The sequence below is a fragment of the Chionomys nivalis genome, chromosome 14, assembly GCF_950005125.1.
Source record: "Chionomys nivalis chromosome 14, mChiNiv1.1, whole genome shotgun sequence".
In the NCBI taxonomy this organism is placed as follows: domain Eukaryota; kingdom Metazoa; phylum Chordata; class Mammalia; order Rodentia; family Cricetidae; genus Chionomys; species Chionomys nivalis.
The window spans coordinates 506,997-1,004,274 of record NC_080099.1 but is presented as its reverse complement, the minus strand read 5'-3'; the positions used below and the strand labels follow the sequence as shown (position 1 = coordinate 1,004,274).

Genomic DNA, 497,278 nt, shown 5'->3' with positions numbered 1-497,278 from the left:
TCCCTCCCTCCCTCCCTCCCTCCCTCCCTCCCTCCTTCCTTCCTTCCTTCCTTCATTCCTTTCTTCCAATAAAGTCTAATTGTTACCAGCATAAATACGTAATTGTGAATTAGGAGCATAGTCAACCTATCAAAGGTTATACCTCTAAATAAAATTGATTCTACCTGCCCTAAAAGCCATCAACTGTTAACAGAATAGTTCCTCAGCTAGTGATGTGAGATTCTGTGCCCCCTCCCCCCCGCATCCATTCTTGACTATTGACTGGATTGGTCTTGTGCAGTAGCCACGGCTGCCATGACCACAGTGTCCCTGTCAGGTCCAGAAGACATTGTTTTGCCCCAGTCTTTCATAAACTATGACTCTTAACATTTTTCTACCCTCTCTTCCGAGATGTTCTCCAAGACTTGTGACATGTCCCATCTGTGCCTCAGCATTCCACTGACACTTCGTCTGTGCACTTTGGTCTTCTGTTTTATATCTGTTTTCCATAATACTCTCATAATTATGTTTCTCTGGTCTGAGAGCTGTGCTATTTATTCTATTGGAATAGAAATACCTATTTAAAAGGCATCATCATACTATCTCTATTTAGGAGAATGATAGTAATAGGTTCTTCTCCCAGCTTGGGACCAAGCATTCAAATATATGGTCCCCTGGGGTCCATTCTCATTCAGACTACCACACAGTTGAGTAAATACAGATTCAAAAGTGATGATTTGTTCACTTTTGATGAATGGGTAAGAATGGAGCCCCAGATACCTGCTAGTACCCCTAAATTTTTCTTTTGTTTCCTAATCCTCAAGCTATACTGCAACTGTATTTCCATCTACTACTCCTTCAATTAAAAAAGGATTTGTGGCAGCTGGGCGGTGGTGGCGCACGCCTTTAATCCCAGCATTCAGGGGGCAGAGGCAGGCGGATCTCTGGGAGTTCGAGGCCAGCCTGGTCTACAAGAGCTAGTTCCGGGACAGGAACCAAAGCTACGGAGAAACCCTGTCTCGAAAAACCAAAAAAAAAAAAAAAAATTTGTGTTTGAATCTTGTGAATATCCATTACTCTTTTTGAGAAATAAAGTTGCTCTCTTCAAGAAAATGATCATTTTCTTTATGATTCATTGATTGACTTCTTTTTCACACATCTCAGTATGCTGTGCCTTGTTCCTTTGGAACAGTTCTATTAGTCAGACTGATAGATAGTTACTGAAAGCGTGTGTCCACAATCCTGTGGTGGATGTTGAACAGTCAGCAAATATTGAGAACCTTTCTTGCATGACAGTGATTATACCTGGGTATTTGATACATTTAATTCTCTAACATCATGTGGTGAAACACTTCTTTTTTCAGTTGTCTTGTAAAAGTAGGAAATTGAAAAACATGTATTACCTTACTAGTCCAAAGGAAATCGTTAGTGTAAAGAATGTAACTTATTGCAGTTAATGAGTAAGGAAAATGAATGACACCGATGCATTGTGTCTGTAAATTAAGGAAACTTAGGGCGAACTGAGACTTTATTCTTTGTAGGCTCATACTTAAGAACGTTCTTATACAACCTAAGCAGCAGATCTCATGAGGCTGCATGAAAATCTGTAGGGTGTGAAGTTCACACTATAGAAGACTGCCAACACCCCAGGAATCCTGAGCCCTGGCAGCAGAGCACACAGGAGCTCAACACATTTGCATTTCATTTGCTCCTTCTGCGTTGAAATATGTTTCAGAAAATAAAATCATGCTTAATGTTTCACAGAAAGGGCATATATAATAAATTTGTTTTTAATATTGCATAAATAGGTGTTCTATTATAGACTTTTTTTCAGTATCATTTTTACTGTTTTCTTTCTGATGGTGGCTGTGCCTTTGGTTTTTTAGTGTTTCATGGATTGATCTGGTCAGTGATTTAAGCATCCTAGGGCAAACTTTGGCAATTCCCTGTGAATTCTGAAACATTGTTTCTCTCAGTTCTTTAAGTACAACATTCTTCCTTTAACACATCAGGTAGTAAAATACAAATTTATTGTTGTTTTCTAATCATCTTCATAAAGATTGATTGTAGAAGCCCATGTCTTTACAGAGAAAGTCACAATGGAGTAAGCTGCAGGGATCATTGGACAGTGAAGAGTACATTTCTCCAGTTAATACATTTGCAGCACAACTCCTGCACTTAAGGCTCATGAATCAGCATGGAAGAAGTGACTGGAAGATTTTAAGGACAGAGGATGAATACAATTACTTCAAGATCATAAAAGGACATGAAGTGGGGGGAAAAGGTATAGATCTGGAGGCAATTGTAAGAGGAGTAAAAGGTGAACATTATCAAGATGCATTCATTAACTTCTCTAAAATTAAAAAAATATGCCAAATGAATAAAGAAATGAAAATAAATTATGTGATATGAACAATAATGAGAAAAAAGACTAAAACCAAAATAAAAATTGTTGTCATGTAGAAAAAATTGACTTCAGTATTAAAAATTGCATAGAGATGAAAGTACTGTAATGATAAAAGTTTTAATTCACCAAGAAGATGTAATATTAAAAATGTATGGATTTCTATAATTTTGAAGTAGATGAAGCTAAATTTGTTCTAGAGTTTCTACAGTAAATTGCTAAACCTGCTATCATTATAATAGATTTCTTTTTGTGTTCTATTTGTTTGCTTGTTTGTTTGTTTTTCCCCTTTACCTAAAATAGATTCTTTTATACAGTATACTCTGGTTATCGTTTCACCTCCCTCTACTCCCAGTTTTTGAGGTAAGTCTCCCAATGTAATCCAATATGGCCTTGAACTTGGGGCCCTACTCTCTTCACCTCCCAAACAAAGCTTGAGGAAGGAATAAACTATTTATTACTAGTAGATCATGGTGGAAAAGACATAAAAAGAAAGTGGAAAACCTGAACATCACAACTGATAACCTTGAACTACAAGATTTAGCAAAGGTTTGCTACCAAAGTTTAAGGAAAATAGGCTTTTTTGTGATCCATGTCTACTTGATCCTGAACATGTTTGTGTATTACAAGAATTCTTTTCATTTTGTAATTCAGTTAAAACTAATAAAAAAAGATAAAGTAGTTAATATATTTGAAAACTGACAAACTTCTAAATAACCCCAAAGTTAAAGCAGAAACCACAATGGAAATTACTGAATGATGATGAAACAGTGAACCCACAAGACCTGTGGGATGGAGCAGAGGTGAAAGTTCTCACATTTATCTTCCAGAAAATTTTTGTTTTTAAATCTTTATAATACGAAGGCCTCCAAATTAGTGACTGAAATGTCTGTTATACAAATTTTTAAAAATGTCTGGGTCTTAAATTCCAAACAGTACATATTCATAATACTTTTGTTCAAAAATTAGGTTGCTATAGATGTATAAGTTTATTTCTGGTGGGAATGCAAGCTGGTATAGCCCCTTTGGATGTCAGTGTGGCGATTTCCCAGAAAATTAGAAAACAACCTTGCTCAAAGTGATACCACTTTTGCGTAAATATCCAAAGGATGCTCAATCATGCCACAAGGACATGTGCTCAACTATGTTCATAGCAGCTTTGTTTGTCATATCCAGAAACTGGAAACAACCTAAATGCCTTTTGACCAAAGAATGGATAAGGAAAATGTGGTATATTAACACAATGGAGTACTACACAGCAGAAAAAAATAATGACATCTTGAAATTTGCAGGCAAATGGATGGAGCTAGAAAACATCATTTTGAGTGACGTAGCCCAGACCCAGAAAGACAATTATTATATGTTCTCACTCGTAAGTAGTTTTTAAACATAAAACAAAGAAAACCAGCTTACAAATCACAACCCCAGAGAACCTAGACAACAATGAGTACCCCAAGAGAGACACACATAGATCTAACCTACATGGGAAGTAGAAAAAGACAAGATCTCCTGAGTTAATTGGGAGGACGGGGACCTTGGGAGAGGGTTGAAGTGGGTGGAGAGGTAGGGAGTGGAGCAGATAAAAATGTAGAGCTCAATAAAAATAATAAAAACACCTAAAAAAATTAAAGCTTGCCTGAAGATCAGAATGCAAAACAGCTACACTAGTCAGTCATACATGCCAGGCAGCGATGGCACACACCTTTAATCCTAGTAGTCACACTAGTCAGCTATAGAAGCTGGGTAGTGGTGGTGCATGCCTTTAATCCCAGAACTGGAGAGGAATATAATAAGGTGGGATGAGACAGGAACTTGCTCTCTTTCTGTCTGAAGATTTCATAGAGGTAAGAACTCTACTGGGTTGGCTGCTTTGTCTTTCTGATCATCAGGTTGAACCTCAATATCTGTCTCTGGGTTTTTATTATTCGTCCTACACTTTCCACTTTCTCTTCTGCATAAAGAAAGAAACATCATTTAGAGTTTAGTGTTCCAATGTCTCTCATTCACGGTAAAATGTCCAGTTGGGAGTCTTGTCTCATTACCATTTTCTATGAGAATCTTCTTTAGTGAGAGCAGACCAATGCATTTAGGGTATGCAATTGGTATGGGTATAGCAAAGTATCATTTGGAATTATTCTATGCTGTGTTCTTTAGCAGAATAGTAGTAGTAGGTTTTCCTCTTGGGTATATGATCTGTATAGTCACAGGTTCTTAAAAACTTTAGCAGTGTTAGGTATGGTTTCCATCTCTCGGAATGGACCTTAAATCCGATTTTTAAAGTAGTGATTGATTAATCCTATAACCTTTATGCCACTACTGTGCCATTATATCTTGTAATCTGTATAGGTCATAGGATTTGTATCTGGGTCATATTTATGATTACTTTTCTCTTCTGGTAGTATGCAAAGTACCTTCTAGCACCATGAGCTCTAGTCAGTATGGGTAAAGCATCAACTTGGCACCAGTTCAATCCCTTTATGTTTGATCACATGAGTAAGTTAATGTCTTCAGTAATAAGGCCTTACTATCACATAAAGCAACTAATAGCCTTGGCAATATTATGTGATATTTAGGGAAGTTTATGAAAACCCCTTGGTCAATGACTAAATAAAATGTAACCTATTCCTGGCATTGTTGTGATTACTTGGGGCATTGTCTTCCCTATTATATGGTGACTCCATTTAAATTCCTTTCATGTATTTTTATTTTAGGAACTTCTACAGTAATAGGTTTCCATATGGCTTTTCAAAAGGCCTTTCGTGTTAGTTGTCCCTGACCATATTCCCTCCTTTACCATGCCCTCACATCCTCCTTCATCATTTAGTTCTTCTAAAAACACTGTATTTTATTTTCTCTTCCAATTAGATAACCACAGAGGGACCGAGGTTGGGAGACCAGAGAGCAACTTCCAAGGATGGCAAAATAGAATACTTTGTTAATGAAATCATCTTCATAACATTGATTCTGCTAGTCCATGAGCATGGAAGACCTGCCCATTTTAGAGATGGATGTAGAGACTAGGATTGTAGCCACTAGTGTGCAATTCTAGCATGAATGAGGTATTTACATGAGGGATGCTATATGAACCAAAAAAGCCATTAAGGTGAGAACATATTCCTATCTCAGAGAATCTAAGAAATAGATATCATAATCAAAGATTTCCCTCAAGATCTAATATTGGGGTTTAGTTTTACTTTGAGAACACTTTATTTCCCCTTATGTTTCCATTTTTGTAATGAGACTATCCTACTACTATAGTAGAATGTGCTATAAGTATCCAATCATTGTGTTTTAGAAACATAAAACTTGTTTGATTTCATAGCTTCATAACTTGGGAAAATATGCGTGGGAGTCTCACCCACATGCGATGAGACTGTTGACTCTAGTCTTTTAAGTTGGTACTGTAACCAGTGTTCTGTAGCTATTGAAATGAAATGGATACATTTTATATTGTAAAATGGCATGAATTTGGGGAGATTTTCAGTGGAATATTTGTATGATTCTAAAATCCATATGTTGTAATTTAGTATGCAAAAGATGCACATAAAAATAATTAAATCATATGGGGAAGGACATGCACAAACACAGTTGGTTTCCAGAGAGCATGCTAAGGTCGTAGCAATGTCTTTGGATAGTTCAGTGCGTTAACACAACTATTTCTACTTCATTGGAATTTCAGGAGCTAAGAAGGTAGCTTAAAAACAGTGGCATCCTTTAGTGCTAAAACTAACTTGTCCTATGGTTGTAGTGGAGTTTGATCTGAAATTAGTAGAGTAATTGAGCGTAGTAAGACGCATGGCACAGGGTTAAAGGCCTGTAATCTCAAAGAGAGCCTCAAATCTCAAAGAGGAGAAGAATGGACAAGAAAGAGGTTTTCTATGAATGGATTTACTAGTTTCTGAGTTGTGTGCTTGGTGTTTATGTTAAGAGAAAGTGTACCCTTCCTTTGCACATGCACATCCCATCCACCACCACTGTGTACTACACACCACAGATATGAATATGTCAGAGTTTATAGGAGCTATAAGGTGACACAAACAACTTCAAATTAATTGTTTAACACCCCATTCAAGTCCCATCATTATTTACACTCCAGCCCCCTGGACCTTATACTTCTCTACAGGGGCCATCCCTGCCTGCCTCACAGTAAGGCTTGTCTTAACTCAGGATTCCTTTGTCTAGCCCCATTCCCTGGCATAGAACCTCATATGATACAGCCCTAGTGTGAATGTCCTATAAATCAGTGTATTTCTGACTAAAATTCATCCTCAAACCATTTGACAGTTAGTACCAAACATTTAACCACCTGCCTGTTTGAGAAAATTTAATGGGTCATTGTTCTACAATGGTTGAAGATCTGTTTCCTTGTGCTCTGAGAGGATGGAAAGATAGAACAAGGTAACTTCCACTTCATACTAGGGGAGCTATATTTCCACGTACGCTGGGAACAGTCACCGATTTCATTCCCTTAGCTTGCTTTATTGTACAAAACCTTTCATATACTTGAATTCAGTGTGTGTGTGCATGTGTGTGTGTGTGAGAGAGAGAGAGACAGAGAGAGAGTATTGAGAACCAGTCATTTAGCATTTTAAAATAATCAAAGATTCACTCTTTAGATTGTTATCTGTGAAAAGGCAATATTAATACTTACCTTTACTCATGGGATTTTTACTGGGCCAAAACCAACTATGACAAAGCCTAGTGTTTCACTTTTACTTCCAAGCTACTATGAGCCAATTCTCAATTCTGAGAACTTGATCTGACTTCTGAACCACCACGAAGGCTTTAGAATTCTGCCTTAAGGTTTGATTCATGTTATTTTGGGCTTCTCCTGTCACTGATCTTCAGCTCTTGTTCCTCTGTGTACTTTCCCCAGAGGTAGCATCACCTCTTTTGACTTCACTCATTACCTCTGTGAGAAGGTCATGCTTCTGCTTGCAAATTATTTCTAACCACTTCATTCTCCCCACTATCTAACTACCTCCCCCATACTCAGCTTCTCAGATCTCTTAGGTCTGAGCAGCTCTATCCCTGGGGTAATCCAGGTTTCCTCCATATTCTGGAAATCACGCTCAGAATAGCATCATCACTAGAATTTTCTTCTTTCCCTGAAGCTGCTTTTTGCTGCAGCTGACACGAGTAGTTCCTCAGCCTCAGACACTGATATCCAGCCACTACACAATACATAGAGATCACAGTCTTAAAGAGCATACAGTCTCTCCATGAAGTTTGGAGAATGTTTTCAATTTACTTGTCCATGGGATTTTATAAGGAGTTATGGGAACTAAGCAATAACAAAGAGGCATGGTTGGATTGAAAATGAGATAAAATTCTGTCTTAACTTTCCAACAATAGTCATCAAACCTTTTCAGTATTATTCATTTGATTGCTTTTAATTTTATATGATATGTTTGTTATTTTCAGTTCTCTGTGACAAATCCACATTAACTTTTGATTTTCTGGGTGTAGTTTTTAATTAAGATATATTTTGTTAATTCTTCCTGAACCTGTGCTTCTCTCCAATTTAATGGAACCTACCTGTAAACCATTTGAAATACCTTCAATTTGCTGAAAGTAAACCACGGTGGTTGAAATGAGAAGTTTTACTCGGTAGATACAGTATATTTCTATTTTTACCTCGTAATTGCATAGCATGTGAGAGAAAATGTACCCTCCCTCTCAACTGCAGTATGACTTGAAAAAGTACACTAGTAAAAGCAATTTAGACAATATCTTGACATGCAGGCTAGATGTGAGGAAGTCTACTTCAAAACTCAACAATTCAAGTCATCAAACTTTCATGAATATAAAGTAATAAATAATAGCTTGCAAATATCTTGTAAATACTCTGAAATGATTTATTTTCAACACCTTATTTGGGCATGATCTGTAGGGTACCCTGAAAGAACTAATCTTCCAATCTGACAGATTCAAAATAGTCCCTGGGTTCTTATCTTATTGAAGAAAGGACTTAAGACACTAGTTTTGAACAAAAAAGGCAAAGCAAACACTCCAAAGATTGAAGTAGCAGCATTAACAGGGTCAGTGTTGTGTATTTTAGAGACTTTATGAATGTCTATGATGTGAGTAGATATTTATGAACATAAGGTGACTTTATTTGTTTACCACATCATGGTGATCTGGATCTTTAAATGTATTACAACAAAGCTAGTGATGTCACAGCAATACATATGAAGTGACATCAGATACTTTGAAGAAGCGTGTGGGAGCCTAGGCAGTTTGGATGCTCACCTTACTAGACCTGGATGGAGGTGGGTGGTCCTTGGACTTCCCACAGGACAGGGAACCCGGATTACTCTTAGGGATGATGAGGGAGGGGGACTTAATGGGGGAGGGAGAGGGAAATGGGAGGTGGTGGCGGGGAGAAGGCAGAAATCTTTAATTAATAAATAAATAAAAGAGCATCAAAAAAAAAAAGAAAATGAGATAAAATAAGCTACCATAAGTTTATGTGTGTTTCCTCTCCTAAAATTAGTGTACATTTGTGTCAGTGCTGGGAATATAATTCAATGCCTTGTGCATCCTAGGCAAACACCCTACCACTGAGCTGTTCTCCCAACCCCTGTTCAAATCTTAACAGACTATAATCTTACCTTCTCATATTCATTGATTTTGTGAAAATTGTAGCACAACTGAGCATGTAATATTAAGCGCCTGGACACTCTCAGTAATGGTTCCTCTCTTTCCACCCTCACTTCCTCTTTAAAATCCTCAGATAATTAGCTCAACTTTGTCCTATATGTCACTAAAGTAAAAAGAGCCTCAATGCCTAGTTACATAATGAGATTATGATGTTTTCTATATAATTAGAACACTCCAAAGGGAAAAATCAAAGGATTCATGTCACTGTATAGTATGTGATGAACTCTTTTCTTTCAAGAGAGAAGGATAATTGTGGAAGTCACTGCAGTTCAGAGGCCTTGCTCTTATATGATCCACCTAATGATGGCAATTGGGTAGAACAAACATGACAGCTATACTAAGCCTGGTTGCCTTAGAGAACTTTGCAGAGATACGATGGCATCCTGAACAAATTTCAGGGAATTCCACAGTCATAGTCCGCAGTGGGAGGCCATCTCATTCTAGATATAGTATTCAACTAAAAAAATCTTAAAGGGGATTTAAGACCAGAGTGGTTTGTAGCAAAGAATTGGGTTTTCTGTCTTTAGTTGGAGGTAGGTTGGTACATGGCTAGTGAAATTGTTCAAGAAAGGAATTGTCAGCATTTGTAGAGTCATAATGATGTCAACTCTGATGTTTGTTTTGTTGTTTCACTGTGTTAGCCTAGAACCCAAGGTGTCTATATTCTCCAAAATGCTGAGATTACCCTCCTATGCTATCATGCTAGTGATAGAAAATCAATAAGTCAATCAAAGAACATCAGAATGAGGATGTTTATTCAAGCATATAGAATAAGCAGAACGGTTAAGCGAATGATTGTTTCTGGGAAGGAGCAACACAGAGTTGGGAGCTGTGCAGTTTCTGATATAAGAGTCATCATGGGTTAAGCCGGGCGGTGGTGGCGCACGCCTTTAATCCCAGCACTTGGGAGGTAGAGGCAGATGGATCTCTGTGAGTTCGAGACCAGCCTGGTCTACAAGAGCTAGTTCCAGGACAAGCTCCAAAACCACAGAGAAACCCTGTCTCGAAAAACCAAAAAAAAAAAAAAAAAAAAAAAAAAAAAAAGAGTTCCAAGAGGTCCTATCATGTGTCCTGTATATTATATGCTTTATTTCCAATTCAGGGAAGATGCAGACATTGTTTCTCTGCCAACACTGCTGGCAGTTTTGATGACCGCTGTAGAAAGTGAGTTCATGCACAAGGAATGGGGTGACACAGAGAGAGGTGTTTTCCTAGCCTGATGGCGAGGATTTTATTGACTTAGGAAGTGACGGTGTGCAGGTCAAGGAAATGGGGTGTGCTATGGATTCAGTGTGGATTGAAAAGTCAGGAGGATAGGGAGAAACTAGAGATTCATCAGGACAAGAACGGGTGTGACCCAGAGGAATTGAGAGAGAGAGAGGGTATTTGAGAGTTGCAAGGTTGTCTGAAGGGCTTTGTCTTTTTTCCTGGCTCCTTACTCTCTCCATGCGACACTGCAAGAAGCAATTTCTACAAGGAGCCTTGGTTTAGAAGTGTATTCAGAAACAAGTTGAGGGTAGTATGAAAAATGGAGGCTGGGCTGGCATAGCAGGTCCTTCTTTTCAGTCAGAATTGAGAAACAGTTCTGAAATTTACAAATGTGCCAGTTTTCATTCAGTAGCAGTTCTTCCTCTCTGTTTGTCACTCCACATTTGTATCTCTCTTCTCTATGATGAGATACCTACTTCCCCAACACACTCAAGTAACTACATCTCATTTCCTCTCCCTGAAATGAACTCTTCTGAACCAGTACAAGAGGGGTACCAACAGCAAGCTAGGACTCTTTAGACTTAGTGAAGCTCAGAGATTTTTTTGTTTGTAATGATTTTGATCTATACTCCCAGAAATGAGAGTATACAGACAAAGAACAGTGATCAATGGATTTGATGTATACTTGGTTTATTATTTTTGTTTGTAGTCAATTTAGTTTGATTTTTTCATCTTCACTTCTATTTTTTCCATATAGAGAGGTATGTTCAGTGATAGATTATTTCTATTCATACCCCTTTCTTTCTACTGACCAGCAAATACATTTGCTGTTGTTAGCTTATCCTTTTGCATCTTTCTTCTCCAAAATAAACAAATGTGACATATATGTATATATTTTTGATTATTTGAAAATTTATTTATTATTTTGTATACATATATGCATGTACCACAGTACGCCTATAGAGGTCAGAACACAACACATAGATTTGGTTTTCTCCTTCCACCCTGTAGGTACCAGAGGTTGTGATAAAGCTGATTACAAGTTGTCAGGCTTGATGGCATGTGTCTTTTCCTGCTGAGCCAACTCACAGGCCACATCTCCCTTTTCACAGAAAAGAAAACATGTTTTTAACATATCTTTGTACTTTTTTTAAAGTTCTGTGACTGTGTGGAAATTCATATCCTATTTTTAGTGCTCTGAGGAATGGATGTTCACAGTTACTCTCATGTATGGGAATTATTTCTTATATTTTGTTATTATAAACAAGGTCACAATTATGAACAAAGCATTCCTATGTTTGTTTCTATTGGCTGTGACCTTTGTTTAGAGAGACGATTCCTAGAGGACTTGTTGGATCAGAAAGATCAGAATCCTAGACATATAGGTAGGCAGTTGTTTCCAGCTTGTTTTCATAAAGACCCATTGAGAACAAAGAGCATAGGATAGTGAACGCCATACACAAGATACAAATGCAAAATACCATGCTTGGCATCACATGGAATCAAATCAATGTCTTTGAATTATATGCATTCTTTTTCTGAAGCTAACCCCAGCAATGACCTTCTCTTCCTAAAAATCAAGTCTACATGTAACCTGTTTTATTCTCCTGTGCACTTGGGCCCCTTCAGTCATCAGTTACTAAAGAGTTTCCATTTTCATGGTAGGTACTACTTTGATTAACACAACTTTTGGCAGTATCACCTATTAATATTATTCACTTTTCACATTTAAAACACCTTTTTCTGTTGTAAAAAATCATGTGCTTTTACATAAGTGTAGAAACAAAGGCTAGAGTCCTTCATTATGTTTGGTTCTGCACAGCAAATTTTGTCATCAAGACATCTCTAACAGTAGGAATGATGTGACATTAAAAGACGAGCAGTTGAGAATAGAAAAGCCACATAAATGGATGTCAGTAAAGTAGGGTGAGGAATTAGTAAATAGAAATGGATCAGAAAGATACAAAGGATATTATTTCTGGAACTCTTTGTGATGGAGTCAGCAGTGAACAGAGTAATTTTACATTTGTTTTTTAAATTATTTCACACACACACACACACACAAAGCGGGGAGAACAACACCTTTAACTATGTTGTTCAGTGCTCGAAAGAGTAGAATGTGGTCACATTATTAAGCTTTATTCTTCTTTCATTTAGATAGGAAAACCAGTTATTTGGCACATAACATGTACAACCTTGCCAACAAAGTATCTATAGGATAAGACTGAACCAGGTCAAAGTTAAATAGCAAGTCTGTGGTAAGAAGGGGTGAAAGAAAGCTTTTATGTGTTACAAGTGTATATGACATTTTCTTTCTCTAGCCAAGTGTTACCTAATCTGGAAGTAGTTTGAACAATTCTGCTTTCCTAAAAGTTGTGGAGGGCACTGTGACGTTTAGTATTGCCCATGCAGTTTTATATAAATTTGCATCCTGGTCAATTTTAGGCAAGAGAGCAAAAAGCAAAGTGATTGCAAGTTTCCTGAGCTCAAGTTAATGTCCTTCTGGTCTTGCTGAAAAGGTGACTGAATTTCCATTCCAGTTCTTGGCAGGAACCATCTGGCAGAGGCCCTGGGGCAGTACCAAAGGACTATTAAAGTCATTTTATCCCCTTCTCCTTTTGTAGTTGAAATACTTCTAAATTCACTTGCACATGTGATAAATAAGCCAGCGACATTCCCTGAGCCATTTACCCAGGTTCCCCTAAATGGTGACAGCTTACAAAACATAACAATGCCATGCTAGGACACTGACATTAATATAGGAGGTTCAACTTAGATTCCTCAAGTTTTGCTTGTACTCATTTGTGTCTTTGAAACAGGAGGACATCACAGAATGGATGTTACTATAGGAAATAATTTATTTTTTTCAATTTGCATTGCTGACCTGGGGAGAATTATAGAAGAAAGGAAACAAGTGCTAAAATCACTTACCAGCAGTACTCGGAAGGTTTAACTGCCGTGATGCACATTTGTCTATTGAGTGTGGGGTGGGGGAAAGGTCATCTACACTACCATTGGTGTACGGTTGATGTCAAGGTTAAAATTGTGGGCCCACATCGGAGCAGTGGGCTGAGCTCCTAAGGTCCAGTTGAAGACTGGAAGGAGGAAGAATATGAGCAAGGAAGTCGGGACCATCAGGAGTTCTCCCATTGAGACAATGTGCCTGAGCTAATGGGAATGAACAAGCGTGTGATCAAACTAGTCCCTCTGAATGTGGTTGACAGTTAGGGCAGACTGAGAGGCCAATGACAATGGCACTGGGATTTGTCCCTACTGCATGTACTGGCTTTTGGGGATCCTATTATCTTTAGATGTATACCTTGCTCAACCTGAATGTTGTGCAGAGGGCCTTGGACTTCCCACAAGGCAGAGTGCCTTGCCCTCTCTTAAGATTGGAGGGGGTGGGGGAAAGGGTGTTTGGAGGGAGTGGGAGGGAAGTGAGAGGAGGGGAGGAAGTAGGAATTTGGAATGGTATTTTTTTAAGTAATAAAATAATAATAATAAACTAAAATAAAAATGTGGACTTTCTAGGCAAGTATCTGGGTTCGAATCTTGGATTGACTAAGACGTCAGGAAGAAAACACTAGGTAAGTTGCATGAAAATAGAATTAATTTCTTAGTAATATACTTCTAAGATTTACAAAAGGATTAAATGGGTTTGCCTGGGGACCCCACTGAACCTTGGTGCAAATGTAGCTTTGTTCCCTTCTGTGGACTCTCTGACTTCCTTTATTCCCTGTTTCCAGTCTGTTGTGTCAGCTGCTAATACATGGAATCATTTGCTACCTGGACCTCAGTGGTGACACTGGGCTTGGACTTGGGTGATTCATATTATTCTTCCTGCCCTTTGTGATAAACTGTCTATTTTCATTCTTAGCCCTGTTATAACCTGTTTTCAGTTACCTCTTCTCTCATCTAAACTCCACTCACTGGATTATCCAATTCTTGATACGAAATCAGGTCTCCCCCAACTCTTTAATTCCGGTCTCTCAAGACATATTCTTTGTTTTACTGAAATCTACTTGCAGAACACCCATATCCCACCAACCTTCAAATCCTTGGGCACCTTACCTCTTATTGTGGACAGGATCCCATTAGCTCTTTATCAGTCCTTCTCGCCATTGTCTTAGTTTATCTCTATTTCTCTTTGTCCCCTACAAAAGTATAGAAGTACTCTCTATCAGAGAGACACAGTTACCACACTTTCTAAGGTTCAGAGAAGAGACAAAACCAAGGAATGGAATATCCCCCCAACAAAAACAAGATAAGACGTCAACATTTAGAATCACCTCAATCATCTTAACTCCAGGTGCCTGGACACCAGCACAAAACCACAAATATTAACAGTCAAGAAAATGAAACCTCACCATAACCCAGCAATCCTACTACATTAAGTCCCAGGAAATGAAATTTAGCTGAAGAATAAGACAAGGACTTAAAAATAGCAATTATGATGCTATCTAGGTATTCATGGATCTTAGAGAAGATATACATAAATCTCTAATGGATTCTGTGAAAACATAAATAGTGAAATAAAATAATGAAATAGTTTAAGACATGAAATTAAAATAGAATAAGTAAAAAAAGTTCAAATTGAAAGTCAGGTCAAAGGCACAGAAAATATTTTCAGCAAAATTATAGAAGAAAATTTCCCAAACCTAAAGAAGGAGGTTCCTCTCTAGGTACAAGACACATTCAGAATACCAAGTATACAGGACCAAAATATAATTGCCTACAGACATAATAATAATCAAAATACTAAACCTACAAAAAAAAAAAAAATACTAAACCTACAGAACAAAGAAATAATATTAAATGCTGGAAGAGTAAGAAAAATAATCACCAAGTAAAATACAAAGGCAGTTACGTTAAAATAGCACATGACTTCTCAATAGAGACTCTAAAAGGGATCAGTTAGGTGGTCTACATGTTCTAAGAGATTACAGACTAGTACATCAAGAAAAACTATTAATCACAATAGACAGAGAAAGAAAAATATCCACTATTAAACAAATTTAAGCAGTATCTGCCAAACCAGCTCTACAGATAGCACCAGAAGAGAAAATTCAGTCTGAAAAGGTTAACCACAGCCATGAAGACACAAGAAATGAATAATTCCAGACCGGTAAATCAAAAGAGAGGAAGAAAGCTCATACCATACAAACCAAAATAGCAGAAATAATAAACACTTCTTATTTCTAACTCTTAATTTTTAATGGCCTCAATTACCATATAAAATATAGACTAACAGATAGGATTAAAAACAGGATTCATCTTTCCACTGCATCTAAGAAACACTCCTTAGTATTAAGAATAGGCATCATAATCACATCAAGTAAAAAGTATAGCCATTTTGATATGACAAAATTGACTTCAAGCAGAATTAATCAGAAGATATAATGAAGAACACTGAATACTCATCAAAGGAAAAAATATGCCAAGAGGATATTGCAATCTTAAACTTTTATGCACGAAGCACAAGAAAATCAAGTTCATAAAGGAAACACTGCTACAGCTAAAATCACATATTACATTTTAACAAGGGCCATGGGTTGACTATGTTGACTCCATTTTGGTACCTCAGATGAACTTTGTCTTTCTGATTGCAATACCAATACTGGTAAAAAAGAACTTAAGAAAAACAATTCTGGGAAGAAAAATCAACTCTGTGATATAGGCTCTCTGTAAAACTCAGTTTGATGTCTCTGGTTTTGCTAATCACATATTTTTGCTTTTATAAATATCTGCTTAGCTTGCAGCTTTGGGAATTCAACAAATGACTTACTAGATCTAAATTATCAGTGAGGGGTCAATAAGGGAAGTAAACGTGTTTATTTAAGCAGGAAAAGATTGAAGATGGAGAATTAGAGAGCTGTATAATTGTAGTCCTGAAGACACCAACTTGATGGCGTCATCTGAGTTCTGGTTTCAGTCAGGTGTTCAAGAATTAGAAGTTCTGGCTGTTCAAGAACACAGCGGCCCATCACCACCGGTTGCCAGCAGCACAGGTGCAAGGAATTTCCAGGAAACTTCTGGTAGGAAGCTACTTGAAACCTTTTCTGTGCAGAACTCCCAGACTTGCCCATCAAAGCTAAGGATGACAGCAGTACAAATTTCCCATTTCAAACCGTGCAATATTTTGGACCTTCATGTCACATGCGAATGCCATTTGCCTCAAGAGTTTAACTTGAAATCTTGCTGCCAAGAATACTAGGACACATGCTCTCCAAGATTTCAACCTCTTAAATGCAAGGAAGAATCCAGAAGGAGAGAACTGAGTTGCTTGGCAGTGAGCAAGTTGCTACACTGGCCACCACCCCCTTTGATTGTCTGAGATGGAGATTCCTGAAAGTCTCACAGCTCACATTTGTAGTTAAAGCTCCCACTAGGCATTCTGACACAGTCCCTCCCTTGTTAACAGTATAGAATAGACCTGAAAAGTAGGAATTAAGATCACAGTTAGGAAACAATTGTTAACAAATACCTGCAAGATTCTGGATGATGCTGCTGGCATTGAGATATAGACTTGGTGACCAACACCTAAATTTTCCTGAACTGAAACCCATATCCTGTGATCCTATGTGGTTCCAGGTAAACCTAGATAATGGACCATATTTGATACAATAGTGAAGAAGGCAGGCTTCACACACTTGAGATGTTCAACCTTAAGTTGATGGCCCAAAGACAGACACATCTCAACCGAGGGCTGGGTAGAGGACCATACCCTCCCATGTGATCTGCAAGGAGAAAGGTAGGTTATCTCCTAGTTGTCTTGGTCACTGTTATAGCCAGGGTGACCACCTGTCCTGTCCAAGATCGTGGGTTTCCTGAGACATGGGGCTTCAGTCTACTAGGTAGCTTTTTGGTGATTATAAAGTTTATTATCCAAATCAGCAAATCTTTGAGAATAAAAGGCAAAACAGACATGTAGATAGAATGAAAGAAAAGGAAAGGAAGGTAGGAAAGGAAGGAATGTAAGGAAGAATATTATGTTAAGTACATAGATTTTCTGCATTGTGGGCAATAAAGATTTCTTCCAATACCCTAGGTACAGAAATATTGAAAGTATAGGAGGCAAAATAACTTTTGTGACATTTGGGGTGTTAAAAGGTCTTCACTGAACTCTGCCAAGAGTGGAAAATACCTGGTCTATAGCACCAGAGATGGTGTCTGTTTTCCTGAAAACTTCAATCTCCCTGGAAGAGAGGGCTGTTATAGCTGAGTAAGGATCTGGGCCTGCTCAGTACTGGAAGTAGTATGGCTAGTCACACAGGGATAAAAGTCTGAACCCAAGTCACTGTATAGTACATACTCTTGCTTCTCAGATGACAACTGACTTTTTCTTTTAACCGCAATGGAGAGCCCAGTGTTATCAAATGGTGGCAGCACAAAGCAATGTGGAATACAGAGGGTGACAAAGGAGTTTTATCAGGAGACTGGCACTGAGCGGAAGAGATACTGGATGTCAGAAAACCCCTGTCCATCAGTACAGCTGGGTTGGTGCTGCTTCCTGTTTCTCAGGAAAGCAAAAACCCAACATTTGCCAATGCTTATGGTCTTCATTCCCTTTAATGTACTTGTAAGAATATATTTCCTGAGAATTTTGAGACCACCAAGAGAGCAAAGGTGAAAAACGGAAGAGGAAGGAAAAACCAGTGGCAAAGGCGACATGGATGCAGAGACTTAGGTCCTTGGTGATGTGGAAGGCAGGTGAGGAGGAGGGCATGTGCTCTCAGCCATGTTTTACAGTGGTTTGTTTCTTGTCTATGGGACTATATGAGCTGCACAAAGCTCTTCTCTCAGCACACTGCAGAAGTGTTACATGTTTAAATATAGATTTGTGTAATCATTGCAGAGTAAAACACTATCTCATGTGCATTTATCGCAATTCATGCAGTCTGTCTACTAGAGATGGGCACGCAGTTATTTCTAATTCTTATTAATAGAACATATTGTAATAAATATTTACACATTAGACACATTTCCTTGCTAACTTTGCTAAGTTTACCAGTTTTTAGGATACACCTTTTGAAGTGGTTTTGGGCCTGGAGTTTTCTGTTAAAATTTCTCATATAGGCTGTTTAGCTCCATAAACACACAGAAAATTTAGAAAATCTATCAGTTGGCTTTTCTACCACAGAAATGTTTGTAGTCAGTCTTGTTAAATAGAGGTGATCACCATTATTTCTGGTATCTCTTTGCACACCTAATAAAAAAGTTGGCTTATAATCAGTAATTTTTGTTGTTTACAGCTGGTCAGAGTAAGATCTTTGATGTTTCACATCCTCATCGGTTTTTATTTAATTGGGAGTACTTGTGTAACTTGTAACCTATATTTTGAAAATATACTTCCTTCTTATAGATTTTATTTATTCTTCTCCAGATTCTCATGTGATTTTGCTTTGTTGTTGTATATCTGACATGCCAGACTTTTAAATTATTAGTTAGGAAAAGGTGTTGTCATATTTCTTCTAACTTTGGAGGTTCGGTGGTATAGGTTTAAAGTGGATGAGAGAGGATCAAAGTTACAGTTTGGAGAGATGTCTCAGTGGATAAAGTACTTATAAGTGCATGGACACATACACGTATGTATGTAAGTATGTATATATGTATGCATGTATATATTTGGAAAAAAGAGACATACAGAGAGGGAGAGAGGGAGGGTTGGAGAGAGGATCTGTCTTAAACCAAAGCCTGTCTTCATACTTAGGTTTTAAACAGAACCTCTATGTTTAAAGATCATTTTCTTCACTCTTAATTTTATTTATTTATTTATTTATTTTATTTTTTTTGTTTTTCGAGACAGGGTTTCTCTGTGGTTTTGGAGCCTGTCCTGGAACTAGCTCTTGTAGACCAGCTGGTCTCGAACTCACAGAGATCCATCTGCCTCTGCCTCCCAAGTGCTGGGATTAAAGGCGTGCGCCACCACCGCCTGGCTTAATTTTAAATAAATTTGAAATTTTGGTCAATTTATTAGTCAGAGTTCTTAGTCGCAATATTTAGAAGTAAGTCTATCTAACCCAAAAATGAAACAATGTAGTAAAATGTTATATATGCCATCTGACTTAAGGATAGTCATTATCATAGAAGTTGAATATGTTTTGGAGATCTGTGCAGTCCAGCGAGTTACCAGTACTTTAATGTACTTTAATAGGTATTAAAATTTCCTAAGAAGGTATATATGGTTTTAAATTCACAACCAATATTTAAATGCTTTTAATAATTTTTAAAGGTGGAGATGGGAAATCCTTGGATGTATTTGGTGCATTTATGACCTTGACTGTGGTGGGACTTTCACCAGAGTACTATATTCTTCTTTCTAAACCCGTGAGATTGTATACATTAAATAATTACATTACTTATATCTATTCATACTTTAAAAAGGGTGTTTTTCAAAGGAAGCATGCAACAATTTGGGAGGTGGCTCAGTGGATAAAATACTGGCATTGTGAGAGCTGTTCATATCCTGAGATCCCTTGTAAAAGCCAGTCAGGAACGGCAGCCGCCTATACCATTAACACTTAGACAATGACAGGGATCCCTGGGCAAGCTGGATAATTAGTTTAGTCAAGATTGTGTTAAGTGACGATTCTGTCCCAATAAATAAGGTGGAGAATTATCAATGAAGAACTCAACCTCAAGCCCCTATGGGCAATTACACATATGATTGTACATCCACACACTCATGTGCACCCCATGCATCACACACACACACACACACACACACACACACACTAGTAAGAAAGGATATGGAACATGAGATATGTCCTAGAATAAATGGGCCATGGAGGCAGCATAGGCTTACTCAATGCAACTCATCATTCTTTTGCAGGTTACTGTGTTCTCTGCCTGTGTTCTGTTTACAATATTTGCAAGTTCATTGGACTCAGTGAACTCAGGCTAAGGACAACTAGAACCATCACTTTCTAAATGGCACTATTTTCTTCCTCCTGTGCTGCAATAGTAAACCCCTAATATCTGCTTGAACCATTTCCATTTTAAGGAGGTTGGTCAGAGGGTGTATGCGCTGCCAAATCAGCCTTTCCTCCCATCGTAGAGGTTCCTATTCATCATTCACGCAGTAGTTTTAGCTTTCTATCAGTCTTAATAATTATCCTGGTTGATTGTTTTATCATGCATTATAAAATGACAACATATATCTACAGTGGCAGTTTTCTATATAGTAGTTCAAATTTTCTAGAGGGATCAATTTAGATTATTCTGTGATATAATTTGTATGTGAACAATGAGATAAAGACTCATTTCTTCCCTCTCTTATACTTTGTTAGAACAATGTATTGGTGCCCTGCAAACTTATAGGAAAATAGGCAAAAAGGAGTTAATGTGATACTTCTGTAATGAAGTGAGTCTTAATGTGTCTCCTAGCTCTGTCAACAGATAACACCAAAGAGCATTGATTAATTTTAAATGATAGAAATGCCTTTTTAAGGGTCTACAGCAATGCTGGAAGGAGGAATCTGTCTATCTCAATGAGTGGTGGCCAATCTTCATTCTGTTTGACTGATTTTTCTGTCTTGTTGTCTTCATTTGTTCTTCTGGGGAGAACTTTGAGAGTGGAGCGGTTTCATTTGTGTTAGGATGCTTCTCCTATTTGCTTCCTGATTGATTACTGGTTATGTGACAGTCTTATATTTCTCCTATTTGCTGATTGAAAATATGTAGCTTTATATTTGGGAGAATAAGTTTACATTTCTAGGACCCTCATTATGGGATGCCTTACATTCTTTTGTCAATTACATAAAGCTAATTGTTGAGCTCTTTATATTACAGTATTTTAAAATTCTTCCAGAATCAGCTGACAAAACTGTTATTGATAGTTATATCATTTATTGATATGTTTTTATTCTTGTGAAAAAACATCTTGACCAACAGCTATTTAAGAAGGATGGGGTTTATTTTAACTTTCAGTTCCAGAAGGACAGAATCAAAAACAGCAGGGAAGGCAATAGCAAGAATCTGGCTGATCACATCTCTATGTAAAAGAAACAGAGAAGAGTAAAAGAAAGAGAAGAAGAGAGAGGGGGGGGGGGCAAGGCTATACACTGTCAAAGCCCACCCCTAGTGATATATTTCTTCCAGTAAGGTTCCACTATGTAATGGTTCCAGAATATCACCAAACAGCACTATCCATCAAAGACCAAGTATTTAAATACATGAACCTTTGTGGACAATTCTTATTTAAACTACTATATATCCATCAAGAAAAAGTAGCTGTCTTGATTCTATCTAAAGTAATAATATCAATAACCTTGTTATAGGATATGATCATCATGAAAGTTGTAACTGGCTGGTTTTGTTACTTGACATGAGCTAGAGTTATCAGAGAGGAAGGAGCCTCAGCTGAGAAAAATGCCTCAATAAGATCCAGCTATAAGGCATTTTATCAATTAGTGATCAATGGGGAAGGTCCCAGACCATTGTGAGTCATGCTATCCCTGGGCTGTTGGTACTGGATTCTATAAGAAAGCAGGCTAAACAAGTCAGGGAAAGAAAGCAGCACCCCTCCATCATCATCAGCTCCTGCCTCTAGGATCTTGCTCTGTTTGAGTTCCTGTCCTAACTTCCTTCAGTGGTGAACAGAATATTGAAGTGTAAACTGAATAAACCCTTTCCTCCCCAACTTGCCTTATGGTCATGATGTTTTGTTACAGCAATAGAAACCTTAATTAAGACAAATTAGTCCTGGGAGTGGGGTATTCCTGTGACAGACCTGACCATATTTTTGTGAAGGATTTTGGAACTTTGGGCTAGAGAGTCCATTGTAGAAAACTGCAATAAGTTCATAATACAGAGATCAGTAGATTGTGGGGATCCTCACCCCAATTGATATATCTACAGCACAATGTCTGCACATAAGGCTTAGGGAACATCATGGAAGAGAGAGTGGAAAGGTTTTAACAACCAGAGGATCAGGAAGTCAGCCGTGAGATTGTGTTTCTTAGACTTGATAGGGAAGTTATACCCATGATACCCCAACAACATGCTGTCTAAACAAGACCTGAATAATGATAATATTATTAGACATGCTAACATGAAAGGGGGAAATCTCATGGGGTCCCACCTCTAGACCAAATACAGCAGGCCACTTACTAGTTTCTAAAGAGGGAGAATTATATTTTCCAGGGGTTGATCTCCTCTAATTTATTATACAATACAAAGTTATCAACCCTGAAGTTATACACACACAAGTAACACCAAATTGACACAATACATTGTAATTTGATTCATTTATATATTTATATGTAACAATAATAAAAGAGGCCATCAATTTGAGAGGGACTGAGAGGACGTGGGAGAGGTTGGAAATAGGAAGACAGGGAAGGAAGGAACAATGTAATTATATTTTAATTAAAAAATTTAACAATAAAAAAGATGCTGTCGAATACATAGGGACTTATCTTTGCTCTCTTTTATGTGTGTGTTCAGGCTAAAGACTGATATCAGGTGTCTTCCTCAATCACTTCCCACTTTATTTTATGGGACAGGATCTTGACTGGCCAGAAAGGCCCAGGGATCCTCTTGTCTCTGCTTCCCTGGTACTGCAATTACAGGTGCCTAATTTTGCCCTACTGTTCACTTTAGTGCAGGGGATAGAACTCAGGCCCTCATGTTTGTGAAGCAAGCCCTTTACCAATTGAGCCATCTCCACAGAACTCTGAGTTCATTGGGGATGTGTGTATATCACAGAATAGATGGCAAAGAAGAGGTGTGTGTGTGTGTGTGAGAGAGACAGATAAGATCTGAGATAGCAAAGCTTCCTGAATCATAGATACTACTGAAGGTACAGTTTTCTGATTGGCAGGAAGAAATGGGGAAATGAAAAAAATGAAATGAGCTTTAAGTTTAAAAATTACATGTAGTTTCAGTTTGGGGTTAGAATGGAGTTTGGAAAGTGCATAGAGGCTCAGAAGTCTCTGAGTTTTTTATGAGTATGAAACAGTAAAGTTACTTCTAGCTGCAGAAGACTTCTTGACTTCAATGAAACCTGTTCTACAGACTTGTGCTTTGTATCAGTGACTACTTGAAGAGGCTCAACTGCAGGGAAGAGCTGGCTTCCAGAAAGAGGCAAGTTCCCTGTGCTGGCCAGTGGCTAGGAAGCCCTAAACAATACCACGTAGTAGCTGGAACGAGAGTTACAACCAGAGAGCATTAATTTGCATCAAGGTGAGTAGCCTTCTTAGAAAGATTGGACTCAAGATTTTATGTAGCGCTATAAACTCATGTCTGTGAGTGACATAAAACTATAAGCAATGCTGTCTATGGAGCTAAGGGATTTACTGGGAAGGGGAGGAGAGAGAAAGGAGGGATGGGGGAGGTGATGAAATGTGGTGAAAATGCAAAACACACTTGTATGAAAAATGTTCTATGAAACTTAGTACTACGATTAATAAATACCAATAAAACACTGGGTGTGGCTGAACTGACACTTCCAACAAAAGGCTGTGGTACAAGTAGATAATGCAGGGCAGGAGCACTACAGAAAACAGCTGTCATTGCTTGAATGTCAGTGCTCTGTAAGCCTGTGATTTCAGTGATGGGCATCGTTTTGGTAAAGTGATGCATTTAAATGCTTTTCTGTGTCCATTCCCAGAAATATTGTTTCACCGTAATACAAATCCCAAGATAAGAAAATTGACATGACTTAAAAGTGTCTGAGCTATAATATTTAGTCTTCCCCTTTTAAAGAAAGGTTGAGTGTGGTGACTTGTGTCTCATAGCTAACCCTTTAATCCCAGCACTTGGGAGGCAGAGGCAGGCGGATCTCTGGGAGTTCGAGGCCAGCCTGGTCTACAAGAGCTAGTTCTGGGACAGGCACCAAAGCTACAGAGAAACCCTGTCTCGAAAAAAAAAAATTCATACTATGAAAAGGTTAGCAAACTTTTCCTCTGGAAGGCTGTAGTTCAAAAATAGCAAAATAGCCAGACAACAACTATACAGATGAGAAGGGCTGTGATCCAGCTAACTTTTATAGAAACCAAACAGTGGACTGTACTTGCCTCATGGCCCATAGTGTATAACTCTGTCTCGAAGATCACTGCTGAATGCAAACTAAGGATTCTGACTTGAATGGGGTGGGTGTTAGTCACTTAGTGACAGCTTAATTATAGGAGCAGGATTACAGCTACTGAGATTCTAAGAGAGCCATGGTGCAGATGAAACCACAATGTCCAAACTGATGAAGACTAACTAGAGGATGTTCACTGGGGCTTAATTAGAAACCAAGATCATAGTGTTTCTGTGAAATCTGACTGGAGATGTAAGGCCCGGAGCAGCTAGGCTATGATATCCTAGCATGCAGGCTTCCTCTACTTTTGAGAACAAGAACTGAAACAAGATCTCCTACCTGCAGTCTCTCCAATAGAGGTCATGAGTTTTCAGAGTAGCATTGCTCTCCTCTGCTTTCCCGTGGTTTGAGTATGGGAGCTATCACAGGGGTGTCCCAGGGTGACTTTGGGAAGGAAAAGTGTCATGGGCCATTGGAGTAATTAAGAAAGGTGAGAATCCTCCCAATCTTAAGAAGTAGTAGAAACACTTAAGAATCACAATGTATCACAGATTTCAGATGCAATAAAGTCAACAAAATGGAGAGGGGCTTGCCTGTGTGGCTAGAAAGAATGCATCCAAAGATGCTCCCCAGAACTATACAAGAAAGCTCTGGGGACAGACCCCTGTTCATGTGCATTGCTGTGATGCTATAAACAGTGAAAAAAAAATCCAGGAATATGTTGATTAATGGCTTTATCCAGGACAAAGCTCCTTTGCACAGACAGCTCTATTAGAAAAAAACTTCTCAAGCCAAAACCCCTCCATAAATCATGCAAAAAATGACTGCCAACCTCACATAAATAGCTAAACTGCAATCTCTATTTGTCTTTAGTTAGATGTTGATAAATAGGGCTTGTCCTCAGCAAAGTGGTAACAGCCAAACTTTTATCTTCAACTGCAAGTCCACTGGTACCTTTGTAAATGAATCTGACCTCTAGGTGCTCAGATTTCTAAACGTGAGCGCATCTGTGCTCTCATGTCTGATGAGTTGAAATTAGATGACTTGGGAATGAATTACACATTGTTATCTATTAGTTGATATCAAGGCTGCTCCCATAAACCTAGTCTATTACTCCTAGAGAGGAAATTTCTTTCTGTTCTGTTTGTAAGTCACTGAGCATGGAAGAAGTCACATCACACCTAATTCCATTTAGATCTGTAGGAATACACTGTTACTCTGTCTGATTTGTTTTTCTGCATCATACCACAGTACAAAATCCAGAACCCTTTCTTTTCCTGAACACACATACCCATGTGCGTGCACACGTGCACACACATACATGTGCATTCATTTAGCAAACATTTATGATTTAATCTGTCAAACCCTTAATTGAAAACTTAGACTATGATCTTTTAACAATTTATTTATTTTTATTTTCTGTGCATTGGTGCTTTTCCTGAAAGTATGTCTGTATAAGGTTGTCAGATATCGTGGAACTGGAGCTACAAATAGTTTGAGCAACCATTTAGGTCTTGGGGATTGAACTCAGGTCCTCTGGAAGGACGACTGGTGCTCTTAACTGCTGAACTATCTCTCCAGCCTCTGATCTTTTATACTATTTATTTATAACTGTTGTCAGAAGTGTTGTGTTATAGCATGTCACTGGACTATGTCCTTGCAATGTCCTAGCTTAATGTGGACCCCATTAGAGCAGGGTAGGTAGTTGGAGGATCAAGTAATAATATATGATGAACAGCAAACTGTACTGACTTCTGCAATTGGGAGTACAAAGAGTACAGTTTCAATCTTGATTGTAGCAGTATTTGTTTTATGATAGTGAAATAAAAGTAATCATTATATATGATTGTTTAAGTAGTGTTTAACAAATTTATAGGGACCTTTTATAACCATTTCTCTTTTGGGTGATTTTATTTATTTTTAGGTCTAAATATTTCCATCTATTTTTGTGTCCTACATGTGTACAGTGCCTACAGAGGCCAGAAGATGATGTCAGGCCCCCTGGAACTGGAGTTACAAATGGCTGTGGGCTTCCCTGATGGTTCTGGGAATTAAAACTGGGTCTTCTGGAAGAGCAGCCATTGCTCTTCATCTTGAGCCCTTTCTTCAGCCACAGTAACCACCTATTATCCACCCTGAAACACTTTTTATCACCCCCAAGAAAACTTTTAAAGTTAAGTAGTCACTCCTCTTCCTATTATTCTGCTAGTCTTTGCAACGCCAGTCTGTTTTGTATGTCATACAGATTTATCCACTCTGGCAACTCTTTGTGCCTACACTGTTTTATTTATTTTCCATAACCCTTCATATCAAGACATGAATCAATACTTATTTCTTATTGTGGCAGAATAATATCCCCTTATATGGTTATCCTGAATTTATTTATCTCATGCATATGGTAAATTATCAGTTTGTTTTCACCTTCTAGTTCTTGTGAACCGTGCTGCTATGAACAATGATGTGTGAATGAGTATTCAGCATCTGTTTTTAATATGATGGGGGTCCATTTCAAGGAGTGAAATTGTTACCTCCTGATATCCTATTTGAGGAATAGAAAACTACTCTCCACAGCAGCTTCAACCTTTTATATCCCTCTTAGTTATACACTTAGTCACAGCATGATTGCGTCTTCTCTTTTTTTATGATGGCCATTTAAATGACTATAAAGTGATTTCTCTGTGTAGTTTTTGTCTTATTTATCTCATAACTAATGATATTGAAAAATTTTTAATGTATTTGTTGGCCACCATCTTCTTTGAAGAAATATCTCTTGAAGTACTTTTCCCACTTTTAAGCTGGGTTATATATTTGTATATACCAGTCAGATATTTAATTCACAAGTGTTTTCTTTCATTATCCTGGCTGGGTTTGCTCCACCTCTACTTCCTGCCTGGTTTTCCCACCTATACTTCCTACCTGCCCAATCAGCATTTATTTAAAACATGATTGACTGAATACAGACAATTATTCCGCACCACTTCCTCCTCTTTTTTTTTTTGCCCCTCATGTTACAGTATTGAGTTACTTTGAAGTTTTCAATGTTTTTATATAACAAAATAAAATATAAGACAAAACAAAGAAACAATGCACAAAGTTGGACAATACAAGTCAGCAGAAGGAAAAGAGCCCCAAGAGAAGGCACAAAAATCAGAGACTCATTTGTTCATTCACTCAGGAGTCTCATAAAAATACCAGACTGAAAGCTCTAATAAATATACAGAGGACCTGATAAAGATCACAACTCCTGTACTTGTTGCTTCAATCTCTGTGAGTTTGTTAAGAGTGTTGCTCAGTTGATTTAGAGGGTCTTGTCCTCTTGACGTTCTCCATCCTCTCTGATTCTTACACTTTCTGCCTCTTCTTTTACAGGGTTTCCTGGGCTCTAAGGGGAGGAATTTGATGGAAGCATCCCATTTCTCCCCACTCTCACTTTACTCTCTCTTTTTGCATAATGTCTGGCTGTGAGTCTCTGTATTTGTTCCCATCTGCTGCAGAAGGAAGCTTCTCTAATGATGGCTGAATAAGGCACTGAACTATGAGTATAGCATGTCATTAGGAGTCTTTTTTTGTTATTAAAACACCCCAAAATATAGCATTTTCTTCTACCCTAAGTCTCTGGACTATCTAGTTCTTGATCATCCAAACACGGCCGGGTATGGGTTCATTTTCATGGAGTAGGCCCTAAGTCAAACTGGACACTAATTGGTTACTCCCCAAATCTTGTACCATCAGTGCCCTAGTTTGTTTTTCAGGCAGGAAAAAATGTTGATCAGAGGTTTTGTGGTTGGATTGGTGTTTATGTTTCTCTTCTCCTAACCTGCAGCGTCCTTCCCCAGTCCAGAGCACTAGAAGATGGGAGTGAAGGTTCTTTGTAGGCACCACCTAGACAATTCCATGTTTAAGGAGTTGTGTGGATGTTGTCCTTAGCAATGAGGTTTTGCTATCCATTTGCTGAGACCAACCTATTTCTGTGGCAATCTCCTGGGTTGTTTGGTGATTTCCACGAGACCCCTGTGGTCAACAAAGCAATTTAATATAATTCATTCCTGCTACTAGAATTTTATTTGGTTACAAGCAATGTCCAGATGGGTCTGTATTTCTAATTATTTTGAGACATCATTAGGATTGCCTTTATATATTTAGAAAATGTTCACTGCACGAGGTTTTCATACCAACGCTGAAATGCCCAGCTTTTAATTCCCACTTTAATGCCATTTGTTTGTATGTCTGTCTTTATGCCAATATTAAGGTCTTGATAATTAACTTTGTACTAAGTTTTAAATGTGATGTAGGAATCACCGAGCCTTTTCTTTTCAGGCAAATGTTGGTTGTTCAGGGGCCCTCATAATGCTGCATGAATTTCTGGATGAGATTTTCCATTTTTAACAAAAGGCCACTTAAAATTTTATTAAAGACTGTGTAAGCTCTGGATTTTATTGAGAAATAATGTCTTTGTAACATTGTTAAAATTCCCATTTTGTGACCATGGATATATTCTAGATACATTTATTACATATGCCTTTTCATTTTCAGACCTTCTTTTAAAAACTAGCAATATTTGTCATTTTCAATGTAAAGTATTGATTCACATACTTGGTTAAATCTATTCAGATGTGGTTTACATTTTGGATTATAAATGGAATTGTTTTTTAAACTTTCTTTTCATATGGTTTATTTTAGGTAAATAACAGGCATAAAAGATTTTCATACACTCATTTTCTATCATGCAATTTTACTGTTATCTAAACAGAATTAGGTAGATGTTTTAGTTTAATATACAAAGTCACGCAGTCACTGTGCAGGGAACAGAATTTGTTCTTCCTTGGCTGTGAAAGTACCTTTTATTTCTTCTTGTTTATTTGCTGTGGGTAAAACTGGATAGCGATATCAATAGCAGGAGTGAAAGAAGCATCTTTGTCTTGGTCTTACTCTCAGAGGGACTTCCCCCATTGAATGTGATGTTAGCTGTGGGTGTTTCCTAAGCATCTTTCACTAGTGACAGTTTAAATTTTCAGATCATCAGTTTCCTTATTTGTCCTTCACCCCTTTTTTTTCCCTGATGGATTCACGCCTTGATCTTTTCCAATGTCTAGATGAGCTTCAGGTCCTTCAGTGTTGCAGCTCTAAACAACAACCTCCAGAGTGTGCAATCCTCTTCCTCGATGCTTTAATGCTTATTACAGGAGCAGATCTTTTTCAAAGCTTCTCTTTGAGATACTTTCTCATCTCATATGTTTTATTATTACTTATTTTATCTATAAACTTTTCTAGTCATTTATTTTTGTGAAAGTACCTTCTACCAAATCTTGAGGTATGTTTTCCTGACTGGATTCAGTCTAGATCACATGGAGTTAAGGATACCTATTACTGTTATGTCTCTGAGATAACAGGTCATCCATTGGCAGCCAGCTAATTCATCACATCTTCAGGGAAATCATCCAAGTCCTGGCTACCATTTCATCTTGTTTACATGCTGATAAAGATGTTCTAAAAGTTGGATGTCTGAGTTTGCTGAATTAACAAGGACTTCTTTTTTTTTTTTTTTGCCCAACCAAACCTTTGCATTTTTATTAAATTTCCTTATTTTTTAATTTGTTTTTGATTATCATTTTTATTATCTCATTATTATTCTTAGACCTTTTAATTCTTGAATATCGTTATATCACCTGGTCTTCAAACTATCCTTTTACTTTATACAGGACTCTAGATTGAAAGTGGTTCCATGTTGTTCTCCTATTAACAAGGACTTCTTATGAATTGTAAAAAATCCCACTGTAAACTCTGATGCCACAGTTGACGAATTCATTGCTTCAATGATTCTAAATGCAAGTTTGTTTCATCTTCTAACAATTGTCTTCAAACCGGTTTTCTAGATAGCTACCTAGGGTGTGTAGTGACCACACAACATTCTTCCTTGTTCACGTTCAGGGAGGGGAGGAAAGAGAAAACCTTTCTCTGGCATAGAATGTAAATAATCTCCTTCATTCTAATTGGGTCAGCTGAGGCTGGCTCAGATCAACCAAGTAGAACAGCTTTGATCCACCATCTTGGGTATAGAGAAAGGAGTGGACACTCAGTCAAATTTCCCAAGAACCATGAAAAGGAAAGCGGGTGGCATTTAGTAATCCTTTTATTAATTCAGAGCAATCACCCAGAATCTTTAAGAGCAAACAAAACTTTACCCCATCTATCTATAAACAGTCACCTCCCACCATTTCTTGTATCCAACTTTCCTCTACTGTTCACACCTACAGCAATGTTGAAAATCCTGGCTCCTGGCTTGGTGCTCTTAGAGCTGCATGAGTTGCTCATTCCTGCACCTGAACTTGGTGCTCACATGATTAGCGCTCCTACTTATACAGGTTTCATTACACAGGTGAGCAGGTCTTTTCCCAATCACCCTCCCTAAAGGAGGCTTCTGCTGGGCTGTGAGTTCACCAGATACTCAGACTTCTCAACACCCCATGAACTTCTTTCAGCATAACATGGAAGGCATTTTGCAAATAAGTATTTATTTTTATGTTTTTTCAATATCTTTCTACCTTAGGAATAAATACCTTAGATCATAACATGCTTCTCTGTTATATTCTCTATTACTGGTATATGTTACATATACCTCTCAGGCATATTATCACCCCATTCATGCTCTTTACTTGTGCCATTTCCTGAACATAACCTATGTGACATACCTGTGGACATATCTTGATTTCCTTAAATTTTATATGAAAAATTTTCAAAATTTGTTAAAATGAACCATTTCCTCTTTTGACTGTCAAAAAACCAAATATAAGAATATTTATTGTTAAAATATAAGGTGAAAGACAATTTTGACTTTCTACTTCAAATGTGATTCAATACAGATCATTATCAGTGAGTATCAACTACTCCACACGAGTATCTAGTGGGGGAATGTTTTCAGAGAACATGAGAATGAGAACTGACCTCATTTTTAATGTATGCAATGCATCCTGGCCTTGCTATTGTGGCCAAGTGCATCAGTGTTGAAAATCCCAGCTCCTGGCTTGGTGCTCTTATAGCTGCATGAGTTGCTCATTCCTGCATCTGAACTTGGTTCTCACATGAGTAGTGCTCCTATTTCTACAGGTTTCATTACACAGGTGAGCAGGTCTTTTTTAATTAAAAATTTTTTATTTTTCATACCAACTCCAGTTCCCCCTGCCTACCCTTCTCTCACCCCCCACTTCCCCTCATCCCACCCCTATCCACTTCTGAGAAGGGGTAAGCTTGGGGAGTCAACAAAGTCTGGCATACCAAATTGAGGTAGGACCAGGGCTCATCCTGCTGCGTCAAGGCTGAGCAAGGTATTCCACCATAGGGAATGGGCTTCAAAAAGCCAGTTCATGCACCTGGAATAAATCCTGGTTCCACTGCCAGGGGCCCCACAAACAGATCAAGCCAAATAACTGTCACCCACATTCAGAGGGCCTAGTTTGGTTCTATGCAGGTTTCCCAGCAGTCAGTTCAGAGTCTGTTAGCTACCAATAGAATGGGTCAGCTGTCAGTCCAGAGTCCATGGCTCTCATAGTGTATAACTTTATGTGGTCAGTTCTGTCCTCCTACCTTTATGTGGATTCTGAGGACCTAATTCAAGTCCTCAGGCCTGTGTAGCAAGGCTCTAAATTGGCTAAATTATCTTGCCACAACCCTGAATTGTTTTTTTAGAGAAGGAAAAGAGAATAATGAATCTTAGAAATCAATTCCATATTGACGGTAGATCATGGTTACATAAGGTGCAGCCTCCTAGGCAACTTGGTTGGAATATCTAATTTCTTAGCACTACATAATCATCTTAAAATAAAAAAGTGAAAAAAATCATCAGATACAAAGGCATATTTGTATGTCCTTGGCCACCATTCTTTTGTCGCTGGAAGTCCATTCTTTTGTTTATATATGCTCAAGTCTAGCCAGGAGATGCAGTCAAGGAAGGTAACACCTGAGTGTCTGTCTGCTACACAGGCTCCTCCCATTAACATCTAGTACTCACCTCCATTCACCTTCTCAGTGAGGAGTTCCTCGACCAGCCTATATCAAAAGAGCTCAACTTTCTTGCTTTGCTTCACTTTTCTTCAGGCATACCAAATTGGGAAACCTACATAGAACCAAACTAGGCCCTCTGAATGTGGGTGACAGTTATTTGGCTTGATCTGTTTGTGGGGCCCCTGGCAGTGGAACCAGGATTTATTTCAGGTTCATGAACTGGCTTTTTGAAGCCCATTCCCTATGGTGGAATACCTTACCACCTACAACTTACTATATCTAGTGCCCCTTTAGTGTTGCCTCAGTCTCTTCCTAAGAAAGTAGCATCGAATTTTATTTTTAAGATATGGTTTTGTGTATTCTTGTTGCACAGAGCTGAGTCTGACATAGAGGACACACTCAGTAAACAGCTGTCAACTCAAAGAATCTTTCTTAAAAATTATTTCTTGAAAGTAAACTGATTATCTGCCAGAGAAGTACCTGAACGTTACCCATCTCTGTATGAGAGCAAGGCTGCTTTTGAAGTTAAAACTTTTCCTGTGCTCAAACTTCAGAGAAAAAGATGCAGTTGATAACGTCTGAGAGGAAGGAAACGGCACTTCATGTTGAGTTGTGAATATAACATCATACGCCCTATTTTTTTTTTTTATATACAGGTTAGCCTTCTGAACTGTTTCCAGAGATGGCTTGCATTACTTTGCTTTTGGCTATTCTTCATGTGCACAAAGGTAAAGACGATCCTATGTCTTCATTGAAAAGTTTTGCTGTGCTTTTGGTGTTTGGGTGTGACATGTGCAGGTTCCCTTAGGTAATTTCTGATTTGTTCAGAAATACTAAAATTTACAAAAGCCAATTTTGTAGGTGAAATTTTCAGGGTTTACTATGAACTTATTAGACTATTTGTTAAGTCTTGTAAAATTTATCTCTTTGGTTTTGTCATCGTTGGATCTAACTCAGTTTATGTGATGTATTATTTTAGCACTGTGTGAAGTGACCTTTTGGGACACAGCTGTTCAACTCTCTAAGACCATGACTCTGGAATGTGTGTATCCATTGATGGACAACTTAACCCAGGTGGAATGGACCAAGATCAGTGGGGCAGAGACTGTGAACATAGCTGTTTACAACCCAAACCATCCTATGCATATAGATCACAACTACTTCCATAGAGTGCACTTTCTGAATGCAACATTGGAGTTTCGCAATATGAGTCTTTCCTTTTACAATGCCTCTGAAGCAGACGTTGGCATCTACTCCTGCTTGTTTCATTCTTTCCCAGGAGGACCTTGGGAAAAGAAGATAAAGGTGGTCCAGTCAGGTAAGGAAAAACTTACTTTCCTTTTCTCTACTTAGAATGTTTAATTCCAAGATCCAACTAAAACCTTAAAGCACTATTCTGCTCTTCTTCCTGTTTCATTTCTATGTTCTTTGATGATATGTTTCCTCAGAGAGTAATGTTGTAAACCAATCCCATTTTTCTCAATTGCTGTCATTTCTGAGTGGAGGTGTCTTACTGGTTTCAGAGATGTAGGAAGGTGAGCAGATTTACATAATCTTCACGACGATATAAGGTTAGATTCAAGTGATGTTGCCAACTTGTAGATTCACAGCCTGTCCCTTCTTTCAAAGTTTATCTTAGCAGTGTGAGATACCATTTCCTTTTGTTGAGCATTTGGCAATAAATCTGAGCCCCTGGATACCTAGAATCTTTCCTGCATGTTTCAATCTGAATTTATTAGCAAATTCTGAGCAAAGTTTAAGACAGAGTCCATCTTCAACCTATGTACTTCTTTTAGAAACTGATTGAGGTATCAGAAAGAGAATAATGATTTATATTAAGTATGCTGGTGACTGTGCTTTCATTTTTCTCATATGGCAACATAGATTAGGTACGATACATCAAGAACACCTGGGTTTTATAGCCATCATTTTCTGTAAAATCCTGTGTTAGTGGTTTACTCTCGCTCAATTTAAAGTAATCAAACAACTTGTCAAGATAATAATAATTTCCTTGTTGAATGTTTAGGGATAATATATTTAAATAACTTGGCCCATGGGCCTTGAAGAATAGGATATTGTTACCATCACTATTATTGATATTTCTTATTATTTTTTGTTTTGTTTTTTGAGACAGGGTTTCTCTGTTGTTTTGGAGCCTGTCCTGAAATTAGCTCTTGTAGATCAGGTTGGGCTCAAACTCACAGAGATCTGCCTGCCACTACCTCCTGAGAGCTGGAATTAAAGGCATGCACTACCACTACCTGGTGGTATTTTCTATGTTTTGGCACAAAATTATTCACAGATTTTTCAGATATCAGTAAAAAGGGAAAAATTTGAAATCATAGTTTCTTACACTTTAGGTCATTCCCATGTACACAAAAAGGGGAAAGTTTTGTGCCATCTGATGCCAAGCCTTTCTTTTCTCCAGTAATGAATATTCTGAAAGAACAATAGTCATGATGCAAGAGGAATAAAAAATGATCAGGAAGAAATGACACTTGGGTATAGCTAATCTTGACTAATTTATTATTAACAAAATATCTTTGAACACCTATATTAAAAGATTTATTTTACCACTAAGGAGCCTGTTTGTCACCATGCACAGACACCCATTTAAATGCTTTCTGCTACTTTTAAGTTTAACATCTACTTTACCCATATTTACAAAAAAGGCTATAAGTGATGGGCCTTGAAATAGGGTGATGTATTTCACATGTGGCTTCAGCTGTCAGGCTGGAGGAAAGGAGTGCCCCTTCTTGGCTTGTGGTATCATGGTTTGTAGTTTCTCTCGCACATCAGATATTTTGATATGTTTCATAGGAGAGAAGATATACGTTGTATTTAGAGAAGGCATCTCTGAATGTTTAGCACAGAGTATGGAGCTAAACTGTCAAGCCATTGTTGATTTTTGGCTTCAGTTTTGGAAGAGTTTGGGAAGTTTTTTCACATTGTATCACTCAGATTTGCTGTCCCCTTTACTTTTCTATGTCAGTAACAGGTGAGTCTCAGGGGCATTTGAAAACAAAATGGTGAAAAATTTATTGGTTGCCAGAGTAAGGGCTGCTGGGTTCTTTATAATCTTATGTGTCCCTCATGGTGGAATACTGAAACATATTTTGTGTTTTTAAAAGTAATGATTTTTATCTTTGAAGAACATATTGCTGTAATGGGATAGGGTATATGGTCTACATTATTTTGAGATTTGGAAGGGTAGAGTTTTTAATCATAATGGCAAAATTAAGCCTATTTGTTTTATTTTAAATTATACTTAAAAATGCCTTAAAAATATACTTAAAAATCTCCTTTTAAGGAGTCTCATTAGCACCGTAGGTAGTGTGTCAGACTCATAAAAAGTTCCTTTTATATTTTATTCACAACTTAACAAGATCTATAAGTACTGTATTTTAGAGTTGATCTGTTTAATACTAAAAAAAGAACAAACTTAAAAATACAGAAATCTTAATGTGCATAATAGATAATTGGAATTCTAATATAAAGAAGGATTTGATATATTTAACCTTAAAAGGAAATAAACTTAAAGATCATAGATCCTAATGGGCATAACATTGTCAGAATTTCACGGGAAGCAGTGACACCACACTCTCATCATTAATACTGACTTCTATTCTTCACTAGTAATTCTTTATGGCTGAGGGATCTTCTTTCAGTGCCTTAGATAGATTTCCTAATTCTTCCCTTCGGTACACTTGGACACGGACATTGCCTTCAGGATATCCCCACATGGGGTTGCCATGCACTGTAAAGTCTTCTGGCCTTTCCAAGACCTCCAACACTGTATGTGTCTCATGCTGTAGCACCATAGTTGAATGTTAAGTAATATCTGGGGAGACACAAGACTCTAGGCCTTACAAGGGTGAGACCATTGTATATGTATCTAAAAAAACTTCTTTGTGCTTTATCCCTTCTTTCTTTCCATAGTTTTTTAGTCTAGCATTGAGCTAGTTAGAGGCCTTATTCTGGATAAGTGATGCTGTTGATAGAAAGGGCTTTAAATATGTTGGTTAGCTTTAAAATAGGCATTTCTTAATTACTGATCAAATTAAATAGATAAAATTGACTGTGCTATTTTCACAATTCATGATATATTGAGGTGACTTAGGTGGTGATGTTTCAAAAGCACTCTTTGTAGCAAAGTCTATGGTGGAAGTCTTGGAGAACATATTGTTCACTTTGTATCTGTGACCTTAGTAATCAGTGAAATACAATATATTTTATTTAAATATCCCCTACCTACTATACAGTGACCCACTCCAATATCCTGCCCAACTTTTACTAGTTACCCACTTTGTATGAAGCAATCAAATGTCTCTGTAGTACATCTGAATACTTGACCACACAGAAAAACTATTTTCCGGTGCCCAACTAAAGGAGAGAGGAGAGAGAGGAACCATAATACCTGTTTTGGAATATAATTAGCTGGTTAAACAACCACATATTCTATGATATAATAATTCTGCCCTCTTTGATATTTACTGATTATGTACATGTGTTAGAAAACCCATATTTATAACAACAATGATGATAGAAATGATATCTGGGAACCATCCAGAAGTTCAAGAGTAGAACAGGCAAATACACAGGGTTCATCCATGCAGGAGGAAACTGTGTTCCTGAGAAGGGAGAAATCAACATGATGCTCATCAACAGATTGGATCTCACTAAGATCACACTGGGGGAAGTAAACAAACCATAGATGACTTTGGGTGTGGTTCCTGCTCTTGACATGGCATAGACATGCAAAACAGAGCAAAACATGGTTGACTTGCATATAAACAATAACAAAGAAATAAGGCTACAGTAAACAAGGAGTTTGAAAGCATGATCACAAAGAATACAGAATCAGGAGTGCCCACCAGAGTCTTTAATGTTCATCGTCACAGTGATGCTTATATAGATTTCTTATTCATTATTTTTCAAAACTGTGTTATAAAATTTCTTTCAAACATGCTGAATTTCCAGGAAAATGGTGAAAAATATTTCATTGCAATATTTGAACAGTTCAAATATATCTACCTAAGGTAAGTACGAAAGTTCCACTCTTATTTGACCTGAAGGCTAGAGAGAAGGGAGCTTCAAGAATATACCCAGTTATCTTATGATCTAAGAACTAGAAAATATTGACTTTACTTAAAAAAAAAGACAGAGTTAGGAGACCAGATTGGATTTGTAAGAAAGAAAGCAGTTCTCATGCCCTTAGTTGTAACATAGTGTCTGAGCACCTACCTCTGAACATTATGGAGCCGTGGAGCAGAAAGGCTTTTGAGGATTGAATATCCCAGCTTTGATATTATTTCATCATCCAGCATATGTGAAAAAGACAGTTAACAGAGTACCAACTAATAGGAGCAAAAGACTTAAGAACATAGCTTGGAAAAGGGTCAAACTGAAGTATATGAAGGAAGACATGAATGTGCACACATGGAAATCATAGGGAAAGGAGGGAGAGAGACAGGGGTGTGGAGAGAAGGATGAAGTGCAAAAGATGGACCACTGGCATTGGAGAAGCAGGCAGTGGGTTACCTTCCTTGCTCTACCTGCATAGATGCTTTGGTTGGTTGCATCACATGGCTGTGATGTTCATATTTCAGTGCACTTATCTCAGATTGAACACTGAGTTGCTTCTCACTGTGTCCCTCTAAAGAGTTCCAATCATTTTGGGTGGGACAAGGATGTACATGTCTTCCTCAACCCCTTTCATAGTCTCTTACCCTTACTCTTTCTCAGATGCCAGCAGCTAAATGGTTCATGTGTGTGTGTTGGCAGTAACAGTTCCTTAGAGATTGGGGCCTCCAGAGTTGGTAAAATACCTTCTAAAGATAATACTGACCTCTGTAGCAAGTGGGGACCGCATGGGGATTTTTTCCCCTTAGTATTGGTGTGATGTGAGGATTCAAAGGTGGAAAGGGGAGAATGTCCTAGATCCAGTTTCCATAAATAGGTTTGCTGATATGAGAAAGTGAACTTATCCATTAACTCATACTCCAAATCTTTACTAAGAACCTAAAATATTCTAGATAATGTTCAGTTATTTGCAGGGTAGAAAACTTTAGCTCTGAATATAGTTTATCTTGTTGTGTAATTCAGAGTTTGTCTTATTTCATTAGGTGGACTTTCAGCTGTCTTTGTAGTCCTTCTTAATATATTATCACACTTTTATACCAGCGTTTATTTTGTTTATCCAGAATTAACAAAGAAGGAAAAATCCCTAAAAATGACTCTCCCTTGTGTAGTACTAACAGGTACAAAGTGATGAAGTTGGAGACTTGGTCTGAAAGGCCAAGGGCATTCTGAATGCCAAAGGATATCTTAAAGCTGGAAAGAGGGCCACTAAGAAAGAATCCCCCATAGCCTCTTGCTACAAAGGTTACTAGAAATGGTTCAGATCTTTGTCTTTATTCTTTTATTTCTCAAAGGTCGAGTAAATCCACAATTCTTTTACTAGTCTTTACTACAGCTACTTCTTACCCAGTCTGAAAGAAACTGAGAACCACAAAATCTGGAACATGTTTCCTCTTTATTTTTTTTTTATTGATATAAATTTAATCCATGTTTCCTCTTTAGAAACATGTTTAAATGTTGGAGTGTTGGGTTATGTGGGTGCTGGTATGAGATAGGGACAAAGCCTCATGAGTGAGTAAGAGTTAGTACCCTTCAATCTTTGGTACCTATCAGCATCACCACGGAACACATTCAGCTGCCAGGTCAGGACTACCTAAGACTGCCTAGATTTCATCAAATGTCAGAAGCTACAGAGAGTAGGTCATTTTTCTCTGTAGAATTAGTCCACCCATAGATCACCATTATAGGAGTTTACCCAAAGACTAGTTAGAATGCTAACTGGAAGCAGAATTATGGTTTGCATTTTATAAAATAAAAACATTGAATTTTGAATGTACAAACAAGGAATCAAACAAGCAAGAAAACATGTAACTGAAGAAAGTAGGGGAAATCAAACTCTTGGCTCTAGGGCTGGCTAGAGAGACTCTTCTAAGGACTTTATTTGAGTTGATGCTGGCAGTGGGGATATCATTTAGAACTAATAAGAAACAACTTGGTTTGTAAACTGTATTTTTGTTGCTGGCCTTTGTTTTTATTTGACTTTATATGGAGTGGTGATTAAAAATAATAGATCAATCTGTCCCTTTCTTCATGAAAATGGTGGGAAACTACTTCTGAAGACATTAAAGATTTTGAAATTATTAACAATTTTAAGACCATCAAGTCAATACTTCTGGGGTCAATGCAAAATGAGTCCCTGAGGTAACATCTCCTGTACTTACTTTAGAATAGTTTTAATTAAGTAACTCTGCTGATGGGACTGCTGGCACTTCCCCAGAGAGATTATTCACAATTCAATAAATCTTAATGTGAGAAAATTTCTCATTACTGCAACTATTTAGCCAACTCACATCTTTAAAAGTATGGCCTTTTTCATAACTTGCCCAGAGACAAATGTTCATGTCCCATAGGTTTTGGGCATAGGAAGGTGTCTAGAGAAAGATCCATCAACCATAGGATATATGTGTAGGAGAGATCATGTCTAAGCAAAGATCATGTCCCATAGGGATATGGGTATAGGAGGGTGTCAAGGGTGCCCATGTTAAACAGGGGAGGTATATAGGAAGATGTCCAGGGAAAAGGTGATAACATGCCATTTTATATTTATTATCACTTGAAATAGATATAGGTGACATGATTGTGGAATACAGTGGAGTGAAGATGGTGGTCAGTAAGGATAAAGTGTGTGCATGCGTTTTGTGTTCTAATGTTCAACTTAACTATCAGAATGCTGATGAAGGTTCAAGTTTTTTTCTAGCTGACTTGTTCCCAATACTAACTAGTGCCATTTCTTAGGTTCAGAATGAAATTTATTCTACTACCATAATTGGCATTTCAGAATGCATTAGTGAAAGTGTGTGTCTGTGTGTGTATTCCATGAATATGGTATAATTTTCTTTTTTAATTGAAATAGGTTCTTTTCTCATGCAATATATCCTGACCACAGCTTCCCCTCCCTCCACTGCTCCTTTACCTCCCCCTGCCCAAGATCCATTCCCTGGCTCCAGTTTCTCTTCAGGAAGAAAGAAAACTCCAAGAGACAGCAACCAAACACACTAAAAAATATGATACAATAAGAGAAGGCAAAAGCCCTCCTATTAAGGCTGGTCAAGACAACCCAATAGAATAAAAAGAGTCTCAAGAGCAGGCAAAAGGGTCAGATACACAGCCACTTCCACTGTTAGAAGTCACACAAAAACACCAAACTAACAACCGCAGCATATGTGCAGAGTACCTAGTGAAGACTCATCTAGGTCCTGTTCTTGCTGCTTCTGTCCATGAGCCCATGTGAGCCCTGCTTAGTTGATTCAGTGCCTCATGTTCTCCTGGTGACGTCCAAGCCCTCTGCTTCCTACAATCTTTCCTCCCCCTCTTTCACAGGATTCCCTGATCTTTAAGAGGAAAGACCCAATGGAGACCTCCAATTTAGACTCTCTGTGCGGAATGTCTGGCTGTGGGGCTCTGCATCTGCTCTTACCACTCTTGTCTGCTGCTGGAGGAAGCCTCTCTGATGATGACAACAGGACAAGGCACCAGTCTATGAATATATGAGCATATCATTAGGAATCATTTATAGTGATTTTTTTTTTTTTTTTTTTGTGAGGGAAGGCAATTGTGTTTGGCTCTACACTAGGTCTCTGGGCTATGCAGTCTCAGTTCCTGACCATCCAGGCAGTGTAGGGCATGGGATCTCTTCCTGGTGTGGGCCTCAAGTTAAACCAGACATTGGCTGGCTACTCCACAGGTTCTTTACCACCATTACCCCTTCACATCTTGCAGACAGGATGTTGAAAGTTTTGTGGCCAGGTTGGAGTCCAGGTTTCTTTTTTGCTAGACTGTCAAGCACCTTCTCACACCAAAGAGACTAGAACATAGGGGTGAATGCTCCATGCAGGTTGCAGCTCAACCATTCTATGTTCCGTGAGGTATATAGATGTTCTCTTCAGCAATGGGGACCCCACTGTTAGTTTTTAAAGAGTGACTCTCTATCCTGGCATCAGTCTGGGTTGTTTGGAAATCTCCATGGGACCCTCTCAGCCTATAACTGGACTGGATGCAACCCAGTCCTATCACTGAAAGGCTTGCCTGGTTACAAAAGATGACCAGTTCAGTCTCCATGTTCTCCATTACTAGGAGTTCTCAACAGAAGCATCTTCATTTTAGATCTATTCTTAGGGTTTCTTTTGGGATTTTTACCTTTTAAACTAGAACTTATGTATATATCTTAAAAACCAGTATATTTGCATTTTAGTATAGTTTCCATTTATTAGTTATGCAAAATTTCCAGAGAACATTTAACTTTGACTTTCTGTTCAGAATGGCTTTTAGTTATCTGAACAGGCAATTACTTCAAAGCATACAATTTATGTGTCTTTTCCATTCCCCAGCACAATGTAAAATTCAATACACTTTGAAATTTTTATTCTTATAAAAAAGTACCCATTTAGAAGAGCAATCTGAGTGTACTAAGATTTTTTTCAGAGAAGAGATTCAAGTCAGAATGTGGATAATTTAGCTACCTGCTGGTCTCTAAGTGTTTAATTCTTCTGCCTGACTGGTTTTGTTCAGTATTTCCCATTAGTCTTTTGTTTGGGTCAGGTTATTGATAGAATGACATGGGGGGATTAGTTTCTACCATATAAAATTTGACTTTTGTAGCAGTTGCTGTTTAGAGCTGGGGTAAAATGTCAGTAGGTGACAGTGTACCTACTTTTTAAAACATTCTTATTTTAATAGATTATCCTTTTTCCCATTCTGAATCAGATGTATCACTTCTGTTAGAATTGTCCCTTGCTTCTTGTTAGTCCTTTTAGTATATTAAGACGCATATTTGTATTGAAAAGTTGTGATTTTCTATTAGCACTCGGATATAGAGAGTGGTTGAGGCTTCATTAAGGAACAGTAAGCGTTTGAGAAATTCAGAATGGTTGGGGTTATGCAGAGAAAATGGAAACTTTTTGGAAGCAAGAGATTTTAGAAATCATATGTTAAGGAAGAGGACTGGGTTCTAGTTGGTCCAGATTTCATCTCTCTGTACTGAGTCCCCTCGCCCTCTATGTCTTTTCATTTATTATACTAGGTCTGTATTCAAATATAAAATAATACATTCCTTTATTCAGAGAAAATTACAAATCTTGCAATATACTTGCAGTATCTCCAGTTCCAGTATAGATACCTTAATATACCACTTAGCAACTGCTAGCTGGTCATTCATCATGGGGAATTTCCTGTGTGTGAGTGAACTGGTAATAATGGATAATTAATGAGTAAAGATTCCTAGTGGTCCCTTAAGCATGGTTACCCATAATTTTTCAGAAAAGTAAAAACAAACCTACAGAGGGAGAACAAATCTCAAACTAAAACAAAAATACAGGAAAAAACCAAAGAGGAAATAAGTATTTATGAAAATGGGAATAAGTAAAGATTATCATTGTGGTAACATGTCAATTATCAAAGGCATCTTGGGTACCAAAATGATGTCATTTTATGTATAGTTTCTTCCTTTGGCTAATGAGAGGACAACTCATTTAAGCTTATTTTCAGAGATAATAAAAATGACATAATCATGACAAATGAGGAGCTCATCTGGGTACATGATGTCTGGACCTATGTGTAGAACAATTCACTGTTGAAGTGTGGGCCTGTTGGTCTATTAGAGACACTGCCAGGAAGAGCTCACACGTTAGTGCCCTTCTTTGAAAAGGAAGCTGTTACTTATCTGAAACACTGACCGTATCATGACTCAACAGGATATACTAAACTCTGACAGAAAAGCTGCACTGAAAGAATGGGAAGGTAAAAGCCACAGCTTCAAGGCCAGCGCAGGGGCCTCAGAAACTCACATGTGATGGTATCAGGAGGAACATAGGATTGAAAGATTTCAGCAGACTGAATGTCTGCACAAAGACTTGATCAAGTAACGATTGTGAACACATGATTGCTCTTAAAAACTTAATAACTGTGATTACAAACTATGGACAGTGTGGAAAGAGATGGAGCAGAGATGTCTGGAGTCCAACTGTACTTGTAGTACTCTGTGATGTGTGAGATACCAAAATCTCAGCAGAGATGACTGAGATCAAATTTATAATTGGGAAGAAATTTCCTTTCATGGGAAAATTTGGTTATAAGTTTTCCACCTGAGCACAAAAGCTAGAATAACTGTGTTCTAAAGTAGGAACAAGCTGAATTGGTTACTTTTACACTGCTTGGTCCAAAATATCTGGTAGAACTCACTTAAGGAAGAAAGAGACTATTTTATTTATTATTTTAATTTGTTACTTAAAAAGCTTGGTCCGCAGTGCCAATGCATTCAAGTGTACTTCCCACTTTCTCTTCTATAAGGTTCAGTGTGACTGGCTTTATGTTGAAGTTTTTGATCCATTTTGGACTTAAGTTTTGTGCATGGTGATAGATATGGGTCTATTTTCATTCTTCTATATGTTGATAACCAGTTATGCCAGTACCATTTGTTAAATATGCTTTCTTTTTTTCTATTTGGTATTTTTTTGCTTCTTTGTCAAAAATCAGGTGTTCGAAGGAGTGTGGATTAATATCCGGGTCTTCTGTTCAGTTCCATTGGTCCTCCTGTCTGTTCTTATGTCAGTACCAGGCGGTTTTCAGTACTGTAGCTCTGTAGTAGAGTTTGAAGTCAGGGATCGTGATGCCTCCAGATATTCTTTTATTGTACAGGATTGTTTTGACTATCCTGTTTTGTTTTATTTTGTTTTTTTTTCTTTTCCATATGAAGTTGAGTACTGTTCTTTCGAGATGTGAAGAATTTTGCTGAGATTTTGATAGGAACTGCATTGAATCTATAGATTGGTTTTGGTAAGATTGCCATCTTTACTACATTAATTCTGCCTACCCAAGAGCATGGGAGATCTTTCCACTTTCTGGTGTTGTCTTCAATTTCTTTCTTCAAAGATTTAAAGTTCTTGTCATACAAGTCTTCCACTTGTTTGGTTAATGTTACTCTGAGATATTTTATGCTATTTGTGGATATTGTGAAGGGTGTTGTTTCTCTGATTTCTTCCCCAGCCTTTTTATCATCCCTGTACAGGAGAACTACTTTTTTTGTTTTGTTTTGTTTGTTTGTTTGTTTTTTGAGTTAATCTTATATCCTGCTACATTACTGAAAGTGTTTATGAGTTGTAGATGTTCCTTGGTAGAAATATTGTGATCGCTTATGTAAACTGCCATATCACCAGCAAACAGGAGACCACTTCCTAAATATAACCACAGCAGCACAGACAGTGAGAGAAACAATTAATAAATGGGACCTTCTGAAACTGAAAAGCTTTTGTTAAAAAAAGGTCACAGTCAACAAGACAAAATGACAACCTACTGAATGGGAAAAGATCTTCACTAACCCCACATCAGATAGAAGTTTGATCTCAAAAATATACAAAGAACTCAAGAAATTGGTCATCAAAAGAACAAATAATCCAATAAAAAATGGAGTACAGACCTAAACTGAGAACTCTCAACAGAGAAATTTAAAATGGCTGAAAGACACTTAAGGAAATGTTCAGCATCCTTAGTCATGAGAGAAATGCACATCAAAACAACTCTGAGATTCCATCTTACACCTGTAAGAATGACCAAGATCAAAAACACTAATGACAATTTATACTGGAGAGGTTGTGGGGAAAAAGGAACACTTCTGCATTGCTGGAGGGAATGTAAGCTGGTACAACCCCTTTGGATGTTAGTGTGTGTGATTTTTCAGAAAATTAGGAAACAACCTTTCTCAAAACCCACTTTTGGGTATATATCCAAAGGGTGCCCAATCGTGCCACAAGGACATGTGCTCAACTATGTTCATAGCAGCATTGTTTGTCATAGCCAGAACCTGGAAACAACCTAAATGTCCCTTGACTGAAAAATGAATAAGGAAAATGTGCTAATTTTCACAATGCAGTACTATACAGCAGAAAAAAAATGACATCTTGAATTTTGCAGGCAAATGGATGGAGCTAGAAAACATCATTTTGAGTGAGTTAACCCAGACACAGAAAGACAATTATCACATTCACTCATTCATAGCCTACAAACTACAATCCCAGAGAACTTAGACAATAATGAGGACACTAAGAGAGACTTACATAGATTTAATCTACATGGTAAGTAGAAAAAGACAAGATCTCCTGAGTAAATTGGGAATATGGGGACCTTGGGGGAGGGTTGAGGGGGAAGGGAAGAACCAGGGAGGAGGGCAGAGAAAAATGTAGAGCTCAATAAAAATTAATAAAAAGAGAAATTACTACATTTGCAATTTTATTAATTGGGATTAAAAAAAATAGCTTGGTCCTTTGTAGTGAGGAAAGAATGGTGACTGTCATGTTATCATGATAGCAGAAGGAGCATGACAGGAAGGCCATTAACATCACTGTAGATAAGGAAGCAGAAACTTCCTAAGACCAGGGGCTGGGCTCTAACCTGCAAAAGCCTGGCCTTAGTGCACTAGTTTTACCAAGCAAAGGTTCCACAGACTTTGAAAATGGTGCCACCAGCAGGAGACCAATCCCTTAAAACACAACTCTGAGGGTGATGTTTATTATTTAGAACTTAGTACTGCCCATGCCCTACAGCCCACAAAGGTTTGTAGTCATCTCTCTTTTCTTAATATACATTTTAATAGTTCCATTTAAAAGTAATAGCATTTTTTTACTAGCCTAAAATTTTTATAATCTCTTTAAAAACTTTTTGTTAATTATTTGTGGATTTCACAATCAAACATTCCCATCCCATTCATCTTCCTATTCCTTCATGTCCACTCTTTGTCCTTGCAGCTTCCCCCACTGCCGACATAAAAAATAAAATCAAATTTAAAAGTAAAAAACATCTTGTCATGGAAGTTGTGGTGTGTCCCAGTGGGTGACACAGTATGCACTTTAGTCCTTATATCTTTACTTGCAAGTGTTCATTGCAATGAGTCATTAGTTTCTTTTGAAAGAAGCCTCTGGCTTCTGTTACACCCTTGATACTGGCCCCTCACTGGAACTCATTTTGGATATGCTGTTGTTGTCCTGTGTTATTGAGATTCTGCAGCTTTGGATCTACAGGACTGGCCCCTCAACAGTTCATAGATAGGGTGGATATTGGGGTGGGCCAACTGATAGCCCTCGTTCTGAGCCTGGTTTGTAGCTGCCTTGGTCATCGTCAATACTAGGGCGACCGCTCCAGCATTGCCCCAGCTAGCTCACCCAATGTCGGTTAGCTCATCCAGTGTAGCAGGGGCAAAGCCAGTTCTCTTGGTCTCATATCTCAGGGGTCATCTCACTGACACTCACACCACTAGGACCAGCTCTACTCTGTTGCCGAGGTAAGGAGCAGAGTTCATACTGAGTGTTGCAGTAGGTGAGAAGAAATGACAGCTGTCCTGCTCCCATACCCCAGAGGCCAGCTCTCATGCCTGCTTTGGGTGGTGAGCGGGGAGGGCATGGTTATGGGGTGGGGCAGGGTTAGCTCTGCTACTCTCGTACCCTCAGAGCTGGTCACCCACACCCCCTGCCAACAGGGTCGTTGTTACTATTCTTCCTAGGTGACTTGTGACCTGCTTTCCCCAGTGCTGTAGTTGTGAGGGTCAGTGCCAGCTCTCTCACTCTTATGACTGTGAGGTCAGCTCTCCTGCCTATCTCAGTTTATGAGGAGTGGGGGCAAGGAGGGAAGTATCTCTTTCTCACCCATGCTCCTGCATGGCAGGCAAAAGAGGAGTCCCCATCAACTATGCTATGCTGCCCAAGCGAAGTGTAGGGTGTAGTCATTTCTTAATGCTAGTAACATTTAATTTGATTTCAATAGTTCTTTTAAGTCTTTACAATTGCAAAATGCTTCAGAAGTCTGAAGCAGTCTTTTCTGAGAACCAAGACAAACTCCTAACTATAAGCCCCTACAAAATAAAAGGAATGCTATATACTTCCAGTACTCAATGATATAGAGTAAGCATTACTTCAATGGGAGAAAAGAAGATTAAAAAGCAAGATTGAAATCCAGCAGGCTAAGCCACAAACATTGTTGGTCCTTGTCTGACATCTGGGGCATATTCTGTCATGACATGGAGCTCCATTTAGTACCTGTAGCTTTCAACAACAAACGTCACACTTTCCTTAGGCTTCTCCTTCAAACACAGGTCTATCAAGAATTCCCTGAAGGGAATTGTTCAGTTTCATATTGCCTGTACTCCCAAGATTACCTTAAAAATCATTGTGTAAAATGGATGATGGGTCCAGAAAAAATATCATATTGAGTGAGATAACTCAGACTCAGAAAGATAAATATAATATGTATTCACTCATAAGTGGCTTTTAGAGATAAAGCAAAGAAAAACCAGGCTACAGGCCACAACTCTAGAGAAACCAGACAACAAAGGGGACCCTAAGAGAGACATACATAGATCTACAAGAGAGATCTACATAGGAAGGTGAAAAAGACAAGCTCTCCTGAACAAATTGGGAACGTGGGGGTTACTGGCAACAGTAGAAAGGGAGAGGGGAGGAAGGCAGAAGAACAGAGAAAAAGTATAGCTCAATTAAAGCAATAAAAAAAGAAAAAATCATTATGCAAGCTTCCATGATACTGTATCTCTTGCATTATTTATGCTTACAAAACCACGTGGATGGTGAAATTTCTTATTCCAGTTTGAGAAGTAACAGAGCACCCTTTCAACATGGCAGTATCAGTGTCTGAGTGCTTGTGTTGCTGGACTCAAGACCTATTTCCATATCAGCCTTTTCTAGCAGGGTACATTGGAGGCTCTTTCTTTACAGGCACCATTACTTTCAAAGAAAATACTTTCGAATGAGTTTGTATTTTGACTCCCTGGAGTCTTCAGTGGCTGGGCACTCATCCTCAAAAAGCCCCTTCACATATTCTAGTATAAAGCCTGTGGGTCCTCTTTTGTAGTGTTAACCTTTAGCAATAAAAGCACTTTTTTGAAATTTCTTTGCCAGAAACATTCTCCTTTTCTGGTTAAATAAGACATTTCCCACATCCCAGTGTTCTGCTTTTTGCTAATAGTTCTCATCATCCCGGCTAAAGGTAGCTAGCTATCGTTAACCATGCCCCAGGCTAAGGTGCTGTCTTGAAATTTTCTCCACCGGATTCTTCAATATATTACTCTTAAGTTCAGATTCATTAAAAATTTTAGGAAACAGACAAAATATAGACAGATTCTTTACCTGATTGTGAAATGAGTGACTTCCTGTCCAGTTCTCAGTAATGTCTTTGTTCCCATCAAGAACCTGTGAACACTGTGTTTCTGTCTGTGTTTCTTATAGTGTTCTGAGTTTCTGAACTTCCACTAGAATTGTCAGTTGAACACTGCTCACAGCATTATTCAGAGTCTCTGGTTGCCATTGCAAACTTTTCCAAATTCCTTCCTGAAAATGGTGAGAACACCTTGATGAGTTAAGTAATTTTACTTTATAAACAACATAAACATCACTTTTGGTGTCAAATCTGTAGGGGACATGTTGTGGGAAGTAGAGGGTTATAAATGTGAAAAATAAACATACTAATACATCTTGTAGCAGAATGAATGGAAAAAATGTAATAGCTGTCATGAGCTATGTAAAACATAATCTTCAGAGTTTTTGTTTGTTTGGTTTTGGTTTTATTTTCTAGTCTCAGGTTTTGGTTTATGGAAAGAATGAGAAACAAAGTAGATGGAGGTTGGGAAATTCATGAGCCTTATAGTAATAGTCTCTATTTTGAAACAATTTCATTTTAAATTCATGTGCCTTATAGTAACAGTCTCTATTTTGAAACAATTTCATTTTAAAAGTCTTCATTCAACATTTGGAACTGTTCTATAAACTACTCGTTACTATTAATAGTATGAACCAGTCATGATAGTTAGACTAAATCCTCTGAATTCTGCAGCAAAGAACAATAAAAATGAAAATACATTTTGCCTGGTGTTATTTATTTCACAGAGGTAATATTCATTCTCTTGTAGCTTCTATTTATCCTTAAAACAGATAATCTTCTTGCTTTGAGTTTCTTCAGAATTTATCTATCAGTTCTTTTTTCTTTGATAGTAGCCATTGACGGTAGTAGGCTTGTCTACCTCTCCCACGATCTTTTAAGTACTGTGGTGTAAATGAAATAATTTGTCTTATGTAATAGTTCCCAGGTCAAGATATCTTCGAAATATTTTAATACACGCTTTTCAGTAGTATATCAGAATTTTTGTCATATATTTGTGCATAGACCTTAAACAGCTGTATAGAATGTCTGAATTGTCTGGGTTTCTTCACTATTCTTCCTTATCCTGAGCATTGTTAGAAGAGGGAAACAGTTATCAGATTTTTTTTATCCTTAAAAAATGAACCCACAACTCAGCTGAGACAATGTCCAGCACTTATATGATCCAGCAGGTGAAACCACAGCTGTCCAGTATTTTCTAGATAAAATTTTAAAATTGACCTGTATTTGACATTTCTCTCATTTTTTTCAGCTTAATTCTGTCTTCTAGAGCAATTATATTATTTTCAAGTCCTCCTTCATATTACTATTTGTCTGACCCAGGCAGGGGTTCGATTATCACTAGTTCCTCTACTTGCTTCATGCATAGATCAGTATACAGGAATATTGAAAAGAATCACCATCCGGCCAATACATTCAGTGTGAGAAGTTCAAACTCTGTTACTACAGTCTTTCAAGTCAACTACCTGTTCATACTGGGAGATTCTAAAGTCCAGATGCTATATCTCTAGCTTTATTCCAAGCCACCACTCATTCTTCTGCTTAGGGTAATTGTTCTTATATTGATTCCTTTATATACTCACAAAATACTTTGTGTTAATTCTCTGTTTAATTTCATGGTGATTTGGTAGTTTCTAGGCACTGTGACAAGGGGACCACATCTGTTTTATTATCCAGTTCATCCTTTTATCTTCTTTAATCCCTATCATACATTACTCCTTTATTAAATAATTTATGTATTTATTTGCATTTGTTGCACAGGGATTAAACCAAGGCCCCATGAATGGAGGTAAGTGCTCTAATAAACTGTAAGTCCAACCCTATTTTTAAATACTTAATTAGTGATTTCAGTGACCCTTTGTAGGCTCATTCATGGTAGGGATGGTTATTATTCATCTTTATAGCCCATAAATCTGCCTGACTCTGCCTCCTGAGTGCTGGGATTAAAGGCATGTGCCACCACTGCCCAGCTATATAATAGACCTTTAAAGGTCCCATTCCTTGAGATGAACTCATTGAAGTACTGATGACTAAATGCTATGACATTTGTGAGCCAGCCTTGGATAAGTAGTTATGTACTTTGGTACTTGGTTTGGCTCAAAACAGTGAAGATGGCATCCATCATTGCCTTGGTCCAGCAGTCTTAGCACCTAACTCAGTTTCAAGGTTTGAATCAGCAAACTATTGGTTCTCAATTCTTTCTTTCTTTCTTTTCAAGACAGGGTTTCTCTGTAGCTTTGGAGCCTGTCCTGGAACTAGCTCTTGTAGACTAGGCTACACAAGGATCTCCCTGCCTTTGCCTCCTGAGTGCTGGGATTAAAGGCATGTATCACCATTGACCGACAGGTTCTCAATTCTTATATTATTTGGTTTATCAGTACTGTGACCAAAATACTTAATAGTATCAACTTAAGAAAAGAAAGGTTAATTTCGACTCAGTTTCACATCATCATAATGGGGAACACATGGCAGTGTGGTTCTACTCATAGAAGTGGAAACATGTGGTAGAGTTCTTAACACAGCTATATACTGGAAAGCAAAAGTGACAGGGTTGGAATCACCTCCAGAGCTCGAGCCCCATAGTTACCTACTCCTTCAGCCAGGTCCCATCTTCCAAAGATTCCATAGTCTTCCTAATTGTACCAGTCCCTGGGAACCAAACACTCTAATTATTAGTTTATTGGGGATATTTCCGATTTAAACCCTCTTCTGAGTGAATTGAAGTTGCTCATATCTTTCACCACTGTTTTCACGTTATTTCAAACAATTTGATGCTTTTCAATGACTTTGGTTTTCATAAAGTGTTATAAGTATAAAGTTATATTCATACTTTTGGAATATATGGTGATGAAAATAACATTCTGCCTTGCTAAAAAATACCAGCAACTATTTGAGAGGAATAGCTTAGCAACATCACCAGGAATTAAATAAATATATGTTAAACAATCTGAGAGTGGGGAGTTGTTTGATGAACAACAGGCTTTGGAGAAGTAAGTGGAGGAGATAGTACATGACTCCACAGACAGAAGAGGGAAGGCAGTGTTGTGTGGAGCAGAACCCGAGTACTCAGAGGTAAAACAAGTGTGTGAGTGATTCTTAAGACAATTTGAGTTTAATCATGGGGTAGAGACGGGTGATTCAGCAAAACCAGGCCTGAGAACTCATGATTCTTTCTTTAGGACTGACAGTGGTGCTAAGAAGTTTAAATTTAATTCTAAACATTCTAGGACCACTTAGAATTTCAAACTGGAAGAGGAAAAGCATGGATTTCTTTTCCAAAAATACTTTGGCTATATTTCAGGGATTAACAGAAATGAGGCATGCATAGAGAGAATGGTGGCATGATAACTGAAGGACCACATAGCTGAGAATTGATAATTAGACCAGTTGTCTTAGTTAGGGTTTCCATTGCTGTGAAGAGACACCATGATCGCAGCAACTCTTATAAAAAAATATTTAAATGTGGTGACCTACATTTCATAGGTTCAGTCCATTATCATCAAGGTGGAACATGACAGCATGCAGGCAGACATGGTGCTGTAGAGATTGCAGAGAATTCTACATCTTGTGGGCAAAAGGAAGTGAACTGAGACACTGGGTGTGACTTGAGCATATATGAGACCTCAAAGCCCACCTCCAAGTGACATACTTTATCCAACAAAGTCACATGTACTCCAACAAGACTACACCTTCTAATAGTGAAACTCCCTGTGAGGGCCATTTTCTTTCAAACCATTACAACAATTGAATTTAGAAAGCAGAGTACTAGGTAGGTGGAAGGCTACTAGAAACAAAGAAGGGTTGATGGAATTTGTAAACAAGTTAAATGAAAAATTGGGCATGTAGGTGAAAGTTGACCTCTGATCAGGGCTGTTGACATGTGAGGATACCATTTATAAAAATGGATGGCATTAGAAGAATATTATGTTCCAAAGTACACAAGCTATAATGTTCTATCAATATTCCTTAAAACAAAATTGATGAGAGGGTAATGAATGCTCATTAGACAAGGTATTAAATATAAACAGCTCTTGCCTTCTGTTATATGTGGACTGTATTTGAGCATAGATTCTAGTTGACAGATCATGTTTTCACACTAAATGATGAAGCTAAAGTCTCTAGTCCAGTGACTCATCAGAAAATATTGTTTTGTGGTTAATTCTTGTCTAAGCATGAAGAGAACATTATTTCTACATTACTCTATAAATCGAACCCATCCCTGATACTGGGTGAGTTGATAAATGTTTTGAGTCACTTCTTCCTGGAAAACATTTATTTAATAAAGATTAGGCTGCTGCCGGCCTTGTAGTCTTTCTTCTGATCCTAAATTGGTTTTGAAGACATGTTTCATTTTTTGGGTTCAAATCATATTTCAGGAAAAGGAAACAGGGATGTGAGCAGATCATCAATACCATATAAGCTATTTACCAGCTCTGGAGTAGCCTTAAGTTTGTATAGCTAACTTTTGCTATATTTTATCTTATATAATTTTAGGTACCTCTGCATCCAACTAATGCTTTGCTGTAATATTAAACATAGTTCTTCCTTCGTCTGTGGATTTTTACTAAGAGCTCACCATCTTGGTAGTTTTCTCTGTTTGCTGAAGCCATCAGTGATTTATTTATAAGCACCTTTCAGATGCCCAATTTAAGTCTGTGAATAAATTATTTTGGCCATTGCATAGAATTGAAAAGATGCTTTGTTCTCCTATTACTCTACAGCAATATGCCTATGAAATGAAGTAGCACACTGTGATAAACCTTACCTTGATCGAAGCACATTAGGGTAGATTTGTAATTGCTGCGACTGGCGGAGGCACATCCTGTGTTTAGGCTCGATACCCAAATTTTATAGCTTTTTGTTTTGTTTTGCTTTTAAAAGGCAAAGCCATAAATGTGATAAATGTAATTCCAAGATAATGGAGTTAGGGAGCCATTACTGAAGGCAATTTTGGCTGAAAATGGAGAGTGTAAAAATGATGACTTTAAAATATTTAAAATTATGGAGGTGGAAATTAAATTGCAGACTTTGGATGAAAGTGTGCCCAGTGCAGGGAAAAGGAAAGTCACCCCCAATTTAAGGATAGAGTTCACAGTGAGATAAAGAGTCAGAGAGAGGGAAAAACATTGATCCCCTTTTTAACAAGGAGCTATTACAATTAGTTCCTACTCTAAAAGCATGGCATACGACAACAAGAGACATGGATTCATAGGTGTCATACTCATCAGAGCTCTTTCTGACTGATCTGGAAACAGTTCAGTTTGCTTTTCTAAAGTTTATTTTTTGCTTTCAGTGTTTATAACTCCAACATGGTTCCTAGGTGAATTCCAGAAAATGGTAAATCCACAAGACAATTAAGAAACACCTGCAGATTTTCAGATTGCTTCAAAGTGTTCAATATAGGTACTTTGATAATTTACTAAAATGTCTACATATTTCTGTATATTTCCCATTTGTGCTTTTACTAAATTAAATAAAGAGGTGGCAATTCCCAAATCTATCAAAAGTGATATTGTCTTTCATATTGAACATTTATAAGTCATTTGAACTGTTTTGAACTCATAGATAATGAAAAGTGGGTACAGACATCATTTCAAAACAATGCACAAATACTCGAGAAGGACATGAAGTAGTCAGTGGGTTTACCCTCATTTAGACATGAGGGCAATGCCATGCAAGCGATCTCACACAATGGAGATTGTTTGCATAATATTGCCATCAAATGCTATTTATGAAATGAATAATTGCTTGCAATTTTTTAAATTAGCTTATATTTATTTTATGTATATTGATGTTTTGCGTGCATTTATGTCTATGTGAGGGTGTAAGATCCCCTGGCACTGGAGTTACAGACAGTTGTAAGCTACCATGTGGGTGCTGGGAATCGAACCGGATTCTCTGGAAGAACAGACAATGCTCCTAACCATGGAGTCATCTCTTGAGCCTGCTTGTAAATTTTTTATATTTCAAACTAAAATCTTCCTTCATTTAAAATTGAATAGAATTTCCATTAAAGTAACAATATGCTAATATAGTTTAAAAGTAATTTTTGGACTTTTTCTCATACGATTTTTGTTTCAGATGAGTTATTTTGCATTATTAATTCTAATTCCATTAAGGGTTATTAAGTTTGGTCTAGAACTCAACAAATACTAAAAATAATAGTTCCTTATCTGATAGTATGGGAATGACTTTAAAAATATAGACATTTATGTTTTATTGTGAGCAATAGAGTCACATCGAAGTGTGTCTGTAATGGTTTTAGTTGTCATTTTCAGCCAGACAAAGGGCTAAAAGGCTGATCTATCATGCCTTTTCTTGGTTTCTTCTAGATGAAATGCTTTTCTAAAAGAGCAATGCAAAGGATTCAATGCAAAGAACAAACTCTGGCACTTTACTGAGAAAATAGGAAACTAGCTAAACCACCGAAAGGAAATTACCAAGCACAGGTTTAACTCCCAATTTGAAGATAAATACTCCTTCTCTTGTCTATGAACACAATGGATTTATTGGCACAGGCTGTGAATTGCAAGTGTGTTTTCTGGTGGTGCTAATTGGTTTGAACTAAGTCTGTTTCCTCACATCCTCAAAGGCATTAATGCTTGTTGGGTGTCAGGAAATAATCGAAGAAGGTCCCATCAAGTTCATGGGATGCATTGTGATCCTAGAACTGTTTTATGTGTCAAATGGAATATTTTACATGGAGGTGGGATATGGGAATAAGGGATTTTCTCTTACTGAAGTATTACATGCAAACAAATTTCCTGGATCTCATTTTAGCTCATTATGTGGAAATAAAGATAATAAGATATGAACACAATGAGTTGCCCAGATTTTAGAAGGGTCTCTAACATGAATATTGAATCTCTCTCAACTAATGCTGTTTCCAGAAATCTTTTAAAGTACAGCAGAGGTAATTAGAGAAAAAAGACATGTTCCTTGCATTATGAATAATTTTCCTTTTCTCCTTTTCCTGTGTTATAAAGATCTTTAACTTTTCCATTGTCTTAGATTATAATGGCTCCCGTTTGTCTTGAACTGGTTCTTTGCATGATGCTATAGAAGCAGAGTATTTGACTACAATATTTGAGGCCTGCAACAATTTTTCTTACTAAAGTAGCTGCCCTCTGTCCACACAGTATTACTTGCAGTGGAATCCCTATAAGCTGTTCTTCAATTGTTGTAGGAACTTACCATATGATCAGACTTTAAATAACAGATGACAAAGATTGTTACTTAAAAGGAATAATGTTTATGTACTGAATTAGCTCTTAAGTGATCACTTTAATGGGTAAACATGGAGTGAAGACTTTCAGAAATTGCTTTAATTGGTTTTCATGAAAACAAAACCCTGCATGCCAGTACTTACTCAGAACTTCTCCCCTGAGGAGTGGCTCTCATAGTATTGGAAGGTGCTGTGCAAGCTGCCAAGGGAAAGAAATGCTCAGTAGTCCTACCCAGCCATAGAGCCTCTATACTACAACAATGACTGGTTGTGTAAGAGGTCTAAATATTGAAACAGTGGCATTCACTTGGGTGTAGCCAACAGCTGTTTTATTGAACTTTACATGAGCAGGAGGGATACTTAAACCTTTCTGACCCTGTAAACCTAGCGACCTATGCAGGCTGAGGAGGCAGTAGACCCGAGGAGAACCTACTGCTGTCAGGTTCCTAAATTGACATAATTTCTAACTGTCTTCTCTATACTTATCCTTGTACCCATGAAAAAGTGTATCTCAGCCCTTATTAAAGAAGGTTTTTTTTTTAGGGGGGGGTGATAGATGGAGACTATTACAGAGATCTGCTGTTGTCAATACACAGAGAATAAGTTACTGTGGATGTTCAACTCCCATGGCTTCCTCTAAAGCTAAGGTTCAGGGAAAATCATGGAAAAGGGCTTGAAAAAAATATTAGTTAGAGGTCTAGGATGCCCATTGCTAGATCATGTTCTTTAGATACAACATACAGGAAAAACATACCCACGAACTTTCAACAATCTACCTTCTTTGACAAGATGAGAAAAATGTCAATGCCATTTAATATGTCAATTCAGACAGGAAATTTCATGTGTCCTCACTTCTAGATGAAGAGTTACAGGGTGTCAGAGATTTCTGAGATGAGGATAATCAGTTGTGTTCCAGGATGAACACCCATACAGATTGTTCAATACACAATGTTCAGTCCTGAATATAGGAATGTAAGAGCCTTTAAAGATACACATATACATATGTGGGACTTGACAATAACAATTAAAGAAGAAATCATGAATTTGGAATGAGGATGGAGGAGTTGGAAATACGAGTGGTGTAGATGTAATGTTCATGCATGAAAATTCTCAAAATGACCCCTTCTTATTTTGAAATACTACATGTTTAAAAAGCAAAACAATTTTAGATAATCTCCACTCTGATTCACATATTAACTACATTAATTTACACACTCACCTTTATGGTTTATCCACAACCAGTAATTATGGAATCAGTCTAGGTGTCTATTAACTGATGAATGGATAAAGAAAATATGATATCACACACACATACACAGACTCATACCCATACACACATATGCACACACATATACACATACACACACATACTTACACACACAATAGTATTTTATCCAGTCATAAGGAATAATTAAATTATGTCATTTTCAGGAAAATGGATTGTACCGGGGATCAACATGCTAAGTGAACTGTGTCATGCTTTCTGTCATTCCATCATAGGTGGAATTTAGAGAGGAAAAGGGAGTTGAGAATAAAAGACTTTTAAGGACATGGAAAGGGATAATGGAAAGGAAGAATGAGAGAGAAAAGTGGATGGGTAAGATGAGCAGAGTATAGTATATGTCTATGAAAGTGTTACAATGATATTTGATATGTTCTACGATTAATTCCTGATAAAAATAGTAACCCCCTTTTTCTCATTGTGGTAAAGCCAGTGCTTTTGTCACCATGAGAAAAAAAGAACTTAAATTTCAAAATCCTCAGATCTTGTGATCTGTAACAATCAGTAACAAATCTTTATAGAAAAATGTAACTCTCCAATTACAGTATGTATAGCTTTGTTTTCAGATTCTGTCAATGCAATGGAGTTCCTAAAATGTTCTTGTGTTCTTTCTTAGACATTACCAATGTTCTCTATGTGTCACTCTTTCATTTGCTTTCTTTCAAACCCTCAGAGATAGAGGGATAGAAAAGATGACACAACAGAAACAGGAACAATTTTGCTGCCAATGTGGGGTGGTGCTGCATTTCTTCTGGCACTCCAGGGATCCTCCCATCTGCTCAGCCTTTCTCAGTCTCAACTATAGCTGCCAGGTCCATATTTAGGCCCAGGATTGTCATATTTTAATTACAAGGAAACAATGAACCAGAAATCAATCACCCACTGCTTCCTTGTGCCCTCTGAGACACCTGTACTTGAGAAGGGTCAGAACGTGTTCTGTTGCAGTGATCAGTCTCTGACTCTGCTCTTACTCCCCTTGTCTGAGTTTTATAATCTATATAGGATATCATTATATGTACCTTCCTGGATTGCTGTAAGTGTTAAAATGAGACAAAATGTCCAAATCACTGTATGGTAAGGTAAAGATAATAAATATTTAATAAAGCATGACTACAATTAGGTCAGGCCCAGTGGTTAGATTATTATCACACTTAGTGAAAATCAGGTTCCTTATTCAAGTGTGAGAATTGAAACCCTCGGTAAAGGGGGTGAAATATTGTCACCTTCAGTGGGGAGAAATTTTATATACCAAAGCTTAAAAAGATTTGTAGTTTAGAAATCTTGGTCTTGGAATTTAAAGGATTCTAGTTACCATTTCTTGAACTAAGGGGAGAAAGGCAGGCACATGGACATAAACAAACAAGCATGAAGGGCAGAATGGGCACCATCTAAAAGTAACTAGTCACTTCACGCCTAATGATGCTGGTGCCTCTCGTGATTATATGACAGACTTCCCATTTCATGTTGAATGGTGAAATGAGAACAACAATTTAAATAGACACAAGGAAGCAAAGTCTGTTGCATTCAGTTGAACAGAAACTTAAGTTCATAGCTCAAACGTGATTAAGAGATATGCTTTGGTAGGCAAAGTTTCTTTGATAGCATTTTGTGTGTGTGTGGTGTGTGCACATGCATGGGTGCACACATGAATATATATGAAAAATACAGAGAAAACTTAAGATTCCTTCTATTCCATACTCCATTTCCTGTTTAATTCTTATCCACAGGCACATGTGTTCTTGTACTGTTAGTAAAGTGTAGATATCATGAAAATATTTCCTGTGTTTTATATGATAAACATCCTTAGCCTTTCATGACTTATTTGATCTCATTATATTACCAGACATTTAGCTTATTTCCATCATTTCCTGTTTCAATTAATGCTTGATAAAAATATTCACACATATTTTTGTGAAAATTATGTTTCCTGGGGATTATGTGTAGGCAGTTCCTTTTGGAGGAACGAAGAGTACAAATTGAATGCTTATTAAGATTCGTTTTCTTTTGTGCTATTACCATACCGATTTCCCAATTACTAATATATTTTGGTAATTTGACAACTGTATTTTGAAATGCCTTTTACAGTAAATATGCAACATGGATATTATTTGTTTCTTCCTATTTCTGGATTTTTTTTTCCTGAACTGCTTGCTTTTCTGGGCAGATCTGATGATTATAATTATCTTCCTTTAGTATTTTGTTCTCATTCAGATTTTTCAATATTGTGATGTTTAACTCCATTATCGTTTGAACCAAATAATTACAGCCTCTCTTCTTTTAGAGGTTTGTGAGAAATACTCTATCTTTCTGTGCTTTGAATAATACTTGGAACTTTTGTAGCAAAAGTTTCAAAGCCATACATATTGAGGTCCTGGCCACGGTGTAGATGTGATACCAGGAAGAAGAGATCCTAGATGTATTTCCTTTAGTAAATCAGGAAACAAAAACTACAATTTGTGTAGGACTTGGTATCATTCACTAAAATTACAGCACATTGGGAATTGGTTAATAATCCATTCTCCATAAAAATTTATTATAAAACTAATGTGCTCTCCATGGAATTAAGATTACACATTTTGCATTTACGGCACCATTGAGGACTCATCAGCTTCCTAGTGTCAGCAAGGAAATCAGCAAATAGAATAGAGCATGGTAGAACGTATCAAGATAAGCAGTGCTTTTAGAATGAAGCATAAAGAATAGAAGAAGGCATTTGAGAATATATGGCTGACACAAAGAAATAAAATAAATACATTTCTTCAGGAACACCTGCTGTAGATTCTAGCAGGAGGTGAGAAAACAGACAAGGGCAAGAGTAAAAGCACATAACTTCTGCTTTGTGCTGGAGTGACAATGAGGAACATGCAGCTTTTGAATAGGAATTGATTATAGTCAGACCCATGTTTTACCTTCATGGTGTAAGAATCCATGAGGATCAAAGAAGAGAGGAGTTTAAATTATAGAGTCCATTTGGGTAACTATTTCCATGGTACTTTAGAAAAGAACATAAAAACCTTTGAATTTGTATCATATTTCTATCCTGTCATTATTTCTGTTGTACAACTTTCTCTGATATTGTGCTTCGTACCCACAGGTGAAGCAAATGTCTTTAGTTGTTTTTGACCACCACATTGATGTAAGTTTCCTCCTGAGATTAAATAAATACAATATATGATACATTCACTTTGAAAATATTTGAAACACAGTAGAGAAATCAGCAACGAACGCATATTTCAGAAATTATTTTTTGCCTCTACAGAGTCCAGCATAATTGAGGAAAGCAAAACACACACATGGAGGTGATATCAGTTTATCTTTTCCAAGTGTAGAAATTTATTTTATGCATTTATAAAAAAGTATGAAAGGAAAATAAGATCTCTAGGACTCAGTGGCTATGTGATTCCTGTTAATGCAAGAGAAGGATGGCTATCCAGACTTTGGAGGCTGGCAGAGGTTGACTGAGTCAAAAAGGAAGTTTTCAAATGACTCTAGCTGTGCCACGATGAAGATTCTGGGAACTCTTGTGTTGTTTCTTTGTAGACAGGATGGTGTAAGTCTAACGCTGAGTAAGTTTCATAAAGTGCCAACATTGCATATACCTTTAGCTATATTCTCCAGAAGCAGTGCTAAGGAGGAGGACAAATTGACCAGACAGATTGCAGTTTCCATGAAAATCCTCCAGGGAAGCCAGACCAGGGATGCAGAACAATAACCCATAAGCAAGGTCCAGGGAGGTGAACTTCAGCATTGTCTAACGCAGAATCCTGAGGGTGTCCAAGGCAGGGGGAGTCCATCCCTTTTGTCATGGATGAACAGATAGGAATTTGGTTGTGAGTTACCCCAGGGGTTCTTCCCATGGACGAGAGTGCTAAGAAGCTTGATTGCCTGACAAAGGTGAGGGGACCCCATGGGGTTGCCCACGGAACATTTTTAGGATATTCATAGTGTCCATTTCAAGCCCAGCCTCTTTCCCTGTGATATGGTACCCTTGCCCTCACTGGAGTTCTGGTCTTTCAGATATCATTGACCATCATGCATATGCATGGTTTGGTGTTGATTCACCATTGCAGTTCTATCTTTTGTAGAAGACAAATATATAAAGCATATTCCATTCCAGAAATCCTGACTTTCTAGTTTCGATCAGCTGTGAGTCAATAAAATGGACTCGTATTCAAGCATTGAGGGGAATGTTGCATGGGTCATTCTGTAGCTGGATTTTCTTAAAGTACTGTTGGTGTTACAGATGAAGATAGTAATTCTGAGCCTGAGCAGAAAGACTCATTTTATTATGTTAGAGGAAATGACGTTTATTTAATCGAACAGGTTTTCCTTATTTTTTTTCCCTACAGAATTTCAGGCAGATATTTTAAGTAATTTTTTTCAGAGTAAAATTAATTAGAGGATTCACATTAATAAAAAAATGGTCACTTCTTAAAACTATTGTAGCCAGGTGGTGGTGACACCTAACCCAGAACTTGGGAGTCAGATGCAGGGGAATGTCTGAGTCCAGTTTGGTCTATAGAGAGAATTTTAGGACAGCTAGAGCTCTTACACAGAAAAACCTGTCTCAAAAAAACAAAAACTAACCAGCCAAACCAAAAAATACACACAACACAACACACACACACACACACAAACAACACCCCCAAAACATAAAAAAACAAAAACCACACCCCCAAAACAGCAAAACAAAACTGTATGTAAATCTTGATTCTGTAATTGAACTTGATTTTCAAGTTTGATTAAAGCATTTGTGTCTACAGAAAGTTGGAGTATGTAAATCCACATCTATGTAAATATGGGTTTATTACATTTTGGGGAATGGAATGTGTCATTTCTTGTTTTCATATTTTTAATATATCAGTTGCTTCTTGATCATTACTCAAATGTCGTGAATCAGAAATGCCACTTAGCATTTCTGGAAAGCCACTAGGGGATATAAAAGGAATATAATGAACAAGATTATAGTTATATAGTTAGAAGATATGGGAAAGAAAAGAAAACTGAACTTGGAAAAATATACTTGGTGTAAATGCAGTAAACGTGGGCAAACTGAACATCTAGAGTTTGGGGCCTTAAGCAGAGTTTCCTCTGGCAAAAATGTCTATTAACCTTTCACAGATCTTAGTGAGCCCAGAGTCAGTGGGTAGACCTGTAAACAGAAATCACAGGTCCATTTGGATATGCAGGCCTCTATGGTGAATCTCTAAGAGCAACTGAACCTGGTACTTCAATTTTTGCTTAATGAATGTTAGAGAGAATAAAGGGAGAAATGGAAGGGAGGATGAAAGAAAAGAACAGAGTGAGGGAGGGTGGGAGCGAAAGTGGGAAAGAAAGAAGGAAGAAGCAAGGGAAGAAACCAGGATCAAAGTCTCTTGCAACCTGTTTCCTCCTGCATGGGTCCCACAAGCCAACAATGAGCTTAACAGGTACTCACTTCTCTGAACACACCCATGACATCATTAGTGGGTCAAGGCTAGCTTCTGGCCTTGCCACTTTCCTTTGCTACAGCAAGACTGCTTTGGGCTCTTTGTCTGTGGGAACCTAATTTTTTACTTATGCTTGAAAAACAATCTAATGGGCAATTTCACACTGTGTTGGTGCCTGCCAGGAATTGAAACTGTTATATGCATTTTAATAAGGATAAGGGCAGAAGCTGATTTCTAATTATAGGATTTAAGGCATCAGAGAGTAAGGTATTTAGAATCTAAGGCTACCTTGGGTCCTGTTTGTCTCTGTGAAATTCAGTCTTCATGCAGGAAAAAAAATCCAGTTATCTCTGCCAGCCTTCATTGTGACATAAGAATTGAGAGCTGGTTTGGTGATTTCATGTGGCTCCATACCCGCCCATTGGGGTGAAAAGAATTCTGGCATTCACGGGCCAGGCTGCTTCTCTGCATAAACTCAGGATGTTAGCAGATGCTATGCATTTAATGCCAGCATCTAAGCAAGGAATTTTTCAAGGTTGTTCGCCTTACTTTAAAACACACTGCCAATGGGAGATGGGCTTGCCAGTAAAGTATTTGTGTGTAAGTCATGTCAAAAAGTCAGATGAGATGTCTCTGTGGACCTAGCTATGGAGAGGTTGGACATGAGGTTCCCTTCTTGGCTATCCAGTCTAGCTGAATCATCAAGCTCCCGGTTCAGGAAGAGACTGTTCTAAAGACATCTGATGTTGACCTCTGTTCCCTACACACATGAACAGTTACGTACGCGCACACCTGTATACACATGTGGATATGTTCACACAACATACACACATGTTTTCCTTCTTTTATCCACTATATTCTTTTCTCATACAATATAATTTGAAGACAATTTCTCTTTCCTCTACATCTTCCAGTTCCCCCACCTCCTTTCACATCTTGATCCACTCCCTTTCTGTTTCTCCTCTGGGAAAAACAGGTATTGAGTAAATAACAGCAAAATCTAACAAAATAAAATATAAGGTAAAATGAAAACCATCACACTGAAGTTGGACAAGCCAAGTCAACCAAAAACAAGATGCGCAAGAGAGGGCTCAAGAATCAGAGACACAGTCATTTACACATTCAGGAGTTCTATAAAAGCACCAAACGGAGAGCTAAGATACATGTGCAAAGGTCTCAGTGCTGAACCTGGAGACCCTGTGCTGGCTGTTTCAGTCTCTGTGAGTTCACATGAGCTTTGCTCAGCTGTTTTAGAGGACCTTGTTTTCCTGGAGTCCTCCAGCCCCTCTGTCTCCCCTACTCCTTCTGCCTCCTCTTTCATGTGGTTCCCTGAGCTCTGGGGGGAGGACATCTGGTTTAAAGCGGCACATGCATGTTTTTAGTATATAACATAAAATGTACTGTATTCCAGCTTCTGTTCTCTGCTGGGAGATATTAAAGAGAGGATTAATTTTCTCACATGTTTTTTTCTTTTTCTTCTAAAAATTTCCTACATAGAAGGTCAACATCTATTCATAAATGTGGGAGACCCTTAACAACATTTTAGAAGAAAAACTGGAAGTGCATGGACTGTATGTAATATCTTTCTGTTTTAAAAGATCTCAGATATGTACTCCTTAAAATTCTTATGCCCCCTTATTTGTTTTTCTAGCTAGGATAAAATAATGCAGAATTGTCAAAAAGTTGTCATTTTCATGTGTTTTAGCCAACTTTGTGTTACCGTCTTAAACAAATAGCATTACTTCCAGGTAGCATGGTGAGAGAATCTGAGTGGCAATTAAAATGTTCAGATCCTGGTTACCCTCAGACAAAGCTCTCTAGGCTCAAGAGCTCTTGGAAGCTGCCTGGGGAGCATCTTGGGTATCTACGGCTGGGGCTGTAGACTGGATCACTGTTTGGAATCCTGAGTAGAGTGAATCAGATTTGCCAAGCCGTGCGGCAAGTGGTTTTCTGTCTGGGGCTTGGACAGGTGCAGCCAGTTCTGACCCTATTGTCAATTTTTTTTTATTTGTGATTTCTGGGCTGAGTACCTGCTTCATCATCTAGGACTGATCTCTTTTGTTCCATTTAGACAAATGTCTCTGTCCTGCTTTTGGGATGGCTTTGTCAGGCTGTGTTTTATCTCCTGATGGTAGCTCTCATCCTTCCCTCTTTATCATTGCTTTTCAGTCAAGCAATCTCTTAGCTCATTTTTATCTTGCTTTGTTCCTTTACCTTTTATCTGCACTTTAAATGAAGGATGCCAAATGGCATTTCATGGTGGGGCCTGTGGAAACTGTCTCTTTTCTAAACAAGGCATCCTGGCTGCTTCAGAATGGGCTGATAAAGCTTCTGTTACCCAAATGTAGTCCTGAGTTACGGATACAGCTACTGTAACAAGTGTTGCAATCTGTATGGCTTTCCCAAAAGGAGAGTATTATGGGTGGATGAGGAGTTTGAAGTGTGTGGTACCAACATGAGTTGCTCTAATAGCTGTGCCAGGTCTCTCCCCAAGCCCCAGCTGTTCCTTGGCTTGTGGCACTCCACCAGTCTCTGCCTTCATTCTCCTGTGGCATTATCCCTCTTGTTCTGTGTCCAACTTTCCCTTCTTTGTAATGTAAAGATGCTGATCATATTGGATAAGGGTTGACCTACTGCAGGATGACTTCATCTTTAATTGCATCCTCAATGGACCTCATTCTAAACCACTTTATTCGCTGGTGAAGGCTGCGAACCTTACCTTGTAAATTTAGTGGAACGCATTCCTAACTTAGTCCTTGTGGAACCTTGGAACATTTTAAGGAAAGGGTATCTAAACCATTTGTTACTTTCCGTGTTTGAAATGAACATATTTGCAGTGAATTTGCAGCAGTAAATGGGAGTTAGCCTGCTGCAGCTCTGTGAACACTGACATATTTTAGGTTACATGTTTCTGTTCCTTTTCTGCTTGAAACTTCAGTTAGGGGTCTGCCACAACTGACGTTTTTTGGCTTTTGTCTGTCACAGGAAGAGCGAGGGAAGTAAAGCTACTTTGGGGGAAACTTTGTCTTTGGGGTCTGGCCTCCTTCCTCTGCCCTCGCTACAACATCCTCCCACACTGCCTGTTCTGTGAATTTCAGAAACCTCTTTCTCTTTTTTTAAATTTTTTTTTTAAAGAAAACAAGCTATATTTTTTCATTATACATACCAGGCCAACTTCCCACTCATTCCCGTCCTCCCATCCCACCCCCTTCTACTCCTCAGAGGGTAAGGCACATTGCTTTGGGGAAGGTCCAAGGCCCTCCCTACTATACCGTGGCTGAGCAAGGTATTCATCCAAAGAGAATAGGTTCCCAAAAAGCCAGTACATGCAGTAGGGATAAATCCTGGTGCCACTGCCAGTGACCCCTCAGTCTGCCCCAGCCTTGCAACTGACACCCACATTCAGAGGGACTACTTTGGTCCTATGCTTGTTCCTTCCCAGTCCAGCTGGTGTTGGTGAGCTCCCATTAGCTTAGGTAGACTGTTGCAGTGGGTGAACCCATCATGGTCTTGACCTCTTTGCTCGTATTCTCATTCCTTCCATTCTCCAACTGGACTGATGAGAGCAAGGGAAGAGGTGTCTTGATTCAGGGAACCATTATGGGGTTAGCAAGAAACCTGGCTCTAGAGAAATTCCCAGGAATTCACAAGGATGACCCCAGCTAAGATCCTAAGTAATAGAGGAGAGGGCTTGCCTTGCCCTGTACTCAGAATGATGAATATCTTAAATATCACCACAGAACCTTCATCCAGCAACTGATGGAAATAGAGTCACAGACCTGTATTGGAGTACTGGAATGAGCTCCCAAAGTAAAGTTGAACAGTGGGAGGAATGAGAAACCCATCTTTTCTACTTTCTGGACCCTCATTTCCACTTCCTGGACTCTGTTTAAAATTAGAAATTAGTGTGTTTATTTATTTAATTTTGTCTATTTATTTATTTTGACTGCTTGTCTGGAAAACTATCTCAGGTCACTGTAGAACACTATCTTTGTCATCCTACAGTCAATGTTCGGAGTTTAGAAGAGTCCCATTGAACATTTTCACAAACTAGGCAGGGATGGGAATACACTGAAGCCACTAGTGTTAACACTTCTAATTAACTGATGTAATAATAGCTACCACAGATGGCTAGGGGCAATTCTGCACTGCTTAACAGTTAGTCTATTTTAAACATCCAAAGAACAAGTTATTGTCTTGTACTTTGGAAACCAATGGAGACATCTAAGCAAGTGGGAGCTATAGATTTCCACCTCACTCTCACAAGAAGTGGTGGGGAAGTGAGAGTAGACAAAAACACCAGAGGGTGGCAAATACAGAGTGACATTCAGAGAAGAACACTTGAGAAAGAGGAGTGAATTCTGAAGCAGGAGGAAGGCATGAGGAAAGAAAAGAAGCAAGAAAACATAGATGCCAACCATGTAGAGTGGGGCTTTACAGAAGGCTGGACAGCTAACATTTAGGGTCAAGGCCACAGGTGACATTTGAAGTATTTGGTGGAATATTAGAAATGGAGGCTAAGTGTATGAAATACTCATGGAAAATAAGAATGCAGGGGAAACCCACACCTTCCACAAATTTGAATGACTAGGGAAGAGTAAAGAATAATTGAACATGGGTAATATATCTCAAGGTCTGAGGTGGCTCTCAGAGGGGAGATATTCCACTCAGGGATGAGTGAAAGGTATCTGGTTAGATGTGGGAAAGAAGGAGACTTAGAAGTGGGAATATTATTGCATGAAAAATGCAAGGGCTCAAGAATAAAATTAATTTTGTTAAATTTGCATTCTGTCACCTACAAGCATAGTGCTTTGGGAAGTTAAGATGTCTCTATTTGTGAAACAATCTGGTAATTTTTTTACCTGATTAACAGTTACAGCAAAAATGAGAGCCCACGAGTGTGAAGGGTCTTTAAAAACCAAATGCTTCCAGTTAGTTCAGTTGTCTGGCTTCCCAAACTTTATTCAACAAATAATTTTAGTTCTTTAATTAAGAAAATTTCATTAGAAATTAAATGATCCATGTGAGATAGTTATTGACAACCATGCTGAGTATACCAATTAGAAGTTTTAGTCTCTTTTATTAGTGGCCAGACCAAGAGCAGGCTTGTGCCTCTGAAAAATCCTTTGGCATCCAAGCTCAGGGATATAGAGTTTTTAAGGACAAAATTTACAAAGATCATACATACTTTACACCAAAGTTAGTTGAGGATCAGAGTAACCTTGAAATGTTCATTCCTGAAAGAGCATAGTAATTATTTTAGAAACAACATGCCAATTATTGTTATTATTATTTTGATTTTCGAGACAGGGTTTCTCTGTAGCTTTTTGGTTCCTGTCCTGGAACTAGCTCTTCTAGACAGGCTGGCCTCGAATTCATAGAGATCCGCCTGCTTCTGCCTCCCGAGTGCTGGGATTAAAGGCGTGTGCCACCACCGCCGGCATGCCAATTATTTTTTATTTATACTTTTTTAGTTATTTTAGTTTACTTTAATTATTTGGGTTAGTATGTCTGGACCATGGTCAAGACCATGCAAATCTCAACTGTCTTCCAGGGTAGAAGTGACTGTTGTGGAAGAGGGGGGTAGAGAGTTGAGAACTTTCTAAGCAAACACAAAATGGAATCAGAAGAGAAGAGTGTTACCTTAGTCATTTCAGCAATAGCTATAAGATAAATTCCTACGTGAGGTTTTTATAGCTTGCCCAACTATCAATCTTGGCTTTAATATTACTGTTTTATATTTCTCGTACTCCTTTTTATTAGATTTTATCTATTTTATGTTCTCAAGCTGTATCATTAATCTGCTTTTCAACTTCATGCATTAGAGCTATTTAGTCTTTTCGAACTTGTAAGTTCCTCTTTCTTTTCTTTGTTATTTTTTTCCCATAAGTTTGAGTTTTGTGCAGTCCAATGTTCTGCCTTCTCAAGGTGTCATATAATACATTTCTCAACTCTTTAGCTTTGTAAATTGGTAGTAAATTTAAAGGCATGGTTAGAGTGAAGCCTGGTTGTTTTGGCAAGACTACTATTTTTTAGGAAACATGAATATCTTTTTATGACTTTTCAATTTTATCTTACCTTTGTATAGAACTCCTATTTTATTTTGGCACTAAAATGCTATTTTAAATATATTTCTTAATATGAGTATTATTGCAGATGTCAGTGCCACCCAAGGCAATCAAAAGGCATGTTGTATTGATTACAATGTAGAGTGCAAATTGACTTTCTATTTAAAAAATAATTTTGATTTCCCTCTTTAATTTCTTGCAAGGGTGGCTCTTGTGGCTCAAAATAGAGTGGTGTAACTTGTTAGTTGGCTTGCACAAAGGCTTGACTTGTGAAGTTGGTATAAAGAGACCCACGTCTTTGTGATATTCATGGGGTTATTTAATAATCCTTTCCTGGAAGACATGATATACATACATATCTACTTACCCCGGAAATTAATCTCATGATGATGGACCAAATTTGGTGAACCAATAAATTTTATTGAGACAACTAACAGAATTATGGGTAAGGGTTCATTTACAGGAACAAGAATGACTCAAAGGAAGCTACATCACCCCCAAAGAACAACCAAACACCCCCAAACCGGTGACAACTCATAGAAGCACTAACTCTGGAGCTTTCTAATGCTCCAGGTTGTTTGCTGCCTTGACAACCCCAGACAGGCTTATTCAGAATTTTGCAAGTTTGAGCTTTCCCAGACATGCAACACTTGCTTTACCTCCTGTGGCTCCCCTTCCCTCCTGGAGGGAGTGTTACAATTCTGGAAGAAACTGTTATACATCCCTGGATGATGTGAAGAGCTTCCCAAACTGCAGACTGGGTGATAGGCCTGTGGGATACTGATTATGATAGTCAGTAACTAGGGATTTGAAACAAGAAAGAAGTATAAATAGACCCAGAAGTAATTGGTTCTACAGAGGTGGAGCAGTACTTCAAAAAGTAGATAAAGCACAGAAGTATTTTTTTTAATTAATGATCTATAATCATGACAGGAAAGTCACTTGTAAAGTTGAATATACCAATAAAAATTAGACAACAGTATTTTATTTTCATTTTAGAAACTAGTACATGGCTGGGTTATAAGTATGGATCAATTAGTTTCTATTTTATTTTTCATTTTGGGAATCAATTAAAATTTATTATGGGATTCAATTAAAATTAGACCTTTTCTCCCTATCGCAGTTTTGTCTCTGGTTTAAATGGATTCACCTTTAAATTTGCCATCTATCAGGATAGTGTGCCTTCTTCTTTATGTCAGATCTTCTTGATTGTTATTTTTAGTCTCACGTTGGACAGCCTTCCATTTGGATGAGCTTAGCAGTCACAAGCAACCTTTGTGTAGAACTTGGTTTTCATTTCAGACCAAAAAGTCAACTCTCTTAGCATGATATTTGACTGGGGTGGGGTGGGGGCACAGGGGAAGCTTCTCCATGCTTCTAACCAGCTATCCTGATATTTTGCTGTTGTTTGAGTCTACAGGGAGGTGGGACTGGGTCCTTACATGGAGTCTGAACTGGAATCTGTCTGCCCTTAAAGCTCCCTCCATCCCTTAGGTCTGGCTGTTTATGGGTAGAGATTTTTTCCAGTGCTTCATGGATTTGTCCTTCATATAAATTCAGGTAATTTACCTAAGCAGAACCTAACATTTCTTGCATTAATTGACAAGTATATGGAGCTGCTCCTGAGAACAGGGTTTAGTGGGAACAGCCTAAAGAAAGCTTCTGCAAAGAGAAGCATCCAGAAGGACTGAAGACAAGGAGCTGTGAACGTGATTCCTGAAGACAAGCACCAAAACCTGTAGCCAGGGATTTTACCTGCCTTCTCCTGAAGAATTGCTTGCAGCTGTTTTACTAATCACTGCTAATGTCTGAACTGGCATTTCCCTTCTGTTTCCCATTGTTTTTCTAAGAACTTCCCCTAAGCTTTGATTTTATTATTACTTTCTTCTTATACTTTCCTCTTTTTCATTTTGTCCCCTTCTTTTGTGTTGGATTGTAGCTTAGAGATGAAATGGTTTCTGTATACCTCTTATGTGGGCAAAGCGTTACTTCTGCTGAACATTTGCAAGGCCACACACTGAAATACTAGACAATTGTGGCTTTTCTATGTGCAAGGGTTTTCACACCAGGAGCCACTTGTTGCTGCTAGTTTTTGGTGTCAGTAGATATAAGGTACTAATCTAATATGAACAGCAAACCATATGGTACTTTAGACCTGTACTCTCTTTCAAATGTACTATTTTCTTATTGTCCATTGCCTTTCCTCACTCCCTTCCTTTTACTATTGATTGATTATTGCTTTATAAGCCCAAATACTTGTTCCTTGTCACTTCTGAGCAAAGCTGACACAGATAAATAGATGCTCTTCTATTTTTTTCTGTTCCAACTGCCCACAAATTCTGTGACCTATTGCTGTTTAGACTTCCCTTCTTAGCTAACAAATAAGCGTTCTTGGTTTGTGGCAGTAAAGACTTTGGATGAATCGAGCTGGAGTTTCCTTCACTTGTTACAGCTCTGAGATATTTTGATCTTAGAAATAAAAATTTTGAGTTGTAGTATCTTCATTAAGTCCACAAACTTTCTGGTCTCAAAAATGATGGAGTACCCCTGAAGATCATTTGTTCATGTGAGTTAATATCTGTCATGTTCTTGGTGCTAGATCTTAACACTGAATACAGTTTTAAACACAAGAATCTTTGGGTGCTCACTGCACAAGATAGCAGAGTCTCCGACAGCACATGCTTTGCACTCATGAGAAAACAGGAGTGGGAAATTATATTTTCCGATTTCTTTGAAGAAAAATTGAACCTTATAGAACTCCAAAAGGCATACAATGGTGCCCAGAAAATATTAAAGCAGACAATTATTGAAGTATTTGATGGCGCTTTCTTGTGCTGTAAACTCCAGAAATGGTGAGATAAAGGGAGAGAGTATTTTTGGTACCAGAAATTTATACTAATGTAAGTCTCCATACATGGACTAGATATTCCTGTATAACCAAATGTAGTTAATGAAAAATGATGTAGTATCTTTTCTTGGCCAATAAAACCTTAGTCTATTGTCTCATATTAAAATCTGGAAATTGGTATTAACTGGTTTAGTTTTGTAAATTCAAACCCTGATATGATCACTGCTAAGAGAGTACCAAGGTTTTTAGTTATATTTCTCATTATCTGATCAGCCAAGTAACATTAGAAAGAGATATGTCAAGCATTGTATACCTTTTATGTCTATAAAACCTTGTTGAAAAATCCATTCTCTTATAAAAAATGCAAAGCATGGATACTGTTTAATCTTGAAGCAACTGCATTAGGTAATTACTAATCCAATCAGCTCAGTGTGAGTTCCTGGGTAGCTCTCCCCTCTCTGTGTGAACATCTAACCACCTGCTTAAAGCTCTGCTTCTTTTTTTCAGATAGTTTTGAGATAACTGCACCATCAAATGGCTACCTGTCTGCAGAACCTGGACAAAATGTCACACTCAGTTGCCAGCTTCCAAATAATTGGCCAGTGCAACAAGTAATGTGGGAAAAGGTCCAGCCCCATCAGGTAGATGTCTTAGCTTCCTGTAACCTATCTCAAAGGACAAGTTACACATCAAAGTACCTAAGAAAAACATGGAGCAACTGCAGCCAGGGGAGCACACAGAGTGTCCTCATCATCCCCAATGCCACGTCTGCTGACTCTGGACTTTACAGATGCCGTTCTGAGGCCAGAACAGGAGAACAGAAAACCTATGTCATAAGACTGATCATAACTGATGGTGAGTGACAAGAGATGTTCCAAGTGTCAAAAGTAGGCAAAAAAAAAAACTGGCAACAAACAAAACAAAAAGCGCACTGTGAATTGGTCTCCTCTCCTTTTATTTGTAGTACACATGTTCCTTTAATGGGAGCCTGTTGTATGTCAATATTTTTAATGTTTAAATATGAATCTTCTAGAGAAGTCGGTTTCTATATATCTCTTTAGAAATAACTTCAATATGATTCATTTTTCTTCATAGTCCAAAAATATTTTACCTGTATATTTTTATTGTTTTAATTAAGTATGTTGAACATTACTAAATTGTAGGATTTGGTATTTATCTGGTTAACTCTTCTATCATAGACTTACGAATAGAAATGTTTCATTTTACATTTTTTTACAGAATTTGTGTGTGTTTATACAAATGCAAAGGTGGATAATTGAAATCTGGACTTTCTCTATTGCTCGCTACCATTTATTTTCCTTTATTCCATTCATTCTTCCTTCTTTCCTTCTTTCCTTCTTCCTTCCTTCCTTCCTTCCTTCCTTCCTTCCTTCCTTCCTTCCTTCCTTCCTTCCTTCCTTCCTTTCTTTTTTGTTGAGACGGGTTCTTTCACTGTCAATGAACTCAAAACTCAGTTTTATCTGCACTGAGTGTGTGGCCTGCCCCAGAATATATCAGTCTCTATACTCATGCTGGGGTAACAGTCACACTCTAACATACCCAGTGGTTTTGTGGGTTCTGGGAATCCTCTTGCTTCTGTGGCAGGCACTTTATTTGCTGAGTCATTTCCCAAGCCAAACATTCCATTATTTTGTTTTCACACTTGCTACATTTATGAACACACATGTGTGCAACACTCACAAACACACAGACTCACACGCACACATGCAGAGGATATTATCAGCCTGTATCTTCATTGTCTCACTTTTCACTGTGGATTTGAGAGAGATGCCTGGATATCATGATCCCCAGAAGTAATAGAATGCTGTAGCAATGATTTCTAAGTTTTGAGAGGACTGTGCTCTCAGATATTTGACAGTGTGTCACAGAAAACTGACCTTGAGGTTTACAAAGATGACCTTCAGGCACTGTGGACAGTTCTCTGAGGCTGTATTTCTTTTTGTATTCAGAATTTGTCTCCTCTGTCATAATGAAGTTTAAAATGTTGTAAACATCAGGGTAATCAAAAGTTGCATCTCTTCTTATGAGAGCAAGAAAAAAGTTTTCTCGGTTTATAGAAGTGAAAATACAAAGGCCAATGCTAAGGTGTTTGTGAGGTCTGTACTACTGAGTAGGGAGACAGGCTTTTCTGTTTCTGCCTCTGGGAAACTCTCTCACTGCCCAAGAGCAAAGTATTATTTTACCGGTCAAAAATTTATTATCCCGCTCTTCTTTTTATTTTTCAAGTCCACCTTCCTTTCTTTTCTTCCTCTATGCACTTCTTTCTTCCCTCCTTTCTTCTATCTCCTGCTTCCTTCTTTTTCTTCTTTCTGCCCCCTTCCCCTCCTCTCTCCATCCATCCTTTCCTTCTCAACTGCTTTTTGTTTTCCTTCTCTCATCTTCTTTCCATTCTTCCACCTGTCTCTTCCTTTCCTCCTTCCTCAGATCTACCCTGGCTTCTTACCTACTAACCTTCCCTACCTATCAGAACTCCCCTTCCATTCCCTCCCCTCCCCTTCTGTTGTTTCCTTCCCTTCTCCCCTTCCCCCCTCCTCCTTTCTCCCCTCAATTCCTTCTTCCCTCTTTCCCCTCTTTCCCCCTCTCTCCCTTATTACCTTCTTTAATTTCAGTGAGTTTGCTTGCCTTGGCAGTGTTTAAATATTTATAGGCAATTCTTTCAACCTGTGGCTGCCCTCACAGTTTCTGCTCATATTGGAAACTGGTCTTTCTTTCTGCATTGGACTAAATTAGGGAAGATTCAGTGTAACAGCAGCCTCTGTGCCTGCTGCCACTGCAGCTCTGTGTAGCGAGGACGGCAGCTACTGGAGAACAGCAGATTTTCATGAGCTGAGGGACAGAGAAACATTGGACTGAAAACAATATCAAAGAATCAAAGAATGGCTGGTTGAAAGAATATTTGGTGTGTGGGGGTGGGGGAGAAATATTAACAGAATGCTTTGCCTTACCTGTTGAGTATTCCTGTAGGCACAGACAGGACATGCTTCTTACCAAAAAATCTTTTGCATCACGGAAGTTATTTTGGATTGGGACCAAACAAATATTAAGAATGGATGTTAATTTTTTGTTTATAACAATGAAAAGGGCAAGTACATTTCCTATACAGAAATTTCACAGAGCCACTTTCAAAAATGTATGAAATTAAGTCTTATGTAGTAAATCCCAAGAATATGTTTATAAACTTCTTAGGTCATAGAACAAGCAAAGCGAACAGGTTTAGGAGATGTTTAACTTTTACAAATTAATGAAAATGTCTTTTCTTTCTATGTTGAATATTTTTCACAAAACTATTTCTCTGGAGATAAAGTATAAACAATGTAAAAAAAAATCTGCCATCAGATGGAGGTGACAGTGTAATAGCAGGTATTGTTAGTGTCCAGAAGCCTTGGACAGATGCAAAATAGTTTTTGACATCTAATTGACAGATTAAAAGAATAACAACTGAATTTTATATCCGTTAGCAAAAATTATAATTGATGGAAGATGACAACCATTGATTGTATGCTTTGACTTAATTCTTTTTTTTCAGTTATTGTAAGTAAAGATAAATCTAAAGCAGCTACCAGACAGCAAGCAAGGAGGATGATTGGTGTGATTTTATTATCTCAAGTCTTGAGGATATTTGGTCAAAAATCAATGTAGAGATTAAAGCAGAGAGACAGGTATAAGGTGTGAGGTGTCAGGGTAAAGGTGATTTTGACACATGTTTTATAATCTGCCACATATTCTTCTCTTAGCTTCTGTCCATTTCTTTTACAGGACACGTTATTGCATGATATCCAAATGAGTTTTTTAAGGGGTCTCAAATTTACATGTGTGTGTCTTGATTTATTTTAAATAAAAAATGAAGGTGGTAGAAACATGAATTATTTGCCATTGAATTTATTTACAAAACATTGAAGCTTTTTGTTATTCATGTATACTCTTGGCTTTGGAAGCAGTTAGAAATAGTTTCAAATTCAAATTACTGATTTTGAACCTCAACTACAGAGGCCAGTGACAGGATGAAATGTGTGCTTGTAGCCAAGGACTACATTTCTTTTTATTCTTTAATAGCCTTTATATTTTATTTAGTATCAAGAAAATGTTTCACGTCCCAAGGGGGAAAATGTGAAGTTCTTTTAATGTTAACCAAATGAGGCATAGACTATTATTATTTAAACTGCACTTGCTAACATATAAAGAATGAGAATAAAATAAACGACAACAGGTCACTCAGAAAGTTCAGAGATAAGACTGGAAGGAACTGTTTGCTGCTGGTTGATGGGATTGCTGTAGTCCGTGTCCAATTGTCTTTAATGAGGCCCCTTGATTGAGCCAAGTTCTATAGGAGGTAATGTTGATAATTAGAGCTGATCAAGGAGGGTAAAATGGGTCATGGAGGACAAAGAGAACTTTATATCTGATAGTGGGGTAATATATGTAGAATATTATAATCGGATGGCTAAATTGGTCCAGTCTGAACCATGAGAAAGCCACAACTGGCTTCCAAACAAGTTTGGTAGGATAGTATTCCAGGAAAAGTGGGATGTTCATATTTTTCTGTGTAGAGGTCTTTCAACTATGCTTACACTTACCCCTATCTTTATTTTTTCCTTTTCTCTTATGAATAAAATTATTTTCTTAATTTCTTTAGTTTCATGTTATGTAGAGAAACATGTCTGATCTTTTTCTATTTGATTTTATACATTGCAACTTAAAAATACATTTATTAATTCCAGAGATGAGGTATATTTGTGTGTATGGTTAAGCACAGTCCTTAGAGTTTTATATGTGTGCTAATGTCATATGCAAACATTTGCTTTTTTCTTTCCTATCTGTATCTCTCACATCTATTGATCTGCTATGGTGAGGGATTCTAGGATTATCTTAGTTGCAATGGTGAGAGTGGGTATATTTGTTTTGTTCTCAATCTTAAAGGAAAAATTTTCAACTCTTTACTGTTGAGTCTGATGTTAGCTATGTCTTTTCATATATTGCCTTTATGATTGAGAGGTTCATATATGGCCTTTATTACTGAGAGATGTGGTGATATTTTGTTTGTGCTTTAACAAATAAAGCTTGCCTGAAAATCATTGTGTGTAACTAGCTATACTAGTTAACAATAGAAGCCAGGCAGTGGTGGCTCACACCTTTAATCCCAGCACTTGGGAGTCACACACCTTTAATCCCAGCACTAGGAAGGTGGAGACAGGAAGGGATATGGCTTCGGAAGAGAGAGGGATATAAGGCAGGAGGAGACAGGAACTCAAGGCATTCAATCTGAGGATTTGTGGAGACAGGATCTTGCACACTTTGCTCTGAGAATTAAGTAGAGGTCTCTCTAGTGGCTGTCTCCTTTGCTTCTCAGATCTTTCAGCATTTACTCCAATATTTAACTCGTAGTTTTATTATTAAGACCAATTAGAACTTGCGCTACACAGTGGTTTTCGTAAAGCATGATAAGATGCTAACTTACATCAAATGTCTCTTGTACTTCTATGGATATGTTCATGTGGTCTTTTATATATTTTAAGATAATGTGGTATACTGACTGTTTTTCATGCATTGAAAAATTCTTAAATACCATTTTTATTGGATTATTTGTTCTTTTGGTGACCAATTTCTTGAGTTCTTTGTATATTTTGGAAATCAGACCTGTCTGATATGTGGTTAGTGAAGATTTTTTTTCCCATTCTGTAGGCAGTCATTTTGCCTTGTTGACCATGTCCTTTGCTTTACAGAAGCTTTTCAGTTTCAGGAGGTCCCATTTGTTAATTGTTTCTCTCAGTGTCTGTGCTACTTGGGTTATATTTAAAAAGTGGTCTGCTGTGACCATGCATTCAAGTATACTTCCCACTTTCTCTTCTATAAGGTTCAGTGTGGCTGGTTTTATGTTGAGGCCTTTGATCCATTTGGACTTGAGTTTTGTGCATGGTGATAGATATGGATCTATTTTCATTCTTCTGCCATTTGATTGTGGTATACAATCATTTTATGTTCTACATATATTACATAATTAAATTTGCTAGTATTTTATTGAAATTTTTCATCATTATCCATCTTCAGTAGAGACACTGACTGGCCTATTGTTGTCTTCCTTTGCGGCTTGCTTGTTTGCGATGCTTTTCTCATGAGTTTGGAAGTATTCCTTATATAGTCAGAGAGTTTAAGAAGGGTATTAGTCCTACTTTGAATTTTTCATTTAACTTTTTTTGTGAAACCATCTTCTGGAATTCACTAATTCTAGAAGTGAATGATGAGTCAAATGTTCCAAATGGACACAATGTGGTCTCCACTAGAAGAGAAGGATGTAGTACAGAAAGAATATCAGCTTCCTCCTGGGGCACCTTTGGCATAGACCCCTGATTCTGTTCTACTTGATTCTTTTGCTGGCCACTGTCTTTGACCGTTTACCTCCATTCCCATAGAGTACTCAACTCTCCCTGCCTTTATGCTCTCTGTTGGCCCAACATCCTTTTGTGTCTTTGAACCTTGTACATTTACTGTCTCAAACTTTCATAACTTAAAACTACTACAATTAAGTGATGTAGTAACTACATTTGTTTGTGTGGTCTAGATTCTTTTTTTTTTATGACTCTATTCTAATGTTTATTGGCATTATTTACCTTCTCCATTCTCACTTATCTCTCCTCAAATTATAAATTTGACTTTCTGAAAAGGAGATTGAAACCACTCAGCCTGGGAAACAAGAATCTAATGACTCACGTTCTCCAGACCCTTACAAAGTTCTGTTACGTTTTGTCACTTTTTTTAAAATTTATTTTTATTCTTTTTTAATTAAAATTTCCACCTGCTCCCCGTTTCCCATTTCCCTTCCCTCCTCCCTCACCTTCCTGGACATAGATAGAAGACCTTCATCTTCCCGCAGGGCAGAGAATTTGGACTGCTCTTCAGTATCGAGAGGGAGGGGGAATGGTGTGGGGGGAGGAGAAGAGGAGTGGGGATAGGGGGAGGGGAGTGGGGGGAGGGGGCAATATTTGGGAGGAGGGGAGAGAAATGGGAAACGGGGAGCAGGTAGATTCTTAACATATAATCTTGTCATTTTTTGTTGGAAAAAGGGCAACTTGTTGGTTCCCGGCTGCCCAGCTAGCTTAGGCCTGAAATAATCACACAGAAACTATTAATTAAATCACTGCTTGGGCTATTAGCTCTAGTTTCTTATTGGCTAATTCTTACATCTTAATTTAACCCATTTCTATTGATCTGTATATCGCCACGTGCTGTGGCTTACCAGGTAAAGTTCCGGCATCTATCTCCCGCAGGGCTATATGGCTTCTCTCTAACTCTGCCCTTCTTTCTCCCAGCATTCTGTCCAGTCCTCCTCCTTGCTTAGCTCTGCTCCCCCCTGCCCTGTTCTGCTATAGCCTCAAAGCAGTTCTTTATTCATTAATGATAATCACAGCATACAGAGGGAAATCCCACATCAATCTTTTGTTGTAATTTTCAATAAAATGGAAAGAAATCAAACTCCATTGAAAGTTTGTGAGCATATTAAATATATTTACTTATCTACTCCTTTCTAAAATAATGCTTGCTGCAAATAAATTATATTTTTATCAATAATTATTGAATATTCGTATTTACCAAAAAGAAAATTAAAAATATTTTAAATTAATTAACTTTATGAAATATGTATATAATAAGCATATTTTGGGGGAGTAAAATATGAAAAATTATTTTTTGAATGATGGTGTACATATACCACATTTACAATAATTGATTTATAGTTAAAAAATTATTATGTTCATTTAGATATTATTACATTTATGTTGAAAGTGAGAAAAGTATCCTTTTAGGATATGCTCAGGAACATTTTTTGGGCATGACATTTACTATATTAGTATTTCCATCTTAGAGAGGGTATAGTGCATCTAAGTTTTACATTTTCTTCATAGCTTCTTTCAAGACTCTCTTCATATGCCATGGTCCACATTTGAGGTTTAGAAATTGTTAATCAACAAAATAGACCTTGTGAAAACCAAGTGCAATGTTTGCAGAAGAAATTTTCTTGACCTTTTGCTTTTGTGTACAACTGTCAAAAAGATTAAGTTTTCCTTTTAAAACTTCTATTACTTTGCCTTTTAAAACAAAAATAGAGCCTAATGCCTTATCTGTAGAATTAGAGAATGAAGGGTGTTAAATTATATCACAGGAGTATTTACCAAAAAACCAGAATGCCCCTCCATAGAAATGGTGTTTGTGTGTTTCATCAACAAGACTCAATGGTTGGCAGATAGCAAGAATAAATCGCTAACAGTCAAAAGATCTCTCATTCATGCTTGGCAAAGTTTCTTAATTTGACTCCCTGTGCCCTTGAAAGTATGGAAGCAGGATAGTATGGAAGGAGATTTTGTGTGTATGTGTGTACTCATGTTCATGTATGCACATACATGTGAATGTGTGCCTGTCTAATTCAGGTTCTCATGCTTGCAAGACAAACACTTTGCCACACATTCCAGCTCCAAAGAAAGATAAATTAATTTTACTTACTTATTTTCTTTTTAGTTTCTTGATTTATTTATCAACTTTTAGGAGTTGATTTGTATTCTATGGGCTCTAGGTCATTTTTATTCATGTAGATTTTTATTTTTTCTCGCTCCCATGGGTTTGGACTAGGTGTTATAAGTTGGTGTTCACAGACCAGTCTGTTTCCATGACACACTTTGATGAGCTTCAGCAGTGGAATATTTTACATGCATGGAAAATAAAATGTTCATGACATTTCTTTTAAATTCTAGAACCACTCCACTAAAATTCCCAAGTGCTGCTGATTTTACTCATAAGTTAAAATAGTTTCCCCTGAAACAGATCAGATATAATTTCCACCTCAATGTAACATGAATTTAAAGATTCTGGGTTATAGCTGGTTACCCAGATGTAACACACAGTTACCAATACACATACCACAAGTGTATGAAGTACTCAGTCTCTGCCTATTGTGTCATGGTTTCTTCACCCACAGTCGCCCCTTCCCACATCACAGACCCTTTTCCTTTTAGTGTGACAATGCATGTGAAAAGTAGTCAGATGGTTTCTTTTGAAAGTCCCATGTAGAGATGTATACATTTTCCCCAAAGCAAAAAGTAACATACCGTTTGCTTGAAGTCATTTTAAGCTTTCCACCTTTTAAAATTAGATTGAATAATAATGTCACGTTAATATCACACATGAAAGAAATCTGGAAAGCAGAAAGAAAGCGATTGAACTTAGGAATTGCTATTTGGTGATTCTTCGCCCCCAGAGTGAGTTTCAACTTTTAAAAACATTTTTATTATATTTATCTATTTGTTTACTCTATGTGTGTGTAGGTGTGAGTGAGTGTGTGTATGTGTGAGTGTTGTATGGAGGTCAGCAACCAAGTGGAAGAAAACAACCCTCTTTTTACCATGTAATTGGATTGAAACACAGGTCATCAACTTGGTGACAAGCATCTTTGCTCACTGAGCCGTGTTATCACCTTCAGGGTTTTTTTTGTTTTTGTTTTTGTTTTTTCCTGATTTTTATTGAGCTCTACATTTTTCTCTGCTCCCCTCCCTGCCTTTTCCCTCTCCTCTTCAACCTTCCCCCAAGGTCCCCATGCTCCCAATTTACTCAGGAGATCTTGTCTTTTTCTACTTCCCATGTAGATTAGATCTATGTAAGTCTCTCTTAGTGTGGTTTGTAGGCTGGTTTTCTTTGCTTTATGTTTAAAAAGATTTTATTAAAAAATTTAAACCTTTCTTGTTCCTTGGAATTCAGACAGGATAAATTCAAATTCAGATCTGTGTACTTAGTTAGTCCCCTTAAAATGCATGCATGGACTCATGGGCTGGAAATCAAACCCTCCTAATACCTTTGACTCTAGAGCAACCATTTTTACTGTTTTTGGTCCAACATACAAATTTCATCCTAAAATCCCTCAGGAATTATTAACAGTATGTGGTTATTCTTTAGAGCCATGCTAGAAACTGTATATAGATTAATAATTAATATCTTTTCCAAACGTATAAACATAATTGCCATATTTAGAAATTAACTCTTTGTGTAAGATTTGTAGTATTTGATTCTTAATGGAAATTACTGTTTTTAGTATTTTAATTTAATTATCTAAATGAATATTATATGTGAATTTCAAGCATACTAATTTGATTCTTGACAAATATTCAATGGCAGTATAATGGCTTTTTGGAGGACTATTTAAAAGATCAGGACATGAAGAGCAAGAATGAATCTGCCATTCTCAGAGATATATCATAAAAGCCCAGTTTACACCTTAAAGTTATTAGTTACACTGAAGTGATTCAAAAAATATTGACCAATTGAGAAATATATTTTTTATTTTTCAACATCTGTAAAATGTAAAATAAATATTTAGCAGTATACATTTGTAGTAGGAAGCTGCTTGTTCATTCCCAGCTGTCCAAACTCAAAATAACCACACAGAAACTGTATTAATTAAACTGCTGCTTGGCCTAATAGCTCTAGCTTCTTATTGGTTAGCTCTTACATCATAATTTAACCCATTTCTATTAATCTGTGTATCTCCACGTGACTGTGGTTTACCAGAAGGTTCCCTCCGGCATCTGTCTCTGGCAGGGCTACATGGCCTCTCCTGACTCTACCTTCTTTCTCCCAGCATTCAGTTTAGTTCCCCCCATCCCCACCTAGCTCTGTCCACCCTGCTATAGGCCCAAAGCAGTTTCTTTATTAATCAATGGTAATCACTGCATATAGAGGGGAATCCCACATCATACATTGACCTCACTATGATTTATTTTCAGAATGCATTTAGCACACTTCATTTTTGTTGGAAATCAAAAGTAGTCATGGTGCCATAATGTTTCAAAATGGCACTGACATTTTGCTTTATTAACTCACAGGAACTGATTTTTTTCCATGAACAAGTATAAATGTGAAATATCAATGCTTCTAGTTGGGCTCATAGAGATTAAGAATGGTTTTAGTCATAGTGACAGTGAGAAAAATGATGGAAAAGCTAAATGATAACACTGTGCATGAATGCAAGAAAGAACTGGTACCAAGAGAAAAAGACATTAGCAAAGGTATTAGCAAAGGAATATTTCCAGTGGCTACACATTAGAGATGCTCAAGGGTCATGATATACAGAAGCTCCCCCTTCTTGGATTGCATAAAAGACAGGTTTACAGATGCAGAAAAAAATACAGGCTCACAAAATATAATTGTTTTGATACTAATGTCTTCACTTTTCATATCTTAACTTGAAAAATTAACACAGGGTCTTCACTCTTATTTGTATGTGTGTTTAAGGATAAATATATGTCTGAACATTTGTGAAGGGAAGCAAAACAATTATTATTGATCTACTACATGCAAAGCAGTTAATAAATATGTCATTGTATAGGTAGTTTTACATATGTACTTAACATTGGCATACATGCCAAATCTCAGATAGTTTTTGAAAACAATTTATTTTGCTTTTATGTTGAGTAGTTTTCTCTTTCTGACTCCAAAAATGCAAGGCATAACTTTTGAAATATAATCATGCAACCAACAATCACTTTCTTTTTAAAAGATTAGAAATTTGATGGGTAATTAAATTCTAACTGGCATGTCCAACTGTCATTTACAGCCAGGATATCTATGAGTGCAACCCAACCCAAATCATAAACCACTTAAAACATTATAGGGTTTGTTTGCAATTTCCTTTGTAACTCAGCTGCATAATTCTTGAGTGTGAACTTTATAGATGATAACACCATGTCACATCAAGCTGTCATATTTGTGTCTAGAGTATAAAACTACAGGGTTTGTACAATAATATTGCTCTTTTTATGTGTTTGTTCTACACTTTAAAAGCATCAAGAAATGTTTGTTCTTAAGTTGCTTAAAATCAGATAGAATTCACATGTTAGACATTTAACCAAGAATGTGTTTGTTATGTTATTTCCCCACAAACAACATACACATTGCATTTATATTTAGGTCTTATTTAATGACATTGCTTTAATGTGGATCTTGAATGTACCAAAAGTTTGTTCCCTTGATGGTGCCACTGAGAGGTGGTGGAATGTGTAAGAGATGGCACACAGTGAGAGAAAGGTCTTTTGATCACAGTGGTGTACCCTTGAGTTGGATGATGAGAGTCTGGCTACCTTGTTCTACATAGGAGGTGGGTGGTTTTCTTCTCCCATGAGCTGTTTTCCCATAGGACTTCTTCCTACAGACCTCAAAGTAATGAGACAACTTGATCATTGACTGGAAACTAAAATAAAACCTGGTTTACTTTCTAAGTTTTTTCTTCTTGGTATTTGTCATAGTAGTACAAAGCTGAGTAAAACACCACATTGTTTGAATCTTGGGTACCATGGTTTTGTGTTGATCTATCTTTGATGCAACAGGTCATGCTTCTCTGTGTGCTGCGTGCTGGCCTAAGGATGTATACAAAGTTATTCCTTTGCTCCTCACAGTTTTATTTTATCCACACTTTACAGATGAAAAAAATGAAGCATGACAAGTTTAATCAATTTATTCAAAGCATCTTAGCTAATAAATATATGTGCTGGGCCGCTGAGGCCAGCACCCAGACTTCTGAGTTCCTGTTCTTAGCCTCAGCTCCTCATTCTGCCCAAAGTAAAAGTTCTGTTGCTCACTCCAGAAGCAGGTGTCATGGAGCTCTGATTTCCTCCTTTTAGATATTTATCTACACTGGACTGATATGTGAAGTAAGTGAAGGTTGTTCACAAGTGGGGCCTGATCTCTGACTGTTTCATTCCAGCACTGTGTGCTGCGAGCTCATCTGGTTACTACCTTCATGCTCAGGTCCTGTGTGGGTGAGTCCTTCTTCACCTACTATTTTCCTCATTTTTAAGGGGCTTTTGCATTGGTTAGTGAAATCATCTGAGGCTGCTTCCACACACAGTCCTAGGGGATCTAGCACAGTCACAGCTGGTGTGAGAATCTAGAGGTGGGATGCTGGCCACTGATAAAGTCAAGTCTACACTAGAAAGAGACAAGCAGATTGTATGGTTTAATTATATCCAATCCCCAGTGAAGCAGTGTTAATATTGGAGCTTTAATTGGGCTCTACCGTTATCAACAGATAAATGCCATTATCATGGTAGTGCTTTACTTGCTATGAGCAGGCTCCTTATAGAGGGATGAGTATAGCTCCTTTACTTCTCTCTCATTCTCAGCTTAGCCTCTTTCCACTGTCCACCATTGGATGATACAATAGAAGCTTTCTGCTGTTTGTTCTTTTGGTGGTGGTGAGCAGACATGTTCTTACTTTATAGTCCAACTTTGTATGTAGTCCAAGTCGGTCTCAAATTTTTGGCAATCTTCTTGCCTTAACCTCCTGAGTGAAAGCATTAAAGGTGTGAAAACCAACACTCAAATAAATGTCTGATTATTGTCACCTACCCTCTGATACTGTGCTACAGCCATTTGAAAGGGACCCAGACACCCATAACTTTGGGAGTAGGATCTGGGCAAAGGACAATCCCAGTTCATGACAGAAACACCTGGGGATAGCTGCACATGACATTGGGCCATTGCAAAATACCAGTGCACTAATTTTATGGTTGGGGGGGGTCACCAAATCGTGAGGACCTAAATTAAAGGGTCACAGTGTTAGGAAGGTTGAGAACCAATGCACTAGATGTTTAGCACATGGCACAACTTACTCCCTTGACCAACTACTTAGGAATCTGGAGAACATTCCCAAGCATAATGTTATTTCCCACTTAAAATCCCCTTTTATTTTCTTCTTATATTGAGCTGTCTTCTTTGTCTTGTACACCAGACCTCAAGGACCTAAGACAGTTGGGTCAGAGCAGGAGTTAGCAATTAAAGCTCTTCTTCCCCCATTGTTGGTCAGTGAAGCCTTAATTTCCTAAATCCCCCAAGGAAGCAATAGTGTAGCATGAGTAATAAAAACCCAGAGACAGATATCAAGGTTCAACCTGAAAACCAGAAAAGCAAAGCAGTTGAACCACTAGAGAAGTCTTACCTTTACCAAGGCCGGCATCCTTAGACTCAGCAGACTAAGCAGACTGAGCAGACGAAATCTCTCTCACCTCCCATTTTATATTCCTTCTAGTGTCAGGATTAAAGGTGCATGACTCCCTGTTACTGGGATTAAAGGTGTGAGGCACCACTTCCTAGATTTGTTTCTGCATTGGTCTTGTGGAGTCCAGGGTAGCCTTGAACTCACAAAATACATCTGCCTTTTTGGCAAATTCTGGGATTAGAGGTGTATACCACCACTGCCTGATCTCTAATGGCTTATCTTTGCCCTTCTGATCTTCAGACAAGCTTTATTTATTAAAACATGAATAAAATATCACTATACAACAGAAGCATACTCTTTACACTAGCATGTGCTGACTATTTACATTATCTCATGTTTCTGTGACTTTTTATACTACACTGAAAAATACACACATAGTACGGTAACCTATTATGTGTCTTATTGAAACCTGAAGATAGAATATTGTTTATCTTCAATTAAGAAAGTGGGACATTGGGTATTTCCTCTTGTGTCCTTGAGGATAAACACAGTAGGAACACCATTGTACAAAGTCACACCTGGTCAAACAACAATAACAGAAGCAATGTTCTGGGGAAATGTAATTAGAAACAAAATGTCCCTGCCCAGAAAACTTCTCCAAAGGTGAAAGAGAAACAAAACAATTTTATTTATGAATGAACATGAATTTAAAGTGTGCTGTGAATCTCAGGTGATCTACTAGAAACAAAGTAAGAAATAACATTTTAATGTAGACAAGTGGGATTCATTGCATAAATGTTTTAAAGACAAATCATAATGAGTCTTCAAGTAAACAGACTTGACAAAATCTTTCATGATATATATCATGAAGAACATGCCAGATTAACCTGGGACTTGGAGTGGTATCTATTTTTAACTAACAGCCTTTATCAAAAGAAAAATAGCTTCACCAGTCTTTAAGCAGGAGGCTGTAGTCCCCTTGCAGGGAAAAATTTGGGTAATATGACCTGCCCATAGGCTATGTCTTCCTTAGTGATGACATTTAAAAGCTATAGCTCTTTGGTTCTTGAGAAGAGTACTTCTCCAACATGAAGTATGCTAGGAAGTTCATTTATGTTTAAATAGATTTCCATAGTGTCCTAGTCAAACAGACAGAGCTTATATTCTCTGAAACTAATGCTATAAGAAAGGAAGGAGTGAGAGAAAAAAATCAGAAGAAGGGTTGTGATCATTTTTGGGCAATTCCCTGAGGGAATTTTTATATAACTCACTGAGTATAATTAGAACATTTACATATATCTGTGAAAACCCACAAATTCCTAAAATTTTCACCCAGATGTCTGGGTCAGAATAGACTTAGCTAGATCAAATCATTGTTCTTAATTCTGAACATTTACTACTGACTTGAGCATGAGATTAATCAATTCTACCTTCTGCTTACTTTTATTTTTAGTGTTATAGTATTCACTTATCAATAAATTTGATAAATTAAAGAGTCTCATTAAACTCTTTAAAAAACCACTAGGTTTAGCCTTCTAACAGTTCATTCATCTTCGAATTCATTAATCCATTCACAAATTGATAAAAATGGGTGCCCACATAATTTATTTTACTAGTTACATTTTAAAAGTACTTACTAATCTAAAAACTCATTCGTTAAAACTTCAAATTACTTATTGCCTAGATAAATATATTCTTTTATAAACAAATAAGTTATTTTACAAATAGCAATGCACACACATACATGTATGTATGTGTTCTTAAAAATAATGTACTACAAACATAGCTGCAAAATAAGCTATCAGCGTCAAGAAAAAAATCCTCAAATTTCAATTGTATTTGGAGACTTCAGAACCCTCATTAGTGGGCCTAGAGCTCGCAAGCATTCGAATTAATAGCATATAGACATGTTCTTAGCTTTCGTTAAAAGATTCAAAGTAAAGCTTGTGAAGGAAAATGTTTCCTCGCCAACATCAGAAGGATTGACTGACATCACAGAAAAAGAAAGTGTTCAGAAGTTCCCACATTAATATGTATCATTTAAAAAATAAAGTGTTATAAAGTCCCCAAAGTCAAATTTTCCATTGTTGGGGGAGAAGATCTTGCAGTTTGAATATGAAGTATCAAACCAAAAGGCTCACATTGAAAATTTGGTACCTAGCTACACTGCTGGTGGCACTGTTGATGGGGGACTGGATTACATTGGCACCTGTTTCATCAATGGTCTAGTCAGTAAATGAAATTATAGCTGAATGGGCTATTAGGAAGTTAGGCCTAGTTATAGCATGTATGTTATTAGTATTGTGAATTATTTTCTACAAGTATGTCACTAAAAAGTGAGTGAGGCTCGTGCAGTTCTGGACATTCTGACTTATGATGCACTTAACTAATGCTTGTAAAATTTGAAGCAAATATATAATAAGGGTAAGACATGTTTGGGAGGAAGATACATTCAGACTTAAAATTTTTCTCAGTGACTACCAATCAAAAATATTTGCCATTTATTATCTTAGTTGCTTTTCTATTGCCACGACAAAACACTATGACCAAGGTAGCTTATAAAAAAACATTTAATTTGGTGCTCTTGGTTCCAAAGGTTTATCCATAACCATCACTGTGGGGTGCAGGGCAGCAGGCAGACAGGCATGGCACTGGAGCAATTGCTGAGAGCTTATATGTGGATACAATAACCCATCAGGCAGAAAGAGAAAGAGGGAGGGAGGGACAGAGAAAAGAAGGAGGAGGAGAAGGAAATGGAGAAAGAGAGAGATAGTTAACTGATGTGGGTTTCCCTTCTGTATGCTGTGAGTACCATTGGTGAATAAAGAAATTGTCTTGACCTGTTGGTAGGGCAGAACTTAGGTAGGCAGGGAAAACTGAATGGAATGCTGGGAGAAGGAAGGTGGAGTCAGAAAGGCACCATGGAGCCCCTCTGGAGACAGACACTAGAACTTTAGCTGGTAAGCCACAGCCAAGTGGCGATATACAGATTACTAGAAATGGGTTGAATTCATATGTGAGAGTTAGCCAATAAGAAGCTAGATATAATGGATCAAGCAGTGATTTACTTAATACAACTTCTGTGTGATTTATTTCGTGGCTGGGCGTCTGGGACCAACGAACAGCTCTCACCCTCCAACAGCTAACTGGTAATGGTATAGGCTTTTGAAACCTCAAAGTCTACTCTTAGTGACATACCTTCTCCAACAAGGCCCACCTTTTAATCCTCCTCAAACTGTCCCACCAACCAGGTACCAAGTATTCAAACATATGATCCTATATAGGCTATTCTCATTTAAACCACAAAAGGTACTGATTTAAATACCCTTTCCACATTTCAGTCACTGTAGATTAGGAGGATGATGTCATGGTTCCTTAATTCTTAGAAAGCCAATTATTCCCTGGGATTTTCTTCATGTGAAACAGGAAAACATTTATGAAATAAAGATTATAAAACTAATTTATGCTGACAGGTGGTCTCTGGAAACCTGGAGTGATGTTAGAATAGCAGTATCTACTTGATGTATATTTCACTTACCAATTTTGGTTTACCATGTTCTAGGGGTCTAGAATGTTCTTACACATACAGATTACTTTTAACCTTCCCTAGAAGGGTGACTAGTTATAGGAACAAGTAGCATCTATGATAAAGAAGTACTTCAATGTAACATTTCAATATGACTAAAAATGGCTTATTTAGTTAATCCTAATTTGTATTGTGTATAAAATCTAACTATGAGTGTATAATTTGTGCTGTTAACATTGTATAGTGTTGAAAATACTTAAAATTCCACTATATGTTTTATTTAAATATCAAAGGCATGCTTGGCATTGATTCTTTGATCATTTCATCACTTAACGAAATAGATTAAATATCCTATATGAACTCTTCAAGTGAAACAAAGCAGAAGACAAGTCTAGGCTCCACATCTATCTTTAATGACTGTACTTTTAGTTTGATGCTAATTAATTTAATATTAGAGATATTTTTCTGTCTAATGCTGAATTGAAATGTAGAATGACTTGATATTTCAGGATCTGTGAGCTCATACATATCTGCTTCATGTAAACTTACTGCATGTATATTTCTTGTGCCCTAAGATTAAGGTCTAACATTTGTGCTTCTTCTTTTAATGACCAAGAAAAGAATACCTGATACTGGATATGTGTCCTTCCTCACCTTCTCTGGTCTGTTAGATTCTTTGGTTGTTGGTTTCTTTTTTTTTTTTAACTTTTTATTGATTCTTTGTGGATTTCATATCATGCATCCTGATCCCATTTATCTTCCTATCCTTTTCTTTCTGCCCTCTGCCCTTGCAAGCTGTCCCACAAGATAAAATTTAGAAGAAAAACCAAAAACAAACACAACCAAACAAAAAGCCCACATTGGTCTCATGCAGCTCGGGCGGGCCTCAAGCTTGCTATGTATCCCAGGCTGCACTGAAACTTTTGATAATCCTGCTTCCAACTCCAAAGTACTAGGATCAAAGTATTGGCCCAATGCATTTGGCTTATTATTTAGGTTCTACATTATTTGGTGCCTTCACCACCAACATACCTGAATCTCTAATGAAGACAAACAGTAGGCAGTGCCAACAGCTCTGCTCGTCTAGCCCTGCTGGATAGAACAAGTGGTATTTCTATCATGAGTCTTCTCTAAAGGTTTATAACTTAGTCATAAATACTTGGTCTGGCAGAAACTTACCCTGGAGGGCCACGAGCCTAGAGAAAATTATTCATTTATAAATTTTACTGACTTGCTTGAAATTGGTTTAACTGTATTTATCCTTTGTGAAAGGAGGAAAAATAATGGCTTCATAGTTCAAGAGAGTTTTGTCCTCCTATGAATCAATACAGCATTGGAATACATGAAAAAAAGCTATTAGAAAGGGACCACTGGGAACAGATAATAATTCTTTCTTTAGGAGAAGGACTTGAGGGCTGACATTATTCAACCACAGATCTATTAGCAGAACTTAAGGGGAAAAGTGAATGTTATGAAGTATTGATTAACTCCCCAAAGCATCCTGAATGCTTTCTGTTTTTCAATCCACACAGGTCTTATGGAGGTCCATCCCTGCTGTACTCTGGCCTTTCCCATAGCAGGTACATAACGAAGGCAGGGAAGGGAGGTAGGACAGGATGGCTTCAGGCTGTGCTGGGCCAAGTGGGGCTGAAGCTGTGCTTCTCTATAAACTCATTTCTGGAGGGGAAATGCTTGTTTGGTGCCTGATTTTAGAACACGGAGGGAGTTTCAAAGTAATAAAGGTTCAACTAGTCAAATATAAAGTGTTTATCTGTCACCCTCTGTGGTCCCATTACCCAGCACATTGAGAGACTGTAAACGTTTAGACACTGAACAGAAGGACCTGACGCTAATGGTCAGATTTACTGAAAAAGTCATAGGAAACCTGCTTCAAGCTGAAGCATTTGAAACTAGGATTTATAGCTGAGAACTCTTATGAAAATAGTCTAAAGTCATATAATCAAACACAGCAAAAACATGCTCTAAACTCCTAATGCTTCTGAATCTCCTTTAAAAAGGAGTTCCCCAAATTTTGTCCTTTAAATGTAATGACTAAAATTTAATAATCAGTCTTATATATACTTATATATACGTAGATATACGTATATATACTTATATACGTAGACTTATATATACGTTCATAGATCTTCTGATTCAAAAACAACATATCATTTAGAAAATTTGGAAAAAAACAACTAAAAATCAATAGGAAAATATACTCTAAATCTGTATGTGTGTATATTCATGTGTGCATGCTTATGTCTATGCAAGTGTACCTGTGTACATGTGTATGTGAAGACCAGAGGGCAGCATTAAGTGTTGTCCCTCGGGTATTCTTCCTCTTGCTTTTGGTAACTAGGCCTCACACTGACCTGCCCACTCAGTACCAGGGTCTGTTTACTTCTCTATTGAATATAGAGCATGACATCACCCCAGACTTTATATGGTGTCAGAAGTCAGGTCTTTGTGATATTAAGGCAAATGCTTTGCAAACTGAGCCATTTTCTAGCTATTAAAAATTTAAATATATATATTCCCAAAGCTTAAATATTTCCAAGGTGTCCAATATAAAGATTTGGTATATGTAAATATAGAGCCTGGATTACCATCACCAAATTAATTGGCATACCCCTAACTTACCTGTATTATAATCTATAGCCCTTGAACTTTTTCTTCATATAACAAAAGCTTGTACCCCTGAGCATGATCCCATTTTCAGTACTTCCTGCTCTGTGCCAGAAATCAAAGATTTTAGCATTTTTAGATTTCACATACACTTGGACTCTTAGAATTTGTCTCTATGTGTCTGACTTATTTCACAGCACTCAACATATGGAAACAACCGACATGTCTATCACTGGTGGAATAAATAAATAACATGGTATATATAGACAGTGTGATGTAACTTTCAGTAGGACAGAGAAAAGATGATGTCATCTATGACACTGAGAAGAACCTTGTGCTATTCTGTTAAATGACACAAGCTAGACTCAGAAGGAGAACCACTGTATAGTTGCTCTCACTTAGTCTTATAACACGGATTAAACATGTTTAAAACTTGAAAACATCTATCATTTGTCTTAGTTTCTTTTGAATAAAGTTGGTCTAGACTTAAGGTTTTTATCATAAGAAAAGGATTCAGTGAAACTGTGGCTTAGAGGATATTCTTCTTACGTTGTCATTGATTTCCAGTCTGCAGTGGCAAATATGCTGTCTAGTAGACAGCAATAAAGACAATAGGTAAACCTCATTTCAGGTTCACCCCTGCCAACAACTAATAGTGATGGGGCTCATCTCACAAGATGCTCTGAGAGTGGAAATGGATGAGGGTGGCAGTGGGTAGGAGGTCACAGAGAAACATGGAGTAGTGTCTCACCTCAATCTAGTACCTTAGAGGTGGGATTTCTCAAGCAGTAACTTATCATTCTTTCAAATATTGATTTATCACCCGTTTGAGAGATGCAAGAATTCTGAGCACAGAAAGATGATGCTAGCGGCCAGTCAGCTATAACAGTGATCAGTCAAGGGAACAATTTAGAGTTCCAGACAACACCAAGTAGAGTAACATGTTTAACTTCAATATCACTTTTAAAATTTATTCAAATGTAGTATAAAGTATATTTTAAAAAATTCTGGTAAACATTTCAGTTATATACTGTAGACGGAACAGCGGGCATGCCTGAAATTAACTCCTTCATCAATATACATCTACCTAGAGTATACATCAACATAAGATGCAGTTCTATTAATATATTACTCCAGCATTGCACTTTTTTCTCTGCAAGGGCTTTTTTGTATATTATAATGAAAGAGCTTATGTGTTCAATGGGTGCTATTACCACTATTGTTCTTTCTTAAGATCTATTTTTGTTACTTTATGTATATTTGCATATCTGTGTAATGTATGTCAATGTGAACATAAGTGCTTTTGGAAGCCAAAAGTGTCAGATTCTCAGGTGCGCAATTACAGGCAATTGTGAGCCACTGTGTAGATGCGGGGAACCAAGCACAGGTCCTCTGCAAGAGAAGTAACCAGTGAACCATCTTTTCAGCTCTATATTCTTCTTGTTGTTAAACCCAATTTAGTAAAGGAAGTAATAAAAACCTGTGATAGTTATAAGAATTAAGGAGGCTCTCAAGGAAAAATGCCTTTCTCCCCTTACCCCGTCCTTGAGTTTGATTTTATCCTGTCATGATTATTGGATCCTTTCTTCATTTTCCCTCCTTTTCATGGTGGCCTTAATTAAATTACTAATTCATGCCTTATTTTTTTCTAGGTGGAGCCAATAAACATTTTATACTTCCCATTGCTGGAGGATCAGTTTCACTGCTCCTTGTCATCCTAATTATAATCACAATTACTTTTTATAGCAGGTGAGTAAAACACATTAGCCTGAGTCCTATTTGCCTAGAATAATTCTGATATTTATGGTTCTCTATGAATGGTTCAACAACTTATCAAGCTGATTCAGGATATGTGTGTGTGTGTGTGTGTGTGTGTGTGTATAAATTTCTGTTCTTAAACACGTAATCAGATGTAGGGGCAGTAATATTATTGACAAAAACTGTAATCATTCACTTAATAATTAGTAGAGTTTGTAGTGTACCCTCTTATTCTAGCAAAATCCTTTGTTCTACCTCCATCTTCCCTTTCTCCTCCTCTATGGGAATAGCTGTCAGCTGAGAAGGTTTTATGTGAGGGGACTCAAGAGGGCAACAGAGAGAGAGGAAGAAACAAGGAGAAGAGTGGTAATGTTTTTCTCATTCATCAACTTTTTTTTTTCTGCAATGTGGCAAACAAGAAGTAATGAATCTTATATATTAGCAGGATAAAAAAATGGTTTTGTGGTTTCTGAACCAAGCCATGTAGGGACGCTAAATGAAGTGACTTAGCTAGGAGCTAGAAGGGTGGCCTTAGAGAGATGTTTAAGTTCCAATGAAGCTTCTTACTTTTTACTGTATTTTGACATATAGGAAAGTTCTAAAATTTTCTTAGTTGGCCTTTCCTTTCCTTCCTAACTCTCCCATGAGCACTACTGATTTTCCTTGTATTTCTCACACTTAACTATCTTGGATAAACTATACTATGTTCTAGCTGGAGTGTTCTCTGCCCAAGGGAGAAAGGGCCCCTATCTGAACATGGATATTTTGCATGTCTGGAAAATCACAAGCACTTAATATGGTTGTTTTGATAAATGAATAAACAAAATTTTATTCTTTTCTTGCTGATAATGTTAAAGAGCACACACACACACACACACACACAAATTTGGTTCTCCAGTAGGTTTATATGTCCTGTCTCCAAATATGATCTCTGACCTCTACCTCTTTTACCTTCACCTGATTTTAATAACTCTTTTCACCCTCCCACTTTGCTCTCTGACAAACTTTCTCCTTCTAACCTATTGATTTTGCCTACTCCTTTGGAAAATAGGATTGGTGATGTCACTCCTAATTGATGGATGCTTGTATTATCTTCTCCTAGACACCAGAATAATCTTAGAACTCATTAACCTAGTCATTGAAGGTACCTTGCTTCTTGACACCAGCATCTTTATTTCCACATTACTACTAGTGTGCTGATTAATTTTGTTAAAGTTGGAACAATTGTATATATTTTTAACATGTCCAACTCATTGTTCAGAGAAGAATTTTGCTACTAAAATATAGTTTCCCTATTTTGTCCTCAGTCTTGTACTTCATTCAGCACGCAAGATACTTGTCCTCTTTCCCCATGCCAGAGATCTGTCCCCTTTTGATGTTCCTTCAAATAGACATGATGTCACGATCTGGAATCATCTTGTCCTCCTAATTTGTTGTTCCTTGAATCTTACTTTGTGTTTTAATTCTTCATGTGATTTCCATTTTTTCCTCCACATCTATGTATGATAATCATAATTTGAGAATTTTGTGAGTTTCCATTTCTAGCTTTCAAATGTATTTAGCACTAATATGTGTAAATAGTGCACAAGTACTTTGAGACACAGGGAAGTTTTTCTTTACCCCCATCATGGGTGACCTTAAGTTTTTTATGACCAAGTTGAAGTAAAGACCCCCCAAGCATGCATACTGTTCCACTTTAGTTTACAAATACTTGCAAAGGGCAGAGACCACAGGAGGAACAAGTAGGGACAAACAGCACAGCTGAAGCAATGAGTGGCAGCAGGGGCCTCTGGAGGGTCACAGGTGTTGGACATGATAGGTTTTGCTTCCTGAAAATGCATTACATTTACCTGAACAACTAAATTGAACCAAAGAGTATATAACCTTCCCTGGTTAAATGTTATAAAAAGATTAGTAGGCTTGACTGAATAATAGTAGGTGAAAAACACAAAAGAAAGGGCGCTGTTCATCCCACCTTGTCACGCGTCTGTCTTGGTTGTTACTTCAAATGGAAATGCTTTGAAAACTGACCCAAGGGTTATAGCAATGACCCAGAGTCCCACGTCTTGCTGTTTAGAATATTTCTGCAGCTTCAGATGAGCTGAGTTGGACAGGAGCCAAAGCAAATCCTGACTTTACTCTTGACATCTAATCACCTCTGATTCTGATGTCGTTGGAAGCAAGTCTTCTGCTTCACGATGACAATAGTGAATGAACAGGACTAGGGGAAGTACAGAGTGCTACTCGGAATGAAAGGAGCCAAAGTTTATTTTTGAGATGGACATCTGTCTTTGTAAGATGATATATAACATTTAGTGAGAATGATGTTGTTTATTTGTACATTTGTTAAAAATGTGCAGATTATGTAACATGTTGATATACTGGAAACTCATTTTTTCAGCATTGAAAAAAAGTCACATACTGGGAAGTACCTTACAATTAGACAAACCAGGGCAACTCTTCAACACAAAACAGTCTTTGGTATATGTACTAACTATATTATAAAAGTAGGAGGACTGATTATGAGAGATATTGACCTCTTGTGTAGCAAATAGCGCAACACAAGTTACATAAAGAAAGCTTTGATATCTAAGCCAAATTCTTTTTTATTCACCACATGTTCTCGTCTTATTTAAATATTGGTAAACATTGTGGGTATACCCACAGACAAACATATGCGCTCAGAGACACATCTTTTTTTTGTTTCTCTTATGTTTATTTTTTTAAAATTTTGCACAGAACTTTGGCTTTTCTAGGTGAGTGTGTTGCACACTGTGTCTCTGGATGGTCTGTTTGCCCAGGTGACTCAGAGTGGGGGAGCCTTAGTAAAAACCAACCATGAGAAGATAGGCAAGATGTTATTTCCCCTCCAAGCACTTTCCTATTCTATTAGAACTTTGATAAACTCTAAATAAAATAATGTGCCAGGTAGTTTATAAGACCTATGAGATTTTAAGAAACTTAAGTCAATAATTATTGTCATCCAATAATTACAGTGTTGGAATTTTAAAGAAGATTTAATTGTAGAAAACCTCTAAGTCCAAAAGCTGTACCCTTTAAATACTAATCCACTATATAGTATTTTGTAAGACCATTGTGATTAGTTATTGTCCTTTCCACCTATAAGCATGATGGAAAAGGTAAATATGTTATTCTTTTCATTGCTGTGACAAATGCCTGGAAAAGCAGTCCTACGGAAGAATAAATTTATTTTGACTCACAGTTTCAAAGTCATGGAAGGAAGAGTTTTTGAGTCATCCAGTCATGTTGTATCCAGTCAGGAAGCAGAGGGAAGTGATTCTCAGTGTATTTTCTTCTTGTTATTGAGGCTTTGGGGCACCAAAGGATGGTGATACAACATGAGTCTTCATTCTTCAGATAAAATTTCTAAAAATCACACCAAAAATATGTTTTCGTGATGACTTTTAATGTAGCCAAGCTGACACTTGAACCATCAGAGTAGAGAGCGTAGCTATAAAGCAACTGTTTATAGCCACAACTATGTTTTCACTAGGTACACAATGGCTGGGACACAGCAAGGAATTGAGCAGTAGGGATAACTAGGGCTCGAGTACAGTGTCTTATTATTCTTTGCTGAATTTGTGTTCTAGAAGGAGAAGGAGACAGGTGAGAACACCACCTAAAGAGCCCAGCGATAAACAGAGTAAGGTAAGTTGATTGTCATTGCTCCTATTTGTTGAAAAGTCTCCCGTAAGAGCTTTTTTTTATTTATTTATTTTCACTTGTCAATCTTATTGCTTATTTCTCTTTCAATGATCTTGAAATGACATTGCTTGCAATTCAAGTATCAACTAGCTGAGGAAATAGTTATCCTCTTATTGTTAGCAACTCTGAAGCCAGGATTTTAGAAATATCTTAGTGTTAAAAATACTACACGCCCATAGTTCTAGCTCTTGGAAAGCTGAGGCAGGAGGATTGTGAGAAAAATAATAGAAATTACACTGATATAATTAGTGACCACTACACATTACGAAAATCTGCTTTATGTGTTTCCATTACACATTGAACAAAATTGGTAGTTTAAAACAACAGACATCTATTCTTTCATGATTTTGAAGCAAAAAAAAAAAAAAAACATCAGAAGGATGACTATTTCTGAGGTAAAATTGGTCTTTTCTATCAGCTTCTGGTAGCTTCCTGCAGTTCTCCACAGCCATTGGCTTGCAGATACACCTTTAAATCTCTCCTTCTGCTCACATAATGCCTTGTTTGTGTTTGTCTGGATGTCCTTGGCTCTAATAAAGGTTCTGGTCATATTGGACTAAAGGCTGATGTTCCTTACTTCAGTTTAACACATTAACTTTATCTGCATAAATTTTGAGTGTGTGCACGTGCATATGAAGGCAAGCTTTTTTTTTGCCAATATGTGTGTGTGTAGGGGGGATGGTTTATAATGTCTTCTATTTTCCTTTATGTATCTCCATATTATTTTTTGAGTCAGCATCTCATTGACTGAGAGCCTGCTACTTTTGCTAGATTGGCTGACCATTGACTGAGATTTGTCTTAAACTCCTAGTACTTGGGTTACAGGATCTGTACCCAGATGGGTGCTGGGAATCTGAAGTCATATGCTAATATTCTCCCACTAAGTATTTAGCTTCTAAGCCATCCTCCCACCTTCTTAGTGTTAACTTATCTGTAAAGATCTTTTAAAACATGTTAAATAATGAAGCTTCTAAAATGACATTTTAGAAAATAAACTTATTTAATTTACATCACGACTGCAGTTAGTTTCCCCTTCTTCTTCTCTTCCCAGTCATTTCTCCCCACCTCTCCCTCTGTTCCCAATACTCAATCCACTTCTCCTCCATTTCAGTTTAGTGAAGGGCAGGTCTTCCATGAATATCAACAAAATATGGCATATCAAGTTACATTAAGATTAAACACCTCCCATCTATTAAGGCTGGGTAAGATGATCCAGTATAGAATCAACTAACCTGGGCTCATAGGGGCTCGTGGAGACTGAATTAATAACCAGGGAGTCTGCGTGAGACTGACCAAGGTGTTTTGCATATATGTTATAGTTGCAAAGCTTGGTCCTCTTGTGGGACTCCTAACAGTGGGAACAGGGGCTATCTCTTGTAGAGACATTTTTAAAGAGGCATCTATTCAACTCAGTACAGAACATAACATTTTATTTCATAAGGTTATTGTGAGGGTTAAGTTAAATTAAACTACATAAATGACTCAGAAGCATAGCACACACAAAGAAAGGTATAATGCATGACTTTCATTGATAATATTATCTTTGAATTAATTTTTAATTATAAATGCTCAAATAGTTTATAAAATTACTAAATTGTCAAGTATGTTGCAGGATTGTGACAAATTATAATTTTTTTCTTTCTTACTCTTTATGTTTCTGCCCCCTACTGTTTAATTGAAAGGATGGAAACTTCCTTAAGTGTTTGCAGATAAAAGGGGTGCTTTTTTATGCTCATTGTCTTTAATTTTAATTCAAATATCTCTCTTTTAGTAGTAAACTATTATATTTTTAAGTTTAACTATAAAACATTGCTGGGGATTGAATGCTCATATGACCCCACACATTGAAATCATCAACCCTCCAATGTGATAGTATTTGCATGTGGGGCCAAGGTGATTGGGTTATAAGTGTGGAACCTTCATTAATGGCATTAGTGTTTCTATAAGAAGAAATGGAAAGAGTTTAGAAAGCCAGATATCTTTGTTTGCTTGTTTTTATCCAAGAAAAATTTTGCACAGGAAGAAGAAAGAAGATGATCTGTAATTCAAGAATCAAATTCTCAGTTGATATTTGACATTGGATTTTATATACTTTAAAATTTTGAGAAGTAAATGTTTGCTGTTTAATTGAGCCACTTAGTCTATGCTATTTTGTTATAGCTGCCTGAACTAAGACATTTTCTCAAGTGCTATCCAAAATGACATCAATTTTTCTTCACTTTAATTATTTGCAGTCAAGTTCTACATAGCTAAAAGGATAAGCACTAAAAATCCTCTGGAAATCTGATATGTGTGCTGCAGACTTCTTAATAATCTATCAACTTAACTTTCCTCTTTTATGAAGTATTGGTCTTTGGAATTTTTTTCCCCTGATTGACTCATGATTTACTTCTCGGAATCAAGTTCAAAACTAAGATGTTTTGTCTTAGTTCATCTGCTAGCAGGGTCTTATAGATTGCTTTTATTGATACTGAAATTCAGTGAGCTACTCAATGTTTTGCTATTTATTTTGTAGGTAGCTACCAACTGCAGAAGTCCCACGTCTCCCATCCACTCTATAGATGATGAGAAAGAGGACATTTATGTTAACTATCCAACCTTCTCTCGAAGACCAAAACCAAGATTCTAAACTGTTCTTCTGGCCTGAACACATTAACGATGACTTCTATGGCATAGGTTTTTAGTCATTTTTTTCACCACCAATATCTACTTTTATAAAAATTGATTGAATCTATGTGACTTACTATAAAGAAACTTTAGCACCTATGAATATTTTTGATAGAGATGCATTAGAAAAGCCAGATCTAATTAGCTTATATGTACAAGAAAACTTGTCCCATATGCAACACAACAGTCTAGAGAAGATGAATGCTACAAGGTGTTCTTGTTGTGTTTGAAATTAACGGTGGGCAGAAGTTTCTCTCCGAATCCTTTCTACAGTGTTAGTTTCATTTACATACTACTGGTCCAGTTCTCACGCTGCTTCCCTTGGATGCTCCCATGATGGTTGTCAGTGACACTTGACAGGAGTTTTTCAGGTCAAATATAAGAAACAAAGTTGATTATTCACTTATTAGTAAGAAGAAAGTGATATCAGTTATGGGTTCTCTTATAAAACAAAGGCAGTGCTAAAGCCTTACTTGGAAATTCCAAGTATTGTTAAAAAGAAGGAAGAAACGGACCTAGAAGTCATTTCTAACAAATACTGACTACACAGATGTTACTCATTAACCAGCTAACAGGTGAGTAGGCTGCAACATCAGCATCACTCAAAGGAGTACACGTAAAGATGGCCAGGAATGAAATGGGTGTGAAATATGTTTCTTCCCTTTCTAGTTTCAAATAAATTCATCTCAAATTCTATAGAGAATTCTTGCCCTCCTCCAGGGCTAGTCTTCTATAAAATGGGATGCTCTAATAAGAAATAATGCTTTTGATAACGGTTTTCTACTTTTGATAATTATATTAATATGTAAATTTGTGAATTAAAAAACTTGTAAAAAATGAACACATGAAAAGAAATTGGTGACTGTAAGCAGTAGAATTCAGAAATGTAGGAATCCGAGACCAGTGAATTTGGAGAATGGGGGAAGAGGAAAAGGTGTCACAGAATAGTAATATGTGAAAGAAAACTTGTGCTTCGGAGTTTGAAATAGCTCACCCCTACCAACATTGCTGTCCTTGAGAGAATGCACCTGGTTCTATTACATATTTATGAAGCTAAATAAAACTATAGTTATCTCCAATATCATGGTGGTCATTATCAAACAAAATGGTGTTTAGTATTTGAAAGACCCTTTTCTTATCTCTAAAGAAATTTAAAGGATCATAATCTTTAAATCTTCATTGTAGAAAGCTTCCTTTAAGTTTCTGGTTTCTATATTTTGTTACAAATTTAAGTGAAACAAATCTAAATGCTAATGCTGTTGCAATGGCTCTAAACTGTAATTCATAGTTTAAAGTTAATTAGTGGATATTTCATATTTTTATCCTTAAATACCATACATGATTAATAGCCCAATTATTTTCAAACTACAGAAATTCAGAGGGAAATAAAAGAAAATGACCATTTCTTATTTGTGCCTAGTATTTACTCAAGAATGGTTATCTCAGATTCTAATTGTTCGTTTAAAAATTATCATGTCACCTTTTGTGAACAGTTTCCATATGTCAGTGTACCAAAGTTGGAAGACAATTAACAGAAGACAATCAACATTTGAAACCACCAGAGATTATATGGCTGTACAGATTAGATTGATGGTGAAACAACTTAGTACTGTTCATAAAATAACTAGTTATTTTCTGTAAATGTTAAAAACAATCAAAATACTGCTTTCTAGATTATTTGGGTGCTCAATTTTGCAATGTCTAAGTAAGGGAGAGGCAATGCTTTTATAATTGCACTATAAGGAGATATAAATAGACATATAGTGGTCAGTGATTTGTATGAAGAGTCACTTAAGTAGCAAGAGAGTCTCGAGAATATTGGGCATTTTCTCTGTTGTTGTGGGAATTCACATGCTTCTCTGAAAAAAAAATACTCCCTCAAAATATATTTAATATGCCCACCTTTCCTTTCTATATGTAGTTCCATTGTGGAATTTTGTAGATGGAAGTTTCTGTCCTGCCCAGTCCCACAACTTTTCAGTCCCAAAGAAACACACAGAGGCTTATATTCATTATAAACTGTTTGGCCTATTATCTCATGCTTTTATTAATTAGCCCTTACAACTTAAATTAACCCGTTTTTGTTTTTTGAGGCAGTATTTCTCTGCAGTATTGGAGCCTGTCCTGGAACTAGCACTTGTAGACCAGGCTGGTCTCAAATTCACAGAGAACCACTTGCCTCTGCCTCCCGAGTACTGAGATTAAAGGTGTGTGCCACCACTGCCTGGCTAATCCATAATTTTTGTCTATGTTTAGCTACATGGCTTGGTACCTTTTCTCAGTGAGGCATTCTCATCTTGCTTCTTCTGCATCTGGGTGGCAACTGTGTCTCTCTTTTTTTGTCCCAGAATTCTCCTAGTCTGGTTGCCCCACCTATACTTCCTGCCTGGCTACTGGCCAACTAGTGTTTTAATAAACCAATATGAGTGACAAATCTTTACAGTATATAAGAGCATTATCCCACCGCATAATTTAGTATTCATCAGGAATACTTCCCACAACTTTCAAACTCCCCATAGCTCTGTTATGTTGAAGAAATGATGCTCATTGTCTCTCTTTATCCAAGAGAGCACTTTAACTGTAATCTTTGTATACTACACAATTCACTAGATTTCTAGAATGTGAGCCCTCCAAAACTTTTTTGTGCATATTGTTCTGACTGGTAGAAGGGTGGTCAAAACTGAGTCAAGAAAAAAAAAAAGATAAAGGTCATTGATGAAATACAATTTTGTTTTTGTTTATCTTTTTTTTTAATTTGGTGCTGCTTTGGAGGTCAGATGTTTTCTGGAATTGTTTTATGTATATAATGTATACCAGTATATAATACAACATTAAGTGAAATATGCATGTTTATATTAAATGCTGTTATTCTAATATCTACATTAAAGTAAACAGTGAAATGAACTTAGTTTTGATAAGGGATAGAATTATCTACATTAAAGTAAACAGTGAAATGAACTTAGTTTTGATAAGGGATAGAACACTTCCTTAGGCACTTACAATAACTATGTATTCAATATGTTGGTATTAGACTGATGTTGAACTTTATTTAAATGCCTTCATGTTAATGTTAAGAAAATATATTATAAATCTCTGTCCTCTTTTATTCTTTCCCATTTTTTTATTATTGAGGATTGAACTTGGGGATTTTAAATGTCAGACAAGTGCTCTATCACTGAGCTATAACTCCAGAATATAAATTAAAGTTTAAGTATATTAAATGGAGAGAAACTTAAAGGTATCCCACTAAAATCAGGAACACGCCAAGGCTGTCCACTCTCTCCATACCTCTTCAATATAGTTCTTGAAGTTTTAGCAATAGCAATAAGACAACATAAGGGGATAAAGGGACTCGAATTGGAAAGGAAGAAGTTAAACTTGCGTTATTTGCAGATGATATGATAGTGTACATAAGCGACCCCAAAAACTCCACCAAAGAACTCCTACAGCTGATAAACACCTTTAGTAATGTGGCAGGATCCAAGATCAACTCCAAAAAATCAGTATGTGTTCTTTAATCATTGAACTATCTCCAGTTTTGAAATTATAAGTTTCTTTTTCTTTTTTTTTTTCTTTTTTGGTTTTTTGAGACAAGGTTTCTTGTGGTTTTGGAGCCTGTCCTGGAAGTAGCTCTTGTAGACCAGGCTGGTCTCGAACTCACAGAGTTCCGCCTGCATCTGCCTCCCAAGTACTGGGATTAAAGGTGTCCCACCACCGCCCGGCCTATAAGTTTCTTTTAACATGGCATCCACACATCTCCCAGTAAAAAGTTGATTTTTGAAGTAAAAAGCTAATAAATGCAACAAATTACACTGAATATTGTTTGATCAGAAGGATTTAATAATATGAGGGATGATAAAGTTGATCAGGACTTCACAGCCATGTATTTAAGATATCAAACAGAATCCCTCATGTACTGTCAAGCCATATTTGTGAGACAGAAATCTTGAGAAGCTGATGATCCTCTTTCTTTTCTTTTCAAAATTTACATGATCTTAATTGATTTTTTTAGTTTTCTCAGAATTTACTCTTAAGATGAGGTAATATTTGACTTATTGCAGTCTTTATTCAAGATATCCCGAAGTTCCCACAGTAACAAGATGATGGAGGAAGGTCATTGGTTAAATAATAAAGAAACTGCCTAGGTCCATTTATAGGCCAGCCCTTAGGTGGGTGGAGTAAACAGACAGAATGCTGGGAGAAAGAAGCCGAGTAAGGAGTCGCCATGATTCTCCCACTCCAGACAGACGCAGGTTAAGATCGTCCCTGGTAAGCCAGCTCATGGTGCTACACAGAATATTAGAAATGGGTTAGATCAATATGTAAGAGCTAGTCAATAAGAGGCTGGAACTAATGGGCCAGGCAGTGATTAAAAGAATACAGTTTCCGTGTAATTATTTCGGGGCATAAGCTAAGCCATGCGGGCGGCTGGGTGCCGGGGACACAGCCCCGCCGCTCTTATTACAACAGAGTGGCACCCAACGTGCTAATGAACTCCACGTAAAACCTGAGAGGGCTTAAAAGGGACACAGAGAGAGAATTTAAGACAGCTTTTTGCTGTTTGTGGGTTGCGTGCGGCAAAGAAATTGTCCTGACTCAGCAACAGGAAAAAAACTGGCTGTTTTAAAATGCCGGCTTTCTGGGCTGTGCCGCCATTGCGATCTCTGTCTGGCTCCTGCGGGAGACAGAGTCTTTGAATGGAGCATTTGGAGTAAAGTGCTACGATTTGTTTGATGGCAACTAGACTCACTGTGTGCCTAAAAGGAAGTCATTTTGTGCTGCGGCTCAGAGGCACAAACAGCTCCACCATGCTACTGGTGCAATGTGCAAGGATCAGAGGCACGAGCGGCTCCGCCATGTTGGACTGGGCGGGGCAAGCAGGCAGTACCTGTTTTTGACCTAGGAATGTCACAGCTTAGATTCTTAAGCGCTTAGCGATTTAAAAGCACAAAACAAAGTGCTCCTGGATAGTAAAAAAATTACAGATTCACAATAGAACTGATTCAGACACTGTTGGATGAATGTACGTAGGCTAGAGAGAGAAGAAACAAATATAGAGAATAAAGTTAATGGTTTAAAAAAAAAGGGTAAAGTCTTTAAAGAGACAGAGTACAGATAGTTATAGATTAAAAGAAATAAAGAAAAATAAGCCACATAACAATGGAAAATTCACAGAGAGTCTGGATTATGTACATTGTGTTTTCTTTAAAATTTTTGACTGTAAAGGAGCTAAGTACAGAGACACATTTCATTATATGGGCTGCCAAGCTAAACCAGAATGGATATAAGGGTATTATGATTTCAGAATATGGGTCTAAGAATATGATGCTTTGGAGAGGGTCTTCTTTTGTTTTCACAGAGGATGAGACTCTGTGGATTGCGGCTATCCCAATGTGGTATGATAGACCACGCCCTCCTGAAAGGTTGCTGTGAATACCTTCAGAAAATTACTTCATTCAACTGCCGACTGAGATGACCCTGACACACAGGTTACACCATGAAAGATCTGAATAACAGCGCCCCCATTCAGCAGGAAGCAGTTTGGAGAGAAAAAACTGCGCCCATGTTCCCAAATATTGTTTATAAATGTTCTTTTACATTGAAAGGGGGATATGATATAGATATGAATAATTTGCATTGGTATAGATTTTAAGGTCAATTTTGTTATACGTATATGTATTTCTGATCTTGATTAAGGTATTGTGATTGTATAGTTCATTTAAAATGTAATGTATAATTAGAAAATATAGGTTGTTAATGGACAATCATCAATAGTAGTCAAGCTTGTAGTCATATTAGTTAGATTTTCTAGATATATAGAGATATATTTCAGTTAGATAGGCATTCTTCATATCTTTCAAAGACTGCAGAATATGGCATTTAAAATATTTTAATAACTTAGGGCTTTTCATGATAATGAGACATGTCTGCTCCTGGCAGCACCAATCTACTTCAAGAGGAAGATGGGCACCGAAGAGGCTCCTTAAGGAGTTTGATAGCCATTTGGGCAAGAAACTGCTCTTGCCTGGACTGATGCATAAACTGAATGCAAAGAACCCGCAGAGAGAGGACTGCTGAACTTGCCTAAAGGTGAGATGGTCTTTCGGGGTTCCTGACTCATAAAAGAGTCTGCAAGACATTCTGCAGGACACAGCAGATAGTGACTGAACTGTCTTTGGAATTTCCTGCTTGATGAAAATGTCTGCTGGAAACTATGGGCCTGAAGGCTGAAGATGGATGCCCCAATGGTACAAAAGAACTTTGGGTGACTGTCCAGGCAGCGAGATGTCTCTGTCATTTCCAGAGTTTGAAGTATCTTACTTCTTGTTTACTTAGGTAATATTATATCCTTCTGGAGTCTTTGATGGAGTTGAAGAATGGTTAGTTATAGTTATAGTTTTCCTTAGTTATGATAAAAGATAAAATAGATATAAATATTGTAACTGTAATTCTTGCTTGATAACTGTTTTGCTATATGTAATCTTACTATGTTAAAATGAAAGCCTTTTTTGTTTAAACAGAAAAAGGGGAAATGATGGAGGAAGGTCATTGGTTAAATAATAAAGAAACTGCCTAGGTCCATTTATAGGCCAGCCCTTAGGTGGGTGGAGTAAACAGACAGAATGCTGGGAGAAAGAAGCCGAGTAAGGAGTCGCCATGATTCTCCCACTCCAGACAGACGCAGGTTAAGATCGTCCCTGGTAAGCCAGCTCATGGTGCTACACAGAATATTAGAAATGGGTTAGATCAATATGTAAGAGCTAGTCAATAAGAGGCTGGAACTAATGGGCCAGGCAGTGATTAAAAGAATACAGTTTCCGTGTAATTATTTCGGGGCATAAGCTAAGCCATGCGGGCGGCCGGGTGCCGGGGACACAGCCCCGCCGCTCTTATTACAACAACAAGATCATGAATGACTCTAATCACCTTTTTGAGCAAGGCTGAGTGTACCAATATACTCCCTGCTATCATGCTTTCTTGTAAATGCTTTGAAAGTGGCTGTAGATGAGCTCATTTGTTCCACTTTTCATTTTAGCATTAAAGAGTTATTAGAGGCAAGTTTTAATCTTTTTTATCCTCCTTACATTAAAAATGTAATGTAAATTACAAAATGGTTAAGTAGCTTCTAGAGACATGTATTTATCTTTTAGGCTTTTTTTATATAAAAGAATACACTGTTTTTTGTGTATGTAATTGTCAAATAACAAAACTAATTAGTAAACATAATTTTAGTATGGCTAGTTCTTATAAAGTTGGGTAATTGACAAAATTATATATTTCTTTTATATGGTGTAATTTTAAAGCTATTTTTAAATTCTTTTATTAATTTTACAGACCTTCAAGATGGTGCCAAGAGAAATAGTATTATTATAATTGAGAATTTAGTTGACACAGATGAAGATAAATTGTGTTCCAGACTGTGTCAACAAGAATAAGATGAGAACATTGATTTTTAAAAGTTTTCTGTAAGAATAATGTGAAATGTTGAGCACTATTTTCTTTAGGTCATTGCAGTCTTTGTGGTGATGAACTGATTTAAAAGCTCTAGAAAGTTTCTCCTTCTCTATTATGTGCCCAGAGTCCCCTGACCGACTCTCAGCCAATTTTATCCTTACTTGCCAGTTCTTGTTGACGGCAAAATCACCCATGCACATAGCTACCTAATGGCAACGGCTTCATGGGGCTCTCTCCCAAGCTTCCCTTCACATGTCTAATTAGATACAAAACTAATACATTTACCAAAATGAAAAAAAAAATCAGCTTGTTTCTAATAACTGGTTAGATTCTGAAATTTAAAAATCAATGCTATTTACCATAGCACTCAGAAAAATTAAGAATTTACATCCAAACAAATACATGCAGAATCTATATGATTGCATTCTCTTATCTTGGTCTTATTTATGAATAAAGATAATTTTTCATAAATTCTTTGACATTTTTCACATAGACAATCATGTCTCTGTGTGAATGTTTTAGTTTTTTCCCTTTTAAACCTTTACATGTTTTATTTTATTTTGTCTTAGTGAAGTAATTTTGAATTCTAGAAATTAAAAACTCTAAAATATTTCATTTCTGCCTTGTTCCTGATCTTAGAAAGTGTGGGGTTACACTTCCAAGCAAATACTAACTGCACGTGTTTGTAGATATTCTTTATCAGCTTGAAGACATTTTCTATTCTCATTCAATGCAATAATACGTCTTCTACAATGAGTGAATGTTGGGTTTTGTCAAGTGTATTTCTGAGTCCAGTGGTGCAGCCATGTGACATTTTTATTTTGTTGGTGTGGATTATTATATTTCTGACTATTTTAAATATTGAACCAGTTTACATACCTGGAATTAGTCACATTTTGGCATGATCTGAATTATATATATAATTGTATTTAATTTGTAATATTTGTTCATGTGATTTTTGTTCATGTGATTTTTGTTTAAACCTACTGACCTCACTTAGTGTTACCTGTATGTTCATGGGTAGAGGACCACAAATGTTGCCAGCCTCTCAGAGTCTTCATCCCTGAAAGAACTGATCCTTTATCATCTTCTATCAATTACTAGCAGCTACTTAGCTAAGGATGGAACTTCATAAGCCCTTTCCCCACCCATGCTGGGATTTTGGTCAGTTTGATCCAAATAGGTCTTGTTCATATTATCACAGCTTCTATGAATTCATGTGTCCAATGGTTCTGTCATGCCTGGAAAATTCCCTTGTAAATGATCACTTATACTGGCTTTCACAATTGCTTTATCCTCTCTTCCTTCATGGTTCCTGAGTCTTGGGAGAAGAAGGTATCATATAGATATACCATTTAGAATTGAACACACCACAGTTTATTGTTCTCCAAAAAAAAAAAAAAACAAAAAAAAAAACAAAAAAAAAAAAACAGCTGTGAGTCTCTGTATTAATGTCCACCTCCTGCAGAAAGAAACTCCTTTGATGAGGTTTGATCACTGTACTACTTTATGGATAGAATGATAAAAACTTTGAGTGCAGTTTATTGTTATGTCCATGGAGCACAATGATAGCATAGTTTCCCTGTAGGACTTTTGACCTAGGCAGTTATGGCTTTGTTCACCCAGTTAGTGGTACCAGACATGAGTTTCATCTTGTGAGAATGAATCAAGTCCGATCAGAAATTAGTTACTTACTACCATAACTTTCATGTCATTATTGCCCCCAGTGAACATATTTTACTGGGTGATTGTTGCTTGCAGGATTCATAGCTGGGTAACACTGTGATTACTTTTCTCTGCCAGTTGCGTACATAGCATCTTCTAGCACAAAGCTAACCATCAGGGATGGTGCTTCTGGGTTGGTACCAACTTGGCTTCTTCATGTACCGTGTTTCAAATATTTGGTGTCTCAGCAAGTTCTGGAGAGTAACTAATAGCAGGGACAAGAGCCTGTAATGTGTACACGAACGGTTGTCTATAGAACAACTGGAAAAGAGGTAACACACACCTGGCAATGGGCTTTTTATTTGCTATCCTCTGATGTCTGGGGAGGCAGTGTCAGCCTCTAATAAGATAACCCAATTTAATTTTTTTATGTGTATGTGTATGCATATGTATATATCTTAAGAAGCTTCTATAGTAGGTTTCCACATGGCATGGTCAAGGGACACTAGTGTTAGTTGCTCCTCTCTATACTTTTTCCTCTAGGCTCTCCTCCCAGTCACTCTCCTCATTTAACCCTTCCAGGTCCATTATTCCCCTTACCCTCTTCATTCTACCTGAGTCTATCACGCTTCTCTAGTGCTGGTGACACTTAATAGTTTCCTCCTTCTAAAATTACTCCAATTTCAATACATATATCTAAAGATTCATAGCTACCATCCACATATAAGATAGAACACATGAGGTTTGTCTTTCTGGTCTGAGTTTTTAAATTCAGTATAATTATTTCCAGCTCTATCAATCTTTGAATTGCATAATCTAATTTTTCTTTGGAGTTGAGTAGCATTTCATTGTATATATGTGAAATTTCACAATCTATTCAGACATTGAGGCTGTTTCCATTTTCTGGCATTGTGAACTAAGCATATGCAACAAGAATGAGTCAGAATCTCAGCAGAAAGAATTAGAGTCCTTTGCAATAAACCTTGGAGTGCTACAGATGAATCCTGTGATAGATACATATTTAGATTTTTGAGGAATGCTCACACTGATTTACACCATGGCTATACTAGAATATATGTCCACCAACAATGGATACGTTTTCTCCTTTCAGCACATTCATGGCAACATTTGTTAGCACTTATGTTGTAGTTTTTGTTTTTATATCTTAGCTATTCTAACTTGTAAATGATGAAATCTCTACTTAGTTTTAATTTACATTTTCCCTGAAAGCTAGGGATTTTGAGTACTTAAAAAAACTATTTTAAAGCTTTAAAAAACTATTTTAAAGTATTTCTTCTCTTGCAAACTGTCACTTTATTTCGTGCTTCAAGTTTTAGTTAAGTTGATTCTTTTTCTTTTTAATTTTTTTATTGCTTCTTTGTGGATTTCACATCATGCACCCCAATTGTACTCATCTCCTTGTCCCTTTGTATGTGTCCTCTACCCTTGCAACCTCACACACCCCTGCAAACTAAAATACAATTTTAAAAATACAAAACCAGTGAATCAAAACAGCAGCAACAACAACAAAATCTTGTCGATGAAATTGTAGTGTGTCACAGTGAATCACACAGGACATCATTTAGTAATGCATGCAAATGCTCAGTTCAATGAGTCATTGGTCCAGATAGAGGTCTATGGCATCTTTTGTACTATCAATTCTGGATCCTTAGTGGGACCCCCTTTTATATCCTGTTGTTGCCCTGTGTCATGGAGAAACTGAAGCTTTGGATCTGCAGGTCCAGCATCTTCATTTACCCCAGCAGTTCATAGATGGGGTGGATATTATGGTGGGACAGCTCATAGCCATGAAACTGGAACTGGGTGGTAACTGAGTTGGTCAGCTTGCCAATTCTCTTACTTCCTCACTACCAGGGTAATCTTTCCAGCACTGCCTAGGCTAGCTTACCCAATGCTGCAGGCAGCAAGGGGCAGGGCCATTTCTCCTGCTTCATGCCCTCTGGTAGACTCATCCTGTACCCACACCACCAGGGCCAATTCTACTGTGCTGCCCAGGCAAGGTGTGGGACCTGGTCTCCCAGGTGCTGAATCTGGGGAGGGGCAGGACAAGCTCTCCAGCTCTCATCCCTCTGCTGCCAGCTTGACTGCCTGCCATGGGTGACAAGGGGTGAAAGCATGGGAGTGTATCTCTCCCTTACCCACACCCCTGCACCATAGATGAAGAGCGGGACTAGCTCTCCTGCTCTCACACCTTCAGGGATAGCTCATTTGTACCCCTGCAACCAGGGCCAGCCTGCTGTGGTGCATGGGCAAGGTGCTGCTTTCTCTACTGATGCAGCCAGTGAGGGGCATGGCCAACTCTGTGCAGCCTTTGGATATCAATACAATCCTAGGCGGCAGCTCAGGCTACGAACATCCACATGGCATTTGGTGGTAACATGGGCCAAGGACATTGACACAGACATGATCTGGGACTTCACCATGGCTTTAGGTGGCTTTGCAGGCTACTCATATTAGGCTGTTCCTCTCCACCCGCATGTCTCCAGATCCACCTCTCTTCATAGAGCTCAAACTCTTCTGCTTCTATTTCTTTCCCATCTCTCTACTCTATAATTGCACTTTGTAGTGGCCCATGCTTCACATAGGCATGTATTGGGTGGTGTCTCTGAGTGTCTTCCTGCCTACTCTTCATGGCATTGGGTGGGGCCTGAGTTTCTTTAAGTATTTGTTCCACCTAAAACTTCCAAAGGAAATAAGTCTCTGGCCAAAGTTGAATGCAGCATGGTAAAACTGTCATTCAGCATAAAGCCATCCGGTCTCATGGTTGAACCACTACTACAACCAAGTAGGGAGATTAGCCTATAGGTCAATGATGAGAAGTAAACACACAAGGACATGCCCAGTCAGTTGTATGTCTGAAGGTACAGCTCTTCTTCCTGGGCTACGAGGCAGCTCTGAGAGTCACAGACATCCATAGAGTGGTTGGTTTTCTCAAAGGAAGAAGCCATAGGTAGGACCACTAGCACTTGTATTTGTTACTGGTTTTATTGAAAGGCAGTATAATCCACCTTTTCCCAGGGAGCAAGACATGCCTTCATGTCTGCTATCCGGTTTCACAAACCATTCATCTTCCTTTTCTCTGCCACCTGTTTACTCATTTCTTTTCCTCCATCCCTCTAGCATCTACTTACTTCTCACTGTGCCCCGCTGGGTGCAGGACCACAGCATTGTCTTTGAGATTTGCAGTGTGCTTGCTGGGCCCAACGAGGACTGAGACCTTTGTGTGGTCTCTATACTTTCTGGCATTCCCAGATGTTTTGTGGACCCATCTCTGTCTGCTGTGTTGTCTAGGGGCTTCTTGCCATTCAGGGTCTGTTTCTTGATGATCCTTAAGTGACGCTCTCTCGCTGTTTTTCATAGTCTCCTCTCTTTGCATCAGTGATGTGGGATTCTCCTCTGTATGTTATAAATATGTTTTATTACATTGGTTAATAAAGAAGATGCTTTAAGTAGGGCAGAATACAGCAAGGCAAGAAATCCAAGATGAGGTAGAATAGGAAAGAAGGTATAGTCAGGGAAAAACCATGATGCCAAAGTGAGAAAGAAGACAGAACTTTCCTGGTAAGCCACAGCCTCGTGGCAATACATAGATTAATAGAAATGGTTAATTTAAGATGCATGAGCTAGTTAAAAATATACCTGAGCCATCGGCTAAACAGTGTTGTAATTAATATAGTTTCTTTGTGATTATTCGGGTCTGGGCAGCTGGGAAACCAAAATGCAAACTCCATCTACACAGAGGTCCTGTCTCAGTTCTGTCTAACCAGGCTGGAGGAGAGGTGCCAGAGTGCTCACTAGGGCCTTGGCCTTGGCGACAATCTTCCTAACCACCCAGAGACTGGAACGTGATGCTCAGCCTCGGGGCTGCCAGCACCATCTTGACTGCTGGTTATACTCTTTTTCTTGTTTTGTTTTCTGAGCCCATCTGTTTCTATTAGATTATTTGTGTTAGTATAATATAAAGTTTAAAAGTATGTCCTTATAATTCTCTGAATTTTCTCAGTGCCTATTGCACCATTTTCATTTTGTGCTTAACTTTATTAATTTGTCTCTGTTCTCTTTTACCATTAATTTGGTTAAAGCTTTGTCAAATTTGTTAATCTTTTTGTCTTGTTTTATAATGTTGAGGCCTTTTGTTTTGTTTTTAATAGTTTTAAAATTTTTATTTATTATTTTTATGTTTATGGGTGTTTTGTTTTCATGAATATCTGTGCATTGTGTGCCTGCAGTGCCCATGCAGGCCGAAAGAAGGTGTTAGATCACAGTGAACCTGAGTCTCGACAGCTGAGAACAGCCACATGTATCCTCTGGAATACCAGCCATGAGTTCTTAATCACTCTCCAGTCTAAACTTGTTAGTCTTTTCAAATCACCAATTCTTTGTTTTGATTATTTGTATTGTTCTTTTTATTTTTATTTTATTGATTTCATTCCTTATTTTAATTAGTTTTTCTTGCCTATAGTTTTGTGTTCTTTCTTCTTTTTCTAGAGTCTTAAGGTATGTCTTTAACTTATTAATGTGAGATCTCTCTTAAAACTATCTTTATTCTGTCCCATTGATTTTAATAATTGTTATCATTCAAATCTAGGACTTTTCAAATTTCCTTCTTGAATTTTTCCTTTACCCAATGCTCATTCAGTGGTGTTTTGTTTAGTCTTTATGAGTTTGTGTACTTTCTTTAGTTTTTCTTATTTAATATATAGCTTTATTCTAGTGTGGCTTGGGAGAATGAAGGGTGATTTTTTTTCAAGTTTCCTATATTTGTTGAGGTTTCCTTTCTGTCTAAATATGTGGCATATTTTTGGACTAAGCTCCATGCACTGAAAATAAATATGTGTATCCTTTAGTCTTGGATAGGATGTAATCTAGAAGTCTATTTAAATACATCTGAGTCATGACATCACTTAACTCCAGTATTTCTCGGCTTAGTTTTGATGCAAATGCCCTGTCTATTGGTGGGACTGGGGTATTCAAGTTTCTTAATATCATTCTACTCAGGGTAATCTTTTAGATTTAATAGAATGTTTTTATGAAATTGGGTGCCCCTGTTTTGAAGAATATTTATTTAGTATTGTAATATCGTCTTGATGTATTGTTCTTTTGAAGAGTATGAAGTATGTTTCTTTATCTCTTTTGCCTAGTTTTATGTATAGTCTATTTCGTTATATGCCAGAGCAGTTGTATCTGCTTGTTTCCTAGATATTCTTTTTGGAATATAGTTTGTATCTTTTAACATAAACTGGTGCTTATCATTGATGGTAAGGTCTGTTTCTTGGAGGCAGAGAAGATGGAATCCATTCCTCGATCCCATGTGTTAGTCCGTGTCTTTTCACCAGGGAATTGCATACGTTAATGTTAAGTTATATAATATAATATAATATGCATATTAAACATGAATATATAATACCTGCATATTATAACTGAATGATAAAATATATTATTTCCTACTCTTTTATTTTTTGTGGTATTTTCTTTAATCTCTTATGATTAACTTCTCTTGACTCATTTGTTTTCCTGTGAACTCTTGGGTATGTTTGTCTTCAGACTAAAGAATTCCTTACAGGATATTCTGTAGAATGATCATAAATTCATTTAATCTTGTTTTTATCTTAGAAAGTTTGTTTTTTCTTCTTAAAATTTAATAGATAGGGTACTGGCAAATTTTGTGTGTCAAATTGACATAAACTATAGTTATCAGAGAAGAAAGGAACTCAATTGAGGAAATGCCTCATGAGATACAGCTGTAAGGCATTTTCTCAATTAGTGATCAATGGGGGAGGACCCAGCCCCCTGGTGGGTGGTGCCATTCCTCAACTGGTAGACTTGGGTTCTGAAAGAAAGTAGTCTGAGCAAACCAGGAGAAATAAGCCATTAAGTGGCTCACCACCATGGCCTCTGAATCAGCTTCTGCCCCTAGGTTCCAGTCCTGCTTGAGTTCCTGTTCTGACTTCCTCCAATGATGGACTATGATATTGGAAGTGTAAGTCAAACAAACCCTTTCTGTTCCAACTTACATTTTGATCATTGTGTTTCATCACAACAATTGAAATTCTAACTAAGACAAATTGATTTCAGGAGTCAGGTATTGAAGTAATAGACCTGACCATTTATTCAGAAGGATTACAAAAGGACTTTTAAATTTGGGCTAGAAAAATCATCGAGAACTCAGTGGTGTGTTCTATGGGAACTTGGAAGTAACAGTGTTGAGAACAGCACAAAGGATGAAGGCCTGGCTTGTGAAATATCTGGGAAGTTGAAAGACTATTAATCAGCTGTGATTAAAAAGATACCAGAACTACTAAGTGAAGCTTTCCTTAGCCGAGATACTCGATGCTGGTCAGTTGGAGTTTAGAAATTAGCAGTGATTAAGACCAGCATCACTGAGGTCAAATCTTCTGGGAAGTGTTTCTGAGAGCACAAGAAGATTATGTTCCAGACATAGCCAAGGTAGTACCTTGTGCTGACAGCTGGATTTGGTAATGTGTAAGAGTCACCCAGGTCGTACTGGGTTTCAAAGGCATAAATGGGCCATGGAGAGCAGCTAAGGCTTGGCACTGTGGGGCCAAGAGAGGCCATTGATGAAGGGGCAGCCTTGGTGGCCCAGGACGGAAAGGGTCATGCAAAGAAGTTGAGACTTGGCACCATGAGGAAAGCCTATGAAAAGTTATTGGTAAAACTGCAGCCCAGTTCCAGCAGAAGATGCCAGAATTTTGGAGATGCTGTTACCATGGGATGACCAAGAACAGTAACAGCAGTGGAGTGAAGCCAGCTGGAGCCTAAAAGACAATCTGTGTCTGCTGCAGACAGTTGAGCCAGAGAAATGGTCCAAGTTCTTTGAAGGAATCCAGAAGGTGATTGGATGCCAATCATTTGATGGTTGGGATTTTGTTTTGCTTTGATTTGATTGTGACTGTGCCCTGATTTTTTCCTCTTGATATAAAAGTTGTTTTACTAGAGCCTAGAGGTAAGAGACTTTGAATTTTAAAAGACTTTGGATTTTAAAAGAGTGGCTATTTTAAAAGAACTGAAGTTTTAATGTGTTTAAATTGGTAAAAACTGGACTTTTGAAGTTATGTTTTTAATGTGAGATCTTAGGGATGAACAAGAAAGGAAGGGTTGTGGCTTAATAGTGATGTATTTGTGTGTCAAATTGACAACAGGTCAGTAATACTGGCTGGTTTTGTGAGTCAACTTGAGACTCAAGCTAGAGTCAACAGACAGGAAGCAGTCTCAGTTGAGGAAATGCCTCTATGAGGTACAGCTGTAAGGCATTTTCTCAATTAGTGATCAACGGGGGAGGGACCAACCCATGGTGGGTGGTTCCATCCTTGAGCTATAAGAAAGCAGCCGGAGCAAACCAGGGGAAACAAGCCAATAAGTTTGTTTAGTTTCTTTAAGTTGATTAGATCTTACTCTTTTTTTTTCTAGTTTTTTCTGGTCATGCTATTGATGTTTTAATTTTCATTTTCCAAATTGACATCCAAATACTATAAATTACACTACATCTCATAAATTCTGATTAGTTTAATTTAACTAAAAATATTTTTAAATTTTACTTTCAAACTCTTTGTGCTTTAAAAAATTTAATATTTAGTATGTATCTTTTGGAATTTTCCCTACTGTGTTTCAGTACAGATTTCTAATTTAATTCTACTACATTGAAAATTATTACTCACATGATTTTATTCTTTTGAATATGTTATTTTATGGCTCAGAATATGGCCTATGTTAAAGAATGTTTCAGTTTCTCTTTGCGGATTGTACATTAGGCTGTTAAATGCATTATTTTGTAAGTGTGTATATGATAGCATTGATCGACAGTGTTATGAAAGTAATCTTTTTGTCTCCCATCTCCTTAGTGACAGAGATATTGAAGTCTTCAGCTGTCATAGTGAGTTAGTCTATTTTTCTTGTGATTTCATCAGTTTTCCCTGAAACGTTCTGATAGTCCTTTGTAAAGTACTATACTTTCAGGACTGCTGGGTTTCTTGAAAAACAGAAGACTCTCCCACATTAAATATTCCTTTCATTTCTGATAATCCTCCAAGTTCAGATTGGCTGGTTTTGACTCATGTTGGCATTGCATGCCTTTCATTGGCCCTTGACACTGAAGTTGTTGCACGTTTGTGTTTAGTGAGTTTCTTAAAGCAATGTATAGTTGGACCTTTAAAAAACAGAGTAATTGTCTTTTTTTCTTATTGGTATTTTCAAATCACTCAAGAGAAAGTGCTTTATTTACTTAATTTATATGTTTATAATAATTTCTGTTACTATACTTGTTTTTTGATTTTTTTAAGTCTTACCTTTTTTTCTTCTGTTCTCTGCTTTCAACTAGAAACTATGTAATTCTATTTTCTTTCTGAGTGTATCTTTTGAGATGGTCAAGGTTCCTTTCCATCCTTACCTTTGCCTATTTTATCATTTTTCCCTTCTTATTTTCTTCCTTTGCTTTCTCCTCTATCTAGTTCTGCTTTTTTTCTGTCTCTCCATGTGCTTCTTTCTCTGTGTCCCTCTACCTCACTCCATCTTCATCTCTCTGTGTTTATAGAATTTACATGGTCTAAGACTTAGTGGTTCTCTGTTAAGGTCTTTTCATAAATTTGGCAGGTTCATAGATACTGCCAGTTCAAATATTCTGTTACTTCATTCTTCTTAGTTTTCTTTACAGCTGCAGATTGTGTCTGTATTACACCTGTTGAAATTGTTTAACTGTTCTTAATGTTTTTTGCTCTTCTCCCTGCTTAAGCTTGACTTTAAGAACTTTATACACATGGTTAACATTCAAACTAACTCTTTTCATGTCATTTCGAAGATCCCATAAAATATAGTCTTCACATCTGTAAATCTTTTTTGTTAACAGGTTACTGGTTTGTAGATTAAGTCCAATCTCTGGGATCTGACTGTGTTTGAAGTTTGTTATAGCTGTAGGTGCTAAATTCCTTCAAATTCTTTGCTTTCCTTGGGACTTTATTATTACTGCTTGGTTTTGTTTTGTTTTTGAGACATGATATTATGTATATCAGACAAGATTTGAACTTATCATATAACCAGGCATAGCTTGAAGTTCTGATTCTCCTGTCTCTACTTTCTTAGTGCTTGAATTACAGGTAAACAACATGTGTGACTATTTTGTCCAATGATGAGAATAAAACTCAAGGTTTTGCCCCCAATAAGCAAATAAATACTCTACCAATTGATATAAATCCCTAGTACTGTCTCCTAACTTGCATGCTGTATTCACTTTCTGCCTTGTCCCAACTTTTCTTATGCTTCCACTAGGAAGACCTGATACTGGCTTTTGTCCTATCTGACTTTCTTTAGTCTATGCTGCACTTTATATCATTTTAGTGACATAACTTTCAGGGTATACACAAACTGAGCATGCACTTATTTTAAAAAATAACTATAAAATTAAATATAAGAGAAAATCTGAAACTCAGTTTAAATCATACTTTTCAGATTTCTTGATTATGCTTAAGTCACATTTAGGATTCATAAAACTTTGTAAATCCAAAAGTAGCAACCAGTTACAAAGATATTTTGTGTGAAGGTACAGAAACATCATATGTCAAGTCTACCCAATCAGCTAATATTGGAGCAGATAAAGTGTTAGTCATGATGATTCATCACTGAGGTCAGTCTCAGGCACCAAATTTTGAGAACTTTTCTTTTTAAATTGCCAAAATATGTAGGCATATCAAAGAGTTCCACAATAACTCAGAATGGAGTAAAATAAAAGTTTGTTTATTTGGGGATCAGCTCACTGTAGTGGTAGTAACTCCAAGTCTTCTGTGTGTCCTGGCAGCTGGGAACCGAATTCATCAGAAAAAGAAAAGATTGCACATGCTTTTTATCTGCACTTATAATACCTGAGACCATACACAAAATGTGTTGGTATCTAAGACTATTGGTGGAGAAGTTCCTACATGCCCCACTGTATGCTGTGAATATGTTTTATTACCATTGGCCTATGGCAGAGAAGAATATAGAAAGGCAGGAAATCCAAGCAGAGATAGAGGAGGAAAGAAGACAGAGTCAGGAAGAGGCCTTGTAGCTGCCAAAGGAGAAAGACATCAGAATCTTACTGGTAAAGTGCGAGTCTTATGGTAAAATATAAAATAATAAAAAATGGGTTAATTTAAGTTGTAAGAGCCAGATAGAAATATACCTGAACCATCAACCAAACAGTGTTGTAATTAATATAATTTTGTGTAATTATTCAGGTCTGGGTGGCCAGAAAATGAAAGAACAGTCTCTACTTACAATTGCTAGTAATCATCATACATCATCAGAGAAATATTGTCTAGGAATACCAACAGACTGAATGATCTTTAACTGACTACGCAATAGCAATTATCTGAAGTGTTTGAGAGTATGTAGTGTTCTGATGTACTTCAAATTATACTGTAAATCTTACAATTCCTACTTCACTCATTATAAATACAGCAATAAGATGCTATCTCATGGGTATGGAATCTCTTGGATACGTAGGTCTTTTGATATTTCCTCTGGAGAGTTAGGAAGGACAATGTTACATGAAGTATGGAGTTATATTTTGTTCACAAATGAAGCAAACATTTTATATTGTATGCAATGCAATGATAATGTCACCTGCATTTTTAAATACTGCCAAGCACTGTTTAATGTCAGAATATACAAAAAATAGCAATGGGCATTCTTTTACACTCAACTTTTTTTTTTTTTTTTTTTTTTTTTTTTTTTTTTTTTTTTTTTTTGGTTTTTCGAGACAGGGTTTCTCTGTGGTTTTGGAGCCTGTCCTGGAACTAGCTCTTGTAGACCAGGCTGGTCTCGAACTCACAGAGATCCGCTTGCCTCTGCCTCCCAAGTGCTGGGATTAAAGGCGTGCACCACCACCGCCCGGCTACACTCAACATTTTTATACAGTTTACAAATTCTACACATATAAAATTCCTACTGCTATTAACATTTTCCAGAAAAGTTCCTTAATGGTCCTTGAAAATATGAATTTAGAATACAACTCCCTTCCACTATTGAGGAACTGGGTCAGATATGGGCTAGAAGGGCCAAGGAAGAAAGATTAGTAAAACATTCAAAATTTGTTCAATGCAACATTGTTCTTTCTGTTACAGCACTGAAAGTGAGTTGCAAACCTTGTAGGCAGCAGTCTACCCCAAAATAACACTACTATATATATATTGGAACCAAGAGGGAATGTGTAAAGCCAGTGGTACTCCAGGGGCACTCAGTGAATAAGACCAGCCTAAGCTACTTACCTCCTTACCTCTAGCTGATGTGCTCTGAAAAAGTGGCATCACATTGTGTTTTTGAACTTTAGCTCAGAGAAGATTCAAGACTTTGAGACTGGAGTCTGAAACAACTATTTTCCCAATTGATTAACTTATAACTAGAGTTTACATATATTCTGTGGAATTTTGGTATATAGAATAGGTCTCTGTAAATGACACATATCTAGAGACTGATGCATGATAGAAACTCTTCATGAGCACATTTGAGATTTTGTCAAAGGTAAAGTTGAAGATTTAAAAATGTGTGTCGATTATAGATTGAATAGTGAGAGATGATTATATGATATTATTTGCTGTTGATTTCTGACAATTATCTGTGACTAAAAAAAAAAAGCAGTTGGCTCAGGGAAAGAGAAGAGGCAGAGGAAAAGCAAGTGAAGGATGAAGAAAAAAGGAGTAGGAGGAGGAAGAAAGAGGAGAGTAAGGGGGAGAAAGAGGTAGGGGAGTGGGGGAAGGAGAAAGAAAGGATAGGAAGAAGGAGAAGAGGAGTGGGAGGAAAAGGAGGACAGGGAAAAATGGGGAGGAGGAATTTGATCAGGATAACATCTTGCTTTTCCTTATTTTCTTATTTCTAGTCATTTTGTGATCTAAGTACCACTTTGCTGTCAGAGCCAATCCCTAATATTGGCACATATCAAAAATAATTAAAAGGAGGAAAGAACAAAAATCAGAAGATATTGCATGTTCTTTATTTGTATTTTGGAGGTAGCAAGAACTCAGTAAGCATTTAGTGATTGGCTAGACTTGGAGATCATTCTCAGCATCAAACAACAGCCAGATATTCTAATGCCTAAATAATAGGACAATTCACATTTTCATTGAATGTTAGATATTCTAGCCAGTTCTTGCTCAAACATTTATTTTAATAAGTCACCATATGGATACCAAAATTAGATCAATTTGTTTAACATTTTTTTTGAGTAACTTGGAAACAGACATAGCTAGTTTGTTTGTATGTTTCAAAAATAGTAGAGTAGTTGATTTGGGACTGTGCCCTGTGGCATGTATTCATTAAATACTGTCTTGGATGTCAGCTCTAAGCTTTTATAAACCATTACATTCTTCATAAAGATACTCTCCCCAGCAAAAATAAATAGTCTCCATGATCTTAATTGTGACAAAGGGGTAAAAACCCCAGCAACTTTACATCATTAATTTCTTATGAAAATGGCACAAAAATTGGTATTCAGAATCAGTTGTGTTTTATTTGCTGTTTAGAAAGAATGGATATTGTCATTATCACTCCCCTCTTAAGCAATTTTTTTCAAACCATGTAGCATCAAACAACCCTAGACATTTTTTTTATTGTTTTTCTTACAAGTTTGTGTGGCTATAGTTCCTCGTAAAGGGAACTTTAGCACTACTTGACTGTGTGATCAGGATATACAATTCAGTTTGGCTTCTCCAGAACTGAGAAACTTTCTTTAGTGACATGCATTCTTTAGAAGGGGAAATAATCATTAACAAACTAACTGTAAGGGCTCAGTTAGTATTTAACCACCAAGTTTGAGAAACAGGTTCAGCAAATGTGTATCTAGATAGTGCTACATTCAAATGACAAAGACTGCTGTATCATGAGAAGAAAATTACCAAAGGAAATCATGGATCATCTCACCACTGGACAGTTAGCATTACATGAATTTTAATTTTGATGTCCAATCTTGCTGCCAAATATTCATTTTAATTAATTTTCATTACCTTTAATGAGTGAGCAGAAAGATAGAAGAAAACCCAAAGTCTAATTACATCACATTGTTTAAGTCACTTATGCTTTCTGGGTGTCTTTTCACTTGTAATCAGACAATAAATATATTGATTGTATTGACATCGTTAATACTAATGTTCCATGATTTCTTCAAAGCAAATTCAACCCAATGGAATTCTAACTCTATTGCAATATAAGGTTAGAGAAATACTGGAAATTGATAATAAATTCTCAGTAACCTTACAAATAATAAAGAATTCTCTTTAACTTTATTTTGAAAACCACAAGCTCATAGGCGATGAAAGAAGTTAACATTTTAAAGGTTAGCAAGATATGATTGTCAGAATTCTCGTTAATTACAAAGTTACATTCATCACATGACAAAAATAAACGGAAATAACTATTACAGTGCTAGGAAAGCCAAAAAAATTATGGGTAAAGCTATTGAATTAGTTCAAAATTTCATTCATGCAGAGTTGTGGTGAAAAATAATATATCAGATGTTTTACCCTTTTTAAAGTAATGAAGCAAAATTTAAAGTTTTGCAACTATGTTATCCTCTTTGTATCAATACCACTTGTGAATTTCGTGGAATTATAAGAACTCAATAGTAATAGACTAGGTATATCTCTTAATGATTGAAATATGTATAAAATGATAAATTAGCAAAAACAAATTCTTCAACTATGTACTTTTAGTGAAGGGCAAAAACCACACACACTAACTTAAAAACAACTGAAGTTCTTAATTTTATTATTGCCTTATAATATTTTATGCTTAAAAACTCATATTTACTCTTCATGTACAGTGTTTTACTTTGCATCTTATTCAAAAGTTGAGTTTCAACTAATTTTTTAAGTCCAGATATCCCTAGACTATTTATTTGGAATAGATTATAACTAAGAATAAGACATGGTAACTCATTTTTTCCAATTGAAGTAAATTGTGGTGGGTGTTTTATCTCTTAATCATGGGTCAATGTCCTGTTAATTAATTTTACCAAAATTTTCATAATCATTTATTTGATCAACAACAGAATGCTTTCTCTTTATAACAACAAATCAACAGTAGAAGACTTTAGAAAGTATATACAAATTATTTAAATAAAAATTTACAAGAAGCAGAAATATAATGTACAATTTAGTATATTTTTGAGGTCCAAAGGGATAAATATTTTATAACAAATGATTCTTTAAAATGGTAAGTGCCTGCGGAAAACAGAGAGAGTGGGTCAAAAGTCAAGGGTCAAGAGTGTATCTGTGAATTTGAGTATGTGCGTTGGTTGGGGTGCAGAGGAAGGAACAAGGGAGCCATGGTCTTTTGTCCCCTGCAGTGAAGATGACACTGACTGGCCTTCACGTTCAGAAACAGACAGGTTTGCTGGTGTGTGGTTCATGTTCTGCCTCTTACAGCTAAAATAACAGTGTCTAAGAAATAGCAAAAAGCAAACTACATCATATAGCTCATCTCTAGTGTGGGGTTCTGTTTCTCCCATCTAACCATTAATCCACTTCTCTATATAAGTACTTTTTGTCCATATCAAGCATTGTTTATTGAGCTATGCAATAGATTTATGGATATGGATGTGACTGATCATATTTGTATCATAATTTGTATCTCATAATTATCATTTTCAGTTCTGATTTATGTTTAACATGAAAGTACTAATATCACTGTGTTGTTTACTTTGCCATCTTATTAGTTTATTAAGTAAGTGATTTTTAATAAGTATAAATTTCTCAAGATGGTTCTTTTGAGAGTGATTCTGCAGTAGCTTAAAATTAAATCATTTTTTCTTGGAATTTGTGTTTACAAAATTCAAATACCTGATTCTTTTGATATTATAGATACCTTAAGTGACTTCAGTGATAGAATTTCATCCACCGTACCACTGCTGACAGCTTGGTAGCTTACTCTGGTGATAAATATTCTGTCTACAGAGAGAGTTGATTTTATGTGCTCAGTCTAAAACCATCCTGAGAGAGACAGATATTTAAGTTATTTTTATTATCCACTAAAATTTGTTCAGAAAGTGATAACATTTTTTAAATAAATTATTTTTCCGATAATCAGCATGAACACTTCAGATTAGTGATGCTGGCCAAGAAAATTAAATAATTTTAAATTAAAACTTATTGTATATGTGAAATTACTACAGGGGATATTTCTATACAAGTGGATTTTTGCTTTACAAATATTTACAATATCATACTACATTAAGCTTGGGGACAGTATCTGAAACTATTTTTTCTTTTTTATTTAAATTTCAAATAATTTAAATAATTGCCTACTTAAGTGCATAACACTTGATGGATATTAAAAATTCTATTCTCTCAATTTTTTGAGAATGGAAATTGTGAGGTTTCCATGAAAAAAGGTAGCCCTAATGTCATCAGCTATCTAACACAATTGTGACAAACGTCATTGACAATGGAACCAAAATGTCCTCTGGAGGGATAAGGATCCCGAAACTAATAATCACGGTTACCATAGAGCTGTTAGTGGGGAAAAAACAACATGACAAAAAGTAATCAGTGAACAACAAAAAGTCTCCTTAACTTTTACTTTGCTTATTATTTGAGGTAATAAAGTACTTGATGACAATCTATAAATGGAAAAGCTTATAGCAATCAATGCAGTGGATTACACACAAAGAAACTTTCTGCATATCCTTGGTGATGAGTCCAAGAGGAAGAAAAATGTAAAAAAAAAAAAAAAAGGCAAGCATTTCAACATACAAAGGCTTAAGTATTCTGAGGCCACATGCTATTCTCCAGTTTACAACACGTTCTGCTGAGAGGTGGGTGGAGCCAGGGAGCATTCACGGTCTGAAACAAGAGAAAAGCATCCCCAGCTGTCTATTGCCTTTGAACAAATTACAACACCCACAGATTTCAGTTTTCTTCCAGGGGAACATAAAGCAAATCCTTCACTCTGTATGACCTTTAAATTGCTGCTACTGCTTAAGCCTATCTAAAAACAAATGTCTTGTTTCTCAAGATTCTTGCACAAAACTTGTTCAACTATTTAAGCCTTTTTCTTTGAGAATAATTGTAGAAAAGTTTCAAGATTCATATTGTTGAGTAAGAAAATGTGGCTTGTGGTAAATACACACACACAAAGGATCTTTCTAATCCATTTACAGAGTATGCAGATATGGTGATATGTGTTTCTCATCACACACTGAGCAACCAGCCATTCTCACTGATAACACAACAATATGGTGAAATTCCCAAGAGATTGTTATCAGAATGCAATTCCTGCATTGCTAAAATTGTAGCTTACTTAGTTTCTTTTGTGTTAATTTTTTTTCACAAACTGAAAGCTGCAGTTGGTACTGTGCTTTCTATGCTTATGTCAAGACATAATGTGACTGTATATTTTTAATTTGCACATAATACTAGATGAATAGCAAGCAGTATAGAAAGCAAAATCCATACCACAAAGTATGAAGTTAGAATCTTGGAAAAGTAGGGTTCAAGAGTTATGCAGGTTGTGACAGTGGATTCTTTATCATTTTGCTCAAATTATCCTACTGATTGATCATTTCCCTTTGACTTTATTTCTTCCATTGGGAATTTTAATAAATTTCATAGCCTATGAATACATTATAAATTTCATAGGCTTGACATTAATTTGTATAGTATATCACTTTAAAAAATATGAGTACATACTCAAATGACACTTTTCTGGGTCTATTTTTTGAGAAGGTGATCGTCCAAAGATTATGTAACTAATAATTGTAAAAAATAAGTTGTCATTGCACTATTTTGATAGACACATTAATAGATATGAAGCAGTCATTAACATTATATTTGTACTTTATAAGACATGAAAAATTAAAGTTCTAAACCTCAGGACCACTGAATGAATATTGACCATTTATAGTGGTGTGTTAGAATAGTCAAGACTGGATTACAATTTTTTTTTACAATAGTGTAGTTTCCTTAGCTTGTTTTCACTGTAGCACTAATGGCTAATTTGTAAGTGGTTCCAGTAATCAAAGAAACAAATTATTCATGCTTTCTTCAAAGCAATATTTTGTGAGATATTGGTCAAAGAATGAGGGTTAGACATTGATCTTTGTGATGCATTTTTAATATCCACTACAAGGATACCACATGCAATAAATAGGATTTTAAAGTCTACAGCTAACAGTGTGAAGGTACTGGTTACCCCACTGCTTCTATGTTAGATGAGAGATATGAATGGCTGGTCATTTTATAAGGAGGATGAATGATTTTCAAACAAAATATCCCAGTGAAGTCAAAAGAACTACACACTGGTACTAGTAGTCTAGATACTAGAACAAGGAAAGGTTTAGTCCTAATAAATATGCTTCTCTTCTTTTCACATGCTCTATCAAACAACATATTACCTAATATATGAAACAATGGTTTAATTCTGAACCAACAAAGGCTCATTCTAGATATCTATTTTATATTTTATTAATTTCAAATTATGGCAGTGGCCAGAAGCTACTAATTCAAAACTATTTCCAACTGGTCTAAGTATATTATTACTGAGTGCCTATTTTTTCTTCAGTCACTTGGTGAAAAATGTGGTTTTGTACAAACCCCCATGCCACCAGAATTGTAAGAATAGTGGACCAAGATTGTTTACTTTGCATATTTAACACAATGATAAGTATGTGTTACAGGTTGTATGTATATTATCAGAAGAAAAACACTAGGGTAGAAAAACCAACTCTCATAAAATATTTAAGTGAAATATGTATACCTTCAGGTTTGGTTTGCTTCTAGAAGAGACTTTATCATGCCTGTCAGCCTTCCTCTTCACTGGTCTCTAACAACTTGGTATAGGTATAGTAACCTTCTTATCGCTCTGTATAAATCTGAGTGGAAGCCCAACTGAGTCACACTCAAAAGGGGCCAAAAGATTTCTTTGGTGCATAGCAGTCTCTCCCTCACAATAAGAAACTCACAAGTACATTTAGGGTATAATACAATTTCTGAAGGGAGAATAGTTTGCAAAGTATAGAGGCATCTTCAATCAAGAACCTACAGGCTCTGATGGGCTAACACATGCCCATAGCCATTCTAGTAACTGTGGTGGAATGGTTTTATGAGGCTCCAGGAGACTGTCAAAAATATCTTTCCATCTTTGGTTTTTATAGGTTCATCTGTTTGTCTCTTTTATTACAATGAACACTGCCTCATGTTAAGAATATTAGGGTACTATAAATTCTCTTGCTGCTTTCTTAGCAGTTTTGACTTAGCTAAAAGTTTTAAATATACTCAGAGGATTATGCTAGAATAAAGCTCCTAAAAATGTATCATGAAATATTTTTACAGTATTATTTTCAATATGGTGAGATTATGTTAAAGCCTAAGAAGCTCTCTCACACACTTTTTTTGTGACTTTATTTTCAGAAAAAAAAAATTGATCTAAACTTATACATGATTTTTGGTTCCTTCTCATTGATACTCATTGTTAGTAACCAAATGGTGAAGCTGCTTTATGCGGGTACTTGTCACCCACCAGAGAAACACAAGAGCAGACTCGTAATTAGCAGAATCCCACCGGACTTGCTATCTGTGCTTCTGGCACAGAGATAAAGCTGAGATGTGAATCAAGGCTCCTCAGGGCCTTTCCGCATAAGTCCCTTGTAGAAACTTGTGGTCTCTAAGCAACAGCTCAACTCAGTGAGCCAGGGCAAGGCTTGCTCCAATGGCCACACTAGGAACTGTGCTCTAAGAGTCTCAGCTCAGAGTTGCTCTGATATATTTACTAATGGCATATCTACAGAAGATGCCGTGTGTTAAAGAAACTTAGAGGCATTAACCCTGAAATGTTGGATTCCAGGGAAGGCTGCCTTCTCTCTCCCAAGAAGGACTCAGTCATTTGCTCTTCTGCTGTGTCAGCAAAATTAACAGTGTAGAGTTTGGGTAATTTTCTTTTTATCCCTGAAGGCTTTCGATAATTATTTTTCACGGCAACATTAACTCTTATGATTAGTCTCCTTATGAGGTTTTCATACCTATCTGAGTGACTTGGGGAGTGTAGGTAGTTACAGTAAATGCACATTTATCAAGAAGGAATGCATAACCACTTTACTCAGTAGACTCAGTAGTAATTCACTGAAAGGAGTTGTCAATCTACTCACAAGCTATGGATTAGGGTGAATGAAATTTTTTGTTGTTGTTGTTGTTGGTGGTGGTGGTGGTGGTTTTTTGAGATAGGGTTTCTCTGTAGCTTTGGAGCCCATCCTGGATCTAGCACTTGTAGACCAGGCTGGCCTGGAACTCACAGAGATTCGCCTGCCTTTGCCTCCCAAGTGCAGGGATTAAAGGCATGAACCACTACTGCCTGGCTCAGGATGAATGAAATCTTAACAGGGATCAGCAAAAAAGTACCCTTTTAGTAGACTAAGTTCGGTAGAACATTTTGCTATCAAAGAAAAAGTCAGGTTTTCCTCTTGCTTGACCTTGACCTTCTGTTCAGGAATCTGATCTGTATTCCTTGACAGATATCTGGTTTAGGCACGTGACACCAGGAGAGTCAGACAGAGTAATTTATATTTTCATTCACTAAATTATGGTCAAAATATGTCTGTGTTGACCTGAACTAGCCAAACTTTCTCTCTTCGAGAGGAATTTTCCATTTCCCTCCAAACTTGGACATTGTCATGTTGTAGAACTGAAAAAAATAATTGCAAGCCAAACATTTTCTTTCCATCCCAACCAATCTAGTTCTGGGCAAGAAAAATTCAAGCCATGCAAGTTCTGATTCCGTAGCAAATGCCAAGCCCCTGATGACCCATGCAAAAATTCCTCTGTGAAACTTAAAACATCTACTTTCATGTATCATTTGTTCTTCTTTTAACTGCAAGATAGCTGAGTTTGTGTAGCTTTGTGTCTTTCTCAAACATTTTGGAGTTAGAAATTACACCAATTTCTCAAGTAGCTCAGATGGAAGAAACAGTCAATGACAAGGCAACATCAACCAAACAGACAGCGTAACAAACATGCAGGGCAGCTGGGCTGCTAATCTTGTTTCCAAAATGCTTCCTTCTTGTGTTTCTGCTCATAATCCTCATGGGATCAGAGTGGGCTACATAAATACTGTTGTTAGTAGGGAACCTTTTTCATTTTTTAACAGGGGGCCTTTTTCATTTTCTAACAGCACTAATTTAAAAACAGCTATTCAACATAATTTTAATGTGACCAATTAGTTTTCAATAATTTAAGTGAGCATATCCTGTCACCTTTAGCACATTTGATATATCCTAATCTGTGGATGGATATAGTAATATCCTACATACACAGACACACAGACACATAGACATACAGACACCCCCCCCACACACACACCCACTCACATTTGAGCTACAGGGTCCTTCTTAATAGAATATTCTAATTGAACACCCCCTTAATTGTCACTGGGCTTCTTTACATGGAGAGTTATGATACCATGAGTAACGATTACATGATTTGTTTCTGTCAAAATTGAAAAAGCCACAGAGCTTAGAGTGGGTCATTATTATGTTTAAAGACAGGCCCTGTGTGGAAACAGGAGCAAACAGTCTTAAGGACAAATGTTGGAGACCCCAACCGGGCACAAACTAGAGTGGGCAAATTTCCCAGGGTCAAGGCTTCTGCTACTGTCAGACACAAAGAATTTGTCTTATTGAAATGAGTGTTCATATTATTGGATTTTTGGTAAAACATAGATTTTCCCCATAGAAATTCAATAAATAAAGGACTTAACCAATGAATCAAGAAAGCAGAACTCCAGTTTTTAACCTTTCAGTTGGGACTAGGCCCTACCAATGTTAATTTTTCTGCAATTGATCTTCCAGGATACACAGGGCGAAATGACCCCATGGCAGGTCCAGACTGTTTTGCTGGTCAGTGGTGGCCTCTGTATGTCACTGAATGAGGCTGGAGCTATAGCTGAATCCATAGCTGCTGGACCGAGACAACGGTGGCTGAGCCTCTTCACTCTGTTCTGCAGCATAACTTGGAAATGTCTGTGCCCTGGACATCTTTGATGAGCCAAACCCATGACCTGGAGAGGAGGAAAGGAAAGCTGTACTAAGAAACACATCAGAATGAGGAAACGGTATCTGTAGAAAACAATATAAACAAATCTAACCAAAGACTTCAAACCTACATCAAGCTTATAAGAAGAATGGCAAGAATCTAGGCTTTGGTATCCAGATTCTTTTTCTTTAACCCAATACTGGGAATTAAATATAGGGCCTCTCATATGTAGTGAGAGCTGTGGGCTGTGTTCCTGCCACCCCAGCTCATGGTCGCCTGGCTAGCTTATGCCCCAAAATAATGACACACAAACTGTATTCTTTTAAACACTGCTTGGCCCATTTCTATTCATGTGTGTAGCACCCCAAGGAGCGCTTACCGGGAAGATTCTAGCCTACGTCCATCCTGGGTCGGAGCTTCATCACATCTGCCGGGGAGAGGGGAGCATGGTTTCTGCTCCAGAGAGCAGAGCTGTCGAGTCTGAGCTCACTTCCTCTTCCTCCCAGCATTCTGTTCTGTTTACTCCACCCACCTATGTTTTAACCTATGAGGGCCAAGCAGTTTCTTTATTACTTAACCAATGAAATCAACAGATTGATATGACACTCCCACATCACTCATATGCTAGTCAAAGTATTTATCCCAGCTCTCTTTTTTACTTTATGGTACTGAGTAAGCTGCCAAGACAGATCGTGAAGTTCTGATCCTCCTCCTTCAGTCTCCAAATTAGTTTTAATTACAGTCTGTGCCACCATATCAGGCTTTATTTTCTAGATCTTGATGAGATAAAAAATATCCAGGAATCAGTATTTTTCCCAACTACATCTTTCCTGGAATTATGGACATCCAGATAGCTAGGCTAATATAAACATTCCCTTCTTGAACCTTTGAAATGAGAGCAGAAATCCATTCCCTAGAAAGGTACTTCTGACAGAAAGCCTGTTCTTTTTTTACCTTTCCTTATATCTTATATTCAATTTTTAAAAACGGAAAAAGAAAGAAAAAGAAAGGAAGAAAGAAAGAAAGAAAGCTAATGGAATGCTTTCTTTAAAGCATCTGGGAACAGACACTTTGGATTTTACCCTCATAAGTAATAACCAATTACCAAAATGATTTTACAGTAATAGATTCGGGATTCTAGTTTCTCCCAGGAACTTAGTGAGTCCCTTTAACTGATGAATATCTTGGTTTACCAAGGTAATCTGCTTCGATGCTAGCAAAAGTGACTTAAAAGTTGACTCTTATACAAAATATACCCCAAGAAAATCCTGCACATAAATTTGGCTGTTTAGCGGATACCTTGTGATAAAAAAATTTTCTAATGCCAATCAAAGAAAAAGTGATTGCTTAAAATGTGCCAGAATGTTCACAATGTGCAAAGAGAAATACACACATACATACACACAAACACATACACACACGCACGCACATGCTTTAGAAAGACTTCAAATAGTTGTCTCACTCTTTTTATATTCAGTATTCTTTGTGCTTGAGGGTGGTTTGTACCTGATGACGGAAAGGAAGCGTTTAGTGAGGCAGAAGAAAAATAGATCCTGTATTGCTGCCCTTTCAGAGTTTATATTGTACTCAAGAGATGAAATGCAGTTAATTTGATTTGTGCTTTAGCTGATCTCCTGGGAGAAGAACTCAGAGAACACTATCTATTAACATAGAAACATGGGACAAGCATTGTCATAGCCCCTTTGTGGCCCTGTCCTTTGCAATGTCATAGGCTCAAAGCCAGTTTCACTGCCACGTGCTTGATGACTCCCAAAATATCCTCGCAGTGTGGAAATCTTGAGATCCAGGAAGAAAGCCCATAGGAACTGGATAATTAAAGGCTAATTAAAATCAGTAAAACAGCCTAAATGTTAAAAAAATTGTGAGATAGAAATCTTGCTTTCTAGCAAGAAATTGTTCTAAATTTGCTGGTCTTATTTTTCTGCTGACCGGGGATTGGGAAGAACTAGAGACTAGTTGCTCATATAGCTTGGAGGAGGAAGAGTGGAACATCTTTCCAGTCCTTCTTAGGGTGTCTCTTGTATCAGGTACACTTGAGCTTTTTGAACCTTTTGGTTCTACAGTTCTTCCTGTAACTGGATCTATGCTATGGTGTGATATACTAAGCTGATCTGCATCGATAGCTACTAAAATGGTCTGAAAGCTGAATTGTTGACACTTAAAGTCCTGTGCTCCTATTTTCCTCCCTTAGTGTGTTCATGCTTTGGGAGAGGTATCATTACACTTGGTTTTGTGCATCTGCCTCACTTGCCATTAGCTACTTTACTTTTGCCTATAGGTTTCTCCATTGTCTCTCCATTAAATTATTGTAAAATTTCAGCTAGCTGCATCTGCTCTTTCCTCCTGAGGACTCTGATTGGTGTGGGAAGTTCTGTATATGTGCTGCTTTTATTGGTTAATGAATAAAGAAGCTGGCTTGGCCTGTGATAGAGTAGAGTAGAGGTGGGTGGTGGTGGTGGGGAGAACAGACTAAACTGAATTGTGGGAGAAAGAAGGCAGAGTTAGGGAGACGCCATGGAACTGCCAAAGAAGAAAGATGCAAGCTGCCAGCTGTAACATTGCCTGTAAGCCACATCCATGTGGCGATATACAGATTAATGGAAATGGGTTAAATTAAGATGTTAGAGCTAGCCAATAAGAAGCTAGAGCTAATAGGCCAAGCAGTGATTTAATTAAAACAGTTTCTGTGTGGTTATTTTGTGTCTGGGCAGCCGGAAGTGAACAAGTGCCCTCTTACTACATCTGATATATATTATAAAAAGGAATCATGAAACTGAAGCAGAGAAACAAGAAAAGCGGGGAGAATTCTGAGAGAGGTGGTGGATGAAGGCCATCCAGGAGATGTTAGAGAGTGGTTATGGAAAGGAAAAGAGAGAACTTAAAGGAGAGGATCAAAGTTAAGGGAGTGTTAAACGGTTAGGATTGTGATGGCAGAAGAGGCAACACCAGTCAACATGCTGCTTCAGCTTCTTTTTTTATCAGTTGTTAATTTGAGGGATATAACCTAGCTCTGGATTTCTTGGTTTCTTGATCTGAAATCAGATGATGATAACAAAGGCACTTAACTTATATTGTGGCTTTAAACAAAGAATTTTCCTTTTAATTCTATAATATTGAGCATAAAAAGCAGATAAGACAATAGATATTTACCAAAGTTCAACTAAAAAAGTCTACAGGAAACAGCATGTCTGCAGAGAGGGCCTGGCTTTACAGAGCTGATCAACTGCCTTGAGAAAGATGGTCAGGCAAGAAGAGCATACTACAAGTACCCAGTGCATGGTTTGCTCCGCTAATGCTAGACAGAACCAGAAAAGAGGTAGGTAGTAAAGCTCTCCAAACTGCTTCACCTTCACAGATGAACAGTGTATTTCTCACTACTACAAAGGACTTCAGAGACAAGTTAAACTTTGCTGTAATTTTGGGACCTCATTGTCCCATATGGGGAGGGCATATTCTACATAGGTATTATGGAAAATAAACAAATTGACACATATGATTAGTGAAAGCCAGAAGAAACTGAAGATATGTGCTTAATGCTAGTTTTCTTCCATTTTTCTTCACAGAGTGAGCTCACACTCTTGTCATTCTCTGCTCAGCATCCACATTCCCTTACCATTTTAATGTGCTGCCTCTTTTATGATATGTTTTGAATGTTATTCTCTTTCAAGGTCACCAGTGGGTTTTTTTTCCATACTCTGTGAATCATTTCTGGTATAATTGGAAATTAGTTTATGACTTTCTTTTACCTCAATTTTTCTTTACTTCAGAGAGTTCACAAATTATGCTAATCAACAAAATAACATACCTCAGTCAGAACTAAATATATGAAGGTTGTTTGATAAAGACAATAAATATGAACAAAGAAATAATTAGGCCCTTTCTCAGCATCCATTGGAATCATGCCTTTAGGCAGTGTTGATGAAAGCAACAAACAACAAACATAAAGTGTGAGGCTTAAATTAAAAACTCAGTGGAAAAGACCTGCTCATCCTAGTGAAGAGGAGTCTAGTGAAGCGCTTTGTCAGTTTTCCCCCAGCTGGCCATACAAACAGATAAGATGAATATACACTAAGAACATCTTCACAGTTCTGCAAATTAAAAGCAACAGATTTGCTAACAATGATGTCTATTTTAAAAATCCTCTTGAATTTTTATTTTCCTTCTAACTTTAGTAGTCAAGTCTGCTTTACTAGAAAATGATATTTTTGTTCAAATGTTCCATGTTTCTAAGGTGTTGATGACTATATTTACTCAGTGGGTTCAAATATCCTCTGACATGGTAATTGTATGTGCACCTACCAAACCTAATCTGCTTAGTTTCACTCTAAAAGGAAGATTATAAGTTTGGTATAGAGTCATTTAGTTCATTTGCTTTATTCTAACAGCATTATTCTGGGAAATGAAGAACATCACATAACAATAACGACACAATGAATGTCTACTTTAAAAGGAAGCTTCCCTGCTGGATTCCCAAATGCCCAAACTAGCAATGAAGTGGAAAGAGTGCAAATGTAGTAGAAAATGACAGCCAAACTGGAGTGCTGGAGCCAGGATTCTTATGTAGAGAAGCTGAGGAGAGGAAAGGAAGAAGAAAAACATGATGCTCTCTTTGCCAGTAATTAAAAAGTGTGTTATTAGCAGTTTTTACTGAACTCCCCCAACTTGACTGACATCTGGTTTTCTACTTTTATTAACCAACTCTAATTTCAATGTAGATTCTAAAGTAAATTGCTTTCATGAAAGCCAGAAGGATTCCTAAACATAAAGCTTTTGGATACTCATTGGTAAAAGGAAGTGGCCTTGATACAGACACTTAATAGTTTATGCTTAAAAGATTTGTTAGAATCTGCAGGAGCTGAAAGGATGTTGTTACTTTAAGTAATAAAACAACATAAAAGTTAATAGTATAATAAATGAGTTGGGGAAGTTCTCTGGTGAGAAAGGAAACATGGGGTAAAAGCATTTATAAAAATTTAGGCTGGATACTCAGGAGAGGTACTGTCTTTAACTAATACCTTCTAGCCACTAGCATGTAGATAAACTAAATAAGGCCTACAGATGTTTAACAGTTCCTAAAATATTTGGTAAGGTAGGTATCACAACCCTTTTTTCTAACAAATGAAATTGTCTCTAATATTTTGTTCCACTTCCTCACAGAGGCTCTTTAGAAACATATCTCACTTTGTTAAAAGATAATCAAATATCAATTTTTACAATTCAGCTCCTAAATACTTTACCCAAGTGCCTGTAAAATAATGAAGTAACCGTGAATGAACAAAATCAATTCTAGTAATGAAGCTATGTCCTAGTTTGCTAAGGCTGTCCTAAATATATTTCAGCATGTGTAACAAGCCACAGTAGTTCATAGTCTCAGCTTTTGGTGCTGCAACCTGGTGAGGATTAGTGTCCTCTGGGGTCACTCTCCTCCACAAGTGAGCTTCTTTCTTGGAATTACAGTTGGCCATATTCTTTCTTCTGTGTGTACATGCCATTAACACCATCACATTTTTTGAGGAGATCCATTGTACTTCATGAATCCTACCCATATTACCTTGTTTTATCTCAACTGGCTATTTAAAGGTCCTCCCACCAATGGCATTCTCATGGGACATTTTTTTAATCTACATTCTGCCACACAGCTCAGTTACCTCTCCTGTACCATATGTCTGACTTTGTCTCAGTCTCCTGACTCTCTTCTTCCCTGCATTATCTCTTTTCCCAGAAGTCCGACCATTTCCCTCCTGCCTAGCTATTGGTCATTCACCTCTTTATCACATCAATCGCAGTGGCATATCTTCACACAGTGTAAACAAATATTCTACAACAATACAATAATTAAGCAACAGCAGATTTTCATCCTTCCTAACATAAACAAACAAACAAACAATCAGCAAAAATCTCACCAGGAAGTGGTGGCTCACGCCTTTAATACAGGAATTCTTTTATCTCTTGTGTATCTTTTCCTTTAAGCTTGAGAAGAGGAAGTTTGTTTACCTTTGTGTTTTGGCAGCCTTGTGAAATGCCAGGCACACTGCATTCAATAAATATTAATGACTAAACTATGAAAAATGCATGTGACAGCTCAGTCCTGCGTGCACAGAAGAATGGAACATGCAGAGAATGAAGCAGTTTCACATCTTGCTTTGCATACCTTTGATCATAAAAGTTACATGTTGAATCATAGCAATTAAATGTTGTTACCTGGTCCTAACTAATGGGGAAATAGCAATCTTTTTTAAAATAAAATTTAAACTATAATATAAAACTAAATGGGATTATCTGATATGTATTATAGGTAAAATTATTGTAACAATCCTAGCAGGAGTGAAGATACTCTATGGAGACACTTGTTTTCCTTGGCTATCAGACTATGAAAATAATGATATTCATGGAATTAGATTTTTCTAGTCTCTTATGGTTTCTATTGCTATTATAAAACACCACCACCAAAAGCAACTTGGGAAGGAAAGGGTTTATTTTACCGTACAAATTTCATCTCAAATTCACCAGAGGGAACTCAGGGTAGCAATCTAGAGGCAGAAACATGCAGATGCCATGGAGTAGTGCTACTCACTAGTTTCTCCATATGTCATGTTTGGCTTGCTTTCTTATAGAACCTGGGAATACCAGCATAGGTGTTGCAATGCTGACAGTGAGCTGGACCCACCCATGCTAATCATTAATCAAGAAAATGATTGATCAAACCACAGACTTGCCCACAGTCTAATCTTATGGGGGCATTTTCTCAGTTGAGTTTCCTTTCCTCTACCCACTGACTCCAGATTGTATCAAGTTGACACAAAATTAACCAGGAAACCTAAGAATTTCATTCTGGGACAAGGAAAAGACTAAAGTCTGGTGCCACTGAAAGGAAGAACTAAACTTATTTGACCACTGTGCAGAGTCAGCCTGAATCTAGACAATGATGGGTCAGTGATGGACAAGATCACACCTTGATCAAGGTATAGTTGTATACACCTCCTGCTCTCTATTTAAACCTAAACATCAGTTAAGACCCCAAACATGAACCAGAGAGGGTATCATTTGACCTCTTTACATATTTCTTTTCCTAATGTAGTCAAATTGAATATGTTAACTTCTTTGATTTTCACCATTACTTGTGTTGTGGTTGAAAGAAAATGGCCCCCAAAGAGAGGGGTACTATTAGGAGGTATGACTTTGCTGGAGTAGGTATGGCCTTGCTGGAGGAAGTATGTCACTGTGGAAGCAAATTTGAGGTCTCATATATGCTTAAGATACTGCCCAGTTTCTCAGTTTACTTCTTGTTGCTTTATATCAATATGTAAGTGATGTGGTATTTCCCTCTGTATGCTTGAATACCATTAATAAATAAAGAAACTTCTTTGGACCTATAGCAGGGCAGAACTTAGGTAGGTAGGGAAGACAGAACTGAATGCTGGGAGAAAGAAGGGCGGAGTCAGAGAGAAGCCATATAGGCCCTGTTGGAGCCAGATGGAACTTTACCCGGTAAGCCACAGCCACCTGGCGATACACAGATTACTAGAAATGGGTTAAATTAATATGTAAGAGTTAGACAATTATAAGTTAGAGCTAATGGGCCAAGCAGTGTTTTAAATAATATAGTTTCTGTGTGGTTATTTTGGTTCTGGGCGGCCAGGATAAACAAGCAGCCTCCTTCTACATGTAAGGACTCTCAGCTCCAGCATCGTGTCTGCCTGCATGCTGCCTTGCTTCCTGGCATAATGAAAAACTGAACCTCTTACCTGTAAGTGAGCCAGCTCAGTTAAATGTTTTTCTTTATAAGAGTTACCATGGTCATAGTGTCTCTTCGCAGCAATAGAAACCCTAACTAGGACCACCTATATCTTTCATTAGCCTGTTGAGGGCAGGTGGCTGAGCCTAGCCTACTAGCACTATCAGGGCACAGGTTTTGGCCCTCACAACTATGATAAGAATAAGACAAAGGACAAGATTGTTTCCAGCTTCTCACAATGAATTCTTCAACAATGCTAGCAATTTAAGGTATTTTAAAATTAAAATGGAAATGCTATTGAAACTCGCTGGTAGATAGCATTGTGGATTTTTGCATATCTGCATGTTTTCTGAGAAAAGACACTGATTGTCTTTTTTTTCTAAATAATCTTTTCAAAGGTATTTATAAAAATCAAAGATTTAGATTTGGTTCTTATAGTACAAGAAATATAATGTCTATTCTGGGAATAGGCATAAAGCTAGATATAAGATGAAGAGGTGTCCCAAACTTTGGGTTACATACCTGAAGTTTATTTTACTTCTTGTACAGGACCACCTGGCTCCTCTTTATGTCACCCAGTGGTAATGGGTCTTTGAACATCATCACAGATGCTGATGCAATAGTTAGTAACAATGCTGTGAGTTATAAATGGTTGGGTGTCTTTGCCACACATGTCTCATGGATTCTACTGCAGCCATGAAATGGTGAGAAGTTAACATCCAATGTCACATGTTGCAAATAATCTCAGAGGTGTCATTGACAATGATAACCATGATATTTGTGACTCTAATATAAAGGAAGCACTTTAAAATTTTTGGAGAATTTTACATTTGCTCCTTTAGTTAGGCTGTATTAAATTGCATTGAAGTCCTGCCTAGATCTGAAAGAAGCACCATAATTAGATAATTTACACAGTACTGACTTATTGGATGATTTCATACAGAGAACTGAATAACTAACTCTATGGTATGAGGTACAATGCATGAATATGGTCAATTTTTTTTGTCCCAGAGAATAAAAAATGAGGTAAGTGGCACTCTTATCACTTTAATCTACAGAATTGAAATAGCCTATTAATACCAAGTAATTTCCAGTACAGATAGTTCAGGCACCTGAGAAGAGTTTTTCAAATTATCTCTTTAAAGAAAATAGATTATGTTGTTGTTGCTGCTAGTATTGTCTTGTTGGAGAGACTATCTGTTCTTTAGATGATGCTTTTAAAGAATAGCGTGCTATCAGCGAAAAGAAGAAACAAGAAAAAATCAGAGAGCTCATTTGATTTTTCTCAGGAAAGAAACATTTATTTTAGTAGCAACACAAAGCAGAGAAAATGAATGATTCCTGTGGTTTTTAGAACCAAGCTTTTATCCTGTTAGAACCATTGTCAAAAAAAGTGAAGCACATTTTCATTCTGAATGTGATAAATTGTTCTCAGAGATTCGCTGCTCTACTCAATTGCTCTAAGATACTATTGCTCTTCGACAATAGGGCCTTTTGAAAGGTAGAAAATAAAGTAATTGAAGGGTAAATAGCCTACAAGCTGGGATGGTTAACATTCAGAGGATGACTCACTGCTGAATAGTTGTCTTACCAGAGAGTTTTTCTTGAGTTTCTTTCTGTGCCCTGTAACAGACAGTTGAACTGAAAACCTGGAAGACACTAAGAGTTTTGGGTCTGGAGTATTTTAGGATGTACCATGGAAAGCAGAGAAATATGGCTTACCTGAGGAAGTGAGTGTAAAGGGTTGGAACAGAAAGTAGAGACTCAACACCTGCATGACTAGTAATTTTCAATCCCCTGTCTCACCTCCTAAGTCTAGACCATTGCTAACCGCTGTGTGTGATTTCCACAGCATGGCAAAACCATGGGTTTATCCACACAAAAAGTGATAATGTATTTAAGTGGCTTATGTTTCTGCCATTCTGATGTTTAGAAACTTTTGAATGATTTTGCTATTTTGTTTAATAATAATGGGCTTCAATGATGTTCACACTGAACCTTCATATTTAAATTTATTGTTTCAAATGACTTGTTATTTCTGAATGGAGAGATAATATTGAAAAAAGAAGTAAACTTAATGCTAGATGCCTTTTCTACTCTGCATTTTTGTGTTGACCTTTGCACCCCACGATTTAATATTAAATACAGAAGTAACTGACATTTTCTTGAAATGGACTGTAGTGTATATTATTGGAACAAATTCATCAATGCCTTGCAATTTTGTTCATTGCATTTTGCATCTTGCTCCCTGCCAACTTTACTATTTTTAAAAAATTCACATCAAGTTTATATAAATATGTAGATCTATGTAGCAGAAATAAAATCTATATATTTACAAATCTGTATTACAGAAACTTAAAAACTTTGAGTTTTTCTCATTTGGGCTCCCTGGATTTAGGATTTTCATGTGGATTTTAGTGTAGGAAACTAGTTGATTCTTGTGATTATGTGCTGAAGGTTATTCACAATAGCTAAAATAAAGAAGGAATACATAAATATCAATTGACAGATGAATGGAAAGAGAAAACAAAGTGTGTGAGCCTGCATATGAAATGGAATTTATGTGGTAGAACACTATTCTACTTTATGCAAGAAGGGAAGAAGCCATTTGCTAAAGAAAAGAAGGACCTGCAGTATAATGATTCTAGAAGTTCTTCCTGTTCTGGACTTTCAGTTATGAGAAGGAAGGAAGTTCTAGAGCTATAGTGTAGAACTCTGTGCTTATGCTTTTTAATACTCTCATGCATAAATGAAGACTTGGCAGAAGAATTGGTATTACATTAGTGTTGTTATTACAATAACTAAACACAGATAAGGGCTGATGAAATGGCTTCTTCAATAGAATCCTCCCTGTACAACCATGAGGACCCAAGTTTAAATTCCAAGAACCCATATAAAAGCTGGGCAAAGTGGTAGGTATTTGTAATTTCAGTACTCATATGATAAGATAAAAGACAGAGTTCATTGCATCCTCAGAAGCCCCAAGTTTGACTTAGCATGTGCTGTGGTATATCTTGTCTCAAATATTATAGAAAGGAAGGACCTAAGGTGGTCCTCTAACCTCCACACATATACAGTAGCATACAAACACATACACCACATGCCCCTGAGTCTTCACAAGCACATACATGCCATCCCCTCCCGTGCACATAGTAGACTAGTTTTTGAAATTTCATTATATCTCTGATATTGTACATGCTGAAGTGAAAAATGGATCTGGGAAATGATACTACTTAATATCCAAGCACATTTTGTTTTAAATAAGTGTATTTACTCTTAATGATAATACTATTGATAATTAATAGTAATAATAAAATAGTAAAATAGAAATTTACTTATATGCATATATAAGCCTGTCTCTCATTGTATTTTTATACCTATTATTTGACTGAAAATTTTGCAAGAGCAAGCCAGATGACAATTGTCACTCAGATTCCACTGATGACTACTGACATCTATGTAATTAAGAGGGTCATCTTTCACTCTTTTTGTTGATTCCCTCACTGGCAGCCAGTTGTCTTTATCATGCTGGTTTCAAGATGGTTACAGTTTTTCCCTTGTTGCCTGGTAGCCCTTGACCACATAATGGAATGTTACATGTAGAGATGGTTCATTGTTACATGAACATGACAAATTATAGACCCCAATTGTCAGTCAAACACCAACATGGGCATTACTCTGAAGATATTTCTATAGGTGTTTAAAGTTGTAACTAGGGAGATTGTGTGATATAATCTGAGTGCCTGTGATTTAATCAGATGAAATAACCCAAGAGCAGCATTGAAAATTCTTGTGAGGAAAGCATTCTGCCAATAGACAGTAGCTCAACTTTGTTGCAGTGTCTCATATGGCAATCTTACATATGGTAGACATATTGTAGACATATATAGACAGTTGTCTATATAGTACTCATGTATTAATTCACTGCAATAGGTCTCTTAACACATATCTTCTACTGGCCCATCATGTTCTCATTAATTAAAGAGCCCACCATGTCCTAGAGATGTCCCAGGACACAGCAGAACTGCATTAGAAGTGGATATGCCAATTACAGAGTTCTGGGACAGTCACAGATGGAATATAACCCTGCCCAAGGGCTAGCGACACTACTGTCTTTGTGAGCATCAGGAGTCAGTAAGTTTTAAGGAACATGGAGTTACTGATCCTGAAGTGAAGGAAAGTCTTCAGTGGGCATTCATAGTGGCAGGCAGAATATGTATTTGTTTGTTTTTGACTCCCCAAGACTATTTCTAATTTCACTGAAGTTTTATTTTTGAAGGCTTGAGAAGTTTGTGAGCGCTTCTGAGATGCTAATGTAGGCAGTAATAATGCAGGCCACAGGATACTTATTTTGTATCTAATATGTGGGATCCTGGTGTAAAGTCAACTGTTAGGAGATGGCTCTATATTGAATTGTGACTCAATATTTGTGTTGAAGTTATAACCTCCAGTATTATTACCTAGCTGTATTGTTGGTAATTGTATTGCTTCTGTTTCCTTATGACCTACTTATCTCCTGTGCAAAGGTGAGAAAGGGTGCATTCCAAAAAAACACAAGTGGGGGTCAGAACACAATTCGAAGTGATTGTGCCTATTCTTACACAATGAGTGTTCCAGGGATTAGATTCTGGACATCATGCTTGGTGGCAAGTACCTTAGCCACTGAAGCATTTTAACTGCCTAGAAATGCATTTTAAAGGAGAGGTTATAAACTTGAAAGAGAGTAATGAAGGGTACTGGGAGGTTTTGGAAGGAGAAAAGAGAAGGGAGAAACGAAAAGTGTAATTGTATTATAATCTCAAAATAATTTAAATGAAAGTGATAATAGCACAGTTGGTGGTTAAAGTTTAAAAGGATGATGTCTACATATTATTTAATCTTGTAAATGTCTTATGCATATCAGTAACTTAAGTCCATACCATAAACAACCTTTTTTTCACAAAGCATCCCTTTTTTCACAAAACAGTGTCTCTCATTGCAAACATGTTTTAATACCTTGTAGTTAATTCTTTACGTTGCTCATAGAAAGCATAGAACTCTCATCATGTGCAGCTCCTGTAATTTAGAAGAGAAAACAATCACACTTCCCAAGAAATATAAAAGAATGAATCCGATTGACAGGAGGGAATGCAGGACCATCTGTCTTGCTCCAGAGTCCAGCAGACCAGGAGGTTTGGAAATGAGCCTGGTAAAGCCTTGGGCCTTTCTTGTTTGGATTTTGACACTGTACAAATTGAGAATAATCAGATTGGGGAAGGCTTCCTAATTAATGATTATGTTTTAAAGTTTTAAAAGACACGGCAGTATAGAGGTTGGATAAAAATGTCTGGTCAGTTTGTACCTGTTTATTTGGCTCCTCTCCTTTCTCTTAAGTCATACAATTGTTTTCAGAAAATATAATTATATCCATAGAGATTGATATTTTCATAAATCTTAGAGGATATTAAATATAGATAAAGCAATAGTTTTCTTCATGTAAGTCTACCAAGCAATGAAACAAAATGAGGTGAAACAAAATTTAGTGAAATAGTGAAGGACTCAAATTATGATCTACTTTTCTATATCTGTCATCTGTCACCTATCTAATACCTATCTATCATATATCTATTATCTATTTATGTATCTATCATCTATCCTTTTAATCAATATATTACCTATCATATTTCATAATCTATTATCTATCAACTTTCAATAGTCTATTTAATCTTCTGTACTCCTATGAAATTTCAGTTTTAGAGACAACTGAAAAATATTAAAAATTTCATTTAGTGTTTAACCTAATATTTATGAAGAACATATTTACTATTAAGCTTTCTGTCACCTGTCATTTTGCTTCTTTTTATTTAAATCATTTATTCCTGTAGACATGTTCTTTTGTTAAAGCATGACTTTTACATAAAGAATGATTGTGTAGCACTAAGCATATCAACAAATCTATCGCTTCTCGGCCTTTTGGCTAAGATCAAGTGTAGCATATCAACAAATCTGTCATGCCTTATTTGAAGCTCTATTTAATTGCTTTGCTATGGTCTGTAGTAGGTTTTTCTGTCATATGTCATTAATTCTTATTTTGTCTTCTCTGGAATTTCAAACCATACAAGGGATACAAGTCTGTTGAAGCAAGTGATATGATATAGCATAAAGATGAGTGATGTGAAGTTCTCTTTGTTCATTCTCATCAAGGTTCACTGTGGCATTTCCCTGTGTATTTTTCACTTGTGACTCCATACCTCTTAGGCTTGGTCTACCAGGTTGTTTTCCTCCTCTCTTCCTTGAGAGCTATAGACATATGTATCACATTTTCTGTAGTATATTCTACTTGTGACTTACTGCATTTGCATCTTTGTTCTGATAACATGAAATGGAATAGGACAGAGCAGCTCACTTCCCCTGTCATCCTCATGGATGTTGGATTTGACTAAGTTTACTTCATAAAATATATTTCGAAATATGAATCACCTCCATATGTTGTTTTCCTCCTCCTCCTCCTCCTTCTTTTTCCTCTTCTTCTTCCTCCTTGCTATTTCTCCTCCTCCCCTCTCTGTGTGTGGAAGGAGGCTTTATCGGTTACAAACATTACTGTTACACACACTCTTCAGAGAGATTTTATCTCAGTTCACAGCACCATTCTACCTGCTTTACCCCAGTTGGAGCCAAAAAATCCTTACAAGAACATATTTTCTGTTGCGCTGCAGATTATTACCACAGATATCTGGTATACCCTTGCTCTTTGATTGATTTCTCTTTTCAGTAGGCTCTTGTTGTTGACTGCCATACTGTGGAGTTTTCCATGCTTTTATACACTTGATTTTCTCAAGGTTAGGAGATAGCTTAATTCTATCACGGGCACCTCTCTTTCGTCTAGCTTCCAGGGCCATCTTTAGCACCATTCTAATTGGCTTCTCTCTTGTGAAGAGGCTGGTGACTTTTATGTTCTTTGGATACACCTTCTTGGCTATATTCCATGTGTTTGATCAAAGTAGTCATAAGTATATTTATTGCTTTTTCAAGAAGCACATTTTTATTTCATTTATTTTTCAAAACAGCATCAAGAAATAGGTCGAACACAAAGAAATCTAAGTCATCCTAACACAGATATGTTCTCATTCATGATTTTTGTAGAATTTTTCACAATAGCCAAGATGAAACCATTCTAGATGCCCATCACAGATGAATGCATAAAGAAACTGTGGTATACATAAATAATGTAGTTATATTGAGCCATAAAGAATAAAATATGTCACTTTCAAGGAAATGTATGAAATGAGATCATCATGCTAAGAAAAATAAATCAGATTCAGTGTACATAAGAGTTTTTCACACATATATGGAAGCTAGATTGATGTCACAGATATACAGTATAAAAATGAGGAGGACTATGTGAAGATAAGAAGGAGATTATAGGGAGAGTGAGGAGAACAAGATGGAAAACCTAGATAAGATGCAAAAATGGAATGGGGCTGTTGAAGAAATAAAAAGGACCTGCCACAGAAGGGACAAGAAAGGAGAATGGAGGGGTAAATACGAGCAAACTACAATGATACACACATATGAAAATATCAAAATGAAAGCTATTTTGTGTGCTAAGTGAAAATGATGATTAAACTGAAAAGAAGCCAAGGGAAAAAGAGACAATTGCTGTTCCTGTTTTTCACCTGGAAGAGCTGAACATGGTAGAGTAAGCCCGACTCTGCTGTGATTGCTACTGGCTGAGCTCCTGGGTAAAATCTTGTGCTCATACTCCTGTTCCATGCACCAGCTGACCCCTGTGAACCCACTTGAGTCATGTGGGACAAATAACTAAAAGTCAAACTCTGTAGGTCTACCTTTCCATTCCTGAACACAGAGGGAAGCTGGGTTTGGACACTGAAAGAGCTACAATGTTTTATATAAATCCTCTAAATTCCTTCTAAAGAAAATACCCATACAAGCTTGCAGAGCGTTTTTATTTTCTCTATAGCTTAGTTTTTGATACAAGTTTTAGTTCTATTTGGACAACCCCCAAGAATATTCTGCTGGGTTTGTAAGTGTGGGAAGATCAGTTGTAGGCCCTCAACTCTCCCAGAGTTCTGCAGTGTGATGATACAGTCCTCAAGGGTCTTTACTTTCACCCTCACTCTAAATATTCCCACAAAGACTTCATTGAGACAGATAAGCCCTCCACCAACAACTCTGAATTCAATACATTTAGATTTTTTCCACAATGGACTTTGGACATCCCAGGACATAATGTCTCTCAGGCCTCAGCTGTAAAATAAAACAGGCACGGGTTCAGGTGCGAAGTTCATGTAGATCTGAAGTAGAATCCTGCCCTGGGTATTATGTACCTTTTAAGACAATATTATCTTATCTTGTCAATCAAGTGAAATGTATTTCCTCAATCCTACTTTGGCATTCTGCAATTTATTCCCCAATATGTCACTGCGAGACCAAGAGTGTAGACTGCCTAGTATGTGGGCAATTATTTATTCTAAGAATTCAAACTGGGCAGAGTTGGCCTTTCCCCTCAGTTCTGTGATATTAGATGATGGTAAGGAACTGTCCATGAAAAGCATCTGGATTTCACCCCCGAGTTTTGAGAGCTGACAAGGCAGTGCTATGACTATTTCAGTCCTTGCCAGACACAACTATCCCATTTGGGAAGTCTGAAAATTCTTAAATTTTCATGGTATTCTGTTCTTAAATCTTAATTTTTTTTCACAGATGCTATGTTTTGATTATCATCATGGGACTCTGATGGCGAGAAGACAGTGGTACTATGTCATCATTGTATTCTGTATAAGTTGGGGAACACAATTTTAGATGAATATATGCTTTATAATTGAATCAAGTTTTCCAAGAAAAAGATTACAAAAGAAAAGTGTGTATAGTTTAGAACAATATTACAGAACTAACTAACCAACTTTATAGATGGTCTTTCTGACAATTCTCTTTAATCTTGTATTCTCTGTAACTCAATTTAATTTTTTCATAACATTATAAACCATGGGCATTCTTTTAAGTATATGCTAACACACATGCATGCATGTACACACACAGAGACACACATACTTGCACACGTACATTCACAGTCATTTGTTGCCGATTTTGTCTTTGTGAAAGTGTGGTCCATAAAACCTGAAAACAGTTAATACACAGGAGTTCTACAGATGCTTATTTTATCTTGATGCGTGGCATCAAGATATTTTCTTGGAGAATTCCCTTTGAGAAACTGGAGGTTCCTTTTGACTTTGATGCCCCATAATTGTGTTAATGTCACTCACAGAACTAGAAAAAATAAGGCTGAGTTGTCTAAAATTCAAGCACACAGAAGAATCATTGAGAGTTTTTAAAATCTGGGCTTCAGGGAAGGGGAAATGATTCAGTGGGTATGACATATGTCACAAAGATGTGAAGATCTGTTTTGTTTGAATCTCAAGACCTCATGTAATAGCCAGATGTGGTCTTATTTATCTGTCTGTAATCTCTGCATTACTATGGCAAGGAGAGAGATGTAGAGAGGAAAATGTCTGGAAACTTGAGGCCAGCTAGACTAGTATGGAGTGCTATTGCAAACAATAACAATTAAATTACGGTCTCAATCAAGGTAAAAGGCAAAAGCCAACACCCAAGGTCATCCTCTAATCTCCACATGGGCACCATGACATGTTTACCCTAGCACACACATACATAGTGTGTACATACATTCACACACTCACAGACAAATAAAAATAAATGTAGGCTTCCCAATTCGCCTTCTAGAATTTCTGATTTAGTAGGTTAGGGTGTTTTCAGGTCAAGGACATACAGGCATTTCTCACAAACTATGTGTGGTATGCTGATGAGATTAATTTAAGAACTGTATTATAAGAGTTACAGCCCTAGATAATATCTGAGTTTCTATAAATTATAATAGTTTGTGACCAAGAGTAAGAGAATGATCCATATCAATATATTGTCAATAAACCATGTAGCTTGGAACTCCTCATAATTAGCAACAAGATGGAGTATGCTTTTAGAAGTCCCCTGGCAACTTCTGAGCAGGTTTACATAAAACATTATAGGACTTATAGGCATTTATTATAGAAATTCAAAATTGAGTGCATAATGGGCTTGATAAGCTAGTGTTTACATTTTAGAAATTTATAAGGATGTAATAGCAATCCAATTTCCGAATATGCTTCTCCCTTGACATAAAGATTTTATACAATAATCACCTCAGCCGTGTCTGTCTCTGATTACCTAGTGTGCTTTGCAAAATACTGATCCTTAAGGCTGATGATCATAGGACTATCATGACTGGTAAGTGAGATTTATACAATAGTTCTGGTTGTTATAAAATAAATCAAAATGCGTATATTTAACCAGTATTGCTTGTTTGTAGTCAGGAAAGGAGTTGCAAAATTTGCTTAACTGTTAATGTGCTGGGTTAATATATTCTGAAGGAAATAGTCACATTTTCTGCATAATAAATATGAGTTAATCTCATTAATTACACTAGGATTAATGTGTCATTTTGTATAGATGCTCAAAAGATAATTTGCATTGAATATTTGACCTTTTATATTATTATATGTTGTAACAGGCCAACATTTAACATATATCATAAATCCAAAAATAGAAACAGCATGCTCCTGAAAATATTTTTATTTTATTCAGTTGCCTTCCAGTAAGAATTTCTATGCACCATAAGCATCTAAGGCAGCATAATAATGCTAATTCTGAACTATGGGGATTCCATTAATGACAGAATTTTTTCTTACTAACTGTAAACAAAGTAAATATTTTTCTTTAGCTGAGACTATACTGAACTTGATGATAAAAATATCCCAGATAAGAGAGTCATTTAAATGAGCAGAATAAAAATTTCAATTTATAACTTTATAATAGACAGAAAAAGTTCTTGAATAAAAAGAGGCTCTCAACTGTTGCCTTGAGAGTGTAAGGAGGTATAGGAGGGATTAAAGGGAAGATAATTCTGAGGGGCTGGAGGGCGAAAGCTAAAAGGGAAGGAGAAATAATACTATTTCAATCAAGACTTTAAAAAAGTAAGCAGTAACACATAAGATATTATCTCCTTTTGCTATTAGATTAAAAAATTTAAAAATAAATTTCAATAAACTTACCTTCAAAGGTCAAATAATGAGAAGTTAATGTAAGTTGTCAAATACTTTTTCCTTAATAATAAAGAAAACTTGTTTGAAAGGTCAGATGATTATAATTGCTTTTCTTACAGCTTACTTTGTAAAATCTTCAGTTAATCTTTCAAATATATATGATGATATTTTCTGGAAACCATGTGTGGCTTATTAGCCTCCAATTCTAAGCATTGTATATTTGCATATTTCTGCATATTGTGATGGCTCATATTTTAATGTCAACTTGTCACACATGACACTCATCTGAGAAGGGAGCCTCACCTGTAGAATTGTTCTTACTGTCTTATTTGATGTGAGAACAAACTCCTGAGGGTAGTGTGTGGGTGACACCTCCTGGTGGCAGCCCAGATAAGGGGGGGGGTGACAACAGAGCTGCTACTCACTTTGTGCTGACTTGACCTTCCCTCTTACTTAAGGGGCTTCTCTCTTCCCACAGAGATGATTCAGCCTGTTGCTGAGGCTGCTTCCACTGATGATATTAAAAAAAGCAATGCTTCCAGGCTTCCTTCACTAAGGACCAGTGGCTCCCCTTGTGAACTATGCAAACACTTATCCAGTGTGAGACATCCACTGTGGGACTTCTCCAGCTGATGAGGGCTTAGTCTCATGGACCTAAAAATTTAAGGTTCTCAGGCCTCAGACAAGATACAACTTGTTAATATTTTAATGCTGGGCTAATTAATAAACTCTCTGTTTCTGTCTCTCTTTCTCTTCACACGCATACACACACATATATACTACAAACATTACCACCACTACCACCACCAACACTACCACCACCACCACCACCACCATCCTTTTGGTTCTGTTTCCCTAGAGAACCCTGACTAATAAATACATGTATATATTATACATACATATAAAACTGGTTTTATATTACTTTAGGATTTATGTGGGATAAAACTATTGAGAAACAATATTGTCTTTTTGTATTTTTCTTCACTGTCACAGTTTCATGGAATATTAAAAAGACCACACAACTATAGAAACAGGTTTAATTACAATTATGGCACCACAAATTTTGCATGTGGCTATGTCATTTTAAAAATAACTACATCTGTTTCACCTTTTTCATCAGCATTTCATTTCTTGTATCATTGCTGCTCATTCCTCACTTTTTGTGACATGTCTCAATGACTATCAAGAGCACCTTCAAAACTTGTGCTCCCTTCCAACCACTATTCACCAACAGGAAAATAGAGTCGCAATACAAGCACTCACGAACTGTAACTCCCTGAGACGAAAATGCTTCTACAGAACTATTTTAGGATCTCAGTAGTATGTCCTTCTTTGGACTACAATGTACTTAGAACAGGAGCTGTGTTCTTTTATGTCCTGTGCAGTTTCTGATTTACTGGATGGTCCTTAATCACATAGTCATTAGTGGCTTCCTAGCCTCTCATCCATGTGACTCCATTTTGGCAGTAAAATTTTATTAATCACAGTTTGCTGACATGTGCTACCCTTAACTTTCATAGTATAACGATTCATCTTACTTACATATTAGAAGTTTATTTTAACCTATTGTGTCCACTCTTTTATATCCAAGCCCGTGGATATCCTTTCAGTAGATTACTCACCAAAATCCAAGTCAGAGAGAATCTGACTCATGTACAACACCTGAACTGGTTAGCAGTCTAGGTCTGACAATCAAGCACTTAGGTTAAAAAGAAACATTCGATAATAAGCTTTTAACAGAGGTTACAGCTAAGATATAAGGTTCCATGTGTGCTAGGCAAATGCTTTAGTACAAAACTCTGTTTGCAAATTCCTTAGGGTTCTCTGAGGAAGGATAAAAAAGCAGTTTAGTTAGAGGCAAAACCAGTTATGTCCTGATTCTTATACTCTGTGCTGTAATTGTGGTCATAGGTTACAGATAGAAATAGCAACGACAACAGAAATTTTTCTTCTAAAGGATTTGTGTGAGAGATGCATGGACATGAAACAAGTAACAATTATGTGCATTCAGGTCACCAAAATTCCAATGCATAGACAGAAAACAAGAATTCAATGAGTAAGGAATTTCTTGGTATCTCTTTTAAGTCTCCTTAATTTTAATTAAAAGGACTCAAAGGAATAAATGAGAATTCATAACTGTTATATATATGAAAGCTCTGCATCCAGATAGATAGTTTTCATAAATTAACTGTTAATAAAAGGACATTTTCTAAACTCCTCAAGCATAGACTTGACTTCAGTGATCTCATCAGTTGACTTGCTTTGAAACTCTAAGCTGCTTTGGGGACCTGGCATCAGGAAACTCTAAGTCTGATCCCTCATTGTGTCTTTGAAAACACTTTAGACTCTCAAAACCTTAGACTTCATTAACAAACTGAAGCAACAGACAAACTTAAAAACTCTGATTTGTTTGGTTTGTTCTCTTTTGAGCAGTCCATCATCAGAAAAACAACCTCTGCAGTTTTGTGGAGAGAACAACCCTCTTTTTGAATTCTCTTCATGGAGTTACTGTTGTTTTTATTTGACTGGATTGTATTTGAATGATATTTTATTTACAGTAGAATTTTGGATAATGTATTCTCCAATACCTTTCTGTATCTCCCTTCAGGCTTTTCTACACCCGTCTTCCAAAGTGTGGGTTGGAGCCATTTCTCTGAGAGATCTTGGCTACTTATTAGATCCTTCTGGAATTTTTTCATCAGATTATAAGGTTGGACAGGTTTTGCAAGGACATAAATTATCTTACTTTGCCCCAGCACATTTTAAATCCATTTTATCACATTTAATGTGTTTACCTCTCACTGCAGGTTGTTTGCCTTTTTTTCAGAGGGAATTTTTCCAATGCACTATAAAACACACTTTTCCTTTATTTACTAGTAATTTTAGGAAAATCATTATCAAACATGTGTTGTATTACTAACAATCATGCTACTAACAAGGAAGCATTTGGAAAACACATTATTATAGCCACCAACATTACATGGAACACTGTAGAAATTTTAATTTGTCAGTGTACTTTTTTGAGAGGGTCCACAGAGGTGAGCCTGTTTCTCCTTGACTGGATTTTAGAGTTTGAGCTTATTTTTGCTCTTCAAAGTTATTGACAACAGGTGTGGCTATAAATGAGAGATTCTGACTTAGGGTGTGGTTAATTAGTATTTTGGGTATAGAGGTGAATCCATTCCTCCTGGACCAAAGGTCGGAGAATTCAAGTCTCTCCTTATATCATGTTAATGAGTCTGTTGAATCCCTCCTCCACTTTTGGAGTAAAGTATATGAGCATGTGGAAAATAAATGAGGGCAGATCCAGAGTTCGGTATTCACTGAAAGTCCCTCCAGATGCTTTTCTGTGTTTCTGTCTCTTATTTCTCTCATATTTCTGTTCCTTTGCTTCATAATTCTAATCCTCATGCTCCTATCCTGGAACATATAAATTTCATCAAGACTGGTTTTCAACACTCCTTTAATATTCAAAGCTTATTAAATATTAAGGTTATTAAATATTAAAAATATTTTAAATGTTTATTTTTATATGTATGGATGCTTTGTCTGCCTGTATGACTATGCACCATGTATATGCAGTGCCTACAGAGGAGGGAGGAGGGTGTCGGATCCTCTAGGATTGGAGTTTCAGATGGTTGTGAGCCGCCATATGGATGCTGGGAATTGGACCCAGACTCTTTGGATGACCAATCAGAGCTCTTAACATTTTAGCCATCTCTCTAGCCCCAAAGGTTATTTAATAACACAGTCAATAATTCTGGGAGTTGAGGAGGTAGGAAGTCTGCATAATTAGGTAAATCATCACAAAATATCACAGTCAATGTAAAAATGAGACAACTTTTACTAATGGACATGTATTTTTTTATTCTAACTGATGGACTTTTAATCTCTCTTCCATGCATTTTTAATAGAAACTAATTCTCACACGTTCTTTAATTTTTTTAAATAAGAACGAAGAAATTGTTTCTACTTCCGTTGGTTTAAGTTTTTATAAGAAGAAATTCATTTTTATCTTATTTTAATAGATAATTTTACATAGAAATTTGGGACTAGGTACATTCATAACATGTATATGTTAGAGGTCAGCTTTACAAAAGCAAAAAAGAGACAGTTTCTGCACTCTGTGAGCTTTCAGTGTACTGTAGAAGTTGTCAGGGCACAGTTATACATATGACTGTATCAAGCACAGTGTGGCTATAAAAGGGTGCCAGGAAATATACCTCGGTATGCTCCGGCCATGGTGGGAGTACACAGTGAGTGTGTGTGTTGTACGAATAATAAAAACCCAGAGACAGATACTGGGATTCAAGCTGAAGATCAGAAAAGCAAAACACCAACCATTAGAGAGATCTTTTACCTCTACCAAATGTTCAGGTTGAATGGGCCAGATTCTGTCTCCATGAGTTCTCAAACTCCACACTCCACTGAGTTCCTGTCTCTTCCTCTTTATATTACTCTCTCTGCCAAGCCATATCATTCCTGTCTCCACCTTCTTAGTGCAGGGATTAAAGGTGTCTGTTCCCAAGTGCTGGGATTAAAGGGGTGAGCCACCACCACCTAGATCTCTTTCTGGATTAATTTTATGTAGCCCAGAGTAGCCTTGAACTCACAGAGATCCGTCTGCCTCTGTCTCTCAATGTTTAGTTAGTTGAGTATATAAAAGAAAATATTAAAATACTTTGAAATTGAGGAAATCCATAGATTAGTGCCATTTTAGTATTAGTGCAATAGAGAAAGGAAGGCAAATTGAATTGTCCTGATTGTCTTTCCAGAGCATACTGAAAATTTAAGAACTAAAAATAGTGAAAAGAAAACTCAAAAAAATAGTTTTATACAGGTAAGTTAGACTACAAGTGATTCTTTCCTACTGATTGTAACTCATTGCCTTAAATTTTATATGCTGGGAGATGAATATGATACTTATTTTTAGTGTTTTTTATATGAAAGCCAACAGCTTAGGGTATCAAGCTGTGCAGTTGGGTTAGGAGGGTTTTTTAGCTGGGGTTGGGTTTTAAGCACTCTTTGCAGATGACAGGTACAGCCACATCTTGAGTATATTAGCCTGCTTCTTCTTCAAATGACTGATGCAGCCTGGATATCCCAGACACGGATTCTATGTCTTTAAACATTAAATTTATACCATAAAAGTTAGTAAAAATGCATTTCATTTAAGAGTTTAATGACTTGGTAGACATATTTTTGTGATTTTAGATGCCTGTCAGAACAGTGATGGCTATTCAAGCAGAAATAAAGAACACATATCTTTTTTATGTGGAAGTTCATGAAGAAGTACTTCATTATATTTCCAGGTGATGGACAGTCTCGGTGATTTTGAAATAATAATTGCATAAGCCAGATGTTATATTTTGTCTCATAGTCAAGTTGAATTCATGATTTCAGTTGCTTACAAATTGAGGTTAGTTTTTCAGATTTGAGATTTTTAATATCCTCATATAACTGTCAGGATACTACCATTGACAAAATCTTTGTTAAATAGAGTTTTAATTAGCTTTAATAGAATATAGAAAACAATCTAAAAGCATTTGCTATATCAGGAAATGGCTTCATTTGGCTCACAACTACAATATCTTGTTCTCAGGTTCTGTACATAAGCAGATAGTTTACAGTGAATATCAGTTTACTATAAACTAAGGTTTTTTAATGGTTACATTAAATTCTGCTTCTAAGCAAGTGACTTACTCACAAATAGTTCTGTTTTTCATATTAAAAAACAACATCAGCACCATCATTAAGATTCCTGCTCACATTTACACAGCCAGCATTGTTCAGGGGATTTCAACAAAGTCTGCATGGCCAAAAAAAGCACCCTCTGTGGTGACCAACTTATAGTAATAATAATAACAAAAATATGGCAATATGGTATTGTCATAAAAGCAGACACACTGATCAGTAGGATCAAACTGAAGATACAGACATAATTCATACATGTATGGTGACCTAATTTTTGACAAAAAAGCCAAAATACAAAATGAAGGTAAGTTAGCTTCTTTACCAAATAGCACTGTTCTATCAGATAGGTACATGTGGAAGAATGAAAATAGACCTGTGTCCTTTGCTTTACAGAAGCTACTCAGTTTCAGGAGGTCCCTGATTTATTGGGAGCCCACCAAGGCCAGCTGGTCTGGGACTGAATAAGCATGGGTTGATTCCGGACTCTCTGAGCATGGCGGTCAATGAAGACTGATGAGAAGCCAAGGACAATGGCACTAGGTTTCGATCCTAATACATGAACTGGCTTTGTGGGAGCTTAGCCTGTTTGGACGCTCACCTTTCTGGACGTAGATAGAAGGACCTTGGTCTTCCCGCAGGGCAGGGAATTTGGACTGCTCTTCAGTATCGAGAGGGAGGAGGAATGGAGTGGGGGGAGGAGAAGAGGAGTGGGGATAGGGGGAGGGAAGTGGGGGGAGGGCAATATTTGGGAGGAGGGGAGGGAAATGGGAAATGGGGAGCAGGTGGAAATTTTAATTAAAAAAGAATAAAAATAAATAAATAAGTAAAAAAAAAAAAAGAAAAAGAAAATAGACCTGTGTCTATCACCCTTCACAAAACTCATCTCCAAATGAATCAAGAACTTCAACATGAGAATATATACCCTGAATCTGAACACAGAGAAAATGGGGGATTAATATTGAACTCATTGACACAGGAAAGGAATTTTCTGAATAGGACACAAAAAATAGGGCCCCATTAAGCTGAAAAGTTTTTACACGACAAAGGCCACTACTGTTCACACAAAGCAGCAGCAAACATAATAGGGAGAATCCTTACCAATTATGCATCTGGTAGCAGGTTATTATCTAAAATAAATAAAGAACTTAAAAACAGAACAAAACAAATAAATGAAAAAAATGAAGTATTGGACCAAATAAAGAATTATCAAAAGAGGAAAAATAAATGGCTGAGAAACACATTAAAAATGTTCAACATCTTTAGACATCAGGGAAATGCAATAATGCTACTTTGATATTTTATCTAATCCTCATCAGAATAGCTAAGATCAATAAAATAAATAACAGCAGAGAAAGGGGAACATATTCTGGTGAGATTACAAACTGACAGAGTCACTATGGAACTCTTGTGGAGATTCCTTAAAAGACTGAAAATCTGTCTACCACATAATCTGTCTCTACCACACTTGGGCATATAGTCAAGGAGTTCTACATCTCACTATAGAGATACTTATTCATTTGCATTCATTGTTGGTCTACTAAGAGGAGTTAGAAACTGGAAATAGCCTAGATGAACTGATGATTGGAAAGCAGAAATGTGCATTTACACACTGGAATGTTATCCACGTGTTAAGAAATATGAAATCATAAAAATTACAGATAAATTGAGGGAGCTAGAAACAATAATCTTGGAGTGAGGTAACACAGACTTAAAAAGAAAAATATTTTATGTTTTATCTTACATGCAGATGTTAGCTTTTAAGCTTTGGGTACACATGTTTCAAACAGAAAAACCACAGAGGTTAGTTAACTACTAAGGGAGTTGACAGGGGAAGAGATCTTCCAAAGAAGGGGAAATAGAATATAGTGCTATTAAGTTGAATTTTTCTTTGACTATCTTCAATGTTTGTAACACTCTTTAAACCTTTATTTCACTTTGATTTAAATCATTTCTGCCTTCCCTCAATAGGCATTATGTTTTATTTATTTTCTGTTATTTTAGTTTTTCCTGAAAAAAAAATTTTCTTTCATTTCTTTCTCTGCAGTTTTGACACCTAATTTCAAAGTTTTTCTTATCGTACACTTAAATTGTTTCTTCAAGTGTAGCACTATTTTCCATTCCATATTTGAAAGTATAATGTTTAAGCTTTACTATTAATAGCTGTCTTTGCTGTCTCTATGCTTGATACTTCCCCACTGTTTGAGTTTGCTGAAGTTATTCAAGAAGAGCGTGATCCAGACAGTCCAACTTCATGGACGTTAGTTCCTACAGAAGGTTAAAATATTTTTGTATTAGTTTTATGGTTGTCTGGTTTCAACGTGTTCTCTTCACTCCACTTATTTACTTCTCGGATGCTTTCTGTTCATTTTCAGTAAACTTTATTTATGTAACCTCCATTACATGGTCTTATGATGTATTTGAAATTTGACACTATTATTAAAAGTTAAAAGGAAATGAACATATGTTGGCTTCCAAGGTGTGTCCCTACCTCTCTGTAGCTTAGGGGTTAGCAATGTTTGGGAGTGATTGTGTTCTGATACTTTAAACCATCAATGAAGCATCTCTTTTTTGCCCTTGGATATTTGTGTGGTAAGAGAACTCATTTAGAGTCGATTTGGTGCAAAATTCTGCTGGTTCAGTGTAATCTTAACTGTTTTTATTAAAAAACAAAGAAATAAAAAAGTGAGTATGATATACAGTGATGGACACCATGAGAAAATAAAAATATCCCAATCTATTATAATAAATGACTATGTGATGTTATTTGTAAAAGCGTCATATGGGAAAAGAAGAAAGAAATAACATATCTGTTTGGACAAAGCAAAACCCCATTGAGGGAACCAGTCATAGAGAAAGACCCGGAAGAAGTTAAACACAACCTGTGAAGACATTTGCCATAATAGTTTCTTTTGGTTACTTACCCTTCATATTTTGTGAATTTTGTATGATAAGAATAAGCTATTTTCCCCATCACTAACAAAGGAACACCAACTGTTTTTTTTTTTATGTTTAGTCTAAATATAAAAGGTTATTTAAAATATCGAGGCAACTTACTAATAACTTGTTTATTTACTGAATTAAAAATACTTTGAAGATACAGTCCAGTGAGACACAACTTTTATATGGTAATGGCAATTTCAGTTAGATAAAATAAGAATGCAGATTAGTTGCAAGAGACTCATACCTATAATACCAGCGCCCAAGGAACTGAGGTAGGAAGACCGTTCCAAATTTGAGGCAATGCTAGGCTATAGTGGGAGACCTTATCTCAAAAGAATGCAAATTTTAAAAACGAAGTCAAAATAACCAATGTATGTGCTTTGTAACTTGTTTGTGTCATACCTTTCATGCTCAATCTGCATTTTATTTGAGTAAAGTTATTTGACTTCAATTCTGCTGATAATTTTACTCCCACATAAAGATGATTTTACACCCACATAAACATGGTTTCCTGGTACCAAAAGATAGTTTTTAATTCTTAGTTTCTCCCCATACTTCACACTTCATGAACAGGGCTACAGAATTGTGCACTTTGTACAGATTTAAGTTACAATTTCATAACCCTTTCAAGATACACACACAATTTTGTTCACAAAGATTTGTGAATCCAAAACAGTAAATTAATTTCTATGAAACTTGTCTATCAACAGCTTCAGTTTCCATATAAAGAAGCCACCATACCTGGTGCCTCAGGACATCAGAAGAATCTTCCCAAAAACATAAATATAAGACTAAACATTCAGTTTACAGAAATATTATCTGTAAACTGATAAATGGTGTTTTTATCTCCAAATTGTACTCTGTCTTAAGGCATTTTTCTAGGAGGTAGGTACACAGCATCAAATATAGCTTTAGTAATACAGTAACTACAACACACACACACACACACGGCGGGCATCATCACCCACACCTTCATCTAGATGTGCAGTGTAAGCTCCTGACTGAAACTTCCTTTACTAGACTTGTACCTTAAGTCCAATACATGAACATCCTGGTAAATGGGACATGAGAAACACTTTCTAATTTAGGAGAGAGAGAGAAAGAGAGAGAGAGAGAACCAGTGGTTTCTAATATTTCTGTAAGTTTTACTTTAGGAGCAAGATTGGTTCTTTGAAATCAAGTTGTATATGCATTGTGTATGAAATATAACTTTTGTATTTATACACACATATATGTATGGATGTGTGCAAATATTTATGTTTGTGTGTGGAGGCACATGCCTGTATACACATGAGAAAGGCAAAAGATAACTTTGGTTTTTATTCCTCACATTCTGTCCGCCTTGGTTTTCAAGACAGTCTGTCCCTGGCCTTCATCTCTCCAACAGGGGTAGGCTTGCTGATCAGCAAGCTCCAGATTTAGCCTGTCTTCATGTCCCCAGTTCTAGGATCATAAGCATTTGCCATCATACTCAGCTTTCTCTTTCTTTTGTGTTCCAGAGACTAAACTCAGATATCCTGTTTGTGAGGATATCCATTTTGCTAATGGATATCGCTGCCTAGCCCTTTGAATATTCTACTCTTAAAAATAAATGTGTAGCTACCTAGGGTTTCTTACCCCATAGTTTCCAGGGTTGTGATCTTACATCCTTAGAAGCCTGATATGCAAGTGGAAGCCAAAAAAGATCATTACCATTTTTGCTAGACTCAAGTAATAGACCTTTATATATTAAGAAATTAGCCAGAATATTGTAAGTGCTCCACTTATTACAGACAAATTCTTAGCTGCACTTTTTCATTATGTGGAATTACAGACCTGATGATTAGAGACAGTGCTTGGGAATGTGAACCCTCAAGCATTCCCACAAAGTGTGCCAGACTCATTTGTATGTGTCTAGTAACCTTCTGAGGAATTTTCATGGTCTTCTCACTAAACTCACCTTGAAATGACAGGAGTTGCTTGGATCTATCTCTGCCTAATCCAGTAATTAGGACTCTGACCACAACCGGCTTTCCCCTTACTGTCCACTGCCCAGATAATTGCTGTGACATTTCATTTCTCTCTTCTGAAAGAAACACTCAGGCAGAAAGCTCATTCTTCTAGAAAGAGCTCCAGACCCTCAGTTACCGTGTGATTGCAGTTCACAGTTCAATGCCTTGCTCTTTAGTTCACGGTCAAGGGCTGCTTTCCAGTTTGATTACTTTGAGGTAAAAGAAGTCTAGGCAGATACAGCACTTTTTCTTATTTTCCACTTGTTAGGAGGTAGTTAAATGCAGATAAAGCTGCTCATTAACGGCCGTTTCCTTTGAGTGTGGCAAAACATTTTGCCTGAAAATGGATAAGATTCCCACATGGGCCACCATTAAATGAACCCATCTGAATAATGAAGGAACTCTGGTACAAGAGAACTTGGTGTTTTGTAGAGTACATAATCATTGCCATTTGAATTTGTAGATGAAAAATCACAATGATAGAAAACTATCTGGATAGTTTGGAACAGATACTTTTCAATATAAATTCTTTCTTTTTGGAGTAACAATAATAAGATAGACTCAGTCTTAAACTGGAACACAGGAAAATATGGGTAGTATCAGAGATACATAACTAAAACATATGAGGCATATGAGGATACTTGATAGAATTACTTTCTAAAATTATTTTTTCACTGCTCTCTCTCCTATTGTGCGTGTGTGTGTGTGTTTGAGAGAGAGAGAGAGAGAGAGAGAGAGACAGAGAGAGAGAGAGACAGAGAGAGAAAGACAGAGACAGAGACAGAGAGACAGACATTGACTGCATACATGCAGAAGTCAAAGTCTGGGTGCCAACTCCCTTCTACTGTGGGTTTTGTGAATCTAATTCAGGTACTCAAGCTTGTATAGCCTGCCTTTTACTCACTGAGTTTTCTCCCTGACCCTTGGTAGAACTCCTTACAATTGAATAATGCTGAACACCTGATAGATGCTAAAAACGAAAGTGGCTCCTGAAGAACATGAGTAGGCAGGATCCTGGGACAGTGAAGGAGACACACATAGCAGACCATCAGTTTGCTGAGCAAAATCTAAACACCTTAGCAGAATGAGAAGCAGTCTGGGTTTACCACTGTCTTCATCTAAGGCTTCACTACCATATGAAATGAGGTATGTAAGAAGAATAAATAGACTTTAATTTGTTTAATGTCTACAATACCACAGTTTCTCAGCAGAAACAGAAAACAACTTCTTAACTGCAGTCAATGCAGCTTTTACTTTCCGTTCATGAGGCTCCTTAATCCTATAATTCTCAGCATAGGTATAATTTTTTTCTTGGGATGTTGCAAATGTCATTTCTTTCTGAATTCCTTGTTTTCTCCTTTAACATAAGGAAGAGACGACAGAAGAGTGGTGCTGGTTAAAAATTTTTGAATTTTGTCTCCAGCAGTGAAAAGAACTCAAACTTTGAACTTTAAATTTCGTTCTGACCAGTTGCATAATTTATTTCGGTCTTTATTTTATTGTGAGGGAAGAGTTTGATTCTGAGTTTTGGCTTCATATCTCTAGTAGTAGTCATAAATGTTCACCTGAATGAAAGACTATGTCTTAAAGCAAAAATGATCTTTTGTCTTTGGGTGCCAATGTGACTATAATCACAAGTTTCAAATGGACACTGGAGTTATCTGCAATGAGAGCAATGTTGCTTCATTTTATTTTAGCCACTTGTTTTATCACTGTGACCAAACACCTGGTGAAAATCCAAGTTAAAAGAGGATTTATCTGGGCTCATAGTTCATGGGAGGTTAAGTCAATAATTTGTTGCTGTGATGATTCTTTGTCTCTTCAGAGCTTGACTGAACTTAACTGAAAAGCTGAGTCAGGCTGTGAACCTCAAGAATGATTACTAATTTTCTCTACTGACACCCTACTCTACAGTTTCCATATTTTCCCCAAAACAGAACCTGCAGCTGGAGACCAAATGCTCAAACTGGAGAGTATCTACAGGGTGATTCACTTCCAAATTATAAATCTTCGGAACTCTTGAGTAGTAAGGATCCTGCTTACTTTTCTTTCCTATCACTATGCACGATGAATACATGCTAATACAAATTTTGTGTATAAAAAGAAGGTAAAGCAAGTTTCACCTTAAACAAAACCTGACTGTTACTCTTGTATTAGAAGGAATGTTAGTCTGAAATGGCAGCTTTCCTAAGATGCTTAAGTTCTGTAATGTACCTATTCTGGTGTATTTATATTTTTCATGTATAAGAAAACAATACTGCTCTTCTATAAGACCATTCTGTTTGTTTGTTTTTTTATTTATTTATTTTTTTTGGTTTTTCGAGACAGGGTTTCTCTGTGGCTTTGGAGCCTGTCCTGGAACTAGCTCTTGTAGACCAGGCTGGTCTTGAACTCACAGAGATTCACCTGCCTCTGCCTCCCAAGTGCTGGGATTAAAGGCGTGCGCCAGCACCGCCCGGCTATAAGACCATTCTGTTGAAAGGGTAGGTCAGCTGAATCATTTTTTACAGTTTTAATTTATAGATTGGGGCATATTAAGGAAGTAAATGAGACAGGCATTTCTCATCAAGTTGTCTGGCTTCATTACCGGATGATTCTGCTACAGACTGGGTGTGTTTAAGAGGCATTATGATGATAATTTACACATTCTGAGTACACTAATGCATAATGTCTTGTGCCAAACTCTTCTGCCAGGGTTCCAAATGATCACTCAGGCCTCATGGATTGCTTTACCCACTGTTGGTTAAGTTCCAAATTTAAATGGATCATATACTAAACATCACCTTGGTATTGATATTTCCATCTACTCCTTAATTTTTATTTGTTGCATATTATGAGTAATTTCCATTCTACCTTTCTAATACTCTACACAGTGAAACTGAAACTGAGCCTCTAATTGCTCATAATACAACGGTTTCATTTATAGTTTTGGGTGATGACCACATTCCCTCGAAATTCAATCACTTGAGTGATGGAAGGGAAGCTATAGGAATCTAGATTTCTGATGATAGTCTTACATATAGTGGGTAATGTGCCAGTTTCAGTGAGGTGCTGAGTCTTCACCTTGCTTCATGAAGAAAGTGTCAGTGCAACTGATTTAATCTAGAGGAGAGCCAGGTTATAAACCAGTATTTCTATAGACATAGAGAAGATGAAAGAGCTGACGAAGTGTAGGTGTTTTAGCAAAGAGAATTCCAGTCAATATACTCTCCCATCTGAAATGTCTGTCCCTTCTGGGACTCCAGCAGTCTGTGGCACTGGAGAACTTGAAAATATTCCAGAGATGCTGCGTGACTCAGTAGCTTCTGAGAAATAGTCTGATGGTGGCAAAGAGCTGTTAAATTAGTAAATAAACTAGATCAAGTGTGTGAATAGAGTGAGCCAGCATCAGACTGAATTAGCATAAAGTGCTTGTGGGTACAGCTTGGGGAGAATTTAGATTATTTATTATTTATTGCATTTTAGATTATTTATTATTTATTGCATTTTAAGGTATGTTTTAAAAGTTATCTGTTCTTTGGGAGTTCCTTCTAAGAAGGTATCTAAACTTATTAAAATAAATTTTTTCCCTATCTTTCATTGTTTTATTGCTTATAAGAACAAAACATTTATTAGCTGACACTAAGTTTTTGAGTATTTTTGAAACTATAAAATTGCATCTCAAAGCCATCAAATTGAGACTTCCTATTACTAGAGAGTTATATGTCACTAGACCATATTCTACTGTACTCAAGGTATGAAAGAATAAATTGACTGCAGCACTCAAATCTCCCAACACAATGTGTGAATAACGTGTTATAATCCTTATAATTTCATGCTTTAAAAACCGACTTCCTAGCCAGGTGGTGGTTGTGCACGCCTTTAATCCCAGCACTCGGGAGGCAGAGTCAGGCAGATCTCTGTGTGTTTGAGGCCAGGCTTGTCTACAAGAGCTAGTGCCAGGACAGTTCCAAAGCTACAAAGAAAGCCTGTCTCAAAAAAAAAAAACCTGACTTTTTTAATACACATTGGAAATTAGACAGCGTCTTCAAAAAATGGTGCTGGTTAAACTGGATAACTGTATATGGAAGAATTAAATAGACTCTTATTTATCATCCTGAACAAATCTCAACTCTAAATTGATCAAAGACTTCAGTATAAGGCCAGCTACCCTGAATCTGATAGAAAAGAAAGTTGACAATTAGCTCATTGACTTTAGCTCATTGGTTCAGGAAAATAGTTTATGAACAGGACACCAAAATCACAGGCACTTACAATAATTAATAAATGAGACTTCATTAAACTTAATAGTGATATGGCAAAGGACAGCATCATTCTGAAAAAAAAAAAGCAGGCCGCAGGATGGGAAAAGATCTTTACCAATTTGATATCTGATAGAGGACTCATATCAAAAATACAAAGAACTTTCAAAAACTAGACATCATGAAAACAAATACCTCAATTAAAATGGGGGTACAGATCTAAACTGGGTTCTCAAAATATGAAATATAAGTGGCCAAGAAACACTTAAATGTTCAACGTCTTTGGCAAGGACTTGCAAATTGAAACTTCTTTGAGATTCATCTTACACCACTAAGAATGACTAAAATCAATAAAACAAATGACAGTTCATGCTGACAAAGATATTCAATAAGGGGAACTCTCATTTACTACTGGTGGGAGTGCAAATTTAATTTATACAGCCACTATGTAAATCAGTGTCCCAGTTCCTAAGAATCCAGGGAATAGATCTACCTCAAGATCCAGCTCTACCATACTTGGACAAATACTCAAAGGACTCCACATTCTGCTATAGGGACACTGGCTCAACACTTGTTCATCATTTTTGTGTTCATAATAGAAATTATCTTTTCCACTTCAGGGTATTATTTTAGCTTGTTAGAAATAAAATTCAGGATAATAGAAGGTTTTATTCATTATTGATTAGAAATAGGAATAACTTAGAAGTTGAAGACTTTGTTATTTTAAGTTTCTGATTGATTCTGGTTTTAATAGAAGAAATGAAGACACCTACAAATATCAACCTGAATTATATTCTAATTCCCATTTATTTCTCCCCTTAGGAGTCACCATGATTTTAGAAAGGTCTCAAGTTTGGAGACACCTATCTTCATTCTGACCACTCTATTCTTATTAGAATTCCAAATCATACCAACCACCAACCCCACTCTTCAAAATAACTGTCATAAAAAATATAAAAATAACTATTAGTAATGATATGGAGTCACTAAATTCCCATGCTCTTCCTAAAGGAATAAAAGCTGATACGAACATTAGGAGAAAGCTAACCATACTATTTAAGGCTGAGGATATAAATAATTGATAACCAATATGTACCAGTTTTAAGATATACAAAGAACATTTACAAAAACAACTATTAATGATAAACAATAATTCTATATAGTTCAAATTCCAATTGGCAGTATGTGATAGATAATTAATGTGGCACATTCATAAGTAAACTACAATATTATGTAAGAGTTAGGACTGACCAATGCCTGCCATATGAAACATATACATGTCTTTATTGATCAATGATATCAAGTAATAAAATCTATAGTTGCATATAGTCATTTATACACAGTTAATAACTAAGAAAAGCTAAATTAAAGTCAGGTTCAAAGTTACTGTCTAAGAGAGGAATGGATGTTAGAAGAGGACCAGAGACTTCTGGCCTCAGGTAGGCTTTCAATTTGGATGCTGTTAATGAAAATTCATAGAGCTACATTGCAGATTTCTTTTCTTTATTCCATCTTATGGTTTTCTTTTATATATTGTATTTAAAACAGCTTAAATTACTATATAGCATTAGATTCCTGATTCAATTGGTTGATGAATACGTCAAAATTTGGAGGTTATATTTTATTTTTTTGAGACTAGACCAAGAAACAGTTTTTTAAACTGAGAGATATCTTTGATTTACTTCTTGTAATTTTTTTAAAAGAAATTCCCACATTGATTTATGTAGTTGAACACTTGGTCTCCAGTTGGTGTTTTGGGGAGGTCATAGAAACTTTAATAGTTTAACTTTAGTAAGGTTTAGCCTTGCTGCAGGAAGTACATAGCTAGCGCTGGTCTTTGACAGTTCATAGCCTAGCCCCACCCCTGCTTGCTATACCTTATTCATACTTGTGTATGAAAACATGATCTCTTATATTCCTCCTCTGCCATCTGCCACCATTTCTTACCAGCTGTTATGGAACCATAAACTAAAACAAACTTTTCTGCAAGTGTTTTCTGGTCATGATATTTTATCACAACAAAATTAGCAAATACATCACCTAAAAATAACCTTAGAACAGTTGTTGCTAGTTACTCTTCTATATCTCAAAAATATGTGAGGAAAACATTTGTCATTGGAAAAGTTTAAAAATCAAGTGTCTGGAAACTGTACTACTGTTCTCAATAGTTGGATTCTTTCACTTCTATGACTCAGGAGTTTATCTTTAGTTACTTATCAAAATATCAGTGTGCCCTGCATGCCAATTGTGTAGCTATTGTCACCTGCATGACATTGGATACAACTTTGGGCATTAGTTCAGACATGTGGCCACTGTCTTTAGTTAATTAAAGTAGGCAGACCTTACCACTGCCACCAATAATGAAACTCAACTTAGAGAAAGTATGAAATATCCTAATATTCCTTATCCTTATACATCTTTTAAAACTTTATTGTTTTCATATGGAAAGTGGTCTATTCTCTATGTTTACATTATCTCCAATCTGTACTATTTTTTTGCTTCTCCCCAAACAGAAAGCATTATTTCCTTTTTATTTTATGATTATACAATCACCCATGATGATTGTCTAAAATTCCACTACAAACATATTTGACTTGACTTGCTATGATCAATATATGAATTTTTGGTATTAAAATCAAAGCAGATGAATATAGTATATTTTGTTATATATAGTATGTAAGTTTTTAGGGCTTTCCTTTTAAAAGTATTGTTATGGATTCAAGATCTGTAGATTTGTCCTTATACTAGCTACAATAATTATTACTTCTTTGGATACTTGGATAGCATTTCCAACATTGTCTCCTCTCATAGTGGTTCATATGCAATTTAGTAATGTTCTCAGTATTGATGTAGCGTTCTGGTTTCTGTAGTTCAAAAAGTATTCCAGGTTTATCTAAATTTTTTGTTCTCTTAGGAAAAAATGGTTTCTTTTTGTGGGAGAATAGTTCAAAACAAATAAACAAAAACAAGTGGCCCATACATGTACTAGATGGTTTCAATTGACCTCATAATGATTGTTTAATGTGCCTACCAAGGCACTGAATTGATAAACTAGAAAGCTTTTATCTATTTTCCTTTTCTTCCTATACTATAACAAAACACATGATTGACTGTCTTCATTTTCTTGTATAACTTGTTCTTTTTATTACTAATTTTAGCATACCAAAGGACATAAAATGAAGTGCAAAAACATTTTCTCAATGTTGCACTTACCAGAACTACATAAAAACAGTCAATTTTCTGGGGGTAAATCATACATATTTTATGTATAATATATATACATATATGTAAAAATGAGATAGTATAGAAAGAACTAAAATTTGAAGTCTTTTCTTATTAAACATAGAATACAGAGTGAATTGTTTTAAATACTATATAATAAACAACTCATGAAAAGTACAAATAAATTATCACACACACCAACTATTCCTGTGTGTTACTATACCTGTGTGTTAACATATGTCAAACATGCATGGAGTTTTGGTTCATTTACAGAATATTGAATTCTTTGTATTTAAAAAAAACCTTCAAAGAATTGAAACAATTTAACTTTTTAGTATAAATGCTTAAATTTTGAATTATTTTTCTCCTTGAACAAAAATTATGCATTCTTGAGTAATTTTATAACCATAATAGGTAGAAGACCATTAAAACCCAGGAGACAGAAATAATATAACTTGCTATCTTCTACTCTAATTTGTAAGGCTGAATATTAGAGTTAAAAATTTTAGTTTTACATTATATTTAACTGTAGATATTTTAAAATAAATTTAGACTGGGTATATACAATTTTGAGGGCTTCACTCGGGAACTATGCTTCTTTAAACTGATACCAAGCCTTTTAATGATATTTATTGTCATCTTTAACAATTGTGTACTAACTCTTTTATCTATGATATTACATGACAACACAACATAAGTAACAAGAAACAAACCAATTGAGGACTGAAGGAAATGTTCAGTTGGATAAATGTTTGATCCACAGGCATGAGAATCTGAGTTCAGGTTCCCAGAAAACACCTGATGAGCATGGCTCATTTTACTTAACTCTACTGCTTTCTTAGAGAACACAAGAAAATTCCTGGGACTTGCTGGCCATCCATTTCCTTTCAATTATTGAGCTCTAGGTTCAGTAAGAGACCTCGTATCAAACGTTAAGGTGGAGATCCACAGGGGAGGAGACCTGAAGACATCTTTAGATGTAAGGATGAATGAACACACACACACACACACACACACACACACACACACACACACATGAGCATGTATGAATGAGAATTAGGTGAACTAAATGAATATATTGTAAAGAAAGAAGTATTGTCTGAAAAGAATGAAACATAATATTTGGCAACAATGAGTACTATGCTTAAAACACTGTGATGGAATTCTGAATTGGGCAACTGAACAGAAACAAATTTTATATGTTATTATATACATTGATATATAATATATAGGTAAATCTATTTAAAGGAGAATCCAGTGCTGGGTACAATTAGGGAGCTTATCTGTCCATCTTTGATTGAATATATTGAGTCATTTATTTTTTATTTTAGTATTCCTTTCTTTGATAAACAACAGTAGCTTCTGTTGCAGAATGACAACCATTGAAGTGTTGAATCGAACAGAAACCACCATAGTCAATAAGTCTGGGAAAATAATTAGAGATGTTCTGAAAAAAGAATCAATTGAATTTTAAAGCACAATATACATAAATGTGTTTATTTTAATAAAATGCACAATTATAGATCTACATTTTAGAAGTAAATTGCAGGTTTGATGAATGAAATATGTGATAGGGCTTTGCTCAAATGATCTTTTTGTTTTATAGCCCCGTACAGGTAATCTTCTGTCCCTTAATATGTCAACAAAGTTTTGCTGATGTTGGACTGTCATTATACATAAAAGTTCTGGGAAATAAAAGTGCTTGGTGAATTACACACATCATATGGTATTGATAATGGAAGGAAATCCACCAAGCCTGTTATTTTTCATTCTTTCAAAAAGACACTGAATGTACTTTAATTATAGTGAGTAGGATGAAAATTACACTTTTCAGTTTAAAGATTTGCCTTTGTGTTTATAGTGTCAGGTTTTGAATTATATTTTCAGTGTCAGCATGGTTGATAAACAGTCTGACTTTGGGTTTTGTGATTATTCAAAAGAAATAATAAAGTAACTTTTACCTGCATTACTTTAAGGTCAAAAGTCTATGACCACAGAAATGGAAAATCTAATGACTCTCCACTTAACATTCCTAAGACACTATGTAAAAACTTTCTAAGAGAACAAAAATCTCCTATTTAGTAAAAATCTTTATCCCTATGGAATAATGATTGTCATATTTGATGTTTACAGAAAAATGTTATGAATTCAGCTAAATGCACCAATAAAATTTTCACTGGAATAAAGTCAATCAATTACAACATGATGATTGATAGCCATTGTCATTCAATCATATTTTAGACATGAAATAATTTTGTAAACATACAAGTGCAGAATAATATTTGATAATAAGATAAAAGAGAATGCTCTTGATATTGAAATGCCATGAGAGTTTGTTCTGAATACTTAAAAAGACTCCAAAATATGTGATATTTTATCTAAGAAAAAGCTTCCAGTTCTGTGCTAGAGGCATTATCCTTAGTTCATGTCTAAGGATAATGAAGTTTTCATGATTTTTAGTCTCACAAATTTTATGTCTAAGTATATTTTGTCATTTTATGTGAAAATTACCATGTGATGTTCTGTAATATTAATGTCATGCTAAGAATAGTAACAAAATGATGGAAACAGATTAAGAAACTTTTTGAACATATATATGTGTATATATGAGTATGTGTATGTGTGCATGAATATGTGTGTGTATGTGTGTGTGTGTGTGTGTATTTTAGATGGGCATCATATAACTCAGGTAATTTTGAGCCAACTATGTAGCCAAGATCATTCTTGATCCTTTGCCTGTAATTCTGAATGACTACTACTGCATCACCCTGTTTGGTTTGAATATTTATTTTAAATAAAAAAATATTTTTCTTATAAAATTATGTTTATTTTGCATTATTATATTTAAATTGAATGCTTTCTGGAACTATGAATAATATTAACTGAAAATTATGATGTTTTAAAAAGTTAGTGTAAGGCTTCATATTTTTCAAGTACATCTTAAATAAATCAAGTATAGAAACACCAAAACAGATAGTACTAGCTTGCATTTTTTTATAAATAAGTAAATACTAAGAGTAATTAAAAAGACTTAAAAAATTATCTGAAAGATACAGAGTTTAGTCAGACTCAGAATTCATTGTCCTGGCCCACTGAGAACATAATCAGCATTTGGTTTGCAAAGACAAGACTTTGGTCAAAATAAGCATGTGGTGGTGTATGGCTGTAATCCAAGCACTGGTGAGAAAGAGACAGGTGGAACAGTGGGACTTGCTGACTAGGTAGTCTAGCTCAATTTCCAAGCTCAAGATTCACCGAGAGACCCTGTCTCTAAAACTTAGGTGGAAAATTAAGGAAGATGATTGCCATCAACCTCTAACTCTATGTATGTGCATTGTATACATATACATGCACACACTCATATACATGTACAAGCGCATTCACACACTCACACATACACACGGCAACTAACACCAAACATTACAGATTTTCCTAAGGATAACATGAAGTTAGCATTTTCATTCCAAGTATTAACTTAGTTTTATAATTTTCCAGTATCAAGCCGGGCGGTGGTGGCGCACTCCTCTAATCCCAGCACTCGGGAGGCAGAGGCAGGCGTATCTCTGTGAGTTCAAGACCAGCCTGGTCTACAAGAGCTAGTTCCAGGACAGGCTCCAAAACCACAGAGAAACCCTGTCTCGAAAAACCAAAAAAAAAAAAATTTCCAGTATCAAGTATAAAATGCATTTTCAAAAGGGAAATTAAAAGAAAGGGTGTGAAATTTAATATTCTTTTCACCTTCTTCCAGGGTCTGATGACCATTGCCTGGATAACTGCCTTAACAATTTGGCATCTTATCTGTTTCTCCAGGATCTGAGCTGAAAATCAGGTTTCTTTTGTCTGGGAAGATTTTATGTAGAGATATTACTTATTCTGTATTTTAGGAGCACCTAAATGCTCAACTTTTGTCAAACACACTCAGTCACACTTATTTCTCTCATTTGGAAATAATTTCTTAGTTATTTTATCAACTGCTATTATTTCCAGAAATCTCTCCAGGTTATTTTCACCTTCAATTTCCAGAACTATCAAGTGCTCATAAAACACTTTTATGTGTAGGATTCATTGTTATTTTCAACTCTGATGGATACTTAAGCGCACCTTATGTCCTTTCTATTGTCTACATATTCGTGGATGTCTTAAGTTCTTTGACTTATTAATCATGAAGTATAGTTTTTTTTCAATATTTTCTTTATATTTTCTTTGTTACTTTTTTCTCTGTCTTCAAGCAGGAATCATGTTAAATACCAATTGAAAATATTCATTTGTTGGAGATGTAGCCAACTTTTGTTATAGCTGATACTTTTGAAGGGTGGATAAGAAGGAGACATAAAGACATTTGAATTGGACATATGACTAATCTCATCAAATTGCTTGATTTTTAGAATAGCTTTTTTTGTCATGAGGAGCAAATGGAATGACCCTAGATGGTGGGTCATTTGTGCAGCCTCAAAGACTGTGAGCTGAGTTCTGTTATTCATCTATCTCCAGTCAAGTGTTGCAAAGCAAACTGAGTTTTTGTTTTGTTTTGTTTTTATTTTTTCAAACTTATCTTTGAAGATGATTCTAGCTAGGAACCTGAGGTTCCAAAAAATAATAGGTCACTGTGTGCTACAGCATAGGACTTAATTACACCAAAGCCCCAAGTGTCAAGGTTGAGGAGCTGGTAGAAATTTTAGAGTTGGGACTTAGAACAAGATTTTAGCTCACTGGGTTTATTCTCTAGAGTGGCACAGTTGGACTTTGAACTCTATATAGGTTTCTCTGTTTTTTATTGTGGTTACAAGGCGAATAATTTCTCTGTCATATGTTCTGGTCATGCTATGCTACCAAGTCATACGCCCAGAATAATGGGTCAATGAATGTATGATTACACCTAAAATATTTTGAGTCAAAATGAACCCTTTATCTTCATCCTGTTAAATATTAAATGCATATATTTATAGGCACTTTATACAGTTGTGAATAACTGATTGAGTCTGTATATCAGTCATGACATAGGAACATTTTCTGTAGTGCCAAGAGATAGTCCTACCGCACTGTGACACACACTTTTCTTTCTACCAGGAGTTCAGGGATTCCTTGGCTCATTTACTTTCTTCTCCCATGTGACTTACTAAAATTCTTTGGATGATAGTCTTAAAATAGATCTAAAGAACTGATTCAATGATTAAGATGGAGTTGTTTGTTTCTGACTTTAGTTTCCACAGCTACAACTCAGCACGAACCTTAATAGCAAAACTTCCTTGTATTTGTAGTACTGGGAATTAAACCTAGGGCCTTACATTAGGTGGACTTCTACTGACTTGTATTCCTATATTCGTTTTGTTACTTTTTGTATTGAAATAAGATCTTAAAATTTCGCTCAGGCTAGCCTTAAACTTACTATGTAACCCATACTAATCATGAATTCATTGTGTAACAAAGGATACCCTTGAACTTATGATTCTTCTACCCAAATTCACCTGCCTTAGCTTCACAAGTAATTCTAATTATGGGCCTCCACAACTAGGTCTTACTTAACAATTTCAATAATCTGATTTTTATAAGAATGTTGATTCTTGCATTGTTTAAACTTCATTGCTCAATTTTGGCTGAACCTTTATTGTTTCATGTTAGGAAAAGGGTATTGAAGGCTTCTGCTTGTTATAATTTACAGAGGGTCTGTGACTAGAGTTTGTTATCTGAGGAATGATGGGATTATAATTAGTCCTTACACTTTGAACCAAGAGAAGTAGATGAGTTGTAATTTGCCTATGACAATATGGATTATAGTAGTCAAGAAACAAGACAGCTGGCATTGGGATACACTATGAACGTGGAGCTTCAGATGAGAGATATTGGTTGTCAATACAAGACGAAGTAGCTGGACACAGCTGTGAGTAACTCTAGGGCATGGGGTGCATCCTACTCACCTTTATGCCCCAGAGCCTAGTCCAGACCTTGTATTCAGCTGGCATTTAACGCTTACTGAACAGACTGAGACAATAGCTGGGTCGAAAGGATTGGCAGTTTGTGAATCTGGATGCACAAGATTTTGGTGATGTCAAGAACATTACTAAATAATTAATACAAATGAAAAGTGCTACTGTGCTAAGTACTTTATGGATGATTTAACCATAAATAAAACAATAATAAATAGAAGAATAATGGAGTTTAGTGAGACCATCATACCTCAAGTTCATATAACTCGCTTAAAACTATCCTTCTGCAGATATGAAATTTTAAGAGAGAGCAATTACTAAAAGAAAATATGTTAATTAACTTTACCTCTGTCATTCATTTATTATTGAAAAATGAATGTTAATCTAGACAGAGACTGCTCATTCATTTTCTGGCTACCCAGACACAAATAATAACACAGAAATTATAATACTTACAATACTGTTTTGTGATTACTGAAATGTATAAAACATTTGTTTGTATTTGTTGAGATCATTTGATAGCATTGAGCTTCAAGTCCTTAATATGAGATAGTCTATTGATACATTATTATTAAACCAACCTAACAATCTTGGAAAAATACAATAAATCAGTGATGTGGGAGATTGATAATCTATATTCTCTTTTTCTACTGTTCTCATTTAAATGGAGTTGAATGTTCAGGTAATTTGTTAATTAGTTTTCCATAGGTGTTCTATTAAAAATACATGCATTTGTGGCTAGAAAATTTCCTTCAACTATTAGCTTAGCCATATTTCTTACCTTATAGTTTAATTTTTTTGTGAGTTCACTATTGCATCATTTTATTCAAAATCATAGAAGTACATTTGTAAATTTCAAAAGCTTAAACCTTTGACTTTCAATTATCATGTTCCTATTTTACCTTAATAATAAACCAAAAACACAGTTTAATTAATATTCCATGGATGTTTAAAATGAAGTAATCTCTAATTTTGTTTTTACTTAAACTTCTTTAGTGTTGATGAATTGTTTATTTCTCTGAACATCTTTAGAGAGCTTTAATAACAAAAGTGTTGTTCTAAGGAGGAGAATGGACATGATCATGAGCTAAAAAGACATGGGTTGTGAGAAGAATTTTCTTTTTTCTTTTAATTTAGTTTTATTCTTTTTAAATTAAAATTTCCACCTGCTCCCCGTTTCCAATTTCCCTCCCCCTCCTCCCAAATATTGCCCCCTCCCCCCACTCCCCCCCATCCCCACTTCTCTTCTCCTCCCCCCACTCCATTCCCCCTCCCTCTCGATACTGAAGAGCAGTCCAAATTCCCTGCCCTGCGGGAAGACCAAGGTCCTCCCACTTCTATCTAGGTCCAGGAAGGTGAGCGTCCAAACAGACTAAGCTCCCACAAAGCCAGTTCATGTATTAGGATTGAACCTAGTGCCATTGCCCTTGGCTTCTCATCAGCCTTCATTGTCCGCCATGTTCAGAGAGTCCAGTTTCAGGATTTTCAAGGGTAGTAAAAAAGCCAATCGAAAAGAAGATTCAGAGAGACCGTTACCATACTAGTTAGGGTTATATAGAGGAATAGTGTAGGCATCATACCAAAATGTAAGCATATTTAAGGGTTCCACAATAACCTGAAATGGAGTATAACAAAGGTTTATTTATTTGGGGACCAAATTCACAGTTAGGGTAGAGATCCATGGTCCTCTGTGTGTGTTGGAAGCTGTAAACCAAATCCAACAGAAAAAGTGGCTGCCCACATTTTTCCTCTGTGCTTGTAGTACTTTATACCATGCCCAAAATGGACTTGTATCTAAAAGTCTTTTGGTTGAAGGCATTCTCACAACAGAATAAAACTGGTAGAAATAAACATTTGCAAAGTCTATTTATTAGATTGGCATACAGGTTGTGGTTCCGATAGCCCAACAATAGCTTTTTTATTGATGGATAGTCCAATAATACAGCAATACAAAAGTTATTCAGTTCTTAAATCTCAAAAAATTGAATTCAATCATAATCATTTCTACCTGCAGAAGTAAAGGTATATTCAGTTAAAATTTCCAGTGTGGGATTCCCCTCTGTAATCTATGATTACCATTAATGAATTAAAAAAAACTGCTTTGGACCTATAGCAGGGAAGAACTTAATTAGGTGGGGAAAATTAAGCTGAATGCTGGGAGAAAGGAGGTGGAATCAGGGAGAAGTCATGTAGCCCTGCCAGAGCAAGATGAAACTTTAACCAGCAAGCCACAGCTATGTGGTGATACACAGATTAATAAAAATGGGATAAATTAATATGTAAGAGTTAGCCAAAAAGAAGCTAGAGCTAATCGGCCAAGCAGTGATTTAATTAATACAGCTTCTGTGTGTTTATTTCGGTTCTGGGCAGCCAGGACAAGCAAGTGGCCTCCTTATTACAATTTTATATATTGATTCTTTGGTATTTGTTAGATTTTTCAAGATCACACACTAGAATAACAATTTTTCAGTAGAAGATACAAAAAATATTTACTTAAGGGTAGTAAACCCTTAGGGCATTTGCAGCTTTGCTAGGGAAGTCACTTGAAGAGACAACAGTAAATACAATGGGGAAACCCTGTTTTTAGTATCAGTGCTTAAATCATAGCAGAAAATATGCACCGGGGTGAAAAGTGTAGAATAAAAAGGAGTGGTAACTTGGAGAGCGATTTTGAAATTTCTAAAATAAGACACAAAAGAAGTTGGAGAGAGGAAGGAACACAGTTGAACTTGCTGTAAACTTAGTTAAAAGCTGAAAAGGTAATAATGAAAAGTAATGGTAACCCTCAAGGGTCAAACCACTACTTTACGTACACAATGTGCTTTAAACTGTTTTTACAAAAGGAGTGATGCTCCAACCATACTGAACTTATCTTTAGACACTAAGAATTTTCTACAAATTGCTTAGATGGCTTCCATCTGGGTCGTCTCATTAAAGCCCATTTGAGAATAGCTGTTGCTTGCCCTTCAGAGAAATAATTCTTGTAAACCTTGATTATGGTTCAGGGAGAATGTACCCACACAGAAGGATGGAGACTATAAATATCTTATTCTGTCCTGTCTTTAATTCTGTTAACCCATAAGTTAGTCACAGAGGCATAAACAAGCTAGAAAACTAACACAGCTTGATTGACAACCCTAATATTTGAAGGAGTTCTTTTGCATTTTTGTCCTTCAGTTTATTTGCTATGAAATAGAGATAATAATTGTACCAGTGTCAGAGAATTGGTTGGAAAAGTGATTAATAAATATGAACAAAGTTGACAACACCTTTCTCCATACTTGAAACCTGCACCATAACTAACGTCTTAGGAATTAGGTATATTATGCAGGATTATATGCACAATATTACCTAGTATAATCTCTTTTTTTTCTTTTTTTTTATTGAAAAAAAAATTTTCCGCCTCCTCCCCGCCTCCCATTTCCCTCCCCCTCCTCCCGCCCCTCTTCCCCTCCCCCCACTCCTCTTCTCCTCCCTCTCCAGTCCCAGGAGCAGTCAGGGTTCCCTGCCCTGTGGAAAGTCCAAGGTCCTCCCCCCTCCATCCAGATCTAGGAAGGTGAGTTAGTTCCTTGGGCACCTGAGGATAGGGAACCTGAAATGAACCTATTCTATAGCCATACTGATGAATATCTTGCATATCACCATAGAACCTTCATCTAGCGATGGATGAAGATAGATACAGAGACCCACACTGGAGCACCGGACTGAGCTCCCAAGGTCCTAATTAGGAGTAGTATAATCTCTTGTTCACAGTAGAGCACTACAGAGCACTTCCTTTCTGTAAAACATTTTCAACCAACTTAAACTTCTTCACTTCCCGTATAGACTGTGCATATTCATGGTAGAAGTCAGTCCATTGCCTGTCCATGTTTACCACTTACTGAGCGTGAACGTTAAATTATGGAAGGAGACTGCGAGTTTCTTGACTTAACAGTATCGTGTAGTCTTCAGAAGGGGGTTTGACTTCCAGTAGTCAGCGAAGATGTGAGTAATATACTGTGATTTCTATTTTTACAAAATTAAGTTTATTTAAAACAGCCTTAGAGTAACTATATCACTAATGCAGAAATATAGGCAAGTAATAAAACTGATTATATTATAATTTTTGGCATCTTCTTATTTATTCATTGTTTACCTTAACTTTTATAACATATTATATATTATTTATTGTATTATATAATATATAATATTATGTATATAATATTTTTCACAACACCTTATTTATTAACAGTTTTTTAAATAACAATTTCCTCTAAATCAACTGAACAAGCTCTTATGAACGCAAAGTGATTGAAGCACAAAGCACAAGGCTTACACAATTCTGTAGCACATATTAGAGCTTTCAGTTTAGTATTTTTATGGGCCTCCTGAGATATGGTGAGATAGCAATGTGCAAATGTCTCTGTGTGAAAATGCACATGTGCATGTGTTTCTGCATGTCCACTTTTGAGTATGTAAATGCATATACATATGGCAAAAGCTGAAGTCTTATTCATATTAACTAACCTAGCCATGTTAGTCTTCCTCTGAACTAATATTATATCCTATGTGTATATGCAATAATGAAAAATACAATTTATATACTCTTTATAAAACTTGATTGGCATTGAACTACACATGTTACCTATATTTGTTGCAGTTAAATAATTCAGTGGGGAAGTTTGCTGGGAAAGAAATCAAATTTAGAGAATATTTCAAAAAAAATTTCCATTTGAATTAAAATCATAAAACAATTTATTACAATCATTGCTGGATTATATTAATTAAACAGAACACCTGGAAAGACCTGATCTTTTAAGTTTTAGTAATTACCGTGTCACATCTGCTAAAAAGTGATTCAGTGTCTGTCTTGTTTTATGTCATGTGTTTAGCATTTGTCTTGTGCTATTCCAGCAGAATTCTGCCATCTCAGTCTAAGGCTCACATCTGGTCTGGTCAATAATGTAATGCCCTTGAGAATATGGTCAGTAGTAACAAATCAAGCCAAGTGAGTGCCTGCCAGAGGAAGGGTGTTCTTCAAAAGTCCCCTCAGCATCTAGAATAAGGTGATCAGTAACACTCAAAGACTTGGGGCTGGAGACTGATGCGGTGAGGCCAGCAGTATGCAGAGTGACTCCGTTTATCTGTTTAGTGCCTAGGTTCTGGAACCTTGACTTCTAGATTCTTGAGGCAACTGGGACTGAGTATTATAAGAGTTGGGAAGAGTGAATTCTCTGTTGAGGATGCTATGTCTTACACTTGAAGGTGAGAAGAAAAACATTGCTCCATGAAGGTTCAAGACTGAATCTTATTTCTCCTGTACAATCTTTGGGTAGGAAAGGCCTAGAATCAGTGTTTGTGAAATTCTAAAAGCTAGAAACTCTGTCACAATGTGAGATTTTTATGAAGTCTTTAGAAAGAATGAAATTATTTATGCATAATGGAAACTGATTCTATTTGGAAGTGAATACTAGAATATATTTGTAGCAGGTAGCAATCATATTACTGTCTGAGAGAAAGAGAGAAACTTCGTACTGTGAATTTAGCTTACTTTATTTTTTTTATACTAAAAGAATAAAGATTTTTATTAACCATTGTAAGTTGCATTCAATAGCCTCCGGATACACCACACCACAATCCATCGACAGTCAATCAGACCCAACAGCAGTTCATTCTTCACAATCCATGAGTTAGGGCGGAACTCCCTTCAACTTACAGTAAGATCCTACTTAGCTCTTGCGGGCAGGGGCTGGGGGAGTTACACCTCATTTCTGATCACTAATGTGATGAAGAGCATCGAAAGTATATGAAACGTAAGAAGTGATTCTGATTCAAAGTACATTGTTTGGAAACAGTAACAAAACATCAAAGTGATAGAAGTATACCTGCTTCTACTAAATTCCTGATGGGAAACTTCTCAAGAACAAGCAATCTGTTTCCTGCTACAGAAGGGGAGGGGTGTTTTGTTTTTTAAGATCAAAGGGGGGGGTTTCTTCACAGAATTTCATATTTTGCTAATATGAAGGCATAAAACAGCAACAAAAAACAGTAATGCACACAGCAGTGAGTACATCAGGGTAATGTCAATATTCCAAACGACTAGATAATTTTGGGGGTTTAGAATAAATGCAACAGAGGTCAATAATCACAAAATTTTAAGGTTAGAGCAAGATCAGTCAGTGACTACTGATAGTTATTTAACACCTTGTATTAACTAGCCCTATATATTCAATGTGGTAAGTTTTGTTATGCTTATGTTAGAGACAAATAAAATGAAGCTTAAAAATTTAAGTACAATACCCAAAGTCACACAACTTAACAGTGGTACAGTTTACATTCAAATCAGGTTTGACTCCAAAATTCAGGAGTGGATGGATGCCAGAGCTACCACAGTTTGTCTGAGTCAGTAACATAAAAAGAAACCTATCCACAATGTCACTAGATGACAGCCCAAGGAAGAAGCAGGATTTAGGAAAATACATTGATAAAAAGTTATGCATTAGTGCCTCAGAGGGCAGGGAAGAGGGTCTGATTAATTATGACTACAGGAGATGAGAAATATTTCACGGTGGAAATATTTTGTACATTTTTATGATGTCAACATTAGGGTGCAACTTATTAACTTATCTCAAAACAGTGATATCCAGAGAGGCACTCTTTGTCTTGACTAAATTCTCTTAAGGTAAGGATATGCAGTAAACTTCCATAAATGTGGTTTAATAGACAGAAAATGTTGCTTCTGGGAGAGGAGTCATATTTCTAAAAACTGTTACTAAATTGCCAGGAGCATGCTGCTGCCAGTGGGGAATGCTGATGTATTTGACTGCTTTTGACTGTCCTGCCTACTTAGTCCCAAAACATCTGAATATAGGAATGAAAAATGTAAACTACTCTTTACTTTTGCTGCAAATTTCTTTATTAGTTTTTAAGTTTAAGAAGGCTTTTACTCTGTAATCTGGTAAACCTGTCATGGTGACTTTCTAAATAGACAAATATCAATGGAAAAACTATACAGAATTCAAATTTAAAACGAGTTCCCGGGATGTAAAGAAGGGCAGAGGGTCATAGCTAATGGAAGAATAAAAAAGTCTTTGATTTACCTCACTAGTCTATGTTGGAATTTTCTTTACCATTTTCTGAAGGTTATCTCTAATTCTAATTGTCTGTTTCTGTCCTGTCATTCTGAGAAATTGAAGCCACAGTTGCCCTTTCTGTGAGCATCAAATGCCTTTGGTGTAATTAGGTAAGCTTCGGTGCTGACACTGGTGGTCTGCAGCTTAATTACAGACACGCAGAGGGCAGAAGAGGGCATGCGATTCAGAGCTGGCATTTGGATATTAATCAGTGTTAATGAAAGTGGAGCTTCTAAAGCTCCTACCCTTACAGAAGATAGGTCCTCAAATGTTTTTGTTTAAACTCTTCAGAAACAATGTAGAGTATATCTATCCCACTTAATTTTATATGAAAATAAGAGATTATATATATCAAAAAATTAAGAATACTTTGCCCCCCATAAGCATACTCTCTGAGACCACTTCAGCTCCCCTTTCAGTACAGTTTATTGAAGAAAAGTTAACCCCAGCAGGAGAGCAGCAGATGAAGAGCAAAGAAATTGAGCTGGCAGGTTAAAGGGAGAGATTTGCTGCATTTCAGGACAGTTTGTGTTCTTGCTAAATTAATGACTAGCCATAGGAAATGTCTATACTTAGTTCCAATGTTCCCTCTCAATCTTCCCCTGTCAACTCCTCTTTCTCCTTCTATCTTTATTTTAGTAGAGAGAAGCTATTGCTTCTAGAAGATACTCATCTTTGTACAAGCTGTTACTGAGACATCAGAAACAGGCTGATGCGTTCCCTCCAAACTCCCCCAATTTTCTTTCCTCTCTCCCTTCTTCCTTCTTAAAGATAAACATAAAATTTATAAGGATAGTAAGTTTTTCTTTGTTTGTTTTTATAGACGGTTTTCTTTTCTTTTCTTTCTTTCTTTCTTTTTTTCTTTCTTTCTTTCTTTCTTTCTTTCTTTCTTTCTTCTTTCTTTCTTTTTTTGGTTTTTTGAGACAGGGTTTCTCTGTGTAGTTTTGGAGACTGCCCTGGCACCAGCTCTTGTAGACCAGGCTGGCCTCTAACTCACAGAAATCCTCCTGCCCCTGTCTCTCGAGTGCTGGGATTAAAGGCATGAGCCACCACCACCCGAAGGATAGTAATTTTTAAACATAATTTCAGAGTCAAAAGTTCAAAATCATGTTTTTTTTCCTTCAGCAGCATAGACTTCCTTGACTTTAGAGAAAGCATTATTGTATGTGTATGACATGAACATTTGTATATGTAAAGAGGAAGTTGAACAAATATACCTACTAATACAAATTAAGAATTCCTATCTCCTAAAATAAAGAGAAGTCCACTGCTGCAAGGAAAAGTGGGCAAAGTTGACCTATCATGAGCTACTTGGGAATTATTCAAGACACTGGGAGACTTGTTAGTAGCTAATGATTGCTCTTCTCATTTATTTGATCTTGGCTTCACAATCTCTCATGCTGTCAGAGCACCCTCGGGGAGTATCATGGAGAGACCAGCTTATTCTATGTCACTTATTCTCCAATCACAAAGTCAAGTGCTACATCTAACTATTGACATATTTGTCTTTAAAGGGGTGTCTGGCAACATACAAAGAAATGAATGGAGCAAAACTTAGCTAAGTGTAATGCATAGAGGCTGACAGGCCATCGAAGTTTTATGTAAGTTTAATATAGATTAGTTTGTTTTCAGGCCATGATTTTTTTCAGCTCTAGTACATGTGCTGCTTATTAATGAAGCCAATCTATTAAAGTTGGAGCAATAAAACTTTTCTCCTTTTCCTTCTGAATGAAAGCTCATTGAATTTAATTCACATTGATCTGCAGATCATAGCTTAAATGTAAAAATATTATGAGAAAATTCTGATATGAATTTGCATTCCTGACTCTTACCTGTGGTTTACTTGATATAATATTTAATCTTCATTCGAGCTTTGCCGGTTTTAGAATTTCCATGGAAACAGTCTCTGATTGTACCCATAACAGTGTTTCTAGAAAGGGGTAATTTAAGAGAGAAGACCTGTCTTGGATATGAAGAGAATGATCTGATGTGCTTGGGTCCTGGGCTGAATAAAAATGAGAAAGCCAGTGGAGAGGAGACTTCCTGCTTTGCATCCCGTGTAAAATCCCACTGTGACCAGCTGCCGGTGTGCTTCAGCTGTCACAAAGGGAATGCATTTCCCTGAACTGTAAATCAGAAGAGCCTCTCTGTCCCTAGGCTTCTTCTTGTTTACAGTCAATAAGATATAATTTACATTGAATAGATTCTAAAATTTGATGTATAGTAATTACCTTAGTATAGTTATGTTTTACCAAACAGTAACAAACCAGTTAACCAGAGAATACCATGGTATGGAGACTGCATGCAAGAAAACTGACTGATACACTTGACAAATAGCATTCATATTACTAGACTCTGCAAACTACACAATGACAGCCAACTGTAAAAAAGAAACAATGCCGAGTCAGGATCATAACTACGGATGCAAGGTAACCAAACTTGTACATGCATCACAGATTCACAAAAGGATAGTGAAATTCATTGCTTCTATTTTTATTTCTCCTTTGTTTCAGTAATTTTATTCAATGCTGATTTCACTAGAATTTAGTTCCAGTGAGGAAAGCTTTTGAGGATTCCTATCCCTTGCTTATGAGGACTGCTACCACAAAATAATTCATTTCTGTCAAGTGTCTCTCACAAGCTCATATCTGTAACTGTTACCTATCATCTGTTTGTTGTCTGCCCATCTTTGTATCTGACTACTTATTTTATCTCTTCCTGAGTATCTAGATAATTATTACCACCCTTGTGTATGCTATAATGATAAAATAAGGCTACACCAAATGGTAAGGTATGTTAGTCTAAGAAAAATGCAGTATAATAGTCAACACATAGATAACGAAATAGAATTTAAACTGAAAATATATCCATATATTTGTATGTATATAGTACAAAGTAATAACCAACCAAAAAAGCAGGGAATAGCATGATATTGAAGCCATATACATAGACTTATTGGTATTAGAGGTATAAAGCATGGAAATTTTTAAACACTTAATATCTTGATTTTAGAATGCAAAATTAACATTGTCCTTCAAATAATGTCTGGCAGTGTTTAAAGGGATACTTCAATCTACCCTGGTTATATTTATTGATGTGAAATAACTTCACATCAAAAGCAAACTGAAGCTATTTTTTCAGTCTAAATAGTAACTCCTCTATTGAAGAAAATCTTCAGTTATATGGTCATGAAAACAATTGTGTGCTATTCTGGAATTTATAATCAAATAAACAAAGCAGAGTGTTTATAAACTGCCTTCCAATGCTTTCTATTAACCTGTTACATTATTTTACTTAAATATTTAATGTTAATTATTTGATTCAAATGTTCCAATTTCTGCTTGAGAATAGTCCTATTTGTATATATATATATATATTTATAACCTTAAAAGCATGTTTTCTGGCCTTAGTATCAAAGGCAGTATCAATAAAGCCAGACCATAAACTATTTTAGCGGGTAGTGGAGAGCAGACACAGGAGAAGCTCATTCACTCATTTTCCTTTCTAGACATTTGTTTAAATATCACATTCTTATAATGTAGCCCTGGCTTATCTGGAACTCACTCTGAAGAAGAAGCTAGCCTCAAACTTGCAAAACTCCTTCCTCTACTGCCTGAGTGCTGGGATTGAAGTCGTGCACCACCACCTAGCAGCAATTGCCTTCTATAAATGACTAAAATCCTTCCAACTTCTTTTCCCAGAAGAACACATATTTAATCATTTCTTAGTGATTTAATTTAATTTGTCTTTCTGAAACTCTCGCAAAAAAAATTAGGCTATTCATATTCTTCCATTCATATTATTTCTCTTCGCTTACAATGTAATTTCTGTGTTGCAGAACAATTAGTGCTGTTAATAAGTACAAAAGCTAAAGAAAATAAGAAAATAATACAAAAATACCAAATTATGGCTTTAATAGTTAAGTATTCACTAGGTATTTTATTGGGTACCTACCTCTTTCAAGCCTAATGTGTGTTTTTAGCTGTGCATTTTAGTTTTATCCTTATGTTTCTTCCTCTAGAGAGAATATTCTATATGAAGGATAATGGTAATCATTTAAAACAAAAGAGAAAGAATAGAAAGGGGAATGGCATGGTTTCTATGGCTGTCCATCAGTTGTTTGATGCCTTTCTAGTTTCCTCAGCCAACAAACCATTTCCATGTTGATTAACTGGCCACTGGGAAAATCACAGAGGCATCCTGTGTACACTCCACCTCTTTCATGTTGCCCCTCCTCAGTGGGTGTCTCCGGTAAGACATTGGATAGATCTGAAAACTCTGTGAGTAAGTTTGTGAAGCATTTTAGAACCAGGCCTGAAACCAACTCCTCATCAGATGCTTAATCGTAGGAATAATAAAAGATGTTGAAAAAGAAGTCCTTTGCAAAACAGCACAACACAGACCTCAGCACTCAACTTTCAGCTTTTCACAGTGTGCTTTGTACAATGTTTTAGTCAGCATCTTCTGCCAAATTTGATCCTTATACATCACAGTAATTTTAGGAATCATTTTATAGCGTGCATTATAAAATGATAGCTTTAAAAAGTAATGGTGAATCTCAGAGTTCCTACTCTGACCTGAGACAGTTGCTGAATGGAAACAAAATTAAAAAAAGCAATCAATGCAAACACACAGAATTTGTATGACTCCTCCACCGAAGGATGTGGATAGCAGTCAGTGTGGTTTTGTCACTGATAGCTACTTGCCTTGCAAGCTGTAGATTTCTCCAACGCTGTTCTGACGCGTAATGTGATGCCAGTATGCACTACGAGGAAGAGAGATGGATTTCGATAATGTCATTGGTTCAGTCAAGCTTGTCTGAAGCTAAAAGAGAAAGAAAATGTATCTTAGGCCTTCTTGGAGATATCAAGTTCAAATCAATCCTTTAAAATGCCAAGGATTTAATGTGAGTGACAGAGAGAAGAATATGGGAAAGATATCCATAAAATTCCCCATTCAATGATAACTGTGTCAAAAGTGAAATTGCCACTGAAAGATTTCCCATGTTCCAGTGGGTGGCCCGCAGATGTGCATATATAGAAAGTACTAACTAGACTTAGTGGAAGGGAGGGAAAGAGAAGGGTGGAGAGATGGGTGGGGGAAAACAGAGACAGAGAGACAGACAGGCAGACACAGAGAGATAGAGACAGAGTGATGGACAGACAGGGAGAGAGAGAGAGAATATTGGGAACAGGCATGTTGGGTGAATATGGGGGAGATTTACAGGAGGTAAAGAGGTCGATATGATCATATTTCTTTTACAATGTATGCAATTATTTAAAATAAGGGACATCTATAAAAGTACAGAGAACAAAATGGGGAAGAAGGGAAATAGCTCAATGGGTAAAAGAGATTGCTGCACAAGAATGAAGCCTAGCATCTGCATAAAAAGCTAGGTGAGTAGGTATATTCCAGTAAGCCCAGTGCTGCAGGGTGTGAACTGTCTATTCACACCAGAGTGTACCCTAGTTTCAGTAAGAGGCTGTCTCAAGGGGATAAGTTGGAGTTTGATAAACCAGGATATCTGTTGGTCGCTTGACTTCCATACACAAGTGCTCAGCCCATCACACATGTGCATACGCCACATGCATGCCACATACTACTATAAATATTAAAACACATCAAAAATGAATATATATGTATATATATGTGTATATATATATATATATTCTTAACTTGTTAAGACTGGAATCTGACTCATTAAGATGGGCACTAAGAATCTCAATGGCTTCTTGCCAATGAAGAGAGAACAATGGAAAAAACTCAGGGGAGAATCAGTCACAGGTCATGTTATGAACTGGTTTGCATTTTAGTGGTTGAGAAATATTTACACAGTCCACAGTGTTTCTTAATGTATAGAATGGTGAAATAATTCAAGAAATGAAGGAGCAGGCTGCCAGAGTGACATGTCCTAGAAAAGGTGCCAAACAGAAGAAAGCCATTTTCAGACATTGCTTCACACCTCCTCCCACCATTGTGTAGGGCTGCTTTTCTTTAAGGTGTCATTTTCTTATACATACTGAATGAATGCTCTCACTGAGAATCTCTGTAATAAGAGAGCTAAATGTGTTTGTATTTTGAATGTACTGTTTTGAGGTTATCTGATTACATCATTCCCTGGGGCGTAAGATTAACACACACACACACACACACACACGAATGGATTCACAGTTTTAAGAAAGAAATTTATGCTTATTGATTTATTCCTATTGTTTTAAAAATACAGAAATGGTTTTATTTGGTCTTTGTTACTTTAACACAAGCTGAGCAATACACAAACAGACCCCTTACCTACTGCCATCCAAAAGCTAAGAAGGCCATCAGATAATTTCTGAGGCTTATAACAGAGATGTCTCTGCTTCCTTGTAACCTTTCCACCTGGCATTACAACTACTGTATTTGGAAAGTGCCTCAATTTATGCTTTTATTTGTTCTGTTGCTATAAAATCTTCATGAAATGTTATCATATTGGAACATGGAATTTGGAGTAATCTGAATTTGCTATCTTGTACAAGATCAACATACTCAGTTTATTTGAAAGACTACCTGCAGTGCAATTTCACAGCTGGTTCTTCTGTATCCACAATGATACATTTCACATTCTCTTCTCTATTTACACAATATGTATGCTCCCCACACCCATATTCCATATCCTTTGGTATGTGTAGGAATGTGAAGGAAATAGATTTTGTTTTCTGTGCTGAGATTAAATAGAGCTTTCTGTACCCGTAGCATCCTTGTTATTAGTGCCCCAGCCCTGAAAGCTGGAAACAACTGTGTTTAGAGATACCCATGTTTAGACACCATCAAATATGCCCACATGGGTAAACTTAGTCTCCCTCTACTTTAGAGAAGTAGAGGTAGGTTTCATTTTATGATGGTGTTATTGATAGAGGAAGTCAACTTCTCCTACGAAACATGGAGTTGATTAAACACATAAATCTTATTTAATTCATGTCAGCAATGTACATTAAAAACATCAACTAAATATTCAGAATAAATACAAATCATAGTTATGTTTATTATATACTCTACTATTTTCTTAATCTAATATAATGTATTATTTTTCATAAAATAGATATTTCTAAAATTTAATGAAAGTCATTTTCCTTCTTAGTTAAATTTAATTTTGGTAAATATTGCTTTACACTAAATAATCAGTCTTGGGCATCCTAGAAGCACAATAAGCATATGGTAACTGTTTAAAATGAATTCCAGGAAACCAGCAGAAAATTTCCCCCTTAACATCTGAGGTTTCACACCTCTTGTTGGATAATTTTCCCTTTCCATGCTGTCAATGCCTTTAGCTATATTCAATTTCTTCATCCCTTTGCCTTAACTTTAGTTACTTTGTATTTACTTATAGAAAGAGACACAGCTGTACTGAAAACTTGGTTATAGCTTTTTCTCTACCTGTTTACCTATGTTCCTGCACATTTGAATTGTTTTCCTGACCATCAGAGTGTAACTCACCCATTCATACCTGTATATAGTACTGTTAGGGAGTGAACTGTGTCCTCACCAAATACACAGTTGGGGGTTCTACTTCTCTCATAATACACTGTGATCAAAAGCAACTTGAGGATGAAAGGGTTTATTTCATTTTTACTCTCTTCATCCCTGAGGTAAGTTGGGGTAGGAACTCAAGGCAGGAACCAGAAGGCAGAAACTGAAGCAGCAGCATTGGAGCAACACTGCCTACTGAATTGAGGTCTATGGCTTTCTCAGCCTGCTTTTGTATACACCTTAGGACCACCTGCCTAGGGTTATAGTCACTCTCAGTGGCTTAGACTCTCTCACATCTATCATTTATCAAGAAAATGTCATCCAAACTTCCTGTAGACAATCTGATGAAGATATTTCTCAGTTGAGGTGGGGTTTTTGTTGGTTGCTAGTGTGTGTCAAGTTGGAAATAAAACAAAACAAAACCAAACTCCATTTCTGTCTTATTTATTGTGTATTAATAAGTGAAAAAGGATTAATTCATGTATTTTAGAATTTATTGTGTTCTAATAAATTTATTGGAACAGGATTTTCTAGTTTCTCTTTTTGGAGAATCTGCTATATTGCTTTTTTTTGTATTTTATCTAGTGAGAAATTGTTTAAGAAACCACAACAAATCCTGGACCTTTGTGCCAGAACTACCTGAGTACTTAACTACTAACTCCCTTGCAGGCAACATTCACCTGATTCTTGTTTTGCATAGGCGGGGTTAGGACTCTGAAAAGTTGTTATAGCACAAATGCAAAATCAATTCATCAGGGGAGCAGTTAGCTCAACCCTTGAAATATTTGCCAGGGCTTTCGGTCACCTCCTTTTTCTGAACATTTACTTCATTGGGAGGCTGAGCAATGAACCAGAGAATGCTTATTTGGTGTCTGAGAAGAGTGCAGGTCACAGCTCAACCAAGTGTGAAGAGTAGTTGAGATGTCTGTGTTCTACCTGAGAGCACAGACCACAAATGCAAAGTCAGAGAGCATGACTGAGTCTCAAAAATACACAATGAAATTGATACCTATATGAGCAAGCTGCCTTAGATCTTATTCGGACAATCAATTAACGAGGTATTTATTTGTATATATTGGAGATCTATATATAGGTAATAGAAAAATAGATCCTAGTACTATTTACAAAAATAGAGCAAGCAATAAAATGACATTAGATGTAATGATACATATCTTTTCTAGGCCAAGGTGATCTACAGAAGTACAAAACCTAAGAAAAAAATGAATAGAAGGAATATTTGATCAATATGAGCAGGTGGGTAAGGGTAGGACAGAGATGAACAGAGCTAAGCAGACTGTATATTCATAAGTGTGCCTGCATGATGTGTATCTGTGTATTCACATGAATGAGTCAAACTAGAAAAGGAGAGTTAGTATCTCACTTTTGTTCCTGTTGATATGATGAAATACTCTGACAAAAGCAACCTAAGGGAGAAAAGATTGGTTTACAGTTCATAAAGGTGAGAAAGTCAAGACAGTCTGAGCGCATCTCCCACATCACAATCATAGTCAAGAGACGAGAGCAGTGAATGCTCCTGCTCTTAGCCTGCTTTCTTTATTTATGCAGTCCAGGGTCCCAGGCAGGGACACCAAGAGTGGGTGGGGCTTCTGCTTTGAATATTAAATCAAGAAATTCTCCCATAGACTTATCTCTCAGGTTATTTTATATCTGTCTAGTTAACAATTAACACTAACCATCACACTTATTGAATGAGTTAAATGCTTCATTGTACATAAGCCAACATGTTCGTTGATACGTCTGAGACTAGAGAGGATAGATAAGAACATGTGCTATATAAAAATTAAAAACCATTGCAAAGATTCCAATACCAAAAAACACACTAATATAATATATGAAATGCATGTAAGTTATAAAAAAGTTGTTCTTTAAAATAAAGAAGTATATACAGGGCACTCCCACTTGAGAATACTGCATTTTATTTGTTCTTAGAAACAAGTTCATGAAACATTAAAGTTGTATGTGAACAGAGACCCCAGGGACAGTAAGCCAACCATGCTTGGCACTGTTTGTAGTCATTAAAACAATCCTCTGAAGTTTGATGGTTTATGGGCAATTGGTTTCTCACAGACTTGGCTTAATTTTCAGTAAGGGACACCTCACACTTAATCTTCCATTTTATTCAAGATAAATGGGAAGGAATTAGTAGACATTTTGCTGAGCTTGTTCCAAGGTAACAAATAAAATGTGATTTACACAGTCATTTAATGGAAGTTGTTCAATGTCATTCATTTGATCTTCATAGAACATTATTTTAATTTAGGTTGATACAGTGATTGTTACTACTGTATGTTCTAATTATGTACTAACAAATTACATTTAGGTAATTCAAAGAAAATATAAAACAAACCCTAGCATTAGACTAACAGCATCAAAACAAGTAGTTTTAACAATATTCATTTATTTTTATAATTAATGATACCTTAAAAAATATATGTACATTCAAGCCAGGCTTGGTGCTGTATTCTTATACTCCTACATACAAGAGACTGAGGAGGAAGGGTTCTGAGACCAAGGTCAGCCCAGGAAAATTAATGAGACCCTGTCTCAAAATGAAAAGAAGGGGGAAAAAAGCCTTGAGATAAAGGTTGGTAGTGGAGGCCTTATGTCTGTCTCCAACAGTGCAGAGATGAAAAAATATCTGTGTATTCTTAGAATATTTCACATCTGTAAATTAGAGGGCATATGCCTTTACAGACATACTCTTAACACAAGGATGCTGATGAACACTTGCTAAATATTAAAGCTCATGGTTGTTATACTTCACAATTTTGTTCCTCTAAAGCTTTAAGTAGATAATGCTTTACGTAAGTAATTTTCAGTATCAGTACATTTTCTAGAAAGCCCTGCTTGTATACTAACTTTCTAAAGTAGATGTTATTGCCAGGTTCCACATAGCCTTTTATAGTAAGACGTAGATAAAGAACCTGCTTCACATCACATGGCTCCATTAGTCTTAGTAGTGTATACCACTTCTGCACACCTTGTGTTCTTTCACCTACCACCACAGGATGTGAGCGCAGTGATTACCATCATCAAAACAGTACCAATTGTCCTGTCATAGTTTTTTACTTTGTCAGACAGGAACCTGCTATGAAGCCCTTGAATCTGTGATCTCCCTGTTTCAGCCTGCCAAGTGCCAGGCTTACATGTGTACACCAATACATCCATTCTCGCCCTTCAATTGTTATCTTGACTTTTACAACTTATTTGGCTTTGATTATTTGTTTTGAAATAAGGCAACTTTGAACTTGCAATGTTATATTTGTATGTTGAATTGTTTCAGTCTTTGAAATCTTTTCTTTCATTTAAGAAAATTAGCTGATAAAGGTTTGTGCATATGATTCCTAGAGTTTGTAAAGCTTCTGCGACTATACCCAGACAAGTATGTTAAAGATGTTCTGTGTACCACCACAGTAAGATGCTTCAAAGTTCTTCATATTTTTGCTCTAGAAAACCTTATTTTTCTCATGCTGATAGAATTCCCTGAGAATGTACCTAAGAAGAATGTTTCAAAGGAGTCTTGCAGTGGAAGTTAAACAGCTAAGAATATAACCCATCTGGGAGGCCTTTTAGTTCCTCCAAGAGTTATAAATGACTACATGCTTGCCACTTACAAAAACTATCACTATATTTTATATGCTCTAAAATTTCATCCATTTTAAGACAAACCATCATTATATCAAGCACTGCAAATGATTGGTTCTGCCAGTCAAGCTGTGGCCTACTTTTGAGTGAGAGCTTCAAAAATGAAGGAAAAAGAAACAAAACCAAGTCTGTCATCTTGGAATTGATGCAATATGGTAGTGTTTTCCAGATCATGCAACTGCCTATGAGAACAACATGCTATCTACTTATTGATAGAGCACTCCATGGAACACCATTTCATAGAGGGGTGGTGAGGAATGATTAGTAAAGTTTAACTGGAGAAGGGTGAGTTCCTTTGGTTTCTATCATTATTTAAATTACTGCAGAGCTTCTCTTTCTATCCTGTCTTCCCTGTGACAATAAAAATAAGAATTTCAGGAAAAATCATTTTAAATATTGATTTTCTTTTTGTTTTTCTAGACAAGTTTTCTCTGTGTAACATTCTGAGTGACCTGGAACTCCCTTTGTAGACCATGCTGGCCTTGAACTCCTAAGTGTTCTAGCTACCTTTGCCTCCTAAGTGCTGGGATTAAAGGCATGACCACCACTGCCCAGCTAAATATTGATGTTTTACAAAAGGATAAAGTATAAATTTCTATTTGAGGAGCTCTCAAATAGGTGTTTAAGTTGCTTGTGGTTATCACAAGTTTAGAAATTACTTCTCAAAATGTCTTTCTTTTATTTACTTATATTTGAAAATGTGTCAGGAAAACTTTTTTCATTCATGTTTTCCCCAGTTATTGTTTAAGCCATACACATTTTACCATGTCTATAATCCCAGTTAATGTTTTTAAACTGTAGGCATTTTACCATGTCTATAAAAAAAGAATTTAAAAATGAAGTTTCCTGCACCCTTCTTCCTCTCACTCCCTCCAAGATCTCCCTTCCAAAATCAATGTCTGAGCTTTTAGTGACATTTGCGAACTTCCTGTCTATCCAGGGTAGATCTGTATTCAATTCAGCACGCTGAAACATGGGGTAATTATGTTTGAGCCTCTGATGAGTGGTTTCTATTACAAGGAAGGTCAACATTCTTCTGGGCAATGTGGTGCCTTGATAGTAGAGCATCTTTAGTAGTGGAAATTGATGAATTTCCATTGTTCTTGAAAGAAGATTTCTATATATGAAAGAGAAATGGATTCTAGACACACCATTCTATTTAAATACCTAAATTAAATAATTTTATCAATGAAATTAATAATAGTAATGCACCAGAAATAGCTTCAGTTTAAAATGTAGTATACTGGCTTAATCTTCTAATGTTTCCAAAATAAACCTCCTTTTCTTATTGTGTTTAAAATATTTGTATTAATTGTTTAAAGATTTCACATTCAAACTCTTCCAAGATCTACATTTGCATTCCTACCCATCCAACGTTGTTTTCCTTTTAAAAATACAATCTACCATATAAAAAAACTGAAAAAAAAAAACATCGTCATCTTAGATGCAGACAATAATTTTTTAAAAACACACTAGGTCCAATTTTTGTTTTAACACACTGGGTCTAATGCTTTGGGGAGTGGGTTCTGACCTAGAGCATGACAGACCTCCCAGGGCCAATCTTAATGTAAACTGACTTCATTCTCTCCCAGAAGGTATCAAATCCCAATACTTCATCAGCTAAGTGCATCACTTTGAGCCCATGTTCCCACCTCCATTCCAGCATATTTTTCTGGTCTCAGATTTTGTGAATTCCGTAAAAGTTCCTGTGTGTTTATCTGTACAACTAACCAGCTGTGTCTAGAAAATACTGTTTTCTTGAAGTCATTTCAGCAACCACTTTCTGATTGGATTTCAGTTTCGCTTTCTGAGGTGGAAACCATGAAAAATCCTTTATTTTTCTGCATAAGTCACATTTGTGTTTAAAAACTAAAAAAAGTGCTGAAACTTCCTTAGATCCTTCTTTACAAAGAGTATTTTTCTACTCTTTACAGTAGAGCAGAACTGAGGAGCTGTGGGAATGCCTCAGTGAAGAAAGCCCTCTCATTCTATGGAGGACATTGTCTCTGAAGGAACCATAGGTGAACTTCTCAGGAGTCAATTACCCAGAAACTCACTTTGACTCCAACATTATTGCCATTTATTAAAAATTTCAGGATCCTTATGCCTTACACACAGTTTTAAGGCTGTGAACACTGATGTTTCAAGAAGTCAAGGGACTTGGCCCACTAGATAGTACCAACTATTCGATCTCACCAAACTGTAGGCGGTCTTAAAGAGGAAACTTTTGTATTTATCTGTACAGTTCACTGAGTGCCAATTGAATGCATAATGGTCTTTTGCCAGTTAATAAGTAGCTAACCTGTATGTAAAACACTATAACTGAGCTAGTCATTATTATTTCTTTCTCGATGAAGGAAATCAAAATATACATCTTTAATTGTCCTAGCAATTTAATGGGTATTTTTTTCTGATAGTACTCAATACTACTTAAAATAAAATGTACTGTTCTATTCACTATGGCTGAAATTTTACTAGATGTCAAATTGTTTTTATTAAATCATTAAAAATTATATTTATTTATTTATGTGTGTACTAAGTGTGCAGATGTGTGCACCTGTCGTGACGTGTGTGGATGTCAGAAGACAGATTTTAGAATTAATTCTTTCCTTTCACTTTGTGGGTTCCAAGGATTGAACTCAGGTTGTCAGACTTCACTAGAAGCACCCTTATCTGCTGAACTATCTTCTCAGTTCTTTTAAGTGACAATAGAAATATAGCATGACTTAGATGATGGAATAATATCAAAATGCATCAGCTGATGTGGATATAGGGAAGAGATGTTAATAACGGCAAAACCCAGTTTAACAACCAGGTAATATCATAAGATCCTGTTGAATTGCTTCTTTTCAGGAAGATATGGCAGTTGAGACATTATTTTCATTGCATTTGTGCACGTTTATAAATTTAAAATCATGTATCATTAAAAAAAGGTAAAAGTAAATCCTTTCAATTGTTTGTAAAGTTACGTTTAGGGCATCCATTGCTTATAGAGATTTTTGGTTGCCTAATTTTTTAAAAGTCTTTTAAAGCATATGCAAATACATAAGAATTTAAGTATTAATATCACATGGTCTGGTTTGAAAACAAAACAAGCAAATAAAAACTCACTGTCACTGTTCTATTTTGTAATAGATGCATACTAAATACAATGCTAAATTTTTGCATCTTAGAGGGTTTTAGATATTTTTGTACTTTTGCTTAGTTTTCACACAGAACTTTGTCCTATTTTAGACTGAAAACAGGAATCAGACAGAGAATACTAAAATGATCTTTTGTGCTTGTAGAAAGTTTTGTGTTTTTAGAGGAGGTATACTAAAGGGGAAAATAATGTCTCGGAGACTAGGAAGCCCTGATAGTGGTTCTAGAACCTGGTGTTCTTGAGACGTGACCAAGCCAAGGTAGACTGCTCTCAGAGAAGTGTTAGATTATCTTATTCTGATGAACGGAGTAGATTAGAAGTAATTTAATTTCAATAGCATTAAGCTTCATATAGAAGCATACCTGTAAAATTGACATGGAATTTTATCCAAATGCACTCTTTACATTTGATTTGGTGGATTCCAGCATCGAGTCTCACTGAGCCCACTGAGCATCTGTGCCTCGTAGAGAGGAAACACATACCAACTCTAGAAAGTCTAAGATCCTTATGCAGGTATCCATCATCTCTAAATTTCAGTGATAACTCTCTGTCTTTCCCCAGGTTTGGCAGACTTTGATAAGCATACAGCAGCCCCAGATGATGCTATTAAGTTTTATTTAAAAGAAAATTATCTCAGGATTGTTAGACATTCTTTTCTTTTCTTTTATTTTTTTTTAACATTTTTTTTATTGAAGACATTAGAGTAGGAATGACAAGTTGTCACCACATGTGGGTTCAATAACTTGCTTTCTTCACAGATACTGTAAGGCTTGTAAGTATTCAGAGTCCCTTTATATGCTCTGTCACCATCATAAAATGAAGGGTTCCATGAGCATATGTATGTATATGGCAACTAAGTAGATAGAACTATGATAGCTCTGCTACATAATAGATAAAGACCTTTAGAGACTGAACACCCTCCACAGTGGTACAATCTGCAAGCAGTGATATTAGACTCACTAGTTTGAAACCCAACCAGGATCCTGTGATTCATAACTAATAATTGTAGTCTACTGAAACAATTCGTGATGTTTTCTTCATGGAAATATAATTAAAATTACTGTATGATAATTTACACACTTAAAAAAAGTATAATTAACAAATTTCAACTCTTGCCTCATTCTCTAAGCAATCCGCAATAGGTCACACACAGATCTATGAGAGCAGGGTTTCTAAGTTATGGACAAAAATAATTTCTGTGCTACACTGAGTAAGCTATTGCAGACTTTAGAGGTTGACTTTTATAGGTTGGGTAACAGGCTAGGGCATGGGTGGACACCATGCACTATGCAAATAGACTCATATAAATATAATATATATCAGCCCAGGGACATTCATTCACAAGCATCAGGTTACATAGGATGGAGCCTTACCCGGGCCTTCTGCTCCATTTCTAGCATTAATCTTTCATGTTGCTCAGCTATGGCAAGTGTTGCAGAGTGGACCTTCTGATAGATCATTTCTCCTTCCCTTGTTTGAAAAGTGAATAGGCCTTCTCCTGTGTCACACATTCTGTGAAGAAAGAGAGAAAGAGATGGATCTTTGTGGATTCAAGTGTTGCCAACAATTTCCACGTCAAAGATGCCCTTAACTGTCAGGTTTCCTCCCCCATGCTAGTTCATTCTTGGACAAACCATCCAATATATGCATCTCTAAATGTACATTGTGGGGAACTAAAGGTGAAAATTCATGTGTACTCGGGTTTTTAAATGCTTTCCAAACTGTAAAGGAACAAATGAAAATGATTTAGACATGTTCAGTGTGGGAGTCTGAATGCTGACACTGGGGTTTCCCTACTCTCAGAAATAGTTACCGTATACTCTACCTTTTTGTGCAAAGAACAGGAGTTTTAAAGTCTATCAAACATAACTTATTTGAATTTAAGAATATTTGGCTTTAAGATAGATTCTGCCGAAAACAAGGTTGTACATTTAAGCAAGATGCTTAACCTGCCTATTTCTGCTATGTTTACAAAATAGGAATAATGGAGCCAATACATACAATCTTAAAGGTTAAAGAGTTGGTAAATAGTTTACAGTGTTGCCTAGCATACTCAGAGTGTTAAAAATTGTTAGCTACTTTCATCATAAAGCTTAGAATTAATATTAATGGAAGTTTAGAGGTCATTAAATAAATATCTACCCTAGGGAAAAGCTGGGTTGATTTATTTTTACCCAATATAAACAGTTATGTTTTTATGTTTTAAGTTAGGAAGAAGTATAATACAGTTGTCACTATGGGTGACAACATATTATAATATTAAAATTCTTACCGGATATTCTAGCAGAAATATCAAAAGATAAGTTTATTTTCACTTATTTAATTATAATCACTTAATAAGACAGTCTTAGTTGAAAATTATTAAAAAATATAATATATTTACAGATCATTTTGAAAGGCTAACTGTGGTATAAAATCTTATTATAATTATTATTTTAGCCCAGTTGTAACTATAATTGAAAACAATCTATATCCATGTGATATTAATTACTCTAATATGAAGAATTAGCTGAATTTCTATGCTGCTGTTTTTAAGTTAATATCATTAAAAGAGTTACAGGTTACAGTGTCAAAATATTCACGTGACAAAAACTATTGGACAATTTGGATTTTTCCCTATGACTCTCCAAGGGAATTTTAGTAGCAAAGAAATGTCTCAAGAGACTTCCAACATTGCCAGGGTTGTGACTGCCATCCCACTGGGCCCATCCAACCAGCACTTAGCTTCTGTGAAAGCGATCTCAATAAAATTCACACAGCGTGAAATGGAAAGTCTTGGGGAAAAAATCAAGAGTTTTCAGAAAGTGAAACAAATGAGCTATCTTTGTTGATGCAGGGGTGTTTGGAAATGCAAAAGCCACGGAAAACCCATTGATAAGTCCTGAACACATCTTATTTGAGGTGGAGATTTTTTTCACTGTCAAGTGCAGAATGTTGCTTATTAGCCTCAGGAAATGAGATAATGAAGGCACAAATTGTTATTTCATACCCAGTCATTCAGATGTGAAGTGCTGATCCCAGTCCACTTCCTGAGACTTAATTCTTCACAGTGGGAGACTTGAGTGCTTACAGGAGGGCTTCCCTAAATTTGGAAATAACTACCAAACTACCATTCACTTCCTTTGAGAAACGAACAAGCATTTGAATGCATTATTTAAAAAAACCATTAAGTACAAGGAGTTTCTTCTGCACTGCAGTTCTATAAACCAAGAGGAAGGTTCAGATTCTTCACTTGTTAAGACAATTGCTTTTGTCACTCAGGTTGACTTGAGTAGTTTAGGGGTCCTTAGCATGTTCTGTCTGAAGGAGGATATGAAACAGAAGTGTAGAGCTTTTCTTATCTGCTTAAACAGTGTCGTGGTAGCAAGCCAACAGTACAGGACAGGAGAAAGAAAAGAATGCAGTAAGCTAAGTTGCTTTTGACTTGTTTTTCAAAGTAGGGCCCCAAGACAGCAATTCCTTTACCACTAGAAAATCATTTATGGTTCTGACTTGTAATCTTTATCTTAACAATGTACCACATGGTTCATATGAACATTATGAAACTCAACCTGCTTTCCTGAATATACTCTTTCCCTAAAGCAGGAGGAGCTCAGATAGAGATGCTCATTGCATTTGAACATTCCAACTCTATGCCCACCAACTGACACTAAAGACATTCAGTGAGTGCATTTATTTTATGAAAAGGTGAATATGAATGGTGTGTATTTGGCCTAACTCCAAATTAAAGATGTTGTTCATAATTAAAGATGAAGGTATTATTTCTTGTCACACTTAAGATATTTGTACATTACAAAACTTTTTCTTAACTAAATTAAAATTTTTAGTTTGTTATTTATGTGTATGGGTGTGTTTCCACAAATCCTCAGATTCCACACTCCTCTGAGTTCCTGTCTCTTCCCCTTTATATTTCTCTCTCCATCCAGCCATATCACTCTTGTCTCCACTTCCCCAGTGTTTGGGTTAAAAGTGTGTGACTCCCAAATACTAGGATTAAAGGTGTGAACCATCACCACCTGGATCTGTTTCTGGATCGATTTTTTTAGTCCAGGGCAACATTGAACTCACAGAGATCTGCCTGCCTCTGTCACCACCCCACTCCCTATGTCTGACTTGTGTGGCTGCTTTGCCCTCTGATCTCTAGGCAAGCTTTATGTATTAAAACACAAATAATATACCACTGAATATATAATATAATATAATTAATATAATATAAAGAATAATATATTCTTCTGAAGACCTCAACTTCAATTCCCAAGACCCGTGTCAGGCATCTCTTTTACCACCTGTAACTCCAGTCCCAAGGGAGCTGATACCATCCCCTGGACTCTGTGGATATGGCCTCTATGCAAATGTGTGATAATACTTGCATTCCTAGCAACATAGAGAGTTCAAGGCCGGCACTGGGATACTCTAGACTTTGTCTTAATTTCACCCTCCAGAACATAATTTAAAATAGTTATCTTTAAATTTCTGGGTAAAATAATTTTGATTTATCTTTCACGAAGTTGTCAGCAGTAAAATAGAACCAAAGCAGATTCCCTAACACTCTTATATTTTTCTTTAGGATTTAAAATTAACATTAAAATATAGACAGTAATGAAACTCTCAATACCACAGTAATGAGAGCAATTTAAACCAATTAACACTTTTATTCTGTTCATGATTTAATCTTAATTATTACCTAATAAGGTTGGTATTTTACTTCTTTACTGATACTGAGTGTCCTGTTCTTTTACTAGATACTCTATTTCTTTAGTAATGATCTGTCACTGAGCCTGAAACTATGGCAGTGGCCAGTGAGCCCTGCAGTTCTCTCTTGTGGGCCCATGTGTGGTCACACTTGACTTTTTATGTGGTGCCGAGATTCTAATTCTAGTCCCACTGATTGCACAGCAAGCACTACTACCCATAGATCCATCTCTCTGGCCTTGAAAAATTAATTAAAAAAATAAACCAGAGATATAAGAAAAAAACTAAAAGTAGTAGAACTAACTGCACTAATAGTTTCTCACCTATAAAACAGAAAGATGTACAGTATTTTTGAGTGTTTTTATTATGTGTTTGGAACACTGAGATAACCATTCAACTCTTAGGAGTACCTGTAATTAAGTGACTATAATTATTACTACTACTAAGGATAGAATTCCAAAATAAATGTCTAAATAAGAACAAAGATGAAAATATACACAGTGTGCTAATGTTTCTGTAAAACTATTGAGAAAAAAATCTCAGTAGCTAGGAAGAATTAGGGAGATTTATTGTACAGAATTGTGCCTATATCAATTTTTCATTGTTTTTTATTGAGCTATATATTTTTCTCCGCTTCCCTCCCTTCCTCCCCCCTCCTTCTCTGCCCTCTTCTATGATCCCCATGCTCTCAAGTTACTCAGGTAATTTTGTCTTTTTCTACTTCCCACAAGATTTCCTGACAAAAATGGGAGCATAGGGGTGAGAGGAGTAGAAAGGGCAGAAGGGGAAGATGAGGGGAGAAGGGGAGGGTGGAGGAGAACTCGAAGGAATGGGATAGTTGAGGTGGAAGAAGGACAGAGATGAGAACAAGAAAGGAGATATTATGATTGAGGGAGCCATTATGGGGCTAGTAAGAGACCCGGCACTTGAGAAATTCCCAGGAATCCACAAGGATGACCCCAGCTAAGACCCTAAGCAATAGAGGAGAAGGGAGGAGGGGAGGGAGTGGGAACTGGGATTAGTATGTAAAATGAAAAAAATTTAGTTTGTTTTCTTTAAAAAAATTCATAAAACATTTCCTTGTCATAGTCCTGAAGAATGTGTTTAGTCTCATTGTGTCTTGTTATGTTATGTTCATTTGATAATGCTGGTAGGGATTGAAAGAAGTGGAGGAACGGAGGGCTATAATCAGGATGTATTGCATTAGAGAAGAACAAATAAAATTATATATTATAAAGGTAAATATGAATTGGCTAGACAAACGGAGAAAGCATTTGTAAATTGTCAGTGACAATGAAGATTTTTTTTTAAGAGAGTAAATGTCAGCTGTGAATTCCTGATAAAAGAATGAAAAATCTTTTCGCTAGCAAGAAAATGTGGGAAGAAGGGGTAAAGATGCTAGCTTTCTGAGTAATCTTTCAAATTTTTGACCTGTTTGGAGGATAAGGGGTTGACTAGAAAAGGTTCTAGTGAGGCAAAGTTCGGATTTGTGGTTTGTAAAGTTTTCCCTGTCTAAAGATTTGAGAGTGAAGTTGTAGAGAATGGGATGAAGGCAAGGGACAACAGGAAGCATAGTGAATGATTCCATACATCACAGGGAATAACATGGATACACCCCCAAATAAATATTTTATAGGCTTATGGTGTTTAAAGTATTTTCTTGTAGCTCAAAGACAGAGTCAAACAATAAATAAGAGATATTAGTGCCAAACGTACTTGTGTGCTAGAATTCTTTCTGCTCTGGTCATCTGCATTTAAGATCGGGGAGTTTGAATTAGCGAACTGAAATCAATTGTGCGAGCGATATTCATGCCTGGCAAGAAAGCAGAGGAACAGTGTGGGGTGAGAGACGGGGAGGAACAACTGAACAAGAGGCTAAGGAACAGAAAGACAGATGAGAAAGGCCACTGAGTCAAATGGTATTAAAAAAATCAATGAGAAGTAGGAGAAAGTGATTTTTCAAAAACGAAGACCTTAACCATGTCCTTAGTACCAGAAAGGTTGTGGGAGCAAGAGCGAAGAGAATAAAGGTCAAACACAGCAGAAAAGACAAAATCAAATTTAAAGCTGTGATTTCTTCTTAAAATCCTATCCTTTCCGAATATTTTATGTTTCTCTCTCATTGTGCATCCTGTCCACAGTCCTGGCTGAGTGTACTGACTGCATTTGCACGAAAACCTAGGCTGGGCTACTGAGACAATTTCTCTGTTGGATTCAGAATACAACCCCATTAAGGCAGAATGTAAGTGGAGTATAACTGGAACCTTTTCTGCTGGTTTTAACCCTGTGTCAACAGTTGTAAAGAAGAGAATAAAAATGAAAAAGGAATTTTTTTTCAAGATTTACTCTTTTACCCTTGAGACTTAATGGAAATTCAGTAAGTAAAGGACATAGATGCCCAACATCACTCAGTTGGGAAGGTAAACATCACAAGGGGAAGACTTTGAGGGTGCAAAGCTTTTTCTCAAGCTGGTACCCTTTATTGCACTTCATCTGGCTGTCATATTTTGTCTCACGTCTTTGTGGTTTATAAGATACTCTTCTACTATTTAACCACATTTCTGTGACTGGATTGAAATGTATTTCTACAATATTTCCAGAAATACTTTGAACATAAATTACGTTTGGGTAACTGAATACTGCTAATATAAATGAATGAATGAATGAAGCCAAGCGGTGGTGGTGCATGCCTTTAATCCCAGCACTCGAGACGCAGAGGCAATCAGATCTCTGTGAGTTAGAGGTCAACTTGGTCTACAAGAGCTAGTTCCAGGACAGCTCTAAAGCTACAGAGAAACCCTGTCTCAAAAACCAAAAAACAAACAAACAAAAAACCCAAAATGAGTGAATCACTTTTCTAGCTCAGAAATATAACTTTATATTTTTTTAGTGAGCAATTTAAGACTTTAGAGGGGGAAGCGAGGAATGACAACTTAGATTTCACTAACAGAGTCTCATGAAAATGTATGTGAGGTATCTCAAGCAGTTGGATAGCACCCGGATCTCTTGCAAACCTCCTTTTGGAGTGGCAAAGTAAGAATGGGGAGGACATAAAACCGTGGGTGCCTGCCTTCCTGTTTGGCTGCATTCCTAGTCCAGTATACAACCTGTGAAGGCAGATATAAGTGGAGTCTAACTGGAACCTTTTCTGCTGTTTTCAACTCTGTGCCAACTGTTATAAAGAAGAGAATAAAAATGATAAAAGAAAATTGTTTCGAGATTTACTCTTTTACCCTTGAGACTTAATGGGAATTCAGGTGGTATACATTTTTATCTTATTTTTCTTAATGGTCAATGCCCTTGGCTGTTTATTGTAAATACCTGTCAGGGATAAAAGCAATCTTGGTGAAAGATATTCCTTCAGCTTTGCTGACTGTTAAAGCTCCACGAAATGTTCTTTTTAATCTTCTCTATGAACAAAATAGTCAACTGCTAAGTAATATCTACTGGACTTCATTTTTTATGGACTATAAAGATACATTATAGAATCATAATTATGCAAAGTCTTACATCTCTTTGCTGTCTAGAATTCTAAAGGCTAGAGGTATATATATATATATATATATATATATATATATATATATATATATATATATATATGTATATCTCAGAATTCCAAATCAGAATTGATTCAACAATTCAATTTCCAGTTATTATTTATGTCACCCTTTTTTAAATCAGCTTTCCAATAAAGGAAAAGAAATTAATAATGTAAAAAGAGAAACTTAGCAAGTCTTTCGTGTTTCATTTTCATTGATATATGATAAAGGGATAGTAACGGTTTTGCAAGGAGGATTAACTTTTTTGCTATAGTAGGTTAAACAAAGAAGTAATAAAACTAATTACAGGGTTAAAATGATGCCCTTGGAAGGTTTGTAGCAGCCCAAAGGATGATGAGAAGCTGAAAGATTGGGCTGAGTATTTCACGCCCTGAGAAAGTCATCTGCACTCCAATTCTGAACCATGCCTTACATACTTCACAGAGTTGCCTTGAGGCTCAAAAGTAAATACACATTGAACACTGACTGTCAAGAACTTCGCGAAGAGGGATAAAAGCATGCTTATGGGACATGGCTTCAAAATAGCTTTGGACCATGTGGAAAAAGAAAAATTTCTCCACTATAAGGGTTTTATCTTTTATCCTTTTTGAAAAATTGTGTGTGTGTGTGTTTGTGTCTGTTCGTGTAGGCATATGGCAATGCATTTGTGTGGAAGCATATTTGTATACCTGTGTATATGAATGTGGATGTCAGAAGCCAACCTTAGGCATCATTCATTAGGTACTTTCAACTTTTTGTTTGTAACAAGGTATCTCAATGACCTGGAACTGTGCCAAGTAAGCTAGGTTAGATGGTCAACAAAGATGCACTTGTTTCTGCCTTCCAGCTCTCTATTACTGGGATTGTAAATATGAACCACCTATTGCATATTCACATATGGGTGCCAGCAATCACTTCGTATGATAAAACTTTTCCTGGAGAGATGCAACACACACACCTACTCATCCAAGTATCCTACCACAGACCAAAGCACAAATATCACCAAAGTCAAACTTTGAGAACCAATGAATTGGGTGGGGGGCATTATTTATGGGAATATGGGTGAGCAGTTACTTTCGGGAACAGAGCTGAATAACTAAAGCCTGCCCCAGCATAGATGGCAGTTAATAAAAGTTGGAAACCTGGAACACATTTCACAGGCTACAGGCATCTCAATAGGTCTGAGAGTGTCATCTCAGGTGCCTTAGAAGGTCTAAGCCCTGGAAACAAGCTTGTCTGGTTTCTGTTTCTTTCAGGCACCTGGTCTGATCTCAAGAATCTTCTTTGCAGTTTAGCTCCTCTGTGAACACAGTTCTATCTGGCCCCCCAAAACAAGCTTTTCTTATTCCTAGTTCTCTCAATAGTGTCTGATCCTCTATGGTCCTTCAGCCCCTGCTATTTGTGGGGACCCTAGATGGAGATAACCAAGTCTCCTAATGGTTTTGATAAGTCATCCAATCATGGACTAACTACTTTCATACTATCTCACATTATGTAACCTTGGTGTAAGTAGAGATGTATTATTTTATAATTCAACTTTCCTGTCGCCACAGCTGTTGGATTGATCCCATCCACTCCCATGTCCCACAGTCTCACGAGCCAGCTTATAACAGGCTCTTTCATTGCTTGTTTAAAAGTCTCCCATGATTCCAGCAATTCAAGAACCAAGCATTTCCTGATAATGCAGTTTATTGCAGTGGGCCATGGTTAACGGTCCATCTGTATATGGGATCACAGATTTCCCCTTTTCTATTAAAGTACCCGGAGAGTAGCTTCTGTTGCTTTTTACCATGTTCTCCTTCTTAGTCTCTAACTCTTCTCATGTGTTCCAAGTTCTAGGATCCCAGGAAGTGTTTCTGGGCATAGATCTAGCATGTACTCTCTTTAAATTCCAGACCCTAAACCTAAAGAAGCAGCAAGCCAACACCTTCCTCTTATCTTCTTGTTGATCTAATTTACTTGCCAAATCAGTCACCAACATAGAGGATGTTAGCTGCATTTTCTTTTCTTGTTGCAATTCTTCCTTTCCCCAAACAAATTCCTGCTTGACCACTGTCTTGGCCCCAGACTCATTTCTATACACAACAGATGTCAGGCATCCTCTCTTGCTGCTTGTTGACAATCTTAACCCTTGTTCGCCAATTCCAAAGACTGTTTTCCCGAAACCTTTCCCTGTTTTAAGGCATCTCCACATGCACATGGCGAACTTCATTCATCAAATAGGTATGATTCCCCATGCTGCATAGATAAAGACTATAATCCTGGGATTCCTTCCACAGATCCTCCTGATCCCAATGGCTTAGTCATAGTTGCACATTTCACTGCCCATAGTGAAATACTTAACTGTTCATGGGCTATCATAGCATAATGGCATACTAACAGACTCAAAAGGCGCTGGATGGCCTGAACATGTTGAACATGTTCTTACCTTTCTCCCCCTTTCCTTTTGCCTTGCTAAAAACCATTGGATTACATTTCTAAAGCTGGGCCTCAAGATCTATTCCCTTATTTGGCCTCTGACTCCTCCTGAGGCTACTACCATGGTCCAGCTATCCAAGTACTCCAACAATCAAAAGCCCCTTTGGCTCACTTTATTAACAGGCCAATTAAAACTAAACACCTCACCCTAACATGGAATCCCCCTTTTATCTTTATAAACCACCATTTGCTTATGGTCCATAACTGTCGCTTTTCTTTCAGGAAGCAATCCTTTGTCCCTTCCAGGTCAAATATCCCCCTCCCTCACCCTTTTTCCTTTGTTCCCCTCTCCTGTGTTCTCTTCCTATTCTCTCTCTTCATCTATCTCCTATTTTTTGTCCCTTATCCCTGTCCCCTTTCCCTCTGGGGAAAATAAATCTCCTTTTGCTTAGAACTTTATCTTGGACTGTTCTGAGAAGACACTAATACATTTATACTTCATACAGGAAATCAGAATTCCTTCCATGAATGCTCTTCCCTCAGCCTTCTCAGCATCAGTTACTTGGTTTGCTACCCATAGCCACGACCATGTACTCATTCCTCCCTAACTTGTCTTTGGTGCTGTTGTGCCCTTGTTTAGGCGCCAATTTTGTTGTGTGACAAATCTTTTCCTGAGGAGATACAACACGTATGGCACACTATAAAGGACAGAAATCACCAAAATACAAATGACAAACCAAAGAGTTTTAAGTTTACCTACAGGGAGATGGATGAGGGGTTACTTACAAGAGCAGAAATGACTCATAGAGATACACCATCAAAACCCACCCCAGTATGGGTGGCAACTCACAAAAGGTGGGAACCTGGAACATACTGCACATCTGGAAGATTACTCAATGGATTGGAGAGTGTCCTTTCCAACTGCTCAGGTCTAAATTTCTTTCAGGCACCTCAGCTGACTTCTGTTTCTTCCAGGCACCTGGTCTAGTTTCACAGTCTTCTTTGCAACTTTTGCTTTTTTGAAAATCTTTGCAGCTTTACTCTGTGAGAAGAAATCTCAGCTTTTATTACTTTCTCTGTCTGGGAGGACCTAGTAAATCTGGTCAGTTTTAGGGACTTCCTAAAGCTATTTTGAGATGTTTGTAGCTTCTCTGCAGGATGGGACGTTTAAATTTTTGAGGAAACTCTCTTCTCAGTCCATAGCAAGACATAACTTTTGAGGCCTTGGCTATATCAATGTTGTTAGATTTTCTTTTTTTGTTGTTTATTTATTTATTTATTTTTAAATTTATTTATTTATTTATTTTTTAAAGATTTCTGCCTCCTCCTCGCCACCGCCTCCCATTTCCCTCCCCCTCCCCCTCCCCCCCCCCCCCCCCCGTCAGCCGGAAGAGCAATCAGGGTTCCCTGCCCTGTGGGAAGTCCAAGGACCACCCACCTCCATCCAGGTCTAGTAAGGTGAACATCCAAACTGCCTAGGCTCCCACAAAGCCAGTAGGTGCAGTAGGATCAAAAACATTGCCATTGTTCTTGAGTTCTCAGTAGTCCTCATTGTCCGCTATGTTCAGCAAGTCCGGTTTTATACCATGCTTTTTCAGACCCAGGCCAGTTGGCCTTGGTGAGTTCCTGATAGAACATCCCCATTGTCTCAGTGTGTGGGTGCACCCCTCGCAGTCCTGAGTTCCTTGCTCGTGCTCTCTCTCCTTCTGCTCCTGATTTGGACCTTGAGATTTCAGTCCAGTGCTCCAATGTGGATCTCTGTCTCATTCTCCTTTCATCGCCTGATGAAGGTTAATATTCAGGAGGATGCCTATATGTTTTTCTTTGGGTTCACCTTCTTATTTAGCTTCTCTAGGATCACGAATTATAGGCTCAATGTCCTTTATTTATGGCTAGAAACCAAATATGAGTGAGTACATCCCATGTTCCTCTTTTTGGGTCTGGCTTACCTCACTCAGGATAGTGTTTTCTATTTCCGTCCATTTGCACGCAAAATTCAGGAAGTCATTGTTTTTTACTGCTGAGTAGTACTCTAATATGTATATATTCCATACTTTCTTCATCCATTATTCCATTGAAGGGCATCTAGGTTGTTTCCAGGTTCTGGCTATTACAAACAATGCTGCTATGAACATAGTTGAGCATATCCTTTTGTTGTATGATAGGGCATTTCTTGGATATATTCCCAAGAGTGGTATTGCTGGGTCCAGGGGTAGGTTGATTCAGACTTTCCTGAGAAACTGCCACACTGCTTTCCAAAGTGGTTGCACAAGTTTGCATTCCCACCAGCAATGGATGAGTGTACCCCTTTCTCCACAACCTCTCCAGCAAAGGCTATCATTGGTGTTTTTTATTTTAGCCATTCTGACAGGTGTAAGATGGTATCTTAAAGTTGTCTTGATTTGCATTTCCCTGATCGCTAAGGAAGTTGAGGATGACCTTAAATGTCTTTTGGCCATTTGAACTTCTTCTGTTGAGAATTCTCTGTTCAGCTCAGTGCCCCATTTTTTAATTGGGTTGATTAGCCTTTTACGGTCTAGTTTCTTGAGTTCTTTATATATTTTGGAGATCAGACCTTTGTCAGTTGCGGGGTTGGTGAAGATCTTATCCCAATCAGTGGGTTGCCTTTTTGTCTTAGTGACAGTGTCCTTTGCTTTACAGAAGCTTCTCAGTCTCAGGAGGTCCCATTTATTCAATGTGTTGTTAGATTTTCTATGTTTGGAAACAGCTTCTGTTTTGAGACTGACTCACAGTGTCTCTGATAGGCCTAGTCATAGTGTATGTAAATTAGCCCTTTTGCCTTTCTGAGAATTTCTACTTCCCTGGTAGAGAGATAGGCAGCTTTCTAAAAAGGAAGGCTTTCTAGGATTCTAACAACACAGACAATATCTGAGAAGATAGAAGAAAACACTGGTATTTTATCAGCTCATGGAAAGGTCATTTTTCAGTTTATTTCTCTTGCTCATGATTGTATAGCTTTGGTAATGTTTCCTTTTTCTGAATTCATTTTTGTTCTGGGGCCTGTGCTCTCTCCCCCTGCAGCAAGTTTCATTATATTTAGAGCAGCAGAGCGTGCAGAAGATGTAGTTAGAATCACAGGCAAAATCGCCCACCCTATTCCTATTGTCAGCTTTCTACATGTTTAATAGAAGTACAGTATAAAAAATATTTATAGCTGATCAGAATTGGAGGAAATAGAAAGGCTTAGGTCCTGCCTTTAGATTTGTGTAGCTTTATGCATTTTCCCTATGGGGGTACTATTTTAAACACATTAATTTTCTTTGGCACAAGGAGTAAGACAGCAATTTCTTTTAGTGAACGTGCTTTCTTTGGGGGTTCCTATGGTATTGTAGAGCTTAATTTGAACCAGTTTACTTGTGAATAAAGTGGTGATCTGTATCTCCTCAAGATCCCATGTTGTTATTTGTGTTTTGGGTATTGAATGTTAGCAAAGTTGATGTGGGATACCCCACTGTATGCTGTGAAAACCATTGGTTAATAAAGGAACCTCTTTGGCCTATAGCAAGGTAGAATTTAGTTAGGCAGGGAAAGCTAAGCTGAATGATGGGAGAAGGAAGGCAGAGTCAAGGAGAAGCCATGGAGCCACCACCAGAAAGTCATGCCAAAACTTTGCTGGTATGCCACAACCTCGTAGTGATGCACAGATTAATGGAGATGGATTAAATTAAGATGTAAGAGTTAGCCAATAAGAAGCTAGAGCTAATGGGCCAAGCAGTGTTTTAAATAATATAGTTTCTGTGTGATTATTTTGGTTCTGGGTGGCTAGGACGGACAAGCAGTTTTCCCCCAACAAAAAGTCTTAAATGAACACACATGACATTGAATTTAACTTCACAGGCCTGAAGTATTTTTCTATTAATGCAAATATTAGCTAAAGGAAATAATGCAATAGTTCTTTTTAAATCTTGTAGTTTTGCTTTTTGTCTCTTCATAATTGTGGATTCTGTTTTCATAGTCCTAAGCTTTTTATTCTTGGTTCTGTTGATAATGGTTATGTGACCTTGAATGTTTGGTTTTCTCCGTATTTGTGCCTTGCCTGTTTTTCATTGTCCTGTATCTCTAGCCCTAGTCAGGGAAGCAGACTTCTACAGATAAAGATTTCCTATCTTCTTATTTGACCAAAGGTAGACTTGTGTGTTCATAGGGAGTGAAAAGTGAGGTGTTTTCTGACATCCTTGTACTTCCTATCTTAGTCCTGTGTTTGGACAGTGTGGCACCCTCTAAAGATCTAGGTCATTTGTGCATTTTGGTTTCTGTATACCTTTCAACTTTGTATTTGGAGGAAAGGCATATAAATGGTCCTCTGCTGCTGGTCAGTGGTGCTCATCCATTTAAAGATTATTCTTAATCATGCTCATACCTCTTGAAACGGCACCTACATTGCATTCTTCTTAGCTAATTATTCCAAATAAAACATTTCTATCGTCATGAACCTGAACACAATGTGTAACAACTGGCTTACACTCTCTAAGTCATAGTTTGTTTCTCTATAAAACAATAAGGCAGTAGGTATTCAACGTCTGCACTGAAGGACTATACTAATGATGGTAGAAATAATCCAAAAGTAGCTCACATATGCACAAACCTGTTTTAGAGCTCATATTTAAACACAAAATCACACTAAGAACACAAAACACTCACAAACTACTTTTCATACTCTTGCACTGTGTCTTTTTAGAAACTTTAAATTTTTTTGAGATAATAATATAATTATATCAGTGCCTCCTTCCCTTTCCTCTTTTTGGTCCCTACCTGTATTATCCTTTCTTTCTCAAATTCATAGTCTATTTTTCTTTAATTATTGTTAAAAACATGTGTTTGTTTCTATATACACTTGCTCAGTTTCCATAATGTTACTCTTTCTTGGAGCAGACTATTTCCCATCTCAGGTTCCTTTTAGTGCTGTAGTTCTTTGTCTAGGGTTAAGGTCTTGAGAACTTTCCCCCTCAACATTAGTATACTTGTTAGTGTCGCTCTTGTTTAGGTATGTCATGTTTATATAATCATGTATGATATTTTACAATATTTTCAGCCCCTCTTCTGCAGTGATCCCTGAGTCTTTGATGTAGGAGTTGTATTGTAGATTTATCAGTTGGGACTGGGCTACATTACTTTGTATTTTGATTGGTTATAGTTTTCTGTCTCCAACTATTGCAAAGAAAAGTTTCCTTGATGAGCAATAAGAACTATACTTATCTGTGAATATAAGAGCAAATATTTAGAACATCCTTGGGGAATATACTGGTTTAGTAAAGCACAGTTTTAGGTTTTCTTCCAGGATTCGTGACTTTACTAGTCCTAGTACTAGAAGTTTAGAAGTGTGTCTTTGAAGCATCTCTTCTCAAAGGTGGTATTTCTCCTTAACTATTGACTCTATGTCAGTCTGTGCCTTGTTTTGTCCAATAGGAAAACAGGGAATAAGACAGGACTGGCAAGCTATTTTTCATTTAGGCATGCTTGCTGCTTTGGAACCCCCCTAGCAGTTAATAAAAGTACCATGTACTATTTTTCTATTTTACAGAGAAGCAAACTGAGACTTAACAAAGTTAGTAAAGTTTCCTGCTCTACCAGACACTCCAGTCACAGCTGTGTGCCACCAACCATTAGAAAAGCAGAGAGTATCTCATTCACTCCCCAATCCCCACCTAAGCTGCTAACTGACTACAGAATGAGGTATGAAAACTGCTCCAGCTTTTCTCTACTGTTGATAACCTAGTATTCAAGTCATTACACTTTAGGACAAATTGTTGCCCAGCAACAGGTAACTGTTGGAGTCATTGTTTAAAAATAATAAAAACTAAAATATTTTAAGTATATTATAGACATGAAAAGTTATCCATTGTTAAGTTATTGTCAGTGTCGTTATGATAGGGAGTGATTGCTCCAGTGTTGCAGTTTCTGAAGCTACTGCCACAGCTGAGGAAATTGGGCTGAACCCCTTTGGAAGATGATCAGGAAAAAAATTTTTCAACGTTATTTTCCAAAATCCTTCTGACCATGCCTATTAAGGAATGATTCTTGAGTGTTGCATAAAAGAATTTGAAGGTAAAAGTATATAAAATAACAACAAGAATTAGCAGAAACAGATAAATTTCATTCATTATAGTATTTTAAAAACAAAGAACTATTTTTTAATTGACAGTGATAATTCTAAATACTTATTGGATACTATGCTGCTTTTCAGTGCTAGATTATCTTCTTAAGAATGAGAAAACCCACTTGCATATTTCTCACTGACCCAAACATACTTTCTCTGACCTTTTAGCTTCACTACCTTTATACATCATTTATTTATGTAATTTTTATATTGTTGTTTGTCGCTGGAGGAAAAATAAGTCTGCGTTATTTGTTTTTTCTATTTTCTGTTCTCATCAATAAATGCATGAAATACATACTTTAAGTAAATTCCTAATAATGCTGCTACTGCATTTTTAAAATTCTTTCCAAGGGAGATGGCTTAGACAAGAACTAACATAATTAGCATTTTTTGATGGATGACTAGTGTCAGGATACAGAGATGAAACTGCTTATTACAGTTAAAGAATTCACCTGAAGGTGTACTGCATACAACAGCAAAATGCTGCAGAAGACAAAAAACTTATGTTTTATTTTAGAACAAACACACAATGCTTTCTACTTTTATTCAATGTATTTTATGAGCATATTTCATCGACAACATTATGAGTATACTTTAAAATTCTTATCAGATCTATTCTTGTGACCTTGACACGTCTACTGAGTTCATCATTCATCTTCCATTGAAAGAGGAACTATGTCAAAATAAGAAAACTTCATCAATTAAATATTCGATTGGGGTATGATCTTCAAGCAATCAAGTAAATATTTATTGAGACCCTGATATGTACTATTAATATAAATTCTTGCTCAAACAAAGAGAACAATTCTCAGTATTGATTCTGTAATACTTGTTGATCTCTTGTCAAGAGTATGAGGAGGCAGAGAAGCCAGGAAACAAAGAGGACCCCAAGAGAGACATACATGGATACCCCTGGGAAGGGGGATTAAACAAGATCCCCTGAGTAAACTGGAAGTGTGGGAGAAGTGGGGAAGGTGGAAGGGGAGTGGGAAAGAGGGACTGGGATGGTCAAGTTGGGGGAAGGACAGAGAGCGAGAGCAAAGAAAGAGACAACTTGATAGAGTGACCCATTATAGGGTAGTGAGAAAGCTAGCATTGTGGAAATACTCAGTAAACCACAAAGATGACCCCAGTTATGAATCTAAGTAATAGTGGAGAAGATAACTTTAACTACTCTTCCCCATAAGAAGATTGATTACTACCTTAATCGTCATCATAGTCATGATAGAACCTTCATCCAGTAACTGACAGAAGCAGATGCAGAGATCCACAGCCAAGCACTGGGCCAAGCTCCTGAAGTCCAGTCAAAGAGAAAGAGATGTGATAACATGAAGAAAGAGGTCAAGACCATGATGGGGATACCCACAGAAACAGCTGTCTTGAGCTAGTGGAAATCCACTGACTCTGGACTGGCAGTTGGGGAACCTACATAGGACCAAACTAGACTCTGAACGTGAGTGACAATTACGTGGCTTGGCCAGTTTGTTGAGCCACTGACTGTGAAACCAGTATTTATCCCTTGTGCATGAATTAGCTTTTTGGAGCACATTACCAATGGGGGGATACCTTGCTCAGCCTAGATATAGAGAGGAGGGCCTTGGTTCTGCCTCAAGTGATGTGACAGACTTTGTTGACTCCCCATGGGAGACCTCACCCTCTCTGAAGAATGGATGGTGAGTGGGGTGTGGGGAAGGTGAGGAGAGCAAGAGGACTGGAGGGATAGAGAACTGGGATTGGGCTGTAAAATAAAAAAAAAAGCTTGTTTAAAAAAATAAATATAAATATAAAAAAGAAAAAAAAACATTAAAAATGAGCATGGGAGAACTGTCTAATGCACAGATTTGTATATCACAGGGGATTTAGGTCATGTCCTTCTACTCTGAGAAGCCTAATTTTAAAGTTTATATGCTACCATGATACTAATAAATATATGAACATTAAGAATAAGGTGATAAAGTGAACCTCAGCCTCCAAATATATCTTGAAGCAGTCTGTATACCAGACAATATTCATTAATTCATCCATCCACCCATCCATCCATCCATCCATTCATTTATTCATATTCATTCATTTGAGATTGACTGACCTTCAATAAACTATGCAGCTGAGGCTGCTCTTGAACTCCTGATCTTCCTGCCTCAACTTCAAGATTGCTAAGGTTACAGGCATGCATCATCACACAAGGCTAAAAGGATTTTTTCTAAGTATAAACAAAATATATCCTGCTTTCTGGTTATATTTAGTCCTTTCAATAGGACCTTGTGCACTGCACCTCCTTCCCGTAATAGAATTTATACCTAATTAAACCTGTTCTTGATAAACTACCTTACAGGATTTGTTTTAAAAAATATTATTTTAGTATTTATTTTTAAAAGATCATGATTGTATAATCAGGATGCAAATTGTACTAAAACAACAATGACAGCAACAGAAAGTCTCAAAACACAGAAATAAATCAGCTTTTTGTCTAAGATCAAACACCAGAATTCAGAGACTATGTGAATGGACTGATTAATAATTATGTCCATATAAAAAATAGCAACTGTTGATGAGCTGGGTTTTTTACTGAATGTCTCTCACAGTTTCTGTCAGTGCTGAGATTCTGCATCATCAGTAACTGGAATGTAAAAGATCTGCATCCTGGATTAGAATTTTCTGTCTGTCAACCAGCTCATCTGATGGTATCTTCTGTGTCTGGGCAATCACATATAGAATTAGCATAAAGAGTAAGAAGGAATCTGACAATATCATGCCCACCATTCATCTCTTGGATAATGACTGTTGGCCGTGATTATTGCTCAGCTGATTTGCATTTTCTTCAGCCTAGAATTTGAGAGGTAAAGTGGTGATTTTCAAAATGTTCCAACATTATAATAACAAATATCATCATAGATATTCACTACATATTTATTATCTTTCTCATTATGTTCTACTTTAATATTATTTTTCATCTCTAAAAGAATATTATTTTATAAATTCACACACACACTGTCATCTGCTCAAGTTCCTCCCAATTATCCCCTCTTATCTCCTCTGTATGCCCTCCCACCATGTCCTTTCTTCTTTTTCACTTTTTTTTTAGACCCACTGTATTTAACTAGGGTGTCTACAGGAGTGAAGTTGAAGGACTATTTGATTATTTGCCCCACCTGCAACCCTTAGTTGTCTATAGCTCCTCTCCAAGGGGTGAGGCCTTATGAGCCCCTTCTGTCTGGTTGGCATCCAAAAGGTTTAATAGAGAGAACAGTTGTGAACTTATGTTTTTGATTAAGATTACAAGAAATGAGAAAAATTACGAATTTATTGTTTAATCTTATAACAGAAGCCAATTTCATTGCTGTTAGTATCATTACCACTAAAGTGTTTTCACTAGGCATTGATATAATTACCATGCAGTTAAAAATAGAATGCGGCCGGGCGGTGGTGGCGCACGTCTTTAATCCCAGCACTTGGGAGGCAGAGGTAGACGGATCTCTGTGAGTTCGAGACCAGCCTGGTCTACAAGAGCTAGTTCCAGGACAGGCTCCAAAACCACAGAGAAACCCTGTCTCGAAAAACCAAAAAAAAAAAAAAAAAAAAAAAAAAAAAAAAAAAAAATAGAATGCGGTAAGTTTTGATAGCTTCGAAGAATGAAAATGCTATTATTTTGTGTTCATGTATTATAGACAGTATATAATAGAGTGCTATTGTAGATGCATTGATTGTTTCTGGATTTTAAATTATTGCCAAATTACATTCCAATGCTGAGAGCGTGGCCTCTGAAACAGCCCCAAAGGATCCCGATCTTCTGGAATTCTCATGGTGTTGCTGTCTTCTCGAGTGTGGAACAGCTCTTATTATTAATTTCTAATGAATGGAATATGACTAAGGAAGTGTGGTACTGATTTTGGCATTAGGAAACAGAATGACTTCTGTTTGTTACAGCCATTCTTTCTCTTGCAGAGAAACCATTTGTTATGATTTCAACTGTGTTTTGAAAGGCACAAATGGGAAGAAATTGATTTCTTCAGGCCGTGGGTAGGAAGGACCCAAAGCCAGATAGCTATCTCAAGAGTGAGGCAAGAGGCAGTTCTTTCATTCACCACCTGATCCTTGAGGTGACTCAAATTCTAGTCATCCTTAAAATAAGTCAGAAGAGTTCAACTATGTCATTTCCAAAGTCCCCATTTACGGAAGCTGTGTACAACATGAGCTAGTTGTTGAAATTTTCTCAGTTGGGTTCAATTTGTTAAGAGACAATGGATAATACTTGAATATGTTCTGTGAAGACCATGCTAAATAATGAATTCCCTGAAAAGAATTTGAAAGATAATCAATCCATCAAACTCTGCAGTGCGAATGGGTTACCACTGAGTATAAAAGAACTGTGGCATGCATAGATCTAATCTACATGGATAGTAGAAAAAGACAGGATCTCCTGAGTAAATTGGGAGCATGGGGACCTTAGGATAGGGTTGGAGGGGAGGGGATAAATAGGGAGGGAGGCAGAGAAAAATGTAGAGCTCAACAAAAATCAATTAAAAAATAGCCTTAAAAAAAAGAATGCAGTTAGCTTTCTCTCTCCACCCAAATTTCTCCCACTTTACTCTGATTGAGCATTTTTTTTTTAAGGAGGTCACCTTCTTTGCTATCGTCAGTCTTCCCTCTATGTGTGTTTTCATAAATATTATAGCTTTGTTTCCTGACTTTGTAGTTTTCTTTCCTACCATTTGATTTCTATTGTTTATTCAAGGAATTCTTTTTTTTTTTTTTTTTTTTTTTTTTTTGAGACAAGGTTTCTCTGTAGCTTTGGTGCCTGTCCTGGAACTAGCTCTTGTAGACCAGGCTGGCCTCGAACTCACAGAGATCCACTTGCCTCTGCTTCCCGAGTGCTGGGATTAAAGGCGTGCACCACCACTGCCCGGCTCAAGGGATTCTTCTTAAAATATATGAATGTTTCCATAATTTCACATTCTCAACACTTACTATTGTCATTCTTTCTCATTTTCAGCATTATTGTGTATGGATAGTCTTACTGGAATTCTGTTTTACTTTCCTGAGTGATTAAACAATTGAGTTTACTGTTTATGTTGGCTATTTAGCCACACATTTGGAAATTTACAACGTGAGGCAAGTTCAGATTGTCTTCCTTTTTTCAGGGTCCACATTTCAGATTTCCCCACATCTCATAGCTTTTGGCTCATTCATACTGAATTATGTCCCAGCTCCTGGAAAGATACCAGTTTGTCCCTTTATCTACTGATAATTGTATTAGCTAATTCTAAGTTTTGCAATTATAAATAAAGCTGCTGAAACACCCATGTGCAGGATTTTGTGTGAATATGTTTAAATCATTTGAATAGATGATTATGTGGTACATGCTCTACGTGGTAAGAGTGTTTTTGTTTTGTACAACACTGTATCATCTGTAAAGCAACTGTACCACTTTGCATCTCTACTGTCACAAGGCAAGAATTCACCAGCATCTGTTGTTCTCAGATTTTGGACATGATAGCATCTCATTGATCTAATCTGTGTCTCTATGATCACATATGATACTGGACAGAATTTTGTTGAAGAATCTGTTCAGGTCCTTGACCAAATAAACTATTTGGATTATATTTTTATTATATAATATATATATATTATATTATAAGAGTTCTTTGTATTTTTTAGACAATAGGTCATTATCAGATAGTGTTTGCAGGTTTCCTTCTATCTTTGTATTGTCTTTAATAGAATAGAAGTTTTTTAACTTAAATGAAGTTCCATATGTTAGTTATTTCATGGGTGGTGCTTTTGTCTTATGTGTGTCTAAAAATCATCCCCATGCCTGAAGTAATCAAGATTTGCTCCTATGTTATCTATTTAAGGGCATATAGCTTTGAAGTTTACATTTAAGTTTATAACCTACATGGAATTGTATTTAAAACCCCATATCTAGGTTTAATTTTATTTTCTTGTAGATATTCAGAAATTCTAAAACATTTGTTGAAAATAATACATTTGCTATGTTATATTACTTTGTAAAATAGGAGTTGAGTTTATTAGCTTTGGTGTATCTCTCTGCTATTAACCTATTCATCTGTTCTCTTGCCAATCTACATTGTCTGGACTGCTTTCCTTCATGCAAAGTCTTGAAGCTTTGTAGTGCTGGTCTAATAACATTTATTTTTGCTTCTATGTTGTATCGACTTATTCTAGTCTTTTGCCTTTCCATGTAGAATTTGCAATTAACTTATAAATATTAATGTAATAAATTATAATAATATTTCCTTATAGAATATGAAAAACTTTTAACAAAAAATTAATAACTTGCTGGGATATTGATTGAGGTTGCACTAAATCTGCAGATTAAGTAGAGAAGAAATGTTTTGGGGATGCTGATAGTCCTATTCATGAATAGAGACAATTCCCTATTTATTTGTTGGTTTTTTTTAACCTTTATCAAATTCTTATAATTTTCCTCATGCAGATTGTTCTTATTTTGTCCTTGTGTGTCAGTTTTAACATCCTGATATAAACAAACCTTAGCCTGTTGCTCTTCAAGACTGAACTGGCAAATTAATATGAGTTTTCTGTATTTTCACTTTTGAATAAATTTAGACTGAGTCCTTTCACTCACACATCTTTTTTCTTTTCATGTATCCTTTCATTGTTCTGTGATGCCTTTAGCCTCTGTCTAGAAACAGTTTTCTTTTTCCTGAAGTTTGCTTCAGTATGTTTAAACTTTGATGTAGGTTTGCTGGGGAAGAAATTTTTCAGGTTTTGATTCCTCGAGATAATTTTTTCATGTGAAGTAGATGGTCATTTCACCCTGAAAGAGTACAGGTATCATTTTTTCATCTTTTAGCTTGTATAACTCCTTCATAGATAGCAGCCATAAATTACATCACAATTCCTGAAAGCACATTGTTTCTAAAATGAGATTTTCTTTCAAATTTGCACAGCTATTTTTAGTAGAAATTCTTGACTCTATGTTCTGGTGTCTTTTGTTCTTGTTGAAATCTTTCCACAATTCTATCAAAAAATTGTATCTCTCTAATTTTCTCCATTCTCTTTTCAATACTTCAGTTCTGCAAGAGAAACTTCTCTCTCATGCTTACTTACATTCTTTTCTTTACACTGTGATTTTTTTAAGTGTTTGATTTTTTACTTTTCTTTTATTGGTGGATTATTGTTTCAGGTATAACAATTCTACAGTTGCGCAGGTTTTCTTTGTTGTTGGTGTTGCTTGTTTGTTTTCATTTTCATTGTCCATGCCTTTTAGTGGTAGGTCCCCATCTTGTAGTTCAGGATTCCCTGGACCTCTTTATGTAGACCAGGCTGGCCTAGACTCCAATGGCCATCCTCATTCCCCAGTCTTCCATGCACTAGGTTTATAGGTCATGAGCACCATGACTTGTTGTTATGTGCATTTTATTAGCTCATATTGTGTATGTGTATTACATAGATTTATTTTTGTCACTACTAATATCAAATCAGAGTTCTTATATAACTCTTGTTGAAGATGATATCACCCAAATGATACACTTCATATAAAATTGAATATGCGTAACTTCTGGCTCAAGCTTATGTAAAATGGTTTCCACCTCACAAGTTGTTTGCTTTTGCAATTCAATTTCTGGGTCACACTGAAGATGTTGTGAGTAAGTGGGGTTAACAACTTGATTTTCCTACTTGAAATCTCCATGAGAGATAAGATCCAGCTCCTTATATATAACTAGGGAAAGCTTTGTAATGATGCCTTTCCAAGTCACCATTTGATTGCAATTGTCTTTGAGAATTACTCAACTCAACTTGGTTAGCTTGGATAACTGTGAGAAATGGTGATAATGATGGCAATAATGCTAGGTATCACTACTTCAAGCAATAACTATGGTTGTTTCATACTATTAAGGTCTGGGTAGTAAATAAACCTTGGAACATTAAATTTTTTGTTTAAGAATTCTCATTTTCTCATTGTTTTAGAAGTTTCCTATTCATTAATGAAATTCTCCTTCAGCAAATCCTACCAGCAAGTGCCATCACAGCCAATGTCTTTGATGAAATTATCAGTCATCACGCATTTCAAGCATATTTATCTTGATGTCTATAGATAACAAATTTGATATCTGGTAATTTAAAGGTTGAATATTATTCTCTATCTTTTTCATTTTTGCTTTAGTTTTCTCATAAAGCTTGCTCTTGTTTTTTTTTTTAAATATGCCGGTGGTAGAGATTTTATATTTAAAAGGAAAATTGTGTTCTAAGACACATGTTTTCTTCATTCTAAGACAATTCATGCACATCATCCTTAAGGTAGTGCCTCTGTATGTACTGCATGTTGGATCAGAACTTCAGACAGAATGATCTAATGGATGAAGAAAATTTCAGCAAATAATAGTAGCAAAATATTGACTATAACTTAATAATTTGAGAAATAAAGAAATATGAATTAGGATTAACTACTTTGCAATTAAAAAACCAATGTATTTTGAAAGCACAAAATTAATTTGTGTATATTTACACTGAAGTAACAGAGATTTATGAGTTTAGTAAAAGCATTCTTATGCTTCCTTAGTAGGAAAAGAGCCAATTACTAACTCATAAAACTAACTAGATGCTGCGATATAAATAAATTTCCTGCATTAGGCAATTTCAGAAGGGTTTGGTAATGTGCTAGCAACAGCTTGAGATCTGAGGTTGGCTTGATTATTATAGATTTCTGCACATATGGGTAAGAGGATATAAATAAAGATTATAGATAAAAGCAATAACTTTGACAGTAATATGCTTAATAATATAATTGACAACTATACATAATGTCAATATAAATAATAATGGTGAATAATACAATGTTTAATAATTGATATGTATTAAAATTATACTAATAGTGTATAGCTGTATTATGAAAAATATGATTATAACTGTAACATTTGGGGAAATCAAGTTATTCCTTGACTTAATAAAGTATATCAAGTAATAGGGCATATATTTGAACTTCATCAATGCAAGCTGTATTTGCAAAGTTGTATTTCAACTAATATTTGTCATTGTAAAATAATGTTAATGCATAACAATGTGCAAACATGAAGAGGCTTTATATATAAATCAACTGCACTTTTCTTTTAAAAATTCTACTATATTATCTTTTCTTTTAAAACAGCAGGTTTATTAAAGTTTTAATGTATAAGTAAATATAAAGCCATTGTTCACAATCTTTATAGTGTAGGTTGTATTATGATTAGGAGTATACATTCTAGCCTTTTAAATTGATGTTTAATTTTTTTCTAGGATTTAATGCTGTTTTTGGAGCCATCAAATAATCAGGGGCAAAGAGAAGGCCAGTAGATTAGAGATGACCTGGTATTCTTGATGGTTCTTGTTGGACTCATTGGAGTAGTAGAATTCATGACTACTATAAAAAATACCAGGCACATTCTATCTTTATGAGCTACTGATACAATAGAAACTGATTGTTCACTCTTCAGAGACAAGGCATAAAATGCTCTTCCCTCTTAAAGATAAAAGGGATCTTCATCATAACTACAGAGAAATAATTTCTCTAACAATTTTATTGCTTTTTTTATTTTCCATCCCTGAATCGTAGTTCAGTTTTTGATGAAGCATGCCCTTTTATTATTTCCAACTCATATGGATTTGTTGCTTGCTAAAGAGTGGATCAACAATTCAGTGTATTGGCATGTTTAATTGAAATTTATCTGCTTCACTGTTTAGTCAACTCTTGTGGGTTTTACCCCATCTCCTCTCCTTAATTTTCCCGAATCACTTTAACATTCAGTAAATTCTAAATTTCAGGAACAACAAATTTTATTCTTGTCTTTAGCACTCAGTGTGACAGGAGTACAGATTCCTTACTATGTCTTTCCTTTATCAACGGTGACATAGAATTGAGCTGCATAGGCTAGACAAGAGCATCCTTCTACCATTTCTTAAAGATAAGTCAAAGGGCTGAAGAGATAGATAGCACAGACATTAAGAGTGTTCACTGCTCTTCCAAAGGACCAACCATGTTCAGTTTCAGCACCTGCATCACGGCTCACAACCATATGTAACTCCATTTCAATGGGATCCAATGCTCTCTTTGGCTTCTTTGGGCACTGCATACACATGGTGCGCAGAAAAACATGCAAACTAAATATCCAAATGCACAAAATAATTTTTTTAAAAAGATAAAAATAGAATCAGAAAAATGTTTAAATAATTTCTAAAATGAACAATTTCAAAGGATTTCTTAAAGAAACATACTGAGAAAATACGTTTTAATTATATATTTTAATTCTTTGGCAAATGGACCCTAAAGTCTGGGAGATCTGCTCTTCAGCCAACTTTCAAATACTGAACAGCTTACCTCAAAGTATGCTTTACAAATGCAAATTCATCCATCCAAAGTCCACACCCTCTCTGCCTTTATTTAGTGTTCCTGCCTTTCTAAGCCACTGTCCTTCTACCCTAATTATCTTAAAGATGGGTACTGGACAAGGACAGATAGCCTTGATGTTCAGAGCCAGCTGACAGCATGGAAATAAGCTAATCCTAAACCCTTTACCTGGGCTTTGTCAGTTCTATGATAAAGCCCCTGCCTTCAGTTTTTCACTTCTGTTCACAGCTGAGATGAGTTGCTTGCTCCTTCACTACTGTCTAGCCTTGCTTGTACATCTTGAGATCCTTTCTTAAAAAAGATATTTATTCAATTGCTATCATCTCCTTATCTCCTACCATAAATAATAATAAAATCAACTAAAGCCATTGCCTGTACATTCAAAGGAAATTTTGTTTTATTATACTTACTAAAGCAACATGGATTTTTTTATTTAAAGTACTTATTAAGAAAATTAAAACTTAAATATCCTACTTTTATCTTTTCATATTTTTTTATATTTCTCAAATTTCTGGTTTTACGTCTTAAAAAAAGAAATTATAAATGATATTTGAGAACACTTTTATCTGCTTGTTTGTATTATATAAGCTTAATGATATGAAGTTTTATATGATGTATGGATTAAAATCGAGAAATAAACCTATATTGGTTGTTAAAAAACTTATAGAATAAGTAACTTAGTCTCCCACTTTGTTACATAATTGGTGAGAGAATTGTTAGAGTAGAAAAAAAAAAACTCACCCTCTGGTCAAGAGAATAAAATTCCTGGCTTGGGTGGAGACCCAACATTCCATCTGGACTTTTATAGAAACCCAGCCAAGAGACGTGTTAGGGAGGTTGGCTTGCCTTAGGCCATGCTAAGGAGATAGGTAGAATAATTAGGATTTAAATGAAATACTGTATCCCTCCTTTCCAGAACCCGTTTCTCTAGAACAGAAGCTTATGGATCCCCAGACACACAACTTCATATGTCCGCCTGTTTTCCTGAAATGAAAGATTAAAGCTCCCATCTTCCTTCTCTCTCTTTTCTAAGCTAGTTTTCCTTAACACTTTGAATTTCCCCAACATTTGGACTTCTTTATTCTTTCTCTAAAGCTTTCTTTCTTACCATGTGGCTGCTTGTCAGTTGTGTGTCTGACCTCATTGTCACTACTCCCCACCCCTTCTATACACACACTCCTAGGCAGCTGTTGACATTTACAGCTTCCTGGCCCTGGGAATATTTCTTTTAAATGCTAATAAAAATTTCCCTGAGTTTACCTTTGAGCCTATTCTTAGATTCTTTATTAATGAGACCATGAGCCTCACAAATAATCCTTGATTCTTTTGTATGATGTGACAACCATAGAAAGACACTGAAACTCCAGTATTAGAATTATTCCTTTAAACAGAACAAATGGGTGTCTATGAAGCAAGGCCTTAAAACATGTGTGCAGGCAAGATGACTCAGCAGTTAAGAACTTTGTAATACTCTTTTTAGGGGATCGCAGTTTAGTTAGAAGCACAAAAGTGGGTCAGCTCAGTCATCTGTAGCTGCATTCCCAGGGTGTCTGACACCCTCTTCAGGCCTCTGTAGGTAACTGCACTCACATGTGAACATGCCCACAGACAGCTGCATGTGCACACACATAATCCCAACCTTTCCCCCCTCCCCCCTTTTTTTAAAGAAAAAAGAAAGAAATGCTTTATTCTTGACTGGTGACAGATTAAACAGCTGTACTACATTCAACTACACAGAAGAGAGTAAACTCTACATGAAACAATGAATGGCTCTCAAAATATTGTCCTGAGTGAGTCATCAGATACACAACCATTTGAGATTCTAGGAAAATGGAAAACTGCTGTGGGACAATGCTCTTGTACACTATAAAGATTTGCCATTTGTAATGGTTTATAAAATGCTGATTGGCCAGGAGACAGGCAGGAAGTATAGGTGGGATAATCAGACTAGGAGAATTCTGGGAAGAGGAAAGGCTCAGTCTGTAGTTGCCATCCAGAGGCAGAGGAAGCAAGATGAAAATGTTGCACTGAGAAAAGCTACTAAGTCTCATGGCTATACATAGATAAGAATTATGGGTTAATTTAAATTGTAAGGGCTAGTAAATAATAAGTCTGAGCTAATAGGTCAAACAGTTTATTACTAATATAAGCCTCTGTGTGTTTCTTCAGAACTTAATGTCTGCAGGACCAGGCAGGACAGAAATCTCGAGCTATAGAGAACTGTGGGGACAGAAATTAGATCAACTTTCCCCAGGCACCAGGGTAGGTTGACTAACTTGTTTCTTGTGTGCCTATTTGAAACTTGGCACTAATTCAGAAATTCTTCTTAACAAGGGGAGTGAAATTTCAGAAATCCTTATGGGGTGGAAATGCAATTAAAGAAAAAAGTCAATGTTCAAGCATAGATAACCAGAGGAAAGCAATTTTTCCGTTTCTGCAGAGTTGTCATTCAAGGATACTCTAGACAAGTGGAGACAGTCTGATAAGTTTCTTAAAGTGGAAGTTGGACTTCTAAAATAGAGAGGGGTGTTTTAAGGAAGATCAGGGTAAAAGTAACATGGTAGCTATGATGCTGAACAAGCAGAACTTATATGCATACAGTAAGACCCAGTTCTTGTAGTAAAAGCCTTCACCAATTCCACAAAAACAAACAAGCACAAACACTTATCACAGAATGCCATTGCAACATAGTTTGTCATTTCTAATTTACTGTATTAGCAGAGTTTTAAATTGTCCCATAGTTCTCATTTTATATTGTCCTTCTCAGCTAAAATGTTGCAGTTAGCCACTCTATAGCCAGCTTTACAGAATACTGTTGGCTAAGTGGTATTCTACACTCTGGCAAGTACAAAAGAATGTTCCCTTAATGAGGCACAAAGGTTACATGTCAGAATTTACACTCTTGGCTTGCCTGCCTCACTTGGGAAATTTACGAATGTATCCACTTGAATATATGTGATACTCAGTCCCTGAGATGGTGTTGCTAAGGCATTTGTTTTTCTTTTGATTAAACTTTCTTTTTTACAAATAACTTAATTCTAGAGGGATTACTGGTGGGTTGTTCTCTAGCTCTGTTTTGGATAAACCAATTTCTGTTAGTTAATGGTTATATAATAAGTGAAATTAGGGTAGCCTTCAATACCACCAAGTGGGTTCAGAGTGGTAATAGAAAAGCAAATAGAAGGTCAATGGGGACTTTCCAAGCCAGCAAGACCAATTCAGAACCTAATTTGACTTCGTTCAAGTACAATACCATTGCAGAGTAATGGAGCATGAGTTACACAAATGTTATTTTAGAGAGTCCTGATTTTAAAGGCCATAAGGTTGAGGGACCTCGTCTACCCAAAGAAGCCCAATGTTAATTGCATGTTTCTCTTTACCCATCAGGACTGTTGTGGACAATGCCGCCGATGGACAATTGTGTAAAGTGGAGCATGGTATGTGAAGGAATTATGCTCTTAGTTTGAAAAATGACCAAGCCATATGCTCTTTAGTTTTACATGCAGGGGCACTGCACAAGAACATTATGTTATATTTTCTTCTAAAATATAAAGAATTAATCTTTTTAAAATTCATTTTCTACTGTAAAATAATATAAGAGACATGACAAGGTTTTACTGATACCCATATCTCTCCATGATGTTCTTTGTCTACACTGTGGTAAAGTTTTTTGGTATGTATCATCTCATTTCTTTTTAAAAACAATTGCACAGTCTATGAAAAACCCTCACTTAAGATGGAAAAACTGAGCCACTAGGGAGTACAGAATATTTTGTATAGGCTTGTATCCTGTAGATTTTATACCCTGAATCTAGTATAGGCTACTGCATACTATGACAAAATATGATAAATATATGATGCAAAACTGCCAGATTTGGCCTTAAAATGGTACATTCTAGTGACTTCTAGTTAATAATAGCAATAAAAGAAATATGTCAGATAAGTTATGGGGTACAATTCAAAAGACACACTTTGTATTGTCTTATAAATGTTTTAGATAGATTCTGTGCATCAATGAAGACGTAGCTCAGTTTATCTAAGTTTATATATAGATAGATTCATTGCATTTTAAGTGTCGTTGTGCAAATAAAAAATTTATTTGCAAAACATTTTATACAAATATAAAAATATTTAACAGTGAGGTGACTTACCTTACAAAATCCCATTCTCATCTTTTTATTACGCTGCTGGGATGCATTGCTATATTTCAACATGGTTGCAAAATGACTTTATTTACTATTTTGACATTTTCTCCCTATAAACATATTCAGTTCTAAGAATTACTTATTGGAAAGGAACATGAAAGAGGCATAATACCTGTTTAAAGTTATTTTGTCAATTTTCTAGCAAACATAATTGAGAATATTGGTGTTTAAGGCAAAGGTGGTCACATTTTGAAAACATATTACTAAATATTAACTTAGCCACTAATACTAGTTATCAAGGGTGCACAGGCAAGGCAGTTAGAGGTCTGGGGAATCTGGAACATCCCTACAGGGCCTTGTTTTAAGCTTTGAATGTGACTAACCCAGATACTTGAGGAATTTAAGAGAGAGGCTATGGCACATATAAGGGAATGCAGGATTAGGGACATGTCCTTTAAAGCCCAAATGTTTAATGTAAGTGACATTCCATAGAGTTCCGGGATATATTGTAAGTTTGCTTGCCAGACAATCCAAAATGAGGAACTCCCTGCTAAAAGCATTCCACAGAGAAGAAATCTCTTTCCTCGCCAAGGTGTCTAAAGAGGACTGTCTTTTCTCCCCCTTACTCTACTTTGTTCTGATGGCTACTCTCTCAAATATATTTATTCTGGTTTTAACTAAAAGGTTAAAATGAGACTTCCCGTTTTATTCTGAATTGTAGCTTGCTTCCTTCAAGATAAACATGGCAATATTTGTTGTGTTTTCAACTTGTTCCTACATTAAATGGATTTATTTTGCTTTTATACAAATAAGGCTCATGTGAATAGGTTAATTTATTGAACCCACATAGGACACAAAGTCAGGGAAACTTTGCTTCCAGTACTTCTAACATGGAGTGACGCTTTATTTTTCACCAGCCTGTTATGATTCTTGCACAATAGTATAAATTTAATTGCTTTTTGTCCCTGTTGTTGATTAGTTAGATCAGATCAAGTGATGAGTGTAAACATAACTCTTTAATTACAAATGTCAAATTAAAATGGATTGGTCAAAATTTCAGGAAGCAGTTGTTACTTTTTCATTAAATAATATCTATAATATTCTTTAAGGTAACCAATAACTATAATTACGTTCAAGTCACATGTCTGTTTTGGGATGCTTATAGCTGGCACTGTAAGACCGTAGCCTATTAACTTTTCACATGGAAGAATGTGTCTTTCAAAGAAATCCTTCTTGATCCCTCGGATATGCCTGTACTGTGTGCATGTGCATCTAATGGTTTTAATTATCTCTTCTGTTTGTGCTATTCATAGGAGCTTTTAAAACTTGGTTCAAAACCCATTGTTGGGTTTGCACCGCATATCCGCACAAAAGGTGGACAAGTGAATGTATTTCTTCTAAAGTCTTATGAATAAGGAGCTCAAGTCCCAGGAAGTTTAATGGGGTAAACTGAGCTCACATGGAGTATAAATGGCTAACAGAGGCACAAGTCTCATGAGTTGTCTGGCTTGTTTTCCTTTTTTTTTTTTTAAAAAAAAAATCCTATGATTGCTGTGACTTGGGTGTGCCATTTATTTGAAATTATTAACCTCCTTGAATTATTTATTATTAAAATATCCCCCAAAAGTTCCCAGATAGATATATCTGAAATTTAGGTCTGTGTTTACTTGTTTTCCTTAAGAAGAAAAAATACTCTGATAGTTATAAAATAAAGTTCAAGTTCTTTTGTCAAGACTTTACTCCACTTGGTTCTGAGTTTAATCTCCCTTTCTCTTCTTACTTTTTGCTCCTTACTCTAAATCACAGTAGCAATAGCAACAAAACATCTGCAGCAACAATGAATCAAAACAAAACACCCAACAAAGTAGAACACCTAAGCATTGGTCAAGCTCTTCATTCGGAGTGAATGCCCAGACATCTTCTCTCCAAGCCATTCTCTCTTTAAATTAAAAAATTCCAGCTCATTTTAAGTTGCTATTTTGGGGTATTATAATACAATTACATAATTTCCTGCTTCCCTTTCCTCCCTTGAAGCCATTTCATATAACCCTCCTTGCTGTCTTTCAATTTCATGGCCTCATTTTTGTTCTTGTTAATTTTGTTCCACACATATATTTTTGTGTATAGTATTCATACACATATAAAAGTATACATACATATTCCTAAATGCATAAATCAATCTATTCTGTGTATAATATTACTTTGATATATATATACACACACACACATACATACATATATATATATATATATATATATATATATATATATATATATATTATTGGCTGACCATTTGGTATTAGATAAGCAGTTGGTGTGCTCTTCCCTGAAGAAGACTCTTTCTTCTGCTCAGTTCTCTCATTGAAGTTAAGAATTACTCAACAAGAGGAACATCATGCAAGAACTAAAAACCCATTAAACACCAGGTGAATTAAGAAGAACCCACAATCACAACTTTACTATACCAGAACGTTCTCTAACTACATTCTGAATATTTGTCCTTATACCCACAGAGAAGTATAGTTCTCAATACTTAATCAAGGAAATTTCTCTTTGCAACAGATGGAGACCATTATAGAAGTCTACACCCAAATCAATCAATACAAAAACTTGTGGGTCCAAGTCACAGCTCATACAGAGCTCATGTATAAAACCTCCTACATTTAAGAGAGTATAAAAATATTGTTAGAGTCAGAAGATGAGTGAGTTTAATGTTTGATTGTGTCTCTTAGGAATGTTGGAAGCTATATCTACTAAGTACCACCACCATGACTGCCTAAACTTAAGTTGAACATGAATAATATTAGTAGACAAGCTTATGTAGAAAGGGGAAACCTCAGGAGTCCTCAATCCTACACAAAAATATCAGGCAACAAAACAATGATGTGAACAGAAGAAATATTCTTCCCCAGGGAAGAACATAATCAACTGGTTAGCTAATATCAAATGGTAAGCCCTCAGAACATATATTAAAGTAACATTTTTTCAAACAGAGCAGGGTGTCTTTTTGTATTTGGAAGTATATGTCTATAAATAATGTATAAATATTATATATGTATATAACAAAACTTAATGAAAGCAAGAAGCCATGAATTTGAGAGAAAATAGGGGCATATGTAGGAGTGAAGGCAGGAAAAGGAAGGGGAAATTATGTAATTATGATGTCAAAAAGCAAAAGAGATTTTTTTTTCTTCTTTTTTTTTATGATGTCATTTTTTTTTATTCTTTTTTACTTAAAATTTCCAACTGCTCCCCGTTTCCCATTTCCCTCCCCCTCCTCCCACATATTGCCCCCTCCCCCCGCTCCCCTCCCCCTATCTCCACTCCACTTCTCCTCCCCCTAGTCCACTCCCCCTCCCTCTCGATACTGAAGAGCAGTCCAAATTCCCTGCTCTACAGGAAGACCAAGGTCCTCCCACTTCTATCTAGGTCCAGGAAGGTGAGCATCCAAACAGGCTACGCTCCCACAAAGCCAGTTCATGTATTAGGATCGAAACCTAGTGCCATTGTCCTTGGCTTCTCATCAGCCTTCATTGTCCGCCTTGTTCAGAGAGTCCAGTTTCAACCCATGCTTATTCAGTCCCAGTCCAGCTGGCCTTGGAGAGCTCCCAATAGATCAGTTCCACTGTCACAGTGGGTGGGTGCACGCCTCGTGGTCCTGATTTCCTTGCTCATGTTCTCCCTCCTTCTGCTCCTCATTTGGACCTTAAGAGCTCAGACGGTTGATCCAAATTGGGTCTCTGTCTCTCTCTCGATCCATCGCCAGATGAAAGTTCCTGTGCCATTCTCCTTGGCCTCTCGTCAGCTCTCATTGTCCACCACATTCAGAGAGTCCGGTTTTATCCCATGTTTTTTTCAGTAGCAGTCCAGCTGGCCTTGGTGAGCTCCCAATAGATCGGCCCCCCTGTCTCAGTGGTTGGGTGCACCCCTCAAAAAGAGATTTTTTTTAAACCACAAAGAGAAGACATACAATCTTTGTAACAATGCGAAGACTATTGCTTGTTAAAGGATCAGGATCACTACTAACTGTGGATACAGTGTCTACCATTATCTCTTATTAAATGGGATAATGGATGGGTTAAAGTGAAACTTTGCTATGAAAATCTTATAAAGTCAGGGAACTAACATGGTGATATTGGAGAATAAACAATCGTAGCAGATATGAGAACTCTTTCTAAAAAAAAAAAACCTTTCCTTAAATTTTGATACATATGACCAGATGAATTAAATATATAAGCCATTGGATGATATTCCATCAAAGTTTTATTGAGAGAAATAAACTAAAATGTTTATGACCCTTGTTATTTTTTAATTTATAATAGGTTAACCACTCATTCACATATTTTATTTAGAAATGTTTGTATTGCTAGACCATGGTGATGATTCAGATACACTACTATTAGTTCTATACAAAAGAGAGAAATGTAAATCATTTATACGACGTTTGCTTTTAGATCATGTGGATAGCTTTGTGTGAGTACACTTCAGTAGTGGTTCATTTCTGTCAACATAATTTCCCAAAGTGTCACCATGCTTATATAAGAAATAACCCCTGTCTGGAATGCCTTAGAACATCCACACCGAGGATGAACTTTATTTCCAGCTTATACACTGTCTTTTATACTTGATCCAACAACTATTATTACTGACCATTGTATTGTCCGAGATTTTTCTGGACAACAAATGCTGCCTTTGGTTACAGTTTTGGTTGCATTCTTCAGCTAAAGAATGGCTAAAGCCTGTAGGAAGTTTCGGTCTTTCTTGCCATTCTCCTACTTCCTTGGGGCTCATGATCTGATATGCCTCAGACCTCTAGCATCACTCCTCAGTTGTACAAGTGGCTCAGAAACTTGCAACACCTAAGAACCTTTTCCTATGTTAGACATAGTCAAGGAGATTGATGAAGATAAATCCTCCCAACAGGGGCCAGGCAGAGAGGAAGTGATGGGAGGATGAGCAAGTTCCTGATGAAAGAGAAGAAAGAGGTTAAGGATCTTTATTAGAGCTCAAAGTCAGACTCTCAAGTTTCCACCTAACCATCTTTTGCGAGTAGACTGCCCCATGCCTTCCAACCATCTCTTTTTTTAAGGAGTATTTGCAAGGAAAAAATTCCTTTCCCTCTTAAACTATTGCTTATCTCATATGATAGATGGAGGCAGAGAAATGATCCTTTTAGATTATTCCTCTGGAATCATTCTTCTGATATCTTAAGCCAATGTTGCCTACATTACAAATCCCCTACAGACTGAACTTTGACCTACCATCTGAAAGTGTGGTACTTTTGGGAGGTTCTCACTCTTGTGAGAGATTGATATGAAGGTAACATGGAAAAATATTTTTTAAAAAAATATTAGAGATATGATTGTAGCAGAAGCATTGACACCTACCAAATATTCCACACACTGTCCCATGTTTCCTCACTCCCTTAGATGGAACTGGACAGCACAGTGTTCAGGACACTGAGCTCTTTAAAGTAGTCATATGTATAATTTCTGTGCCAGAATATTTGAATTTATTTATATCATTTACCTCAGGCTTCTTAACAAAATACAAGGATTATTGGTCCTAGATGATGGAAATTTGTTTCTCACAGTTACATAGTAGTCTGAGATCAGTGCCCACCATGGCTGGTTCTGATTCAGGCCTTTTCTTTGCTGGTAGATATGTACTTTACTTGTCTTCACCTGGATTTTCTTCTGTATGGAAGTAGAAGAAGAGACAGATCTCTTTTTCCTTCTCTGTACAAGGACAGTCATGAGTCCTACTGGATCATAACCTTATGTAACTTAATTAACTTTGTAAAGACTTCGTACCCACTGTGAAATACTGAGGACAATGTTTTTACACATTAATTTTAGAGACACATAGTTCAGTCTGCAACACCTACTAGAGATTTCCTGTCTTATTACCCTGTGTTGTCAGCTGAGGTAGTTTGGTCCATTTCAACTTCACAACAGCAACAGCCTCAGCTTTTTAATCTATCTGCCCTGCCAATTTGTTCAGGCCTGTATCATATTAGTATGATTGAGAGACATATTTTACGGTGTTTAGCCATGAATAATATGTTGGAGCAATCACCATTAACTTATTCAAACTAATTTAACTTATTTTTCTGATTTATAAACCTCATGGAATTTCTCTTATTGCAGTCTGTAGCCATTCATAGACCCATCTCTATTGCCCCTTGAACTGCTTAAGGCCAGACTGTATGCTTCTCATCTTTACTTCTCTAGTTCTTATCATGGCATCCACTGAATGAATAACAACAGTTCAGAAAATAAGTCAGGTTTTTGACTTCATGAAAATAATTCAACCATGGTATCTAATTAGGTTAATTACAATGTGTGGGAGGCAGGAATGGGGAGGGCTGTGATGTGAAAAAAAATCATAGCAAAAAAGTATGTTAGAAAAACCTTTTAGAAACAGTGATTTTTTTTCGAGTATCTAATTTGGTAAATCTCTTGCTATGATAATAGAACCAATTTTTCCCATAGGATAAAGCATTAATTAAATGCCTTAGGAAACAATTCTTATCATGAAATGGAAGCTCTGATCTTAGTTTTTGGTCCATTAACTCTGAAGTTCAATACATTTTTATTGAACCCACACACGCTTTAGTGTGAATAGCTTTTCACTAATTGGTCGATTGGGATAACAGTGACAGTTTTGTTCTTCCTTTTAGGCTTTTTAATTTTCCTTCAGAAAGTTCCTAAACTTTGCTAATAGTCATTAAATCAAGGAAGGATTTCTAGACTCACGTGGGTAAAAATCAATAGGGAGACACTTGAAATTCTGGTTTGATCCTCCCATCTAATATATGGTCACTAATCATGTCTACAGGAAAATAAAGGAACACATTGGGTAATTCGTCTACTAGATAGCCGCACATAGCTTTATATGTTGTTATTTATGGAGCTGGGGTTGCATTATTTTATATATTAGCGGTATCTTAGCTGAAGTGTGTTATTTTTTTGCTTTCTTCCAAAGATAATGGTCACATAACTGGTGTCACTTTTGTACACAAAGCCAAACTGTCCTCAGACTGATTGAATCATATGCCCACCCTTCTTATTTTCTAAAATATCTATCATGAACATCCTTTGGTGAATATAAAATACATAAAAGAGTACAGGATTTACAGAATGATTATATATATATATATATATATATATATATATGTATGTATGTATAAAACATGTAGTTATCCTCCTGGATATTGGAAGTAGACAAGATTTCCAGGCAAAAATTGAGAGCTTGGGGGTGGGGGTGGGACGGGGGTAAGGGGAGATGGGGAGAGAGAAGTGAGAAGGGGAGGATGGGGAGAGCTTGGGGGAATGGGACAGTTGGGATGGAGGAGGAGTGGATATGGGAGCAGGGAAGTATATATCTTAATTAAGGAAGCCATTTGAGGGTTGGCAAGAGACTGGACTCTAGAGGGGTTCTCAGGTGTCCAAGGAGATGTCCCCAGCTTGTTCCTTGAGCAGTTGAGGAGTGGGTGCCTGAACTGGCCCTATACTATAGCCACTCTGATGAATATCTTGCATATTACTATAGAACCTTCATCTGGCAATGGGTGGAGATAGAGACAGAGACCCACATTGGAGCACTGGACTGAGCTCCCAAAGTCCAAATGAGGAGCAGAAGGAGAGAGAACATGAGCAAGGAAGTCAGGTCCGCGAGGGGTGCACCCACCCACTGAGACAGTGAAGCTGATCTAATGGGAACTCACCAAGGCCAGCTGGACTCGGACTGATGGAGCATGTAATCAAACCGGACTCTCTGAACGTGGCTGAAATGGAGGGCTGACTGAGAAGCCAAGGACAATGGCACTGGGTTTTGATTCTGCTCCATGTACTGACTTTGTGGGAACCTAGTCTGTTTGGATCCTCACCTTCCTAGACCTGGATGGAGGGGGGAGGACCTTGGACTTCCCACAGGGAAGGGAACCCTGACTGTTCTTTGGACTGGAGAGGGAGGGGGAGGGAAAATGGGAGGAGGGGGAGGGAAATGGGAGGAGGGGAGGAGGTGAAAATTTGTAATAATAATAATAATAATAAAATATTTTTTTAAAACAGTTATGCAATCAGGATAGATGCCAATCAACAGATAAATGGATAAAGGAATTACAATATATATACATATACACACACATATATACATATATACATATACAGTCATATACACAATTGAGTTACAGTTAACCATATAGAAAAATAAAAATTTAAATTTGTAGGAAAATGTATGAAAGTGGAAATCATGTGTTAAGTGAAATAAACTGCACACAGAAATACAAATATCACATTTTCATTTATGTGTAGAACATATATTTTTGGAATTATTCAGCTACAAGTAAGCCATGTGGGACTAGTGAGAGGCACAGAATAATGGGAGAGAATAATGCAGAGGCAGAGAATAATGGGAGAGTGAATATGAGCAAAATACATGATATGCATGTTTGAAATAGCTCAGTTAATCCTATACTTTTATACAGTGAATATTAGTGAAAATAGAAATAAATTATATTATATACAGTGTGATGTTTTGAGAAATACATATGCCAAGAACTGGTGAAATGGAGCCAATTAACAAATTTATCACTCAAATAATCATTTTTAATAGTGAAAACTTTGGAGTTTCAGGATATAGAATATTCTTCTCACCTGAAGTTTCTTTTTGTATGTGAGCAGTGCATTATTTGTATACCTCAAATTTTCTCTCTGTATAAATTAGTTTGACTCACAGAATTTTGTACAAATGTATTAATATATATTTCTTAGAACGATGTTTTTTAGCTTAGGTTTAATGAAGTGCTATTAGAAAAAATATTATATTGAATAACAATACTATGAATTCTGTTTCCTGTCTCATTTGCTGTAAATTGCATTGTTTCTGTTTTCACTTTTATACAGAAAGACACTGAACACTCAGATATGAGTATTATTTTGAAAATAAACTCATAGAAGTGAAAATTTTCTGTCATATGGTACACCCAACACTATCAAAGTATTTCTGAAAATTGTATGTCAGTTTTTATTCATATTACCAAGAGACTCAGAACTGTTCTGCCTCTAATTGATGCACTCTGTGTTTTGTTTTTCTTTTGGCAAAGAGGATGCAGTGGAGCCTTGTTTTAGTTTATCGTTCCTGGTAACCAATTTTCTGAGCATATTTTCTTTGTGTGTTTTCCCGAGTGTCAGTAGAGATTCTCTTATAAACTGATAACACTTTGGCCCTTTTATGAATGGGTTATTTACCGTCTTATTTGGGACTGTAAAAGTTGTAGTTGTGAATACATGTGATGTTTTCCAATAATATCATTAGTTTTTCCCCCTGGCCCTGGCTTATATTTTCATTTTGTCTAGAATGTCTTCAGAAAAACAGTAGAGTTAGCTTTGATGACACAAAATTCATTAATATATTGGCTCATTAATTGTGTCTATTTAGATTTAAAAACTCTTCTACCTTCATTTTACTACTAAATGAGAATTTACTTTTTGTTCCGTGAGTTCATAATTTTAAACTGCTTTTATGACAATACCTATTGTCCTAGTTTAATTTCTGTTGCTGTGCTAAAATACCCTGACAAAGAGCATCTAAGGGAAAAAAGGTTTATTTTAGCTCAAAATGCCAGGCTTCACATAATCACAGTACGGAAGTTAAGGCAGCAGGAACTTAAAACAACTTGTCACACCACACCTACAATATGAGGAGAGAGAAATGAGTGCTCACCTTCTCCACATTCATCCAGTCTAGAATCTAAACCTCAAGGTGTTGTCAATCTCAAGCCTGGGAGCAGCTTAAGCTAAAGAAAATTATGATCTCACAGTTCTGAAGACTGGATAACTCAAAATCAATATGTTAGTAGGATATGTTCTCACTTGGCTTAAAATGAATTTCTTCTGGTTGTGTTTTGAGAGCATGAGTTCTCAAATGTCATAATGCCAAGACCCTTTAATACAGTTCCTCATGTGTGGTGACGACCCCATCATAAAATTATTGTTATTGGTACTTCATAATGTTAACTTTGCTAGTGTTATGAATCATAATGTAATAATTTTGTTGACTTTTCATGGGGAGCCTTCCCCTCTCGGAGAAGTTGAGGGTAGGGAAAGGTAGAGGAAGTAGTGGCTCTGCTTCCTGTCTGGACAGCACACTACAGCTGACCTTGTTGCTGGGGATGCAGGTGAGCCAGCCCGGAAGGCATGAGAAGAGCGCTGACTCTTGTCTGCCAAGTGATAGCACAGTTGAGGAAAAGATGCCCTCCCCTTCCACCCCTTTCTATCTCTGGCAGGTGAGAGAGCTGGTGGCAGGGTCACAGAGTGAGAGAACTAGCCCTGCCCTACACCAGCTACAGCATATAGAAGAATGGGCCCTGCACCCACTCCTTGCTGTAGGTTACATTGGGTGAGGTAGCCAAGGCAGTGCTGGAGAGCTTGACCAGGTAGTGAAGATGAGGCAAAGCTACCACCCAGGCCCAGAACCAAGGTTATGAGTTGGCCCACCCAGCACCCGCCTCATCTATGAATTGTTGGAGCATGTGAAGTGGCTGGATTTCTATGACACAGAAACCAGCATATCCAAGAGTAGCCCATGACAGACCATTATTGGTGGTATCGCTGGAAACCAGAGGCTTCTAGCGAGACCAATGACTCATGGCAGTTAACACTTGCAATAAAGACGAACGGACTAAATGGCGAACTGTATGATTTAACATACTACACTACAGCTTTCACAGTAAGATTCTTCTTTTTTTCTTTTAAGTTTTGTTTTGATTTGTTACATCTGCCCTCTACCCTTGCAACCTCCCAAACAAATCAAAACCCAAATTAAAAAAAAAAAAAAAGATAAAGAAGGAGAGGTATGCACCACCCTGTCCAGCAACAGTAGTTCATGTTGTGTGTTCTCTCTCTTTCTCACTGTGTGATTGTGTGATTGTGTGATTGTGTGATTGTGTGTGTGTGTGTGTGTGTGTGTGTGCAGACGCTAGGGGACAACTTTGGGTTTCATCCTCAAATCATTATCACCTTTGAAACGTGTTAGCATTATGCTGTCCTGCCTTTCTGGGTCCTAACAGAATACATCACCAACCACAACTACTCCTTATGTCCATGTGCTTGCTAGCATTTCAGGCATCAAACTAGCCTGCCCCCTGGGTCTTCAGCTGTAGTCGCTAAAAGCATCACCTGTGCATATGCATTGTCAGCATTCAGGCAGATGCCTGGACAGCCCAAGATCCTACGACCGACACCTAGTCAGTGTGTGTGTGTGTGTGTGTGTGTGTGTGTGTGTGTGTGTGCTTCAGCGCTGGGCAATCTCTGTGCACATGCACTAAACCTCCTTTAAAATCAAATTCCACTCGTTCCGCCTCCCTTTTCCAGCCGCTTCTCTGAAGAGACTGCAGGACTTATGCCTCTTCTTTCCCAGCCCTTCCCTTTTGCTAATAAATCTCAAACTTGAAAGTTTGTTGTATGGTGTGATTCGTCCTCACCGACAGCACCACTAAACAACCCAGGGTCTTTCACTGGCCCAGCCCACAACTTAGGTGGTGACCATAGATGGCCAGGTTTCCTCTTGTCTCTGCTTCATTAATACTGGATTACAGGGGCGGACCACGATGCCCAAGGTTCTTTGTTTGTGTGTTTTGTTTTCATTATGTGTGTTCTGGAATGAAAATTAGGTCTTCATTCTTATAGATAAGCACTTTATTAACTTATTTATCTACCTATTTATTCCCCATATAACACTAATCTTTAGTTTAGTAAACAATATTTTAGATGATGAATCGTTAGAGAATTACCATCCCTTTTATACAATGTGATAATTTTTTAAAGCAGTGTACATGTCTAAAAATATTCTTTGTGTTAAAAATTTTATTTTCAATTGTTATACAGAATACGATCATTTTTGTACCCTGAGTTTCTAGGCAGAAAGGAATAGATAGTTGGATGACTTCCGAGTTACTAAGTAAACACAAGATTCAAGGTTCTTCAGAGAAATTAGCATAGCATAATAATGTAATATTTTCTTGGTGTAAAAGTACTTCATTCTATGAAAATTACTGCAGCTGAGGGATTTTTGTTTTTAAAATTTAAGAGACATGTGACCTGTCTAAGATAAATATTATTAGAACCCAACTATACTTGAATATTTAAACATTTTATATGAAGAAAGTTATGGATTAAAGTTGATATGTTGCATACATTGGAACTGCAGTCATAATTTTTGTTTAAGACTATGAATTCTTTTGAACAGTGTGTTAAATCTGTTCCCACCTGGGAAGACTGATGCACTAACTGTCACTTTGTCATATAGAAATTTTAAATCTAGGCTTAAGATGCAGCTCACTGGCTAGAGCACTCATAAAGTAGGAGGATTTGATTTCAATTCTGATGTGGGAAAAAACAATGCCCCAACTTAAGTCTAATGTTAGGTGTATATTTTCCCAAAGAGGTCTGAGGATTAAAAATGTTAATTTCATTGTCCGAAGCTCATGTATAATCATGTCTAGGCATAATAACTGTGAACAATCCATTGATTTCAAGCATGTATGGTTATCAGCCATATTCTGTGATGCAAAAGTCAACCTATTTGTTTTATGACAATTGTAGCTAAGATAAAATTTCTTCAGTCATTTTGAATATTAAATTACTCTGTAATGTTACCAGCATAAAATGTGTTGAAGTTGTGTAACTTATCTGAAACCTAAAATGTAATATATAATTTTTTAAAACAGCATTTAATATCATTTTCTTTTAATAAATTCACAAAAATAATACAACCAAGAACACATTTAATTGCATAGGAATATTACTGCATGAAAACGTGTCAAAATTATTATTATAACATTTTAATACCTTACATTATTATACTAGCTTGATATGCATGTTTGAGACTGAAATGAGTTTGACTGGGGTAATTAGCCTGTTATAATGTTATGATTAATAATACTTTTCAAATCATTAATAAGAAGCAGTAAGTATTTGTATTTGGTAGCTTTGACCTTTTATAAAGGTAATGCTTATATCTAGCAATGGTGGCCAGAAATTTTCTCACAGGACTCTGTTACACACATAGCTACATTTCTGTCATGAAATTGGAACTTACCTTCCTGACTCAAAGGTGAACCACGTTGAATCCCGACCATATCTTCTTAGTGAGCTAAGAGGCCACATCACCAGCTTGACCTTGGCATTGTGGATATCCCAGAGATAGATATTCTCATGAGTGATCTGCATTGTGCATTCACCATAAATATCCAGGTTGGGTGTAGGCATAAGATAAACATTGAATCGTTCTACAAAGAAAGAAAAAGCAAGGGAAAAATCAAGGAAGTGTCCTCGCAGTCTTTGGCAACATTAATGTACACTGGAAAACATTACTTCTCTTTATTTTTTGAAGAGAGAAGTTCACTAAGCTGTCATTGCTCATTCGTTCACTCTCATTGCATATTACTATACTGTAGACAGAAGTTTGTCCCACCTGGCTCCACAGCCATTCAGTCCCAAACAAACACACAGAAGCTTATATAAACTATAAACTGTTTGGCCTGTTATCTCAGGCTTATTATTAACTAGCTCTTACAACTTAAATAACCCATAATTTTTATCTATGTTTAGCCACATGGCTTGGCACCTTTTCTTAGTGGAGCATTTTCATCTTTCTTCCTTTTCTGGTCAGCATGCCTATACTTTCCTACTTGTTTCCTAGCCAATTAGCACTTTATTAAACCAATACGAGTGACAAATCTTTACAGGTTAAAAGAGCATTATCCCACAGCATTGCATACATGTTTTGTAGTGAGAATTGCACAATGGTTAAAATGTACCATTGAAACATTAGAGTAATAGCTAGGCAGAATCTCTTCCACATGATGCTTATTCTGCTTCCTAATATAGTCAACTGGTTGTCATAAACACAACCTTTTCAAGAAAGCATGCCTTATCTATCATCTATCTATCTATCTATCTATCTATCTATCTATCTATCATCTATCTATATTTCTATCTATCTATGGATAAATACTACTGAATCAGTCTCACCTTTGTGGTCTGAAGTATTTAATGTACAATCAGAGTAACTCCCTAACTACAGAGACACTGCAAAATCATCCCATGTACACATAAAACAATATAGTTAGGGTCAAAGTTGGCATACAGTAATTGCAGATATTCATTATTACCTTCTACAAAACTTGAGACATGCCCTTGGTAAGCAATCTAAAGATATTTACTTTCTTTCACTTCGGTATATTTTATAGTTGAAAATTCTATTATTAGGCAGTAACTCTAAACCTTGCTTTGCAATTTTCTGTGAATCTCCAAGGATATTGCAAAGTTCTGCAGGCTTTGATTCCCATTTAAATGCATTGAATGCACTTTCAGAAACAATGGTTTGTGAGTTCCAGGAAGTAAAGAACGTATACAGTGCTGTATAAGATAAGTGTGCTTCCTAGCACCATTTCCTTGGTTTATAGTAAGTGATTAATATCTATTTGTGAAGACATATGAATAAAGACTAATACTTAATGAGTAGTGGATGTGAAAATTGAGGCATTCTGAAAATAAATAACAACAAGATAAGTTCAAGAATTACTGGCAGAGAGCTCTCTGTACATTATAAGTAATTCTGAAGCATGCTGAAGAGGCTGAATTAATTATTTCGAAAAGTACATTGAGGCAGTTGTAGTTAGAATATACATTTTGGAATGTGGCTCTATCCATCATAACACCGTGTTCTTAAATACTGAGTGCTTACTGGTGCTCAGTGGGAATTGTCTGGTTAATAAGATTGTTTTCTGGAAAGTATTTTACCAAGTAAGGATTCTTTGAGTCAAAGAATAATATTCAGATTTGAAGTGGGTTAAATTAACTTAAACATGAACACTTGGACAGTGATAGTCATATGACTGACATTTATACTCAGTTCGAGTATTTTTAAACAAAAGATAACATATTTTAATTTCTTACTCGGGTTTTACTGAACCATAGAACTAATATGTATGTGGATTTCACGTTAATTTCCAGTAAAATAGCAATGGAGATCAATGTTACAGCTAACAATGAAGAACATTGCCCCATTAGTTATCTTTAATGAAAAGGTATAAATACGTACTCATTCTATATATTTTGTATTAGTCTTACATGCAGCCACTTAAAAAATAGACATTTAATATTACATCCGTCAAATGCCCTCCATATTTCTCCTCCCAGTGGGATTATATATAATAAATCAGAGACACTGATTCACATAACAGTTTTGTGTAAATAATACTTGAACTCAATGACAATGACTCAGAAATCTAGGTAATGGTTGAACATCCTTCTTTGGTCAAGACACATTTGATGAAGTTCATCATTTACGTCACATTTCATCATATTTCAGTGACATCTTTTGTGCATAGAGAAATGCTGCTCTACAAGTGGAAAGTAAAGTATTCCTATTTTTCTATTTCATTAATTTTAGTCTGAAGACCATCAAAGAATCAATACCAGAATGTTAATAAATAAACAATCTATAAAATATTGAAATAAGACAACTACTGCTCATGACTCTTTTGACCCTCAATAATCCAGTTTTTTTTTAAAAAAATAGGACACTTTAAAATTACCTTATCAATGAACAATACAAGAAATGTAAATGCACACAAATAAAATACCATTTTGTTTTCACAGAAATAATATGTGATCAAATGTCAGTGACAAAACTTTATAAAGGAGGAATGAATGTCAACTATTTGGAGAACTTTGAAGATAACATTAGAATTAAAAATAAGTGAATTTAAAAATAGTCACATAACAAAATGTTCTTTTTCTTTCTTTCTTTTTTTTCCCGAGACAAGTTTTCTTTATAGTTTTGGAGCCTGACCTGGAACTAGCTCTTGTAGACCAGGCAGGCCTTGACCTCAGAGAGATCCGCCTGCCTCTGCCTCCCGTGTGCTAGGATTAAATGCGTGGGCCACCACAACCTGGCCAAAATGTTCTTGGTATCAAAGCCATGGAATCATTTTTTCATGAGAATGAACTGTGATTGGAAAATTATAAAGGCAACACAAATCAAGGGTATTGCAAAGGGATCTCCTTCTCTCTCTCGCCTTTGACTTTTCCTTGCCACAAGCATATTTTAACCCTGCAGCTCAAGTTAACTCTTCTTGTTGTTATTATGGTTTAGAATTATCTAATCTTTCTTCTGATGCATTTTTTACAATATTTGAAAAAAATGCAGTTACCTGTAGAAATATTATTTTTATGCTACATATATTTAAAATCCATTATCTGTTAGTGACTGGAATTTCAGGAATTTCAAATTCAACTAAAATGGTGCTAATTACTAACATTTGTGAAGGGTTTTGTTAGGGGAGTAGAGGCAACTCATCTCTATTTTTTGTACCAATAAAGACAATGATATCATCTGCTGCACCAATAAAGACATCATCTGTCTGTCCAAACAAGTTTTAGTTATCAACAGTCTCTCAGGGAGGTGGCATAAGTATATAAGGTGAGTAATTTAAAATATTGTCAAAGAATGTTAGTTTTAAAATTAAAGAGCAAATATGTCCTTTTCTTGGGCCAAGTACCCGTTTTTAGACTTTGATATTCCTCAAAATTACTGTTAGGCAGGTTTCAAAAGAGAATCAGGTTTCATCCATCATCTCTACTAGGCACATCTGAGTTATTCCAGGAGATAATAAAGCTTTCACGTTGAGTTCTACATTTGTTACATTGTTGGTTTGTTAAATGAATTATAATAATGATAAATTAAAACATTAAATTTTAAATGTAAAATTAATATTAAAATGCGGCCAGAGATAAAATAATGATAGAGGAAACAAAGCTTGTAAAACATGCCATGTTCTAGTAGGACAACTAGCAGACTTCCCCACAAAATTATACTCTAATATTTTCTCATTAACACCATCTCAAATAACTTGTGATGAACTTGAAAAGAATAATTTCTTTTTTTTGAAAATCATCAGAGATTTTATTCAAACACAGACCAACTAGATGTTCAAGATCCTACCATCTTTTGCTTCTTTTTCCACTCTCACTGTACAGATATCATTATTACTTTTTAACTATGTGCCAACAATAGCTCCCTAAACCTATATTCTCCCCTCTCTTTCATAAATCAGTTATGAGATTTTCATTTATAAAATCTATTTTTAGTGTCCTTTCTCTAGTTATATCCTTTTTATGGCTCTTTTTGTGCCTGGGATTTACTAACTACTTAGGTATTTTTAGGGTCCAATATGAATGATCTCTTGCTGCTTCCTGTGACTCTTTCCTTTGCATTAATTGGATCATGTTTTACCAACTTTAATTTCTAGACTATACTAGTGAAAAAAATAATTTCACATGCCAACTTGAACAAAAGAAAAAATACCAAATGATATTTTTATGAAAGTTTATCATTTGTCAAGGTAGGAATTTTTATTTAATGTGATCACAATAATAAAAATACTATTAAAGAATACTCGAAAATCCATTTCCAAGTAGCAAAAGAACTAAAAATGAAACCAATTATTATTTTCAGTGATAATTATCTGATAAACAAATAAAATTTTATATGTATTGTCAATGTTGTTGAATGTAGAAAATAGATTTTTAAGTTATACAAATGATTTTCATATTAAATATACTTCCATTTCAAAACTATAGTGTTTAAGAAAATCCCCAAAAATATCATTTATAAATCTACAATTTGTTGAAATTTATGGTTATATATTTGCTGGTATATAAGACCACATAATTTTATTTGAAATGTCCAAATAAGAAGCAAAACTGAATGTTTATTAAAGTAGCCTGTCTAACAAAGATATGTAATGGTGCAGTAGGTATTATAAAGTGGACCAAGATCTATCACTGGTGCACCACCTGGCATTTAGGAGCCCATTCCATAGGGCTGGATGCCTGCTCAGCCTCCATGCAGTAGGGAGGGGCTTGGTCCTGCCTCAACTGAATTTGACAGGCTTTGTTGACTCCCCATGAGAGGCCTTACTTTTTCTGAGGAGTGGATAGGAGGTGGGTTTGGGGGAAGTGCTGGGGGGAGCAGGAGGAGGGTGGTTGGTGTGTAAAATAAATAAAAAATCGAAGAGAGAGAGAGTGAGAGTGAAAAAATTAAACGGATTTGATCTAATGTTTTTGGCCCGATAATGGTAGTTGTTAAGAAGTGTGATCCGGGTGAAGGATCCCTGTCAGATATGCAACAGACCATGCCACTGGTTCACAGAAGGGATGAAGTCTTCCTTCCTCAGCTGGTGGGTTTTTAAACAGGTCTATATAAGACTGAGGTTAACTCATGTATAGCTATTTGTTTCAGCATGGGGGATGGAAAATAAGTGGAGTTTGCCGTTGGAGAAGCAAGAATCAGAGACTCATATAGCAAGTATAAATAAGCAGAATACAGGAAAAATTTTGAGCCAAATTTAATAATACTGTTTTATTATTGTTCACTCTAATAGAAAATATATACCAAGGCAAATAGTAAATTTCCATGAACCTTCTTTCTTTTTTAAAATTAATATTTTATTAATTCTTTTGAGAATTACATACAAATTATTTTCATGGCATTTCTTTACAACTTCTCCCCTTTGCAGGTCTTTCCAGATCCTTATAGACCCTCTTTTTTCATATTTTTTGTTTAATAACTCATTAATTCCAGTTTGTGCTGCTTTTATACTCGGGGAGTGGGACCATCCGTTGGAGTGTTGTTGACTACCAGGAGTTACACATTTAATAAAACTGACTCTTTTCCCAGAAACTCTTCTGTTAGGAGGATCATGAAGCCTTTCTTCTTCCATGCTAAAATGTGGCTTGGTCTGATCTTATGTAATTCTTGTAAGGACTATGACAGCTGATATGAGTTCACAAGTGTAGTAGTTCTCTTTTGTCTACAAGATGCTGTTTTGTGTCAATCATACTGAACAGCTAAGTCTAAACCCCTTGGAGAGGGATGTAATACAGATGCTTCATTGTGGCTATATACTGCACAGTCTTTTATCCACCGTTCTCTAGCCAGTTGTGAGTTTCTGCACTAACCGCTATCTACTGTACAAAGAAATTCCTTTGACGATGTCTGAGAGCTGCACTACACATAGGTAGAGAGATGTAAATTTGGAAGGCAGTTTTATACCATGTCCAAAGCTCAAACTGTTCTTCCTTCTACCTCTTCCCCTCCATATGGTACCATGATAATTGCAATTTTTATAAGAAATATAAAACAAAGATAGAAAATATTAACAGACCAGAAAATAGACACATCGGATTAGTCAAATTTATTGTTATAAATTGTATTTTCAAAAAGATGCTTTTGAAAATTTTAGGTACACAGCATGTTACAAAATCTAGTGTATTTGTCATAGCATGGTGGCTCCATTAGTTTGCCTTTGCTGAAATAAATTTGAAAATGTTCATTGGGTGTCAATGCATTCTCTTTTTTCAAAGAAGGTTCCTTTTATTAGCTGATTGCTGGTAACTTTTATCCACTCTATCCCATCTTCCCCTTTTGTTCAGAGTGGTGGACCTGGATATTATGAAATGTAGCACTAAGTATCCTACCTATCTAGAAGCCAGGAGATGCACTAATATTAAAACTCATCACATTTCTATAGAAATTGGTTAAATCTAACAATAATTTACACCTATGAAGCTTCTTATATTGGCATTATATTTCCCACTTGCAATTTAAATGGTGCTCAGAAACATAAGTTTCATAAAATAAAGCACAACTTAGATCTTAGGTTTTTGACTATTCTTTGTATTAAGTTTCATCTGTAGTTTCTATTCTTCCTAACACTCTGAATTTTAGTTCCATAATTTCCCCCAGACAAAAGCAGAACCCACATTTATTTTTAAGAACTATGTGTTTTATTTACAAAGATAACTAAGAATTATGTACATTTATATAAATAAACTAGTTATGAAATGACTAATTATGACTATGTAACCAGAAAAGTTGATGCTTTTGAATTTTATGAATTTTTTTCTATTAACCTGTGATTATGTGAGGTGAAACTCACTGTTTGTACATCTCTCTTAATAAAATACCTCTAAAGAATTAACAAAGATTATTTTAAAAGAGAACACGTAAGTTAAATTTATTCCTTCAATTAGTTGAAAAACAGATGCTAATTGAGCATGGTGTATTTTTAAAAATAGTTTATTTTCCCCTGCCACTGCTCCAGAACAACTATTATTATCTTCTTCTTATTCCTGATGTTCCCTGCAGCACATGTTCATTTTCTTAGTTCACTGTCGGTCATGAGGATAGATTCATCTTCACACCACTAATGACTTAGTCACTGTGATCTGGTTGTAACATATTATCCTCTTTTCTCTCAGGGGAAGTCAGTGGCTTTGAACTCAACAGATAGCCATTATCACGTCAACATCTTAATTCTTCTGTAACTTCCTTAGGTGGGGATAACTGTCTTGGGAAAGGAAATAGACAAAAGGAGAATGCGTGCTAACTTCTTACTACTATTGAAGGTTTACTTCTGTGTTGCTGTATATCTAATAATGAGCAACTCAGGAATTGACGATCCTTTGGAGGGTAGAATCATCACAACATCCAGAACCTTGCAGCATAGTTCACCCTAATGGGGGTTCTCATTTGCACACAGATTCTGCAGTCCTGACTTGTTCTTTTTCTCTATACTCCCATTCCCTTTCTTCAAAAGATACTTTTCAAGGCTAGGTAAGTGTCCTGTTGTGGATCATATCAAGATGAGTCAAGGGGGGCTAACCGTAAGCATCACTTGTCTTCCAAGAAAACGCATGCTTGATGGATGCAATCAGTGTAGAAATGCGGTTCATTGGATGATCAGCATCCGTGTATTTGAATATCATGAAGAGCTGAATCTCCTTTTAGTCCCCAGAATTTAGATCCACCATGGGGAGAACAGATGTCACTTCAGTTCCAAATACAGGTGCTTTGGAAACGTAGTCTGGCGTTCTGCTCTGTAGGAGCTCTGCATTTCCAGCAATGTCTCCCATTGCCACTGGCATCCCCAAACTCTACAAATGTCTTCTGCCAGTGTGGGTAACGGAGTGCCCACTCTTTCTTATAAAAGCTCTCCATAGGATTGTGTTCAATAATCCTCCAGCCTGTTCCAAATAATTACTTAGTATTTTCTCTTATTAGACACAGCTCTGTGGCTGCCAGATATTTGTGAATCCAGAACTGCCATTCTAGAGTTGTTATTTCAGAATTGTGAGGTACCACTTGCAAACATATTTTTGTAAGAATACAAAACCAATAAATAATTTAGTCAGTACTATCTAAGCAAAGCTTCAGATACTGGCGCAGAATGAACCACTGAGGAAAATGTCAACATGGATCTATAGGAACAACTGAGCAAAAACTTGAGATTTATTACAGATATCCAAAAATTTGGTCCACTCCATTGTGTAATACAAATTGCTTTATTTAAGCTACACGAAGTGCTAAAGATTTAAATGTAACCTCGTCTTACACAGAGGAAATAAACACACTGCTAGCTTCTTCTATTTTACATATTATTTCAAAATTTCTACTGTACAGTGATATTGAAATGGACACCACTTAATTCAGGACCATAAGGAACTGATATGCAATGAGGAATTTTATGATTGTATATCTAGATATATCTTTAAATAATTAGCAGTGAAACAAAACATGACTCATGCTTGTTAAAATTTATAGAACTCTTTAGAAAATGTGATTCTATTCCTACTTTAACTAGAAGTTTATCAAAATTTATTTGATTGTAATGTGGCTAGAAATTGCACATCCTAAATACCTGCATTTTTAATTAATCACTAGCATTTAAAATTCTTACTGAATTTATAATACTGAATTTTCCAAAGCCTGTCTACTGATATAATTTCCAAGTAAATCAAATTTATTTGGTAACTATGGAAAATATTTTAAAAATAAAAAATCAGTTATTGTTATTCATTGTAGAAGTAATTAACTATCATTAGAGTGCACATAAATATGTGAACATAGTCATACAAATTGTTATTATTTTGAATATAAAATATTTAGCATTTTTGTTGCTGTTGTTATAGAATATGCTCTTTCACATGCTATTATTCCCTGAGAATAAAGTTCTCAATAAATGTAATGTTTCACTCTATGGCTATGCTTTAACTTATGTAGTGATTATTCATCTGAAAAATCCTGAAGTTAAAAGAGCTTTTTCTAATATAAAAAATCTGAGAAAAGGACTTCTATCTCAATTCAATAAATAACTCACTTTGTTTTATTTCACTGTTAGGATTTACTTTATGCTTGTATGTAAAGTATAGATGGATTTAAACATCCTTGATTATGATTATCATATACATTGGACATTGAAATATGGATCATTTGGCTAAATGACAAAAAAATTCAAGAATTGCTTGACAGCAGAATTCATATATATATATATATACACACACACACACACACACATATATTCCTATATATGTATATATATTCATTTAAATTACTTGATCAGGTTAATTAAAAGAAAGTTGTTTTTTTTCTTGATTTGTAATTCTGTATATGAAGTCTTTTCATTACCATGTTTATGATAAATATTTTAGCTCATATTTTTATTAACTTTCCCATGTCATTTAATTAAGGGATGTAGAAATTAATTTTAATGTCATTACTTTTTATAAAATTCTCTTGATTTTTGGAGGATTGTTCCATTTGTTGCATATGAATGGAATGTTTATATCTTTTGCTCTGAAAAATACACTGGGGCACAGAATATTGATGTCACCTCAAGATATTTTTCTCGTCCACCATGTTCTAGCTATTCATCACTCACAAGTAAGCACAACTCTGATTTCTAGCACTTGGGATATTTTTGCCTATAATAGTAGGTTCTTGTGAATTGGAAGAAGCCAGCTTTAGCATAGTGCTAATTTCCTCCATCTGTGAATTCCTTTTTTTATTTACTTCACCTAAAAATATTATGGTGATTTTGGCATTCATAAATTTGATTTTTTGATGAATTCTGACTGATTTCTTTTTATAGTCATGCATTAGTGTAAGAAAGAGTTGTCTTTAATTGCACCCATATTAAATCAAATCTTGAGTGTGTTATGAATCAAAGCATGGATAGCATCAGATTCCAACTTGGTGAACCAATGAGTTTTATCATTGTTACTTACAAAACTATGGTGAAAGGTTACTTACTGGAGCAGTAATAACTGAAAGTCAGCTGCATCACCAAAACATACCCTAGAAGGGATGACGGCTCACAAAACCTGGGCACCTGCTTCACACTTCACAGGTTGCAGATATCTTAACAGGTTGGAGAGTGTCTTTCCAAGTGATCCAGTTGATCTAAACATCTCCAGGCAGCTGGTCTGGTCTCGGGGCTTTCTTTGCAGGTTGACTTGTCTGAGAGTCTTCTTTGCAGCTTGGTTACACTGTCAGGGGCACTCCCAGATTGCTTACTCTGTCACAGAGGAGCCTAGTGAATTTTATCATTTTGAAGGACTTCCTGAAACTATTTTGAGCTTTTTACTTTCTTGCTTAACCCTGCAAGATGGATTGTTTCAATCTCAGAGGAAACTATTGTACAACAGAGTCATATGATGTTCTATCCATGCATGTCATCATTCTAGGACAATTTATTGTTTTTAATGTCTTACTATTCTCTAGGTATCTGAAGAAATGCTTGTAATCTGGAGACTAGGAAATCTGAAAATTTTAAAGCTAAAGATGCCTATTTATCATGCTCTATTTCTCTCAGCAACATTGTTGGACGTCAGGGAATAGGTTTGTTAGAGAGGAACACACATGCACGCGCGCACACACACACAGAGACAGAGAGAGAGAGGTCTATTTCAGTCACTGTAAAAGCAGTTGACAGCATGAGATAAGATAATCACAGTAAAGAATTAACAACCACTTTTATCTAGCACCCATATTTTCTTTCACCTTTAAAATTATTTCCATAAATATCTATTCTTAGCTAGCCTAGAAGTAAATAAGATCAAATTGTATGAAGAGTTAGGATAATAGTAGAGGAATAGCAATTTGAAAGCAAAAAAAAAAATGTTGAAGCAGTCAAAACAAAGTAGTTCATCTCTCCTTCATTAAATAGTGTGAGATCACCACAAAATTCATTAAAGTTTTTGTATTTTATATCGAGTCTGCAAGCCTATAGTCCATATTTCTCAGAAGAAAAAGTTCAGTGTATGTAGCGGCCGTTTATACTACGTGACGGTACGGTACTACTCCTGTATTGTGGTGCTTGCTCTACAGAACCATTCATGAGCCTCGGGCAAGGGGCTGGAGATTGAAACACACAGACACACAGAGACAGCACAAAGACACACACCTCTAGTCACTGGTAAAGAACCCCCTTATTGAATAACACCACAGAAGCTTATATACCCAACACAGTCAGGTGGGCCAGCAGGTGAAAACCTCATCTCCTGATCCTCAATCAAGAACAAGGCAACACGTGCTCAGGAAGCAGAGCTGGACACAGCTTTCAGTAGCACAAATCAAAAGGCCAAGGAAAGGTCACTACCAGGAAAGAGCAGCTGGAGGTCAGGCCTACAAATGGTCCTAACAAGTGTAAATCTAAGTATGCAATTGACAATAAAACACATTATATTTAGAAGAATTATATATGACTTAGAATCTAATACCCAAATAATGCGGGCATAAACCACTAAATCTGTAATGGCAAATCTTTCATAAATGATTTATTTTAATCTGAGGAATAGTGACTTCACTTTGACCAAAGGGCCACATGGAAACTCCCAAACACCAAAAGCTACTATCAAGGCTATTGGTTATCCTCTGAAAACTAACTGATGGGAAGTTCTTATTGCTGAAAATAATACTTCCATATCTCATTAAACACAGAGATCTTGAGCTGGTGACTAACTAGAAACTTCACCCCTATTGACTAGTATTCATGGTACTGGAAGGTACTCTGCAGGTTACAAGAGGAAAAAGTTAATAATCCTTAACCCATTTAAAAAACCTAGACTTACAACAATGATCTGCCTGCAAGATATACTGGTGAAATAATGATACAAATGTTACAAGAGTAATCAGTCATTTTGTGATGAGATTTAAGGCCCCATCCATGAAACAAAACCCTGATCTGAAACTGGTAAAGTGGCCAAGAACGTTAGACTAGAGAGGCTATGAGGCTACGAGAAAACCAAATACTATTATTCTGTTAAAGTAGCATAACAATAAAATGACATTTAATGACTGTCTGCTGTACCCATAGATCAGTAACTCAATTAGCTCTCATCAAAGAAGTCTCTTCTTGTAGTAGATGGGAATTAACACAAAGTGTTAAATGTGGAAAATGTTAAAAGTGGAAATGTGCAAAGACTGAGAGACTTTGGAGCATTCATTCCTAAATGGGAATTCTTTAACAAAGACACTCCTCTAAAGTTCAGGGATCTATATCAAATAGGATGCAGAAAGATTGTAAGTGCCAGAGGTGATAGACGACTGAAAATAAAATAAAATTAAAAACAGTGTCTTTCAGGCATAACTTGACCATTTGAATTATGTCACAGTGTTCATATGTCCATAAATATTAAAAATTATTTTTTTCCAAGAAAATCTAACCAGGTACATTAACAACATTTTAGCGAAAGCCCCATGTCCAGGAGGCACTGGCCAACATAAAAAGATCCCACTTGTATATTTGTAGACTTTTGCTTTAGTAGCTTTGTCTTATTGGTCTTTTGTGTGTATGCTTTAGTTTCCACTTATGTGGAGTTTTGTATGTGCATTTCTTGTTTTAGAAAGGAAGGAGGGAAGGAAGAAAGGAAGGAAGGAAGGAAGGAAGGAAGGAAGGAAGGAAGGAAGGAAGGAAGGACATAAAATTGGGTATATACAGATCTAGGAGGAATTTAAGGAGAGGAAAACATGATCAGATTATATTGTATGAGAAAGGTTTTACAATAAGAAACAGGTGCAAAATTAATGACTTCAAGCATGTAATAAGATGTAAATGATTCCATCTATTTCTAAAAGTTTGTTATGCTTGAAAAGTTTGAAGCAATGACTGAAAATAAGTCAAAGAATACCTTTAAAGATGTAAACTGTAAAGACTTCATTTAGCTAACTAAAGCAATAAGTACCTTCATCATAATTTTTCAGTAAAATAAGGGAGTACACTGTCTATGGAACAGTGGCTCAAATACACCATTAAACCTGAAGGAGAGGATCCATGCTGGCTGGAAACATACCTGATTCTTGACAATAATGTTTTTAAGTCTTCTAATATTTATCTCAGGGAAGCTCTCAAGTCATGTTACTATTTATATAGATGAGTCTTACTGAATAGGAGGTGAGAAAACTGGGGAAGACATGCAAAAATTGCTTGTTTGCTAGAGTTATTAATAATTATCTAGCCATAGTAGAGTCTGAAATCTTATTTGGTTGAGTTGTATTTTTTGATTATCCTTATGTAGTATGAATAGCAAATTTCAAATATTTTTGATGCTCTTAATCACTAAGAAGAATGAAAGACAAAGGGATGCATGCAGACTCTAGCACCTTGAACCATGGCTGGCTTGAATGTCTTAGTAATCAAGGGAAATTTCATTCACAGGAAAAGAAAATACTCTCTACCCAAGTAAACACAGAAATGTCTTCATCCATTTTGAAAGAAAGACTATAAATTTAAGAATTAGCTAGGTGATATCAGCCTATTGCGACATCTATGGAGTGTTTTTAATTATAACGTAATTATATAATTTTACTTTTCCTACTTCAGACTATTGCATATACCCTTCCTTGTTCTCTATCAAATTACTGACCTTTTATCATTAATTGTTGTTATAATAATATATATCTTAAATTATTATTATGGTATATGTATGTGATTATTATAAAATGATTAATGCATTTATACTTCAATCAGATTTTTAAAATAAAAAGGTTTTAAAATATTATTTTTAAAATAATATTTTATTTTTAAAATAAAATACAGTTTATGGAATAGATACTTCCTTCAAAAACACCACCAGAAGGTTCATGCTGGCTGGAAACACACCGTAGTCTTGACCATAAAGTTTCATTACCTCCTGTTATTTATCTTAGGGAAACTTGCAAATCACACACACGCATGAACGCACGCACACACTACATACACATACACTTAAACACATGATTCATTTTGCATAACTACTACATAACACTATTACATGTTTTCAGGACTAACCATTTGATTAGTGTACCATTCCCTGAGCATTCCTTAGCTGCTTGTGGAACTTTGTGTAGAGTTGAGGCACTGTGGTCTTTCCTCCTTGCATGTCATTACATCCATTGTTTTTTTTTTTAGTTCATGGTTAACCAGGTTTTTTGGACAGTGTTTTGTCTATCAGGTATATTTTGCTACTTAAATAAACTAAGAGCCACCTTCTGAAGTTCAACAACTGTGTACAGATTTGTGAAATACATAATCAAAATCACATCTACCTATTCCTTTGTTAAGCTTATCAGAAATTCTTTTAAAACAGGCATTTTCAGCTTTGGTAGAATTATAATTTCAAGTTTGTTGTAAAGTTTATACAGGAATTACTTTTGCTTTATTTTTTTCACTCATGCTTCCTTAAAAGAAGAACACTTGTAATTTTTTATAAAGGTCTTGCACATAATTTAAAGTTTGAGTATCTTGGAGTACATATTGAAAATTTTCTTTCAGATTCCAGACAAATCCAGAATATCATCAAATTTGGAACAGAAGTGTAATGCCCTAAAGTATTGCATTATCCATTTGAATGGAAACCAAATGCAAGTGTAGTTATCTGAAGTGAACACAAATAGTTTATACTAGATACTCATGGTTTTTCTATCCACAAGCTTAATTTAATCATCTCCCCTATTTCCTATGCTCTTAAAAAGTCTTTATCAGCCACATTTTGAACGCCTCATACTTTGACTGGGGAGTGCCAGAAGACAATTGAGAAATGAAAATCTTAGTGAGTTTGGAAGAGGATGAGAATATTTTTTAAAAATTACAAGAGTTGCAAAAATTTTTTGATGATTATAAAATCTATCCAAAACGGCAGCATCTGACATATAAATATAAATGTATATTTATATACATTTTTGATCAGTCAGAAAGAAATTATTTGGTTTCTCATTTTAGTTACAAAAACAGTCTTTTTTATAGACTATGAGATAATGATGTTTGTTAACAACATGCAACAACATTATAATCACCAAGGGCTCTCATGACATGCTTTTACCAGGGCGATTAATTTATATGCTACAAATTCTTTTAAAAAGCCAGACCTAGCTTCATCTATGATACTAATTAAACATCATAGAAAATCTTCTACTTTTGTGATTCTAGATTTATTATTAACACAAGCAACAAATTTAGAAATGAAAAAAAATTGTCATTTAGCCAAATGATTCATATTTTAGTGTCCAATATATATAATAATCCTAATCAAGGATGTTTAAAGCTATCTATACCTTATTCACAATAATAAAATAAATCCTAACATTAAAATAAAATGAAATGAGTTATTTATTGAATTGAGATAAGAGTCATTATTTCAGGTTAATTATATTAGAAAAAGCAGTTTTAACTTCAGGATTTTACAAATGAATAATCACCACATAGGCTATAATACTTGTGATAATAATTTTTTCAGTTAGATAAAATGTACTGACGATGAATTAAAAGTCACTGCAAATATAACCTACAATATTCCATTGGACAGTATCTTAGTAGATGAAGCTAGTTTCATTAGCAGTACTAATTAAGACTATGAAACTTGAATTATCATGGGATTGCAGACACCCCTGTGAAATTAAGCAGTTTTGTATTACGTAAACACATAAACTACCTTCCCACCAGTAATATTACTAGCCAAATACTCTAAAGGACTTAATAAAAAGACAATCCAAATTTGTTAATATAACAATTTAATGTATATTAGACATCAAAGAAGGAGATTAAAAATGTTATTCATTCAAAGGCCATATGTACAGAGCATAATACCTACCTAAGTTTTTAGGCATATGGCTTTGTCACTAACAAGAAACCAGGAACTTGGGTTGAATATTAGAACTTTCTCTAGTTGCCACATCACTAAAAATTTCTGAACAACCTGTTGATAAAGTTGTTTTCTTTTTCAATATTTTTAGTAATTCTCTAAGAATCCCATATATTGTGTTTTGATTATATTCACTTCCCTCCCCCATCTCTTCCCAGATTCTATAACCACCAAACTGTGTGTCTTCATTTATTTTTATAACCCACCCATCATTTCCAGCTTGTTCTGCTCATTCTTTTGGATGTGCGACTTTCACAGGAATTTGTTTATGACAAGCAGTCATATCCTTAAACAAAATCTTCAAAGCATGAATGTTCTCAGACATATCTGAACTCCACTCCAGTGTAAGTTCAACTGACACAGTAGGAAAGTAGGTAGTCACTCACCATTCTGTTCCCGCTGCACGCCTGCTGCCAGTAGGTCAGGCTCCCCCAGGCTGATGTCGTTCAGCCTTGTCCCCAGGCATTCCATGCAAAGGTGTTTGCACCACTCCTCAGCCTCCAGCTCTGAAAATGAGCACATATGTCAGGACGGGAAAGGTAGTGGGAAAATGCTTCCTGAACGTCCCCCAAGAAGCAGGAGTAGGACTTGAACAAAGAAAGATATTTTGAAGAATCAGGGAAATAATTTTCCACAATTTTTTCTCATTTATTATTTTATTTTGTGTGTGTGTGTGTGTCCAAAGAAGCCAGAAGAAGGCATCAGATCCTCTAATGCTGAAGTGATAGGCAATTGTAAACTCTCTAATGTGAGTGCTAAGAACGGAACTTAGGTCTTCTGAAAGCAGCATGTGCTCTTAACCTCTGAGTCATTTCTCTAGCATCTACTTCCCATTTTTGATAATACATTTCAGCATGCTTTTTATGTATTAACCATAATCCTACTCATTTTAGAATATTTTAGAATGAATAAAGTTTTTGACAGAAATATATTAGAAAACTAACTTAAATATAAAATAAAAATAAACAAGTGAACCCAACTGAAAGAAAAACTATATTAAGCATGTGAATGTTTTCCTGATTCTGCTTCAGAAGTATGTGGTCTGGAGGTCAGATCCCTAACTCATCGAGAATTGCAATGAATCAGGAATTTGTCCTAGAATGGGATTAATGTATATATTGGGATTCATTTACTACAAAGAGGAGGGAGGTGTCATAACTGTGCCTTGATTTCTATGTAATGTGTGTCCTACAGGTTTATATGTCTCTAGGTGGTGACATGTTTGGGGAGATTGTACAATAGTTAAAACAGTAATCCTCAGTCTGTGGGTCACAACCCCTTTGGAGGTCCTATGACCCTTTCACACCTAAGACCATTTGCATAACAGATATTTAATTTATGATTCATAGCAGTTACAAAACTACAGATAAACAATAGCAATGAAAATAATTTTATAGTTGGGAAATACCATGACATGAATAAGTGTATTAAGGGGTCACAGCATTAGGAAGTTTGAGAACATTTGCTTTAGAATGTGTGATTCTGCTAAGGGAGGTATATTGCCTGGAGGTAGGGCTTGAGACTTTTAGGTGGTCTTGCTTCCAGCGTGTCGGAGACATCTAATACTTTGTTGACATCTTATAACACCTACCCAGCATTCTCACCACTGAGGAGCAAGCTCAGTCTGGTAACCTTGCAGTTGGACGGATTTACTAATATTGATATCTTCTGAACCATAAGTCAAAATAAATCAGTCTTCCTTTCAGTAAGGCTTGCTATCACAGTAATGACAAAAGTGGCCAATACACATCTACAGAGTAACTTTCCAATTACTTAATCACTCATTATTCTTGTAGAAAATTATTTAAAGGTGTGTTGCTTTTTTTATGCTGCATTTGTTTAACTCTGTGGAGCTATGATTAGTTGCCAATCTAAAACACCTGATGGTCTAATAAAGATATGAACAGCCAATAGTGAGACATCAGAAAGGATAGATGGGGCTGGAAGTATAGAGTATAAATAGGAGGAAAAGAAAAAGGAGAAAGATAGAACAAGGAGAGGAGAATGACAGTGACCAGCCACCCAACCACCCAGCCAGTCATGGAGTAAGAGTGAAAGCAAGAGAACTGAAATAAAGAAAGGTAAAAGCAGAGACAAAAGATAGGAAATTTAAAGAAAAACTGGCTAGAAACCAGCCTACTAAGGCCGGACATTTATAAGAAAGTGTAAGTCTCTCTGTGTGTGATTTATTTGGGAACTGGGTCACAGGTCTCCCAAAAAGCCAAAGGTAAAAACAAACAAACAAACATCAACATTTTGGCATTCCAACATGGGATTAGAGTAAAAGAAAATTCAACAACAGATTCTTGTTTGGATTATGTCTCAATTTCATTGTACTCAAAAGATACTCTTTTTCTTTGCTAGAAATAACAGAGTTTCTCCAATATAACTAAAATCCCATAGTATGAAAGCTTTAGGGTTAAGTAACATGAGTTACAAAAGTTCTAATATGATGTCTCTGTGGATGAGGGGTCAATGTAATGACAGAATAGGAATCAAGTATCCAAGCTACTTTGCAGATTTTTTTTTATAAATATAAAGTTTAATATTCAGGGGCAATCACCAATATCACAATAGGAAAATTGGATCCAAACTTCTGCATTGGCACCTGCCCAGAGAAGTTTCTGACTTTTCCATGCAGCATAAATCTGTACTGAAACTATGTAATAAAGATTTCCATCAAACCTCTTGCTCTTTGTAGATGACACTACAACCTTTGCTTTGACATTTTAAACTCCTCATAAAAAGTTATCTGTGACAGGTTTTCCTGACTTCAGGGATTTTAATATCAAGTTCTTTTCTACCATTAGGCCAATTCTAGCAAGGTCAAATCATGCTTCCTTCCGGAGTTTGGTCACACTGCCTTAACATCAAATAGGCCTGATTAACATGTTGTCAAGAGAGATTTGCTGCTGCTTCTTAGTTTTATGTAGATCACAACATTCACTAGAACATAAAACAGAAAGATCCTGTATTTTATCACATAATCAAAACAGTGTCTCTGATATTCTAATTAGGGGAAGCATTATAACTACCTCTGGCACTGTTGAGATATTTTAGCATTTATAAATTTATTTTGGGGCTGGAGAGATGGCTCAGCAGTTAAGAGCACTGGCTGCTCTTCCAGAGGTCCTGAGTTCAATTCCCAGCAACCATGTGGTGGCTCTCAACCATCTATAATGAGATCTGGTGCCCTCTTCTGGCCTGCATGCATACATGCAGACAAAATGCTGTGTACAAAATAAATAAATAAATCTTTAAAAAAAAATAAAAAAAATTTATTTTGTATCTGCCTTATTACAGTCAGATTTCTGCTAATCTCTGCACGTGGGTATGTTAGTCATTTAAGGAATATTTATTAGAAACTGATAATGTCCTTCTTTCAAGGCTGAAGATACCATGATAGTAACTAAAGTTTCAAAAATTGTAGAGGTATTTACAGCATTTTTTCCCCTGACCTCTGGAATATACTAAAAAATCCTCAAGTCATTACCTGAAACCTGCAGTCACACTGGATTCTAGGAACAAGAAAGCTTGTAAGCAGGTAACTTCTTTATGAAATTGCTCTTTCTAATTAGGGAAACACCCCATAAATGGGAACAACTGCCCTTTAATAAGAACAGGGGTCCCATATGGGAACAATTGCCCCATAACGAGAATATAGACTGCTCTACTATGAAAGAGCAACCATTTCAGGATGGAACAAGCAACATTTGCTTGTTCCTTCAAACAATGATTCTCAGAGTCCCCTTATAATAAGAATGGGAAAAAAGTTCAACTACACCATAGTCTGAACAAGCTAGTACTTATGCATACACCTGTTTCAGTTCTTCCCCTGTTTAATCCAATATTTATACCAGTTGCCCCCAAATGGAGATAAGGATTATTATCATGTTGTCTCATATGATTATGTTAAGTATTAAATTTATTTCCTGCCTTAAACATTACTGTTTTCGTTTGCTTTCTGGGAGTGAGATGCTGGATATGATTTATTGGGATTTCCCTCTCCCCAGAATTGAGCTTCTGGCCTGGGACTTTGGAAACCCACTTAAACGATGTGAGATGCACCATCACCACAAGGCTAAATTTCTTCCCTGAAAGTGCCCATTACTTTTAAATATTTTGAACTTGTATGACTCACTGAGTTTAAATGGTATTTCTGCATAAGCCTGAATGGGAGGTTATTTTCTAGAACATGAGCAAATTGTATATGGTTACACCAGAGATAAAAGTAGCACCCCTTCTCCTAGCCAGTACTAACTGTCCTTTTTCAAATAATGCAGCTATGTTTTTTACGTGTTCTTTCTTATGTAAGCTCTGCATGTTTAAATATTTTGTATATTAGTTTAATTCATTCTTCTTACTGAATTAGTATTTTTCTGTAAACTCTGTTTTATAAGAACCTATGACCTCTTGCAAACTAGTAAAGTACTTTACGACTGGACTATACTCTGTGCTACTGTTTGTGTGTGAATCATTGTATTTCTTTCTTATTAAGCTGATGTACACTACAGATGAAAGTTCTGTAGACCTTTGCCTTTTGTCACTTGTTTTACACATTAAACTTCTTAGTCTACACTAAATGTGCAAATAGGTAAATTCCTTTGTGGATGAAGAGACAGTAAATATTCTGTAAAGTTTTCTCTATCTTTCTCTTCATGAAAGGAATGTTTTTCATTAAGCTCCTTTAAACCATTAGCTTGTGTCTGGACTTAAGCTCCAAACTCTGTAGCAGAAACTCAAATGTTTCATTATGTCTAAGATTAAATTAAGAAAGTTGGCAGTTTTGAATCTGAAAATTGAAAGGTACCTGGTTATAGCAAGAAAAATGGACAAAGGTGAAATATGTGAGAAATGCGTTTGTTTGTGGAGAGAAGAGATGGGCAAACAAAATTGTAGGCCAATATGAAGTTCATATCTGGAAAAGTTTCTTCCATTTCACCTTAAGAGTTCCAAGGCGGTGAGAGTGTTTCCCTTTTAATAAGGAAAATGGTCTCTACATGGAATATCCTAAGAAAGGCCTTCTGAGTAAAATATTACATTCAAGCTTTATTGCTTTCATTAAATCTTGGCTGAAGACAACGATATTAAAGTTAAATGATCCAAAATAAGATATACTTGAAAAAGAAAAGAATTTCATCATATGTATAGAAATATCTCCACCAGATAAAACTCCCATTGCATAATTAAAATGTATGATATTGGTCACATGCTACTTTATCATATGATCCAGGCAAGACTAGTTTTGTGGCAATCCTAAATCATTGTAACCTTCCCTCACTGCATTTAGCTCTTAGTAAAAGTCTCAGGAAAGTACAGATGAAATACTCCTCTTATCTCCTTCATATTCCACAATTTTCATTGCATTTTCTTTTCAGAGTCTTCTGTGATTGAGTGATCAATGTTATCTTCATATTTATTAAATTATTAAATAGCTGGCTTGCTGTAAACTGAAGAAAAATATTTCTCCAAAAACTATTTCTAGGATAATATAGAGCTTTTCCTCATTTTCAAGTAAAATATATAAAGCAATATATATTTGTTAAAACTTCCATTCATGCAAAAACACTTTTTACTAAACTGACCTCAATGATAGCTCATGCACTTCCGCTTTTCCCTCACACTTAAAACCTTGACAGTACTCCAGCAGACATGAGATGAGCACATCTCTGTTTAGCATATACAAAATAACATTTCACTTCAGTGTCAGATTTGAAGAACTGTCTGCTTAGAGATGAGGAAATAATAGCTTTGTTTCTGAAGAGGAGGTATTTTTTTTTCTCCCTATATAATGCCTCTCTGATTTTTTTCTATAAATTTGGTTCACACTTAATTTTTCTTTAAAGTTTGTTTCAAATACAACCTTCATTCAGCCTCCCAGATCAATTTACATGTGACATTGTCACTCTGCATTTTTCATTGTATTTTATTGAAGCCCAAATGCCATTGACAAACTTTTTGCCTTTCTCAACCACGATAGTTTAAGATATAGTTTTTTAGAAAATTCAGTTATTTTAGTACCTTGAAAGCATAGTGCAGCACACAAGCATGGGAAATGATCAGTAAATGCTGAACATATAAATAGAAGTGACTATCAGTTATTTCTTGAATATTGAATACAATTTGTAGGAGCACATGAAAATAAAATGGATAGACTCTTTTGTTGAATGCTCTAAGGTCCAGTGTTGAGTTCTATGTGGGCCTTGTAAACTTAGCTATCTAGATAAGAAAGATATTGGAATAAGAAAAACAAATCAATTTGTCTTTTTTTGCAAAAGTCCAGGTTGCTAACCTTCACCCACTCAAAATTATTTTGCTTAATTTCATTATCTATATTTTTTCTTTCACTTTATTATGGATATTTATCTCATAAGGAAAATATTATATAAATTGTATTTGATTCTGAATGTACTAAACTATTGGTCATTTTTTATAATCTATATAGATATGACAGTGAAATCTCTAAGAAAGGTCAACAATGGAAAGCCAACACAATGAGTTACTCCTTAAGTGTATCTAGTTGTTTATTGAGATAAACCAAATTATTTTTGGTTTAACAGAAACTTGAATAGCATTTGTTTTTTAAATTGGAAACTCCAGTCTGTTATTTTGCTCATTTTCTGAATTGTGGAAGTTAGGTTTGGCTTCCAGACAGCCAACTAAAATGTACATACTTGTTTTCCACAGTAACAAATGACAAATATCAGCAACTGACAGAATAATCAAATACGACATTCCTCTGCCTGGCATGAATGCATTGCAGAGGGCTTTGATATGGAGGTTAGCAAATGACACAAAGGCTCATAACTATTCAAAGAACACAAAAAGGAAGATAAATGAACACCTTTATATAGTGTGAAAACGTATTGCATGCACCTAAGTGTGTATGTACATGAGTGTGTATATGTCTCTTTGTGTGCATGCCTGCAAATAGAAATGCACAAATGGTTGGATGTGTGTGTGTGTGTGTGTGTGTGTGTGTATCTGAATGTAATTTTTAGAGATGGGAGTATGATGTTAAAACATTACAGGAAAGAATTATCAAAAAGGAAGTTGGGACCATGTCATCAAGTGACGTATTTTTTTCTGATTCACAGCCCATTATCTTTTGAACATTTTCAATGATATCTTAAAATGGTATATAGTAATCAGAGGTATTTCTCTTATAGAAATACAAAAAGGATATCTTTAAAACAGTATATTGAATCATTTTATAATTCCCTGCTTATTGTGAAACATTGTAAAATAAGATTTCTGATTGTCCTAGTAATATTGAATATCTAGCATTTACCAAATGCATTGCAAACAGTGTCCTCACAAATAACCACAGGCAAACTGAGGTGAAAGTCATTTTTATATATTTTCTAAGTTATTCCTGAATGTGTTTCAACTCTAAGACAATGGTATGTTTACATTCTCAGTATCCTGGAGTTCTATTCTTATCACTGCAATTAAAGATCAGTTTGTTTGTGTTTTTAGTGTCCTTGACTTTATTTATGGCTGCTTAATCAAATATACAGTTGGTCACTGTGAGCAATGTCTCATCCCCCCACAGAGATTAACGCCTAAATTAAAATATAAAGTATCTATTATGAGCCAGGTGGTGGTGGCATACACCTTTAATCCCAGTATTCGGGAGGCAAAGACAGGTTGATCTTTCTGAGTTTAGGCCAGCCTGGTCTACAAGAGCTAGTTCCAGGACAACCAGGGCTGTTATATAGAGAAACTCTGTCTTGAAAAAACAAAACAAACAAATATATTATGCTAAACTCCAAGAAAACAACCTCCATTTTTTTCTTCAAAAAAGAAAAGAAAAAGAGGAATTGTTTTTGGAATATCTTTTCATGCCCTCCCAAGTGTAGTGTATAGGAGCGAGTGTCATTAAGATTATCCCTTACCACTGGCTATTGTTATTTGTTTATATGCCTTTATGGAAAAACATGTTTTTGCCATGTGTGGCTTATTCACCATGCGCAAAGACTTGTCCATCCTGTGCACCTTGTCTGCCATGTACATGGCTTGTCCTGTCCTTGTGATTGTATATTATAACTATAAGGCTCTTCTTAACCCGCAGGGTATAAATTGTTTAATGCTCTGAATAAAGTTGGCTACTGCATACTGTTCTATTCTACTTCATTTATCTGCTCTGTTATCCCAGTGAAAATACATTCATTTACTTTATTAAAAATACTAATATTTCAAATGTATAAAAATGCTTGCTTAATTTTTTTAAATCAAGAATTTTTCAAAGTATGAAAGTATGAAAAATGTCTGGAAATTTCTGATTTTCATCAAATCAGTTTTTTTATAGTTCTCTGTTTGTTTTAGGCAAATGACAACTTCCTTTTTTATGGATTGGTTTGAATGCAGCATTACTCAAAAGACAATCCCCAGTAGTAAGAGAAATTAACTTTAGTTTGCTCAATATGTGTAAGACAAGTCTAGGGGATTGGTGCTTGTGAAAGTCAACATAGTCCTAAGAGTTAACAAGCAAGGTCATAGTGTCCCTTTATGCTTGTTAACAAATCAATTTCCTTTTCAAGCTAACTTAAAATAGTTTCTTTTTAATTTTCTCTTAAATGCTGACTGAATAATAAAACAACTTAAAGTATTAGTTTAGTAGTCATAAAGATAGCTTGCTGGTCTGTTCTGTGAGAAGAGGTTCAGCAAACAGAACGCAAGTGACTGATGCCTCACGATGAGTGGTTGCGAGGATGGGAAGGATTTGATTGCCTTGGAAGAGCCAAGAGTTTGACTGTAAAGGTAAGGAGAATGAAAATATATATCCATAAAGAAAATGTGGACAAGTTTGAGAAAGAAGTACAGAAAAGTTGGAGATGTAGTAGATACAGATCAGGGGTAGAGTGCTTACCTATCATATATGAATGTCTACATTTATTATCTATCATCAAGTGTTGGTGAAGAAAAGAAAAACATGTAAAACCTGACTATTTTCATAATCTTAAGTAGATGATCAAATTTTGAAAAAAAAACTATTGAACATAGGCTATATAATAATAAAGATTCCCTATAATGCAAGGAGATACTAAGTTTAAAACAGTAGATTAGCCAGAACAAAAGCCTCAGTTGATAAGGTAGATGTAGATATGCATGCTTTGTAGTGTAATGTATAAAAGAATAATAATACTGTGAAGAGAGAGAATCCATTATATATTAATAATATTCTATGTGCAATTTTTCAAACATAGTAAAGAACTGATTTTTGTTTTGTTTCATTTTTGTATGTATGGTTAGAGAACATTCCATATTAATATTACAACTAAGATTTAAAAAATATGATAAGATATCTTAATATTTCAGTGAATAAGATGTTATACCAAAGAGAACCATCAATTATCATTATCATTTAGACATTAAAATGCAACATCAAGCTTTAGCAAAAGAATAATGAAACAGAAAACAAATTTGAGAATATCAATATTTTACAGATTAGACAAAGATGTTAAAAATAGAGATAAATTATTGTATTTTTGTCACGGTATTTTAATATACATTTAGTAGGATATGTTCCAGAATTATCAGACTGAAAAAAAAAACAGAAATAGTTACCCAACAATTACTATTGAAGTCATAAAGTCCTATAGTAACTGAAGGGGAGGAATCAAATCAACTTCCACAGCATCATAATTATCAATGTCTTAAAGACCTCCCAGTGACAAAAAATTGCAGTAAATACAGGAACTACCTATCAAAAATGCTTTATATTTCTCATCTAACGTATTAGAATGTAAGATCGTAAATTTATAAGGATTATAGACCTAAATATTTTGAACTAATATTGAATGGAAATTCAATAGCTTTTCATAATATATATTTGGAGCTAACTCTTTAAAGGATCATGAGTCTCTTCTGGACTTTCCATCCTTGTTCACTAGTTTATTCTAGGCTCATACAATCATAAAACATGATTTTAGTGTTTATTTGACAGAAAGTAGAGGTGGGGCGATGAGAACAGGAGAATTCTGGGAAGGAGGAAGAGCATTCCTCCCAATCCTGCCCAGATCACCAAAGAAGCAGGATGTGACCCGCCCTGCTAAAAAAGATACTGAGCCATGTGGCTAACATAGACTAGAATAATGGGATAACATAAGTTATAAGAGCTAATATGAAGCCTGAGCTAATGGGCCAATCAGTTTATATCTTATGGAGACCTCTGTGTGATTTTTGCTGGGACTAAACCACTGGAGGACCAGGCGGGACAGAAACCCCAACAAGCTGGCCCTCATGTTACAAATACTCATGTCTGTTAAGGGTCATGCCACTGCATGGAAACAGTGCAGTTGAACCAAGACACCTAAACGTTGGAAGAATCTTCTCAATTTTTCCTAAGTCCTTTTGGATCCTACGCTCCAGCCTTATCTTCTCCACTGGAATTAAACACTTAGTCATAGCAAAACACATCTCACTTTCAGTCAAAGTTTCAACTCATGTTTTTTCTCTTAATTTTTGATTTGGAAAACATAATACACATCTCAAAAATTCCAGGGACTTAACCTTCTCTATAGAAACAAGAAATAAAAAAGAACTTACTACTATTCTCAACTGAATCAACAACTCTTTTTACTGCTGATTGGGATGGGGTGGCTGTGAAGATCTTTTCTACAAACTCCATTTAGATATAAGAATATGAGGATTGGAATTTAGCCAAGGAAAGCTGAGCATAAGGGCCAGTCAAGGTAGTGAGGTCCTGGCTAAGGGCTTACAGTGGACATTGAATACATCCTTATTTTTAATTCCTTCCCATCCTCTAATTGCAAATCACAATTCTAGAATGTTAATGTTATTTCTTATGATTGCTTTAAATTTTTGTTAGAAAGTTCTTATAAAAGTTCTTTATAAGTTCTCAACAGTGTGATAGTGAAATTATCCTAAATAAAATAGTTTTCTGAAACTAAAATCATTATGATGTCATAAATATAACCATAGTTTGTCAATGTGGGAAATAAGAATTAAATTATTGGAAGTATTTTTCAATCCAAAGATAAAAAAATGACACAGCAAGCTTCATTTTAAAACAAAGCAGGTATTAGATAGACTGTGAGTCACTACAGTTATGACTCTGTAATTCTGAAGTTGTTGCCTTCAGAATTAGGGTCCTAATAGACCTGGCCTCAGGGTCTCTGCAGTGAGAAAGAAGTAAGAAAAGAGCTGGGCTTGGCTACTCATCTAATATGCAGGCTCAGCATTTTTCTTGTTGTCTATTTTATATAGAATGGCTGGGAGCTGCTCTCTGAAATGTCCATTTGCAATATATTTGAAGAAGGATCATACATTTCCACAATCTGAAAATATTTTGATGCTTTTCATTCTTTCTCTGTCTGTACTCTCTCTGACAGTTTCTGGAAAATACAGGAAATGTGGAGAGTTCATATAGACTGAGAATGAATTTTCAAATACAAAAGTGTCATATATTACATACTCACACTTCTCTTTAAAGTCATAGGTATTTTGTCTTTATAACACTCAGGCTTGCTTTGGATTTTAATGTACTTATGTAGTCACTTACCATAGTGATGATAAACTAAGAGTTTCGACTCTCACAACTCTTTTGGAGGATGTTGAAGATTTCTGAAAGCTGTAATATTTCTCATCATATTTTCTGGCACCACACCTCTCATCAGAACACACACAAAAATCTATAATCTTGTAAGTATGATTAGGAAATAATAAATGCTACAAAGTCCAGTTGGTAGTTATGAAAAGAAAAAACCCTCACTGAAAATAGATATATAGATAGGTAGATGATAAATAGATAGATACATATATGATAGACAGTGACTGTGTGGGAAAATAAAACAGTATAGTACAGTTAGTCAGTTTGTAAAAAGAGAGATATCATCGTCAAGATTTAAAGGGCAGAGCATCCTTGAACCCCCAAGAAATAATCAGGAAGAGTCTTGAAAGGTTATGACATGGCAAAGGGCAGTTTCATCAAAACTCAGTGTCTGAGGTAGAGGAAAGTAGTGTGTTTAGAGGTTTACCATAAAGGAAAGAACATGCTGAAAATAATTCTGCTAGAGTCAAGCAGAATAAAAACCAGCAACCATTTAGCCTGCACCCACTTAAACCAAGTGGGCACACAAAAAAGATGCCTTAGAATTAAATAAAATGAGTCTGTCAAGACTCAATCCCTCCAGTGACATTTAAAGGGTACTGATGTGGGAGTACTGTATGCTGTGATTACCATTAATGAAGAAAGAAACTGCCTTGGCCTGTTGATAGGGTAGAACTTAGGTAGGCAGGAGAACTGGACTGAATGCTGGGAGAAAGAGGGTGGAGTCAGAGATGCCATGGAGCTGCTAGAGTCAGACATGCCGAATCTTTGCCAGTAAGCCACTGCCACGTGGTGATATACAAATTAATAGATATGGGTTAAAGTAATATAAGAGTTAGCCAATAAGAAGCTAGAGCTAATGAGCCAAGCAGTGTTTTAATTAATACAATTTCTGTGTGATTATTTTGGTTCTGGGTGGCTGGGATGAACAAATAGCCTCCTCCTACAAGGTACATTATTTCAAAATTGATATATTATAAGATATAAACTATACTCTATTGGTGTAGGAGGTTCTTCTGTTTATGTGTTGCTTTCATTGGTTGAATAAAGAAACTGCCTTGGCCTTTTGATAGGGCAGAACTTAGATAGGTGGGGTAGACCGAACTGAACACTGGGAAGAAGGTCAGTGTGGCAGATGCCATGAAGCTCCACTCTGAGACTGACACTGGTTAGAATCTTTCCCAGTAAGCCACAACCTTGTGGTGTTACACAGATTGATAGAAATGGGTTAGATCAGGATGTGAGAGTTGGCCAAGAGGCTGGAGATAATGGGCCAGGCAGTAATTTAATTAATACAATTTCTCTGTGGCTATTTTTGGGGTTAAGCTAGCCATACAATGCACAGAGACACATGAAAAGAATAAAGTTTTTAAAAAGACAGCAGAATAAAACTGTAATACCACTCTTACTCTTATTTTTGTATTAAATATCCTCAAACACTCCATTTTAACCATGAGCAAAACAAATAAATTATATTAGAATAGATTTTGGAAAATGTATACATGCATATGATATATATGTACAAATGATAAAACCAAATGTCTGTATTAGAAATTCCTAGAAATGATAGTCAAAACTATGGAACTAAACTGAAATCATGATCCCCCCAAAAAAATCAATAAAAATTCAACTCTCCTGGATTTTCTAAATGAGAAACAATTAAGATGAACAGCAATTAATTTACTGATGGTGAGTGCTTAATGAATTTAAAACATATTTTGTAAATGTATCTGTAAGAAAAAGCTAACATCCACCTGAGACATACACCACAATAAACCAGACTGCAAACCTCTCACAATGATAAAACAAAAAGATTGAGATAACATAGATGATAAATAAAGAATGAACTGAAAACTAAAAATGAATTGTACCTGGCAGCATAATTTTGTAATTAAGTTTGTACATTAAAATATAAAGTATTTCCAGATTTGTTTACAATCATGAAAACACAAAAATATATTTTTGTTTTAAAAGAGTAAAGCTTATCCATATAGCCCAAAACAGTACTCCTGAGTCTTTTCCACTGGAAAGAAAAGTGTGTGTAGCAAAACTGGATGATAACAAATCCTAAAACATCTGCATGGTTAAATATTAAAAAATATAAAAGACTGAACTCTTGATGCATGCAAAAATATGGGTGACTATGCAGCTATTTTGCTGTGTGAACTCCATAAGGTACTGTGACTTTCATTGCATAATATTCTTGGAATGCAGAAATGAAAAACAAAATAATAATTACTAGTAGCTACTAAAAGCAAATTAGAGGTGTGGGTTTGATTACAAGGGCTTCCACAGTTGTAGCTATATAAATATGCATGTGGTAAAACAATATGAAACTGTACACAAACATTGTGTTTTTCTGAATTTTGTGTTGTTATACCTTGACATAAGTTAAGTCTAGTGGAGGAAATGTATCAGAGATAAATAGGAACATTTGAGAGCTAGTACCAGACAAATCAAACTTATATCTACATGAAAATGGAAATCTAGAGTGGCTTACACTGAAAGGCTCCAAAATGGGAATGACTTAGGTGTTCTCATTAGGTAATAATCATGCATAAAGTGAAGCCGACCTGTACTGAAGTTCCCAGCAATGAAAGGAATGAAGTACTGAACTTATGTGAACATATTTCAAAAGAACTATGTAATTTAGAAAATTTTTAAAGATTGTCTACAAAATGATTACATTTGTATAACATTCTCTAATGACAATTTTTCAAGATGGAAGACATGTCCCAAGACACATGGGCAAAGTTGGGCTGGGCTGGGCTGGTCTGGAGGTCCATGAGATTATACTGTGTAATGTATATATGATATATGAGTTGTCATGAACTTGATTGTGTTTTGCCTAGGAATAGCTATAGACGGTAAAAAAAAAGTTTATAGCATTAAACATACACATACATGCATATATGCATACATAATGAAAGGAAAACAAAAATCTTTCATTTGTTTGTTTTTATTGAGCTATATATTTTCTCTGTTCCCCTTCCCTTCTACTCTCTCCCATGGTCTCCATGCTCCCGATTTACTCAGGAGATCTTGTCTTTTTCTACTTCCAATATAGATTGGATCCATGTATGTCTGTCTCTCTTAAGGACTTCTTTGTTGTATAGGTTCTCCAGGATTGTGACTTATAGACTGGTTTTTCTTTGCTTTATGGCTAAAAGCCACTTGTTAGTGCCCACAAATTTCAAAATGCCACTTTTTTCTTCTGTGTAGTACTCCCTGTGTAAATGTACCACATTTTCCATATCTATTCTTAAGTTGAAGGGCATTTAGGTTATTTCCATTTTCTGGCTATGACAAATAATGGTGCTATGAACATGGTTGAGCAACATGTGTTTTTGGTACAATTGAGCATCTTTTGGGTATATACCCAAAAGTGGTCTTGCTGGGTCTTGAGGAAGGTTGTTTCCTAACTTTCTGAGAAATTGCCATACTGACATCCAAAGCAGCTATACCAGTTTGCATTCCCACCATCAATGGAGGAATGTTCCCTTTACCCCACATCCTCTACAGCATAAGTTGTCATCAATGTTTTTGATCTTCATCATTCTTGTGGGTGTAATATGGAATCTCAGAGTTGGAAGACACAAATCTTGAATGCAATTTTAGTAAACTGGATCAATGCCAATCTCCTATTGGTAATGATATTATACTATGATCTTCTAAAATGTCATCTGTGGAGTCTATTTTATTCATCAGAACTGTATATGAAATAGGATTATTTCAAAAGAATCAGTAAAAAGAATAACATTAATATTGCTTTTTTACACATTGTATAAAGTATATGTATTATAACACTCACACAAAACACATGCACACAAATATATATATATATATGATTAGTTTTGATAGGAAGAAATATTTCATGTCTTGTATCTTAGTAGTAAACATTTTAATATGATGATAGTATTACAGTACTTAAAATCTTTAAAGGACAAGACTAAAATACCCATGATAAGTACCATGATGCTTGGAACTCACTTTCAAGAGTTTGGTAACCTCGTGTTCAGCTTACATTTGGGTGTTCATGTTGGTAAGACTTTATGATGTAGTTTCTGATGCTATTATGAGACAGAGTCTCACAGCAAACAGCTAAGGACACCAGCAAACATGACAAATTGGATGTGGGGAGCCCACTAGGTTATAGTCATACACAAAGAACTACAGGCAACTGAGTAATGAGGGACCAGGAGAGATGCCCCTCCTAGGGAAGAGCACATCAATTACTTGTCTAATGCTCAATGATCAGTCCTAGAAAAAAATATATATATGTGTGTGTGTGTGTGTGTGTGTGCGCGCGCGCGTGTGTGTGTCTATGTAATATTACATGGAGTAAGCAGTTCATATTTGGGATTATATATGTATATACAATTACATATGTACATGCAATAACAAAGAATAAAGAGGTCATAAATCTGAAGACGAGACGTATGTTTGAGGATTTGAAGGGAGAAAAGGAAAAGGAGAAATGTAGTTAAAATACAGTCTCAAAACTAAGCTAGAAAGGGTTTGGTAAAAGGGTAGAGTAAGTCAAAAGAGACAGGAAGAGGGAAGAGAAAATAATGTCAATATTGTAAAATGAAACTGCTGACTTCAGGTATAAATGGTCTTTTTATCTATATTTCTTCCAATTTTTAATTTTATATTATTTCAAAACATGTAAATCAATAGTTCTCAACCTGTGTATTGTGATCCCTTTGGGAGTTGAATGACCCTTTCACAGGGGTCACATATCAGATATCCTGTATATCAGAATTTACATTAAAATTTATGACAGCAAAATTACAGTCGAAAAGTACCAATAAAATAATTTTATAATTGGGGTCACCACAGCATGAGGAACTGTATTAACGGGTCACAGCATTGGGAAGGTTGAGAACCACTGACAATAATAAATAAAATTCCTGTAGTTAATAACTGCTATTAAAGAAGCAAAAACATACCAAATTTATTCAGTATTTTAAATTCTGGCAATTGGAGAGAAGCAAGGTCATAGTTTCATAACTCAGGAAGTATTTGGTAGCATATTTTAATGTTTTTCTTTGCTATAGTTTGTGTCCAGCAATGCAGCTGCTGTGCAAAATGGGTGGAATTGACAATATGATGCAGAATAATAGTAGACGTTATTATCTTCAAGAAGATAGTTGACAATAATACTTACTTTGGGGGCCTCACTGCACTGTAAATTTTCTCAATTAGTTTCATGGTATGGAAACTTAAATCTAACCCACCAGTAAAATAATTGTATCTGGGAAGAATTGCTTTTATAATAATTTATTTCCCAGATACAATTATTTTACTGGTGGGTTAGATTTAAGTTTCCACACCATGAAACTAATTGAGAAAATTTACAGTGCAGCAGAAATCTTTAATAATTAAATAAATTAATTAATTAATTAAAAAAAAACAAAAAGCAACAAAAATAAAAAAAAGAATTATTATCATGATTTAATCATTTACTTCTTTAAAGATGGAGCTCTGAGTTCTGCTCAGCCTTAAAGAATTAAAAAGCAAAGGATTGCTTCATAATCTTTTTATAGAATCATCCCAATACCACTAATTATCTAATGTATGTGAGAGAGTGAAATAAACTGTTACTCAAATATAAAAAGAGATGTAATCAAATTTTCCCAATATACATCTTGCAGTCAGTTTAGTTAATTATTAGGTAAGATTTGTATATGTGGCTCTGTATGTATGTATGTGTACATTTTTATGTGTCTCTTTCTCTGTCCCTATCTCCCCTCTCCCACCACATGTGTCTGTGTTTGTAATAGCATGATTGATGCTTCCTATTTAATTATTGAGTCTGAGTTAGGTTTTTTATGAAAAAAAAGAAAAAACATTTTATAACAAATATTATTCTGGTACATTATTGAAGGAGGTTGGCATTGTTTAAAATAAGAAGCCGCTGATAAGAGAGTACTTATAATATTTAGTGAAAATCATGAGCAAAGATATGGTTACTAACAGTTTTATTTATTTGTACAACCCTAGAATAAAGAAAAATTTTTTAATGTATGTCTTTGCAACAAATAAAAATAGTCTGTCACTTCCTTAATTTTAAGAATTGTGATTCTCCATAAAAGGAAGACCATCTGAGAAAAAAGCATCTCTACTCCACATACCGTCTTGGCCCTACAGTTTGCCTCTATCACTTTTATCAATGTCACTGACCTCAAGAAAACAGATACATATACTTCTGCTGCCAGTCATGTGGTTATGACCTAAGATTCTGTTCCTTAAGACCATATCAGAGATTTGGGCAGAGATTCCAAATAGCCATGAAACCAGTATGAAGACTGAGAGCTCCATGTAGCAGTCTGCATCTGTCTTTCACTAAAATGTTCATCTTACAAAATTATATCTTTTATAAAATAAGAATTAGATAAAGGCCATTTAATGCAAAAGCAGGAACACCTACAAAAGCTTATGGAGACTATTCTATAAGGTAACATCTGGAGAACACAATTTGAAAGACATAAAGGAAACTAACAAGAAAATGTGTAAGGATACCAGATTGAGGGAATATTTTGCCGTATTTGCAAACTACAATTTTTTTCAGTCCATTGGTGGTGGGAAGAAAAGAATGAGGTGAAACAGTCAGACGTTGCCTGACATGCAACAGCACAAAGGCCAGCCAAAGCTGTTAGGCTCTATTAAGCAGCATACAGACACCATAAGCTCTTATTTGTTTATTGGAGCCGTGCTGTAGGTTAATCTGACATTTGTTCATGCAGTGAGTAGGCACAGAGGTTCGAGACATGGAAATAAGCAAAAACTGTGCCTAAAATTAAAGGTCTATGGGAAAAGAGACAATTGACTTGCATCATCAATTAATGAGGTCACATTACAGCTGTAGCTGAAGAGAACTTGAGACTTTAGGAAGTATGGCTCTATTGTGTTGCTTAGGGACATGAAAGGAATAGATACTTAATGAATAAAGCAGTAAATTAGATTTTCTTTCCCAACTAAAAGAAATGCTGCCATTTGTGTCTTTCTTCTCTCTCTACTCTCGCTTGCTCTCCTTTCTTTCTCTGCCTCTCTTTCCTCTTTCTTGTATTGACTAAATCACATGCACATATCAAATGGTGTCTTTGGAGAGGACTTTTACTGGTAAGAAACAAGTGACAGAAGCAGGCATTTCATGAGAATCCTACAGCCTCTTACTGAGAAGAGCCATATAGATACTGTACTTCAGCAAGCAGGGGAAGGAGACCAAAGCCAAGATACAAAGATTTCAGGTTATGTAGCAGGATAACTGGAGAGACTTCACACTTGTCAAAGGCAAACCAGATCTGGCTTTCCTAGGGCATCCTTTCTTTGTGTTGGCCTCATTCTCTCTTCCAAAGACCCTCTGTATCCTCTTCAAGTGTGAACCCTTTATCTATGATAAAGCAAAGAAGATCTGTTATTGACATAAGAGGGTTCTCTGGGAGCCAGAGGATCAGTAGGTACTTAAAAGATACTTATTGTAAGCTTTGTTTCAGAATGATGGAGAAGTGTTCATTGATTTCAAGTTTCCAAGGTGGAGTAGCTAACACTTGAAATCCTGACACTCAGAAAGCTGAGAAAATAGGATTGATGCAAATTTCAGGTCAGTTGGTGTTACTTGCTGAGTACCATGACAGCTTTTGTTAAATAAAAAATGACATTGTCAACAGACAAAATAAAACAAAAACCAAGACTTTAAGATCCCAACTTATCAGGGAACTTTCCAGATATAAACTTCCCTAAAATCTTGTGGCCATTGTTTTTTTTCTTTTTAAGTGTGTGTGTGTATGTGTGTCTGTGTGTGTGTGTGTTGGTGCTGTTGTTTGTTTGCTTCCATGACTTAAGATATTACATTACTTCTTCTTCCTGAACTATTGGTAAAAGCAAAGATTATGAAATTTAGTCTTGCCCTTATAGTCTAATTTACTAGCCATGTGATTTGGTATTTATTTATTTTTCTACAAAAAGAAAACTACTAGTCTGATTCCTAAAATTTTAAGTATTTCCTTGACAACTACATGAAATAATATCAATATTTGTTATATCTTAAGAACTATTAAAATCATTCTCATGCAGTATCTTCTGTGCTGTGATATGTGTGTGTATGAGTTCATGTGTGTTCCCATGTATGAAGTTGGATTTACATTTTTATATTCATACATGTGGAGATCAGAGTTCAATATCTGGTGATCTCTGTTTTATTGTTTGAGACAGGGTCTCACATTGAACCTGGATCTTAATGACTTACCTAGAGTGGCTGATCAGCAAACCTCAGGGACCCTCTTGTTTGATCTTACAAAGAACACAGATTACAGGGGTGTACCACCACACCAGGTATGTCACACTGGAACTAGAGGTTAAATCCACACACTAGTTTGTCAAGAATTTGACTGACTAAACGACTGTCCAGCCTCAGGCTACAAGCACTTTACTGAATAATTCTAGAACCTCCTTGGTACCAAGGAGGTATTATTTTTATTGAATAATTCCAAGACCTTTCTGTTGTTATTTGGATCTTCAAACCAAAATGAACCAATTGTACATCATTTAGATAAAATTATTGTGCTAAACTAAGTTAAAACCAAATATTAAGGTCCTTTGTTCAACGTTGACTTAGCACAAACTGTTACTAATTAGTAAAACTAGAAAAATAAATCTCTGTGGTACTCTAATAATATAAAGAAAAATAAGAAATTATCACATATGTTTGAACAAAGAAATTCAAAATCCTAAGCTCACTCCAAATAAAAGTCAGAAAAGCGTTTCGCCCATGGGTTAGTTAAATGAAAAACGACTTAACAAATATGTGATAGAAAATTATAGAACAAAGTTGAAAAAATGTGTTTCTTGCCAGATCCTGCTTGTTCCCTCTTTTATAAAAATTTAAATTTTACTAACACACAATGGTAGTTGTTTGCTTTTTCCATAATACTGCTTTTCTAGATAATGACAAAGTCAAATAATGTTTATAAATGACATATGATGCACAAAAATTGTCATATTAACTGTTGGGTCCTTAGAAAAAAGTTTCTAGAAAAATCTTAAAAGCAATAGAAATGTTGACTGGGGATTTAGCACCTCTTAAGTCTACAAAACAATAGTCGGTCTGAGGCATAACACTCAACTGTTTGGAACCAGCATGTGTTAACAGAAAGCAGTGAATTCTGGGTAACATCTGATCAGATATGCTTAAGACTATTTCTCAAATAAGAATTCCTTTAAAAAAAATCAGCCAACAGAGACTTTAACATTTCTTTAAAAAGAAATGTTATCCAGTATTCCAAAATAATTACTGAACTACCAAAATAATCCTATATCTTGGTGCTAAATGAAAACAAGGAGAAGATGGAAACCATTATTTTCTAGGTTCTTGGTAGAACACATCTTTCATGGCATGTATATGGGGAGATGAATAGAATAAAACATCTATTTTGGTGGTAAAATGTTTATGGAGCACTAGACTATGATTATGGGCCAGCAATTTTCCCTTTGTGCCTACCATCAAGCCAGAATCTATTTAAAATGGAGAGCAAGTCCCTCCAACACTAAGTTTTGTGAACACAAAGTGTACCACATGGATGCTTCACAGTTATTGGGATCATGATTCTTCTGTGAATGGCGGAAGGATGAAACATTCCCAGAGAGTAAGGGAGTAGCTTTTTAGAAGAGATAAAATAGAGTTATACAGGCTCATAATTTTGGTAATTACTGAATTAAAAAAAAGACAAGTGTGGCTTTCTACTGCTTTTTATTCTTTTTAAATCCTTCAATATGTAACTTCCTGATAAATTTTCAAGAGAGAAGGTATTTAACGTTGTATTCCCCAAATTCTGCTGACCATGAAAGATCATTGTCTTGAGCATTTCTTTTCACCTCATAAATAACAATGACTGGTATTTTTTATTGAGTAGGCTCATAACAATTGCTCCAAAGGATAATTTGATTAAATTGTGATTCAGGAATGTTGGGAAGATCCACATAGGTAAGGCCAAGCTCAGAGAATAATCTCTTCTGAGGCCTCTGTAATAATCAACAGGCCAGACGTAAGCATAAGAGATCTACCTTCATGTTTATAAGTTTTTTAAAGACTATATTTATATATCTAATCATCCTCTAAGCATAGTATCAAAATGCAGTATCTACTTATCAAACATTAATTCACTTCACCTACCATGTGGCTTGCAGTCTCTCTCTCTCTCTCTCTCTCTCTCTCTCTCTCTCTCTCCCTCTCTCTCTCTTTCTCTTTCTCTCTCTTGTCTTTATTCCAAATTTGGGCGTCACTGGCCTAGGTTTCATTCATGTAAGTTTATGTGTTCTGCAGTCTGAGACACAAAACAAGACATAGAATGTAGTTTCTTCAGGAGCCTCTGATCAGAAATTTAGCTCAATACTGATAGTTGAAAGAAGCAAGAGAGACCTTGAAGAAAGACCTTTAAGGGGAACAGGTAATGTGCAGTACTGTAATGCCCTTATCACTTAATATTTGTCATGATTAATAATCTCCAGCCCACTAAAAGAGGCTCCTGTTACATGGACCATTATTATCTTTGGTTGAGTGGTGTGTGAATTTAATGTAGTAAAATTAACTTTAAAAATTCAGAAATGTTTTCTTCTAAGTCTATTTAAAAATAGAGAGTCAGTGACCTCTGCCAGAGCAGGCCTGAGACAGCAACCTCCACCAGAGCAAGCCCATGCAGCAACTCTATAGGAACAGGTACAAGGGAGCAACTGTTGAGGGAGCAGGCCTGAGCCAGAGATTTCTACGGGACCAGGCCCAAGCCAGGTAGGAAAGGTATGAGTTGCTTGGTTTTCTGATAGTCCAGGAGAAAAATACAGTCTGAGAGTCATTGGCTTAAAACTGTTAGCTCATAATTATTTCTACATGAATGATAGAGATGGCTCACATTACTATAACCCAAGCTGCTCCCAGAACCTCACAGTGATATTAGCTACAGGGATTGTTTCTTATCAGAGAATTATTATGATTAATTACATGTTACATGTTTGTAGGGTCAAACAAAGAAGCTCATAGAAGAAAACTATACAGGGCTATTGATTCATATATTAGCTAAATGCTAATTTACTTTCTCCTTACTTTATATTTCTTCTGTAGAAATCTGAAGAGTGTATTTATCTGTTGAATTTTCAACAAACACCTTAAAAGAAGATTATTAAAGCTATTAAATATATTGAGGATATTAAATATATAAATATATATTGAAGATATTAAATATATAAAACTACATTTAGAGCAATCTCATTTAAAAGTATCTTTAATCACTTTACAGGATCATGCCATCTGTTGACAAAAGAATGTTAGTTGACATATTCGACTGGGTGTCATTAAAATTTAAGATCTATACATTGTGGTGATACAAACCCAACTTTCATCCTATACTCTAGATGGCATCCTGACCTGTCAGTTTCTTCATGAGGACAGAATATTTTCATTCTATTTGGAAGGAAGTTTTGAAAACATTTTAAATGAGATATAATACATGAATTCAGAACTGAAAATTTTTTTTAAAAATTAATTTTAATATTTTTGAAGAGAAATTTCAGGAAAAGAAAGAAGTGCAAAAAATGCACAAAAATCATTTCAAGCCTAACTCCCAAGAGAATTGACATGTTGATCACAGTCTAGGTGATACTTAACTTTTCAAAGCACACACTCTGCCATATATCAGTAAAACCAATCAGTATTATAAAGAATAAATAAAGTACTTTACAAGAAACAAGGGGCATAGCAGGTTTTATAATAAATTACTTGGTTATTAAAAGAAGAAAAATACTTTTCATTGAGAACAAAATTATGATAAACATCTCTTTAATTTAAAAGAATTAATATTTAATTATGTAAGCAATATAAAGATTTCAAAGCAAATGATTGTGATGGTGATAAAAAAGATTGGAGATGAAGGGAAATGATCTTGTACAAATGAATGTAAACATTCAGTAAATCTTCAAGGTGGTACCTTGATTTGGAAAAATATTTTTGGAATGATGTTGATTGTTTATTTTCGTTTTAAGCACTTTGGCTATAAAGATGAATATTCATTTTTGTTTGCATACATCAGATGTCCACCATCTGACACTGTGAGAAAATTTGGTAAGTTCTCTCTGATAGCTTCTAGTCACACTGCTCACATTGATTCAGTGAGGCCCCTGGAAGTTGGAAGAGGGTTAGATATGGTATTGCTTTTTCAGCGTGTGTGGAGCAAATGATCAATAATACACACTAAAGCAGAACAGGGTTTGGAGAAGAAAGATGGTCAGATATAGTTGATTTCTGTGTTACTTGCCCAAAGTCTTCTGGGCAAGGTCAAGACACAAATATTCTTTCAATACCTCAAATTCTGATTTCAAATTGCTTTGATTAAGTTGGCTAGAATTTACCTAGAAGACACAACTAAAAGACACTGTGTTTGCTCATCAATACAAATTTTGAAGAACTTTCTCATACAAAAGGCAATTCAGAAGCAGTCTTTATTATATTGTCTGTGTATGTACATATTTTTTAATGTAGTACTTGATCTCAAAGAGATAGTCAAGTATGCTTAATATAAAAATTATATATTAATCTATATTTAAATAATAAAAAGAATAAATGCCCAGGATTACTCATTAGAATAGGAATAATTTTTCTGGAAAATTAATTTATATCTTAATTAAACAAAATTGTAACGTCTTCAACATATTTGTTTAATAACTTGAGTTAACTCTTTAAATTGTAGCATTTCAGTTACTCATATTTCTAGGCACTCAAAACACTCTTTCATCTACCTTTTATAATATCATAACAAAAGGCCAATAATTTACACTTTTCCCGAATAACAAAAGTGTTCAGCAGTTTTAGCAGTATCAAAAGACTTTTACGGAAGCATTTCATGGGAACTCAGCAAAGATTTGCAATATCCAATGTTATATATTCAGTCAGAATACAATTTGACCATTAAACAGAGAACAAAGAAATCCAAAAACAATGCCTGGGGCTTTGGCTACAGAAATGAATATAATGATTAATGCTTCATGCAACTTGGGGCACATTTTCCTCAAGGAGAATTACAGTGCAACTCTATTATTATAATTTCATTTTTATTGTACTTTACATTACAATAGCAACCTTTTTACACTAAACGCAGCCCTTTGGTTGTATTCTGACAGTCTATTTGTGTTTTTATTTCATGAATAAAAACAACTGAAGTAATAAAGATATAGCTTTCATTATTCATGCAAAAAGTTTAAAGTAAAATAGATTGAACATAAATACTACTCATGGTACCAGGGAGGTGCTCATTAGGTCCCACCTCTCCTGAGGGATTATTAGTCTTTAACTGTTAGGGACAGAGGGCTCAGTTTTCTTTAGTAAGTAGTGTAGCTCCTAAATGGTTGTCCTTGCTCCAGTAAATTACATTCCACTAACCTTCAGTCAAGAAATTCTAACTTAACTAAGCGATCCACATATAGAAGACATGAAATCAAGGGGGACATGTATATACTGGCTAGTTTTTATATCAGCTTAACTCAGGCTAATAATGGTCATATGGGAAGAGTGAACCTTAGTGAAAAAGTTCCCCTGCACATAGGCAAGTCTGTGAACATTTTGGTTAATGATGTGGAAGAATCCAGCCAACTGTAGGCTGTGTCATTCCCTGGACAGGTAGTCCTCTATGTTTTAAGAAAATGGTCTGATCTAGTCATGAGAAAATATCCAGAAAGCAATGTTCCTTCATGGCTTCCATATCAGTTTCTGCCACAATGTTCTTGCCTTGTACACTCAGTGATGGTGTGTGACTTGAGTGTTGTAAGAAGAAACAAATGGTTTTCCTCCCAAGTTGCTTGTGTTTGGTCTTTTATCACAGCAGGAGAACCCCTAATCAAGACACTAAGATGGGTTTCAGCAGAATAAGGAGAGGAATGGGATGACAGTGAGGAATGCGTGTGAAATTGACTAAATTTTTATTATATATGCATATGAAACTGTCAAACAAAACACTGAAAAGTATCTTGTATTACCTAATAAGCTGCCATTAAGGATTAACATTCTATTAAATGTTATTGCATTTTTATTGAACATGTGTTGATATTTTCAATGGTACATAGACGATAGCAGTACTGAAGATGATTCTTATTTGGAATGCAGAGATCTATGACATCTCACCTCTGCAGGGGCCAGTTTTCAAAATACAATTATTAGGTTTCAAAGATGAAAACTATCCTCTAAGTTGTAGCTGGAGAAATAAAGTTGCTTATATCATATTAACTTAATTTTTTCAATGCCTAGTCTTCATGATGCTTTCATTCTAATTCTAAATAAATTAACATTAAAGTTCATTTTTTTGCAAATTATACTCTTTAAAAAGTGACAGATGTGAGAAGACAGAGAACGATGTGGGAGAAAAGAACTTGTCAGACTGTTGCTTTTTAATTAGATACAGTACGTGGGATGTGAGACATGTCACTAGCAAGTTTAATATATGGCTATTTAATATGATCAAAAGAAAAAACAACCATTATATTTATGTCTCATTCTAGACTTTATCAAATCTGAGTTCCTGAATATGCAACAAGCCACAGAGGCATTACCATTTTGCTCTGTGCCTCCAAAGACCACATTATCTCCTGGAGTGCTCCAAGCATTTCATGCTAAAGACCCCATACAAAGAACTGTGGGATAGATTACATCTAGTCTGAAAGGTTTTAGAACAGCAACCGGGGTAGCTTGGCATGGTTCAAGCTCCTCAAACTAGTAGATTCCTGACATTCTCTCCAAATGGCTAGGAAATCATCAATACTTCTAGCCCTTATTACCAAATTGAAACTCTATATAATACCTCTCCTGCCAGAAGCTTAATTCTCTGAATCTTCGCTATGATCTTTCTGTAAATACTTATCCTAGATGGTTCATACTTGAATATTGTTCTGTTGTCCACCTTACCTGGGTCTTAAGTTTACTTTTGTTCATGTGTGTTCTACTTCAATTTACCTAAGAAACTTTTTTACAGGAAAAATTATTCAATCAAAATAATAAATGTAACAATTGTTTCTGTGTACCTCTATTTCAGAGATGTGATCAGAGCATTAAATAATGTATCCATAACTTTAAAGTTTCTTTAGAATAAGCTTTATCATATAAACCTTTCTTGAATAAGCATTGTTTGCCCTAACATATTGAATACTTTGAATAGTTCCAGAGTATATAAACTTATTACCTGATTAGTATAAGATTTCCAAAACAGTTAACCACACAATACTTCCTTTAAAGTGTTAGCTATTTATGTTATAAAACATAAATGGCTAATAGACTACAATATGGAGAAACATTAATCCAAATATTTGTTATAAAGAAATAAAAATTGAAACCAATTTTGTAGGAATATTTTAGGCCACAGTATTTTTGTTCTTTATATAAAAGTTAATTTGGAGCCTCTTGTTTTTTCTATCTTATGCATTTGTGTGATTTGATAGGTTCATATATATGCCTTATATACAAATATAGGGTATACATAGTTAATGTAAAGAAAATGTTCTGCCCTAAAAGATAAATTTTATCATGTACTTTTGTAAAGTCTATTCAGTTTCTGACTTCAGTGAATTGATACCTAAGATTCTTGTACTTGAAGGTCGTAGAGTTCAAGAAAGAATATCCATTCCTAAATTATCACTCAGGTGTTTAAAAAAAAAACTATGGACACATCTTCATAAAACATTTTAGTTTAATAAAGAGGGATTTTTATTTAAATTTTTTATATACCAACTCCAGTTACCCCTCCTTCCCCTTTCCAGCTTCCTAACTACCCCACACCCCACCCCCGCATCCATTACTAAGCAGAGGTAGGGCCTCCCTTGGGGAATCAAGAAAGTCTGGCATACCAATTTGTGGCAGGACCAAGCCCCTTTTCTGTGTATCAAGGCTGAGCAAGGTATCCCACCAAAAGCCAATTCATGGACCGAGGTAAGTCCTGGTCCTATTGCTATATGACATAAAGCATAGTATACTTTGATTCAACTTCTATTTGAAAATCTAGTTATTTTTCCGTGTCTCCATCCCTCCTTTGGACTGCCATTAATACCTCTGTGTACTGGCAATGACTTTCTTTGACTGCCAGCAGAGTCAGTGTTGTTTTCTAGGTTGATCTCAGTTTCTCCAACCCAGTCTTCCTCTTTCCTCCTATGCTCTGATTTTCTAATTGCCAAACTGTACTTTAGGTGAAGGCGCCTCATGTTTTTTTCAATGCTTATTTTTTCTAACTAGTCCACATTTAAAAACCAAGTTCATATTTTAATCAAGAATCTTAATTGTCCTTCTTTTTTAACAATATTTTAATTAAGTTTCTCCCTGACTCTAAACCTTGGCACCCCTATTGATCCCCAGGCCCTTGAGGAAGACAGACAGCCCAAGCTCTGAGTCTTCTGTATCTTTTTCCATGTAGCTTTTGATTTAGAAACTTGATGACAATAACAATACCATTGAGATGTAAATCTGTTTAAAAGTTCCTTGGCAAGTTTGATCATCCAAGGATGTCTTTACCTAGTGATGTAAGCCACCCTTTGAGTAATCAAACAACAGAATGTTGCCATCTCCTAACCTCTGGGAGTTGGAACCTAATGTTAAGGGCATGTAGTTCCTACATGTAAAACTACCTTATTATGAATTGTTTCCTTGTGTAAGACTGCTATATACTATGCTTATCTTTTCTTTAGCAAACAGTTATCGCCAAATTATTAACTGTTGTTTATCTTATCTGTTTCACTTTTCCTACCCCTTTCCCAATGGGTTATAAGTTTTTTGCTTACAGCATTTTTCCAGCATGAAATTTTCTCTATTTGCGACATATCCCCAACAACTTAAAGCAACTTGAATAACATATAATAAGTATTTTGTTAGCTGTTGAATAAAGAAAAATGAGAAGAAGATGAAACACCTTTTCTCTGGTAACCATCCATGAAAACAAATGCTGATGTAATTGGACAAGGTTTTGGAAGAAATACAGGGATAAAAGTAGAGACACTGATATATGCTGGTTCTCAGATGCCTCACCTGAAACATTATTGTACTAGAGATAACACTGACAATCTGAAATTTTAGAAAAGCTAGTAGTTTCAGGATAACAAAGCTTAAATATATGATTATTTTTGGAGTTCTGATTTTATGAGTCCTGAGCCCTGAATCAAAGAAAACATAGTAAGTGCTAAAAAGTCTTGTAATGGTGGATCTCCAAAATAATCAGCAATTTGTGTATTTTAAAGAAATTGAAATATGCACTTGGAAAAGTTAAAAAATCTTGAACAATTTTATTTTTTATAAATACAAATTTACATTATACATATGTGCATTAGGTCTTATCATTTCAGAACATGATAAATTTTATTATCAGTAACAGGAATAAGGATGCTAACTGCAATGGTGGGTGGGTAAAGATTCTCCTCTAGTTTTGACTACTCTAAATTTATCTTTAAGAATATGAGTCTCAGAAAGTCAGCTCAAGGTGAGTCATCCTCTTGTGATGCACTACCTGAGTATTTTATCAAGCCAGAGACTTTATATCCATGACAAATTGCAGACAAACTTAGTCTCTAGCCATAAAATATACTCTTCTCAGAAATTTAAGTCATGGGTGTGTAATAAAATAATTCTGACTTGTGACCTTAAATGAGTTCTCATTTGGGCTTGACACTCATAAAAATTGTACTACATTCTCAGGTCCTCTACTGCATGGCTTTATAGCCTTTTAAACGACAATGGACATTTACTTATATGACAAGGTCATGGAAGAAGATAGAATAAATGTAGAAAACTACGTTTCATATCTTCCCTTCACATTGCTCAAATTGTTCAAGAATCTTCTTCAACCTTCAAAGTATTAAAACAATTAAAGTACCTACTAACTTAAGAAACAAACACAATATAAACATGTTTCTCACTTTTGTTACAATTTTCTCAGTCTTTAAAGTTGTACTATATTGGTTTACATGCTTTATTTAAAAGATGTTAGTGATTTATCTTGTCATTATGTGTATGTATCAAAATTATAGCTTGTTTACGTCTTTGATATTTTTATAAATATAAAATATACATCTCACTAGTAAGATGCTATTTTTTTTCAAGGTCACATTTGCAAATTTATGCCTCTATGATAAAAATGATTCTAGTTCATGATTTACCTCATATTGTCTATTTGTTGTGTATTTTTCTTAATTGTTACTTGATCCAAGACTCATACAAATGTGCTTAAATATAAAGTACAAGAAGATAGATATGCCTTATAAGAAAAAGAACATTTTCAAGTTTCTCATAAATATATGCACCCTAAAACTTTAAAACACAAACACTTATAGATAATGCTGAGACTACAGCATGGAACAGAGATTTAAAACAGCCTGGACTTGCAAAAATATTTGTCAGCCATGCAAAAAAAATAGACAATGCTTAATAGGATAGGCATAACACACATCATCAAGTAAAAGAATGTAAAAAATATTTTATAGATGCAAGTTGGTAAAGAATTAGGTTGTATTCATGACAAAACAATTCAAACCAGGATTCATTATAAATCAAATAGCTAATAACAATTTTATCAATAAAATACATGTTGTAAGATTAATTATTTTTAAAATTGACCCTAGATATAAACCAAAAGATAGTATTTTCAAGAAATATTTACTAGACTAAATGTTAATTTGGTAATTGAATGATATTTAAAGATGTAATGCCATAGAAAATGGTTAGAGCTATAGGTTTATTTTTACATTTGCCTTTTTTTTAACCACAGACAGAAGTTAAAGGATTAATCACTGGTTTTAGATATGAATGATTAAGACTTGAATTATAAACCTGTTTCTACCAGGCTTCATAAAAATGAGTATGTTTAAACATAATGATATGCTTGCTGATTTCAGTAGCTAGGAAGCAAACGTAAGCATTATGTGGATATGCTCAATCTTTTTGGCACCAATGGGAAGATGAGTAGGTGTGGTGATTATGGCAAGGACAAAATGTCCTTAATTGTTTCAGTGCTTTGAAGGAAAGTAGAGAAAGTTAGGCACCAATTGGCACAATGAGTTCACGTCTGTAATGTTTTCAGATTTGTTACCCACTATGATTCCTAAATGATTGAAATATCTTTATTCTTTATATAAAGACTTGATAAAACTTAGCTATCTTAGCTATAGTAGTGGTAGTTAGAAGTCACAGTATATATATATATTGACTGAGTAACAGGTACCTGCCCTTCTGAAGGCCCTGGGTTCAATTCTCAGCAACCACATGGTGGCTCACAACCATCTGTAATGAGATCTGGTGCCCTCTTGAAGAAGAGACCTGGTCCGTCATCCTCATCAACTTAGGCCAATATGGACAAGTTCAACAGAACCACCATATACGGGCTGCCCATGCCTGCTTCAGTACTGCCGGGGCATTAATTTCATTTTTTCATCTAATTATTAACAGAACTATTGCAGAGGAAAACAAGAGAGTCAAACTCTAATCACTACATCAACAATGAGTAGAGGCTTTTAGTAACATTCCCTGTCCAATTGCTTAGAGAGCAAGAGAGAAAGAGAGAGAGACGGAGAGAGAGAGACAGAGAGAGGTGGGGGAGTGCTGAGCTCTTGGAGGACAGGGGTTTTAAATCCCCTGGGGGCTGGGATTGCAGATAATAGTGAATATTCTAATATTCCTGCCACGAACCAAAGCCAGGTGCTCTGCAAAGAGGGTATGCACTCAGGCACTGAACAGCATCCCCAGCCCCATGGTCAGGCAATATTTTTTAAAAGGTATTTATATATGATAGACGATGATAATTGCTACTCCTACTCATTGGTAAGAACTCTAAATCTCATTTTTTTCAAGTGTTATTTGGCAGTTTCCATTCAGTTACTATGCTTTAAGTACAGAGGACACAACAGCTTGTATTAAATCTAACTTTATGTTGATAACAGCCCACACTATTTATAAATAACTTCAGTCAGAACAACTTAGTAAACCACAGCAGTGTTCTTAAGAATATGTTTAAGAGCAAGAAAATAACACTAATAATTCATAGCATGTCTATTGTACACTGAAAAAAATGCTTTTGGATGCAAGAACTTCTCATATATTCTTTAAGAAATAATAGTCAATAAAACCAAAATATCCTTTAGATGTAAGTGTGATTTGATTCTGTAACAAAGAGCATGAAATCACGACAGGCATAGCTTTCTGAATGGTGAATTATTTCATCATTCCCTGAATCTTTCTTTAGGATAACAGACAAAGTCACGTATATAAGACATTGGCTTATTAGCTAAGAAGAAATCTGATGATTGCTGAACAAACATATTGCAAACTTTGGCCATAGAACTTAGAGAATTAAAGCTAAAACTGTGCTGAAAGTGGAAGCTCCCTCCATAGGGCAGCTTTCATGGTGCTTGAATTGTCTTTGCAAGCTGACAGGAAGAAGCCATCATCAGTCTTACTAATATGTGAAACCTGTTAGCTATAATAATAACTAACAGCTGGTCAGGTTTGTAATCTGCTGCAATAGCGACTTGACTGTTAAAGGAGTAGCTAACAGATTTTTGGTTGGACTTAAACTTCATGCCTGGTTTTTTAAAATTGTTCAAGAGTCAGAGGCTGGACTGGTTATAGGCCCTAACAGGGAGCTTACTACTCACAGCCATGTTGTTAAACTACCTTCTAAATACTCATGTTTATACCCATAGATTAGTGTTGCTCCCAGCCTTCATCAGAGATGTGTTTTGCTATAGAGAAAAGTGGTTAGTGCAAAATCTCACAACTAATTAACATGCTGAGAATAAGTGATGGTGAAGAGCTTAGCCATAAATGGGACGGGTAGATTACCCATTATCCACTTTGAGATTTAGGGAGCATCACAGACAAAGGGACAAGCTTGATGTAAGAACCTAGAGTGGGGTGCTGTACAGCCAAGAGAAGTCTTCTAGATAAGGCATAGTCATTGCATTAACTCAAAAAAAAAAAATCTCATTGATGCGATGGTTATCTGCTCAAGACTTGTACAACCTTGGCCCTGTCAACATTTCACTATGGATGGAGGCAGGGATCTATAAGACCTCTCTCTTCCTGAGTAACTATTGGCAGATACCACTCACTAGAGAAAGTAGTGCCATTGTTTTCAGTGATGTAGCAACTGATAAATTGTCCTCCTACCAGTAAATAAAAATCTTACCTATGGTCAGGCAAGAAATTCTGATTAAACTCAGTGAGTCATATGTAAGGAAATGACAATGTATGAATGGAACTTATTTAAAAGAAGGCTTTGAGGGGCTAGTGGGGAAAAGATGATGGGAAGCAGGAAAAGAGGGTGCAAGTATCTAAAATTCAGGTTATAAATGTATGAAACTCCAAAAAAGTTGAAAAATGTTTTAAAAGTCAAATAAACTTTCAATTATATAATTTTAATACACTGTGAGATCATTCTCACTCTTTCAAAACACACTACAAGCCGGGCGGTGGTGGCGCACGCCTTTAATCCCAGCACTCGGGAGGCAGAGGCAGGCGGATCTCTGTGAGTTCGAGACCAGCCTGGTCTACAAGAGCTAGTTCCAGGACAGGCTCCAAAGCTACAGAGAAACCCTGTCTCGAAAAACAAAAAAAAAACAAAAACAAACAAACAAAAAAAACAAAAAACAAAAAACAAAAACACACTACAGTCATCAGCAATTGATTCTTACATGTTTATTACGTATAATACCTTATATTCTATCAAAATAAACTATTATGTTTGTCACTGCTTTCAGGAAACCCTTGTGTACTATGTTGGAAATGTATACCTCTATAGTTATTATGGGAAACAGTATGATTTTTAAATTAAAAATTAGAATTACTGTTTGATTAATGAATACTTTCTTCACAACCTGCCAGATCTATAAACTGAGAATTGTTTTTTACTTTCTTATGACTTACCTAAGACATTGTAATTTTCATTTTGTGATTTTTTTGTTGCAAAAGTATTGATGCCATTTTACAAATGGCCTATAACTTTTGATAATCAGAAATATCTTTGCTACGATTATGAAAAGAATAAATAAGCCGGGCGGTGGTGGCACATGCCTTTAATCCCAGCACTCGGGAGGCAGAGGCAGGCAGATCTCTGGGAGTTTGAGGCCAGCCTGGTCTATAAGAGCTAGTTCCGGGATGGGCACCAAAGCTACAGAGAAACCCTGTCTCAAAAAAACAAAAAACAAAAAACAAAACAAAACAAAAAAAAAAAACGAATAAATATATGGGGCTCTGTACATATGTCTCAGTGATAAAATGTTTACTTAGCTTACCCAAGGCTCTGAGTTGAGAAAGATCTGGAAAATTATGTTCAAAAAGTTAAAAAATCTAGACTATTCTTAACTATTTCCATTAACTTCCCATTTCCAAAATGGTTTATTTAAAGGACAAAGTAATTTTATAATTTTTACCATAATACACAGAATACTTTTCATCTCTGCTAAAATTCGCTCAAAACACTGCATATATAATATACACACATCATATATATATCTATACACATGAGAGAGAGAGAGAGAGAGAGAGAGAGAGAGAGAGAGAGAGAGAGAGAGAGAGAAAGAGAGAAAGAGAGGGGAGAGAGAGAGAGAGAGCCTGGTCTATGTAGTAAGTTTCAGCCCACCCAAGGTTACTTAGACTTTGTCTCACAAAAACAAATCACACACACACACACACACACATTCTTATAAGACAGTGGTTGGCAGAAATAAACTCAGTCTTGATATTTCTTGTATTACTTAATACTGTCAAACGTTTTCTAGAAATTTCAAATGACGGTGCTACATATCCTTGTGAATTTTCCAGGTATGTTGTTACTGTAAAAAGCAAATTCAAGACCTCATCAACACTTCAGCTGAAAACGTTTTTTTCTTCCTAACAATATTCAAACCATTTTTTCTGCTTCAAAGATTTCAGCAAAAATGACTCTCAATTATAGATGGCTTGATTCCTTAGAAAAGTACAGATCTATAAAACTTAGTAGTGTATGTTAAAACTTCAAAGTTAAACTCAAAGGTAATATTTGTTACATAAACTCTGGAAAATAAAGTGAAAATACATTTTCTTACTGTCCTAAAGTTATAAATGTACATGGCAATTCTCATCTGCTCTCTATCAGAACCATACATTTGTTATTTATGAAATATAAAACATACCTTTCAAATTCTTATGCATGGAATAAATCATCCTATAATTATTTTGTATAGCTCTGCTGCCTTTGGGGGAGATTTACCTGTCTGTCTTAGAGACAGGTAATGAAGGTAACCTGTATGAATTATGGAATAATGGTCATGTAGCTGGAAAGGTAGCAATGTGAGCTGCCATGAGTTACTAGTATGGATGACATCCATCATTGACTTAGCAGATGTCGACCAAAATAGCACCTGGTTAAAATTGAAAAAAAAAAAACAAAAAACTGCTTGAGTTGGGAGAAGAAGGCAAAATTTTAATGGTGTATACTAGGTCTTACTCTCAAGCTGTCATGAATTTCTAGAATATTCGGATATGCTGTCCAGTGAAAGATTCCAGCAGGATGCATTAAGATTTTATATACTATGCTTGAGAGACTCCTTTATCCTTCTAAGGGACTACTCTGAAAAGCCCCTTAGAGGAAAACTATATTAGCTGCCCTGGTTCCAGATAGAACTAGTCGATCCCTATTCTGACTGTAGTTGTTCTTCAGAGATTACTTCTGAATGAATCTCCCTTTCATGGACATCATGTATTCACAAAAACCCAGAATCTACAAACTTAAAAAGAGTAATAAGCTTACTTTTTCGTATCAGTTTTCTTTCTAATTTTATTATCCTGTCAACCTGACCAAATCATGCCCAGAAATTATCCAAAGAATTTAAATTTGTATGAGAAGGTAATACTAAATGAGTATGAAATATAATCTAAATAAAAGTATGAGATAATAATTTAAGTTTTTATAAATCATCATATGGTTTAATATTTTTCCTCAGTGTGAGTCTATGAAGAACATTAAAAATTCCAGTGTCATTACATTGTCATGACTGCACACATGACACTTTCACTGTAGAATTAACTCCCCCAATTCCCACACTATGCAGATCACATAAGGCCACTCTGTTATTTTAATAAGTTCTTGGATACCTCTTAGTGGATTGGCTAAGAAACTGATGGTTTTAAACTAGTTACAGTAGCCTGAAACAGTGGAGTTGGCTAGCAATACAGGTTGTTCCTACTTGGTTCTAGCTGCCCTTTGAAGAATCAGTATGTCTATGGGGTATGATATACACATTATTTTGTAATGGAGAAACAACATGATCTCCCATGTAGCACATTCTTGTCAACATGTGCAATTTCCGTATCAGACCAGGGAGGTGACCATGGTGATGGAAAAGAAAGACACGGAGCAGCAAGGGTCCTTGGCATGTAATTGATTCCTATGCACATATGTGTGTCTGTGAACTGTCTGACAGATTTTTTTTTCCTGAGGAGTTGAGACATACATATGTTAACTTATCCCAAAAAAGAGAGCACCTGAAGACCAAAGTAATGATTCTAACAATGCCAAATTTGGTGGACTACTGAATTTTTCTATTGAGCTTGCTAACAAGGGTTTGTGTGAGTTGTTACAAGAAGTGGCAATTACACAAAAAGCAACTGTCACACCAGAGAGCTCACCCCCAAATGGGTGAATTCTTCTGAAGCTGCAACTCTGAAGCTTCCTATACTATCAGCTGCTCCACAGTGTGAATGTCTTTTCTCTGTTTTACTGATGTGAGTCTTCATTCCCAATAACTGTTTACTCTCATTTACGTTATCAGATAAAGCCCTCAATAATCTTTTAAGTTTCATTTTTTCCTTTCCACTTGTGACTTTTGGTGACCTTTAGTTTAGCTACTGATGCTCATTAGCCTCCCTTTTTCTCCTGGAGCAAATATAGCCGTTCCTAGAGAATGTTGTAATTTAAAGGAACATGCCATAAAATTCTATATACATACATGCATTCACATCTATACACCAAGGAATATGTACCCTCACAACATTTTAGAATTTTAATTTTAAAAAGGAAAAATATCATATAACTTTTTATGATTTGTAAACTACTTTAAAAATCCAGCTGATAGGAAACTGGAAAGTGGATTAAAGCTATTTAAATCATAAAATTCATTTAACTATATCAAATATTTTTACTCTAGCACTGATAATATCAGAGGCAAAAAGATATTATATTGAGTTCATTAATTAATTAAATAACAAAAATTGTGTACTAATCTTTCTCCAAAAATTCCTAATAAAAATTTTACCTAAATAAATTAAGCTAAATATTATTTCTTCTGAAATTAACTCTAATATCTTTATACATCTCAATACTGCTTATTGCAATATAGAAAATACTAAACAATAGTGAAAATAAAATTAGGAAAGTTATATTTATGGGTTTTTTTTTTTTTTTTTGGTTTTTCGAGACAGGGTTTCTCTGTGGTTTTGGAGCCTGTCCTGGAAGTAGAAAATAATTTTTTGAATTAGTTTTAATATATAATGTAAATATTATATATTTAGGAACTCAGGGAAAATTATGTGCTTAGAGACTTTTGAGGAATTGGACAAGAAGGCAGAGGGTGAAAGATTTTGGACAATAGCATATTTCAGCAATGACGTTGAAACAGGACCAATAGCATATAAATTCTCATTTTACCAATTCTCAGGCATCTTTGCAACTTCAAAAAGTCTATTTTAAATAAGATGAGGCCATATGGCAACTGAAAAGAAATATACCAGAAGGGTTGATGGGTAAAAATGTTAAAGGAATGAAATGTTTGATAAAATACAATTCAGCCCAGCTAAGTTCATATAAAATTAAATTGTAAGCAATTCCTGCTAGGGAGAGGGACATTATTAGTATTTATACTATAAGCTTATATTAATTAAAATAATTTTTATCTGTATGTCCCCTTAATAATAATATCAAAGCTTCCTAAAAACTTCAGTACTAATTTAAATTCACATTTTTCAAAGCTCTTGGACATTTTTTTCTGCATCTTTTCTGCAAACATCCATTATAGAGCAAATGCAGCATTTCACTGAACTGAATCTTTAAAAGGCAATAAGCCAAGTAATACGTCACATTATACAGGGATTGCTCCATGAAAAAATACTGCAGTTTCAAACGACAAACTGCTTGTGTCTCCATAATATCAGAGTATTTTATGGACTAGCATGCTAAAATTCAATCTAAACTATATTAACTTTTAGTACTGAGACTCCATGAAACCAACACATTGCTCCAAGTTCGGTTTTCTGTCTGGGGAGCTGCTCTTGGGTGAGCTTTCTCATGGCGGTGTTGCTATTACACAAGGAAATGCTTCACAGCTAAATATTACCAAACCCAGAATACAAGTCACATGCTGATTCTGAACATCTCCCAGGTTTGTTTACTAAATTCTCATAGTTTGAACAAAACCCTAAGAGACCTCAGACCACCTAGGAACAAACTCCAGACAAAGACAAGATAGCTAAACTCCAAAACATCTGTTTCTACAGCATACCAGTATGCTTAACTTCTTACAAAGCGTTCCCCGCACATTCTCATTACAATATGCCAACCTATTCAGACTTCCGTGTGGATTCATCTGTCTGAGTCATTGTCTCTGAAGCAACTCAATTTCCTCAAGCTGTAGATGGGCCTGAAATTGCTTACCTGACTCACAAGCAAATGTCTTTGACGTTTCGTCATGAAAGATAATTGCCACTGCATGCTTCTTTGTCTCTCGAGGCAGTCTGGTAATATTTTTGATGTTGTGCAGTTCAGTTACCTTGAAAGAGAAGAATATTTTTTCTTTTTACTTTTGAATTTCTGGGGATAGGCCCCCAGAGCCTTGTATGCGCTAAGCAAACATTCTATCACTGAAAAAAATTTTATTTTAATATATGGTGTATGTGCTACATTACAATGTTTTAAAGAAAATGGTCAATTATCACTATCTTCTGCCCTTAAGCACTGTTCAATAGGTCACTGTACTAAGTTTGAATTGACTCTATTCACCACCAGTAAATTCCAAAACATAATGTCTTCTATTAGGCCTTCAGTTTTAGCCATCACTCATATTGGTTGCTGTATTTGAAATACTCTAGTGATCATGCAGAATAGCTTCATGGAGGCTGTGCTGCTATTAAACTTGTATCTGCATAAAGCAATAACAATTTGGTACAAAGAGAGTTCTCATTAAATATGTTTTGAATATTGATGAGATTTAGCAAGAAGTCTCTCCTCTAATATCTTCCAATATACAAGTTCCAGATAAGACTAGATCACACAGCATCTAACAGCTGCCAATGGAATAAATCACAATTTTAACATTTCAAGCTTCCAGAGAAAGAATATATTTTTAAAAATTGTGTACCAATAATTTTCACAAGAATAATTCCAGAAGACATAGAACTAATTATTGTTTGCTTTCCGGTACCAAGAGCAGTGAAGGACTTGAGAATGAAATTTCAGCCCAAATGCATGCTGAACTTTTTTCATGATGCTTTTGTTGTTTATTTATTAATAAATTTTGTTTTTGACAGTTTTTCACACGTACATAATGTATTCTGATTACTCTTCCACCTCTATTGTATTTTAATAACCACATTATCAGTGTAGAAATGGGTCTTTCCCTCTTTAGAATTGTTAGCATGTGTAGGATCTATCTTGAACTTGATTATAAAACATTGATGACATGCTAATAAGATGATACTATCTTCATCACTGTATAAAAGGAAAGAAACTTGATGATCAGAGGATATAGCAGTCCAGTACTATAAAGCCTGGTAAACAGGTGAACCATGTCTGGTTCTAATGCCCAGATTCCTGACTTCTCTAGTGATTGGTCTCTAACATTGGATCAATATAAGGAGTATCTTCTTGGATAAAGACCTCTCTTTTGACTTAGTTGTATAAAATATAAAGTTTTCACTTTTTTATACATTTTTCAACTGTTTTGAAGAAAATTAATGAAAGGAAAAAACTCAATTCCATTTATAACTTAGAATACATTAAGCCCAATAGATTTTTTTAGAACTGTTAAATTTAGAGCTATTGATATCAGTTGTGTAGTGCTTTAGGTATAATGCATATACATATTTCATATATTTCAAGATTTCTCCCTCATATTTGAAGGTAGCCATAGTAATATTGATTAGGATTTCACAGTATAGCTGAAGTTAAAGTGATCAATACCTGACCAAAGCCTGCAATTATATCATATAAAAATGGCATGTACAAAATAAAAGTATGTAGTTATTATTTTAAAAGAGTTGTTCTCTACTTTTCATGGATTCTTTGAAGATTTTCAAGGGCAGAGAATTTCAATACCACATGTAACTCATGGTCTGTCATACCTACAGAATTCTCATAAATCATTATTCATATTTTTCTCTTTACTTGCAGTCATATTAAAATTAACATGCATCATATAAATAATACAAATAGTTATTTCAGGTATGATAAAGTTGTCTTTATGTAAAAGCATGTATTTCTATGTATACATATGTAGGGGTAGCCCCAGCCAATCACCTTGCTTGTAGGGCAGGGTCACCTGAGGATTTTTTTACTAATAAATATTGCTGGTGTGCTCCCCCCGCCCCCTTCTGTTTTCCTGTTCTCCGCTGGAACCACGGGTTCTCTGAGTCTTCTTTCCCTAATTAAAGCTGAATTCTTATAATTTCTGTCTGCCTTCATTTACGCCACTACATACATACACAGTACATCATCTACTTATAAATCTTCTACCTGTCTCACATCTATCTGAAAGTTTCTTTTCCATGTGAGAAAAACTGTATACAAATATGTTATAATTGCTAAGGAATGACAGTTTTTGGAGAGATGAAAAATCTTTTTATGAAACAGTGACAAACATATTTTGATTGCACACCAAAGTGTATTATCAAATAAAATATAACTCTTGAATTTTAAAAGATGTTTAAACCCAATTTTATTTTAAGGCAATAGATTAAAGTTATTTTTGAAAAGAGATATTATTTCTAAATATTACTAGCTTTGCCGAAACAAATAATATTATCAAAACTGAGTCCAAAAGCAATGATGAATTTATGTTGCTTAAGAATTAGTATAAAATGTGAATATAAAGACCAGAATCTGCTAGAGTGTTATGTAAAATGTCTTACATGTACTAAACAAATAATTTAAAAAACTATTGTTAGGAGACATTCACAGATACTTTTATTTACAAATGTAGAATAATACCAGGAAAGATATTATGGACTTTATATTTTTTGTTGTCATAACAAAAATCAACAAATTTAAGTCTTGGACAGATTTGTAAAACTGTCCTGGGTACCAAGGCATGCTTATCAACAGCTCCTCAGGCAATCTGACAGCTGATGCAGCTCAAACAAAGGGCTTGCTCTACTGGAAAATTTACATTTAGAAATGCAGAGATCCTTTGCAAGGAGACCCCAGGCCTAAGGCTTTTGAGTAAATCAGGGCTTTGGTTGTTGATAACAGTGTGATGGCTTAGCCTCTTTTGCTTAAGAATTTAAAGAGATGATAAGAAAGCACCGATAAGGAATACAAAATTCTGCTTTCTAAAGGGTTCTCAATCCCAACTATTTAGGTTTGAAACACCTGCATTCATTTTTCGCTATCAATATTATCTGGATTTACCATATTGTGTTCAACTGTAATGACTTCGAGGAGAACAACTTTTAAAATCGTTTGTACTGCATTAAAGCAAAATGTTTCTTATTATTCTAAAACCTGTCAATGCAACATAAAAATAATTATAAACAGCCTGTAAATTTCTGAAATCTTGGATTTTCCAATACTAAAATCAGTATTTTTTTCATTATTTAAAATTTCGTATGTCTTTCTGTAAGTTGATTTTATTTTTAAGTTTCTAAAAAGGGCATGTTGATCACATTTTAATCAAAGAATTAAAGTAAATTACTTTAAATAAACTAAGTTAACTTGTAACTGAAAATAATTTAAGTTAGTTAGGTCTCAAAAGATGTAATGATGAGCAGCTTGAGATATTTAAATTTGACAAGTGCCAAAGCCAACACTTTAATATGAACATATGAACGTGCAGGGTTGTTTTTTTTTTTTTTGTTGTTGTTGTTTTTTTGTTTGTTTTTTTTTGTTTTTTGCTAGCTGGTGCTATATTATTTTTATTTGGTTGTTATACCTTAAGTAATTCATTGGCTTATATATACATATGTCAAAAATAAAAATAACCCTTTTCTCTAGGAATATAGAAGACAGTGCATACTCATCTTACAGAAGACACAATATTGGCTATGGAAACCCATATTAGATGGGTCATAACCTCTGATAATTCCAGCTTCTGGGTACTACACCCATGTGCAAACACACACACATAAAAATAAAATCTTTTTAAATTTAATTTAATTTTTTAAAAAGAAAACAAACTATCTTTTTTCATTATACATACCAATCCAAGTTCTTATTCCCTCCCCTCCTCCCATTCCCTCCATTTACTCCCCCAGCTCCTATCCACTCCTCTGAGAAGGCAAGGCACATTGTTTTGGGGAAGGTCCAAGCCCTCCCTCGTATATCTAGGCTGAGCAAGGTATCCATCCAAGGAGAATAGGTTCCCAAAAAGCCAGTACATGCAGTAGGGATAAATCCTGGTGCCAAAGCCAGTGGCCCATCAGTCTCTGCCTCAGCCATGCAACTGTCAAACACAGTCAGGGGGACTAGTTTGGTCCTATGCTTGTTCTTTCCCAGTCCAGATGGTGTTGGTGATCTCCCATTAGCTAAGCTAGACTGTTTCAGTGAGTGTACCCATCATGGTCTTGACCTCTTTGCTCATATTCTCATTCTTCCCAATCTTCAACTGACTTTGGGAGGTCAGTCCAGTGCTCCAATGTGGGTCTCTGCCTCTGTTTCGATCAGTTGAAGGATGAAGGTTCATAATCATCATTTTGGGTCTGGGTTACCATACTCTGGATGGTGTTTTTAGTTCCATCATTTTGCATGCAAAATCCAAGATGTCATTGTCTTTTACTGCTGAGTAGTACTCTAATGTATAAATGTGCCACATTTTCTTTATCCATTCTTTGGTTTGAGGGGCATCTAAGTTGTTTCCAGGTTCTGGCTATTACAAATAATGCTGTTATGTACATAGTTGAATATATGTTTTTGTAAATGTAACCTCCTGAAACTGAGAAGCTTTTGTAAAGCAAAGGACATAATCAATTAAAAAAAAAAAGGCAGCCTACTGAATGGGAAAAGATCTTCACCAATCCCATATCAGACAAAGGACTGATCTCCCAAATATATAAAGAACTCAAGAAATTAGACATCAAAATTCCAAATAACCCAATTAAAAAGTGGGATACAGAACTAACCAGAGAATCTCAATAGAGGAATCTCAAATAGTCAAAAGACAATTAAGGAAATGTCAACATCTTAAGCCATCAGGGAAATGCAAATCTAAACAACTCTGAGATACCATCTTACACCTGTCAGAATGGCTAAATTCAAAACACCAATGATAGCTTATGCTGGAGAGGATGTGAAGTAAGGGGAACACTCATCCATTGTTGGTGGGAATGCAAACTTGTAAAACCATTATGGAAATCAGTATGGTGGTTTCTCAAAAAAAAATTGGGAATCAACCTACCTCAGGATCCAGCAATATCACTCTTCGGCATATTCCCAAAAGATGCTCAGTCATAATACAAAAATAAAATCTTAAGCAATGACAGAATTTAAAAAGGTAGGATAAAGGATCTGGTGAAAATTTCTGTTAGTTTTTTTCATTGTGAAAATTTCATACATGAATACATTTTTTTGAGCAAATCTAACCTTCTAACCACTATTCCCTCTCGTCCAACTCACCCCACACCATTCAATGTACGACTTCTTGGGTGGCAATATCACAGGCATGAAACTTGTAGTTTAAATAATAAGTGAAGTGAAAAAGAAAAACACCTTCAAATTATACACTTTATCCAAATTAATTCTTTTCAGCATATATATTATTACAAACAAATATATCATAGTATATATTAGATTTTAAAGTTTGTCATTTATTTTTATGTTTAAAAGTAGTAGTAACCTCATTTCATGGTGAAGAAGTGGCACTTTAAAAATAGAAGATTACTGCTGGGTTGTGGTGGTGCATGTCTTTAATCCCAGCACTTGGGAGGCAGAGGCAGGTGGATCTCTTTGAGTTCGTGGATAGCATGGTTTAGAAGAGCTACTTCCAGGACAGGCTCCAAAGCTACAGAGAAACCATTTCTTGAAACCCACCCTCAAAATAGAATGTTTTCCCAATAATGTGAATGTTCTGTTTTTTAAAAACTCTCAAATATCTATCTTGTGCCACAACAACTTAATACTCTTTTCTGCTTCTGGATGCAGGCAGTCGCAATATGCTATTTAGATTCAGTATATGTAAGGTCTCACACAGTTGAAGAGTTATAAAACTGAAAGTTGAATGAAGAACATTTGAAATCAACTGTGGCTATTGCTATTTTGCCTATAATTTTTTGCCTAAAAATTGGATCAATGCTTTTCTAAGGTTGTATCAATAAGGAGTCTGAATCATGTTAAATATTTTCTTATTCTTCTAGACCAAACTTTGTAGATCAATTTTCAATTTTTTAGGTGTTTTACTTATTATGGTTTTATATTAACTTGACCTAGTCATTAGAAAATACAAACTTAACTTTTTTTCACACTTAAACCTGAAATGTAAATTCCATCCATTTTCTGAATATCCCAATTTTCCGAAATATAATATTGTCATTTAAAGGTTTTCTGTCGTTTTCCTTGGTTGTAAGCACAGACTGCATTTCATTTCCTGGATGCCCAGACCCGAATAATCTCACAGAAAATATATTAATTACAACACAACTTGGCCAATAGTTTAGGCATATTCATGGCTAACTCTTATATATTAAACTAACCCATTTCTATTAATCTATGTATCACTACAAGGCTATGGCCTACTGATAAGGTTTTCCTGCTATTGTGGCAAAATACTCTGGAGGAATTAGATGATTTCACAAAAGAGAAAGGGTTTTATTCTTATTTACAGTTCAAGGGTAGAGTACATCGTGGTCAGAATACAATGCAGCAGAAGATTGAAGCAGTGGTAATATCACATTAACAATAAGGAAAAAGAGAGATGAAAGCATACAGTACTCAGCTCAGTTTCTTCTTATATATCCTTAATTCTCCAGGGTATGGTATACCCAGAGCTAAGAAAGGCCATTCCAAAAACAGCTGAGTTGAGCTAACAGAAGCTCACTGACCCCATACAGACAGCTGGAGAACTAGCATAAGATTGAACTAGGCTTTCTGAATACGAGTTACAGTTGTGTGGTATTGTCAGTTTGAACCAGTATTTATACCTAGTGCATGATCTGGCTCTTTGGAGTCCATCTTCTATGAAGGGACACCTTGCTCAGCCTAGATACAGGGGGCAGGACCTTGGACCTGCCTCAAGTGGTGTGACAGACTTTGTTGACACCCCACAGGAGATCTCACCTTCTCTGAGGGATGAATGGGGTGTAGAGTGGGAAGAAGGTGGGAGGATGGAAGGGAGCGAGAACTTAGTTTGTTATGTAACATAAGATTTTTTAAAATAAATAAAGAAAAATGAAAGACCGTTCTACACCAAAGTAAACAAGATAAAACTCCATAGGTGTGCTCAACATCCCATTTCCCACATGAGTCTAGATCCTGCCAAATTGACAGTTACTGTTAACCATTACATTTTCTGAGACTCATACAAAGGAATTGTTCCTGATGGGGTTGTTTCTTTTGGCATTTGGTCTCAACCTAAGATATGCATTATTGACTATTTATGAATTCTGTTAATTTCATACATTTGACTCTGGAGTTAAAGATGATTTGTTTGATCCATACAATTCATTGTTAATTCATTACATAAACGTCAACACTGAATTTATTTATTTGGTGCTTTCGAGCACTTTCACCTCAGAGAGAAGGCCACCAGACATTTTTTAATTTATGATTCACTTTAAATAATGTTGAAGCAAAAGTCATTAAGATTTTCTTTCTGGGAATGCATGCTCCAAGTAGAATAGGTATAGATATTTTAACAGTTATAAACAAATAGAAGACCAGATATCAGGGAACCCTATTCGTAGAGTGACTGTCAGTAACAGAAGGGATGTTCTATGTGCTGGGGACAAGTAGATTTTTGTTGTTGTTGTTGTTGTTGTTGTTTTTTTTTTTTTTTGGTTTTTCGAGACAGGGTTTCTGTGTAACTTTGGTGCCCATCCCGGAACTAACTCTTGTAGACCAGGCTGGCCTCAAACTTGCAGAGATCTGCCTGCCTCTGCCTCCCGAATGCTGGGATTAAAGGCGTGCGCCACCACGGCCCGGCAAGTAGATATTTTTTAACTGACCCTTTGAGTTTTAGAATTTGCACGCATAACAACATTAAAAAAATAAATTAGTACTAATTATGATTTAAAGTTCAGCATATTATTTATGTTATGTATCTTTGACTGATGGCAAATTAAGCTAAATATCAGAATATAATGTCAGTCTTGCTATTAAAAATTGCATGTAATAGTGGGGCAAGGCCAGTTCAGGCACCCTCTCCTCTGCTGCCCAAGGACCTAGCTGGTGACATCCTGTGTACACCTGGGATCCCCTCTAGAGCCAAGTCTCTTGCCAACCCTCAAATGGCTCCCTTAATGTAGATATCGTCTTCCTTGCTCCTATATCCACCCTTCCTCCATCTCCACCCTCCCACTCCTCCAAGGTCCCAGTCTTTCCTTTCTCCCTTCTCTTCCCCCCTCCCCTTCCCCCATCGCCTCCCCCACCCCTACCCCTACCCTCATGCTCCCAACTTTTGCCCAGCAATCTTGTTTACTTCCAATTTCCAGGAGGATCTATATATGTTTTTCTTTGGGTTCACCTTGTTATTTGGTTTCTCTAGGCTGGTGAACTATAGGCTTAATGTCCTTTATTTATGGCTGGAGTCCACTAATGAGTGAGTACATACCATATTCATCTTTTTGGGTCTGGGTTATCTCACTCAGGATAGTGTTTTCTATTTCCATCCATTTGCATGCAAAATTCAAGATGTTATTATTTTTTACTGCTGAGTAGTACTCTAATGTGTATATATTCCGCACTTTCTTTATCCATTCTTCCATTGAGGGACATCTAGGTTGTTTCCAGGTTCTGGCTATTACAAATAATGCTGCTATGAACATAGTTGAACAAATGCTTTTGTAGTATGATTGGGCATCTCTTGGGTATATTCCCAAGAGTGGTATTGCTGGATCTTGAGGTAGATTGATTCCCAATTTCCTGAGAAACCACCACACTGATTTCCAAAGTGGTTGCACAAGGCAGGGAAGAAACTTCTGTCTGCACAAAAGGAGTTCAAAGACTAAGACTGAAGAGAAGTGGCTTTGTGAAGACAAAGAAAGACACCTTGTTTTCTGATTCTGCCTTCTAAATAATTAGATTAAACTTTCATGGCCTTAAGCCAAGAAGAATATGAAAATTTGTTAGACTAGACCTTGGAAAATAATATAGTTGTACATAGTTATTTTATGATAACTTTTAACTTTTTAATTCCAAAGTTATATTCTTAAGTTAAAAACAAAATAAAAGAATGTCATAAAATTTTATGTATACACTATATACTTACAAGGGATATATTCTTCTTTGCTTTCTGTCTCTATGAAGCATTACATTTATTTTTCCTTTGATTATCATGTGATTCCCCCAGAGCCTGGCCCAGTGACTGATGTACAGTCATGGGAAAGGTGGAGATCCACTCAGGTGAGACCTTCCTGTCAACAAGCTTTGTCAGCATTACAGTCCTAGGGGAATGGCAATGAAAAGGTGACAAACTATAAAGCTTCTTTTGGAAAATGAACCTCCTGATATTTGATGGGGTCAACAGCAAGTCTGACCTGCTGCTGAGCTGGGGTACTGCTCTTAATTAGGGAGTTGGTCACTGGGAGTGGAGGACATGTACCTGCAGGAAGGGTCATTCAAAGGTCAGGATGAGAAGAATTGAATGATGCTCCAAAGGGGATGAAACTACTCTGCTCTTGTCCTGTTCACAGATAATAATTGCTGTTATTTATAATTTGAATGATTTAGTATGAAGCAGAAAAGAAATGCTACATGGGACTTGAAATCAACCTGAAAGCTAAGTCCAAGAATCCTGGGAAGACTATCTTGAGTAGCACACTCTTCTTTGACAGAATTATCAGATTCTACTCCATACCCTTCAAAGAGATCAAATATCTGTTGGGAAAATATTTTTCTATCTTTCCATGGTCTCTGACCTTCAGCTACAAGGTTTTCATGGATCCCTCATAAAACACTGGCTTATAGTTGAACATGTTATGCTGATTATAATTTTCTAGAAACTGGTTCTTACTGATGTTTCTGGACTCAACACACAGTAATACTCATTTAATACCAAGTACAATGTTTAAAGCTTGTTTCTGACATTGGGCAAAAACTACCATGATGTGACCGGGATTGTTGCCACTTGATGTATTATAGGAATAAGGAAAGGAATATGTCATGTGAAAAAATGATGTCTTTAGAGAGTCTCCTGTAAAATGTTCTTGTATTGGACAGACACAGACTGGAACTGGAAAGATGACTCAGCATACTATCTGTTCCTCCAGAGGACACAAGTTTGATGCTCCACACCCATATCAGGTGATTCATAACCACCGATAATACCAGCTCCAGAATGAAATGGCATCTCTGGCTTTTGTGGGCACTTGCATTCATATAGACATTCTCAAAATTCACAGTATAGCAATAAATTTCAAAAATACATAAGAATATAATCATGTACCAGCTCTAAGTATTTAAATTAGAACTGAAAAGGCAGAAAAAATAAATTGAAGCACAGAAGATTTCTTCTAGAAGTACTGAGAGCCCCTTCACCAGTCAACTTCAGCCTTGTAAAATTCACAGATATACTGGGATATACTTCTACCTATACAGTGTGTTCATAAATAAGTGCTCTACCTACATCTATGGTAATTTGTTATTGAGCAGAAGAAAATTAGTACCATATCTGCAATCTTGTCAGTGTTTGAACTTCATAATAAACTCAGGTTTGCCATTGAGATGATATTAATCAAATAAATTCATGTGTAGAATCCAGCTGGAGTAAATTGCTGGCTCATCTCAGACTAGGCAATCCTATTTCCAAGATGGCAAGCACAGTGTTGGAGGCTAACACTTACAAAACTTTCTGGAAGTATATAAAAAACTATAAGGAACTAGAAGACTCCTGGAAACCAAGTTATATTTCAAATTATACATGATATATATACATATTGTCTGGATTCAAAGAGATAGAAAAATGAAACTTGGAAAATTGTCTTGTAATGGCAGATATTTCTAATATCTACAAGATATGATTTTGTGCACTTGCAGGCCTGATTAAAACACACTAATTTCAAATATTTTATCCAAATCATTGAAAGAAAATATGGTAACAAAAAATTAGCTTTCCTCAATATTATGCAACATAAAGTATGCCATTGCTTAAAATTTTATGTGATAATAATTTTAGGTTAAGAATAAAAACATTTGCTAATCATCCAACATATCATTTCGCTGAGTCTCAAAGCCTACAGTACTCTAGCAACTGAAATTTTCATGTCAATAAAATGTGTTTTGTAGCTGCTTCTGAATGGAAGACAAAAATTGTTCAAAGGGAGAAGAAATTTTTACTGTTGTGATTATGAAGTTATTAACTTTAACAAGTTTTCAAATAGTAAACATATCAAAAATAAATACAAGTCATTATTATTATTTGATGAATTAAATATGCTAAATAGGCATTTACAGTGAGGTAGAAAGCACTATTCCAGATTATATTCTCATGGTTGTATTTTCCAGTTGTACATTATGAATGGATATGCATTCATTTTATAAAAGCAAAAGAATCATTTGTTCTCTGTAACACAACCTTTATTTTGCTGTCTGAGTCTGAATTGCACAATTAGGTGGCATGACTGATGGATATAAAAAGGGATCATTTTAAGAACTAAAACCACTCAGAATATTCTGAAATGACAATTAAAATTAAAGGCATTGTTTCTAAATCTGTGAAATGTAAAACAATGCTTCAGAAAGGATGGAAATATGTTTAAGCAGAATTGTAGTCCTGAATATTCTTTTTTTTATTTGTTTGTTGATTTTTTTTTTTTTTGGTAAATCTGATTTACCAAGCAAAATGACTCTTGAAATTGCAAGCTACCTTTGATATCCAAATGGTGTCAAAATTCTTGTACAGCTGACACATATTGTTGCCCTTATTTCTAACTTACCTGTTCTGAAGCAGAAATGAGTTGAACAACGTGCCCCTGTTACTTTTCATTTCCTACAGACACTGTCTTCTAACTTTTATGCTAGTGTATTATTTACATTTCCAGATATGAATATTTAAATTAGGCTACATATTTTCCTTCTACAGAGGCTATTATAATAAGTTACTTTGAAACAAAAAATATATCTACTTTAAAAAAAATATGAAGGAGAGTTGAGAATGTAGCTCAATGGTAGAACATTTGAACATGTGAAAGGCCCTTGATTAGAGAACTTCTTCATGGAAATTAAACCCTAAAACACTTGTAGAATTTTTTTTAATAATGTAAATCGCACAGCTGTATTCTCTAAGTCAAGTTCAAATTAATTGTACAATGCATTTGGTTCACAATGCTCTTATATGATAGGTTAAATTAACTACCCCACTTAAAAAGTAGTTTGTTGTGCAGGCATGATTAAGCAACATAGAAATATTATTATTGGTGCTGCCTAAGATTTGGTGAAATTTTAATTGGCATCAAATCAAATGCCACAAAGATCAAATTGAGCTCTGGAAACTTCCTAACTTCTTTAGGTTATGACAAGGCAGATCTGTTCTGGTCCCCTCAAAGAGCTCAACTCCTGGACTCCTCTATTTAACCTTTACTTAGAATTATTTACTTGGATATTTCATAGAAAGGGCCCCATCATACATTGGTAATTCCCTTATTTTCTTGTCCTACATGAAAGTAATTTTCCCTATTCACTTTCACTGAGTGTTCCCCAAGTAGCTAGCATGTGGAAAAAAGATGAAGACAGTCAATAATATAATAAACAAAACAGTCCAGTATGATACTGATGTCTGACTCAGAACCAGGTTGTTAATAGCTGCTCTTGCTCAAGAAACGAAAACTGCTTGCAGATGGAGCAATGTTTATTATGCAAAAGAATAAAAGTATACAGGATTTTACTCATATAAATAATTTTCACTCTAGAATTTTTTTTAGGAGCCAAGGCACAACAAGCCTTTGAACACAGTCTACATTATTATCAAGAATGTGATCACACAAACATGGAATCCTGTCTTCATGATATCAAAATGAGAAAGTGAACGTGACTATACACATGTACTATGTCTACAAAAAATAAAAAAGTTTAAGGGTAAGATGTAAAGGCAACTTCATTTCACAAAGCAACCTTTACCTTTCCCTGGGTTTCCTCAGCTGTTTGTTTTAAATGAAATTAATATCCTGCATGAAAGGAAGAGTAAGAAAAACAATGATTTTAATATCAGGTGATGGGCATTAAGAAAAGAGATCAGACCTGGGATGTGATTCAGTGGTAGAAATACTTGGATACCATTCACAAGAGTGATTACTACCTATTTAAACATCATTTTTCTACCATTTTACAGTTTTCTTCTCTGAAATTTCATGACAACCTCTCCATTCATCTTTCAAGGGAGTTTTATTGATGTTTTCTCCCTAAGGACAGCACTCATGTTTCTTTCATTAAAATTTTTTTAAACGGTTTCTTTGTCATCTATTCAGAAAATTAAGGAAAATTTATTAGCTGGTCTTATGTAAATTGCTCTTGTTCAGCTTTCAACCAGGATAAATTTGTTTTGAATATCTATTATGACAATTATATACAGCCACATTCTCAACCCTAATGCATTTTTAATAACTTCCTTCAGTAGCTAGTGATTTGAAATTCAAATTTCTTTCTAAGTTTAAAAAAGTATATACCATTTTAAAATTGCTTCATATACAATTGATTTATGGAGCAAGATTTCTTTTATAGTAAACATATCAAATGTCTAAATGAGACCATTAATTCTTGTAAGCATATTTCAGACAGAACATAGCACACAGTTAAAAATTGATAAAGAAATAGTTGTATCCTTGGTTTATTTTTAGTGACCCTTCACTTAGGTTAGAAACATTCTGCTCATTTGATTTATTTTTTTTAATTTATGGCTATTAAACATGATTGTGACTTTTAGAGAAAGTCAAAATAACTATTTTCTAGATTAAGGAACATATCCGAGCAAAGCACAATTTTTTTTTAACCTTGGAGGCTTAGAGGACAAAGCTTCATCTTTTATGCAGTCTTTATGATCCCTCTTCACCACCATCTTTCCACGTGCTAGCTCTTTGTTGAAGGTTCACCAGCATTAAACTAACCAAACTCTTTGTCAATTTACTCATATCCATACACATTCCTCCATATAATGCATTTTCTCAATCACTTTGCTTTTTGAAAGCAGTAATATTTAAGGAAGTCCCCAAATATCCACTTCTTCCTTATTAACTTCTAATTAGCAGAGACGGAATTAACTGTTTTCCTTTTTCAATCATCACTTATTACAGTTAGCTTTATAAATATTTTCCATCCTAGGTTGCAAAATATTAAAATAATTATTAGTTATGATGCCTTACCATTTGAGGTCTACTTCAACACGTGTGTGCATGTGTGTATGTTGTTTGTTTTTGTGTGTGCATGTGTGTGCAGTTGTCATGTATATGCAACACTTTCATGTAGTTCACATGTATGTAGTGACCAGATGGAAAATTTCTTTAGTACTGTTCTTCAATAATCCTCCCATCATTTTTTGGGACATTCTCACTCTGAGATCTGAGGCTAGGTAGTTAGAATAGGCAGGCTAGTAAGTGAGACCCTAATTTTCTCTCTCCATCTCTGCAGCACTGGGATTACAAGGTAGTAAAACAACACCTAGCTTTTTACCTGGGTTCTGGGCAAAATAAGCCTTTAATTGAATTGTGCTCCCAGCCCTTCCAAATATTCCTAAATACTTTTTGTGCAGTAGGTCATGTATGTGTCACAGTAGGCCTGGAGGTTGACAACTGTTTTCCTTGATCCATGGATGAGAATATCTTCTGTCTAGATCATCTTACGAAACATTGCATATTTTACACTAGACACAGTGGTATCCTAGGAATATATATTGCATTAAGAGTATGCATTAACTTCTAGAGCATTCATTATGCCCATTACATAGAAAATGGGATTAATCTTGGTTTTATGATCATCAGTTGGGTCCCGGATAGTTTCTTCATCTCAAGTAACAGTTACTCTGAGACAAATATGCACTGCAGTTTATTCATGTTACCCCGTGAAAGCACAAAGCACACAAAAGTTATTGGTAAAATATGCATAATTCAGTTACTTAAAGGGTAATATGATTTTGAGGACTTAGACAACTTATTATATTGAATGATAAAAATGTCAGTGTAGAATAATAAAGGGATAATAAAGGAGTAAAAGGTAAATGGTTACCCGAAAGGGAAAAGAAAGCAGCTATACTGTCACTGAGTTGGTTAATACTATGGCAAGAAGAAAAGAGTGAAAGTCTGTAAGAGGGCAGCTGTGAGAGAATCAGGTTGCTAAGCCGGAGCATAAAGCATTGCAGCTCAAATAAAACTAAACTGAGAATTAGACTGGAGGCATAGCCTCATGAAAAAGAATCTTAATATAGCACCAAAGAGCCATGCTATAATTATTCTTCTGATTGGCACTAGCCAAAACTTCCCATTTCAGTTTCCAGTCAATCAAAAGAAAAAGTGAGATAAAATTTGTGATGAGTGTCTTAAATTACTGAAATTGTGGGTTTGCACTGCCCATACTATAAAGACAATGTTATAGTAATAAAACATACTCTTCATAGCACTGTCATGAGAAAGTCAAATTTGGAACATGAGGGAATGGAATGATCTAGGAGGGGAGAGGGATGGAGTGAGAAAGCAATGAAATTATTTCTATTTGTGTGTTTCTTATGTTGGAAAGTGTATGTTTATAAGTTTGCATCTTGAGTTCATTTTCAAATGCTGGTTGTTTATTTTCTTAAGTTGTGATATTTATGTAGCCTTAATTATATTTTGTATTGTATATGCTTTGTGAAACTTTTTTTATATTTAGTAACCTGTCTTCTAAATTTAAAAAAATGAGGTGATTTGAAGGGAAATTATTTTGAATTTTGATATAGTTTAAATTGCATTTTAAAGAATTCTTTCTCCTCCTAAAATATATTACTTATTAAATTTTTCACTTGTAAAATAAGATTCTTTTATGCTTAATTCTGTAACTCTAGCATGTTTACTGTTTATTTGAGAACAGTGATCAGTTTTGAATTTTTACTTCTCTAGTGTGAGGTAGCGTTGATATCACTTAATGTTCAGTTTGTTGAAGAAAAAACGTTTTCTGTTGCTTTGTGTTTATTGACTATGTAAATTGATCACCTAGGTTTCTATTTGCTACTGACCTTTTCCATTAGCTTCCATTAATCTGTGCTAACAGCTCCTCATTTATAATGCATGACTATGATTTCTGTCATTTTAGAATGTCTTAGCAACTTCAATAACTTTAACTTTACTTTTCTGCATTAAGCTTGCTTTGATTAATCTGTGTTATATACATTTCCATATGACGTTATCCTGTCAGTATCTACAAAAATAACCTAAAAATTTATTAGAATATTTTTTGCACTATATGTCAATTTTAGACTATGACAACCTAGTAACACGGAGGAATCTTAGACACAAACTTCAGCATTTTGTCATATATATGCCTTCTTCTCATAATTCTAAGTTGCTTTCTATAGTTTTCAGCATGGAGGATTTTATATGTGGTTTTATAAGTTCACTTATTATTTGTTGGCACTGATATTGAGTGATTTTTAACAATGCTATTTGCCAAGTGCCATCTGCCACTATGTGAAAAAATGCATTGAGTTTTATACACTAAAATTTCCATGCCTACTGTTCACTAAAATTTATGGTTCTGTATTTCTAGTTTGACAAGCATTTACAACAAATAATTATGCCATCTAAGAATAGAAAACTTTTTTTCCTTTTCTATGGGAAGTTTGTGTTAGTTTTTTCCAAATTGTTGAAGCTTGCTCTTGTCTTGGCTTATTGAGAACTGTGCATGATCAATCCAGGTTGAATTCTGACAAAAGCTTTTTCTCTGTATTTCTTTAAATGGTCCTGTGATGGTTTTTTATCTTCTATTGCTAATTATTCCATTAAATTTCAAACAAAACAATCTACTCTTTATGGTGTCTTCTTCTTATCATATATTTCTAATTAGATATGTTAATAGTTTGCTAAAAATTTTAGATTTACCGAAAATGATCGTAGTTTTCTTTCAAAGTATTTGTCTTTTTTGACTTTGGGATACTACTGACAACAGTTATTAGAAATAAAAGGGGCTATCACTTTAAAGAGGGGCATGGAAGAAATTTGAGAGAAGGTAGTTGGTAGGAGCTGCAGGATAGAAAGGAAGATGCTGATGGGTGAAAGGGACATAATTCTATCTCAGTTAAAACACTAAAACAAATAAATGTAAGGTCCAATTATTGTAAAAGAAAATAGTTAAATAAAACATAAAATGTAAGATTCCTGTTGAACAATTCAGAAAATGTGTCATTTCAGGTTTACCATTTGTTGATTTTTTCCCCCTCTCACTGCATGGTGTGTCCTTTCCATGGTTCACCCTCCAGCATTTATAATTTTATTATGAGCATAGTGACTGTCATGAGTAAACTCTATATTATATTTTTTGCTTTGAAAAATGTTTTGCTGTGATTTACTTCCTTAGACTGTATTGTTAAAGCTATATCTGTGGTGATCGGTGGGTGGCTCATGCTTTAGGCAGAATACTCAAGCCTCAGCTACGAGGTGATGCTAGTTTGCCAGACCCCGTCGCTGTCACCCAAGACCTGTACTGAGTGTGTGTATATCATTAATGGTATCTTCTGACTTTCTCTTTGAAATGTGTCTTTCTTACACTCTGATAGCCCACTATGATCAGTGCCAGCTACTTTCCCTAGACTTTCTAGTGTTCCGGTGAGAGCGAGTCTGCCAGTGCCGGGGCCATTACTATGACTGCAGCTCCCCCTGGTAGAAAGGGGTGCATTTTGTTTTGGCAAATCATTTGACTCTCTATTACAAACAAAGTGTTTTGTTAAGAGACCAATGTGATTTTTGTATTTTGTGATTTTGTGGTTTGATGTTTGTGGGAGGAATACATAGTTACAGATTACTGTTGTATATAGAGAAAATGGAAGGAAAAATAGACATTTGATCATAGCAGTTATGATACACTTTCCTGTTTATATCCCTATTATTTCCATCACTTACAGGATATTTGCCAGTTGTTTGCTGATTTATTTTTAATCTCTTCTTCCATATTTTGGCTCAAACAGTCTTTTCGTTCTTTAAGCATACCAAGGATTTCTACCTCAGTTTCTTGTACCAGGTGTTTTTGTCTCCAATTATGAAATGATCTTCTGCTTCATCTTTGAAATTCTTAGAAGCTGCTCCTTGTAATACTTCATCTTTGTCTCACCAAGCTGCAGTAGTTTATCTTTTATTCTTATTTTCTTTTATAGTAAAATACTCGATTTCATGGCACTTTCCTAGTCATTTAAGCTTAACACCAATGGTAAAGAGATATAGTGTTTAATAATTTTTCTCCACCACTGAATCCCCAGTGAAGAAAAAATAGTACATATTTAATAATGTCTAGAAAATCATACAAATAATGAGTCTGAATTCTAGATAAGGCTGACAGGCAGGATATCTCAAAGACTGAAATTTTCTTGCAAGCTAATCATTCACAGTGGAAACGAAGAAATTTTCAAAAAGCAGTGTCCAAGACAAATCACAGCAAGCACATTCTTTATCCCTGAACACTCCTATAGAGAGCACATGATTGCTACTGTAGTATAAGAAGAGATTAAAGTTGGAATTCATATTATATGAAATGAGAAGTGTCAGGTGGATGATTCATGACTATAATTTCTACACCTGAGTAGCTGAATTGAGAGAACCCCAAGTTCACAGCCAGCTTGGGCTACATAAGAAAATAGGATATCAAGAATAAAATAAGGCTGTACCCCCAGATAAAGAATTATGGTCCGTTAATGTTGCTAAGAGAGAGAGACTTAGTTTGTTCCAGGAACAAGTTCCTGACAACTTATCCAAGCCCCCAAAAGTCAACCTCAACCACAGATACATATAAGCAACACTAAATGAACTTACGATATGGTTACATACATGTAACACTAACTATTAAGGAACAAGAGACCACAAGCATAATAAACAAGTAAAACAAAACAACAACAAGATAAGCAAGGAGGAGAACTAATTTAGATTTCTTTTAGAGATGACCACTCATCAATAAATGATATACACCCTTTCTCGAATCATTCAAGTGTTATCTTTGTTACAAAATCTATTTGAATTCTAAATTATAGGAAATACATAGTTCTATAACTCTCCTTGCTGTGTTATGTGTGTATTCATTTTGTCTGTAGTATGATTCAAGCTTATGGGACAATATTTTTGTCTTATGCAACCTTATATCCCAAGTCATGAATAGAGTGCCTGGCGTAGAGCAGACATTCAATATGTATTTGTCACCAAATTACCAGTCTACATAAGAAGTTGAAATCCTAGAGAAGATGCATTGTTTTCATATAAAAATGGTAAGTTAAACCATAAAATAGTGTCTTGCTAAGCATTTTGCTTGTTTTATTTGGGGGGAAAACAGTGTTGTATTGACTGGAGTGTCGACCAATGCGTGGAGCTGCTGAGCAGGAAGGTCGCACCAGTTACTCTTCTATTGGTTTGATAAAACTCAAGGACTCTTACAGAAGAAATACTTTATTTGGGCTTACGAATCCAGAGGGATTAGAGTTCAAGATGATGGAACAGAGACACAATGGACAGACATGGAAGTTAACAACTTACAACTTAAACTCCAAGCAAAGAGCAAAAAGAGTTAATTTGAAATGATATCTTTAAATCTCAAAGTTGAACACCAATGACACATATCTTCCAATGAGGCCACATCCCCTGACGTTCTGTGTAATCAGGGGTTCTATTGCTGTGAAGAGACACTAAAACTACCACAATTCCTATTAAAAAAAAACAACAACAACAACAACAACATTTAACTGAAGATGTCTTGCAGTTTAGAGGTTTAGTCCGTTGTCATAGCGGGAAGTATGGCAGCAAGCAGGGAGACATGGTGCTGGAGAAGCAGCTGAGAGTTCTACATCTGGATTAGCAGACAGCCACTGGTGCTGACCTGAGTTTTTGAAACCTCAAAGTCCATGTCTAATGACACACTTCCTCTGACAAGGCCACATCTACTCCAACAAAACCACATATCCTGATACTTCCAAACAATGTCACTCCTTATGAATCTATTGGGAGCATTTTCATTCAAACCACCACAGACTCTACAAACAGTCTTGGGCCAAATACCTAAAAACTAAAGAATATGGGTGATATGCTATTCAAATCACCATGAAGAGTTCTAGCCAAAATTTCATGGAATATATAAAATGTTCAGCCTTCCACAATTTTTCTTGTAAGGAAAATATGAGTCAGGTATGATGGTTCAAGTCTATGATTCCTGAAATTAGGACCTAAGATAAAAAGATTGCCAATCATTAGAGACTATCCTGGGCTAAATAGTAAGCCTCTTTCTAAAAGCATATAAATGAATGTTATGGCTTTATATTTAATTCACTGCTTGCCACTTATTCTTAAGTCTGCTTTAAGGGTTTTAAAAACATGACTGATCTTAATGATACACAATACCAATGAAATTTTAGTATGCAAATCCTTTCTTACATGATCAAAATAGGCAGAATTCTATTGGCCATTTTATAAAATACCAACTCAAATTGTCATTAGAGACATGCAATGCAACTGTTAAAAATCTATTCACTAATGAGAAAACCAAAATGTCCATAAGCTAGTAAATTATTGAGCAGAAAATCAAACTTTTTTTTTGTGGCGGTAGATCAATATCAACACGTAAAATACCTGACAAAGATTACAACAACTTCAGTTTTGGGCTATCTGATCATATTTAGATGTAAATATATGGTTGGTAGTCTTTTCATAGTTAGGTTATATAGCTTATTAACTATATGTCAAGTAACATATAGTTAACAAAATGGGATAAAATAAAACTGTATATCATGTAAAATAAAATACTACAAATTCATTATATCATCTGAGATCACTTATTCTCTATGAGTCACTGTGTAAGTTGCTAATGAGGAATTAGAATTTGTATTGAGCTTTTTCAAGCAGTGGTATGCAGGCTATACAATTCCACACTTCTAGGTACAGTGGTTTGAAATTATCACCAAAGATAAATTCAGGCCACACGTTTATGGCTATGTGAAGGTCATATTGTATATTCTTTCAGTTATTATGGAGTTTATAGTTTACTCCTGGAATTTATGCAGCATCTACATACCAGCATATTTAATGATTATTTCCTGTTAATGTGCTGAGTAAACAGCTACTGCTATCTATATTAACATTGCTAAAGCTTGTCTGATAAATGTCATTTCCTAAATACTGCTATCGTTTAAATCAAAGCAGCAAATGCACAATTAACCTGAACAGAGGAAAAGTACCCACTCAGCACCTTAGAATGGATCTAGTTGAGTTATGACTCATCTAATTTTGCAAAGTCGCCATAAAAATGAGCTTTCCAGTTTGCAGAAGTATAACTGGGATTTACAGCAGATGATTAAGATAAGAAAGAAAAATAACTTTTGCATTTTATCAGAACAGGAGCGTTTTATCCTGGCTATGAATTTTTCCCTCTGTAGATTTCATTCATCAAAGAAATGTCTCCACAAGTTGTCAAGAGCCCAGCTTTTCCCCAGAGACCTCTACACATGTGACTTACCTTGTGAAAGTTTCTGAAATAAGCTGCCTTTTCATCTGGAAACTTTTCTAGCCTTCTGGGTCCCTTGCTAGAAGCCTTCTTAAAAACCAACCAACATCGTCTGAAAATCTGAAACAAATAAAGGCATCTGATTATCCACCCTTTCCTATAAACTTACTGGCTTTTGAGGTTTTATCTATTCAACCAATCCATAAGGAACGAGTTTGTAAAACCCCATTTACTTCATAGAATAGCTTCTTTAAAGAAGTGTGTGACTCATAGAAACTACAGCACACCTTAAAAACAAAATGTATCATGTAAAATTCAATGTTAATCAGCTTATTTTAATCATTTTTATTAATCACTTAGTTGTCAGTACTGCATGCATAATGGCAATTCTTTATTTCATATCCCACTGCAGTGTGAATTTATTCAGGTTAAGTGAAATAGATACATACTGTTAGTTTTCTAACTTTGAATAAAAAATAATATTTATAATTGTCTTATACAACTTCAGGATTATCAACAAATGGTCATGACATAATTTAGAAAATAGTAAGAAATACAGTTTTATATTGGGCACATACAACTCCCTTGCTTTACAGTTTTATATTTACTAGAATATGCTAAATATTTATTATGTAAAATGATATCTTTCAAATTCTATGTGTACATCTAATCCTGATTACTACTTTTAAACAGGTACTGTTATGTTCATTTTATGATGAAACTAAGAGGCAGGACAAGGCTTGAGTAAATGTCTTTCTGAACCTGTAGTTTTAGCTTTTAAAATACCGTTAATTATATGAACTCACTTTATTATTTTTGGACCATGTTCTTATTTTATAGAAATAATCAACACTAATCTTTTAGGTTGCTCTCATTTTTACTGTATAATATTACACGATCCCTGTAGGTATCTTGAAAAGAAAAGTAAAATGTATTTTTTTCCAAAAATGTATTTTGTCCAAAGCAATTGAACTTTCTTGGTAATCTGAAATGGACACAACTTTTTAATGCCTAAATTTGGCATATTTTATTTCATGAAGAAATATTCTTCAGTAGCATGAAGAGAGATTTCATCAAAGGTAATTTTACAAATCTTAGTCACTGTGTTTCTATTCTGTGTCTTTATTTAAAATACACATTTGCCACAATCCCTTTTCTGCTAGTAGAATACATGAGTGTAATTCTTTCAAATTATTCCCATGAACATTTTTCTTACTCGTTGAAAGACAGCATTTTCCATGTTAAAAGGCATTCTCAGAACAATCACAAATGAATTTTCCACTAAGAGAAAAATAATTAGAATAACCATCTGAACACTCACTCCCTCTGTGCATGCTCTCTTTCTTAGATCTTTTACTATAGCTTTGAAAAATACATCAGGGCCGGGCAGTGGTGGCACACGCCTTTAATCCCAGCACTTGGGAGGCAGAGGCCGGCGTATCTCTGTGAGTTTGAGACCAGCCTGGTCTACAAGAGCTAGTTCCAGGACAGGCTCCAAAACCACAGAGAAACCCTGTCTCGAAAAAAGCAAAAAAAAAACCAAAACAAAACAAACGAAAAATATATCAGGAATGGTGTTGAGCTCCAAGCATACAATAATATGTCTGCCCATCTCTGGGATTAGCTATATCTTCCTTATCAAAGGGCTAACAGCTGTATACCTGTACATGGGAACTGGTCAATTTCTTTAGAATGATTGGTTTGCTTTGATACACGGCGTTTAGCACGTGGCACTGAATTTCTTTGTTGAACCTTTACCGATTCCCACTTCCAAAATGAAATTATATTAATAATTACAATATGGAATCAATATATGATTTGCATAGCTCCAATTAATGAATTTCAGTCATTTTTATCCAATCCATTTCTCTTTCTCATCTTTCTCATTTTTCTGCTGAAATCTTTCTTCCCAGCAAACTCCTTTCTTTTTCCACGTCTTGTATTGCGTGTCGACTCCTTAAGCTTAATTAGTTTCTTTCCACAGTATGGGAGGGAAATTATTTACTGGAGCAATGGCAAATTACCAATGGTTGTAACAATGAAAAAATGACACCCTTTTCCTGAGAACCATACACTGCCAGTAGTTCTTCAGGAAGGGGTAGAACATCTTGAGTTTCTCCCCTAATCATGACAAAATGTATGAAAAAATATTAATATATAATAAAAGACAAAAAGACTATGAAAAATTGGTAAAGCTTTTATATTTTTATCACAGCTCTTTTATTTATTCATCACCCAACTTCAGCGTTACTTAGTGCTCAGAAGAGTAATGCTTGGAATTGAGGGGGAATTTAACAAGATGGGCCAAAATTTCAGTGTACAGAAAATCCTCCACAAGATATTGTCCTTCTTTCAGGTTACTTTATCTTACTGATAGGTGCTATTTGCTACAAATAGCAAAGCTGTACATGCTAACATTTCTTTTTACTATAGGAGTTCTGGTTCCAACATATTGCTGTGGGAAATCTTTCTGTATAAGGGCTGCTTTTATTGGTTAATGAATAAAGCTGTTTTAGCCAGCAGCTTAGCAGAATAGGGCAAGGCAGGAATTCCAAGCAGAAAGAGGAGGAGTGAGTAGGCAGAGTCAAGAAGAATCTGTGGAGTCACCACAGGAGACAGACACAGAAGACAGATGCAAGACAGAACCTTACCAGTATGTAGGCCACAACCATGTGGTAATACACAGGTTAAAAGAAATGGAATACATTAAGGTATAAGTTATAGCTAGCAATACACTTAAGCCTGGCCAAATAGTATTGCAAATAATATAGTTTTGTGTGATTACTTCAGGTCTTGGAAACCTGGAATGAATAACCAGCCTCCATCTACAGATGGTGCCCAACATGTACAGCTAAATCCACATAAAACCGAGAGAGCTACAAAATGAATTCTAGACAAAAAGAACAGACTTTAGTGCAGTTTCTTGGAAGTCACATTTTTTTTTTCAGATGGGCTGTCTTTGCTAGAAGTGAGCAGGAGTGCCATGGCTCCTTTAAGAGAGATCTTCCTGATTCAGCATTAGAAGCAAAAAATTGCATAGACGTGGCTTCCTGGTTCTCCAGCACAAACAGCCCTGAACCTTTGGGGAGGTCTGGCGACAGAGCATTTGAATGGAGTTTGTGGGCCCGGGAGCTTGTATGCCCACTCAGGTTTAGGAGGAAAGTAGCTGAAACCATGCTCACCCCACCCCTGCCTGGCAGGCAATGGGATCTGATCCACTAGGAGTGAACTGACAGGAGAGCATGGCAAATTCTTACAGTTGTAAAGGTCTCACATGATTCTGATAATCAATTAAATTAATGTATCTGACTAATCAAATATATATTAGTATATCTGATCAAGTGTTAAAATGTTTCATTGAATACAAATATTTGCCAATATTAATATTTCATGATGTTTCTAATATATTGAGCAGTACATGTGTGCATGCTTACATTTAGGAATGCACACTAAAAACGAAGTTTATTCTCTTCATAAAATTACTCTCTCCATAACATAAAATGAAGTAATTTTGTGCTAAAGAAATCATCTTATTTAAGCTTTAATAAAACTGTTGTATTAAAATGTAGAGCATTGTGTTGTGATGTCTAAGAGAATGGACAACTTTCAGGTGAGGTATTTATAATAATTAAATGTTTTGTCTCAAAAATTATGTAAGTTTATATTCAAATTTGTTTCTCATCAATATGTTCATGTCATCTTCTTCAGGAAGATGGGGACATCCTTTAGGTTATAAGAGATGTCCTGAAGAAAACAGCTAAAGTGCATTTGAAAAATAACCTATGTTCTTATGAGAAATTGGTGGAATTTGGGTACTGAGTTCTGTCTCTCCAAAATTCATACTCTGAAGCCAGGGTGATGTTATTTGGAGATATAATAGTTTTAAGTGGGGACGTGGAGGTTAGTTTTGATGGAGGGATTGGTGTTTTCAAGAAAACGGTCATGACTAGCGTGCCTCCTCTCTTTTTGCTTATTTAAAGAGCAGAGGGCACATAAGCACATAGTGATAAACCATAGTCTATCAGCCAGGATGAAACCCACTCCAAAACACAACTACATGGGCACCCTAGTCTCAAATATGCATCCTGCAGAACAGAGAAAAAATGGATTTATATCATTCAAGCCATGTAATGCCGGATGTTTTATTAAGGTAGTTTAGATTCATTTTTATAGATGCCATAGATAGTTTAGATAGATAGATAGATAGATAGATAGATAGATAGATAGATAGATAGATAGATAGAAATAGAGATAGATAATAATTAATTTGCGGCAATGATAGGGTAGTGCTTATGATAATAGTTGAAATGACAATATTGTGGAAGTGAAAATCATTCCTATGAATCTGAGCAGAAATTTAATCCATAAAGAACAACAAATTCTAATATTATGTACAAGGTGGTATGTATATATATTATAAATATTTCTTCTGGTTTTCATGAATGCATTGAAGTTCTTTACTTTAAGAAAATTGAGATGCAACTCTTCACTAAAACTATTTTTGTTCTTTTCTGCTGGGAAATGGTTTCCCTGTACTATTGGTCATTTTATTGCTCCTGCATTGGTAGGCATCATGATAGCAGATGAATCCTTAAAATATTCGTAGAAATCCATATGTATGTAGGCATTACTATAGTTACTTCAACTTAATAACTGAGCTAAATATGAGCCAGAAAACATGCATTGTTATTGCAGAACAAGTGATACCAAATAAGATGATAGATCTACCTATTTACATAGCATCCTTTCCTTCAGCTGTTATAACATTAACAGATCAAATGACCAGACAAATGAGCCTAGTTTTTAAAGGTCTCATAAAATAAACTCCTTGCAAACTTGAAAGACCTGCCACTTATTTTTGGAATGGCCTTGGATTTTAAACAAGTGCCAAAATTGATACATAAAGTTCACATATATTTAATCCAGTCTTTAATATTAAAAGGTTAATGAAGCCTTGTATGGTTTTCAAAATGAGGACAAGACACCAAAATAATTGATAAAACTATTAAGAAAAAATTAATTTTATTGAGAATTTAGCTTTATTTTTCTTATCCTGTTCTTTAACAGCAATCAAGACCACATTCTAAACCTGCAGTCTGTAATAATTTCTTAGATGTTGTGAATTTTTTCTGTTTGCTGATTTGTTTTGCTTTCAAAAATCTTGACAGTTTTGAAGTACACTAGTCAATTATTTTCTACAAAATTTATTAATTTCTATTTGTCTTGTTATTTCTGATAACTAAAATTCTAATGAAAATCTGACAGCAATGTCATGAAAATAAAATTTATTGGGAAAACAATATGAATGAATCATGACTGTGGACTAGTTATTTTTAACACATTTTTAATTGATAATTTAAAGGTGAAAAGAGAATCACTTAATAAATGTTGATTTATTTCCTCTTTAGTCATAATTTCTAAATGCTTTGAATTTAAATAAAATAAAATAGTAGCCAAGACCATGCTGTGGAGACATTTCATGTGTCACCTGTTTTATTAATGGAAGCAAAATTATGTGTCATGAACTAAATGCTTCCTCCAATGCAAGAGTAGAAAGTGAATGGGGAGGAGATCTCTCCCCTTTGACTTTTTCATCAAACTAGTTTCTGCTCGAGGTCCTGGAACTGGAGCTTTAAAATAGTATTTTGGAGAATTTACATATATGAGCAAGGAAAATGACTGCTGGGAGCTAGAAAATCACTTCTATGAGAAAATATATATGTAAAAAAAGGTTTATCTAAATTGAAACGTGAAAATCTTTTGAGGAAATGAAATAAAACCCCATCATTGAACTAGCACCTAAATGTTTTGCATCCCATGAGGATAAGCAGTTGGTGTGGGAGGTCCTTCTGTCTGTGTGTTGTTTTTATTGGTTAATGAATATAAAAAACTGCCTTGGCCTGATAGGGTAGAACTTAAGTAGGTGGGGAAAACTGGACTGAAAGCTAGGGGAAAGAGGCGGGGAGAGACACCATGTATCCTCAGCCTGACACAAACATCGGTTGGAATCTTTTTCTGCTAAGCCACTGCCATGATGGAGGTGGGTCTTGTATTAATCTGTTGCTTTCATTGGTTAATTAATAAAGAAACTGCCTAGGCCCATTTGATAGGCCAACCCTTAGGTGGGTGGAGTAAACAGAACAGAATGCTGGGAGAAAGAAGCCGAGTCAGGCAGTCGCCGTGATTCTCCCACTCCAGACAGACGCAGGTTAAGATCTTTCCTGGTAAGCCAGCTCATGGTGCTACACAAAATATTAGAAATGGGTTAAATCAATATGTAAGAGCTAGCCAAGAAGAGGCTGGAGCTAATGGGCCAGGCAGTGATTAAAAGAATACAGTTTCTGTGTAATTATTTCGGGACATAAGCTAAGCCATGCGGGCGGCCGGGTGCCGGGGACACAGCCCTGCCGCTCATATTACAACACTGCCACGTGGCGATATACAAATTAATAGAAATGGGTTAAATTAATATAAGAGCCAATAACAAGCTAAAGATAATAGGCCAAGCAGTGTTTTAATTAATACAATTTTTGTGTGATTATTTCGGTTATGGGCGGCCAGAACGAAGGAGCAACCCTCTGCAACAAGCAGTAATGAATGACCAATGAGCTTTAATTTATTTGGAAATTGGGGGCAGGTGTTCTATTCTAATTTGATAATTCTTGCATCTCAAGAGCATAAATAATTGCAACTATTTTGATTTGGGCTGTTTAAGGACAAAATTTATTTCTTGAAGAAAGTCTTCTTGACAAGTATCTGTCAGGTGACATTTTTGCAGGTTACATCTTTGTTTAGGGAATTCTGCATCCTCTATATTGGAATAAGAACTGAGAATTTCACCTCTTTCAGACACCCACTCTAAACAAGTAGGTTGCCTTAACAACCTAGCTATAAGGTGACCTCAGGGCCCTGTTGCTGCCAGAATTCTAGAAGTCCCACGGATATCAGCTGGCCCATTCTTTGGTTTCCAATGTGTTAGTTGGATGGGCAGCTTGTCATACTTACATACCCATTCCATCTGATGAAAAATTTCTGCCACATGGCATTTTTTCCTTTTAGCACTTTCTCCATTTCAAGGTGATTTTATACAAAGCTTTCCTTCCCAGTTAAGATTTACCAGGAGAAAGTCGATAGCAGATTTCTTGGCTTCAGATCCTAGCTGTAATTATGCTATTTAGCAAGTACTCATTCACAAATTTAATACATTCAATGTCAGATTTAATAGATCTATTCCATCACAAGCCATTGACCTAATGAACCTAGCACATCAAAATAGGATATCAGTACTTAGAAGAATTTTTGATTATAGGAATTGTCAATGTTGATGGTTGTTGTGATATTTCATTTGTATTTTAATAAATAAAGCATGTCTGATGATTAGAGACTAAAACAGTGCCACTGGTCAGCCTTACAGACCAGGCAGTGGTGACACACACCTTTACTCCCAGTTGAAATACTAGTTTGGCATAGGAATCAGGTGGTAGTGGTGCAGGCCTTTAATCCCAGCCCTAGAGAGGAATTTAAGATAGGAGGAGACAGCTCTCAGGCACAGTCTGAGATTCCTGGAGGCAGGATTGCCATTTCAGACTGAGGTAGTAATAAGAGCCAGTGACTGCATGTTTTGTTTTTCATGTTGAACCCCAATATCAGTCTCTGAGTTTTTATTAATCATGTTACAGACAGTTTGCCACGATAAAGAAAGTCATAGAATATTTTTCTCTAGGGATTTAATATATATACAATGGTACATTTGAGTTTTCTCCTGAAAGCAAGATTCCTTCTTCCTCCACATGTACACGCACATACACATAAAAGTGCACATAAATTACACATTGATATATAAGGTTCATTTATCCAAAACTGTATTTGATTAAAATAAAAAACAAGCATGTAAAGCCTACTCTGAAATAGGTCTGACAAGATTATGCTATGTGTAACTTCCACCAGCTAGTGGAAGATCTTTATCCTACCAGAGAAGATCATTTGGTGTGTGTGAGAGCAACCATTAGAAAGAAACACGTCTAATTACCTGGTGGATTAGATGTATTATGGTTAATATAAAAGCAACTCATACTATTGATTCAGACTTAATTGTTGTTAAGCTTGTTTTAATATAAGAAATTCACTTATTTATCCATTCATTCATTGATATATTCCTTCGGTAAATCTTGAGAGATTTCATAGATATAGTAATAAAAAAACTTATTCACAATAAAAACCAGATATATCTTCTTATAGAAAGAATTCTTGCACTGTTGAATGTATCCTTAATTATATATCAGGCAGGTGGTAGTTGATAAATAAATGCATTTGTGAGTAGCTAAGCACTGTGGAAATAATTATAGCACAGAGATGGGTTTTGAATACCAGACCTAGTATGTCACCCTCCCTCTCAAGGACATTTTATTCCAACATTAGATCAAGTAGAAGAATGTGTGATGCATACATCTGGGTACAGGAGGCTTCTGGGTGAGACCATTGAGATGCAAATGTGTTCATGGGTTAAAAATAAGAAAATTAAAATGGACTAATGTCAACTGGGGAGCTCTTAAACTAGAACTGTGGCATCTCAGGCATGTCCACAATTAAGCTTTTTACTTGAGATGTCTGGGTGTTCACCTTATAAATTGTGATAAGAACTACAGCCACCTCTTGTGATTCTGTCTGATCCTTTCCTAACAAGAAGTTTGAGCTTTTCTCTAACCATCACAATTTTAACAAATAAAAACTGTCACCTACAGCCACTCTTCAGTTTAAGCCATAAAACAGATGCCACTCAATAGGATCCTTTATGTAATAGCAAGGTGACTTGAATTAAGTTTCCCAGATTTAAATTCTAATGTCTCTAAATAAATTTAATCCTTCTTCATTCTAAGATAGATAGTTTGTATCTTGCCTGAGGACTGGAATTTTTCTAACTGCTTCAAGAACTTATAGAGACCCAAAGAGTGAACAGGGAACCAGAGTAAGGGAGAAAGAATTTACTGTTGTAGGGGTGTCTGCTCCTGTGTGATGTCATTAGAAACTCTGACCAGAAGAGGGTGTGAGATTCCCTGGAGCTAGAGTCACAGGCATATGAACTGCACAGTATGGATACTAGGAACTAGATTCAAGTCCCCTAAAAAAGAAGTAAGCATTCTTAGCCAGTGAGCCAAGTCTCGGGATTGCCTCCCAATGTCTCTTTTAAAAGCATGTTACTCTTCTTTTCCTAAATGATGTCACACAGTTTCAGTCATAGTAGTCAGGTGAATTCATGACACAAATATTAAAATCTTTGTAAATGAAACTTTAGAAAGTGCAGGTACTAATTGGCTTGATGATGACCTCACTCATATTGCTAAAATATAATAAGAAAAGAAGAGAAGGAAGTGAATTGACTGAATATTTATTTTTATCTCAGGAATGAATGTTCTAAGAAATGAAAATGAAGTCATTGAAAAGGTCTTTGTCATATGCCTGACGGCAACGTGAACATTTCTAGAAGAACTTTAACAGTTTCAAAAGACTATCCAATTAAAGGAAAAGCGGGATACTCGAACTGCCACTGCTAAAAAGGAACTTAACATGTGTCTAGGAGGTTTAAGATTTTACTAAATTCTTAAAACTTGAGAAAATCTGAAGTAGAAGGGAAAGAAGAAAGCTCACCCCAACAAAAGAAAATAAAAGGAAACTAGGCTATGGCAGGGCAGTGAGCTGCTCTTTCTACTGGAGTTTATATTAATGAGTCTGGAAGATGCACAGTTATGGAAAATCTTGTAATGTCTATAGAAAAACCACATAGACATTATCAATTCTACTGTTTTTTTGTACATAAGAGAAAAATATATGTATCTTTTACAACATTTGTGATAGCATTACTCATAAAGGTCTCAAGTGCAGGCATTATGATTTATGTACACAACTGAGCAATTGACACCTTTGAAAGTATATGAACTACTGCTACACAGACAAATCTCAAAATCATCACTTTAATGAAATCTAAGTAAAAGATGATGTTTGAAGCTCCATATATTCACATAAATCCCCTTGGCTGCCTAAGCCAAGCTGTGCTGTGTAATCTATATTTAGAAGTAGAGAGTACCAAGAACAAGAAAGTGATTTTCATCATAATCACCACAGTGACTGATTCATTGAGAGGTGCAGGTGTGAGAGGAAGGTCCATGCTGGAGTTCCTTCTTCATCATTAAAAACATATCTGAAAGCACATATGTCAACATTTTAATTTAGATGTCTTTATGTAGTTTCTGCCATTTTATTAGATTGTTTTAATTTGATTAGAGTCTATGTATGTTCTCTCTCTGTGTCTTTCTCTCTGTCTCTCTCTGTCTCTGTGTCTCTGTCTTTGTCTCTCTCTGTCTCTCTCTCTGTCTGTCTCTCTGTCTGTCTCTGTCTGTCTCTGTCTGTCTCTCTGTCTGTCTCTCTGTCTGTCTCTCTGTCTGTCTCTCTCTCTCTCTCTCTCTCTCTCTCTCTCTCTCTCTCTCTCTCTCGTGTGTGTTTGTATAGTAGGTTTATGCACATAACAAAGCCCGAACAGGACCCTGGGTGTCTTCTATCACTCTCTACTTATTACTTGAGACAAGTGTTTCACCGAACTGAAGCCCTATCATTTCCCCATTTTAATTGGATAGTAAGCACTTGGGATTCACCTGTTTCTTTCCCTAATACTCAGGTTACATGTCTGACTTTTTTGTGGGTCCTGTGTATTAAAACTCAGGTTCTCATCCTTGCTGAACAAGTATTTTTACCCACTGAATTACCCCTAAGGCCTTATGATTATTTTTAAAAGTATTCAAGTTTACAAAAATGTCAGGGGACACATTTTACTTTTTTTCCTTTTGTGGTTCCTATTTTCAAGTAGAAAATAAGGAAAAATAACAGATAGAGACAGAGGAACCAATCCTTCTAGTATTTTCAGGGACAGATGGCAGCAATTGATAAGTGTGCTAAAAAGGTGTTAGGATCAACCATTAATTAGGCTGAACACAGCAAGGAAACAGACAGACACCACACAGCTTCTGGCTAAGACTCAGGCATCCCAGAAGTACTTATGTCTAATGCTATCAAGTTTCTAAAAAAGTCTTGGCAGCTTTGGTTTATCTATTAAAAGTCAGTTAATAAAGACTGGCTGTGCACTGGTGCCTCTGAAGGAGGACAAGGCAGGACTCTAAGGAGAACTTTTGGGCCCATCTCTCTAGTGGAACATGTTTGCATCTGTATTGTCTTTAAACTGAGAGATACTTGACACATCATGACCTTTAGAAGTGAATGATGAACATACAGAAATGAAAACATAATTTACATTTCACTATTCCTGTGTAATATTGCAGCCATTTTCAGGGTTTTTTTTTTTGTTGTTGTTGTTGTTGATTTTGTTTTGCGGGTGTCCGAGTATGTGAATGGTGTGTATTCTTGAGTGTGCATATGGTTAGCACTTGTCTCTGGAAACACGTATGGAAACCAGACGTTACTTCAGGCCTTCCTCTACCGTCCTCCATCTTTGATTTGAGAGAGGATCTCTCCTTGAAACTGAAGCTAAGCTGGATAGCCAGTGACTACTCAGAATGGGGCTTCAGCACTGAAGTAGTCTTCAGGCATACTGTTTCACAAGCTTTTACATGAATGCCGAGGATTTGAACTCAGGTCTTCACACTTGCACAGCAAATATTTTCTTAGCGAGCCATCTTCTCAGCTCCAGCCACACTCATTCTTGAAGATGTACAGTGATGAAACTCACATATTTGACTTTATTTTTCAGTTAATGTTTCATTACTTTCCTGCTGAATTTGAGAGCAAAAGGAGTCCCCCCTTTTTTTCTTGCTTGTAGCAACAGAGGTTTTAAAAATGCATCAAGATAAGTTAACCCCTTCCGTGCAGAATGTGTCTCAGAATTAGCAGGTCTCCCTAAATACCCCAGGCTATTTCTTCGTCCCCTGCTGGGATCACAGTGTAGCTGTAGTACCATAGAAGGTGTTGGGAGTACCAGGGCTTGAATTTTTCTATGTCATGTGATATAAGAAGGACAATCTTCTTAGTTTGTTCAGGTTTCAACTGCTCAAGAGAAAGCAGAGAAATAATCTATGTGAAAAGTTTGGAATTTTTAAAAAGTATCAATTATCTAAAATCCAATAAAATGTATTTTATTAATTAAAAATATGTTGTGATGAACACTTACTTGTGCTGATACTTTGAACTCATAAGCTAAAATTTCTAATTTTATGTCCTCTGTTTCTTAAAATGATGCATTATAAGAAGAAGCAAATTGGAGAATATTCCAAATTATTTGAGACCCACACTTTTCTCTATGCATATGGCCTTTGGTGGACATACATTTTTTTTTTTTTTTTTTTTGCAATCTATTCAGTTTACAAACTTCTCTTGAGTATCTGATACTTATCGGATTCTTCTCCAGCATGATGTTGTAATCAATAAACCAAGAAAATGTGAGTACTTATGACTCCTGCCTGCATGAAGGTTCTCACCCAGTAACTGCACAGGAAGCATAAAAATATGAATAGACTATGGAATAGTAGAGAATGATGAGTAGATAGAAAGTTAACAGAGAAGGGAAAATGGAAACCCCAGAGGGAGTAATGGGTGTCACACTATGATGTGTGGAACACATCTCTAGCTGGTCTGGAACCACTGTATAGCCCAGGTTGGCTACAAATGGCCTCAAACTCAAAGTGATCTGTCTGCCTCTGCAATCCTAGGGATAGTATTAGACTTACCAAATAAATACCTGGCAGTTACAACTTATTCATGTAACAACAATTTAGTCTTAATGCTTGGTCCATATATATACCAGTATAATATACCTCTCATGGAAAAACATAATTTTTGTATTAAATATTTGTACACGCTATCTATGAGTAATAATTTATGAGTATGAATTGCTATTATCTCTATAAAAGAAAAAGCAAACACAGGTAATATTTAATATATAGCATTCATTTAGTATATTAATATCTTTAATATATTCTATTTGAGATATGTATTTACATAGTTCATATTTATATTTCCCAAAATCTAAAACCTCTTTTAGACCATGATAATAAATTTTCATAATGTTTTAAGCTACTACAAATATATAAAAATCTCTAAGTAGGTTTTTGTTTAATATAGTCATGAGACAATGACATTCTCATATGCAGAAAATATTTCCCTTTAGCCCTGTGTGTCAGTTTCTCAATGCCTTCAAGGAAAGAGATTTTTTTAATTATTTTATTTTTGAGAGGCAATAAAAGCCAGAGGATTAGAAGAATTTTATAATCTTCTCCTAATATATTTAACAATCATTAAAATTTTTAGAAAACCAATAAAATTTAATAAAATTCTACTTTTCTTCCAAGAAGATGAGACTTGAATAGTCTACATGAAGATTTCAATATATTTTAGAAATTATTGTCAAAATGAAGAAGAAACATTCTTAATAAATTTAGTAAAAAAATTATAGATATAGCTGTGTCTGTAAAGAATTTAATCTTCATCTCATAGCCTACTGGGTTTCCTAAGAAGAAAAATTTTGGTATTTTTGTCTTGTATATATTTATTCTCTTCCTAAGCATGATTTTTATTTCTCCCATCTAACTGAGAATATAAGTATTTTCTCTTATGTTTATAAGGCAGTAAATCATGTAAGGATACTGATCAAATTATTTAATGAATACAGGGCATCTATTGAAAATGGAATTTTTATAACTTATTTATTGCGAAAATTTATGTTTGAGACATTGAAATTGGTGTTATTTGAATCTTAAGTGCACCCTTCTAACTTATGTATCAAAGGCATCAGGGTGGAGAGGTAGGAAGTCATTGTACCATTAAGCAAGTCACTGGAAGTTATATATCTCAAGGATGCGTTTAGTTCTCTTAATTTTCTGTACTTTCTGTATTTCCACATTGTGATGAGATGAGCATGCTTGCTTCATCATAGGTCACTTCAGAAGTTCTGCCTTACCCAGTCACAGAGACTTTGTAAAGAAACCTCTAAGTGTAGGATCCAAAATGAGTATTTCTTGCTTCTTGTTGTCAGGGGGGAAAAAAAACTAAGTAATACACATAATCATTTTTTTCAAAGTTGTAGTTCTTGTAAAATTTCCCCCTTGGGCTTCCACATTAGAGCCCATTTCTGAGTGCCATGATAAAACAAAAACAAAAACTATCTGAATTTTATGCAGTATTTTAGTAGTTCTGTAAGTACTTAATTTTCTCAAGAATATTCATTATTTAATCTCCTTAGAGGAAGCTTTTGTAGTTCAGTCACTAACATGTACATACCTTTATTGAAGAATTTTGATAGCATAGAAAATATAGCTACATCAATTCACCAATACATACTATTTAGTGATTTGACTACACTACAAATGTTATATAAAATAAATGTTTTGGTATGTGACTAAGTTTAATAAAACTGCTGAAAAATGCTGTCACAAAACAGCACTAAACAAGACATAATGTTTGCCATTTGCACGTATATGAAGTTATTTATTCTAACTATATCAAGATTGTGTAATGTCTTCAGAATTTTTTTAAAGAAACACTCTCACATGGTTCTATGCAGTAGACCAATATATTACAACCTATACTATTGTGTGTTGAATAAGAAAGCTAAGATTCCTGTGTATGAGTGGAGTATTGAATTCACCTAAGTAAATTCTTTCTTGATTCACTTAAGAAATCTTAAAGTACTTAAAACATGCATTGAGGAAAATAAGGCTTAAATTATTTTTCAAATTTTTAACCAAAGCATCTTTCTTTTTAATTTTCATCATGATTAATTTATCCCAATAGTACTATTATAAAATAAAAAATAAGATAACCAGGCTTTTTTGACTTTAGGAAAGAAGTAGACATTGCTACCAATACTGACTCTAAGAAATTTTTCCTGCAGACAATAACAGTATCTGAAAATATTGGAAAATTTTGTTATCTCATAATAAAAATAATGTTCCTTGAGAACAAATTTCAGAAAGGTAAGAGAGATAGAAATTGAAAAATTAATATGCCAATAAAGAAATAAATTATAATCTTTATTTCTTGTCTAAAACATTTATAAAATTTTAAAGCAATTGCTTGCCAATATATTCAAAACACATCGTGACATCATGCAATGACCATAATAAAATCAATATTTAGTGCATGTTAATAATACATGGAAAAACTGGATCTAATTCTTGTGATTGCTGTGTTCAGGACTATTTCTGGGTATGGGCAATGGCATTTATTTCTTAGATTCAAAAGCTAAAATAAAAGTATAACAATTTATTCAAGTAAAAACATTCTTTAGTAGGCTGCACAAACTATAAATGACCTAAGATGTAATCCTTGGACAATAAGGAGGAACACTTGTCTATTGGAGATATCAGTTTCCCTGAAATAGCCTCAGATAAAAATATTGAGCAAGACCCCACTCATTTAAAAACTGCAGGATAAATTAGAATATTAACTACCCTTCAGATAATTGACATCCAAAAAATACAGATACAAGGTCTATTTGTAAGTTAAGCCACTTATATTTTCTAAATGTAATAAACATACTGGATCAATAACTAGGAAAAAGTTGGTTGAACAGTGTGTGAAATTGCAGAATTTTTGACTACACAACTCAGTATTTTGATCTGTTATGGTTTTCTGTAATGGACTCCATCTGTTGCAGGGAGACATTTCTTTGATGAGGAGTGAAAACTGCATTTATTTTCAATATAAGGACAAATATTTAGAAATGTAGCTAGGGATAAAACTGGTTTAGTAAAGTGGTGGTTGTGGATCTCCTAGTAATGTCAGAAGATACGTCTATTGCGTGTCAACAATATGGATGCCTTACTTTGTCTTGAACAAAGGCAACTATAGACATGCTAAAGAGGACCCCTGTGGGATAGGGTGGAGCTGGGAGATCATGAGGCTTGAACCCTACACAAAGAACTGCAGGCAGCAAAGGAATGCTGAAATGGGATAAATGTGGCTTCCCCAGGGAAGGGCACCCCAATGTTATTCATTACTAAATTGTATATATGTATGGATATGTGTGTGTGTATGAAAACATACACACAGGAAGCATTATACAGACCTAGTAGGTTGTAATTAGGACTATATGTGTACACACATATGCATGTAGCAATAATTTGTTTAAAAAACCAGCAATGAATTTAAAAGAGAGTAAGGAAGTTTCTGTGAGAAGATTTGGAGAAAGGAAAAAGAAAGAAGAAAATACACAATTTTATGATAATTTCAAAAAAGAAATAAAAAAAATCCAAGAATTTACAAAGGGAATCACAGTCTGTAATTTCCGGACACACATTCTTGCACCATGTAGTAGCAAGAGTGCTTTATTCTGTAAACACAAGATTAATAAATAGTATATGTCTAATTTGCAAGGACTTCTTAATAAAAACCGTCTTTAAACATGACTATTTCCACAGGAAGCATTGTTACTAGAAATTTCTGATTGTAGGGTGGTTTTCCTCTAATAAGTTTCATGCATTTTAGTAAATATCCAAATGTTTCTAAGAAAGAAATTTCCTATTAAAGTTTAAGTTAGTTTTAGAATTTCAAAAGACATTAACTCTTCCTTATGATTAATTTTAAAATAAACCTGGTGGTAGTGGCACACACCTTTAATCCAAGCACTTGCAAAGGCAGAGACAGGTGAATCTCTTTGAATTCAAGGCCAGCCTGGTCTACAAGAGCTAGTTCCAGGGCAGGCTACAAAGCTACAGAGAAACCCTCTCTTCAAAAATGAACAAAAAAAGAACAAAAACAAAAACAAAATAAATAAACTGAAGTCGAAACTTCTTAGATGAAATGTAGTAGTTAATATTACACACAAAGTGAATTTTTTTTTTATTTTTTTATTTTATTTATTTTTTTTTTTATTTTTCGAGACAGGGTTTCTCAGCAGCTTTTGGTTCCTGTCCTGGAACTAGCTCTTGTAGACCAGGCTGGCCTCGAACTCACAGAGATCCGCCTGCCTCTGCCTCCCGAGTGCTAGGATTAAAGGCGTGCGCCACCATTGCCCGGCACAAAGTGAAATTTTAAACATAGTTATAGTGAGCTATTGCTTACTGAAATAACTCAGTTTGACTTCTAACATTTATTCACAGTTCAAGGTTTATTTGCTAGGGTTCAGCTACCCTGAGAGTGTGTGCAGACAAAGCACACATAGGTCTATGATGGGTCATTGTGCCTACTTACAAGTAGAGCATGGCTCACAGCCTGCTGGCTCAATGAAAACAAATGCAGTGGCTCTTTTATAAAATGCAAACCACAAATAACATCCAACTGAGAATTTCTAGGAACACTAGGAAGGCACCGACAACTGAAAAATCTAGGTCAAAGGTAACTATAAAGAGGGGATGCTTTCAATGAAATATATACTAAAGTTTTAATGAACTGTGGTTACAAAGTAATTATCAGTGCTTCAGGATATAGAAATCCAATTGCATTGATGTGATTATTACACATTTTGTAATTACCATGTTAAACTCATAAATTGCTATAATTATTATACTAAAACTACATTGATGTTCTTTTTTTTTTTTTTTGGTTTTTCGAGACAGGGTTTCTCTGTGGTTTTGGAGCCTGTCTTGGCTGGTCTCAAACTCACAGAGATCTGCCTGCCTCTGCCTCCCTGAGTCCTGGGATTAAAGGCGTGCGCCACCACCGCCCGGCTAGATGTTCTTTTTGTAAAAAAAAATATATTGATGCTTAAAAGCAAGGTAAAACGTCCACTTGATAAGTCACCTATAATCCCAGAAGGTTGAAAGAAGAGAGTCCCAAGAGTTCAAAGCAAGCCTGAGATATTTGTTGAGTTCCATTCCAGCCTGGGCTACAGAGTTAAGAGCCTATCTAAAGAAAAAAATTTAAAAAAGGCTAAAACTGCCCTTTCCTTGAATTGTGAAATATTAAAAACTATTTTAAAAATATTTACACATGTAAATTCAGCTTTACCTAGTATTGTATTATACTGGCATTAGCTATTATCTTACAAGTATAAACATTTACACCACAGATTAAAGAGCTATTTTCCTCAGATTAAAGAGCTATTTTCCTCTAAAAGTTTAAGAATATTTTTATGACTATTGTGCTTTTAGTTAATTTGAGAATGGACACAAACAGGAGTAGGACGAGAAGAGTCCAACTGTCCGTTTCTGTATATGTCTATTTCTACACTTGTGTAAATATTCACATGCATCAACTTTGCTTTATAAGTTCAATATGTGTATTAATATAAATAATATCCACATGTATAGATCCAAACATAATTTTTCTTAATTACATAGTTAGAAAGATCAAAATAAACATTACTCTTTTATTCTCTCTGATTCAACTAGGTTCCTTTCCCTTTACATTAATGTTGAAACCAAAGATGATCCCAAGGTTCTATGGGTAATTTTTTAGGCATCTAAAGATTAAAAATATATAAATTCCACTGAATAAATGGAGTTCTTCTGCATTTTTACAGTCAGGTCATTAATGAGATGCTGTGAGAGAATACACACATGGTTTAGAGGCACAGCCAGAAATGAAATGTCTCCCTCCAGGAGCAAGTTTTGGGTCATAACTCGACATTGTCATCATCATCATCCTGGGATGTAGAGCTCCTGCTGTCAGTTCCTCAAGTGGGAGCAGACTTTAAAAACAATCACAACACTGTGGGCAAACATCACATTATATCTTTCAACACCTGCTTTGAAGTAGCTGAGATTGATGTGATGAAGGGAAAAGCTCTTTCTCTAAATTTAACCCCTGTCTTCCATTATCCTGTTCTAGGTTTCAGTTTTATAAAAATCAGACTATGATGATATCATGTGAACTTAAACTTTTTGAAACTCATCTGTAGAGACAGAGCCCAGAGCTTGGAACTCCCACCAATGAGCCAGCTGGTTTTTACTTTGTGGACACTAGTAGAGGCCATGTTCCTACCAAGATGCAGGTCTTGAAGATTCAAATCCTATGTTCAGATTTGGTCCTATAAAGACATTTTTTTTCAGATATCCATGCTATACAAAACTTCTGAAATTGTTAGCCAACCCTTTTCATTCACCTTTGTGGACATTTATTTTCTTGTGGCTCTCCTTTGTTAACTTTTTAATGTTTAAATAGTTCCTATGCTTTTGTTTTTTTGGCATCTTCTTAGGTTTGGTCTTCCTCATTGCCTCTTACATCCTGCTTGTGATTTCACCCATGGAACATTTATTAAGGAATCACATGCTCATGAATAATAAAATATCACTTCATGAGGCAATAGAAGCTTCTGCTTTTAATATTAATGAAATTCTTACTTGGTAATTGTGAAATAAAAATACAAAGCACTTCAAAGTCTACTGTATTCCCTCACTGCTTTAATAACAGTATTTTTTTTTATTTTGTAGTTCCATACCCAGTAATAAGGTCGTGGGTTTATGGATAAGTAGCAGTGTTCAAGGCGGTCACTTAGGGTTTTGTCAGATCACAGCTTCTCAATTAAATGTCAATCATGGACTTTATAGGGTACACTGACTTATTGTGAGATATATTGCTCTATGGAATAATCAGAAAACGTGTGTGTGTGTGTGTACTACATAAGTTGGATATACAAAAAGTATTTCATCTAAGTATAAAATGTATAACCTGCTTGATTATTAGAGTCAAAGGGATTAATTTAGATGAGGAAATTAATTATATATTGGTAAGTTTTTATGATGTTTATGATAGAATGTTCTGTATGAATCCATATTTTCAACAAGTAACATTTAATTTACCTCATAACTCTAATATTATCTAAACTTTTCAGAGAGCATGAAACTATACTATTAACACCCAAGAGAAGTCTCAGAACCTACTGTCAAGTCTAACAACTGAAGTTCAATCTTAGCTAGGGGAGAATTTTAGCAGTTTTCCTCTGATGTCCCCAATAAAACCACAGCATTTGCATTCACACACATAAGCATAAACAAATACACATATACAAATGAAAATAAATTAAAATATAATAGAAATCTAAAATATTATATATTAATAACTGGCTTGGCCATAATCAAGAATGACATGAATTAGTAAGTGAAATGTTTCACATATGAATATTTTCTTTATGAGTAATATTTTTTGTGTGAATGGTCTCATCTCAGGTTTCTGAGATTTTTCCAAGTAAATATAAAATAAGAATGAGCTTCCAGTGTTGTTTCACAAAGGAATATAGCATTTAAACATAAGATAAAGTATCAACTTAAAACCACATATTGGGTAGAATGCCCAATTCAGGATAAGGTCAGATTTCCTGTGGTTGAAGACAGAAGGATCTAGGAGGTAGGTTGTCAAAGGTCAGCCAGAAGAATAATTAAATAAAAGCTTAGGGACAGGTTTAGAGGCATCCTGAATTTTAACTGCCCAACTCTTGCCCTGCACTTTGACTACCTGGCAGGAACTAAAACATTCTGTAATTAAAATATAGAGAACTCAATGGAAAATCAAAGCTCAGAAAAGGAAAGAAAAATGAATAAAGGTAAGAAAGAGCATTGTGCTCTGCTACTGCGAGACCACGGGAGTAGAAGCCACATTTTTTTCTTTGAGACAGCTATATGCTCATGTACCTTAAAGAAAGCCTGACCAGGCCTACAGATACAGCAGGAGCTTTAGAGTAGAAAAGCACAAAAGACACTGTTTCACACAGAAAGCTGAGTTTCTACATCAATATTTATACCACTTATAAGTAAATCTTTTTATTTATACCACTTATAAGTAAACTAAAATTTATATATAATTGCTCCTTATATTGTTCATTTATTTATTATATTTTTATAAAGTTCTATTTATATTTCAAATATATTTGTATGCTGAAGAAAGAAATGGAATATATCAATAAATAAGTGAAATGAAAAATTAGTGGCTTCAGAAGAACTTTATTTTATATTTATTTTCTTTTATCGAAAATAAATTCTTTTTTGTTTTTTTATTTTAGAATTTTTTATTTATTTATTGATTGATTGATTTCTTAAAGATTTCTGCCTCTTCCCCGCCACTGCCTCCCATTTCCCTCCCCCTCCCCCGATCAGGTCTCCCTCCCTGGTCAGCTCAAAGAGCAATCAGGGTTCCCTGTCCTGTGGGAAGTCCAAGGACCACCCACCTCCATCCAGGTCTAGTAAGGTGAACATCCAAACTGCCTAGGCTCCCACAAAGCCAGTACGTGCAGTGGAATCAAAAACCCATTGCCATTGTTCTTGAGTTCTCAGTAGTCCTCATTGTCCGCTATGTTCAGCGAGTCCGGTTTTATACCATGCTTTTTCAGACCCAGGCCACCTGGCCTTGGTGAGTTCCCGATAGAACATCCCCATTGTCTCAGTGTGTGGGTGCACCCCTTGCGGTCCTGAGTTCCTTGCTCGTGCTCTCTCTCCTTCAGCTCCTGATTTGAACCTTGAGATTTCAGTCTGGTGCTCCAATGTGGGTCTCTGTCTCTGTCTCCTTTCATCGCCTGATGAAGGTTAATATTCAGGAGGATGCTTATATGTTTTTCTTTGGGTTCACCTTCTTATTTAGCTTCTCTAGGATCACGAATTATAGGCTCAATGTCCTTTATTTATGGCTAGAAACCAAATATGAGTGAGTACATCCCATGTTCCTCTTTTTGGGTCTGGCTTACCTCACTCAGGATAGTGTTTTCTATTTCTATCCATTTGTATGCAAAATTCAAGAAGTCATTGTTTTTTACTGCTGAGTAGTACTCTAATATGTTTATATTCCATACTTTCTTCACCCATTCTTCCATTGAAGGGTATCTAGGGGATTCGTATTAGAATAATTCTTTTCTCATGCAATATATCTCATTATAGTTTCATCTTCCTCTACTCCTCCTAGCTCCTCCCTTCTGGATCCACTCCCTTTCTGACACTCATTAGGAAAAAAAGGCTTCTAAGAATCAACAGGAAAATAAAACAAAATATAGTATAAGATAAAACAAAAACCATCATATTGAAATTGGACAAGGAAAACCAACAGTAGGAAAGAGCCTGAAGAGAAGGCAAAAGAATCAGAGAGTCAGTAGTTTACACAGGACTGAGTAACAATTCAATTGAGTTGTTGGCTAAGGGGGTCCCAAGGAAATCCCCAAACAACCCAGGTTATTTTCAGGACAATGGTTTCTCTCCACAAATTGACAGCTCAGTTGCATTGCCAAGGACAATGCCCACACAACTCATTGAACATGAAGAACTCAAGCTGGTGCCTACACAGAACCATCACCCTTATGTTCCAATGTCTTTGGTGTGGGAAGGCACTGTGCAGAATACCAAAAGAGAAATGTAAACATCACCCAGACATAAAACCTTTGATCTACAATCTGTCCTTCCTGCAAGATAGACTTGGACAATTATGGCACAAAACTTTGAATTGACTTAAGGCCCCTTCCATGAGATGGAACCCACATGTGATACTGTTGTGTGACCAAGAACCAGAGACTAGATAGCACAGAGACCTAGGGTAAAACCAAATAAATACTATTAGTCTAAAGAAAGGTGATGTTGTGGAATATTATTTTAAGACATTGGCATTTTTTTATACTGCATTTCTTTAACTCTGTGTAACTGTGATTTTTTAATTTATTTAATTTTGCCTGTCTAAAACACTTGATGGTCTAATAAAGAGCTGAACAGCCAATAGTGGGGCAGTAGAAAAGACAGGTAGGGCTGGCAGGTAAAGAGTATAAATAGAAGAAGAAACACGGAAGAAAATAAAGGAAAAAAATAGCAAGGAGAGGACACAAGGGGCCAGCCACCCAGCCTCCCAGCCAGCCACGGAGGAAGAGCAAAAGTAAGATTACAAAAGTAAAAAAAGGAAAAGGTTCAGAGTAAAAAGGTAGTTGGGATAATTGAAGTCAAGAAAAGCTGACAAAAAACAGGTCAAGCTAAGGCTGTGCACTGCTAATAGTAAGACTCCATGTGCGATTTATTTAGGAGCTGGTTGAGAGGACCTCCAAAAAGTCGAAAGAGTGAAACAGTACACAACAAAGTAACTCCTAATGATACTCTAACATATTCACAGGTTCCTTACTCATTCTTCATCATAGAAGCTTCTTACTGTAGCAGATGGGAACAGCTAGACATCATGCAGAGAAAGAGTCCTTGGAGCACACATCTCTAAATGGGATATTTCCATTAAATCCTTTCCCTCGGAGCTGAGGGAAACCCACAGAAGAGGAAGCTAAAAGATTGTAAGAGAGCCGGCCCTCTGAATCAACAGAGTGAAACTCATATGAACTCACAGAGTCTGAAGCAGCAAGTGCAGGACTGACATGGTCTGCATAAAGTCCTCTGCATATATGTTACAGCTTTCTGGAAGTGGAAATAGAACAGATTTTGTGGGTGGACTGGAGGATGATGAACTTGGGAACAGTAGGGATCAGATGGGGAGGAATACTGGGAGAAATGACTGAGATTGGGGGGTATTTCAGGGACAATGTGGACACCTAGTGCAATGGGAACTCCGTGGAATCTACAACAGTAACCCTAACAAAGATTCCTAGGAATTGGGGACATGGAGCCTGAACCGGCCACCTCTGTAACCAAGCAAGGTGGTCTCAAGTGGAGGGATTGTGTAATAGGTGGTGACTTGTTCATCCCGGCTACCCAGAGCCAAAATAACAATACAGAAACTGTATTAATTAAATCATTGCTTGGCCCATTAGCTCTAGCTTCTTATTGACTCTTACATAATAATTTGATCTATTTCTATTAATCTGTGTATCACCACATGACTGTAGCTTACCAGGTAAAATTCTGTCTGGCTCCAGCAGGGCTACAGAGCTTCTCTCTGACTCCACCGTTCTCTCTCTCATCATTTAGTATTGTTTTCCCTGCCTACCTCTTTTCCCTGTGTGGGCCCAAGACAGTTCCTTTATTTATCAATGGTAATCACAGAATACAGAGGGAAATTTCACATCAGGATTGGAACACCAACCTAGTCACAAAAACTTTGACTTACAGTTTTTCCTGCCTGTAGAGTGTTCTGGGACCTGAACCTAGGGTAATTGTCATCAAAGAGACCAGAGAGACTTCATTCAGCAACTGATGGGAGCAGATGCAGAATTCTACAGTTAAACATTAGGCAGAGCTCAGGGAGTCCTGTGGAGGAGCAGAAGGATGGACCAGAAGAACCAGAGGGTTCAGGGACATTATGAGAACACAGCACACAGAATCAACTGACTGGGACTTTTAGGGGTTCACAGAAATCAAGGAGTCTGTAGGGGTCTGATCTAGGTCCTCTTAATATATGCTATGGCTGAATAGCTTGATTTTCTTGTGTGATTCCTAACAGTGGGAACAGGATATCTCTGACTCTCTTGCCTACTTGTGTACCCTTATTCCACTGGGCTGCCTTGTCCAGCCTTGATGTGATAGCATTTTCCTGGTCTAATTGTATTTTTTTATGGTGTGTATGGTGGATATCCATGGGAAACCTGCTCTTTTCTGATGGGAGGTAGAGGGGTAGATTTACTGAAAATGGGACATGCCTGGGGAGGGTAATGTGGGAGAAGTATAGGGGAGGAGAGGTAAGGGAAACCAGTTTGAATTTAATATATGAGAGAAGAATAAAATATACTGAGAGGAGGAAGGGGATACTGTGGTTGGGGTGTAAAATAAATAATTCTTTCAAAATTCTGGAAAATTTTATCTTCCTTAAATTGATCACAATTACTCTTTGGGAGACAACACAACTTTGCTTGCAAGTCATTGCAAAAATTAATCTGTATGTTATAGGCACTCTTTTATAAACTTTCAAAATAAGCATTTATTGTAGGCGATACACTAAGCACTTAAAATATACCAAGTCACTAGTCTTCAGTATCTTACTATGCTATCTTATTATTATCATTGCTTTATAGCATGAAGCTAGCACAACACACAATTATTAAAAGACAAATAGGACATTTCAATCTGTCTGAGGCAACACAGTTCTAGAGTTTGTGTTTATAATTATGATATGTCGGCTAGTGAATTATACCATTTCTTCATCAATCAAAACATTCAGTTAGTAAAACTTACTAAAATATGTAGAAACAATTGGGAGTCTCCTGGCTGAGAACCTGATTTTGGAGTAGTTTGGGGCAGGGGCAGGGGCAGGGTAAGAATAAGCTGAGAACAAAGGATTGCAATTGCAAGGAGAACAGATGAGTGTAAAGGGATAGGCCACTTGTTGGTTCCTGGCCACCCAGCCCCAAAATCATCACACAGAAACTGTATTAATTAAATCATTCCTTGGCCAATTACTTAAGTGTATTGCTAGCTAGCTCTTACATCTAGAATTAACCCATCTCCATAACTTTACATTTTACCACAAAGGTCGTGGCCTACAGGCAAGGGTCCTCTATATGTCTCCGGCAGTGGCTCCATGGCTTCTCTCTGACTCCACCTCCTTTCTTCCAGCATTCAGTTTAGTTTTCTCCACCTATCTAAGTTCTGCCCTATACACAGGCCAAGGCAGTTTCTTTACTCACCAATGGCATTCACAGCATATAGAGGAGAATCTCACATCATGCCTTCCCAGACATGATTAATCACACAGAAACTATATTAATTGTAACACTGTTTGGTCAATGACTTAGGTGTATTCCTAGATAGCTGTTACAACTTAAATTAATCTATTTTTATTATTTTATATTTTACCATGAGGCTTGTGGTTTATTACCTCTTACTTTTCCAGTAGCCACATGACATATAACTCCCTCAGCAGCTACAGAAGGTCTGATTCCGCCTTTTTCATCTCTCTTGTTCAGATTTCACGTCTGACTATATTCTGACCTACCATATGCTAAAGCTTCTTCTTTATTAACAAATGGTAAAAAATACAACCATATTCACAGCATATAGTGGGGAGTTCCACATCAGATAGCTGTGTATTTGACTCTTATTTGTTTTCTACTCTTGTTGGTGGAAGACATTCTTTCTCCGTCTTATTCCACCTCTGTTCCTTTCCTTGTTGTCTATTCATTTCTCTTACACAGAAAATCACTAATAATTCTTACAAAAACCTAGTCTCAGGAACTGGAGACTTGTTATGAAGGAGAACCGCTGCTGTACACTGACACATTCATGTTACCTTCAGGCAGCCCTTCTAGAATTGTGAGAGACTGAAACCAGAAGGGAAGCATTGATAGCTTACTATCATTTTAGACTTGTGTTATTACTGTTTTTGTGATTAAATCAATGTAGAATTCTCTTAATATTTCTGCACCTGCCACCAGACCTTAGTGAAATACCCATCTGGTCTTGCTTTCTATGCTCTCATTTTATTTTTTTTTAATTAATTAATTTATTTTTTATTCTTTTTTAATTAAAATTTCCACCTGCTCCCCGTTTCCCATTTCCCTCCCCCTCCTCCCACAAATTGCCCCCTCCCCCCACGCCCCTCCCCCTATCCCCACTCCTCTTCTCTTCCCCCACTCCATTCCCCCTCCCTCTTGATACTGAAGAGCAGTCCAAATTCCCTGCCCTGCGGGAAGACCAAGGACCTCCCACTTCTATCTAGGTCCAGGAAGGTGAGCATCCAAACAGGCTAAGCTCCCACAAAGTCAGTTCATGTATTAGGATCGAAACCTAATGCCATTGTCCTTGGATTCTCATCAGCCTTCATTGTCCGCCATGTTCAGAGAGTCCAGTTTCAACCCATGCTTATTCAGTCCCAGTCCAGCTGGCCTTGGTGGGCTCCCAATAGATCAGTTCCACTGTCACAGTGGGTGGGTGCACCCCTCGTGGTCCTGACTTCTTTGCTCATGTTCTCCCTCCTTCTGCTCCTCATTTGGACCTTAAGAGCTCACACCGTTGCTCCAAATTGGGTCTCTGTCTCTATCTCGATCCATCGCCAGATGAAGGTTCTAAGGTGATATGCAAGATATTCATCAGTATAGGATAGGGTCATTTCAGGTTCCCTCTCCTCAGTTGCCCAAGGTACCAGCTGGGGACATCTCCCTGGACACCTGCGAGCCCCTCTAGAGTCAAGTCTCTTGCCAACCCTAAGATGGCTCCCTTAGTTATGATAAATACTACACTGCTCCCGTATCCACCCTTCCTATATCCCAACCAGCTCTCATTTTAACAACACACATTTTGTAAAGTATATTCTACCTTTGACCATAAGCTTTTCAAAGTCAATAGCTGCTAAGAATGGGAAAATCAGTTTTCTTTAGTAAAGCAACACTGAGTCTATTATTCATGCTCCAAGTGGGCGCCATGCTTAGGAGTAACCTGCAAGTACAAGTTAGACTCCATGTTTCTTTGTTTTTGTTTTATTATTTTTTAAGAGAAAAAAATATGAATAAGAGTGGATAGGAAAGTGAGAGAGGATCTGAGAAGAGTAGACAGAAGAAAATTAATATGCTCAAAATAATCGAGATATATATGGTATGACAACTTCAAAGAATAAATAAAAACATTTGAAAAAAGTCATGAGTAAAAGAGAATGCCAAGATATATACTAAGTGGTATTTGAGGATGTTGGCATCTTTGTAGCCTAATAAGTTAAGCCAGTTACCAATAGCTGATGTTTCTCACACTTAAAGCACATGAACTGACATTTTAAAGCATGTCTGACTTCAAATGCATGAAACTTTGAAGTAAAACATCTTAGCTTTTTCACACAAAAGTAAACCAACTTACAGAAAGTGCTCAGTGTTTCCTTGTTTCTTAACAATTTATTTCAAATATTTTCACAAATACAATTTTGGTTGCTGTTTTAAAACAGCATCAGCTTGTTTGAAACTCTACAAATAGATCAAAGGGCCCTATGTTTGTCTTTATATTATTTTAGTGGTATGATTTAAACTGACTTTTCCTGAGTCAGCATTCTGGGCACCCCTGCATGTGTAGCAGCAGTGACCTCAAAATTTCAGTAACAATAACAGTCACTTTAAGTCTTTTATTCACCTTTTTTCTAGATTTACAAATATTAACATAGTTAAATAACATGCTGTACAATAAGTAAGGCAATATCCTTATTTGGTGTATATGATACACACTTACATAAAATGTCTAATAGCAATATTTGTTTTTTTTCCATTCAAATATTTACACTTCCTTTCCTCTTCCCAATCCCCTTCTGCTCCCCCACTCCCCCTCCTCCCTCCCCCTCCCTGCTTGAGAGAGGGCAGGGAACACTGCCCTGTGGGAAGTCCAAGGCCCTCCCCCACATTCAGGCCTAGGAAGCTGTGCATCCATATAGACTAGGGTCCCAAAAAGCCAGAACATGCTGTAAAAACAAGTTCTAGTGTCTTTATCAGTGGCTTCTCAGTCAGCCCTCATTGTCAGCCACAATCAGAGAGTCTGGTTTGATCACATGCTCCTTCAGACCTGGTCCAGCTGGATTTGGTGAGCTCCCATTAGAACCAGCACACTGCCTCAGTGGGTGAAACAACCCCTCGTGGTCCTGACTTCCTTGCTCATCTTCTCCCTCCTTCTGCCCTTCAACTGGACCTTGGGAGCTCATCAGTCCTTTGCTCTGATGAGGGTCTCTGTCTCTATCTCCATCCATCGCCAGACAAAGATTCTATGGTGATATTCGAGATAATCATCAGTGTGATAGTGGGGCAAGGACAGTTCAGGTACCCTCTCCTTTGCTGCCCAAAGACCTAGCTGGAATATTTATAACTATTGCCTGAAAAGTTACTTTCTTATTCTGGTTTATCTCCCATTCTAAGTTATTCTTCATTACACATCTAAAATAATCTTTTCAGATTTCCTAGGCATATGTGAAGGTTTCAAATTGTTAAAGTTGTGTAATTATAACATGTATGACATCCCACATATTGAGATTTTTTTTCCTTGTGGAAATTCCTCTCATGTTTATTCACAATAAATTTTCTTATGACTCAAATCATTCTACTTATGCTTAGGCAACATTTTCTTTATGCTTTCTCCATGTCCTCATAGTTTGCCAGATGTATTATCTTTTTAATATTGCTCCTAGCAATGCAACAATTTTAGGGATGAACTCACTCTGTTTATCATGGTTTGCTGTGCATTTCAGTATCTCTATTGCCCATACTTCATGGTCTTATAGCTAACATATACTATGCCCATATTATTTTTATAAATCAGTACATCGTAAATTCATTTCTCTTATTTTAGTCATTGACCACTGAAGACAGTTTTATATGTCAGTTTGCCTCACAATATAATCTCAAAGTACTTCAATATATACAGGTAGAAAGCTTGAATTCATGCCTCATATTCCTTAAAAATAGGTAACCATTGTCCTATCCCCACCGCAAAAAGCCAGCTATAGTTTATGAAAAGTTTAAATAAGATTTTAATAAAAATGTTTTTCATTAGTAGCTGGAAATGGTTGAAATTGTTGACTACAGTAATGTATTCAAAATATGTGGATAATGTTTGTACTTAATATCTAGATGTCATCCAGTACTACATTCTATTTCACATTCTTATATATTTAGCCATTGTGAAGGCCATTGATTCTTCTATGACAAACAAGGAGACATTTCTGTTTGGAAATTACGTCAGAGCATGAGATCAAGTTACAGCAGGTTGCAATTTCAGAGGCTTAATGTATAATTGGAATTGCAGAGTAAATACATGTTGACAATATATAAAGCATCACAATAGTGGAGAATGAAACTTAGAATTGCATTCAAGGAGAGTGCAATGGGGAAACTACTGAGCTTAATAATGGAATAAGATTTTGATTATATATAAATATAATGGAGAGGGGGACATAAAGGATTCTGAAGAAAATGAAGAAGTATTTCTGGAAGCTAAGGACTGAAATATACTTAGGATTAAAAATACTACTATGTTGAGGCATCTCTAGAAAAACTCCAGAAAAAGGTGACAAACATTTGAAAATTCCTGTTGGAGACCACAAAAGGCAATGAATACCCAGCTCAAGATAAATGGCACCATTAGACCCTTAGAGACCTCTGCTGTAGTCAAACTGCTTACATTTTACACCATTCTTTTCCCACTTATCATACATGAAGATTCTCATATATCAAAGTAACATCTATTCTCAAAAGTTAGTTATTCTAACCAAGAGAATAGTTGAGATACAGGCCTATCTACAGTATATTTCAATAAAATGAGGATAGGCTTGTAACTTCGCATCATAATCATAAAATATCAATTGAACAGAAGTTTTATTTGAAATCCCTGCTTAGATTCAAATGCTTTTGTAAAATCCTTCAATCATATTTTTTTAGAAAAAAAGTAGACATAAAGACTTCTAAGGAGCTTACTTTTACTGGAAGCCATATCTTTGATCCATCGTGGACTTGTTGGGCAATACTTTCAGTATACCTTTAAGACACAGTGTTATAAAAATTGTTCAGGTGAAGAGAATGCTCTCTCTAAAAGTTATTTTAAAAGGATATTGGTCAAGTAATTACTGAAAATAACTTTGAAGTATATTTTCTAGATAGAATTTGTCTATTAAAAATGGGTTATGAACCTGATCAAATAGTTCTCAAAATAAGAAAAATAGATAGGAAAATCTCAAAAATGTTCATTATAATTATAAATTAGAGAAGTACAAATGAAAACAACTTTGATATTTAATCTTCTCTCCTTTGAGTTGTTTGTCAGAAGAGTCCAAGAAACTCTTCAAATAACGCAATCTATTGCTGTTACCCTTGATTGTCATCCATGCATTCTATGGGGGCCACCCCTACATTCTTGGCTGTCACCCTGCATTCCAGCTTCCTTGGAATAGAAAAGTATTCTGAACCTTACCAAAAGAGACACAAACACAAAACCAGCCACAAACTCTTTGATCTATAATGCTGTTTTGCCTGCAAGATATGCCAGGACAATGGTGGCACAAAGCCTTTTTCAGTAATCAACCAAGAACTGATTCGACATTAGGCTTATACCAGGAGATGGATCTAATATTCAACACTGTTATTAACCAAGAACCAGGAACTAGACAACCCAGGATCATAGGGTAAAACCAAATACTACTGTTCTAAATATATAACTCCTAATGACATTCTTCCATATCCGTTAATCAGTGTCTGCCTCAGCCTTCATCAGAGAATATTCCTCCTGCAGCAAATGGGAAAAAAAAAAAAAAGAAGAAACCCATAGCCAGACATTATGCATAGTGAGATATCTTGGAAAATCCAGCCTAAAATGGGATGTCTCCATTAAATGACTCTCCTCAGAGCTCAGGAAACCCTGCAGAAGAGGAGGCATAAAGACTGTAAAGACAGACTCTTTTTCTTCTGTTTGTCTTGTTCAAATCCAGTGTGATAGATTTTGTTTTATCTTTTTTTTGTTTGTTATTTTCTTATTATTCCATAGAAGCATGTCTTTTTTATGAGAGACAGAAAGGGAATGGACCTGGATGACAGGGCAGGTAGAGAGACACTGGGAGGAGTACAGGTCGGAGAAAACATAATTGGAATACATTAAGTGAAAAAATATATTTTCAATAAGAGAAAAAATAAAAAGAAAACAAATGAGCATAGATCTAGGCAATGATATAGAAAGGGAAACACTTCATGGTGGATTATAATCTGATACAGTTACTCTGGAAATCAGTGTAGGGAAATCTCAAAAATTTTGAATTAAATATACCATATGATTCAAACATTCCATTCTTTTACATAAGCTCAAATGGCATGACATCCTACTCCACAGAAATCTGCTCAGCCCTGCATGGTCGTTGCTACTCTATTCACAATATCTAGGAAATAGACACCATCTAAAATTCCCCTGCCTAAAGGATAATTAACAGGGCACATACACACAATAGAATATCATTCATTTGAAAAGAAAAATGAATTTTTCAGGTAAATGGACAGACTTGGAAAATATTATGCTGAGTGAGATAACTCAGACACAAGAAGACAAACACCACAAGGTATCTTTGATTTGTGGTTTCTATCTCCCTGTCTTCAGATGTACCTGGAGTAACCACAGAACATAGAAGAAAAAGGAGACAATATGGGAAAGGAAGGAGCTCTCAGAGGGTAATAGCACAATACATTTGCTATGAAGGACAGAATGGAAAAAAAAGGGGTGGTAGTTGTGCAAGGAGGAGAGAGGGCATTACAGAAGAAGAGAATGAAATAAATAACATAAAATGTTTGATAAAACATTAAAAGTCATATTATTATATTTGTCTAATATATACTTATATATAAAATTGTAAATTATATATCTAATAGTATATATACATACTTATTCCAGACTGGCACTTGGAAAAGAAAAGATGGATCTGGCCCAGAGACCTCCACCCTGTTATCCCTAAGAGAAATTAATGTGTAATAAACAGCAACAAAGTAGGTCTCTCTTTCTCTCCCTCTCTCCCTCTCCCTCTCTCTCTCTCTCTCTCTCTCACACACACACACACACAAACACACACTATTCTGAGTTCTGACATAGCTGAAAGAGAAGCCTAACTAGGAAAAGAAGGCTAATTCTTTTGGGTCTTTTAAAATTATCAAATTACTTGAATTTAAAAGCAATAATGAAGTGAACAATTTTCTATGGAAAATTTCCTAATTTTTCATAAATAAATATTGCCATAAAGTTTATCTAAATTGCTTATGATCGCTGGAACTAAAATATAATTTCTTCATTCCACTTTTACTACTGAGAAATTTGCATGTGTAATATATAAAATCATGTTTATTATAAATCAGTAGGTTGGTGTACTATAAGTAAATGATCCAAACAGCTTCAGAATTGATGTGACATCTCATTATACTCTGCAGAGCATATCTGAGGAGTAAACTTGTTACAAATATGTAACTAGCTGATGGTTCCTTGTTCTCAATTCTAATTCTTGGCTTGGCATCAAATAAATTCAACATAATCAGTAATTGTCTTCACTTACACATGAAAAAATTGGCTCACTATTCATCCATTCTCATCTATAATTGCTACTGTAATACAATTTTAATCTTTGAGTAGTATTATAGGTTTCACGTGTGTCTTTTATATAAATTTGTGTATGTATATATGTATTTGCATATACATATCTATTAGACATACATTGTTTAGTCTAAAACTTCTTTCCTAAACTCATCATACTAAAAACTACATTAAATTTGCTTCCAATACGTTTTTAAAAATGTGTGATGGTTTGAATGAAAATAGTCCACACATGCTCATGTGTTAGAAGACTTGGTCCCTGGTTTGTGGAACTGTTGTTGGTGGAGCTGTATAATTGGAAACAAGCTGAGAGGTTTCAAACCCTAGGCCATTTTCACTAATGATCTTTCTGTGTTCTACTTGCAGAAAATGACTTGAACTCTCACTGTTGTAGCAACATCAAGCCTGCCTGCTTGCTGCCGTGGTCCCACCGTGATGGTCTTGTACTAAGGCTGGAGCCCTAATGCTGTAAGTTAAGAGCTTTGTTTTCTAGGTTGCCTTGGTAATGATGTCTTGTCATGGTGTTAGAAAAGTAGCTGAGACACTATGTTTAAGAAATTTATGTAACAAAAGAGGCTTTGAATATAGTGAAAAAATTGGATTGATATGTTCCAGATTTCAATCTGCCCTTTTATTTATCCTGCATAATTATTAAACCGTAACTATCAGTGCTTATACCAGAAAGGAGGAACATAGATTTCTCTCTTCTTTAGCATCAGACATGACTTTATATTTTTAAAGTATCCAATGGTCTTATCTTAAAGTATAATGATCTTGATGCTGTAGTCACTAATGAGTGATAATACCATTAAGATGTGCTGGAGACACACATCAGTTTACCCTCTCTGTGGGTACTCTGCAAAAAATTGTTCCTTAGATTGTTCAGCAGACTTATCATAAAAGAAATTAGAAGGCTAGGGAACTAGATGAGGTATATTAAAAGTTCAATAATATGTAACATTCAAAGATGAATGGATCTTCAATTAAAATAGAAAATGATGTAGGTTACAAAGGATGCACCCTTGTTTGCAGATTGCACGGTAGGTTATGTTATTAAATTCTATCGCTTGTTATCAGGACATTGTTTAGATTCAGTAATGGGTTGGTGTGGGACAAAAGCCTTGCTAAAAAAGACTTTCAAATTATATGTGTCACACAGTATGTAACAACTTTCACATAGTATGGTAAGAGGGGGGTTGAAGGAGCACAGCTGGGTAACGATGACCTTTGATCACTCCACCATTTCTTTATATCTTGTGGGAGTTTTAAAACTGTCATAATATTATTTTTGAAGGAAATTAAACTTCAGATAGTGAGGTGGTTTTCTCACCTCAGTTAGTGGTACCATTCTCTTGGCTAGTGTCCTAGACTACACAAGAAGCAGAGTGAGCTAAGCACAAGCATTCATCAAACCCTGCTTCTTGAATGTGGATATGATGTGAATAGATCAGTTAATCTTCTTCTGCTGTGAATGTTCTACCATGTTTGACAGTAATTAAAAACTTTGAGCACAAATAAACCTTTCTTCCTGAAGTTGAATTTGTCAGGCATTTTATCACAGTAACAGTAAGGGTAAATATGATGATGGAGTTGATCTGCAAAAGGAAGGGAACCAATAGATGGGTAAAAGGGAGATAAACGTGGAAATTATCAGATGCATATTATCAAAGTACCTTAGATAAGTGTAAAGGTATGAAGAAATATATCATTTCATACATGTTATATATATATATATATACTAATAAAAGCATTCCTTTTCACCTCTGAAAGTATTATGCAACCTATGTACACAGGTATATTAAGCAAGCACATAAAACAACTATAAACCTTAATAAATCAAATAAACTTATTTTAGAGTAATTCTTTTGAATACATGCAGTTTTAACACTTATTTTTTAGAGGAAATAAGCATTATCCTTAACTGAATGTACTGAATTTGTGATAATTCTCAGCCAAATGTGTGATACTTCAGGCTGTAGAACATCTTCAACAGTTTTTGAAGTTGATTGATATTATTTTATAATCAGTGCTGAAAATATCACTCATATAAATAGAGAGATTTCAGAAATTGTTAGAAATTTTACATTAGTTATATGCAAAACTTCATGAGTGTTTTTACTTTATGATACTCAAGGCAGCAACTCAAACAGTATCTTTAAAATTTAACATTATAACACAATGCACTCAAAATGTACTACTTGTATGGTTATATCTTGAGGAATGATGATAGGAAAATATTGTCTTTTCTGAATTAAGCCATTGTATTTCTATAAAAGCTGAAAGCTTTGTATATAAAGTAAAACCACTCTACTTATAACATTTAATAGTCTGCAGTATGAGCAAGGTGTTTCAGGTATTGTTTGCTGACACTGTATGTCATGAAGACATGTGCACTGCACAGTGAGCATTTAACATGTGTTCATAAGCAAATATACAGTTAAGCTCTGTGATGCAATACAGGTGAGTTTTGGACAAAAAAAAACCCTCAAACTTGTGTTTATGGTACTGGATTAATTTTTAAAAGTTCCACATTTTAACACATTTATTGTTACTAAATTTTTCAAAATCATCACATTCAGTTATGATTCCCGATGGGGTCTCCATCCACAATTTAAAAAGCTAGAACTTAGACAAAAAGGTTTTCATTCTAATTTTCTCTTCTGGAAGACTAGGAAGTACAAGAACATAGAGCTAAAATTCTAATCTTAGTGAGATCTTTTTTGCCTGCAAATAAATGTTTCCTCACTGTGTCCTGCCATGGAGGACAAGAGACTCCAAGTAAGGACATTATCCCTTTATGGAGGCCCACACTCAGGATTTCATCATATAGACCAACCACCTACCAAAGCTACACATTTCTGTGGGTGGAACTGGATTTGAAATGCCCACGTAGGCTCATGTACTTAAATGCTGGGTCTCCAGTTTGTGGCATTGTTTTGTGAGGTAACGGATCCTTTATAAGATGCAGACTTGGTAGAAGTATGGCACTGGATCCTGGCTTTGGGTTTATAGCCTCACCCCTCTTCTTTTTGTTTCCTGTTAGTAGATGAAAATCTCATGAGCAGCTTACTGCTCCTTCAGGCATGTCATGCATTATCTGCAGTTATGGATAATCCTCTTGAATGATAAGCCACATAAACCTCTTTGAGTGAGTTACTTTGGTTCATGGTATTTTATCACTGCAACAGATAAGTAATGATTACATTCTGAAACCACCAGTTGTGGTCTGTTCTTCATCTAACCCAAACAGAAGGCTATAAATATTCAGTTTATAATAGTACCCTTCATTATTTTCATAGTATAGGAGAAATCTGTGAGATTCTTTACAAATAAGAATGTCTGCAAGTTTTTATATAATGGCACCTTTCCATGGAGAATGAAAATTGGATTACCACAGTAAAGATGAGGGGAAATGGTTATAAATGATTTATGTTCATGGGTTAATATTGTGAAATACAGATAATTCACAAGAATAAAAGGAATGGGGAAAAAGACAAGGTGGACTGGGAAAAAGATTTACATGTATTGGGCTTTAAGAATTACACTAGGTGCTAAATGACTGTTAACTGATTTTACTTAAGAAATTCTAAAGTAGAAAAAAATAAACAGTGAATATAACAATGATTTGTAAAGTATTCTTTGCTGTGGACTTAATTTAAACTAATACCTCAAATTTCTTAAGCAAATGTTACCTAGGCTATAGTATCTTTCTGAACTGTTATTTTATAGTTCAGTATCAATTTTATCCTCAAATAAAATAAATATGAAAGTATTGTTAAAAAGAAAGATACATATAGAGATGACATTTTCCAAGCAAGAAATATCAAAGTGTTATATTATCTCTTATTATTTATCTTCACTTTCTATTGGAAACATTCTAGTTGTACTTGAAATCTTAATTCCCTCTTTAATGTTGAATGAACAATGAAACCTATCACTCTGACTGAGTCTCTAGGACTGCATACAATGGTAGTAAAGTGGCAAAACTGCCAAAGGGCACACAGTCTTCCTGGGATTGGTTTTACAGATACGGTCATGAACAAATTTTGCCTCACACAGCAATTTTCTATTAATAAAACAAAGCATAAAGATCTCTAGAAAGAGTGTTTAAAAAAGTCAATAAGAAGGACAAGTAAACAAAGTAAAGCAATGTAAAACAGTGTTGGTTTATGTTTGGGGGAAACAATGGTATCTCTGGTAGGAATCATAGCTCAATGTTTGCTGACATGCTGAAGTCACTGTAGGTCAGGAAGGGGTAGAAGGAAGGGAGTTTAAATATGTTCCATTTTTTCCCAAAGTGGCCACTGATAGGAGTTAAAGAATACTAGGTTATTGATAAATATGCTTTCATGCTGGCTTTTTCCCGGGGTCCATGAAATAGGACAGTTAAAATTCTAAAGAAGCAATGCTATATTACTTCTAAAACCAAATTACTATAGCTACTGGAGTTGCCATAGTTCAGCCAATAGAAGGGTTTTACAAAATTATGTGGGCCTGATTACCAAGGCAAGCAAAGTTTTTAATAATCACATAATTCTGATGCACATGAAATGCTCAAGAATATGGTTTGGACAGATACGATCAATACATATTATTAAATGTATAAAATTTTTTCAAGACATGATATAAAATTATATTTTAGATAACTAGATAGATAGTCCAAAGAGTTTAATTTGTAAAGTACCTGATTTACTTCAGATACTTAGACCTCAATAAATTCCTAGCACATCTAATCCCAGTATTGTAATGATAGAGGACAGAGATAGGAATGGTCTTGAAACTAACTGGTCATCCAATTTGGACAAATCAATGTGCTCATATTGATTGAAATTGTCAGGAGATGGGGAGGGTGGAGGGAGAGGGAAAGAAATAATGAATTAAAGAATTAAAGAGCAGAAAGTAAAGAAGTCTATCTGTGGCTTTTATTCACACAGCCCTTTAATATACACCTACAAACACATGTACACAGGTACATATACCATATCCAAAAGCAGATAGGGAGAGAGAAAGAGAGAGAGAGACAGAGAGAGAGAGACAGAGAGAGAGAGACACAGAGAGACACAGAGAGAGACAGAGAGAGAGAGACAGAGAGAGAGACAGAGAGAGACAGAGAAAGAGAGAGAGAGAGAGAGAGAGAGAGAGAGAGAGACAGAGAGAGAGAGAGAGAGAGGAGAAAAGATGTGCATTGAACTGCAAAGAATATAAAGAAGGCAACACTCTAAAACTTAAATCTCTTCAGACTACAGTATACTCACATGACATTTTTGACACTTTTGGATGTGTGATGTTGTTCAAAATGAGATTTAGGAGGACTATAGCATGAACCTAATGCCACCCAGTAATTAAAACAGTGCTTCAATCAATAGAAAAATGGTGTTGCAAATGAGGAGATGAAAAATGGGACTTTAAAGGCAATTGCTTTAGAATCCAGCCTGAATGTATTTTTTACTTGATTTTTTATTGAGCTCTACATTTTTCTCTGCTCCCCTCCCTGCCTCTCCCCTCCTGCCTTCAGCCATTCTCCAAGGTCCCCATGCTCCCAATTTACTCAGGAGATCTTGTCTTTTTTTACTTCCATGTATATTAGATCTATATAAGTCTCTCTTTGTGTCCTCATTGTTGTCTAAATTCTCTGGAATTGTTGTTTGTAGGCTGGTTTTCTTTGCTTTATGTTTAAAAACGACTTATGACTGAATACATATGATAATTGTTTTCTGGGTCTGGGTTCCTTCACTCAAAATAATATTTTATAACTCCATCCTGCAAAATTTAAGACATCATTTTTTTTCTGCTGTGAACATAGTTGAACACATATCCTTGTGGCACAATTCAGCATCCTTTTGATATATACCCAAAAGTAGTATTACTGGGTCTTGAGGAAGGTTGTTTCCCAATTTTCTGAGAAAGCTCCACACTGACATCCAAAGGATTTGTATCAGCTTGTATTTCCTCCAGCAATGCAGAAGTGTTCCCTTTACCCCACAACTTCTCCATCATAAGTAGTCATCAGTGTTTTTGATCTTGGCCATTCTTACAGGTGTAAGATGGAAGTGGCTTGATGCTATTGCTTTTGGACTCACGAAGACTGAAGTGATAAGCATGGTGCCTGCATGGATCTACATCGGATCCTCTGTATATATGTCTTATTGTATTATGTTTTGTCATGTTTAATTGTCTCTCAGAAGCCTTTTTTTTTTCTGAAGGGAAATGGAAGGGGAATGAATCTAGGGTAGAGGGGAGTTGCAGGGGAGCTGGGAAGAGTGGAGGGAAAGGAAACTGTGTTTGGGTTATACTATATGAGAGAAGAATCTATTTTCAACAAAAAGAAAACAAGTTGACGGAAAATTTAATTTAAATGTATATATAGTACAAACACTAAATTGAAAGTTATAATGTATACACTGAGGATCTGGTACAGACCCATGCACACCCTGTGCATGTTGCCTCAGTCTTTGCTACTTGTAAGCTTTTATCATGTTGATTTAGAGCATCTTGTTTCCTTTGTGTCCTCCACCACTCTGGCTCTTGTACTCTTTCTGAATGCTCTTCTGCAGGGGTCCCTGAACCATGATAGAGAATCCTATTTAAGGTTGAGTGTTCCAAGGTATCTCTTTCCCTCTCCCTCTCTGTCTGTATAATATCTGATTGTGGGTTTAGATATTTGTTCTTCATATGCTGCAGGAGGAAGAGTCTATGATGATGGTGGAACAAGGTTCTAATCTATGAGTATAGCATAAGGTGCGAGTAGAACAAAGCTTTATGAGTATCATATAGTATGTGAACAAGTTTCATGTGCCTTCTCTTGGACTTTTTTTTTCTTCTGTTGGTTTGTCTTTTCCAATTTTCATTTGATAGTTTATGTTATACCTTATTCTATTCTATTTTGTTATATTTTAAAAATATATGGATGAATGAATAAAAAAATGAATGAATGAAAACCTAGCCAATAGGGTAAAGGTTAGCAACTAAAATGTCATTACCCTGAGAGAAAGAGGGTAAATCAGCTTTTTCCAATGGAATGATACTGGGTATATCAACCACTCCAAGGTACGCCTCATTCATGTTCAGGAATAGTTGACAAATATATAATGGACTGCATTGTTTTGGGGTGCTTTTATTAAGTCACAGTTTGGTGGGGTTTTATTCTTTTTCTTTTGGGGTGTTGTTTTATTTTATTTTCTTTATTTTGTGAAGTTTTATTTGCTTTTTTGATAAAGAAGTTCAGCAAGCAGGGAGGGGAGAGGAATTAAGGGAGGGAAAATATTATAATAATAATATATTTAAATTATGAATGGTTTAAAATAATAAAAAATAAAACCATATAATAGTCTTTTACTTCAAAAAAAAAAAAGGAGTTAGGCAATTATATGAAAATAAAGAGAGAAGACACCGCACCTATTAGCTATACTCATTGCAAATAAGCTCCCACTTATTCTATAATTCAAGTGATTTCTCTTAGTCTATCTGTGCATTTTTTGATTCTATGTGAATCTAGGATCAACCTCTTTTGTTCTACGGTCCTAACTGCAAAATAAATACCCTTATTTTTTCTCTTTCTGTTGTAAAAAGTGATAATGAATATGGCATTATAAGCACAGCCAAGAACTCTGAAGTGATGTATTCAAGTTTCAACAAAAATGGTTGTTGAGTAATGCTTCATAAGTACTGAGCCTGCTGAAGGTTACTTAAGGAGTTCTGGGTAGTGCTATAATATGAGTGATGGATGCTCAGTCTATAGAGAACCAAATTTATTTCATTTTACATTTAAATAGAAAGCCTAAAAAAGTAAATGCTGAAAAGCAGTGCCTATTTATAGTTTATTGGCACTGTAAAAACTTGTGAGGTTAGAGCTCTCTTTGGAAGAAGCATTTGTACCAGAAAAGAAAGTCAGGGTCTATTATATGAAATCCCATGGATAAATACCAAGTACAGAACCAACATTGTCCTAGATCAGAAGACTCATATTCTGCTGCAACTGATTGGTGAATCTGGCACTCCCTTGTGTCAGTAATTTACCTGCATTCACCAAGTCTACCTACCTTAGAAAAATCTTCATTTCTGAAAATAAAAATGAAGAATTTTTATGTTAATATTTTTTATGATGATAATTATATATAATTGTAATCATTCTTTCTTTGGACTGCCAACTGCCAAATAATGATATGAAGACTTTGTATTGATTATGAAAGTTTGGTTTTAGCTTAGGCAGTTCCCAACTAGTTCTTATAACTTAAATTAACCTGTTCATATTAATTTACATTCTGCATGTAGCTAGTTACCTCTCCTCCATACTGTATGTACAACTTCCTCCATGTCTCACTAGTGTAATCTCGAACTCTTAGATCACTCCTAGAGTTCCTGCTCTCTCTCTGGAAGTCCCTCCTATCCTCTCCTACCTACCTATTGGCCATTCAGCTCTTTATTACACCAATCAGAAGGTGCCTAGGCAAGCAAAGTGAAACAGTGGCACCTTTTCACACAAGGTAATCAAATGTCCTGCAGCATATAGTACAACACAGGAAAGAACAAGGAGTAAATCTTAAATCTAGAAAGGAGGTTGTTGTAAGTGTAACTCTGTTGGGTATAGCCTGTGCACTGTGTACATGCAGCTTAGCTTTCTCCAAGAAGGACTGCTATATGACTGTATTTAAGTAAGTAGAATCATTTACTTAAGGTATAAAGACAAATCAATAAAAGCCCAACATTTGCTTTTTAAAGTCGCCTCCATTTCTGCACTGATCAGTAGTTCAGTCAAAAGAAATGTATAAATAAAATGTGGTACATTTACACAATAGAGTATTACTTAGCAATAAAAAAAACACAATGACAACATGAAATTTGTAGACAAATGGATGGAACTAGAAAAAAAATCATCCTATATAATTTAACCCAATCCCAGAAAGACAAGTACAAACCTTCATTCAGTAACTGATGGAAGCAGATGCAGAGATCCACAACCAAGCACTGGGATGAGCTCCAGGAGTCCAGTTGAAGTAAGGGAGAAGGAATTATAAGAATAAGGGTGGTCAAGATGATGATGGGGAAACCCACAGAGACAGACACCCTAGTTAGTGGATGTTCATGGACTCTGGACTGTGCAGTGGATTGTGATAAAGTACAATAAAGTAGTCCCACACTAGCTCAGAATGAAGTATAATAAAGGGTTCTTTATTTAGGGTTAGACTCTCAGAACAACAGACATTTGTATGAGCGGAAAACAGGAACTGAATCCAGCAGCCAAGAGAGCAAGCACACATTTCTACATCTGTTTTTATAGTACCAAAGACCACACCAAAGGGGTCCTGCATCTCAGAAGCTATTGGCTGAAAGAGTTCCCACAGCAGGACTGACAGATGGGGATCCTGCATGAGACTGAAATAGGCCCTCTGAATATGGATGACAGTTGTGTTGCTTGGTCTGTTTGTGGGACCCTGGCAGTGGGAACTGGACTCATTCCTGGTGCATGAATTGGATTTATGGAGCCTATTCTCTATGGCGGGATGCTTTGCTCAACCTTGATACAGTGGGGGAGGGGCTTGATCCTACCTCAACATGATTTGCCAGGTTTTGTTGACTCTCTTTGGGAGGCCTTACCCTTTCTGAGGAGTGGATAGGGGAGAGGAAGAGGAGGGAAGTAGGAAGAAGGGAGGGAGGGGGAGGTATGGTTGGTATGTAAATAAATAAAAAGATTAAATTAAAAAAATTAAAATTAAATGCAAAATGTGAACAAAAAATAATGATACCTGAAATTTGTGGGCAAATGAATATATCTAGAAAACATCATATTGAGGGAAGTAACCCAGACCCAGAAAGGCAAATATTATATGTACTCATAAGTGGCTTTTAGACATAAGCAAAGAAAACCAGCCTACAATTCACAATCAAAGTAGTCAAGACTATAATTAGAATACCCACTGAAACACCTTACCTAAGATAATGGGAGCTCACCAACTTCGGCCTGACTGTGAGGGAACCAGTATAGGTCCAAATTAGACCCTCTGAATGTGGGTGACAGTTATATGGTTGGGGCAGACTGTGGGTCCACTGGCAGTGAGACTAGAATTTATCTCTACTGCTTGTTGTTGCTTTTTTGAACATATTCTCTTTGTAGGGATACCTTGCTCAGCCTAGATATAGTTGGGAGGGCCTTGGTTCTGCCTCACACTAATGTGTTAGACTTTGTTGGCTCCCCCATGGTCAGACTTACCTTCTCTGAGGAGTGAATGGAGGGTAGAATGGGGGGTAGAAGGGAAGAAAGGTAGAGGTAACAGGAGAAGGAGTGGGAACTGGATTTAGCATATAAGAGGAAAAATATAGTTTTTTAAATAAATTAAAATTTTAAAAAAGTGGGAACAAAAAATCAACATAAATATGGAAAATACACACGTAGTTTGGATTATATATACTATTAGGTTTTCTTTGAATTTTTTTGACTGTGAATGAGCTAAGTACAGAGAAACATTTCATTGGACAGGCTGCTAAGCTAAACCAACATATATATTTAAAAGTGTCTTGACATCTAAGAATAAGGATGTATTTCTTTGGAAAAGAGGTTCTGCTTTTTTTCACAGAAGATGAGAACCTGTAGATTTCTTCCAGGCTAATATGATTTGATATAATAAGATACCCTGAAAGATCTCTGTGAAGCCTAAAAATGTTTCTCCCAACAAAGAGCAGGAAGCAGTTTTGGAGAAGACTATGGCCAAATTCCCAAAGTGATTGTTTATAAATATTTATTTTCTTTAAAAAGGGATTGATTATAAGTGATTAATGTTCACAATCAATAGTAAGGGGGATATAATATAAAGATGAATACTTTGCATTGATATAGATCTTGGTCTTTTGATACAAATTAAAGGTTGATTTGTTACACTGTGTATATATGTTTCTGCTCTTGTGTAAGGTATTGTGTTTGTACAGTACTTTTAAAATTGTAATGTGTAATTAAGAAATACAGATTAATAGATAGTCATCTATAATAGTCAAACTATTGTCATGTTAGTTAGATTTTCTAGATGTACAGAGATATATTTCAGTTAGATAGATAATCTACAACACTTCAAAGACCTATGGAATATGACATTTAAAATCTTAAAAGAACTTGGACTTTTCTTGACAATGAGATATGTCTACTTCTGACACTACCAATTACTTCAGAGAGGTTGATGGACATTGAAGAAACTCATTGTAGAATTTGCCTTCAATGTGACAAGTTTAGACATTTGAGCAAGAAACTGCTCTTGCTTTGACTGCTTGACAGTATTTTGTATTAACTGGACATGTACGACCTACAGGACAAGGACAAGTGAAGTTTGCCAGACTGAAAAGAGCAGGATGGTCCTTCAGGGTTCCTGCCTCATAGTAGAAACTGCCATCATAGTAGAAACTGCCAGACATTCTGCAGAACACAAAGGAAAGTGACTGATGGCCAATATAGGCATGACAGGCTTTCAAATTTCTTGCTTCATTGAAAAGTCTGCCAGATATATGGGCCTGTAGGATGAAGATTGATTCCCTAATGTTACCAAAGAACTTTAAGTGACTGTCCATGCAGTGAGATGTCTCTGTCAATTCCATAGTTTGGGAAGTTGATTACAATGAATTTCTTATTTAGTTATGTCATATTATACCCTTTTGGAGTCTTTGATGGAGTTGAAGATAGATAGTTATAGTTTTCCTTAGATATGATAAAAAGATTAATTAGATACAAATATTGTAACTGTAATTCTTGCTTGATACCTATTTTGTTATATGTAATCTTACTATGGTAAAGTTAGAACTGTCTTTTTTATTTAGACAGAAAATGGAAGATAATGTGGGATTCCCCTCTATATGCTATGTTTTATTATTATTGGTTAATAAAAAAGCCGTTTCAGCCTCTGGTAGGGCAGAACAGAGCTAGGCTGACATAACTGAATAAGAGGAGAGTGAAGGGAGAGTCAGAGAGATGTCATGCAGCTGCCAAAGGCAGACGCCAGAACCTTACGGGTAGGCCACGTTCCCATGATGATGCATAGAAATGGGTTAATTTAAGATGTAGAATTAGTTAACAAGAAGCCTGAGATAATAGACCAAGTAGTGTAGTGTTGCAATTAATATAGTTTCTGTGTGATTATTCCGGTCTGGACAGCCAAAAACCCAAATTGCAGTCCCTGGATACAGTGATGATATTCTCAATTGGCCCTACATACATATGAAAATAAGAAAATTATGGATCATGCAGAATAAAAAGCAAGTTTTTCAGTGAATTTCAGAAGTCCTTGAAGCTCACAGTCCAAGGGATGCATTGAGGTAGTCACCTTAAAGTTGGAAAAATATATCTGACATTCTCTAAATAGAAATTAGAAGTTATAGCCCTTAAACATGTGTAAAGCTCTATACCTACAAATTTAGAAGTCTTTTTGAAACATTCGTGGTTCTATAACATAAGTCCATGAAGAAATCATAAAAATTAATAAACTACATGTGACTAAAAAAATACTGTCCTAAATCTTTTGATGTATATTACTTTACCTTTTCACATGCTATAAATGTCTCTATGTAGAGGGTTAAACACCATAAACAAATAAGTGAAGGTCTTCTTTATAGTCCCATGAAAAGGCAATTCACTATGAACATCTAATCTAAAGTATTTAAATTTTCACCTTCCATCATTTCAGAACATGTCTAATGTGTCATTCTAGTAAGTGAGTAGAGCTTCATATAAATCTGATACTATCGGTACAAGACAGGTGAGTTCTGGGTTGAATGGCAATGCCAATAACAACACCCAGAGTCTGTGTCATATTAGGTCTTTACTCCTGTAGCAACTATTGACCTATATATAACAAATGATTCTAGTGCCATTAAGGTTTGAATATAATGTGTTCCCCACAGGCTCATGCATTAGGGACTGTTTGTCATCTGATGAGCTTGGAAAGATTTATTGGATCCCAAGGATTCTGACTTCAATAGATTAGTCCCTTTCTGGGTTCATTATATGGTGGTTTTATTAGAAGGTATTAGAAATTAGAAAGTACGACCTGGTCAAACTAAGTAGATCATTGGAGGGTGTTTTTGAAGAATATCTTACTTCTACATCCCCAATACTCTCTTGCCCGCTCAATCCTGAGGCTTTATCTAACCACAGGCCCACATCAGTGAGAACGTGAAGAAAACTCTGAGACCATGTGCCTAAAAAAGACTTCCTCACTTCAACTATTTCAGGTATTTGTTATAGCTGACTGAACACAAATATGAGTACACGGATCACTGGGCAAAGGTGCTAGAGAAAGTTCAAACTTATGCTCATTACACATCAAAAATATGTGTATGTAAATCCAGTAAAAGAAACAAAAACAAAGAACTCACTCGATATGGTATATTCAAGTCAAAAGGAATACCAAAGGTGAGAGAACCACATGAAGATTACATGATAAAAGTTGGATCAAGATAACAAGAGTAATATAATTCTAATTAGAGATTGTTTTACAAGTGAAGATATTACAGGACATGAGGGAAGTAAATTTTATGTAAAAAATTAAAAAAGTTTTAACTAGAAACAACCAATCTGTTTGATCAATTCTATATTCCAAAATTCACTTCCTCATCTCAAAAGTTTTCCTTGCTTTATTTCCCTTTAGAATTATACAGTCCTTGCAGGATTACTCATATTCTTTCTCACTTCACCTACATAACTTCATCTCTGACTGTTAGCAAGTGTGTGTTGAAATCTAGCCCAGTTAATAAATTCTTTAGCCAAAAAGGGGGAGAGAGAGATGAAAATTAGCAACAACAAATATAAGCAAAATATTTATTGAAGCTAAATCAGTTTTAGAGTTATTAAAATAATATAAATTTTCAAATTGTTGTTGACAGGGCCTCATGGAGCCCAAATTGGCTTTAAACTAAGTATGCAGCTGAACACGGCCTTGAAATTCTAATCCTACTATTTCTGCATCCCAATTAAATGTTGTCAATCAAACTCAGAGCTTACCTGAAGCTAAAGAGACTCAACTGACTGGGCTGCATCCTCATCTGGAGCCTAAGTTTAAAACATCCATTAAACATGTTTATGCTAATCAATTATGTTAACTAAATAATATAATTTTCTGTTTTAAAAATACCAATTAAGAATCCTAAAAAGCTTTATACAGTGCAGTAAAGACAATTCCATTCTTGCACATATCTTGTAATGAGAATAAAACACTATGTGTAGGTCACTTTGGAAGACAAGCAAGCAAAATGGGAATACATTTTGTTATTCAGAAAACCATGGGAAAATTAAAAATATTTTACTTCATATTTGATAAATAAGTACAAGAAAATAGTAAAACTGATTTCCTGCAGGCTTAATTGGCAGTATATATCAGTAATCACAGCACTGTGGGAAGTGGAAATAGGGATATAAGGAGTGCAGGGCTATTCTTCACTACTTAACGAATTTAGAGCCAATCTGAGCTACATGAAACTGTTTCTAAAAAACAACAGCAAAAGCAGCAATAACAAATGAAGCTCTACATTGAAAATTATTGGCAAGTACTTTCTTAAAAGTAATTAGAAATGGCATTAATATGAAAAAATAATGGCTCACATTTTTTATACAGGCAAAACTAATGATGTGAGCAATGATTGGTAAGGTATCCTGCTACCTGATTAAAGATATTTACAGTATTTAATGACTTATAGCAGCTAAAAAGCAATACTATGCAACTCTAGTAACATCAAAAATTTTATATAGAGTGATGAAGACTTAAACAAGCAGTGGCTAGTAGCTCCAATTCAGTGTAATACATTTTATTGCCTTTTGCTCTTAAGAGAATGCTAGGACTCATTTATTTTGAATAATTTTCACATTTTAGTCAAGATGACTCTAAAGTACTAAAAAGTTTCTAAAGCACACATTGCAGTATTACTCTCCTAGGACAGTGATCACAGAGTGAAAATTGGAATAATCACCATTTTCCATTAGGTGTGTGTGCTTCAAGAGTGATTTAATAACAGGAAGTTAAATCCAGTTGATTATCACTAGTAAGAATCTGTCCCTGCTATTGCTACAGTTGTGTCTGTTCTAAGAAAAATAATAAATTCATCTCATATACACTTGCTCTAGCATAAATGTGTGCACTGCTCCAGACTTGCAACAGTAACAGAACAACAATTTGGTTGTACTCACCAAAGAATAAAATTACATGGGCATATTTTTCATTTCCATATTAGCATCCTAATCCACAAATGAAATACTAATTGAACAATATATTTTACACAATGTTATTAAGATTAATTATAAAGAAAAAGTCTCACTGGCACAGGCTATAAATAATTTGGTTATTAAACTTGATTTCTTGGTTACTCCCATAAATTTTGCCAAGGCTTTAGAAGATGGTTGGATTCCATATACGAGGGAAAAAATTTTTAAAGAATAAAAGAAAAGTAGCAAGCACAGATTGGTTTTAGAAGCATGACTCATGCTGTTTGGAAGAATAGAGAAAAGGATAGGTCCTGGTAAACAGAATTCTTAAAACCTGTATTTATGACTAGGAGAACAAGTTTGAACTACCGTGGGCAGGGCCTAACCTTGGCTAATGCTGGAAATGTGATGACACTCTTAAAATGTGTAATATCAGCTATCCAAACATTGGATTTATGTCACTGCTTAATTTAATAATATAAAGCAGGACAATGACAACATCTGTGCCTTCTTAAAGTGCCAAAAGACTGCTGGCTAGTTTAATAATTACAGTAAATGTTCACTAAAAGCTTTCTACCAAAGTGGTCACTTCACTCTCTTTTCTGTTCCTCATTGTATGAATCTTTCAAAATGAAGTCAGAAAGTCCTGTGACAGTTTGCACAAAAGTCATGACACAGCCTGATGAAGGAGCAAATATCCAGCCACCATATTCAGTGATGCTGAAGATGTATTAATACTTTAAGTATGTGTATCACACAATGTGATTTCCTGTTTTTCCCAAAATTTACTCATTATTCCATTTTTAGTGATTTATTCTTTGTTCTACTGCCTAAAGTAACACCGATTTCTATTTTCACAATACTAGAAGCCTATTTTCAGAATGGGATTTTCAAATAATCACCAAAATACTCTATTTCTTTCTTTTGCTTATTTTTGTTTTTAACTGTCCTGGAACTCTCTGTGTAGACCAGGATAACCCCAAACTCACAGAGGTTCAACTTCCTCTGTGTTCCAAGTGAACAAAGTGCAGAACCACCACCTGAATAAATATGCAACTTTTAAACAGTAAATTTAAATTAAAATCTGTCCAAGAAAGAAAACTGAAGCTACTCATGATTTTACTAGCAACATTTAACAAACAGAAAAAAATTTTACTCATAATCTCACAAAATAAAAAATAAGGATCATTTCCCTACCATACAACCAGGTTTGCCATTGACTGAACCACAAGAAAACAGTTTTAGACAAAAAGTACAGCTAATGACACATATGAATACAGATGCAAAACCCTTGCCCAAATAACATCAAACAGAGACTAAAAATAAGCAAAAACATAATATGTAAAAAAAGAGTGGATTGTATTCCAGGAATGTAAGCCTGGTTCAACACTGAAAAGTTAATGAATATTGTACATTATCAAAAGACCATGGGGTGAAAAGCACATATAATGAGCTAAATGAGGTCTAGAAAACACTGATATCATTCATTAAAACAAAAGGCACAGAAAAATATGACTACAAGGCAACTCTCTCAACCTGATTGACACTTTGTGAAAAAAAATTGTATTTAGCTTCAGATATAAATTCAAGAGAACAAATAGTATCTCCTAGAGTTGTAAACCAGCCAAGAATATGTTCTCTTCATACTCTTCTTTAGTATTATACTGGATAATTTACGTATACATATATGTGTGTGTTTGTGTATATGTCTGTGATGTGAGATATCATTGGTTAATAAAGCAACTGCTTTGGGCCAGTAGCAGAGCTATAGGGGAACAGAGTTAGGCAGGGAAAACTAAACTGAATGCTGGGAGAAAGGAGGCCAAATTAGAGAGAAGTCAGGTAGTCCCACTGGAGAAAGACACCAGAACTTTAGCAGGTAAGCCACAGCCATGTGGCAATACTCAGATTAATAGAAATGGGTTAAAATAATATGTAAGAGTTAGCCAATAATTTAGAGCTAATGGAACAAGCAGTGTTTTAAATGATATCATTTCTGTGTGATTATTTCAGGGCTTAGTAGCTGGGAACCAACTAACGGCCTCCCTCCAACACACACACACACACACACACACACACATTTATATGAGTATGTGTATATAAAGCCTGATTATAGGAATTTTTTTACAAAACAGTATAGCTTTACCTTGGGCCTATGCAAGGAAATCAGTATTACAAAATGTGTTTAATTCCCAAAGACAAAAACAACTCATTAGTCTTCTTTTGGCTTCAGCCATTTTCTGTGGAACTTTGGCTGGGAGACAGCATGAATTATCTATTTCAGGTAAAATGATAGGTATCAGTAGCAATCCTACCTGAATGTGTGATTAGGAAAAATCATATATACACAAAATGTTAACTATAAGGGGTTTGGGATATGTTAATTAACTTGATTACAGTAATCACTTTATAGTGTATATATGCCTATCAAATCATCTTTTTGTATGTTTTAAGTATATACAATTTGAATATCTCTATGCCTTAAAGCAGAAATAACATGGCATAAAAATATCCCAAATAACAGTCACAAAACTTTATTTTTGATATGTTTGTAATTTAATTTTCTTTCCTTTGGGGGTATATCTACCTGTTTAGGGTATGTGAAAATAGTTTTCTGATTTGAAAAGATGCATGTAAGAATTTCATATGCATTCTCCTACTACTATACTAATATTTAGCTTTATTAACTCATTATTTGTCAAATAAAAATAGTTACTCTTTGTCTCACCTAGTTTATTAGCTCTCAAATTTTAGTGTGCATGGTAATCACCTACAGTGCTTTCTCAAAAACAGACACTGTCATTCCACTCTAGTGTAGGGGTACAGCAGATAATGCGGTGATTGTTGCTGGTCTCTGAACAAATTTTGAGAATGACTTCTGGAGTGCATTATTGTGTCTTTGCCACTAGAAGATGTATGTGCAAAGGGAGAGAAAGCTTGGTATCTTCTTACCTGAGTTTTAATACACTAACAAGCAAGAGCAAAAATTAACCAAGAATGCTAAGAATAATTAGACAATGTGATCTCTTTTAAAACATATCACAGTTTATGAGTATATTACTAAGAGATGACATATTAAAATAGTCTCTTCTTCTAGATCTGCTTTTATTTGTGTGTGTCTTGTTTACACATGTAGAAGAGGGTATCCCTAGAGCTGGAGTTAAAGAGAGTTATGACCTATCCATTGAATGCTAAGAACTGAACTTTGGTCTTCTGCAAGATCACCAAGGAAATTTAACTCCTTAATTCATTTCCCAATTCCTCTTCTGTATTAACAGAGGGTTATTGAATCCACTTTCACAAAGATATAAATCATGATTTTTTATAATCATAATATTGTGAAATAGTCATGATACTTTTGGGAGCAAGTCTAGCTGATTTATTTGGCTCACTGAGATGTTTCTGTTCTCATTTAGGACTCTTATTTCTCCCATGAGAGAAGTACTTACATCCATCTGATTAACAAAGGAGAAAAAGATATAGGCAGAGAATTAAATAGCTTGATTCAAAGCTAGAGTGTCTTCGAAAGGAAAACACAAATCCTTTCAGTACTTTTGATATGCCCCTTAACATGCAAAACTGTAACATAAATTAACAAGACCTTGTTTCTGTTGAAGTGGGAATTACAGATACACTATGTAAGGACAATAGAGTTCTTCAGCTTTGAAGCAGTTAGCACGGCCAACACAATTTTCTGTTTTGTATGATATTGACAAGTTTAAAACCAACATAAACAGAGTTGTGATTTATATAGTTTCTATCATGTGTTTTTAGCTCAGTAAATATTAAATTTTTACATTTATTTTCACATCAATAAGAAAATAAGTAGAGTTATTCACAAAATTCAAGCAATCAGTTTTCCATATATTATTGGTATCTTTCCAGCTCGACAAGAAGATGGAATTAAGAATTAGTATTTGTTAAAATATATGACCATAACTATGTAGCCTTATCTTGGCCCAAAACTCCAGCAGAAGCCTTCTGCTTGATCAGATGCTACCCTGGCCACCAGAAGCCCAGTCTCCAACTGCGGTGTAGAACCTCTACTCAGCCACAGACCACTTCAGCCAGAATATCAGGACGGAACTAGAAGCCAAGGAACAAAACACATATCCAACAAAGATAAACTCAGAAGTTGGCACCTAGACCTATAATTACCCCAAACCCAGATGCTTAGATGCCAGTGTAAGAACACAATCAATAACAATCAAGGCAGTATGTTACCACCAGATCCCAGCTATCCTTCTACAGCAAACCTTGAATATTCTAGCACAGCTTAAGGACAAAAAAATTGCAAAGCTTCTTTTTTCTAGTTGCTTAGACTAGCAGAGCAATATGTCATTGATAATGTATCTTATATAATAGAAATTTGTTTTAATAAAAATGGAGTTGGGATGTCCAGTGATATATGTGACAGCAAGGCCTATTTTATCTGCAATCTCCCCTATTAGCTTGTAGGCAGCAGCCATTTTGATGTCCCAACTCTGATGACCTCATCTAGCTCCTGTTGCATTCCAAAGGTCCTGCTTCATAACACCATTGCACTGGGGATAAGGTTTAAATATATAATTTGTGTGGAAAACAGATATTCAATATATACCACGTTTCCTTCATATTCCCAGTCTCCACTAATGCACACAGACCCTTTATGTTTCAGAATTGCATACTCAGTAGTTCTTGTGATTTACTGACACTGTTCTCCTTCCACCACTTCTCTTGGCATGGGTGTTACACTACCTCAATTATGAGAGTTGATACTGATGCTTACTGAACCACAGAAAAGTTAATAGAGAAGTGAGCTTGGTTGACACTAGTGATAGATGCTGAGGTTTGGATATGCTACATTCTTCTTAAAGGTTGGGTACCAAAAAAATGGTCTATAGAAGGAGATAAGACTCATTGATCTTCTCCCAGACCTATGATCTACTGTTGATAAACCCAATCTTATACACTATGTTTAGCTAGAATCGCTGAAAAGTTATGATTGTATTGGCTGAGTCATGGTGAAATGAAATCTCACAATATTTCTTATTATTTTCTACATAATGTATTTTTTATGCCCTCTCTTCTGTAATTATCCCTGATACTTATCGAAAAAGTTTAAATGTCTTTTGGGAGCTGAAATTCAATCATCATGTATTCTTCAGCTGTGTATGCTTTGAGGAGACCAAATTCAAATGGGTAGACCTAAACCAATGGTCACAGAGAGGATACTGTTTGAACTCTATTTGTCTGAAAGAATGTTTGAGGGAATTGTAGAGAGGAGTGGGGTCAATAACAGTGAGAAAGAGACTAGAGTGGATAAGAGAGTACAAAAAATAAGAATGTACTTTCTACATGTATGAAATTATCAAAGAACAAAATCAGTAAACATTAAAATGCTAATATATAAAAATTTAAAGGCAATTTAAAAAAATCTGCTAATCAGGTCAGTATATTTATGTTCAGAGCTTTTAGAAAGTGAGGGATCTAATCTGATCAATGGATAAAATCATCAGTTTGTCAATAATTTGATGCCATTATGGAGAGTTGGTCCCTAGTTGGATGAAGCAAATGTAGTTGCTGGAGGCCTATCATTGGGGCTCTATCTTAGTCTCTGTGTTTTCCTTCAGTATCTCTGCTTCCTGACCACCTTGCGGTGAGCTTCCCTTTTCAGCACACATTTCCAAGTCCATAGCATCTTGCCTTATCTTAGGAGCAAAATATCAGGGCATGCGAGCCTTTATCCAAAACCTCTAAAATCAGGGGTAAAAGATCAATATTCCTTTCTTTTAAATTGTTTCTCTCAGGTATTGTCACATGAACAAAAATGGAGCCAGTATTTTTGGACATTACTTCCTATACTGGGTTGCCTGGACCAGACTAATAATATAACCACTACTAAAGAAGGTGGTTAGTCTTACTGCAACTTTTATGTTTCATTGATACTCAGGGAAGACCTGTCCTTTCCTAAACAGAAACAAAAGGGGAGTGGATTGGGAGATAGGAATGGGAGTGGGGGTAAGGGGATGGACAGGGAAGAGAGGACGGAAGGGAAACTGTGGGCAGGATGTAAAATAAATAAACAGATATAAAGAAATTACATACATAAATAAATTTATGTTAAGAAAAGAAAATAATTATTAATATAATTGAAAGGGCTTACAATAAAGTGAATTCCACGTATGTGTATTCAGACATTATTAAAATCATAACTCTATCCTTAAAAAATCCAATGAAGATTGCATATGAATTTTAAACACAGATGAGATTTCCACTAACTAAGAATGCAGACTACTCATATAAGAGCATTGGAAGAAATTCAACAAAACCTGCCACTGAACCCAGGTGCAAGTCCATTCAGTCAAACTGATTCTTTACTAATCAGTTTCTTTTGTGGTCTAGCAACTTAAATATTAACAGAGACATGGATGTCAATTTTTCAAGCTATATTCCAAGAAATATGCCAGACTCTTAACAAAAGAAATGAGAATAAAGTAGCCAATACAAACGAAGAGGGTCCATTAGCTCCATAAACAGTTTACCAAGATAAAAGACATGCTTTACTTCCAAAGAATAAACTTTGGCAGAACAGCTGAAAGAAACTCAGTCTTATATATGTTTATTTCATGATTTCGCATTAACAACCTTAAATAAACCATGCTGGTAGAAACATTTACACGATGGAATTTGAGAAACCCTATTTTCTGAACATTGATGGAATGAAAAGGCAGCAAGCCAGAATTCCAGTCTTCTCTCCATGACTGAGGAGAAGACACCAGTTGATTACAGTGGGTACCTTGGCTGGTGAGGAATGCTGGGAGGGAATCAGAATATGCCATGCAGAGAGAACTTGTGTATGGAGAGCTTATTTAGGAAGGAGGTATTATGAGGGTGTGGAGGCAAAGAGAGAAAGATAGAGAGGGAGACAGAAAGAGACAGAGAAAGGGAGAGGGAAGAGAAGAGGAGAGAGAAAAGGGGGGAGAGAGAGACAGCTGCCTCTTCACAAGGCAGAGAGGAGAGAAGGCACACAAGAGGTTGGCTCAGCTGGCAGAGACAGGCTTGGGGTGGGCGGAGCTTGTCTCTTAAAGGGACAGGGTTCTGTGAGGTTTGTCCTGCCAGGGAACAGGGAAGGCCAGCATAATCCTAACACTCTCGTCTTTCTTTTACAATAAAAAAAAAGGGGGGGGATTAAAGGAGATAGCAGGGACAGGTATAGGGGCTATGGGTTCTCAAGACTGCTTCCTCCTGGTTTCTGGGCATCGAAATCTTGGGAGACCTGAGAAAGCTGGGTTGCTGGACATGTTCTGGGGTATCTGGTCGCTTCACTGCTGTGTGGCTCTGTGGAACTGTCTGGTGTCTCTTGGTCTTGCTGAGGTGCTGGCAGAGCAAAGGATAATGTTCAGTTATCTACATTGCTTGTGGGCTTGGGGAATACAAAATATACCCAGAACAGAGGGCTATTTGGTGAGCACCGTTGAGGAATAACCTAAAGGAATGGAAAAATGTAGTCAAAAAGCGGTTCTAAACCAGAGTGACTGGAGCAGACACAAAGCAATAGCCAGGAAATGACTGTGATTCTGAAATTTTTTCAAAAAAAATAAAAATTATATTTTTATTTATCTATTTATTTTACATACCAGCTACAGCCTCCACTTCATCCCCCCCCCCCCGCTCCCAATCTCGAATCCATTCCTTTTCCATCTCCATCCAGAAAAGGACATGTCTCACATGACCATCAATAAAACATGACTTATCAAGTTGCAGAAAGACTAAAAACCTCCCCTTGTATTAAGACTGAGCAAGGTATAAGGAATAGAGTCCCCAAAGAGAGTAAAAGAGTTGGAGACAGTTCCTATTCTCACTGTTAAGAATCCCACAAGAACACCAAGCTACACAACTGTAACATAAATGCACAGGGCCTAGGTCTTACATTTTTAGAGAAGACACTGTGTATGTAGTTTGAAGAAGCTTGGTTGACTTTTAAATATAATGCAGTGAGCTATTCCATGAGTCTACGATTCGAGGAAGGTCAGTGTTCTTTCAGTGTACAGGGACTGAGATCTCATACCTTAGAACTGATGAAAGGTCAGGGTCCCAAACCCCAGTTTATAAAATATCTATTACTATCACTTTATCTCTTTCCTAGCTAAAAGCTTGAGTTTTCTTTTATAAGCTCTGTAAAGATATATGAAATATTCCTTAGCAGAAGGGGTAAATATCTAACATCGCCACAAAGTTTAAGAAAACAAAATTTTATAGTTTCATTTAATATAGAATAAATATTATTTTTGATGAAGAATTAAAGAATATTATACCCATATAAATTACTGTGCAGGGATAAGCAAACCAGCTGATTTCTTACAGCCTCATTAGAGATCCAGTGAAAATCTTGTTGCAACCCTCAATGCAGATTTCCCCAATTTTCATAATATGGAGATATGATGTATATTTTGAAAGATGCTAACAAGGCATGGAAATAATAATAAGTAATCGTACCAAGGTTTTCCATGGTCACTAAACCATTACCAAAAAGGAACACCAATCTCCTGAGACAAAGAGAGCAGCATAGAGTCTTCCTCTTTCCTCTCCTATTTACACTTTTTTTTTTTTTGGTCTCAAAAAGTCTGAGCAGGAAAGATGTGGATGGGAATGTAATGACCCTACAGAACACAAGTAGTATCAATAACACAAGACAGAACTGTGCTGGCTAGTTTTTAATGAGAAGTAGATACAAGTTAGAATCATTTTGGAAGAGGAAAACACAATTGAGAAAATATCCCCACCAGATTAACCTGTGAGCACCTAAGGGACAATTTCCTGATAGAAGATTGCTGTGGATGAACCCATTCCACAGACTGTCATGCTGTAATCCAGGGGACTACAAAAAAGAAGACTGAGAAAGTCTTGAGGAGCAAGTCAGTGAGTAGCATTCCTTCACGGTCTCTGTATCAATTCCTGCCTTCAAGTTCATGTCTTTAGTTCCTACCTGACTTACACAACGATGGGCTACAAACTGTAAAATGAAATGAAACACTTCCTTTCCAAGTTTCTTTTGGTAATAATGTTTTAGTACAGAAAAAGGAACCATAAATAAGATAAGGATCAAGAAATAAATAAAGATAAAAATAAAGAGGCAAAAGGCAGCAAGCGAAAGAGAAAAATAAAATCATCTATAAACTATAGATGTTATTTTAATTTGAAACTTTTCTACATGTTGTGGTAGGGTTAATAATTACTAACAAGAATTCAATGCTGACTTTAAAAATTAGTCCTGAGAGACACAAACAGCTGATAAAAAAAAATTTGATGTCTAGATTTTATAGTATTTTTCATTTGACAACTATGATAAAGACAATTCTAGATTGTAAATGGCAGGCCCAGGAGACAAAATGGATTTCTGTGAATGGTATTACACCAAAGCGATGTATAAAATAAACATAAATAAATAAATAAGTGAATAAATAAATAAGTGAATAAGCAAACACACAGGAAACCGATTCTGCTCTCAGTTTAGTATCCTTCTAAAATAGACTTTGTATATTTTAAAATGTTTTCTTGATAACATTGAAAATAGTTTCAGATTGAAGAATTTTTTATAATGAAGCAAAAATTTCAAGATAGATGACCTATTTATTTTATTGGTTGTCCCTTTCATTGACTTGTAGGCAGTAGTTGTCATGAGGGTTCCAAGTTGCCAAAAAGGTTGTTTCCTTAACTTGTAGGAATTATCTTATATGAGAAAATGGAATGTCAATTTATCAATTAGACAACATAATGAGGTAGAAAGTCACAAAATGTTAAATAATCTGAATCTTCTCTGACTGTCAGTTAATTCACTGCTTTTCATACAGCAATTTTAATAAAATTTGAGTTTACTTATAAATATTTTATGCTTGAATATATTGAATTCTTAGAAAAATAAAAGACTCCTAATAGATAACTGAATAGAAATCTACTATCTTCAAATGGAAGAGATACTATTATCAATTTATCAGATTATTTTCCTTATATTTATAATTTTATTTCAGTGCATCTTAAATAATAAATAACAGAAACTAATATTTTTTTCAAAGGGGAAATAAATGTCAAAGGTATAGAAACCACTATGGTAATTTTCATTAATGATTTAAACTTCAGTGTCCAATATTTAAAACATAGTTTAAATGAAAGTAAACAAACATGCATTTAGCATGATTGAAGTGGCATTTTTCCAATGGATAATTTTCTTTAAAAGCTTGCTCAAAATATATTATAAAAGCTTTAGTAAGCCTCTATTATTGCAATGCTTTTCATCCATGTTTCTAAAAGGCACTTCTACTTCTTGACATTTTTCTGCCTAAGATGGGACCTGGCTCTGTGTCTCCCTGAGTGATGGTTCAATAGCAGTGAATGGCAAGGAAAGGCCTTTCTATATGTTAAAATATTACTTCTTTAGCTCATTGAACAAACATGAAACACAGAAAACAAAAATGCCTGAAAGTATTTTTGGACTATATTATAAAAGAAAATGGCTTCTAAATTTAGGTTTTCTTCCTATCACCAAAAATAAACCATCTAGCTTCTCTGTGCATCCTTACAAAGCTGAGACATTTATTTTAGCTTCCTTCTAAGAAAGAAATTTTTAGATACTTAAAACTAGAAAGGTTTAGAAATGTTAAAGGCATAAAAATGAAAATCAAACATTGATCGATTGTTAAAAATCATCAGTTTCCACTATAGTAAGATTTTACAAATGCAGTGAAAGTTTATTTTAGTGTTTGAGGTAAGTGCTTAAGAATTGGTATTTACAAATTATAAAAATAACAATTTACTTTGCATTAGAACAGCACAGACAACAGCTACGTGTAGGATCTCTTAACCTACTGGCTTCCGATAAAGCAAGGAAAACAGACTTATTAAGGGGTGATCATGCTTGTTAATTTGAAAACTAAAAGTTTGAAATTGAAATTAATTTAAGATACAGGATACAGATTAATGAAAATAAAAATGATTCATTAAAAGAAAACAACTAACTTAAATAAAGTTCATTCTACAAATATACAAGAAACCTGGAGTGGAGCCTTTTCAAGACCTTTCCTATCTAAATTTTGTCAGCACAAGCCCCAGTGAAGCCTCCAGTTCATGAAAGTATTGTTTTACTGAACGTATGTGTCCCCTTCCAAGCTTACTACTGCTATCTAGAGGATAGAACTTCTTGAGGTTTGTATAGCGACTGCAATCTCTAGGGGAAAGGATTATATTTCTGCAAGGGATCAGAAGAAAACTGACAAGAAGGGATTTGATCAGAAGAGATCTTTACAAAGGTGTCTATGCTGTCCAAACACCAGGGAAAGAGGTATATGATGATCAGTCCTCCTAGATAGCTTCATACAGTTTATGAGAAGATTCTGTTTTTTAAATAAGAATGAAGTGTCCTAAATAGAGGGCCTCAGGACTCCTGGATTGCATCATGTCATTAACAAAGAGCAATCAGTGAGAAGACATTCAGATTAAGTGTGTTTCTTGGAATATGCTTTGGTTTCAATGATAAAAGTTCATCTTCTAGAATAATATTTTTTCAGAAATATACATGCACAAAACAACCTAAAATTCCTGAAACATGTTCTTTTTGTGTTATTATATTTTAACTTTAACATAGCATAGTAAAATTACATAAAACAGCTATCAGCAAGAATTACAGTTATATCTATTTTATCTTTTATCATAGCTAAGGAAAAGTATTTTATTACTATCTATTCTTCAACTCCATCAAAGACTCAAGAAGGATATAATATTACCTAAGTAAACAGGAAGTGCATTGTAAGCAACTTCCAAAACTCTAGAATTAACAGAGACATCTCACTGCCTAAACAGTCACCCGAAGTTCTTCTGTACCATTGGGGAATCCATCTTCAGCTTACAGGCCCATAGTATCCGGAAGACATTTCCATGAAGCAGGAAATTTCTAAGACATTTCTGCCTATATTGGCAGTTTGCCAGTCATTTTCTTTTGTATCCTGCAGAATGTCTGGCAGACTCTTTCAGAAAGCAGGATCCCCAAAAGATTGTATCACCTTTAGGCAAATTCAGCCGTCATTTCTCTGTGGTCCTTCAAGTCCATAAAGCAGTTCAGGCAAGAGCAGTTTCTTGTCCAAATGGCTAGTAAACTTCATCAGCAGCCTCTTCAATGCCCATTTTCCTCTTGAAGCAATTGGTGCTGCCAGGAGCAGATGTGTCTCATTGTCATGAAAAGTCCTAAATTAAAACATTTTAAATGCCATATTCTGAAGGTATCTGAAAGATTTGAAGAATACCTATCTAATTGAAATATATCTCTATATATCTAGAAAACCTAGCTAAGTGACTACGAGCTTGACTATAATAGACAATTATCTATTAACCTAACTGCTTAATTATACATTATATTTTTAAATGAACTACACAATTACAATACCTTATTCAAGAGCAGAAATATAGATATAGTATAACAAAATTGACCTTAAATTTGTATCAATAAATCAAGATCCATACCCATACAAATCTCTGTAGCATATCCTCCTTTCAAATGTAAACAAACCTTTATAAACAATATTTGATAATTTGGGTGTAGTTCTCTAGATTACTTCCTGCTGATTGGAGACGCTGTTAATCAAGTCTTTTATTTTATATCCGGTGTGCTAGATTTATCTAGTCAACGGTTGAGCGAAGGCAGCCCTCCTTTAACAATTAAATCATTAATTTTTTTCCCTTTCAGTTTTTCTCATATATTCCCATTTTGACCAACAATGGGCAGTGGTAGCCAAAAGGGTCCATTTATTTATCATATATGATATTGTTCTAAGGCTATGGTACATAATTATAAATGAATATAATTTGGATTCAGTTATCTCCTATAAAATGTTATGCTAAAATAATAATGTTCCATTGTGCTTATAGCAAATGGATACATTCTTATCTCTCTGATGATTTCTGTGAAGACGCGGGTCAAATGCCAGGTGTGCTGGAGCACATCTGCAAAATGCTAGAACTAAGAAGGTGGGAGAAGAAGGAACAGACACCTTGACTGCAGAGCAAGTTGGAGGCTAGTCTTGGGGACATAAGATCTTGTCACATAAAACAAAACAAAAATAATGACAAAAGTTGTTGGGAACAGTGAGATCCCAGATTTTGAATTTCTTGTAAACAACTTGTTTTCCCCTGATCTGAGTGCCAACAGCTGATCTGAGCACAAGACCTTCAGGAGTTCCTTATGGCAGGAGAGTGGTTTCTGGTGGGTTTGGCTGGGGCGTGGCTATCTCTATATAATCTGCCCCTGAACACAATAAAGGGGGGGCATTCTTGGGGAATTCAAGGATGACCCGTGTGGCTGTCTCTCTGTCTGTGTGTGTCTGTGTATTTTAACCTCCAGCCCCTTGCCCGAAGCTCGCGAACTAGGTGCCAGCGCACAGAGCGCAGACACGGGGGCGTGGTGCACGGCAAAAGTAACGAAGGAAGGAAGGAAATGTTGGGCTAGTATATGTTAATACCCTCATTTATTGTTTGATTAACATCTCACTTCCTCTCCCTTTTTAAACATGAATCACCAGTAAAGTGAATGAGAAGGGACTTGGCATTTTCCTTCTCTTTGGTTAGCTGGTGAGTAAAGACACTTGATTATTTAGACTGGGTGCTTAAAGATTCTAGCCAAGCCTCATTCTTTTGCTGCTGAATTTCAGAAGTTGCAAGGTAAGAGGCTTGAATGGATCTTCTTCTTTCTCACTTTGAAATTTTTAAAGTAGAGGAATTGATGAGGTATATGATTTTCTACACTCAACCATCAGAGGACAGTGTTTGAGATTTTCACAGCTTCAGTGGTTCTCAACTTTCCACAGCCAGTTCCTAAGAATAGGCACTAAGCATTCATTTTTTAGTTACAAATTTCCTTGCCTTCTAATGTAAACATCACTCAACATGGTAATATATTAGTCATTAGCTTATCAAAAATTTAAATAATTATGTCATCAGGTAAATCACCTGTAATTCCAGCTCCAGTAGATCTGACAATATACATATGTATGAACACATGCACACACAGAGTCACATGCATTTCTTTATCATAAATAATAAATAAATCCCTAAAGGAATAAGTTTTTGAAAACTTCTGGAGATAAAAAATAGACAATTCTCCATATGCTATATTTATTAGCGTAGTCTTATAAATTATATATGAAGAATACTTTAATACACAAAATTTATAAGCTATTATACAAAAACTGGGTTATCATTTATTTTAAATTTAAATTACTTTAAGGTATATCATTACAACAACTAATTTATATTTGGTTTATCATTTTTATTTGACAAATTGGAAGGCATTCATCAATAATAATGTCAGGAAATGTAATGATGTACACCATTAGTGTCTGAAGAGCTAAAATGGTTTTGAATGTGCTAATTTATTAATAACTTTTGAAATTGATTTACTCCCTCTTGATTTGTGTCTAAATCTATTAGTGGTTCTGATAATTAAATTAAAATTAGGTCACTACTACATACTCACAAGAGATGAAACAGATGCAAAATAAAATTTTAATTACATTAGTCTCATCCTTCACTCAACATCCTGTATGAAATCTTAAGCATTTCATTAAATTATTTTATATCTGTACGGGACAGTTTTAAATAACCTTTTATCCTCATGAGGAAAGTTGTAATTTAATTTGAGACCACAAATGTCCAAAGTTTATCCTTTTATTGTGAAGATGTGCTAAAGTTAATGAATACATTACACTACCCAGAGACAAATGTTTTGAATTACATAATATTAATGCATGTTAGTAGTTCATTTTCTCTCCAAAGAATTCCCAATCACATTTTAAAAAATGTCTTATGATGACCAGTTCCTGAACCTTTAAAGTAGGTCTTGGTGTTTGTCACCTCTCAAACAGTTCAGTGTTTCTTAAGTATTGAAGGCAAGACATGGAAATATCATGATACCTTATTTCACCCACATCTTGATAAATATACTATATTTGCTAGATTTTATGTGAACTTATGTCATTTCATTTTCTCTGTGTCTATGCAGAATATAATTTGATTGTTTCTCTTCTGTGTATACTTCAATGGAAATCTTTGAGACCATACTTACCCACTTGTTAATATCCCCCCTCCTTTGGAGCACCTGGCAGCTCCTGATCTATAGAGTTTACACTGTTTGCTTGTAGAGGCACCAGTTCCTAACAATAGGCACCAAGCTTTCATTTTTTTAGTTACAAATTTCCTTGCCTTCTAATATAAACATTATTCAACATGGTAATCCACTTAATACAACTGTCTTGTTTTAATTTTGTCACAGGGCAGCAAAAAGACATTAGTGAATAAATAGCTCGTGACATGAAAACAAGCCTACAGTTCAGTAGGTATCGTGACATACTGATACCAATCTTGGCTTTGCTAGATCATGTAAGTTCTTAGTCCTAGGTTCTAATTTTGATGAATGAGATCATAACTATACAATCTTTGCACCAATTGTGTAAGTATATCATTGTACTTACAGAATTTTGAAGTTACAGAATTATAATTCCAATATCATTATAAACAAATATGACTTCATCATTCTCATTTAAAATACCAATACTCTATCCCCAAAGAGACAAATAAATTATATATTAGAAATAAAGTGATGGTAGCAGTATTTACATGAATATATAGGAATAAAGTCAGGAGTAATAAACATAAATTCTACAGTGGTACACAATAAATCTGCTGCCCAAAATGATAAAATGAGGAAATTACAATCACAGAATGAGAATATTTTTATTTTCTTAACTTTTTAACTAAAGAAGTAAAAGAGATATTTCAAGGTGATTGTTTTCCAATAATGTCCTAAGAAAAAAAAGAATCAGTAAGTGAAGGAAGAGATGGAAGTAGACAAGAAAAATTCAAGAGGGAAACATGTTAACAGAGATCAGATTAGAAATGGAAGCCTCTGAATAAGCATACAAGAAAAATTCATGACTAATACAATATGCCAACCAAATGTTCTGCACTAAATGAGACTCTAAGTCTGACTTTTAAATTATACAAGAAATATAGCTAATTATAGTGTCTACAAATCACACAGACACTGAAAGACCTTTCGTTTCTTCCAGTGAGCTCATGGAGACTTACACACAAGTGTGCGCGCGCACACACACACACACACACACACCTGTACTTTAGGAATTATTGATTACTCGATACGTATGACTAGAATTTGAGGTAGTTTCCTATACTCTTAAACAGTTTTTCAATGTTTTCTTTGAAATTGCTATACTGTCATATTACCTCTAATATAAACCAGATATTGGGTCAACTTTTAATTTCTAAAAACACATAGATTAGCTTCACCCAAATTTATTTGGTCCAGTGCTTAAATATAGAGCAAGAGGCTGGAGAGATGGCACATCCATTAAGAGCCCTTTATAATTTTAAAGGTCTGAGATTAGTTCCCAATACCCACATCCAGCCACTAACAACTGCCTAACTCTAGCCCCAGTAGACCTAACGAAGTCTTCTGGCTTTCATAGGTACTTATACACACATTGTAGAAACAAAGACATACATGCAGACATATGAACAGACTCACACATGCAAAAAATAAACCTTTAAAAATAATCTTCAATATACAACAAATAACAATGTTTAGGAAAACTGAGTTATACATCTTTAGTAATTAATCTTTCAGAACAATAAGATCTCAATATTGTTGAATATGAAGGACACAGCTTAACAAATTCATGCTTTAAGGTTTCCACAGTTAGGCAAAGACACAGAGAATGATATATGCAGAATAAACATACTCATTCTCATACAGATGAAACATCATAACCACTGAAACCACATTTTAAAAACATCAGCTTGTGTGTTTCTGTTCCTTTATACCATAGTCTCTAGGGGAAACGAATATCTCAATAATCCCATAACCCGTGCTTCAGACACGAATGAATCTATGAAGCTTCCTTCCATGCCTAAAAATTTACACTTTCACTACAAGTTGTTCTGAACTTTATTTGAACTTCAAAGATATATTTCCAACAGTTGTCATCACTATGCTTCCTTTATGTACCAGAGAATAATAATAGTTAACCCTCATGATATCAAATCACCATAAACAATGTTACTTGTATGCTGCAAGTAATTTATTTATGAGAGGGCTGCTAATTGAATTTACATATTAGGACTTCATTTTAAGTGCATATGAACTAAATTGTTCCATGACATTTTCTTCATTCATAAACATAGGGATTGGGCTCCCTGTTTCCCCAATCCTGGGTTCCTCTTACTGATCTTTAGCTTACTTTGTCCTGAATGCCACTCTCTTTAGACTTCACAAAATTTCTGGCATTTGCCTTTCTCTTCCCAAGTACTTTGGATATAGATATACATTACCATGTCTATCTTTAATAATGTGTACTCAAATTCAGATCCCCATGATTGTACAGTAAGAACGTCAAACAATGAGCCACTCACATACACAGCCAAACCTTTCTAATCCCAGAGAAGGCTGGTGAAATCCTTTTGAGAATATCACAGAAAAATATGAAGAAGAATGCTGAGTAGGACAGTTTACTCACTCCTCTCAAAAAGAGAAGACTATCTCTCTGTGATATAATTCCTTTTCTCTCTCTTTGTTTTAGATTTCTGGTGTCAACAGAATTATTCTTTGCTATCTCATTATGGACAAATTACAAAATTCTAAGCAGGAATTCATAAACAGGGTAAGAGTGTCTTCATGGGGTCCAGTCATAATGCTGATAATTCTGTGTCCTTTAAGTTACTTTCATTCTTGGTAAGATCAACATTTTTACTTTCCAACGTTCACTGGAAAAATAAGTCCAATATTATCTTTTTTAAAACACAATTTTATTATTTTCTGAGAATACTCAATAGGTCATATATTATTTTACTTTGTACCAAAGTATATGAAAGTAATGAAGTGTACAATTACTGTTACTTCTTAACCACATTATCCCTTCAGGAATCATCTCCTGAGCCATTTTCTTTATGTGCTTAAAAAAAAAACATTGAAATTATAACAATCAGAACTTAAATATAATATGTATTTGGTTGAAACTTTATCAGGGGGCAGCTGTGAAGTATTTCAAGTGGTAAGAGATATAGTTAATAAATTGAGACACCCTACACAACATTTAGTTCAGTTCAAACTTTTGTTTATAGACTTACTGCCATAGTTCATTGTATATAGAGTGGTAATTTTCTTAGAAAAATGACGTCTCTATTCATTTTTTCACTACTTATATTATCTTTGGGTACTCTAGAAAGTGTTACCTTGTGAAACTCTTAAAAGTTTTTAACTATGTATGGCCAAATATCTTCTTTCCAAGGAAATTATAAGTAGTTCTCCAGGCACTTGATCATAATTTTATTAAATATTAAAACATGATATTTTGACATATTTTCCATGTCTTTGTAATATATTAAAGCATCTAGATTGCTCATCAAAAAGTACATGCAAATTTCCAGCACATATATATTCCATTTAAGGATCTTCAAGGGTATTTTATTACTGAATCTAGAACAAATGAATTTTATTAAAAACAAATAAATGCAGCGCAGAATGTGTCTGTAACTCAAAATTCAGCATCAAAGTTGTATTTCAAAAAGTTTTTTTGCCTTCAATTTTATGTAGTCATGAAACTATTATGTTAAAAGCTAAGAGAGAGCGTAGACAAGTAGTAAAGCCAAGTGTGAAGCCAAATGCAAACTCGAGTAGATGCAGGGATCTATGATCTGTGAGAAATAAAGTGACTGACTCATCAGGGGCCATCAGGCCTGCAACACAGTGGGAGTCCTAGTTTCTGGAGTGTATCAGGAGATATTTCATTATTGTAATTATGGAAAACAATTTAAGAATTTTAATACTGTTGGCTCAGTCATTTCACTAAAATATTTTATAATTATGATTGCCAGATGTAGCAGTTAATAGTGTCTCTTGGCATGGTTTAGTAGATAATCTAGGGTTTTGGTAGGGACTTTCTAGACTGGCTCCAAAGAAGGAAGGCACAGTCAAGTGTATGCACCATCCTGTGATAGGATATGGTCCTGGACTGAATAAGTAATGAGCTGAATACCAGCATCTATCTATCTCTGTTTCTTGGCTATGGACACAATGTGACTAGTCACGTCCTTACTCTTGCCACCATGTTGTCCCTGCCATCATGGACTGTAGCCTAACACCGTGAGCCAAAGCAAATCTTTAAATAGTTTTGTTTAAGTATTTCTTCACAACAATGAGAGAGGTAATACACATTTAGCAAACTTAGAATTATTTCATTGGACACATTTTTAAATTATTTTTAAAAATTATTTACAGTTTCCTTGAAATTAAATTTAACCTTGTAATTTATAATCTGTGTGAATTTCTCAATTTATAATTGCAGTAGTGGCATTTCATTTGTATTTTAATAAATAAAGCTTGCCTGAAGATCATAGAGTGAAACAGCCCCACTGGTAAGTCTTATGAACCAGGCAATGCTAACACACACCATTACTCCCAGTAGCCATACTAGTTGCCATAGAAACTGGACGGTGCATGCTTTTATTCCCAGTGGTGCACATCTTTAATTCAAGCCATAGAGAGGATTATAGGAGGAGACAACTAACAGTCACAGTCTCATTCTGAGGTTTCTGGAGGAAGGATTGCCATTTTAGACTGAGGTCGAGGTAAGAGCCAGTGGCTGGCTGTTTTACTTTTCTGGTTTTCAGGTTGAATCCCAATGCCTGTCTCTGAGTTTTATTAATTGTGTTACAAATTGCATTGCAAATATGATTTCTTCACTTTAGGAAACATGGCTGTGTAAGTCTATAAATTAAGAAATGCCATTTTTTGCCAATCAAATTTGTACTTCTTAAGATTTATTGTATAAGAAATGAAAGACACAAAATATGCTTTTTCTGCCATATTAAACCACTGTGAAAAACATAAGGAAATATCAGCAGTTGTCTTTGACAAGATAAGAAAAAGCATGAGATTCTTCAGCCTTTCTGGATAAGAACAGAGCATTAAAAAAGTAAATGAATAAATTGAATTTGAAATTTGTTGATTTTTTTTTTTTTTCGAGACAGGGTTTCTCTGTGGTTTTGGAGCCTGTCCTGGAACTAGCTCTTATAGACCAGGCTGGTCTCGAACTCACAGAGATCCGCCTGCCTCTGCCTCCCAAGTGCTGGGATTAAAGGCGTGCGCCACCACCGCCCGGCAAATTTGTTGATTTTTATATAGTGCTCTTGAATTGATCATTTGCCTGCCTTTAGGCAAGACAATCTGAGTGAAGCCAAATTGAAAAAAAAAGAAAATGTTTCTTTGGAGAAATAATTTGATTGTTTGTGTAGGTACATGTGTGAATGTGTGTGTGTTTGAGTAAGCATATATGTTGTATGTGTTTAAATGTGTGTATACATTATTTTTGTGAGGGGGTTTCCAATATCTTTAATGAAGTATTATGAAAGAAGAGGAAGAAAAAAATATATACTAAAAACAGTTGAAGAATTTTCTTCCTTGTGGTACTAAGAGAGTGTTAGTGGTGATCAATCTCAGACACTTGGGAACGTCAGGAGAGGATCCCACCTGTATTTATGTTTGACTCAAAACACAAGTGCATATCTAACTTTAGTAGTTTTAGTAGTTTTCCAACACTGACTTCTGACTTTTCCTAATTAAGATGAGAATGATCTCTTAGGCTACAATTTTATTAGATGTTAAAAAGAGATAAAACAAGGGCATCTTTCAATTGGACTTTTGCTTAAATGTTTTGATTTCCCTTGTTTTGTGTGTGTGTCAGGGAGGGCATGTTTATTACTTAAGTAAATAGGGTAGGCTACAGAAAATGCAAGCAAAATTTGGAATCAAAATCTCTGGTGAATAGTAAATAAAAGGTAGCATAATATTAGTAATTTTAATAATTTTTTTCCTACAACCAATACCAAATAGTAAATTTCAGTTGGGAAAATGGTGTCAACCAGGTCATAAGAAACCAGATTGCTTGAAAGTTGCAATGGGATATATGGTGGTGTCTATATTCTGTCAATTATATTTTAAATAAACACTGATTGGCCAGTAGCCAGGCAGGAAGTATAGGCAAGACTACCAGACAGGAAGTAGAGGCGGTATCTGGTAATATCTAGACCAACTTAAATAAGCATGTTAAAAATTATTTTTATAACATTAATATAAATTAGTCTAATATGGACTTCAAATGTGAAGCTTCGTCTCTGAGTAATTTAGAAGTGGTGCTTAAATGTGCTCTTCTTCTAAGCTATCCTTCATTTCCTAGAAGTTGGAACACCTCATGGTCCTATTCAAAACCACATCTTGTTTAGTGTTTAATGACATTTTATTTACATTAAATATTCATTTCAAACAACCCAGGCTATTGCCAAAGCTATTGTTTGCTCTTCACAAGCTGATGGTAAGACCCTACAGCTGAAGACAACACTTACATAACTCATTGAATATGGAGAAATCAAACTGTATCTAACTAAATCCTTCACCTCTAGTAACTAGTTTTAATGGCACTGGAAGATATTCTGCACACTACTGGAGAAGAAAGGTAACATTAATCCAGCTACAAACATTTCAATCCATAGTGTTAACCAGTATGCAAGATATACTTGTGAATAGTGGTACAAAAGTGGTGGAAATAATCAACCACTATCTGATTTGATTTAAGATCCACTCTTTGAGATGGAACTGATGCCCAACACTTTTTGGACGGCTAAAAACATGAGACTGGATAGGCCTTGAACCTAGTGGAAAGTCAGATAAAATACTGCTGTACTACTAAATGAATGCAGCAGCAAAATGATGCCTATTGACAGTCTGCTTAGTCAATGTCTTGCTCAGTCATTATAAGAGAAGTTTCCTCCTGCAATAAATGGTACAAAACCAGGACCCACAGCCAGATAATGCAGAGAGTGAGACCCTGGAATACCCAGTTCTAAATGAGATATCTTCATCAAAATCCTCCCCTTGGGTTTCTGGGGATCCTGCAGAAGAGGAGGCAGAAGATTATAAGAGATAGAGAAAATGAGGAACACCAAGGACACAAAACTTCTAGACAAATCAAGACTGACACACATGAAGTTTCAGAGACTGTGGCAGCGTGCACAGGGCATGTGCAGATCTAAGTCAGAAGGGACACAGTACTGAAAGAGAAAGTGGACATATATTCCCATCCCTAACCCAGAAGCAACCTCCAATTCATAACCACTAGCAAAGGGAAAAATGAGTTTTCTTCAGTTGAGTGTCACTAGGCAAACGAACTACACTTAAGAGCAGGCTGCATGCCCGGCTGTAGATGGCCAATGCAAAATGAACTCAATAGAATTTTATTATGGTAGTTTTGTTTATTTATTTGTTTGTTTGTTTTGTCTCTTAATGTTTTGTCCAGGAATATATTTATTTATTTTCTATCCATACAGGTCCTTTGCCTACACTACTATGGTTTCTAATATTATGTCTTTATGGAATTTCTGTGTATGGAAATATATGTGTCTCTCCATCTGTTTCTTACTCTTTTCTTTTGACTCTTTTTTTCCTGTTTATTTTTTCTTATGCAGGTTTGCTTGTTTTTACCTTATCTTATTTATTTTTCATTTTTCCTTTTTAAATGTTTTGTTTTTTTAATTGATTTTTATTGAGCTGTACATTCTTTTCGGCTCTCCCCTCTCTCCTTTTACCCCCCCCAAGGTCCCTATGCTCCCAATTTACTCAGGAGATCTTGTCTTTTTCTACTTCCCATGTAAATGTTTTCTAATGAAAAAGAGTGATAAAAGGTGTCAATTTGGGTGAGTGAGTAAATGGAGAAGATTTGGAAGAGGCTGAGAGAGGGGAAACCATATTAGACAGAATATAAAAAATGTGTTTTCAAGTTAAAACAACTAAGTTAAAAAAGCTTTGTAGTTTAATTATTTCCATCCAATTTTATTTTATCGAAGTGTAGTAGAATTGTCAAAATTATAAGAGCTGCTATAATTTACTTATTATAATTCCATCATAAAACATGAAATAATAAATTCAATTTCTCTTATGGGAAAGAAGCTACAATATTATCAATTTCCAGTGTTCAATGTTTTATATTTCAATAAAATGAAAGTATAAATTTTCCTTGATGGAAATCAATAACACCACACCAATATCAAAATTGTGATTTGGGGATCCTGTGTATATATTTAGACTATCCTTTCACCATAATTGGATTTAAGAAATCTTAGCTTTCAAGAGCATGAAACTGAAATAAACAAACTGAAGTATAACTTGTAATGCTAATAAAAGTGCTTAATAGACAATTAAGTTGGAGAAACATGCTATAAAGGAAAAGCAAATCATTCAAATCATCATTAACTAGAAGTAGTCCAACTGTCAATGTTTTTCTAACATAATAAGTGCTCTGTTTAATTGCATGTAATAATGTTGTGAGTGTTTTACTGCTCTATAGTTCTCCTTATTCCATAATTCAAACAGAGTTCATAATTGGCTCCAATTAGCAAGATTTTATTGATAAACATAAGATATCTATCCAAGGAGTTGTACTTACAGAATTATGTAGATCACCTTCTATCAGTGATTAGGTATGCAAAACCCACAATTAAATATCACTCTTCTAGGAAACAAAGGGTGAAAGATAACATTGCTACTTATGTAATCTCTTCCTCCCATTATCTAATACAAAGTCTCAGCTAATCACACTGCTGTCACCAGACTGTCAACACATCTGAAGATGAAGATGCTGGCAGTGTTGGCAACAAGTCCTTCCTCAACCAACAGAAAAGTGGGTCATGAAAATTGAGACAGAAAATATAACAGATACCTCCATTGATATGCATGTCTTGTTTCCAGGATCTTAAGAAAAGCTTTTAACTCAAAAGGTTTTGAGACAAACATCAATCCCACATCAGGATATGTGACAAATTATAGGAATTTCTATTGATTGGATGATTTCTTTCAGAAGTGAGTCTGTTATTAGGAAAACATATTTATAAAATCAACATGCATGCTGTTAGGTTATTATCCTCATTAAGTGTGCTACAATTTGCAATTATGCTGGAAGCCCAGGAAATTCTGTGCACTTGAAAATTGACACCTCTATAGGTGTCCCACATTTTTATTTTTTTAGGTTCCAGATTATAGATGATAGAAACACAGGAGAAGCAGTTTTAGTAATGAAATATTGATAAAGTCTGAAGTAAATACAAGCAGAAGTAGCAGAAATTCTAATGATTGATGTTTAAATGTTATTTGCATCCATTAGGTAAAGAAGGTGAAACCACATTTGGGGGTTTATGTGCTGTGGAACAATCTTTGTAAACTGTAAATATGTATTACTCTTATTGGTTAGTAAAAGGCTGACTGACTTATAGCTGGGGAGGAAGAGATTGGGTAGGAAAATCAGACTAGCAAGACACCGGGAAGAAGATGGGCATAGTCTCGGGAGTTGCCAGCCAGACACAGAGGAAGCAGGATATGAAGGAAATGAGATAGCAAGCTATGAGTCATGTGGCAGAATGTAGATTAATTATAAATTTTATATATTTAATATAAACAGTTTATTATATTAAACAGTTGTAAGTTAGTTTAAGTTGTAACAGTTAGCTATCAACAAGCCTGAGTTATTGGCTGTACATTTATAATTAATATTTGGGAACTGATGGGTGGAAAAGATGCTCTGGTCAGGGAAACTTAGCAAAAACTCCTAGCCCCATGTGAGTATACAATTAGAAAGACAATCAGTGAATCAGGAAGAAAGCCTTCACCAGAGTAGGATCTACCGGTACCATGAATTTAATTCTCAGGCTCTAGAATTCTGGTAAGTAAATTTGTGCTGTTTATAAGCCTTAAGACTAATTATAGAAGTCCAAGTGAACTAAGACATTCGTTAAATGTATCCCACAATTCTGGGCCACATTTCACATTTCAAGAAAAATTTTAGAGTCACTGGTGAAGGTAATGGACAGAAAGCACAGCTGCTTTTACAGGCTGTTCTCTCCTGGATCAAAGAATTTAAAAAGCAGGATGATCCTTCATGGCTGTGGTTACTTGTGGGAGAGAATTAATATAATTGCTCAAATTCACAACAGAAAGCACCTTTGTAATTCTTAAGCTCTATTAATCTGGATTTGCTGAAACCTGCAAAGATTTGAGTTTTTTAAACTTCTGGCAGAAGGATTAATGAATTCATACCTTATACAAATGTTTTACAGAAATATTTTAAGGTCAGAATTATTTACAGAAGTTTTTAATACAAATAAAGACAAAAATAGTGCAAACAGGACTGTTTTATTATTTTAAAGAATATACTCAATAAATATGACTTCATATACTCATGACATTTAGAATTTTTAATAGCAAAATTGAAAGAAGCAATAACATAATGAAAATATTCATAGAAAACTGATGCCTGAGGATACATTTTCTAAACACTAATAACTTTCTTAGCCCAAAGGGAAATTTAAGAATACACACACACACACACACACCACACCACACATATCTATGCAGGAAGCCAAATAGCTCATCATTTAGTCGGTAACTAGGAAATGACTTCTACTTAATAGAATTTATTATAGATTTAGAGCCCACATATTTAAGAAAATACAGAGTGCTTGTTTTTCAGCCTTATAGTAGTAGAAATAAAGACCAATAAATTATAATTGTACTGTGATTATAATGAATACTTACAATCAGAACTAAAGGAGCTTGTATGGGGAGCTGCAAGTCAGGAAAGAATGTCAAGACAGATCTCCTAGAAAAAGTGATTCCATATCTACATGAAAAACCTTATTAACAGTCAATCAAATACGTAGGAGACAGAGAGAAAGCAGAGAAGATTATGCTAGATAGAAAGAGGAATCTAGGTTAAAGTTCAAATATGAGGAAAATCAGGAATAAAACATAATCTCAGGATGCATTCACCCAGTGTTGTTAGAACAAAGCGATGTGAAGCAAACCAGAGAAAAATACTGGGTACCAGAAAGAGTATAGTTTGTAAGTGACACTGAGCATGTAAAGAAGACAGGTCAGGGATCCACAGAACCATAAAGGTCAGCTATATGCAAACTAGATACAGTCCTATGTAAGCCCAGTCCTCTCCTAAATGTTATACAATTTGTAAATGAGACTGCACTTTCTTTTTCCGTTTCTCGGGCCCAAATAATCCCACAAAACTATATTAAATACAATACTGATTTGCCAACAGTGCAAGCATATTCCTAGCTAGCTCTTACATCTTAAATTAACCCATTTCTCTTATTTTATATTTTACCATGAGGCTCATGAGTTGTTACCTCACATCTAGATTCTTGGGCGGGTACATGTCATCTGACAGACACCACCTTCTTTCCCCTGCTTTCAGTTTAGTTTTCCCACCCATCTATATCCTTCTCTATCATAGAACAAATAAGATTCTTTATTGACCAGTGGCAATAAAGCATATTCTTAGCACACAAAGGGGAATCAAACATCAACTGTTTCCCTTTTCCAGGGAGATTAGTACATCCCTCTCTAGAACCTCTTATTTATCTAACATCTCTGGATCCATGGATAATAGCTTGCTTATCCTTTACTAAATGGTTTATGTTCACTTAATGTACATTCTCTATTCACACTAAAATAAATACCTTTAAATTTATGCTTATCTTTTGTGGAAAACATAGGTCTAAAACTGGAGGCCAATATGTGATTAAACTGTAATTACATTTTAGACAGTCTTGATTATGCATTTACATTAGTGAAAGTGAAAAGGAGTGAAGAAAATAATTTAAGGATGAAATTAAATAAAATTAACAGATTATATAAAATATGTTCTAGTTTGATTTTCTATTTCTGTGTTAAACATTATAACCAAAAGATACTTGAGGCAGAATGGACTTTCGAATCATAATCCATCACTGTCCATCATTGGGAAACTATACCAGTTACTTGTCTATTGCTGTGATAGAACACTATGACCAAGGAAACATAAAAGGAAAGACTAATTTGGGTTTATAGTTCCGCAGAGATAAGGGTGCATCACCATCACAGTGGGGAAGCACAGCAACCGAAAGGAATGGCCATTGGAGCTTCAAGCTGAGAACTCACATCATAAACTACCAATGGGAAGCAGATAGATAACTCAAAAATGGCACTAGTCTTTGAACTGGAATAGTCTGCCCCATTGACATGCTTCCATGAACAAGGTCACACAAGCCTCTCCAAACAGAACAACTAACTGTGGAACAAATATTCAAATGTTTTGGAAGACATCTCTACCACCACAGAAGACAAGACAGGAAACAGGAACAGATACTGAAACAGAGACCATGGAGGAGAAACACTGCTTAACTGGATTTGCTTCTCAGGTTTAATCAGTGATCATTTGTATTTATCCCAGTTATGTACGTGCTCAGAGATGGAAAAAGCCACAGTGGGTTAGGCCTGAACATCAACGAACAATTAAAAAAATTCCTCAAAGACTTGCCAATATAATGGGGGCAATTCTTCATTTGAGAGTCTCTCTTTCTGGTCACTCTGGTTCCTGTCAAGCTGATAAAATAGCTTAGTATCCCTACTTAGGATGGAGATAAGACTAAGAACACCTGAATGATTTAGACCAAATAGCCTGGGCACCTTTGCATTTGGATGGGTTGAGTAAAGGCATACTTAGGAAGCAGTACGAATGCAAAACATTTATTGGCAAGCTAAAAAAATCCCTTTTAGATAGTCTCAAAGTAAGGTAAGAGTTGAGATTATTACTTTGAGTCTTGAGAAAAATCGTAGGTCAAAATCTAAAAGAAAGTGAAGAAGGTTGAAAGCAATATAAGAGAGTTCTTGTGGACTTCAGATGAAATTCAAAATGCTTCAGAGAAGTATTCACACCTGTGTGTGAGAGAGGACATCCAGGCTGAACCACATACGTGTGAATACACGGACAGACAGACAGCTAGAGAGAAAAACTATGTGTATGTGAAATATATTAATCAGAAATGAAACTGAAATCTTCTGCATTATAATAACAGTATTAATAATACCAGCATTCCATGAATATTCAGCACCTCCTATATGAGCAAGGGTGTTTGGAAGACATTGAGAAATCTTTCTCAGTTTAATGCTTTGCTGTGCTTTACTTATACAGAACAGTATTATATTTTGCACATGTTTTGGGCATGTACATTTGTACACATGGAAAAGCTCTAAAACATAAGATAAAATTCACAAATGTCAAGAAGAAAGAGTTAGTACTCTGGAAATTTACCAATGAACCTGGTTTAATTGGCAATAAGAGAGTTCAGGACAGGTTAAAGTAGACTTTTAAAACATAAGCCACAAGTGGACTGAGGGTAGACATGGTTAAGTACAACACAAGCATCAGAACCTCAGTCCCAGTTCTAATTTCATCACCCAAGGAAAACACTGGCTGTACAGAGTAACAACAGTACTGGGAGACAGCAGCAAAAGAATCACTGGGGCGTTCTTGTCAGCCAGACTGGTCAAATTCATGAACTTCATTTTCAAGGAGAGACCCTGCCTCAAAAGATAAGAAGGAGCAAAATAAAGGAAGGTGCCTGTCATCGATCCCCCCTCACATAGATATACACACACACACACACAGAGAGAGAGAGAGAGAGAGAGAGAGATACTCACACTTATGATGTGAAGAGACAGCCATATACTTTGAAGGCAAAACCACTATTTCACATCTATATATACTAATATATTAAAATATAAGAGCTTAGTCACCCTTGTAGACTCAGTTGCTAGAAAGGTTGTGGCAGGAATACTGATTTGACATCCTTTCTAAGACAATCTGGTCAATTTGAGATAATGTATATTGAGATAATGTATACCAAAAGGTAATTAACTATGTAGATTCATTGCAAAATATTGCATAAAATATCTTTCTGTATAATTTTTTCAAGACAATGAGTCTGTGGCCAGGAAACAAGCAAGTGACCTCCTACAAATACCTTTAGAGAGGAGAGCTATTAATATTACACAATATATGCATAATGAAAACATTACTTAGGATTGCATAGTTACTTAATGGTTTTTAATTCTTTCAGATTTAAATTGTAGTATCTTAATGAGTGCTTTGCCTTAAGGTATGCATGTGCATACATATACATTTCGGATGGTCATGAGCTGCCATCTGGGCACTAGGAGGTGAACCCAACTATTTTGCAAAGAGCAACAAGCACCCTTAACTGCAGTCCATCTCTCTAGATACAATAGATAAGTAAAATAGATATGTAAAGTCTGCATGCTTTTGCATGGAACTTAAAAATAAATAAGATAAATATAATTAAAAATTAGAAAAATTAGTTGAAATTTAAATTCTCTAAAGGAGTTCATAAATGAGAGTAAAGAATAAGAAATTTATTATTAAAGAGAAATGATTATTCTAAAAGGAAGTTGTTATTTTAGTAACCTTTACCGACGTACCAGTATTTATTTGAAATATATATAATATATTAGCTGTGCATATTCTCAAGCTAAGTGCCAGGTATAATCATTAAATTGCTTTCATATTTCTTTCGGAGGATATTTAAGGTGAATAATTCAATATTGTTCTTCGTAAACTTCTAATTAGAGTGATGGAATATTATTCATGGAGAATATCAATGTGGAAATGTAGGGATAGCCCAGGCCCCTTAGGGGGCGGGTTCGCCTAGGGCTAATGTTTACATATAAATCTGCCGGCGTGTTCCCAGCCGCCCCTTCTTCTGCTTTCCTGTTCTCCACGGGAACGTGTGGTTCTGTAAGTCTATTTCGCCATTAAAGCTGTATATATTTTTACCATCTGTCTACATTCATTTACGCTGTTACATGGAAACAGTAGAGCACTTTGCGTGGTTACCATCAAGAAGCTCATTCCTGCTTCCTAATCAGGAGCATCCACTCCTCAGATGTAGGAAGTGAACTATTAAAAAGCAAAATTCTGAGAATGTGGATGTATCTTAAATGTTCAATAAATATTATCACATTTATCACTAGTATTGTCAGATAACATGAAGATCAGTGGAGTGATCAAGAGAAAGTATAGGTGATATATGTAAGATGGGAGGTGGGGAGGAGGCAGAAAATTTTTTTTTCAATAAAAAAAATAAAATAATATAAAAAAATAATTATAAAAAATTCAAATTACAAAATTTTTGAGCCACAAGACACATTAAGCACTAACTTTAAGTGATAATGAAGCTCAGTATACTGAGTTTGGAATATGATAAACTAAGTAATAACTAAACAAAAATACTTATATTTTAAAAGCACCCATAGAATTAAAAGAGCATTTTAATACCAATACTGAATTAAAACATTTTCTTGTAGTGGTTTTTTGTGATAATAGATAAATAAAGAGTGCTTATTCTCATATGGTAGAAACGAATTGAACTCATGTATTTTGAACAAATTTTAAGTCTTCAATGTCTCCTTTAAATTCTAGTTTTTAATTTAAATAGGCAGGAGCCAAGAGAAGTCTCTTAAAGAATTGACATTTCAAGCTAGTTCATTCTTTGGGGGGAAATTAATTTTGTCAGTATTTGCATGGATATAAAAAAGATAAATGAGTTCAAATTGCCTATGATTTAGCTTTTGTAATTTAAATGACAAGACATTTGCCAATACAGTTTCAGGTAGTTTTACCAAAAGAGAAGTATTGCCAATATTTTACATTTTATGTTGTGGCATTTAACCCCCTGAATTCTGATGGATTCTTCCTCACATCAGTATGTAAAAGCACATTGATCAGACACTTCGTATCATAGAAAAAGGGCTCCATGTGTAATATTATAATAACTATGACACATGTAGTATCAAGAAGGGAGAGTGAGAAAGACAGGATACATACTAATAAGAATATCAAGAATGAAATTTTAAAAATTCACATGGACCGTGTTTAATTAAAGTGACATAAAAAGTACCGTTCAGTACTAAGACTTCACTCAGTTTTTCATTTCAACAAACCTACAGAAACCACCCAAAACATTTGCACAGGTATTCACAGTAGCTCTATTCTATTTATGTCTTTGAGATTTCCATGCATTTGTAATGTGCATGTATCATTTCCACTTGTGATTCGATTTACGTAATATATCACGTGATTCGATTTACATAATATATCCAGAAGAAATAAATCCATAAGGATTGGAGCATAGAGTTTCAGGATGCAGTGATTGGAAATGGATAGTGATTTGATTGGAGGAGATGTGGGATTATTTGAGGATGATGAAAATGTTTCAAACCAGCAAATATGATAGCTGTATCACACCATGAACGTAAAATCCACCGAAATATACATTTAGGATTGGCAATTTTGTTTTATTTTTATTTCATTTCAATAAAAAAATGTATATAAATTCTCAATATTTTAAAAATATCTTGGCTTTGGATACTGAAGAGACAGGAGTGGAGGGAGTGGGAACTTGGATTGGTATGCATAATGAAAAGAGATAGTTTGTTTACTTTTTAAAAAAATTTTAAAACAAGATTGCAAAAGAAATATTGTTATGATATCTAGGTAAAAACATTAGCAATACCTTCAAGCGAAGAAAAATCAGTAGAAAGTAATTATGTGTGACTAGAGAATATAGTACGAAAGAAAAAAGGCAGCATAGGGAAATGATAGATGATATAATAATAAACACATACCATAAACACACAATAGAAAGGCACAATATAGTAAACACACCATAGAATATACACAATAATAGACAAATGAGACAAAAACTAATTTAAAATGACCATGTGGTCATGCTTACAAGTTCATTTTGTTCGGAACACAGTCCTGTGACCTAACAAAATTTGGAAACAAATGAAACAAACAGGACACTTCATAGTAACTCACATTTTTTTCTAAACTCTAAGTGACAGAGGGTCAGGTTTCCCAGCTTAGAAAAAGAACTCCTTTTCCTATCCTGTTGCAGTCAGACAGTCTGGTCTTATGGCACTTAATATAACAACGTGTGTGTGTTTGTGCATGTGTGTGTGTGTGACTATTTTTATGGCTGTACATGAGTTAACTCAGTAATTATTATCCAATATGTTTGCAAAGGATAATTCATGAGAAAATGCCCCTCAATCACAATGTTGGCTCTCACAGGTGTTAGGCTTAAACTTGTATAAGACAAGATTACTGTATGCATTTAACATGATGCAGTGATATTCTTGCAAAGTCTTCTTGTATGACCTTTTAAAGAATTCATGTCAAGATAGTACATGTGACACATGTCCTCAAGAAAATGAGCCAAAGGGGTCTTAAATCTGACACTAACCTGGGAAATAAAGAAAGATCTCGTCTGAAAACCAACCAAAAAGTCTGTGTAGCGTGCTTGTATATAGGGACGCATTTGTCAGATTAATCAAATATCATTTTTAAACATTACAATCTCTTAAAACTTCAGATATCTATTAAAATTATTTACAAAATCATTTGAAAATCTATAGATTCTATAAAAATATTGTCTTGAGTTTGACATTGAAATATATCAGTTTTGCTGATTAGGTGTACTGATACATTGTTGCAAATTAGACAGCCCTTATTGTATCCTTCTGATGACACATAAAAATATTGACCCATCCCATTATTTTTAAGTACATTGAGAGAAAACTAACATTTTTTGTGAGAAAATTTAACAGACACCTGCTATTGGTTAACTTTGAGCTGTGGGAATATTTGATGAATGAGCAAAGTGGTTCCAGTCTTGAGCAACTTACAACACAAATATAAAGGTATTGACAAGGTATTCACTGAGATATATAGTTAAATTGTGGATATGTGTTGTGAGGTGGAAACCACAATAATTTTAAGAAGAAATAAATATCCTGTCAAAGGTAGCATTAACTTCCAATACTGAAAAAATAATTAAAAATGTTATTAATAATCCTTAAAATCCTTAAAACTGAATAGATGCAAAATAATTCTAAATTGTATTATTAAAATTCTTTTTTTTTGAGGAGCCAGGTATGAAAATTGATTTAAAAAAAAAAAACTTCTGACATTCAATTGAGACCATAAGTTGTTTTACATATTTTTGGATACTTTTTAGAGTAAGCATAAAAAGCAATAAATTTCATCAAGGCATAATCATGTATGTACATATGTATGTGTGTATATATGTGTACATATATAAACATTTTAGTGTGTATACGTGTATACAGATATATATATTAGCAAATATATGTTAATCACTGTTATGCTTCTTATCACATGAGTGACATTTATCCTAATTTGAAGAGAAAGAACAAACCAAATAAAGGTTTATACTAATGCTGAATTTTTAAAAATTGAGAAAACAGGAGAGAAAAGAAAGCATTATTATGCCTTATTTGTTTACTATCTATGATTATCCACACCCTCAGACTCCTCTTGACTCCATTTCAGCATATTCCATGGAAACTACATCAAAATCTATGGCTTAACTAGTATCTCCTTTCAGAAATAATTTTTAGAAATTGTACTCTCCTGCCAGCCAAAAGAAGTTGTTCTCTGGTGTAAGTATACAATATGTTTCTTGTGTCTTCCTTGAGGCACTCATTAGATAAGATTATGCATAGCATGTGTCGATGCCTTTCCTGTTCCATAGTGCCGTGTCTTTATAGCATGGTATGCCCGTGGTGTTTTTCACAAGGCAACAGCTGCTTCATGAACGATTCTCCTGTGCATCCTTGGCTGCGATTATGCAAAAGAAGAATGTATTTTTATCTAAATTTATTACCACTGTGTCCAAGTATGTTGTGGTGATCCAAAGATTATAATTATCCCATTCAGAAATACCTTGGGCATTCAAGTTATCTATGCACCTGTGTTTGAATGTATCACTGAGCATAAAAAACAGTACAGCTCTAAAAGTTTCTCTTAATGAAAACATATTGTTTTAAATAGGTCATTCAAATGTTAGAGTTTAATGTGAGATGTCTCCCAGAGACACATTGAACACATAATCTCCAGGTGGTGGCTCTGTTTGAGAATGTTGTGGAAATTTTAACAGAATCATTGCTGGAGGGTAGGGGTAGCTTTGTTCATGCTCATTTCTAGATTATTTACTTTGGGGTCTCTACTTCTAGTTCCACTCAGATGTGAGAGACTGAAAAGTCCCAACCACATGCTCCTGATACAATGAGCTACCTGTTTTAATATCTTCCATATCTTGGTGAAATACGTCTCCTGAAACTGAGTGAGAGGTGTTTTCTCATTATTCTTTCACATTTATGAGAGGGGATCTAATATTTATCACTCAGTTGAAAAATATAGATATATGTAGAGGAATGTCTTGGTGAAGAAAAATTTTTCTTGATTTCTAATACCTTCAAACATTCAAAAGTGTGAAAGAATTGATATCTCCAATGTAATATGCATATGAAGGGAAGATATATATGAAAATCATATGTAATATTTGTAAAAAGATGGATGGGACAAGGACAATTTATTTATCAAATATGAATGACTAAAATTATAATAGTTTTATAACCTTTATACTTTGACAGTACAATTAAAAATGACAATATATTAATAATAACTGTAGTGGGATGTTATCTTAGCTTATTTTTATATTGATAGAGGGGTGTGTTTTTTCCAGCTGAAATTACTGAAATAATATGCAAGCACACGTGCAAGCATACACACATGCGTATTTTAGGATGAACACAATGCAGAGAATATTACAAGTTTAACTTTCTGTCTTCTATTGTGATTTAAGAAGTTTAAAGTATGTAAGTAATTTTTAATTAGCCTTCTAAGAACCAAGAAATGGGGTCTGAAAGGTTTCCAGACACTGCTGCAGCGTTCTACTCACTCGCTCAGTTCTTGTGTTAACCTCAATATAGACAATTAAAGGATGTTTTCATGTTCAAATATTGAAATTATTCATAAAGATTATTATATTTCATGTTCAACATTTCTTATAGATACATAAAACAGTGTAATTTTTAAAAGAATAGAAATCCCAGAAAAATTAATTTAAAAAAAATATGAGCTAACAAAACGAATAAGATTGTTCTTCAGTCAATGCTAAAAGGCAGTGAAGAGTATTTTAGGACAATCCCCACTCTCAGGGGAACACTTCTGGTTGAGTTGCTCTAAAAGAGCAAAAACAATTAGACCTAAGAGAACATATTCATAACTTCTCTTACTATATTCATGGAGTTATCTATTCCTAAAGGTTAGAATTCATGTAATATGAACATTTACCAAAATAAAGGTAGCAACATGGAGACACTGTGGCTGTGAATGGCCTCAATTTAAATTGTGTTCTGTAAGTCTATACAAATATTATGCATCAAATAAAAGTAAACATATGAATGCAAATTCACAAAGTAATGTTTAAAATTCATGAGAACTCTAATTATCATTCAAAATAAGGTTACTCTAAATACTGAGAAGAGACAAGTAAAAATGCATGTTAGTTGTCTCAACAGGAGATAAAAGGACATTGTCTAAACATTTTACCCATAGTCTATAAATAATGCACTTTTAACCAAGAGAAGGAAAAGATGTACCTCAGGGGAATGGAAATAAAAATGAGAGGGGAAACAAGAAAGAAAAAAGTGTATGGCTTTTTTATATGCAAATATTTGCAGTATTTAAAATAATAAATTGCAAATATTTCAGATAAAAGAATTAGAAAATTAAAAAAATTAAGATATATTCACTAAAACAGGTTGATAATACTTAATTTTATTCTGAAATTTTGTGCTATTTCATATTTTTAGAATATTAAAATAGTCATTTATCATGTAAGGATATTCAGGCCAGGACAGATTATGGATATAATGGAGGTCTTATATAATTAGGTCATTTAGTGATGAGGTGGTTGCCTAATTTGTAATGCACATACTTTAAATGCATACACAATAAAAATGACTCACTTTCCTAGGTGGGAAGCACAGGACTACAAAATGCAGGTTCAAGATCAATATCTTTAAGGAATGTTGCAGCAATCCTTTCCCATAACTTAATAAGAATTGTTGTGGAATATTATTTTAAGATGATTTATGTTTGATTATGCTGTGAAACATTTGTTTTAATGATGCAAAGATGTGTTACATTCTTTTATGTTACATTTGTTTAACTTTGTGCAGCTGTGTTACTTTGACTGTCTTAAACACCTGATTGAGCTAATGAAGAGATGAGTATCCAATAGCAAGGCAGAAGAAAGTATAGGTGTGTTAGGTGTGGCTAGTAGTCAGAGAGAATAGATAGGAGGAGAAGTCTGGGGGGAAAGGAGCAAGGAGCAAGGATAGTCCCCCAGCCATGGAGAAAGAAGTAAAGAAAGGTATACAGAAATAGAGAAAGGTAAAAACCCCAGAGGTAGAAGATAGTTGAAATAATTTAAGAAAAGTTTGCTAGAAATAAGTCAAGCTAAGGCTGGGTGTTCATAGAAAAAAATAAGCCTCTGTGTGTTTATTTGGGAGCTGGATAGTGGGTCCCCCAAAAAGAAAAGAAAAAACAACAATTGCAGAGAATTGTCTTTTTCTGTACCTCAGAAAACTCAGAACATCCAGCCCTTCGAGAACTCACAGACATTTTAGTTTACCAGACCTTCCACTGAATTCAACACATTTTAAGTGGAAAGAAAGATCCGTATCTCACCTGTCTTTACATCTCCAACACAGTGTTAGAGTTAAGTGTTTGATAGAACTCAAAAGAATGGATACTGAAGCATGAGAGCAACCTAAGGCTAAAGACTGGTAGATGTCTATAAAGACTAGCTTCTCAGACTGGGTGTGCCACAAATTTTAAGGACATGCCAACTCTAAAGCTTCAAGGGGCTGCATACTCACAGAACCAATGTGGGTCAACTTCTCTTCCAATGAGATCACCTTCTTCATTCCCTTAGACATGTAACTACCAGGATTAGTCACAGTAGACCTCTCAAATGCAGAGCTTACAGTACATTCTACACAGGGCACAGAAAACCCCTTGCATTTTAATCAAACATCAATAAGTTCTATAGGGAAAGGTTTGCTTTTCTTTATTCTCCAATGAGTTGTTTACAGTGTAGTTTTCAAATAGCTTATCCAAGAACATACACAGAGCATATGGCAAAAGAATTAAGCAGGGGAGGAGCAAAAGGGGCTAAAAATCTAAGGTACCTTAAAAACAGATGTTGGAGAAATGTTTCAAACACTACTCTGCTGTGCTATGATCCTAATCCAACTGAATATTAGCTCATGAAATTATGCTGAGTTAGTAACTTTATAATTCAATAAAGTATGTTTAAAAAGCACAATGAAAGATGGAGCTGATAATCTCAACTGGAAATATTACATTCGGATAGAGAAAATTGGTGTAGTTGGGTTATAAACTCCACATTGTGCTGGCTAGTCTTATGTAAGTTTGACTCAAGCTGGAGTCATTGGAGAGCAGGAAGCCTCAATTGAGAAAATGCTTCCATAAACAGGCTACAGGCAATCCAGTAGAACTTTTCTTAATTGGTGATTGTGGGTGTGAACATCCTTATTAGACAGGTGGTCTGGGTTCTATAAGAAAACAAGCCCAAGCCATGCAGAGCAAATCAGTAAGCAGCACTCCCCCTGGACTCTGATTCTGCAGCTGCCTCTAGGTTCCTGCCCTGTTTCAGTTCCTAATGAACTAAATGATGAACAGTGATGTGAACCTTTTCCTCCCCAAGTTACTTTAGTCACAGTTTTTCATCACAGCAATAAGAAGGTGTAACTAAGACAGCGATGTAGTATTAAGATGGTCATGCTTTGGCTGAACTTTATTTAGCATTCAACAACTATGAAGCAGAAAAATACATAGGAAAAAGTCCTGAATGTGAGTTCACATTGCTCCTTCTACATTCATGTTCTCTAGTGACTATTATGTTAGAAAAAGGCTGAGTTCTAGTAATCCAATCAAAGAGAGGGAGGATGGAATATAAAAGCAAGGGAGGTCATGATCAGGATGTAGAAATATACAGAGACAGCTGAACCCAGGTCATGGAAACTCATGAACTCTAGACTGACAGCTGTGGAATCTCAATGGGACCAAACTAGCCCCCCCCCCCCCAGTGGTGAATCTTGGACTCTCTGAGCTATATGACTGCCGTCTGGCAGTAGAACCAAGATCTATCCCTGACTCATGAGCTAGCTTGCTGGAACCCATTCCCTATGGTAGGATGCCACGCTCAGGCTTAATGTAGTGGGGAAGGACTTGGATCTGTCCCAACTTAATGTACCAGACTTTGCTGCCTTGCCTATAGGGAAGAGTGGGTGGGGGTGGGTGGGCTGGAAAGAAGGAGAGGAGGGCAGGTAGAGGTGTCAGAATGAGAACTGTAAAATAAAGAGTAAGAAAGAAAAAAGAAAACAAAAATAAACATACTATAACTTCATCTGGCTTCCAAGAATAAACACTCCATACATCCTCCTCACGCATGTGCACGTGTGTGTGCACGTGCGCGCGCGCGCGCGCGCGCGCACACACACACACACACACACACATCTACTTATAGAATTAGAGAAAAGTACCCACGGGGTTTTGTCAAGTATATAGGTATCATAAACTAGCAAAGCCTCTATTTTTTTATTTTACTTTTGCATCTTACTCAATCCTACTCAGAGCAGGGTACCAGAGTGGGAGTATTTCCCAGCAATGAGCTCTCTGCATTGTTCTCAAGACAGCATGAAAATTGGATTACAGGCTGTAACTTTATTTGGGATAATTTTTTGCTGCTATTTTGCTTAAAATATATTGTATTGCATTATTATTAACTTCCACAATTTTCTATAATAAAGATAATGATTGCGTAAAAGTTATTTCTAATGCTCTATTTCCACTACCATGTGCCAAAAGTTGTCACAAAATGTCAGAGAGAAAGGTCTTTGTATGCTGAATCTATTAGATTTTTGCCATGCCATTAAACAGTTGTTAAAATATTTCATGAAATATCAGAAAAAGGAAAGCTTACAATTTGAACATCATTTTTGAAGACTAGCTTACGCATTCTTCTTCAAGCAGAAATCCTTATAAATTCTACCTCATATGTAACACTGATGGATTTAGAAAACTCATATAAAATATATTAGAATTTCAAGACAAATTCAAATGATATTGGAATGCAGAGATAAACTATATTCAAACCCAGGAAAGCATGCAGTGTTTAGCTATTTAAATTAGACTAAATAAGATACTGGAAACTTCTGTTTTAGTAATACTATAAATTTTACAGCTGCTACTCCAATGACAGGAACAATCAGTTCCATTAATTTGAGAAACCACTATGCTATGGATTTAAGAATACATATCTAGAACCTTAAAGCCTTGATTTGCTAACACTGTTTACCAGAAATATAACATACATTTATTTTATTTTTAATTTTGAAATCCTAGGGAAGAGTTCTTTAGCTCAATTACATCATTTACATATTTAAAGCCGAAGAAAATTTATTTCTTTTTTTAATTTCCCTTTTTATTAATTTAATTAATTAATTTTTTCTAGCCTAATCACAATTTCCCCTTCCCTCCCTGTTCTCTCCCAGTTGCTCTCTCCAGCCTTCCCTCCCCATCCACTTCCTCTTCCTTCCCTTCAGGAAAGGGAAGGCCTTCCATGGGTATCATCCAGCCATGGTATATCAAGATGTAGTAAGACATGGCATTTCCTCTCCTAGTGTGGCTGGTCTAGGCAACTCAGTAGGAGGAAAGGACACCAAAAGTAGATACCAGAGTCAGAGAAAGAACCTGCTCCCACTGTTAGGAGTTCCACTAGAAGACTTTGAACATTAATTTCTAGCCATTAACATAACATAACAGATACTTTATTAATCTGGCAGATATTACATAATTAAACTGTGAATGAGATTAACCTGGCATATTACAACCTTGCTGAAACACAGAAATGTATCGGTTCCTTCTCTTTTCTCAAAAATATTTATGCTAGTAACCACATCATATAACCATTATGTCATCAATTTAATGATAGTTATAGAATTTTTTTACCCATATCAGAAGAATTAGAAATGATAAGTTTATTTGGTTTAGTAATTTACAAAGGGAATATCTATCTAATGTGAACTATGTTATAGGATATTCTTGAGTTTAATTGTAATTAAATGTTCATTTTTCTTTGCTGTCATTGAACATAGATCTCATAGTTTAATAGATACTAAACTCTTAGTTTCCATGGAAACTAAATTATTTAAATAAATATATATTTAATTAAATACATGTATTTAAATAGATACATGTCTAAATCTGAGATATTGTCATTTAATACATGAAAAATAATGTTTTAAAAAAAAGATCAACAAGACAAAATGGTACCCTACAGAATGAGAAAAGATCTTCACTAACCCTACATCGGACAGAAGATTGATCTCCAAAATATACAAAAAACCAAATAATCCAATAAAAAATGAGGTGCAGACTTAAATAGAGAACTCTCAACAGAGGAATCTAAAATGGCTGAAAGACACTTAAGGAAATGCTCAACATTTAGCCATTGGAGAAATGCAAATCAAAACAACTCTGAGATTCCATCTTACACCTGTAATAATGGTCAAGATCAAAAACACTGATGACAACTTATGCTGGAGAGGATGTGGGGAAAAGGGAATGCTCCTGCATTGCTGGTGGAAGCGCAAACTGGTGCAGCTCCTTTGGATATCAGTTGGAAATTTCTCAGAAAAGTAGGAAACAACCTCCCTCAAGACCCGGCAATACCACTTTTGGGTATATACCCAAAGGATGCTCAATCATATCACAAGGACATGTGTTCAACTATGTTTAAAGCAGCATTTTTTGTCATAGCCAGAACCTGGAAACAACCTAAATGCTCCCCAACAAAAGAATGAATAAGGAAACTGTGGTACATTTACAGAAAAAAAAAATGGATGGAGCTAGAAAACATCATATTGAGTGAGGTATCCCAGACCTAGAAAGACAAATATCATATGTACTTACTCATAAGTGGCTTTTAGACTTAAAGCAAAGAAAGCCAGCCTACAAACCACAATCCCAGAGAATGTAGACAACAATGAGGACCCTAAGAAATACATACATGGATCTAATCTATATGGGAAGTAGAAAAACACAAGATCACCTGAGTAAATTGCGAGCAAGGGGACCATAGGAGAGGATAGAAGAGGATGGGAGAGGAAGGGAGGGGAGTAGAGAAAAATGTATAGCTCAATAAATTCAATTAAAAAATAAGATAGATTTTTATTCTTATACATGTTCTAACAGAATACTAAATTAAAGGTATGAAAAACTTTACACAAACTTTATAGTTTTATACTGTCTAAATTTATCAGAAGCTAAAAGTTTAACAAATATAGAACCTTTAATCTTTAATTTTATTTATAAGACAGTATCCATGGGTAAAGGGAGTTCAACTATATAATATCTACAAACCATACTTATTTAAAATGTTTACTTCTATATTTATTGGGAGGTATAACATTGGATTAAATGTTAGAATGTTCCACTTAAGAATAAATTAAAGCTAGGTGTGAAGTTAACATAAATGATTTTTCCGAATGACACTACCAACATATAAGGATGTCCTCTCATCACTACTATTTATATTTTTACTGGAACCCTGTTAGATACTTTGATGTATGAAATTATGTACATAAGAACAACACACTTGCCTAGAGTTGCTGTCCCTTTTACTTGAGAAGAAGCTGCCATTGGTACCAAGATACAGGGATTCAGCTAAGAAGTTGCTAGACACCCTATCTCATAGGCAGCACATATTTCTACTTTCCATGGAAAAATGACTGAGTTTCTATCAAGGCCAAAAGCTGTTGCTTACCCCTTTAGTTGTTCTTTTTTGCACCTATAACAATTGCTACTTTATTTACATCCTACCTGAATTCCAGCATTTCCTAAAGCAATGCATAAGCCTAGATTTCCTCTCCTAAGTATCCTCCATTGAAATGAGACTTAAAACCTGATCTCTGTGTACAAAAATTCCACTGAATATATTACCAGAAAATCACAAGGATGACCCTACATAATACTCCTAGTAATAGTGGAGAGGGTTCCTGAACTAGCCTTCTACTGCAATCGGATCGGACAATGTCATTAGGGTGTTAAGAAAACTTACACTAGAAAGCAATCATTGGTGCTGTGGTTTTATGTACAGAAAAATCTATTAAGCAATGTATACTTTGTTATATTTTTACAAAATACAAATGCATTCATGTATTACACCCTGCTGAAAATACAAAAAGGAAGTGCAAACTTATATGGCCACTTTGGAAATCAGTATGGCGGTTTCTCAGAAGATTGGGAATCAATCTACCTCAAGACCCAGCATTACCACCTAAAGAATGTTCAATCATGCCACAAGGACTCCTGCTCAAGTATATTCATAGCAGTATTATCTGCATTAGCCAGAACATGAAAACAAGCTAGATACTCCTAACCATAAGAATGGATAAGAAAACGTGGAACATTGACATGATGGAGAATGTTACTGATCTGAAAAAAGCAATGACATGAAATTTGCAGAGAACTGCAAAAACCACCAGTAATCCTAGCAGTCAGGATCAGTCACAGAGTATTTCCAACAACATGACTAATGAGATTAGCCAGAACTTGCAGAGAGCCTCAATCAATAAAGTGGAGAATCACCAAGGAAGACACAGATTGTCAACAACATGGGCCTCACACAAATGTGAATACTTTATACACATGTGAATGCACAAGAAGAGAAAAAAGATCTTAAAGAAAGAAAACTGCAAAAACATAGATTTTAAAAAGTACTTCTTTGATCCACTTGTTTACCAAGAATTTGTAAGGTTGTCTTGTTTTTATTTCATTATTCTATTCTTTTCTATTTTGTTTTTTATGTATGTTTTGCCTGTATATATGTTTGGGCACCATTTGCATGTCTGGTGCCTGTGAAGGCCAGAAGGAGGTGACAGACCCTGGGGGACTGGAGTTGAAAACTGTTGTGTACTGCTGTGTGGGTGCTGGAAATCAAATTCAAATTCTCTAGTAAAAAGGCAAGTGCTCTTAACTGCTAAGTCATCTCTACCGCCTTCATATTATCTCTGTGTGGGCACAGTATATGGAGGTCTGAGGAAATCTTAAGACTGTTTCCTCTTTCATCCCCTTCCATCCAGGGATTGAACTCAGGTCTTCATCAAACAGATTGTCAATCTTAATGAGGTCAGGAGCAACACAATGAAATATGTAATGAACACAAATAAAAAGTTTCAAGTAAAAAAAAAATGAAATTAAGCCCCGCTTTACATAAAGAAGGTAGTATTTCTAATGAAGTGTCATTTGTTACTTATTCTCTTATTTTTATTCACTGATTTGTCTTAGTTAATGGCATAAAATAGTTGCTCAGTAAGTGTGTTTACTGTTAAAAAAAGAAAGAAAGAAAATGCAAAAGTTGCCTTGTAAAATTTACATAATGACAACAATAATAATGAGGAGGAGGGGATGGCTGTAAGGGAGTCTAACTTCTTTACAGTTTTCTGTGTTATATGAATTTTACTTTAAAATCTGTGCTCAGTTTTATAACAATAGAAAAAAATAAAATATTTTTAAAAGAATAGAGTTCACCAACCCCTAATACAAAACGAAAGTAGATAGAAATATTCTGCAGTTAAATTATGAATCATCCAAAGGTAATAAGGACTCCAACATGAATTATGTGGGGGTTTTGTTTTATTGTTTTTTTCTTAGAATGCCTAGACTGAAGTTACTAGATGAAATAATATCTTATTTGACTACTGCCAAAAGAATTGACACAGATAATACAAGATGTGTTCAACCATGATGCTTCTTTTTTATACCTTACTACCACCAAATCAACTCTGTCCTCTGAAATGCAAAGTAAAACTGTTATAACTTTGTTCTACTTACTAAGAGATTCATGATAACTCAAAATGTTTAGGTTTATAATGGAAAATGGCTCTGTATCCTGCTATGATTATTTTGGAAGGAAAGATTTTACTTTAATGCTCTATGGTGGTTTTAAGTTTCTTGCTTTGAAAAGAAAAATCTTTTACACACAGTGGCTAAATTGTCAATATTTCAAATCAGTAATAACTAATGTTTTTGGTCTGGGATACCTCACTCAGGATAGTGTTTTCTATTTCCATCCATTTGCATGCAAAATTCGAGAAGTCATTGTTTTTTACTGCTGAGTAGTAATCTAATATGTATATATTCCACACTTTCTTCATCCATTCCTCCATTGAAGGGCATCTAGGTTGTTTCCAGGTTCTGGCTATTACAAACAATGCTGCTATGAACATAGTTGAACAGATACTTTTGTCATATGATAGGGCATCTCTTGGGTATATTCCCAAGAGTGGTATTACTGGAAAGAGGAACATGGGATGTACTCACTCATATTTGGTTTCTAGCCATAAATAAAGGACATTGAGCATATAATTTGTGATCCTAGAGAAGCTAAATAAGAAAGTGAACCCAAAGAAAAACGTATAGTCATCCGCCTAGATAGGGGAAGTAGAAAAGATTGCTGGGCAAAAACTGGGAACTTGCGGGTGAAGTGGCATGGGGCTAAGGGGAAAGGGGGTGAGAAACGTGAGAAGGGGAGGTTGGGAGGAGCTTGGGGGAATGGGATGGTTGGGATATAGGAAGGGTGGATACGGGAGCAGCAAAGTATATATCCTAACTAAGGGAGCCATCTTAGGGTTGGCAAGAGACTTGACTCTAGAAGGGCTCGCAGGTGTCCAGGGAGATGTCCCAAGCTGGTACCTTGGGCAACTGAGGAGAGGGAACTTGAAATGACCCTATCCTATACTGATGAATATCTTGCATATCATCTTAGAGCCTTCATCTGGCGATGGATCGAGATAGAGACAGAGACCCAATTTGGAGCAACGGTCTGAGCTCTTAAGGTCCAAATGAGGAGCAGAAGGAGGGAGAACATGAGCAAGGAAGTCAGGACCACGAGGGGTGCACCCACCCACTGTGACAGTGGAACTGATCTGTTGGGAGCCCACCAAGGCCAGCTGGACTGGGAGTGAATAAGCATGGGTTGAAACTGGACTCTCTGAACATGGCGGACAATGAAGGCTGATGAGAAGCCAAGGACAATGGCACTAGGTTTCGATCCTAATACATGAACTGGCTTTGTGGGAGCTTAGCCTGTTTGGATGCTCACCTTCCTGGACCTAGATAGAAGTGGGAGGACCTTGGTCTTCCCGCAGGGCAGGGAATTTGGACTGCTCTTCAGTATAGAGAGGGAGGGGGAATGGAGTGGGGGTAGGAGAAGAGAAGTGGGGATAGGGGGAGGGGAGTGGGGGGAGGGGGCAATATGTGGGAGGAGGGGGAGGGAAATGGGAAACGGGGAGCAGGTGGAAATTTTAATTAAAAAAGAATAAAAATAACTAAAAAAAATAAAATTAGAGGAATTTATCCAGGCCAAAAAAAAAAAAAACTAATGTTTTATAAGAGGACAAATAAACTTAATTAGTTTCTTGATAGGCAGATTCAAACATGGAGAAATTATAAGTGTGTGCATGTACATATTTCTAGCTATAATGTGCTAATGTTAAAATTATCTTAAAGATGTTCTTCATTCACTCATTAGCATATCAATCAAATAGTAAAGTAAAAGGGAAAAGAAATCAGAAAATATACACTTTTACCTCTCATAGGAATTCTCTTTTTTCTTTTTCAGCATTTTAATCATAATCAGTTTAACTCAAAATTGTAAATGCCTGGACAAAGTTTGTTCAAAGAACATCTTTTTGCTTAAAATTGGAGTTCTTTAAAAAAAAATAAAAAATATTGGTGTGCAAGGAATCAAATAAAACACTCTTTAATTAAATCAAAATTCTAGTTATGTGTAAGTGATACTTCACAAAATAAATTTATGGTTGTGGAATAATTAAGAATAAAGTAATGTACTGAATGAATAAATATCAAAATCAGGAAAAGGACACATGTAAACCATTATACATAACACAAGGAGGCAGGGAAAACAAAGCCTTATTTAAGAAATGTAAACAAATCTTATTAATAGAGGGCCTTTTTAATAAGCCATCATAGTGTAAATAGAAGAAATTATATGAATAAAGGCATATATATTTAAAAGATCAGAAGGGGTAGTTACCAATCAATTTGAAAATAATCATAAACAGTACATGAAGGTAGTTTACTCACTGAATATGACAACATGGCTCTTCTCTGCTTGCTGCCCAGTTTCCTCCATGCATTATTTTTGCTACTACTTCTATGCTGTATTTTTGCTTCTAATTCTGCTCCTGACAATTTAGACAATACCTCTACAAAAATGACTAATTTGAACTAATGACATACTTAAGAATTTTGGCCATGAGGAACTTTGCACTTCACACTAGTAGGGGTCCTGTGGATTCTAAGATTTTGTATATTGCCTATTGAATCCTTCTTTACTCACCTTGGGAGCCTCTCCCGTGAACAGTCACCCAACAACTTCCAAGCCATGGGAACTCCTTGTTTCTCAATAGCAGAGACTTTCCTACTTCCCCCACCATCTTTCCTCATCCTGGACTCATGTGAGTCTCCACTCATAGCAACTGTGTATTTTTATGGTTAACTCCTCAGAAGACTTACTCTTGGAAAATGAGGTACACACTGCTGCATTGATGTTTCTGGGCACCTGAACAAAGCAATGCCTTAGCACAATCTCTATGCAATTTGTGACTAAATATAACATTGTTGCCAACCACTGCAACTGAATAGAAAATGTTGTTGGAAAATTTTCATTTACAAAAGCAAACACTGTAAGTCAAGTAACAGTAAATATTTAACATGTACACCAGGAAATTTAGAAGTTAGATTTCCCTAACAAATTTATGCATGGGAATATTTAATGTAGGTGAAAACTGCCTATTTAAATAGGAATAAACAGATCACAAATTCGAACATTTAAAAGTGATTAAAGACATATGTAAAAAAAAGTTGAGAGAGCTCATTCTACAATTAGAATTGAAAATAGTAAATTATTTTTCCAGAAGCGATAACTTCATAAATAAGACATAAAAATGCAAATCCAAAAGAGAGTGCATAAATGTGCTCTTTTTAATACCCAAAAAGTTAGTAAAACACACCATAAGAAAATTTAAAGGAAAACCATAATTTGAGATCAGATTAGTATTAAAATTTGAATGGAATTCCTCTCAGTAGAGATATTGTTCAGTTTATAACGTATAAGCATAAAGACCTGAATTTGGACCTTCAGAACCTAAAAGTTACATGAGGCAGAGACCCTCTGTAATCCCACCTTTAAGCAGGTACACAATATGATCTTTATACGTTGCTGGTCAGCTAGTTTTAGTACATGGGTGAGTTCTAGGTTCGCTAAGAGATCTAGTTCCAGATACCAGGTGGTGAGAAATAGAGGATGAAACTCAGACTGGGTCTTGAATGTCCACATGTGGATGCAAACATAAGTGCATGAACCCCATACACACACATACACACACATGTTTATTATTTATGCTTTAATAAGTAAAACTTGCCTGAAGATCAGAGGACAAAACAGCCATACTAGTCAGACATACAGGCCAGGCAGTGGAGGTAGACACCTTTAATCCTAGTACTTTGGAGACAGAGGCAGATAGATCTCTAAGAGTTTAAAGCCACCCTGTGTTGTGGGACAATGGTCTTGTATGCTATAAAGAGTTGTTAGTTGTATTGGTTTAATAAAATGCTGATTGGCCAGTAGCCGGGCCAGAAGTATAGGCAGGGAGACCAGAATAAGAAAATTCTGGGAGGAGGAAAGGCTCAGTCTGCAGTCATCACCCAGACACAGAGGAAGCAAGATGAGAATGCCTCACTGATAAAGGTACTAAGCCATGTGGCTAACACAGACAAGAATTGTGGGTTAATGTAGGATGTCAGAGTTAATAAGAAGCCTGAGGTAATAGGCCAACCAGTTTATAATTAATGTATGGGTGTGGGACTAGGAAGAACAGAAACCTCTGTCAACAACCCTGGGATATACAAGATTGAATTTGTCTAAAATAGAAACAGTGCTCACACAAAAGTGATCCCAGCACTTGGGATCACACATTTTTAATCCCATAACTAGGGAGGTAGAAACAGGAAAAATATGTCTAGGTGGAGAGAGGAATATGAAGGGGAAGAGACAGGAACTCAGTGGAGGTTGGTGGATAGAATTGCCAGACCTTTCCATTGTCTGAGCCTTGGTAGAGGTAAGATCTCTCTACTGGCTTGGTTGCTTTGCAATTCTGATCTTCAACTTGAACACTATTAGCTGTCTCTGGGTTTTTATCATTCATGCTACACATGAATATGAATGCCTTTAAAAGGCATGCATGCATGTGCATACGTGTGCACACACACACACACCTGAGTAGTGAATCTATGGCCTCACAAGGCCAGGCCATTACTCTTTAACTGAGTTACAATCACAGTTCAGTGAGTGTGATTTTGCAAGCTGAAATCTTATAATGCCCATTAATGAAGTGTGGCTTATTCATAGAACACCAGCTAACATGATTTTTGAAATAAAATACCTAGACATGTATCTTCATATTACAATTTACATCAGTGAATTCTCCATAAAACTCCTGTGCATCATTTTATAAAGAGGTTTAAATGAGTTTTAAACTTTTAACATTTTCTTACTTCAAAAAAATAGAATAGAAAGACAGTCCTAGGCAATGTTTGTAAATGTGGGTAGCTTATAAACAGAGGTTTATGATTCCCTATAATTTCTTGTATATTTAAAACATTAAAATAAAAAGCTAAATGTAACAATGGTGGGCATTGTGGACAGCTTTGCATTGCCATTTTAATTTTAATTACTACTTTAGGTAATGAGAAACTGTGGGAAATGGTAAAAGGGGAGGGAGAATTACAGGTTTTTAACTGAAATTTAGAAAATCAACCTTGCCAGAGACATAAGGGTAATCTAGAGACAGTTAAAAAGAAAAAAAATAATTAAAGTCATGGCAACTCCTGAACTTTAAATTAGAGATGGCGAATGTTTCTCTGTGAAAGAATTGAGGGTTTGAGACTCAATGTGCTGCCCCTAGGAGACAATGATGACTGAATGTTGTGAGATAAAGGAAAGTCCAGTTCTCCATCCTAGGCTTAGCACTAAGGAGTTTTAGATGGAGAGGTGGGACTAGCCATGCTGGGTAATGCACCGTGTTTAGACTCCTGCCATAAGCAGTGCTGGACAGGAAATGCTTCACAGAAATTGGGACAAGCAAAACTGAAGATTGAAAGTATGAACACGTTTTCATTCAGTAGAGAGTTTTTCAGTTTCCATAAATTTGTAAGCCTTCTATTGTTTCTGTTCTTGTTGATAACCGGTTTTAATTTGTGGTGGTCTGATTGGATGTGGGTAGTTATTTCAATTTTCATGGATCTGTTGAGACTTGCTTTATGGCTGAGTATGTGGTCAACTTTGAAGAAAGTTGCATGAGGTGCAGAGAAGAAGATACATTCTTTTGTGTTTGGGGAAAATGTTCTATAAATACCTTGTAGGTTCATTTGGAGGACATCAGAACACAGACCTCTTAATCAACAGAGAAAAAAAAAACATTTGAAACAGCAGAGAATGAAACAGCAAGCATGGGTGGGCATCAGTCTGCACTACGTCCTCTGTGTATAAATTATAACACTCAGTATAATGTTTTTATGGGACTCCTGAAAGTGTGACTGCGTGGGTCTATGATTCTTGTGTCTTCTCTTAGGCCTTATTTCCTTTTGTTAATGAGCCTCATTCAACTTTGATGTGACAGTGTTTGTATTAACTTAGTACATTTTATTATGTCATATTTTGTTGTCCTATCTTAGAAGCCTCTTCTCTTCTAATGAGAGGCAGAAAGAGAGTGAAAATGAATAGGAGGGGAGGTGGAGAGGAACTGCGAGGAGTAGAGAGAGGGTAAATTATAATCAGGATATATTGTATGAGAAAATTTTAATGAAAGGGAAAAAAGAATGTAATAAAAATAGAAAATAGAAAAAAGAAGAAGAAAGGCATGAACAAAACTTAAAGTGCCTAATCAATGGAGATAGTTTTATGGGTTGAGAATAAAAATATAGGGGTTGAAATTAAAGGATCCTAAGGAAAACAGAAAACAGTTTCAGAAGCAGACCAATGAGGAAATTTTTGTAGCAGTTTGGGAGGAGGACACCTGACCACTTAGTGCTATTTGATCAGCAAGTACCAACAGCAGAGGAAACGCCCTTAGTGGGCTAGAAGGATTCCTAGGTGATACTGGACTTCTGGGGAGGGTGTACCACCAATGGAGGGGATACTAAAATATCCTGTGAGGAACTGAACAGAGTGTTAATCAGACAAAGGATGCCTGGAACTCTCAAGCAAAGGTGCAAAGGTGCAACCAATTTATGACACTGGCACCCTCCACACAGGCTCCCATTTTTGCAGGTGCCAATTCATTGTCACAGTAGTATATAAGCAACAGCTAGTTACATAATTATAACCTACCTGCCTGTGTTGTGCTAAACATAAGTGCATCAAAAATTGTTTGCTCAAGGCAAAGAGAATTAATGCCCTGAAGGGGTACAATTCAATAAGAAACATTCCGAATCAGCGATAATTGTGGAAAGCCAAATCAGTAGTTGTTATTTTCAAACTGAAATAGCAACAGGTTAAAGGAAACTGAGTGTTCTAGGTCTATGGGATGCTGCCATTTGGAATTTGACAATTATTTACAAATGGGATGCAGACATAATATGTCAATACACTCAACAAAATGCTTCTCTTTCCTGAGCTTTTCCTCTGCACTATAATCTGATCTCTGAAGAGACTCAAATGCTTGAGTTGAGACTCACATCATTTCAACAATCTATAGGGTTTTTCATAAGCAAAAATATGTGGACAGTTTCTTTAGAGACAAATTACTATAGTCATCAATATAAGAGGGAGACTGAAAAAAATCATGTTAATTACAAAATCACATGCTCAGAAAATCCTCATTAAGTGATAAGGAAGAACACCTGTTTTTAGAATTATAGTTTTTTAGGGGACTACTTCAATAGAGTATTTTAACGTATCAAAAATAAAAAATAATAGAAATATTTTTATCTGGACTACATTTAGCAATGTAAACATCATCAATTTACCGTTAGAGCTGGGAAATCAAAGAGAGAACACTGATAGTGATAGATTTCTGGGGACTCACTTGTGATGTTACCTTCCACATTAGGAATTGAGGCACCTGGCTTTATGTATTAGAATATATAAAGTACATCACAGGGAAGCCAATGCTATAGTATTTATTAACAAAGCCAGATTGTAGTCTAAGGTGGCATTCTCAGAGCTATTTGGTATCTTTTGGTCGTCAGAGTCGACTGTATCACTATGCAATTATGGTGCAGCAGTCACCATAGGCATTCTGATAAGAATTCAGTGTAGAAGACTGAGGTTTCTGAGTCAATGTGTGTTTTCACCTGTCTGAGATTCACTGTCTTCCTATCATAATAATAAAGTGTTAAGTAACCTGTCCTTGCAGCAGCATTGCTATGGTGATGGTGAGGCTGCATGTAAAACCACATGTTGAACTGTAAAGTGAACAGGACATCAAATCAATGCCATGACTCTTAAAGATAGTTAACTTTCAAGATTTATTTTTAAGTTGTTTTATATGTATGTATGTGAGCTTGCCTGAGTTTATGTGTATCATATATGTGTAACTTCTTGTAGAGGCTGGAAGACAATGTTGGATGATATGGAATCAGAGTTACAGGCAACAAACCACTGTATATCAGGTACTGGGAACTAAACAGAGTCTTTTGCAAGGGAAATAAGTAAGCATTCTTAAGCCCTGAGCCATCTCTCCAGCTGAAAATATTTTAATTTGCATACTATTTGAAATTTTATAGCAAATGTGAAAGTAAATAATTATATAGAACAATCAAAAGAGCAGCAGAAGCAAAGATAGTTCAATATAAGGAAAACATCTAAAGCTAATGTCCCAGAGATTAATAGAGTTTTAAATTTAGGTAGGTTATTCTATAAAAATCTGTTCCCTCTGTTCTTTCCTTATGAAAGGCCAATAAACATTTTTATCTGCTTGTCTTCTATTTGTTCTTAATAAAGCTAATTTTAGTGCTTTCATAGAATTTAGAAAATGGATATGATTAAAATTGTAAAATGTATTTTATGAAAAATTAAGCATTAACTAGCTCTTTTTAGCTATGGCATAGCATTTTCTAGCCAACTGCTCTTTATAGCACACTATATTCTCTGAGACTTCACTGAGAACAACTATCATAATTCACTGACCCTATATAAATTAAATATATATAAATTTTCAGGTATTAAGTAAAAGATCATTTTTGTTAGACATAAATTCAAGCAAAATTTTCCTCCAAACACATAAGAAACAAACATATCTACATACAATAAAAATAAGGTCAATTGTCAAAAGTATTGGTAGTCATATGTAGTGGGGAGCTGTGGGCTGCGTTCCTGCCACCCAGCTCCTGGTCACCTGGCTAGCTTATGCCCCAAGATAATAACACACAAACTGTATTCTTTTAAACACTGCTTGGCCCATTATTTCTAGCCTCTTCTAAGCTAATTCTCACGTATTAATTTAGCCCATTTCTAATAATCTGCGTAGCACCACTATGTGCGCTTACCGGGAAAGATTCAGCATGTCGGACCTGGCGGCTGGCTGCATCTGCCTCTAAGAGGAGCTGCCCTGCATCTGAGCTTACTTCCTCTTCCTCCCAGCATTCTGTTGTTTACTCCGCCTATCTAAATTCTGCCCTATCAGATGGGCCAAGACAGTTTCTTTATTAATTAACCAATGACCTTCCTCCATCAGTCATATAAATGCAGTCAATATACACTTGTTTATATTTCTACTATTCCAGCAATCTGACTGAAATCAGACTTATATAACATTTTAAAAACCCTGGAATAATTATTGAGACCAAAGGAAAATACAGAGGAGTACGATCCTAGGGGAATTTAAGAAAGATTGAAATTATTTGGACAAGGCCAAGTTCACATTCGCATCTTAGTCTCTCTAGCTGTAACTATTTGTACATTCACTGAGCACAGAGCTCACTATCCTATGTGTTACCCTCTGGATACAAATACATATTCCACGAACCAGAAAGAAAGGAAAGGTATTGTGTTAGGTGAGACAATGAGACAATCTGATGAGTTTATATTTGATTAACTTGTTTAACAAATGAAATGTTAAAACGTTTTTTACTATGCTTCTTAAGTGGTTATAGATTGAAATCATATGTTTATCTCAGGCTACACTTCTTGGAAAATAAGGTAGAAGATAGAGCCCTCAATAATTAAGAAAGACCCATGTTTATGTCTATGACCCAATTCTGTCTATATGGCAAGGTGTTCTGGTTTGCTTTCTACTTCTGTGATAAACAAATACCATAGCTCAAAGCAACTGGGGGGAACAGAAGTTTCATTTGCCTTACAGCTTAGAGACCATAACTAAATTAAATCAACACAAGAGCCTGGAGGCAAGAACCAAAGCAGAGATCATGGAAGTACACTGCTTACTAGCTTTCTTCCTTGCTTTTTTTTTGGCTATCTTTATAGAACCCAGACCCACAGTTTAAGAATGGTACTTCCTACAGTAGATTGGGCTCTCCTTCACTAATTGATAATCAAAAATACCTCATAGACATCCCCATAGGTAATTCCACTAATTTCTGGTCATGTACAGGCATGTGCTTGCACACAAACCACACACACACACACACACATCCAAATACATAAGCAACTCAAATAACAACAGAAAGAAAAAAAGACCCCAGATAAAAATAGACAAGTATCTGAAGAAATTCTCATAATGGTTAACAATCAGCAACACGTGAATGAAAACACCAATGACACATTGGTCACATCTATCAGATTAGGTTAACATCAAAAGACCGATGATTAAAAGGGCTGGTAAGACTACAGATAAAATCAATCAGTACATTATTGAGGGCAAAGAAAATAAGGACACTATGACAAAAGAATATTTTGATCATAATATTGACAAAAGAACTCCTTCAACATGACTCCATCTACAGGGTAAACATCCAAAGGAAAGAACGTCACATATCCAGAAGGCATCTGCACTTCCGTGTTTCTAGCAGCATCACTCACAATATTTATGATGTATCAATCTCACTGTCAGTTAATAGATAAATGGATAAATACATATGTTAATGAAAGCGTAACAGTACTATTTAATCTTTTAAAAGAAGTAAATGAGAAACAACACAGAGAAAAATGGAGGGTTGATTATATAAAAATAAATCAGGAATAGACAAACGCAGCCCAGTCTCCTTTATAGGTAGTATCTAAAAATGTCTATTCAAAATTCACAAATAGGAAAATAGTGGTTGCCAGAGTTTTAAGAGTAAAGAGAGTAAAAGTCACTTGTCAAAAATTCTATGTTACACATAAAATGGACAGACTAATGTAAAACACTTTGAATCTATGTGATATATTGGTCTGTCTGCTTAAAAATTTCTCAAGGAGAAATTATTCAATGTTTTCTACACACTCAAATATGGGGTGATATGGGAGGTGATAGACGTGGTAATTAGCTAGATGGTGGTAATCATTTCACATTGTATACATGTATCAAAACATCACCTTATTTAGCTTGAATACACACAATTATTGTTGATTATAACTAAAACTAAGAGGTTTTTAAAAAGAAAACTCAGAATTGTTTTCCAGAGGGTTGTCTTAACCATTTCAAATTCCCACTAGCAGTGTCTGTGGGGCCCAGTTTTTTTATTTTTTTTTTATTTTATTTATTTATTTTTGCATTTTTGGTGGTGTTTGATGACATCATTGTTTTATTATTGTCACTTTACCAACTATTATGTAGTCAGATATTATTGTTGGAAATTCAGCTTCCTAATGGTTAATGATGGTGAACATCAAACATCTGTTCATCAATTTGTATAAATGCCTATTTATTTCTGTCTTTAGAAATTTCATCATTGTTTTCCACTTTCACATGAGTACTGTATTTACATCGTCTCCCTCCTCGTCCCTTCAGCTTTTCCCATGATTACCTGTTCCCTCTCAAAATCATGGCATGTTTCTACTTAAATATTATTCTTACATATATAAATGTATAGATGAATAAATATACAAATGCAAACTGCAAAGTACATTTAACATTACTTATATGTATGCATATGTTTTGAGGACTGGTCACTTAGAATTTGATCAGTTAGGGTACTGTCCCTGGAGAAGACTGATTCTCCCTCTTTCAGTAGTCATTAATTACCTGTAGCTCTTTATCTAAGGGTAGGAGTCTTGTGAGATTTCTACCAACCACACTGGCACATCAACTGGTGTTGTCATTGTACAGTTAGTATTTTTAATTTCATGGTTGCATCTTTCCTTTCAGATATAGAAGATATAATCTCACCAGGAAATCCTGGTACTCTGAAATTTATAATCTCTGTAGCCATTCTTACCAGGTATTCCCTGAGCTTTAGGCATAGGGGTTGTGGTGAAAATGTGTTAATTTTATTGGTACATCCCAAGGTCAGTTGTTCTCTGCACTTTGACCAGCGTAGTTTTCTGTAATATTTTCCATATTCTATAAAATGAAACCTCTTTGATGAGGGGTGGGACCTACAGTTGTCTGTGGATGTAAGGATACAGTTTTACTGGCTTGGGGAAATAGCAGCAGTAGATTTTCCTCTAGGTTGTATGACTTTACCAGCCATGAGGAGTGGGTCCAGTTAACAGAACCAGACATGAAATCCTTAATTCTGAGCAGGATTTTAGTCTAATTTGATTTATATAGAGTTTGAAAGATTTTTTTGAGATAGGCAGTTCTTTGTCAAAGGCAGGATGTTTGTAAGTATTTCTGCCTACCAGTATCAGCATCTACATTATCATAACAGAATCTTTCAAAGTAGAAAAGTTTTAGTTTTGATGGTATTTATCAAATTTCCCTTTGATGGATCTTGTTTTTGGCATAAGCATAAGATCATTTTATTTGGTCCTACTTTTTAATGTTTTCCATGATTTTATGAAGTGTTTTACAATTTTAAATTTTATACATAAATCTGCGGTCTGAGTTTCAAAGTGTAAAGCTGATGTTGATCCTCACACAGTTTGTTAAGTTACAGCAACAGCATCTATTGAACAGACATCTTTCTCTCTATCACTGAATTGTCTTGAATCTTTGTCCAAAATATTTTATGAGTTTGGGTGACAATTTATCCTTTTCTGAAGTTCTGGAAACTCAACCTAGGGCTTCAAACACTTTCCTTAATATTATCATACAAATAGTTGATTATATCAAAGCTTCTATGTATCTCCTTGAATGAATAAGACTTTAATACTGATATTCTTAGATTTTAATACAAACAAGTACTGAGGACAAGCAAAAATGATTTCTAATGATCTTATCTTTCTAGAAAAAGTACTTAATGTTCATGGCTCAAGAAACTATTCTAATATATTGCTTCTAAAATTTAAGAGTTTTCTTCAATAATACCACCTAGTCATTTTTAACATTTGTTGCTAGAAGCAACAAAATATGCCACTTTAAACAGAAAGGAACTTCTTATTTTTGCATTATTTTTAATTAGGAAGGCTGGACAACAAAGTTTAAGATTATACAAATGCAGGTGATTATAATAGCCTTCAACTAGTTTGATGATGTTATTGTCTTTTGACAATAGGATTTCTCTATAGCTTTGGAGCCTGTCCTGGTACTCACTTTTTAGACCAGGCTGGTCTTGAAATCACAGAGATCTGCCTGTCTCTGCCTCCCTAGTGCTGGAATTAAAGGTGTATGCCACCACTGTGACCTTTCTTAATCCTCAGAGTATATATTGTCTGATGCTCTGAATAAAGTTGGCTATTGCATGAGACATTAGCCAACATCATTTTTAGGTCCTGCTCTCCTATGTTTAGGCTGCCAACTAGAGTGGCAATAGATTTATTCTTCTTCAGAATTCCAAATTGTTCTTATGAGTTACATGTATTTCATAGGCACTCATATTTAGTGGTTCATAGTTACAGTAAACATTGAGCAGGCACTAGAAAAGTTTTGCTTAAAGGATATTCCTGGTCAATGTAGAAGCATTCTGAAGTGTGAGAGAGTCTATAAAACATTAGGAAAATGACATCTTACAAAAGCATTGGTTCTAGGTCCTTAAAGCACTCAGGAAAATGTGTTTCTATTTATTGCTAATCTTACCAAAAACAATCTACAGATTCAATGCAATGCCTATCACAATTCCAGAAAATGTCTTCACAGACCTAGAAAAAAATCACTGAACTTTATATGGGAAAATAAAAAACGTAGGATAGCCAAAACAAACCTGTAAAATAAAGAAACTTCTGGAGGCATCACAATCCCTGATTTTAAACTCCACTAAAGAAAGTTGCCTTTTATTTAATAACTTAAACAAAAGATCCTACACATAAACAAAAATTAGGTGTGTTAGTTTTCTACTGCTGTGATAAAATACCATGACTAATACAACTTATCAAATAAAGCATTTAATTGGATTTCTTGTTTCAGTGTTAGAGTCCAAAAGTGATCATAGCAGCAGGTGGCCAGAGCAGCACCCGAGAACCCATATTCCACAAGCATAAGGCAAAAAGAGAACACTGAAAATGAAGAGAAGCTTTTGCAGTCTCAAAGCCACCACTACCCCCTTCCTGTGACATACATGCTCCAACAAAGTCACATCTCCTAATCCTTCCCAAGAATTTCAACCAACAGTGACCTGTTCATTCATATGAAATAGGGTGCTATTCTTTTACATATCACTACATTCTAATCCCTGACCAGTATAGGCTGTGAACATATCTCAATGCAAAATGCATTTATCCCTACTTTAATATCTCCATAACCTTTCACAGTCTCAACACTGTTTTAAAGTTTAAAGTTCAAAGTCTCTCTGATACTCAAGGCAATATCTTAATTGTAATTCCTTATAAAATTAGAAAGCAAATTACACATTTCCAACATTTAGTGACATACAATGTATATTATCATCGCAAAAGGGAGGAATGGGGGAATACTGAGAATGTAATTCACCAAAACCAGGTCAAAGTCCAGCAGGAAAATCTTCAAATCTGATATTTCCATCTCTGACATCAAAGGACTTGGCTGGCTCCATCACTCCAGTTTCACTGCCTGCAACACAAATACCTTTCTTTGGCTTGTTCCATTCCCCGCATTCAGTTCTTTTTGGTAAATATCCCATGCCTCTTGGGCATTCATTCAGGCACTAACTTACTACATATTGTGTGACCTCAGCAGCTCTCCTTAACTGTTGAGGAAGATTCCACAACCCCTTTGCTAACACATCTATCATAATTCTAAAGCCAGAACCCATGGATGACACTAGAAATTTGAAAATCAGCTTCAGGTGAACTCTGCCATCCTTTAACCACATTTGTAACCACTCTTACTGTTGCCTTTTAAGAGCATTCAGTTCCTCAGGCCTTTTCTTTTTACAAATTAGATACTTATCTGAGTTGGATGACACCCTGAAATAACCCTTGCCTTTATTATATTTCTGATCAGGCCACGCTTCAATCTTCTTTTCTCTTTCAGAACAAGTCTTGTCTCCAACATTACATGCTCTGCCTGATATTTTTCTTCTTTTCAAACTTTACATTTTGTGTTTCTTTGCGCCCTAGTTGCTCATTTGCATTGGAGACTTGCATAAGAGTGATGACTAACAACCACACAACAGAGCTAATATAGATTGCTCTGCTAAACAAATCAGTCAGTTACCTTTTATATTAGCCTTAGGCGAATTCTTATGGCCGGGGCATAAAGCAATCACATTATTTTTCCCAAAATCAACACATGAACAATCTATAGCCCAGTGACCAATATTCTTGACTTATGAAACTTCTTGAAAAAAGCTCCTACTATGATGGTCTATTAAGCTCTGCTTATAGTGTTTAACTACTTTCCTACTCTAAAGTTCCAAAGTGTTCACATTTCTCTACAAACAGCATGGTTCGCATCTTCAAAGCAATAACCCACTTCCTGGTACCAACCTCTGTATTAGTTACTTTTCTATTGCTTTAATAAACCACCATTATTAAGGCAATTTATAAAACAAAATGCTTACTTTTGCTAATGTTTTTCGAATGTTAGAACTCATGATGGTGGAGTGAAGGCATGGGGCCAGGCAGTAGGAGCAGATGCTGAAATCTCACATCTCATATGCAGGAGGCAGAGAGAGCACATTGGGAATTATATGAGGTTTCAGAAGTCTCAAAACCTTCTCCAGTGACAAACCTCCTCCAACAAATTTATACATCCTAATCCTTCCCAAACTTCCATCAATTGGGGACCAAGCATGCAAACATATGAGCCAATAGAGACCATTTTTCATTCAAGCTACCACATAAGGTAAAAAAGTATATTTTAAATGTTTTAACCTCTACTTAAACACTAGCAGCTGATAGAGGGTCCTGCATGACTTATAAGAAAGAATAAATTAGTCAAATGTGAAGCCACAATCAATGCACATGGACATATGATGAGTGGCCTACAAGAATTCTCTAGAAAGCTTGTTAGTGTGGTATAAGGTCTTTCTCTAAATTTCTCTTTCATTGCAATCTAAATAAATTTGAGTGATGAAAGTGACATTGTTAGCTTTATACCAGTTGAGCAATTAAGAGAAGAATGTTTGCTTTCAGAGCCGTGGAGATGGCTCAGTTGGTATAGTGCTAGCTTTACAGGATGAGAACCTGAACACTGATGCTCAAAAACCATGGAAAAACCTGAGTGGTGGTGGTGGGCATCTGCAACTTCATAGTGGGGAGTGGCAGACAGGCTGATACCTGGATCACATTAACAAGCCACTCCAATGGCAAGATGGTGGTCCAAGGAGAGAGCCTGCCACACAAGTGCACCACACACATGTACACAAAACCTTAAGAAAAAAATGTATTTATCTATGAGAGTGCGTATGAATGTGTTGCTTTTGACATTTGCAGTAAGATGATAACTATAGTGTAGTAGATGCAATGCTAAACTTGAAGTTAAAACCATGTTCAATGCAGCAAACCCACAAACACAGCATGAGCTTCTATAACTCTTGTTGACACATTTTGTTCCTTTTAGATTTTAGTACATAAGTGAAATAGGAATAAAAAAAACTGTCAAAACTACTGTTGGAGAACTGCATATGTGAGAACTTTTTATAATCTGAAAGGTGCAGTATACATGAAAAACATGACTGAGTTCTTTTTTATTATTTTTCAGATTAACATGAACTTTGATGTATTAGTGTTCTCAGTAATTGTATTAGTAAGTTTTTAAGAGAGTATTTTATAATAGATTCAGTAAAATAGAATACAAAATATCTTACACATGCTCAAATATTACAGTCACTACTAATAAGTCCAAATATCATAAAAAACACTTCAATATATATCTTCTATTTAAAACAAAACACCATCTATCACTCAATTTGATAGACAGATATAATATTCTTACAACAAATTGTGATACAATGTAAAAACAATGATTAAAAGTATCAAAATCAAGTTAACAGGGGTTTATGTTGAAAGTTAATTAAAATGTCAGGACAGTGGTGGCACATGTCTTTAATCCCAACACTTGGAGGCAGAGGTAGGGGGATCTCTGTGAGTTCAAGGCTAACCTGATCTACAAAGAGTTCCAGAACAGTCAGAGCTCTTACACAGAGAAACCCTGTCTTGAAAAATCAAAAACCATAGAACAAAAACAAAACAAAAACAAACAAAAAAAGAAAAACTAGAAATGTCCTCAATCTAGGATTCGTGGTCCCTTGAAAAAGTTTTGAGAGTCTAAAGGAACAAAGAGGAAAAAAAAAAAGCAATACTCAGACAAGTGAGACAGAATTCATAAATCTGAGGCTACAGGAATTATATTTTATCCTCCCTCCTAACAAGTTAATCTTACTTGATAGAAATTGCTTTTTATGATAGAAGCTACTTTTCCTTTTAAGCTAAAATTCCCTAACGTGGGATGTTTATGTATCATCTGAAAATTAAAAGGGAAAGGTAATTTTTGTATTTTTTTATTTTGCTGCTGCCTTATCTTCTAGCTTCTATTATGTGGTTGGTGTAAACAAAGTAATACAAAGGTTTGACTACTTCCTAATTCTACACAGGTATTTCCTCATGTCTTATTATGGGCCAACAAAAATATCAGTAACAAACTACTTCATTAGTGGCATTAGACAAATACTTTATACTATCCTCCAATTTATCAGTCATAGTTGTATGTTTCTGAAAACAAGAAAATTGAGAATGTATATGTTACAAAGACAGTTGACCAGAATATCATGCAACTATTAATTTTATCATTTTAGGCATTTCTTTAAGTATTTAGAGCAGTGATTCTCCACCTTCCTAATGCTGTGACCATTTAATATAGTTCATCACGTTGTGGAGCCCCTCAACATAAAATTATTTTGTTGTTACTTAATAACAGTAAATTTGACATGGTGTGTTTTCCAATGGTCTTAGACTACTCCTGGGAAAAGGTCATTCAACCTTGAAAGGGCTCACAACACACAGATGAGAACCACCAATTTAGGGTAATTGATATAAAAGGAAAGAAATAGTATTTTCAGTTTCACCACACCATCCATAATGTGCAACTTTATCAGGATATAAATGTAGCTATGAATTCTCATACACTCCCTTCCTGAATTCTAGACTTCCATGTATTCTGTATGCTTGATCATTTCAGATAAAAATTAATTCAGCAACATATCTAGGTTTAGTTTTTCTAGCTATGGGGGGGGGCTGTGGAGGTGTGTGGTTCCAAATTTTTTAAATTAAAAGATCATAGGATATACTCATATGCACATTTAAGATTAAAAGCCTAAAATTAAATAAATTTTATTAATGCACATATAGTTTTCTAAGCTTACATACATCTTATGTAATAATATACAGAACAAATAATGTATAAGAATTAAATAGAATATACATATGACTTTTCTTTATTTTGAAATCTATAAATTGTTATCTGCAGACATATTTACAAATACAGAAATAACTGACATAGTCTACATACTATTATGTATTATATAATATATAATGTTGTTTGATATGTGTGTATAAACATGGACCTAGAACAAACATTATAAATTACTGGATATTTTCATTCATTCTAAATTCATATTTAATGAGAAAAAATTAGTTATAAGTGGTATGGGACAATGATCTGTATTCTGTCAATTATACTTTAAATAAATGCTGATTGGCCAGTAGCCAGGCAAGAAGTATAGGAGGAACAACCAGACAGGAAGTAGAGGCAGGTCAATGAGAATAGGATAATTCTGGGAAGAAGGAAGCCCATTCCTAGGCAGTCCTGGCCCAGCCACAGAGCAAGCAAGATGTGACTGCCTGGCTGAAAAAGGTACTGAGCCATGTGGCTAACAGAGACAAGAATAATGGGCTAATACACATTATAAAAGTGAATAAGAATCCTGAGCTAATAGGCCAATCCATTTGTAGTTAATGTAGACCTCTGTGTGATTTCTTTGAGACGTAATGATTGCGGAAACCAGGCAGGACAAAAAACTGTCAACAAATAAACCTGTAAATCAAGGATCCTTGATATTGAACATTGATCTATGTTCAAGACACTTAATAGTATGAAAACACATTTAAGCATTAGAGTATAACTTCCATATCTTAAACATACTGAATATTCATATTGATAATGATGATCTTGGATGTTCATTTTAAGTTTCTGATGGTCAAGATTATTATCTTGATCGTTTGAGACCGTGTCTTAAATTTATCTACTCCATCTAATTCTTACCACACTGCTAAAGTATGTTATGAAGAATAGAACTTCACTTTAAGAAGGAGTTTTAGTGATTTAAAAGAGAGATTTACTAAATATTACTTCCATTAATGAACAAAACTCTGATTCACATGCTCTGCTGCTTGTTTTGATGATTGGTTTCTATAGAAGGGCTAGGCTTCACCACTTGCCTTTCACAAGCAACAACACTCTTCCATTTCTTACCATCAGATGAAAACGTTATAATAGAGAGAGCCTCATGTTTGAAGAATGGGAAGTAAGAGTCATTAGGTCAGAAATATATATGTCTCAAGGTTTTAATTGAGAAGAGAGAGATGGTAGGAGATAGATGAATTCAATTTGCCATAAAAAAGTAGACTGAAAAATGAAATTACTGTGTCTACAATCAGTTTCATAAACCAGCATGCATCTAAGATCTTAAGTATGTTTTTCCATATTGTGTCTTCCCCAACAACCAAATGTGGAAAGCAAATATGATTGGTCCAATGTGCTGAGAAGTACAAAAAGAGTTCATTATGAGTAGTGATGACTTAATAAAACATAACTTTGTAATATCCACAGAATCACACAAATCATTATATGCCATCTGATTAAGTATATGGACTTCATGAACATTTGTTTATTTGTTTATTGTGCATAGTTATACACACACACACACATACCACAATACTTCAAGACACTCTTTTGGTACATTCACACGAATGTGAATCACTTACTAGGCTTTAAATAATGCATAGAAATCGAATTCTAAATAAAACACTTTATTTCTGGTGTGTGTGTGTGTGTGTGTGTGCTTGAGAATATGTAATGGCGTAAATGAACGTCAGACAGAAGTTATAGTAAAATATTCAGCTTTAATTGGGGAAAAACTCACAGAAACCAAAGTTCCAGCGGAGAACAGGAAAGCAGAAGGGAAGGTGGGGAGCACGCCCGTAATCTTTATAAGTAAAAAATTTCCTCGGGGGACCTCGCCCTACAAGCAAGGTGATTGGCTGGGTCTCCCCTACATCTCCCCTTTTTGTCTAAATAAGACAGAGCCAAACCAAATACAACTATATACAACAGGAACAAATAATAAATATACTAAACATTCTATTTCAAAGAGTCTAAATAATGTAAAGAGTAACTACAATTATCTAATCTTCAACTCCGTCAAAGATCTGAGAAGGGAATTAATATTACTTAACAATATTTAAGTAATATTGTATTTGGATACAAGAGATATCCAAAATGTGCAACAAATGACAGAGACAACTGACTACCTGGGCAATCACCCAAAGTCTCGTTTACAATGTTGAGTCAACCAACTTTGGCTAAGGCCTAACATAACTGACATACATTATTAAAGGCAAGGAATTTTCTTAGAACTATCCTACTCTGTCTTGGCAAGATAAGACAATCCTGTTTCATCCACTTATGGATATTCTGTATCTTTGTCAGTAGTTGAGGTATGGGCTTTTCTTAACCCAAAGGCCAGTTCTGCCAAGAAGACAAACTCCCAGTGGAGTGTCTTTGGTGCTCAATGTTCTCTCGGGAGTAGAGTGGTGTTGCCAGGAGTGATTGTGTCTCGTTGGCAAGGAATTTTAGTTTAGATTAAAGGCCATTTTCTACAGCTCTTCGAAGAGGCTGAAGATTATACTATTTATACTAAATATAATCTCTATGAATTTAATCTGTCAGAGTTCAGAAGAAAATGGGCAATCAAGGCTTAGAGATAAAACTCATTAGCATGTTTTTATTTTTATTATTATATTTTAGTATTCTTTCCTTAACAAACACAGTAGCTTGTGAATTATGACAATAATTTTTCAAATAGAAAAGTTGGTAGATATTCAAATGTCAAATACAACACAGACACACACACAAGTTTGTAAAAGCAATGAAACTGTTGTACAGTATTTAAATAAATTACTATAACATTTATGATATACATTTAAAAATTCACATGTATAAATTTTACCTATAAAATTCAGTGTTTTAATAAACATTAAAAAACATAGTGAATATTGAGGAAATGATTTTATTTATTTCTCAAAATAGTATATATATGTTGGGAATGTAATTCATTTGTTAAAATTCTTGCCTGACCTGTACCAAACCCTGAATCCTGAGCATTGCAAAAGAGAACATGCTTGTAATAATAGCATTTTGGAGATGGAGGCAGAAGAATCAGAACTTCAAGGGTCATACTCAGTTAAGATGCTAGCTTGAGGCCTATCTAAGATACACAGCACCTTCACAAAACAACAAAATTAATAATAAAGATAATAATATAATAAAATAATAATAAAGATAATAATAATATAATCTTTCTAAATGGAGAAATGATTGTTGAGGAATCAAGACACACCTCAAAGCTGACTCAATTTTTCTTTATAAATGATTGCACAAATGAGCAGACTGTCAATTAAAGAACATTGTGAAAGTCATCTAGCCATTACAACCTGAAAGCAGTATACCCAGAGACCAAGAAATGTTTCATTTTTTCCCTTCTAAATGATGCTAAGTACTTATTTAGAGAGAATAAGGGATGCAATAGAATATTTTATCAAGAAATATGTCCTTATGTCACAGATATGCATTGTGCAACTGGCCTCCTACAGTGACCACTTTTCCACAAAATCCTGTAAAATTTGATTTCTGAAAGTATGAGTTCTTTTCATAATATAGCAAATATCAGCACAAATACAATTACAATGCTTTATATGTTGAAATAAAGTGTTGGTTATAAACCATGCAAGAAGTATCATATGTCTATAAAACTGCAAATGGTTTGTCTGGAAGAGTGTGTAATTTGGAGTCCATAAATTAGAAACATATGTCATTGATAGTGATAATAAATATTAATGTGTATCCACTTCCTATTTCTATGATTTGGGGCTTGATTACACAGTTAAATTCCAAAGCATACACACTGTTATCTTTAATTAAGGCTTTACTCTCTCATGGAACCTACTTATAAACAGAACAAACAATATAGAGCTTTGCAATTTCAACTTTTTAAATGTAACAATAATCTGAAAATAAATTTATATTATGAAGTTTCTTTAATATATTATTCTTTCCAAAATGGTTAAGAATATTTAAAATACAAAGTTCAAACATTAGATGTTAAAGTTAACATTGCTCACACAGAAAAGAAGTGAAAGATAAAAATAGTTTATATACAGACACACTATTAATGTTTTCAAAGAGGCCTCTCCTTTAAAAATACTTATGTTTTAATTAATAGTGTGTTTAGCAAAACATCCTTTGTTCTAAATATACATGAGCACACATGGCTAGGTGGAAATTGTGTTCTAGAGTGACAATTCACATGTTCTTAATGTCTAGTTATCCTGGAGGCACTTGGTAGCCTTTCTCTGAGTTTTATCATGTAACTAGGCTGCATATTGAAGTTTTACAGTATGTAATCCTGAATGGCTTAATGGGGGAAGGGAGAGGATCCTCTAGTTTTCATTCCATATTCTTTGACTGAGTGTAGGAACATATTTCACTGGGATGAGGAAGGGGGCTTAATTCTTCCGTTAGTTCATACATTTGGAAGACTCCGACAAAACTAGAGTTCAGCAAGACTGAAGGGATAGATAGGGAACAAGCACCTTGTCAGAGCAAAGGGAGTCAAAGTTCAAGTAAAGAGGACTCCCACCTAGCAGGAATCCTGCCTAGCCTTTTTTGACTGGCAGCTGCCAGGTAACAGATAGGATCTTAGTGAAGGGATGCTGTCTTTTTGGACATCTGCAGGTTTTTACCAGGTCAGTCCTATCTCTGAAGAAAAAATTAAGGCATGATCTTCTACCCAAGTAAAGCCCTTGAAGCCTTGCCCCTCTCTCTTTTGTGCAGGTGGGGGACTGGGCTGGGGGATAGGAGTGGGGGGACATAAACTTTGCTGTTCTAGCTAGCTATGCATTTCTTGCTCTTTAAGCTTCCTGAAGTTGGTAATCTGTTTAAGTTTGAGAAGGGATCTCTGTGTCCTTTGGTCTTGTCTGCCTTCTGTGAGAATGCCAACAGAGGAAGCATAAGAGGCAGCTTACTGCCTCCAACCCTTGCCTCCAGCTAAGTGTCCATAAACCACTTCTGAATGCAGGATGATCTACCTTCTTTTTCTGGCTACTTTATAATTTTCTGCAACTACCCAAAGGCACACTGTTTCTATTTCTCAATTTACAAGTTCCCCCTTCTGTGCATAAATATGATTCCTTCCTTCATTCATTTCTTTTCTCCAAGTTGGAATATTCACCAATCCAGTGGAGAAAATCCGGGAACTTTCCACCTCTAAGCCAGGATTCTAGAAGGGATAGGAACTCGTGAACTCAGAAAAGCAGAGAGAGCCTCGATGGGTGAAACCACACTCTTTTGTATACTGAGTTGAATTTTCCTTTCGTCTTGTGGCCAGGTGAACCTGGGCGGCCACACAGCTGTGTCTTGGAGTTGGAGATGCCCCCTGCAAGTTAGTCTGCTTCCATTCATAGCCATCAGGTCTGGACAGTTCCTCTCCAGGTGCACGCCCATCTTTCCATTTACATCCGAGTCTTTCAGGACAGTCAGTACATCCCTTTAAAATACCTACCGAATCACCAAAGAAGTTTTGTCTCCTCATTCCCTGCTCAGGTCTACACTGTTTGTCCCCCAAGTCAGACCAAACATCTCTCAAAAAGAAAGTAAGATTCCATAAACTTTGCCTCCATGGACTTTCCTGCAGCGGTGCACCAACGCTCACTTGCCTATACACAGGCAAAAATACACAAGACCAGGAAAACAGTGGATGAGGTAGTTAGCCAGTGGGCAACTATTAAGGGCACGTTAAAGTCGTTACTGTAGCGAAAAAGAATGCGCTGCGCTTAAGAGGCATCAAAAGAGGATTTTGAAATGTGTTTGGGGAAAAAAGACCATGAAATGATGAATATAAACACCCATACAGAAAGGTACCTTTTTACACCTGCTGTCAGCACACAGCAGTTCTCCCGGGAGGCGCACACTTTTGAGAGAAATCACTGTGGGTTGCACCGAATGTAATAAATATCCACAGCTCATATATCTTTAAAACTGACAATCACTGCGTTCTATTGGACTTCTCTCTGTGGTCACCATGAGCCCAACACACTTGAGAATGGGGACTCTAGGCGGCCCAGAGTCCTCACCTTGGTGTGCAGAGTCCCCTAGACAGGTGCCAAGCGCTCCTCAGGTCAAGCAACAAGCGGACTAACAGGGGAAGGCCGCCTGCCCTGGTACCCGCGCGGGTCATCTCTCCCCGCCCCCATCCCCAGCTGCCGCCGGGCCACTGGAGCGGCGGAGAAGGAGAAAGCCGAGTTAGCCACTCACCCCTAGCTTCCTGCTGCGGATTTTCACGTAGCCCTGCTTGACTATGTCGTTAAAGTTGGAGGCCATGGCCAGCGCGGTCGGGCTCCTCTACTGGGCGATCCGCTTCTTGGAGTCGTCAACCGCTGTCCACCGCCCGGTCCACGCAGGTCTCGCATCCAGTCGGCTGTCGCCTGCAGTCGCGCCACCGCCAATTCTTCCCCAGGCTCCTGCCGGCGCGGACGCTGAGTCGATAGCAGGGCCGCCAAGCACCCGGACCAGGGTACCGGGCCCGGATCTGTTCAGCAGCACCAGCACCTCGAGAGCGGTCTTCACCTCCGCCCCCGACCACGAGGGGAGCACCGCGGCCAACGCCGCCCCCAGCTGTGCCCCCCTCCGCGCCGCCGCCCCCGGCAGCACCCACGGGCTGGCGCCTCACTCGGCGGCGCACAGCTGGCCGGAGCGCACCATCGCGGCTCCCCGGCGCGGAGGAGGGGGAGGGACGGCGGGGCGGGCCGTTGCGCCCGCTCGGCTCCCTCCCCCTTGCCCGCCGGGTGGCAGGGCTGGAGGATGCTGGCAAGATGCACTCCATCACTCACTTCTCCGGCACGGAGCTCCGCCTGCCACCCGCGCCTAGGGTACCGTTCCCACCAGAGTCCTGTGCTGGCACCACTCGCCCAGGCTTGGATTCCTAAGGACAAGGATCCTCATTCCACTGCTGCTAATCTCACCACCCAAAACTGGGCTGTGGAGACAGAGCAGTGGGGGACTTCACGGGTTCGCAGAAGGCAAAGGAGAGAGAAACAATTGTTTATTTTAGAGATGGTGTCTGTGATACATTTTTAGTTCTAGGTACACGTGGCCTTTCCAGATCTTTGCCCTGTTGGGAAGTGTGAATCGAAGCCAAGCCCTTCCTGGTGAACACACAAAGAGACCAACCCTGCGCATGTGTCTAATCCTCAGGCTGTTGAAGTCAGAAGGAATCCAGGAGGCAGCAGGTCGCAGATGTCCTCCGCACAAAAGGCGATGATGCCTGGTTTGACAACGCGTTTTAGTTAACTAAAGCTCAAGAAGCTACTGGCATTTCATCTATTCAGAAAATAAAAGGCAGAACGGTTATCCTTTGATGCGATGAAATGTTCAACTTGTAAAAATCAAAGGAATAAACTTTTTCCTCTTAGTCTAGGAAAACATACTAAAATTTATATTTTTCTCTAATTTAAAGATATAAAATTTTAGAGTTACTTTCTTTTAGGTGATTTAAGGGAAAGGAATGTTGAATATTGGCTGGCAGAAATTTATGGATTTTTTTACTTATAGTCAAGAATATTTACAGCTTAAGTAGCTAAGGAGGTTATAGTTAAGGGGGAAAAAAGATGTGCAAAGATCAAATACATTGGTGTTTCCTCAATTGTGAGGAATTTATATAAAATGGATCTTCATAAGACATGTTTAATTCTGCTTTATTTCACAAGCATTTTTTCTAGGTTTTCATCTAAATTGTCTTTTCAGTATTTGGATCATAATTACTTATGGAAGATACAAACTAAATCTGAGGGGAGGAAGATCATGAAAGCCTGGAGAACAAGGTTTCTTGCCCTTCATCCAGCTGAGGGGCAGCTCTAAGAGGGCATGGGGGAGATACTGGTTCCATCCTTACCAAGAGGCCCCATCCTAGCATGCCTCAAGAGTACACATGCCTTCTACTTCATTTATTTGGTGACTCTTCTCCCTCTATTCTTCTTTTACCCGTTCCATTATGCAAGAAAATACAAAATACCAGGGTAAATGTTTTAAATAGCAAGACAAATTCCAATCAGTTGTTACTATGAAAGGAGATCAATTTCTGATCTCCCCAGAAAATTCACATACCTGCTTTCACTAACCTCCATGGTTATCTCCTTTAAAAACTGGCAACTTGTGGAAACTCATTTTTGCTAATTTCATGTATTTCATTTCACTTTCAAAGATGATGCAAAGAATGCCTTACACAAAATGCATTTTTCCCACATGATCCTCTTTACAAACAGAATTGTCAAGTGAAATATTTTTCCCTTTTAATAGGAGGGTCATTGATGCTCAGAGGTGTTTTGTGATTAGACAACAATTTCAAGGTTGGCGTCTACAATAATTCTCATGATCATAAACACTTTCATTTATATGAACTTTTGTAATAGATGCTTTTCTCATTGCTGGGACAAAATACTTGACTAAAGCAGGGGATATGGAATGGCAGCCATGTGATGATGATGCTAATTGTTAAACACTGTATCCAATCACTTCACATGAGGAGAAGACTGCAATAGTTAGCTTTCTTCTTCTTCTTCTTCTTCTTCTTCTTCTTCTTCTTCTTCTTCTTCTTCTTCTTCTTCTTCTTCTTCTTCTTCTTCTTATTCTCCTCCTCCTCCTCCTTCCTCCTCCTCCTCTTCCTCCTTCTCCTCCTCCTCTTTCTTTTTTTGCCTGGTTTAAGACTCCAGGCCACATTCCCAATGTGACTTCCTGCCTCTCGAAACAACCTCACAGATATCCTCCAAGTGTATCTTCTAGGTGATCTATTCAATTTGATGGTATCATTTCATTAAGCTCCAAAATTCTGATTGGTTAGTTTTATTTGTTTCTTGTATGTATATGTTTTTATTTGTTTACTGAAAATAAAACAATCAAGCAAAAGCACTCTTTCTTGAAAATTAGAGGACTGTGGAGTTTTGACTTTATTATTCAGAAACAATAAATGAGTTCTAACAAGTTCCCAGTGATTCCCTGCTCTCTTTGGAATATCTGTATATTTGGTGCATTTCTAACTTCAGTCATTGTCTTTTTGTAGGGTCTGAACTACAAAGGGGTTCTCAGGTAACAGTCTTCAAATTTAAAATATAGGTACTGAAGGAATTTCATAGCCTTGTCATTGACATGAGGGAATCCAAGCTCATCAGATACATTTCCAACTTCATATCTACTGAGAAATAGTTTTCATTTCCCCTTACGCTCTTCAATGTCTTCATAGACATCACTATCAATAGTGTATATATGTGTGTGTAAGTGTGTTATATCTATATAGATAGATAGATATTATACTATCATTAGTATACATATGCATGTAGGATGTATATATATATATATATATATGCATATGTATATACAGAAATAGTGTCAAAGATAATCCAGAATTGGAAGATACATTGAGCCAGGCTGTGGTGGTGTACGTCTTTAATCCCAAGACTCGAGAAACAGAGACAGGTGTAGCTCTGTGAGTTTGAGGCCAATCTGGTCTATAAGAGCTAGTTCCAGGACAAGCACCAAAGCTACACAGAGAAACCATGTCTCAAGCCCCCTTCCCCACAAAAGAGAGAGAGAGAGAGAGAGAGAGAGAGAGAGAGAGGAGATATTGAGATCCCCTAAATCAATATAAGAATATCGGCTACAAAATTTGACTACCTTACCTGAAACAGTGAGGATTACACACAGAGAAGAGGAAATTTATAGAGGACAGAAGACAAGATTGGGGATAATAATATTCTAACATTCAGAACTTATCAAAGAACTTTCAAGTTTCTCCATTAAGATTTCAGAATTATTATGATCTTGAAAAATGTCACCCTTTTTCCCACTTACGAACAAAAATATGTCCAGTGTATGTACTATGCTGGTCCCACTGTTGCTGTTTGGATTTGAGGCAGAGAACTCTTTTGTTTCTAACTTTTAAGAAAAGATTATAGTTAAAAAGAAGTTATACCTAAGGCTTTCACATAAGGGGACTCTTTTACATTGGGGCCTGTTTTACATAACGAAATTCTGTGCTTTGAGTGTACACATAATAGGGTCACAATTTGAGGAGCATTGGTGGGAGGTAAATGTATTTTGCACACAAGATAAATACAGGGGTCCTATGGGTAGACTGTCACAGGCATTTTGTAAGGTGGATCCAAACCCTCTTGTAATCTTCTCTGTGGGTTAGATTTACTGAGTGAACTATAGCAAATACACTATGAAAGAAGAAATTAGATGCTATTTATAACATTAGATTTTCAAAAGAATGTGGTTGTGTTCCCTGGGTGTCTGGGCTCCTTCTGCCATTTGTAAAGTGGGCAGACTTCTTTATGGGTGTCATCTGAAAGTGTTAACCATCCAAATGCCAGGTCAGGACATTCAGGAAACAAAGCACACAATTTTTAAATTTTATTTGACTTATAACTTTAGCTTTATTTAGGAAGGGATAATTTAGAATATCATTGAAATCTTTTTGTTTTCATGTTTCATCACAAAATTGTCAGAGTTTTATTGCAGTTGTCTTTTTTTAAAAAATCATCATGTGAATCAAATCAAAAGAATGAAGGCATTCATGAATTTTGTTGTTGTTGTTGCTGTTGGCTTTCTTTCCATGAATCCCTTCCTCCCAGTAGCCACAGTATCTTTGTAAACCAATTCTTAGGCTTCTTTAAACTGCCTGCTTGGTTCTCTTCATTAACCGTTATTGGAATTTGAATTTCTATCCTGTTGGTTCTTTCCCCTCTATTCTTAGACCTGTCTTTCCAAGATGTGCCTTAATATTTCAAAGTGCTATGGCTACTGAATTACATACGACTGTTTCTGACTGGCCATATTCTCCGATGTCTCATGTTCCATACCGTATCTTGCCAGCTAGTTACATTAAGGGATTGCGTATAGATTTTTTTCTCTAAGAATCACAAATGCATTTCTTGTTTATATAAAAGGATTTGAGATATTAAAATTAATTTTCCCCAGATGAATACAATCTTATGAAATACATTTTTGGCCATCTTTTATTCCCTCAAATAAATATTTATTTGGTAACATTTAATAATTCATTTCATAAAATACAAATTTGAAGCTGTAAAAAGTTTTCTATGATTACTGAGACCTTTAAGGTTTATGAGTTCTTCTTGTCCATTTTCTTATGTGGGATTACCCTCTGTATGCTGTAAATATCATTAGTGAATAAAGAAATTTTCTTGGCCTGTTGATAGGGGAGACCTTAGATAGGCAGGGAAAACCAAACTGAATGATGGTAGAAAGGAAACAGAGTCAGGGAGAAGCCATGTAGCCCCGCCGGAGACAGACACAGGATGGATTAGTTTAGGATATAAGTTAGTCAGAAATGTGCTTAAGCTATTGAGCAAACAGTATTGCAATTAATATAGTTTCTCTGTGATTATTTCGGGGCTGAACTGCTGAACAGCTGGGAACCAACAAGCAGCCTCCATAACAACAATATTAAAAAAAAAAACGGGGAAATAAGTGTTGTTCTTCTATTCTTGTGAAAATAAAAAATAAAATATTTTATTGAGCTTTGACAGCAGCATCATTAGTACATAGTGTAGAAGTTAGTTGTATCATCATTTCAAGTTGAGTTTAATTAGCCCCTCAGGTTTGTGAAATCGCTATCTCATAGATAAATAAAAGCTAGGCTCAGTTGCATTACATGCTTTGCAACTCTCTCCTATAAGATCCAAATGTTAATGTTTATCTTGTTCTTTTTTATTTCCATTCCTATTTCACAGAATTTGATAACCTAAATTGTGTCATCTAAAAATTCCCAAATTAATGTCCTCAAGATATAATTATACTTAAAGCAGTAACAACACTAAAATTAAATCATTAGGATGCTTCTAATCTAATATGACTATGCTCTAATGAGAAGAGAAAATTTGTACATAGCCAAGCACACTGGGAAGATAGTAAGAGGTCACAGGAAATGTTTGTCTACAGGCCATACAGAAAGACCTTAGACGTAATCAGCACTGTTGAAACTTTGATCTAGACTATTAACATTTAGCATCGTGGTAAGATAAATTACTGCTGTTTGAGTGACCCAGTCCATGTTTTTTTAATTGGGGAGTATGAGAAAACTATATTATGTTACCTTGAATGAATGCCTAGTAACTTTCTTAGTGATCTTCATATCTTTCCAAATTCTTGCTTGATATTTGCCCGGGTTGATTTCTGTCAATTTGATCTAAGCTAGATACATATGAGAAGAAAAATCTTCTGATAAAAAAAATTCTTCCATAAGATCATGGTGTGGGAAGTCCTTCTTTTTATGTGTTGCTTTTATTTGTTAATAAGGAAGCTGCTTTCAGCCAATGGCATAACAGAATATAGCCAGGCCCCTCCGGAAACAGATACCCCTGCTGGAGCCCACTGAAAATGTGCTGGTAGGCCACAACCTAGTAGTGATGCACAAATTAATAGAAATGGGTTAATTTAAGATATAAAAGTTAGCTAGAAATACGCGTAAGCTATTGGCCAAACAGGATTGCAATTAATACAAGATTGACTTGCAAGCAAGCCTAGAAAATATTCTTAGCATGCCTCTAATCCCAGCACTCAGGGGGCAGAGGCAGGTGAATCTCTGTGAATTCAAGGCCAACCTGGTCTAGTTCCAGGACAAGCACCAAAGCTACAAAGAAACCTTGTCTCGAAAAGAAAAAAAAAATCTTAATTGGCCATTGATATGGGACAGTTCATGCCAGTGTGGGCTGTTATATCCCTGGACAGACTGATATATATAACAGAGCTGGCATCAGGAGGAGCAAGTCACTATGCAGCACTCCTCAATGGCCTGGCTTACTATCCCTGCCTTCAGGTTCCTGCCTTCCTGCCTCAGCGTCTCTCAAAATGAACCCTTTTCTCTTGTTTATTTTTGTAATCATAGTAGTAGAAACAAAACTTAAAAAAGAATAAAATTTGCATTTGATTTTTAATGTCAGTCTAAAAATTGGTGCCTTTCTAATACATCAGTGTATATATACTTCACTCTTGCCTATGAAAATATTGACTTTGTACATTGACATACTGACCTTGCTAGATTCACTTGTTAAATCTGTGCATCTAGTTCCAAAACATTTGGTTGCCCACATATGCATCACATTTTTCTCAGATTTCAAGTAGATGTTCAACAAAGAATGATATTGTGGTGCATGCTGTTGTAACAGGAATTTTGAAGGTTGACTTTATGGGATTATTTGGGTACAAGAGTTCAAAGTGAGCATAGGAAACATGACAAGCCCACTTTTTTTTTTTTTGAGGGACTTTAATCTTGGTTCAATGGTAATGGCACTTGTTATGCAAGGATAAAGACCTGAGTTCAATCTTTGATTATCTGCACAAAAAAGAAAGGCATGACCACACACATGATCTTGTTGTGGCAGTGCTGTGGAGGTTGGAGAGAAGAGGATTATTTGCTGGTTGTCAGAGTAGCTCTAAATCTGGTGAGAAACCCAGTCTCAAAGGCAGAAGGTTATAGAGCAGGATCCATGGTGTTTCCTGACCCTCAAACTGAATGAACAGGCCCATGACCCTCAGGCCCAAGACACACACACACTCACACACACACACACACACACACACACACACACACACACACACAGTACATGTGTATCACATAAACACTCACAAACGCACATATAAACTTGTGTTTTTTGAGTTAAAAATTAAATTGGGCATCATAATAGACACTTTAAATGTTAGTACTCATGTGTCTGAGGAAAGATGATTGCAATGAGTTTGACACTGGCCTGGGCTGTTTAATAATACCTCTGCCAATCCCTCGGAGAAAGATCCTGTCTTGGAGATAGATAGATGGAGGGAGGGGTGAGAGATGGAGATAAAGGGAGAGAGAGAGGGAGAGGAGGAGGGGGAGGGAGGAGGAGGAGGAGGAGGAGGAGGAGAGAGAGAGAGAGAGAGAGAGAGAGAGAGAGAGAGACAGAAAAGAAAATAAAAAACAAAAAAATAGTTGTACCATCTTTTCTGTTCTTATGGCTCTCTTCTTTCCCTTCCCTCTCTTTTAATTCATTTACAGTGAGTCACATTAGAAATGGCAAACTGGATACCTTAACTGTTTTCTTATTTGGGGAACTATTTTAATATTATAACATTAATTATGATCTTAACTTCATAAGTAGCATTTTTGTAGGAATATGTGTATTGCTGGCATTCTGTTCAGCTTTTATCGTGAACAGATGCTGAACTTGATCAAACAGCAAATGGTTTTAGAAGGAGATCATGTTCCAAGCACAGCAAGTCTCCAATCTGTTACTCAGACCTTGTGCCACTGTACGAATGTCATTGGGTTTCTCTTTTCCAGAGTCTTGACCTAGTGCTGGGAGCAAAGTAAAAATTCCCAGTTACCAAATGGATCCTAGTAGCCAAGTACCCTTAGGGAAATGTGGCTGTTTGCTGATGATTTCACCATGTTTTCTGTGGGTAGTGTTGCAAAAACCACATGAATCTCTGGATTTAATAACCCAATGAGATGCTTGGGTATAGATTTATTTTCCACCTTAACCAGAGTACATGTCCTCAAAATTCAACACATTCCATTGGAGGCAAAACTGGCCAGATGTTTTCATCTCTTCAACTCTTCATTCTGTCAGTATTCAAGGGACTTATTTATAAAATAATTCAACTAATAAGCATTTCTGACATGTATATTAAAGATCCTTCCTCTTGCTACTTTCCAGGGATTTCTGTGTTTTTCTATATAAAGTAAATTATTCAACCAGGGCTGCAGAAAAGTCTCATCTGTTAAGAGCAGCACTGACTGCTCTTCCAGAGGACATAGTTTGATTCCCAGCACTCTCCTTGCATCTCATAACTATTTGTATCACCAGTCCCAGGGATCTGGCAAGCCCTTCTAGTCTCCACAGGCACTGAATGCACATGGTGTACATACATACATGCAAGTGAAATACTCATTCAACAAAAATAAATACATCAAAAGAGGTTAAATTCTATAATAATTTACAATTTTGTAATAAATTTATTGACTTAAAATATAAAACTGTAATTAGTAAAAACATCTGCTTTTAAGGCTTGGTAAGATTTTTTTGTAACTGAACAAATACTTAAGAGATGGTAATCCAATGATAGATCAGTTCAACTAAGTTTATGATTTCCTTTCTCCATTTTGTGTTAAGGAAGTAATTTTGGATTCTTTCAGTATCACTTGACAGGGTAATGACCTATAAGTCTCATGTGGACTAAGAAATTCTGGACAGCAGTATTGGCTTAGCGGATAACACCTGTGAAAACTCCTAATAGGGCATCTGCAAAACAAACCTTGCTGGCATCTGCTCTGTTGATGCTTCAGGGGAACTGATGTTTTCTGCTTTATAAAATCTCCAAGACTCACCAAATAGAGTGTGCGTAGTCTCTACTTCCATGGAAAGACTATCAACTATCCAGACCATGGCCCTTCAATTGTTCTTATCAAAGAAGCAATTCTGTTTCTAGAGATGTCTATCTGCTTTCTACTAATTCCACATTGCCCATCCAGAGCAGGAGACCTTTAATACTGGTATAACAGACTACATCAGCCACAAACTCACTGGGAATGTAATGCCTGGCCAGTGTTTAGAGGTGCTCCAAACCTATGGAACTCTGGAAATTCCTCAGCCTTTGTCCCTTGATTTCCACAAGAAAAGGGTTCCTTCTGCTAATCAGGCTTGCTGTCTTGGCTGCTGTTCAAACTAGGTGAAAACTTGGGAAAGAACTGTATTATCCTCCTCCTTGCTTTCTTAGATGTGTGTGCCCAAGGACACCTCTTTGGTATGCCTAAAATCAAAGCTCAAAACTGCAGGTCTGGCTGACCTCAGACTCAATACTGTTATGTGGCTCTCTATTCAGATCCATCCCCAGTATCAATTAGACAACAGCCACACCTCCAAATCCTCAATGATTTAGATAACGTCACTAAACAAAATGGAAAATTGGTATTTTCCCCCCTTTAAGTTTCTTTTTTATTCTTGAGTTCTGTTCTCCCATTTATCCCTTCATTTCAGTATTTCATGTTTTATCAGCTCACACTTCTAAACTTGGTTCCCTAAACACCTCTCTCCACTGATGTGAATCTGGTTGATGAGCTCCTTCTCTACCAAAAGGGAGCACAATGTTATGTTATCAAATTTTCCTTTGTTATTCAAACCAACATGTGGGCTATAGATACTTGGCCTTCCAAACACCTATTCTGGTTCAGGCTGACCCCCTTACTCTGACTGGGAAAAAGAGAGCAGAAATAGCCCAATTCTAATCCCATCCTGGAACTGGGTTGGTAATATTCCATAGGAAGTTTCTCCCCAAAGCGCCTTTATCTCTTATCTCTTAGGCAACTCTGAGGAAACTCCCTGCTGGGATTCTAACAACCTATCAGCTACTTATAGACTCAGCTTCCTTGAACTGAAACCATAAAATTCCTTCCTCTGTTTCTTTATTTTGCTATTTTGGTTCTACCTGCCTAAGGCATGGGCTACCATCTCCTCCTGTTTCCATATTCTCGTACATAACTGAGGTGTCTTTAAAGAAAAGGCTGTAAAAATCTCCATTTGACCTGCAAAATGGCGACTCCCCCAGGGGCTTCTGTCCTGCTCACATCACTATGGGTCTGAGTTCCTTTTGAACAAAAAGCAAACATGTGGTTTGATCACTATCTTTTCTAATGATTTAATAAAAAAAAGGTAAATGCAGTGTGACTTCCCCACCGTCTTAGTAAATGACACCATGATGCACAAGTGAAAATGTTGGTTCCAATAAAACCGCATGATCCAACCTCCTCTGGGAATTACTGTACCTCTTTTATATTTGAAGGAGAGAACATCAGATTTCTAATATGTGTATTTTGCAATTTTAGTGTTTTGTTTTAATTTTGAAATTGTTTTGGCATAATACATTTACCGGTTCTGAGGAGAACCTAAAATTTTCCAGCCATGAACACCAGCACTGGCATGCTAACAAAGGAAGCTAATGCTTTGAAATTCGCAGATCACAACAGAGACTCAAAAAATAAATTGCCAAGTACTACACAAGCTGTTGGCGGTGAAGAACTGCTACATAGGCTCTGTTTAGTATCAATGCGTGCTATTTCTGTCTGGTATCTCCAGGCCAATTTTCTTCTGAAATAATATGTTCTCCACCCTCCCAAAAGGCCTTTGTTCCACATTTCCGCCTGATCTAACAATATGTTTACTTTTAATTTTCCCTTTCAGAATAGAAATTGTAAAAAATTAATCCTGACAAATAATAATAATTAAAATCTTGGTTTATTAAAATTTATCTTATATATGATTATGCACATGTGATTGTGGCTTGTTTTATATCATGTACCTAGTACTGTTATCATTTCCATCAGGTCTGTGGTCCCATGGCCATCAACATTCAGGCAAAATGCTTAGTGACCCTAGGGCCTTAGACCCTATGTAATCTATGCACATGCACAGCATGACCGCATAATCTATATACATGTGTGGCTTGGCTATGTACACCTCTATATGCATGCAATGAACTACCTTTAAAAAGCAGACACATGTACCACACATTCTTTCACCAGGTTTCTTTCAGACAGGCATATGCACTCCCTTCTTTCCTTTCCCTTCTCTTTATTAATAAAAACGCTTAAAGTGAATTTCATTGTCTATCTTGTGGTTCTTTCTCATGCTCAGTAATATCAAGTACCATAATGACTTATAAGTAAATACTCATGTAAATAAGTTAGTTCGCAAAACATTATTGTTGTTCATAGTAAGTTTAAAATTTTATAAACAAAAATGATAAAAAAACAAAAACATGTTTGATCAGTATGACCATATAGTTTTAAACGAATAGAGATGGATAATGGTCCTAAATCTTCTGTTGGCATTACACGTAATTATGTGTCTTATCCTTAAAAGCAGATTTTAGAATTTTAAATTAAAAATTCATATAATTGTGCCAACAGAAGATTTAAAACACAGATCTCCTTGATCCTTGTCCCAATTCTGATTCTACAACATAGTTCCTATTACAAGAAAGGATAAATTAAGAGATGGCTATGCCTACTCCAGGATATGTCTCTCCTATTGGACAACCATCCTTTCTTTAGTTACAAAAAACTTATGTTTTAAAATTGTTTTTTCTGTAAATACATGTGTATATAAATACAAACATTACAAGAATTTTAAGAATAAATGTTTATCATGACAAACTATTCACAAACGAATGAACTAAAGAATTTTTCATGATCCAATGCAGCGTTTCTATCCTGCCTTCTGAGGTAAGCAGTTACATCTTCCTAGCTTCAACTATGTTGGCATAAAATGATGACAGCAGGACTTGTCATAAGTTAAAAGTGGAGATAAACAGACCATCACAGTCAGTTTGTTTGACCTTAAAAGGAAGATTAATGGGTCATCCAACTCCTCCCTCTTTACCACTCTGCATTTTTTAAGACTAAAAACATCTAGACTGCAGCATCTTTGCGTCAACTAACCTCTCTGTTTTACCAGCTCTCAGGAAACCAGTTGTTGTCAAATTGCTCTTTCACTTCTTTTTCACTTCTTTGGTTAGTGTTACCCCAAGATATTTTACATTATTTGTCGCTATTGTGAAGGGTAATGTTTTTGATTTCTTTCTCAGCTTCTTTATCATTTGTATATAGGAGGGCTACTGATTTTCTTTTTTTTTTTTTTTTTTTCGTTTTTTTTGGATTTTTGAGACAGGGTTTCTCCGTAGCTTTTTGGTTCCTGTCCTGGAACTAGCTCTTGTAGACCAGACTGGCCTCGAACTCACAGAGATCCGCCTGCCTCTACCTTCTGAGTGCTGGGATTAAAGGCGTGCGCCACCACCGCCTGGCCTGATGTTTTTTTTTTTAGTTGATTTTGTATCCTGTCACATCACTGAAGGTATTTAACAGCTGTAGGAGTTCTCTAGTAGAGTTTTAGGAGTCACTTATGTATACTATCATATCATCTGCAAATAACAAAAGTTTGACTTCTTTCTTTCCAATTTGAATCTCCTTGATCTCCTTTTGTTGTCATATTGCTATAGCCAAAACTTAAAGAACTATGTTTAAGAGATATGGGGAGAGTGGACAGCCTTGTCTTGTTCCTGATTTTAGTGGAATGGCTTTAAGTTTCTCTCCATTTAATTTGATGTTGGCTGTCAGCTTGCTGTATGTTGCTTTTATTATATTTAGATATGTTCCTTGAATCCCTGATCTCTTCAAGACTTTTATCATGAAGAGGTATTGAATTTTTTCGAATGCTTTTTTAGCATCTAATGAAATGATCATATGTTTTTCTTTCAGTTTATTTATATAATGGATTACATGGATGGATTTTCGTATATTGAACCAGCTCTGCATCTCTGGGATGAAGCTGACTTGATCACGGTAGATAATTTTTTGATGTTTTCTTGGATTCAGTTTGCTAGTATTTTATTGAGTAATTTTGCATCCATGTTCATGAATGAGATTGGTCTGTAATATACTTTCGTGGTTGAGTCTTTGTGTGGTTTTGGTATCATTAAAAGGAGTTTGGCAATGTTCCTCCTGCTTCTATTATTTGGAACACTTTGAGGAGTATGCGTCTTAGCTTTTCTTGGAAGTTCTGATAGAATTCTGCACTAAAACCATCCGGCCCTAGGCTTTTTTGTTTGGGAGGATTTTGATGACAGCTTCTATTTCCTTGCCGTTTATAGGTCTATTTAAATTGCTCACCTGGTCTTCTTGATTTAATTTTGGTGTATATTATCTATCTAGAAAACTGTCCATTTCTTTTACATTTTCCAGTTATGTGGAGTACAGGTTTTTGTAGTATAACCTAACGATCCTCTGAATTTTCTCAGTATCTGTTGTTATGTCCCCCTTTTTATCTCTGATTTTGTTAATTTGAATGTTCTCTCTCTGCCTTTTGATTAGTTTGGATAAGATTTTCTCTACATTGTTGATTTTCTCAAAGAACCAGCTCTTTGTTTCATTGATTCTTTGTATTATTTTTGTTGATGTTTATATTTTGTTGATTTCTGTACTCAATTTCATTATTTCCTGTCTTCTACTACTCCAGGGTGAGTCTGCTTCTTTTTGTTCTAGAGCATTGAGGTGTGCTGTTAAGTCACTAATGTGAGCTTTCTCCATTTTTTTTATCTGGGCTCTTAGTGCCATGAACTTTCATCTTAGCACTGCTTTCAAGTCCCATAGGTTTGAATAAGTGCCTTTATTTTTGTTGAATTCTACAAAGTTTTTAATTTTTTTTCTTCATTTCTTCCTTGATCCAGGAGTGGTTTGGTAGTTAGTTCACTGTTCAGTTTCCATGAGTTTGTAGGCTTTCTGAGAGTAGTATTGTGGTTGAATTCTAAACTTTAATCCATGGTGATCTGATAAGCTAAAAATTGGGTGTTACTCCATTTTTTTTTTTTGTATGTGTGGAGGTTTGATTTGTTCCCTAGTATGTGATCAATTTTAGAGAAGGTTCCATGAGGTACTGAGAAGAAGGTATATTCTTTTGTGTTTGGGTGGAATGTTCTATAGATGTCTGTTAAATCCATTTAATTCATGACATCTGTTTGTTCTCTCATTATAGAAGGCTCCATTGGTGTAGAAATTAGCTTGATTCGGAAAATAAACAGGCTAGCTAAAGGATAAAATAATTATGTTTTTATTTATTATAAGGAAAAAACTCACAAAACAGAAATGAGATGTCCAAGCTCAGCTGTGCCCAAGGGAATCACAGAGAGAGTGCACCTGGCACCCATTTTACTACCTATCCCAGACTGCCATGCCTTGACTTGGATCTACCTCTTAAAGATAATTGGCTAACAAGGTTTCCTCATTATCTCCCCCTTTTGTCTAAACAAGAGCGATACAAACCCAATACAAAACTATGTAAGTAGGGACAGATATCAAGTATAAAATTACAAACAATATAAGCAATATTAAGCAATGAACACATGATAAATGTTTTAATAAACATTCTATTTTAAAGAGTCTAAATCTTGCATCAGAAATAAGCTTAGCTAAATCATGAGAGGCAGGTACCTACACTATCTAATCTTTAACCCCATCGAAGGCCTGAGAAGAGAGATATTACTTTGAGTAGGCAGAAAGTGCAATCAAACAGCTTCCAAAGCAAGCAGTATATGATGGAGATAACGGGCTACCTGAGCAATCACCCAAAGTCTCATTTGCAACATTGAAGTAACTCTGGTTAAGGCCTAGCATAACTGACAGACCATTTTTAGAGGCAGAAAAATTTTCAGAACTGTCTTACCCTGTCTTGGCAAGGTTTATCCTTTTTCTTGTGTCCTGTTTATCCAGTTCAGATACCATGTACTTTGTCAGTGGTGGAGGCATGGGTAGTTCCTTGCCCAAAGACCAATTATGCCAAGAAGAAACAACTTCAAGTGGAGTGTCTTCGGTGCTTAACCTTTTCTCAGGAGTAGATTGGTGCTGTCAGGAGCAATCATGTCTCATGACAAAATTTAAATATTTATGTATCTAAAGAACCCAATTAATCTGACTATACGTATAACAAACATGAACAACTATGGACATAGAATATTTAATACCTGTATAACTTAATACACATTATAAATAATCACTCTCATTGTATCAATTATTTCTTAATGTGATCATTGTCTTAAATATTTGATTTAATGCTGAGCACTCAATTAAAACAAAAGTAATATACAATTTGCCTTTTCAAGTAGTTTGCAAGTCACAATAATTAATAAGAAATTCCCAAATAAGTAATTGTGGTGACAAATTTTATAGTCTCAAAAAAATAACAGGAATGGAAATCTAATGTAGGAATAAGAATGTTCAGAACATGAATGTTTGACTTTAAGGTTTCATTTTTCCAATAAAGTTGAGATGTCCAATAAAGTTGAGTTATGAGAGACTTTTCTGTGTTGGGTTAACCACAGAATTATTGCACTTTCTTAAGCATACTTCAGTTCAGAACATATAAAGATGGCTGGATGTCTTGTGTGAATGATTTTAAAACTATTTTTCTTGAGTTTATTTGAGTTCATGAAAAAAATTCAGTGTGAAGGAGGAGGAAAGGTCTTCCATATGTCTACTATTGTTGAGTTCTAGAAGCATTATCTAACAAAAGATTTAAAAGAAACAATAAAAAATAGCTGTCTTGGAGAAATCATTGTAAAATATATTTGGACTCACGATCAAGACTTTGGCAAAATTGTGGGCAACAATAACTTGAAATTCATATCTAATATGTAATAGCAAGTATCATCAAGCCCTGATATCTAATATAGACATGTAAAAATAAATGTGTATTAAAAATTATGATTGCCAGAAACTTTGGTACATTTCTTGTCTTGTATAGGAAAAACCAACCACAACACAGAAATGATCCAGCAAGAGATGTGCACATGGAAATATATGGTCTAGTATAAAAGGAAAGAATAAAAGAAAATATAGACAAGCCAAAGCAGAGGGAAGATAATATATGATGTATCCAATGAAAATTTTGGTAGTTTAATCTCTATTTTCAAACACAATTTGGATTAGTTTTATTAATTTAAGTCTCAGTTGGGTAGTAGTTATGCACTCCTTTAATAGCAGGACTCAGGAGTCAAAGGCAGGTGCATCTCTATGAGTTTGAGGCCAGTCTGGTCTACAAAGTGAGTTCCAGGAGAGTCAGGGCTACATACAGAAATCTTGTCTCAAAAAATCTAAACAAATATATATATATATATATATATATATATATATATATATATATATATATGTTGTCTTATTTGTGTTGTGTAGCAGTTTTCTCCCAGATTAAATCATTTCAGCTTACAGGAAAGTTCCTTAATACCGAAAGTAAGCAATGTAGAAGAGCTTCAGAAAGTCCCTCAAACTGACCAGACTCATTGGGGTCCTCATCCACCAAGAGAATTTAAGCAGAACGGAGTCAGTGCCAGACAAGACAAGTTGCAACGAAGACTCTAAGAGAAGCCAAGAAACCTGAAGAAAAAAAAAAAAACAGAACAGATGAACTGCCTGGAAGAGAGCTAGACCAACTGACCCATCTAAAAAGAATTTTGTCCTAACTGTTGTGTAGTGTGCTCCCTCTTCCCAGCTTCTGTGATGCTCTTTTTGAGTAACTTCTGCTCCCTTACCTATAGTCCTGTAAAAAAAAAATATTTTGACATTGTGGGCCCCCTCGCTGAGTAAACGTGTGCATTGTATCTACCCAGGAAAATTCCATCACAGAATAATTTGATGTAACTGTTGGGTAAATAAACTGACAAGTTTAGAATAGATCAATAGAAAGTTTATGAAAGGATTTATTTCTGAATTTATTTTAATGTAATTTGAGCCTCATAGAACAATCTATAAAATTGTATCAAGTTTGTACCTAAAGCCAGCTCTTTCCAAGAAAATATCATATCTTTATCAGTTTGCATCAAATACTTCCAAGATATTGACGTACAAAAGCTAGACAATTCTGATAGGCTTCTTTCATCTTTTTGATTACCTTATATCTTCATTCATTCCATTTCTTCTATATTCTCCTCAAGTCAAAGTTCCCTTCTGATTTGAAGAACTTTCTTTGATGTCGTCATTCCTCTTTCTTCCCCTGATGTTCTTATATTTATTCCTATCATGCTCATTGAATTCACCCCAAATGACACATTGTAAATTGTATTTTGTTATTTGCTTTTGAGTAGCTCAAGTTTGTCTCATTGTGTGGCAGAGAATTGTAAACTTCTCCTGTATCTGTCTTCTAGGTGTTGAGATTATAGCCATTTTTCTACCACACCCAGCTACTTCTGCTACCTTTTAAAACCTCCCCTGAGTTTGCTCCCTACCTCCAGTTTGCATGCTATTTTCCTCCTTCTTTGTTTACTTTTGCTCTTCAAAAGCTCATATAGCCCTCTTGATCCAATGCTTTTTGACTTGGATTTGGCTTCAGATTTCAAATAACTGCATTTTCTTAATTCACAGATGGTTGATTAATTTCAAATTCTTAATTTTTTACTGATTTGGATGTGACAGAGAAATTATAGGATAACACTTTAGCACCTATGTACATCTAGACATGGAATTGATCCAATAATAAGGCAGTAGCTTTTCAAATCACTAATGTTTCTGGTAATATGTACAGTCCTTATTTTCTATCTATTTGAATATAATTAGAGTTCTTCTGACTTAAGAAAAAAGCTCAAAAAGGAAAAACAAACAAACAAGCAAACAACAACAAAAACCAACTATTGTTGTTTACTTTACTCTTTGTTCTTTTGAGGGCCCTGTCACTCAGGTCCCAAATGAATCAAATGTGGAGCCTTATTCTTTCTTATAAATGCCCAGCCTTAGCTTCCCTTGTTTCTTTCCAGCTTTCCTTAACTTTAATTCACCTGTCTACCTTTTGCTTCTGTGTTTTCTTCCATTCTTACTTCTGTATATCTTGTTTCCACTTTTATTCCATGCCTGGCTGGATGGTTTAGTGGCTATCCCCTGATGTTCTCTTTTCCTTGTTCTCCCATATTTCTCCTCCTATTTATTTCCTTTACCAGCCCTACCTATCCTTTCTCCTACTTTACTATTGGCTGTTCAGTTCCTTATTAGACCATCAGGAATTTTAGAGAGGCAAAGAGTTAAACAAATGTAGCATAAACAAGTAACAGATCTTTATCTCATTAAACAAATGTTTCAGAGCATAAACAAATGTAACACACTTCAAAATAATATTTCATAGCACCCAACCTTGATATATATATATATATATATATATATATATATATATATATATATATGAAAGCCTAAGTTTAGATGGTCAGAACCTATATTTAAATCCTGGACTAGTGGCACAGGTTTGTAATCCTAGCACTAGAGAAGCAGAGTAAGTATAGCTTAACTTGTGAGCCCAGACTTGGTGAGAAACATCTCAAAAAATATAATGGGGAGAATAATTGAGGATCACAGCATATCAGTCTGTGATCTGTGACCAACACACACACATACAGAGAGAGAGAGACAGAGAGAGAGACAGAGAGACAGAGACAGAGAAGGGTCCAAATGAAACAAACTAAATGAATATTTCCATGACCTCATCCACATTTAAAGCCTGGGGTAATAGCACAGATTTAAAAACAGTGGAAACATCTGGAAACCTCACATAATTTTAGGCGTCTGGTAAATTGTAAGAATCAGTTTTTAGGAAGCATAAAGAATAGTTCTTGTGAGGAATGGGTCACCAGTTCCCAGCAATCCTCAGAAAATAACCTTAAAAACATTATGTCTTATGGTTTCTATTGCTGTGAAGAGACACTAAACCATGCAATTATTATAAGAAAATCATTTAATTGGAGCTGGCTAACAGTTCGAAGGTTTAGTCTGTTATCATCATGTGGGATTCAGTCAGAAATGGTGCTGGAGTAGTAGCTGAGAGTTCTACATCTAGATATGAAGGGGGTAGGAAAGGAGTGTGAGCCACTTGACCTTATTTGAGCTTCTGCGACGTCAAAGCCCACCTCCAAAGACACATTTCTTACAAAAATGCCACACCTACTCCAACAAAGCCTCAGCTCCTAGAGCTGCCACTCCCGATGAGCCTATGGGGGGCATTTTCTTTCAAACCAACACATATTATTTAAAAATTCAACAGTTTGTCAAATATCAAGGTAGCCAAAACGATGCTGCAACTTGTTTCCTGTCTTTTCTGTTGTCAGATATGATCCATTGAATTTATATCAGAGAGAAGCATTTGATTTATACAGGGCTCAATTTCAACACAGGAGATGGTAGTTAGGAAACTCTGATAAAATACCTATCAGATTAATTGGGAGAGCTGAACTTGTGTGAAATGACTTGGTCAAATCTGATTTTATCTATTATTCTCCCTAGTATATGAACTCCTTAGTATTTCTTGCTATTCTCAGCACAGACAGTGACTAGAGCAGGTGCCCTAGAGCTTGGCCACACCACTCATGTGATCCTGAGCACCTCAGATGACTGGTAAAGAGAAACTGCAGAAAGGACTGTGCTATGTCTTTTACTTTCTGACTCTGGGTTAAACTGCTAGATAACTTAATCCATCTGTGAATATATCTGTACACTTGCTCCAGGGGTGAGGGGCATATTGAACTCCACAACAATGCCTTACTTGCATTGTCACTGCTTTGTGATAAATCACAAAGTTCAAATTTCTCATTCAATAGACTTGTTGATTTTGCTTGTATAGGTGAATTTAAACAAGATTGAACACAATCAAGGCGGTATGATCATTAATATTTAAGGCAAATTTAATGTTTCAGTTTAAAAGCCAAATGAGTGCTGTGACAACTAGAAACCATAAACATAAAGAACATTAATACTTTCATGTCTAGGGGCACAAAGGACTCATAATTACATTAGTTGTATAAGTAATAAGCAATTGATCAGAATAGAAAGTCCAAAGTCCAAAGTAGAGATAGAGCAAGAAGCACCCACTCCCAGTTGGGAAATACTAAGAGTGTGGAATCTAGGGTGTGGAGGGAAATAGACAGTGATGAAAAACATAGTAGCAGCGATGGTGGAGAGCAGACTTACATCACCTTCATTCTATCATACGTTCTTTTTTAAAAAGTATTTATTTATTTATTATGTACACAATATTCTGTCTGCATGTATGTCTGCAGGCCAGAAAAGGGCACCAGACCTCATTACAGATGGTTGTGAGCCACCATGTGGTTGCCTGGAATTGAACTCAGGACCTTTGGAAGAGCAGGCAATGCTCTTAACCACTGAGCCATCTCTCCAGCCCCTCATATGTCCTTTTTTATTCAGAACTTTAGAACTTATGAATTACGTGCTTTTTAATTGGTTCCTTGAATACTCCACCACATAATAGGTTTTCTATAAACATTTATTTAATTGAACCTTTATTCAGTGACTAATGTAGTGGCACTCAATGTTTAAGCGTTTATATGTGGATAATTTTTAAACTAGGAGCATTAAATTTTAGTAGAAAGAGCAGAGTGCTTTGATATTGGTAAACGTGTATGCACTCTTGAAGGTTGTTTCTTAAAGCCTATTATCATATTCTTTAAGAGGTCAGTTAATTCTGAATCTATTTAGTCTCATATATCTTCCAAATGAAACTATAAAAAGAAACACGGGATCCTACCCTTCCATTTCGCAATGAATATAAGGAATTATTCTTTGACTGGAATCTATGGGGAAGTGAGTTTTAGATGCCACCTTTTGTTTAAAAAAAGATTCTATAATATGTTTCCTCATTATTTACTGGACCTGTTGGAAAAATAAGAGTCATGTTGATATAGAAAACATGGAATAATGCCAAGACAGAGACGAGTCAAGCTGTGTATTCAGGAATGATTCTGACAAATATAGTGAACTCCTAAATTCAGGAAAATTTTGAAGGAAACTGTCCTATTCACTGTATATACAGTATGAACCATATTTCCAATTTCCTTAATCTATCCTTGACCTATCAAAATTAGCTTCCATTAAGACCCCACCAGCATGAGTGTCTGCCTCTTTCCTTAATATTCACATTTGGATGTATTTGAATATAGTCCATTTCTCACAGAAGGTTTTAAGCCACTGTAATTGAATGTTAAGTGTTAATTTTAATTTTAAAATTTGTATGCTTTGAATGCATTCAACATATATTTGTAATAGTCATATATGTTTTAGATGGTTCTTATTTTTGTATTTAAAAAATGGAACTAACTTTGTGCCAAATCACTATCAACCTGGAAGAGGTGCATGGTGATAGCAAACATCAGAAAGGGAACAAATTATCAAGCTTACTATTTCTTACTTATTCTACAAAGAATAAAGTGGAAATTATGTGTGAGGCTAGAGAAAATAAGGACATATATAAAATGGAAAATACATGCAAGGAAACTACATTTGTAAATTCATTGGAAAATTAATGAAAAGGATAGAAGTCCCAATATATAGGATTCTAGAATCAATTCTATGCACTGAAAAATATTAAATAAAAAGTACTATTCTATTGGAATAAACCCACAAAGTTATATTAAGGCGAAGGTATGAGGACTAAGAAACAGAAATTAAACAAAACTTTTAGCATCCTATAGAATAAGATCAGATGTCACAGTATCCATTAAGTCAAAATCTAGCACAGATATCAGTGTCCAAAGAAATTGAGGTTGAAGGTGTAGTAGTTGTTTTTACTGGGAATTTGCAATAATAATTTAAGAGCATCATTTAGAATGAGATGTTGCATATTCATTACATGAAACTCACTTATGAATGGCATATCATGGGGTTACAGTGATGCCTCATCCTCTAAAATAATGTACTGCTATTGCTCAGGACCTGAGTTCTGCTCTCAGCATCCACATTGGTCACTCACAACTTCTTCAACTCCAACTCCAGGGGCTATGATGCTCTCTTGACTCTGAGTACACACATATAAACACACACACAACAAAGAATGATTGAACAGTGTTTGTAAAACTAGTAGCATGAAATAAATTTACCAGTCTTAAAACATACACAATGTCTTTCAAACTTAAAATTACTTTGAGTTATTAAAAGATAGTATTACTTTGATAACACAAATAAATATGATTGTGTTAAATTTACCGTGCCAACTTCAAATACTCCATTATTTCAGTCACTACCTCTTTTTACTCAGTTCACTTTTCTAATCACTTAAATATAATGAGATTTACTGTTTACTTATATGTTATTCCTTAAACTAATCTTATTCATGTTCTCCACCTGACATCTGTATACCTCATTTTCTGCCCACCGTGGTGTGTATATAACCCTCTTCTGTTTGTTCCTCTGCCCTAACCTTTATAGGCACCATTGCTCTATGGTTTCTACATGTACTTATTCAGTGTTAACCTTGACATAACCAGTGTTGAAGGCGGAGGAATTAAGCTAGATATGGTTCTTTTATTTCACTTCCTGAGTGTATCCCTTTGAATATTATAATCTTTAGGCAAAAGTCAATGATTTTTATCATGTTTGAAACTCTTGAGTAAGAGTTCTTATGGTTGTTTTCGAATCACTTTTCTGGGTTTCACTACTATTTTAGGTTTAGTTTCCTTTACCTGAGCAGTTTGCTGTTACAGTGTTTTGGATTTTACAAATTATATATTAAAAATGGGTCATCCCAAGCTATATAATTTTATTAAATATAAATAAATATGTGTGTATTAAGTATCATTTTAACATAATATGATTCTTTGATGTTTTTCAGACATCCTTCTTGATGTCTTTCCTCTGTTATTATTAATATGTCAAATATATGAAGATTCTTAAATCAATAAATACTTATGTTTCCCACTATAAAAAGTATTAACCATTATTTACGTGATTTATTCTCTAATCTATTTCTTGATATCTTTTAGTCACCAAAAGCATGAAATGGCTTAAAGGTACTTGATTCTCTGTTCATTTTCTTTTCTTTGTCATTTGAATGATTTTTCAATCTGATTGATTCTTTATTCTCTGCCGTCTCTACTGAGTTATTGAAATTTTAATGAGTTTCTTTTTCAGTAATTTTTCAATTTTTAATTTTTTCAGTATTTACTTCTGTGCCAATAATTCTTCTGTTGTCTTGAGTGTAATCTATGTTTTATTTCCTTTTATAAATCTCCTTTAGTAGTGTTGGCATTAGACATCACCATCTTTCTAGTTACAATTTCTTTTCCCTTGAAAAGTCCAAAACTACTTTTCTGATGTTTTGTTTGTTTGTTGTTATTTCTGCTAGTTTTGCTTTTCTTATTGTTATTCTATGTTTGTTCTAAGAGCTTCTGATTTGTAAAATACACATTTGTATATTATACTACTAACATATTGGGTACTATGAGGGCAACCTGGAGAGAACTGGTGTTTTTATTTAAGCAGAAAACCCACCCATTCATAGTCTTCACACCACAATTTCTGATTCTTCCTTAGTGGTGAGTCAACTGTCTGATTCAGTTCTCAGAATCTTTGTTATGTGTATTTGGGGCTGTTTAGAGCATTCATGTGTATTTTGAAACTTTATCATTATTTCAGATATTAGATATACCTTTCCTGCGAGCTTGGTATGTTCCATAGAAGCACGTGAAAAGGGTGATTTTGAAACTTGGGCTGCAGCTCAAGTAATCATCAACTCTCAATGCTTTACTATGTCTACTTGTTTTTACTTTGAATTTATATAGTTCAAGAGTGGTATTGGGACATGTCTGAAATTAGAACTATCCTTTACTACTTCTAAACACACTATATTTTTGCTATACTTTGAAATGCAAGATGCTTCTTTTCTGTATCTGTTTCTCTGTCAAGAGTACAGGACCTAGCTCAGAGCTCACACTCTACCACTTTTCAGCATAGTCCCTTGATACACTGTCATTTGATGTGGCACTTGCCTTTCTTTTAGGTTTGCTGGCCAATCAAACCCATCAATCCTCTGTCTTTTTGTTTGTTTGTTTGTTTTGTTTTGTTTTTCGAGACAGGGTTTCTCGGTAGCTTTTGGTTCCTGTTCCGGAACTAGCTCTTGTAGACCAGGCTGGCCTCGAACTCCCAGAGATCCGCCTGCCTCTGCCTCCCTGTCTTTGTATCACTCCCCATACTCTAACCTGCTGGTTGCAAGTGAATGTGGCCATGCATGTCTTTTATGTAGACCCTGGAGATTAGAATTCATGTTCTTGTCCTTATGCAGCAAGTACCCGCACCCACTAAGCAATATCTTTAGTGCTAAGATTTGGAACTTCTCTAAAAAGTTTGGTAATCAGTACTATCCTTTACTGATGTTATGAGATCTAACCTAGAATAAAATAATCACTATGAAAAGAGAAAAGGTCCTAACACAAACTCAGCCACATAGTCATTTTTCTGAAATCTGCCTCTTCATCTGTTCTCACTTTTGAGTTTCTTGTCATTTGAGATTGAAAAAATATTTTGTCCAGTAGATTTTGTTTTCATCATTGAGGTACATGCCTAATATATTTAAAACAGTGTGTCAGAACTGACCTTGGCTTATTTTATAGGATGGTGGAATATGAACAAGTACTCAACTACTGAAAAAAAGAATGAGAATCTCACAATCCATAACTGAAATCAACCATTGCTTCCTGACCGATTCCTTTCCCTTTCCCCATGATATTATCTGCCTCATAAAGTGGCTGTTTCTTCTATGTTAATTATCCTCAGTGGTCTTACCTGAAATCCATGGTATAGAAATGTCACATATGGGGTTTGGTACATGCATGAACAACTAGTAGTTTTAAGAGTTAAACAACGACAAATGCATAGAGGATGTATAGAAATTAACGTCTTTGCAGTATAGCTCCCTCAAAATTCAGAAGGAAAATACTATTTGTCTCTCAAAAATAGTTATATAAATTTAATTATGAATGTGTTTCTGAAACCTGAAGGATTTGCTCTTATTTTCTGTAGCTTGTGTTTTCTGTCTTCTTCAATTTAAAGCCATTAATCTATTGGCCATGTAAAATAATGATTTTAAAATGGATATATGTTTAATTAGATGGTTACAGCTGGGAGGACTTTGGGAAAATTTAACCTCCTGCTCTTTAGGGTACATATTAGTTGGCTTTTTCATTCTCAGGAAATTTTAAATCACTGGTCTTTCAGCCATTCAAATGGCTTTGTAGGGACACCTTTATTGTCTTTTATTTTTACCAGTGACTAATAAGTCTGACCTAATATTATGGTATATAAACAGCCAACATTCGCATTCAAACATTGTTAACTTTCCAATGTTCTATCCATAAGATCATTATCAAAATGTCTATTCCTCAACCCTCTATTCAAATTTAACTTTAGTAGAAATTTATTGAAACTCTTTTCTTCACTTCATATTTGGTCATATACTATGTTCAAATATTTCAATTTTAATTAATTCTCAGATACTTTCTTATCTCCCTATAACCACTTGGACAAACTATTTAAATGAATATGGCCCAAAGGCAGAAGTCATTTAGAAAATAAATTATATTTTGATGGACAAACTAAATTCTACAATAACCATTGGATACTTAGATACTATAACTATGTTCTCAGCTTAAAAAGAAGTCACTGTTAGCAATTTCCCAATACTGATATCCAAGTGCATAAAATAGAAGAGTAGTATATAATTTGTCTAAATATATTTCTAAAGGGATGGAGTCGGGAAAGTCTTTCATTTGGATCCTGAAAGTGACTAGGAATGTCTTACCCAGCTATGGAAATGAAGAGCAATAAGAGCATGGAGAGGACTTAGTGCTTGTGCTTGGTGCTATTTTAGACACTTACTTTTTAGTGAATATTTGCTTGTGTTGAATTCTGCACAGTTACATTACCTGAGTTTACATAGAGAGAACATTGTCCTGGATGTCAGCTCTGATAAGATAAACCCTGAGAATCTGAAAACAGAAAACACATGTGAATATAAGCTTACAAACCAGGGAGTGCTCATGATAATGATACCATATGAAGTGATATAACATATGGAAGATTTATTTCAGAGTGGGCTGCCTAAACTGACTTTTGTTTGCTCATCTTAATATTCACATATTTTATTGACAATTATGTTAGAATGTTACTTAAAATAAGCCATTGACATATAGCCTATTTAATGAAACTGCTCCATGAAAGAGGGATAAAAAAGGTTGTTGGAGTCAGTGAGGTTTGAAGAAACCAGGAGAACATTGACCATTGAATCAACTAAGCAGGGCTTAAATGGGCTCACAGAGCCTGAAGCAGCAAACACAGGACCTGCATGGGTCTGCACCAGATTCTTTGTGTGTTATGATCTTAGCTTGGTATTTTGTGGGACCCCTAACAGTGAGAATGGGTGTTTCTCTGACTTATTGCCAGCTCCTGGAACTCTTTTCTTTCTGTTGGGTTACTTTGTCCAGCCTCAATATGAGGGGTTTTGTTTTGTTTTATTGTATCTTCTTTAATCCTGTTCGGTTATAATCTTTTAAAGGCATGCTCTTTTCTAAAGGGGAACAGAGGGGGCATGGATCTGGAGAAGATGGGAAAGGAGAGGGAGCTGGGAAGAATGAAGGGAGGGAAAACAATGGTATAGATATATTGTATGAAAAAAAATCGATTTTTTTCTTTTTTTAAAAAAGCCTATAAAATTTAAAAAGATTTAATTTTTAATAATTATTTATTACGTATACAATATTCTTCCTTCATACATGCCTGCAGGCCAGAAAAGGGTACCAGATCTCATTATAGGTGGTTATGAGCCAATGTGGTTGCTGGGAATAGAACTCAGGAGCTCTGGAAGAGCAACCAGCGCTCTTAACCTCTGACCCATCTCTCTAGTCCTGAAGAATCTATTTTCAATAAAAAATAAAATAAAAAGAATCAGTGAAACTTTAACATGTTACAATTTTGTTTCATAATTTTCTCATGATTTGAAAGAAAATTTGTCATTAAAACACTTTTTCTCTTGATATGCTTGCCTTTCTAAACTCTATCCATCACTTGCACCAGAGCATGCCTTGAAATATTTTTTAAATCAGTTAACTTCTGTTTAATAATTTTTATTACTTGATATTGAATGTACAAAAAACCCAGATTATTTTGTTGACTGTCTTTTATATGTGTTGACTTTATGCCTCTTTATTGTATGTCATCTCACTTGGCCTCATACAATTATAGAGAAAGTGTGATCAGTTTTAACAGAGAAAACAATCTGATTTGATATATTAAAAGTGAAAAAATACCATCATTTTAGCATATCCTCTTATTTACAAACATAAGTAGGAGTCACTGATCTGATAATGAAAACTGTTTTCAAGGATTTTAATGCATAAGTTATTTAGTGTGTTAAAATCAACAGACCAAAGAAATCTTTAAAATAATTAATTATTCAGCAGTTTAGTTACAAAAGCAACATAGAAACTATTCTAAGAAAATTATTGATGTCTATTGTAAAGTACATTTCATGTTGATTTGGAAATGTATTGGTATGGGTGTCTGAATGTGAATGCCAAGAAAAAAGATTGTATGTTAGGCAATAAACTGGAGTGACTGCAATGTGTTAAGAGAATGTTTCCCTGCCTGGGACTTTCTACTGTGAATATCTTCTGTCTTTTTTCTAAGACCTCCCTCCCAACCATATATCATCATGCTAATGGAGAGAATGGTATTAATTCTAACAAGTCTCAACCCTTCACCAATAAAATAATGCCAGCTGCTACTGAGACCTTCAGACTGAGTATCCAAAATGAAGAAAAAAAAAGAAAATGTATAGAAACAGAGATAGAATAATAAAATGGTTTGATGTCATTGTCTGTCTTGGACTCCTGTAACAGATTCCAATGACTAGTAATTTATAAGCTGTAGGTTTTTTGTTTTTTTTTTTGTCTCATGTTCTAGTGAAATTGGAGGTCAAAGAGGTTTACCTTTTAAGGCAGTTCATTGCCCCATAGTAAAAGACAAAAGGTTAAGACAGCATAGCATAAAAGAGACAGAGAGAAGCAGAGGAAAGAGAAAGAGGAAGCAGAGGGAGGAGGAAGAAGAGATTGGCAGTGACAACAAACATACTTTTATATAAAATTTATGTTGTCATCATAATGAATCTTTACTGTTCTGAGAGTGAAATTATAATAATGATCCCACTTTACCAAGGATGACACCAGGCCCCTTATCACTTAGCCACCACTTTGAAATCCAACCTGGCATCATTGTTGCTTTGACAGTTAAGTTCCCAAATCAATAACATTGAGGAATGCAATCTAGAATATGTGACCAGTAATGAAGAGATAAATTAAATACATGGAGGAGGGCAGATTATACCCAGATAAATTGTTAATTTACCTATTAACTATATTATGAGTTGACTTGTTTTTTTCCCATAAATCTGAAATACTTATTACTTATTTTCATTTTGCCAATGCTTCCTTTCAATGGGAGTAAAACTTCAGATTTGATCATTTTTGTAGCAACAGGCTCCATACTAAAATTAAAATTAGAGCTTAGAAAATTACCATAGCAACTCTTAAGGATAAACAAAGAGCAGAAGGATGAAAGAGGCTTATTTTATGTGCATTCAACATTGCATTTATAAAGCCAGGTCAGAATTTTGGCTCGAAAAGGATGGCTGACTTCTGTAAAAGTGTTCCCTGTCAGCTCTGTTTGGAGGATGTGAAGGGATTCAGGAAATATTTTTTCTGACAGTTGTCTGAGACATCACCTGATTTTCTTTTTAACTGGGAAAATTAGACTTTCTCTAGATGTTCCAGAAGTCGTTCTATATGTCATTACAGATCTCATATTCTTCCCTAAAATCATTATGAGGGAGATTTTTTAAATGTAGAAATAGCATTGTACACACTCATATTTTAAATAGCAAACTGCAATGCATCACGAAATAGCCCAAGCATGACTATATATCACTCATTTGCATTCTGAAACTAGATTGAATTTATTTCATCTTAATATTTGTTTTAGGATGTGTGTTTCTTTAAATAGAAGTACACAGAAGACAATTGCATAAAAATGTAGTAAACAAATCAAATAGATAGTGTGTATAGTGTGTTTAAGGGAATCTAACCTATGCATCTCTGGAACTAACTGTGATCAGTAATATGAGCTTGAAATCTGACTTGCACATTGAAGGTCTTGGGCATTTTGATCTGAATGAGTAATAGAGACTTCATTCAAAACAAATGGGTGTTAACTGACTCCCATCTCTTTCTCCAAGTTATAGGCTTGGTGAAATGGTTTAAGCCATTGTTTCTTGACTTGTGCTGGTAATTAGAGTTCATTATGTTTATTTCATTGGTTTTAGATTAATTTTGTGCTCACTTGGTAATATACTCATACTCTCCTCAAAAGAGCCACCAGACCATCAGAAAGATGCTTGTGTGAAGCTTCAAAAAGGGCTATGTCATGCATTTTAGGAATTATACATCTTCTCAGTCTAACAAGCAAGCATTACTGCTGTCTCATCATGGAAGACTTGTTTGAATCTCTGCTTTGTCTTTTGTGTGGGTCTTCCACAGTTCAGTAGAGAGACAGATACACAGACACACATCCTACCATGAAGTGCTTGGGGATTTAAACCATTGCAAGGCCTCTAATTTTTGTAATGTTGACCACCTTCATTAATATGCATATAATAGTTTTAGTAATGTCGAAAACTAATTATGTGGATCCCTTTTAACAAATCATGTTGGTGTTAGAGAAACAGTGTGTGATAGTCAGATTTTTATTATTGTGACAAATAAGTACAGAGAAACAGCTTAAGAGGAGAAGGATGTGGAAAGATGCTTAAAAGAAATCCCACACTAGCTCAGAATTGAAAAACAGATGGTTATTTATTTAGGGGTAAACTCACAAATCAGAATCCTTTGTTTGAACGGAGAACAGAAACTGAATCCAGCAACCAGAAAGAGCAGTGGAAAGGAGACCAGACACAAGCTCTACATCAGCATATATAGTATAAGAGGCCATGCCCCAGTGGGCGAGAAACCACTGTCTGTAAGACTTCCTACAGCAGAAGGATTTATTGAAGCTCACAGTCAGAAGCTTTGGTCCATAATCCTTGGTTCTAATAATTTGTTACTCATGGTGAAGTCCAACATTATCTCAACAGATGCATTTGGTTAAGACTGCCTACTTCATGAGAGATAAAAGTCAGAAAAAGAAAATCCCAAGCAAAATATTTGTCCTTTGTTTCTTTATAATTATCTGAACTCCCAAACTATGTAAGTAGCATTCATGTTCTTGTCATATTTGCTTCCTTAGTTGACTCCTTCTATGTCAGTAGTTCACAGAGATATGTGGTAGTGTCCTAGGCATGTATCTGTATGATCAAGTTGACAATTAAAATTAATAATCACCTACTTTAAGCAAATTAGTAAGTAGTTTGAGAAGTATGCTTGCTTTCAGAATTAAAGGAGTAAAACAATAAAAAACAATGAAAGTAAAGGATGATGTGTTGAATAGAAAGAAAATTTCCTTTGAAAGGGGGCAAAGATGCTAAGATGTGGTGATTTCAATGAGAAATCCTCAGAGACTCAAATGCTTGAATGCTTGGCTGATTATTTCCTAACCTATAACAAATATGTAACAAGACATGAACTAATAGGAAAGAAAAGACTCCTAGGAAGATTTTCCTAAGCAGGCTTTCCCTTTATTCAGTTTCTGCCATGAAGTTATGAAAACCTAAGCACTGGATTCTGATATATTATTTTTTTAAGACCCTTGCAAAAGGAAGAGCTTTGGAACTCTTGAAAGATGGCCACTGCTCAGCATAATCACAGTGCACGTGTCTCAGAAAGATAGAGCCCTGGGGACCGCATGTTCTTATTGAGCATATCTCTGCTTATTACCCTTAAGGACATCATGTCCCTCATAATCTATGAGTTGAATGAAAACTCTAAGGGGGTTTCTGTCTCTTCCCTGGTCAGTGTCAATGGTACTTACATTAATAATGAATGATGTTTTCCAAGCATTGCTGCTGGAGCAGATTAATGATTTAACTACCAGAATTAGAAGGAGTTTAGAAATGTAGTAAAGTTAGGTTAATATGTTTTTATTAGTGGATTTGATATAGAAAATATTGGAGAACAATTTAAATTTTAGAAAAGGCACACTTTAAATAGTTGAGTGAGGAACTTGTCATCAAGGGACAAGAATAAAGGCAGTCTGATTATTAATAGCTGATGTGTCTTTTTTTTGCTAAATATAGGTTAGTGACCAAAGAAAATGATAAATTTCTTCTACCCATTTTGCCCTCAGCTTTCTTCTATGATTTCATAAAAAAAATGTTGATGAGTGAGTGTGCACTCTGAAGATTTAAAGAAGAAAGACTGATTGTTTTTACTTATAAAAATTTTGTGTTTCTATTAATATTTTTGTAAGATTACCATTTGAGATGATAATAAAATGATTAATTATTTCTTTGTAACCACAAACACCTTTTTCCCAGTTCAAAAGAAACTGGCTAAAATATTGTTGGATTTAAACTTTTAAAATCAACTATAAAAAAATCATTGTTGTGGGGGTGGAGATGTTATGGTAGGAAAATTAATACAAAGCAAAATGTTTACTGTGAGTTAGAAGAAAAACATGTAGTTATAAGAAAAGCATGTAACATGATCATAATATAATTTATTCCTGTGTTAATATTTTAATTTGTTTTTGGAAAATATATAACTTATAGTTGGGAAACTATTTTTCTTGCAGAGAAATCATTGTACTAGGAGGTATAAAAGAGATAAGAAAAATAAGAAAGAGAGAAAGAAAGGAAAGAAGGAAGGAAGATATAGAAAGAAAATATCAAGAGAGGTACAAGAAAAACCTCTGGGAAGATATAGAAGGAAACAGGGAATAAATAGAAGGAGAACAATTAGAAAGAAAAAGAATGAACACACCAGAACATAAAAGAACACAATAGGAACAAGCAACAGAAGGAGAAATGAAGAATTAAGTTTTGGCCCTCAGAAAAGTCTCCTGCATATACATGAACTTGTGTTGAATCCATGCCTCCTCTTCAGTTTCTTTGACGTGCTCATAGTGGGTCCTTTGGAAAAATTTACTTGAGGTAATTGCTATAAGGTCTAATGATTGTCTTTTTTGTGTTATCTAGGAATTGGGGGCAGAAAACTGATATTATTCTATGCTTTGTGAAGACATTTAATGATTTGGGATTCCCCTTTGTATGCCATGACTACATTTTATTACCATTGTTTAATATAGAGGCTACTTAAGCCTATAACAGGGCAGAGTATAGCCAGGAAGAGATATACTGTGAAAGTAGAAAAGAGATTCTGCTTTTGTTTCTGCAGAGCACAGAAGAAATCAACTGATCAACTTTTCCAGTACAAGGCAAAGCAGATCTTCAAATTTTCTGCTTGCCCAATACTGTGGGCCTGTACGCTGAATATGGATTCCCCAATGTTACAGAAGAACTTTGGATGACTGTCCAGGCAGCAAGATGTCTCTGTCAATTCTAGAGTTTTGGAGGTTGCTTACAGTGCACTTCTTGTTTTCTTAGGTAATATTAAATCGCTTTGGCATCTTTGAAAAGTTGAAAACAGATAGTTAAAGATTTCCTTAGTTATGATAAAAGATCAATTAGATATGAAACTTTAGAGTCACAAAGATAAAACAGATGATAGTATATTTTCTTTAATTTTGCCTGTTACAAATAGACTAAATATTGTAACTATAATTCTTGTTTGAACCTGTTTTGAATATGTAATATTCCTATGTTAAAGTTAAAACCTTCCTTTTTATTTATACAGAGATGATGTGGGATTCCTCTCTGTATGCTATGAATATGTTTTATTACTATTGATTAATAAAGAAGTTGCTTCAGCCTATATCAGGTCAGAATATAGCCAGGCTGCAGAAGATATATAGAGAGAGTAGATGAAGTTGAGGAGATGCCATGTAACTACTGAAGAAGAAAGACACCTCCCACCAGAGCCTTACTGGTAGGCTACGGTAAGTAGTGATGGTAGGCTGTTACCACAGCCTCGTGGAAACACACAGATTAATAGAAATGGGTTAATTTCAGATGTAAGGATTGGTTAATAAGAAGCCTGAGCTAATAGGCCAAACAGTGTTGCAATTAATATAGTCTGTGTGTCCATTCAGGATGGGCAGCCAGGAAACAAATGAGCAGGGTCCAACAATAGTTTAAAAATATTTTTTAAATATATTTTTTATATTATAGTATAATTACATCACTTTTACCTTCCTTTTCCTTCCTCCAAATGAAGTACTTATCATTGTTCCTTTACAAATTCATGACCTCTTTATTCATTAATTGTTTTATAGACAAATCTGTGTGTATAAATACCTAGTAATGACTTTATGATTTAAATTTGACATAAAACTGTTGCTTTTTTTAGTTTTGAAGAACTTGGTAGTGGATTTCAATTGCTTTTGACTCATTATGTCTTAATTTTAACTAGAATGTATTTAAATATTTTTCCTTTAATTTTTTCCTGAAAATTTTTAAAGAGCAAAGCATTAAAAGAAGACATAGTGAAAGGGAAATTATTAATTGCATTCTATAAATGTTATCTTAATGTTCATTGTTCATCTCAGTGTACAGCTTTGCTAAGACTTGATTTATAGAAGAAAACAAATAGAACAGAAGTGAGAGTTGCCTTGGTGAAGAACAGAGAGATGATACATAACCCATCTAACATAGTTCATCAGGTTAAGGCAAAGAAGTCCTCAGAACAAAAGTCTCAGATAAAGATTACCTTATCTAACCAGACTTCCACCCCACCTATTCATGTCTGCATCCAGAAAGTAGTAGATAACAGGTAAATGCTCAAAAGGAACCAGATGGACAAAGTTCAACTCTCACCTCAATTTTCCTTTTGTGCATTAACATTCTCTCATGAGGCTGCATTATGTTTGTCTGGTAGTTAGAAAGTAGAAGTTTATAACTATGAAGTTTAGTCTCTCTTTTACTAGGTGGAACACTGCATTTCAGCTTGCCTCTAATAATATATTGCTACTAGTTGACATGGTTGTAAGTTATTATTAAACTCTTTGGGATCTGATAAAGATACAGGGTTTTGATTTTAAAAAGTCTTCCCCCAGGGCAGGGAATTTGGACTGCTCTTCAGTATTGAGAGGGAGGGGGAATGGACTTGGGGGAGGAGAAGAGGAGTGGGGATGGGGGGAGTGGGGAGAGGGGCAATATGTGGGAGGAGGGGGAGGGAAATGGGAAACGGGGAGCAGGTGGAAATTTTAATTAAAAAAGAACAAAAATAAATTAATTAATTAATTAAAAAAAAGAAAAAAAGAAAAACAACCCTGGGAAATGTTGAGCAGAATGTTTCTCAGTTTACATTCTAAAACAGAGACAAAGTACAGGGTTAAAGTTAAAACATGTGGATCATGTTAATAGACCATGACATAGATCCATTTAATTCTAGAGTAGATGCTTAAATTCCAGTCACCTACATTACTTTGTCCTGATGAAAACTTTATAATGTGCTATTCAGCAAAAAAAAAAAAAAATTACCAACTAATATCTTCTGTACAGCTGAACTGAGAGACAAAAATTGCTTAAATTTGTCTTCAGTGTAAAATGGTTTTGTTTTGCTTTTGATTGTTATTGAGAATTTTGCTGAATATAGTAGTGTGGGCTGGCATCTCAGAGATTGTAGAACATCCATCCAGGAGCATCTGGCTTTCTGCATCTCCATTGAGATGTCAGCTGGTATTCTAATAGGTCTGCCTTTGTATGTACCTTGGTATTTTTTCATGAAGCTTTTAATATCTTTCTTTGTTCTATACATTCAGTGTTTGACTAGTACGTGTCATAAAGAGTTTCTTTTCTGGTACTATTTGCCTCATCCTTTTATAGGTATCTCATTCTTTAGATTAAGGGAATTTTCTCTTATACATTTACTAAAAATATTTTCCAAGCTTTTGACCTGGATTTCTTCTTTTTCTTCCATGCCTGTTATTATTAGGTTTGGTCTTTTTATAGTGTCCCAGATTTCCTGGGTGTTTAGTGCCTAAATTTATTTTTCAGATTTAATATAGATTTAATATTTTCTTTGATTGAACTACTCTCTTCTACCTTGTCTTCAAGACCTTGGTTCAATGTCCACACCCACGTGGTGACTGTAGCTACAGGTCCATGGGAACCAATGCTTTCTTCTGGCTACCATAGGCTCGACATATATATATATATATATATATATATATATATATATATATATATACAGGTAAAACACCTACACACATAAAGTAAAATAAAAACTTGAAAACACAGAACCAACAACAATAATGATGTGAAAACTTAAGGTGTTCAAAAGAGATACAATGGAGCTAGTAACAAACCTCTATATCTCAGCATCCTCAGAAACCTAGAGAAGTTTCTAGAGGATAATATTGTTAGCTACTGAAGAGAGAAGAGAAGTATAGAGTTCTTGGGAAGCTTTAACCCACAAAGATATTCAAAATGAAAGAGCAAAATCAATCCATTGTGTTTGTGTGAATATTTGATATTTTCAATACCCAAGGTATTGTAGAAACATAGAAAAAAATCTTTAGGCAGGAGACCTAAGTCATATGAGGTTTTTCCACCACTGATAATATGACATATGGCATTTTTGAGACTCAGTCTGATAAGACTCACAAGGAAATAGATGTTCATAGATGCCTCCGTAGGGGGAAAAACACAGAAATCATAAGTACAAGTTGTAGATGAAAGCTTCTGTCCCACCCAGTCCAACAGCTCTTTGGTCCCACAGTGGGCCACTCCCAAAGAAACACACAAAGGCTTATATTAAATATAAACTGTTTGGCCTATTAGCTTAGACTTACTATTAACAAGTTCTCACAACTTAAATTAACCCATAATTCTGGTCTTTGTTTAGCCACATGGCTTGGTACCTTTTCTCAATGAGACCTTCTTATCTTGCTTCTTCTGTATCTGGCTTGTGACTGCCTTGCCTCCTTTTAGAATTCTCCTAGTCTGGTTGCCTCACCTATATTTGCTACCTGGCTACTGGCAAATCAACATTTCATTAAGTCAATATAAGTGATAAATTTTTACAGTGTGTAAAGGCATTATCCCACAGCAGTTCTCATTTTTTTCTGTTCAAAACAAGACCCTGAAACTAATCTCCATGTTTAGCCTTTTTTCTGACCATTTTCCATAAAAACTTGAAACCAACTCTTTAAACAAAGACAAACATCCATAATCCATTTTCTGGAAATGTGGGTGTAGCTTTCTAGGTTACTTCCCACTGACTGGGAGCTCTGCTAATTTTATGGGAAACCAAAGAATATTTAAGATCATGGTCAAGTCATGACTGGAGTATTTTATGAGGCTGAATCATCTCAGCTAGTAGCCTTGAAGCTGTTTCAAATGCAAAAACTCAGAAGAAACTGAAACAGAGGTTCTCTGAAACACTGGTTCATTTGGGCTATCATTCCTATTGAAGATTTTTCACAGTGTCTTCCTTGATCAAACCTTATTTTCTTAATGAAGAATGAAATTACAGCCTCTCATTTCCTATAGTAACAAAAGTAAAACCTTTTCTCCAAAGTCACATATCATTTGACATAAACTTTAAAGTCAAGGCATTTTTAAAATATATAGATTGGATTCATCCAGCAGCATTTATAATCAAATGTCTTAGCAGCTGTTCCTATTTCTACAGCAGTAATGTACAGTATCCAGACTCTCTGTGTACTTTCCTTATTTATGTGAGTTTTTTTCTTACTCTATTTCTTTTATTTTTATTTTTAACTTTTGGGTTTTTTTTAAGACATGGTTTCTCTGTGTATCTTTGACTGACCTGGAACTTACTCTGTAGACTGGGCTGGCCTTGAGCTCACAGAGAGCTGCTGCCTCTCTGCCTCTCAATTGATGGGATTAAAGACATGCACCACCAGGCCTACCTACTCTATTTCTTTTTTAAGGACATTCTCTAATCTTTTCCTTTTCTCTCCCAAGCCTATGTATATTTTTTAAAACACACTGTAAATTGCTTAGAGTTTTTTTTTAAAATCTGAATCTGTCTTTACTGTATATCTATATCTTTTTCTGATCACATAAGTCTTTAATGTGTTAAACAATATGGCCAGGATTAAATCTGACATTTTGGTGGCTGGCTCCACCCATCCCTTGGCTTTCTGAGAGTCTAGCTTCCTGGTGGTAGTATTGGTTGTGCCAAATTTAATGCCACAACTTTGTGAAGTTACTGTGTCTATGCTATGATGAACAAACCTGAAGGTGGCTGTAAGCCTCTGAAAAGAGCTGTGAGGTTTTTGCCTCTAATGTTGAGTCAGGAAGCCCTTTTTAAAGGAGTTGCACCTGTGCTCACCTCTAGCAAAGAGAGCCTACTGAAAAAGACGGTTACCAAAAATCTGTTTGAATTTGTTCTTATCCGTATAGAATCTCCCCCTTTTTTTTTCTTTTTAAGCTTTCTCGGGCTGTATGTAAAAATACTTACCAAACGTTTGGATGCTGTTTGTAAATGGTCTCGCCTGGTCCCGCAGTCATTCAGCCTTAAAGAAATACATACAGGCTTATATTACTTATAAACTGTTTGGCCTATTAGCTCAAGTTTATCATTAACTAGCTGTCACAACTTAAATTAACCCATAATTCTCATCTATGTTTAGCCATATGACTTGATACGTTTTCTCAGTGAGGCATTCTCATCTTGCTTTGTCTGTATCTGGTATGTGACTGTGTCTCTGCCTTTCTTCTTCCCAGAATTCTCCTAGTCTGGTTGCCCCACCTATACTTTCTGCTTGGCTACTGACCAATCAGCATGTTATTAAGCTATTATGAGCAACAAATCTTCACAGTTTACAAAAACATTAACTGACAGCAACAAGAGGAAAACTGCTGGAAAATATGTGTGACTTGGGCAAAGTATTTTTTTCTTTTTTTTTTCTTTTTTATTAAAATTTTCTGCCTCCTTCCCACCTCCGCCTCCCATTTTCCTTCCCCTCCCAAAGTATTTTTATCTAACAGATCCTACCAGAGACTACAAATACTCAATTTATGCAAATCAAAAACACCCAGCATGCATGCACATGCACACACATACACACACACACACACACACACACACACACGTCTATAACCACTACTATTGAAGATTATTTTAAAAGACTAGCAGAGATACAAATAACATCAGCTGTAATTTATAGAAAAGGAGGAATTCTATGGCTGTAGCTGCTCTCCACAAAGGACAAATGATAGATTATTGGGTCTCTCAAAGCCCATTTAGCTATGTTATTTTGATGTAGGAGTCCCCTCTATGTGCTGTGATTACCATTAATGCTTTTATTTTACGATGTTTTTAAAATAAAATAATTTTAAACACTTGGAATGAATTACTTTGACAACAGAAAATCTCTTAGTTCTAGAAGCTAAGAAGTCAAACATGAAGGTCCTAGTAGAGTGGTTATATGAAGGGGTACAGTATTCTGATTATAGATAGCAGCCTTCTCACTAAGTTATCCTGCCATTGGATTTTCTAAAGGAAAACTTAAGAGGTGCAGAGAGTGCTAATGAGCAAGAGAGGGGAGAGATGAAGATATCCTTCCTGTGCATTTTTTATAAAGAAGTTATTTCCATGTGAAAGTACTATTTTTTGAAAGTCATTTAAGCTTCATTACCTACAGAAAGTTTCCTTCAAATACTATAGTCATTGGAATTAGGACAATTTGTAAATTGGGAGGTGGGATTATTCAGTGGTATCAATTACCATTTGGGTGGAGTAATGGTAATTGTTTGATTTGTCCCCATAAAATGATAATGATGAATTATTTTGATGTGCTTAATTAAGGTGGGATTATCATGGAGCTGAATAGGTCCCTAATCTAGCATGACTAGATACCTGCCAGAAAAAAAGAGAAGTTAAAAAGGAGAAACAATTTGTGACAATGGAGATGACTTGGGACTGATGTACCTACAAGCTAAGGAACACCACACATTCCTGGAAAGCAATGGAAATTAGAAGTGAAGGAATTTTCTCTAAACTTCCCTGGATTCTTGGCCATGCTGACACCTGATTTTGGATTGACAGCCTCCAGACTCTGAAATAATATATTTCTGCTGTCTTAAGCCACTCAGTTTTGTGGTATATTTTTGTAGACTCTCCAGGAAATCGATTCATTCAGTGTCTGCTCTACCAGGTTGGCTCTAGCAAAGATAAATTGAAGAAGAATCTTCAAAGACCTTGTAAGATGAATCAGCTTTAGTAAGAAACAAATCATGATTTTTATTGTTGGTGTTGTTATTTCTGAAAACAAGGTCTCACTATGTGGACCTGGCTGGCCATAAACTCATAATCCTGACATTATTTTAAGATAATAAAATGTTACCATTTTTTTACTGCAAATAATATCCCATCCTGAATATCATAATTTTAAATTTCAGTCTGCTACTTTAAAAAATCTATCTAAAATGCATGACTGGAACAAAACTGATAGAAGGGTCAACAGATAGTGGACAAATTTGGTATCAATAGCGGATAAGACCATCAGTACAGTAATCAACTATGTTTCAGACTAACACTTCAGCAAAATGCTTAATTGTTCCTAAATTCTGTTGCATTTTCCCAACAGTTGGTCAAGCATAGTCTCAGAAAACCATTTAGTTAATGTTATAGAGTGATTATTTTTAGTTGCTTTAATATTACTCATGCCATAACATTTATTATGCTAATAAACAGTGATTTTATTGGTTAAAATTAATTTGTAACATTAAGGATTCACCTATAATCTAGGAGATTTTTTGTTAGTGTTGTTTATACTGTTTTGTTTTACCACTTCCATAAAAATAACCTGCTTCTTGAAGACCATTATGTCTTTCTTCCACACTGTACAAAAAGCATCAATTTAGCTTACTCAGTTATAACCAATAAATATTTTCTGAGATCTCACTATGATCTAAAGATACAATAAGAAACAGACACAATTATCCTAAAAATTCTGGGTCAATTACATGACATCTACACTAACAACACAGAATATTGCTTGTTTTACTAAAAATGATGACAACAGTAAATATAGTAATCGATCAATTCAACATTTTCCCCAGGGTACAACATGTCCACAGTCCATGCCTCCTGTGGATTATCACATTCCAAACCAATATCTTCTTCATTTGAAACATTTCTATGCTGTCATCAGATAAGATATACATGATATATTATTCCCGCTGGGGTTTTAGTTTTCATAATTGGGTCATGCTGCAATTCCCTAAGATATTTAGATGAGGCCGGGCGGTGGTGGCGCATGCCTTTAATCCCAGCACTCGGGAGGCAGAGGCAGGCGGATCTCTGTGAGTTCGAGACCAGCCTGGTCTACAAGAGCTAGTTCCAGGACAGGCTCCAAAACCACAGAGAAACTCTGTCTCAAAAAAAAAAAGATATTTAGATGAAATATGATTTGAAGAAATATGTATTTAGGGATGGAAAAAGCCTGACATAAGAATATTAGGGTTGCACATTGAATTTCACAAACCATTCCTCAACACTTACATGTGCATTTCTAGCCTCTCAGCATGCGATATCAAACAAGTTCCCTAACTTCCCAATATTTTCTTTTCAGGATAAAAGGTACATTTCTCTTTTTTTTTTGAGTTCATAATAATATTCAAGAGTAAACTGTGCAAACATAAGCTTTCATGCAGGATAGAAACAAAAATAATGATAGCATATCCTTTTATAAATAAAGAAGCTGATTTTAAAATACAATACTCAGAGGGAATAAATTTCAGATAATGTCAAGTTTTTGATAGTATTTGATTGTTTCATTATGTTTCTGATTATAATTGTGAAACATAGCCTGAATTTTTACCATTAACTATCTTGTCTTGCTTTGTGTAGAAAATTATTAGTTCCTATATGACTATACAATGCTATCTCCAATTCTGGCAATACAGTGGATAGTTTTATGGGTCTCCTGTGTCCATGCACTGAAGATTACTTCCTACTTTCTCTTCTATCAGGTTCAGTATATTTGGATTTATATTGAGGTCTTTAATACATTTGGACTTGAGATTTGCACATGGCAATAGATATGGATCTATTTTCATTCTTCTACAGGTTGACATCCAGTTATGCCAGAACCATTTGTTGAAGATGCTTTCTTTTTTTTCATTGTATAATTTTAGCTTCTTTGTAAAAAATAAGGTATTCTTAGATGTGTGGATTAATATCTTCAATTCAATTCTATTGGTCAACATCTATGTTTTTATGCCAATGTTTTCATTACTGTAGCTTTGTAATAAAGCTTGATGTCAGGGATGGTGATGCCTCCAGAAGTTCCTTTTTGTGTGCAGGGTTGTTTTGGCTATCCTAGATTTTTTTTCCATATGAAGTTGATTATTGTTCTTTCAAAATCTGTGAAGAATTTTGTTGAGATTTTGATGGGTATTACATTGAATGTATAGATTGTTTGTGTAGGATTGCCATTTTACTATGTTGATCCTACCTATCCAAGTGCATGGGAAATCTAATCAATTAATATAAAATTTTAGATAAAAAGGTATAGGTAAAGACCTGGCCTCTTTAGCCTGAGAACTTGAGTTTCAAATGTGAGCATGAAGGTAATCCTTGGTGCATTAACACATTCCTGGAGCCCCAGGACCCTGAAGGCAAGATGGGAGGCAGAGACAGGATCTTATATACTGGTTATTCAGACATACAAGTTGAAAAACAAGTACAGATCCTCTTTCAGACATGTTAGAAGCTGAAGATCAATATAGAGATGGCCTATTGGCTTTAACATGAATGATGTGGCACACATGCACCCTTACTCAAAAGCAACACACATACACACACACACACACCACATGTCCATACATAAACAAATATACACAAAAAGTAAGAAAGAAAATAGATAAGTGTTCCATTTCCTTTTTGTTGCGTGATTAACAATGTGGGGAGAAAAGATGTTGTGGGAGGCTGCTTGTTTTTCCCAGCCACTCAGAACTGAAATAATCACACAGAAACTATATTATTTAAATCTCTGTTTGTCCCATTAGCTCTAGCTTCTTTTTGGTTTGGTTAACTCTTACATCTCAATTTAACCTATCTCCATTATTCTGTGCATCACGACATAGTTGCGGCCTACCAGCAAAGGTTCTAAGTGTTTGACTCTGGTGGTTGTTCCATGGCTACTCTGATTCTGCCTCCTTTCTCACTGCATTTAGTTTAGTTTCCTGCCTCCCTAAGTTCTGCCCTGCTATAGGTCCAAAGTAGTCCTTTACTAATCAATGGTATTCACAACACATGGAGGGGAATCCCACATCAGAAAGAGGTTGTTAGGTTTACAGGTCCCTGACTACCTCTATTCTGCCCTGTGCAGGCCCAAGACATTTTCTTTATTCATTAACCAATAAAGCAGCACACAGGGGATTTCCCACACCAGTTCCTCAGAGAGATTCAAATTGCTCTACATTAAGATCCAGATATACTACTCTCTTGGGCTTATCCCCATAGAAGCTTCATCATACCAAAAAGATACTTTCTGTACCATGTTCATTGCTGCTGTAGTCACATTATCTAAAAGTTAGAAAGACCTTGATATTCCTCGAGAGAAGAATGGCTAAAGAAAATGTGATACATTTACACAATAGAATATTACTCAATTGTTTTCTAAAAATGACAGCATGAAATTGCCAGCCAAATGGTTGGAACAAGTAAATAAACTGAGTGAGATAACCCAGACCTAGATCCATAACTATAAACATGACATTTGTAGATTTTAGACATTAAATCAATGATAACAAAGATATACTCCACAGACCCAGAGAGGTTGGGTATAGAAGCAAGGACTTGAGGGCACATGGATCTCCCAGCAAAATAGAATTGATTTTATGGGTAGAATGGGAAAAAGAGGTACTAGAATTAGAGGATCAGGGAGAGAGAGAGAGAGAGAGAGAGAGAGAGAGAGAGAGAGATGGGAGATAGGGTTAAGAGAGAGAGGAAATAAGGGGAGAGACAGAGAATTGAGGAACATTTGAGCTTCTGTATAAAATCCTAGTACATTGTAAACTTCCTCAAATTTATGAAGGTAATCCTAATGAAACTTCCAGATAATGAGGGAGACAGATTCTTAATTGATCTTTCTTTACCAAATGAAGCTTCCAATACTAGGAAACTGTTGAAAGGAGGCCACTTGTTTTGTTCCTGGCTGCTCAGCCCCAAAATAACCACACAGGAACTGTATTAATTAAATCACTGCTTGGCCCATTAGCTCTAGCTTTTTCTTTGCTAACTCTTACATCTTAATTTAACCCATCTCCATTAATCTGTGTATCACCATGAGGTCGTGGCCTACCAGCAAAGTTTCAATGCATCTGTCTCCAGTGGCTCTATGGCTTCTCCCTGACTCTACCTCATACTAACCAATAGAAATAGTCCGATTTTTATGTTAAAATATTTATCTCTGTTGAGAAAACCTTGGGTTAATTTATGTGGTATAAGGAAGCTCTCCAAACTTTGTTTTTAAGCCCTTAAATCCATTTAGTGCTGCCTGTATGTTTGGAGTTTGCTGACTATCTACTAAGAGAATGGGTAACCTCTCTGGAGAAAAAACCCTGAAAAAACCTGACTCTCTCACAGAAACTATTGCCAGCAGCATCTTTGCTAGGGGAGGGAGACTTGATGACCCGCTTCCCAGTTCATACTGGGATTTTGACTTGTTTGATTTATGCAAGGCCTATGCAGTCACAGGTACTGTGAACTCATGTGTACAACAGCCCCATCATAGCTGGAAAATAATGTCTTGTTTTAAACATCTATTACAATTGACTCTTATTCTTTTTGCTGCATTTTCTGTGATCATTGAGCTGTGGAAGAAAGGAGTATGATACAAATGTGCTATATTAGTTGTTATGGTAGCTTGCAGTGCTCACAGCTGGATAAGCCTGCCAATTTTCTACCATGATAGTATACATAGCACCTTCCAGCACTATGAAAGCTAGTCATGAAAGATGTAGCTGGATGCCATTACCAGCTTTATTTCTCTTGTCTTATAACTATGTGATGTTTTAGTCATTTGGTCTTACCATCAAATTATAGAGACAATAGTAGTAGCCTATGTCTGAAGATCTAAGGGGCACAATCTGCAAGCAACTAAAAAGAGATAGTCTATACCTAGCATTGGAATTTTTATTTGGAGGCCTCTGCTATTTAGAAGAGAAATTGCCTCCCACACCCAACTCCATTATAGGATGTGGTGGTTCATATAAGAATGACTCCCATATGCTCATACATGTGAACACTTGTCGGTAGGCTGTTCATGAAGAATTAGAATGCATAGCCTTGTTGGAAGAGGTATGTCAATGTAGACTTAGAATTTTCACAAGCCCCTGTCAAGGCCAGTCCTGCTCACGATCATTGTCTGTTCCACATGGATCACAAGTAAGGTCTCACATACTGCTCAGGTGTCATGCCTGCCTGCCTGCCTGCCTGCCTGCTGTGATACTGCCTGCTACGATAATCATGAACCAACTCTCTGACACTGTACACTAGCCTCTAATTAAACCTTCTCTTCTGTGAGTTGCTCTTGTTTTGGTGTTTCTTCACAGAAATATTACAGTGATTAATAATTCTTCCTTAACTCCTTTTATATAAATATATATTAATATTTCTGAAAACTTTTGCAGTGGTAAGTTTTCATAGGGCTATTGCAGAACTTTTTAGTGTTAGTTTTCCCTCCCCACACTCTTTTTTCTCCTCTGTTTTACACCTGTCATCTCTCATTCCATTTAACCTGTTCTGTAATATAATTTACTTTCTTCCATTATACCAACCTCTGTTCTATGTCACTGACTTGAAATTTCCCCCGTGACCCCTTACTTTTCTTCTGAATTCTATTTGTATTCCAATTTAAACAAACATTTATAAAGTTTCCAAATTAGCAACCCTATGAGAGAGAACATAAATTATAGAAAATAAATATATAGGCAATAAAGACCTGGTGATGAGTCTGTGTGAAGAATTTTTACATTTGAATAACATATTCAGTGTTGCTAAGACAGCTGTACTCTGTACATTAATCACAGATTGTACTTCAATTTGGTCACAATTCTGTGCAACTTTTATGGGTACAGAAGTTCCCAAAAAGTACTGAGCTCATATACAAGTGTAAGGATGCAAAATTGCCAACATGACCTTGAAAAAGACAAAATTTGATGATTTCTGTTTCTAATTTCAAAATTTTGTGAACTATATCAAGCAAGAACATTTGGTATCTGCCCAATGGTAAATGTGTGGATTTGCCAAATGCATAGAGAACCCTGACATTAACTCTTAGTTTATCATCAGTTGATTTTCAACATTAGGGCCAAGATAATTAAATAGAAAAATGGCATTTCTGACAGATGGTGACAGGACAACTGGAAATCCACCTGTAAGTAAATGAATTTGGAGAGCTTTCTGATACCACATAAAGTTCAGCTCAAAATTAACCCAAGATGTTATCATCAGAGGTAAGTATTTCAACATAAAAATCAGGCTATTTTTTATTGGTAAATTATCTCTTAAATATTATTTCAAAAATATTGACACACAAAGAAAAGGAAGGTAAACTTCACTAAAATTAATCAGAACATTCTTTCAGATTATGAATAAATTAATAAAAAATAAAAGGTAAGAAAGTATTTGTAAATTATATATTTATTAAGGGAATTGTACAAATAAAATATTAAACCTTTTAAGCATATTGTTAAAAGACAAATAATCAAATTCAAGAATAATAAAGAACTTGAAGAGCTCTTCCGTCAAAGAAGACACACAAGTTGGCACTGATCACATCACAAGATTTTTTCATCTAGAGTGACAAGAAAAATGGAAGTCCAATCATGATCATCAGTGATTCCTTTAGCTGGATAACTAGAATAAAATTGGTGAGGAGTTTTGATTAAGAACATATAAATGGGAATTATTATATTTTGTTTTCAGGTTGATAGACTATGATACAGTCAATTTTGAAAACAGTCGACATTACTGGGAGTTTAAGAAGATAACACCATGTTTATGCCAATAAAATCAAAAAGATTTTAGGTATGTAAAATGGAAATGTTATGTAAAAATAATGAAAGCAGGAATAATTTATAACAAGATAACAATCACTAGTTGAGACTTTATTCATTCAAAAACACAAAAATGTAGTTTAAAATGTTTCATAATATGCAGAAAATATGATTAGAAGTGTTAAATAATTTTATAATCATACATGCAACATCTTTCAAATTGTCATCTAATATGTGAATGATTTTTAAAAATTACATAAATTAATGAGTAGAGAGATATATGCCTTGAGTAATTTAACACAGCATGGGATGAGAAGCATAAGTTTATAGTGTGAACACCCTCTCAAGTGAATCCATGGATGATTTGTAGCATAAAGTGTGTGATCTGGGAAGAAAAAGCTGTAAATAAAAGTAAATCCACACACATATACATAGTGTGAGAGTGTTTTCTTCCTTAAACTTCTGGTTGATATAATTAAAAAGAACTTATTTATTCTCCTGTCACATGAGATTGATTCAAGCAAGCACTTCTATTATTGTCAGACATACATATTAAAGGAAAAATTATTTTCAAGTCATTCTTCCATATATTTGAGAATTTTACCATGGACTGGTTCTTCTTAATCTAACATTGACTTAAGGACTATTGAAAAATCTGTATATCAGACGCATGAGTAATCTGAATTTGGAAAAATAGCTATTATAATCTACTAAATTCTTTTTTTTTTGTTTTTCTAATATGTATCTACCTTGGAGAATGAGAGTTAGCAAGAGATACAAAAGACTTGTTCTAAAAATCAGAATATCAAGGGTAAGAGGTCCCAAGCATGAACCTGTACTTAGAAAACGCTACCTGAACAAACTCTGCCTAATTTTAGAGATAATTTATGTTTATGACTATTAATATAAATTAACTGTCTGTTAATATTTGTTATGATATCTGAGGATTTGACAGGGAAAGGAAATATGTTTTTATTTCTGAGGTACTCATATTAAAACATGATATAGTAAATTAATAATAACTTAATGGTAACTGCTATGAACAAAACAGATAAAGGAAGATGGATATTGTGAAACATAGACTGTATTTCATGGATTAAGACAGTAAAGGCCTCACTACTGATGGGTATCTCATTACAATATCACAGATACAAACTGGAAGTAAGAGAATGCTTCATGTAATCCTTGGGAAATATAAATTTCAAAGATGTCAAGTTGTGAAGTATCTAAATGTTTTCAAGAAAATAACCAGGTCAATATTCTAAAGACAAGATATAACACTATGGTTAAGCATTATAAAGGCTGACAATATCGGTTTTAGAGTTTGACACTCAGCACATTTTCTAGGGCCTTATATGTATATTTTAGGGTTATTCTAATTGAACTGAGAGGCCAATGAGGGGATGGGAATCTGCAAACTAGATGATTGTCATGTGAAGACTTCCTTAGAAGGGAAAATAAATGGAAACAAGTGGAAAACAACTATACTTCGAACCTTGAAAGTGTTCTTGTTTATAACCATAAGAGGTTTGGATTCTTGAAAAACTTCAGCCTAATAACAGAATAGATACATCAGTGGTTAAGAGCACTTGTTCTTGAAGAGGACCAGATTTTGATTTCCAGTATTCTATGGTGGTTCACAAACAACTTTAACTTCAGTTCCAGGACATCTGACACCCTCTTTTGACATCTGTAATACAAGGCATAAATATACATGATATAAATACAAATATGCAGGCCAAACACTTACACACATAAAATAAAATAAATTAAAATCTTTAAAAACAAAATGAAACAACAAATATAAGTCACATTTATGTTTTTGTTATTGTCTTCAGGTTTGTAGTGCTGTGATAAAAAACAAGACCAAAAATAACTTGAGTAGAGAAGTGTTTATTTCATCTTACATCTCTCACAACATACTCCATCACTTAGGGAAGTAAAAGCAGGAACCCAAGGCAAGATCCTGCAGTCAAGAACTGCAGCAGAAGCTGTGGAGGAATGCTGTTTACTGTTGTGCTTCTTATGCACCCCAGGACTCCTTGCCCATGAATGGTACCACACTCAGTATGATTAGCCCTTCCACATCAGATATCACAAGACTGTGGCCCACAGAATTAACAAATTAAGGCCCATAGAGACTGAAGCAACACCCACTTGGTATGAGTCTGAGTCAGGTACTCTCCATATATCTTATGGCTGTGTAACTGGCTGTTTTGTGGGACTCCCAAAAGTGGAAGTTAACTATGTCTCCGACTCTTTTGCCTGTACTTGGTACCCTTTTTCTCCTACTGTGCTTGTCCAGCCTCCATATGAGGGTTTGTGCCTAGTCTTAATGTAACTTGTTAGGTCATGTTCTGTGGACATCCCTGTGAGGCCTTGTTTAACATATGCATTATTTTAAAACCCTATTCTATTTCTAGCAGAATCTTTAGCAGTGACTTTCAATGAGCTCTGGTTGCCAAACTTGCTTTCTTTGAGGATGATACTTCACAGATGTCACCTATAGCCCCTTGTTTCTTATTATGACAAACTAATGCCAGAGGAAAGATTTTGAATTGTGAGGCAGTCAGCCATTTTCCTCTCTGAGCTTTAATATCATGATAAAATGCCTGGAGTTTATGTAACTAAATGTGTCCTGTATCAGTAACTTTTAAAACGTGTCCTTTCTTAAGTTAGGCATTCCTAACTAAGGAGCAAAAGAGTTGTTTGCAGAACATTAGAGGCAGATGCCAGTCATATCCAGTCAGGGGTAAATTCTGCATAGAATTGTTCCCTCATCATACATCATCACCAAGGCGATTGTCATTAACAAGCTAAATTAATCGTGCACTTGCTGTTTCAAAGAAATTTCTTGAATTTCATATTCAGATACTGCATCATGATATGTACTTATATATAGTAAAATTGAGGAGTATTTTTCCTGTTTAAATTAAATAAAAAGTGTTATGATAATACTGATAGGGGAGTAATTTCTTTTAATATAAATAAAAGCAGAATAATAAAATCTGCTGCAACTTAAATACTCTCTCATATCATAGGGTACTTTAACATTTGGTACTTAAATACACACTGGTTTTTGGTTTCTTCCAAAATTAGAATTAATTATATGGCCCATGGTTTCAGTTTCAACTGAGTTTATATGAGTATTTACTTTATTTCTTTTCTTTTTTTTTTTTTTTTTTTTTTGGTTTTTCAAGACAGGGTTTCTCTATAGCTTTGGAGCCTGTCCTGGAACTCCCTTTGTAGACCAGGCTGGCCTTGAACTCACAGAGATCCGTCTGCCTCTGCCTCCCGAGTGCTGGGATTACAGGCGTGGGCCACCACTGCCCGGCTACTTTATTTCTTTCTAATGAGTTTTCTTTAGGCAAGTTTCTTTTTTTAATGAGCTTCAAATTTTTATTTTAAAAAGTGGTTACATTTAATAAATGAAGTTGTTTTTCCCAAAACAGATGCCATCTGATAGTTTTAATTACAGGAAATAAATCTCTGTTTTATGTTTCCCCAAATGTGATGATTTCACTTCTCAGTGAACATGGAATTGGTTCATTTCAGTGCAATATTGCTCTTAAAAATGATCACTTTTTTCAGTAATAAGAGAAGCTTTTTATCTGCATGAAAGTTAATGTATATTAAGAAGCACCAAGATTCAGATGGAAATATGAGGGCATCAAGCAATGAGGCAGTGCTTTCCATTCAACGTGAAACAGGAATTGCTTGAATTGAGGTGCCCAGATAAACCATTAGGTAACATTTTATTCATTTTATTTCTCAAAAAAAGTCATTTAGGAATTATTTTAATTTTGCTGCCCATTAGCCATTTTTGAATCAACAACATGAAAATAGTTTTTTAATATATAAATATTTTAAGAATTTTATTATTTAAAACTCCTTAATTTCAGTACGAAACTAGGAGGCAAAGAGGAGTACCATTTTCTTTTATTAAAACAGATGAGCAGTGTAAAGAAGTTCAGCTAGCTAACCCAAGTGACATGATTCCTAGATAACAAAGTAGGAAACTGCACAATCAGCAAATTCTTCACAACTGATTCCCAACCCATATATATATATATATATATATATATATATATATATATATATAAAGTCAAGTTGAACATGACCCCTGGCATCTGCTTAGAAACCTATGTTGGCTTCAATATTCAGCAAACTTCAGAGTGAGACTGTTCAGTCATCAAATCTGAAGTTTGAGATGTATGCACCTCTATAGAGGAAGAGTTGCTTACCTGTGGTTTAAACTGGATAGTTTTCAAACTCAGGACCTCATGTTTGCAAATCTATCACCCCATCCTAGAGATAAAGTTTCAGTACTATAAGCTTCCTGATTAGCTTGCTTTCCCAACATTCAAAAGTTTTGATATTTGTGTTTTAATGGGAAAAATCAACTTTTAAATCCTATGTGTTGATTAATTTTTCTGGTATTTTATTTTACTTGTTTAACACACAGAGAACACACACACACACAGTCCTGCATGGTAGCATGCCATTTTCTATACTATGATCTTTTTAAATTTAATGAGAGATATACTGGATCTGGAAAACAAATTACAGCAGCCTGATAAAGGCTGATAAGTTTAAACCTTGCTTCGCAGTTAGTAGCAATACTTTGGGGGACTGTCAAATATTTAGGAGGCAGTGCTTTGCTAAAGGAAGAGAGTCAATGAGAACAGGACTTGTAGCATGGTACTACTTCCTGTCCATTCTCTACTTCCTGACTGTAAACACAATGTGATCAGACACCTACCTTCTTGTCTTCTCTGACACAATGGATTGTACTTCTTTTTAAGTTAAAGTAAGCTCTTCTTCCCTTCATTTTTTTAATTGAAAAAAAAAACCAATTTGCTTTTGTTGGATATTTGTCCATGAGAGAAGTAACTTGTTGTTGAAGGCCACTTGTTCCTTTCCTGGTCACACAGACACCCAAAAATTATGACAGAGAAACTATATTATTTAATTCACTGCTTGGCCAATCACTTAAGTGTATTGGTAGCTAGTTTTTATATCTTTGGTTAACCCATTTATTAATTTATATTTACCATGAGCCTTGTGGGCAAACAGCAAGGTTCCAGCTAGCAGCTTGCATCTTTCTCCTGTGGCAGCTCCATGGCATCTCAATGACTCTGCCTAATCTCTCTCTATAGCTCTTCTAGCCTAGCTATATTCTGTTAAGACATTGGCCAAAAACAACTTCTTTATTCATAAACAAATAAAAGCAACACATATACAGAAAGACTTCCCACACAATTTCTCCTTTTCTGTTTAAATAAAAGGAAGGTTTTAACTTTAACATAGCAAGATTAAATATAATGAACCAGGTATCAGTAAGAATTATAGTTACAACATTTATATCTTTTTATCTTTTATCATAACTAAGGAAAACTATAACTATCTAATCTTCAGCTCCATCAAAGACTCCAGAAGAATATAATATTACCTAAGTAAACAGGAATTGCATTATAAGTAACTTCCAAAACTCTAGAAATGACAGAGACATCTCTTGCCTGGACAGTCACCCAAAGTTCTTCTGTATCATTGAGGCATACATATTCAGCCCACAGGCCCATAGTACCCAGCAGACTTTTCCATGAAGCAGGAAATTTGAAGATCTGTTCTGTGTTGTAATGGCAATGTTCATCAGTTACTTTCTTCTGTGTCCTGCAGAATGCCTGGCAGACACTTTCATGAAGCAGGAACCCCAAAGGACAGTCTCACCTTTAGATAAGTTCAGCAGTCGTTTTTCTGAGTCCTGCATATCCAGCTCACACAGCATGACATCAAGCAGCCCAGGCAAGAGAAGATTCTTGCCCAAATGGCTAACAAACTCCTTGAGGAGCCTCTTCAGTTAATACTATCCTTTTGAAGTAGATTGTTGCTGCCAGGAGCAGATGAGTCTCATTGTCATTAAAAGTCTTAAACTTTTAAAACATTTTAAATGCCATATTCCATTGGTCTCTAAAAGACTTGAAGAATACCTAACTGAAATATATCTTATATATCTAGCAAACCTAACTAATATGACTGGAAGTTTGACTATTATAGATGATTAACCTATATTTCTTAATTACACATTACACTTTTATTTTTTTTTTTATTTTTTATTTTTTTAGACTAAAATACTTGTTTACTGTAAAAAGTATAATTGGAGCTCTTTCCTCTAGGCAACGACACACAGTTTCTTTCTGGAAATTTTTTTTTTTTACTTATTTATTTATTTTTATTCTTTTTTAATTAAAATTTCCACCTGCTCCCCATTTCCCATTTCCCTCCCCTCCTCCCAAATATTGCCCTCCCCCCACTTCCCTCCCCCTATCCCCACTCCTCTTCTCCTCCCCCCACTCCATTCCCCCTCCCTCTCGATACTGAAGAGCAGTCCAAATTCCCTGCCCTGCGGGAAGACCAAGGTCCTTCTATCTACGTCCAGAAAGGTGACCGTCCAAACAGGCTAAGCTCCCACAAAGCCAGTTCATGTATTAGGATCGAAACCTAGTGCCATTGTCCTTGGCTTCTCATCAGTCTTCATTGACCGCCATGCTCAGAGAGTCCGGAATCAACCCATGCTTATTCAGTCCCAGACCAGCTGGCCTTGGTGGGCTCCCAATAAATCAGTTCCACTGTCACAGTGGGTGGGTGCATCCCTCGTGGTCCTGATTTTTTGCTCATGTTCTCCCTCCTTCTGCTCCTCATTTGGGCCTTAAGAGCTCAGACCGTTGCTCCAAATTGAGACTCTGTCTCTACCTCGATCCATCGCCAGATGAAGGTTCTAAGGTGATATGCAAGATATTCATCAGTATAGGATAGGGTCATTTCAGGTTCCCTCTCCTTAGTTGCCCAAGGTACAAGCTGGGGACATATTCCTGGACACCTGCGAACCCCTCAAGAGTCAAGTCTCTTGCCAACCCTAAGATGGCTCCCTTAGATAGGATATATACTTCGCTGCTCCCGTATCCATCCTTCCTATATCCCAACCATCCCAATCCTCCGAGCTCCTCCCATCCTCCCCTTCTCATATTTCTCATCCCATTTCCCCTTTGCCCCATGCCACCTCACCCGCAAGTTCCCAGTTTTTGCCCTGGAATCTTGTCTACTTCCCCCTCTCCATGCGGATGACTATATGATTTTCTTTGGGTTCACTTTCTTATTTAGCTTCTATAGGATCACACATTATATGCTTAATGTCTTTTATTTTATGGCTAGAAACCGATTATGAGTGAGTATGAGCTGCACAAACACAATACCTTAATCAAGAGTAGAAATATATATATAATCTTCCAACCTGGCTATATTCTGCTAAGCTATTGGTCCAAAACAGCTTCTTTATTCATTAACAAATAAAAGCAACACATAAACAGAGGAATTTGCCACACCAGTAACTGAGTCCCTGGAGCAAGTTTGAACTAAACAACTAAACATGAACTAAAAGGAAGTTAGTGATAATTTCATTTTTAGTTTTTTGAGGTCACCTCTAGTAATATTTTTCATCTGTGTCTTTGATTTTAAAATTATGCAAAGGGAGATGTTTCATTTATCTACTCTGGATTTTTTTCTTTCTAGTGCTCTTAGTTGTTTTTTTTTTTATAAATTTCAGTTTTCTAATTAGTTGTTTATAGTTATAAAATTGTCTTGTCATTTGACTAATTGACCTTTATAATAATAATGAGCTTGTTATTGTAATTAATATTTTGTATTTGAAATGAAGTTCATTATCAGTCACTATAGTTACTATAGTTTTCTTTTGATTGGTGTTTGTAGAGTAAAACTGTGAAAAACAAGTGCTGTCTGATGGTGAACCTAACAGGAAAGTGTCTCAAATTGTAGAGGGGTGGTATACAAGGTGTAGAGAAATGTAAAAATATGCAAAAAAAACTATAATCAAATTAAGGTCTGTATTGATATCAGACAACAGACCACACTGACATCATCAAAAATAAGCTAAAGAAGTAAAAGAATACAATCAAAGTTAAGGGTGGACTGAAGAAGAAGTCAATAGTGTTGACAATTTCAGGAAGATTTAGTTGTGTTTCAGGGGATAAATTGTCAGCTTATTACTGAGCTAGGCAGTGGCAGGATAGAGGTTTGCTTTAGGACATGATCTAATCTGCTACATGGAGTCATTATAAAAGATGCAAAAGCTGGTAGATGGGCACCCCACTCATTCCCTTGCGTTTTTTGTTGTAAGCAGTTTAAACTCCATTAGAATGCATAATGATCTCATTTTTGATTTAAAATAAAAACAAATGAAATCTAGAGCTACAGAGATATTTTATTGTTCTGTGAGGAAATTCTACATAAATTCTAAAGGTACTCCAAATGCTTTTCTGTTCCCAACATCACTAGCCGTTGGAAACAGTGCCATAGGACAATAAACAGAGTAAGCCCCCTAATCAAAGAAGATAAATTTCATATCAATATCAGTAACTTTTATACTTCTGCTGAGTTTAATCTAGCCATAAGACTGTTCTTACTGCCAAAGTGATAAATGAATCTCGATGCTGTACTTATTGATCATATCTTGACTTAGTCATTATAATGCACTTTATCTGAACATTAATATAGCATGCAAATATAACTGCAGTAAGCACAAAATAAATTGGCCCAAACACTTGTAGGAACAAATCACTCATAAACATAATGACACACATTCACTGCTGTTGTGAGCAACACTATGGCTGCCATATATAGCAATTTCACATATTCTATGGGCCCTGTTGACTATTTCCCAAGTACAGTGTCCCTGCTTCCAGGTCATATAATCACGGGTCATTTGTTTTTCAAGTACAGATTGAAAATTCCAACACAATTCTTAGACTTTTTCACAAGATGGCAATTACCTTGAAAAAGTGTGAACCATGTTAACATTAAAGAAATTCCTAGATGGCAAGAAGTAAACATCTGTTATTTGTTCCTTTGAAATTTGTGGAAAACATTCAGTATAAACTATCCTATCCTTTTATTTGCACAATTTAAAATGGTTCTTTTAAAATGAAAGAGTATTTCTTTCCCATTATAGAACATGGACATAGAATTTAGAAGCCAAATTTCTCCTGTGAGTAATGCCATTAGCTAATCTATAAATCAAAGTACTGCTTCTTTCTGCCCAAAATTAATCTGAATGTCACACAATAAACTCAAACATTAGCAAAGAATTCAATAGAGTGTTCCTCATTCTTTTTATCTATATATTACTTTTGAAACATTTAATCCATTTCCTGACCATTGAGAGAGTCGGTTTCTGAATACCTCTTGGTTTTATGGTGTTATTTCCACAGACGCTAAATAATGAGATGATAATGAGTTTAATATAGGTAGCCACTGATGAGGGCAAAATTCACATCTTGTGTAAAACATGCTTCTATAAAGCAAAAGAATCCATAGAATCACAGTTAGGAACATGCCAAATAGAGGCAAATGCCAAACTCAAACACTAACCATGGGTAAAGACTCAAACAGAAGCAAGGTGTGGCATCTGTGTACCAGTCCTATGGGGACTTCACAAAGGCATCCATATTCATCAAGCCACGAATAGACATCATAGGGCTTAACCAGCATCCACAGCATGATCCTGCAGAAGTAAAGCAGACATAGGCCCTATCTCAGTACCAGGCGAGGAAACAAATTCAGCATTTATACCCATTCCTAGCTCTCTTTTCATTGCTTTTATTTTTTATTTTTTTGCAAGTTTTTTGTTGTTTATTGTTATTTACGATTGTGATGTTGAAGGCTCTGGAACCCATAGAACCTTTTCTGATGAGCTCAGTGCTCATATTAACAAGTGTGATTTACAGACAGGCTCTGCCCACTCCCGATATCCTTTCTACTGCCCTTCTGAAGAGGCAGGCAGGAGTTTTCCTGCTTCTTCTTCTCTTCTCTCTCTTTCTCTCTCTCTATTTTTCTTCTCTTCTTCTCTTTGCCTTCCTTTCCCCCACTCCCTCCCCTTCCACCAAAAAAAAAAGCAAAACAAAAAAAACCCTCTTCACTTAAGCTCCGCCTGCATGACATGTCTGTCCCTCACCCAACATAGGCTGTCACCTGCCAGACAGTTGTCACTCACCAAGGTTCTCAACTTGTGCTGTATCATAACACCCACCCCCTGCCATTCTGGTTTATCTAGCTCTCCAATTATTTTTCCCGGAGGAGAAATTTAAGGTAAGTTCCAGGTACAGCATCATTCCATTCATTAATGATTTGTAATTTGTATCTAACATGTAAGAGCTTTTGGAAAAATATAACTACAAATCTCTTGTCATTTCAACTTGGACCAGATTTGCCTGCTGGCGATACTATTGCTTGAATGACTGTGTTTGTACTATTTTACTTTTCTTCTATCTTGAGCTGGAACTGGCTAAACTCCTTCTTTATTGTTTCACTATTCTGTTTATATCTCTTTTTCTAATTTTTATGTGTTATTAAAATATTAATCCTCAGTCTTATTCTGCTTGTCTCCCTTCCATCTCTACTCTTAGTAACTAGTGTCTCTGTACACACCTTACTGTCATTGCTTCTGCTTTTTATTTTGCATTTGTTTGTTTATTTTTGCCTTATTATATAAGGTTACATATGGACATTTTATAAAATTATTTAATATGCATATTCCATTACCATTCCCCTCCTCAAATTACTCTTCTTATTAGTCCTTTTTGTTTCTCAAGCAGTTTCATGTCTACTCTTATGTTATCGGCACACATATAATTATATGTATCAATAACATATTGATGTGGAATTCTCTGTATGCTGTGAATACCATTGGTTAATGAATAACTCTGCTTTGGCCTACAGCAGGGCAAAATTGAGAAAGGTGGGAATTCCAAACAGATAGAGTAAGAAAGAAGGCATAGTCAGAGAGAGGCCATGTAGCTGCCGTGGAAATAGACCCACAAGCTGGTAACAGTAAACCACAAGTCTCATGGTAAAATATAAAATAATAGAAATGGGTTAATTTAAGATGTAAGAGCTAGCTAGAAATATGCTTAAGCTACTGGCCAAACACTACTGTAATTAATACAGTTTATGTGTGATTATTTCAGGTCTGGGCACCCAGGAATGAGCGAGTAGCCTCTGCCTACAACATCTGGTTATTAAGATGGGAGAAATAAGGAAAAATATGCAATATTGGTGTTTCTGAGACAAGAATAAAGTTGCTTAATATGAATATCTCAAATATCAGGTCTTGTTATATTTGCAAAGTTCTTGGAATAGAAAGAAACAATAATTTTAACTGAGTATTATTGTATTTTTAATATGATCCTTTCCATAAGTCTGTTGTCATGCCTGGTATCCTCAGTTCATGGGCTGAGAATTTAGTCACTGAGATACACTTCTAGTCTAGTGGGAAGAAATAAAACTTCAACTCTATTGTAATGTAGCCCATGTTAATTAGCAAATATGTACACTGAAAATGTATAGGTAAATTTTAAGAATTCTCAGCAATGTTAATATCAGATGCCCAGGTCTCAAGAGTTGGAACAAGGGATAGGAAAAAGCCATTTCTGCCTTTCCTTCTAGACCGTTTTAGATGCCTTCTGTTATCAATCCGCAGAAACATTATCTACCAGAAACCACCATACTGGGACTCATGTAGGCAACATTTACTATCTTTCCTGTCTCCTCCATTTCCATCTCTTCAGACTTACACTTAGTCCTGTTGTAGTCTTCCTGTTGGGACTAATTGAGCCCTGGCCTTGAACTGCTCTTCCCTGTCTAGAGCCTTCTAATTGAAGTTACTAGAAGCTGTGCCTAGTTTCGAGGATCAGACGATGGTATTTTCACCTGTTGGCCATTGACTGCAGTGTATTTAAACCTCCATGGTGCTATTAAAAAGGGGCTTTGGTATCAGTGTTAAAAAAGTCTGTGTGTCAGTTTGTCTCTGCGTCTGTGTTCTCAACCTCCAGCCCCTTGCCCGAAGCTCGCAAACTAGGGTCTAGCGCATAGAGCGCAGATTGGGGCCGCGATGCGCGGAATCTGCCCATAAGAACCACTCTTCCAACCCTATCTCTAATGCCTTGGGACTCTGCCTTTGATGCAAACCTAGGATCCACCTGGTTCTATCCTGGAATCATTTTAAGACTTTCATTTTAGCCCATCTCCATTCCTTGTGACATCTACAGATACTCTACCATTAGCCTTACTAGACTGAGATTCAGTAGTCAAACTATATTATGCTTTCATCTTACATTCGATTCTCTCCAGATTTACTTCCAGGCCTGGTACAGAATGATAGCAGGAACCTCACATGCCAGCCCATCTTTGTCTCCTGGGAACTGTACCTTTTGATGTAGATCCAATATACCACTCTTTCTTTCCCACCACCACTTTCGGCCTTTCTTACTAGCTCATCTCCATCCCTTTGAAATATCAACTGCCTTACAGAAACAATCTCTGCCATGAATTCCACAATCATTGCATTTAACTGTGATTCAAAATGAGAAATATCAAATAAAGAATGAAATACTCACCTACCACAGATGAGGCAAAAATCTATACTAAAAAAAAATCACTTCACATGTCAGAATTCCAGATGCCTAGATCTCAGTAAAAAACACAAAAGAATACAAAAAAGGTGCATCTTCCAGAAGCTAGTAACTCTACTGAAGTAGACCAAAGAAAAGCAATATGGCTGACACACAAAACAAAGATTTCAAAATAGAAATAATGAATATGTTAAAGGAACTAAAGATGATATTTAAAAAAAAAAGCGTTGAGGAAGACCATGAAAAAACAGTTTGAATGACATAATGAAAACATTTCTAACATCAAAGTAGAATTTAACAAAGAGATAACTTCACTAAATCTGAAATGAAATAAATATAATTATGAAAAACTAACGATTTCAATAAAAACATCAATTGTAAGACTCATCAATAGATTACATACATGGAAGACGATATCAAATCTTAAAGACACAGTAGAAGAAATGGATAGCTCAAGCTAAGAAAATATTAAGTCTAAAAATCTCCAGGCAAAAAGCATAGAGAAATTTGGAACACTTTTTAAGACAAAATCTATGAAAAATAGATATAAATGAATGAGAAGAAACTCAGCTCAAAGGCACATAAAATATTTTTAATAAAATAAAAGAAAAAAATTTCTCCAATCTAAAGGTTAATTAAGATACAAGAAGCATACAAAACACCAGATAGACTTGAAACAGACAAGAAATTTCCCGTGATGCTTTAAAAACACTAAATGAACAGAACTAAAAATGAGTATGAAATGTTGAAATTGAAGATAAACTCTTATCAAAAGCAGGGCCATTATAATAACACCTGTATTTTCAATAGAGACTCTGAAAGCCAGAATGAAATTATGCCACTTGTAAGAGATGGATACAAGAAAAATCTTTATATTAAGTAAAATAAGAAAGACTGAGAAATACAAGTATCATGTTTTCTCTCATTCATGAATCCCAACTTTCTATAAATTTTTAAAGTCAAGTATATAAATGTGTGCATGTATGCCACACATATATGACGTGAAAGCTGAGGAAACTAGAAACCCACAGGGTGTAATTTGGAAAGGGAAAAATGAAGATAATGGGCAATGAATATGGTCAAAGGCATGTTATGCTTTAAACACATTGTTCTGATGAAGCCCAACACCATATACGATGAAAATCCACCAATAATGAAAATAATAAATTATTTCTGAATATCATCAGAAAATGCAAAAATAAGATAAATAATAAAATAGCCATCACTGGTTTGAATTACCAAATTAATTTATTTATTTTAAAGTTATATGAAACTGAAAGTACATGAAATAAACATGTACTAAAATATTACCATGTTAAGTATATATAGCATACTTCAAAATCTGTATTATTCTTTATTAAATATTAGTATGATTTACAAGACTTTTACAAATTGTATTAATGTAAAAATTTATCAACTTTTCTTGTCACCAACAAAATGGAAATTCATAATTTTGGTAAACTATTGTGTTGTTACATCTTTAATATGTTTTTTTGAAAATTTTAAGGGCCATCCCTTTCTTGATGTATGTATTTTCTATTATATACCATAAATAATCTTATGTGACCTTAACATTTTGGCTAGATTATTAAGCACACAGCTATCACTTGACCAAAGTTATTCTTGACATATATTAGTTATGTAGAGTGTGATATCACAAGTTAGTTGTTAACTTGATTACATGTAGTATCAACTAAAATGAAGGCAGCAGAGAACACCCTCAAGGGATTTTTATGATAATTGAAGGAAGGAAGACCCTTTCTAAATTTGGGCCACTCCTTCTAGTGGCAGTCCCAATAAATGGACATAGAAGAAGAAAAGTTTTGCATTTGGTCCTCTTGCAATCTATCAGGCAAGTTAATCTATACTGTTAACTGTGCATTGTGATACAAGTATTGGAAGCTATGTCTTCAGGATTCTGAAATAGACAAAAGATTGGCACTTCTCTAGAAATTCACTTGGATTCCAGTATCATATTGGGACTTCTGAGACATCAAATATTATGAACTGAAAAACTACCACATACTTGGCCTTTCCATTATGAGACAGCACTGCAATAAATGGCCAATTAATATACATATATTCACTCTATCAGTTCAATTTCTTTAGACCACCCTGATTAGTATATAAATTTTCAGAAATTGTTTTTGAAGTACTGGCCATCCAGATCACATGAAGATGAGTGCCTTGAACTCAGAATCTCCTTTTATCTTTCTGTCCCTGTGATGTAGTCTTATGTGGCAGTTCTTTTTCTGAGGAGACACAGAATGGGAGACTGCTCACCCAGAATGGGAGAATGGGAGCCCAACACAGTTCAAAGCACTAATACAGCCAAAGTAGAACTTGGTGAAATAATGAGTTTTATTGTTACAGGAACAGAATTATTAAACAAGAGCTGCATCACCAAGGGCCATTTCAGTGTAGGTGACAGCTCATAAAAATTGGAAACCCAAAGCACATTGTACAGGTTGGTGGCAGGTTTAATGCCTTGGGTAGTTTTAACCTCTTCCAGGCAGTTTGTCTGTTTTCTGATTCTTCCAGACAGCTGGCGTAGCTTTGAGTCTTCTTTGCAGCTTGACTTGTTTAAGAGTGACTTTCAGTAATCTTTTTTTGTTTATTCTTGGGAAGGAGGGGCCTACTCAGTTCCACGGACTTCCTAAAGCTATTTTTGAATTGTTTTTCTTCTAGTTTATAGAGTTTCTCTGCAGAATGGAAAGTTTTAATCTCCAAGAAAGCTGCCTCATCACTCCTAGTAATGATAACTTTAGAGGGATCCCTAACATTCCCTTCCTATGCAGATACAATTGTTCTCTGTAATCTTGATTTTAATAAATTTATTAATGTATGATCTATTTCAGTCAATCATTTGATCTGTGTTTGTATTTAACAGAACTGAGTTAAGTAAATAAGAACCATTATTCACTCAGTACCCTAAAATATAAAGGCAACCACCATTATCTCTCAGTGGGTATTGCGTTTGATATTCATCAGGTTTTGAATAAGAGAATTTTTATTTAACATGATCTCTTGCTAAAACTATGACTTGTTTTTCTAGTTCTACTTTGGCTTGATTTTTATATACCCACAGGTTTATCATTTAATTGCAGTAATCTTTTAATTACCTTATCCAAGAAGTATTCTTCTATTTAATTTTATTTTAAACTGTTTAATAGTTAGTTTTCCTTGAACCTTGGAAGAATAAAGTAGTTACTTAGTAAATAAAAGTCCAAATCTCTTGCTTGATCCTTGACTTTACTATGCTAATATACTTAGTTTATTTAACTTGCTTATTTTTCTTATAATGAAATTATTTTTAAACATGTTATTTATTTTATAGCAAATAATTCATTTCTGTTGCAAAAAGTCTACATCAAACGAAGTCTATGTATATAAAATAAACCTTAAAATTAATCCTTAAAGTAGAATTCCATTTATTGAAAATACTAGGATGCCTCTTTCTGACCTCCTCCCTAGCCCCACATTTTATTTCCCTTGAAAAAAATGGTATCAGAACTCTGAAAACAAAGTTAGAAAATGGTCAGTGAGTAAGTTTTCTTGATATTTTTATCAAAATTGTGAAATCTTGGTAGTCTGTAATGTTTATATTCTTTCTGTAGATTATCCAAGTTATGAAATTTAATTATGTAATATTGACTTGAAATACTTATATATTTAATGATTAAGGCTATATCTGTGTTGCCATGGGGATTTGATTTTAGCTTAGCACTTGGCCAATTTATTTTGAGAAACAGCACAGCTGCTGCAGTGTGATAACTTGTCCTTTGGATGTGTGCTCTGCATTGAGTGTTGTTAGCACCACACACTGGGATTACTATGGAAGATGAATAGCTGTTTGCAGTCCTGTTATGTACCATCATACAAACATACTACATGTTGTTGGTGTTTATTTTTAGTCTGAGTTATTGTAATAAATTATAATCCCTTGAACATTATGATTCAAGTAGATGATTAACAGAGAATCTGGAGGGGGGGGAATGGGAAACGGGAAGGAGGCAGAAATTTTAATTTAAAAAGAATAAAATAAAGAAAAAAATTTAAAAAAATTTTAAAAGACGATAGATTAGAGTGCTACATGATGATAGTCTTTTATCACCATGATTTATCTCATTTTTCACTAATACAGTCAGTACTCAAAGATAATTTCCACACAAAGTTGCATGCTTTTATCATTTTTAAAGTAAGAAAGTATCATTTAAGGCTAGATTACATCCTTTAAGCTATGAAAAAAGACATTATTTTGTCATGAGTAGAATTACTATCTATTGAAGATCTCTCTTTTATTCTTTTCAGAGGAATAGACCTACTAATTTTGTTTCTCTTGGGATTTCAACTAGTAAGAAAGGAACCTTTGAATTAATTTTCTCTGTATAGAACAATGCTTTTTAAAATACTTTTTGGTGCATGTATCTTTATGTTTTAAATTTCTTTTTAAATTAACAAACATTCTACAGCAGTTCCAGTGGTGAATGATATGACATTGACATCTCTCCTTGTTTGCTTGTACTAAGACAAGGTGTCATGCTTGCTGTATCTCAGTTGAAATTGAATTCACAATCTTTCTATATATGCCTCTAAGTGTGGGACTGTGGATATATGTCATCACCACACTCATCAGATTAAGCATTTTTCACACTAATTTTAAAGTGTATAAACTATATCTTTTTCTCTGTTGGTATCATTTGCAGCAAAACTTCACTTAAAAATAGAGTGAGCTGTTTGCTACAATTTGTGCACCTGCCTTAAATTTATTTATTAAAAAGTTTCACATCTCATGATTTACTTGAATACTGTGAATTATTTTTTAAAGGACTTATTTATGTAAATGTGTTTGTGAGTGCCAACACATGTCTGGTGCCTGCAGAGGCCTGAGGAGGGTGTCAGATCCTTTTGAACTGGAGCTACATCCAGATACTCTCAAGTGCCTGCTGGACACCAAATTCAGATTCTATTCAAGAGCAGTGAGCACTCACAGCACAGAGTCACTTCTCAAACCTGGTATTAGGGATTTTTGACTTGAACTCTTATGTGTATAATTTCCTCAAAATGCATGCAAAAACAGGAAATAACTGCATGCTTTCCTATTGCTCCAGATATATCAGTGTTTATTTTGGAAATCTAATTTACTCATGGAAATAGAGTGAAGAAAGAAATTATGCAATCAAGAACTGTGGCCATAATAAGGTAATTGAAACCATTCCAGCCCTTCCTTCTGCAGCAATGTAAACACTGTTGAGAGTACATAAAGGGACACTGACAGACGATTAACATAGAAAATGCAGAAGTCACTCCCAAAGTAAGGAGTCTATCAGTCTCACACAGTCCACATTGTCACTAGTATTTGGATTCTCCGCAGAGGTAAAATCTATTTAGAGCACAGAGTCACTGAAGCTATGAAGGATGGCCCAAGTTAATAGGTAGAAGAGTTGAAATATTTAGTAAAGCAAAACAGAAAAGACATGAGAATAGAGAGAGAAATGTCTGAAAAATGACAAATGTTTCTGAGTGTTTGGCTGAAAATAAAGCTGTAGAAATTCTGAAAAACACAAGATTTAGTTTAGAAATCTAGCAGGGAGCAAAGGGAGGAGCAGAGATTGGAGGGTAAACACAGTCTCAAAACACAGCGGGGATCAGCAAGGAAGACAAAGGGCACAATTAGGAACTCACAGAGATGAAGATTAAAGTGGGGGCTACAGTAGACAATTCCTGTAAAGGTATAAAAAGGATATTTAAGGATAAATGTGCCACATTGCTGTGTGAACTGCTCACCAGAACAGTATCAACCAACAACCAAAAGGAGACAGCAGAACATTGCTTATAAAATATAGACTTTGTTTAATGTTCAGTATAGTTTTTAAAATACTATAGTCATAAAGAAGCTTCATTGGGAAAATAAGATTGATCGCAACTAGTGGTGATGTGATGCAGACAACAGAATTAGTGATAAAAGATAGTGAATGAATTATTATAGATAGGTACAAGAATATAAATGATAAAATAATAAAGAAAATATATAAATAAAAGTGATAGAGTAACAAAAAGTACAAAATAGAATCAAGAAGAAACATATTCTATGTAAAATGAATGTTCATCAGTTATTTTAAACAGACAAATGGAAAGTAAAAGACCAGAATGTCAGAAGCAGCTTAGTCTTATAAACAGAGTCTCAATGAACGAGAAAGAAAATACTAACCTATTTAATGATATATAAATCAAAGCATCCTTTAAGGAGAAAAGAGGAGGGGTGGTAGAGAGGGGAAAACAAAGAAGGAGAGAGAGAGACAGAAAGACAGAAAATTGTCAGAGCATTTCTTTAATTAGAAAAAAATACAGATCCATGAATAATGAATAACCATAACTTTCAAACTGGACGAACATAATGAGAGTAACATTTAGGCACAACAAATTTTAAATTTTGAAAACTATAGGAAAATAAAAACTCTTGAAAACAGTCTGGAAGAAATATGTGCAAAAGAGCTAGGATTCAAATAATTGCTAAGTATAACCTGAAACAAGTCTAGAAGGTGATGAAGTAATAACTTATTGCAATGCTACTCAAAGCACTCAGGTTGAAATTCACTACTTGGGAAATATATTGCATAAGACAGAAATAAAGTCACTCTGAGACCATTTACAGAATTCATTTTAAGCATAAAGGAAATACAAACACTGAATTTATTTTGACTGAAATAAACTAACATCGGAACAATGTTCAGAATTGCAAAAAAATGAGTGAGAAGTACCTTAAATATCCATAATATTAAGCATGGTTGGTAGTAACTATATTTGTGTACATCTATATAATGAAGTGAACATATGTACATGTTTTTATTTTAACCCTTTAAACAAGGTCCTAAGAAAAGAAAATACAATATATTTTAGTATGTATTCAAATATACTAAATTTATAAAAAAATAAGATATGTTCTGAAAGTTCTGCAATCACCACAGGAATTGGCTTTTAATTGTATGTATATTTCATCATTCATTTCTCTGTTTCTTGCTTTTATTAAGAAATTCATATGTCATAGCTTATTTTAGATGATTGTTCTTACATAGTGAATTTTTTCTGGCATTTTTTTAAAAATATTTATTTATTTATTTATTTATTTATTATGTATGCAATATTCCATCTGTGTGTATACCTGAAGGCCAGAAGAGGGCGCCAGACCTCTTTACAGATGGTTGTGAGCCACCATGTGGTTGCTGGGAATTGAACTCAGGACCTTTGGAAGAGCAGGCAATGCTCTTAACCACTGAGCCATCTCTCCAGCCCCTTTTTCTGGCATTTTTATATATTGAGTATGAAGCTTAATTATTGTATATTTTGTATATTTCTAAAATATGAAATATATGGATTTTTAGTTAGTCCTATGTGCAGATATAAATAAGCATTTATGGAAAAAGTTTTCTGCTATGACTTTAAAAGTAGAACCATAACAATTCCTTTATATATGTTTTCCTGTCTGATAAAAACAATCACAAATATCCTTTCAAGTTTAATAGAAAATAGAACATTATTTCTTTTAGTAGCTATATAATATTCCAAAAGTTAAAGCAATGTTTGTGCAAATTTTTCCAGGTTTTAGTACCACAAAAATTTGCATTAAATAAAATACATCTGTACTTAGATAATATGTTAAATATTATTATATGCATGTTATATACAAATTATTATGTACAATAATGTATAGCATGTATATATATTGTGATATAGGTCTATATTAACACATTAAACTATACTAAATACAATAAAGTTTTGCAGTGAAGCACTAGTCATGTTCATTTTAGTATGTAAGACAAGCCATCTATGCATTGTTTAGTATATCCCCATAGTTTTACTGGGATAGTGATATTTTAAAACTGATTTTATCAAGTATTACGAAACTAATAATTTCTTTTGGTTGCATGAATGGAAAAATTATTTTCCTGGTTACTTTCCCAAATAGAATTTTGGAATATCTTTTCAAGTATTGTATCTTGATAAGCACATATTTGTTGGGGAGGAGACACACACACACAGAGACACACAAACACAGCGGGGGTGGGAGATTGAGATTACATATTTTGTATATTTTTGGTTTGGGCAGAGAAACTCTTCTTTCCCTAGTTAAATCATTAAAGCATCAAAGTTCCTTCCCTCTTCTGTGCAAGAAAAGATCTTTTACACTTACATGAGGATGACTGTGTCTTTTGAGTCTCTGGCCCTTTCCCCACTGAAGTACTGATATTTGCCTTCCTATATAAAGAATTAATTCTCGGGAGGCAGAGGCAGGTGAATCTCTGTGAGTTAGAGACCAGCCTGGTCTACAAGAGCTAGTTCTAGGACAGGCTCCAAAGCCACAGAGAAACCCTGTCTAAAAAAAAAAAAAATAAAAATAAATAAATAAATAAATTATGGGTTTAATCCTAAGGCCCATTTATCTTCCTCCATGAAGATATGTTTATTTTATTGTACTAATGTCTGTTTTAATGATG

General features: G+C 35.7%; 2 protein-coding genes and 1 pseudogene across 2 annotated transcripts; 2 read left to right on the top strand and 1 right to left on the bottom strand.

Annotated features, from left to right (window-relative positions):
* Positions 1 to 32,948: 32,948 nt before the first annotated feature.
* On the top strand, positions 32,949 to 99,724 carry Cd226 (CD226 molecule). Its single transcript, XM_057789242.1, has 6 exons — positions 32,949 to 33,007; positions 33,259 to 33,597; positions 71,929 to 72,276; positions 93,215 to 93,311; positions 96,932 to 96,989; positions 99,562 to 99,724. The coding sequence occupies exons 1-6, from the start codon at positions 32,962 to 32,964 to the stop codon at positions 99,673 to 99,675; spliced, it is 1,002 nt and encodes a 333-aa protein (XP_057645225.1). The 5' UTR covers positions 32,949 to 32,961; the 3' UTR covers positions 99,676 to 99,724.
* A 21,084-nt stretch (positions 99,725 to 120,808) lies between these two features.
* Dok6 (docking protein 6) lies at positions 120,809 to 430,629 on the bottom strand. The gene is made up of 8 exons (XM_057788968.1): positions 430,115 to 430,629; positions 314,077 to 314,184; positions 292,717 to 292,831; positions 254,838 to 254,957; positions 238,523 to 238,712; positions 195,517 to 195,655; positions 184,536 to 184,653; positions 120,809 to 129,878 (listed from the first exon to the last, which is right to left on the bottom strand). Exons 1-8 carry the CDS (start codon positions 430,178 to 430,180, stop codon positions 129,739 to 129,741), a joined length of 996 nt encoding a protein of 331 aa, XP_057644951.1. The 5' UTR covers positions 430,181 to 430,629; the 3' UTR covers positions 120,809 to 129,738.
* On the top strand, positions 143,546 to 143,721 carry LOC130887126 (U2 spliceosomal RNA; annotated as a pseudogene).
* Positions 430,630 to 497,278: the final 66,649 nt, after the last annotated feature.

Excerpts from the sequence above, each read along its gene's own strand:
- Cd226 (XM_057789242.1), top strand. The coding sequence starts at position 32,962 with ATGGCTTGCATTACTTTGCTTTTGGCTATTCTTCATGTGCACAAAG. Across the intron at positions 72,277-93,214 it reads AAGACTGATCATAACTGATG|GTGGAGCCAATAAACATTTT; the intron begins GTGAGTGACAAG and ends ATTTTTTTCTAG. Across the intron at positions 93,312-96,931 it reads ACAATTACTTTTTATAGCAG|AAGGAGAAGGAGACAGGTGA; the intron begins GTGAGTAAAACA and ends TTTGTGTTCTAG.
- Dok6 (XM_057788968.1), bottom strand. The coding sequence starts at position 430,180 with ATGGCCTCCAACTTTAACGACATAGTCAAGCAGGGCTACGTGAAAATC. Across the intron at positions 238,713-254,837 it reads CGTGCAGCGGGAACAGAATG|AACGATTCAATGTTTATCTT; the intron begins GTGAGTGACTAC and ends CTTTCTTTGTAG. Across the intron at positions 195,656-238,522 it reads TTCACCTTTGAGTCAGGAAG|AATGTGTGACACAGGAGAAG; the intron begins GTAAGTTCCAAT and ends CTTTCTTCACAG.